This window comes from Sciurus carolinensis, chromosome 2, assembly GCF_902686445.1.
Source record: "Sciurus carolinensis chromosome 2, mSciCar1.2, whole genome shotgun sequence".
In the NCBI taxonomy this organism is placed as follows: domain Eukaryota; kingdom Metazoa; phylum Chordata; class Mammalia; order Rodentia; family Sciuridae; genus Sciurus; species Sciurus carolinensis.
In genome coordinates this window covers 56,336,823-56,913,538 of record NC_062214.1, presented here as the reverse complement: position 1 = coordinate 56,913,538, position 576,716 = coordinate 56,336,823, and the positions used below count along the sequence as shown (strand labels likewise).

General features: G+C 43.0%; 2 protein-coding genes across 9 annotated transcripts; one reads left to right on the top strand and one right to left on the bottom strand.

Annotated features, from left to right (window-relative positions):
- Nucleotides 1-135,163: 135,163 nt before the first annotated feature.
- Ntrk3 (neurotrophic receptor tyrosine kinase 3) lies at nucleotides 135,164-530,986 on the bottom strand. 8 transcript variants are annotated; one of them, XM_047538450.1, is made up of 19 exons: nucleotides 530,968-530,986; nucleotides 529,473-529,735; nucleotides 450,513-450,587; nucleotides 449,764-449,835; nucleotides 413,810-413,878; nucleotides 403,655-403,812; nucleotides 402,781-402,923; nucleotides 402,211-402,352; nucleotides 401,264-401,560; nucleotides 395,048-395,071; nucleotides 393,522-393,586; nucleotides 392,473-392,575; nucleotides 300,991-301,179; nucleotides 213,439-213,569; nucleotides 204,616-204,788; nucleotides 200,837-201,080; nucleotides 181,944-182,018; nucleotides 154,708-154,866; nucleotides 135,164-151,464 (listed from the first exon to the last, which is right to left on the bottom strand). In XM_047538450.1, the coding sequence occupies exons 2-19, from the start codon at nucleotides 529,718-529,720 to the stop codon at nucleotides 151,279-151,281; spliced, it is 2,553 nt and encodes an 850-aa protein (XP_047394406.1). In that variant the 5' UTR covers nucleotides 529,721-529,735; nucleotides 530,968-530,986; the 3' UTR covers nucleotides 135,164-151,278. The 8 variants fall into 8 exon arrangements, with proteins under 8 accessions (XP_047394406.1, XP_047394412.1, XP_047394404.1 ...); XM_047538456.1 differs by lacking the exon at nucleotides 530,968-530,986 and adding an exon at nucleotides 159,305-159,346 and having other exon boundaries at nucleotides 529,473-530,367; XM_047538448.1 differs by lacking the exon at nucleotides 530,968-530,986 and adding an exon at nucleotides 529,850-530,367.
- A 30,484-nt stretch (nucleotides 530,987-561,470) lies between these two features.
- LOC124978052 (nuclear envelope pore membrane protein POM 121C-like) lies at nucleotides 561,471-565,057 on the top strand. Its single transcript, XM_047542080.1, is given in 2 exon segments — nucleotides 561,471-561,696; nucleotides 561,699-565,057. Coding segments are annotated over 2 exon segments (3,585 nt in total).
- The last annotated feature ends 11,659 nt before the right edge of the window (nucleotides 565,058-576,716 follow it).

The following is a 576,716-nucleotide window of genomic DNA, read 5'->3' as shown; positions in this document are numbered from 1 at the left end:
TCCCTTTCCCTTCTGATGCCTCCTATTTTGTATGTACAATGTGGGTTTTCTTTTTGTTCAAATGGATTTACCCACCTTTTACCCAGGTATTGAGTGTCCTTTGACACCAGTGACAACACATTCTGTGTTCTCTGAAGACTTCCCTTCCCACTGATGTGAAGTCTTAGTTCTCTTTGACTTGATCTACATATTAATGTTGTCAGGGGTTTGATGAATGGATATTGGTAAGATAGTAGACTATCCATCAAGAGGAAGATTGATTTTTTTAAATTTGTCTTATAAAACTCAGGTTAAAAACACCAAAAAACCAAATATCCCAATCAATAAATGGGAAAAGGAACTGAACAAGAAATTCACAGAAGAAGAAATAGGAATGGTCAAAAAATATAAGAAAAAATGTTCAACATCTCTGGCAATTAGAGAAATGTAAATTAAAACTGCACTGAGATTCCATCTTACTCCATTCAGAATGGCAGTTATAAAGAATACAAGTAACAATAAATATTTGTTAGGAGAGAAAAATACTCTCATAATTGCTGGTGGGACTGCAAATTGGTGTAACCAGTATGGAAAGCAGTATGCATATTCCTTAGAAAACTTAGAATGAAACCACCATTTGATCCAGTTATCCCACTCCTTGGTCTATACCCAAAGGATTTAAAATCAGCATACTTCAGTGACACAGCCACATCAATGTTTATAGAGCTCAATTCACGATAGCCAAACTATGGAACCAAGCTGGGTGTCCTTCAACAAATGAATGGATAAAGAAAATGTGGTATATATACAAAATGGACTAATAATCATAAAGAAGACTGAAATTATGGCATTTGTCATAATTTGGATGGCACCAGAGTATATCATATTAAATTAAATAAGAAAACCCCCAAAAGCCAAAGGCCAAATGTTCTCTTTGATATGTGGATGCTAACCCACAACAAGGTAGGATGAGTAGGGAAAGAATAGAATTTCATTGGATCAGACAAAGGGGAACAAAAGAAAGGGAGTGGGGAGGGGAATAGGAAGGATAGTAGAATTAATTGAACACAATTTTCCTAGTCTTTTATTTGAATACACAACAAAAGTTACTCCACATCATGTACAACCACAAGAGTAGGAACCTAATTAGAATAAGTAATAATCCACAAATGTATAATATACCAAAATACATTCTACTATCATGTATAACTAAAAAGAACAAGTGAAAATAAAAACAAAGAAAAAATAAAACTCAGATAATAGTTTTACTTTTAAAGAAAAAAGTAAATAAGCAACATTGAGGACAGTACTTATAATTTCATGTTTCTGCTTCAACCCAAACTTTCCATGACTCACCTTTGTGCCCCTTATGTAAACTCCTTAGCCTCACACTTGTGACTCTCCTCACTGAGGCCTTGACACACCTTGCTACATGATCTCTACCATTAGCCAACTTCTCTTCAGCCAGAATGGTTTAAATGTTTCCACTACAAATGCCCTGATAGCTTAAGACTGGATCAAGAGCAACAAGACATATACTAAGGATGAGAAGCAACATAAAAGTCATGGATGCTGGCACTTGCTGTATGATGTACTTAATTCTTTCTGCCAAGCACATCATCTGCTGGGTTCAGCAAGCTTGTTCTTGTTCCTGAGTAGAGAAGATATTGTAAGAAACAACTTATTCTTTTATTCAGCAAGTAGTTCCTGAGACTCTATCTTGAACCAGGTGCTACATCCATCCTGGAGCTTCAGAGAGAGAGAGAGAGAGAGAGAGAGAGAGAGAGAGAGAGAGAGAGAGAGAGAGAGAGAGAGAGAAATAATGATTTTACCTAAATATTGACCCTGTTTTTGAAGGCTACAAAAGCATGGCCAGAGATAATGACACAGAGGCTCTCCTGGGTGGATGAAACCCATGGTGCTAAAGCAAAGCTCTTTAGAATCAGAAACAAAATTCCTTGGTCTGGAGGTCCATGACATTGTTTTCCAGAGAGATTCATCCAAAAAGCTGAGAATTGCCTGCTCCATTCACCTTATCTGGGTCTTCCCATTAAAGGGGCAATAAACATGCATAAAGTTTTCTTCTTTGACCATGTTCCAGAGCTAAATGTATCTTCTAGATCAGTGATTCATAGACCAGCAACATCAAAATTACCTAGGAAATTGTTAAAAGTACAAATACCACAGCTGACTCCAGATCTACTAAATGAGGCATTCTGGGTCCTCCTGTGGGGCCCACCGATCTGGGTTTTATCAAGCCCTCCAAGTAAGTCTAATGCATACTAGAGTTTGAGGAAGACAGAGTTTTAGTCAGTTTGTTCATCATTGTCACCAAAAGACCTGATGAGGAAAATGTCTATTTTGGCTCAGGGTTCCAAAGGGTCAGTCCATGGTCGGTTGACTCTATAGCTTTGGGCCCAAGATGAGGCAGAACATCATTACAGAAGGGCATTGTGGAGGAAAGCAGTTCAGAACATGACGGCCAGGAAGCAGAGAGCTCCACTTACCAAGAACAAAATATAAACCCAAAGGCCCAGCTCTATTGACCTACCTCCTCCAGCTTCACCCTCCCTAACTACAGTTACCACCCAGTTAATCCATATCAGTGGATTAATCCACAGTTAGGTTAAAACTCTCATAATCTAATTATTTCACCTCTGAATGTCTTGCATTGTCTCACACATGAGTTTCTTGGGGACACCTCATATCTAAACAATAATAGTTCTGAACATATGGTGATCTCTCAGATGAGCATGAATGTCCAGTGATGTAGGATGATGACTCTTACTGTCTTAACTTCTTTCCGACTCTTAAGTCACAGAGACCATGACACATTTCACCTGTCCATGTGAATGCCACACCACCATCTCATCAATGAACTACAGTATTTGATTTGGCACAATTTCTTAGATTTCTCACATGTGTTTGACAACTGTTCACTTCTTTGGGTGAATTCAGGCAGACAAAGGGTATGGAGGTAGGTAGAGGTGGCAGGAAAGGGATTCTTCTCCCAATGAAGAACATTCCAGCACATTCTCAGACATGTCATAAGCTGAAACACAGGAGAGCAACATTACTGAGCCATTCTTAAGTTAGAACTGCCAAACATATGACATCCAGCCATCTGTGAGTCTGATAATGTGTCTAGAGCCCTCATAATCCTCCAGTGCACAGGAAGGGACAGGGATTAGCCTGCTCTGAGAACAAATCTGGGATCAATTTATAGTTCTACAGGAGCCAGTTTGAAAAGTGATCCTGTAGCCCCCTAGCCATTACCACAGCCTAGCCTGGTAGCCTTGCCATGACTCCTGCCCAGAGGGCATTTATATAACCATAGAATGCATGGAAATACCTTGTTGGGGTGGGATGCAGTAATCACTTTTACCTCTGTGCAGTGCAGTTGAAATGACATTCACTGAGAATGTCTGCCCTGGAATACTGTATGCCAGGTTGTGTTTGTGCAGAACACAGAAACCTGACTCTCCTTGAAGGGAGCAGGAAAACCGGAGGGGTGTAAATGAGACTGTTATGAAACAGCTTCCTACCTTCCTTTTAGCAACTTATAAGGAGGGAAAGAGGAAATGCGTGAATGGCAGGCTTACTGAGCAATCTGTTCAGCTCAGGATCTGGTTGCTGACGAGAGGCAAATAGAATACAAAATATACTATGCCCATGTGGCTGGGAGTCGCCAGGAGCCTCCTCACTGCATGGGTAGCTAAACCTCTAGTGCAGAAACCATGAATCTGGGAAGGAGAATAATAATAGCTGCAGTGATGATGCTGATGATGCTGTCTACAATGGCTCTGACACTGAGTACCCACACTGCACATTACATGCTAAGAGCATCATAAGCATGAGTGCACTTAATTTTTACAAGAGCCCCTGAGAGAGATCATTACTACTCCTATTTCTATTTTACAGGCAAGCAAACTAAGGCTCACAGAGCTCGACTGATTTGTCCAACAGTTGTGACGGAGCTGGGATTTGAATGTATATGGTAACTAGTCACTTGCCAAACACTTCTTGAACAAGTGAATAAATTAATGACAAAACAATTGAACAAATCAGTGCATCAGCTGTATCTGATAACGAATCTATTTCAACCCCAGCACTAATTTATGTTGTGGTCTTTGGCAAATGATCTGCCTTAAGTTTCCATCCACAGTAATTCTCAGTTTATCACCCTGAAAGGCTAATCTAAGACTTGAAGAAGGCATTGGGTACCCAGTCCTATTAAATATATGCCAGTGATGGTTCACTTTATTTGTTAGTTTAGCTGGGCAAAGGAATACACAGATAGTCGGTAAAACATTATTCCCAGGTGTGTCTGTAAGATCATTTCCAGAAAAGATTAGCATTTGAATCAGTAGACTGTATAAAGAAAATCTACTCTCATCAATATGGGCAGGTATCATCCAGTCTAGTAAAGGCACAACTAAAACAAAACAAAACAAAAACAAAAACAAAAGAAGCATGAATTTGCTCTTGTATGAAACTGGGACATCTGTCTTCTCCTGCCCAGGACATCAGAACTGAAGATTCTCAGGCCTTCAGACACCAGGGCTTACCTCAGCATCATACCCACACAGCTCCTGGATTCACATCTTGACACTTGGACTGAATTGCACCACTGACTTTCCTGGTTCTCCAATTTGTAGACAGTGTGTCACAAGATTTCTTGACCTCTACTACCAAGTGACCTAATTCTCATAATAAGTTTCTTTTATAGATGAATACCTATCCTATTTGTTCTGTTTCTCTGGAGAACTCTAGCCAGCATACTGCCCTACTCCATGCTGTCCCATGGTTGCTTCATTCCTCTGCCCTGTTGGGTTTCACCACCCTTAAACATTTCCTAAGACCCACTTCAGATTTTTCCTTCCATGGGAATCTCCCTCTGCCACCTACTCTGACAAAATGGCCTTCTCTTGCTTTTCAACTCTGCCCTCTCTTATTGCACAATGGTTACTTGCTGACTCTTATTGGGGGTTACTTGCTGGCTCCCTCACTAGTCTGTCTGATAGCAGAGACTATGTTTTTGCTTTTGTATTTCCAGAGCCTGGTACAAATAGGTTCTCACAAACTGAAATTTCTGCATCAATGCATGTATATCTGTGAGCCAGGGACATGGGTTAACACAGATGCTATTGTACAACATAAAGATCTGACTTAGGGAACAGACATTGCCTGAATCCCAGGAAGCGATTCAGTTATGGAAGGGAAGAGAGGAACACTGTGGTTGGGAAATGGGCCTTGGGGCCTTTATGAATAGCTGTCAACATGACAAACCACTGACTCCTATTTCTCAACTCAAAAAACAGCTTGGTCCCCAGGGATGAGTAAGTGACTCCACTTGGGAGAGCTGTTGTGGATGGGAAGCTCCCATCCACAAGATAGCACCCCTTCCCTTGTTAACTCATTCTTGAAGTTGAATTACTGAGCTTCCCAGAAATTAAAAATGTTAAATTATTTCATTCTTATTTGCAGCCATGTAACATAGATCATTCAACGGCTGTACTGCCCTGGAAACAGGGTTTGTTTCATAACACAATCTGGGGCTTGTCCAACAGCTTTCCACTGAGGCCCATGACGCACTTTCCAGGGCTCACTTCAGTAACAGGTCTGCACCACAGGGCTTGGTTTACAAGAGGAAACACCAAAGTGGTGTCTACACTAGTGCCAAGCATGGGGATGAAAACCAGAAAGACAAAGAACGGTGCAAGGATCCAGGAGATCTGCTCACAGATTTCAGACCTCCAGATGTTTGGAACCTTTTAGTGGGATTGGACAAAATGATTGCTGATTTCAAACAGATGGGGACAACAGGTAGCATCACTTTGAGTTATCAAAAGGGGGCACACACAAACACACACACCTCCACACACAGTCTCCTGAACATACACATACACTCAGAGCAAAGGAGAGAATGATAGAACTGCTGGAAGACTCATTTTCAGCAGGGTTAGCTCAGAACTGGTGCTGACCAGAAACTCAAAATAACAGAACCAAAGAAAACCAAAAATCTACAGAAAGTAGATTTGAAACAAGGTTAATTTGGAAGCCAGGGCCTAAAGTACAATGTTGATATGGGTGGTGTGTTTGGAATTTGGCTGTCTCTGATGGATCCTGCCTGTTGAACATTAAAGGAGCACCGCACCGTGATAGCAGGGAAGGGTCTGCAAACAGTTTGCATGAGAAACGTGAGAGAACTGCATGCTTTTAAACTGCATGCTCTTCCTTGCTTGAAACTCTTTAGTGAAAACAAAAATTTAAAAAGCAGGATGAAGTGTTCTGTACCTTCAGAGAGAAATGATGAGGGAATTAGCTAACCAAGACACCTCAGTTCAAGTAATAAAGAAGGAAAGAAGGAACACAGAATGAGGGCAAGACTAAAACTGCAGAGAAAGGAAACTCATTTTCTAAATTCATCTTTAATGAGGGGAAATGAAAGAAATTGGAGCAATTAAGAAGTAATGAAATCTTTACCCAAATTACTATTGTCAAAAGATAAGAAGAAGCCTAAGAAATATGAATGTATACAAATCAGTAGATTCTCCATGACATGGCTCCTGGAGTAATAAGGAAATTGCCTAACACACTGAACCACTTACAGTGATTTGAGGTACGGATTATTAAAAAAACCATGGAGAATTGGGAAGCTAGCTGGAGGCGGGGGGAAACCAGTGGCAGAAAGTAGAAGTAATAAGAATCCACCAAAATGGTACAGGAACAATTGCTGAAAACACTTGCCAGGGTTTCTCAGAGTCACATTTCAGTTTTATGTCATTGTTTTTTGCAAAGAGAATTCAGTTCAAAGTATAAGGGGACAAGGAGATACATACATACATTTATTATGAGAACTTAAACAATTAATTGCAAAAGATTCTATATTTTTTCCAACTACCTACTTTTAGGGACTTTAAAAATAGGCTGGTGAGTCTTCTATTTGGAACTTGCTAGGTAATTACTGTAAGTTTACATAATGGACATGACCTCCAAAGATGTGAGCACACCACAGATTTGGAAAAGTCAAATCTACCAGTTCAAATGAAATGACAAGACATGGTCTTGAGGGCACAGCTTCTCAAATTGTACTTCTGAAATCATGAGCTCAGAATCAGTCCACCTTACTCCCTGAAGGAGAGAGGTTTTATCACAGTCACAACTCAAATAAGACAAGTGGAAGGAAGTTTGGCCAATATCCAGAGACAGTAAGGCGCTTAAAAGAGGTGATCAGGTTTCATGGAAATCCAAAAAGCAGAGTAAGGTCGGCTTTGGAGCAGTGGTGCAAGCCCCCAGAGCACTGGGCTGACAGCGTGCTGAAAGCCTGTCTGTGGGTGGCACAATCTGTGTGGCTTTAGTGGTGACAAGACCACTGCCTTGCACTGCTCTAGAGCTGTGTGTTACAGAATTTCATCAGGGATATGATGAAGCTCTTACAAAAGCAAAATGGTTATATGAGCTTTGGAACAAAATCCATCCATGATGAAAGCCTTGCTCCTCTTCCTAAGTTAACTCCTCAGCCTCAAACTTTTCACCTGTAAAATTGAAAGACTAACTCCTATCCTGCTGGAGAGCTGAAAGAAATGGAAGTAATATAATGCATACCCTTAATAGATACCCAATAAACATGTGGTTTCCTAGATTACATTGCTGACTTTCTAGAGGTCTGTTTTGGTGAAATCTTGTTCATGGTAGCTAACCGAAAATATTTGAGATGAGGCAACATTAGTACTGATTTTTAATATTGATCTTCTTGGGGTAGTACAATGATCTATGCAGGAACATAATTACTTAAAGGTAGGAGCTTCAGAAGAAGCAACATGGGAAAGATATCTCTTAGTAGTCTTCCTGCAGAAAGGTATGCAAAGATCTCTAATTCTCCATCACTGGTTTTCATCCAGGGAGATTTTGTTCCCCCACCCTAGGTGACATTTGATAATGTCTGGAGTCATTTTTGATTGCCATAATTGGGAAGGAGTTGCTACTAGCATCTGGTACATAGCCAGGGATGATATCTGAAGCATGTAGACATCCTGCATTCTAGAATTCCCCATGCTTAACAGGTGACCAAAACTAAATTTCAACTTGCAGAAGTGGGGAGTGAAAATCTCCACCAGGGGGAATCCTTCTAATACTCAAAACTTCAAATGTCAGAGGAATGGTCCAGACCTGACCCAGATCCCTCAAGTGAAGTGGGAGAGAGAGCCAGAAAGTTCAAGGTTATTGGGGTTGGAGTCATGTTCAAATAGTTCTGTCATGAGGAGGAGAGAAAGTCCTCTGTGCACTGGTCTGACTTCTACTGGCCACCACAGTTCCCATCTACCATTCTTCTTTACAAGGTTTCATTTAAAGTCACCTGAACCACAGAGTTGTGACATTCAGTAGTAGGCAGTCTCAGATTCTGACCCTCTATTTTTCTTCTGTGCACATACTACAAAGCCAGAGGTGAAAGAAGACACTCTTAAGTAACAACATTAGCAATGCTCCCCCTGGGTATTGCCAGGAGCAACCATTGTTTTGTCCGTAGAGACCAGAGTCTGTAGGAAGCACCAATGTTTGTGCTATCCTGTCTTCCTTCACTACAGTAGGAACCTGGAATATAACAGTGTTGCTCATAGAGTCCACTCCCAACCCTCACCTTTTGTGTCACTTTGAAGTTCATGTAGATATACCACCAGCTCTTGATCCAGACCAAGATCACACCACCAGCAGATCCTACTTTAACCTCTGATACCTGCTCTGTTTTGTTGTGGTGTTTCTTTGAAGGGTTGAAATTCACTGGAACTATGGTGCTAGATGTGATCAAGTTAACTTTAACCAACTTAGAAACTGCCTGCAATGAAATTCTTAGGGAATTTATTTTTCTACCCTAGGTAAATCATAAATCCTGTACCTTGTACAGTGTGATTCCTGGGCAAAATTTAGACCAATTCAGTGGTCTAGATGAGGGACCCTTCTGATTCAGGACATAATCTCCAGAAATTAGGAGACCTTGACAAATAACTTCAAGGAAAGTGGAGGTTTGGGTGCTACTAGACTGTACTTGATAGGAAGAGACAGTGAATGTTTAGTTTTTATCTCTCTTATCCTTGACATTCCTTATGCTTATAACTCTTACACAAATATAGAATCCAAACAAAGTCACAAATCAAATACAAAGTCAATAATATTTAAATTAACAACATTAATTTAATGTGATGAACATGATTCCTTTCCTAAAACTAAATTTCAGCTCATAATGTGAATATGATATTGACTGCCATGGAATATATTATTTTGAATTTAGCAAGCTGATACTACTGTGGGCTCTGTGATGACTCAATTTTCCCATTACATTTTTTTTCTTTGCAAACTACTACAAAACCATGGCTGGTGCAAGATGTTATAACATCACTTGGTTGGAAAACATCTTTTATGCTTTAATCTACTTCTGCTCTTTCTTCCTTTGCCCAGATAATTACTCACTTTCTTTGATATGATCATGAAGAAACTGTGAGAGTGACCACTGAAATGGTAGCAGTATCTTATTAAATGTTAGCCATGCTCAGGGTCTTGGAAATTTAAAAATATATAATGTGATTATGTGCACAGTTCAGTAAATTTGAACAAATATATAGACCTCTTTAATCATTAACAAAATCAATATATAGAAAATTCCAGGGAGCCCCTTTGTGCTCACACTTCCAGCCCTAGACTAACAATGATCTATCACTATAGATTCATTTTGTGTGTCTTAGAGCTTCTTTGAAATGTAATAATAGTGTTATGGAATGGATTGTTATCTTTTCTCCCCCAAATAGAAATGTGGAAGCCCTAACCTCCAATGTCACTGTATCATTGTCCAATAGGACTAGTGTCCTCTCGTGGGCCTTATCCATAGGAACAGTGCTCTCATGCAAAGAGACAGAGTTACCAGGAATGCATTTGCATAGGAAAGGCCATGAGAGGACAGAGCAAGGAGGTAGCCATTTGCAAGTCAAGTACAGAGAACATAGGAGACATCACATCCAATGATACATTGATCTTGGACTTCCACCCTCCAGAACTGTGAGAAAATACATTTCTGTCCACCCAATTTGCAATTTTGTTAAGGTAGCCCTAGCAGGCTAATTAATAATCATAAGTATAATTTTTATGTCTAGATAATTTCACCAAATATATTTATCATTTTATGCTTTGGATACCATAAATAAAGCTGCTGTGAGAATTTTCAAAACAAGAATATATAAGGCGTCACATATATATTTAAGAATTACTATAGAAAGTCACAGAGCTCTCAAGAACCATCACTTCCTACACTGAGGTCCCTAAATATCTATTTGAGAAACAACATAGGTAATTCAAGATGCAAAAGAATCATGGTATATGAATATTAAACCACCTGTTGGTTGTGTATTTCTATGGTTCTTATCTCAGACTCCTGGTTTAAAAAAATGACCTGGAAAAATTATTACAGCAAAGTAAAGCTTACAGGGGATAGAATGGATCAGGACAGAGCAGATCCAGGATTTAGCAGGGTGGATGTGCTAATTAGATGGTTCAGATATAAATGGAATTAAAGTCAAATGGTCAGTTCATTTATGCAAGAGCAAATCAAGGCCACTGATTCATTAAGGAATGAACAAATCCAAGCTCTGGGAAGTTGGCAAAACTGAGAGTAGTGAATGGGGCAACAAAATTCACTGATAAATATGTATTTTTAATGAATAAATATATAAGTGATTGATGAATTAAATCATCTATTCATTCATTCATATTTCTGAATATGTATATATTGAATACTTACTAATTCCTTTACAATCTAGACATCCAATAAACAAAATATGTACAGTTCCTTTGACTAATAGAAATAACTGAAGTTTTGACTATTCAGCAAGTGAGGTTATTTGCTTCTGCCCTGTTTGGTGTCCCCCTCTCTGGACCCAGTACTGCAGCTGAATCCTTCTGGTCAGGAACTTCTGCTATGGCTTTAATAGTGCTTTATTACTATTCCTAAGCTCTCATCAACCACAGAGTGGTAAATATATTTTATAAAACACAGCTATGGTTTTATTTAAAGATATTCATTCTCTAGATATAAGTGAGTTTAACTTACAGTAGCAACTTCCGGCTATCAGTACAGGAGAGAGCCCATCACAAGTCTCCAGGACCCAGATGAGAGTTATCCTGGGCCTCCACCAAGATGAGGAGCAGGAATAGGGGAAAGTGAGATAAGAGAAAAAGAAGCAGGAAAGCTGGCCCAGACTGATCCAACTTTGGACACCTTCTGAAGAACAAGGATAATAGTAAAAAATACACTGTAAACTGTATTACCTTTAGGAAATCCATTGTGATAGACATTGGACATAAACAGAATTCAGGAATCTCTGGGAGTTAGTCTGGACTTCCAGGACCTGGTGGGTTAAAGAAGGAGCTCATCTAGAAGATAGAAGATAAAGGGAGAGGTTTCTTTATATGCCCACTACTGCCAGGCAACGGCACACAAAGAGAATGAAGAGATGACTACATACCAGGATAAGGGAGACAGGACAATTCCAGACTCCACCTGCTGGTGAGGTGGACTCCTGGGAGCAGGTACTTTTTCAGGTTCAATGCTCATAAGCCCAGGGAGAGCAGAACTGATTCTGCGGCCCCCCAGGATCTTCCTCACAAGAGGAGTCAGACAGAGATGAATTAAGCAGCACAGGACAGGCTCAGCCTAGTTCTGTGAAGTAGCACACTGGGCTTTCATCTCTCCTTTCTGTGACTGGCACACACACTGGTAGCTAAAACTCTCAGAGGACCCCCAATAAGTGCTGCCTTGTATCATGGCCTCCCCTACAGAATGGTTAGAGTCTGAATTGGTCCTGCCCAAAGAATACAGCAGGGGTGATAGAATAATCATGCCTATGATTATGCTACATTATATAGACTGTCCCTGACTTGTGATGGTTCAATTTCCTGGTGGTGTGAAAATGATGCACACTCAGTAAAAACCTGACTCTGAATTTTGAATCTTGATCGATTCCTGGTTTGGTAATATGTGACAGGATACTCTCATGGTGCTGGGCAGCAGCAGCAAGTCACAGTTCCCAGTCAGCCATGCAGTCTTGAGGATGAACAATCTGTACCTTGCACCATGCTGGGTTGTAAGTTATGATGTTCAGTAGGTTAGGGGTATTAAATTCACTTTCAAATGATAATATTCTAGTTTAAAATGGTTATATTAGCATGTAACCGCATCCTAAGTCAAAGAACGTCTTTGTAAAACTAGAGGCAGATATTCTGTTGATCTTGAAGAAGCTGCCATGTTCTGAGAGGGACCATGGAAAGGGCCATGAGGAAATGAACTGAGGTTGGCCTCTAGGAGTGAGAGTGGACCCTGACTCATGACCAGTAAGAAAACAGCAAGCTCAGTCATACAGCTGTGAGGAAATGAACTCTGCCATTAGTCAGAAAAGCCTGGAAATAGATTCCTCCTCTGTCAAGCTTCCAGATGAGAATGTGGTCCAGATACCATCTTGTCTGCAGCCTTCTAAGACCATGAGCAAAGGGTTCTCTTGAGTCATGCCTGGAATTCTGACCCATGAAAATGTGAGATAATAAATAATAAATGTGTGTTATTTGAAGTTGCTGAGTTTGTGGTAATTTATTATGCAGCAGTAGATAATGAACATACTGTCTAGATAGGAATTCTAACTCTATCTCTAATGAATTGTGTGCTCGAATGTTATCTAAATTTTTTGTGCCTCAATTTTCTTTCATTTTCAATGTGGAAAAGATGATAAAATGTATATCTGCCTCTTAGGGTTTATGGAAGCTGGACACAAATCTCTTTGTAACTAAATATGAAATATTCTCTCCCAATACTGGAGACAGAATAACCACTACTATCTGAGACAAGGGCTCAACACCATGGCAGCCTTTTGCCTAAGATTCAAAGCTCACATTGAGGTTATGTGTACTTACTTTTTCTGGAATCAGAGTTACTATTTCTGAAACCCCCTTCCCTTTTTATTTTTAGATTCTATTCTCTCTCTGACCCCTTAGGTAGGTTTCAGATATTTGCTTCTTATACACTCAGATGCCCTCACATACTATTGGGTCTTTAATTGCAAGTACCAAGTCTGCCAATAGAGTCTGCATAAGCCCCTTGCCATAGTTCAGCCTGCTCACCTCCTGCCATTGACCCTGTCCCCTTGGCATGGTGCCTACAGAGTCTCATGACTCATTGTCTCTCTACTCAGATGCCTCAGATCTAACTTACTGCCCCAAACTGCATAGTTCATCAAGTCTCAACTCTTCTTGAATTGGCCTTGTGCTGACATATATAAATAATAAGCCCAGGGCTGGATACTTCTGCATACAACACTTACAGATTACTAGGAATACAAATTTGTTTTAGAAGTGATTTGCAAAAGATGAGTGCTCTAGTAAGTCAAACTTGGACACTGAGTCTAATTCTATCCAATTGCATTGTCTTCATAATTGGTTTCCATGAAAATGAAGATGCATTGATATAAATGACTGAAAATTCCACCTTTCTGACATTAAAAAACTTTAAGGGAAACAGCATGATGCCAGGAAAGAATGATTTAGAGCAAAGGGGATCCAGGGGGGCCTAGGTTTCAATCAAATCCATTATGGGTATAACTCCACAATACCTGGAATTGTCTAGAGCATGCAGTTGGTACTCAATCAACATTGTTGACTTGAAATGAATGGATATAAGAAATTATATGTCATCTCTTGTCCCAAATTCCTCATATGTAAAAGGAAGCTGGTAATCTTGAGATTATAGGGCTGCCATGAGTATTAAACAAAATGTACAAGTACCAAAAATAGGGTGCCATATGGTAGGTTGTCAGTAAATAGTAACAATGTAATGAGAGGGAACTGAAGGCAAAACCATTAACTAAGATCTAGGACTATAGATCAATATTCCCAATAGAAACATAGTGTAATCACAAATGCATTTCACACATATAATTAAATTTTCTAGTAGACATATTTAAAAGATAAAAAGAAACAAATAATTTTAATATTAATTTTATCCAATATGGCCAAAAGTGTTAACTTCAATTTATAATCAATGTTAGAAATATTTAAATATTTTACTTTCTTTTATACTAATTTTTTGAAATAATATTCCACTTAAGGCACATCTGAACTCAGACCAGTCACATTTCAAGTGGCTGCTGTATTGTCCAGTATAGATATAGAGTGAATCACCAAGAAGTCAATGAATTGAATGAAGTTGTTTGTTAGGAAGTTCATGTACATCCAGTCTACTCAAGTGATGTAGTCTGAAGCAGAAGTGAATTACAGATCTTTGTAAGCCATAAGAACAGAGTGCAGTGGATTCTGAATCATGTGGCAGATTTTTCTTAGTAGTGGAATTTCCCAGACATTTCTAGCCCCTACCCCTGTTCATCACTAAGAAGGGAAACTGTGACCAAGTCAGAATAGTCAACAGTTAAAAGAAAGGATCTTAATTCCATCCTTTCTCCCTCATTTGAAAAGAGTCAAGCATGAAGTCATGGTAGGACTCAAATCTTCTATGCTGAGAAAGTAGGGAATAGTGCAGATTCAATCTCCCTATTCATTCTGCAGAATTGTTCCTTCTCCAGACCTGTTTTCCAGCCCTTCCTCCAAGAGGAACATTCCTCCAAGAGGATTTTCATTGTCCCAGACAGGAAGGCATGCTGTAGCCCATTTTATCATCCTTATCTCCTTTCCTCCTCCCTATACTGGCCAACCAGTGCTTTACTAAGATGGACAGAGTTTCTGGGAAAGCACTGGTACCTGCAGGGAACGGAGATGCAAGAAGGGACACCTTGGTGGAATGCCATTTGACTAAATATTAATTAGCACTGCAGCTAGTTCTGGACAATTGATTCCAAACTCCAGATGTTCCTGTTCTAACTAAGAGTCATGTGGAAAAAGAAATAAAAACTAATTGGTTAGTATCTCGTTCATTTTTGGTGTCATGTAGTGAAATAATCCAGGACTGCTGAGCTGATGGATTTTGCTTTGTTCCCCTGCACTTTCAATAATATTTTAATGCACTTGCTCATTCCATCTTTTCTCTGCCCATGGGGTATATTTTTCCTTCTGTGCCCTTCAAATGCAATCATGCTTGTTTTTTTTTTTTTTTTCAACACAATGCCCATTCTAATAGAGAAAAGTGGAAAATATAATGGAATGAAAGGACATCATGTTTGTGTGTCTCAAGGTGAGCAGGGGAGAACTTGAATCTTCATTTGGACCATTTGTGGGCTTTTTCTGAAGTTTTCTATAAAGAATAGAGAGCAAAGCCCAGTTCTAACTTAGTTTCCCTGCATGGAATGCATTATCACATCTAGTTTTTGACATTTTCTAAGGGCTTGGCAATCATTATCATTGATTCAATCATGACAGCCAGTCCCAATTATTCACAAGATAAAGAGGAAAAGAGAGAAAAAATAGAAATGGTAGTCGCAGTCACCCAGAAAACACATCTCCGTGAAATTTGGATGATGGCTTCTTGATGGGAGTTTCAAAACTTTTCTCTGTTTTCAGGTGTAGTGCTATAAGCCTTGAAATGACCAGGACCTTGATGAAATAGCAAGGAAAAGAAACCAGAAATCTGACCAGATAATAAATCCTGAATCTTTGAAAGATTTTGCATGCATATTGATTATAGCTTGGGGTCCAGTCATACATAATGAGCATACACAGTCAGATTCACAATGGACTCCAAAATTGTGACCCACACAGAGGATTGGCAGGCCTGAACTAGTTATGTCCGTGGGGAAAAAACTAAAGAGAGTCAAGAGGGAGCCACAACTGGGTTGTTCAATAAGAGATGCAGAGGATGCACAGTAAGGATGAGAGAGCAAGGAAGAGGTTTGTCCTAGGCCTGCTGGAAGAATAATTACCATAGGACTCACACCAAGAAATTCAGGAATAGAGGAAATAATGGTGTGGGATACAGAAAGGCCAATATTTTTATATGAGCACTATCCTATATCCACAAGAAAGAACTAATTAAGACAGTGATGACAAACACCAAGAGAATTGACTTAATTGGTAGAGCTAATTTGCAAAATCTTGTGTCCATAAGGGTCACTAGATAATATCAAGAAAAGAGGGAAGCAAAATTGCTCCTCCTTCACATCTCCCCATATCAGTAAATATCACTTTCATCTACCCTTCAGTGATTTCAGAAACCTTCCACCAACTGGTCATGAAGTTCTGCCTCTTTTACTAATCACACTTCTATTTCTCTTCTCTCTACCTTCACCATACAAGTTCTGCCCAGATGAACTGAAATATTTCCTGCACTTGTATCTTCACAGCCCTACTGGAACCCCTCTGATGCATTCTTTCCAGAGTAGACACAGAGATTCTTGAACAATGGAAATCCAATCATGTCACTCACTGGAATAAGACTTCTCAATGGTTTCCATTTATTATTGAGCTAAAATATCCCTACATTTACCTTGGCCAACAAGGCCAAAACAACTTTCTGACCTTAGCTCACCTCCTTGTTCTTCAGACTCATTCAACTCTGGACCCCTTGGCTTCTTTTCAGTTTCCAAGTACAGGATGCTCCTGCCTGCCCATGCCCTTCGCTTTGCTATTTCCTCTGCTTCTACCTCTGTTTCAACTAGTTCATGCTCATTCATTCTTTGGTTCACAGCTAAAATGTTGCTTCTTGGTGAGGATTTTCTCACCATTCCTTACCAATTACAGAGCATCTCCCTGCTATTAATGTAAAAGAACTTAAATTTCTCTGTGATTCTTGTAAAAAGAACAAAATGTACAATCAAATAGTCATGTAAGGATATGTCTCTCCTCACCATAGACTAGACATTCCTTTTCCTTAGCTGACTTGGGATTGTACCTTATACAGTGCTGAGTATAGAGTAGATACTGGACAAATGTTGATGGAATAAATGATTAAATGAGTGAATGAATGAAACAGTGGCATAAAAGATATTGTTCCTAGAGTACCAGCCCTTTGGATATTTCTGAAGTTAGCACTAAATTCAGCAGTAAGTTTGAGGGTGAAACTTCCCAGAGCAAAAGTGTGGCTTCCTCCCAGTGAATGGTACTATAAGAAAATGAATCTAATAATGTATGTCTCTTGGCTCAAGACAGGGTTTTTAATTTAAAAATAAAAATTAAAAGATGACTAATTGTAGTCAGGAATTTTGATTGCAGGAATAGAAGAGGCCTGTAACTTAAACATGACCTAAATTTGTTGGGAAAGTATCAAGAGAGAATCAGTATAAAGATTCAACCTTGTACAATGGGCAAAAGGTATTGGAATCAAGCAACAGAGCCACAGACAGGTCAAGGAAGAGTCTGGTTAGACTCTGTAGTTGGCCCATTCCCCAGTCAACTCCCTTTGGGTCCCCACTAGAGCCCCCCCTGCTGCTGGTTCTGTGAATAATCTATCTGACATCCTTCACCTTCATCTCATTTCTCAAGATTCACAGTCTACAAGTAGAAGGTCAAAATGTTCTTAACTTGAGGTAAGTGCAGAGTCCTAGCTGGTGGTTATGAGGCACTGACCCTTCTATCACCATGAGGAAATGTCAGAGTCCACAGCTGTTGGGGTAGCTTTGAGATATTAGGCCACCAAAATTTATGATACATATCCTTTATATCCAGAAATAAGATGGCACCATGAGTAAACTTTATAGGTATGAAAGGTTATTTTTTTTCCTTCCAGAAAGAAAATGTAGGCACAGTTAAGATTTTTCTCTTCCACATAACACTCTGAAACCTGATTTTTCTCATAAGGTCCTTGCTGAGTTCCCAAATGTTCTTCAAAGGTAAAAATAAATAAAAAATGAAACTTGTGGGAGGTATGGGAAAAGTATTTGATGTAACTTCTATACATTCTGAAAAAGACCTTAAAGGTCTTCTGGTACAAACTCTCAATGCATGAAGAAACCAAGACTGAGAGAACTAAAGTAGCTTTCTTAGAACCTCACTTTAAGACAATGAGCCAGAAAGTAATCCAGTTTCCTGGATAACAATTTTTATGCTTTTTCTCATGGTAACATAATGAGTTCATTCCTCTGACCATGACCAAATTTTGCCAAAGTGTCAGACTTATTTGATATAGCTCTTGATCACAGAGCTTACCTAAAGATCTAGATCAGTGGTTGTTAACTGTCCCCCAGGTCACATACAACTGGCCTGCTTTTATAAATTAAAATTTACTGGGACACAGTCACACCCATTAATTTTGTATTGTCCGTGACTCCTTTTTGTTATAATGGCAAAGTCAAGGTAGTAGTGACGGGGATTATCTGGCCTGCAAAGTTAAAAATATTTGCTATTTGGGACTTTGTAGAAAAAGTATGCTGGCTTTTAGCTTACAATTTAAGGTAGTTACAAACCCATGATTTTAAATACTAGACAGGGGGCATCCGTGTGTTGAGAATGTCTGTGTTATTGCATGAAATAATGCTGGGTTAATCACTTAACCGATCCTCATGCAGCTCCTGCTAGCCCAAGTCATTGCCTGCAGATGGAAGAGTTTTTATGTAATGTGAACACATTAAACATGACTTCATGTAATGTAAGCATGAATCCATATTTGGGTGTCACATATAAATGAAATATATATGAAACTCAGAACAATGGTTTTATCATTCTCTTAAATTGTTTATTTTCTTCCCAACCATTGGCAGAGAAAACAGAGTTGAGTGAAAAAGCATAAGTTCTTCTGGGTTTTTCACATAAAATTCTGTGTAAATACCAGATCTTATTACTTTTCACTGACCAAAATCTGTTTATTTTCATATCCTTGGGTGAGTTATAATGGCAATTTGCCAAATCTGTTTCTCCCTCTCTCCCCTCAGCCCTCACATCACACACAGGAATTTCCAGAACTATGCTCCCTGGGTAAAGGTGTTGAGGTTAGATTGTTCTGACAGCAAAGGAAAAGGAAGGCAGGTGGGGATCAGGAATGATTTCTGTAGTTATGCAGAAAATAGGCAGCTGAGTCAGAAGTTAGGGTCAAGACCTCATCTCCCACCTCGAGCACATTCATTCCCCCAATACTATCTCTTTGAACAGAAACTCGTCATGACTCTGTGCCTTTCAGACTGTCCAGAAAAGAGCCAAGTTCTTTGCTACCAGACACCTGGACAGTGAGATACCTGGACGCAATTTCTCTTTCCTGTATAGCTGTTCTCTTTTGACAGATCCAAACTCCATTAGTAGGTCCAATCTGTGGGAGAGTCAATGAGATTGGGGGCTGCAATGAGCTCCCCTGGAATGGGGAGGAATTCAGAAAGAATCTGGAAGTACTAGCATGAGTGTGCCTTCCTCTTAGGATGGAAAGTCAGTGCAGTGGTGGGGTAGCAGCTTAGGGGAGAGAAGAGGGGGATGGTGTTGCTGTGCACAGAAAAGTGACCCTTTCTTTGCCCTTGGCAGACCCTCTATAATAAGATTACTGTGTAATCCTTGTTGCTTGTCCTGGAAGCGGCCTTATCAGAAGGACAGGGAGCTACTTTACACTTGGATCTACAGTATGTATTATCTCCCAGCTGCTCTTTTTAATTTCATTTCCAGAGACAGGGATTTGCAGCTGCCTGAAGAGAATAGAAATACAGGACCAGCCCCTGCCAGCCCCCAGAGCCTCTGGGCACCCACATTAATGCATAAGACCTGCCAAACACTGAGATGTCCCCCCATGCAAACCCCACCTATTGTCATAGGCTATGAAGAGCATCAAGGTCCCTGGGGAGAAAGAGGATAGAGAGGTCACTCTTAACGCTGTCTGCCAGTCTCCTCAGTCTGCTTGGAGTCAATTCTGGTCATTCATGGCACCACTGATGCACTTCTGGGAGCTGAAAACTAGAAGGGAAAAGCCAGGGTTTAGCAATAATCTTGGCTCCATAGGGCCAATATCATGTCATCCTTTCTGCCTGATGCCTTCATCAGTAAATTCCTGATGTGAGAAGGGCAGACTGGATTCCTGGGTTGCTGAGCACCAGGCACCACAATAATGCACCTTTCTTAACCACAGTTGGTGAAAAACACTGAGAATATTACACCACCTTTTTCTTATTCATGAGGGCTGACATCTAGAGAGAAGGGACACATAATCTCATGGGTCATTCCAGATGGTGTCAATGTAAAGATGCATGCATGTTGACGAGATGCCTCATGTCCTCGGCAAGCTGGGCTACTATGAAAACTATGAAGAGACTTTGACCTACATGTACTGGGTTCCAATTCCATTTCTGCCACTCGTCCTCTTGGTGATGTTGGCAGAGCCACTTCATATGTTCAGCATTCAGATTTCCCATCTATACCATGAGGAGTTCATCAGATTAGAAGTTGCAAACTTGAATGCTAATTGATGCCAAGCAGACAACCCAAAGGAACTGAATATACACACTACGGAGTGTTGAGGACTATAGTGCATGCCTCCCTCATCTGATGCTGCCATGTTGAAATACTGTGGTCAGATTTATGATTTTGGAAAAAAATAAACTGGACAAAAAACTACTCAGTTTTAAATGTTGGTATATCATTTGTTTAAAAAGAAAAAAATCTGTATGGATAAAACAAAGTACGATTGTGGATTAAATTTACCATGGACTTTGATTCATGATCTGTGGAGAAGATAATCACTAAGGCGTCTTTTTGGTTTGACAGTGTGTGATTCTCTATTCTGTTCAAAGGGCTCTTGAAAGAATTCTAAGACCATCTGGAATAAAATTTGGTGTGAGTTGAGGGAGTATTGACCTCTCAGAGCCAGAGTACCTGCAGGGCAATACCAGCAGAACTCCTAAGTCTATGCCTGCCACAGGCACCTGAGAATTTCTCAGTGTATTTTATTATTGCTTTTGCGAAATGAGGTGTAAGGTTTGCCCATCGGTTTGAGAAAGCTCATAACAAGCAAAGAACTGGTTTATGGGAGCAGTAGAAATAATGGTTTCTGGCTCCTTGCTTAAGCAGCATCCACAGAAAGAAGACTTATCAATGTATTCAGCAGAGATCTGAAGATTCCTGCCTCCAATTAAGCATTTTCCACCTCTTTCTCATATTATCCAGGGCCTCTCTGCCACAGCCTTCCCCAGGACCATCTGCGCTATATTTAAGGAGGACTAGAATGCACTAGAAACCTTAGATCTTCAAATTATGCAATCTTCTTTTCCCAGGCCCCCAGCCCCAGTCTTCTGTTGACTACTCTGAGGATATAAGTTCACCTGAGTATTAACCCTTCTCCCACCTGCTGAGTCAATTTTCTCTCTAGACCTTACTTTAATAGCAACTCTTTGAAGAATACACTATTGTTTTCCAGTTTTGTAGTTGAAAAAACTGAGGCTGAGAGATGCAAAACCATTTGTCCAGGATTCAGACAGAACTAGGTCAAGGGCAGGTCAAAAACTGCAATTTTCAGACTTGAACACTGAACTTGTCCCAGACTGACAAGAGATCAGAGGCCTGGGCTCCCCAGTGGGACATATCTGCTGCAGTGCTCTCCCACCCACAGAGGCAAACACCTGAAGCCACTGGCGTCTTTATCTGCAATGTGGGCAGGGGGTTAAGTGGAGGGCAGGTCACTAGGGGAGAGAAGTCTTGGAGTGTTATCCCATCAACAGGTGAGCAGAAAGGTGGAAGTGGTCAAATAAAAATGCAGACATTCTCCTTATCACCAAACTGTCACAGGTCTGGGGGGTACAGCCTTCTCTGGTCAATAACATAGCCAAAGGTAGGTGACTTCAGCCCAGGCCTGGATTTGCAACCAAGGATCTTATTTAGGATGAGGTCACTCTTCCTCCTACAGTGTCAGGTGTAATAATCTTCAGAGGATTCAAGAAATGTGTCCGTTTTTTGCCTGCTTCTTTCCTTCTGTGAAGCACAAGATTCCCCTACTGAGTCAGCATTTATTGAAGTTCTCCCATGGACTGGTCCTGTGCTAAGTCCCTTGCTGATGCTTCATCTCATTTCCCTTCACAGCAATGCCACAGATAATGGCATTGTTATTCCTATTGCGTGGATAAGCAAACTGACCTTAGAGAGTAGAGGTGACTTTGAAAAAGACCCAAGCTCTAAACAGCAGAGTAGGGATTCAAACTCCCTCTGTCCCCAGAGAATACCATCTTACCTACAACACTGGTATCCCTCCTTAAATAATACTATGTTAAATATTTACTATACGGAAGCAGAGTGCTGAATTCATTCATTTCAGTATATCATTTAACCCACAGTATGACCGATGGGATAACATGCAGCTGTTAGCCTCAGTTTACAGATATGAAAATATAACTTTGGAGGTTAAAATGATTTGTTCAGAGGCACGAGTTTGGAAAGAGGCAGACGCAGGAATAAAAGCAGACCATTTAATTTCAAGTATCTCCACCCTACAGCTTCAACCTACTCCTGAAGTCTTATGTGACCCACCCAGGACCAGGTGAGTCAGAGAAGGGGAGGTAGGAGGGGTGTCGGGGTCTTAAGCCCCCTTGCCCTTCTCGACCAGTGGCAAGGGAAGGGGACACTCCCCAACAAGGTCAGATCAGGATAGGTAAGGCCGACTGACCGCATGCTCCCAGCCCTCCAGGCGGAGGACAATCAGACACGTCAGGGAGACCCGTCACAGCAGGAACTCGTTTATTGAGGAAGTCACACAGCTTTTATGTAGGGTGGGGGCTAGGTGGGAACCAATCGGCTTAAAGATCACCAAGGCAGGGGGGTTCACACAGGCGAGAGTCCCATTAGACTATATGGCAAGCACGAGCTGATCACGTTCGCGGAACTGTTGTTAACCAATCCCTGACTATGGTCCGGTTTATCGTCATGAACCTTTGAAACCGCCTTTGAGGCCTTGATTTTGCTCACTGGCCAGGGAGTAAGGAGTCAGCCTGAGTTAGTTAACGTGTCATTAGTCCCAACAGAGGGGGAAATGAAGAAAGAGATCAGTGAAAGAGGACCATAAGGGTGGACCATCGCAGCTGATAACTGATGAGACAAAGGAGTGAGCTGGAAGGTTGTGTTACAATTTCCATATTCTTATACAGTGTTCTTCTCCTAATCTTATACAGGATTAGAACCCTCTAATCGTGAGGACAGAACCCCCTCCACTGTGGAGAGAGAAATTTGCTGGAAGGGCTAGAGGGATAAACATCCATGTGTGCCTGCCTGGAACATTTTCTGAATCCTTTTTGCATTTTTCAATAAGATTCAAAACCATAAATTATGTAAAGCCAGAGAGCTAAAAGGGCAGACCCTTGCTGGAGTTCATTTCAAGTCTGAAGTTTAGGACGTTTTTAATGACATAATTGCAAAGGCAAAAATCTATCTAAGTAAAACTTCTATTTGACTAAGGAATACAGTCTCACACTGTGGCTCAGTGTTCCTCTCTCTGGTGCTGGGGCCTGGGAGCTGGGGGAGGAGGATGAGGAGAAACCATGTGCCAAGAGAGAAGGAGGATTTTGACAAAAGCCTGCAGGTGCCTTTTACCACCTTGGAAAAAAAGTCAGTTACCTTTTTCCTTCGAGTTGGGAGCCAAGGGGTCCTGAAAACGGGAGATATGATGTTAAAATTGGAATGATCTTCTAGTATCTTAGCTCTTTCTAACTAATTTATTTGTGTTTTGAAATACATGATTTCTGCACATAATTAAGAAAGAAACTCCAAAGGTATTAAACAAGGAAAACACTGAAAATCAAATCTGGCTCCCAACATTGTCTCCAACTTTTCGATTCTTCTGCCCAGAGACATATATTCCTGCCAGATTCTCATCTTCCCCTAATTCCCCCAAAATATTCTACTTAAATGAACTTCCTCATCTATGTACTATGGTGAGTTATTAAGGAGTGAGTTCCAAACCCTGAAATCTGTTCTAACATGTCCTAGCTATGCCACCTGGGGTGGGTTTCTTGGTCTTTCTGTGTCCCCCTTTGGCGAAATAGAAAGAATACTGGGATCACCTTAAAGGTCTCTTGTGAGGATTATTTGAGTTAATCATCATAAAGCTTTATAATACTGAATGTGTTAGTTACTGCTGCATGAACTTGTCCTTTTTACATACCAATGACCAAACACTATGCACACTCTAGTGAACCTAACAGTATAATTTACGAGATCCCTCATAACAAAGGCGTAAGATTCCACCGTATGAATGTTCCATGACCGATTGAACCAGCTTACTATGCACAGATATTTAAGGTGTTTCCATTTTCTTGTTGTCACAGTGCTATGGTGATGACAATCCTAGTCTATATGTCTCTTGCTGCAGGTGCAAGTAAGTTTAATGGACACTCTATGTCTGCTTAGACTCAACTGGACCATGGTAGTAAATAAATCCCAATAGTGTGGTGGCTTAAAGCAACAAAAACTTCCCTTCTTGTGTTCTTCCCAGTCCATTGCAGATCATACTGTGCTTTCTGGAAGCTCCTCCAGGGTTGACTTGAGGATCCCACATCCCAGTTAATTCCAAACTGCAACTCTATGATTAGGAGTTCTTTGCTGCCATCCTAGTGTATTGAGAATGCAGAGAGCATGAGAACACACACCTGCTATTCTAGTTCAGAAAGGAAAAAAACACATCAAATCTTGCTCACAGTCCCAATGGTTATAATTTAAATCACATGGTCCCACACCTTGCCACAAGTGTGGCTGGGAAGTATAATTACCTAGAGTCTCCAGGAAGAGGAAACTGTGGTGAAGACAGTCTTCCCTGTGTCCAGGATAAATGGTAAAACTTGACTTTCTTAGCAGAACATATTTTAAATTTGAAACATTTTACAGATCTCATACCAATTAAAGTGTTCACTTAATATAAATAGACAACAGGTAATGACAGAAATTTCCTCCAAATTTAATAATGCTTTTTAATGAATACATGTATTTGATTAATCACAATTTTATTTTTACTGAAAAATAATAATTATGAATAATACTAGGATACAACATGTTCTTTATTTTTTTTTCCACATTTTTGTTGGTGCATTATAGTTTTACATAATGGTGGGATTTGTTGTAACAACAAAATTTGGACAATATCACTCCCCAGCACTTGCTCCCACCTTATTCTATCAATAATAATTGGTGCATATATAGATTCTAAAACTTGTTGAAATAATTCCATTGACCCAACAAATTTGCAACACAAAGATGTGGACATTTGTCCTCTGTCCTAGTGCTCAGAAATTATAGTCTTTATTGCAGGTGGCTTATGAACAGATGTATTCAAGTATATTCTAATTCTCTAGGGCTTAAACTTTTGAGAAGCCCCAGATTTTCCTCCCTCCTCCCAGCCATATCCCTCCCCGCCATCTGTTCCCACTGTAGCAGTCATTGATATTTTAAAAATCAGATCATGTCACACCCTCAGGGGCTCACATTACTCCAAGATTACTCCAAGGTACAGAATATCTGATCTATTTTCACTGTTCCGACATCATTCATACCAAGTGAAATTTCCCTTTACACACTTTGATCAAATTGACTGATTTTCCATTCCTTTTATGTACCATGACCTTTTCCTTTGAATCTTCTTTTTTCTCTGCCTGGAATACTGGTCTACCCATCCTTTAGATGCTTGCCTTGTTATCATCACCCTTCTAGACTCAGCTCAGAAGCTGGATCTCTTCACCTCTTCACAAGAACTACCCACCCAGGACATTTTTGTCACGTCATCACATCTATTTCTTTCAGATACTTTCCCCAGTGTAAATATCAAGTTTATTTATTAGTTGTTGATTTATTGTTCTGCTTCCCCACAGGAATACAAGTTCAATGAAGACAAAGATAATATCTGTCTTGTCTATTTATGTATGGGCAGTACCCAGTAACTCACATACTGTAGACTCAGAAAGGCTACAGTGTTGAATTATTTCAGAGTCACTATCTCTCTCGCATTCTGTTAGGTGTCCTGCTGAAACCAGCCATCCCAGTTAGAGATGATTGCCTGTGGCTGCAGGCTTTTCTACTATTTACCCAACCTGCCCTAGGAACAATATGTGGGATGATTCATTTAAGACTTTCTTTGAAGCATTGCCTTTGAGAGAAGATGTAAAGAGGGAATAAAGAAGAAAGACTGGTTTTTGAAGGTAAAGAACACATAAGAAAACAGTGTTGGAAATGGGAAAGAGCATGACAATGGAAGCCTTGCAAAGTTCATTTTCCGAATTTGCACAAGGATACTGGCAGGTTCAAGAAGCCAGAAATGAGATTTTACAGAAAGAGACCCAAGAAGAGCAGGGTAGGTACTCTGCTTCTGAAATAAGATGTTTTTCATTCCTAATACAGCACCTGGGAGCACAGGAAATAAACTGCTTAAAATATTTAGAATACTGACATAATCATGTAGAATAAATGACCACTTGGAGTCTTGACTGGGTTGGATGAAGAGATGGAACATACCAGTCACTGCCTTCCCATGTGTTTTCATCACTGACAAAAACAACTTAGTGGAAGAAAGTTTATTTTGGCTCATGGTTTCAGAGGTTCAATCCATGGTAGGCCAAATCCAGAGCTCTGAGGCAGATCATCATGGCAGAAGAGTGTGGTGGAGGAATGTTGCCTAGCTCATGGCAACAGGGAAGCAGAGGAAGAGGGGGAAGGGACCACAGGGAAGATGCACTGTCCCCAATGTCCCACCTCCTCCAGCCATGCCCCACCTTCTTACCACCCAGTCAGTCTATTGAAACTAGGATGAACTGGTTAGGTTACAATTCTTATAATCCAATCATTTGCCTTTGAATATTCCTGCATTAAGAGGAGCTTTGGGGAATACCTCATAACAAACCATAACACTGTGGCTGTGTTGTTCAGGCTCCTTGCAGGGGCACATATGAATGTGGTACAGACCTCCAAGGGCTTACTCCAGTAGGAGAGCCAAAGAAGATGAGTTAGTGCTGAGCAAAAAATATCCAAAGCTACCTTGAGAGTACAGAGAAGGAACACCAAGCTGAACTGGGGTGTGGGTCAGGGAAGACTTCCTGGAGGAGGTGGTACTAAACTGAGTCTTACAGAGTATGAGCTGAGTAAATATAGCACCTTAAAAATCCCACCAGGGAAGATAATCTCTAGGTTCAGGTAGATGAAGGTGAACACATTCTGAAGAATAGAGACTAATCCCTGCTTCTGGGCTGATGTTCTGAGTGCAGTATTTGGAAAGATGTCTTAATGTATGAATTCTTTTATCCAAAGATAAGAAAAAAACACCATAAAATCAAGACTTCAGCTAATATAAGTAGACTGCCATGCTATAAATTCCTGAACTACTAATGGTAACCCTGCTACCATTTTTGAGTGTATATTCTGTCTTTGTAACTCTTTCTAGTTCTTCAAATGCTACTTTTTCATTCACAGAAAGGAAAGAAAACAATTACATTTCACCCATCATCTTGTCTACTGTGTATTGTTATAGTTATTTTGTTGAATTAACTTACTGCATAGGCATATAAAACTGTAAGTGAATAGGCAATAGCAACTCTTTTTATAAGTTAAAAACCTGATAAAGAAAACTCACTTCTTTCTGGGTGCCTAAGATGGTCTAGGTTCTAGGTCAGACACTTTCCACATATTGATTCATTTAGCTTCACAGCTGCCATGCAGAGTAGAATTCATCCTCGCTCAGTTTTTTCAGGTTAAGATAGTGAAATTGTGAAAGCAAGTGACTTACCCTACTTCACCATAGAAAATGCCATACCCAGCACCCATTTATTTTCCACCTCACTTCTCAGAGGTTTTAGAGCCAACACGTCTCAAATTTTAAGGTATTTATGAGTCATGCAATGACTGGGTTAAAATGAAGATTCTGATTCAGTAAGTCTGGGGTATGTCCTGAAATGAAACTAAGGAAACTAAGCTGCCCAGGGACTGCATTTTGGCTAGTGAGATTCTAATCTAGACAAATGTCCCTTTGCTAGGTGGAAAGTTTCAACTTAAAGCTAACATGCTACAGAATTCTGCATCCTTGAGTAAACCAGAATTTAGAACATTCCACACCAGTTGACTCTTGCCAAGGACAATGCAAGACTCTGAGCTGGAGAGCCATGCTGTGTCACGAGCTAACTCCTAAGAATGTCCTCCTCTCAAATAGATAAAAGAAATCTCTTCCAAATCATCCTGAAAAGGTTGCAACTGTACAACATGGGCCCTGAAGGAGATAACAGCTTCATCCATTGATACCGAGTTTAGAAGGCAGAAGTTACACCTGGAGGTTTGCAGAATTCAAACCAGAGTCTACACTTGTGGAAAACACAGAAACAGCTCATTTTATAACTATCTGAGATTTAGAGACAATTCTGGGGAGATTCCCATACTATAAGTATTATATTATTATCTTTCTGAAATGAAGTAGCAAAAACACTGAGTTCTCAATATATCTTTTTCAGAAACTGCAAACATTGAAAAACCCAGTAGGGATAAAAGGTGTGCTATAGTATGAATATGAGGTGTCCCCCAAAAGCACCTGTGTTAATACAGGAATATTCAGAGATGATATGATTGGTTTATGAGAGCTGTAAACTAATCAGTTCATCCTAGTTTGAATGGACTAACTGGATGATAACCTTAGGCAGGTAACCTCCCGGAGGAGGTCACTGGGAAGGTGTGCCCAGGAAGAGCTCGTCTTCCCTTTGGTCCCTTCCCCTCTGTCTCTGCTTCTTGGATGCCATGGGCAGAGCAGCTGTCCTTCACCCTTTCACCACAATGTCCTGCCTGATCTTCCTTGTGCATAGAGCAATGGATTCAGCTGACGATGAACTAAACCTCTAAAACCATGAAGCAAAATAAACTTTTCCTCCTAAGTTGTTCTTTTCAGTTATTTTGGTCACAGTGACACAAAGTTGACTTACACCGGGTAGAAGTACCCAGTTATATTACAGTCTTCTGCAAGACATCAATCTTCAAAGATGTCTGCACATTCGCTCTATTTTTGTTGAAAGAATATACCATGTGGTTTATATAGCATTCTTGCACTGTAAAGAGAAAGGAGATACACGTGCTTTATGTGCCCAAGAAATATTTGAGCAAAATAAACAGTCAACCATAGAACCCAAGAGTAAGAACCCATGTCTCAAATCACCAGCTGTGAGATCACGTTCCAGTGGTAGAAGTAAAAAGATCATTACTGCTGGTGAAATGAAATGGAGATGTGATTGGAAATGTTCGCCTTGGGTGCATGAGCATTATTCCAATAATCAATCACCCAAATTGAATTGCTTATTTGTACATCTGATTGTCTTTGCATTATTTAGAAGCTATTTAACGGCAGCCAGCCTGACAGGATGCATCTAACACATGCCAGATAGATTTAGGAAACTCAGAAACATCTCTTTCTAATTGTTTGGATAAGCATACTGATTGCTATTTCCTCTTTCAGGGTTCTTTAAAGCACTTCGAGTTCTTTCTATGAGGGACCCATATACACACACTGCACCCATATAGAGAACTTACAATGCCCATTGTTAAGGCAGAAACTGCAGAAACCCTTAAGCAGGGTGTGGTGTATTGAGAGCCCAGAAGGCAGATGACCAGTCCTACTTTCAACAGAAGTATTAGGCCCAGATCCCACACAGAGGTTGGAGAGAGCTGCAGTCTCCAGGGTGGTTAAAAACCCTCACAGTTATTTTGTGTTCTCTGAGTGGGGAAGCAGGGCAGCCTATTCAGAGGGGTTGTGTTTTGCTGTGTTATGACTGTCTGACACTCTCCCCAGGAAGCTGAAGGAACTGGCCCAGAGCTGGGGCCAGGGGGTGACATTGGTTCTTTCCTTTTTTTTTTTTTTTTTTTTTTCTTTTTCTATTTCTGCAGCTCAGCTGACAGGGGATGAAAAGACACCACCTTTTGGTGTGTGTCTGTGACTGGGAGGCAGTGTGGCAGACCTGTGACTCTGTGCTCACCTCGCCAGCCTGGTGGATTTATTACATACACTGTGGGTTTTCTTGTATATTAAATATAAGAAATTAAAAAGTAACAAATCACTAATATCCTGGTAGATATGGCTTTTTGAGCTTATGTCTCTTTTTAAAAAAACAAGAAGGAACTTTGATGTGCTGTGTATCTTTTCCATTGGAATGATAGTTTTTTTTTTTTTTTCCTTCTTTCTCCCTGTCAAAGTTTTTTACTGCCTTCTTTTCTCTCCTAGCCTTCCCTTGAGGGGAATTTGATGGCAGTACTACTGGAATCCTGGGCTTTGGTCAGGGGAGCCTCAGGGAATCTGAGCCCCCCAACACAGGCCCCATCTCCCAGAATCCCTGTGTGTTTATGTTTGGCAGAGAGAGACCTCCTGCTCCAAGCAAGGGAACTTGGAGAGACTCACAGCTAGAAAATAGCTTTTACAGAATGACATTTTGATGAGTAAATTAATCTGAAAGACACTCACTTTATTCTCTGGATGTTTCCTAGGTAAAGCTCAGAAATGGAGAGTGACAGTCATTTTTCAAGTCAGGAAGTCCTTTGTCAATAATCACTGGCACTTTAATGAGCTCAGAGGGCTTCTTGGATTCAGGCCCACCTGTGACTAAACTAGCATGCAAACCCAGTTTCCTGTGAATACTACCACCTTGTCCCCTCAGAGTCTTCACCCCTTGACTTCTCTTAGGAGCACAACATGAAGTGCTGGGGAGAGCAAGATGAGAAGCCAGGTTGTCTGTGACCTCTAAAAGTGTCTGGTATAGTAAAGAGTCGGGCAAGAAAGCAAAGCATGCTGGGGTAAGAGTCAAGACTGAATTAGCAGAAGATAGATCAGCTTCTCTTTGGAAGTTGAAGAAGAAGGATTGAGGAAGGGGCATTACATCGGGTTTTGAAGGAGGAAGAGGAGCCTAACAGCCTGTTCAACTGATTCATAAGTTGGTGCACTCTGGCTCCAGGCTTCACCTCCATGAGCCTGGTGGGGTAAAGCTTCAAAGTCACCCACCAAGTCCTTTGCCAGCTGATCCTAGTCAGGGGACTTCCCAGCACCCTGACTGGGTGCTAAGGAGGGGCAGTTGAGGTACCCTGGCAATGCAGGATCTGGAATACATAGGGAAAGTTAGGTCCTATAGACTGTGACCCCTCCAGGACAGCCACCTGCCCTTTGACTCTATGCATAAGTCTTTGTTTATATCATTCTTGGGTAGTGCAAGAGAATGGGGGTGGAGGTGCTAGGTAGGAAGACGCAGACTCCTCACCATGAGCTCTTTGTCCTATAGGTCTCTGCAAACCCAGAAAGAAAGCAGACCCCCCTCACCCTCTGAGTGGGATTGTTATCACAAAATCCTCCCCAGGCCCCCAAGAGATGTCAGATGTTCTCTGATGTCTTTCATAATGTAAAAGGTCTTTAAATATCAATCCACCAACCAAAGATCCAAAGCCCCACGTCCCTCTCCATCCCACCCACCTCCTCGTTCCCCTCTCTTCCATCCTGTCTTCCCCAGTCCTGTTTATTTTTAGTGGCGATAACCCAGCTCCTAATCTTGAGAGTTGATCTTTCTGAGTAGATTTAATTAACTACATTTTTAACTCCACTCTCCTCGGCTTTGGCAGGAGGGAGTCATTTGTCTCACAGATGATGTGGCCTGATGGAAAGGGGAAGAGAAGAGAGAAAATACAATGTCAGAGCCAGCAACCCCTCTTTCCACCCTTCATCAAAAGACATCAGCTAATAACATCATGCAGGACCACTGAAGTCACTATAGATGTTAGATTGGGGATGGAGAGAGGAGGGGATGGGCACGGGGGAGGAGAGAGTTATACTTGGCTTTGTCCAAGTGATGAATGAAGCACAATTCTGGGAATAGGTGTGTGCACGCTTGTATTAGTACAATATCTGTGTGGGCGTGTGCACGTGTGTGAGTACATGTGTGTAGGGGTGTGCATTTGTGCAAGTATGTGTGTGTGCGTGTGTATGTTAGTGAGTGCGAGTAGAGGTGGGTATATGTGTCTCAGTGCCCATGTGTCTCTGTCAAGGGTCTAACCACTCTGCAGCCACTGCTGGTGTCTGCGTGGCCTCCCGCCGCCAGGGTGATAAACGAGAACAGGGCAAAGCGGTCTGTTTTTTCCGCCTGTATTTTCCCCCTCTTTGTTTTTATTAAACGCTGATTATTAATATTAGAAATGGAACACTGCCACAAGAAGCCATTTGCAGTTAATAAGGCTGTCGCTGCTGCCTGGGGAGTTAATAGAAGGCCGGGGAAACCATGTGAGAATCACTTAATAGCTGCGTTAAACGAAGTGGGTCATAAGCACAAGATGCAGCCTGCCCTGGCCATGCTGGTTAGTTCTGGCCAGGCACACTGGCCAGGGCTCCCCCCACTCCCTGCAGGGACAGGGGTCATGCCTGGGTGTGCACAGCTGCTGGGTCTCAGGCCAACTGTGTGCAAGGCGCTTGGGGAGCAGTTCTCCCCGCACGCAGCTGTGAAAACATTGGCAAGGCCTCAGGCAGGGCGGCTGGTCTGTCCCAGAGTGGGGAGGACTGAGGCCCCAGACCACGCCTCACCACTCTCCTGCAGATGGTCAGCATCAGGCCTTATTTCTCCACCTCACCCTGGGTCATGGCCAGCCTCAGAATGGGAAGCTGGGTGAAAGTGAGATTATTGGGGACAGGACTTTGAAATTTTGGGGCCTCTTGACACATGAGCAAAGAAAAAATTCTGAAGCCAAGTCCTGGTAGATTCATGTCCTTCCTCAGACAGATGAGAGCTAGAAAGTTAGGTGAATACCAACCTGCTGTGGGTTCAGGAGAAAGTGCTTCCCTCCTGCCATAGAGAAAGGGTGAGAGAATCCCAGGTCTGCAATTAGCCTCTGGTCAGGAGAGAGATGAGACTGAAGAACATCACTTAGCACCCACACAGGGGCCACAATACCTAAAGGAGTTTCATCTCTTCCTCTAAAAAAGAGCAACAGCAACTACAAAATAAGAAGCTACCATGTTGGTGATTGGAGGGGTGACTTCCTGTCACACCTCTGTACTTACTGTCTCATCAACCCTAGGACTATTAATGCAAAACTATGCTTGCATGTTTGATGGAGGGTGTACTTCATGTGTGTGTCTAAGGGACCTGTGGGTTTATTTGCTTATCTTTGTTTAAATAGTGTGTCTGTGTGCCTGCACATACAAGTCTCCAACATGTACAGAAAAACATCTGGATATTGATGCACATGTGTTATGTGCAGACTTTCTATCCCCTTTTCTTACTCCATATTTTCTCCCCCTCTGGTGCATATACAACCTGAACTCTTCTGGGAATCTATTGGGAGTGCTGCATAGCTCAAGAGCCATGCAGGGCGAGGAGGAGAAAAGGCAATCAGATCCAAGGAATGTGAATGAAATAACAATCATCCCGACTACAACAGCACTTCAAAAGTTCCAGGAAAAACAGAGGCTCCAGGATTTTTCTCTTATTTGAGTCCAGTTTTCCATTTCTAGGGATACAGGAGGTTTACCATCACCCCTGCATAGGTTCTAGTTCTACTTGCTATACAAGTCATCAAGAATCTATTGCACATCTACTATTTGCAGATTTTTAGATGCCAAAAGGAAGCAGTTGAGTCACAGAGACCCTGTCCATAGAAGCACATTCCACATACCTAAAAACTGTGTTAGTGCAATATAGTGTCAATAATTACTGAATGCCAGGATGAAGAACTTGTATGGAAAGACCAATAAGTATATCCGCTTTCTTGTTCTTTCTGTTCACTGAGGCAGCACATGCTTTTCAACATGCAGAGATCTGAGCTCAAAACCCATCCAATACCAGTTTTTAAGATCTGTGTCTTTGGACATAACTACCCAGTCAATCTCCTTTGAGTTTGTCCATCTGTGAATGACAACAGTCATACATAGAGGATGCAATGAACCACATATGGTGAAAGGTAAAGGATGAGAGTTTCATTTAATTTAGGTTCCCTTCCATGTCCTGGAAAACAGGACCAAGAACTACTTTTGAAAGTAAAGCAAGTTTGCATGGTGGTTCCAAGAATGGACTCCAGGGTCCAGAGTTCAAATCTTGTCTTTGTTACTGCTATGTTCTGTGACCTTGAGCAAGCAGCCCTTTTTTATTTTCTGAAGCTCAGTCTCTTTATTCAAAAAATGGAATTCCTCCTGGGTCTGTTGTGAGGATCAAAAAACAATGCATATTAAGAGAGAGCCTGGCACACATTCATTTCTTCATAAAGAATCATTATTGTTATTATAACTCTGATGAAGTTCCCTGTGGAAGGTTGATCAAGATTTCCCTTGAACTCTTTAGATGAATAGAATAGGGTTACTGAAGTTCTTTCTTGCAGAGAATCTATGCCCCATATAATGAGCTGAAACAGCACCTGACTTTGATGAGAAAGAGTCTGTCTACTCTGAAGCACAGACCCAGGAAAAATAATGGCCATGCTGATGTCAGAATGAACTGATCTAGATCTTCCCTATGCCATCTCAGCTGGTGGTTCTGCGTGATCCATTCAGGCCAGCATTTACCAAGAAGCACTTAGGACCAGAAAACTTGAAAAAAAACCTTCTAGAGGAGAAAGGCATTTGACCAATGACCTTCAGAATTCAAAGGTCTTTTGAAATGACCTGTGCTAGAGGCACAAGTTGAATACTTCAAAGGGAGTCATTGGCCATTTGAGAATTTGAACAGTTCAATTTGAGAGATGGCAGCCTGAAGTTTTAGTGGCAATGCCAACTGCTAACTAGTTCACTATGCCCAGGGGTTCATCCACTGATCAAAACATGTGTTATAGAAGGACAAAAAAAAAAAAATGAGAAAGGTTATCTATAGTAGTCCAGATAGCTCACTTGACTAATGTATTCCAATTTTCTTCTTGAATTGCCTTCCTTTTTGCCCATGTACAAGATTCTTCACCTTCCCGGGAAGATGTTAGACCTGTAAAACCTATAGGTAATGTCAACCTGGAGAAGTCATGGGAAGGTTTTGTTCTAGGTAGGTGCTGGAGAGACAAAAAAAGAAAACAACTAGGGAATAGAAGTAGTGTCCTCTCCCCTGGAGAAGAAAGTGGGATGCTAAAGTCATCCAATCAGGGCCTGGTGTTCTGTGGGCCATCAGAATGTGTGGGCAAGCCCAGTCATGTCTATTTATAATTAAGAGAGGAAAACGCCAGATATCATGGAATAAATGGTTCTGTACATGAACAAGCAAAATTCTTAACAATCAGAAGAAAATGCCATGTCCTCAGTTTTGTGATAGATGTTTCCAGTTGGTACCCAGGGATTGGGAAAAAATTCATCATAGATATTTGGGGTAAAGGACATGGTAGTTGCAGAAGTTAAAGAATTCTTTTGAACCCATACTTCTGACAGGGCTTAGGAGACTAGCTTCTTAGACCATAAACATCAGACTCATAGGCTAATGGCCACATCCCTTGATGTGGTAGTAGATACAGGATGGGATATGTCCCAGTGCCTTCATTTCAGGAAATGGTTGATTCTAGAGGTGACCCTTGATAGATAGCTGTAACCTGGCTAGGATTGGGAATAATTTTCACATGGTGCCTGACTTATGTCTGCAACCAGAAAAGTCTTAGTGACAGAATTGGGTCACCTGAGATTATCAGACACAGGAGCACCTTGTCCTCCTAGCCCTAGCCCCAGTCCAAAAATTCTAGGCTAGAAGTTGGCTACTCCTGAGAACATTTTGAAGAATTGCAGTGTTCAATCTGGTTCCAAACTCATCTGAGCATGGCTTTGACTTCCCAGTGCAAACAATCCATGTAAAATGATTCTCAAACACATTCAACTGCAAAGCACTGGGAATGTGCTTTGTGGTACATTTTTCAACACTAATTTATTAAATTTGCAATAATCAAATAGATAGTTCCATGGCAAATTAAATTAATACCTCTTTGTGCTAGTTCCTAGTTTAAACGAGTAGTAAAGGTAACAGAAATTTAAAACAAACTTATGGTATTTAAAACTTTTTAAAATTCTCCCCACTTCTCATTTTCTCCTCCTAACTGGAAAGTCATGAAATGATTTGGTTCCAGCTGGGAGTTCCAAGCATCTCAAACCATGAGGCTGGGTTTAGAGACTTACTTCCTTAAGGTAACTCACATTTATACCATTTATGGCAAGAACTTGACACAGTCAAGATCACCAGGGGGAATCAGATGGTAAGGAAACTCAGAGTCCTCTGGTCTCTCCAGGACAGCTCTGGAGCCAGAACTCAGGGCTCATTTCTTTGAACACTGAAGGTGTTATCTCACCCCAATAAGACTAGAAAAATTTACAAAATACGATTATGAGAAGTCAATTCTAAATGATAGATTATTATAAGAAACCAATGAAAGGGGCACTAACTGGATCCAATCTAGAGTTGGGAAAGTGGTTTCAACTTGTGCCATTCCATTGATTAGCTTCCTGGAACCCTGGGCTGAGAAAGATTCTAAGGCTTTTTGATAAACAGCAGAGAAGCAAGCAATGACACATGACTCCAACTCAGGCAGACCCTGATTCACTCCCAGCCTCACATGGAGAATGTGAGGGAGTCGGAATCCAGAAAGAAATCACAACATTTAGAGATAGGGCAACACTAAAACTCTGGCTTTCTTTACACATCAGATTTCAATTCAGATCAATGTGTATAGTGTTACTATGTGCCCTTAAATATACTGGACTTTAGTCATCCATAATTATGTCTCCTATCTGAGTCATTCATATATATGTGTACACATACACACACACACACACATACACCCACACTGGGTTAATCTTTTTTATGGTTAGAATAAATCTTTCTACTCTTTTACCATTTCTGGTCATCGTTTTACATCTGGGCAACTAGAAGTGGATATTATGTCCAAAAGAAACTCAAACTATCTTGCCCATATATGTCAATCTCTGCCAGGAATCTTTTGTCATCTGGGCTGCCTTCTTAAACTTTTCATGCTATTCCTTTTATTTCATTCCAGGGTCACTTTGCTATTTGCAATACACTCACTTACCCCAGAAAAGTAATGTGGGATTCTCATTTACTAACCAAATTGCTAGTGAAATTTCTATGGACATGTAAAGAATCAAAATGTCACAGAACTGGAGAAGTGGAACATTTCTTGTCCTATAGAGAGGTGTTGAATTTTGATAAAGCAGGAGATGTCGGTATTCCCCATCAAACTGTAGAAAGCGCGGATTCTGTCTGACATAACCAACAGCCCTGGTACAGAATTCTAGAAATGGCCTCATCAAATCCCTGGGGGACCCATGGAGGCTGGGCAGTGATTTCTCAACTGATCACACTGTGTTCTTCCCCCATTTAACCTGAAAACTGCATGCCTTATTGAGGAAGTTGTTGATTCATGACAAAATTAGAACATGGGAATTTTAAATTAAAATGAATTTATTATTAAGTGCATAGACAGCAGAAGCAAATCATTGACTTTGAGTTGTGAGCCTGAGAAAATGCAGAAAGAATGTCTCTGTGGAATGGACTTGGTTCAGAAGAGAAACTCATCTTAAAGGCCATTTGGGTCCCCAACGTCCCCATGAGTCTCTTTGAGGTGGGACTGAATGAAGATACAGCCCTTTTGTCTGCAATAACTTTTCAAAGGGAAGTGAACCTACTCTTGTGAATGTAGCTGGAGAGGCTTGCAGAGAACACCCTGGTAACTGTTCAGCTGAGGTGTCAAAGAGGCAGGATGCACCTGAAAGCAAACACTCCTCCCAAAGTCACATCAGCCCCCTCTCAAATGCCCACACCAAACCCAAATAGATGCATAAGGGCCAAATTCAGAACGTGGAATAAGCCAGGGCACAGCCTTGCTGTGGAATACTATACAGTCACTCAACAATTCCACACTGACTTGAGAAGAGTTTCAGGGTGGAGGGAATACTCATACAGCAAAACGATTTAAGGAGTGATGCAGGTCCATAAGTACTATGGGATTCTGTGTAGGAAAATCTCTGTATTGGCTAAAACACTCTGTATGGATGGGTCCTTTCACTCTTCAAGTTCAAAAGTTCTATACTTTCTGAAAACTCTGAAGTAATCATGTAAGTTTCATCACCAAAAGGAATTTCAATGTATTGCCCAGCCCACCTTGACTCCAACACTTCAGGATCTCAAATGTGAAGATTCTGATATTTAGAATCTCTCCAGGTGGAAAGCCTACATTCTGCATGCCAGCATTGATTGAATGACTCTAAGTTCATCCTTATGCCTGATTGAGCTTTCTCTGACTACAAGTTAAGTGATGTATTATGTTACCTAGGTTTAGATGAAATACAAGATTGAGGGATTCTTAAATCTCCCCTTCCTTAAATTCAGTAAACTCCCTATGTCATCTTGCTTTTTAAGGGTCCTTGTTTATTATATCTAACCCTTTCTATTGTTTTTCCCAAATTGTGTCCTCTGCCCTTTTTTTTTTTTTCATTTTCTTTTATAGAACACTAAGGCCAGAACTGGAGGCAGTGTTGTTAAAAGGCCATTTATTTACAAATGCACATATATGTACACTCACACTGTTAAGGAGAAAGCAGTGGATAATTTTCTCAACAGGCATTACCAAGACCTCAACAATGTTTCTTCATCTACTTAGCATCTACTAATTTCCATTATTATGATACTCCCTTCCCTACTGTGAATTCTCATTACACAAAATTCCAGTATATGTGATTTTAATTCTATGTACTTTTTACACATTAATGAGAATTGTAGTTTGAGTATGTACAAGTCACAAGTCATTCTGAGTTATTAAATAAAAGTACATTGAAATACATTGAGTAAAATCATATCAAATAACCCCAAATGATGCCATGGTATATTATTGAGTTAGGCTAAACAAAGGCATATAAAACTTAATCTTTTTTGTAAAATTTGATGTCAATATACATACATGGAAAAAAAAATGAAAGAACATAAATCAAAATGAATAACATTAGGCATCTCTGAATGGTGACAACATAAGCTATTTTATTTTTAAGTGTTTCCAGTTTATATTGATCTCCATGGAGTAATAAAAATATAAATACATACACACACATCTACACACACATCACACATAAGAATATATAGAATATTTTTTAACTAAAAGTGAAAATAATTTGAAAATTTGGGTAAGGATGCAGTTACAAAAAATAATATCTCTTACTACATATAGCATCTAAAAATGGGTTTTAAAAGAAAAATTGCAAAGAATTGAGGCACTATGGTTTGAATATCTATGTCTCCCCAAAATTCATAGATTAAAGCCTAATCACCAACATGATGGTTTGTGGAGGAAGCTGGAATCTTTAAAAGGTGATTAGGCCAGAGAGTCACCTTGTTTCTTCTATCACATGAGGATATAGCAAGAAGTAATTTTATGAATCAAAAAGCAGGCCCCCACTAACCATCAAATTTACCAGCATCTTGACCTTAAACTTCCCAACCTTTGGGACTATGATAAATATATTTTTATTGTTTATAAGTTACCCAATTTTTGGTATTTTATAACAACAGCTAAACAGACTAAGACCAGAGATCCTGAAAAGTTTCTAGGGAACAAAAGAGGGTATATTCATCAGTTTCATGTTACTGTAACAAAATACCCAAAACAATGAACTTATAAAGAAAAATGGCTCATGGTTCTAGAAACTTATGAAGAATAATGGCTGGTGGTTTCCAGTCAAAGTTCAGGAGGCTCCTCTGCTTCAGGTCTCTGGTCAAAATCAGGGTGTCAGAAGCAGAGAAAGACAGAGATTGGTAGAGTCCCACAATTCTCTTCAAGGTCCTAAGGACTTAAGAACCTCTTATAAGGTCCCACCTCCTAAAGGTCCATAGCACCTCCCAAAACTACCACCTGCAGATCAAGCCTTTAACACATAGACTCCTGAGGACATTACCCACATTCAAAGCAAAGAGTAAATGAAAATTGACTGTCTTTTATTCCTTATTAATAGCAACAACTTTGACTTCTTTTCTATTTACTTAGTGCATTGACTTTATTGCTTTGTTTTCATGGAATGCAAAACTATTTGTGTCTTATTAATAGTTCACTCACGATTTTAGACCTCAAGCATTATTTCCCTGAAAAGGCTTTAAAATCTTAGAACATAAATTATCTCACCACAAATTCTCCTTATACAAGATTCTGTTGTGAATATGGCTTTTATAACCAAGAAGGCTATACTATAAAAATATATTTTTTTGCTTTTGTCCTTATTGATCTTCAACAAATTTGCATTTTTAAGTAAAATTAGATCCATGCCTCTTATCATAGATCAAGATTAGTTCCAAATAAATATAATACCTAATTCTAATAAATAAAACTCTAAAAATTTGAGACAAAATGCATAGGTTATTATTTTTGAAACTTCATAAGTAGGTTGCCAAAAGCTAAAGTCAAACACGAAATAAGTGGTAGCTTTTGAAAACAAAAAAATCAGTGTATGCAGCATTTATCACAACAGATAAAACTGAAGGATGATCAACTGATTGGGAAGAAATTTGTTTATAACATATATGCCTGAACTATGTTGTGTATAAAGTGCTTTTACAAATCAATACAGGAAACTTGGCGAGGGGGTAATCTAAAGAAAGACCTCAGCGGATGACTCAAGGGCAGAGTCACGTCCCCAACTGACCCAAGGTATATAGGAGCCTCGAACTCCAGTACAAATCCAGCAGATTAGGTCAGTGCTGGGGAAAATGAAGAAAGCTAGAATGTGCTTCAAACCGGGAAGATGAGGAAAGAACCTGTTAGATTTAGTTTTTAAAAGCAAAGCAATGTGGCATTTCTTGCAACTGAACACTTTTCAATAGTACATCTATTTCTTTGCCTACATTTTCTCAAAAGCAGAAGATTGCACCTAAAGGAAAAATGTCATTTTATGTTATTTCTAAAGGAATCTTGCTAAAGCATATTGTACATTTTAAAATATAAACAACATAAAATAATACTGAAGTGGGACAATGACATAGTGAGATTAAAAGAGATGCAAAGTGCTTAGGATGGTCTGGGGATAGCTCACTGTGGGACTTTCCCACTTGATTTTGCACTGTGTAGAACACCTTTTTCCACGTTTGTTCTGAACTTGCTCCCTCATCTCATCAGACTTTCAGCCCAAATGTCACCTCCTCAGAGAGGCCTTTCTTTGCTACACTTATCTAAATAGTCCACATTCCTCCCCATTACTTTCTGACCTAGATCCTATTGCATCTGTGACTGGATTATATTAAACATTTACTCATTTAATTATTCTGTCTCTTATATTGCTTTTCCCATATTCAAAATGTTGGGAACTATGTTTTATCATTTTATCCTCAGGGCACAGAACAGTGCATGGTACAAAGTAAATTCTCATTAAAATAGTTGTTGATGGAATGTAGAGTAAATATTAAGTGGTGCTTGTTATACATAGAGGTAATAATAGTTCATCTTTCTACCAGTCTCTCAGATCATCAATATGGACTTTGAGAAACCATTTAGTGTAGAAGTTAAGGAGAGTAGTTGGGGAGTTAGATATTCACATATATTTCCACCTAACTTGCATACTATGAATAAAACCAAACAAGTTTTATATGCAAAAATAGAATAATGAGCGCTTAAAATTCTCTTTCTCACGTATGCATGTATATATGTGATATATAAGCATAAATATATATATATACACACATATAAAGATGCCTATGTATATACACACACTATTTTCATATTACAGTTATACATAAAAGACATTGACATTTTTGAAGAGTCCATTCCAGTCATTTTGAGGAATATTTGGCTGATAATCCCTTCATGCTTAGAAGGCATACTTGACTGATAATCTCTTCATGCTTAGATTTTAGACCAGAATACTACCGAATAACTATGTATCCTTCTGTGTGTAATAGCACAGATGTGAAGATTTTGACTCCTGTATCTATCATTTATTTACCATGTGACCTTGGACAATTGGCATTACATCTCTGAACCTTAATTTCCAAATTTATACAATGAATGCAGTAGTACTATCTTTTTTATGAGATGTTTAAACTTTGCAAGGTATACATAGTTTTTAGCACAGAGCATAATTTCAGCTCTGACATTTACTGATTGTGTAATCTTGGACAAGTCTCTGATCTCTTTTAACCTCAATTCCTTTACCTGTACAATGGAATAATAGTAACTAACTCTTAGGGATTTGGAGAAGATTCACAAAGTTTACAAGTGCAAAGTACTTGGAAGAGCAGATGGCATATGCCACACATCCAATAAATGTTAGCAATTCCCATCATTATTAACAAATGCCACATGAAGTCATAGAGTGATATCATCAGTCTTTGAAGTCTAAAGCTGTTTATTTCTTTTACTTGTCCTCGGGGTACTTTGTAAGAACATGTGTCTTCCTTTTAAAGCTTTTCTTGCTCTTCTCTAGCAGGTTAACAGTTTAACAGCTAACAGTTAACAGTTCTGCTGTGATCACAGGACAATACATCCTCACTTACCAAGTTTGTGGCTAATCACCAGCCCTCAGTAGTGGAATCAAAATGTTTATGTTTGATAAATTTGAGTAAAAGTAAGTAAGCATTTGATTCAGATTTACTAGTTTCTTGCCTCCTTTTATTTTTCTTGCTTAATTTAAGGTTAAGGAGATGAGTAAACACCCATCCAAAGTGCAATGAACTGAAGTGTCTGTATCTAGTTAAACAGCAGAATGCCCCATGGAGAGGGTCGGTGAGGTCAATGTGATTTAAGATCTTCATCATGGGCCTGGTTAAAAATTAAAGCATTGTCATATCCATTTGTCCAAGCATTGAGTGAATGTTATCTAACCAAAAGTCTGACTTGGAATCCCTGGTCATTAAGATGGAGAAGGGGACTCCAGCCAGCCACAGGAGAAGCTCTTGCCCCCATGACTCATCTGCACTGGTCTCCTCACCTTGCTGTTTTTTGGTGGGTGCCTTGAGTGTAACTGCAGATTCCATTCTCTTTTTTATCCCTGGGTGCTCTTCCATGGGCATGATTCTGCAATCAGCCTCTGGAGTTGCATCTGCATTTAGTCACCCATTTAACCACCTCATTCTGTCCATCTCCCAAGGCAATGCACTGGGTCATCAAGCAACCTCTTCCAGCAGTGGAACTTCATCGACATGAAAGTCAAGTCAGCTTCCTCTGGTTGAACTCCAGAACACGTGTCAGGCTCTATCCAATAGCCAACCCAGGTGTTTCTTGTCACTGGGTGAAGAAAACAATTCTTTGATTCAATTTATTTATTTTGAACCAATCCGTATTGTCTTATTTAGATGTACCAATAGTGCCAACAAAGATTTTCAACTTCTCCATTTTTATCAGACTCTGCAGATGTGTTAATGCAATATTTCAAGAGACAATCAGAGTAACTGATTAGAAACCTTTCTAATTAAAGAAATACTTGATAAAATCCTATTCCTTTCAATTTCACATGTCCCTTTGGTATGATCAGTTGTGCTCCCTGTTAGAGACAGACATTTCTTTAGATATTTTTTCCTCTGGTCTTCCTAATATGTGAATTTTATCTCTCTCATGTTTAGAAAAATGATAAGATTTTTTTTCTAGTTCCTTCTACCTACCTATAGGCTAAAATTAATAGTTTAGAAGCCAACATCTGAAAAGCCATGGGCAGTGCTAAAAAAGATACCAATCTGGTAAGAAGCTAGAGAAGAATAACAAAAAGTAGTATAAAATATGGAGCTTCAATTAGAATAATTTAATCTGGGAAAGAAATTGCACGTGCATACAATAGACAACTGGAAAATCTTTCCTAAATATAAAAGCCCAAATTCAATATAAGTCTGGCCTTTTATGTGCCAGACATTGGCTAGATGATGAAAGATGGAAAGATAAGGCATAATTTTGAACCCTCTTTAGGATGGGAGTCAGCTATGTGAGATTTATTTTAAAAATTATATTACTGTTGCACTAGATGTTGTTTTGTTTAGAACTGGGGGACCTGGAAAACTATTGAGGAGGACATTAAAAGAGGAGTAGGAATTTGCAGCATGAATTTGAGAGAGAAAAAAAAAAAAAGAACCAGTTTAAATAGCAAGAAGAACAGTGTAACCAGTTCATAGGGAATATGGGAGAAGGGACCGAATTCCTCACCCCTCCATTGTAGTGTGGCATATACAAAAGATTCAGCTATTCACTTCAGGAATAGTTAATAAAATTATAACAAGCTAAAAGACAGCCAGATATGAAATCTAATAATATCTCAGAAAACACTAAAGAATTAATTTTAATGCTCTATGACTTACTAGGGTTCAGTAAGTGGCTGTATGTAATGCAAAAATGTGAAAAAAGTGAAACAATCAGATTTCTCATATACGGAGAAATAATCACTTGAAAGACATAATAGAAGGAAAATTACATTTGCAAAAGTCAGCAAAAAATTAATATCAACTACCTATAAAAACAACCCTAAAAAGAACACAAAGATTTTCTATGAAGAAAACTACAAAATTGGAGATAAATAAAGGATTAGAGAAAACAATGTTTCTGTATGGGAAAACTGAGTTTTTCTGCTGTGTGAGCATTCCATACAAGTAAGGCATAATATTAATATGCCTTGTGAATATAATATAAATCAAAATTTCATTTAGATGTTTTGAATATTTGCCAAAATGATTACAAAGTTCTTCTAGAACAAGAAATAGCTATGTTTTGGAAAAAAGAATAATGGGGTATTTGTTAACCTTGACAGATACTTTTAAAGCTGTGATAATTTCATAAGCATGACATTGGCCCAAGAAGCAAGAGACAGCCCAGGGACACTGAATGGAGAGTCCAGAAATAAGCAACAAGTTCCTCATCACAGGGCACTACGAGATGTGGCAGGGTTTTAGTAGCCAATAAAAGATGCTGCCAAAATGTTAAACTACTTATAAAACAAATGAAACCTTAGTGTACACACACATTCAAATAAATCCCAGTTACTATGAAGAACGAAGTGTAAAAACAATTCAAAAATAAATACAGATAAATATCTTTAAACCCTCTGAATGGGGAAAAAAATCTTCTAAGCAAAGAGCAATAAAGGAAACCACAATGGAAACACTAATAAATGTAACTATCCAAAAATACAATTTTTCATACATCAAAATTAAAAGTAGACAAAATAAAAATGCATCTGAAAAACTGTAAGTATCTGCAATATTTTGTATAAGATAAAGGCTAATGACATTAGTACATAAATGGCTTCTGAAATCCAATAAAATTAATAAAGATAGAAAGGGAAGTTTAAAGAATAATGAGCAAAGGAGATAAAATTCACAAAAGAAAAAATATAAAAGATTGTACTTTTATGTGAGATCTAAAAGTAATTAGAATCACAGATACAGAGCGTAGACTGGTACTTACCATGGAGGAAGATAGGGAGAGATGTTGGTTAAAAAATGTAAATTTGGGGCTGGGGATATAGCTCAGTTGGTAGAGTGCTTGCCTCACAAGCACAAGGCCCTGGGTTCAATCCCCCAGTACTGCCAAAAAAAAAAAAATGTAAATTTTCAGCTTAATAATAATAAAAAACAGGAAATATTTTATAAAGGAATTCTTAAAAGTGTTTAGATCTCACTAGTAATAAAAGAAATGGAAAATATGCCCATCAAATTAGCAATCATTTAAAAATCTGATAATCATAGTGGCAGTTAGATAATATTGACATGAGAACACACAACTGCCATGAGTGAGAAAGACTCTGACCTTTGAAGAAAGCAAAGTGCATTGTGCACAGGAACACAAAAATGTAACAAAGTTCTACTGTCAAGGTCCTGCACGAAAGGCATTTTATTGCCTCTCAAAAGTATCCACAAAATAACGTAAAGAAGATTCACAATAGCCAGATTGTGGAACCAACCTAGATGTCCTTCAATTGATGAATGGACAAAGAAACTGTGGTATATATATACAATGGAATATTACTCAGCCATAAAGAATGATAAAATTATGGCATTTGCAGGCAAATGGATGAAATTGGAGAATATCATGCTAAGTGAGATAAGCCAATCTCAAAAAACCAAAGGACGAATGATATTGCTGATAAGTGGATGATGACACATAATGGGGGGTGGGAGGGGTTAGTGTTAGGGTTAGAGTTAGGGTTAGGGAGTGGGGCAAGAATGGAGGAAGGAAGGACTGTATAGAGGGAAAAGAGGGGTGGGAGGGGTGGGGGGAAGGGAAAAAATAACAGAATGAATCAAACAACATTACCCTATGTAAATTTATGATTACACAAATGGTATGCCTTTACGCCGTGTACAAACAGAGAAACAACATGTATCCCATTTGTTTACAATAAAAAAAAATTGACTTAAAAGAAAATGAAACACAATCAAAATCTACATTTTTTCAAGAAACTAGGAAATATCTTTCAATGTGAAAATAATGTGTGAGATCAAAATGCAGAAGGAAAAATTTTATAAATGATAATCAAGGTGTTTGAAGCTCAAAGGGACTAACTGGAGATAGTTCATGGAAAGCAAGGGCCCAGGCTCCTTTTGTTTTCCGACTGCATCTTCATTCGTGTGCTAATTCAATCTTCCAGTTTGTTTCGTGGTCACAAGATGCTCCAACTCCAGTCTTGTATTTGTGTTCTAGTCACAAAGAAGAAAAGAGGGAAGATTAAAATTCACTTATACGCCAACTTATATGCCGCTCATTCCTATTAAAAAGCTTTACCCTTTAAATAATTTCTATTTACAAATCATCAACCACCTTATCTAAAAAAGATGCAGTGATACAATTCCTCTGCTGGCAATATAATCATCACCTAATATATAGAAGATAATTGCTAAGGCAAGAAAGGGAGGATGGACTTTGTTTAGAAAACTTTCATTTTTTGCCTCAAAAAGTCATTAGATGATACATAAAAATGAAGACTTCAAAAACAGCAATATATAAACATTATTGGAAAACATGGCACCAGAAATTATTATAATTTGAAAGATTTTATTTTGGGAGAGAAGAGCAAAAAAAGAGGAACTAGCTGGCAATTATTCTCTTTTTCTTATATTTTTTTCAGCATCTCTGATTTTTATATTATGGACATGCACTAATTTACTAAAGAAAATATAATTTAAAAATTCAAATGAAGTCAAAAAATCAAAAAGTATTTTTTGTAAAAAGTTCAACATCACTAATCCTCAGGATAATGCAAATCAAGATCACGATGAGATATCACCTCACCCCAGTAAGACTGACTGTTATCCAAAAGACTAAAGATAACAAGTGCTGGCAAGGACGTGGAGAAAAGGGACCTCGCGCTCACTGTTGGAGGGAATGTCAATTAGTGCAGCTGTTATGGAAAACAGCATGGAGATTTTCCAAAATAGAGAACAACCATCTGATCCAGCCATTCCCTGAATGGTAAATAGCCAAAGAAAATGAAATCAATATGTGGCGGAGACACCTGCATACCCATGTTCATTGCAGCTCTGTTCACAATAGCTGAGAAATGGAAACAACCTAAGTGTCCATCAACTAACGAGTGGATAAAGAAAATGCGGTACATATACACAATGAAATATTATTCATCCATAAAGAAGAATGAAATCCTGTCATGTGAGAAATGTGAGTGGAACTGGGCATGATTAAATGAAATAAGCCAACCACAGAAAGACAAGAACCCATGATCTCACTCACATGTGAAATCTCAAAAGAGTTGAGAGCAGAATGGTGGTTCTTAGGAGCTAGAGAGTAGGGGAGGGGAAAGGATGGGAAGAGGCTGATCAACATGTACTGAGTTCCAGCTAGACAGGTGTAAGAATTCTGGTGTGCTACTGCACAACAGAGTTACTATAGATAACAATAATCTACAATCCAATTCAAAAAGCTAGGAGAAAGGACTTTTGATATCATAAATATTTGAGGAGATAGGTATGCTTCACCTGATTTAAACATTACCCAGTGTATACAAGTATCAAAACATCCCATTTTATCACATTAACTCTGCCATTACTATGTTTTATGTTCCTGTTTAAAACTCTAAATTTAAAAAATTCAGTTTTAAAAAAAATCATCAAATATGCAAACTTGTTCAACCTCATTAGTAACCCAGTTAAAAGGAAAATTAAAAGAACAGTGAAATATCACTTTAATTCATCAGTTTATAAAATATTAAAATAGCAATAATAGCAAACATTGGCTCAGGTGTACAGAAACAGGTCTTCAAATACTGTTGATGGGAGTGTAAATTAGTACAACATTTTTAGATATAAGTTAGGAAGTTCTATTAAAATTTAAAATGTGCATATCTTTTAACCCAGAAATTTCACTTCTAGGTATGTATCCTAGAAAAACACTTGACACAGATGCAAAAAAGCACATTCAAGGATTCTGATAGTATAAGAATAGAAAAAAATGTTTAAAAAGCATTAATGTCCATCAGTTAAAAAATGACTTGACATGATACCATGACTTTCAATGCATGTGTTTTTCAAAGGAAGGAAGTCATATATTTTCTCATCGAAAGATCTCCTACAACTATATCATTAAGTAAAAGAGAATTAATTGTAGACTATGTGCAATTGAAAATACACAAAGAATTTCATATTTCTATACCTGTTATAAAGTCTGAATGAGAGATCTTTCAATTTAACATCATGGTTCCCTTGATTGAGAGGAATCCAATTGGAAAAGAAAGGAAAGGGACAGAAGACACATCAGAGGCCTGATCTATCAATACAATTATTCTCAAAGTATCTTTTTTTCCATGAATATATGACAAACTTCAGAATAATGTCAGGTACAGTCTCCTAAACAATAGAAAACCCCTTGAAGGATCCGCAGACCCAAGAGCCACAGCTGGAGCTCAGGATTGTCTGGGTTTTCTGTGCTTCCTGATTCTGAAAAGCAAATTCCTTTGAGGGAGGACATCAGTATTACCCACTGCAACAATCTCAAGTAGCCACAAAACCAATCTATTTTTCACTTTACCTATTTTCAAAATGTTTGTTTTAATTGGGTGATTAGCCAGTTTTGTTAAGGAGGTGATTACAGACATAAATTATCTCTGGAAAGCAGTACTTGAAAAAAATACAAATGTAAATAAAACATTTTTAAAAATTCAAATCCAACTGTGCAGTTATTTTAAGAACAAGCTGTATCCAGTCAAAGGTAAGCACAACTAACCCTTTATTGAGCTGAGTTCCACCTCTTGTTTTTTTCCAGACCAGTTGGTCCTTGACTTTAGATATTGCAATTGTTACATCTGGACAAGATGTGCTGTCAACATGTACATGGAGTTCTGATTCCCAGCCCATGTTTCAAGCATGCAAGGCTGCTCTTACATCACCAGGGTGTTGTTGATTTGCTCCATTGCAATTTGTTAAGTTTAAGAGCACACTTAACATCAAACCCAGCAGATGTCCTAAATCCTCACACAATACAGAAACTAAATTGTTAGTGTGGAAACCAGCCACCTTAGCCAGGGGAAGACAGATAAACATTTATCTATTTATCTATTTATCTAAATTTATGGATTTACCTTTCATCTTGCACACAATCCCCAGAAAGAAGGAAAAGAATGGCATTACCCACGCAAAGAGCAGGATAAATTTCAAGAGGTCAGAACACATAATTATGTGGTCAAGAGTTTTCTCCTGCAAATCCTGGAGGACTAAAACACCCCACTCCTATTATGTCATATCAAATATTTGAAATATTTTGGATGAAATCCAGGAGCCAGTTTGGGATCTTCTTTATTCTCTCTTTCAGAGCTAGTAAGAAAATTTCACAAGACAAGCTCGATGTGTGTGGAATTCTAGAGCAAGGTATCTGCAGCGTTTGCACATTGAACTAGAGTTAACTTTTTGCTACCTATGCAGAGTTTGCGGATGAGAGACGCAACTGCTCTCTGTTTTTAATAAAATGTTCATCCATTGTAAATTGCCCCCAAAACATCACGAGAGGCAAAAAATAGCTGCCTCCCCATTTCTATTGTCCTTGGCAACAAATTCAACTGCTTAAAATTAATTTTGCAAGTAATTGCACCTTATACAGAGCATCTTTGAAAACCACACAGCACACCTCCAACACACAGCAAAGAAAACTCCTAAGTGACCAATAAAGGTGCTGCTGGGTATCTTCCTGCTAATAACAGGGCCAGCTTTCCGGATGCTTCAGTGTTTTCTATGAGTGCTCCTGAAACTATTGTTTTTAATCCTCTCAACTCAAATATAAAGGAATATTATTTTTTTTCTTTTTTCCCCTATGCCACTACTAAAGAATAAACAGAATAGGCAAAAGAGAAATAATAGTTATGCATCATACTTAATATGTGTTTCTGTATATGCAATTTAATCATTACAGCAAACAGTATGATGTATATGTGGCAGGAAGGGAAACTGAGGCCTAGAGGCATACAATCTGCAGGTGGAAGAACTAAGAAATAAAACTCAGACCTTAGGCACTCCACCGAAATCCCATTTACAATGCCAAATCTTAATTCTGATATGCCTCGTGTCTCTAGGGAGTGAGAGAGCGTCCCCAACCAGGTTTATCTCTGGGGAGGATATCAGAGGCGGAGATCCCGGAAGTGGTGCTCCTCCGACTTCCAGCAACCCAGGAAGGCCTCAGGCCACGCTGAGAGTCCATATTAAAGATGAATTTGATCCTCTCTTGACTTCCACCCTTACCAGTGATGAAATTCTTTACAGCCCCAATCATAGCATTTGCCCTTCGTCCTTCAAAGCCAGTTCAGATAACTTCCTGTACATTCAGCCCTTCTCATCCCACCAGTTGAAATTCAGCACCTTCTCAATTTCCCCATAGCTTTTTGCTTATATGGGAATCATACCCTTGGCCACCTTCTGGTGTCATGGTTTGCTGTGAATTTCTCTGCATCCCCTTCCCTAAATATTAAGCCTCATAGGAGAAGCAGCCAGGTTTCTGCATTACTGCATTGTCCACATAAGTAAGCACAATGGTCTGCACATGTTGAGCCCTTAATAAATGAAGCTTACAGAATTGAACTTGCATTCAGGTGGTAGAAGGAAACTTAGATAATGGTGCAGTTTCATATATGTTTTATAATACTTATCAAACACTTAAACTATACATGCAGACTGAAAAAAATATTTCACTGTCATGTATCATTTAGTCCTCACAACTGCCTTATAATCTAGATAGAAAGACTGCTTTATTTTTTGCTGTGTGGATGAACAAATCAGAATTCAAACAATGTAAGTTACATACTATTGGGTGAGTTAGTGATGGGGGTCAAAATCAATCCCAGGTCTCAATTTGCAATCAAAGGCTCACATTTCTTAAGTGTCCTTAGTTCTTTCAAGGAAACAAACACTTTTAGCCTTCTCCCTGCCCTGCCTGTTCCCATCTTCCCAGGGCATGAGGTCCTGTGGCATAAACAGCAAAGGAAGCATGCAAGTTCTCTCGCTCTGCCTCTACTTCCTTCTGCCTCCCTATGGGTTTTCTTGAGAGCAACAAATCATTCAGGACCCCATTTATTTTGTTGATGGTATTTACTCATCACAGAAAAAAAAGTATATATGAATTCAAAATATGTTTGGGACAATCTTTTTGTTTGCTTTGTATCTGGAGCCACTCCTTCCTCAAACTTCTCTTTCTTTTTCTGATTCTATCTTTGGACGTCTTTCCTACCACCATCACCCCATCTTTATCTCAATCCCTCTATCCCTCTGACTCTCTCTATTGCTCTCTCATCAGGTGGAAAGTGACATTTCTGGAAAATGACTAAGCTTTCCTCCACATCTACAGTCCTGGGGATAGCAGGGTAGAGGACTCTTTGCCCATTTGGTCCAGCTGGGGTCCACCAAAGCCAGTCTGTGCCAAGACACCAGGGAACCAGTAGTAGCAGCAGTAGTTTGTTCTGCCAATGCTCCTGTAGTGTCAGTGAGAGGCGCCTCTTGTACCAGTTCCTCTTTCAAATAGAGAAGTTGTTCTTGATGTAATTATAGTGATAAGACTGTGTTGCCTGACTAATTATCTCAAACCTGACGCTGTTGCTGCATCTGGGGCTGACTCCACCACTCTTTCTGTGGTTCCAGTCATCATCCAAGGGAAGACAGAATATTCTGTGGCTTTTCTGATCGCTCAGAAAATGAATAAAAGCTGGAATGGGTGTCAACCTGGTCACTTGTTAATTCTCCATTGGACCTCAAATTCTTTCAGCTTCCAAGGATTCTGTTTACCTGGAACACTTCCTACAAAGACATAGGACATCAGGTCAGATCTCTCTGATTTGGCTGCTTCAATGATAGTATATTTGAACTTTTTTCCAATTCCCCAATGATAAACTCTGAGATGTACAACACTAGACCATGTAATGACTCAGCCCGAGCACTAATCAGAATATGAGTTTGGGAAAATGGCTGTGCTTTCCTGTGCCTCAGTTTTCCTATCTATAAAATAAGAGGTCTGGAATGACTCACTTTTCCAGATTCCAGCCAGCTCCATGTATAATTTACAGTCATACATGTTTCTGTTTCCTGGTTGTCCTACTTGCTAAATGTGAATATTACTACCTGCCTCATTTTATTCTCCAGGATAAAGGATGCACCATGATAGATTTAGAAGACATTTGGGGAAAACACATGATATCACAGAGCTAGAACAGCTAATCACTATTCCCAGCAATCAAGGATGCATCAGCAGTTTTGCCTTTATAGAAACTTGGGGCTCCTTTTAGTGGGTAATTTGGTTTCTCTTTGGGGTTCCTGTGCCTTCTTTACCTTTGGAGTCCCTGAGCCTTCTTTTTATCATCAAATCAAATGCTTACTAAGAAATGGGTCATGTTTGTGATGAGACAGAGAAAAATTACTTTACAGTTGTCAATGTCGTGAGACCTCTCCCAAACCATCATGTAAAACCCAGGGCTATAAATCAGTATCTCTTCTATAATGATCACTCTCAGTTTGAATGCCTCCAGTGGTGGGGAACTCACTACTTTGCAATGTTAATCATCCAGTAACTTAAATTATCAGTAAGTCTTTCTTGGATTGCACTGAAGTTTGCCTTTCTGAAGTTTCTAAACATTGGTTCTAACTTTGCCCTATGCAGTTTCACAGACTATTTAATCTTGCCAGTCTCTCCATCCTGACTCACATCTACTACATCTGGTCCTTCATACTCTTTATCCATTTGCCTTCAGTTACTACTAAAGTTCCTCTTTCCTGGCCACATCTCTTGTAAAGAGATCAGAAGCAGGTTGGGTTCTGACTAGTATGGGATAAAATGTAAACAACTCCCATACTGTGAACATCTTGCCATTTTAGGGCAACTGTGGGACATACTCAGAATTAACTGCACAATTTTAACCAATTAATAAAGCACTTTCATATCCATTACCTCACTCAATCTTCACCTCCACCAGATGATATAAGAAGTTTTAATAACACTATTAATCTGTTAAAAAGGGATCTGAGGCTCATGGGAATACTACTGTCCATGGGAATACTACTCACAAGTTCAAATTCCTGAATGCTTCCTAAGTATTCTTGAATGCTCCTGGATGCCTGTTTCAGGCCCAGCCCTAATCTATCATCCTTATCCCAACAATTTTCTTATAGTAAGAAGAGTACATGAGCCCTTGTACCCTGGTTCTCTGGATTCCATACAACAGTCCTCTTTTTCTTTTTAAATTAATTTAACAGTTAATGAATGACCAATTTATGATAGGTGATAATCACTTTCCTTTTTGTATTGGTGCATTATAATTATACATAATATTGGGATTAATTATTGCACATTAATACATACACACAATATAACAATTTGGTCATTTTTGTTCCCCAATACCTCCCCCTTTCTCTCCCCACCTCCCTCCTCTTGGTCCCGTTCCTCTATTTTACTACTTTTCATTTATGTTCACGAACTCTCCGTTTTTATTTGCTTTTGTCCTCTCTAGTTTCTACATATGAAAGAAAACATACAAACCTTGACTTTCTTAGTTTAACTTATTTCACTTAACATAAAGCTCTCAAGTTCCATCCATTTTCCTGAAAATAACATAATTTCATTTTTCTTTACGGCTGAATAAAACTTCATTGTGTACATATGCCACATTTTATTTACCCATTTATCCACTGTTGGACACCTAGACCTATTCCAGTTTGGCTATTGTGAATTGTACTACTATAAACATGGATATGTATGTATTGCTGACTTTAATTCTTTAGGATCAATACAAAGATGTGGCATAGCTGAATCCTATGGTAGTTCTGTTCCTTCTCTCTTGAGGAGCCTCCATACTGATTTCCATAGTGGTTGTATTAATTAGGGTTCTCTAGAGGAACAGAATCAACAGGAAGTATGATTATAAAAAGGGGATTTATTAGATTGTCTTACACAACCTGAATCTGGATAGTCCACAATGGCTGTCTGCAGTGGAGAGCTGGAGGTACTGTTGCTGCACAGTTCAAGAGGCTGAAACCTTAGAACAAGAGGAATCAGTGGTGCTACCCTTGACTGAGATGAAGGATTCTGGAAACTCCCTAGAGACTCACTGGTAGAGCCCACTTTGGAAGAGTGAAGAAGCAAGAGTGTGATATCCTCACGCAATCACAGCAGAAATCAAGAACCTGTTCAAGAAGAATCAAGCTTGCATCTACTGCTGCTTCCTTGTTCTTCTGACTTTTATTCCATCCAAACCACCAACCTGTTGGACTGTACTGCCTACTCTTAGGGAGAGTTTCCACTTCAGTTCACTATCACACATGCCAATCACTGACACACACAGAAGCCTTTCAATCATCTGCATCTTTTAATCCAATCAAGTTGTCAATTCAAATTAACCATTACAGTGGTTGTACTGATTTACAATCCTACCAACAATGTGAAAGTGTTCATTTTCCTCCTCTCTCTTTCCAGCATTTATTAATATTTATACTTTTTATTATTATTATTATTTTATTTTCACAGACTGCATTTTGATTCATTGTACACAAATGGGGTTCATCTTTTCATTGCTATGGTTGTGTACAATGTACATGCATACCATTTGTGTAATCATACACGTACATAGGATAATGATGTCTGTCTCATTCCACTAATTTTCATACCCCCCTCCTCCCTCTCATTTCTCTCTATGTAACCTAAAATTCTTCCATTCTTCTCTCACCTTCCATTCCCCCACCCCCATTATATATCATCATCCACTTATCAGGGAAAACATTCAGCCTTTGGTTTTTTGGGATTGGCTTATTTCACTTAGCATGATATTCTCTAATTCCATCCATGTATCTGCAAATGCCATAATATTATTCTTCTTTATGACTGAATAATATTCCATTGTGTATACATACCACACTTTATTTGTCCATTCATCTGTTGAAGGGCATTTAGGTTATGGAAAGCAGTGTGGAGATTCCTCAGAAAACTTGAAATGGACCCACCTTTTGATCCAGTTATCCCACTCCTCAGTTTATACCCAAAGGACTTAAAATTAGCATACTATAATAATGCAGCCACATCAATGTTTATAGCAACTCAATTCACAATATTTGTATTCTTGGTGACTACCATTCTAAGTGAAGAAAGATGAAATCCCAGTGTAGCTTTGATTTGCATTTCAATGATTGCTAAAGATATTGAACATTTTTTCACATATTTGTTGGTCATTTGTATTTCTTTTTTAAGAGGAGTCTGCTTAATTCATATTCCCATTTATTAATTGGTTGTTTTTATTTTTTGTGTTATTTGTTTTGCTTTGTTGTGTGTTTTGGTAGTAAGTTTTCTTAAAGCTTTGAATATGTTGTGGATATTAATTTTCTTAAACAGCTGTCCTCTTGCATCTTGCCTTCACCCCGCAGACTATCCACTACTGGGCTCATCTGCTTCTTTTTCACGTCCTACCTAGCATCTTCCCAGTTCCACCTGGCCCATCCCCACTTGCAGCTGCATGCTGCTCCAGCACTTCCCTGTCACCACCACCAACCTTCCTCCCCTTCAAAGGGAGAAAAACAATTCACTTATCTCCCCACCTCATTTTTACTCTTGCTTTTAATGGCCTTACTCAGCAACTTCTTCCAAATAGCATCTGTAATATCCTATTTTCCACCACCACTTTTACCAGCCAAGTGTGATACCGTAAATAAAGAAATCTGGTACTGAAGGCCAGGAAGTGTATGATTCCAATAAGCTGCCAGGAAGAATTAGAAGCCTGAAGCCCCCTGCATGGAAGGGACTGGTGAAGAGTGTGCTATCCTCCAAGTGAATGCTTCTCGGAAGGGTTGAGACCAGAAGCTACACCCTTTCTGAATGTTTGCTGTTGCTACTGCTTCCTGGCATTGCAAAGTCATTGCTTCCAGAAATCAAAATGATATTTCATAAAAATGGTGAACTCTACCTGACTTGGCCTTACCTCTGTTTGAGAAGGAGTATAAAGGCAGAATTCCCTGCTATGCATCCTTGTCCACATGGGACTCTTAGGCACATGGTTCCATCTCAGTTACATTTTCTTGACTTTAAATAATATAAATGCTGTCTGTAAAAAATTAAAAGCTAAATAAAAAATATATAGTTGCTTATATCTTTAAGTAGTGTTGCCAGAGGACAGAAGGAGATACTGTCTACAAACTGCATAGCACATAGCCAGTGCTCAGAAATCAGTTATTAATTGGAGTTCCCACAGGTTTGTTATAACTGGGAAACTAGAAGCTGCTTAGATCAAACCAAATGTAGGCGATAAGGATAGCAAAGGTCTAAAATATGCCTTTTCATTTCTACAGCAGCCAAGTCATTGGAAAGCAAGGCTAGGATGGGCATAATACAGGTTTTACTGGTACTTCATAGCCCACTGGAGCCAGCATGCTGCTTACTTGCCCTCAGATCCAACCCCTACTCTTTCTTTGCCTGCTCTGTATTACAGGAGGTGAACGCTACAGACAATGTATTCCAAATTCATTGCCTTGTGGCTTCCATTAGCACCTTGGGTCAATCAGCAAGAAAGGAACAAATAAACCAGGTTATTTCTCTTTATGCTTTCAGTGATACTCCCAAGAGTAACTATGTCCAATGTGGTTCAAGATATCATTAGTATGCCCTTCTCTCCTTCTGTCCCAGGAGCCCCAGATCTTGTGCTCTGACAATACTACCTCTACCCCTTGTCCCTACAGGTAATGACTTCCTGCTATTGTTAATCTTGAGTTTCCTCACTGTCCTCTGTTTAGTTTTGCTATGCTTTCAACACGTTGTAACTGGTTTCTTATATTCAATTCCCTCTGCTAACCTATCTGGCATGGGTTTTCTAACTATACTTGAGTGACACACAATCCAGACCCAGGAAGATTCTACTTATCTACATGCAATTGTAATTTCATAAGAAGAATCCACCAGACCAGATTTGGAGAAAGAACTACTCCTTAAACGATGACAGTAAGCCATGATCATAGAAGTTGGCCTTCCCTCAGAGATCATCTGATCCATATCTACCCCCAGCACTCTCTTCTTCCCCTAAGGAGGAAGCCGAAAATCTAAGAGTTTGAGGATCTTGCCCAAGGTCACTTACTTAGGATCTCCTTTTCCCAGCGGGTATTTTTCTTAGGTGAGTTCAATACTCTCATCTCCATAGCTAAGACATATATTTTTATTTTGCTTGAAGGGTTGGTCTATATTTACATATATTTCTTGAAGGACATAATGCAACTTTGCATTGCAAATAAGTGTCAAATTCTACTAGGTCGAATATAAATAATAGACAATGGTATGACAGAGCTCTGCCGGACTACTAAATTCATGCCATTGGGTCCCTATACAAATAAATATAGATGTAGAAATACATATTTAGATAGAGGAAGAGACATAGATACAGAGAAAAGAACAGACACAGATATAATGTTCTCCCTGTAGGTCATTACTAAGTTTTAAAAGGAGCAAAAACTGCACACTTTTTCACTCACATGCATAAATCATCACTGAGAAGGATCCCAGCAGCATTTCTGTAAACTCATCTTAGAGATTTGAAATGTACCAAGGTCTCTTTCTTGATGACCCAAGTGAGAAAGTTCAAGGGCAGAGTGAACTTGGCTGACAGGTAGAATGCCAGGCTCACAGAGGCATGTGGGAACTCAGCTAGGGCTATTTACAAGATATCTCTATTTACATGGGCTACACAGGCCTGCTGGCTTTGATCCAAGCTATTCCTTTCCAAAACACATAGTGCAAGTCTGAGTCTACAGGCTAGAGTCTGGAGGTAACATACTATAAGTAGACAGGGTTACAGGTCACAGTGGTGCTCTTCCAATCAGGAGACCAAATCAATCATGGGCCAAGGAGAGTCAGTTTGAAAAATCAAACAGAAATCCAAGTGCTAAAGATGAAGACTCAAGCAAAAGCCAAAATAGCCCAAGAGTAGATGTGCAGAAGAACTGGCCAGCCAATAGGACTGGAGGTCCACTGAACCTGTGCAAAGGACCTTAATATGGTTTCCATCCACATCAGAATCCCTGGGTCCCTCCTGTTTGTCCTTGAAGGAGCCAGGGTTTGATTCTCTAGTTAGAGCCCCATACCTAAGCACAGTTCCCAAAAGCCACGACTTAACAATTCAGTCCCACCAGCTCCAGGTGATGCCATCTACTTGTGATGAGGAACCCCCAGCACCTCTCAAATGTTGATAGCAGGTGTGTAAATGTACCCTCTAGGCAAGAGGCAGGCCAAGAAAGGTGGTTGTGGGAAACACAGCAGACCAGTGTCAGCTTTTATACCAAGAACTTTCAGACAGGACAGTCTGGAGTCCAGGAAACATGGGTCCTGGTACTGAATCAGCCTCTAGGAGCCTTTCTGATTCTGAGTCAGGGTTACACACTCCTACCCTCCAGGAAGTCATATAGTCTTATTTTTCATTTCTCTCACCCTCTATATTTTTTAGTCTTTAAGGAGTATATTTCTCCCTATGATGTTCAGTAAATATTTACTGGATTTGAATTTAGAATTCTAACATGTGCAACATTAGTCTCCTCGTATCAACTTTCTATGTTACACGGAGAGTGGGCCCATTGTACATGGAACCCTAGTCTCATTAAATCCTGGTCTCCCATGTTGGTTTGGCTTCCCAGCTGAGTCTGGGTAGGTTGACAAGAAGGTAAGGTGGCTACAGAAGCAGCATCTGAACAGTAGAAGCAGCAAGGTGTCTAGTCAGGGCTGAGCACGGACAGTGGAGTTCTGGTTGGTCTCATCCATGATCAATACAACAGTGAATCTGAGAATCTATCCTGTGCAATCTAGCAAACAGTCCTCCACAAGTGTAAAGTCTACATATAATATATAATGGAAACTCAACAAGTCCATTGCAGGGAAAGGATTGGGGACGGGGAGGTAGAGGAAAGATGGGGAGAGAGAAGCATGACTTGAAAAATGTGAGATGAGATTTGGAACCCAGCAGACCTGAACATCACTCTGAACCAATTTTTACCAGCTCTGAGCTCCTAAGAAAGCTCCTTAGTCTCTTGTGCCTATGCCCATTGCTATAAAATGAAGACAAAAATAGTACCTTTCTCATGGAATTATTTAACAATCAAATGAGATATTTTTCCAAAGGATTCCAGCTCACTTTCTCACACTTGTAGAAAATGCCAAAGAACTTTGAAATGCTGGATATATTTAGTAACAGAGAAAATCAGGGAGGGGCACAACAGGATCCTAGACACAGGGATAGGTATGTTGGGGGCATATGGCTCCTCTTTGCAGGCAACTGAGCCCAAATCAGTGCCTCCTTTTCCTGAACACCATTTATCCTCCTTAACTTTCACATTCAGTCATTCAGTTAACACTTTTTTAGCATTATGCATTATTTAAGACACTGGACTGACCACAAATGAGACTTCTGTGATCCCAGCTCTCTGAGGATGACTTTCTGTTCACCAGTCTTGTTTTCTCTAAAAGACACTCGAGGGCAGGTGCACTAGTTTCTATGGTCCTATGCACCAGCAATATTTAATAAAAGATGTTGGTTTGGTTAAGTTTTCTCCTCCTAAAATACCTTCCCCTAGTGTCATATGCCATTTATTACCTCACTCATTCCAAGTTTCCATCTTTGATTTTTTTGAACCTTAGCAGTCAAAGCAGTGTAGGGTCCCTCTTAAGTGGACAACCCAACAAGAAATGCTCCAAGTATATACCCAGGCAATAGTAAATGAGAATTGGTCCTTAGTGTAATGGTCTCTCATCTGCAAACATATGAAATGAAAGAAATAAGGAAGAGAGGGAGGGAGGAGGGAGGTAAATATATCTTGAAATAAGCAGATGGGATCTTGCTAAATACATGAAGATTTTGATTGAGGATAAAAAAAATAAATTTTGTAATAGAGTGACTATACAGAACATCCAAACTGGTAATTAATAAAATAACCTTTTGTGTCTCTTTACTTGAATAAAATTTTAACAAAATATCAGTCTCATTTACTTGTTATGATCCAGTGAATTTATTTTCAAATTAGCCTTAATGCCCTTAAAGTGCTAACTTTAGATATTCTGTCACACTGAGCATGGGCCCTTTCACAGAATATACTGTTAATTAACAGTTTACTACTAATCTAACACAGATCTCACCCCTATAAGGGTGGGATTTATTGGGTTTTTTGGTTTTGTTTTCTGCTTGTTTTTATTTGTTTTGTTTTGGAGGAGGAGTGTTGGTATCATTGTTGTTTATTGGTTGGCTTTGCCATTTATAGGACCTGTCGTTCTAGAGGAATCCCTCTACTATACTCTACTATCAGTCATGTTCTCCTACCTGTCAGGTGGCATTTCCTCTCCAAGTTAGTGAAGGACAGAAGGCCTATTACTCAGAAGATGCTTTACACTAGGGAAACTTTTTCTATCCTCCCTTCCCAGACAGCAGCACCTTCTACAGTGAGCTCCACAAAATCTTTGCATCACTTCTGCCTAGAGTCACTGGATTCAATCATGGCTCATGCTCCAGTACATCAACTGAAGTGTCCCCAGGTCAGGTCTGCAGTCTCTTTCACACTGACCCATGCAATAAAGAGCCTGAAATAGCAGAGATATTAAGAGACCTTGAGGGAAGGAGTACCAGAAGAAATCAGGCTCCTATCACCACTACTATTCTTGAGGAATCATGTATTTCATTGCCTCCTTTCATGGAGGTCCAAGGAGGCCTAAGGAATCATGTATAGTTAGAGACAATTCTAGAAGAAGACACCAGATATCTGTGGTTTGAGCAGCCAAGGATACTGTGAGTTAGAGCTATTAGTGGTTTGGGGAATGTAAAAGAACACAGGAAACCTGCTTTATGTCGTCTCTTTCCTGTGCTCTATTTGAGCATATATTACAATGCAAAGCCTAAAAGCTGCTGGTCTCCTTTAGCACAGACTATAATCCTATTAAAAAGGATTATTCCATTGTCCTGGGCTATCAGATCTTGGTAAGAACTCATTTAGGTCAACCTTTTAGGAAATTTACACACATGAAAAAAAAATGTTAAATAGGCCATTTGTTGTATTTCTCAAAGAAAGCTGAGCCTGATGGACTTGACTGTGTACAGCCCTGTGTGATTTTCATTTTCCCCTAAAACCTCATGCAAATTCTGGCTCTGTGGCCCTTTTGATTCCTCAGCATTAGCAACACATTGGGGACACTGGAACAGGAGTCAGAAGCCTAGTAATTTCTACTGCAAGGACTGGAATGCTAAATCCACTTCAATCACCTCTACTTGCTATTACTGAATTACTGAATTCTTTAGTTCCGTCAAGCTCTGAGGCAGAGAGAAGAATAAGAGAGAAAAGAGCAGAGGGATGTGAGTGCTCAGTCATGAGTCAAGAGGCCCCTCTTGAGAAATTAGGAGCCTGAACTGACCCATGCCCAGATGAATATTTGTATTGCAAGTCTTAACTTACTACCCCTAACGCCTCATTCTCCTGCTTACATAATAATGACATCATCATTCCTCCTTGTCTAAACTATAGCTCAGGAGGCCACATCTCCTTTTTCATCATCAAGCCATGAATCATCAGTCTCTTTCATGTCACTTCAAATTTCTCAACCTCTCCCAGATCCACTGCAGTGGCTCCAAATGGTGTCCATCTCCTGGTGCTCACAGCATTGTGTCATCAGTCCTCTTGCATGAGACCTTGAGCATAGTCTGGACCTTGTGAGTTCTAATCAATAGAACATAGTAAGATGATGTGGTTGATGTGATGTCACTTGCATCCTGAGGTTACACAACATTTAGACTTCCATCTTGCTCCCATTCTCACTTTGGTTCTAATGGAGAGACATCCCGGACAGAGAACTGAAAGATGTCCCCAGTCAACATTCAACAGCAAATGAGAACTCAGTCCAGCATCTCATTTACGTAACCACCAAAGGCCTTGGAAAGGGATCCCACCATAGTCCCACAGTTGAACTTTTAGATAAGCACCCCGATCATCACCTTCACTGTAGCTTATAAGAAAAACCCAAAGCAGAGGGCCCAGCCAAGCCAGGCCTAGAGGCCTAGAATTCTGACCTACAGAAACTGTGAGATACAAAATAGCCGTTATTTTAATCCTCTAACTTGGAGGATAATTGTTATGTAGCTATATGTAATTAATATGCCCCCCATCCTCTATTCTAGCCCTCATTCATCCTCATCTAAAAACTTCCTAGGAGCCCCTTAACTGATATTTTGTCTCCCCTACAACCCTAACAGTCTGTCTTCTCCAATGTTATTAAGTGACCTTCTTTAAAGACAGCAAAATTCATGTTGTCATTGAAAAATGAAGGTCTAGGTCATCACCTTCCATGGCAACCAGATCACCTTCACTTCTACCTATTATATATTGCACTCACCTCAATTCAACTTTCATGTGGACACTGTAAAATTTAAAATTAAAAACAAATGAAGACGTGGGAGCATTTATAAGTAGTCTGGTTTCTCAAGTTTGGGAGACAGGGTAAGACTCCTCTTCTTTGTCTCCTTAAGGCCATTTGACTCATTTTGACTAATGAAACATGATGGGCAATGTCACTTGTAGGTGAAAGTATTTCATTTCTATTGTACAATCCTATTTTCCTGTACCTTTTGATATAGATCATGGAAGCATGTGACATGAAACGGAGCCTGGACTCAGAGAGTCTATAGAGAGCCGAATCTATCCATGTTCCATGTGTAGCATAAGTGGGCAATAAATTCTTGTTGCGTTAATACATTTAGATTTGGGAGCTATTTGCTATCATAGCACAACCTATTCTACTCTAAAATAGAGTCAGTAAATTATTCCTGAATTAGTCCAAATTCTGATTTTATAAATGAGGAAACCAAGGAGAGAAGTGATTGCCCAAAGTTGCCCAGATGGGTATTTAGTCCCAAACACCCTCTAAGACAATAGATCTGTGCCAGTTATGTCTATCAGGACTGATGATTGCTGTGATATCAGGGTCAGAGGAGAGTATTCTCTTCCCACCAGGAAACACCACCATCCAGGCCATGCGCAGTCACCTGCATGTGGTCATCTGCTAAGATCTAATAGGCAGCATAGGCCACCTCTTCCCAAAGTTCTCTCCCCTCATCACTCTTCTAATGCTCCTTTCCAGCCCCTCTACCAGAGAAACTGTAGGCATCTTCAAGGCAGAACAGGGGGCAGGAAATAGAAATATATAAACCCCTGGGGAGTTTACAGCAAAAGACAAATAATCCCCAAGAAGTTTCTAGAATTCAAAGTCCTTTTATTGCTGCATTTCCAAGACATAAATCTGGAAAAAGGAGAAAGGTAGACATTGACCCAACTTCCTCTAAACATGATATCCCTAATACTGAATGGCTTTTGAAGTGCTCTGAAATGGGCCCTTGGTAGGTTGACATGGGCTTCCAACAGGGTGACCACATGTCCTGGATTGCCCAGAACAATCCCAGCTGCACCTATTGCCCTGGCAGAATTATTAATAGCATTTCCTTTTACTCTCAAAGGTGTCCCAGTTTGGAAGACAAATTATACAGTCACCCTAGCTTTGAGACTGCAGTCACCTGCCAACTTTCATTTCCCAATTCATCCCCCACAGGCCACTATCCACTGACTGGTAGAAAAGGAAGAATTTCCATCAACTCAGAACTATCAGAGAGAGTTAGTTTCAAGTAGTCACTAGGCTGTGGGGATCCTGGGTTCTGATCTTCCCTCTGACACCATCTGTCTGTGTGATTTTGGAAAAATTATTTTCCCTCCTTTGACCTCCACATTATATAAAATAATGGAGTTGTATTGAGCAGTCTTTTTAATTCCTTCCAGTCTTTGATTCCATAAACCTGTCTATTATAGAAGTTTCTAACAATGGAGGAATCCACATGGGTATCAAGCATTGAATGAAGATGGAATCAATCACGCAGCCAGTAGATACATTTACATCATTCCTTTTTAAATCCACATCGATGCTATTGTGATTAACAGAATGCAAAATAATTTAAAACCATCACAAAATTTAGAGTATCTCTGCATCACTAAGAATTTTCTCAATCAACAAGATGAGAAATGCCACAGCTATCAGGTTGGAAGAAGGGAATAGAAGACAAAACATACTGACATTTTAAAATGATATTCATGGTTGAACAGGTTTAGAAATACTGAGCTATAGTAATCAAGCAATAAAAAATGTAAATTTTTGTATCACCTGCATATTTCCTTTTTCTGGAGAGTGGTACCAGGGCATTCATCAGTCACTCAAATGAGTCTATGACTCAGATAAGGTCCAAAACCCACTGTTTTGGAAAGACAATGTTTTCAGAGGCCCTATTAAGCCCCATCTCCACCCCTGAAATAATGGTGACATTAGCTTCTATTTACTTTGTTCTTACTATGTGACCAAAATCATGCTAAATGCTTTGCATTATGGTCCACCATAATGAGAAAATATAGGCACAATGGAATTAAGTCACTACCCTAAGCCTACTCTAGGGCAGAGCAAGGCTAGAACTCAGGCACATGTGACTGTACCTGTGTTCTTTCCCCAATGTCAAGTTGACCACTAAACCCTCCATGAGCTGAGGACTGAACCCAAGTGTTTGTTTCAAACGGTGAATTCCTGAGAGAGAGAGCAAGGCTGAGAAAGCACTGCAGAGTGGGGGGAGTCAAGAACCAGGACAACACCCTCAAAAGTGTCATGTAATATAGGAACCACAAGGAAGAGCACAGTCCTGCTCTCCAGACAGATACAGACAGTCACAGGGGCACACAAGTCCATTTCTCTTAAGATTTTTTAAAAGAATTTTTAGTTGCAAATGGCACAATACCTTTTATTTTATTTATTTATTAATTATTTTGTGGTGCTGAGGATCAAACCCAGTGCCTACACATGCTAGGTAAGTGCTCTACCACTGAGCCACAACCCAAGTCCAAGAAATTTTTTTAAATGAATAAATGAGAGAGATGCTTCATTTAAGGTTTTAAAACTAACCTTAAAAAATTTCAGCAACAAAATGAATTACTGAGCTAAATCCTTCTACCATTTTTCAGGCAAACTGGAATTGGAGGAAGTGCTCTTTATTTTTCTTTTCCTGTCTTAGCATCCTCTGTAGGAAAAGTAACGAAATAGGCACGCATAAGGGAAAGCTTCAGAGGAGAAAATATAGCCTTTGCCTCTGAAATCCTAGGGCACAGTGCAGTGGGAATCAGATAGATGAATCTTTAGTCTTACAGGCTGCCTTGCAATTATAAGCCATATTTAGGGATGAAGGGGTCCTGGAAAGGAATTGGGCTGGAGATGCTGAAGAATCTAATTATGATTCTCTAAACTTCCACCACAGCTTCTTTCCTTTCTTAGCCACCAGGTAGGAAGTGTTCTTCAGTGTTCCCACTTTTTCTCAGGCTATAGCAGGCCCATAGCAGGTCTTGTAGTAGAGGATTCCCCACATCCATTCACCCACCCCATACTCTCCAGGTTCCCCCTCCCCAGGGATCTCTCTGCCCACCTTGCTGACCTCGCTTGAAATTTTGATATCTACCTGGTGATTCAACACACATTCTCTTGGAAGCAGATAGGATATTTCACTGAGGAAAAATAGCCCCCAAACTCATCTAGCATGCCAAGCACAGCTCTGTGGATTTGGAGACTGCGAGGGATTGAATTTTACCCATCTTTTGAGCAACTAGAGGGTGAGGTGAGGAATACCAGTGACTACCTTTGCTCTGGCACATTTGAGTTCAAACAAGATAATGTCTTTCATCTTGTATCTTGCTTCACACTAAAGATTCTGTTGGCCTTAAAATATTTATGTCAAGAGCCACTCTCATCACATGAAAATTTTGGTTATCTAAGAGAAGAGTTTCTTGTTCCTATTTTCTCATCTTCTGAGAACTCATACATGGCCGAGAGAGAAGTAGTGCTCACCAAATAACTATAAAATTCTCTGTGGTTCCCAGGGGGTCTCATGACCAGTGTGACAAATTAAAATGCAAACTAACATGACCTGGAAATCATGGGACTCTTTTGAGCCACTTCCATGAATACCTGATGTGTTTCCTTGCTCCTCCTTTGTCTGCCGAAGCAACTTTAAAGGCTATATCTTTCAGATGGCATGTTCACCCAATGGAAGCCATCAAAATTGGAGTCATTGTTGGAAGAAAGGCAGCTGTGCAGAGTCACCCATGACCCATATAATCCTTGTATTGAATAGGCAAGAAACTCTTATTATATAAACTTTTGAGGCATCTATTACTGCACCTCAGTCCATTCTCATACAGTATTAAAAGCTTTAGTGTAGCATAGCAGGAATGCTTTCCTCAATGCTAGCTCAGTCTGGCATGCACATGGGCCCACAGCTGCAGCAGCCACTACAGCAACAGGAGTGTATTATGAATCTTCTCTCTTCATTGCTGCTATCAGGGTGGCTCAGCTCCACTCTTAGATTCTCTGTTCCAAGTTTCATGGTTCCAAAGCAGAGATAATCTGATTGGCCCCATCAGAGAAATCAGTCATAGCATAAGAACACGGTCATGAAGCATGGCCATGGCCATGAGGGGCCAATGCTGATGTACTGGTACTCTCCAAGAGGAGAGCAGATAACCGTGAGAGACTGTGAGAGATGGGCAGCTGTCCCAAACATTGTTGAAGGCAGTCCTGCATAACTAGCTCTCTTAATGCATCCCAAAAGTCAATTGTGATGAAAAACCCAAACAATGACAACAACAACAAAAAAAACAGTGTTGATGTGCCTGAGGGTGATGGGAAGGAGGACAGAATAAATGCATAGGAAGGAAGTCCCAGAGAAAGGAGTTAAAGCAAGAAGGGAAGGAGTAGTTGGAGATGGAAGAGAAACCACTTCGGAGTCAAGAATGTACAAAAGATAAGCATCCAAACCAGAGCACAGTAAAGAAGTGTGCATTTCTGAGAAGTTCTTTATACCCACTGTCTTAGGTTTACAACATTTGTGAGTAAAGTAATAATGCTGTGTGTCACACACACACACACACACACACACACACAAACACACCATAATGACTTCATTCAGGAAGAGCTAGCCGGGGCCCTGCTCTTCAGCCATGACCCATCCAGGACTGCTCCTACAAGCCACCTGTATCATGGGTTGACAGCAGCGTCCCAGCCACAGCAGACACTCATGTGATCAAAACCATTCAAAACCACCTCTACTTCCTCCCTGACTGCGCACCTTCAGGACTCCAGTTTTTTTGAATTTGGTAATTACAAATGGCTGGAATGTGTGATCTCTCCCAGTTTTACTTCATAATGGGATATACATTTTCATTAAAGTTCACATTGAAATGTTTCCAGATTCTCACCTCTTTGCCCAAACAGGGGATTTATCTGGCATCGGAGCATCATCAGTCCCAATATTTCCCGCATGACCCAGTCAAGAGATCTGTAGTGATGGTCACTGCAGAATATGCTTCCTATTTTTCTCCATCTCCACCTCCCATTTGTCAAATTCTGCTGCCTGAGACACACAAGGCACATGAGCTCTCTGCCAAAGAGAGCTCCAATGTCCCTGATATCTCAAAATGTATAATGCTCAGGGAATCAGGACTGACTTCCAAGTCTCTGCAGAGAAATCACAGCCTCCTCCTTAGCCTGGTCACTCTAAGTTGCCTCTGTCCTGAAGCACCCCACGGGGGTCCAGAATTCCAGACAGGACCTCCAGATCATTCTATCACATTTGACTTATACACCTTTAAAGTGGGGTGGGGAAACCATGCCAGTGGGACTTATAACCTTTGAAGTGTGGGGGGTGGATCATGCCTGTAGGCTGGCAGAAAGCATGGCTACACTGTCTACATTGTCAATCTCAGACCTCAGCCCAGCCAAACTAAAAATTTCCTGACTGAAAAGCTCAGAGCCCCTGTACACACATGAAAGTGCAGTTAAGTGGAGGTGACAACAAAAGACTAAGGACTCTGCAGTTAGGTACCAATAACCAGTGTGCAAACAATATTGATCTGATACACCACACACTGACTACACTCTCCCAAAATGAAAGAGGCAGTTCCTGGTATAAAGAGGAAGAGTACAGAACAGTCCAGGTCTAGGAGCAGTGTAGTCAGAGGAATTGTTTAAGACTTGGCAAATTCTGATTTCTTCCACTCTTACCTTTGATGGCTGCTTTACTCTTTCCTGTGAGCCACCATCTCTGTGAAATGGGAAACAGCAATCAGTCATAATTCTAGTGGCAGTAGGGATCTCCCCATGTTCTACCCCAATCCATATGAAAGAGCAACTAAGAGACACAGGAGCTTCCTTACTTGTTGGAAGTGCTTTACAGCATCCATCCCCCACTCCAAAAAAGTGCTATTCTACTCTTGGGGTGGGGGTGAGGATAGAGAATGAAGGAGTCAGATCCATGAGGAAGTAGCCCAACTCTTCTCATTTAGAATAACCCAACAGTCTCTCTCTCTCTCTCTCTCTCTCTCTCTCTCACACACACACACACACACACACACACACACGTACACACACACACATACATATGCATATACTTACAAGGAAGCACACCAAGGGTATGCAATTAGTAAACAATTAGAAAACAGCTGGATTCACTATATAATCATGAAGAGGCAGTGAAGAACTCCTTTTCATATTTTTAGTTGCCAATCAACCTTTATTTTACTTAGTTATTTGTGGTGCTGAGAATCAAACCCAGTGCCTCACACATGCTAGGTAAGCACTCTGTGACTAAGCTACAAGCCCAATCCAAACTCCCTTTCTTAAGGTAAATAACTCTTTAAGTTCTTCAGTAAAGGGAATCCCACTTTGACCTGCAAAACTGAAGAAGAAAGAGAAAGGTGGAGGGCTGTGGCAGATCTCTTTGTTGCTGCCTGGTCTTGAGGGAAGGGAGGCTGAGAGAGCAGGAGGCAGCCTGAATCTCAGTCAGACTTTATCTCTGAGGTCTCCAGGAGCTCAAACCTCTCTGTAAAAGGGTGAGAACAGGCTTGCCATAAGCTGGGAGCAGGGTGGGTCCTCAGATCTCAATTAGAAGTCTAGAATAGAGCTCTGGTCCACATATGTCCCCCAAGTCTGCTTACAGTCAAAATGCTCTGAGATTTGTCATACCTATAAAGCCAATTTCAGTCACTTCCAACTTCACTGCATGACCTCTTATTTCTGAGCTTCTGAATAGTCCTCACACTTATTTTTTCCAATACTAAAAAAGGAAAAGGAGAAAAAAATACTCTAATGGGATCAAAGTGAGTAAAATCAATGACTGAGAAAAGAAGCAGAGAAACTGTTGTTGGGGTGTTCACAGCCAGACTGAAATAAAAGCAAATTTCCTTATACTCCTAGACTCCTAGAGTGCACAGTTCTCCTTAGTTTAAAAAAAAAAAAAAAAAAAAAAGCTCCAACCTTATGATTTCCCCTCAAGCCTTATGATTCCCCCTCAAGCTGATGCTAAGCACCCTATCCAACCTCTGGATGTCTGGATGGTTCCATTCTTTATTCACCAATTGAGTAACAAAAGCATCTTTGCAAGAGTGGAAATTTTTATTCCAAACTGCTTTGCAGCACATTTTCCAAAGCACAAAACATGGACACCCAGGACACTCGCTGAAGCAAGAAGCTGCTCACACTTTGCTCAACATCTCCGCAACAGGCTGGGTGAGGAGAGTAGGGCCACTCCTTTCTGGGAGCCATGAAAGCTCTGAACCATGGATCTTGCATTAGGTGGGAGAAGCAGAGTCAGCTCCAGGTCCCAGCATCAGGGAGCTGACATTCATCTTGTCATCCCTACGTGCAGCCCCTCCAGCCACAGATTCTGAGTGTCTTTTCAAGGTGTGGATGAGCCCAACTCACTTCTAAAGAACCCCTGATAGGTCTCCTGGCCACCTTGGCTAGAGAGGAGGTTTGCCTGCAAAACATACAAGTCATATGTTGATTTAGATTCAGAGTGAGGGCTTCAGTTGAGGCACCTCAGCCAGGGGAGATGATATGGTTCTTGATGGTGCTGGAAAGAGATGCTTCCCTACAAGCCAGGTCCCAAAGTGGTCCTCAAGGCCCTTCATCCACCCACCAGAGATGAATGCCAGAAGTTACCCCCTGCAAGTCCCTGTAAGGACCTGTTCTAAAAGCAATTTAAAGGACCAAAGTAATTGACTTTCTATTAGCTTTCTTGAGGGACTGTTTTAGTTTCATTTTATCGACCTTCAGTCATATGCGGACGTAATGTCTAACTCAGTGAGGCAAGAACAATTAGCAAGGTCCCGAATTATGTTTCTGCTGTGCCGTCTATTGGTGACCCACATTTGAGGCCAGGAGAACTGTATCACAAGGGCCGTTAACAAGGGCCTGTACTTCACAGTCTTAAATTACCCAAGGGAGACAGGCTCTGCAAACACACTCTGGGTGCTAACAACTCTAATTAAGAGACTGCTGCTGTCTCAAATCAGGTTTTGAATAGGCAGAATCCTGAAAATAAGAATCAGGAGTTTCAAGTAATTCTTGACCACTTACTTTTTAGACCCTGTTCTAGATGCAGTGGGGGAATCAAATATAAATACTATGGCCTTGTGTTTAAGATGGTTTTAAGAGGAGATCACCTGGGCGAGGCCTCAGACAGGTGACGGTGGAGGAGATCAGAGGGGAATACAGATTGAAATCAAGTTCTCAGCTGAATTCATGTTACTAGTCTGCGGACCACACTTTGAAAACCACTGAATTACAGAGTACTTTATAAGTGAGAAAACTCATCACAAACTGGCTGAAATAAAATGTAAGCCATTGGCCCATTGTAACCAAAAATTTCAGAACAAGTGTGAGCTTCAGGCACAGCTGGATATAGGAACTTAAAACATTCATCAGCACTTACCATTTTCTTTCTCTATTTCCTAACTAATTTTCTCCCCTGTTGGTTCATCTTTAGGTGAGCTTTCCGTATCCAGAGTCACTGGCATTTTAAACTATTGTTATAACCTACAATTTCAGACAGCTCTGCTATCTCAACAGTTGCAAACTGATCAGGTACACAGGTCAGATGCCTGTGTCTACTCCAACTGAGAAGACAATGTTCTCTTCAGCCAGGCATAGATTGTGTATATCTCCCTGGACTCCTTGGGTTAAAACTGGGGTGTGAGTGAATCCTACAGACAAAATGTGCTCTATCATTTTGAAAAGTCACAATTACTTTGTGGCAGGTACAAAACAACAAAGTTACTGTGAACAGATACCAATCTGGCCACCAAAGGTGTCAGACAAAGGAATTGGATGTCATTAAAATGATCCACAAACGTTTTCTTAAAGCCCTACCTTACATGAGGTACTACACAAAGACCTGAGGATGCAGACATAGAAGGCACTCAAAGAGATGAAGTCATTTAATGAATAATGGATGAGCAGCTACACACGATCAGGCACTTTGTAAAGAGGGAGTGACATTGAGAAGAAACTTAAATACTAATAATTAGGAGGACAACAATCCCTACTACCACCTTCTGTTGAGACCTCACTGGGTTTTTGGAATTGTCTTGTCACATCCTATTACAGACACTTATCAAGTTGTATTTTTATTTTGGTTTCTCAAATGAGAAACTGAGAATTACAAGAGGTAAGAGTCATACTGTGATCTGAGATTCAGAAGATGGACCAAAGCAGACATGAGATCAAGGAGAAGAAACAATATGTACTATACCCAACAAATTCTATACACCCAACATATATGTGAACATTATTCCATGTAAAGGGAATAGTGTGAAAATGAAATAAAAGGGTCTTAAATTTTCCAAGTCAGAAACTTTGAGATTTTCTTTAATAATTAAAATACACAGTAAATAGGGAGAGGGATATAATGAGCATCTGCATGCCCACTACTTCGAATGCAAGAATATAGAAACTTTGACATATTTACTTAAGATATTTTAAATTAATACAAATATTATGGATAGCATTGAGGTTTCTTGTCCCTGTCCTTCTCATCTCAGAAACAACCACTCTACTGAAATCTCTTCCCATCCTTTTAGTCCCTTCTACAAAAATTTCCAAACATGCATACTTACCCACAAACCACATAGAGAATTGCTTTATATGTTTGTAAATGGATACAAATGTTATTACTTTATAGATATCACACTAAAACCTTCCATTAAGCCAATAGTTTTGTGAAATTTATATATATTGAGGCATAGAGATCGATTTCACATATTATTATTACTGTTAAATCCAGCTTATGAATACACCTTGATGTAGCCATTTCCCCATTGATGAAAATAGCTTCCAATTGTAAACTACTGGAATCATTGCTACAATGGAAACCCTTGTACACATCCCTGTGCATAAGAGTGTCAATTCTTATCTAATACATTCCTACAAGTAAGTAATTAGGGTCCTAGGATCTTCTTCACATGTACTGACAGTTTGCTTTTAAAAGTGTCTTTAGCAAAATCTCATCCCCTGTGGTGTGTGACAGATGTCATTTTCCCAACATCCTTGCAACATCTGATGTTCTTAGATGTTACCCTCAATAGGAAGAAACTCTGACTGATCCAGGTGGGAAAAACAGTATGTAAAGGACTCTGGGTGGTTTACAGAATCATCCAACACAAGGACTGCGAAAACAGATTCAGTACTTCTAGGCTAGGTACAACATCCAAAATCCAATCTGACAGGGACTCCATATTGGTACCACCGTTTACTGGTGACAAGTTCTGCTTCTTCTAATGTTGAAGTTTGAACACTAGAGAAGCACGCCAAGGCAATCATATTAAGCAGGTTTTATTTAAAGGTAATAATACAGACTTCTCCTGGGAGGGAGAAGGGGGCCATGGCTGATGTTCTAGAATCCCTAGAAGTGAGCATGCCCTACATCTTTTACAGGTTAAGGTCTCTTTTGTTCTCCAGTTGTCTCCCCCATTATCTCTCCTTCATGCCTATGTGACTAGGACTGGTTTTGCAGGTGAGATGCAAAAAGTGAGAAGCAGCTGGGCAGGGGGAGGGCCAAAGTGATTCAGCCAGGTAAGGGCCCAGGGGGCATTAATTAGCAGCTCCTTGCCTGTAGTCCCTGACAAGAGCAGGTAAATTTGGTAATCAATGGACTCCAGAGATCCTTGACATTCACTCTCCCAGGGACAGTCTACAACTTCCAGAGGCAGATGGCCTCCATTTCCTCTATTTGACCTGATCCCCTATTTCTACACTAACTGCCTATCCTCAATTCTGGTTTCAATATCAGGGTGCCCTCAACGATAAGCATTGCTCATTGCAGCTGTACCAACTGATACTTCTAACACTGCATGCCCCAATCATGGCCCTGCCCCTGCAAACTCAGCACTCTATGGTCCCACCACCATCAATACCCCTTGGATGAGTGAGTTACTCAGAGTCAGCAGCATCTGACTGGTGTAGACCAAGTCTTGTGCCCGTGCCCTATCTTGCAAGGCAAGCTGGGATGACAAGCATCTGGCATTTTCAGGCTCTTAGGGGAAGCCTGGCTTTAACCTACAAGGGTGGGGGAATTCTACAATAGTAGGAAAGAATTTAGATGATAGATGGACAAGATTGACAAGTGTTCACTACATTGACACTCCATGAGCTTGAAAATTATACCACTGTTGGTTTAATTCACATTTCCTTATTACTACAGAAGTTAAACATCTTTTCCACATATTTATTGATCATTTGGGTTTTCTCCTCTGCAAATCACTCTTCATACATTTTATCCCTATTTTTCACTGAGTCATTTGCAATCTCATATTGATTTGTTTTTTATATTATGGATAATTACCTTTTGTCAGTTATACATACAGCAAATATATTTTCCTGTTCTATTGATTGTATTTTTACTTTATTTTATAGCATCTTTTGTTGTACAGAGGTTTTTAATTTAATATTGTTGATTTTATAATAAATTTCTTTAAGATTTTTATTTTTGGACCTGCTTAAGAAATTTTTTCATAAGTTTAGATCCAGAGGGTATTCTCCCATATTATCTCTGAAAGTTTTATTAAACTTGGTTTTAGGTCTTTAATTCATCTGGAATTTGCTTGTGTGGATGGGGTATAAGACTTCAAATTTACATACAGATGTAAATTTCCCTGCATACATTCAATTCCTTTCTTCCTATTGATTTATAATGGCACCTCTGTCTGATTCCATTCGGTCATATTTGTTTTTGTCAGTTTCTAGGGCCTCTATTACAGAGTTGTGCTGCCAAATATGGTAGCTCTGAGGCACAGGTGACTATTAATATGTAAATTATTTAAAGTTAAATGATATTAAGGGTTTTATTTTCTGTAACAAGTCACACACCAAATGCTCAGTAGCCACATGTGACCAGTAGTTCCCATATTAGATAGCTTAAAGACTGAACATTTCCATCATTGGAGAAGATTCTACTAAATTTGTCTATAGTATTGGTCACTGTGTTTTAACTCAGATCCTTTACAAATCTACATGAAAATAGTATGGTTTTATAAGTATCAACAAAAAATAAGATTCCCCCCTCCTCATTATATTTCAAAACTGACTTAACTATTCTTTGACATACATACTTCAAAATGAATTTTAAAACCAATTCGTCCAATTCTGTGTAGAGTCCTGTGTGAATTTTGTTTAGAATTTTACTGAATTCATAGATTATTACCTGAAGAACTAGCATTTTTATGATATTGTGCCTTCCTATTCATGACCATTGTATATTTCTGGGCATACTCAGGTTTTTATGCCCTTTAATAAAGTTTTATCATTTTCTTCATATTTTCTCATATTTATTCCTTATTACCCTGAAGTTCTAGTTGCTATTGTGAAGTACATTATCTAATTGGTACAGAATCCTGTCATTGTGTGTTGATCTTATAAAGTCATTGTTTTATATACATATTCTAATTTTTCAGCATGTCCTTTTATATTTTTATACAGATAATCATTCATACATCTCCAAGTAATAAAGTTTTTCTTTCTTTCTAACCCTTATATTTCATTTTTTTGTGTTATCTTTTAGGATTGGCTCAGTCCTTCAGTACATATGGGATGGTACTGATAAGAAAAGGATATCCTGGAACTGGCTCTCAGGTTAATTGGCTCACTTCTAAGCATCACTAGCAAATGCATTTTAGGTAGATAATTTTTGCCATGTTAAAGAAGCTCCCTTCCTGTATTAGCTTGCTATATTTTAATCACTAATAGATTTTCAAATTTCTTAAAATCTTTTTTCATCATCTCTCAAGATGATCTTTGATATTTCAGATTTAATACAATAATATGGTGAATCAGATTAATAGTTTCTAATGCTAAGCCAACTTTGGACTCTTAGGCTAAACTTGATTTTTGTTGTTGTGGTAGTATTTTCTTTTTACATTTTCAAATTAATTCACAAATGTCTCTATACCTTTTTGCATTTGGGTTCTTGATTGGGCAATAATTTTTTTTATATTATTTCCATCGGATATTCATCTTCTAAAAATTGATAAAAAAATATTTGGGAGATTTTTCTGCTCCTCTCACCAAAAGCAGTTTACATGAAAATGATCATTTTTTCATGGTTATTGTTCATAGTTTTCATTAAAATCTTGAGTAAATTTTTAAAAACCAAATGTATTTCCTTAAAATGAAGTAGTTTGTCCATTAATTTGTAGGTCAAGGAGACACAGTTTGTATCGATGTCTAAAAAAATAAAGATAGCAATGCTAGAGACAGGGAGCTAAGCAAAAAAAAAAAAAAAAAAAAAACACAAGATCAATGTAGAATCTGGGAATCAAACCCAATGGCCAACAATCAGTCTTTGAAAGGAGGTGGCACAGAATAGGCACCACCTGACCCAAATCCAGAACAGCTAAGGTGAGGTCCTCTTTGGAGCAAGGTAAAGAGGATGGGGAGGGATCAGGGAAAGGAGGGCCCAGGACTTGTAGATATATATGAATGATTTAATGTAAGTGCTGATAAGATCACTGAGGCTCTATTCATGCCACTTACATATACCTGGGAACCACTCAAATCACTCTTGTTTGGACATGTGCTGATTCTGCTCATTTCACAACTTAATGATAGACTCTGGAAAATGATTTTAAAGAATAAAATTTGGAATAGTCCAAATCCCTGCAACCTTACATGTAAAAAGTGGAAACTACTCAGATACATCAACCTGATACAAGGTCAAACAAGATGTCCTTTGAAGTGAGACATAAATGGGTGCCAGCCCTGACTTGTCACTAGCCTAGTGACCTTGAGCTAATCAATTAAGCTCTTTGAAACTTAGTTTCTTCTCACATGAAGTGGGGATAACAATCACAGGAACTACCTCACTAGATATTAGGAGAACTAAATGTGCTGACATATTAGGTTATCTGGCACAAGATAAGCACAGAATAAATAGCAGTAATTATTAGTGTAAGTCAGAACTTAAATCACCCATATTTTCCCTCTGCATCCTGTTTTATACATGAAAACAGGTGTCCTTTGTAGTTTTCCCCACTGAGTGAATTTAGGAAGGTTCATCCTCAAGGAGACTTCTGGGAACTTGCCCTGGCTCTTCTATCATCGAAGGGCTGCCATGGGAAGGAAGGAGAACAAAGCCGCACAGAGGTTTAGGAATTGGTAGGTCTTCAGAGAGACAGATTAACTCCTTCTACAAAGAGAGCCAGTTCTCTGGGCTCCTTTCCCTTGATTTTGGGGGTTCCCAGAGGTTTCACCCTCCTCTTTTTCTCCAGAGTCAGAATGAACTCCCTCCTCTTGGGCACTTCAGCATGACCCTGGGGCTGGCCACAGTGGTACACAGAATCCTTGGTTCTCTACTTTTTACTCGCTTTTAAAAGACAAAGCCATGAATGCTGTCTGTTTAAAGGCTTTAGAGATAACTCGATTAAAGACATTAACAAGGGAAGGGAACGAAGTTCAAAACCTTATAATGCTGGCACAGAACTAGCCTTTGGCTGGAATCCTGGCAAACTATGAAAGTTGGTAACTAGTGACTCTATTCCCTTCCTGGTGGCCACTTTCATTCCTGGGAATGGGTTTCATGAGATCTTTTTGTTCCTTCTTACCTTTCTAGTCCATAAATCTAAAAATGCTATCATGGCAGAACTATAGGTAGCCTCTGCTGTTCAGGGAGATAAATTGCCTCCTGAGCCTTCCAAGCTGGACCACCACTTGTCTCTGGCCCTCTGCACATCTTGTGCATTTGTTCATCCCTCCCTTGCATGTTAAAGGGTCCTTCTTGCCAGATTTCTTGAGAAATGGAAGAGCAACACACCAGCCATATGGAGTGAGACTGGAAAATCTTCCAGGGTTGAAATAAAGGGAGGTTGAATACAGGAATACTGTTGACTGCTCTTGTCCCTGAGCCATATGACTCCCCCAACCCAGTACTCCAGTTATTAGGGTGGGCAGGAGCTGGAGAAAGTTTCCCTTGAAAATGTATAGCAGCCATCCAATTTCTGCTGAGCGCTGTACTACCCTATCTGCAAATAATTAAATTTTGCATTTCCTCACCAAGTTTTATTCTGAACAGGAAAGTGTTGGGGCCTCTGCTGCTGAAGAGTCAGCTCTGAGGCTCTGTCACCATGAGTCTGTGACTGTTCTGGCTGGAATGTGGGATCCCACCAAAGCACCTTCCCAGAGAAGTGTAAATTGGACCCAGTCATGCGCCTTGGGCTCTTTGCATTTCCAAAGATGGTTTGAGTTTGTCTTTGGACTGAGAATGCTTTTTTGGTTTCAAACTCAACTTGTTTTAGATCTTTAGTCTCCATTCCTCACTGTTTAAGAATACTGTTTTCTTGATTATTGGGCCTGACCCAAAAAGGTCAGGAATGTCTGTCTTTTGACATATCCATTTGGACAGCTCTCTCACTGGCACAGAGTCTAGGCAAAGTTGGTCTTTCTCACAGAATAGATGGGAAACATATCTAGACATCCTTCGGTAAAACAGACAGGCTTGTTCCCTCCAGGGTTAATTCTGAAGGATGAATAAATCACCCAACTCAGCAGGAAATGTGTTAAATTTCTGAAAATTCCTAGCGGGTTCTATTATTTTAACTACTAAAAACAACCTCAATTGTCCCTTGGGAGATGTAGGTACTTGACTAAATGGCAATGAATGAAACAGCCCTTGCAGATGGTGTCTGGTGAACTTATCTGAAAAGATATGCCCCCCATTTGGAAAACACCCATCCACAATAGAAAGAGAAATAAAAATAGAGGGCCTCTTATAAAATTATTACCTTGTCATTTAAGTCAACAGCAGCAATGCCGTGATAGAAACCAGCAGTTGTGCCACATTGTTTTATCACTCTAATTACATCAAGAACACAGTAACTGTCTGGCAGAGATAAGATTAAGGGAAGCAGAGCCCTTCTGAAATTTCCAATAGACAGCACCTGGATTTATGGACTGGTTTTGTGTTTGGACATTAAGTTCAATTACTTTGCTTTAGCTCTGAAGAGTACTGTCGCCAGAAAATATCAGCTGGTTGATCCCTCATCACCCCAGCCCTGACCCGACTCTTCCCCCTGCAGGGACTGATCTGCCCACACCAAGCAGCATCCCACTCTGGGGGCAGGGGCTGTCTGTTTTTCTTTCTCCACCACCTCCTCCTCTTTTTCCATCTCTCTGGAGTATGAGCAGTAGAGCCATAGCCCTTCTTGCTGAGAAGCTTGGGATGGATAGATAACACAGTCACAGAACACCAGTGGTGAAAGGGCCCTTTGGTATCATCTGATCTGACCTCTTTACTCTACAATAGTGGACACTGAGGCTTTGAAGGCAAGTGATTACCCAAAAACCCACAGCTGGAACTGCATCTAGAACCGATTTTTCCACTGTCCAAGGAAATGTTAAGTTCACTTTTGTTTCTCACATAAAACGTCCACCACCTCTTGGGCTCACCCATGGCATGAGTAAAGCCACCCCTGACCCAGAATCTGTGTCTGCTTTTAAAATCTGAAAACAACAGGTGCATGAGGAAGTACGCATTATGAATTTCCATTCTCTGCCCTGCTTCCCTCTTTCCAGAGGCATTCTTGACTCCTCTCTTCCTTTGCTTGTACTTTCTTTGAGTGGAGAAGGTGAGGTTGATAGATAAACGTTACCATGACTCCTTCCTTCCTTCCTTATGAAGATGGAGAGACCAACAGTTCAAGTGACCCATCACAAGATTTCTCTAACCCTTCTGCACAACTGAATCACCTGGAGAACTTTTAAAACCACAGATTCTTGACTCCCCTCTGGGCCTACTAATCAGAATAACAAGGATTGGTTTTATATATTTTGTCTGTTTGCAATGGGCTGCTTTTGTGGCCAGCCCAGCACCGATAAATAGACTGCAATTTGGAAAATATGGAGCTTGCAATAGATAAAACAGTAGTTTGCAATTAAAAAGAATAAAGAAAAGAATTCCATCTGTAGCTCATGTACTCCTTAGTGTCCACAGACAAATTACTTAACCTCCTTGAGGCTCAGTTTACAGTATGAAAATTCTTCTTCTGTTTTGGTGAGGATAAAGCATGTAAATATGCTTTATATAAAGCATATATAAAGCATGCATTGTTACACAATATGTATGAAGCATTCATATCTGTACAATACTCCCATATAATACATGCTCAGCAATTGGCAGCAGTGTGTCCAAGACACTCCAGGTCTTCTGGTTAATACCTCATGGCAGCTCCCTGACTTCCACTGCCCCAGGATTCCTCCTTCAGGATCAGAGCCCTACCCTTTCCTGTCCTCTTAATATGGGCACTGGGCAGTAAAGGCCCCTCTCCCTAACTGTGTCTGCTGTCAGTGAAAATAATAAATCAATAGTATAATGATGCTTCTGATCTTACAAGCAGAAAACCTGTGAATTGTCTGAGAGGTACCTACAATTTTCTATTCTGTTCTGTAAGCCCTTAAGCTACTGTAAACAAACAGGACCCTGGGCACCATAGCTGGATTCCACACCAGCCTGGTCCTGGACCAGGACCAGGGGTAGCCCAGTTGGACTTTGTTTATTTGGAAGGTTGAGAACATAGAAAAGAAAACTAGAAGGAAAGAGAAATCCCTGATCCAGTAGGAGAAATACCCGAGAAACCTCTGCATCATCTCAGCAACTTGCATCTACTGCTTGGCTTCCTTTCCCCACCAGTCACTCGTTGCATAATAAAAATGGCCTCAATTGCTCATGATTCATCCCTACTTAACTCATTGCAATTTGCTTCCTGTGTGCACGAAGTTCACCAATGTCTCCCTAATCACAAATTCAATGGCTTTACTATGATTTCATGGATATAAATTTGTTTTCTAATCCTTGCAAGAAATGATGCCTTTCTCTTCTAAATTAATTTAATGAATCCTTAAATAAGATATACCATGTGTCAGGCAATGTCCCAAGTGCTTTTCAAATTAATTTATTTATTTCACACCACAGTCCTTGAGGTAGTCCCACTTCATGAGGACACCAAAACTCAGAAAGATTTAAGTAACTTGCCCATGGTTACAGGGCTAGTGAAGTGACAGGATTATAATTCATCAATGAATGATATTATACGGCTTTAAGGGTAAAACCCATTCTGAACTCCCACTTGACAAGGATGGAGGGACTAGCTAGCTAGCGATTGTTGGGTTATTTTTCGTTCTCTATTGGATAATAATTCCTGATGTTAGATATCTCTTAGAGCCTAATTATTGATCTGTCTTGGTCACTGTTGTTATATTTCCTCTCCCTGCTGCACAATGCCATTAACACAGCTCCTCCCCAACACACCAAGATGGCAGACACTCTATTTTGAGCAGGTTCCAAAGATGCCTTCACCATTCTCTTATCCACAAACCACAAAATAACCCCTCTGGAGGCTTCAGGGCTGCAACACTTAGGTTGGAATCTGCAAAATCATCTCAGAAGCATACCCCATCTCTGTTGCTACCAATAAGCTGGCATCTCACCACTGTCACTCATAGAATCTCCATCTTGTTCATCACTCCAGTCTCCAGGAATCCAAGACTCCCTGGTAGGATAACTATCTTGTCCCAGCTTGCCCAGTACTTTCTTGGTGTTCATTCTCAATGTACAACATGTTCAGAAACCCTTCAGTTCTGGGAAAACTGAAATGATAGTTTACCTATATTCCAAGAGCAGATTTGGGAACTGGTTCTTCTTTAATATTCCATACAAGTAAAGATCAGAATTATATATAATTAGTTTCTGGTTGTTAAAGCATTTTTTTTTTGGATGTGATACCTTGCAAATATAACTCAGAGAAAATCTAAATAAGCCCTCTCGCTCCACTTGCTTTAAGTTGATTTTAAAAATCAATAATTTTGGAGGTCACATAACTAAGTCATATAAGTTTCCTGCTAGTTTTGCTATAGATGACACCCCTTATTCAAGTCACCTAATACGCTCTTCTGTGAAAGTTGCATTTCACTGACTTGTCTTGTGAAAGTTGACTTTCCATTCTCTTCTTCCCTTGTTCTCTGGGAGTAGAGTTGCCTTTGCTTGTTTGGGGGTGTGGGGATGTTTGCCTTTCACTATCTTTCCCTGCTCTCCAATGAAAGATAACTTTTGTATCCTAAAGATCAACTGCAGGGCTAGCTATTCCTGGGAAAATAAACTGAAAACATGAGTCATAAGACTTTCTAATTAGTAACATTTCTTTAGAGTTACAGAACCCAGTACATCTGATGACCAACAGATAACAGCAGCCCATGTATGTTGAACGGCTATGCTATCAGAAACTTGTAGTTACCTGGTGCCTGACTATCTGATGTGTCTTCTCAAAAGTCCCCATAAAAACCTTGCACCTGCACCCCCTGGGCAAAATGACTGTAGGACCAAAGTCCCCATCTTCCAACTTGCCATCTTGTTGCCAATAAAGCTCTTTCTTCCTTCAGCACTCTGCCCCTCAAAATTCACTTTCATCCAATGGCAGTTGTAACCTTCCATATGAACCTTCCATAGTTAACACAAAGACTGAGCCACATGTAAGCAAGAGCTTTCTTTGGGTCACAGTCCACACTATCACTCTTCATATAATATCCCCCACTTTTGTCCACTCATTCTCCCAAATCCACATCACCTCTTCTCACCTCACACTGGGAATCCTTCCATGAATACCCCAATCAAAGGTATTGCCTCCTAAAATCTCCTGGAAAGTAATATTCTTACATTTTATTTGTCATTAAACCATGTGTGGTCTAATTTGTAATAACATCTACTGATAGAACAAGCATTTACATCTTTTACTATGTTTTATTTTACCCTGTCTACATCTTATCTTAAGGAGAAAAAAATTCCTTGACAAGAATAAGTCATCATAAGTATATCTACCTACAAGGCAAACAGAGCTTTTTTTTTTTTTTTTTTTTTTTTTTTAGTAATTGCTGAAAACACTGTATTTGGTTCATTTTGTTTAGATTTGGCATCATTGTCTGTGATTCTTTGCAAGGAAGCAGCTTGAAGATAGTTGTTACTTGACCACAGAATCATCTGGAGTACTTTTTAAAAAATGCAGATCAGATCCCTCGCCCAGACCTTCTAAACATAAAGTCTGATAACTACTGATGTAGTGGTTGATCTTGAGGACTTATCCTGGCATACCTGGATTCTAATCCAAACTAGTACTGATCAGCTCCGTGAGTTGGAGCCTGTTGATCTCTTAGTCTCTCAGATCCCTGTTCTTCTCATCTGAAAGATCATAAAACAAAATCTCAAAATACTGTTATAAGGATTAATATTATAGTATGGATAAAGTATTTAACACAGAACTTGAAAAAGTATAGAGAATCTATAAATATTACTCACATATCCATATAAATCTTGGGCACATTTGTTCTTAATATGAGACAGTATCAAGTTTCCATTTATTTACATATTAAATGAGATTTAAATATTCTACTCCTGGGATCATCAAGGACCAGGCAATCTCCATAGATCTTACTGAAACACCTTGACAAAGAGCAATTTATTACAGAGCAAGATATGTACTCTTTTTGTTGGCCTTTGGTCATCTGTCTGATGGTGCCATGGAGTCTTTAAGGAAAAAATTATTTTTTAAGAAAAATAATTGAAACTCCTGACCAACAGAAACCATCAAATAGAAAGAATATGTGCCTTAAACATTGAGCAATGGCATTGAGAAGGAGAGTGTTTGGCTATCAGTGTGCAACAGAAAAAGACATTTTTGTTAGAGTCTAACACAGATTAGCCTAAGAGATCAATCAATGAAAGACAAAGAAACAAGGGAATGAAGAAAAATGTGGGGGAGGAAGATAAAGAAGGAAAACAAAAAATAAAAAAAAGATTGATTCAGATAAGAATAAGAAAACATCATCCTGTTTAGGGGTTTCCCCACCATATCTACATTTTAGATGTATTTGTACAATACATACTGTTTGCTGTGTGTGGGTTTGTAGATATATATGTAAAATATATATTTGCATATGTTAACTGTTAATGTTTTTCTAATTAATTTCATAACATAAATATTCTTCTTAATCTTTTTGTTGTTATAAAGCTCTTATATAAAATCTTTCTAAAAAACACTTTACATGTGTCCCTATTATTAGCTCTTCTCATATGATTATTTATATACAAATCTACAAGCTCTGCTCAACATGGGAAACTGGAAGGCAGAGTTTCATTCATCTTTGTTTCGCCAGAAACCCATCATGGATTTTGACTCATGGAAGGTACTTCATATCACTTTTGTATTAGATCTGCTTGAGTTGAAGAAGATGGCTGAACATTACAATGATTCCTTCAGTGCCCAGATGGGACAGACAGGGCGGTGATCTCATTTGCAGTTGAGTATTTTGTCAGTCTCACTGTTCTTAAGATACCAAAAAACAAAAACCAGAGACCTACAAAGTTCACTAATGATATAAGTCTTCCCTGTGTGACTGTGTGATGAAGGTACTTTTAGAAACTACACTCAGGCTGAAAAGAAAAAATGAGGTGACCTTTAGTGACTGTAAGTTTCTAGCATGTCATCTCCCCATCGGTTAATTTCCTGAACACTCTCATCCATTATGTTAAAAGTCAAGGAACTGAAATTACCTGTGGATCACAGAGAAAAATCTTTGCATCTTACTAGTTTTACAACCCTGAGCAAGTTTGATAATGTTTTTGAAACTTACTTTCTTCATGCCCTGAAAGAGGATTATAGTCATGGGAATATTGTGAAAATCAATCACAGTAAAGGATGTGAAGATTTTAGCAAAAAGCCTGGACCACAGTAGGGTGTTAACAAATTGAAGAAGACTGGAGGAGAGAAGAGGAGCAAGAGGTGGCTAAAAGGGTTGAGTGAGATAGTTATATATATATCAACCTGCACAGCTCCGGTACATAGCAGATCCTCAATCAATGATAGGACCCTTCTACCTGCTGTGGGTTCACAGGGAAGTACAGCTGAATTGCTGACTAGTGCTCCCTCAGTCAATCAATAGCTGAATTGATGAATATTTGACTTGGAATTAAGTAGTTCTATTTCAGTCTGTTCTCTGAGTAAGCAAGTCCAGGCTCCATTTGGTCTCACATGGTCTCTTCTTTCCTTCTTTGTTGATCTTTTGACCTTATTGCATGAAGCCTCCAGACAACATTCCCAACACTCCCTCTTCAAACCTCCCTGAAAGCTTTCCTTGAGTGATAAATTCAGTGAGTGATGCGGTACCATTCATTGTCAGGTGATCAGAAGATTTTTAAACAGATATTGTCAGCCCCTCTCAGCTTCAGGGAAGGGTTCACAGTCCCAGAGTGTGGTAGGGGGTCAAATATTTAGGAGGAGGGCCATGCACTTGACATGTGAGCCAATGCTAAAAGGGATCGATAACCAATGACAGTAAACATAGTCCTTGCCTGTGCCACTCAGGAAATAAGTCTGCAGATAAAAATGGTCACAGGCTGTCCATGTGCAGTCTAAGAGAAAAGGTCCTCCCCACTCCTTACGTCTATTTTCTCTATTCAATAAATGTTGACCTTTCATGTATTTGGTCCTCAGGATACACTCCTGATGGAGCCAATCCCTCTGCTCATGTAGTCCTCTGCTGCAGCTGCTCCACATCACTAAGGCACACTTACCTCACTGCTTCTTGCTCTGTGTCCTGAGCAGGTGCTGATTGTTCTGCTCACTGCCCCTCACCCAAGCCCATTTTAAAAGAATCTTTTTCTTTTGAAATAATTTCTAACAAATAGAAACTTTACCAAAACAGCTCAAATAATCGATACCTACCCTTTACATAAATTCCTCAAATTTTAAAATATCACCTCATTAGCTATATCATCTTCTCTATACCTGTTCATAAATAGCCATCTTCTAAAGCATTTGTAAGTCATTTTCAGACATGAGATCCCTTTCCACTAAACACTTCTCTATATATTTCATAAAAGCAAAAGCATTCTCTTTTTTAAATCCCAGTATGATTCTCAAAACCAGCAAATGAACATTAATAGAGGATTATTATCTAATTTACAGACTTTAGTAAAATTTTACCCATTGTTCCATTAGAGTCTTTTGTAGCAAAAGAAAAAAAAAAAAGTGATTCTGATCCAGAATCTAATCTGGGGCTCCACATTGCTTTTAGTCAGTATGTCTTCTTAGTATGCTTTAATCTGAAAGTGTCTTTGTTTTCCATGACCTTAATACCTTTGAAGAGTACAGACCAGTTCTTATATAAAAAGCCCTTCAATTCAGGTTTGACTAATGATTCTTTGTTATTTGGTTCAAGTTGGCCATTTTTAGGAGAGTAGTTCAGAAGTGATGCTGTGTTCTTGGTACATGTGATCAGGAGACATGTGATAGCTATTTGTCTCAGCACTTGGTGATGTTAACTTTGATCATTTGGTTAAGTCAGTTTCTGCTTGTTTTTCCCACCACCAAGGTACATTTTCCTTTCTGTAATTTGTAAGTACTTTATGAAGGGGTACATGGAGACTATGGATAGCCAGCTTCTCATCAAAGTTTTTTCCATTAAATTTAGTATCCATTTATGACCCTTTCCTGAAAAAACAAATTTCTGTAATGGTTGCCAAATGGTAATTTTATAATTTCATCATCCTCTCCGCTCTCATTTATTTACTGGAATTCTACTGAAAGAAATATCAATATCAATAAATGTTCCACCATTTATTGATATATGCATTTGTGTGTGTGTGTGTGTGTGTGTGTGTGTGTGTGTGTGTTTATGTATGTCAGTAAGTGTTTCCTATCGCTGCTATAACAAATTGCCATGAACTTCACGGTTTAAAACAACATAAATGTGTCATCATACAGTTCCAAAGGTCAAAAACACAAAATGGGTCTCGTAGTGCTAAAAATCAAGATGCCGGCAAAACTTTATTCCTTCCGAAAGCTCCACAGTATTCATTCCTTACCCTTGTCAGCTCCCAGAGGCTGTGAACATCCTTTGATTTACAACCCCTTCCAAGAAATTGCATTATTCTATCACATCTCCTTCTTTGACTCTCTTGCCTCCCTCTTTCACTCATAAGGACCCTTGTGATTATACCAGACTCACTCAGATAACTCAATCTATAATCACATCTGCAAAGTCCCTTTTGCCATGTAACATATTAAGAAAACATATTTATAGGTTCCAGGTATCAGGATGTGGATAATTTAAGGGATCATTATTCTACCTACCACAATCAGTATGGTTATTTAAATCCTTTTCATTGTATGGGATATAATCTGTTGTATCAGCCAGGTCTTAGAGAGGCCCTAAGCAATTCAGCAAGATTCTATCTCTAAATAAAATATTAGAAAGGGCTGGGAATGTGGCTCAGTGGTTAAGGGTCCCTGGGTTTAAACCCAGGCACCAAAAATTTAAAAAAAAAAAAAATCTGTTGTATCATTGATTTTGCCTCTCAAATTATACAAGATGTGGTCAGTGGAACCCCTTTGATTTGGCTTCTGCCCCCTGTGTCCTTTAGACCTTCCCTGACATTCTTTTAACCATGTTTTCTGGCATAATAGTTTGTAGATTCAGTTTGTACTTCCCCTGCCCCAGGCCTTGAATGAGGCATTTCCTGAGAGTCTGTGCTTTCTTTTGTTGGAGAAAAATAGTTAGAAGTTAAGAGCTGAGCATTTGGTATGCTCTACAGGGCTCTCTCTCAGACATATATGCATGCCTCTCCATTTATCTAATTATCCGTCTATTTCAATGTGTATCTATATATGTCAAAAGTCATAATTCCATACTGATTCTTCCATTTCTAATCTGCCATAGGGTCTCTTCTAGCCTTCATCATGTTTATTTGTAACCCTCTCCTCCAGCATTGGAAACTCTACTTGTCATTATCACAATTTATTTTACATATTGCTCAAGTACATTTAGAGTACTTTTTGGAATTGCTAACCCAAACCCCTGTGTAAACAGATCTACCAACTAAACTAGGATTTGTTTACAATTCTTTTTATATTTAGCCTGAGGGTCCATGGTCAAAGTATGGTTTTTAAAAGTTGCTGGGTCAATTCCCCATCTCTGCTTTAGTGTCATTATGTTTCTATGATTTTTAAATCTAGCTTCCCCTAACAAGAAAGACCACTTCACTTCACCAAGCAGATATTGATCAAAAAGTACAAGTCAGTTGGGAACCCTTCCTGTTGGAGTCTGTTTGGATGATAGCTCCCTTGTAGCAATTTCTGTTTTATCTTAAATTGTATTCTTCCCTCTGGGTCCCTCCAACCAGAATTAATGTAAGGTAAGGGTAGGTGACTTCTCACCATCTTAATCTCCCATAGATCCATCCATATAAAACATATAAATCTTTGTGGAATCAATGAAAACAGTTCTCTGGCTAGAGAAAAGTGGTAAAGATGATTAAAGGGATGAGGAAAAGGAAGCTGTAGCAATGCAACCATGTCTCTCACAATTCCACCATTTTTGGTTCCCAATAACATTAATATTTGATTTATATATCCATAATATCTGGGGTTCCCATTTGAGCTTCATCACAACATCCATTGAGCATAGGAAGGTGGGTATTATGGTTCTCATCCTATAAAACAGAAAATTGCAAGTCAGGTAGATTAAATAACTGGTTAAAGCACCCTGCTTAGTTTGTGATCAGAACAAGACTAGGATCTTATGGAGAAAAAAATTGTTCTTTTAACTTAAAACCTTCTATTACAGAGGCACATGCTTATTAAATCAAATAATTCAGAGATGCATGAATAAAAGTTAATGGTCTTCTCCTCCTCTCCTCACATGCCAACAATGTTAAACATGCTGCCTTTATCCACCCACACCTTTATCTTTCAAAATTGTTCAAAGTTTTAAGATGCCCATGAGCTCCAAAATTCTGAGAATAAAAGGCATACAAAATGAGGAAACTGAAACAAAAACTTGCTTCATGATGCCAATCATACACTTGGATGCACTGACTGACTTCCAGACATGAGAGAGATGGACTTTCAGATTATAATTGCTGTAGAAAATGCAGGTTCTACCATCTGGAACTCCCATGACCCTTGGGAACCAATGGTTATGGATACATATGAGTGAGCCATTAGAGAGCCTAGACTGATCATGGCTTCTGAATGTGCCTGTGAGAGTGTCATTAGTTGTGACGAGCACTTGAATTGGTAGACTCAGTAAAGCAGATGACTTTCTCCAGTGTGAATGGGCCTTATCCAATCTACTAAGGTTCCTGAATGGAACAAACAGAAAACATTAAAGAAGGAGGAAATTGTCCCATTTTGCTATTTCACTGCTTGAACTGGGACTTTCAATTTCATCTTCTTTGGTCTTCAAACTGGTATTTACATCATTGTCTATCCTGGTTCTGAGGTCTTTGTTTAACACAGGGACACAGAAGTGACTTCTCATTTACCTCTGAGTTTCATTTTGCCCCTCTATAAAATGAAAACATTGTCCAGTTGCAATCCAAAGTCCTCTAGCTGGAAAACTCATAATAAATAACCTACTTCCTTATTCTTCTCAAGAAAACTTTTGCCTTCTCCATCTTTCCCCCTGCTGAGGAGGCTGTGAGTGGCATCCAGGAGAGGATGCTAAAGGTCTCATCCTTTTGGGGAATACTCACCTCATTTGGAGAGTTGAACAGCAATACCAACAGCACACCACTCTTAAAAAGCCATCCCATAACCAGAGTCCTAGGTCAGAGGTCTGACTCTGGGGATCCAACAGATCAAGTTCAGTCACACACTCCAGAAATCAAACAGAAAAATTAAGGATGGAAACTAAGAAAATAACTTTAATAAGTGCAGCCACACCTGGAAGAGACAAGGGAACCTATATCCTTAGCCCTGTCTTCAAGGGGCTGACAATGACTTTGAGGTTCCATAGAAAGGGTATGAGGGCAAGTGTTGGAGGTTGCATAATCAGAGATTTTTCACAGATGTCAAAGCAGGTAATCTTGATTAGGTGTGGTTTTGTCCATTATTATCTCAGGATTTGTCAGGTGGAGGGTTAGAAAGCTGCTGTTCCCTGGGCAGTAGCTTTGAGGCATCACAAGAGGTTTATCAAGAAGTTGATCAGATCAGACCTTGTTCCTGAAATGCAAGGTGACTCAGAGCAAAGGAGATGGATGCAACATGGAGTTAGAGATGCCAAGTCCTTAATCCTGCCTTTTGCAACCCATCGAACATTTGCAGGCAAAGTGGAGCGTCTAAGTCCTTGTTACAATCCTTTCTTAAGAATTCTTATTTTGTTTTCTGCCAAGTGCATACTCCAGCTGCCAAAATCCTCTTAGAGGGCTGCTGGCATCCAGTTCTGGTCCAGGATGGCTGTTGAGTAGTTAAACTTGACTGTTCTTTCTCCAAAGAAAGTCCAGTTTCTGTCCACCTGTTTCACCCTTGACTTCCTGAATTTGAGAAAAGCACGAATCAAGCACCAAATCCACAGAACATGTGACATCTGTAATTTGATACAAGGGAAGGATATCAGTCAGAGTCACTTCCCTTCAGTATTTCATACAAAGTCTACCAGTGGATACCAGATTCCTGCTCCCCTCTCTCCTTAGTGGTTATTTCCCAAGAATCAAAGAATCCCTCATTAGGTCCTTTTGCATAATTCTTAGCTGTGTATCTTTGGACAAGTAGTGCCTGCCTCTCAGTCGCACTTTACCTGTCCATGAAAGGAATTTGTTGTGCTCGATGGTCTTTTCATTTCTTCTAGTCCACACGTACTGGACTTCCAAATTGAGGTTTGGTCACTATTTAAATTTAACAACATATTGTTCCTCCTCACATTCTGACTAGGGCTCAGGTCTTGGACTCAATCCCAATCTCTTACTCCTTCAAAGCCAGTCAAGCCTCTGTTTTCCTCATAGGCCATCAGTCAATCTGTTCTCCCCTCTAATTTAAATAGGGCAAGTTTTACAAGCCCAGAAGCATACTAGAGTCTAGTGGAAAAATGCCCATTCACAGTGGAAGCTTTAAACTATGCAAGAAATTCCAGTACAGATTTTTCAACCAGCCTCACTACCTCCAGAAGGTACACTGGTTCTATAATTAATCATATCCTTTTATTTGCCCCTATTCCTATTTCTATTTTACATTGTTACTCACCCTGGCAAGATGGTCAAAGTTTTAGTTCAGTAGTTCACAACCTGAGGTCTCTAGACCTGTCGGGATCCATGAAGGGAATAGTGGAGGTCTTTGAGCTATTTTCAATATTTCCAAAAGCTTGACAGAAATTGTATATTACCTGAGATAAGCCTGCATAGGCTAGCTAAAATGTCAAGTTGCTTAGCTCTCTCGCTATATCCTATCAGTTCATTGTGTAGCTTTGGTTATCAGGCATAGATCTAAAATTGGAATTGGAGAGCCTGTGTGCCTTTGATGAATAAGAAAAGAGAAACACTATTAGTTATACATGCTGGTTGCTCATTAGACAAAATATTTCAAGGCATGAGGTCTATGTGGGAAAAATAATAAAAGGGGCCCTTGATAGAAAAGAATTTGGAATCCAAGTCCAGATGTCCATGGACTTAACCCACAAATTGCCTTCAAGTTACCATTTCAGTCTTGCTCAGGGAAATGCCCAAATGAAGTTGTCAACTACAATAATTCCTTCTCCTTGGCATATATGGATCTGTTGTGGATGAAAGCCAGGCATCTGCTTAGGCAAACACTTTCCAAATTGAAGAATCTTTAAAGGAATTTCTGGGGGAAATTAGAGTTACAGCAGAAAGAAATGGTAGCTTCCTAAAATTTGCTGCATGCCAGGGCTGGTATATGCATTTCTGGGTAAACATGTGTAAGAATGTGATGTTTGTGAATGTGTGCATGTGTGTCTGTGTTGGGAGGCCAGGCAGGTTGGAGAGAATCTAGATACATGTGTGCGTGTATGATTTGTTCAATATGTGAAGCTTGCAGAGCACAAACGAATGAGAATTTATAGGTGAGTTCGTCCATAGTTTTGTGCATATGGCTGGAAAACAACCAGCCACTGACTCACAAGCAGTGTGTATATGTGTGTTCTCTGGTGAGGGCTTGGCTATGGATTGGGTGGGGGCTGAGTGAGTAGGTAGAGATATGTATGCAGATACATGCTTGTGTGTGAACATGGAGTGAAGAGGGACCCTGGAGTCTCCTGATAGAATAAACATCCTAAAGAAACTCTATCCTAAGCATCTGCTGAGTGCAAATACAATGGAGTTTATTATTTCATAGATTCTAAACAAAAGGAGGTTAAATCAAGTTCGCCTGAAATAAACCAGCCTGTAATAAGAGCCTGGTATAAAAGAATCCAGCAGGAGGCTGTTGACCTTGTCTTCCTGACCCAGTTTCAAAGGTTGGTTGCTTTCCTTTGAAAGTCTGGCAGCCATATTTTAGGGAGCAACGTGTTATGGTTTAGATCTGGAATGTTCCCCCACAGCTCATGTGTGCAAAGCATGGTTCCCAGTGAGCAAGGTTCAGAGGTGGGGCAATGATCGGATCATGATGGTTCTGACCTCATCAGTGATTTAATCCATCTGATGAATTACTCCATTGAGACCTGAATGGACTACTGATAGGAGAACCCCAGTTGGAAGAAGCAGGTCACTGGAAACATGCCCTAGAAGGAAGGGCTTATCATCTCCCTGACCCTTTCTCCTCCCTCTGGCTTTCTAGCTGGCATAAGCTGAGCAGCTTTCCTATTTCACACCCTTCTGTGATGATGTTCTGCCTCTCTTCAGACCTAAAGCAATGGAACCAGGCAACCATGGATACCTGAGTGGGCATTTGTGGGAAGAAGATAAGAATTCTCTGATCCACAGCAAGAGTGAACAGACACATGGGGAAACTGGGGATCCTTTCTGTGGGAATGAGGGGGCAAAAAAAAGTTAAGAGAGGGCGTGAGAACATGGAGTGAAGAGGGACCCTCTTCAAAGAACCTCTGCAGAATGGAGTGTGAGGTATCATATGCATGGGTGACCTGGTATGTTACAAGATGCCAGTTGACTGGAATTTTGAGAGTTTTGGTACATGAAGATGAAGTGCCCTGTGTCCCTTTTTTAGGTTGGAAGTCTAAATTGCCCTCAGCTTCCTCCAATGTAGATAGATCTGATCCCACATCTTCACTCAACCTTCCCTGCCTGCCTGACATAGACTTCAGAAGACTATCAGGAGCACAGACTCCTTGTCCCAGGAGCTGAAGATTCACAACAGGCTCCATTCTCAGTCAAGAATATTTGAGATCTTCCTTTGGTGGTTGTTTTGTTCTGCTTCCCTCCCCTCGCCCCACACCCCAACTAAACTTTTAGGGGCTTGCTTGCTTCCTTCCTTCCTTCCTTCCTTCCTTCCTTTTTTCTTTCTTTTTGGTGCCTCTTCCTCCAATCAGTAATTTCTCAGTGCATCTTCATTAAGCTCAAAAATGCCTGGGCTGAAGCCAGAGTATAGAAAGTCAGCCATAGGAAGGGAATGAAGTGTTGATGTGAAACTGCTGGATCCTTAATAAGTCCAACAGGCCAGGCTCACATCCCTGAAGACTTGGCTCTTTCAAGCAGTTTCCTTCCTTCCCTGTCCCAAGCCCACTCTCCAAGCTGTGCTGTAAACCAACTAGGGCTAACTTCTTTCAGAACCTGCTCCTATGACTCCATCCCCACTTCCCCAGACAAGTGTGGTTTCAAAAGTCCAAATCCCATCACTGTTGCTCTCTAACTCAAAAATTTTTGTCTGCAACCAAAGCTCAAAAATGCTTTACCTGGTGTTTCAATTCTTGATCTTGACTTTGACATTAATATTCTTTGTTGTCATTGTTGCTTTTTTTTAATTGCACTTACAACATTCCTTCTCCTGCTGCAAAACAATTTTCTGCTTAAGGCTGTTGAGAATCTGCAAAAGAAATGGAAATTGCACAGTGGAGTGATAAACCTATAACCTATATTTCCTTCTAGTATTTTTAAAATTGTGCTGTTAATTTTTTTTATCAATCTGAAATTTACCTTTATGAAAGGTTGTTTTTTTTTTTTTTTCAAAATGGATAGTCCACTGTTTCTGCCCTGTTAGACTATTCACCCTTTTCCCACTTATTTAAAGATGCTAAATCTATCATACAAAAAAAAACCTCTACAGTCTTTCAGGACTCTTATTATCTTATTCTGTTGATATGTTTACCTATTCTAGTGGTCAGTAAATTACAGCCCCATTGGTCAAATCTGACCAACACCTGTTTTTGTAAAGCTTGTGAGCTAAGAATGGTTAATGTTTTTAATTTTTTTTTTAAATCAAGAGTAATATTTCCAAATACATGAAAAATATCTGAAATTAAAAGTTCAGTATTTGCAAATAAAGCTTTACTATGTACTGCATATGGCAGCTTTCCCATGGCACAACTCAGTGGGTGCAGCAAAAACCACATGACCCACACAACTGAACAGATTTACTATCTTTGCAAAAAAGTTTGTGCATTCTTGATGTAATATTAAACAAACATAACTTTGTCTAAATTAATCTTGTTTTATAAGTGTTTGGGGTTTTGATGTTTTGTTTGGGTTTTTATTTTTATTATTTATTTGTTTGTTTATTTATTTATTGGTTCTGGGGATTTAACCTAGGGACATTTTTCCACTGAGCTACATATTCAGACTTTTAAATTGTTTTTTAATTTTTATTTATGTATTTATGTATTTATTTATTTTGGGTACTAGGGATTGAACTCAGGGGCACTCAACCATGGAGCCACATCCCCAGACCTATTTTATATTTTATTTAGAGAAAGGATCTCATTGAATTGCTTAGCACCTCACCATCGCTGAGGCTGATTTTGAACTTGAGATCCTCCTGTCTCAGCCTCCTGGGCCCTGGGATTACAGAAGTGTGCCACTGGGCCTGGCTTTATTTTTTATTTTGTGAGAGAGTCTCACTAAGTTGCTCAGGTTGGTCTCAAATTTTCAATCCTCCCGCCTCAGCCTCCAGAGTTGTTGGGATTGCAGGCCCACACTGCCATGCCTGGCTTATAAATGTTTTGATATCTTTTAAATAGTGAAGATTCTAGTTTGTGGGACCTTAACCTCATATAATTTGGAGGACTTTGTTAAAAGAAAAAAAAAAAAAGAAAAGAATCCCAAATTACAGTTAGAAGAATAGGTATAAAATGAATGATCATGGAGAATGATGAAGAGATTAAAATAAATTGCACATTTTAAAGAGTTTGCAAATACTATAGACATCACAAAATGCAGAGAAATAATATGCTAGCATATTCATTAACTGTCCAACACATCTCTACATAATACTTTCTCCCTGCATTTTTGGTCTTATACACACTTTATCACCTTCTTCACATGACAACAACTTGGTAGGACTAGGGAGGCCTTGAATTTGCAAGCCTCTTGCCTCAGCCTCCCTAGTCACTGGGATTACAGGCATGCGCCACCATGCCAGGCTGTAATATTTTCTTCAGAGAGAATAGAAAAAGTCATTTAAACTTTGCTGTAACCCCGTTAATTGACATTTAGGATTTTTGATATTGATAGCTTTAAAAAGTTTCTTTCAACACCACACCTCATTATTGGTGAGTTGTAGAATTCTGACAATTTCATATAACTAATTTACAAAGCCCGAATGGTGTATTTGACCAAGCAAAAGTTTTGAGATTTTTGCCAAACTTGGATAAACCTCAAACTAAATTCATCTCTAAGCAGTAAAATTTCAGAGCATTTCAAGTTTCCTTATGCTGTGATTATTCTGAAAGACTTGAACTGGCAGTATTTGTTAACCAGTTTCATGTTAATATTCTTGTCCCAGTAGCAAATTATAGTTTTAAGTTATTTTTGTTGATCTTAATGTATTGTGTCAAATCAGCAATAAATGTAATTATTTTTTCAAGGTGTCCCTATGATTTCCTCTTCTTCATTATTTGGATTATTAATATATGAGCTTATTCATAACCTCTATCTAAAATATATCATTCTTTTGATAGTTATGACTTTTGGTAAAAAGTTTAAATAGCTTTGTTATTGATTTACAATTTCCAATTCAATTTTCTCCTCAGTGTCTACAGAATTTCTATTGTTTTTATAATTCATTTGTGATGCTCTGGTTTCCTATTTCATTTTTCCCTCTAACTTCTTTTCCTATTCTTTAATAAATGAATTTAAAGATGGCAAAAGAAGTTAACTTTTACACCCATCCAAATCAGAAGCCTACAGTATCTTTCATTGAGCTGTTTTAAAACTTATTTCCAAATTACATGTTTTAAAAGTGTCTCCAAAAAAAAAAAGTGTCTCTAAGTTTTATCCACTTTACTATAAATTTTGCTTCTCATTTCCTTTCTGGATTCTGTCTTCATGAATTTTAGAATTCTGACAATCCCATATAACTAATTTGCAAAGCCTGAGTGGTGTATTTGGTCTCTAGCTAAAGAAAGTTGAGTTTGAGACAGATATATGGGGTTCACAACAATTTCCCACATGATTTGCTCACTGCAAAGCCACCCCATCATAGAGAAACCTCCAGAATGACTGCTGTGCCCACATCCCATCCTGAAACTGTCCTGCTGCCTCTCCACCACTGGAAAAAAACTCTCAAGTGTGACACAGGAGACTAGAGCCGAAAGTCAAAATAAGAATTCCAACCATATTTCTCTGTTTTTACAAAATCATACAACTATGTCAACACACAGTTAAGTACCTCCCAGGACACCCCCTGGAAGGTCCGGGGAAACAAGGGATCTTGAGATTCAAGCTTCATTAGTTTCATGAGAAATTCAGCTCTGCTGGTAGGGCTTGTTTCTCCTCGTTGTCTATTTTCAGTGCTGTCTTGGCTCTCCATTTTCCCCTTTCCTATGTATTTGAGAATCAACTTGTCAAGTTCCATGAAAAAGCTTTGTTTGGATTTTATTGGGAGTGCACTGAAATTATATGCAAATCAGGGCTCTGTTCTCAATCCTCCAATACCGAATCTTCCCATTAAGACTGAGTCCGTTCCTGCACCCCTCTTCTAGACCCTTCAACAGGGTTTGCATTTCTCACACAAAGTGTCTTGCACTTACTTGTTATCTAAAAATACCCATTTTTGTTTGCTGATGTGGAATCATTTTTCTAAATTCTTTTGCTCTAATATTTTCCATTGTCTAAGCAGATGATGATTTTGTTTACAGCAAAAGCACACTTTTATCTCTGCTTTTCCCATATTTGAAACCCTTTCTTTATTTTTCTTGTCTTACTTCACTAAATGAGGCCCCAAGTACAATGCTCTTGTTTTCAGCAGCTACTGCTATCTCATAAAGGGAATTGCTCTGCATTTCTACTTTTCTAAGAGGCTTCTTAAGATTAGTGGATTTTTTATTTGCTTGAGATGGACATTGAATTAGAATTAATACTTTACATTATGTGAATTGGAATAAGCAAGTCATTTTTCCCTCTATTAGTGTGATTTACATAAATAATTTTTCTAATATTTCTTTTATATTCCTTTCTTAGTAAATACAGATTATCCTTTTAATAAAGGGTTTGAATAAATTTGATAATATATTATTGAATATGTTTGTGCCTATTGTTTTGATTTTCCTGTAATTCTTACCAATTTTGGAATTAGGATGAAAGAGCCTCTCAAACGAGCTATCTGACTTTCCATATTTTTCTGTAACTCTGGGAGAATTCATGTAACACATGATTTATTGTTCCTTTAAATATTTTGGAGAACACATATTGTCTAGACCCACATCATTTTTATAGATAAATCTCTGACTATCTTTAATGTTCTATGTTCACTGGTTTACTTGGATTTCCTATTTAATAAGCCAATTGTGTTAATGTGTATTTTCTTGAAAAATCATGTTTCATCTATATTTGCAATTAATTAGTATACACTTACAATTTTCAGTTGTTCCATGGCATTATTCCCCATTTAACTCAAATGTTTATGTTCTGTCTCATCCTTCATTAAGTAAATTTGCCAAATAATTTGTTTATTTTGTTGATCTTTTTTTTTTAAAAAAAAAGCACATTTTGGTTCCATGGATCAAATTTGCTTCTTTGTTTCTTCTGTTTCTTACTTTTTTTTTTTTTGGTACTGGGGATTGAACCCAGGAGCACTTTATCACTGAGCTATATCACCAGTCATTTATATTTATTCATTTTCTGAGACAGGGATTTGCAAAGTTGCTGAGGGTCTTGCAAACTTACTAAAGCTGGCCTTGAACTTGTGCTCCTCCTGCCTCAGCCTCCTGATTCACTGGGATTACAGGCATGCACCATCATGACTGGTGCTTATCTTTCATTTCATTAATTTATTTCTCCATAGGGAAAAGGGTGTCCTTAGAGTGTTTATCCTTTTTCCTAGTTTCTTGAGTAAAATATTTTGTTTATTGATATTTAACCTTTCTCATTGACTCACAAATGCACTTAAAGCTACAGCTTCTCCTCTGGCACTTAGTGGTCACATTTCACTGTTTTCCTGTATAACACTCCTGTTGTTGTTCACTTCTAGCCTTGGCAAAGTAAAACTTCTCTTTAAATAAGTTATGAACCATGTAGACCGGAAGAGGAGAGGTTGATAAATCTGACTACCTCAATACTAAAATAGTTTAAATTTTAAGGTCAAAAGAGAAAAAACAGACATGGTAGAACAATTTAATATGCATATATGTTAATTCCTACAATTAATTTTTAAAAATATGAAATATGATAATAGGCAAATGATATGAACATAATTTTATAGAAGAGGAAATAAAATATATTAGAGAAAGATATAATATTCCAAACAATCTATTAAAGGGAAATAAAAACCTCAGCTTGAAGCACTTTCTCACCAACAGACTGGCAAAGCGGGGAGTCCTTGAGAAGAGAGTATGCAAGAAGTTAGGCCTCAAAATCTATACAAAGAAAATTCCATAGCCATTCACTTAAATACCCTCTAAACTAGGACCAGAAGGGAACTTCTTTGATCTGATAAGGGGTATCAATAAAACAACCAAAGACTGACATCATATTCACTATGAAATAGAGAGTAATTCCATGCTAATATCAGGAACAAGGGAAATGCACATTATTTCTAGTCAACATCAGACTGAATGTCCTAGACATTGCACTAAAGTAAGAAAAATAAATAGTATGAAAAAAAAAAGGAAAGGTGCCTCTATATGTAGGTGACATAATTATTTACATTCAAAATATTGAGGAATCTCTGAACCAACTAGCAACATTAAATGAATTTTAATAAGATCACAGAATAAAAAACAATATACAAAATCCAACCATAGTTTCATATTCTAACGGCAAAAGATTAGAATACAAAGTGTAAAACTTTCTTTTATAAATGCAATGAAGTATGTAAAATACTTAGGAATAAATTTTAAAAAGATATACAACACCTGTACATTCAATGATTTAAAAAAATCTGAGAATTAGTAAACTTAAAGAAATAAAGAGTTATATCCTGTCGATGCATTAGAAAAATCAATCTTCTTAAGATGTCAGTACATCCTAAATTGATCTCTAAATGCCATTTCCAATCAAATTCCAATAGGCTATTTTTGTAGAAATTGTAAAGCTGACTATAAAAATTAAATGGAAATGCAAAAGACCTAGAATATTCAAAGCAACCTTAAAACAGACATGCTTTGAAATACTTATACTCCCTGATTTCTAAACTTACTATAAAGCTTTAGTAACCTAGATAGTTGGTACAAGTGAGCAATGATCCAAATAGAAAGTATAGAAATTAACCCATAAACACATATGTACACATTTTAACATATATTAAGACAATTCACTGGAGAAAGGATTGTTTGTTCAAACAAAGGTGATGGAACATTTGGGTATGTATATAAAAAAATTTTTTAAAAAACATGTCAATCGATACATCATCAATGGGAACAGACTAGAGAGCCCAGAAACAGACCTACATTTTCCAATGATTTGATTTTTGACAAATATATGAAAAAATTCAAACAAATGTCTTTTTAATAAATGATATTAGAATTATTAGATATCCATATGGAAAAAAAATCAGGACCTTACACCCCTGCATCACACCAAACAAAAGAATTCATTCAAGATTTATCAGAGAGGGCAATCCAAGATGGCAGACTAGAGGGTGACTGCATCTCCAGTCGCTCCAGAACCCAGGATTCAAGTAGGGGAGGCATTGAGAGACTCGGACTAAAATAGAGCCACGGGTGAGTCTCGCCCACCGGGTAAAGCTCGGCCTGAGCGGCAGGCCCGGATAGAGGTGGCTTATTGGAGCAGGGCAGGGCAGCTAGAGTCTTCCCCAGGCAGCCCTGCGCACTCTGGCGGTGGGCCCCTCCCACACGGTCAGCTTCTCCAGCTTCTCCAGCTTCTCGAAGCAGGCCACCCAGTGAGAGCCTTTCTGATCAGAACCAGCTCCAACTCCCGGAGCCAGCGCGGCATGCTCTGGGCCAAAATCGGCTTCAGGGACCAGGACAGGGCAGCCAGGGACTTCCCCAAGCAGCCTGGCCCCCTGTGGCGGGAGGCGCCTTTCAAGGCTAGCTTCTTACAGCAGACCGCCCAGTGAGAGCCTTTCTACACAGAGCCAGTCACAAGTCCCCAAGCCAATGGAGAGCTTCGACCCACAAGCAACCTCTGGGATCAGGGCAGGGCAGCCAGAGACTTCTCCAGGCCATCCTGCCCCCTCCGACCGCAGGCTCTTTCCACGGGGTGATCCAAGATGGCAGACTAGAGGGTGACTGCATCTCCAGTCACTCCAGAACCCAGGATTCAAGAAGGGGAGGCATTGAGAGACTCGGACTAAAATAGAGCCACGGGGTGAGTCTCCCCCACTGGGTGAAGCTCGGCCTGGGCGGCAGGCACAGATAGGGGCGGCTTATCAGAGCAGGGCAGGGCAGCTAGAGTCTCCCCCAGGTAGCCTTTCACACTCCGGTGGTGGGCTCCTCCCACACGACCAGCAGCATGGTGCAGGACCCCAGTGAGAACCTTTCCGCACAGAGCCAGCTCCAAGTCCTGGAACCAGTAGGGGGCTAGGGGCAGCTTTCTTCAGAAGCACTGCATTATCAAGTTCCTCCAAGACTTCAGGTTACTGAAGGCTGGGAAGTGATACACTGGAAATCTACAGGGACACTATAAGCCAATAGAGGAACTCTGCAATATCTCAGGGTCCCACTGATATCTGAACAATATGAGAAAACAAGGGAAGAAAATGTCCCAAACAAACCTAGGTACGATATCAATAAAACCCAATGACAGCACAGCAGAAGAAATATCAGAAAGGGAGTTCAGAATGTACATAATTAAAACAATCAGGGAGCAAATGAAGAGATGAAAGAGCAAATGCAGACATTGAAGGAGGAGATGAAAGAGCAAATTCAGGCATTAAATGATCACACCAATCAACAGTTAAAAGACCAAATACGGGAAGCAAGAGATCATTTCAATAAAGAGTTAGAGATACTGAAAAAAAAACAAACTGAAATCCTTGTAATGAAGGAAAAAATAAACCAAGTTAAAAACTACATAGAAAGCATAACCAATAGGATAGAACACCTGGAAGACAGAACCTCAGACATTGAAGACAAAATATTTAATCTTGAAAACAAAGTTGGCCAAACAGAGAAGATGGTAAGAAATCATGAACAGAATCTACAAGAATTATGGGATATCATGAAAAGGCCAAATTTAAGAATTATTGGGATTGAGGAAGGCTTAGAGAAACAAACCAAAGGAATGAACAATCTATTCAATGAAATAATATCAGAAAATTTCCCAAATCTGAAGAACGAAATGGAAAACCAAGTACAAGAGGCTTATAGGACTCCAAATATACACAATTACAACAGACCCACAACAAGGCATATTATTATGAAAATACCTAACATACAAAATAAAGACAGAATTTTAAAGGCCGCGAGAGAAAAGGGGGAAACCAATAAGAATATCAGCAGATTTTTCAATCCAGACCCTAAAAGCTAGAAGGGCCTGGAACAACATTTTTCAAGCCCTGAAAGAAAATGGATGCCAACCAAGAATCTTATACCCAGCAAAACTTACTTTCAGATTTGACGACAAAATAAAATCCTTCCATGATAAACAAAAGCTAAAGGAATTTACAAAAAGAAAGCCGGCATTACAGAACATTCTCAGCAAAATATTCCATGAGGAAGAGATGAAAAACAACAATGCAAATCAGCAACGGAAGGAACTAGCCTAAAGGAATAGCCAAATAAAGGAGAAACCAAATCATGTCAAAAAACAAAAATGAGTCAAATGACTGGGAATACAAATCATATCACAATAATAACCCTGAATGTTAATGGCCTGAACTCATCAATCAAAAGACATAGACTGGCAGATTGGATTAAAAAGAAAAATCCTACAATATGCTGCCTGCAAGAGACTCATCTCATAGAAAGAGATACCCATAGACTAAAGGTGAAAGGATGGGGAAAAACATACCATGCACATGGACACAGCAAAAAAGCTGGAGTATCCATCCTCATTTCAGATAATGTGGACTTCAAGCCAAAACTAGTCAGAAGGGATAAAGAAGGACATTTCATACTGCTTAAGGGAAGCATAAATCAGCAAGACATAACAATCATAAATATCTATGCCCCGAACATTGGCTCATCCATGTACGTCAAACAAATCCTTCTCAATTCCAGAAATCAAACAGACCACAACACAATAATACTAGGCGATTTTAACACACCTCTCTCACCACTGGATAGATCTTCCAAACAAAAATTGAATAAAGAAACCATAGATCTCAATAACACAATCAACAATTAAGACTTAACCAACATATATAGAATATACCATACAACAAAGAACGAATACACTTTCTTCTCAGCAGCACATGGCTCCTTCTGTAAAATAGACCATATTTTATACCACAAAGCTACTGTTAGCAAATACAAGAAGATAGAGATACTACCTTGTACTCTATCAGATCATAATGGATTAGATTAGAAATAAATGACAGAATAAAAAACTGAAACTTCTCCAATACCTGGAGATTAAATAATACACTATTATATGATGAATGGATAACAGAAGACATCAGGAGGGAAATAAAAAATTCTTAGAAGTAAACGAGAACAAAGACACATCATATCAAAATCTCTGGGACACTATGAAAGCAGTACTTAGAGGAAGATTTATTTCATGGGGCGCATTCAACACAAGAAGTAGAAATCAACAAATAAACGACTTAACACTACAGTTCAAAGCCCTAGAAAAAGAAGAGCAGACCAACACCAAAAGTAGCAGAAGACAGGAAATAGTTAAAATCAGAGCCGAAATCAACAAAATTGAAACAAAAGAAACAATCGGAAAAATTAACAAAATAAATAATTGGTTCTTTGAAAAAATAAACAAAATTGATAAACCCTTAGCCACACTAACAAAGAGAAAGAGGGAGAAAACTCAAATTACTAAAATTCAGAATGAACAAGGAAATATCACAACAGACCGAGAGAAATACAAAACATAATTAGAAGCTATTTCGAAAATCTATACTCCAACAAAAAAGAAAACCTCAAAGACATCAACAAATTTCTAGAGACATATGAATTACCTAAACTGAACGAGGAGGACATACACAACTTAAATAAATCAATTTCAAGCAATTAAATAGAAGAGGTCATCAAAAGCCTACCAACAAAGAAAAGTCTGGGACCAGATGGGTTCTCAGCCGAGTTCTACAAAACCTTTAAAGAAGAGCTCATCCCAATACTCCTCAAAGTATTCCATGAAATAGAAGAGGAGGGAACCCTCCAAAACTCGTTCTATGAAGCCAATATCACCCTGATACCTAAAACAGACAGAGAAACATCGAGGAAAGAAAATTTCAGACCAATATCCTTAATGAACATCGACGCAAAAATTCTCAACATAATTTTAGCAAATCGCATACAAAAATATATTAAAAAGATAGTGCACCACGATCAAGTGGGTTTTATCCCAGGGATGCAAGGTTGGTTCAACATCCAGAAATCAATAAATGTCATTCACCATATCAACAGACTTAAAGTTAAGAATCACATGATTATTTCAATAAATGCAGAAAAGCATTCGATAAAATACAGCACTCCTTCATGCTCAAAACACTAGAAAAAATTGGGGTAGTGGGAACATTCCTTAACATTATAAAGGCCATCTACGCTAAGCCCATGGCCAATATCATTCTAAATGGTGAAAAACTGAAAGCATTCCCCCTAAAAACTGGAACAAGGCAGGGATGACCTCTTTCACCACTTCTATTCAACATCGTCCTTGAGACTCTAGCCAGAGCAATTAGACAAACCAAAGAAATTAAAGGGATACGAATTGGAAAAGAAGAACTCAAACTATCCCTGTTCACTTATGACATGATTATATATTTAGAGGAACCTGAAAATTCCACCAGAAAACTTTTAGAACTCATAAGTGAATTCAGTAAAGTAGCAGGTTACAAGATCAATGCTCATAAATCCAATGCATTTTTATACATAAGTGATAAATCTTCAGAAAAAGAAATTAGGAAAACTACCCCATTCACAATAGCATCAAAAAAATAAAATACTTGGGAATCAATCTCACAAAAGAGGTGAAAGACCTCTACAATGAGAACTACAGAACACTAAAGAAAGAAATTAAAGAAAACCTTAGAAGATGGAAAGATCTCCCATGTTCTTGGATAGGAAGAATTAATATTGTCAAAATGGCCATACTACCTAAAGTGCTATACAGATTCAATGCAATTCCAATTAAAATTCCAATGATGTACCTTGCAGAAATAGAGCAAGCAATTATGAAATTCATCTGGAAGAATAAAAAACCCAGAATAGCTAAAGCAATCCTCAGTAGCAAGAGCGAAGTAGGGGGTATCGCCATACCAGATCTTCAACTCTACTACAAAGCAATAGTAACAAAAACGGTATTGTATTGGTACCAAAATAGACAGGTAGATCAATGGTACAGAATAGAGGACACAGACACAAACCCAAATAAATATAATTTTCTCATACTAGACAAAGGGGCCAAAAATATGCAATGGAGAAAAGATAGCCTCTTCAACAAATGGTGCTGGGAAAACTGGAAACTATACAACAGAATGAAATTAAACCCCTATCTCTCACCCTACACAAAACTCAACTCAAAATGGATCAAGGACCTCAGAATCAGACCAGAGACCCTGCATCTTATAGAAGAAAAAGTAGGTCCAAATCTTCAACTCGTTGGCTTAGAATCAGACTTCCTTAACAGGACTCCCATAGCACAAGAAATAAAAGCAAGAATCAACAACTGGGATAGATTCAAACTAAAAAGCTTTCTCTCAGCAAAGGAAACTATCAGAAATGTGAAGAGAGAGCCTACAGAGTGGGAGAAAATCCTTGCCACACATACTTCAGATAGAGCACTAATTTCCAGAATCTATAAAGAACTCAAAAAACTCTACATCAAGAATGCAAATAATCCAATCAACAAATGGGCTAAGGAAATGAACAGACACTTCCCAGAAGAAGATCTACAAGCAATCAACAGATATATGAAAAAATGTTCAACATCTCTAGTAACAAGAGAAATGCAAATCAAAACCATCCTAAGATTCCAGCTCACCCCAATTAGAATGGCGATTATCAAGAACACAAGCAACAATAGGTGTTGGCGAGGATGTGGGGAAAAAGGTACACTCTTACATTGCTGGTGGGGTTGCAAATTAGTGCAGCCACTCTGGAAAGCAGTATGGAGATTCCTCAGAAAGCTTGGAATGGAACCACCATTTGACCCAGCTATCTGACTCCTTGGCCTATACCCAAAGGACTTAAAATCAGCATACTACAGAGAAACAGTCACATCAATGTTCATTGCTGCTCAATTCACCATAGCCAGATTGTGGAAACAACCTAGATGCCCTTCAGTTGATGAATGGATAAAGAAACTGTGGCATATATACAATGGAATATTACTCTGCAATGAAGAATGATAAAATTGTGGCATTTGCAGGCAAATGGATGAAATTGGAGAATATCATGCTAAGTGAGATAAGCCAATCTCAAAAAAACTAAAGAATGAATGATCTCGCTGATAAGTGGATGAGGACATATAATGGGGGGTGGGAGGGGTTAGCGTTAGGGTTAGGGTTAGGTTTAGGGTTAGGGATAAGGAGGGTGGTAAGAATGTAGGAAGGAAGGACTGTATAGAGGGAAAAGAGGGGTGGGAGGGGTGGGGGGAAGGGAAAAAAATAATGAATCAAACATCATTGCCCTATGTAAACTTATGATTACACAAATGGTATGCCTTGACTCATGTACAAATAGAGAAACAACATGTATCCCATTTGTATACAATAATAAAAAAAAATTAAAAAAAAATTTATCAGAAACACAAATGTAAAAGAAACAAATTATAAAACGTTTCTTTATAATCTAGTCTTTTCACCACTAATTATTTATATAAAAGACATTGAAACATATGTACACAACAAGACTTGTATGATAGCAGTTATGGGCCTTTTCCGTAATAATCCCAAACTGGAATTGGCCAAGGTGTTCATCACTAGAAGAATGAATAAGCATATGGAAGTACATTCACACCTTCTACTAATACACAGCAATAAAAAAACTAACAGTTTACAAATACCCATGATATCATAAATGAATTTTGAAGACATTATTCTGAATGACAGAAATTTTACACAAAATGTTTATACTGTGAGATTTCATTTATATGAAGCCCAGGAACAGGCAAAATCAATCCACAGCATGGAACATAACTAGAAGAGTCATTACCTTTGGAAGGTAAGAGCAATGTCTGACTGACAAGGGAACATTTTGAGGTGATAGCTAAGTTCAGTATCTTTATAGGAATTTAAGCTACACAAAATGTATGCATTTGTCAAAATTCATGTTGTCTCCAGATAGGTGCATTTCGTTGTAGGTAAATTGGATTTAAAAGGGAAAAATACCATAAACAAAAATTGAACTACAGTCCTGACATAAGTGCCAAAATATTTATAGGAGTGTAGTGATATTATACTTGACTTTGAAATGTACCAAAAATAAAATGGATCAATAGATGGATAGAGTGATGGAAAAATAGAAATCTGATAACTATAACAATGTTAATGGTGGAGATGGAATGGTGTGTTTATGGGTGACCTTTCAAAGTTGAAAATTCTTTTCAACTTCTCTTTGTATTTGAAATTTTTCATAGTAAAATATTAGGGAAAAAAAAAAGGAAATACCCAATCCCTTAAACTTCCAAAGCTTGAATGTTGTAGAAGCCCTAGCTGCCCATATGATGATACAGCCCAGCTGGCTTCTGCATCTGTAATAAATTCAGACAAAAGGGTCTCTTTCTTTCTATGGCCCCTGTCCTTTGAAAAATAAGTCAGAATACATGGTTTCCTCTAATATTTAAGCATTTATTTATGACTTAAAATTCATAAGTAGAATAGTAGAGAAAAGCTGAGAAACAAACACATTTGGAATTTGACAAATGCCTTTCTGCCAACATAAGGGAGAAGCTAGATCCTGAGATATTATGTACTTTGAAAGAAACAGTCAATTATAGTTTTCAGAAGTAATAAACCTATAGTTGGTTTTAAAAAATCAGATGTACGTGAAGAGCTGGAGTTTACCTCCAATCCATCTATTAATGCTCCCTGGCTGAGCAATCCGCTTCTGGAAGATAAAAGTCTTTGTAAAAGGATTTTCTGCAGCATGGGATCCAAAGATGCAGACAGGAGGGCTTCAGGTAGAAATCAGAGTTAGGAGAGAAACAGTACTGAGAGAGGAGCTGAGAGCCAACGCAATTGAGGTCATAACAAAGTTGACTTCAAAGCTTTGCTAACACGATCTTTTTTTGTTGGCATTGCTTTGGAGTCTTTGTGTCCCAGATTTTCCTGTTTAGTTCCAGGCTCTGGTATGTAGGCTCATTTTGTTAAAAACATCCCAGTATATGTACAACTAAACTCATGTTCCTCTGGATATGTTTGCTAAAAGTCTTTCATATTAATAAATCACCAGATCAAAATAATTTTTGAACAAGTTTCATTCCATTTATTTTTTTGTTTCAATCACAATTAGAGTCACATTAGTGGTATTAGGAATTTCTATTTATTGCATCGCTACTGTGTGGAACAGGTAGTGTATGTAGCATATGCCTACACTACCTCTAAGTTTCAAAATATACCATAAATGTCAGAGTCACACACTGCGAAATCACAACACAGACTGGATCAGTGCCTCATGTCATTCAGTAGGTCTGTAATGGGGTCAGTATTTGAATCACATTGGTTTATCTCCAAAATTCATGTTCTTCTCATTACATCGTCTTCAAGCATTCTATATATTCTGCTTCCACTTTGTATCTCTATCCACTCATCTGAAGACTTGGGTCTCACTGTTGAAAGCAATAGCTCTAGATAGGTGATTCACAGTCAAAGCCGGGAAGGCCATCTCTTGCTTAGGAAGCCAACTTGAGAGAAGGTCCCTGGGATGCAGGGTAAGACTTGGCCTTCATAACCTCTAGAAAATACAAGATGCATCTTTTACCTTGAAGGACTGGAGAAGAGCTGACATCGGGCCTTCCTGAGTATGATAGGCATATTCCAGGCAGTTCAAACTAGTGAAGTAAATCATTCCAGGAAGAATCCCCTCCCACAGTGCACACAGTTCTGTGGTTTAAATCTGTTGTGAGATGCAAACCAAGAACATGCTCTTCTACCAGGACTTGGTCAATTAGTCATTAATTTGAGGATTCCCCAAGTCATGCAACTTAACTTGACTTAACCAACTAACTTTTCTTTGGAAAAAAAGTTTTCTTGTTTTTTCCCCTTCCATGGTTAAGATTCTATGACATTAGGAGTTTTCAATTGCACTTTGAAATAAGGGTTTGCAGAAACGGATTCCCATCAATTATGCTAACTAATTCCTAATAAAACATGCAACCTTCAAAGAAATTTCTAACATAATATTGGGGATGAGAATTGTGGCAGGCAACTCACTCAGTGGAATGAGTCCAGTTCCAAATGTAGCTCTCATCAGGCACCTGCTCTGTGTTGGGCACAGGGCTGGATGGTTTGTCTGTACTTCATTTTAATATTATAGCAGCTATGGAAGGTCAATATTTTTATTCACATTTCAACATAAGAGCCATTGAATCTCAGAGAATTTAACTTGACTAGTGAATATATGGCAAAATCCAGATTCAAGTTCAGGTTTTACTCCAAGTGCAGTGTTCCCGCCAACATATCCTAAATCTTTGCTTTTAGATCTGCAAACCTTGGAAATTGCAAAATATTGTTGGAAGGGTTAGTTTTCCTGACATGAGTAAGGCATATCATTATAGAAGGTAAAGCCACTATGGCAATGACTCATTAACTAGGGAAATTTTTGCTTTTCGGGGGACAAGGCAATGCCTGGAAATGTCCTTGGTTGTCACTACTAGGGACATGCTGCTGGTATCCAGTGGATAGAGACCAAAGATACCAAACAACCTACAATACACAGGACATCCCACAACAACAAACTAGAACATGACCTAAAATGTTAAAGAGTGGCACCAAGGTTGAGAAGACCTGAACTATGTTACAGAGAGAGGAGATGAAGAAAGGATTGGGAATGCATGTGAAATAATACTGAAAATGTACTATAGCGTGAGAGATGTTCTCTTTCTTTTGATGTCTTTCACCCCAATCCAAAAGAATCAAAATTTGAGAGCAAATATCATTTATCATTGATATGACAAAGTATAAACACCCCAAACCAGTCATATAAGGTTCTACAAGCTAGATACTGTCTAGGAAAGTGGGTAGACCTTCAAAGCTAAAATCTACCAAGCTATTGACCTATAGGCTGTGTGGCCTGGGTGAATAATGAGAGGCAACCACACAGTAAAGACTCACTGCCTGAAAGACACAAGTCTGTATGTAGGTAGATGCATGCTGCAGTCTTCCAAATGTCTACAGTTTCTGTTGTGATCAACAAAACACAAATTCATTTGGAAACACTACTAGAATATATTGGCATCAGTTGTCTTTTGAATCAGTAATTAAATAATTAAATTATGGTTCTGGAGAATGGCAGTGGGGGCAGGAGCAGGGAATAGTGACCTAAAAGCCTTTTGTAGAAGTATATAATCCAGACAGAGCCTGAGATTCCATAGGGTCCTATATGGAAACCACAGCCAGACCCGATAGATTATTAACCATGTCCATTCTATGGGAGAAAGTGTAGAGTTAATTTTAGTTGGTGGAGCAAATTTTTCTGATTAATTCTGATAGCAAATTAGACTTTAGCATGTTAACCAAGTCTGGGTATTCTGGGTAGCCAGTTTTCCAAATTCTCAAAACAATCCAAACCCACCAACTGGGTCCAGCCCTTGACCTCAACCAACATGCATCCCTTCCTTCCCCATAGAGAAATGACCCTCCTATCTGTTTCCTGGCAGAAGCCTTCATTTCTGGAAATAAATGTCTCTGCCTTCCAACTTTATGAAGCTGAGAATGTAATTTAAAGATAGAAGAAAGGAGCTGGACTCAGAAATAATACCTTCACATAAACTCCAGAGTAAAACTAATCTGGTTGTTTTATAAAACACCTGAAACTTAATAACCCCATTTAAAGTGTTTCTTAAAATCCTGACAATCATCTTGCCAAATGTGCTAGTGGTGTGGAAACACAACCAACCATGTGCTCTGCCATCCAAGAAACTGCTCAAAACAGTGTCTACACAGGGTGCTGTGTGTGGGCCTTGGGGCAGCTCCAGTCCACAGGACCTAGACCTGGGTCAAATCCCAACTCTGAGTCAATCTTGTTCTATGATGTTCAACTATTAGAAGTTGGATATGAAGTGGCCCCCAAAACTCACGGTAAGACAATGTAAGATGTTCAGAGGTGAAATGATTAGGCACTGATCTGGATTAACTGAGTGGTAACTGGAAGTAGGTGGGGTGTGGCTGTAGGAAGTATGTCCCTGTGCCTTTGGGGTTTAGGTAAGCCGAGTGCTCTCGTGTTTCTCTCTCTCTCTCTCTCTTTCTCTCTCTCTCTCTCTCTCTCTGACTCTTTCCCTCTCTAACTCTCTCTCTCCTTCTCTTTCTCTCTCCCACATCTTCCTGGCTGCCATGTCCTAAGCTTCTTCCCTTCACCAAGCCCTTCCTTCATGAAGTTCTGCTTCAATTCAGGCCCAGAGCTGTGGAGTCAGACAACCATGAACTGAACCTCTAAAACTGTGAACCAAAATAAAATTTGCCTTTTCCAAATTGTTCTCACCAAATCTTTTGGTCACAGCAATGCAAAACTGACTAAAACAACCACTTAACTGCTCTAAGCCTCAGTTTTTCCACTGTAAAGTGAGATGAATATACCACATCACAGGATTTTTGCGAAGGTTAAAAGACTTAGTATGTGTTTGAATCAGTGTCTTCACGTCCTGCAGCATTTAAGTCACCTTTTTTTCCATGAATATTCAAAAACCATAGTCAGAGGTCACCCACTACACACAGAGGGGAAGTACAGTACCATTGTCATGGTCCCAAAGATTCCTGGAGCCAAGCAAACCACTTAGGTTTCACACCCACTTCTGAATACCATGTGCATATTTCCATTCCTTCTACGTCCTCCTGCTGGGTGACTCACCAGTAATCCTGACGGAGATGGCTCAAGCCTGTGGCTGCTCTGCTTTCACTGCTCAACTCAGCCTCAGTCTGAAACAGTCCCTTCTCCTTCTTTCCTAAAGTTCAACTCACCCAAGGCATGTGGGTATAGAGCATTTGCCAAGGCAGGGAGCAGGGCTTAATAATTGTTTGTGGTGGGGCAGTACGGGGAATGTAGGATATCTAGCAGCAATCTCGACTTTCTACCCATGGATTCAGTAGCACCCTGAGCCCTAATTATGACAGCCACACATGCCTCCGGACATTATCACATGTTTAAGGAGGTCTAAATTGTGACGCCACTGTCTTCTTGAGAACTCTCACTGTAGGATGACACTTACAAATAGATGAGACTACAGCATAAAGGAAAATGCAGGTAGACAGCACAAGGCCTTCCCTCTCCTGTGCTGGGTACTTCTCCTGATCCCCTTCCTTCCACCTTTTCTCTTTGATGGGCTCCATCACCCATCTCAATCCTCTTAGGCCTGTTGTTTTATTCTGTAGAGTAATTGAACTCTTTCTTAATCTCAACCTACTCTTACCTAGTTAAGCCCACATTTTATGACTACCAACCTCAACAAAATACTTTCCTTAAAAAGAAAAGAAGTCTCTGTGTCTCCTCATATAATTCTTGCAGTTGTGAGCAACAAAGTCAGCCTTCGGTATGGAAATGGGACCCAGCACCACCTGCAGAAAGTACCACGGAGTGCCACACAGAGGAGACAGTACATTGTAACTAACTACTGTCACCATTTTCAACAGCAATAATACATGTCTGCCAGCTTTCTCTGTGTCCTGCTAGATGTCCTCCAAAGAGAAACTTCCTCAGTTCTTCTTGACTTTGGAATTGGCCTGTGACTGTTCATTAAAAGCAGACCTTCTTCAACCTGTGATATTGAGAATTGACAGGAAAAACAGCTTCCAACAATAAAAATGTCTTCTGCTTAATACAGAGAGTCACACACTTTATAATCCTTATTGAGGATCTGGGAAGTGTGTGTGTGTGTGTGTGTGTGTGTGTGTGTGTGTGTGTAGGAGAAGTTGAGGGACAGGGGTCCGTGGATCAGTGCAGGGAGGTTAGATTGAGGAGCACACACTGTCAATTGAATAAAAAAAGGATTTAACCCTGTTGCACCTCCAAAGAAGACCCATTCCTCTCTTTGCCAAAGCTCGGTGAAGCCAGCCAAGTGCAGATTGCTGATGCTGTGGCTTTGTTTTAAGGCTTCCTTGTCCTTGTCTTGTAGTTTCCAGTTTCAGGAGTTTAAGTGTCTCCCTTTGCCAATAACATTTCCCCTGATGCTTATGTTCTTTCCATCTGACTTCTATAGATCACTTCCTCCCAGTCCTTAAGTGGAAAAACCCACAGTAGCTGTGTCTCCATGCTGGCCAGCACCTCAACATGGGTCACTTCTAAGCACATCCCAGTTGGATCAAGGCTCATCCCTGACCCAGGTGTTCCCCAGGAAGACCTATGGCATCACACCTGACTGTCACAGGTCATAAAATCACAGAGCTGTAAGGGGATCAAGGAAGCCTTTAATTCTATCTAGTCACATAACAGCCTGGGGAATAGGGATCAAGAGTGGTATGGGACTTGCCCAGTACCATCCCAATTGTTAGCAAGGGTGAGGACTTTAATTCAAATCATTTTATTCCTGATTCACATTAGAAAATTTTACTCTTCATTCCACATTGGAATTTCTTGGAAGCAGGAAGTTCACTCTGGAATAATCCAGTCTGGGACTGCTTCGGTACATGCAGCCTTCCTGAAGTGTTCGGAATCTTTAGGACTTTGAGCCTGCTGGAAGTCACTTCAACATGTCACCTCCTCCAATCAAGTCCCCTTTGACTGACACAATGGCCAGGCCCAAGGCAGAGTTGCTGTTAGCTAATTACTGCAACACTCTGTCTTATCTTTCACCAAAGTTGTTTCTGAATAATTGTACGTATTCTATTATTGCATGTTGCATAGGCTCTGGATTCAAATCCCCTTTCAGTGGATTCTCATCAGCCATGGTGGCAGCTGTGATGAAGGAGAAATCCACACCCAGTTTTAATTCTTCTTCTTCTTCTTCTCCTTTTTTTTTTCTGTTGTTGTTAATGAAATCACATTTTCTCATTTACTTCTGTAATAACTCCCATGAAGCATTAATGCCTCTTTATTTCTGATTGGTCTTTAATTGATGGTGGCTTTTCACACATTGGTTTTATGATTTTCCACTCTCTCCCTAAAACAAGCAGTTTGTGATCTATAAGGGCACATTTAAATGTCTGAGGAGGGAGGCTACAGCGAGAGGCTGTTATGAAGTCACTGCTATTTAAACATAACACTGGGCAGGTCCCTGGGTAAGCCAAAGACTCATTATGTTATGAAAATAATTGCCTTTTAATTGGCCTGCAAGGTAACTATAGATTCTTTTCTTTCTTTATCAGTCTTCTTTGGGGCAACTTGTAGAATAGAACAATCCATAGAGTTAATTTGATAACTGAGGTTTAACACTCTGCAGTTTATTTACTTTGTCTAGTAGAGCAAATTATTAAATCTCTCTGTCCCTCAGTGTCCCCATCTGTGAAATGAAATTGTCATGACAATTAAATGACAGCACAAACTCCCTCTGTCTTTGCCTCTTGTCATTTCTTTCTCAGAGCCACTAACTTCTCAGGCTAGTAGAGACAAAGGCAACCAGTTTGAAGACAAGATGCTTCTAACCCAACTGCTGTCCTGTCCCCAATTTAAGCTAATGGGACCGTCATACCTCTTCCTCCCTGTGAGTGGGTCCTACAACCCTGTTCTATCATCAGCACCAAAGCTGCTGAACCCCCAAACTTAAAAGGCATTTTCCTGGCCCCCAGATTTTTCACACTGTGCCTACCACCTAAGACATCTTTCCTCCTTGGTTAATTCTTCAAACTCATTGAACGTTTTAAAAAATGACTCAAGCCCCACCTTTCCTGTATGAAACCTGCCCTAACCAACACTCTTTCATGGCAGAGTGAACCCCTCCTGCTAGGCCTTGTGAAAAGGATCAGTCATTGGCTCTTTAAGTCTCTTTTGAGTTTTCCTATGTACACATTTGTCTCTTTCAATTAGTTGGTGAGATTCTTATGGGAAATGACCTTGATTTATTCTATAGGTATACCCATTATAGAAGAAAATAGATGATCAGTAAACATCTGTTGAGTGAGAGAGTGAGTGAATGAATGAATTGTTGTTGGATTTGATTGATGCTAAAACAGGGTTGTAGGACCCACTCACAGGGAGGAAGAGGCATGCCAGGGGAAGCAGTGACTGACCCTGAAGACCAGCAATGGGTCACATGGTAGTCCCATCAGCTTGACCTGAAGACAGGGCAACAGTTGGACTAGAAGCATATTGTCTTCAAACCAGTTCCTCTTTCTCTGTCAAATCTTAGAAGAGAGCACAGGCTTCAGGATACATAAGCTGGGTCAAATACTGGTTCCCTACAGGTAACCCTGGGCATGTTCTTTAATTTCCTTGTACATTGGTTTCCCCATCTGGACAATAAATACCTCCTGGAGATCTTGTGAGAACTATATCAATGGTTACATTCAAAGGTCTTATTATGGAAACTAGTAAGAACTCAGTAAATGTTAGCTGTATTATTATTACCACTAGCTCTATGTCATCATCCTTATTAATTTTCTTAAGTTCCAACTCCACTATACCATCCCCATCCCTATGAGTCCTTTAGCCAGTGCTTCATATACTCCACCTACAGAATGGAGTCCCTCTAGGAGAAAAAGGGACCCAGAGCCCTCTATGTGATGTGAGAGAAGACTAGGAATGAGGGATGAGCCCTCCCTGCCCCTCTGTGTGCAGGCAGAGTCTCAGATGAGATGTGGTCTAGAATGCAGTAATTAGCACTTTGGCTTCTAAAGAAGGAGGAGGAGGATTATTTATAAATGCGAGACAGAGCACAAGAGAATCCTTTCTTAGAACATCTAAGCTGTCCTTGTCAGCTCTCTTGAGAGGGACGTTCAGATTGACAGGGCAGGTGGGCAGGGCTATCTTCTCAGGTTCCTAACTCAACTCTTTGATAACTTGGGGTCAGATCTCCTTCTTCCGGAAAGTCCCGCCTGTCTTCCTCCCCTGTGTTAGCACCTCATTAGCACCCTGCCAGCAAAGAAATCTATTTAAACAGCTCTTGCTGACACAGCAAGCCTTCTAGCCTTCCACTGAGGTTTCCCTTTCATTCCCCTTCTAATGACACAACTTGGCTTGGGGACCTGCCTAGCTCACTTTCAAGATGTCTGGTCTCTGACCTTGCTCTGCCCAAGTCCTGCCTGCTCACTTGTCTTCCATGTCTACCAGCACTTGGGGAAGGGGGAGAAGGCTCTTCTAGAATCAGGCTTCATAGGACCCTAACAATTCCAGTTTCTTTCTTTGCTTTGGCTCTACACATAGATGCAAAAAGACTACCTCCTTCTTAGTGTACTATTAAATAACTCCAGGGATGTGCACTCCATCAACAAAATCAATTCTCCTCACTTTAATTGGTTGCATTTGTAGAAGTTGCTGCAATACAGTAAATAAAGTCACAGATATCCTTATCCCATCAGCTCTGACTTTCATTGGTATATCTACCCAAATGTCTTCAACAAATACATTTTAAACATCTATCAGGCTGAAGAAACTATTTGGGATTTGCTCTGGTCTCAGTTTCTTCTGTCAATTTCTTCTGGGAGGCACCAGATAAGTAAGGTTGGATGGGGATTAACAAGTGCTCATCCAGGTGGGGAATATTTGCAAAGAAGACTCTTAGAGGCATTGACTCTGAACAAAGAAAGAATAAATATAATCTTAGAGAAGCTAGAAGGTTTGAAGTATTTGTAAATCTGCTGGAGGATGAAAAAATGAGAAAGATACAAGTAGGGTTAAAAGTATTTCCTGAAAATTTTTCAATATCTGGTCCTATTTGACATCCTTAGCAATTTTGGAGTTTGGACCACATGGTAGACTTTGGAAACTTTCCCAATCATATACCCCTTCTAAGTAAAATGACAACATCTGCTCTAGGGTCAAACATAGGATCTGTGGTATGTTACATGACATCTCCCCTAACACAGCTGAATATACAGGGTGAGCACCTGACAGGTAGCCCTTCCATTGACCTGGCATGAAACATCAAGCTGAGATATAGAACTCCAGTTGGACCACTCAGAAGGAGGGAGCACATGGCAACAGAAAGCATGATGAAATGAAGTAGGGAAATACAACTGGATATAGAAGAGCCAAATTCATGGACACCCAGAATGACAAGCAAACTGAAGAAACTGTGGAGAGAAAGGAGCAGATCCACAGAGAAGAGCAGAGGTGCAGCAAGAAGAGGAGAGGGTAAAAGAAAAGAGAAGAGGAGGGGAGGGAAGAAAGGAGATCTCATGTAGCAGGCCCCTGGGAAAGAAAGAAGAAAAACAACGAGAGGGAAAGAGAAATAACTTGAAGCATGATGATTTCTCGCTTCTTCATCCAGTCCCATTAACAGGGACTTTTACAACAAACACCCTTTCCTGAAGTCACTTGAGCATCTTCTATTCCTTACCACTGGAAGCCCCAGCTAAATCAGACTGCTAAGAGGAACATGCTATTCCTCATTGCTGATATGTAAATAGAAAATTACAGGAAATAGTCCCCTTGCATAGCTGCTCATCTGATATCCTCAGGGTCAGCTGTGTTTTTGGGTTGCAGACCTTTTCAGATTTAGGAAAGAAATGCATGCACATACTGCGTGTTCCGGTACACCCTTGATCCGCCTGGGGCCACACCCATAATCACACATATATAAATATTCCTACAGTAAAACATGAATATTCACACTGAATGGATAATCTTGTGCCAGAAAAGGTCAAGTTTTGCAGCCAGAAGGGTTCAGATTAGGTCAAGTTTCTTACCAATTAAGTTATAAAAGAAGTTTCCATTTTCTGAGCTCTGAATTTCAGCATTGCAGATAGACAAGGTATTGTGGGCCTGTTCTGTCTGCCAGGAAACAATCACCATTGCTGTCTCTGGCTCTCTTTAAAACAAAAACAAGGAAGTCCCTTTGATACCTGCTCAGGCCATGGAGGTCATGCCCACACAGGATGTATGCACAGGGCTTTGGGGTGGGGGCCAACACCCCTGCTGGCAGCACAGTCCTGGCTTGGAGAGCTCTGGGTTCTGACAACTCTTTGCCCATCCACGTGTACTCATCCACCTTAGGCTTCCTGCAGTGTGTTGATTCCTTTCACAAGACTCAGCAAATCCATCCCCTGAGGGAGCTGGCCAGAGTCACTGGCCCTGTGCCAAAGGACCTCATTAACCTGCCTCCTGTGGGAACCTGGGCCCTCCTGGAGCTGCTTTGCCCTCCCTGGCTCCCATGGCAATTGCTCCACTATGTTTGCTCACTTGTATGCATTTCTTAAGGGCCAAAGACCTATGTCGCCCTTCCCTAGCTGGCTTTGCAATCCTCAACCTCAAGGGAGAAAACTGAGCTCTTTCTGGTTTGTTCTGATAGAAGAGTTGTGCTTGAGTCAGGAAGGTCTGCAATTCACCTCAATTCAGCAAAAGGTTAGTGAGTACTTTGTGTGAGGCCCTAGTCTATGCAGTCCAGGGAGCACAGAGAAATCAGTCATAGTTGCTGTTCTGAAGGAAAGCAATACCACTTCTTGTGGCTTGCTGAGTGCCAGATGATGTGCATCCATTAGCACAAGTAGGTACACATGACATTCAGGGGAGCTCACAAGGGGGATTTGGGCAATGGAATTTCTCCCTTCCTACCCGTCCATAAGCATAGAGTTAGGAGCACAAACTCAAAACCAAAAAATCCACTGTGCACACATACATCTCAGTATTTCTCCCATTTAAAATGTTCCCACAATAAAGATCTGAAACCATGAAACTCCTCAAACATACAGAAAAGCCCCTTAACTATGGCCTGGGCAATCATTTCTTGGATGGGACACACTAAGGCTTCTGTGCAACAAAAGCAACAACTGACAAATGAAAAAGAAACCTTTGCATTGGGAGAAAATATTTGCGAACCATTTTTGCAATAAGAGATTAACATCCAAAATATAGAATTAATTCACACAACTCAATACAAAAAAAAAACTTATTTAAAATTTGGGCAGTGGACTCAATGGTAGAGTGCTTGCTTAGCATGTGTGAGGTCCTGGGTCTGATCCCAAGCACTGCCAAAAAAAAAAAGTGGGGGACAGGGTATTGGGAAAGGATCTGAAAACACATGTCTCCAAAGAAGACATGTGAGTGGCCAAGTAGAAATGGGAAAAGGTGCTCAATATCACTAGTCATGAGATAAACACAAATCAAAATCATACTGAGCTATGACTTCACACCTGTTAGGATGATTCCTATAAAGAAGACAAGAGGTAACAAGCATTGGGAGAGTGGAGGAAGGAAAACTTCGTACACTGTTGGTGAAGATGTGAATTGGTGCGGCCATTGCAGAAAACATTATAGGGGTTCCTAAACAAATTACAAGTAGAACTATTATGTGACCCAACAACCCTTCTTCTGGAAATAAACCTGAAGGAAATGAAATTGCCACCTTGTTAAGGTATCTGCACTCCCATGCTCACTGCGACATTATTCACAGCAGCCAAGACACAGAAGAAACTGAAGTCTCCATAAACAGGTGAAGAGATAAAGAAATTGTGACATGCACATGAAAGTACACACACATACACACACACACACACACACACACACATTGGAATACTATTCAGCCTTAAAATAGAAAGAAATATTGCTATTTGCAACAATATGGATGAATTTAAGGAACATTATTGTAAATGCTATAAGCCAGACACAGAAAGGAAAGCACTGCAAAATCTTACTTTTATGTGAAATCTGAAAAAATAAAATAGAGAACCATGGTTACAGAAGGAGGAAGGTGAAAAGATACAAGTTAAGGAGTGTAAAGCTGAAGTTCTGTAGGATGAATAAGCCTAGAGATCTATGCACAACCTGGGACTATACTTACAGTATTGTACCATATACAGGAAATTGGCTATGAGAATAGACTTTAGGTCCTCTTACCAAAACAAATAAATTCACTAATAAAGAAGGAGATGGGGAGGAGGAGAAGGAAAAGGAGAAAGAAAAGAAAGGTAACTATGATGTAAGATGTTGGGTATGTTAATTTGAATCCCTTTACTATGTATATCAAAACATCATGTTGTATATCTTAAGTATATGCAATTTCAGAAATAAACAAAAATAAATGAAAAATGTCTTCACACATATATCATATAGGTGTCTTTCTAGGCTAATGAGCTAGTTGGGACTGAGATTATTATTTTATAAAATATAAAATAATAATATAGAGACATAGGATGACATATTATACTATATGTTTTAAAATATTAACTGTATTATATTTTACATATAAGAATTGAAGCCTCAAATAAACAGAATACTTATCCAGAGTCAGTACCATTTCCAAATTCAACATTCTGGATGGATATGCCTGAGAACCAAAACTGTTCAAATGGCCCAGTTTTTCAGGGTGTGTGTGTGTGTGTGTGTATGATGGATAAAACTGGAGACTGGAAGGATGCACTAACCCACCCTAACTGGAAATTGGATTAAGATTGATCAGGGTAGGACTGTGAAATCTGAACTGAAAAATAAAATGTTTTTATTTCAGCAAACATTCACTGACCCTCTTGTGTGCCCAGTTATCTGAAATATAATTATTACTAAGACCCTGGATGTGCTCTCAAGGAGCTTGCAGTAGAGCAGATAGAAGGACTTGTACCTAAATCCTCAAAACAGAAAAATGTGATCTTGTCTTGCTATAAGTCCCTATGACTGCATTAGCTACAAGAAAGCTTAGCACAAAACTAACACAGAAGAAAGGTGCTCAGTAAGGCTTGGGGACAATTAATGAATGAACAAAAGTGAAGTTGAATCCTCAGTCCATGTTCAAGATCCACAGGAGGTTCAATTTCTGAATTCACGTGCTCCCTAGTTGGTGACCTTTGAGCTATACTCAGAAGCTGAGCACTGCCCTAGTCCTTAATTCCAACTTGACCTCAGATATGAAGCTGAAGAACTACATGGCAACCTGTTCTTACAACCAGAGCTCTACCTTGCCTGAAGCACCAAGATTCTCCTTCATCTCTTACAGTTCAGGCATGGACATTACATTTCCACTTGATATTCATGCCCTCCAGACACATGCATAGCCTGTTCTTACCAGCTGACCACTGGGACCAGAGTTTTGCCTTTACCTGAGTGCTAGATTTTGGTAGATCTGAGAGAGTTGACTTCCTGAACAGCATTGGATTGCTTGGGTGAGTGTGTACTAAGCAGCATTACAGAGAAATAAAACCAGTGAGACAAACAGATGACAGATAGAGGCACAGAGAGAGAGAGAGAGGGAGAGGGAGAGAGAGAGATGATAGAATATTTATTAGGGGAATTGGCTTACATAATTATAGAGACTAAGAAGACTCATGGCCTTTGCAAGCTGGAGAACCATGGAAACTGGTGGCATGGTTCAGTCTAAGTCCAATAGCCTCAGAACCAGGGAAGCCAATGATGTAATCCTATGTCCAAGACCAAAGATCTAAGAACCTGGAGTATGAGGAGTTACTAGTATAAGTTTTGGGGCCTCAAACCCATAGAACCTGGGTTCTGATGTAAAATGGCAAGAGAAGGAGGTTGTCTCAGCTTTTAGATGGAGAAAGCAAATTTGCCTTTCCACCACCATTATGATCTCTCAGGCTCCTGGCTGATGAGATGTATCTGCCTCCAATGGATGAGGGTGGATCTTCTTTCCTGAACCTTACTTATTCAGATGCAAATTTATTCCAGAAACAGCCTCACAGACACACCCAGAAATAATGCTTTACTGGCCCAGTCATGTTGACGCCTAAAATTAACCATCATAGTGGATTTCCTCACACCATGCTCTGCCCTTCTGAAGGGTCTGATCTCACATACTCTTGGCTGACCGTTTCCTCTGCACCACCTGTTTACCATCACTGTGCCCTCTAGGTAGCTCTGCCCAGTGGCCTGGCCTTCTTCCCAATACCTGGATCTGTGCCAGTGCTGCTTGGTGGCTCGGCCAACTACCAGGTCTTAACCATATCCCAAGGAACATATTCAATTGCAATTGTCCCAGCCATGTCTGGCCTTGTCACTAGATATAGCAGCTGGGAAGTTGCTGGAGACTGAGATGGATTGAGAGAAACAGCCCCAGAAAGGTACTGCAGCCTGCAAAGTGGCCCAGAGCCCAGTTGGCCAAAGTTGGTTCAATAAGCCAGAGCAATGAAGCCCAGAAGCAGCATCAAATTAGGCAGCTGGAATGAAGGCATATCAGAGCAGAACAGCAAGGCTGGTCCATCCATCAACCAAGGATGGGTGACCCTGGTCAAGGTTGCTCAATGCAGCTAAAGCCTGGAAACATTTCTTCTACTGGACTTTCCAGCATGACCCTGGCCAAAAAGAATGCTGTAATGCTGTGATTGTAGGGAGGGAAATGATAGAGGCTGACAGTGTACTAGATCATGGTTCTGACACCAGGATAGCTTAGTGTAGGGCAACCGGAGGCAGATCACAGTCCCAGAGCAAGCTGCTGCTTCCTCTGCCAGAGTCTATGACTAGGGCAGCTCCTCGCAACCCTGTCAGCCTTCCAGGAATTGCCACCTGATGAGAGCTTCAGGAAGCCTCAGGAAGCAGAATGGAGAGGGACAAAAGCAGAGCCTGTTAGACCTATGGAAAAGGAGAGCAGCTTGCAGGGATTGGGCAAGGGGCCAGCATGACATGCAGAGCAAAGGCCAAGCAGAGTTTCCTTCCTCCCACCCTCTTCCTGGGAGCCCTTGATTTCCATGACATTGATTCTATCAAGAATGTTTATGAAGTTAAGAAATTTGGAAGAAAACCAAAATGGATTAAAACATCTCCTGTACATTTATATTCTGAGCATCTCATTTAATTATCCCAATAACCTTGACAGTGACCATTATCTTCATTCCCCAAGCAAAACACCTGGAGCCCAGAGAAGTTAAGACATTTGTCCAGATGTTCATAAGAGGAGAGTGACAGAGTCGCTGTCAGTGTTCTATGTGTGTTCATGGGTTTTTAAATCAAATACAGGATAAACAAAATGAGATATATCCATACAAAGGAAAACTTTCAGCCATAAAAGAGAATGAAGTACTGACACTATTATAAAATAGAGGAACTTTAGAAACAATGCAGTAAGTGAAACAAAACAAAGAAACAAACAAACAAAAAACATCCAAAGTGTCCAAAGTCAGTAAAATGATAGAAACAGATAGATCAGTGGTAGCCAAGGGTTAGGGCAAGGACAAGTGGAGAATGACTCTTAATGAGCTTGTTGTTTCTGTTTGGGGTGGTGAAAAAGTTCTGGACCTAGATTATGGTGTTTACCCAACATCATGAATGCATTTAATGCTGCCATGTTGTACAATTTAAGATAGTTAAAATGGCAAATCTTATGTGTATTTTACCACAAAAAAAGCAAAAATAAAAATTTTAATCTATATTCATCTTGCTGGCCAGTCAGTGAAGCTTGTTTCTGTTGGAGGAACAAGAAGTAGTTCTGGGTATCCATTAAGTCGTCTCCATTCTGATTCCCTCTAGCCTTGCTCAAAATTCTCCTCCAGGCCTAGAATAACCAAACCCAATCACCCTTCACCCATACACACAGACCTATGCAGTTTGCATGTATTCTGTTTGAGTTCTAAAAGCATAAGTATGGAAACATATAGAGGGAAATCACATTCATTTGCCCTAATTGCCATAATTAAAGCAACTACACTTTGGGTGGCCACTGTGTCCTAAGCAGGATGTAAGACGATACTGTTTATACATATTTTAAAACAATTCAGCAAGGGTGATATTATGGTTTACTGATGAGGAAACAGACTCTCAGAGGTTAAATGGTTTGTCTGAGACTACAGAGTTTATATGAAGTAGAGTAGGGATCCAAACACTTTTCCCAACTTTCAAGTTCACGCATAACTGGGGAAAAAACTGTCTGCAATAGAGAAATTCTTGGATTATTAAATATGGACAAATTACAACAGTTTCTGTTTTTGTTTTTTCTAAATACGTTAACTAAAGGGAGCTTCTAGGGCTTCCTGGCTATTAGACATTGTATATAAATTACATGGTAAGTTTTCTATTGAAATTTGAGCTTCTGTGTGCTGATTCATAGTATAAATGTTCACTATAGAAAAAAATATTTATTCAGAAAAACAGAGTTCATTATTTAGGGGAGTATAGAAAGTCAGAAATGCAAAATTAGTCAAAGTTGATCAGTGATGCGTAGTTTTATCTCTATGCAGTTTCATCAGTGAGCAGGTTTGGTCTAGTGCTAGCATGTAGCCACTCTCATCTGGAGTGCCATGGATGCTCTGGTCTATTTTCCACACAAGTAGGTAAGGGGGAGTGACTTTACATATTCTGGGCACTTGCAGATGGACTTGTCCAGATGCAGCTGTTCAGATGAACTTGGCAAAGTCTCTGCAGCAGAGGTGGTCTCCTTCTGCTGGACCACCTAGTGGTCACCAATAGTCGCTATTGAAGGACAACTCTCATGAGAGACTGAATAGTGACTATTCAATTGGTGGAGAGTAGAGGAAATATCGCTTTTGTATCCAACTGACCGTCAGGGACCAGTCACCTAAATGGTTCTTCCTAGTCTGCCCTTCTCCTGGCCCCATCTCAAGTGCTCTAGATTAGATGTTATCAGGAATAGGATTGCCTACATCTTGCCCCATTTTTTCCAATCAATTGTTATGAAATACTCTGGGCCAATTTCCTCATAATCTTCCATTTTGATCCTTTGGCGCTCAGGATCTGATGATGGAAGTTTTAGTAAAGTTGCTCTTTTCTGTGACTGTCATTTTTACCATCCAAATTCTTATTGAAGTAACAAGCCTGCCTCCAACTGTCATTTCTAAAGTGGGGTGTAAGATGATTCACTTAGGTGGGAGAGAAAACATTAAACTTCAATATGTTTTTTTTTCCAAAATAGAAAAAGTACATATGCTTTGTTATTTTTGAACATATATGGATCAACAGTAGTGCTTATATGTTTTGTAAGTTAACACATATATTATCTATTCAACTGGTAGGAGTGTGTAAGAAAAGAAAATACAAAACCTCCTGTTCTTGGTGATTAAAAAGGGTCAATATAGGTAAAATGAGGAAAATAAAATAAAAGTAAAAAATAAATAGTTCAAGGTACTGTTTTTATATATTTTTAAACATTTGCCTATAAAGAATGAATATACTGTAATTTTGACATAGTCTGAGTTGTTATCTAACCACCTTAGAATGTATCCCTCGTCTATGGCACCAATGGGCTGCAGTGGTCATGAAATCTCTTTGTATGAGTCCAGGTACAAGGCAGAAATTGTTGCAAAATACCTTATTTGCTGGTGTTGCTTCCTTTTGTTTTTTAAGCACTTTTATCTCTGTGAAGGATCTAACTTTTAATGTGAAGTCAACTTCAGAATTTGTGGATGTGGATGTGTATAAACCTATGTACAGCAATAGTAAGAGAGGAACATGCCATGTGTGGGAAGACGTGCCTAAGGCTTGTGGAATAACGTGCACCTTTCTACCCAGAGTTGCTGGCCCAGAATGCCTTGGCAGTTGCAGATGAGAGCTGAGTGCCCCATGTGAACCCCAATCTCTGGCATGAACATAAGCGGCTCTCTGGCTGCCTTCCTTCCTCCGCTTCGATGTTTCTCCACATCACGTTAAGATCTGGAGGCCTCTCATCGGGGAGAAAAGAATACAATTTTCTTATTGTACAATCCATTTCATTCCCAGCTGCAGGATTAAATTTATTCTTTTCTGAAGTGTTGTCTATGCGTATAAATCATTTAAGTTTATATGCTTTCGTTGCTGTGGCAACTGTGTGGCTAATTGAATTCCAAAGTGTCTTTCTTGATTTCCAAGCCATGATAAAGAGCCAGAACACTTAATGGTGAGAGTAGGAACAGAGCAGAAGAGATGGGAGGAGGCAAAATTAACATGACATACTCTTCAGCTGGCTCCTGAGACTCAGAGCAAACCTGTCACTCTGATATGCCAACCAAGAAGAGAGGGGCAACCAGCAACCAAGAAATTTCCTCTAACGTGAACAATTAATGAATGGTTACCTGAACTTTGCAGAAACCTCTGCATCTTCTGACCTGAAACTCCACTGCCTCTCTCTTCCATCCTGCCTAGTCAATTCTCTCTGCTAGGGCAGGGGCTGTATATTTTCACACTAAGGGATTAGGACAGGGGCTGTATCTTTTCACACTAAGGAGTTAGTAAGCATCCAGAAACCCCTTAGTGTAAACATTTGTCCAATTGGAGCTTTATGGACAGATGGATGGGATGAAGGAAGGAAGGAAGGAAGAACTTATAGATGGGAAAGGGTAACCAGAAGTAATACAAAAGGAATCTAGCATTTGTTAAGAGGCTATCCACTGCTATGCCAAATAGCACAAACTTAAAGGAACCCTTTTATAGGTAAAGAAACTTCAGACTTAGAGAACTTGTCTAACGAACCTCCAGTTAACTGGCAGATGCAAGAAATACTCCAATGCCCATATATATTCTACACTTCCAATTATATCCTACTGTCTCTCTAAGTCATGATAAATAAATGGTTGGATGAATTGATAGAAAGGTGGATGGATGGATGGATTTCTATTCCACTTGTTGAACTCGCTTCTTAAAGACATCAACTGACCCAAGTTAAGTTACCTTTAATGTTCATCCTGTCCACCTTTTACACCTCTTATCTCTGCCTGCATGAAACTCCCTTTCCTTATACACATGGCCTCTTCTGCATCAGTAATTTCATTTTCAACTATGCCCCTTACATTCCATGCTTTTATTTATTAGTCTTAAAAGGATACTCTTGTTGGTCTTCAGTTTACTTCCTTAGCTCCTTTAGATCATTTATTTTCTCTTTAGGTCTGCTATTTGTCATCTGATTAGAAAGATCATTTTATTAAATTCCTGCCAATATTCTATAAGTGCACTATAAGTATTCTTATGAAACTTTCTTCTATTTTTCTTTCTTTTCTATACTTGGTTCCCTGAATATGTTTTGAATTCTTGTCTTCCTTCTTTCTAATTATCTATCATTCATCCATATCTCTATTTTACAATCTCTATTTTATAATTAAAATTATATATTACATATTATATAGTTGTATTAATTGGATTAGAATAAATTAGATTATAGATGGGACTTGCATTAGTGACTTTAAGAGGAAGAGAAACCTAAGTTAGCAAACTTGCTGTCTCACCATGTGATGTCCTCTATCACTCTGGGACTCGATAATCCCTATCAAAAAGAAGACCTCACTAGATGCAGCTCCTTGATCTTGAACTTGCTGGCCTGAATGAGTCTTTATTCTATATAAATTACCCAGCCTGTGTATTTAGTTATGGCCCCAGAAAACAGACTAAGGCATACATATGTGTTCATCATTGCCTCATTTTGCTCTCTTGCTTAACATGGGCACTTAGGTCCAAATTTTCTATTTATTCTTGTCTAGGGTGGGTAAATTTCTTTGACATTCTGCCTAGCTTAACTGAAACTTTTCTCAGCAGGAGTTTGTGGGTTGAGTATGTGTATCATTGATTTTTCTGCAGTTTTAGAAAATCCAAGGAGGAAAGAATTGCCTGGTGAGGACTGGGATTTTGAAGGATTTGGCTGTATGCAGATGTCTTTTGACTATTTGGCTGATATCCCAGCCACGAACTGGACATGCTCAAAATATGCTTGGATCTGTCCCCAGACAGAGTGGAGCCGTGGGACCAAGGGAAGCCTAACAAACTTTTCTGCCTTTGATGAGATGGCAGAAAAAGTAAGCAGGGCATTCGGAACTCAAGGATTTGCCCTTGACCTTCCTGTACTTGCCCAAGCCTCTTCTCTACAAATCTCAGCATTTAGCTCAATTGACTTTGTCTAGCATCACATTAAGGGACTGAGCGAGAACCATAGCAACTCCACCACAGCTTTTATTGTTACAGCTGCCATTCTGAAGTTTATGGCATGGGCTACACCCCAGTCTCTATTTGTGTCCTGCTAGCAAATCGTTTTTTGATTCTTTTCTTTTTTAGGGGGGATTTCTACACGTGTGCTTAATCCCATCACTTTTATATAGAAACCATTTCTTGCTTTATGGTATCTTTAAGCAACAGGTTTAGAAGACCTATATACCTGAGTGTGAAACACAGTTCCATTCCTTACAACAGCAATTCTCAATGGGGCCAATTTTGACAATATCTGAGGACAATTTATTCTCATGATGTAGGGGTGCTACCATGAATACCATGAATGCTGTGCCATTCTTACACTGACACAAACTGGTGTCCGCTCAAACATTCACAGGACAGCTCCCAAATAGTCATCTATTCCAAACTGCCAAGGTCAAGAAATCCTTTCTTAGTAGCTGAGTAGATTTGTACAACTTTTTAAACTTTCTGAGCTTTAGCAATTCTGTTCTTAAAATGTCAGAGTTTTAATGTTAGTAATAGGCAATATTATAATAAGATCTTTCATTATTATCATCAGTATTTTTATTAGTAATACAATAGTAATTTTTTTGAGCAGCTATATAAATGTAAGCAACTATCTCACCTATTCTAATCTTCATTATTACAGACAAAGTTAAATTCACTCTGGGAAAATATTGTCTTTTACTGAATCCCAAAGCTTCCTCTGTTTTTGTTTGTTGTTGTTTGCTACTTACTTTTTAATAAGCCATTGGCCCATTATAGGAGGGGCAGCATCCTCCTGCCTTTTTTTTAATTGCATGTATGCATTTTGCTTGCCTCTTCTTACATAAATGCCTCACATTACACACATCCGCTGAACTCAGTGCCTGGATAAAAAGTGTAAGAGAAGGCCAACTTCCAGCACCATGGCCAGAGGATTTGACCTGGACTTTGGGTGAGAGGAGCCCTAGTAATGATTCTGATCTTGATGTTGTGAAATGAAAGCTTAGATTTTGCCTTGTCTTATTGGTAGAGAGTAGCCACAACTCAAATATGTCTGATGTTGGTTTTCTGCTGTCCTTTTAGGCTATAGTATAGAATATCTTGCCATGCTCCTATCTTAAGACCAGTAACTGGAGTAACTTGCCCAGGAATAAGAAAGTCTTCCACTGAATCAATCACACTTTCTAGATTCTTATCCTGGCTCTCAAAGTGTCATGGCAATATGAGCATGATTAATAAGTGTTTACTCCCAACCCATAAAGATTCCATGTGGGAGGGGAATGGTAGCCCTGGACATATAGTCCCTTTTGCTCTACAAGTTCATATAATAATCCTAGACCTCCCTGCCTAGTGAAGCCTTTTGGTAAACTGTAACATATATACAATGATGTGCAGGTGTGCATATATCTATAAATACTTGTAAGTTTATAAAAGCATCAAAACACTTTAGAAATAGCATTGACTTTGGAGTCACATGAACCTAGGTTCATATTTCACCTCTGCCATTTACTAGCTCAGTGCCATTAGGCAAATCAATTAACCTCAATGAGATTCATTTTTCTCATTTGTAAAATGAGAGTAATAGAGTTTACTTAAACAACCAGCTGATGAACCTAAAATGGTAGCTTCTACTCTACTCTGTCTCTTTCTATTGCTCAGATTTTGACAGCAGGACTACTTTTTACTTTCACAAAATATATTCTAGTTTTGAAGCTGTGGGAGCTGTTATTATTCTTGGGTCTAATAGTGTCTTCCGGTGACCTTCTCCTTGTGTGGCAGCCATAGACAAATAGCCATGAACAGACTGGAGGAAACTGGGGAGAGATGGATTGAATTTGGTCAAAGCTTAAGAAAAGTATGAGAGCTGGGGTTTTCTTTTATTGTTTGATTTTATGAATCTCTAAAGGGCTTGACCTTGTAAGGTACAAATCCATAATACAATGTCAGTGCTGTCATTGGGATGGCCCACCAGCCCATCATTGCACAGTGATACAAGATGGACTGCCCAGTTAGGAGGCATTTATTCTTAGTAAGAGGGATGGGCATAGAAACCACTCTTAAACAGATAAAGAAGATGATGGTGATGATTAATGACTCCTACCATTTATTCAGGCTCACTAAATAAAATAACCTGAACTAAATGCTTTGGTCATGTCTTCAGAGTATCCCATATTATAGCAACAGACCATGGATATGACCATGTCATTTAGAAATGAGAAACCTAAGCTCCAGAGAAGTCAAATAACTTGTCAAGGTTCTCAGCTGGTTAACAGGATAAGGAAGACATTTAGAGAATGAGAGCTATCTTCCTTCCTAGTTTATTTGAGGAACCAAATGGTGCTGAAAAAAAAATTAGTTTTCCTTGAAAGAAAATCCTCCCAGGAAGTAGCCAGTAGAAACAAAATTAGTTTTACAGTCAGACCAACATAGACTTGAATTTTTTACCTGTCTCATTCTTGTTTGGTGTCCTTTGGAAAGAAAATTAATGAGACTTAGCTTCTCCAAGCCTTAGCTTTCCCACCTAGAAAGGTAAAGATACAGAACTCACAGAGTTGGTAATGGTAACTCAGTGAGGGTTTATTGAGGTGACCATCTGATCTCTGGAGGTGCTTAGTAAAGTTAGTTTCCTTCTCCAGGACCCCCAAAGAGATGCGAGTGTAGAGAAGATCAGGGTTGGAGCCTTGTCAACTCTGGCAGTTAGACTGAAGTCTTTGAGTTAATAAGGGTGACTGGAATGAAACTGAGAGGAGTCTAAACAGTGGTAGATAACACTGGGGGGAAAAACTAACAATGTCATAGAAAGTGGCCTCATTTCTCTGAAGAAAATGTGAAACTTTTATGAGACGTAATCCATGTTAAAAAAAATCACCTTTGTCTCAGAAAATATTTTCTGATTCATCATTTTCAGATGGAAGACTCTACATTTATAGGGTGAGAGAAAAGCACCATCTTAACTCTCCTGGTATCTTTTGGGGAAGATTTGACCTCTCCTGCTTGGGTCTGAGAATAATCTTGCACATTTCAGAACGTTGCCCCTACTTCTCACCCCTACTCCTCTAAGATTGAATAATGGAAACTCAAACGGAGCAAAAGCATCACCTGAAGATTAGCAAGTCCAACTCTCTTCTCTTGCATGATCCTAAGTCAAGGGTTAAAGACTAGTGGTCATTTGGTTGTACAAATGGGGATGAAGGAAAAGGACATATCATCCAGACAAGAAATGGCATGCCTTCCTCTACCCCAACAGACCTCCTTCAAGTTTTCAAGTACCATTTAGACTCTGAGTTACTCTTTTACATTTTTTGCCACTTGTTCTGAATCCCAAGTGATATCCATTGTTAGTGACCATATCTCTAATACATAGACAGGTGTCTGCCTTGAGGGACAAAAGGTAACAGTATAGTCCTCTCACTATGGGGGTATAGGGGCAGAACTAAGGGCTCAGAGCCTATCTCATCCCCAGAAAGAAGAGAGTCCCTGATGAGCATATAATCAATAAATATCAGAGCAGATGCCATGAAATTCCAATCAGAAGAATTTATAATGTGAAGTCAGATATTATATAGTGAGAAATAAATAAACAGAAATTGTCAGTCAAACTCCTGGCATCTGGGTCCAGCATCGGAGGTAGTAAATGAACTAACTCCATAAATCATATTTATGATCAGCCCCATTGCACATAACTCTGCCAGTGGGGCTTTCTGTTATGTCATGGGAGACAGTGGCTTGTTGCATCTCTCAGAGATGGGAAATTAGCAGGGCCAATTTGTCCCTGGAGCAGTGACACTGGAGGGTGTCAGGTCAGGATTGAGACATTGCCCTATTCTCTAGGTCCATGTGTGCCTAGGTGCCTGAGAGAAGGGTTCTGGTTTCCTGCCTAGAGTAACATTCAGTTGAGAATCAAGACTCCCAGTGAATTCTGATAAGGTGTATCTCAAAATCCTATAATTTACCATGCATGGCCCAAGGGCACTAGTGAGAACTTGGCTCTGTTCTGGGGGAAGCCCAGGGGAATGTCTTTAACAAATACTGTTTTCTCGGCCTTCATTGAAGTCATGGATAAGAATTCTGTCCTCCTTTGCCCTCCTTCTGCATCTCATGCCCAGTTCTTAGCAAGCTAAACAGTCTCACATTCACTGTGGGATCCAGAGTGTGTAGCAGGGAGCAGGAAGGGTGATGATTTATAGGGGAGGGCTTTAAACCCTTTACACCTCCTGGCTGTAGCACATTCCTAAATTGATCACATGATTTAATGAATGAATGAATGATGAGTGAATGAATGAATAGTTGTCCTAAAACATACATGTCTTCCAAACGGCTGGTTTTCTTCCCCCTTCTGTTTTTTTGTTTGTTTGTTTGTTTTGTTTTTTGTTTTGTTTTGTTTTAAGCTCAAACCTCCATCTTAGTCTTGGGCAGGAGGTCTAAAGTGACTATAGGAATACATGTATTAGGTCCAACTGCTGGGTTCAAACCCTGGCTCCGCATCAATTAATTGGATAAAATTGCACAAGTTATCTGAACCTCTGAGGCATGATTAGCACATTGGTACAATGGGAATATTATTAATGCCTGATGTTGTTGGAATAATTAACTCACGCACATGAAGCACTAAGAAGAGAGCTTGACTTAAATAGGGAAGCTCATTCCTGTGTTTTGGCATCTTCCCCCTTCTCTGGCCTTTTTCTATTATAATTTAGCATTTGTCATCCAAGACTATTTGAGCTGAAAGACATAAGACGGGTATGTAAATGTCTCAAAGTTCTGAGAAAGGACTGTGACTAGGAAATCATAGAGATGAGCTGAATAAATGCCAGGATGATGCTTTCTCTGGAGTTGTGGGTATCTGGCCATGGTCTGTAGTCAGACAATGGCCTTATCCCTCAAGCTCTCCACAGCTACAGCATCCAGCTTTCCCTAGTAAGATCAAGACTCCTAGGCGACTTTCCAAAGATGCTACTTCTCCCCACTTAACTGTCTTAAAGTCATTCTCTGACTCTTGCAGCTCATCAGCCAGCAGCAAGCAGGGCAGTAATTAGACCCTCTGCTGAGTCCTGTGCTGGTGATTTGAATAATTCAGAACATTGGTAATGGGGAGAAAGAGGCTAAAATAGAACACCTCCCTGGTTAATAGGCAAGTAACTTTGAGCATCCCAACAGAAGCAAAGAACAGGGCCTGGCACAGAGCTAGGGGCCCTATTGTGCCTTAAAATACTGGGGACATGTCCTCAGACACATTCTGGGTGCTCACTCCTGTCATCTGTTCAAGATCAATGCAAAAAACAACCCGCACCTTGGATGTGAACTTTCACATTGATTCAAATCTCTGTCCTGTGTTTCCTGAGTACCTTGATAACACTACTGCTCTTGGCACACTCATGGCCTCCAGATTCAGGTTCAGGAATGGCCACTTGCTGTGTCTGAATTATCTCCATTAGACTCTTGCTTCTCTGTGTCACCACTGGGCTGTTGATACTTTAGAATCATGCTGTCTTAATAAGATAATGTTATAAACCATGCCCTCCAGTATTGGAACATGTCCCTGTTTTTGGATACTGGCTACAAGCAAATAGTTGAGTAGAATTATTAAGAACCTTCCAGACTTAGAAGTCCCTGACTTTATCCAGTTCTTGGATAGTGATCTGAGCACAAATGAAAAATAATGAATCCTGAGGGCATGATGACATTCTAAAGTGAAATGTAAACCCTCATAGTGTCCTTTACCTTTGTGTGTAGCAGGGAGAACTCCCTGGTGGAGGAGGAAGCTGAGGGTACCAGGAATATGGAGTAAGACCAGCAGCTTTTAATGCTCCTCAGTTATATGCCACCACTGGACTGGACTATGAAAAGATCAAGCCTCTAGACTAGACTCAAAAGGGCATTCCAAAGCCTACTTTGAGAAACATTTGCTTTTGCCTTCAGAAAGGCACCAATGCAAAGGCAGTCACATGAAGAAATATTTCCCTCATAACTTCTGCATCATCAGGTTGTTAAGAGTTTTGGATTCTGAATGTTTCCATGAGTGAGGCTTAAGGGCCAAATTAATACTAGAACTTTGCATGCTGCATGAATGACCAGGGCCTTGGAAAATGAGGAATCATTGCAACTCAACAAATGTCCACTAAATATGCAATGTACTCGTATTGCTTCACAGAGAAATTAACCTTCGCTAGGACAAATTTTATCCAAGTTCCTCTTACCCCTCAAAATGAGTTTGTGTACTCACTAGCCTTACAAAGGGTCTACTAATGACCATGTGATTTATGTGATGATGTGGCAAGATTCAGATGAAAAATAAGATGGGAGAATTGAAAAACAAAAGTTTTTGCCTGTGGGGTTTTCCAGCATCATTCCCATTTGGCATAAAACTTGAGAAAAAAAAAAACTGCTTGTGTTTCTTCCTGCTCAGATCCATGGGCATTAACTGTACACTGATCGTACATTTTTAAATGGTATCAGCAGGTTTTTTATAGCTGAAGACATTTTAATACATGGAGATGAATAAGGTACTTCTAGTGCTATATAAAATCCAAATGTGGTATTATAACTCGATTCTCAGCAACAATTTGTGTGGAGGGAGAACTGGGGATTGAACCTAGGGGTGATTTACCACTGTGCTACATCTCCAACTCTTTTGTTTCTTGAGACAAGGTCTCATGAGCTGCCGAGGCTGGCCTCAAACATGGGATCCTCCTGCCTCAGGTACTAGAGTTACTGGGATTACTGGTATGCACCACAGAGTCCAGATTCAGCAAAGATCTTTGAAGGGAGGTGTGCTTGAAGAAAAGCAGTAAAAACTGGACACAGTAGCACATGCCTGTAATTCCAGCAACTTGGGAGACAGAGGCAGGAGGATTGAGAGTTCAAACCCAGCCTCAGCAACTTAGCATGGCCATGCATAAATCAGTGAGACCCTGTCTTTAATAAAATTATATATTTAAAAATAGGGCTGGGGATGTGGCTTGATGGTTAAGAGCCCTTGGGTTTAATCCCAGGTACCAAAAAAAAAGCAGCAAGTTTATCATGAGGTACAGTCAAGAAACTGGTCTAGAAAGAGCTGAAGAATAATAGAACTCCTAAATTTCCTGAGTTTAATTTATCTTTTAATACTGTGTGATGTTGTGTATTAAGATTTCAAAGTTTAATCAGTTCTTTTCAACTGGGGTGTTTTCCCAGTTCCACTCCAGGGAGCATTTGGCAAAGTTAGGAGACATTTTGAATCATCACACACTGGAGGGGATTTGCTAGTGCATCTAATAAAATTGTGCTTATCAAAATATCATATGATGCACAAGACAGCCCCCCTACATTCACACACAAGAATGATCTCATCCAAAATGTGAATAGTGCCAGTGAATATGAATAGTATGGCGAAATGGAGAAACTCTGCCTTGCAACTTTCCACATCTCCATTGAACTCCTATGAGTAGAAATGCTTCCTGTACTTCCCTTCCTCAAACTCTACACCCTTTCCCCTACAACCCAGCAATATTTTTGAAAGAAATTAGTGAAAATAAGTCTTGAAATACACAAGTAACATATGAATGAAGCAAAGAATAAAGGCATGTATGAAAAATGAAGAGATATTTGAAATGAGAAAGGACAGGTAAGGAGTTTTACAGTAATTATGCTAAAGAATCATACAATCTTTGGAGTGAAAGGATTTCCAGTAGAACATATTTTACCCCAGCTTGAGAACTTACTTAAATGACTATAACTGGGAGGTTGAATACAACATATATGAAATAATGGGACATCATCATAATCTCAAATCATAAATACCTGTACGTACTTCATGAAACACTCATCACCATCCAATATTCAACCCAGGGGTTGTCTCAAAAATCAAGCAAGCCACTTGTACACTCAGCAAAGCAGTATTCCATGTGTTCATTATCTCTGCACACATTTAGACTTACCCAAATTTCAACCTACCTTTAAATTTAATACTTTCCTACCATAAAATGAATCCAAATAAACCAAGGGCATTGTTGTTTTATACTTTATTTGAGAAGAGACCCTACATAAACTATGTCAGAGGATACAGGTTTACACACAATTTCATCAATCAATAAATGGAGTTGTTAACATAACATTGAAGATATGATACTATGAGGAAGACAGACATGTGACGAAGGAGTATTTACAACTCTCACATATGATATATTTATATTGGAGATGGATATATACATATATACATGTACATGTGCATATACATACATATGTCCATACATACACACACATATATACATATATATGTATAAAATGTTTTTAAACAAAAACCAAGAAAAGAGTTTGCCATCTTGTAGTAATAGACCATTTGAAAGTGGAGAATGGTTGATTTTCATTAGTGTCAAGGTGTTAAATCTCTGCCCCCACATTTAACTCCAACACCCATAGATTCAGATGAAGACACATGTTTGCCTTGGGATGAAAGTGTGAGGGTGAAGAATGGTGTGAGGCTATGGGGCTGAGAGTAAAGGACATGCACAATGGAAAAAATGACCTTTGGTGATACCATTAAATCATCCTTTTGTATTAAACATAAATTATTAATACAGTTTAAAAAAATAATTTTCTGTTTTCTTTTGAGGTTGAGGAGGAAGGAAGGGTGGGAGGGGAAATATAGAAAGGGTGGGCACTTGCCTTTTCAAACACATTTTTTAATATCAACTGAGAGCACATCCCCTCTACCCTGGGGCCATCTTACCAAGTTACCTTTTTTTTTTTTTTTTTTGGCATAAAGGACACCTTCCCATACAAGTTTTACTTAGGCCATGAACCTAATTTCCAAAGGCAAATATAGTCATCATTTTAACTAGTTTAATTCTCCAAAACTTGCCAGGTTGCAAAGTTAGCACAACCAATTGATTCATTTGTCATAAAGGAAAGGAATGGAAGAAGTGGTACTTCAAGGAAGAAGTACTATAAGTTAAACCAATTTTACTAAAAAAGTAGTTATGTATACTAACAACTTCGAGATCAAAATGATGGGAAACAAACATAATAAGCACTTTCCAATGGCCTAGGGGGAAATAAAACACATAAGCATCATGAAGGAAGATATGTATTATAAAAGAGAACTGAAGAATAGTCAGTTGAGATTAAAATAAATGACACAAGGTTTAGTCGAACACACCTCAACTCTCCTTCTGTCCCGGTCTTCACCAATAAATGATGACTTGGCAATACTATAGCCATTGTTAAACTTTCCCCAAGCCAAGATGGATTTGATTAGCTTGGCCCAGGAACAGGCGTGTGCACATATCACATGTGTCCCATATGCCACACACGTTGTTGTTCAGCAGTTGCCATAATCTAACCAACTCTTCAGATTGCCAATATATTTACACAAACATTGGGAAATACACACAGACACATAGGATCAGACAAGATATAATCACTTTACAGATATTTAGTACAGAAAGCTTAGGGACAGGGCATGGAAATCAGTTACAACAGCACCCAAACTTCATTTGCAAAATTCCTCTCTGAGAACATAATATCTTACTAATGCACTGAAGTAGGTACCAGCTGATTTTCCAGATATTGAAAGTTTGCTGCACAACATCAGCCTAGAGATAAAGGGACATGTAATGTCCAGTAGGAAACAAATCAGTGTATATCATTTACACGGCAATAAATCCTTCATTTCCCTTGAAATAAGATATGTAAAGTAGCACTTAGTTTAATACAAGTTTTGTTCTGCTTTAGACCTAGCTGTAAAAAGCCATTCATGCAAAAAATTACTTCCAGTTTTAGCTGGATGTTTAAAGGACACTTCTCCTGAAAACAAGTCCCTTTCACTTAGGGAAGGGAAAAAATCCCACTCAGGACAGTCAGTGCTGGCCAAGAGTGGAAAATACAAGACTTTGGTGTTTGTAGGGCTTTTGCCTTAAGAACCCAGAAGTAGCACTGAGCTCACCTCTGAAGAGGCAGAGGGCTAGAAGTGCCCTTGAAATTTTTAGGAATTTTCCAGAAAAAGTACTGAGAACCTTTGTAGGATTTCATTCTCTGGCATGTTCCCTCCTGAGGCTTCTAATGGCATCACCTGTATTTCTAAATGTGCCTGCTCTCCATCTCCAGTTTCAGACCACCTTTGCACTACCTAGCAGTTCATTTGTTCCAGTCAACATGAGTTTTCAAATCCTTCCTATCTATTCTATGGAAAAATTCTCTTTTATGAAGCTTTCTTATAACTGTTGGTTCTTTCTATACATATCCTTTCTCAAATAGGTTTGTTCTTGATTTAAATATAAAACATAACTCCCTTATTTCAAAAAGACAAAAAATTCCAGTAGAGAATTTTTTACCCTTTCCATGGGACATCCTCACACAAATAATATGGAGAAACTCATGCCATGCCCTTTTCCACATGGCAAATATGAACATCAAATTAAGCTTGTTCAAGAAGATAAGGAATCAAGGGAAATGGGCTTCTCCTCAGACCCACTCCAAAGTTAAAAAAAAAAATCAGTTTCATTGAACTTGCTCCTCTGAGATGTAACTTTGGCCTGCTTCTACTACCTCATTTATTATTAGAAGGAATCCCTTATAGCATTCTACCACTGGTTATTATGAATTATGATGAGCAACACCAAATGGAGAAAAGAAAGTAAGAGAAAAGGTATGGTGGAGCAGTCAGATCCTCCACCAAAATGGAGTTTATCTAACATGTGAAGTATAAGGCAGCATTTAAGATGAAATCTGCAATGACCCCCTTGACTTCTAAGCATTGGACCCATCCTGAAATAAGTCAGTGCAGAGTGGGGTACTGCTGATTGATCAAGAGAAGACAATGCTGTCTCTTGAGATAACATCTATGTTTCATTGTGGTATATGAAACCTGGCTAATCACAAAGCAAAGGGACAACATGTGCTTCTGCTGCCTTGCTTTTTCCAGTGCACCCTTTCTATTCTGTCCTGATGACAGGCATATGGCCCTATTTCCAGTCTTTCTGTGATTGTTTAAGGCAGAAGCAGCTTCCAAACAGCACTCAGGGCTAAAAACTGGATTCTAATATTCACAGCAATGTCCCTCCCTGAGTTTCCAAAATTTCTAACAACAACATCACTGAGTCCTTCTTTGTCTTCAAAGTTCCTAACTTCTACTCAATCACTATGAAATAACACTTCCATATGCACACCAACTCAAACATGAACTTATGAGGGAAATATGCATATTTTTAAAAAGTAACCATCAATGAGCAATTCTCTCTTTGGGAATTTACAAATCAAGGGTTACTTATTTTTTTGCAGGGAAATCATCTCCCAATGTGTGCCCTCTACTGCAAGCCAAGTGTCTTTTCAATACTCTAAGTCAGGACACTGGAGTAAATTGGTCCAAACTCTGTTTGAAAGCAGGTCAAGAACATGACAGAAACAGTTATTCCATATTTGGGATTAAATACTTAAGAATAAAGTCTTCCAAATTGAGGTTCAGTGGATAAGAAGTAAAGGAAAAATCTGTCCTTCCCTGGAAATTCCATCAAGATAGAAGGTCTTGATTGAACTAAGGGGTTGTTTGCTGTCCCTGGTGCTGAAGACAGATAAACAGGAATCACTGCAGAATTTACACTCTGGGATGGGCAAAGCATGAAACTGCCTATTGAACAGAAAAGTCTTTCAAAAGAGGCTGATTTTTAGTGACAGGCATCCAAACATGGTCCCAAAGTCTAGTTTTTGTGCCATCTCAAACAAAAATAGCCCTGAAGCTATTCCTGTGGGACCAAATTAACGCACTGCCAAAATTCTGATGGGGTAACTCACTCAAACTACATTCCCCTTTAAACCTTATTGGCATATTCCATCATACAAATCAAGAACACTGTACCCTTAGAAAGGAAGCCAATAAACTGATACAGAATTAGGATCTACAGACACAACCTACTGATTTTGTTTCTTTGATACCAATTGCAAATAAAGAATTGATTTGATTCACTATGACTAAATGTTTCTGAAGGAAATATTTATATAAAACTTCTCCTTTAAGTGAAACATGGGCCTCTGAATTCCTCTCCAATCATAATTTCAGAGAAACTGAGTAGAGTTTTACTGTGCTCAAGAGAAAGTCTAAATTCATCAACAATTACTTCCTACTTCCAAACTCCTCTCTCTCCCCCATCTTTCTTTCTCTCTCTCTCTCTTTCTCTCTCTCTCTCTCTCTCTCTCTCTCTCTCTCTCTCTCTCTCTCTCTCTCTCACATACACACACACACACACACACACACACCACTCAAGAAGTGAAATCATCTTGAAAAAGAACATGATTCTTTCCTGAAAAGAGAACAGCATTGCTGTTTCTTCTCACATTCAAAGTGAGAATTTTCTTGCCCTAACTTGCTTTCTCTTCATTTTTATTCAAGAATTCCCTTGAGGTAACCCACTGTGGTCCATACACATAATCAAAAGGGTATCTGATGCTGTAGGGTATCAGAAAAATAACACAGGTCAATTTGGGGTTGCCTTCAGCTCCAGTGGGCTTAGGGGAGATTTTGCTTTTAGATGTGAACAATAATCAATCTTCTTTAACTTTGGAAAGGAAATATCCCAGTACCCCCAACAAAAGGCTACACTTTCAGAGATGGGAGAGAAAACAACATTGAAATAGGTTCTCATTGTTCCTACAAAATATTAGATCAAAATTTCCATATCCAGTGGGCTATTACTCAAATGATACCTCTGGGATCCTTACCTAATCAGTCTTGTCTCTTGGAAGTTACACAGTGAAACAGTTTGTTCAGGGCAGGCCTTCACACTGCTCTGAAGAAGCTCATCTCCTCAAGATTATCAGAATGAATTATGAAGCATCACCCTGACTGGCTTCCCTTCTCCAATCTCACACATAATTTTAAAACATAACCCAATTTGGATTCTCATTTCAAAGGAAGTTGGAATACTTTCTGCCTGCTGGACTACTAACTGCAGAGGAAAATTCGGAACAGTAGTGTTACTTTCCTATCTAAGAAAACCAAACATGGAGTCCAAGGTAGAAAGAGAAACAAGAAGCTGAGAGAGTAGGAACTTGAGTGAAACATTTATGACTGTCTCAGGATTTTGGATACTCAGTTTTATTCTGAATTCTCTCTGAGAGGTCAAAATTTTTTAAGGAAAGAAAAAGATATGCATAGCATTTTTTTCAGATACATTACCTGATGGCTACTTGAAGGTAAATAGCATTTGAAAGATTTTAACTTGCCAAGTAGATACCGTTGTAAGGTATTTAAAATAGTAGGTGGAGTCACAAACACCTAGGATGTTTTTAGGGTCTGTGAATGACATCACTGCTATAACCTTGGCAATCCAGCCTCAGGATTCGTTACCAAGGGTTTTATTTTCAGACAGACATGTTCTTCTGCAGAATCCTACTCACACCTATTTGTTGTGCTCAGACTATTAGAAGTGTGGTCTAGCATTAGGTCTTCGCTGGAGCAATTCTTTCCACTTAAGATCCTTCTCCCATGTATGAGCCACTGGTCTTAGAATGTCTCAAAGTCATTATCACTCCAGATTAGCCTCACCATTTAATTTATAGAGGAAGCTTCATACAATCATATACTACAAAGCATTATGTCAAAATCTACAGAACCTCAAAAAAGCAAAAACAAGTGTTAAGGAGTTAACAAGAAGAAGAAGTGCAATTTTACTACAAAATGTTTGAAAATAAAGATCTACCAACAGTTCCTTTTAAATAAGAGACAAATGAATAAAATATCTACTGTCTACTTGAACTTTTTTTTTTTAAGACATTTTCCGTCACTAGATGCTCAGTAGTAATTCAAAGGGGAAAATGCTAATGACAAAACCTTTACAAACCAGATGCCAGGAGGGACTTCAGGAGGGTGCACCTCAATGCACAGCACATGTCAAAAGTGGCTCTGAGCTCAACACCCAGCAGGACTGGGCCACACTTACCACCTGAGGGGCAAGCTCTGTCTATGGACAGCTCACATGGTGTCACAGAGCACCATAACAGCCAGGATCTCATCTAGGGCTCATAATAACCCTCTGTGATAGGCAGGAGTTTATTAGTGCTGCTTTTTTGTAGATTAAGAAACTGAGGCATGGAGGAGACAGGATATTTTCACCATCACTCAGAAAGAAATAGGAACTTAAAAGATGTCTGTCTGCTAATCCCATTACCTACTCCACCACTTTCAATCTGTTGTGTAATCACAGACACCATTTCCAATAGACCCCCAAGTCTTTACTAAGGAAACAAAAGTGGAAAAAATATAAATTTCATTGAAAAAATTAGTAGGGACAAGAAAAAGAAATAATATTAAACTTCCCCAGAGTTACAAGGGAAAAATGGAATTTTCAAAAATAAGGGTTGGGTCAGTTATGGTGAATATGTTTTGAAAAATAAATATGATTTGTGTTTTCCAGAGACATTGAAGGGGCAGAATTGAAACATCAATTGATGCATAAGGATTAGGGGAACAAAAGGTCATATCTCCCAGCTCCTCTGGTGTTGTCCTCTACCTCTTTGTTCCCTAGCAATTTAGGCTCAATTCTCTTCTTAAGGTATAAAACTTTCTGGTACTATCACAGAAAATATCTCATCTAATTGAAAAAAAATTCCCCCCTATTAAGATTGTCAGTATTATATTCACCCCGTTAAATAGATAACCACTTGGCTGACATGTGGAGCTCTTAATCCACAGAAATATAATAGACCCACACTTGTGGGAACCTAGAAAAAATGAAACCCCTGGTTTGCCATTTATCAGAATATTCAACAGCCAGAAAACAAGAGAGAGAAATTTGAAGAAAAATGCTTGCAGAAAGGCTTGCCTTTCCTAACCAAGCCAAAAGGATGAAATAACTTCAAAAATATAGACATTATAATAAGCTTGCTGTCCCAGAGTCTTGTGCAAAAGCAAAAGACAAGGCATTAATGAGGAGCTAATCACTTGGTCCACGGAGCTGGAAAGAGACTGATAGGTGGCTTGGAGAACACACTTGCTTCCTTCTGCAGAAACCAAGGCTAAATCACAAGCCTGGTTGATGCTCACTCTAGGGAAGAAGAAGATGAGCTGCTAGGGTTTTCAAAGATAGGGCCTGGCCTGTAAGGGGTTGGGTGGGGAGCAAGGGAAGGACAGAAAGAGTTCAGAATTTAGAAAACATCAGAGACAAAAATGACTCTAATTCTTTAGAGTTGGGATGATGCAAATTTGTTCTAGGTGGAACCTTGATGTGATATACGTCACTGCTAAGTAATCTGGTACAGGATAAGAAAAAGATTGGTTTGCCCCATTGCTGCAACCAGAGAAGCAGCATAGGCCTGCAACTAGCTGCTAGCTGCCCGCTTTCAATTAAGGACATTCCCACTGTGCTCCAGATAATTCTGATGAAGTATGCACAGCCACTCAGCCAAGCAACACCCAATCTAGCCTGCTTGCTTCTAGCCCTGTGGTCTTCCTATGCCCCATGCTTACCCTGTCTCTTCACATTGCAATTCAATTGGAATATTTGAATTTTTTATCTGACTGTTTTACTCCAAAGTCAGGCTCACCAAGTGGCTTAAACTAATTCACATTTATATTTGCACATGATATTTATTATGCAGGCAGAAATTCATTGCCTTTTCCCTCCCCAGAAAATTAATTAAATAAAATCTGAATCAAGGCTCAGTTTGGTTTAGTTTTTGTTTCTGAAAAAAATAAATAAATAACAGTAGTCCTGCCTTTAAATATGAAGATTTTGAGAAAGTCAGGAATTTGTCTAAAAAAAAAAAGCTTTGTAAACAATACAAAGTGCAGAAAGTGAAAGGCTGTATATTGTATATTGATCATAAAAGGTATGGTGAGTTGCAGTTACTTAAGAAACCTCACAGGTGGTGCACACTTACTTGCGCATGCATGCACACAGAGATCAATAGAAGCAACACACATGGGATATTGTGGTTTGTATACCAATAGAATCACTGAAGCATTTGTATGTATGAATGTGTGCATATACATGTAAACAAGTATCATAATATAAATTAAAGAGATGAATGTAGTTTGTTCTATGTGAGTTTGAGAATCTAAAATAAAACACAACTCTGATAATTGTTCTTAAACAGTCAAGACTGCCTAAGTTACTTCGTCCCGAATCCATTTTCCCAGTCAATGAACACAATGTCCTTGGCTGGAAATTTCCAATTCTTCTAAGGAAAAATCTAAGAATATTCAAGGAGAATCTTGTTACTCAGATTAAAAACAAGTAGCAAAGTAGGAAAAGTAATTTGAAAGAGAATCAGAAGAAGCAAAACTTCAGAGAAATTTGTTCTCCAGACTTTTGGGTAAACTGTTCTAAAATCCTGAGGTAAATTTTCAAAGTTGTCTGTGATCATGTTGAGCAACTGCACTGAGTCTGAAGGTGCTGATGCTAAGCTGAAGGCCTTTTCTCAAAATTTTTGATGTAAGTAAAGGCCTATGTTTTCAGAGAAGTCATGATCTCAGCTTTGAAGTTTCATCTGGCTGTTACACCTTAATGTGGCATCACACAGTAAATTAGAAGGGGTTTGATTCATTCTGGAGCCCATCATCCCTTAAGGAGAAAACACAAGTTAGTGCTCAGAGGACAGCTACATCCTTTGTCACAACCAGGAGTTAGAGGAGATGGGGCTGCCTCTCCTGCAAGGGTCAAAGGAAAAGCCTGCCCAAAGGACAAGGTCTTTGTCTATCAGCATCCTCTTGCCCCACCTGGCTTTGGTCATGACCTTGATGCATTCAAACCTTGAAGCCCTGGAAGATGGGGGGGTCCAGAGTGGAGCTAACTGACCTACAGCACACTAATTCTTTATAAACCATTTCATCACTTTTTGCAGCATCAAGAGATGCTGCAAAACTGTTTGTCATTGGAGGAGGGGTTTTACAGTCCCCTCAGGGGAAAACTCATATGATGACAACCACTGTCACTCTAACCAAGCAGCAAAGCCTGGCTCAGCACCATGGTCAGAGAAAGGTCAAAGCTCCCTCTCTTAGGGTTGACCCCAGCTGTGGCTCCTCTCTCCTGGAGGCTAGAAGTTCATGGACTGTGAGAGTGGTGGGTGGGGAAGGGAGTCGGGGGTTGCTGAGGGTGGGCCACCAAGGGCTCTAGGTGGGATTTACAGAGACCTGCCATATGCATCTCAATGAGTCTTGCAGTAAATTTCACTGCACAGAGGTTAATCTAGATGTCAACATTGTCTGACAGCACTGAAATTACTCCAGGGCAGGGCTCCTTCAGAAGTCTTAATATAACAGTCAATTCCATCCTGCCTGAAGGAAATGAAAGTTTTCTGCTTTGTGTGCCGAATCATTCGGCGCCAATTTTCTCACTGTTTGAAGTCCAAACTGTTTGTGGTCCTGGGATTCACCTCGTATTAAAGACTTTTACAGAGTTTGAGAAGCTGGATTGTCTGTCCCATAGAAGCAGGAGGATAAGAACTAAAGAAATGAAAAAGTAAAAAGAAAAATGAAAGAAAATCTTTACTGAAATTTATTTCTCTACTATGGACAGCAGAAATCAACCAGGTTTAGTTTTTCATTCCAGAGGTAGGTCTCCAGGGACCTGGTAAATATCAGGTAACTGTTAAATGGACATAGAATATGGACAGATATCCAAGAAAAAAAAGGGAATATGTCCTATCATTGAACATATTACAAAACTAGTATTTTAAAGGTAACTTCCATGAATTCTTCTTAAATGAAAGAATAATTACCAGATTTAGGTCTGAAAATTCCTATTTCTCACTGGGTATAGGGAATGTTGCATCCAAAAGAATGTCAGAATACACAGTAGCTATCTGAGCTGTCAACCTACCTTTGTCTTTGCAGAAAGGGCTCAATTTATGATTACCTCAAATAAGAGGAAAACAAATTCTCTTATTAGTGCTAAATGAAAAAGCAAGATCTATGTGCTCCTCAGAGCACATATTCAGTCTGCCTTTTCTAGTCCATATTATCCTGATGTGTCTTTTATTAGGAATCTTTGTCAGCTAAAAGCATCTCTTACAAGCTATGAACTTGGATCATGTGCCACACACAAAGCAATGGACTCCTTGGTGATTACGAAACATTAAGAGAAGTTACTCTTCTGACTCTTAATGAAAGGGAGAGAGCCTACCTCGCTAGCTTAAGACATCATCTCCTACAGCAAATATTAAACCAGGCCTTGTTTAAAACTTGGAATTTAGTATTTCACTTAAAGGAAGGGAAATCTGAATCTCATTACTTGTGTACTATGAATCAAAATGTAGTCTGTAAAAAATTAAAAAATATATAAATAATAAAAAATAAAATAAAATTATAGGTCAATGCAAAAAAAGTATTGAATATAGTTACATTAAAAAGTAAAATACAAATTTTAAAAAACTGAATAAAAAAGAATTTCAAGAACTCTGAAGGAGCCCTCTATCTGCACAGAGCTCACAGAAAAGTGTCTACATTGGCACACTGAGACTTGGGCCACAGACATTTACTGTGGCAAAGTATAACTATTTTATAGGCAGTCAAAAAAAAAAAAACTGTGTTTGGGGAGAATGCACCAGACAAACAGAAGCCAAGATTCAGGTCCCTAGGGTATAGCAGCCCATGTGCAGAGCACAAGTCCTAACATTCAATACACTCACACAAATATTCACTGTATCCAACATGGAAGTGATGCCTTTCAGAGATTGCCATGATCATTATCAACATTTCACAGTCTCTCTGTCCTCTCATCTGCAGTGCTGGTGATGTCAATACCAACCTCCAGTCAAGATGCAATAAAAATGATTCCTGTGAGGTGATCATCAGACAACCAGGAAGAATGATTTTCAGATGCTCAGAATGTTGATGTCAATATAATGTAATGCAGGGAGCCCCAAATGATCAAACTTTATGAGTTGACAGACTTCCCAACAGAACCTTTCTGAATGATTCTGAATTTCTCATTTCCAAGAAATGTCAGGTGCATGGAGAACCCCAAATTGGAATCAGTTTTCTGACTCCAGGAAGGCCTTCTTTGAAGGTATCAAATACATACATATAAGTATACAATGTATTTATGCCTATATTTCCCTTAAGAAGATACTCCCAGTAATTTTCAAGCAATCTCAACATTTTCTAAGCCTATCTTGATGTATTAATACTGATGCAAAAGTTTGGAATTTCCTTTTAAAACTTATTACACATTGGCTGAAAGAATTTATTTGGAATCCAAGAGGCAGCAGAACTTGAGGAACCAAAAGCACAATGACTACAGCCCTCAATACCTACACTAATGATGCCATTTTTTGCTCCAAGACAAATACCATTGGGTATTCTAGCAGTTGGTTCCTAACCAAAGCAGACAATAGGCATCTCAGAGGCATCTGAAGGCAGTTTTCTGGATTGCTGGCATATGGGCCTATTCAATAATCATCTATAGACATTTCCATGCTCCGGACTCTCAGAAAAGCACTGGAAAGACCCCAGATCTCAAGATTTTTCATTAAAATAACTAGATCTCAGAGTGAAGACCATACTGCTGTTGCTTGGTTCAGAAAAGAAGAGCATGGAAGCCATTAGTTCATTCCCGAATGAAAAAAACTTGGGTTAAAGAGGCAGTAACTTCAACCCCACTCTCTTCCCAGTATCTTAATCCTTTACAATTAGCATTTAAAGATAAAAATCTCTTTGTTCTTGACAAAAGAGTTGAGATTGCTAGTGGTTACATGAAAGGTAAGCAGGACTGTCTTCATATCTTAGAATAGTTTCTGCCAATTTTGGGCATGCCAGTGTGGAGTGGAAAGAGGTGCATCAGGTGCAAGGTGGTTTCACTTGCCAAGTATAAACACTGGGTCATGGCTTGTATGCGTGGCTATTCCTCTCAATATCCCTCAAATCTATGAGTCACTGAACCTTTTCTACTTGCCTTCTATAATCAATTTCTCGCTACTGGTGATTTTTCTTCTTCCTCTCCCTTCTTGTCTTTCACTTTCTCTCTTATTTCTGACAATCTCTAAATAGAAGAAGCAAATAGAACCACATTTTTTAAAAAAATTGAAATGGACCCTAAGTATATCTATTTCAATTTCTTAAATGTCTCAGATGGGAAATTTGGTAATCTGAGAAATCAGCTGATGTAGCCAAAGTCTCCTGGATAACTCAGAATAAAGCCAAGTCTTTCTGATGTATTCTGTACTCTCTTGGCATGACTGACTGATTATTCTCTTCTAAGTGAAGTTTCACATGGCCCCAGAAACTGACTGAGAACTCTTCTGTTGGTATTGGTTTCTGTAGTGTTTAGCACCAGAAATACTTGCACTAGTGTATTCCGCAAAGTAGGTATCACCAGGGAAGAACATTAATGTTCAACCTGAACACAGAAGGACTAGGGACCCTTTACCTCCAGTGGGAAGCTTCTTTTCAGGGATAACATGTGCATGATGAGCTGACAGAGGAAGCACCAAGTCCTTTGTCTATTGACTTGAGGAGACTTAGTGACCCCCCAAGGTCCACTCACAGTTCCATGATCTAGAGAGCAGTATTTGGTTCTTGAGGGGACCCTTGGTCATGGCATGCTGCTCCAAAGTGGACCTCCAACAACAAGTCACTTTTACTCAGTTCAGGAGGAGACCAGATTAAGATGGCACTGCAGGATGATCAGCTTGGGCTTCCTGGAACATTCACCAAGAGTTACAATGAAGCTGGCTTCAAACTAAGCTGATAGAGTTGGTCTGGCATGGTCTTTTAAAGTGTAGATTTGGGTATAGAGGAGGAGGATGAAGTAGACAAGAGAGTCGACATTGGTTGATGGGATATCATTTCAAGACTCCTTTAACCACATTAGGTTCTTCAAAAATAAATAAATAAATAAATAAACCTTCAATATTGATTTTCTATTATGTAGAAGGCTAGGATGGGAAAGGAGACCAAATGTTTCCCCAGAGTTGAGAGTAGTCTCAGAAAAACTTCAGACTCTCACTTGTTATGATATGGGTGCAATAAAGGAGATGCTTCTCTTCTAGAAATCCACCCAGCTCAGGCTTAGAGTGTCCTCAGAGGCAACTCCTCCCCACCATGTAAGGGCCAGGATTCCAGAGTAATGCTGAGGAAAAACTGACCCATCAACTCAACACTATTAGAATCTAAGAAATCAGTGCTAGAAGCAGGCCACAGATTAGCCAGGGTACTCCTCACTTTGCAGACACAGTGAACTGAGTCTTATTGGTTCTGCCCCGGTACGGGAGAAACAATGCACTCTGCACACCCCCAGAACCCCCGAGTGCCCAATTTCCATAAGACCTATTCTCTGTCTCCTTCCATCTTGAATTTTTCTTCTTTTTCTTCTTCTCTCTCTTTTTTTTTTAACCTGTCAAGGTTAACATTAAAGTATACTCTACACAGAGAGGACAGAAGGGTAGTAAGATAGTGATGTCTTCCCTAAGTCCCGGTCTCCACCAGTCTCTCTTGTACTCTCCCATCAGTAGATGTTTATGGAGGGGCACAGCAAACACAGGACCCCAGTGTCAATATGGAAGCCCATGGATTAAGACAAGGGCGAGCCTACAAGTTGGGTATCCTTCCACGCTCCTTGTTCTCCAAGGAATTGGCTTCTTTCACTTGGCCACAACTCAGTGCACTGAGTTAAAATGCTAGCACACTCCTCATTGTCCACCAGCCAACCCATTTCCTTTGCCCCTTATTCTCAGCCAGTTAGTGACTCTGAGGCTCTAGAAACACACAGTCCCAACGATCAAAGCCACACTGTGTCTGCTCAGGGAAGGATATGGGAAAAGAGCAGCAAGAGGAGCCTTGGAGCATCTCTTCTCCCCAGTAGATACTTTTCCCTAGCGCCACCCCCATCCCAGGTCATTCCCTCCCTAGACACCTTTCCCTTAGTTACCCCAATCAAAACCAGACTGTGCAGTTCCATCCATCATTCACAGTCCCAGCACTGACCAAGGGCTTCACGTGGAGCAATTAGTAGAACAATAAGAGAAGTAATTGTTATAGGATAACGAAAGATTCTTTTGAGATGGTCAATTTAAAGAGCTTTTCCCCAAAGTCCTCAGGGGCTAGGCACACAGCACAGCAAGAAGACCTATACTGAACTCCCAGTTTACTGAGTTCTTTTCCCAGTCCAGCTGAGCAGCCTTACTGATTCCTGAATCCCAACCGTGGCTACCATCTGAGCACAGCTCTTTTCTATTTGAATAAAAACATTTGTGGGTCTAAAAAAAGAAGCAAAGCCGCAAACACATAATTCAGTCCCCACCAAGAATGCCCACACTTCAGCTGCCTTCAGCTGACCAGGGTGTCCAGGTTGCATATAGTCCTTTCAGTGGGCAAGGAAAAGGACAAGTCAGAGGCTCCTGGGAGGCTTCAGTCAGGAAAAGGTCAGTCCATTAGGTAGCTCTGTGCTTGGGATAAGGTGGAGAAGCCAGATTCCTCCAGAGGGGCACATTCTCTCCTCCCCAGCAGGAGGGCTCTGTGCAGCTAGGCTGTTGACTTCTATGGGCATTTTGTTGTCATGTGTCAGGGAGGCCCAGAGATCTGCTCTGGTGCAGTCCTTGGCAGCATCCTGGAAGGCAGTGATTCCCCTGGTGCTGGGGCAGAGGGAGCTGGCCCCAGTCCAGATGCTTCATTTTCACTCCCTGGTTAGAGCCCAGTCCTCATTAAGATGCCAAGCTAGTGGCACTGGCCACTCATTGGACATCTCCCAGAGAAGCTTCAGCCCCTCCCCTCACCCCCAGCCCACAAAAGCGATTTCTCAGTCCTTGCCTTTTCACAACAGCTCAAAGGCAGATGCATCAATCCTTCCAGGGGCTGGAAACGTGAGGAGCATGCCAAGGGCTGAGTGCAGGTGCCAAGTGGATTCTTCCCTGCTGGCTCTTGCCCATGCCACTGCCTGGCCTCCCTGGAACACAGCACTGCCCCAGGCTCTCACTAAACCTGGATTCCTTCCCTGGCAGTGGGGTTCACCCAGGATTTAGTGAAAAGCCTAGGAGGTGGGGGTTAGGAGCTGGCAAAGCTAGAGGAAAAACAGAGAGGACCCAGGGGGCATACCTAATAATGGCCTACGGGCAACTAAGTCTCTTGCTATTGGAACCCTGAAGCCTGTTGTGTCCACATTAGCAGACAACACAGGGAACCTGTTTCCTAATCTGCAAAACTGCCCAAGGGCCTGAAAACCAGATGTGGGGTCAAGGAGTCTTTCCAGTGATGGAAAGACTGGTGGCAGTGCCTTTTCAGGGTTCAGGTTTTAGCTGTTTTGTTTTTCTATTTTTTCCCTTCTATGGTTAAGTCCAGAAAGTTCAGTTCTTTAAGTTCAGGGGATAGATTGACACATCCCTTTCAAATATAGGAAGGAACTTGAGCATGCTTTACATCCAAGTTGGATGTAGTCTGCTCTTGCTATGGTTTTGTAGGGAAGGTGTGTGTTTAGTGTTTACCCGTAGGCATCATCATTGATTCCCAAAAGCATCAGGACTATACTTTGTAGAATGGACATGTCAGAAAACTGTCCTCAAGTGGTGGAAAGGGGGTAAGGACATAGAGGTAAAGGGCAGGGCCGACTAAGGGCCCTGGTCTTCCAGTGTCATTTCCTTGCTGAGCACAGTTGGTATAGTCTGCACATGCACCTGTACTGAGCTACAGGAGTAACACAGCATGTGCAGCAGTGATTGATTCCACCCTGGCTCCTCCCATCCCAAAGCGAAGATTGTCTTTCTACATGGTCCAGGTCTCCTGCTCCAAAAAGCCAGAGCTGAAGAAGTACCGGCCACAGCTTAAGTCAAGGGAATTTTCATTTGCGTTAATAATATTTAAGATTTTCTGAGTTGTCAAAGTCTTAATAGTTTTCTGTATCAGCAGCTTCTCTCTGTATTAGAGAAGGTATTTATTTCTCTGTAGATATAGATAGATAATTAGATATATAAATATATATATATGCCAAACTGCCTTACAAGATTTTTTTCTTTCTTCTTTCTTTCCTCTTTCTTTTTCTTTCTTTTTTTTTCTTTTTTCAGTGTTGTATGTGTAGCAGGCACTTGAGTTTATATGAAGATGTTCGCTTCAGTCAAGGATGGAAGAAAGGAATCGTGAGGTGGTAAAGGGAGATGTGAGGCAGGGAGAGAGGAGGCAACAGAGTATGAATTCTTGACCACTAGCCACCACTAGCCGAGAATGTCCAGGTAGATTGGTGTGGCCTTCCCCAAAGCATGGAGGATTTTGTAGATCTCCTTGATGTTCAGCCGCTGCTGTGGTTCCCTCTGCCAGCACCCTAGCATGATGTCATACACCTCTTTGGGGCACACTCGGGGCCTCTCCAAGACACGACCTTGGGTAATGCACTCAATGACCTAAAAGAATGAGGAGAAAAAGTTATATTCAAAACCCAGCCTTGGTCCTGTGGCTTCTACCCAGCAAAAGGCAATGACTTCATAGTTCAGTTTCAGTGCAGAGCCCAGCACCTGCTGAAGGCTAGGCTGATTTTTTTCATCTGTGTGTGTATAAGCCTGGCAGGGGCAAAGATCAGCACAGGATGGTGGAACCCACTGCTGAAACCACTGTTACTCTACCTCTTGGACCATTCCACCTGGACATTGACTTCCCACGTTCACTCTCCCTTTTACTTAATTCTTCTTCAATAGTCCTTGAATCTCATCTGAACTGAGTTGTGTTCATTTGCTGCTCACTTGATGAGTTTGACTTCTGACCTGTCCTTTACCCTTTTATGAGCCTGTACAACTTTGAAATCTCTTAAAGGAACTCTGCATTATCTAGACCCTGCATGCCTACCTTTCCTTTAGCTTCTCGACCAATTCTCCTCTCAGTCAGAGCCTCTGTGTATGTGTATCCCCACATTTGCCTCTGAGTGAGGCCCAACTTCCCCGTCTCTTTGCATGCAACTATGTACCTTGTCTCTTTTAATGTCTTTACTGCTAGGACTGACTGATTCACCACTACCTGTGGGGTAGCAATGCAAGTCAGTTCACCCCAAGGAATGTGTTCATCCTTATCTGTGAGATGGGAATTAAATGTCTGCCTTGACCACCTCCTAGGAGCGTTGTATTCTGGACAAATGAGATCCAGTAAAGGGATTGTATGGCTCCACATATTAAGGGGGTGGCCATATGGAGGAGCAGGAAGAAAAAAATAATGCATGGCTGGTCCAACCAACCTCAGCGAGTCACTTTAGAACTAAGTTTATAATTTGCAGTTCATTTCCCATTCCTCAAAGACATGTTTTCCCTTGTGGTGCTAGGGATCAAACCCGGGGCTCACATATGCTAGGCAAGTGCTCTACCATTGAGCTACATTCCCAGTTTAGATATTTCTTCACTAAAATGCATTATGTGTATTCTCAAAGTTTCATCTTCTAGTTCGAAAGCTAATTTTAACTTCTCTCTAACTCCACCACCATGTTGCTTTGATCAAGTAACTTACCTTCAACTTTAGTTTCCACATTTGAAGATTCGTAGTGATGATAAAAATATACAATAATCTCTAACTCAGTAGTTGAACAAATGCTGTTTCCCTTCTCTGCCCCTGTTACTCTGTATTCAATCAAGTTAGAGAACGGCTTTATTTTTTTCTTTTCTATCTTCCTATGCTGCTTAACAGGGTTTTGTCTCAAGTCACTTTGACCTAGAAAGGTCTGTCAAGCCATCATTGGGTCAGAATCCTCCTGGTCCTGTTCACTCTGGAGACTGCAACAGCTCACTAGGCTCATTCTTTACCAGCCTGATCAGCCTCCAGCTGATTAAATTCCCCACTGGCAGTAAAGCCCCATTTCCACTTCCTGTTACCTTCACCTCCATGAAAAAGGATCCAGTTCAAACTTCTACAGCAGTTGCTGATGCTAACATCCAAAGCACTCAGTAGTGTCTCTCCATTATCAGTAACTACCTGGCTGCTCTGGTGGGTGCAGGGTGGGAGAGGACTGGAGCAGGAAACCTGACATCAAGGTCAGTGCCTCACCAGGTAGTCTTAAAAGACACCACAAACACCCTATTTTGTTAGCTACTATGAACCACTCAGATACCTGGGACAAGTATTCTGCTAAGACCAATAATACCCTCATCCAGAGCCTCTCCTTTCTCTGGCTACCAAACTACAAAGAAGGTATACATGTTCAGGTGCATGCTGAATACAAGCACCTGAATGTTTTCATGTGTGTGTTTCTCACCCATCACCCCCACCAAGGAAAACAATAATTTTTTAAGCACCATAAAGAATGGGTTCTGATATATATATATATTCTTACCTTATTTTAATAGGTTATTACAATGTTTTGTCCTACTTTGGGAAATGTGGTCAGGCCCCACTGAGCTTCTGAATAGTAAGATATTACAGATTTAGAGAAATGCCTTCTTTTCAGTCTTTGAAATTCACTTAATTAAGTGGTCAGGACATAGGAGAGCATAGATGAATATAGCTTTCAAGAAGAAAGACACTGTCTTGAATATAAATAAGATTTCAATACCAAAAGGTCCGAGTGTTTACTTTTTCCCGGAAAACTGAAGACCATAAAAAGAATTGTAATGTTTTATAGGTTAGCTGGGTTGGGAGTCAATCCCCTTCATGTCTGTGAATTATACTGAATTCCCTGTGGGCAACATGGCTCTGTTCTACACTTAACCGAGAAGCATCCTAACAGGCTTTGGAAACAGAAGGGTCCTAGGATCCCAGCTCAGGCTCTGTCCCTGCTCCTGGGGTTCTCACCTCCAAAACGCTGGCTGTCTACTCCAGGACCCCAAACAATCCCCCTTCCTTAGTCCTGAATCTCAAAAGTGTTTCTGTGAAAATTATTAAATTACTGTATCTTAGGGAAGTGCTTAGGGAAGTGCCTCGTGCTAATTGTTACCTACTATTAAAATTCATTCACTTGCATTTTTATTGTAAATTAAAATTATAAAAATATTGTTTATTATTATGCTTACTGTTGTGACTTATTTTATTCCTAGAAATTCACATAGCACTCTCTCCATTATATGCATTTGACTTTCTCAATTCACTATCTTGTACATCCCTGGACCTGGTGTGCCTAAAACTTTTGGGGACCCAGATTCTTTTGGCATACCCAGTAGTAGGTATTTCCACAAGATGGCACAATTGAAAAACTCATAGTTGTTCTTTGTTTTACTGTCTTAGTGAAACATTTGTGATTTTTAACTGTAGAACAAACAGAACCATGACTTATGTTTCAATTTAGACAGATTATTTCATGCCCTTTTGGCCATAATACTGTATTTCCTAGAGTTACAATTTTTTCATACTACAAAGCTCCCCTCTGCTTTTTTTTCTGGTACTAGGGCTTAACCATTGAACCACATCCTCAGCCAGTTTTTATTTTTCATTTTGAGACAGGGTCTCACCAGGCTGGTTTTGAACTTGTAATCCTTCTGCCTCAGCCTCCTGAGCTGCTGGGACTACAGGCATATACCACCAAGCCCAGTAAGCTTCCCCCTCTTGCTTACTTATGTCTACATCCATTCTGCTGGCTCTAAATCCCATCTAATGTTTTGTGTACTACAGCCAATTCCTAGTCTGAGATACAATCTTTCCCCCAATCAAGATTCATGTGTGCCCCCCTTTTTTACCTCTGTGTTTGAGAGCTGAAACCATGGCTGTTTTCCATAGGTGAAGATCTCCCAAAGGATCACCCCGAAGCTCCACACATCGCTCTCTGTGGTGAACTTGCGGTACATGATGCTTTCAGGAGGCATCCAGCGGATGGGGAGCATAGTGTGTCCTCCCACCTAAAAAGGGTCAAGACAGAGGCACACAGAGTGACCAGAGGACCAGAATCAGTCATCTGTCTGCACATTTCATGTGTAGATGCAATCTCCTCCATGCATCACATTCTAAGATGGTCACAACTTGATGCAACTTGTATCAGAGGGTGAGTGGAGACACTGACATCTGAGATTAAAACACTGGAGGCAGCTAGAGTAGCAGTTAGAAATAACACTTAAGGAAAGGAAGTTTCCTTGGTACTAAGTGTAAAGAAAGACCACAAGGTGATCTGAAGTGAGAGATAAGGTTTCAGAATCTGGTGCTATAGTAAAAATCTTAAAATCTTCCAGAGGGAAGTCAGCAGAGTCCTTGAGCAAGCCACCCAGTAGTAAGTGTTTGTAGACATCAAGTTAGTCCTGTTGGCCAATGTGGGGAGGGCACAGTGTAATTCATGGGCATCTCATAGGTAAAACTATGACTAGCTCCTGTCTGGCAGTCCTGAATTTCTCACCACAATTTGAGTTTTCAAGCCAAGGGAAGGGAAGTTCCAAAAGCATGGAAAAACCACATACTAATAAGATAACAGGTGGATGAAAAGAATTCATGACAGTTCTTAGGAACATCTCAAAGGTCATTAAGGAGACAGTCTTTAGTACAGTTTAAGACTATCAGCCATTTCTGGATTTATTGATCTGAGAGCAAAAGGAGCCACTGACAAGAGCGAACACTCAAGAGTATTTTTTCCAGAAAAGAATGGTAGGGAGATCCACACCCCACAGCATGTCAAAGATATTAGCAGCAGTGGAAGAAAATTCACAGCATGTTTTAAAATTCAGTAAGTAATTGCATCATTAATAAATACAGATTCAAAAATTAGAACATTGGACAGACACATGAAATTGTTGATGCAAAAGTGCTTACTGTTGATAAAAAAGAGATAAAAAATCTTTATAAATGTTCTGATAAACAATTAACTTGAAGTTCCTATTTCTGTGGTGGATAAATTAGAGGAATAATAATAATGAACATTTAAAGAATGATGTAGGAGATGGGCAATCTTGTTTCTATAAAGGGAAGTTATGTCTGTCTTCTCCACTTGAAGTATTTTAGAAGATAACTGATAATAACAGTTTGCAGAACAGTTGTTTTAAACTTGGGATTTTATAATCAGGATAGGTCTATATCTAGTTGAAGGACAACTGAAGATATTTGTTTCAGACAAAAAAAAGACAGAAATTTCACCACACAGTCTTTCATTAAATAAGGAGAAATGAATTGAGGATGTATTTGGAAAAAAAAAATCTAGGATAAACAATGAGTTGGAACATTACAAACAATACAGAGTAAATAAGCTACAAAAATGCAATTTAAATCTAAATAACAATTGCTAATTTGGTAGTAAAAGGTAATACTATAACAATAAGGGCTTCCTGTAAAATGGGGAAAAAGTAAACAATAATACCAATAATGCTAATAGTACCACCACTGCTACTATTAACATTTATCTGAATGAAATTTCTAGATAATTTTAACCATAAGTGCCTGAAAGAGTATATACAGAAATAATTAAAGCCTCATAAAGACTTTATCATTTAGAAAGGAGAGAAACAAGCCTACAGATACTGATCAATGGTTGATTATGACAGTCTAAATATGCCTGCTAAAATTTTAAGGCAACATCTAGGAGAATAGAAATGTACACATAACTTCCTAACCATTTTTAGGAAATTAGAACAAAAATCTTTAACCAATATCAAAGAGACTACAGAAAGAGGAATATCAATAGTTAGAGCACAAATTAAAAGACGTTGAAAACTATCACAATGGATAATAAATACAAATAGATATAATGCCTCTTAAGTGAGAGAAAAATTTAGGTTAAAAAATATCCAAGACTCATATTATTTAGGAAAGTCATAGATAAAATAAATTTGCAGAAAATGAAAAAATCAAAGGAAAGAAAAAATACAGGGAATAAAAGGAAAATATAATCAGCCTATATATGCATATACACAAATATATATGCACATATGTACATACAATATACATTTGTGTATATGTACATACACATATGCAACCAATAATATTTACTTTATTGATTGTTTTTATGCATTTTGTATTTTTCACATGTGCACATAAAAACAGAATTCTGAATATCAGGAATCATATGGAAACAAAGTAGTTTGTATCATATTTATAGTATACTTGATATCATATTTAAAGATGGAAAAATTCACTATTAGGGTAATCATGAACATTTATGCTCCAATTAACATAGTAATCCTATGTAAAATATGTACATATTTAAGTACACATAAATAAAAATGGGCTATAAATCAAACCTAACAAAGCTATCATTATAATAGAAAATTAAAACACTTCTTTCACAAATTAAAAGACCTAAATGACAACATAAATGAAAAGACATTTTTAAAAATATGAATAATGAGTCTTGATGTATAAACATGTTTTGTGATTCTGTATGTGGTTCAGACTCCTTAAAAATAAGTATTTTAAATTACCTTACAATATTTATAGAAACCAATCACATGATAAACCTCAAAGAAAATCTGAAATTCTAGGAGAAAAAAAAATAAAGAATAAAACAAGAAATATTTTCTTCATCAAAATAAACAAGATAGAAATTAACAACAAAAGGTTAAATTTTAAATGGTTCTCTTTGGTCAATTAAAAACCTGGTAAAGAAAATGTAATATTATTATTTTATTTTATTTTGATTCATTGTACATAAATGGGGTATGACTTTTCATTTCTTTGGTGGTATACAATATAGAGACACACTGTTTGTATTATAATATTAACTAAAGTCCTATTCATTGAAACCTGTGGAATATAGTGAAAGTAATTTGGGGGGATAATATGTGTCTAAACACTTATTTTAAAAATAGTTAAAATATAGCTAAACTAAATAAGGATTCAAGGTAAAAGAGAGCCCTTAAAACAAATGTAGGGAAAGTAAGAGGCAATAAATAATAAAGGCAAAATAAAATGAATATGGATCAATTGATATAAACAAAACAGAGTAAAACAACTAACCAAAAGAGGGGAAAAAGCAGACTCACTCTGCACCATCAATTGCTAGTTCTTTCAAAAGTTATATAACCTATGGCAAGGTTAATAAGGGATGTAGAGAAGACACAATTTAAAGTGCTAAGAATAGGACAAGAATAATTTGAAAATAAAGATTCAGTGACTGGTTTATTAGAAAACATTAATGAAAGTTGAAAAACATGAATATAAAAACCACTAAAATTGTAGCAAAAAACTCTATACATTAAAAAAAAACACAAGGTTCAGATGGTTTTATGATTGATTCTACTAACATTTTCTATCTTATTTATATTTTTCCAAAGCAAAAAATGACAGATATTTTCTCAAATCACTCTTTGTGGCTTGAATATTTCTTTCTTTTTTTGGGGGGGTTTGACTGATAATAAAATCAGTCAAGTTTAACATATAACCTTAAATACATAAATACAGATTTTTAATCTATATATGTATAAAACTATCTGTTATGAATATAGTCTTTAAATCTGAATGACATATCAAATCAGCAACATATCAGAGAAATCCCTTATAATTGAATAAGGTTTAGAATAGAAATACAAGAATACCTCAACCTCAAGAAATCTAGTTTAACTTACTAAATGAAAAATAAAGAAGAAAAACCATCCTTTTAGAAGGTGTCAAAATTTTCCAAGGCCCTTTTATGATTAAAAACCCTAATCCATTAGTAATAGAAGATAATTTCCTTTATTCAGCACACTAAATATCATACTAACTGATAAACCTTAGAAGCAATTAAAATTATTATACGACTTAATAAATTATCCAGATATGAGAAGAACACATAATAGTCAAACTCTTCTCACATATTAGTGGCAATGACTTCAAAATGCAATGGAAATAAAATGGTTTGTACAATAGCAACAAAATGTTTTAAACTCTGAGACAGAATCCTTAGCAGAAAATGTACAGTTCTATTTATAGAAAAGTGTTGAAAAAACAAAAGAATAATAAATGAATTTTTCTTTTATAATTCCCTCAAATAAGAAGACTTAATATCACAAATCTTTCATTCCTCCTTCAAATTAGTCTAAAAGTTCAAAACAATCTAGATGAAAACCCCAATGGAATGGTATATGGACATCAACAAGATGAATCCAAAATTCATCTAGAGTAGTAAATACTTGATAAAAACTTGTTGAAATTAGAACAATGATGGAGATTTACTCTATGAGTAAAACATTTTATCAAACTATGTAATGAACACATTGTATTTTGGCATAGGGATAGACAAATTCATTAATGGAACAAACTTGAGAGTTTAGAGGCAGACCCATATGTAAATATTGGAATTTAATATATGAAATGATGGGTTAGTAATTAAAGTGTTGGGACAATGAACTATTCATTAAGAAAATACACTTAGATACCTACCTCACACCATATACAAAAATCATTTCCAGATGGATTAAAGAGCTAAACATAAAAACAAAACAATAATAATATTAGAAGAAAACTTACAAAAGTATTTGTATAACCTCAGGAGTGGAAGGCCTTCTTGCATAAGACATATGTTCAAGAAGCCATAAAGGATAATATTTTGATATATGCTTATTAAATTAAATACATTTGCATGGCACAAGGCAAAATAATCATAGTTAAAAGACAAATGAGATAAATATTTGCAATTATGTAACAAACAAGGAATTTAAAAAAAACATATAATACAAAGAGCTCCTTCAAATTAGTTAGAAAACACAAACCAACAGAAAGAAGAGTAAAGGAGATGAGCAGATGATCCCCCAAATAGCTACCAAGAGCCACAAATGTATGAGAAGATGCCAATTAAAACAACCAGAGACACATTTCTGAATGTTATTTGAGAAAAATGGAAAAGGATGGATGTTATCTGGTGCTTAATGGGGTATGAGGAATCAATCTCCAGTGCCACCAGCAAATTGGGACACCTTTTCTGAGAGCAAATTCTTTGCAGAATCTGTTCATACTTAAGGTACAAGTGCCTTTGAACAGCAATTCATTTGTAGGTGTCTTGAAAAAACATTTGTTCATGTAAGTGATAATATTTCATTGAAGACATTTATTCTGTTGTTTCTAATGGCAAATAATAGTGTTCACTAAAGGTATATTCAATGGTTAAAAAGGAAATAGCAGAGCTATGTGTACTGATATGTAAGTATGCCCAGATACATCAAATGAAAATGCAATTTGGTAAAAAAATATATTTGAGTGTTCTCATTCCTATAAAAATGGGAATATGTATACATAAGCAAATATATAGTGCTGTGCAACTTTGCAAACACATAGAAAAAGATCCTGAAAACCAGCAAACTGGTGGTTTCCTCTAGAGATGGAAGTGAGAATGAGTAGAGACCAAAGGAAAACATTCCATATTTCACTATATTATTTCTCTGTTGTTAGAAATGCTATGATGATCATGTATCACATTTGAAAATTTAAAAACAATAAAAGGAAATAATAACATGAATAAACAGAAACCAGCAGACCAAATTTAAGTTCTACATCAAAAGATAAGTTTAAAAAAAAAAACAAATATTGTTTTTGATAGAATATTGTAAAATGGTTTATTGTATCTGGTTTCTTCACTAAACAAACAAACAAACAAGAGTTATAAATTTAGGAACATTACCCTTGATGGACAATTTTAAATAATGGAGTCATCCAAAATGATGCTGGTATATGTCTCATTTGGTGATTTTTATTTACAATCCAGAAGAAGAATTACAAATTGTAATCTATAAGTCTACAAAAGGAGAAATTCAAGTGTGCTGGGTACAAACTGAGAAGAGTTTAAATGTTTGGACAGAAAAGTATTAGAAGAGTATTAACTTGTCACAGGGGAATCTTGATAAAACTCTCACTGAGCAACACCAGCCAATATGGGTAAAGTTTATACTCCATTTCTCCAGGAGTGAACTAAAAAATTTCAAGAGATCTGTGATATGACAAAAACAGCAATAAATTGGAAGTTCAAAGCCCTGGATTTTGATCTGACTTTTGACAAGCACTTAACTTCTTAAACTTCAATTTCCTTATCTTCAAAATGGGAGTTAAACAATAATACTACCTAAGGTGATATTAGGTTGCAAAACCCTAGTACATATCAGGAAGTGCAAAGGTGTGCCTACAAAGTACAATAATTGCTCATTGTGTGTTTCTTTACATGATATTTGGCAGCATAACAACTCTTATTTCCTAGAGTTTTTTAATTTCATGTAAAACTCAGTGCTGATTTCCCTCCAAGGTGACCTCTATCATTCTCCTGCAAAAAGAGACCCAATCTGGGAAAGGTAGTGCTCAAATATTTCCTACAAAAATTATTGACAAATATCCCCATGATAAAACAAACCAGACATAAGCAAGTCAGAAAGCACAGTCTTTGTAATAAGAACAATATGAATTAATTAATAATGTGCATTGTGCACTGCATATTACATTCCTTATTTCATCCCCTCTCCATTTCTGGGCAATAGACACCTTTACCATTCCTATTTAACAGAAAAAGAAAATAAATAAATAAGGCACCTGTCCAAGCATTGAATAAGAAATATTAGCCAGTGATCCAAGCTTTTAATGACATATCTTAAGGATCTTAAATTTAAGCCTTGAAACAGGAAGCAAAAAAGTAAAAAGACTCAGAAATAATTCTAGCACTTGCAGAAAAGCAGGACTTTGAATTGCACTAGGAACAAATCCATGCCTACCTTGGAGGATACCTTCCAATACCCTCATCAGGTTATTCCATCTTCACCCACAGTCCCAATGAGGATGGGAGATACAAAACTATGGGAGGGACTTCTGCTCAAGAGGGACTTTGCAAGTGCTAGGGGGTTGCTCAGGTTGTTTAGATGTCAGTTTTGGAGGAATTAGAGGGTCATAAGATTTTGGCACATGCTCTCCTTTTTGTTTTTATCACTAGGTCTAGTCAGGGTTTATTGGGGTCTTTGCTCCTTTGAATTGCCATGCATCCTAATTCCAGAATGCAACCCTATTTGCATTATTAAGTCTGTTTCTCAGAAAAACGACCAATACAGACATACTGGGAGCCAACCTGGAGCAGAACAAGGGTGTCCCCAGCTCCATAAAATTCCTTTTATATCCAGGTTCCATGTATGGATATCAGAGACATCTAATCAACTCAGGCTTTAAGAGGAACATTCAAAGGTTAACCACAAATCAGTAATTTAAAAGGGAAGGTCATACAACTGCTCCAAAATCTAGCCAGACCAGGAAAACCAGTCTCTGAGACCTCTGCACCTTCTACCTGAGTGGAAGGACACTCCTTGTCCCTTGACCTCTTGCCTATCTATATTTTACTAAACACTTCCAATAAACACTTTGCTTCAGGACGTCTGCCAGATAAGATACATGATGCCCAGTTAAATTTGAATTTCAGATAAACAACAAATAGTTTTTAGTATAAGTATGTCCCAAATATTGCATAGATATACTTATGTTAAGACAATATATTTTGTCTGAAGTTCAAATTTAACAAGGCATTCTGTATTTTTATTTGCTAAATCTGACAACACCAGATTTCAGACCCATATTAGGAAGTGAACATTATGCTCCAGAACATGATCTTTTTATCTGTTGGGCTCTCTATGCATATTTCTGTTCTTTTCCCTGCCTGCCTTCTCCCTTGTTCTAAAGAAGACTGCTGAGCTAGTGCACCATGCAAGCAAAGTTCCCTTCTTTCTCCCCCTATACTGTCCCAGGCTCTTCTGCCTATTTCTCATTAACATCTTACTGGGCAGTGAGTATGACAGAGAGAAGCCTGAACCAGAATTTTCCTCTATAAATACAGTTCTGCTACGTTCTACTGCAGATCCTTGGGCAAATTGTTTCTCCTGTCTGGGATTCAATTTTCTTATCTGAAAATATGACTGATAACTGTAATTAACTCCTAGGATAGTTCACCCAATCATATGTGCCTGGCATACTTGTTTGAAATGCAGATTCTTAGACTTTATCCCAAGCCCAATGAATTAGACCAGAGGCCATCAAACTATGACCTGTCTTCTGTGATTGTAATAAAGTTTTACAGCTGAGACAGGAGAATCACAAGTTCAAGACCAGCCTCAGTAACTTAGCAAGGTCCTAAGCAACTTAGTGAGACAATGTCACAAAATAAAAAATAAAAAGGGCTGAGGATGTAGGTCAGTGGTAAATAGTCCCTGGTTTTAATCCTCAATGCCAAGAAAAACAAAAAGGTTTTACAGTATCCGGTCATGCTCATCCATTTCCATATTGTTTAAAGCTGTTTTCATGCTACATAGGCCACATTGAATAGTTACAAAAAGAGAACCTATTAATGTTATGACCAGGGTATACCTGCAAGTCTAAAATATGTCTATCTGGTCCTTTACAGAGAAAGTTTGATAACCTCTGAATTAGACTCAAAGGAATATCAGTATTGGAAGCTACATTTTTAACTGACAAAGATGATGATTCTGTTTAGTATTGCCAAAATCATAATAATTCCCTATATCAAACATGATTGATTATACCTGACCAGGTATTTGGAGTCATGATCAGATTGAAGTTTATAAATGCTATTGCGTGTGCTTTCTACTGTAACACAGCAGGGGTAAAGGATATGTTATGGTTTAGATATGAGGTGTTCCCCAGAGACTCATAAGTAAGACAATGCAAGAATGTGAAATGATTAGCTTAAGAGAGATATAACATAGGCAGTGGGTTAATTCATTGATATGAATTGACAGGGTGGTAATTGCGGGCAGGTAAGATATGGCTGAAGAAAGTAGGTCACTGGGGTTGTGCCTTTGGGGTTTATATTTTGTTCGTGATGAGTGGAATGTTTCTCTCTCTCTCTCTCTCTCTCTCTCTCTCTCTCTCTCTCTCTCTCTCTCTCTCTTTCTCATTCCTGGTTACCATCATGTCCTGAACTGCTTTCCTCTGCCACCACCTTCTGCCATGATGTTGTCTCACTTCAGACCCAGAGCTAAGGAGTCTGCTGACCATAAACTAAACCTCTGAAACCATGAGCCAAAATAAACATTTTCTCCTATAAGTTGTCTTTGTCAGTTCTTTTGGTTACAGCAATGAAAAGCTGACTAAAACAACCAACATGTCTGTATTTCTTTTTTGAGATGTTAAGACTGATCAGTGGAGCCGGCTCAGTGGTGCATACCTGTAATCCTAGCAGGTTGAGAGACTGAGGCAGGAGGATCACGAGTTCAAAGCCAGCCTCAGCAAAAGTGAGGCACTAAGCAACTCAGTGAGACCCTATCTCTAAATAAAGTACAAAATAGGACTGAGGATGTGGCTCAGTGGTTGAGTGCCTCTGAGTTCAATCTCCATTTCCCTCCCGGAAAAAAGACTGATCAATGCATATAGTGTGATCATTCATTACAAAGTTCCCTTTCACCTAATGATTTTAGCACCCACTGATGATCACTGCCCAAACCCATTATTTCATTAGTGGTTGTAAAAGGGTGACATTCTAAATATAGCATTCCCTCTGCATATATTAGCTGAAAAATCTTTTATAAATAAAACTTTCCTTCATCAACTATTTAATTATAGTGATAACAGTTTATACAGGACAGGCAAGGTAATGCTCAATTTTTTTCTCTTTATTTACTAGTTCTCAGAATAATTAATTAATTCCCTAAGTTTTCCTAAAGTAACCAATAGGAGTTTTATTTTATTTTGCTTTTGAAAATCATTATCAATATTTATTCTTTTTTTTAACAGAGAGAGAGAGAGAGAGATGTTTTATTCTACTATAGTTATTATTTTTGATGTCTGGTGTTCCACCACCATGGAAGACTCTTAAACTTAATGCCTGTGTCTTCTCATATAACCTCAGTTGTCTTTGATAGTATCTTTGTTTCCAGACATGAAAGAATAATCTAGGTTCATCTTGGATATTTCCTGTCCTGATGTTTGAATCAGTCATTTCTCTGAAGACCTCTGAATGCTTTTGGTGGACAATGGAATTTAGAGACCATGATAAGGCTCCTAGTAGTGCTCATTGTTACTGGGGTGGTCATTATTTCCAGGTTGCTATAGTGGAAAATGTCTAGGTAGGAAACAAAAATAGGAAAAAAAATTTTCTTAAGAAAAATTACAAAATAAATTCATATTGATTTTTATAAGTTCAGATTTATAATTATAATTTTTAATTTATAATTTAATTTGAATTTAATTTTTGTCATTTTATATGTATACTTTAATTCTCAAAATCATGATTTTTATAACATTAATAATCTATTTGTTTTTTCCTAATATATTAGCACATTCCCATGTATCATAAAAAGAGAATTTCAGAATAAGTTTAAATTTTATTACTGTCAATATGATTACTAAAAAACATCTATACACTTTGCAGTTCTTTTTGTCCTTAAGATATTCTACTGGGACATATAGAAAGCAGCTTTATCTTAAATTCTTGAATTAAGTTCCTTCTGCAGGGGTAAGGCCACCAACTAAATACCAATTAGACTTTTTGTTTCATCTCACCTTTAGTTTTAGGAATTTAAAAGTTATACTTTGCATTTGATTTACTGTTGCTTGTTATTCATGTAAAAAAATGATGCATGGTTTCAAAGTCAAAAGCACAAGACAAGGTACTTTCAAGCAAGATCTAGTCTCATCCTTATTCACCTCCCTACCCTATTCTTATTCTCATCCTATAGGAAGTAACTTTGTTTTTTCCTAGTTTATACTTTCATTGATATTTATAGAAGGAAAACAGATTTAGATTCATTTACCTATTCTATGCTTTATTTTTTTCCACTGTTGTTCATTCATTCCTTGTATAGATGTATAAGTTTCTATTGGGCATGACAATGCCATAGCTTTTCCAGTCCTTCCATATTGTCAATACGAAATGCACTGGGTTTTTTTTTTGTTTGCTTGCTTGTTTCTGGTTGTTGGTGTTTTTTCTTTTCTTTTTTTGTTTTTTTTAAGTGCTGAGGATGGAAACCAAGGCCTTGTGCATGGTAGGCAATTTCTCTACTCCTGTGCTACACCACCAATGTTGAAGTATACTTCTTACACATACCTCATATTATTTTCACACATTCTAAAGAGGAAAAGACACTATTCCAAGGGATGAGGCCTAGAATTCCCATCCTGTGTAATAGGCAGAGATTGAGTACAGCGCCCATAGGAGTGGTTCTAACTAGGGTCTGCAGAACTTGGAGATACACAAATTCTCCCCACATGTATTCAGGCAAAGTTAGTTTTGAGGGATTTTGCAGATCCCCAACTCTCATAAGAATTTTCTTTTCCAAAAATTGAACTTAAAGCTCCATATGGTCTAGCAATTACTCTGCTCAATTGCAACCTCCCTGGATGCCACACGTACGCATACAAACACACACACACACACACACACACACACATGCACACACACACACAGAGTACTCTCAGAGGGGAATGCAAATTTATCATTTATTCTAAACCTCAGGAGTGAAAATCTACAGAGTAAAAGGAAGGAACTCCATGAAATACTGTTGCAGGAGTTGCAAATGAGTGTCTCTAGTGACTGGGAAACAAATACTTTTGCAAGTTATATAGTCTTTGATTTGTTTTTAAACAACCAAAAGGGAGCAAACCTAAAAAATTATCAACAGAAAGAAGATTCAAAATAATTTTTGATAAGAGACCAATATGTGATTTTAGGCAAATAACTAGTACTAATTCAAAGAAATCAAGTCCCATTTCAATAACAAAACTCCTTCCTTTACAATCTGTTTATTGTGAATAACGTTTTGGTTCTTGCATCTATAAAAATGAAAACAAGGATGGAATTGATCCTGAATCTTCATTAATTTAACAATACATAAAATTCATTAATGAATACATGGAGTAATTGAAAAATATGATGTTTCTCCATTAATATTTCACATTTTATCTTTCATATTAATCAAAAGTTGTGCTATATATTGATATTATTTTGATCAATGGCCTATTTCTATGTATTACTAATAATTATATGATACTGCATCCAAAAAGAAGTCCTTAACATTTAGAAACTTATGGTCATTGGACATTAAAAATTAAATTTAAATCTTCATACATATTTTTGTCACAGTAAATTATAATAGAGTGGCCAATAAAATGCTTTCAAGCATAAAAATAAATTACATAATAATAAAATTCAGTGGGGTAACTGGAATGAAAATATAAATTCAAGAAGAAAAAGGAGCCATGTAAAACTGACTGTTTAAGAACTTGTTCATGTGTTTAATAGATGATGCACTAAATTGCTCTGGTATTTAAAGTTCATTAGATACATTAAAGGAATGATGTGTTTTTTTTTTAATGTCAATGTTTACAATATTCTGGAAATGGCATTATTACCAACTGTTTAAAAGTATGTTGAAGATTTTAGATGGCAACTTAAAATGTGCAAGGAGCATTTTTTTTTTTTTAAATTCTTTTAGGGACACAAAAGTTTGAAGACTTTAGATCTAGAAACTCAGCAGGTAGAGGAACAAAGTTTGGAATCCTGCCTCTCTTGTCTTTCCCCAAGCCTGCATCACACCCACACTCGGGTCATCACTTCCTCTATCCCCAGTCCTTTGCCCCTCTCTAGCAGCCTTGTCCTTGAGGACCAGGAGTAAGTGGTACAGTAGAGGTTGAAAGTGGAGTGGTTGCAGGTTCTCAGACTCCAGTTCCTACTGACTGCAAAGTGCTCTGCAGCCCAGAGTGCTCCTCCCAGGGGCCTCCCATTCCCACTGCCCACGACTGTCCCTTCTCTTCTAAGCCAGCCTTTCCCAGAAAGGGAATTATCTTGCACAGTCCCACCAAGTGACTCTGACTTTGCTACAGTTACAGGGAACTCACTGCCCTGAGTTAAAGAGAAATTTAGCTGACTCTAGAAGTTTCTCAAGGTTCCCTGTCTAATTACACAGACAAGGAGGAAGCCAGTGGATTCCAAGGAACACATAGAAGCCTGCTTCGCCCCCAGAGATTCAAAATATCTGTTCTCATGCAACTCTGTTGAGGTATAAAGGAAATGAAGTAACCCATATTTTGGATAAAGAAATTAAGATTCAAAGGTGAGTGAACATTTATTCACAGGGCATGATATTTCTGGAACCAATGGAAGAATTCAAGCTTCCTCTCTGCACTCATTAATCTGAATGGGTGACTCAGACTCTTTAGAAGTTGATAAGAAGGTAACTCATGCATTTTTGAGGAGGCAACTCTGAAGAGTTGTAAAAACTTTGCAACATGTTAATGGTAAAAGTGTAATCAAGAGATTGTCATTCACAGTGGTAGGTGGTTTGAATGTGAGGTGTCCCCAAAAGTTCATGTGTAAAACAATGCAAGAACATTCAGAGGTGAAATGATTGCATTATGAGAACCTTAACTAAATCAGTGAATTAATTCCCTGATAGGGATTAACTGAGTGGTAACTGAGTTGGTAGGGCATGGCTAGAAGAAGTGGGTCACGGGGGACATGCCTTGGGGTATATATTAGATGAGCTGAGCTAAGTCTCCCTCTGCTTTCTGATCATCTTGTGAGTTGCTTCCCTCTCCTGCACTCTTCCACCACAAACTTCTGCCTCACCTTGAGTCCCAAAAAAATGAAACCAGCTATCTGTGGATAGTATCTTTGACACTGTGAGCCCCTAAATAAACTTTTCTCCTTTACAATTTTTCTGGTCAGGTCTTTTAGTCACAGCAGTGAAAAAGCTGACTAAAATACATGGCAACTGCTACTATTTTTTACTTATTCAAATTTAATATTTTTGATTGCATATCATAGCACAAAGAAGAATCTCCAAGTACATGAAGAGAAAAGGAAAGATAGCAATATACCTTCTTCATCCCCTGAAAAGTTTGCCTCTTCCATACTGCTCTGTAATGTCTGAGGGAAGCATCAGTCAGGGAGGGCAAGCACCTTTGAACATGAGCCCAGCTGTAGTCCCAGCAGTTATCACATAGTCACTAAAATTAAAACCACACTTGCTCCAGAGAGTTTTAGGATTTCACACACAGTAGATGCACATCAGTATTTTCTACATGTAGAATACTGCATGTATGTACATCCACACATCCACACATTAGATGAACATATGTGCATGTACTTTGTTTGGTCAGTCACAGATACAGATGCAGGCCTGTCAGTCATGCCCTCAGCACATGGAGCTGGTAAAACCTTCCTAGCATATTTCCAGAAAGCAATGGCCTAAATGTAGAAGGAAAGGTCCCAAATCCTCTTGCAATGTGTGCTATCTCAAGATAGCAAAAGTAAATTATTTTACCCAAAACCAGTTAATTAACTTTGTGACACCTTCAAAACTTTCTAGAATGACAGAAACCTCCTACCTAGAATTCATCATTCTCACTGCCCACCCTCTCAAACCGCTGGGGTCTCTTAATAGTTCCTTCCCCCATGTATATGGGAGACCTCCAGAAATAGCAATTCTTCAGAAACCCTCCCAATTTCCTGCCTTTTCTCCTCCTTCCTTAGCCCTTCTCTCCCCTCGCATCTCTACTTGACTATTCTGAATTTGGCTGCTGTCTTTTGAACCCGTTCTTCAGCTCTCTTATTCATTCACTAGGCATGTCTCCTTGGTGACTGAGACTACCTTCTCTCTGGATGCCATCTGGATTCTGGGAGTATCTTTAGGGAACCAGTTTTGCCCTATAAATGAACCCTGTCCAGCTCCCCAAATCCAAGTTGATCAGAATCCAGAGGAGAGACATAATACTAAAGCTATAGCTCATGATCACACAATGCTGGAGATGACCTTAGGACTCATGTTGTCCAGAGGTAGAATCTTCACCTGAGGATAGGCAGTGCCTAGTCCAAGGTCACTAGAATAGTGAGTAAAATGGAACTAAAATCCCTTAAGTTTTATTCTTGTCTTTAATGTAGTCTTATATCTGGAGTGCCATACGTACATCCAAATATGCAGATCACAAATACATGTATTAAGTCTTATGAAGACAAATCTTGGTTCTGTGGTTTCCTTCTTCCCAATCCTTATGTATATTGACTTTGGGTCACCTGGGGAAACTGTTTCCTCTGATTTGTGTGAGTACATGTCTTAGGGATATACTGGTCTGAATGTGCTTTTGATTTTAGATTTATGATACACAAATGTGCTCTCACGGATATGTGTCTGCTGGGGTTTGATGGAAGTTATGAAAACTCCCTGGTTTCCATGCCAGGGAAGTTTGGCCTGAGAAATGAAGACTCTTCCATGGTGACATCAAACTTCTGGCTTACTAAATCAGAATTGCTTGCCTTCTCTTTACAGAGCAGACACTATCTAGCTCCTTCCTGACACAAATTGAAGATCTCAGGCCCAGGTCTAGTAGGTGCTTGGAATTCTTTGGAGGGAAGGTGCAGAGAAACTCACAAAGACATCATTATAGTATTATTCTCTCACAGCAGGGCTTTGTGACAGCTTACCCAAATGGCATCCATTTAGCAGAATCTCAGAGGAATGGCTGTCTCAGTCTGAGGCTTTAGCCCCAGGATTAGGAAAAACCTTGGAGTCTTCTGAAACTACAAGGAGTTAAGAGCCAAGTTGTTTAGCCATGTGAGCCTAGAGGACAAATAAACCTATTGTGATTCTCCTCAATTCTCTCACCTAGAGCTGCTTCTGCCAGGAGCAAAGTTCTCAGATGGGAGCTCCTGGAGCACACACCTTTTAAAACTTTGCCTTTTGTTTTCCCCCTTTCTCAATCCTGCCTAAATGCTGGCATTCATTCAAAGACCTCACTGTCCTTTACTGCCCCCAAGCAATATATATTTTTATAAAACAGACATTGTAAGTCCAAAGATGTGCATTGAAAAATAACTTGGCCCTCATTTTCTTGTACAAATTCCTAGATGGGAGTCTTCTGGCTGCATTAAAATCTTCTGGGGAAACAAATTTTAGTGATATTAAAAGAACTCAATTGATTAAACAAAACTGGAAGACTCAGCTTAGCTCAGATCCATAGATCACACTAGAATCAAACTGATCCACCCAGACCTAAAATGCTCACTATAACATCCAGCATTAAGGCAGAATAAATACTTCTAATGATCCTAGATCTTTTTTAAAAATTACCCTGTATAGCTCAGGGACTAGTAGTTAGGTTCCAGTTTAGAATCAGACTTATTTAGCCAAAATAAAAGAATATCTTTCAAACAAGTTTGACTCTGCTAAATATTTAGTAGCCTCAAAAAATCTAAAAATTTTTATAACTGATATTGAAAAGGTATGTACAGGACGAAGAAACAGAGGATCCAAAAGAACAAAAAGAATAATGTATAACTTGATGAGGGCTATTTACCACCTAAGCAAACCTTAGAGAATTTGTCCTCTGGAAGACTCAGTTTCCTTATGTGCAAAATGGAGATAACATCACATGTACTCAGAATACACATAGAAATTAAATGAGATAGTAAATGAAACAGAGTCGAGATGCAATACTCATAGATATTTCTTTGAATCAAAGTCTTCTTCAGAAGATAATTTTCCAACAGAAATTTTATATTTTATATTTTTTAATACAGAATTTCCCCAATTTTCAAGGGACTTTGACATTCTGTCCAGTGACCATCTCTAATTTATGAATGAGAAACCAGTGTAGAGATGAAAGTCAGCCACATGATTGTAGGAGGGCCCAACCTAGAAGAAATCCACTGCCAGCCTCCAAGACCTCTTTACAAGCTTTCTGATTCAAGACAATTTGACCAAAAATCCCTGGGAACAGTTTAAAGGAGCCGCCAAGACCGTGTGGCTGCCAGTCTGGATTGTTGGATCCAGGCTGTTTACATAGATTAAGACTCTCAGGAGGAACAGCTAAAGTAAATCTCAGAGATGACAAGACTGCACTGGTTAACTGTGCTGTGCTCTCCTTTGGATTCACCTCCATGACTGCACATCCTGCGAGTGAGGCCCCATGGCAGGGAAAAAAGAGGAACAGATGGCTGGCTTTAAGAGAACATGAACAATGAGATGGGGGTCTTTTTCCTTAAAAGGCAAATTTATCCAGGACTTGACTCCACTAGTCGTCTTCTCAATGACATTAAAATAAAAGTAACAGTACCTGCTATTGATTGAATAACCAACCAGCCTTAGGTGGGGGTGTTGGATTCTCGAGGTCATGGAGTCTAGTTTTATTATACAATCTCAGGAGACTCAACAGACAGTAGATTCACACTATGGGGAAAGAGTTGATTTTTGGTTTTTTATTTGCTTGTTTTGGCACTGGGGACTGAACCTAGCGATGCTCTATCATTTAGTCATATTCCCAGCTCTTTTTATTTTGAGACAGTCTTGCTAGGTTGCCCAGGCTGACCTGGACTTGCCATCCTCCTGCCTGTCCCTCTAGAGTCGCTGCGATTATAGGCATACACCCCTGCAACTGGCTAGGAAAGAGCTTTTCTAACAATCAGTGGAATATTATCCTTCACAAGCCAGTGAGACCTCATCTCCAGGTAAGCTTGGGCTGAGTGCCCACTTCTTCATCTTTGGTTTAGATGCTAGACTAGGTAGCCTTTTAATTGAAGACTTTTGTCTAATTCCAAGGTTCCAGGAGGCTCTCACACTTGACCCTCCATTTGTAAAGTCTGTTCTGTAGGCTGCTAGAGCCTCAGAACGCTGCCCTGAAAGAAGACAGCATAGAACAGCTTCTATTTGGTGCTCCTGATCTCCCGTGTCTCAGACAGAGCTTGTGAGGACTAATTAAGGAACATTTATAAAGCATAGCCAGCAGCATGAAACTACCCTTGAAATCACCAATGTGTCATGTTTTTTCCTACAATGACAGAGATCTCTGCCCTTGCAAATACCTGTCATTATTAATGGTTGCTTCCAAAGAAACACCCCCTGTGGTTTCCCTATATTTCTTTCGATGAGACTCCTGGATTCTTTCATCTCTCAGAACCAAGAGTTTTTAGGGTCACCTGGTTAGAGGAAAGCAGGCTGCCTCATGTCTGAGGCCACTGGGAAGGTAAACTGACTAAACTGAAGCCTCTGGGAAACTCAGCACCCTGCCTGCTGTATTCAGTGCTGCAGGACCCGGGCAAGTCTCCCATCAGAAGAATGGATGGAAACAGGACCACAGATGGAGACAGAATGTGGCCCACTCTTTAATAGAACTTATGTAGAGGCAGCATAATATTGTGATCCAGATACAATCTCACAGCCACATCACCTCAGGAAATCACTTCACCTCTTTAAGCTTCAGTTTCCCCATCTGTTAAACATCAATTAGTATTTGCCTCCTAAAATGGCATGAGGATTAAGTAAAATAACCCATGGAAAACATTCAGCATGGTGCCTCACACTTGGTAAACCTCAATATGTTTATGCAAGTAACTGTTGTGATCATTGTAGTAATAGTTGTGGCAGTACTAGTATATCATTCTCTTGTAAATATTTGTAAGAAGCATTTTCTGGGTTCAGGGTTTAGATAACATAAGGGAATGAACTTGAATTTCTTTTTTTGTTTGTTGTTTGTTTTGTTTTTTTAATTTCTTTATGTACAGTAGATGGGATATTTGGTGGCAAGGGATGGTGGAGATGTAGGCTGGATCAGGAAGTAAATTTCTAGTGTCCTTGACTGTAGTTTTTCCAATGTAGAGCCACACTGAGGAAGGTTGAGAAGTTTTTGCTTCAGCAATTAGTGAACCAGACCCTGTCTCCTTTCCCCTCCCTGCCTCCATCCACCTGTCCCCCACTAAGGGCATATGCTCCAGGTTGAATATATCAGACAGAAAAGCATGGTTATAGCTAAAGGTGAAATCTACCACTTTCAAATCACTCCAAATTAAACTTTTAGCTGGAGGGAGACTGAAGCCCTTGGGCCCCCCTTTTGTTTATTAACTGCCAACTGAAAATGCCAGAAGTAGCTGGGGAAGAAGTGCAAAAGTGGGGACAGGGAAACACTTTGCATATTTTAATTACTTCAGTAAACAATACATAGCACAGCAGAAACCTACCATCTCTGTCTACATCCCCAGGCAGAGGGAAGTGGAAGCATATCATGGGAGATGACATAAAGAATACACAACACTTCTGAAGACTACAGGCTGCCTTCACTAGCTGCTCTGAGCTGGAGCTGAATTTCCAGTCCATTCTCTGATTTGACAAGTGGACAGAAGGGGCTTTCTTGAGAATTGAGTATACCTCTTCGTGTAGTAGAAAAATGCCATTTTTCTTTGAGTCATGAAATGAGACTCTTTCCTTGTAAAGGAGGACATTTGGAATCTGGGAGGAGGGAGTACACGGATCACTTGCAGGACCACACACACGAAGCAGTGGATAAAGTCCTTCATCTTCATGGAAAAGTGGAGGTTTGCCTTGGAAAAATAGCAGGGTTAAATCCTCAGGGAAGCCTGAGAATGGGTGATAACAGCAGTTCAAGTACTCTGTGAACAGCAAAGTGATTAATCAACATAACAGGACCATGACCATTTTTATGCATCACAAGGGTCCTACTTAGATCTTCCCCTGAGAAATTCCAGGAAAAGGTATTTGATTAACCCAACTTCCACAACCCTGACAGAGACTAGAGACAGCCTGAGAATCCTGGAAGAGAGGTAGCCTGAGGGAAGATCCTGCACCAAGGGAAACCATGGAATCAAGTGGAAAGAGCACTGGATTGGGACTCAGATCATATGTTCCCGTCCCAGATCTGTCATTGCACCACCCTGTGGCTCTGGCAGCCTGAACTTCCTTTTCATCTCAGTGTTCCATATATATATATATATAATAAGGACATAGTTGGGATTGCTAAAATTCCTGTCTACTTGAAAACTACATGAGATTGTCCAAAGCATCATTTTCTTATTTGAATCTGTATGTGAAGACCGGTGAACACAAGCTCTTCCCTGATATCTGCAGCACTGGTAAGCCTGACTTTCTAGAGGACTGTGTGTGTCCTTGTGTGTGTGTGTGTGTGTGTGTGTGTGTGTGTGCGTGTGTGTGTGGTGGGTGGACCAAAGAGAGCAAGGGGCCAGAACTCTGGAGCTCCAGGGTCCAGACTGAGGTTACGTCATACCACCTGCCTCATCCCTAGGCTCCTGTGTCCTCATCTATGAAAGCAGTTAGGCTCAGGGAAAGTACTACACTAGCTGACCATTTGGTATCATCCAGTTCCAAAACATGAAAAGTCAGTGAAGCAGAGAATGGATAACCTCTGGATGCCCCTCCCGGCCCCAAGAGAAGGTTAGAATTCTAGGCCCCCAATTACTCCACACAGCCCATGACCTTGCACCTGGGGCCCAGGCTGCCTCTCTGCAGAGAAGTGTGGGTCGAGGGCAGCCTCAGATGAAAGGGATGGAGGAGAAGCTGCCCCTCCACACAGCATGTGGCTTCCCAGGCCATCATCTGAGGCCTGCAGCTGTGGGCTGCACCTTCTCCTTTATAAACAAGCCCAACCTCTTGGCTTCTCCTTCAAGGTCAAAAGGCAGGAGAAGACTACTCCAAGAAAGAATGTAGAAGAAAGTCTTAAATGCTAAGCCAGCAATCACAGTTGGATGGTTTTTAGTGTTTTTCAAAGACATTCTTACTTTGTTATACATGTTCTTATTTCCAAAAGCAAGTAAATGAGCTTCTTGCTTCCAGCAAGTGAAACAGTAATGAAGTATCTTCCTCAAGGTCATCTTATGGGTCCCCAAAAGTGGGGAGCCAGGTTAAGTGCAGGGTAGGTAGTCTTCATCTTAATTTATCTTAAACCTCTGGCCTCATCCTATCAGAGGCTGAAGGAGATGTTTTCAGCATCTCACATTTGGGGACAGAAGTGCAAGTCTTTCCTCAGTGAATAGGGATACAATATAATAATTTACAGAGTGTTTATACTATGACAGGATATATGCTAAATGAGTTTAAATTCACTGATTTATTCAATCCTCCCAATATGTATTGGCTCTAGAAATTATTATCAACTCTGCTACATGGAGGACAGAAGAGAGGGAGGAAGGAAAGGAAAAAGAAGAGGAAAATATTAGAACATTTATTCAAAAAGCTAAAGAAGGAAAGCCTTATGCCTAAATTATTCTGATTCCAAAAATCAATGTTCTTACACACCACCAAGTTGAAATTCTTGTGCAATTACAATTTGAAGGAAGACTCACTAGTAAAATGATGTTTTAAGGCATGTAAATTGATGGGTTGGGGTGGCAGATTTGGGAACATGTGATAGAAATCCTAGAATTTGATTTTTGTAAAAACAGTTATAAAAGCTAAAAGATTTTCATTTAAAAATGTCTAAATCGGCCAATGTAATGAAGTAGGATGGGGGCCCATGGCAGCCCAGACAGCACTCACAAAAATGACATCAGGATACATCGTATGTTCCTTGAAGACAGACTGGAAACAGCAGCCAGCCATGGGCTTTGGTTCCTCAGTCATTCCCTTGCAGTTTTTCTCTGCATGATGCCCAGCATGACTGTGGAAGTGATGCTGAGGATCTCTCCCTGGTCAGCTGGGCTCTGGAGAGCAAGTCCTCCCTGCCCGCCTTCATTACTCAGTACCTGGGTCCCATATAATCTGCTCAACTGCTATAGCATTTATCACCATAACTTTCAAATTTTACTACCCAGAATTTTTTTGATATCTATTTCTCATTAATGTCTCTTTCTCTAAACATAATTGTCTCAAGCAGGAAAAGGGTGAGGCAGAGAGAGATGGAAGAATTTTAGGAAAAAGTCTAAATGGAGATGAGAAAGAAAGAAGAGAGGCAGCATAGACTGAGCCTGGTGACATTAGATGAGTCTTAGAATTAATCCCACACCAGAAATAAATCCTAAACCTGAATTTTTTATTTTTTTATTATTAAGACACCCACATTGCCTTTTTGACTTAAGGTAGAATGGGTTAGGTTTTCTATTACATGCAGCTAAAAGAGTCAGGATAAAACAATGGGAAATTCGCCTTTTAACTTAGTCTTTATTTCTAGGAATAAAATGTCTATTTCTAGACATGAACCTAAGAAGAAAGATTCAGAGAGATCCCAGAGGTCCAGATAGAAACTAATTTTCCCACTGAGGGCAGAACTACAACAGGCCTTCTCTCACCGACCAAGTGCCTCATTCTCTTTCCCTGCCCTGCACAGCAGCACCCATGTGTCAGGGTTTCACCAGCCAGTGAGCATTGCAAGACACAGTTCACAGGGTGTGATTCTGATGCCAGCATCTGTACTGAAAGCTCTCCTTATGTGGCTGTATCTGTCTGGATGACAGACTTCTTCAGCCAGATGTATTTGGCTGGAGGTCACACCAGACCTCTATGTTCCATTAGGATTAGCCACAAGTGACGAGATGGGTGAGACAGCAAAAAGTAGAGGAATTAACTAATGCTCAAGAGAAGTAGGCACCCACTCAGAGACAGCAGAACCCATACTATTCCCTGTTATGGCATTCTTAGAAAGGAGGTAGTGTTACATTTATTCCCAGAATATAGATTTCTCATGAGTCATTTGTACCAAAACAACTGTGGAAGCAAATAGACTTGACCAACTTTAAAGATCCAGATCAAGGAGTGCAGAACTCTATTATAAAGATTAAGACAACTTTCCTTGTGAGTAGTGTTGGTGGTACAAGCAGAAAGATGTCCTTCTCTTCTGTGTCATCTTCCCTGTGGCTCCCGTACCCTTTCAGTTGAAGACCTGGATGCCACCCCATTCCAGGCTACCCTGATCCAGGGGCTCCCACTGCTCTGAGATACTCTATTCGGATCATCAGAGAACTAGGAGCTCAAACACTGATTGCCATTCAGTGGGCAGAGTTCTTATTTTGAGTAAATTTCCAGATGAGAACCCAGAGAACTGGCCCTGGGAACACACAACTGATCTTCCCAAACTTATAGAAGACCGGAAATATCATATAAATTAAGAGACATCTTGCACTGATGGATGTATTAGTTTTCCCCAAGAGGCAAGTCTTAACTGTCTTGAATCCTAAGACAGGATATCAATGAAAAGGTGGAAAATCTCATTCTGTAATTTCAGGGCTATTACAGTATGTTGCTATTTGAGTCCATCAAAGTTCTAGTGTGTTTTAGAATGCTCTGTAGCTTAGAGACAAATTTGCTGCAACCAAACCTACCTCATTCTCAGCAATAGCTGAAAAACACTCCCATGTAAAAAGTGCTACATAAAAATTACCGTAAGCTCCTCCTGTGTGCCTTGATCATACAGACAGGTATGTTTTCAGTCTCTGTAGAAAAACTGGGCTGGTTTTGGTGAGAGACTTCTCTTAGTGTTTCCAGACTGCTAGTGTAAAAGACATGCCTGTGACCAGGCCTTCAAGCATTCTCTTGGGACTGAGGCATGCTTGTGACCATGTGCCCTTGGACTTTTGTTTAAGACCTGGGCATTGTCCTTCTAGCTGTGACTAACACCTTCCTAGAATTAGACATAGCCTAGAATTAAGATATCTACTCTGTAAATGGCAGGATGAGAAAAGAGAAGGAATAATTTTGTCACCTTGAAATATAACCAAACATCTCTAATCTTTGCCTCTATTTCCAACCAGCACTCCATAGAGCACCTGAAAGTAGCCAACTGACATCGAGATGGATTAATATTTTCCATGAAAAAGGTAATTTGTGTTCCTTTTTGGTTTTAACAGGAAGAGGACTCAGAGAGATAAGTCAGAGAGGTGCATCCTGGGAAGGAAGATGAATGGTGCCTTGCTTCTTAGCCCTGGTATAACAAAGTGAGGGAGGAAACTAGACAAAGTCCATAAGCTATGAAAAACCAGGACTTGATGAGGTAGCCATAATCGCACAGTGAGAAGCCCAAGAGATATTCAAGTGTGTGGAGTATATTCCCATGATGCTGACATTGTGGTGGCCAAGATGTCCTTGGTAAATGACAAGAGTAATAGCTTCTCTCTATATGGCAATTATTGTAAAACTAAAAGAGATGCTGCCTTGAAATACATTGAGACTGAAGGAAATGTTCTAGGAGTCCAAGGAAATAATGCCACTGCAGGTAAAAAAAAAATTCCTCCTTTAGGGAAACTGGACAGGGTATTGACATCCCAAAATAAGGCTTTGCTTTGTTGTACCAGGTCTGTCCTACGTGTCTAAATGGTAATTTCTTGCTATGTAACCTCAGAAGCCCATCTTATGCATCAGACAAGATGCTATTTAATTTTTTTTCTGGGAATTATATGAAAGTACATCACAAATAAATTCAAAGTTACACAGTAATAACCATAATATCTGAGATGTGGTTCAGAGACATCCTGCTTCTTCCTAATAGCATCCCAAAGCAGGATGAGGTCAGTCTGCAGATTCCATTCACAAAGGCAGACAGTAATTAGGAATTATCTTCAAACTCAACTTTTCATTCAAACCCCTGGTTAAAAAACAAAAAAACCCTCATCCAGTCTCAGAACTCTGCATGCAATCTTCCCATCCCTATTAACTATATCCAAACACCATGCACCAACCCTCCCTCCAACGTGCATGAAACCCAGGAACCCTAAAGGACTGAAGTTAAGCTTCTACCTCTGCCAAAGATGGCTGCCAAAACAGAAAGACTTGCTCTCATGCCCCTCAAAATTTCCCATGCCATCCCCATTCTCAATGACAAGGAGAAGCAGCAGAAATCAATCTGCCTTCATGCACAATCAGCGAAGACATCAACAATCACCCCAACACATTTACTGCTCCTGATCTAGCCATGCAGATCAGTCTGTATGTGGGACCTTGGGGTAACCCAGGGAGTCCTCCTTTGCTTTACTTTTCCCACCTCCTACCAACTGGTAATCGGTGGATGGATGCTGAGACTAATTGATAAAGGCAGAATTTCAGACATAGGTCAACCTGCATTTAAATATTGGCTCCACTATTTTCTAGTTTTGTGTTTCAATGATAGTGTACTCATCCTGAACATGGGACTATGAGTTCTTCACAGGAACAGTGTAGATTAAATAAAGCTACTCTGAGGCCCAGCTAGAGTAGATACTCAGAAAATGTAAGTTGCTTCACCACCACTACCCGAAGGACACCAGATGGCTAAAGGCAGTGCCTTAAGATATCCTGAATGGTCAGTGCAAATCACAGGGTAAGGGACTTCCTACAAAGATACTCCCCAAATGAAAGAATCCAACTTTATTCACTTTCTGGTGCCCTCTTAGTGATGCCAGTGAGAGATGAAACCTGTGTTAACTAATAAGCAGACAAAGTATGTTTCCATGACCACCTGATTCTTCCTTTTTGATTTTTGTCACACTGAAGTTTGTAGTTCCTCATGGGCACTCAGATTTTTCAGATCTGACTTGTTTCAGAAAGTTTTAGCCAAGTCACAGAAACTCTCCTTGGAGAAAGTAAATGAACTGAGATATATCACCTTCTTTTGGCAACTCAGTTATTTTGACCTCCCTACCTAAAACCGTATGTGTGCACACCCAAACACACACACTCCCACTACCACCACCACCCAGCATTTCTTTTTCTCCTCTCGAATTTGTTTTTCTTCTAAGGACCCATCACTCTCTAACTTACCATTTACCTTACTTCACCTTTATCTTCTACTTCCCTTATTAAAGACAGAGATTTTTGCTTATTTTATTCACGGTTGTACTGCTCACACCTAGAAAGCTCAGGAAGCACTGAAAAGTGATTGTGTGTCCCAATTTCCCAGAGAAGGTTTCCATTTATCCCCTTAGTTCCAATTGAGTTATTAATAGCTTCTCTTTCACTCTCAGAAGTATCTAAGTTTAGATAATCAATACTCACAATTGATTTATATGAAATATTTGTTTGATTGAATTAATAAATTTGACCAATCTGATGCTTTCAGAACTTGTCAATGTCTGAAACTGAGAGTTTGACCCTACCATAAATGAAAAACATGATATATTGAAAAGGCAAGATGTGATTAAGTTCTGATGATCCCACTTGTAAAATTCTCACAAGCAAGTTTGTCCTGATAGACTCTAGCTATAGACAACATCAAGAAATCCTAAACTTTAATGTTGACATTAGTAGCTGTGTCAAGATGAGAAGCCTATAAAACTATGGCCCTGAGAGAGCCTGGAAGGCTATGCTTAATTTACCTCCCTAACCAAATCATGAAAGAAATGAATGCAATTGTCAAAGAATTCCCATGCACCTGTCCAGGAGACTGCTGCATTGGGATATCATCACATATCAGAAAACCAAAGTTTCTCCCTTCAACATTGGCTCAATGACAACACACCCAGTCAGTGTTTAGAAACAGCATCTGGCCAGTGGGAAAGCCTCTTAAGATGACAAGCAGGACTTGTGCTAGATACTTTAGGTCAGGAAGGTAAATCTTGTGCTTCTGTTTTTCTAAGTGGATCATTCCCAACACAGAAGGAAAAAAGTCCGTAAGCAAAAAGTGGAAGGAAGTCATCCAGTTCCGTCTGATAATATAGGCAGGACAGATGGAACTTCAACTGACTCTGCAGTATGTCCACCTCCTCACCAGAAATTACCATAGAAATTGAAGTGGGGAGGGAAAAAAATCTCTCCCCAAATGCTCAGGGATATGGCTTAGTTACAAAGGTTCTGTAACAACTGTCCTGAGCATCAAATATTTTAGACCAAGATTCATCTGGGGTCAAGGGAGAAATCTCCCTTTCTTCCCTGTTAGTCTATGTGTTTCGAGTAGTCTTGCTTCCTTCAAGGGAGTATCTTATGGAGTACAGATGCCCAGAGTGCACACAAAACTCAAGGTCGCACCTCCTGAAATGCAAGAAAGCAGCCAAACCACCCTCCATGCAGAGCCTCCAGCCTCCACCAACACGCAGGCCTGGACAGATCCCTGGCAGCCATTTTGAATTCTGGCGGCTCCCCGCAGCTGTGCACCTTATTTTAGCAGACCATGGCCCCGCCACCCCCCACCATGCTGCCTCCCCATGAGACATCCCAAGCACATCAATGGCTTTGGCAGGAAACTTCCATGGAAGTGAAATGATGCCCCCATAGTGGGAAGCAGGAAAAGAGAGATTAGAAGCAGTCCCCAGCCCATGGAAGTTCCTCTCCAAAGCCTGCAAGCTGTCAGTCTGTGTGTGAACAGCCCTGCCCAGAACCCTGGCCCCAGAAATTAAATCCAGACTCACTGTGGAAGCTGCCGGTGCTGCGAGCCTCTGCCGCTGCCACGACACGCTGAAGGAGCCCTTCTGGCATGGCCCTTCCTGACAGTGAATGGGGAGAGAGTGAGGGAGAGGAGAGAAGAAAAGGGATGAAGGGAGAGGAAGGAAGCATGGGAAGATGAAAGAAAGGAGAAGGGAAGCAGGTGTATCTTTAACTGAACAGTGTGTCTCTCCTAACCACAGCCTCCAAACACCAATCCCAGTGCAGTCCACCTGCAAGGCCCTCACTGAGCAGTCCACCCAGAAATAGCACTCATAACCCAGCAAACACACTGTGACACCCCTCCAAATCCATGACACCCAGCTGTCTTCCTCTGAGGGTCATCTAGAGTCAATTGGCTTCCTTCCAGGGGCTCAGTTCTCTTCTTCACAGGATACGCCTCCCAGCCAGCCAACATACCACTCTGAAAAGAAGTGGGATTTTTCTAGAAATTTCAACCCCCTTATGTCAAAGAAGTAGCACCTTCTCCAAAATTTCTTTAATGTGTTAACAAAAAAAAAATTCCTAAATTAACTATCATTTTTAGGGATTTCCAGACACACTTCTTCTTTCCCAATTTGGAGAGGAGGAGAGTTGGCTGAAGGTCATCTGTGTGGGTGACTCAGCCCTCCTACTCCTTATGGTCAACAGACTAAGTATTGGCATTCTCCATCACCTCCTGGAAAAAGCCTACTTCCTTTGAAAACACTCTCAAGAAGTTAGAGGAGGGGCTATTAGGCTGCCTTAAAGGAGGGACTCAAAGTGACAGCAAAGGCATTTCTCAAGTGCCTTTCAGGTCAAGAGCTGTATGTAAAGGACAAGAGACAAAGCCCCAAATGTCTGTGGAGCCAGAGACAGAGAAGCAGTCTGGTAAAAGCCTGAGGAAGAAGCAGGTTGGTAAAAGCAGGTTTAGGAAGCAACATTTCCATGTGTGCAAACCTATAGGGTGAGGCCGAGGAGACCACCCAATGAAGACAATGAAATGAGATCCATGGTTTCTGGTGGCAGTGAAGTCAGACAGTGAGAAAGAACAAAGGGGGAGAAAAAAGGACATGTGGGCAGCTGGGAAAAGAAGGTGTTATGAGTTGATTTGTGTAACCACACCCCTGAATTTGTTATGTTGGAGTCCAGACTTCTAGTATCTTAAAATATGACTACAGGTGGAAATAAGGTCTTTACATAGGTAATTAAGTAAAATGAGGTCCTTATGGTGAGCCCTAATTTGGTATGACTGATGTCCTTATGAGAAGAAAAATCTGGATCCACACAATTAGAGGGGAGACAACATGAGGACACAAGGGTGGCCATCTGCAAGTCAAAGAGTCAGATCTCAGAAGGAACCGAGCCAGTCGACACCTCGATTTTAGAATTCTGGTTCCCAAGTTCTGAAAAAATAAGTTTCTATTGTTGAAAACCCCTAACGTGTGGCACTTTGTTTCGGCAAGTCCAGCCAAGGACTACAGAAGGCCTTGTGCAAAGGCAGAAATGAGAACATGGCATTGTGGAGCAGAAGACAGACTCACTGGGATGGAACCCAGGGGCTTCCTGTGACAAAGGTCAAGGGGAAAAACTGGTGGAGTGCTTGAGAGCCCTGTAGGCCAGGGTGAGGAATTTATATTTTGGAGAAATGAGGATTCACTCAAGGCTCTTAAACCAGTAGTGGGTGGGATGCAGTTTGAGGAGCAGGGGTAGGACAGCTCTGATCCTGAAGGTATACACACTGACCCAGGCATTGGAGTGATCAGCGTTTGGTCTAGGGTAATTCCTGCCAACTTGCAAAGAATAAGGCACACTGAAGTGCTGTGAAGAAAGACATAGCAGGTGGCATAGTAGGTGGTGAAAAGACAGATTCAGAAAGACTCCCCTTTGTGGAACCTCCCAAGAGAGTTTTCACAGATGCTAACAGGCTGCTCAGGAGCACGACTGAAGAAGCAGGAGGCGGCCATGGTGAATTCATTTCCAACACACCAAGTTTCAGTCGCCAATGAGCTCTCCAGGATAGGCTTCAGTTGAAGCAATCAAAGAGAGAAGAGGTGGAGGTTAAAAATGTAAATTCAAACAGGATTTTTGTAAAAGCAAAAATGGGTTTTAACCATGGGAGTGTACGAGGTGTGCAAAGTAGATATCTAAAATAGTTACACCAGAACTTTTGGTTAGAGAAGGGAGAGAAACCAAGAGAAGAGGCAAAAAATGGCCAGAATGGGGACTACACTGAAAGGAAGACATTACTGAGGCACTGAACAAGAGGATTATGCAGTTCTAGTGGAGAAGGCCTGATGAAGGGGAGTGGGAATAGGGTCATTTTTAATAATATCATTTAACAGTTCAGAAAGAATTAGCCTTGAGGAAAGACCTTTGAATTTGGCCATGATGAGACAATTATTGACCCCCAAACTACATTCAATGAGATGGTAAGATCAGAAGCCCCCAAAATTGAGAAGAAACTACCTGTTTTATTACTAGAGGAGAGAAATGGAAGCTGGAAGGGGCAGAAAGGTCTAACGAAGATTTTTCTTTAATGTAAAAGAAATTGTGATATTTTAGAGCAGAAAGGAGGAAGAAAGCCTTTAAGAAAGGCTTCAGAGAAAGATAAACATAGTCATGGAAAGAGGTGGGCTTGATAGAGACAGGGCAGGTGACAGATGGTGAGGCACGAGGGAGTGGGAAAGAATGCAGAGGTGTGAATTTGAAGATATGGAGAGGGTGGATTTGGCCTAATATTTCATAGCATTTCAGAAATATATACTTAACAGTTCCTAACATATGCATAATGAGGACTTAAATTACTATACTGTATCTAAGCAATTTCTATTATAGAGTTGACTCTTAGGATTTCAGAATTGGAAAAAAAAAAAAAGCAAAACTTTGAGAACATGTATTTCAACCTCATGTCCAATGCACATGTCTCTACAGCACCTCTAAAATACAGATTTTCTGGAAACCCACTGGGGATGGAGAACTCACAGTCTTGCAAGTAGTCTGTTATTTTCATGCAGATAAATGCTTATACCACTGTGCTTCACCACCGAGTCTGAAATATCTCTATAGTTCTCTAATCTTGCCAGCCCTGTGGGCAAGGGAACATGCCGTAAAGAATTATCCCACCAAAACAATGGAGATTCAGCCCTCAGAGCATCTCTGTAATGAAGCCTGGGCGGGAGATTTCTGGGTGTCTCAAATTTCAGTGCCCTTAGACATCATCCCACATCAATCGTTGACCAAGAAGTATCCAGTCTCCTTTTTTGTTCACTTAATGGACTATACAGAATTACAAGCATATACCAAGTACAGTGTTGGGCACAAGAGATGTGTAATCAGTGTAACTAAGGAAATAAGGCATGGATATTGCCCTTACAGAAATCCCAAGCGACTGTGATCAAATGTGTTGACTGATGGTCCCAAGAATATATTTTCACAATAAATAAATGCACAAAAAAATCACCTCCTGTAACACATTTTGAGGTGCTAGAACAACATTTATTGTCTCTGACCAACACCTTCCTTGTTCTAGTATCCTTTCCTCACCCTTGAGTTTCACAGAATGTGTCACACTCTTAGGACTACATGTGACTCAAATTACTTGCTGCTGCTTGTTCAGCTATTACAATGGAGACTCCAAATTCTCTGAATTAAGCTCACCTTTCTGGATGTGATGGCCAGCCCTGAGTTACCCCCAAATGTTTGCCTCCTTTTTCTTCAGAAGCCTTGACACAAAGACCTTGTAGGAAAAAAATCTTGGACTTGGATTATTATAGTTTCACACTTCTAAACTCTTACCTAACTCCATAGAGACTGTACTATACTGGCATGCTCTCTAAATTTTTATTCAAGAAATTCTCACTCACCCTTAAAAAACTGTACTTGTATCTCAGAATATAAAACCTAACTCCACTTCTCATTTATTGGGAATAATCTGAGGAATACCAACTAACATCTCTGAGTCTCAGTTTACATGTCTGTGTTTGGGAATAATCATACCAGTCAGTTGACCTCACAATGCTTTGATGGTAATCAAAGATGAGCACAAAATCTGCAAGATGGGAGACCAACGTTCTTGTCTTAACTCTTCTACTAACTGGATTATGAACTTAACAAAAAAAAAAAAAAACAAACTACTCTCTCTCTCTCTTTCTCTCTGTCTTTGAGGTCCAATTTCTTCACCTGTCAGATAAGTAAGCTTGACAAGATGACTTCCAAATTCATTTCTAGCCTGGACTTCACAAGTTTGTCATTGTTGGTGGTCTACCCAAATTTTATTCAGACTATCATCAAAGGTTTGCATAAAATACTTATGGGGAGGAGGTGAATGTATGAAGGAAAACAGTGCAATTGGGTAGAATCATAACAATACAAGGACTATATCCAAAGGATGTTGATAATTGTATCCACATCTGCCTGGGAGCAGAACTCTAGCAGAAAATCCAATCCCTGGGCTGCTCAATTTTTCAAGAGTCAAAAACATGTCCAAAGACAGTGCTGGTATATTGATAAAAGCTGGTACAGAGCTGATGGAACTAGGCTGCCTGGGAGATCTGTACCTAGATTACTCCAAATCTTGGCAAGGCAGGATAGGGAACTAAATCTGCCCAGAAATAAGGTGCTTTGATGTACACAAGTTTTAAAAATAAATAAATAAATAAATAGATGCTTAATTGCAGATAATTTAAGATATTGGGATACCAGTCTCACCTGTGAACTTGGGCAAGTAAATCTAATGACCTTAGTAATGCTGGTACAGCTGGCAAAGCTCTCCCTCTGTATATAGGCCTTCAACACAGGAGTATTTGATGAACTCACACCTATGCCATATGAGAATCTGTTAGTGAGAAATCAAGGTGAGAACATGCCTAGGGTCCAGCAGAATCCCTGGGGTTGTGAGAACTGGCTAGCATGGTACACATCAAGACTAGAGACAACAGGACACAGAGACCAGCAATCCCTTTTCCTCTATCAATGGCAAATACCACCAGTGATTACCACATGCTTTTTCACCAACCCAGTTGCAGCCCATCAATCTACTCAGAGCAACCACCACTGATCACTCAGAATAGTACCTCAGATGGACTTTCCATCCCTGGGGCATCTAATGCTTGCCATGGAGGCAATTAGATTGGCAAGCAACAAAAGGACTCAATTGTTTTAGTCTGATAGCAATCCAGTGACATGTAAATTATTGGGCACTATAATAATAAAGTAGTTATGGTAATTTACTAATTTACTAATAATAAAATATTTATCATACAATTTGCCTAAGATCAGCCTGAAACAGATAAAAACATAAATATACATCCAAGATTGTCTGAAAAGGTTTGAAAGGTTGTTAGGCCACCATGGCTCAATGGTGTCCAAAGGGTGATGCTGATGAAAAAAGAATATATCATACAAAACAGTCACTGATTGGTCATGGAGGCCTGAAAGAGAGAGAGTCTTAGAATTGGGTAGCTACAATGCTTATTCCCTCCTGGTTTGGGGCAAGAGAGAAAGGATAAATTATATAAAAGACTTACAGTATTTCTGAATCTACTGGGTAGCCAAGGACCCTGTTGATAGTTGTTCTTAAGAGATATCATTGATTATTTAATTCCTCAACTGCCTTGCTCTGACTTCTTCCTCTTCAAGCTACCTTCTCAGTATGATTAGGCTTCTCACACAGACTAGCTTACTGAAAGTGAATGCTTCAGTCACATAGCCTTTGAATAATCTGGTCTCCTGCATGCAGTAATAAATTGTCTTTGGGTGCCAACTCCAGTCTCATGGGTGTTTTAATTGTTCTTAGACATTCATTCAGTCCTCTTCACTGATAAGCAGATGTTGGGTCATTCATGGAGAATCAGATCTACTTGGCTTTCTGGAAGGTGTCACCAATGCATATTTCTTATGTCCCTACATAAGTGCCAACATACTGACTATTAGTACCTGCCAAGTGGGGACTCATAAGTATTTAAGAATACTTATGCCAATGGAGATATTATTTCTTACCTATTGAAAACACCTCACACAGTATCATATGTATTAAAATTAAGCACTTTCATTAAGCATTTATTATGTGACAATTGCTGTGCTATAAATGGAATGGATTCCTTTGCCTTCAAGGTAACCTATGCTTTAGGAGGTATGGAAGAGATGCATACACAAATGACTTGGAAAATTAAACAAAAAGTTCAAGAAGATGGGGATTGACCCATTGGATAATGAAATAATCATCTATAAGAATAAACTGGGACAGAAATAAAAGGTCTAACCTGGCTACAGAGGCTGAAGAATGACTCAATAGAGGCATGAAGACTCATGGTGATTTGCAGGTTAGAGAGATGAATGAAGTGCTGACCAATCAACTACTCTTACCAATCAACTTTGGGTTGTGGATGAACTTAACCTTTTTTTTCCCCAGAGTTCTCATGGTAATTTACTAAGCACAGACTATCCTGGTGGTGATGGTACTGTTGTGGGCAGTGTTGATAAAAACCAACTGCATCAAGCCAAGAGTTTACAAAACACTTGCATATTCATTACTTAATCTTATGCATAGTAATTAAAAGCCACCATCATATTGCAAGTAAGAAGAGAAAGGAGGTACAGCTGGACTTAAGCCAGCCTTGACTCTATCCCCAAGAATTCAGGATGCATAAACCTATACTCTCTCTCTTGGGCACAAATTTAGGAAACCTGGAAAATGGGGCTCTAATTATGGAGACCTTTGTCTACTATAGAATCCATGGTTCACAGTTATCCAACATTAGTTCCTGGCTGGAGCTACTAATTCCACAATGGCAAAGCTCCCCTTTTGATCACCTATGCTGTCTCTTTCTTCCTGGGCTTTCAACAACCAACTTGAACAACTGAACCTCTCCTGAAAGAGTATATGGTTTTACTTTTTATTTCTCTAAGTTCTTTTACGTAGGTTCATCTCCCCTTTAATTTTAGTATCCAGTACCAAAGACTCATCATAAGAAATAATTTGGCTTGTAACATATTTAAAATCTCGTATACATAATTTCTACCTTATTCACTTACATGGAATAATAATAACCATCTATTGAGTGCCTAATAGGTACCAGCAATTTGCATACATTATGTTATTTAATCCACACAAAAGAAGAAATTGTTCTCCCTATCCCCTCTCTCTCTTCCTCTCACATGTGCTCCAGCTCTTGCACTTACTCTTTCTCTTTTTCCTTTTTTCAGATAAATAATCTAAGGCTTAGAGAATTTAAGTAAATTTCCTAAGATCACATTGCTCTAAGCAGAAGCATAAAGATTTAAAATCAGACTGACTTCAGAATAAGGGGGTGCTCTGCTCACCTTCTCTTGGGCAATCCCCCTCCCCATTTCTAGCTTGGTCCAGTGGGATGAGCTAATCCTGGAAAAAACAGCCAGGAGTGAAAACTGCATTTAAAATTCTGAATTTCAGATGCTATATTGACCCAGTCCTCTGTTTCCACCTTCTCCTCCTCCTCCTGTTGTTTAGTCACAGGCAAATCACAAATTCTCGGGGTTTGAGGATTAGAAGAGAAATACAATTCCCTACCAGGAGGAAGTCAAAGGAACACAATGTTCTCTTTACATGCAAATATCTTAATTACAGCTGGTAAAGAAGATATTTGTATGGAAATTTATGTATTTTTATATGTTATATATTCAGTTTGTCTCAGAAAACAAAAGGCCTTCTGCACTTGAGGAAGGAAAATGGAGCCAGTTATGATACATCCATCACCACCCCCCACAGGAGTGGAGAGAGCAGTAGATTCAACACAGGGGCCTCCTGCAGCCTCCTCCTCTCCCCTGTTGAGAATGGGTCTCCAAATATACACATGCCTCAAGTTCTTGGAATTTTCTGATGTCATGAATTTTCCCTGTCTTGACCTCATGGAGACAGGGTTGGTAATGATAGCATCCACCCCTCCTATATCACCTTAACTGACAGAAAAGAACAATGGGATTTTAAAATTGTACAGATAAGACTGAGTTTAGGAGACCACTTGGAAACTGCTCTCAGAAAGAGGATGTTACTGTTTGGCAAGGCAAGGGAAGGAAATATTTTTATTCTATTAGTTTTCCACCAGTCAAGACACAGCTAATGAATAAAATATAACTGGTTGCCTATGAAGAGTATTCTTCATAGAGTACAAGACCATTTTGGTCACATGAACTTCTCTTAGTTTTTCTGAGTGTTATAATGCCTGTTTTATAATATAAATCACATTTATCTGTACTAAGGACATAGGATGAAACAGACTTACCTTGCAGAAGATAGGATCCTGGTTAGACATGATAGAGAGCTTCCTACTTCTAAACAATGTTAAAAATCAGAAAGAAAAAAGATAAGTCTCATTGATAATTGCTTCTCTTTGCTGTAGCCTGAAAATGTAAGGTGAAAACCTGTGGAATCCCAGGAGAAGCACAAGGATGGAGCGAGCAAACCATCTGTCTGGGATGATTTTTGATGCCATTGTGCCTGGGGCCATCATAGATGACATTTAAGGCTCCTTCCAGCATCATGTTTCTTTAAAGTCGGATGAAATGATTTGGCATTTGCTCATCTGTTTTTCACACTCATGGGATACAGAATGGACTGAATGGCCTAAAAGATGCATCCTTAAAAAATCCATCCTGACCCACAATTTCACTGTTACTTATTTTCAAAGCTATGATCCCAAACTGCAAAGTTATCTGAGTCCACAGCCCCTGGCCTTCAGTTCACCATTCCAAATCCCATTGATTCTAATGCCTTCCCCTCCTTCATCCACTGCTACCACATCCACTGTGGCACCCAATCTCACCCACTCTAGCCTGGACTATACAATGGCCTACTTCAACATGAGTGTCAATGACTGTCCTTCAACTACCTAAATCAAAACAGCTGGTCTTTCAAAAGATAACATAGTGGTACTTTCATTCCTTCATGAATATTTTCTTCTGTGTGTCTTCCATGTAGCTTGAGTTTTGGTCAGTTGAATGACACATCATTCTAGACCACTCTCTATTTGCTTGCTTCTATGCCTTGGTTCATACTAAACCCTCTGCCTGGAATGAACTCCTAGTACAATCCACTGACTGCCAATCTACTACTCAAGGTCTATGTCATTGCTCCAATTAAATGGACTTTTGAAATTTGTAGCCACTTTTTATATTATTCCTCTCCCTCTGGCTTACAATAGAGCTACAAATTTTCATCCTGTCTTACATATCCTGTGAAATTTTGATTTCCCTGGGAATAGAGATTGTGTTGTATTTATCCTTTCAGACAGCCACGGAGTTGACCTGAATTCTGTATGCCATACATGGACCTTGTCAATGGCAAGGAAACTTAGTACAAGAGAAGGAAATGAACCAGTACAGATGGATCAACGAATACACAAAAAAGATTGTTCATCTTAAAGTCATGTGAATGTTCTAATGCTGAGGAATTTCAGGGGTGTAAACATCACCACCATTCTTCTCTAAAGCTCTATTTTCTCACCTATAAACTGAAAACTAGCAATCCTTGATCACTTACTTCTTTGAGGTCTCAGAAGACCCTCTTCCTCCCCAGGAAGAATATTGAGGGAACTTGCAAAGGCTGATGTGAAAGATCAAATTCTCCCTAGATTGAAGATGAGTTCTTCTTCAGTTGGGTTGGGAATGAGAATGTGCACAATCAACCAGTGAACCACAAAGAACCAGGAGAATTTGATGGGAATTAAAGGCAGAGTTAGTCATTCATCAATTGCCTAGTGTTTTCTGTTTTTTATCAATATTACTATCATATGTGGTTAGAACCATTGTCCTAAATCTTCACCAGGAAGCCTGCTGAAGGGGTCACCATGCTCAGTCCTACAGGATGTAAAAGCTTCCCCCCTTCAAAGTGCTTCAAGGTCCCCACACCTGGGCGCAGGAAAGAGATAGCAGAATGGCCATGGCTCTTTGTTCTTCTACTGCAGCTAGAGCTGTTCTGTGTTTATCTCTCTCTATTCCTCTGCCTGCCTGCATATCTATTTTATGAAAATCTATTTGAAGATGAGGTTTTACTGCAATAAAAAAAACTGCATTGGAAAATTCAGCACCGAATTCAACCTTATGAGTTGAATGTCAATGTCACCAAAGTCACTAAGTGACAGAACTAGTGCCAAGTCCTTAAAGCCTGCTCCAGGAGAAGGAGCAATGAAGCCACCAACACATATGAAGATGAAAGTTCAGCATATCCTTCAAACTCCCAACTAAGTACCCATGTGGTGGCAGAAAATAATGCTATTGGTGTGGCTAGCACTTGTGAAGAGATGGTGAATCCTCAAGATAATGAAGAAAAAAACCAGCAAGTACCCACTTGATAAATGATAAACTTAGTTCCTAAGCAAAAAAATAAATTTGTCTCATGTCAATGGTCATATCCAGGACTAAACTGAGGCTTCCTGGCTTCAAGTTCTGAATTGGAGATACTACAATAGTCATTGGTTGCCAAGACCCATAAGAAAAGCTGAAAGGATACTCCCCAGGCCTAGTATTTACCATTGGGAGACAAATGCCCCAAATATCTCCTTTAATCATTGTTAGAGTCCAGTGGCTGGCATGTCAACTTCCTGTTCATCTTGCCCTCTCTAAGTCATCTTTACATCAGATTGTCAGTGTGTCCCATGACAGAAACCACCAGATCCTTCCTAGCATTTACCTAGCATTTATTTGTCCTTTATGAAATGATTGAGTTGCAGGTATATATCCAGCATTACCATTTCATTGAAATGAAGTATAAAATGTCCTAGGAAGATGGAGGTATGGGATGCAGAGGTGGAAGAAAGAATTTTTAGAACCCCCATTCCTGAGGAATGTATTTAAAACTTCTGTCCACATAATTCTTCTGCCCATCAGTTGATTGGGGTATGAGTACCCTAAATATCATCCCTAAATAAATAGAGTACCATCTTCATTCATTAAACTTCATTCACTGAACTAGATCCAGGTAATATGTAAAAAGCCTGTTTCAAAACAAGAAGTTGTTCTCTTATTTTATCAGAAAGAGAAAAAGTCCTGGGATATTGAACAGCTGTGGTCTGGGGTCAAAACAATAATAGAGACTGCTTGAGCGGCTTTGACTTTACCCTTGAAATCTTTGGCCATTTCTCCCTTCTATCCTGAAGAAACAGAGCCTTCTTCTCACCATTATACACAGGACTTAGTCTCATAGAAGAAAAAATGTAAAAGAGACTATAGAGCTATAATCCAAACTCCAGGTATCCTAGATGAAAGTACTATCTTTGATTCATGCAACATAGGCACAAAACTGGCAGTGAGACAGAGGTATCCTAAATACCAGTCCTGTCCCTCAACAGACTTTCACATTCTAAAATGTCTGATATTTTGTAGATAATTAGGGTGCAGATCCACTGGCTTTAATCAAGGAAACAAGGTTGTAATACCTATAATTAGCATAAATCTATCCCACACACCTTCCTCTGTGTTCCTTCCCTCTGCAGCCTTGTGCAGCTTAATAGTTCTCAGCATTTAAGTTATTTTTTCTAAATTCACTCAAGATGTGCATACCATTGCACCCTGTCTACCCAGAGGTATACTCTGTGGCCATGTCTCCAAATTAACCCCATGCACTCTCTACCAAAACTGAAGAAAAAAGGTGTGGTCTAGGGGCTGGGAATCTAACAAGACCCCATTCTTTCTTTTAGCTTCCTGGTCTAAGCTGTATAAGAGAAAGTTAACTCCAGCCCTGTCCACACACTGTCTAAAGATGATTTCCCAGACCTGCACAGTTCTAAAGGATTCCTATAAGAATCTGGAGCTACAAGTTACTCACAAAACAAGGTTTTTCAGCAGCTCTTGGCCTTGGTGTTGCAGGAGGTCTTCCTATAGCCCACCTATCCCCATTCCTGCTAACAAAACCATAGAGTCCTGGGGCCTCCGGAAGGTGCACCAAGGGTTATTCTAGGGTAGCAAGCATTAAAAGAGAGACTGAAATGGGTAGAACCAACCCCTCACCCCTGATTCAATCATAGCAGTCCCAGTGCCCTTAAATAAGAATTGGTTAAGTGTAATGTGGTACCTGGGAATGGATCCTAGGACCGTAAAGAGGACATTAATGAGAAAACTCAGAATTCAAATAGTCTGAAGTTTAATTAGTAATTTGTGCCACTGATAACTTCTTTTTTTTTTTTTGACAAATGTATCATTGTTATAGGAACAGTTGGGAAAATGGGTGAAAGGTATATGGGAACTCTCTATATTATGTTTGCAACTGATCTGTAAATCTAAAATTATCCAAAATAAAAAAAAAGGACAATCATGTTTCTCAGGAATGGAATATAAATTTTCCCCAATTGTTCTCCTCTATATAAATAAAAACATGGGTAAAAAGTTATTAGGATATTTTAAAAGCAACAAAGAAAGAATCAGGTCCTGTACCCCAGGGTCTGGCCACTGGACCTCTGCCTGCGATCTTCTGAAATTCAATATATCTTTTCTTTCCTGGTACTTGGGTCTATTCAAGAGAGCCTAAAGATTGAAACCACAGGGATAAATCTGATTAAACTCCCTCCAAACAAGGTCAGCAATTATCAACGGCTGATCCGTTCTAACCCAGTTTAGCTGCAGGAGGGGGTGCTGGGTCCCCCTACTCCTGGCCCAGAGGAATAAGTTATGATTCTCAGGGTGGTTGGCAGTCTCTTGTCCAAGCAGAGATGAGTGCAATTGTGAAGGGACTCCTCTCTCTTTGAATTGCTTCAGAATTCCAATTAGAGGAACATAAATGAGGAACATAAACTGGAGAAACAACTGAATCCAGGCAGTTCTCTAGCCTTAATCTTGCCTCTTGGGAAGAACAATGTGACTAATTGGTCAAGGATGGACATGAGACCACAACTCCTTCCCTTTCTAAGCAGGTAGGGAAATGTCATGTCCTCTTTCCTACAAAGAACAGAAATGAGCAACAAAAATCTACCTTTCCAGGGCAAAATATTCCTGCACTGCTGTGCTGGACTGGAATGCCTAATCTGGGGACCCAGTGGAGAAGCCCATTATAGTGGCAATATGAGGCCTCCATCAGCAAGGATTCAAGTGCACATTATTAGGGTAACATGCTTGTCTTCTCTACCTCAGTGGGTTCACAATTTATAATTTGGAGAGTAAAGAGGGGTTCTTGTTACTGAGTGGGCTCCCAAAACCCCAGCATAGAGCAGGGAGCATGAAGGCACACTGTGATCCTGAAAGTAAGTTGCCTTAAATTGCCATCACTCACTTTTTTAAAGGTGAAAACAAACTACAAGTCATTTCCTAGATCACTGACTCCCTCAGCACACTAACATCCACTTGAATTCCATTTAAGGACCTCTCCCTAGTTGAGGACAGACACAACTAGTCAAGACTTACAGAAGCCCCAGACTCTCAGCTCAGATGATTTAATCAGCCAATGTCCTTGCTGATCATAAAATTGAAAGGGGTTTATATCTTGTCCATGGTGCATGAAGCTTTTTCTGCTTTCCTCTACCATGTTCCTCTTCCATGATGTTCTACCTCACCTCAAGTCTAGACTAATGGGGTTGACCATCTTTGAACAGAGATCTATGAAACCCAAATAAACTTTTCCTCCTCTATATTGTTCTTGTTGAGTCTTTTGGTCACAGTGACAAAAAAAGAAATATGAGAAAACTGACTAAAACAGAACATATGACTAGGCTTTTTTCAGGAGGGGAGGTGACAGACCTATGCAGGCTGAGCCCATGGACGACAACCCACATACATTCCTTCATGGTACTTACCCTGTCCATCTGAGTAGGCATTCCAGATGAATGCCTAGGGTAACTGAGGACACCACATAAGGACAAAGATAGTGCTCCATTAGCCTGAATGGCCATGTGGAGGAGGGCTACTCTTCCAGTTAGCTCACCTGCTCATAGTGTGATGTGACCTGGAAATGAGCTTCTATTTGTGTTGGAATCATTATATATTTTTGCATCTATTTGTTACTACAATTGGCCTCCCTTAGCTAATACCCTTAGGTAAACCTTGTTCAGAATGTTCATCTTGGAACTGGGGAAACCATTTTTATTTTAACTCTAATAACAATAACAGTAATTAATATTTATTGAGCATATATCATCCTAAGAGCTTTACATGTATTAACTCATAATCTTTACAGCCAATGTATGAGATAAGGGCTATTAACTTCATTTTACAGTTGGAGGCACAGAAAGGGTAAATAACTTTCCCCAAATCATATAACCAGGAATTATGAGAGCACAGATTCAAACCCAGGCAATGTGGGTCTAATTTTCATCACTGTCATGGGAGTACCATGACATCTATAAAATCAAACACTTTACCAACCAGATTGGCTTACTCTAAAGTATTTCCATACCCTAAAGATTATTATCATTCTTTCCAATGCTGCCAGTAACCCTGGCCTGGAATCTGCAGCTTAGGACCCAGTCCAGTAGTATCAACCCTCAGATCTGCTTTATGGCACTCTACATCTTTGCCCGGGTTTTCACATATTTCCCTCCTCACCTGCTAGACTCTTGGCTTTAATTTCTGCTAGAACCCTGCTTTTGACCTTATGTCATCATCCCTGACACTCAACCATCCTACCACTCAACCATCTCTTCTGGACATTCTTCCCAGATTCTGTTTTTACTTCCCTAGACAAGACTTGCCAAGATTTTTCCTGCCACCTACTGCAAAATTCTCCTCATCCTCACCACAGATTCACCTTGACTTGGTGGGTATCTGATTGCCTATTTGGGTTCCTCCTGGTCTTGCCTAACCCACTTCCTGCCTAACTTTGAATTCACAATCTGACCTCATTCACTGACATTTTTATTGGGTGTTTACCAAGGAACTGGACTAGGTACACAGGATAACAGGGTGAACAGGAAAGCCCACTTCCAAATTTGGATCAATATCAATTCCCTCCCATCCCACTCCCCCCACCCAGATCTCAGCATATAGTCTCCCCCTCAAATAAAAACACCTGAAAACATTTCAATTTTGGAATCCCAGTCTCTACTCCTTCAGGATGCTTGAAACTTTCTTTAATTCTAGATTTGATCACTAATCTCCTAGTGTTTGATGAAAGGTATAATGGTACTCAAAGCCTTCCCTTATCAAAGTCAATTTAAAGACAATCTGGAAACCCTGAGCCACTGATCTATAGGAGGAAAATAGTCTTTGGCACTATCTTAAGAAGAGAGAACGAATTGCTCCAGAGCATTGATGCAGAGATGTTTATTTTCTCTATCTAAATATGTAACAGGAAATTCGGCAGTTCACCTTTGTAAATCGTTTGCATACCACTTATGCAGGAGCCAGATGGCACCTCTTTGTTTTCAGAAATTAAAAATGAAAAAGGGAGAATATATGGAAGAGCTTATCTCAAGCTCTCCTCCTGCTTCCCTGGGTATGCTCTAGAATCCTCAGGGAGCAGGAGATCACAGACACATACACACACACACACACAAACACACACACAAATGCCTGAATTACCTGTGTTTATACTGGGCATGTGAAATCAGCAAATTCTTAGGCCCAGTGATCAATGGTAGTAGAGAGGTGAAGCTTGTCCTGGGGTATCTGCTTTCAGAGAGAACCTTTCACAGAGTTCTCTCCATCTGATAAATCACTGTTTTCCTGAGGGTCTCCACTAGTGTACAATGAACAACAAAGTCCTACATAAATCACTGGGACATGGACTTAGCTCTAAGATTCAGCAGCAAGACGATATAAACACTGACAAAAAGAAGAAGCAAGCACCAGTGACCCAATATTTCTATATAAGTTAAAATCTTATGGAGGAAATTTTCCTGAGGTGGTCAATTTAAGGACCCTACTCCTTTGGGGCAGCTGTGTGATCCCAAATTATTTTCCAGTGGTCAGGAGCTTCCTGTCTCTAACTCAGGAACTGCATCTGGAAATAAGATTAGCCCCACAGTTTTGTTTTGTTTTGTTGCCTTGGGTGTAAAAAGCACTAAGGAAGATAATAAAAACAATAAACTTACCCAGTAAGTATTGTATTACGGCTCTTTACACAAATTAACTTACTTAACATCAACATAAAACTCTGTTGAGTAAATATTTTTGTCCTCTTTTGAGAAATAGGAAAATTGAACAGAGGTTAGGGCAAAGGCATGAAGGTCACATGACTGCTAATGACGGTCAAATGTTAGAAAGTGATCACACATAAGATTAGGCCCAAAACCCAAGAATACCCACGTTGACCCCAATGTCTTCCAATATGAATGATAAGACTTCAGATTGCATCATTGTGACCTCAGGCAAAAGTACTGCTCCCTTTTGTTTTACAGAGGAGTAAGGAAGGAAGATAAGTGTATAGGATATCATGAAGTCAACATGAAGATACAGTACAAGCTGCTTTTTTGAATATGGAGAGTATAGTACCTACCCAACAGCAGAAGAATAAGCCACTTTCAAATGGAGTGCTGAATTTTACTGTACTAGCTATCTTTTCTTATTCCATGCTCCCTTGGAAATAAAGGCCAGCTGGCCTCAGCTAGCAACCTGACTTAGGACTCATGAAGAAGGAATTGAAGATACAGGGAGTGTAGACATTTCCCATTTATTCCCCCTTCCTTAAACCATCATGACACCCACAGAAATTAGAAGGGTTTACTCCTTGAAACTCTCCCAGGAATAAAGAGCAACAGTTCCCAGCTGTTAAAGCAAGGGAAAAGAACTATCATTTGGATTGTGATTTATTTTATTTGATTTGTCTTTTTAAGCCAGAACAGAGAAATATTAAGTACAAGCCCAGAAGCAAGTTTGAAGGTTCAGTTTGCACATTCTGGTCAGTCATGGTTTCCCAAGACCCTGGTGAAGCCAGCAGAGAACAACTTGGCCTAATTAAATATCTCCCTTGCACAGAAAAAAATAAAATAAAACAGGGAGCCATCCCTTACTTTCATCAACTCCACCATAAATCTGAGTTCAGTCAGGCAATCCAGCAAACCCTATTACACAGAGTGGAGAAGCAATTAAATGGTGCCAGCTCTAGCTGGCCTCTAAGAAATCAATGACCCATGGGCCCTCCTAGTAACCACACCAATGCTTCTCTTGAAAATGAGGGGAAAAAAATGGTCTAGATACTAAAAAGAGACTCCACTCTGACATTTCCTGGCAGGTCGACTCTGGCTCAGCGTGTGGTTCCTGCTACATTTTGCTCTTCTCTGTGTCTCAGGACACTGGACAGGGCTGGTGGCTATAGAAGTTGCCCAGTTTGCTTCATGTGTGCTCATGATAGTTTATCATTTGTCATCCTTTGGTTGTACTACAAACAGGTCACTTTGTAGCCATAAAAGTCATTTCTTAAACATTGCTAAAATGAAGTTTCTTGAGTGATCCATTTTAATACCTGAGTGATGATGATTAGGCAAAGCCATCAGGACCATCCTGATAGACTTATCTACATAGATGTGCCAAAGCCAAATTCCTAGCCTCCTGGTCCACCAGGCTCAAGCCAACAGGACAATCATGAATGGGGTCTTTGACTCATTATATGACCATTCATTCCTTGCAAAATGATGAGACAAGTGGCTGCTATTTTTCTTGCTATTGGTTGAATGTTTGTGTTGAAAGTTCAGAGTTAGGTTAAGCCTAACCCTCAACATGATGATTTGTTGGGGAGGGGTCTTTGAGAGGCAGTTAGGTCATGAAGGTGGAGACTTTATGGATAGAATTAATGCCTTTATTAAAAAAAAAAAGACCTCAGAGACATCCTTTGCACATTTTCTGCCATGTGAGGACCCAATGAAAAGACAACTATTTATTGTTATGGGCCCTCACCAGACATAGAAGTTGTGAAAATCTTGATCTTGGACTTCTAGCCTCCAAAAACATGAGAAGTAAAAGTTTTGTTGTAAGAATCCAAGTTTATGACATTTTGTCATAGCTCAGACTAAGAGATCCTTCTTCCTCTAAAACATTGCTCTCTCCTTATTCTACCTATCCAAACTACTTCCCTAGTTAATGTCCCCATGCTCCATGTATTAGGGACATCTGCCTCCCAATCAATTTGCAGACATTATCCCATCTCTGGTTTCAAGTTGCAACCACACTTCCCCTTTCTGGGAAAAGTGACACTTGTGGTCATTCACCCTTTCCCTGGCAATAATCAAAACCATCCAATGATCCATGGGAAGATTTCCAAAGACTAAGGAGAAAACTTGTTTCTGGGAGCGAAATAAGATCCTGTTAATATGAAGGAGACAAATATATGGAAGTAAAACTGAACATGACTGCTCCCCTCACATTCAGAAATCTTTCCATAAGGTCTAACCTGGCCTCTCTCCAAAGTTGGAGGTTGATACAATGCTTTCTTTCCTCATCTTTCCAAAACCATTAGGATTATCTGTTCAGAATGTATTAACCATTTTTGCTAGTTTACTTTGGGTTCCACTTTTCATCAAGATCTATCTTTGGAAAGAAGATCATCCTTACATGGTCACAAGATAATACCAGAGAATAAAATGTATCATGGGTAAGGCTAGATCAGGGACTGTGCTGGGAGATGTTAAAGTGTAGCACCAAGTTGGAATTGCCTGGGTATGTGGATGTACATGTGTGTGTGTGTGTGTGTGTGTGTGTGTGTGTGTGTGCATGAAAAATGAGCATTCATGCCAGTAAGAACACAATGCCTATGTTATATTGCAATGTACAGATACAGTTGAGTCAAATGTCCAAAAGGACAAGAAGAAAGGCCTGTTGAGATAATAATAAAAAGGTATGCCAAGCAACGATAGTGGCCAAAAGATAACTAACTGTTGAGTGTGCATCTGAACACTTATGTGTATATGCGTGCACCAGAGTAACAGGGTTAATGGACAATGACAAAGACATGTAAGCAAGGTGCTAGCTCTGCTGCTGAGTTCTTCAGCTGGGAATGTCACCTTACCCTGTAGTAATCGGTGCTGTAGACATCTCTGGACATGCCAAAGTCTCCAATCTTCACCAGCAGGTTGGCTCCAACCAGACAATTCCTGGTGGCCAGGTCCCTGTGTACGAAGTGCTGGGAGGCCAAGTACACCATTCCTGAGGCAATCTGACTGGCAATATGGAGCATTTGGGAGAGCCCCAGCTCACCCTTGGCTTGGCGTGGCTGCCCATCCACAAGGATCATGGCATCTGGCCCGTGGGCCCTGCGAGAAGTGGGAAGGAAAGAGGGAGCAGAGAGAATTCAGGAGATCAAGGGGAAAGGACTTTTGGATTCACAGTCCTCTGGAATGCTCTATAGAAATGAGTGAAATTCCCCTTTCCACAGTACCTATATCCTATTTCTACCTACTCCAAATTATATTGAGTGAATGTGGATATGGATGAAATACTACAATCAGATTCCCAACTAAGATGACAGCAGACATACTTTAATGGAACTGGGAATAATCCCACTCTTTTTAACATCTTACTGCTACTGAGGGGTTCCCGAGGGGCTAGATGTTTATTATATAATACTTAATAAAACAATTAGCTAACTCTCACTTAGCCCTTACTATGCACCAGGCACTATTCTGTTTGTTTTGAATATATTCAATTAATCCTCCTACCCCAACTTTGAAATAAAGAAATTGAGACACAAAATGATCAGTTCACTTACCAAAGAATGTCTCAGAATGGCTATCTTGACAATCAGGAGATAGAACTTAAAACCAAACCTTGACTATAAAGGAGCACTTTCAAAGGGAGAAAGGAAGGTTTAAAACAGAATCCCAGGTCCCCTCCCTAGGATTCTGATTGACTGGGCCGAGTACATTCATTTGCATTTCTCACAAATTCCTGGAGCTGATGCTGTGGACTAGCAGTCTATATCCCCAACTGTAAATAATAGGAAATTTATGGGTCCTCACTCCTAACCATTCCACCACACTGCGTAGCATGGTAACTCAATAGCAGTAGCAGGGCAAGATGGAGAGACCCTCTGACTCTGAAGCACCTAGATCACCCCAGCACTCCTCCTATCCCAAATTGGGGCCTGGATTTGTTTTTCTAACACCTCGCCTTGTCATATCGGTCACTTTTAGTGCTCACTCTTTTCTCTAGAAAGCCCAACGAGCCATAACCACACTGGGGGCCTTTATTTATGAAGCAGTGGGCCAACGAACCCTGGTGTACAGCGAGGTCTCAGTCTGTTTTACTGCTTCTCCAATTTCCACTGAAAGGCACCATTAAATATGAACACACTCATTTTATTATCTCCGGTGAGTTCCAACTACCTCACTCTTTAGAAGGAGGCTGCTGGATCAGTTAGCAAGGGAGGGGGTCAATAGGTAAGAATACACTCCTGTCTACCATCAGGGCACACTCCAGCCTGCCCCTAAATACCACCAACCTGGAGATGTGAAGGCAGGCAGGGTCAACCTGAGTGTCATTGAGACTATGTTTGGGAGAGCAGCAGCGAGTCAGCTCCTGGGAAGGGTTGGTGTGACCTATTGCTAAGAGTTTCTGGCACTAGGGCATTCTGGAGAAGCTCAGTCTTGACTGACAGAATCTAGGGAGACAGATGAATGGCATCTACTTGGAATCTGGTTAGCAGTGTAGGCAAAAGTTCAGTTTACAATACCAAAAAAAAAAAAAATTCCCCCAGAATATTGTTGGGCCTTGATTTTGGATAGACTCCTCCATGCTGTCTTCTCTGAACTCCTTCAGTTCAGAGAAAAGACATAAAGACTAAAGAGTGTCAGCAAGTCCTTGCAAGATTGTGCTTACAGGAATGCCTTCCTTACATTGTCCATGGAGAACCAGGAGATGACCCAGTGCTGATGTTGCCTCTCATCTTATGCCTTCCCTTCTGCTCCTTTTGATCTGCTTTTACTTTTCTTTTTATTTTCTCCTCTTCCTATTCCTTGCCTTTACTCTCACTTCTCACTCTTTCTCTCCCTTCTGCTTCCCTGTTCTTCTTCTTCTCTTACATTGGGCATGAGAGACACACACCCAGGAACTCTTTAGCCCTGCTGGTGGCACTTGAGTTAGAGGTACTGGATCTCTGGAGAGGGTGTGGTGGAAAAAGGAATATGCCCTTCTGACTCCAGAGAAATGGAAGCTCAGGGAGAGGGGGACCCTGAATATTGAGAGTGATTCCTGGATTGGAAACAATCATGATTCATAGCAGAAATAGTAATAGTAGAAATAATTTTAATAGTAGCTACCAGTGAACACCTAGCTACATGAAAAACTCATCTAGGCATTATATATATATATATATATATATATATATATATATATATATATATGATATATCAAAATACTCACAGCCGTTACTAAGAGTTGTGTAATTTGTTCCAGTTGTAATTAACATGTGATAAATGCAGGACATGAACCCCATTTTGTCTTATGCCAAGGACAGAGTTCTCCAAGAAAAGATTCCGTTTCATTGTAAATCCCAGTTCAGTGGGATGCAGACATTCTACAGATATTTTCAATTCCTCTGGGATCTTTTTTTTTTTTTAACTTAGCTTATAAACAGAGCTCCAAAGACTCCTTCAGTCCATTAGTTGGTACCAATTTTTTGCAATCCTACCTCAAAACCACAATACTCTATGGAATGTGGCACTTCTCGGGGATGCTCATCATTTGTTGGTGAGTGGGTTAGAGCCTTTATACCTTACATTTGAACTCTGGAAGTTTCATCCTCAATCATGGCATTCGATGGAATTCAGCTAGTGGTATGGCAGAGACTGCACCCTAAGTATCCAGGACCTGAGAGTTCAACCTGCTTCTTGGGAGACTGAATTCCACAGTTCCTCACACATGGCTTTCCCCACATCTGGGCACTATATGGGAGGTGACTAGGATAGAAGGCTGCCACAGGAAAATCCCAGCTCTGTCCTAGTCCTAGATGAATGAGTTGCTGCCTTCTCTGGTTAAAGTGGATTCTCCCCTGCAACTCCAACCAGAACTTTTGACTGGAGCGCCAGCCTCTTACCGGTTTCATCCACAGTCTGTCAAAGTCCGGGTAACCTTTCTCTGGACTTGGGGAAACTTCTTTCAAAAAAAAAAAAAAATCTCTCTAGAACAGTGCTATCCAAGAAAATTTCCAAATAATGGAAGTAGTCTGCACTGCGCTGCTCCTTGGGCAGTCACTAGACACATGTGGCTACCAAGCATTAGAAATATGGCCAGCGAGACCAGTTACTGAACTTCTAATCTTAATCAACTTTAACTAATGTAAATCTAACTTCAAATAGCCATCTGTGGCTACTGTTGTAGACAACATACCTCTAGAATTAACCCGAGGAAAATCTGCCTTTTTATTCCAACCATCTCTTTCTTCTGATGAATTTTTAACCTCATACCTTCCTATTCATCATCAAAAAGCCTCTGGCAAGAAGGTTTCCAGGAAAGCTGTGTAGTACTAGCCTCACACTGCAAGTGAGATGTGTAAGGCACAATGGGGACAAGCTATTTGCAGCACTGAGGGAGAGTGACCCCGCTGGACTCTCCTGGGACCCATTCCAGACTCCTCTCCTCAACCCACCCTGGAATCAGGAGAAAGAACACAGGCTTTTTATCTTAGGGACAGAGTTCTGAGACCCTTGGAGAAAAATGAAAGGGTACTTCTCGTTTCCCATACTCAGATTTAAGAGTTCAGTGAGGGAGCATGACTTCTGACTCCAGAGAAAACCTCAGGGGTCGAACGTGCTTGGGGTCAGTAAGAGAAAGACAGCACTCCTTGCTTACCTGAGGAATTTGTTCAGGTCCCCATGCTTCATATACTCAAACACCATGATGAGGGGGTCCCCATCGCCACACACCCCATAAAACTTGACAATGTGTTCATGTTGCAGGTTGGTGAGCAGCTCGGCCTCCCTCTGGAAATCTTTCCGGGCAGCCAGGGTGGGGTCCTTCAGGGCCTGCAAACAGTATAGCAGTCTTTAGTAACCAGGGGACAGAGAGCTTTTCCCACGGAGAAACCTGGCACCATACACTGCTGCGTTCCCAATAAATGAGATTTTAAAGGGAATTTAAAGATAAGGGTGCTAAATCAAACTGTAAGATCCAACCCCCACATCCTTCAACATTTTGATCCACATAGAAAAGAGAAGCTCACTTTCTGACACCCACATTCCATGTGCTGGCCGGTGATTTTAAACTGTGTTCATCTCAGAGTCCCTTGGAGTCCTCAGAGGTGAATGTGAATGACAAGGGAACAGGGATGTGAAGTGGAAGGCCCGAGAAAGCCCCTGTTCCTAAGGTTTCCTTTAAATAAATGGTTTCCCTGCTAACATAAACAGTGCAAAAACCACTGTCCCTGTTGCTTTAGCCTTGTAAACCAACACTCCCACGGCCTACCAGAAATCAGGCAGATAGCCTAATAGCTTCCTTGTCCTTCTGTGTCCTTATTTTTCAATGGTGATGGAGTTCTGTATTTGCAGAAGAGAGTGAGCATTTTGCTTCTAAAAGGCACCATGTTCTCCTAGTGACAGTTTGAAGTAAGCACTGAGGAGTAAGTAGGGTGACAGCCTTGGAATGGTAATGAACAGAGGGAAGCCTTAGATGCACCCAGGACCTAGTAGAGAATTACAAAGTCCCAGTGCAGGATAAGAAGGTGGACATCTGGTGGCCACCAAGATGCTACAACTCAGCCCTGTTGGGGAGGGAGAGCCAGGTAAGAGGGAGAAGTGCAAATGGAGCCTCATCCTGGTCTAGGAGAAATACATCCACCAAGAGTGTAAGTCACCAATGTTGAAGGATAGCATGGGACTAAAGCTGAAAACTTCAAGTGTATCAGACAGTGCAACACTCAGGGATGAGCAATGGTGGTCAGGATGGCTAAGGCCTGTGCAGGGGACAGTCCCTCTCCCAGAGGAGCAGCCTGCACAGGTGCACCTGCACATTTCTACGTCCTCCCCATAAAGTCAGAGGGCAAATGGGGCCAAACATCCACTTCCTTTAACTGGCAGTGTTAGATATTAGGTGTCCTCTAAAAGCTCATGGGTGAGACAATGCAAGAAAATTTAGAGGAGAAATGATTGTGTTGTAAGAGTCTTAACCCAATCAGTGAATTCATCTCCTGATAGGCATTAACTGAGTGGTAACTGAAGGTGGGTAGGGTGTGGCTGGAGGAGGTGGGTCCCTGGGGGCTTGCCTTTGGGATATATATTTGTATCTGATGAGTGGACTCTCTTTCTGCTTTCTGTTTATCACGTGAGCTGCTTCCCTCCACCACACTCTTCCACCATGATGTTCTGCTTCACCTTGAGCCCTAAGGAAGGGAGTCAGCTGTCTATGGATTGAGAACTCTGAAACCATGAGACCCTAAATAAACTTTTCCTCCTCCACAGTTGTTCTAGTCAGATCTTTTAGTCTCAGCAGCAAAAATGCTAATACAGACAGTTTAGTGACCTCAATAGATACAACATGAAGCAATAACGAAATGAGTGTGAAATTTCCTCACCATCAGGTTAGTGAACATCAAGATAGACTGGAGACTGCTTTGCAAGCTTTCTAGTAGGCATCTGGTCTTTTCTAGTTATTCAGGCAGACTGACCTCCCCTGTAGATTATGCCAGCCCCCTAGCCAGAGACCTTTCTCCTACCCTGCAGACTCATTAGTTTTACTTTCTAGAACTACAGTAGTGTGAACCTAATTTTTTTTAATTCTATCTATGGATCTATGGGCAGGCCCATATGATATGGCCCTCTCAGTCATTGGCACATATCAGAGATGATGATTGTTATAATGAAAGTCTCTAGATATTATCTACTACTATCTGCTTCTCTTGATTTGCAGAAACTGAGGCTGAGCCTCTCTGGGAACCAGTCACTTGCAAACATCTTAAACAGTAGAAAGTTAGAGTGAACACAAGCAATCCTCTAGTGAGCTCCATGGTCCCTCACCAGTCAGTAGCAATACCTCTAGGGCCATCAAACTGGGTGTGGTCTCTTGACCAGAGATGAAACTTCATCCAACTTCACTCAGCACCACCTTCCATCTTTTTTAAAATTTGGAAGGTTGGTGCAAAAAAGTATTTAATTAAATGGTACCACTGCTGACAAAAAATGTTAAAAGTTATCTGACTTAATTTGCCCATTTAGTGAGAAAATTGCAGCCCAGAACTGGGAAGGGGTTTCCCAAAGATCTTGAAACAAACAGCTTGGATCTGGAGCCTGGGGTATTTTCCTGTCTAGTACACCTGCTTAAATCAACTGAGCAGATGAATTAGTCACTAAACAGGTCCCCCAGGGAATGAAGGGCCCAGGAGGAAAAGGTATGTTCCTGTTGAGGAGAGGATAGGGAAAGGCCACAGGTATGGATGCCAGCAGGGTGTCTGGATCCAGCAAGATATAGGCCTATAGGGCAGGTCAAGGACAGAAACAGAGTGAGAGGTTCATTCTACCTACCCATGGTTGATTTTTATCAGACTTAACTTTATGCACTTTCCCCTTTAGCACTGGCTGCTTGCTCTGAGAGGTGACCTATGAATAAAGCAGGAGGCTGCAATGCCCACCACAAGCAGAACAAAGACATTTGCAAGCCAGAGAATCATGGTGTGGCTCCTGGCTGCAGCCCTGAGCTACATGAGTTGGGGCGTGGACACAGGATGACTAAGAGTGATTTATTTATTTTCATGATGAAGAAGTAAAAAAAAAAAAAAAGAGAGTGCCCAGCATGGGTGGGATGGGAGAATATAAAGATTTATGTGAATGCTGGATTTATGAGAGGGAAAAATAGATCAAATTTGGGGCCAGCCAAATGGCCTCTCTCCATCTCTTTAAATCACTCTCTCCCACAGTCTGGATATCAATGGCAGCCATGGGATATTTCCGTTCTCAGCTCTCAAGCAGTACCAGCCAGTGTCCCCCAGGCTGGCACCATGCACTGCATGGCAGATGAGTTCCTCCTTTGAGAGACAGAGCACAAAGCAACCCCTGTCTCTTTCAGTCTTCCATACCCTTTTCTCTGCCTTCACATGGGGTTTTCCAGCTGGTGGTTCTAACCTGAAGTTCTTATGTCAAAGTTTTAATGTTATGTCAAATTATCAAAAGATGGGGTGTAGCAACTGGGGTCCAGAGCTGCAAGTGACCCCAACCCTGAGGATAAATGCAACTGGGACAGAGAGATGACAGGAGAATAATGAGGAGAAGAATTGGGCCAATGGCTTTCTTGCCCCTCTCAGGGAGTCCACATCTAATACTAATATTGCTGGGAAATTGCAAAATGGGTCAATGGTCAGTGGCATGGGACAGAACTGGTGTTTATCATAGCCACCAACCCTTGGTGCAGTGAGAAAGTCTTGCCAAGAGGGCCTTGAAGCCAGAGAGGCTCCGGCTAGGCCCTTTGAGCAACATCCAAAGAGGAGAATGGGAGTTTGCCTTCCTTGTCTCCCTCTTTTTCTTCCAAAGTTTGGGGACATTTCTCCTTCTGCTCTTTCCCTCCATATGCATTAGATCTCAGGAGAATCTGCTGTCCTAGGGGAGGGTTTCAGCTAGGCTGCTCAACAGGATGGGAGGGAGCCGGCTAGAGGTGAGAGCTACTCAACAGCTCCAGGTACCTTCAGAGACACTTGACATCTTCATTTTGTCCAACCTAAGAGACCTGCTGCCTTCCATTTTTCTTTTTATTTTGTTGGGAGAAGATATTGGTATGGATACTAGGCTTCAGATGTCATTAATATCTTGAAATCCATTTTATTATTCACAGAGGGTTATGAGATATGCACATTCCTAAACATTCAATATTTCTCTCCTCTCTCTCTCCCCTTTAATTATGATAATTACTATTATTTTTCTTTTAGTTCCTCAAAAGCCACTCTCATGTCCCCTTGGTAAGATTCACACATTTATCAGGGAGGAAGATGGGTAGTTACCATATAAACAGGCATTCCTTTCTCATCTCTTTCTGGCTTAAAACTGACCATTAGCTTCCCATTGATTTTAGGATAAAATCCAAACTCTTTAACACGGTCCTCAGCTCTAAATGTCTGGTCTGCTCATTTCTCTCCACCTCCTTTTTCCCTCACTGCCTTCAGCCCTCATTCATTACACTTCAGTATCACTGGCTTTTCTCTATTTTGTACACTTTATGCTTTAATCTGCCTTAGGGTCTTTGTGCTTGCTTTTCTTTTGTTGGGAAAAACTCTCAAATAGGCTATATCTGCATGACTGGCCAGATTAGTCAGCACCACCCATAACCTTTGCAGAGCATACTGACTGGTGCCCATGAACCCCGAGTACTCAGTGATAGTTGAATACCCAGAGAAGTGATTCGCTCCCAGAGAGGGGTTTACCAAGAGTTGGCTATGATTGTCGCCAAATTCATCCATAGCAGTTAAACCTGTTAAAACAATTATGAAATACAATGAAGAAACCAATTAAACAGGAGTGCAGAGCAGGCAGCTTTTATGTTAGCTAGGATGAATGCTTTGGAAAGACCTGATAAAGGTCACTGATAGAAAGCACTGTTAGGAGTAAAGGGGGAAACCTTCTAAGTATTTTAGAAAATAAAAAAGATCTGAACTTCTGCCCTCAGACTGTTCTACAAACATTTTATATGACCACTCCAGTTTAAAGCAACCAAAACTGGAAATCATGAACACCCCAAACAAAAATGAAGTAACCCTCCAAACGAAAAGGGACCCAGAAGCTGAAATTCAGACATACTGAAAGAAACATAATGCTAAATCCAAATGACTAAAATTGTCAATAACCAGAACATGAATTTCCTGCAGAGCAAGCTCTCAAAGCTTTTTAAACAAGTAAACGCTTCAAGAAAATGAAAAAATAATTATTTTTCCGTAAGAAGGCTTGCAGTAAGAACAGTGATATAAAAAATTAACAAAAAATTAAGGGCCAATTAGATGTCTTAGTAATAAACTATGTGGTCATTAAGGTTAAAGCAAAACCCTCCACAGACAGGAAAATCTCTAGACCAGAAAAAACCACTAAGAAGCATCAATGAATCCGAAGAGTGCTGAGGTTCACCCAGAATAGGACACAGAATGACAGAGAAGGAAAATAGGAAAAGCAGAAAGGCCTCATTCCCCATCCACAAAGGAAAGGCTTCCTGGGTTTCAAAGCCCTGTCAGAGTAAAGTTTGTCAAATGACTATTTAAAAATGGTGTAACCGACTTAACAGCTTCATGGATCCCATTACAGAAAGACCCCAACTTAGGATGCTTGGACTTAAAATGTTTTGACTTTACACTGGTTGAAGGGATATGAATTCAGGAGAAACCTTACTTTGAATCTTGATCATTTCCCTGGCTAGCGAACATGGTTCAATACTCTCTTATGGCAGTGAAGGATGTGCAAAATGATGACCCCCAGGAGGACAGGAGGACAGTGTAACAGGGAGGAGGAGGAGGCAGACATTCCTCCCTTCCCTGCGACTATGGGTGAAGGGTCCTGAAGGGAGGAGCATTGGGCTCTGGACATTCACCCTTTCCCGGTGAGGATGAACCCTGGAGGGAGAAAGCAAGCGGTGAGCTCTGGGTAACAGTGGTTCCCAGAGGAAGAAGATAAACAGTAAGCTCTGGATTTTCACCCCTTCCCAGTAACAATGAGTTTCCAACTTTTACAACGTTTTTCCTGACTGCCCAAACCAACACATTCTGCTTAAGTCTCCAGTGATTAACTCACCCTCATTGTAACCTAATACAAACCCCTTCTGTCACTGGCAGCCATTTTGCACCCTGACAATGAGGCCCTCCGATGTCTGATTGATTGACTCGGCGGCTTAATAAACGGCATCGCTGAATCCATTGAGGCCTGTTCCCATCATGGTTATTCGTGTGTACAGGCAGCAGCCACAAACCACAGCTCCCAGGCAGTCACGGGATCACAAGGACAAACGCTACTCCTCAGGGTTCCGTGTGGCTAAGCTTGGATGTTCAGTGAGTTAAGTGAATTCGATTTGACTTATAACCTTTTAAACCTTACTGATCTGCACCTTACTGGGGTGCAGCTCCATCATGAGCCAAGGAGCTTCTGCATTTTAACACCACACGTACACCACTCGTACAGGCAAATGGCGCTCTGTCTTATCCTGCTCTCCATTTCCTTCACAGGCATTCATCTTGGCTTCCCAGTAGGCTGTAAGCACCTTAAAAACATTTGTTTCCATCACAGCAACTGCTGGGGGGAAAAAAAAAATCTTGCCCTTTGATTTAAAACCATGATTTTGAGCAAACGTAATCTTGGGTTATACTTGCAAGTGTTTTCCAGAAGTACAAAATTATCCTTTATCAAGATGGGAACACACTCAAGAGGAAGGGGCCTACAAAAAGGAGGAAGATCTAAAAAGGACAGGGAGCAGGAAAGGTTCCTTCTCAGGGGTATTCTGCAGGGGACAGGCATGTCCTCCAGGGCTGCTCACTAGGTGGATCCAGTGAGTGATCAATGGTATAAAGTTCCAGAGGCTCATGTTCATGAGGATCCCAGGCCCAAGGAGAGAAAGAAACCCTTTTAAAAAGCTGCAAAAGGAAACACATTTTTTTGCATTACCTAGTCTGGGTACTGCTTCTTTATTCCAGACCACTCAGGGGAAATGTTTCCCAGGGTTCTGGTCATCATTTTATTTCCTGCTCAAAGTGCAAAACTGTCCAGTTCACGCACCAGACCCCAGGTGGATGCGCAAACACTCAGTGGATTAGTGTCCTTCTGAACATTAAAGTGCAGAGGCACACAGAACACAGAAATAATAAGCATCAGCCTTTTATGGGGCGAAACTTTTGTTCTTTCTTTTTTCTTTTTTTTTTTTTTCTAGAATAGTGGTCAGCCCTCTATTTCTGTTTTTGTAAAAAAAATTATTGGAAAATATTCATTCCTCTCGATTAATGTATTATTTATTAATTTATTTGTTTTGGTACTAGGGATGGAACCCAGGGGTGCTTTACCACTGACCTACATCTTCAGACCTTTTTATTTTGGGCAGGGTCTCACTAAGTTGCTGAGTCTGGCCTCTAACTTGCGATCCTCCTGCCTCAGACTCCAGAGTCTCTGGGATTCCAGGTGTACACCAACATGCCCAGCAGTGACTATATTGTTTATGCAGTTTTCCTACTATACAAGCAGTTCAGTAGTTACAATGGAAGCATGGTCCTCAAAGCCTAAAATATTTATTCTGAGGCCTGGAATAAAAAAAGGTTGGTGAGTCCTATTCTGGATAGTTAATGCAAGTTTGGCAGGTTGCATCTCTTTGATCTAAGCATGTTCAGTAACAAAGATGATGATAAGAACAAATAATAGCTACTATTTATTGAGCATGTAGTATGTCCCAAGCACTAAGGATTGTATACACATTGTGTAATTTAATCATCAACATCCTAAGGAAGAGATATTATAATTCCTATTATACATATTAGGAAACCGAAACCCAAAGAGGTTGAGTGTCTTCCAAATGGTCACATAGTGATATGCCTGGGATTTGCACCCAGGCTCTCTGATTCCCACACTATGCTGGTACCTTGCACTGCACTGACTGCATCCATGGAGGTCATTTCCCCTCTGTTAACACAGACAATCTGCAGATATGCCAGACTATGAATATAGAGACCCTGATGTCATAGAAACAGGAAACTGCCTTTATTCCAGAGACTTTGTCAGGCCTCTCAGTACTAAGAATGGATCACTTTTGAAGTTCAAGGAAGAGTTCTCATGGATAACCACATCTCACCCCCAACCTACTGGGCATCCACATCCCAGAATATCATGTAGATTCTACAATGGCCTGAGAAGCTTCTCATTGCACCCAAAGAGGCAACTCCAAGCTCCTGACTCTATAGCAGGACTCCAAAGACCCCTGAATCCCTCAGTGAGGCTATTTGACTCTTACGTGTATCAGTCGTCTTCAAAGACTTGCCCAGCATTGGTCTACAGAGACAGGCTCCTCCATGGAGCAAGGACAGAAGAGGGTAATAGTAGTAGCTAAGCCCCTTCTCTACACAAGGCAATTCAATTCCAGCTGTACATCTGCCTAGTGTCTCAGCAGCACAAAGCCCTGTGGTTAATGGACCCTGCCAGAAGCCAGTTAACCACAACCATTTGCCCCTTGGAGTATGAACCTGGCCCCATGGAAAAAATTTAAGAATTTCTCTTAATCTCACTCACTAGTCTTAGGTTCTGGATACCTGACTGCCCTGCCTCCTCCACCCATCTCTATTCCCAATGATATCTGGTACTCTTGGGGAGTGGCTCCCTAGTCCTCCTTGGGTACCCACCCTTCATCCAGCTGTGGTCTTGAAAAGGTCAAGTGACTTTCCAGGTACAGATAATACATCCTACAAAGCCACTGGGGATCGTGATCCAGGACCTTCAGAATTAAATCAGCACCTTTCATCAACGTAACTTGTTCTCCAGGCAAAGTCCCCTTAAATACCACAGCCTTTGACATCAGAAGCCAAAGGAAGTTGCTTTATGTTCAATAAAAATGTCACTGCCCCTGGCACAATACATCTGAGACCCTAGCACCATCTTCTCAGGTGAAGAATGGGTGAGCCTCTTCCTCCACCTCCCTGGGCCTCAGTCAGTTCTCTCCCTGGTGCCCACATGCTCCAGAATTTACCTTCACTGCCACCAGCATCTTGTCCTTGGTTGGGCTGAGGTTGTAGCACTCGGCCAGGAAGACCTTTCCAAAGGCTCCCTCGCCCAGTTCTCGCTTCAACACTATGTCCCTTCTCTTGATGTGCTGCACATCTGTAGAGGGGAACAGAGAGGAGGCAGAAAAGTCAGTCCTTGGTGCTTGTCCAGAAAACAGGGGATATGGGGTGCTTCCAAGTCCACAGCAGGGAAAACCAAACTCTAGCACCCTGATTTAAGCATGGAAACTGGCTTTGCTTTGGGGTTGCAGAGTGTGACCCTCAATGGAATCTCAGCTCTGTCCCTGACTAGCCCCTAATCTCTCTAAACCACTGCTTTTTCAGTGGAAAACTGCCCACCGTAGTTAGTATCCAGGAGTCTGGTATTAATTAGTCATAGTTGTTGGAGATGGGATACAGCAGTCTCTCCATTATCCTGCACATGGATCCCCTGGGGATCTTGTTAAAATGCAGATTCTGATTCAGTAGGTCTGGAAACACACATTCCAGTTGATGTGGATGTATTGTTAGTTGCACTTTGAAGAGTGAGGCTGGCAGGGTATGGTTGAGGCTCACATTTGAATCCTAGTTCCATCACCAGGCTAGTTTTTCTGAGTTGGGAAAAGTTATTTAATCACAGAGCCTCAATCTCCTCATCTGTAATATGGGATTAACAACAATGCATTCCTCAAAGAATTTGTGTGACAATTCAATGAGAATCCATATAAAGAGCTTGGCCCAATGCCTGGGACAAACTAAAGACGTTTGTGTGCACATATACACATGCACATACACGGTTCTTTTTGTAACAATGGCCACAATGACCCCAACATGATAGAAACTACTCATTGGCAGCTAAAATTATTTCAGAAAAACCTCCCGTTGGCGATCCTTCTCCTCTGAGAGAAAGATCACTGAGATCACAAATGGCCAATTCAGAGACAGCTCCAGAGTGAGGGCCTATGCAGAGAGAGGGGTTGCCATTCCCTCTGCTAATTTAGCAACCTAATTTTAATTAGGTTCTCCTGTCTGCCAGGAGAGAGCAGAGCTGTGACCTCAGCCCTCCCACCTCTTTGGAAAGAATGCTACCAAGGAATTGTACAAGCAGTGGGCTGGAGCTGAAAGGAGCCAGCTCGAGATTACTCACTGACCTTTACATTAATTGTTCAACAGGCAGAAGCCCATTAAATACCTGTATTAACATTATGAAGAGCATTGCAGAGCCAGGAAAGAGGATTGTCTCCAATGACCTTGTCAAAAAATAAAAGCTGAAGGGGGAGGACCTTGGCAAACTGTCCCCATGAGTGAGGAGTCTGTGACAGGGACAGAGGGACATGGCTGGAAGGCTTTGGCTAGTGTCTTGGTGTATTTGGGGATTCCTTTCAGAATAGACTATACAAAACATTATTTATTTCCTATCAGGGTTCTTGATATCCCACGATATCCTGGATGATCTGCCTTGCAAGGATTTGTGGGGGAAAACAATGGCGGACTGTGATTTCCTTCTCCCCAGCAAGACAGAATGGCAGGCCCACAGCTGCTGGTGGCTGCTCCTCATGGGCCACAAGACTCTGAAAAGACTGCCATACCCCACCAAGCTATGCCCCGGTTTTACAAGTAGGGGATTAAAAATCTGCTCCCTTCTTCACTACCTCAGTCTCTGCTTCCCAGTCTCTGAGGAGGATATTTGCAGGCCTTGAGGGGAAAGCTGAAGAACTCCCCACTAAGAGAAAATAGGAGGTCAGGACCTCTCTTGGGAGGCCATTTGCTCATTGCTGCCTAAGCATTCCCAGGTGATTAACAATGATGCAAAGGTTCCTGCAAGGTGAATGTTCTGGCACAGCCTGGGAATGGAGATGGGACTGGTAAAGGCAGCTCTTCAGTGTCAAGTCCCACTTCCAAATGCACAGGAATTGGTAAGTACTGGGGAGTTAGAGGCAATTGGTTTAAGACCTGGAACCTCCAAAGGCTGGTGTACCTTACAGAACATCTTGGATTTCAGATTCCTCATCTGTAAAATGGGTTTGTAAATGGGAATAATACAAGGTGAAGGATTTAGTAAGTTTGGGAAAAAAAAAAAAAGACTATTCACATTTACTGCTTGAATTTAACCAGTCCCATGGCCACAAATAAATTAAGTCATGCCCCACCTCCAGAAGACCAGGAGGCCATCAGAGACCCTGGACTTACCTCCTCTCTTCTCCTCCCCTTCCTAGCTGTGTGATCTAGGTTGAACCATCTTCTCCCAGACTCTGAACTGCCCATCAATGCAATAGAGATCATGCCTCTCTTATGTTCTGGAAATGTCTCCACAAAGGCAAAGCAACATACCACATTTTTCTGGGTGCCTATGTCCAGCTTGAGCTGGGCGTCCACACTACTTTCCTCAGTGCTTCTCGTTCTCAGCTATGAGTGTAAAATGAGAATAGAGGAGTTTACCAAGAGCAGGACTGTTTTTCATCTGCTGTGCCTGGGTCACGTCAAAGAACCCTTTCTCTTCCTCTCCCTCCCTCCGCAGAAAGATTCACAGGCCCTGAAAGATTCAGCCAAGCCAAGTGGGAGCAGCATACAGGGAGTGGTTTCCCAACCCGCCCTCAACATCCAGAGAATTGAGAGCCTGGCAACAGCTGCAGACCCCCTACTGCTGGAGGCAGAGGCTCAGACAGCTGTGGACCTTGAACATAGCAGGGGGCAGGTGACCACAGTATGGGAACCTCATCAGCTCTCTGCAAGCACATGAATAAAGGCTGGGTGGAGCCTACCCCGGGCCAGAGCATCTTCCCCCAATAAGCAAATGAATCATTTTCAGGGGTTCAGAATAAAGTGGCCTTGGTTCATTGCAGGTGTCTTCAGAGTGAAAAGACTTTGAGACCCATACCTGTGCTTGGCCATGGGTGGGATGGTGAGAGCTGGGAGCGGGCAGACAAAAGAAGAGAAATAAAAACAGATTCCATTCCACCTTCAATCCTCTACCGAGAAAGAACTTGTTCCAGGTCATGGAGAGAAGAGGCCACACAGGTGACCAGGGAGCTTTGGCAGAGAAAAACTGGATTGAGGCAAATGCACAGGGCAAATCATTTCCATGTGCACAAGCCCATGTATCGATGAGATTCTGGACCCCAAAACAACAGGGCAGCAGTTGCTTTCCTGGAACCCACTAAGGAAGAAGTAGGACAAAGGGATTAATAGGCACCAAATCCTACATCATGCTCAAGGTCAATTCTTGTAATGGTCTTGAGAGACAGTGTTATTGAACCCCTTTCACAGAAGAGAAAATGAAGGTAGGATTTAACCTTCCAAATTCACAAAGTTAAAATGTGACCAAGGACTTTCTCTTCTTTCTATGACGACCATCATGCCTATTATTTCCCTTACATTAGGCTGCTTTTACTCTGTCCTTCCTGACTTTATGGCCACTAAATTAGTCCTGTCCACCGATACCCAAAATTCTACCTTCCACCGTCTTCCACTCCTAACCCACTTTCTCTTACCAGACTCGCTCTGGGACTGTATTACAGCATCCTCCCAAGGGAAAGGTCAGGAGCTCCCCCCTGGAGGCCATTCACAGCCCACGAGGCTCTGGGGAGAAGGGTGTGGATGCTCTGCCAGGCTCCGGGGAATGGCTAGAGTGAACCGTTTCATTTCTGACGTCCACACGTCTATTTGGGTCCCTGCTGTGCTTATTTTTAGCTCACACAGTGCGGCTCAGAGCTGCCTCTGGTGAAGCCATCTGACCCTCATGCCGAAAAGTGATGGATTTTCCTGGGAGGAGAGGGCATCAATCTCTTTTTACTGCCTGGTTGGCTGGCCCAGCAAGTCTGGGTCACAAGGCTCAGACGTCGGGATGTTGGAAGGGGAGGAGGAGAGAGGGGAGATACAGCCCAGGCCGTGGGAAGACCTCCCAATCTCCTCTAAGGAAGGAGCTGCTGGAGAGAATAAGGAGTTGGTATATAATGGGGTGGGAACTTTGAGAAATGAAAAGGGTTCCTGAGACCTTTTGCCCTGGCTCTTCCTGAATTCCTTTTTGCAAGAGAGCCACTAACCGAGTTCCACCAAAGGAAGCCACCTGTAGATCCTCTCCTTCCCACAGGACAACTGGTTCATCAGACACAAATACAGAATGAGAATTTCTGCATTTTGGTTATAGCTCCAAGAATTCTTCCTCTGTAGTGGGGACCAAGATAACTATTCCATATGTGTGGGATTCACTTCTGGGAGGTCTTCCAGGCCTTGCAGCAAGCCTGACCTAAAGCAAAATCTCTCATCCAGCAAGGTCACCGGGCACCTCTGTACAGAACACCACAGAGCCACTATAGGCCAGTGGGCAGGCAAGCATTGCCCCTCATCCTGCCTGTGTTCACTGGGGCTGCCGGGAGGCTGCATCCTGGGGTTGGGGGCTGAGGGAGAATTTTCTGCAGCATCTTCTAAGTCATGCAAAGATACCCTGGACAGTCTGTGTGACTAGATGGACACAGAGACAACTACTGTCAATTTCACCTCTGTTCTAGGGAAAAGGCGAACAGGGAGGACAGTCATAAATTGCTCAGCTATGCTGACCAGGAGTACAAAGGGAACAAAAGACCACATAAATATGGAACTGCTGAAAGAGTGAGGATTTGGGGAGGGGAAAAATCAGGTCTGTATTGAGATCCTGATCCTGCCTCTTACTGTTTGTGCCCTACTCTCTCCAAGCCTCTAGTTCCTTAACTGTAAATTGGGAACAGATGCCTATTTAGTGACACTATTAAGAGGGTCGATTTAAACTGTGTAGGTAACAGAGATGATCAGAAATATCTGTAATATAGTTGATGCCTAACAAATATGATTCCTTCCCTTTTAACAATGAAAGTCAACCTATCTGCAAACAAAAGAGCAGTTTGGAAAGAAACTTAGGAAAGGATGGTGGTTTTTCTCCAGAAACAAAATGGCCTGCGGCTGCTCAGAGGTAAAGGAACAACTGACTCAGGGTCAGCAGCAGTCTGCCCAAGTCCACCACCATGATGTCTGACCTCTGTCTGCTTCAGAGTCCAAAATAGTTTGTGGGAGGAGGTTGGTTAGACAATGGAATGAAGACATCACAACATAGAGACAGCCACCTACTCAAGATTGGTATTGATCAGCAGAGAAAAACCAGATTTCCCAGGGTCGATGGTTATAAATAATGGTGTTCCTGACTCTGCTATATGTCAAGTGCAAACTCAAATTCCCCCAAAGCCAGTGCACTCTCTCAGACAAAAGTGCTTTAATTAGGGTTCATTTGCCACATTGGTGTTTTGCTAATATTATTTTCCCAAGGTGGGGAGGGGGGGTCATGCAAGTATGCAGCGCTGAGATGCTACTTTCCTGAAGGTCAGTGTCTGAGAAACCCAGAGAGCCCCCCCACACACACATAGCATAGCCCTAAGGACTGGTCCCCAGTGGGTGCTCCTGGCCCATTTTAATACCTAGGTCCCAATAGGCTCCTAGGTTCATCCTTGAGACTGATCAAATCTTTCCCTCACAGACTCCATCTCACTTCATGCATGTATACTTTAGCTTAATTTCATATATTGTGCCATTATTAATAATAAAAATAGCTGCCATTGACTGAGAACTCACCCTGAGCCAGGTGCCAGACTAAGCATTTGACATGTAGCATCTCACATGTCTTCATGATGCTCTGAAACATGTGTTGCTAACCTGGTTCTACAGGTGAGGAAACTAAGCTCAAGGGGATGAAGTAATTTGTCCAAGAACCCCTAGCTACCACAGGTGACCCATAAGACTCCAAAATCTAGTAGAGTAGTTCCTACATAGCCACAGGTGACACATTTCAAGACTCCTAGAGGGTGCCTGAAATTATACATAGTTCCAATCCCTGCACATACTGTTTTTTTGCTGTATATGCATACCTATTACACAGTTTAATTTATAAATTAGGCACAGTAAGATTAACATTAATCATCAAGATTAGTGATTAATAACTATCACTAATAATAAAACTAATTATCATGCTACACAGTAATAAAAAATTATGTGAATGTGGTCTTTCTTCAGAGTCAAGACAAATATTAATATTTTTGGGATGCAGTTGGCTATGGGTCAATGAAACCCTGGAAAGCAAAGGTGTGGATGGAGGGTCTTGTGTTACAACTCTTCCTCCAAAAAGAGGCTCTATGCTCTGAACTGGTATCAGTATTTAGTGAAAACTAGTAGCATCTATCATCTATAATGGCCACATGAAACCTGTTCTTGCCTCTCTTGGTGGCCACCACCTGAGCCCAATGAGAGCAGCCAGGATGCTTTTTGGAGATGAAGACAGCACTAAAAGTCAGAAATTCATGACCCCACTGTTTCACAGAAGAGCAGAGGGTGGTGAGTCCTGAGTGTGACTCTGTGCAAGGAGAAGGAGGGAGATTCTTGGCAGGAGAGTGGGGAGGAGGGAACAGGGAGAGGAAGGGAGGATCTCTGAGAAGCGTGTGTTTTCTTTGCACTAACCAGACCCTAGGGTCTCAGGCTGCCAAAAAGGCTCAGAAGAAAACATTAATTCAATACCACACATTTAATTACACATGAAATGGAATGTCTTTAAATGGAAAAGAATAACATTCTCAAGAGCTCCAACTGTGGGCTTTTGAAGTGGCAGGAGGGAGAAAGAACCCAGCTCTAAATCTTGTCAGGAGAAAGGACACCACCGAGGGGGCAGGACCCCTGCCTTCCCTAGTGGCAGGAATTTCTGCCTGCCATCACAGATCCGTCCTCACCCCTTCCCTTGGCCCCCCTGTCTGTCTCTCACCTCATGCCTACAAGTGGTGGACAGTTTCCCCTGCAGTATTGTGCAACAGCATGATCTGTGAGTGTGTCCCCTGGCTGGCTGCAGACACTTCATAATGATCTGAAGCCAACCCTGTCAGTTCTCAAGGACAGAGGAACAGAGCATGGCTGAACCATCAAATGGCCATTCTGGCAGAGTGATCTCTGGATGATGTACACACCTGGAAAAAGGAAGATCTCCTGGGCTGATGGCAAGGACCTTTCTAGAAGAACACACTTCAAAGTCTGGAGAGCCAATAGAGGAACTGTGCAGAATTTTTCTTGGAAGTCTAGAATATAGAATTGACTAACCAAATTGGGTAATGATATCATGGGAATGGATTCGGTTGAATGAGCACCAGCACTGTCCATTACTGCTGCCACCACGGGTTGATGTTGGCTCAGGATTGCTTATCTGAGAACCCAGATAAGAGCTGGCCTAGCCCATGCTCCATCCCAAGGTCTTCTGGACCAGGGACCCTCCCACATCTTTTCAGAGTCAGATATCTTTGCAAAAGAGACTCTGAAAGGTGCTGGTCACTGTTCAAGACAAAAGGTCAATGTCATGTGTTACTCAAGGTCATCGGCTGGGCCAAGTACAGTACCTAATACATAGTAAGTATTCACTAAATATTTGATGAATGAAATAACAGATTAAAACTCCCTCTGAAACACTGCTAGAGCTTAGCAAGGAGAACACTACAAAGAGAAAGGAACAAGGGAAGCTGGGGGGTAGTGAAAAGAAATGAAAGATGAGTGAGAATGGGAAAGGATCCAGCAACTCCCAAAGAGTGGAGTTATTTACGTCCTGGCTCCAAGACTGGCCTGAAAAATCAAGATCCTATTGAACCAGGATGTCGTGAGACCCACATCCGAACCCTCAGTCTCTGGCACCTCAGGCTTCTAAACAAAGTACCTCTGTGCTCTGCATCTGATGCGGCTCAGTGAACACCAGGTCCACTCCAGGGCATGTGTGTACCCCAAGGCTAGAGGTAGCAGTCTAGGACTCAGAGACATCGTGTTCTCAGCAAGACAGATACATAAATAAGACACCCTGCTGTTTCTGGAAGCAGCAAAGAAAGAAGATCACAAGAGGACTGTCTGTTCTGGGGTCATTTCCAGCTCACGTTTCCTGACACAAGAAGTCCAGCGAGTGAGACTGAGATTCAGATGTGTCCTTGTTCCCAGGTGCTACCCCTGTGAGCTCCACTGCTGTGAGCTCAGACATTGATAGACATGGTGGGCCCCTGGCATCCCTCCCTCACCACACCACACCTGTCTTTTCATACCCACTTCCTGTCTCCATGTTGCCATGGCCTTTCCTATGGCAGGAGGACCTCTGGCTCTCATTAAACATTGACTGCTTGAGCCAAGAGTAAAGAGCAAAAGAACTCCCCAAGGAAAGCCATCTGGAATTGAGAAGTTAGGTGCTGAAAGATGAATCTCAGGCTCCGGCTGGGAATCTGTCCCTCTCACAACTTGCCCAGCTCCCAACTTCCTCCCCATCTCCTGGCCTGGATGTTTTCTTTCTAACTCCATGGTGACAAACCCTCACCCAGAATGCCCATATAAGGGATGCATTCTACCTCTCCATCTTTCTGGAGGTCCTTCTGTCCCAGCAGCTGCCCAGGGATGCTGCATTGGCTTCTCATCCTGGATATCTAACTCATCTCTTCTGTGATATTTTGCTCTCATCAGCAATCAGAGAGCAAATGCATTTAAGTTTGGTCCTTTCAGCTGGTGGGTCCTTCCAGCTTTGGAGCTCTGTGGAGAGACTCTCTGTGGAGAGAGCTGCTGGTACCTAAAGCCATAAGATGAGCTTCACACAGGAAGTCAGGGGCAGGAAGTAGAAACACCTGGGAGGACCACAGGGTGAACCACAGCAGACAGACCAGAATCTCCCATTCGTGGGACACGCCATTGATCTTGATGATCCAGCTACCCTGGATCCAGTGGAAAACTGAACCACTTCAGACAGAAAGAGAAGGAAAGGGAACCCTGAGACCCATGTAGTCAGAGGCAACAATATATTCAAAAATACACTAAAAAAGAAGAAATGACAGGAAGGGGAATTTGTTGAGAAACACCAGTATTACAGGAAGGGGAGCGAGGATGAACCTGTCTTTGGGATGAGACAGAGCTGGGTAAAATTCACTCCTGACAGCACATCCTGGGAGGTGGCCTTTGGTGATTCACTAAACCAGTCTCAAGCATTGATGTTTCAATGGGTGAAATTAAGAAAACATTCATCTTATTGAATTGTCATGAAGAATCAATGAGATTATGTGTGGACGATGATGCATTTGAAGTGTGCTGAATGAACTAATAGTCATAAAGGTTCATGCGGAAATAACCAGTTCCTTCTTTCCACCTGCCCTCCTCTCAGACCTTCAATCATCTTTCCTGATTCCTTCATCTCTCTGAATCCCAATTTCCTCACCAGCAAAAGAGAAGTAATAATAATAATAATATACCTATTGCATGGAGTTGTGGTGTCTTTAAATGAGATACTATCAAATGCTTAGTGGCAGACAGCACGTAGTAGGTGCTAAGAGACCTTAGCCTGTAGAATCAGTGCCATCAGGGCAGTCTTTAGTTGATTATTGGAGAATTCTGATAACCTGGTCCAAATTCCCAGACTTCTTCCTCATAAATTCCCTATAGAAATGCACTAAATAGGTTCAACAGGGTGACCATTCACTATCCTCTGAGCACCTTGCAAGCTGGTGCCTGTCCATCTGGAGACACTGTCCCTGCTTTCACTAACCCATTCCCCTAAACCAGCCTTAATCCCTTTACTCCCTAAGACCTTCTTTTGATCATCTTTCTTCTTGAAAAGACCTTTTCCTTTCCTCAGAATGTCTATTCCCTAACACAAAATTAAGTGTCCCAGGGCCACCACTGTCTACTTTGCTGTTCCTTACATAAGCTCAGCTCATGAACTGCCCAGAGAAACAAGCTCAAGACATCCTTGCTACCTAACTATAGAGAGTTAATGGCATCAGCAAAGACCAGTATTAGATTTTTATGAGATGTAATTTAGTTATATTGGAGGCATAGGATTCTAGTTCATTTGTGGGCACGGGCCAGGTCCTTAAATATCCCATATCCGCCAGTTTCCAGGAAAAAAAAAAAAAAGTTGCTAGGTTGAAGAAATCTGTTCACTCTTGTTCTCCCAGCAATAAATTTAATGATAGGGAAGATTTTACTTTACACAAAATGAACTCTACAACATGAACAGGACACCCAGTAGGGTCAGAGGACGTTCTTAGAGACCTCTTTTTCCCTTTTTTCTTTCTTTTCTTTCTTTGTTTTTATTGTGTGTGTGTGTGTGTGTGTGTGTGTGTGTGTGTGTGTGGTACTAGGGATTAAACCCATGAATGTCTGCCATTGATTCACATCCCCAGTCCTTTTTATTTACTTATTTACTCACTCATGTATTTTTTGAACCTTTATTTTATTCATTTATTTATTTTTATGTGGTGCTGAAGATTGAACCCAGTGCCTCATACATACAAGGCAAGTGCTCTATCATTGAGTTATAACCCCAGCCCTCACTTCTTTATTTTTTATTGCTTAGGACCTTGTTAAATTGCTGAGGCTGACCTCAAACTTGTGATCCTCCAGCCTTAGCCTCCAGAGTCACTGGGATTACAGGTGTGCATTACCAGGCCCAACTTGGAGGCCTTTCCTTAGGAAAATTTAACTTTCGTCCAGTTTAAAGTAAAAGGCAGGGCTCAGACACCACAGGGAAGATGATACTGTGGTTCACAAGGGAAAGGAGGGAAAAGGGATGGGAGGAGAGAGGTAGACGGGGAGGGAAGGGAAGAGGAGGGGAGGCACAGAGTCCACAGAAATTTAGAATCTAATGCTTAACCCTTAGACTCCTTCTTCAAGGAAACCATCCTTCCTCTTCTTGGTAGAGTGCTTAAAATATGTGTGCAGTAGTGAACTTCCAGGGCATAAGTCTGTCTCCCATGAAAGCACACTTGCCCTCAGGGTAACTCAGGGTAAGTGGAGACCCCCTCAGGTAGCTCTGGTCACCCAGAGTGGAGATCCAGTCTTCCCATAGCTGTGCAGAGGGTTGGTGACACACCTCACCTGCTAATCCCCATATCCTCTCCCTGCCCCAGGGTCTGAAAGCTCTCTCCCTCCTCCCACCTCAGTTCAGCCCCCACCGGCTTCCTTTTCAGCCCCAACCACACAAAATTCTCTTTGCCCTTGGGTCTCAGTCTGTGTACACCCCTTTATTTCTACCCAAGTCTCCCCTCCACCTGACCTCAGTGTTTAGACCTTCCTTCAACTCTGCTGGAAGCCCCTGAAGCCCACTTTCACAGACTGCAGAGGCTGTCTATCTATCTGGGAACCCAGAGAGTCAGGGGCTGGGTCCCTTCCAAGGAAGATGTTCCTGCTGGCAGCTTCCAGTCCTGGAGTGAAGGCTTCAGCTACCCGCTTCACCTTCTCTATCCTTCTCTCAGCCTCCTGCTCTGGTCCTCACTCTCTTCAGCCATGCATCTGATGGGGAACAAGGTCAGAGGCCACAGCCTGTGGGTCTCAGCAGCGTAGCCCTCGGCGTGGGCAGCCTGAGCAGAGAGAAGCCAACAGATTCGTTCCGCACGGCTTCCACGGTCCTGGATCTGTGCTTCCCCCTGTTGAAGCCTACTCCTTCTGCCAGGTGTTTTCCCACCACATCCTCTGAGATGATTTCCAAGAGTTCCCCCACACCAGATGTGAAATACACTGGCTGATGAGCTTTTCTGGCCTGTCTCCTGAACCTCCCCCTACCCTACAATTCTATTAAAAAAAAAAAAAAAGTCAGAACCAGTGAAAATCTGGGTGACCCCACCTGAGGCCTGGATTATCTATCCCCCAGCTTGGCTTCTCATATTCCATCTTTTGAGGTTCTCCAAATTTCAAGTTTGCTGTCTCTCAGGCACTGGCTAAAGTCACCAGCAAAACCTTAAATGTGGATGGTGTTTTGAATACAAAGATAATTCCTTACAGTTTTCTTGGTGCCAGAAGAAATGAGTGCACATAGACATGTTTGGTCTCTAAAGGACACCAATATTGTTTTTTCTTACTAGTCACTTAGAAGAATCCAGAAATTGAAAGTCAAGAGGTTTTGGGGGCTAATGGTCAGTAGAAAATTGGGAGTAGAGAGAAGTCTTCCTCAAATGTCGCCAGATCTGTCTTGCTGACAAATGGCCACTGAACGGCAGTGGGATGGACACCACTGGGTAGCTCCCATCTATCAGGGTGGAATCCCTGGGGCATTGCCTGAAGAATCCACCTCAGATATACCGGAGCCCTAAAGAAAGCCTTCATTTGATATCCTGTAAGGAGACCTCCAGTCCCCCTCTTCACAAGCCTTGGGGACTTCTCTCTCGTTTCTCAGATGAGATGGTTGCTTGATGTGATAATGTTCACACATCTTTGTACGACTGCAGCCACCTTCCACATAGACCATTCTGTTTTCTCTGTTCTTCCTAAACTCCCTGTCCACTTGCCCTTCTTCAGGTGGGTTATTGATCTCCATTGCTGGCCTGAATTTTATTGCTTTCTCCAAGAGCTCTGCTTCTGTCAGAACTTCTCAGAGTGTGTGTGTGCCCGGGTGTGTGTATGTGTGCATGTTTTCCATGTCTCTGATATAGATCTTTATTGCAAGTTCCCAGGCAGGTTTGAACAGCTTCTTGAACCTCCACCAGGCAGTGTTTAGGTAGGACCCATAGCCTAGGCTGCAGTCCCTCTGCTGCCAGCTCTCTGAGAGGCTAGCCACTGGCCAGAACTCCCTCTGTACAGTCCCCTCAATCTCACAGATTGCAAAAAGGAAACTACCAGTCAAGGACTTTGCCACACCTTTTACCCTATACACTGGCTCATTCCCTCTGTGTGTCCTCTCGAGGAACTTACCATTTTCCTGTTTTCAGCAGAGAAACTACAAAAACTGAAGGACCAGACATGTCCCAGCCCCTCCTGCAAATGTTTCTTATGTCAATTACAGGGGCATCTCCTCCTGTATAACTTTCCCAGGTCTGTTAGATTTGGGATCTGTTATGGTTTAGACACTAGGTGACCCCCAAAAACTCACTGTCAGACAATGGAAGAAAGTTTAGAGATGAATAATTGGCTTATTAAGGTTTAACCTAATCAATGCATTAATCCCAGTAGGGGTTAACTTGGTGCTAACTCCAGGCAGGTAGGTTGGGGCTGGAGAAGTGGGTCCCTAGGGGCATGTCTTTGGGGTTATATTTTGTCCTTGATGACCAGAGCTCTCTGCTAGTCCTGAGTCACTTTCCTCTACTATACTCTTCTGCCATCATGTTCTGCCTTACCTTGAGCCCTGAGAAAGGGCAACAGCTGTCTACGGACTGAGAACTGTGAAACCACAAACCCCCAAATGAACTTCTCCTCCTCGAAGTATTCTTATCAGATCTTTAAGTCACATCAGCAAAAAAGCTGACTAAAACAGGATCGGCATATGTGAATCTCCATTTACTCCCGGTCATGACTTAGGCTGAATGATTTAGGAAATCCGCCTTATAAAATCAGGAAGGAATTAAACATTTGGATAGAAGACCATTCAGAGGAAAAAAATGTTATCTGGAACAGAGCAAAACCACTTGATAGATGTCTTGCTGAAATGAAGAGACACTCCAGTCCTGCAATACAAAGTTTCTAGCAGGCCAGGGGTTAGGAAATGGGATTTTTGTTGCACAGTACCTGTGGTTACTAATTTAAGATGTGGGAAAAGCCATATCACCTCTTCACCTGGTATGCTGTTTGCACTTGCTTTAGTTTAGTGAACATTAGAAACAAACAGATCAACAAATAAAACTGCTGGGTGTGATGGTGCACACCTGTAATCCCAGCCATTCAGGAGGCTGAGGCAGGAGGATCGCAAGTTTGAGGCCAGCCCCAGCAACTTAGCAATACCTTGTCTTGAAATAAAAGAATTAAGAGGACTGGGGTGTAGCTGGGTACAGTGGCTCATTCCTGTAATCCCAGCAGCTTGGAAGGTTGAGGCAGGAGGATGGAGAGTTCCAAGTCAGCCTCAGCAAAAAGCAAGGCACTAAGCAACTCAGTGAGACCCCTGTCTCTAAATAAAGTGCAAAATAGGGGTGGGGATGTGGCTCAGTGGTTGACTGCCCCTGAGTTCAATCCTTGGTACCCCTTTCCCAAAAAAGACTGGGGTGTAGCTCACTGGTAGGGCATCCCTGAGTTCAATCCTCAATATTAAGTAAATAAGTAAATAAATTCATCTATGAGAACATCTTCAAGTTCACTGAGACCCACAATAGCCACAGTGTTCTCAAGGGGTCTCTCTCTCTCTCTCTCTCTCTCTCTCTCTCTCTCTCTTTTTATTGTTTTTAATAAATGCTTTCCTTTCTCATGAACAATTCTTTGGCCATAGACTTCCCAGAAGTGAGAGAGAGAAGTAGGAACTGCTAGACAGTGTGGTTGTCAAGTCCTGTGGGGGTGGTAAAGGTAAAGGCTAGAAAGATGCTAGTTATGTCATAGGTCTTAGGCACATCCAGCTCTGCCCCTAATTACCTGTGTGACACTCAACATGCTACTTAACCTCTCTGAGATGACATCTTGTTTGGTAAGTGCAATCTACTGCCAACATTTGTAAGCAAATGGCTTAATATTAGTCTGTAAATCTCTTAGTGCAGTTCGGACAACTAAAATTTATTTCTACTCCCTTACACAGACTACTCAATTTGGGTTGCCTCAAAAATGCTTGCTCACTTCGCACACATGGACAGATGCACAGTTTTAAAGGTCCTCCCTCCTCTAAGAACACACCTACGCCACTCGCCCACCTGAGGCAGAAATTTGTCTGCAAAGCCTCTGTCTGCCAGAGTCAGCTATAGGAACTCAACTGCCCCAGGCCCTGGAGGTCCAGCAGGGCCCTCTGCTAGGCTTGCAGAGGCTGCTTCTTATCAAGTACATACTACCGAGGGTCAGGAGATCCAGGTACAGAGCAAGGCTCCAGGAAACTGGAGGCAACAGATGACAAACTCCCAGCAGGTGAATGTCACATGGAGCCACCTTTCTGAGTGCCTTTGACATTAGCATATGGAACCTTAGGAGTATCTAAACAGTAATTTGGCAAGTAAGTGACTGACTGGGACCCAGCTAAGAAGGGAAGGGAAAAAGCTGGAGGATGTCCATCACACAAGGTTGAGACAACCCTTACTCCAAACCTGCCTACTAGACACAGCCATTGGTTCCAGGCCAGTCCTCAGAGTGGTGGCACTGGACAGGAAAGAAGCTGGTTCAACAAAAATGATCATTTTTGACAGTGATGGAGACTGGAGTGCCAACTTGGACTTGCTGATGGACCATATTCATTCAATCCATAACGTATTCAATAAATGTACATGAAAGTTACAGTGTGTCAGGAACAGGGCTACAGGCAAGGGATACAGCAGGGAACCAGAGACTCTTTTGCTCCTCCCATTGATCTAGAAGAAAGACCAGGTCATCCGGCAATTCCAATGCACTATGAAAAGCCCCATGGTAGGGTAAGAAGATCCCTGGAGTGCCTATAAGGGGTCTTATGTTCTCTCCTTGAGCCTCACTTACTGTGTATATAAATGTGAGAATATAGTATTAAAAATGACTTGAACAAAACAGGCAAAAGGTGTTCTAGTTTAATCATTGTTCAACAATAGCAATGAAAATGCCTCATCCTCATGCTGAAGTTACCTGGTTCTTGGAAATGACGTTGCTGTGCTTTAGTGGGGGGGTGGGTGGTTGTTTAGAGGAGAGCTACCCAGAGAAGTCCACCTGTGCAGCTCGCCACTCCTCACGTCTCCAGCCTGTGTGACCAGGAATCTCCTGTAGCTGGGGCCAAGTGCTGAGTTCATTTGCCTCCTTACCTGACCTGCTGAATTCCAAGAGTTCCAGCCAATGCCACTCAACACAGGTCTTGTGTTATGGTTTGGATGTGAGGTGTCTCCCAAAAGCTCATGTGAGAGACAATGCGAGAGGGTTCAGAGGAGAAATGATTGGTTGTGAAAGCCTTAACCTAATCAGTGAATTAATCTGCTGATAAGGATTAACTGAGTGATAACTGAAGGCTGGTAGGGTGTGCCTGGAGGAAGTGGTTCATTGGGGATGTGGCTATATATTTTGTATCTAGTGAGTGGACTCTCTCTCTGCTTTCTGATCATCGTGTGACCTGCTTCCCTCCATCACACTCTTCCACCATGATGTCCTGCCTCACCTTGAGCCCTGAGGAATGGAGACTGCTGAGTATGGACTTAGACCTTTGAAACCGTGAGACCCTCAAATAAACTTTTCCTCCTCTACAATTGTGCTGGTTGGGTCTTTTAGTCACAGTGGTAAGAAAGCTGACCAAAACACCAAGAAACCAAATTGCCTAGGATCAAATATAATTTGCTCCAATCATTTTGCTCTGAGGTCTCAGAAAAGTTACCTGTGTTCTCTGGTTCTCAGCTTCCTTATTTGTAAAATGGAATAATAATGGTAGTGTCCACCTAAGCTCCTCATAGAATTGTTTTGAATATAAATGTGTTAGGATGTATAAAGTACTTTAAAAAATACCAAGTGGGAAGCCTCAAGTCTGTCATTATTATTATGGCTATTGTCTTAATATCATCAGTACCAAAAAACTCATCATCATCATGATGATCACAGTCACAGAGGGACATTGACCCTGGGGGCACCTTCCTTGGGGGAGACTGTGGCATCATTAAGAGGTTTGATTTAACTCAACTCCAGGATCCAATGCCATTGGCTGTGTTACCTTTTTGAGCCTCAGTCTCCCCTTCTGTACAACGGACTAATAAGAGTTTCTATACCATGGTATTTTTGTAGGATTAAGTGAGACACTATAGAAAAGACCTGGCACAACACCTGGAGGAAAGTGAGCTCTCAGTAATGACAGAAGTTGTACTACTTTGTTAACACCTTGGAAGAAATGCTGTTTATATCTAATCCAACTGCAGCCACTTCTGCCCTTTAAGGAGGGGTGGCAATAATTCATATAGTTGAGAAATAAGCCTTCCGACTGTTCCCTTTGCCTTGCAGAGACCATGAAAGAAGGCAAAATCTTTCTACTAAGCCCCTACTAGGTCTTGGTGCTCCTGGAATTTGGATCTGGAAGTAGATGGGCCACTGTTTAGCATAGCACATTAATTAGCCTACGTGAATGCACAAGTAAGTTCAGTGCTAAATAAGAAGAGAACTAAATTGCTCTGAGCACTGAAGTGTGGTAACTGGATTTCCCTGGGGAGGAATGAGTGAAGAGAACCCAGGAGATCTGGAAGTGACAAAAGCAGAGCCTGGTGACATGGGATGATGTGTTGGTGAGGTGGCTAGAGGACTTTGAAGAACAGAAACATGGAAGACTCACCATTTGGTCATTTCTATTGCTGCAACATGAACTCCCCATGTAATATTAACACTAAGCCAAAGCCATTCCACACGCAAGCTCTGCAAATGAGTGGTTCATTGAGCACAAAATACTGTGCAAAAGACACATTTCACATATTGAAATGAAGATTCAGAAGAACCGTGGTGCACAGGGTATACACACCAACCCACCTCAATGAAAGCAGGGTCTCTGAAGATATCACGAGAAAGACAACCTTAGCCTATCAAGAACCCCAGCCTACCCCAACCCCAAGAATCCTTGGAGACAGGATCAACATTTACATGGGGTGAGCCCCAACACTGTCATTCAAAGCACACTCAGCTCTTATCTGATTTGTGAAATCGTCATCGTTGTACAAGTCCCCATTTGACATCTCTGCTTAGGTGTCTTGTGATCTTTCATAGGTAACAGAGACAAAAGACAACTCGTGCTTTGAATCCATGGACCTGGTTTCCCCAGGGCTTCCCTATGGGTAAGCAGTATTCCCCATTCACTCAGTGGGTCAATCTCTAATCCAGTTTTATCTGCTGACTTCCTCTGCAGTGTCCCCAAGTCCATCAGCAATCCCTGTCAACATTTCTCAAATCTGTCTACATCTGCATAGATAAGTTACTCCCATCTGGCCACTGCCATCCTAGCCCAAGTCATCCAGATCTCATCTGGGCAAAGTCTTCCCCCACCCCTCTCTCCCATCCCTCATCTTCCACTCTGGACCATAGTCAGCTAAGTGCTGTTATCATTTTAAAAAAATAAAGTAAGAAACAATGTCCCTCTCCTCCTTCAAACCCGAGTTTACAATGAAAGCCAAACTCATTATATAATATCATAACTTGTGGGATCTGATTCTGCCTGACTTCCTGACCTCTTCATATCTGGTCCCTTCTCTATTCCATCCCACTGTCCTTCCTTCTCTGCTCAAATATTCCAAGCTCAGCGCTACTCTAGATCCCTGACAGCAGCCATTACCTGTCCCTGAACAGTCACTTTACAACTACTCAACAAAAAAGGGTCACTTTTGATAGAGGACTGTCTCAGTTCCCAAGAGTAGCCCTATCACCATCAGGTAACTGTCTTAATGACTTGTTTACCTACTAGTTTATTTGTCATCTTGTTCTCCCAGGAGAACAACACCTCCAGGAGAGCTCAGCCTCTCTGTTGTCCACCAGTGCTGTCCCCAAGCACCTCCACCAGTACCTGGCAAACAACAGTGCTCAACACATCTTAGTAGAATAGATGAATGGTTGCCTTGGTGGGTTTTATCATGACTCCACAGGCTGAAAACATCCAGTGAGGGCTGGAGATCCAGCACCAGCCCAGATGGCTGCAGCTTCGGCAGATCTGAATTCTGAAATGAAGGCAGACATGCTAGTTATTAAACCAGGGAAGTGCCCAGCAGGAGGGCAACCACAGCTCTGAGTTAATATTGAGCAGATTCCATCAGCAAACACAAATGTTAAAGGTACTGAAAATCAGAAGCTGAGGTTCTCCTTCCCCCCTGATCATCTCACCTGCTCCTCAACCCGAGGCCCTGAACTTAAGCTATAATGAAAGCATTGGTCCCAAGAACAAAAAAGACCATTTCATCAACTAGAAACTCCTCCCGTACATTGCAATTATGTGAGTTCTGTGACCCTCTTCACGGGTAATGGCCCGCAGGGGCCAGGTATGGAAGCTCAGTCAGTCTCTGGGACACATGGTGGGCATCTGTGTATGGAATCAGAATATTCTGCCATGCCACTAAACTGAGTCCTTGGCAGGGTGACAAACTGGGATGAAGGAGGTTGCCTACGATGTCTTCCCAGCTGCCTCTTACCAAAAGAAGCAAGAAGCAGATAAAAATAAAAAAAAAAATCTAGCTACGAAATCAGCAAAAATTAAATGTGCAGAAGTGTTGAGATGGGTGAAAAGGTCCAGTGGTGGAAACAGATGTTTTACCTCCTTTTTGAAAGAATATCAGTTCATCCATTTCTTGCTTGGGTCCCTTCCTCAAACAACACTAAACCCAGATCTCTTTCTAAGAGGATCACACACAGCAAAACCCTCCCAGGGTAAACTGACTCACTCTCAGACAAGCTTAGGAAATGTAAAGACATTCCCTCAGTTCTCCTCTTCAGCTCTACTTACGTCACATTTATTTTTTTCTCTTGTCTTAGGTGAATTAATAGCTCTCTCGCCTCCCCCATGGTTAAAAAGCTTACACCCCAGCTCGTGTCTCTAGTCTTTTCCATCTCCTATTTGGATGGTGATGTATCTAGCACTCACTTCTATTCTACACTAGAAACCTCTCTTTCCCAGTGACTTCTTACCTAAAGGATAAAGTTTCCTCCAACCTAATAAAAGCATTCCCTTGGCCCTACTTCCCCTGGCAATTACTCCCTGGTCCCTCTTCATCACTAGACTCAATGATGGGTCATCTGTGTGACTGTGTTACCTGCCATCCTTCAGCTCCCCACTCATTCCATAGGCCTTGACACTCTCATTGTCACTATTTCACTCATGGATACATTTGTCACAAAGTCACAGTGATTTCTTGATGCCCAAACCTGATTGCTTTTTCTCAGTTCTCATTCAACCCTCAAGTCTCAAGTCCTTTGTAAGTCTGACCAAGGCTTACCTGACTGTCTCATCATCGGCTACCTTGCACATGAGGGAGTACTCACTTATCTTGGCAGACATAGGTGTGACCAGGATTCTGCAACATCAGGAAACCAGGGACATACAGGTACCTATTACAATGTGGTATGAGACTTCTGTCTATGAAGCAGGGCCAGGTTTAAATCCTCTTTGTGACCCTGATGTTGTTTGGATTCCCATTAACCCATTCACTGCCATTAAAATTATTGCCATGCCCCTATACCTCTGATGCACAAAGAACCTATTAATTGTATGGGTGGACTTCAAGGGAAACTGGAGACACTCCTGCCTGAGGAATCTGTAAGAGGAAAGAAGCATTTTATTAATGCCATAGTTAATAATTTATAAATGAACAACTATTTATTGAGCACCCACTGTGCTGGGCACTGGAGTATTAGCAGATTTGCAGATGGGCATGCCAGTTGTAATAGGGCCTGAGAAGGGAGAAGGCAAAGTCAGGCAGGCAGGAAACAAGCCAGGTCTGAAGTGACTGCAGTGGCAGAGCCGATTCCTCAGTATGTGTCAGGAGCTCCTGCTTCCTGAGCTAAGGACATGGACAGATGGACTGAGCAATGAATGGACACTGGTATGCTGCTGGTAAGGGCTCCAGGCTTTCCTTTCGCCTGGTTGTCAGTGGCTAATTCCTGTTCCAATCTGCCTGCAACCGCTTCTTCGTGGAGAGGAGCAAGCTCTGAGTCCATTCCCATACTGTGTTTCCTTGATTCCCAGCTACCCTGTCTTTCAGGATGATGCCAGAGAGCCTCACAGGTTGGGCCGCACATGCACAAGTGGACTTCCAGAGTGGGCATCCACTGTTGCTCTTTCAGCCTGGCACATAGGAAAGGCCAGCACCCCGGGATTCTGGAATGCACATGGCCTCTTGGCAGCTACTTCTAACAGAGACTGACAAACAGCTTGCTGGGGCTGTAGGAAGTGACACAAACCTAATTGCACTCATTGGTTTCGACTTCAATGCTCCTCCCAAGTCCAGCTTTTCTCACCCTTTCCTACTGCCACCAGGTCTTGATCCTTAATGTCACCCTCTTCTGCTTGTCTGAGCTGCTACCTGTTTCAGCTCTTTCTGCATCATCTGTTCTGCTGTTGGGGGCCTTTCTTTCTCCCAAGACCTCATCTCCAGCAGACACAAATCCAGGAACTCAGAGGAGGGGATGGTACATTCCTCCTGCCTGGCCAGCTTCTGTTCCACTCTCAGAAAGACATAAGGACCTTGTTAGAAAAAGAGGAGGCATGTGGGAGTGACAGGGCAGGACTGCTGTCGCCACTGAGAGCTGCTGGAGAAAAACATGGCTATCACTCGGCCTCAAAAGCTGCAGATACAGATAATCTCATGATTGATTTCCCCACCCGCTTATCTTTCCTGTTGTTATTTCCTTGAATTTGCTCCAGCTGGTGACTTTTCTCTGTCTGGGGCCCCCTCTACCTCCCATGCAGGTCAATGGGTCCACTGGAAATGCATAGCTCAGAATTGTCTGCGGACTTTTGATAGTCAGCCTCCATCTCCACTGCCATGCTTCACCCAGTGTGGTCCCCAGAGGCTGCCTGCTTAAAGGCCAGGGCAAGAGGTCAGAGTGCATGGGGACTGCCCCCAACCTCACCCTGACCTTGAGAAAGCCACAACTCCACGCTTGGTTAGCCATCTGTACAACATATGAGATTGGAGCCTTCACTCAGAATTCCATTAACATTTCTAGACTGTGCAGCTCAGAATCTCTAGCCCTAAATGGTGGGAAGACTCTGGCCAGAAGAGCCTTCAGGGAGCATAAAGTGAAGGTCAGGAACACTTTGAAGTCACCTGAGAAAAGGGAAACTTGTAGTCCCCAACGTTGCATCCTGGGTCTTGAATTTGATGTGTTTCAGAAGGAGACCGCTTTTCCTAAATCAGCTGTTACAAAATAGCTAGGTATCCATAAGGAGACTCAACTGTATACCTGCTTGGGGGATCCCTAAATATTCAGAGGTGGCTGAAATAGAATGCAAGGCACTAATGCAGAGCCTTGGTGGCCTACCACTGAGCCATCACTCTCATGTGGCTTAGCTACAAAAAGTACCTAAATACCTGCACTATTTTTCATAAAAACTGAAAAATAAAACACAATAATCCGAGTGTCCAAACACAGGGGACTAAGGAAATAAATATGGTATATTCGGACAGTGGAACATTACCCAGCCATTAAAAATCATGCTGTGGCTCTCCATTTAGTGAGACGGTGGGGAGTATCATTTTCATATGTTACTTTTGGGGTACATATGTGTTGCACCCTGCATGGGCCATATATACAGAACAGATATATCAAATAGCTTATGGGGGCTATTTGGCTATGTGTTAATATTATACTTAGGTTCAAGCATGTTTATTTAGATTCAATATATTTAGGATCAATCTCCTAAAGTTATTTATAAGAGTAAGATATTGTCAAGAAATTAAATAAATTTGAATAACTCAGTACAGTGGAATAGTATTTATCTCTAAAAAAAGAAAGTTCTCTAAGAGTGCCAATAAACTTGGGGGAGGGGTGTTTTAAAAAGACACAATATCATGCATATTATCACTTCATTTGTGCAAAATGAAGGAAAAATAAGAACATATACTCATATTTGTTTAGGTTGAATTTACTTAGAATTAAGGACATACAAGGACATTGGTTATTTATATAATAATGATGAAGGAGGAAGAATCCTCAGAGGAGAGGTATAGGATGGACAATGTTCACACTTTATAGATAATAACAATACTGAGATAAATAATATCAAGGTAAATAATGTCTCAATAAAGTTTATGTACATTATGTAAATTTATTGTATATATTATACACATAAACTTTATTGAGTTTATATTTAAACTTTATTTTACATAACTATTATATAAACTTTATTGAGGCATTATTTATACACAATAACATTCACCCATTTGAATGTACAATTCAATGACTTTCAGTAAATATACTGAATGGTGTAAGCATCAGCATAATCCAGTTTTTAGAACATTTCTATCACCCCAATAAGATTCGCAGTATCCCACACCCTGGCCCACTAATCTAATTTGTCTCTATAGATTTGCCTCTTCCTGATAGAAGCATACAAAAGGGGATATTTTGTGTCTGGCTTCTCTTAATTAATATGTTTTTGAAGTTCATTTGTGTATCATGTAATAGTATTTCTTCTTTTATTGTTAAATAGTATTTCATATCAAGATGGATATACCATATTTTGTTGATTGATTTTCTAGCTAAAAATATTGGGTTTTCCCAAACTGCAAAAACTGCTTCTATGAACATTTAAGTACAAGTCTTTGTGTTGTGTAATGGTTTTTTAACCATGTGATGAATATATTACTTGTACAATTTTTCTAATATTGCTAAAGATCAGTTAAATGGCACATGTAAGCAATCTTATGAAAAAGGTAGCAAAATACTGTATGTGTGCACAAATGCACATAGAAAGGTTTTATTCTGTTAAATAATTAAATAAGTACATTAAAAGAGATCAGAAGGCAGAAAGCTAAAATGTTAACAGTATTGTCTCTGGGTGATGAGATGGTGGATAATTTATGTGTTTGTATGCTTTTCTGTATTTCACTGAATTTTCTACTGTGAATATAAATTACTTTTGTAATCATAAAAAAAGCACACTGTTATTAGAAGAAAAAAAATCCTTCCCATTCAATTTCTCCAGGGTCTTTGCCTCTCTGTAACAGAAAGATATCCTCACAATAGGCCTCAAATGGGAGGTGGAAGGCGGGGAGCCCCTCTCTCTCCTGTGCCATGCTGGTCACGGCATCCAGAAAACTGCAGATCCCCAATAAATACCAATCAATTGTGGAGACCTCGAGATCAGTCTCCATAGCAACCTGACAAGGGCATGACACTCCATGAGCATCGCTCCAGCCTGGGGATGACCCAGCAGGCAGAAAATCCGCCTCAGACAGTCGAGGTTGCCAAAGGACCACAGTGTTTAGCTATGTGGCAATGGGGTCAGACTTCCCAAGGGTAGAAGAGACTGACAGCTCCCTGAGTGATGGAACATTTAAAGTAGTAACTGATCATTTTGATTGTGGGATTCTCTGAAATGCCACTTCTATTTATACATCTGCAAATAGATATCATGATTCAGTATTTTTAAGATACCATTTAAGAACGAGGTGTTCTCCCTCCGTGCTTACCTCTCACATAATTTCATCATACTGCTTCATAATTTTTCACTTATCTGCACCAGACCCATCCCTTACATTTGAAGGACCTGGGATAAGAGGATAATTAGAAACCCATATCTTACACGTCCAAAGATTTGGAAGTTATAAATCAAGTTAACACACTCTTAAATAAAATATGTCCTATACTCTTACTTTGTTAAATATATGTTCAGAATAATCTAAAGTCACACCTGAAGGGCTCCAACTCCTTGGAGTTGTGAGTCCCTAGTTGTGGCACTAGAGATTTGGCCCCTAGCCCACTCCCCTTCTTTCTGAGCCCATCTCTATCCCACAGCAAAAGAGGCATCTTGTTCATATGTGTGCACATTCAGCCTGCAACTCCATCTGCCCTTAAATACTCTCCCTCCCATTCCTACTGCCTCTAGACAGTAGTCCCTTGGCCAATCCTAGAGCTTAGCCCACCCTTAGGAGAATGGATCAACAAAATGGCCTGCACACATCCCAGGGGTACAGTAAGAGCCATTTTAGTGAGGATCTGTGCTTTAGACAAATAGAACTTTGTCTCTAAGGGCAAGGCAGCGCAGGTTCCAGGTGGTCACTTCCCATGGTCCTTGGATTCCCAGCAAATGAAGGACATTACTTTTGCCCAAGATTATGGGATTCTGGTCTATATTCTCAACCTTTGCCCAATATTTTGGGCTGGACACTTCTTTGTTGTGGCAGGCTGTCAGTGGTACACACCCTTAGTTGTAACAACCAAAATGTCTTCACCCATATATACACACAATGGAGTTTTACTCAGTCATAAAGAAAAATGAAATTGTGTCATTTGCAGGAAAGCAAATGTTATGCAAAATAAGCCAAACTCAGAAGGTCAAAGGTCACATGTTTTCTCAGATATGTGGAAATCGGAGAGGAAAAAGGAAATGAAAGTTGTGTGGTGGGGGCAGTTTCATGAAAATTGAAGGGAGAAAAAAGGAACCAGGGGAAGAGAGAGGGGAAGAAAAGGAGAAATACTAGGGAATAATATTGGCCAAATTATATTGTTATATTGTGTGCATATATAAATATGTAGCAACAAATTCCATCATTATGTACAACTAAATAACATACCAAATAAAAAAATATGGAAGAAATGTCTCCATACATGTATCCTGGATGATGAGATTGTCAACAGCTGAAAATTACTGCACTGCTAAGGATCTTGAAGGGAGAAGATGCAACTGCTTCACCTAGTAGCAGAGTACACAGAGCAAAGCAGATGTCTCCCAAACGTTTGAGGGGCAAATTAATGAACTGCTATCCACTCGTGATCTCAATGGCATTCTGGACAGACCCTACTGTCCTGGTAAGAACTGTGTGTATTAGTAACAAGGAGCTCATCAGAAAAAGCTCAGAGCACTTCTTACTCCCAGGATACAGATGATGCACAATAGGTGGTGTGAACCCTGTCACCCACCCACAGCCTCATGATGAGATGGGTCTCTCTGAGGGTGGTGGGTTTGGTGCTATTCAGAGTCAGCCTGAGGAGGTTTCCTAACACATTATACATATCATAGTCCACTATTTCTCTACTAAAGCTGCCCCAATTAGAGAGTCCACAGTCTCTAAATATAAATAGACAGTCCTATGGGTCCTGGCTAGAACACCATTGAGCCTCATATGTTTCTTAAGCAAATCCAAATGTGACACTCAATGAAGGCTACAGTATACATGATGGGTTGCTTCTCTTTGTCTCCCCGCCATTCATTCTTCCTGCTCTTACCATGGAAATTTTGCAAACACTGATCATGCTTAGTCTCCTTAATCAATCAATAATGTTGACTACATCTAGCCCATCTTCCTTCTCCAGAGCAAGCCAACAGTCACAACTAAGTTTTCTTACTACTAGATGAAGTCATTCTCGTATATTTCCCACATTCCTGGTAACTGAGCATACATGGTTATATCCAATTTGGTTTAAGTCAATATTCTTGCGCAGTCACTGAGGTTTGCATGAAGAATTTGGCTTCTGACAGATTCCTACACTTGGATCAAAGTCCTTAACTGGTAGATTCTTTGTACCAAGAGGATCCAGATTTGATTTCATATTCTGCTTGTGCCACAATTTCTCCCAGAACATCAGGTATCAAAATGGGAACCAGAAATTCCTGGTAGCCCTGAAAATTCAGAAGATTCACGTGACAAAACAATTTTTCTAGCAATAGTAAGATGGTATGTGCTTTTCTTTACTCTCATTCTCTCCCAGGTGTTCTACAGAGAGTTAACTGATGACTTCTGGACATCTGATGACATCCTTGCTCTGATGGTTAAACTGAATGTGTATGTGTGCTTGGGTTTTACATTTTTTTTGTTTTAATTTCAAATATGATGAATATAAATGAATATATACCAGACTGTCAACAGTTCTCTGTGGCTTTGATAATTTTTAAGAGTATAAAGGGACCTCAGACCAAAAGTTTTGAGGATCACTGCTCTCAATCAAGGATGCTGGTCAGACTTCTACATCCTAGAAAGTGGAGAATAGAAGAAAAACATTTGGAAGATTTTTCCGTGAGGTAGAGTTGGTTACTGAGTGTAAAAATAAGTACATTTTCAGAGCTTTATAACAGGAGTGTCACTGTGACATTTTAACTGTGAAACGTTCCCTAGGTTCTTCAAGGTGGAAAAAACAGATTTAGGAAAAAAAAAGCAGAAGTATTGATATTTTTAATAAAAATAATATAGCCTAAGTACAATATTTCTTGTTCTGAAATTGCACTCTGACTAGCTTCACCTCATCATACCCAAATTGTCCAAAAGTTGGCTCCATTTGTTTGCATCTCTGAGTGTGTCAGTGGTATGCAAAAACATTAGTAGGAGAGTGACCAAGAGCATATTCACATTATTTGCAAAGAGGAAAGAGAGAGCATGTGCAGCTTTTAATTTTAATTTTAACTGAAATTTGTGGATTATTAGTGGATTTCAATTACCCATACTATAGAACCAGGGTATGATTATCAATAAGAAGCATTTTCTCTTATATCTAAACATCACAATTTATAAAATAAGCAGATGAAAGACCCCATTTCCTCCAACTTTACCACCAATCCTTTAAACACTTTTGATTTACCCCTTTTTACATTTATTCACATCCCTTCACCCTTCATATAATAGAGATGCTATTTCTCCACACCCCAATCTCACAACCAAACACCAAGATGTTTTGAACACATGGCATACTTCACATGCCCCATATACCCAGAAGAGGCACAGGAAAATTTTCTCCATCTTTCAGATAGAATAGCTGAGAGATAAATTTACCTCTCCAGAACCCCATGGCCAATTGGTACCTTGGTCAAAATCAAGATGCTTCCCACCATGCTGGAGCAGAGCTCCTCTGCATCCCTGTTTGAACAAGAACAGGCTGGCAGCTGATAGAGGTTGGAAAGATGTGCTAAAGGATCTGCTGGAGACCCTTGGAAGGAAAGAGACCCCTTGCTCTTGGCAATAGCCATTTCTTGAAATTTCCACCCATAACCCACATGTCACAAGATATGGATTTTCTTAAATAAAATAACGATGATAGTTAAAATAATAACAGATAACTCAAGGAAATGTCAATAGCATATCATCAAGAGAAATTTTACCAGTTCAAGGCCAGGGCAGTTAAATAATGGAACACAAACTACCACTGTAAGCCCAGCCACTTTTCCACAGCCTGCTTCCATCTTCCATGCTATAAATAATTCAGTTTTCTTTTTTCTTAAATATCACAAAACCAAGTTGGAATCTTTATGTGAAGGATTCTGCAGTGTCCCTCTCTCCCTCCTCCTCTCCCTCCCTTGCCAGCCCAGGAAACTCCCTAGAGAATGACCCCTCAAGCTTTAACATTTATTCTTTGACATTTCAGACTATTTGTTAGGCAGAGCTGCCTTCTTGAGATCAAAGTAGGAAAATCTTGCCAAGAACTCCCGCCTGGCCCTGTCCAACTGCGACAAAGAGGGTGTATTAACCCCCAAGCATCTATCCTTCCTCATCCAGAGAAAGCCAGTAACCCTCACCCAAAGAGGGAGCATTCCTCTCATTCTTCCCATCAAATAGGCCAACATATTGAGCAGAGAGAACCCAAGAACCAAAAGGTGTCCCCTCCAGAAGATAAGTGACTCGTGGGGACGTGGCATTAGGGCATCTGTCCAGGAAGGATATTTTATGTGGGGATCAGCAAACCTTTAACCAGCTACTGGGAGACAAATACAGAAGAAGGAAAGGTAACTTACCCCAAATCATTTTGCTAGTGGCAGTGCTGAGACTGGGATCCAGGTCTTCATGTCTGCGTGCTACCTCTAGAGACGACACCTCCACCTCCGGCCTGGGAAGGTGGCTGGATTAATGCTGAAGTCTCCAGCTCTAAATGTGAAAGGACTTACCATTCCCTCCTGAGATAGCTTAGTGCAGATTTCCTGCTCTTCGCATGAGTCTCTGCCTACAGATAACCCAAATCTTGTCTCTCTATGGAGAGGGTATAGTGAAGGACTGAGGCTAGCGGTGGGTAGAGGGCCTGGGTGTGGTTGTTCCTTGATATAAATAAGAAGGTGGGTTGCTGGTTAATGCCTCATACTTAGTTCTTGGTTAAAAGCGTCTACCCACAAAATAATACTGTTTTCTAAATTGTCTGTGTTGAATCTATTAGCAGGTGTTAAGTGAAAAATGTTCCATGTTCAATTAGATTTGGAAAGTAGTAGAATATAAAGGTTTATTTACAGCAGGGCTTCCCTGATCTTTTAATATTCTAAGGCAAATTGTGAATCTATAGCATCTCATAGACTAAAGGGGGACATGCTGCGGTCAATGAAGAAAGGAGCACTTGATCTTTACATTATTTTTCCAATAACTGAAGTGAAAGAGAAAAGACTTTTCTGCAAGTTGGGAATTTCAAATTAAGAGACAACCATATTGCAGTAACTGAAACTTTGCCCAGAAAACAGATCCATTCATGTGGGATAACAGTTGGTCAAGCGGTTGACCCAATAAAATTATTAAGATAGCCAAAGACACCATCATGAAAATGCACAGTGGGGTTATTCTGGTCTTTTTAATGACCAGGTTGGCCATTTGGCATCAGAGGTACTGTGCAGCAATCGTTTGTTATGGTAGCAAAAAATGCCAAATTGACAGCCATAAAGATTGAACGATTCTGTGAGTCATTTAAACATGGACTCGGAATTTAAAATCTCCCAGGAAGGACATTCTCAGAATATGTTCTATGTTCACAGTGCCTTCCTGCTGCCCTCTGACTGTGGAAAAGAACAGGTATCTCTCCCAGGGTCCTTCTATAGACAATCTTAAGAATGAAAGACCAAAATGTAGGAATACAGGTTAGATACTAAATAAATTAAATTAAACCGGACTATGAGTTACACACACACACATGTATGTGTGTATATATATACATATATATACACACACGTATAAATATATGTGTATGTAAAATTTAGTTAAGAGAATGCGGGTACTTCAACACATGTATACATTGATCCATATATGTATATATCAGCATTCTTACTATCATATTACTAAATGTGTGTGTGTGTGTGTGTGTGTGTGTGTGTATTTATGTATGTATGAGATATATTCCATAGGCTAGATTAGCTAGCATCTTTTTTCCTTCTCTTTAAGATTGCCGATAGGAGGATTCTGGAAGATACACTTGCATTGACTGACCATGGACACAGACTTTGGGACATAGACTTTAGGACACAGTTTGCTCTTGGCTTGACTTTGATAGCAGAGGGGCAGATATCTTGGAGACTGCTTGTCTAATCAGTGCTGAGAAGGGTGGGAAGTGACAAAGCTTCTTTAGGTTCAGGGGTCTCCTTTGTTTCTGAGAAGACTCAAGGACACTCAATGGCATGGGTCCTGACATCCTCAGGAAGTTGGCTGGATGAAGTCTGCATTTCCATAGTCCTGTGTTGCTAGTAAGGGTCATGTCACATGTGCCCCTTTTCCCACCCCACATCCCCTGTCCCAGGGAAATCCATGTGGGGTCAGGATTTTGTGACTTTTTATCAGAGGTCATTGCAGGCCTTGAAGAGTAAAGAACATCAAGTCACATCACAAGGACCCAAACAGACTGAAGCTAGTGTGAGCTTCAGAATATGAGTGCAGGTGGCATCTCAGAACTCCATAAAAGAGGTGTCATGGGGCCATATCCGACAGCAGTGAAGTTGCTTTCCCTAGGTCCTTATTCTCACTGTTGAATGAATTTGGGGACAAGAGAAGTAAGAATGTGTCTTTTTAAGGGAAAACAACCATGTGCTCCAGTGAGATCCCCAAAGGCAGAATGAGGCTTCATTTTGCTGCCAAGATAACAGCACGCAGGTAGCAGAAATGGGTCGGGGAAAGAGACACGAAGACAAGCTGGTTGTCATCAGCCACTGAGATCTCCAGCATTAACTTACCAAAGTCAGGCTTGGTGGTGTTGTCTGAGCTGACATGAGGCTTTGTCCCCTTCATCTAAGTTTGAAGAAACTTAGATGAATCCAGGAGCCAGACTGGGATCCTGGAACATACAGCTTGGGGCAGCCTCACTTCTTGCTCTTCAAACCCATTCCATGACTGTGTGGGGAGTTTTGACCCCCATCCTCTGAACCCTCAAATGTGACTTTTATCTTAGTCAGAAGTTTCATCCACTGAGTGAGAAGAGGATTGGGACTAAATATCCCACCCAAGTGGGCCCCAAAATCCTAATGTAATTTCAGAAGCAAACCCCTCAAAAAACAGGCAAGGGATATTATCTCCTGCCAACTCATCTCTTTCTATTTAATTTTGAGTTCAAATAGGGTTGAAGGAGGAGTCTTATTTAGTTCTGAAAATATATTGTCAGAGCTAGTCTGAGGTTCTCTTGGGAGGTGGGAAGTACAGGGGGTGTAAGAGTAGGATTTCTAGAGGCAAAATGCAGAACCAGAGCTATCCAAAGAAATTTGAGGCTGCAGACAGCTTCGCCCACATCAACCAGCATTAAAGAGTGGGAACAGGGTGGGTGGTGTCGAGCCAGGAGAGGGGAGGAGAAGAACTCCAGGTCCTTGCTGGACAATTCAGGTGCGAACCAGGCTTCCCATCTTTTCCCACCCTCCTCAGCCCCTCTACTGTCACCCTGCAGGGTTTTCCTTTGGCCCTTCTCAGAGCAGCCTCATAGAAGCCAGCATCACCCCACCCCACCCTGCTCCCTGCCTGTCCCTCTCTGCCACCCTTTTTTCTGCTCTTGCTTTCAGAGTCATGCTGGCAGCAATGTGCAAGTCTAGCCCAAGTGCAGGAGTCAGCAACACTGAAAGAATGAAGACTCAGGCTCTTTGCCTAATCCCTGTCTGGCTCAGCTCAGAAAGCTGCACAACAATGAAAACAATGAAGTCACCCTGTGTTGATCTGCCTGCTCCTGGCTCCCTCTGTGGCCTGCAGCCCTCCCTTGCCACTTGGCCATTGTACCTGAGAGGTTTCATTCTTTACTCATGGCTGGCCTTTACCTGAGGGAACTGTGCTGAGCTAGGGGAAGTGTCATAGCCCAGTACTGTGTCTGGGTCACACCTGTGACTGAGGAGGTAGAGGTGAGGATATGGCTGCGGAAAGCTTGGCTGCAGAAAGGAATTCCTAACATAAGAGGAGAGAGATAGGGCAGGCAGAGACCAGCCTCTTGGCTTCCAAATGGAAACTGCTTTGCCCCTGTTCTTTGCTTGTGTGAGAATCTCATGGCTGAGCTTCAACACACCTGGAGGTCTTTGAGGTAGGGTTAAGAAAGGTCAAACAGGGGTGTTCAATCAGGCATCTTTCTTCCATCACCTTCCTGTCTAAAACTTCTCATGCTTGCCCATACCTGGGCAGCCTACCTACTTCCTAAGGATGGGCTTGGTCTCACCCAATGAGTCTTCTCCAATGTCAAAGATGTGATCACCATTTGGGAATCTAAGCAACTGCAAACCAGGGGATTAATTTTAGATCTAAGACCAACCACACTTTTGGGCATTCCGGGTCATGAAATGCTAGAAAGAGTGAGAAAGGAATATTGTAGATGTTCTTTTCTAGAGTCTTGAAAATAGCCCTGTTTCAGTGGTACCAGAAGGAAGCTAGGCACGTTGTCTAGCTCCAGAAGCCACTAACAAAGACTTGTCTTCAGAGTGATGGGTACATTTATAATTGGGCAGCCCCAAGGACTGACTGCGGCCTTCCAAAGGCAAAGAAGGGCTGCTTTGCAGGGGTAGCAGGTCAAGCTGACACTGTGCTCAAACCTGGTTCTGCTAATCAAATGCTATGAAAGCCCAGCACAGTTACTGAATCTTCCTGAGCCTTGATTTTCTTGTGGGTAGAATGTGCTTGGCTCTGAGTAGGTGCTTCCTAAATTAAATATAATAATTATTATTAATGCTCCATTGTGGCCCCATTTTGTGGAGCTTAGAAATCTATTCCAGGACCTAGTCACACAACACTAGTGACAAACAGCCGCTCCAGGGCATGGCTCTGGAACACACTATGCCACATTAAAGATGCAGTTGAGTTTCTCACCCTCAAAGATTCACAACCCAAACTCCTTCAACCACCCCTCCAAAATCAAGATCCAGAGAGTACCTGGGAAGCACACTGACCTCATGGGCTGTGAGCTATAAACCTCTACGGCAAAATCCTATAGGCACAAACATAAACTTAAGTCCAAGAAAGTCATAAGGAAATCCTATGGGTGAGATTCAAACCCAGAGGGTCAGGGACCTACAGGTCTGACTGTGCCCTGAGCTGCCCTAACTGAAACCAGTCCAAGCTGGCATTGTCCCTGGGCTGAGTTCAAGCATGCCCTGTCAGCTCTGCCTGCCCCTGAGGGGTAATGGGGGGATAAATGCCATGGCACTTACATACCGAACAGGAAAACATGGAAAGCAGAGGCCTAGAGACTAACCTCTTCCAAACTCAGCCGGGTCCTCCTTCTTCCCAATAACCTTCCTATGCTTCCCTGGCATCTGCTGTGTTCTCTTCAGCTGCTGTTTGAGAACGTTTCAACTCTTTTTGAATCTTCTCACTCATAGCACAAGGCCTTGCCTTACACTTTATAGACAAAATAGGAGCCACCAAGCAAGAACCTTCTCACTTTCTTGCACCTAAACCTCTAAGGGACTCCACGTCCCCCAATCTTTCTTTCTGCCTCCTGCCCCATCAGAAGAGCTCTCCCTCCACCTGGCTAATATCAATACTTCCTTCTAAGCCATGAATTCTTTCCCTGTTCCCTACCATTTTCTTAGGAGATACTGCTACCCCTTAGCTGTTCTCCTATGCATTGGCAAGCTCTGCACATCAGAACATAGAAAAACTTAAACCTTTCTCATATTAAAAATGAAAGCTCTTCCTGTAACCCATGCATCTTTCATGGTTCCAAGGACAGTCCCCACCCTCTTCCAACGCTGGCTCCCTAGATATTGAGTAAAGAAAAATGCAGAGCTAGGGTAATCTCCACCATCCCACTAGGCCACTGTATGGGATGGTAGCTTCCATTTTGGGTAGGAGAGACTCAAATCAAGCTAGACCCAAATAGGAGATAATGTGAGGGTAAGTAGCCTACCAATTCCCAGTCAGACCCCAAGGGAAGCTCCCCCATATTCCATGATTTGTTTCACCTTGATTTCCTAAGTGACCCAGTTCCAGCAAGGCTTCTGGGCCTAGTGAAAGGTTCAAATACAACCAGGATCCCTCCCCCAGTCCTTGTTCCCCACTGTTGCTCCTTGTCTACTGCCTACGTGTCCCTTCCTCATAAAAAGGAAGAGAGTATAGGTCATAGAAAGCATCTTAACCCCTACAAGTATATCAGGGCCCAGAGACCAAGGGCAAACATGTGCCAGCTCTTCTAAGCATGTGCATTGACTTTCAGTAGGACTTCAAGACTATTTTGTCTCACCATTTCTGCCACACACATGAGACCCATTAGGACAGCTGGGTCCACCTGAGTATATGCATGTGATATGTATTTGTGCACGTGTGTGTGTGTGTGTGTGTGTGTGTGTGTAGGAGGTATCTCTGAATGATCAGGAAATTGACCTGTGATTCCAGAATCCCATCTTCCTCTAGGCAGTCATATCCCCAAGATGCACAGGGAAGATACATAATCACTCTGTCCCAGGAAGAATCCACTGCCTTGCTGTGCACAAAAGATAAAGGATTGCCCCATTCCCACACTCAGAACCCTTTGTAAATCAGCCCTGAAAAGATCACCTCCACAAATCTTAGCTGTTCAAATAAAAGAAAAGTTCTCCAAGGGAGTGAAAGTCTCAGGGATCCTAGTAGTGACTGCTTCTGCTGTGTGACACTGGGTGAATCATTTGACCTATCTGAGCCTCTAAATCCTTCTCAATGAGATGAGGAAACACTTTGCCATATGAACCTGACCTTTCTGGAGGAGTCTCAATGAAAGCAACCAATGGAACAGGTTGTAAACACCTTTGCAAACAGAATTGAGCTAAGAAACTTCTTTAAAAGAGTAATAGAAAACAGGAGAGAACATGTGGGCAGCCTAGAATTTCCATATCTTTAATGTTCTTGGCAAAATTTCCAAATAAGAGGTCTGATTCAGTCATTTCATTAGAAAATAAAGTGTTTATTAAGAAACTATACACTGAACACTCCTATAAGTCTCTGTGGAAACACAATGCCCCAATGTCATAGCACAAGGTGAGGAAAATGGCAGAATAAAAGATGCTGGGATGGATGAAGCCTGGGAGGCTGGAAATGAGGTAATGATTTACAATAATTAAAAACATCATCCTCAAGCTTACTCCTTAAAGCCACACTCGGGAGGAGGCCCTAGACCCAAGGGGCCAGCAGGGCGTGATGGGGAATGGCCTGACGTGGAGCCATGGGGAGCAGATGAGGGGAACCGGAAGGGGCTACATAAACACACACCTAGACATCCCGGAGAGAACCTGAAACTCCAGGTGGTACTCTGGAAACTTGGTGCCTGGGAGGCCACCCCAGATACTGGGCAAGAACTTGGAAAGCTTCCTGTTTTTCAACCCCCATGGAGGCATCTACAGATCAGGTTGGGAACCTGATATGAAGAAGCATCATCCACAGGACCCAGGGGAAGCAGAACCCATCAACCCATCAGTAAGAGCCTTTAACTCCCAGGTACATTTGCTAAAGGCATAGAATCTATTCTCTATTGCTGTGCAACACCGCCCCCAAAACACAATGGGTTATAAAAACCATCATATTTTCCTAAGGACTCCCCCATGGGTGCTCCCTGTTCCTTGTTCATCATCATCAAGTGACAATCTAAGCTGCCTTCATGTAGCAGGGACTCCCAGTGGGTGTACGGAGAGCTGGACCAAGCCAGAAGTCCACTCAGCCAATGTGTCAGTGAATCTGGGAGAGTCTCAGACCCTGCAAATGTGCCTTTCCTATCTAGCAAGGAACAGACAACTTCTTCTTTCTCCCCAGTGGATCAAGTCAGAAACAGGGGAAACAGCCCCCCTCTTTGGGAGAGGGTGGCTGTGGAGTAAGGCATGAGTCAAAGCAAGCAAAGTAAACACACAGATTGACCAAAGAACAGGGTGACACGTCCGCTGGTGCCATGAGAGGGGCTGGAGGAGGCCAAATTTTACTTCTCTTCCCCTTCAGTTCATCTTGACCTTGAAATGGTGATTCCATTGGGTTCCAAAAGTTCTGAGTCAAGAGTAAGTGGAAGTGGGGGAAGAGAGCCAATCCCAGGATCATGGCCTAGCAGGAAGGGCCTTGTTCCCTGATTCCCTCGGTCCCTTGTGGTCCTAGTAGGATGGCCAATTCACGGGCAAGGCCTCCTGCAGCCAAAGCTTGTCGGAACTGCACCTCTAGGGGCCAAGGAGCCTGGAGAAACTCTTTCCAAGAAATTTTCTAATATCGCACTCACTGTGAGCCGTTCCAGAGAAGAAGGGGCAAGTGTGTCCAAAAAAGGGTATGATTTTCTCCAAAAAAAAAAAACCATAATAACAACAAAAAGATTGGTTTCCATTCTTCCCTCTGAGACCTAAGCTGGTGCAACACTTGGGCCTGGCTCCCTCTCCTCTTACCGCGCCGTCTCCACCTCTGCTTAGGTGCTCTTTGTGACTCTTCCCCACTGGAGGTTGCAGGGCGACGAGGTTACTAAGAGGACAGCACAGTGTCCTAGGGAGAGCCAAGGAGACCCCATACTTCCAAGCGGGAAAGTGAGGCCACAGCACAGCTGGACTTCATCAGGCTTTCTCATGGCGGTTGGGTTGTTTTTGTAAAGGAAGAGAATAGCTAGTTGTGTATAAAAGATGGCTCCTGGTGCACAGGTTTTAATTTTCTTTATTGGCTCTAAAGATGGTGGCAGGAGCTGCCTCGTAGGTCAGGAAAAAAAAAAAAAAAAAAAAAAAAGCACGGTGATGATTGTAGGGAAGGGGCAACCCTGCCAGTGGACGATGGGGAAAATGCCCATCTTGGTGGTATAAAAGGGTGCAGGGGCACCGGTGGCTCATGCAGTTTCTACTTAGCATCCCTGGATCCAAAGAGAACAACGCCTAGAGCTTCCAACCTCTCAGAGGGCCCAGCCTACCAAGGTGACATCAAAACAAGGAGGCTTAAAAGGAGTTTTTAAAAGCCATGACGTCCTTTGCTGAAATAAACATTGACATCCTCAACATAGATGCCATGGTTAAGAGGCTTGGAATGTCCGGGAAGGCTTATTGGATTCAACATAATTTCTCTGAAACCTATAAAAAAACAAAAAGAAAAAAAAAACAGAAAAACAGAAAAAAGCAAAATAAAGTAAAAACCAAAACCCCCAAAGAAGATCAAAACTAGGAGGGGAAATAGAGAGGGAGTTTGAAAAGGGGAAAAACTAGAGATATATGGATATAGATATACATTGGAAATAGCCAAATGAATTGCCAGCAAAAGGGAAAGATAAGGGGGAAGGGGTAACTTAAAACCAAGAATGGTCAGGAAAACTGGAAACACTCAGTTTTGCTGCGGCCTCCACTGAACCGAGGAAAGGAAGTGAGTGCCACATTTGGGGACTTGGCTTGGACTGTCATGGAAGAGGAGGAACAGACTCATCTTAGGGAGTCTTGGTCTATGATCACATACAGTCATTCCAATTCTGGAAGGGGGATCCCCTGACAATGAGCTGATGGGTAGGTGAGAGCAGGGGTGTGCATGCTGGGGTCACTAGAGGAGATGGAAGGAGAAGGCTATGCTGCCCCAGTTAGGGATACCAGTTCTAGGAACTGAAATTTCATAGACCCTTTCTGACCACACCGAGAGGCGGAGGCTCTACTTCCAAACCTCTGAGCTTTTACCCATTGACCTTTGTGCCTCATTTCACTAGGACCATGATGGTTTAGGAAAGGACAGCTGAGGTCTCAGCCTTCCCGTAATTCCAAGTCTTACAGGGGATGGACATATCCCTGAGGAGCACCATTGGTGGTCACTGTGTTATGGACTGCCTCAAGCAAGGAGGACTTCCATGACAGCTCAGTGTCTTTCTGGTCACATAGTCAGGGACTGAATGAGGATGTCCTGAGACATGATACTCCTAATCAAATCTTCAGAAAGAAGTTGCTTGATTAAACCCAGAGTTTTTCATGTCTGTAAAGAATGTACATGTTTGCATGTGTGTGTGTTTGTACACATATACACTCATGTACACATGTATACACATATGTGAACAGAGTGAGCCTATCTTTTCATGAAAGCTATGTGCAGGCATGTGGAGGGTGTGATGGACCACTGGACACTGGGGGTTCATGATGGGGAGAGTTTGAAACAATACAATTATGTTGAGACTTTCCCTTCTGCAACCTACGACTGGACTCTTATGATCAAAACAGGGTTGAGTCATTTGGGGTGTTGGGGTACCTCCCTCTGCAAGGAGTAAGGTCAGATTTGTAAAGATAGAGGTAACACTCCTTGTCCATGACCTCATATTTAGAGGAAAGCTCCATTTCAAACTGAGACATTTCTGAGATAGCTTCTCTGTACTGTCTCCAGAGAAGGGCTTTCCTGAATCTGAAAAAGGAAAGAAGGTCATGGGCAACCTGCTGAGGTTTATGATATCACTGTTTCTCTCCAGGCCATGGTCCCTCTCTTGGTTCTCCCATACCCCTCACGTAGGCCCTGTGAAGCTTCCTTCTCTAGGAGAGACTGTTTTAACCTAAGGGACTTGAATACCAATACCACCCTGGACACCTAGCCATAACCCAGTTCTCTGAGAAGTATGGAGGTTTGATGATGAGTCCTTGGGTCTTAAAAATCAAAATTGGTGGGGGAGGGGTCATGACTGCATACAAAGATGTCAAAGGAGGTAACTCACCATGTGACCTTGGGTAAGACACATCCCCACTCTGGACCTCAGGTTCCTCATATATATAGTGAGTTGATGGGACTAGATGATCTCTATTGTCCTTCAAGTTTAATATCCCATGATTGTCTATGTTTGAAAAGACCCCTGGCAGAAGAGGCAGACATGGTGGAATTAATGGTCAGTATTGAGCCCCAAGTGCAAAACACAGGGAAGTCTTCTTAAGTGTACAATGCCAGAGACAGAAATCTGGGTATTCCCAGATCCTGAACCCATAGGGCACTTGGCTTATTTTAGGCATACAATTTAGATTCATTATCCTCCAAGTATTACAGAGCAGCATTATAGAACTGGTACACGTGGAATCAGGTAAGAAAGATTCACCATCACCATAAACTCTGCCCAGTCACTTTCCTAACATGCTTGCACCCTTCATTCCCGTTCTTGGGTCAGAATGTCTCAAAATGGTGCCTATGACTGTCATTCTGGATGCCACTCCTGGACCTGGAGCAAAGATTCTTATCACTTGGGAGATGATCTTACTGGATTCAAGACCCTCTTTCTGCCTTCTTATTACCAACTAAATTTCACTAATTTCCATGAGGGAAGCTTTATAGCAAGGGGTAATGATGGGATGGGGGGTTGCTTCCTTAAAATCTTTCATCCTTTTGTTAGGGCATAAACCTTTGGAACCACAAAAGCTGTTGTTTCACTGGAGACCTGAGGATTATGACCTCTATGAAAGAACAATCATTCTAGCTTCTGAGAGTGAAATCTCCTTGGGAGGCCATGTAGCATCCATGGGCCCCATAAGACTTCATGTCAGATCCATTAAAGGTCAGGGCCAAGTCTGATGAAGTCTCTGCCAAGGTCCCTAAAGCTGCCTTCGTGAACATGAGCCTTTTCCCATATGAGCTGGGATCTGAAGTTTGTTTTCTCTGGAACTCTTTCCCAGGTGGAGCCTTTCCAAGATTCTCAAAGCTGAAGCCTGATAGCATAAGAGGCAGTGCTCCAAAATCCTCCATTCCTCCCCCCTTCCTCAGAACAACCCCAGAGCAGGAAGGAAAAGGCATTTACTGGGGGGAGAGCAGGGGAGACCATGACCACAGTAGATAACAGGAAAGGGGTAGGAAGGTGGAGGAAAGGTCAAAGAGAGGCAAATAACACTTCCAAAGAAGGCCTTGCCCATGGGTGGCCCACAGACACCCATGTCTAACATTTTTCTCCACCAACAGCTTTCCCCAAAATCATCCAGTACAAAGGTACTTGTAGGCCCTCCGTAGTTCAGAACAGAGCCTGGTCTTCAGGGACTGTCTAACTATACGTTTCCTGAGAAGCAAGCCAGAGAGTCTAGGACCATTTGGGAAAAGGGAGGGGAACTGCGAAGGAAGAGATGAGGCTAGGGGAGATGGGGCACTGAGCACCCATTGGGCTGCATGGGAGGGTACAGGGCTTAACTCATTAAGACAAGAGCAGGTCAAATATTCACGGGCAAGTCCTCTGTTCACTGCTGCAAGGAAAGGACAGACACTACAGCTGTGCAATGCAAAAAGAGGTCCAGAATTTCAAATCTGTCTTTTTTTCTGACAATTGTGCAGACCCTAAGTATCTCTCCCTCACTGAGGTTTCAGCTCTGTGGTCTGACTTCAGGATTCTAGAGATACCAGCTTTCCAGCACCCACCACCAAGAACATTCCTTCATGCTCTGCCTACACTCTCTTCATCTGCCTTCGGATCCTCAAAGGTCTCACCTTCTGTCTCTATTTCTTCTTTTTGTTATCTGACATCATAATTTTATTACCTAACTTCATAAAGTGGCTTAGGTGATGGCCTCAATAAAAGGCCCAATATCAAATGGAGTTCTATTGGGATATTTTCAAACATTCCCTCTTTAAATGTATTTGTCGTCTTAAAATTGCTACGTCACAGCAACACTTTGCACTTACATAGCATTGGCTATGAGAAAAGCACTTTGTACTCCAGAGTGGAATGAAATACACAGGAGTCCTGCTGCTGAGGTCATGGGTGGCTTAACAATAGGGAACCGGAGGCACAGAGCAATTCAGGAAGGGGGACTACCCCACCCCAGTCTGGATATCATTCTTACCACAGCCTACCCACCTTCCCCAAGTGGTAAGAAGAGAGGAAATATTATTGAATCATGCTGCAGATAGGCATGAGATAAAGAAAGGAGCCCTAAGCCATGCCCAGCTGTAATAATCCTACCATCAGATGTATCGTCAATCATCCTGGAATCTGAAGATCTTTGTAAGTTAGTGACAATGCCAAGTGCTGTCTCAAGTTAATTTATTATCCTCTATTGTCCTCAAAGTTTAACAGTACTAACTCCAGTTTGCAAGTGGGAAAACTGAGCCTCAATAATATAAAAAGAAAATCTCCAAGGTTATTTTGTAGGTGAGTCTGAATTTCAATCCAATTCTTCATCACTCCAAAGTCCTTGTAATGAACTACTTTGCATTTGTCAGTGAGCCCTGGACATAGGGCTAGAGTTTTCTTTCTTCATGAACAGCTTCCCTGGCAGCCCACCCCCTGCTCTGCCTCTCCTTTCTTCCATCTGAGCCTGGTCCAGCTCTTTCCCTGAATGCTTCATTTTTTGTACTCTGTCCTGTGACACCCAACACCCCCACAACAACACTTTGTATGGATTGGTACTTTCCAAGTAGGGAATCCCAGACCCCGTCTAGACATTGACTCCATTTTCTTCTTATGTTCATGGGTGCAGCCAATGAAGGATGAAAAATAACCTCATGAACAAGAGATAGTAATGAGTCTGGAAAGAAGAGCAATTGTTCAGAATATGGTCACACTCATAGAAAGGGTGTGAAATGTCTGAGAACACCCTGGGAAACCAAACGTTCTGCCCAGAGGAATTCTCTCTCCAGTTATCCTTTCCTAGGCTGCTGCATGAGCAGGGGTGGACAGAAAAGAATTCACTACAATGAAGGAAACCTCCCTCATACCCACGTCTCTTGCTTTATTCCTGCCTACGTGGTGGCTCCTCCAAAGACACAGAAAGGTGGTCGCCAAGGTCCTAAGGATCTCTGAGATATGGTTATGATTGCTTTGTTCTGTACCTTTGCCTCCTGGCATGGCTATTATTCTTTTTAATCTAAGTTCTTTCTTCTCCTGCCAACAGATGTAGGTTGGTGGCACTAGCTCAGGGGGGTGAACCACAAATGCAGGCTTGCTGGTCACAGATCAGGTTATGTAAAACTCATATCTTTAATTTTCTCATTCTGAGGTTACAAACCTAACCTCTGGGCCATGTATCACCCTAGGATGGCACATATGTCTCCCTCTCTTTTTCTCTCTCTCTCCCCCTCTCTTCCACCCCCTAATATTTTTAGCACTTTTTCTTTCTAAATCTTTTTCTTAGTTACCAACATTTAGAACTTGGAAGATTTCATGTTTAAAATATTCCCCATTTCTACCTTCCCTTGAAAATCCAAGAGTTCTGGCAAAGCCAAGCCAACATTTCTGTGTGGCAATAATCAGCTAAAGCAGAGTAGCCACTGAGTTTAGGGAAGATGTATGTTCTTCAATTTTCCCAACTCTCCACCACTCCCTGTTATTCCCTGCCCCTTGACTTATTTATAATTCCTGCATGGTTTGTCTTCACATTTGAGACTGAAACTTTACAATAAGCATTGGGCTATGACTGTGCATTGAACACAACGGAGTACCATTTGAGCAAGTCTCACTGACTACCTCTATGATACCGAACTTATGCTCCCTCTGGTCATGGTTAACAATTACAAAGCACAGCCTAGACACCTATAGTAGAACAACAAATCTATCTCAGAAAGGGGAGAGAGCTCAGGAACTGCACTGTATGGGCAAGGAAGCATTGTGTTCATAAACCAATAAGACAATAGGCTAGGGACAGCAGAGGATGCTGCTGATAGGAGAAAAGCCAGCACTAATATCATCAGCCAACTGTGCTTTCCAAGTTGGCTGACATGTAAAGGCATGTGACAAAAAGTCACTGAATGCCAACCAGCAGGGCTTTTTAATGTAGCTATTGTGTCTTCTGAGGCATGATTTGACCCAAGTATTCCTTTATCCTTATAATGACAAATTATAGGGACCTCTATGTTACAAAGGGTCTCATGGGATATTGAAATGTTCTTGGAGTTGAAGTACAACTGTTGTAGCCTTCATGGCTGAGGGTGTTGCAAGGAGATCTCCAGCTTCAATATAGGGCACCTCTTCCTGCAAAGTTGCCCCAATACTGCTGGGAAAATGAGTGATGAGACTGCCTGACCCACTTGCTAGCACAGCCAAGTCTGCTTCCAGCTAGGTGGAGATGCTCAGAGGGAGGGAGCAGAGGCTGAAAGTGGCCCAAATGAGCGAGCTCATGAACTCAGGCCTGTGGGAAGTCAAAGTAGGAGGGCATCCAAACCTGGCACAAAAACAAAAGGGGGAGGATGTGCTGTGAGACATGGCCCAACACCACTGAGACTATCCTAACAGTAAACTGATCTGGCTTAAAGAAGTGAGATGTGAGCCCCAGAGAAAGTGAAGTTCTTTCTAGTACATGACATGACCAAAGTGACCTCTCAGAATCAGAATCCTCCATAAGTCATAGAGTAACATTAGTGATATAGTAAAATCTCTTTACCATTCTCAAAAAAAATCACTATATCAGAGACAACTTGCAATAGCTGAGCATCTTCTTTTCTTGCTCAGTCTGGGAGAGAGAATCTCATGTATTAGGTATTGATAATCCAACTTCATTCCTTTCCTTGCTCTTCAAATACCCTTTATGTGCTCCATGCTTTTCTCCCTTTCTGGATTATTTTGACTCTTTTCAAGAATTTATCACAAAAGTGTAGAGAGCATCAAAACTCTGTGTTTACCATCCAGCATTAACGATCCATAATATTTTGATATCTTCTTTTCAAAATTTTAAAGAAATAACCTATTATAATAATGGTCGAGAACCCATCAAGGGTCCACCATCCCTGTTCCTTTCTCCTCTCATCATAGGTAGCCACTGTTCTGAAATACGTGACTATCATTTCCAGGCAGCTTATAATTTTGCTACATAGGCTTATATCCACAACCAAATAATAGTATTGTTTTACTTGAGTTTAAACTTTTAAAAGGATATTTTCTAGATTTAATCTACATTGATGTATGTAGTTCTCATTCTTAATTTTAATAGAGTTCATTGTGTGAATATACTACAAATTATTTTCCTGTTCTACCAATTGACACTTGTTTCTATTTTTTCATCATTCCAAAAATGTTGCAATGAATATTATTACACAAGTCTCTTTATGCACACGTGGGAGAGTCTCTCCAGAGCATTAGTTGGCAAACTTTTCCTATCAAGGGCCAGATAGAAAATATTTTCAGCTTTGCAAACTATACAATCTCTGTTGTTACTATCAAATCCTGCCAATGTAATCTGACTACAGCCATGGACAACAACCAATTAAATAAGCACATTCCAGTAAAACTTCATTTATAAAAAGTAGGAGTTAGATTGGCCCTTGGCCTGTGGGCCGCAGTTTGATGACCTCTACTCTCACCTTGTTACTCGAAATATGGGCATGTGGACCAGCAGTGCCAAGAACAGCTGAAAGCTTGGTAGAAAGGAAGGCTCACATACCACTGAATCAACATCTGAATTTTAATAAGCTCCTCAGGTGATACCTATGCACGAAAGTATTTGAGAAGCACATCTTTAGAGGATATTCCCCTAATTTACTGTCTATAAATCCTTAACTTCACTCTCTTGCTAACTGTTTCCCCAAAGTGATGATACCAACTCATATTTCTATAATTACTAAATGGATGAACTTGTTATCTTGTATTCCCATATCTGATATTATTAAACATTTTTCCTTCCAAACTGATGAGTAGTAGATGTTTTTTCCTTACAGTTTTAACATCATTTCCCTGATTACTACTGAAGTTGCACATCATCTCAACTGGGGTTTCCTGTTCTGTGAGCTGCCTATTTTTATCCTTTCCTCATTTTGTGTGTGTGTATATACATGTGTGTGTGTGTGTGTGTGTGTGTGTCCATACCTGTATTGCTATTTTCCTTTTTATTTGTGGGAGTTTGTTATTTATTCTCTATACAAATATCTTGTTAGATACATACATTGAGATTTGTTCTCTTACTCTGTTGGTCTTTTAAATTTGTATATGGTGCTTATATAGATTTAAATTAATGAAATCCAATACATTAATCTTTCCCTTTATTTCAAGAAATGTTTTCCTTCTCCAAGTCAAATGATAAATCTCTTTTATTAAAAAAAGTACTACATTTCATAAAAACTCCTTTACAGAAGAATTACAAGTAATTTACATGATGCTCCTTGTTCAAGGAGGTGAATCTGGCTTATTTCAAAATTTAATGGTGTTGGAGAGAGGGTAACTTTGCAGTGGAGCATTCTGGCAGATGCTATCTCACCCAGATCAGGGCTAACATTAGGGTGATAGATCATGGGATAAACAGATACTCTTGATAAGACGAGATAGAACAGCACTTCACCTATGTAGTCTTCCTCCCCTAAACCCAGGATCCCAACCTATACAAGCTTAAGATGATAAACATTCTACATAAAACTTGAGCATTTCGCATCAAAATTGTCAAGACTGACTATTGGAACAAGGAAAGTCTGAGCAACTATCACAGATCAAAGTTAGAAGGCACAATTACCAAATGCAATGTGGTATCCTGGATCAGAGAAAGGATATCCAGGGGAAAACATGAGATCAGAATATAGAGATGAGTTAACAGTTATGTACTGGAACTGGTTTCCTAGTTATAATGAACGTATCATGGTAACATAGGATGATTATAATAGGGGAAGCTGGATGAGGGACACAAGGGAAATCTTTAAAGTATTGCTGCAAATTTTCTGTAAGTCTGAAACTATTTTTATTTATTTATTTGTTTATTTATTTATTTTTGCCCTAATTAGTTGTATATAACAGAATGCATTTATACATTTTGATAGCTCACTCATAAATAAAGTGTAATCTCTCATTTTTCTAATTATACAAATTGTAGGATTACATTGGTCATGCAGTCATATATGTGCATGAGTTTTTAAGTAAGAAGGTTCTTTAAAACAAAGCTCTGCTTTTAAATTTCGCCAAGATTTTTTAATTTATTTTGCGATTTGCTTGGGGTAACATCACTTTTTCTCCCTTAGGTGATCTTATTGAATAGCTTCCCCCTTTCAAACTGATTTGCAATGACATACACAAAAATATACAGATACCCACACATCTGTCTGTCTCTCTCTATATATATACACACACATGTTTTCTGAGTGCTAAAAAAGAAAACTATTATATCTTGGCCCATTTGTATCCCTGGCTTATTTGCTGTAAATGTGTAAGGTCAAGTTTCTTCAGACTTTATCTTTTTAAAAAATACCTTGTCTATTCTTGCTCTTTCATTCTTCCATAGAAATATAGCATAAACTTACCAAGTAGGAGCCTTCAAAAATCCTGCTGAGAACTTTATTAAAATTGTATTCAGTTTATGGATTTGAGGGAGAATCAACATCTTTATTATATTGGTTCTTATCATTCATGAATAGTATACATGTGCTCCTTTTACTCAGTTCCTTTATACTCAATAGTATATTGCATTTCTCCATAATATCTTGCATGTCCTTTGTTAGATGTTATTTTTTTAATTCATATTTTTTATTTTATTTCATTTTTTGCTGTCATAAATGTTATTTGTTTTGCTATTGTAATGTTAATAACGTCACTGAAAATGTGATTTGAGCTAAATTTTTGAATGGTGTTTATGAAACACATTTAATGATCTTGATTTAGCAATATTACTAAATTCCCAAATTAGTTCTAATGGTTGCTTTATAAATATACTTTGATATTCTATGTAGAGTGATCATATCCTTAACCATAAGGACCATCATCTCTGTCTTTCTAATACTTTTATGTCTTTTCTTGTTTTATTACATTGGCTGGAATTACCAGAATATTGTTGAATAAAATTCAAGAAAGCAAGTATCCTTCTTAAATATTTTACACATTTCATAATTTGGGATTGTAATTAATTTTGAGTGGGAAGTTGTTCTTTTTTAATTTTCTTTTTTGTCTTTCTTTTCTGCTCACATATACTGGTTAATTTGTTGATGATGTTGTTGTTGCCTTCACTTAGCCTCTTGGAACTTCAATTCTGAACCAAATCCTATGTTGGCTTGGAGCCCCTAGTATACAGCACAACAGTGTTCAGCTAGTTGAGTGGCTTAACTAGGTCCCTGACTCAAAAGCTGAATCTTTATCCCCTTCCCTTATACTTCCTCACAGATTTCTATTAGCTACTGCCAAACAGGGGTTAGCCATGATTTTTTAAAAGTTTTTTTTCAGATTCTTTTCTTCAGTGTGGAAGCCTGCCCACACCCATGACTGCAATCAGTGAGTCTAATTTTGATTTTCTGACAATTTGGAGCACATATAGTCTGCAGATCCCTCCAGGGCTAAATCACTGTCCTTAATGTTTTCCTCTAGACCTGGAGCCCAGCATGAGAACCAGTGTAACTCTGTTCTTCACCTTTTACTTCTGTACCATTTCTGGCCCACAGGGTTATTTATCCTGTTTATGGGTCTGCTTATGTTTTCTTTTATATTCTTTTATTGCTATATATTTGAAGTTGAGTAGGTGCACTAAAGCATGAACTTACTATACCATCTTCCCCACAAACTAGTTATTTTTCTTTCTTTCTGTATTAGAGAAAAATGTATTTTTTTTGTTACAAAGCTAACCTTTTAACTGATACTTTCAATCCCATCTCCAACATTCTCCTTCAAATATTTCCTGTTTCTCCAGCATTTTCCATCTCTCCTGTTCTATTCCCCTTTGTACAGTAAAATGGTCACCTCTATCTTTTGTATGCCCTCACTATTAGTCTCTCCTAATAAATGATGGAGCAATGTCCTCCACTTTACCATACCATTCAATTTCATCCCATTTCTTCAGTTTCTCTGGGTACCAACATTTTCTGTGATTCAATTCCAACCCTAACCTCAGTGTCACAGTTCACTCATGCCCATATTTCCACAATCCAAATTCTATTCCCACCACAAAAACTTGAATATCACTCATGGTTACCCCTACACCAGATTTTCTGATCTGGTCTCTTCAACTTGATATTTCCACAGAATGTGGCATCTTGACCCCACCACATCCCCATAATACCTATAATAGTGTGCCACTCTGATCATCTTCCTACTTTTCTGCTGCTCTTCTTTCTGTTGGCAAGAGTAGCCAATCTGCATCTATGGTGGCTTCTCCCCGATTAGTCCCCTCCCTGCCAAATACTCAAAGTGTGATTCTGAGAGTGATGGCAGCAGCATCACTGGTAGCTGGCAAAAAATGAAGAATCTCAAGCTCCACCCCAAACCCACTGACTCCGGATATGCACTTTAACAGAATCCTTAAATGGCTCCTGTGCAGATTAAAGCATGACAAGTGGTGTTCTATCCATCTGTTCTCTCTCCATTGCCCATACATGCTATTATTAATGTCCATCTCCATCAAGGTGACTTCTGATCCTTTATCTCCAGTTGCAAAATTTCCTCCAAATGTTATTTTCAGGATTCCAACTGGTTTCTTAGACTTTTCCATTATTGCACATCAGAGCCACAGACACAACACTTCTATCATCCTCTTCCCAAACCCTCTCGCTTTCTGAAAGGACAGTGCTTTAAAGTCATTACCATGCTTATAATTTTCAAGGTATAAATTCTTGGAGTCATCCTTTTCTCTTTCCAGTGCCTTCCTAATTCTCTATATCAGATTTCAAATACTTGTTTTGCAATATTTCACACACTCATCCTTTTATTTAGATGCCCAGTTTAGCAAAGCACAGCAGGAAGACCTGCAGACAGACTGATCTGGCTTCAACTCCCTGTTCTACTATGTACCAGTTGTGTGTGACCTTAAAGCCTTAAATGAGTTACTTCTCTGGTCCTCAATTTCCTCTTCTATGAAATGATGATATCATCACCTATCTCACAGGTACTCAACAATTTAAAATAAATGCAGGTGAACATCTGAAACTCAGCACATTTTAGCAAGTATTGGCTTATGCTTTCTCACCACCTACTCCTATTTTAGGACCACAGTTTGGGGGCTTCTTAACATTTTCCCTGAATCCTGTCCTTAGGTTAATCTATATGGCACATCATTATCAAATTGTATCATGAAAACTTCACATCCACCAATCCACCACCCTGATCAGAAGCCACCAGGAACTTGAAAGTGCTACTGAATGATACCCAAAGCCTTAGGCTTCCATCCTCACCTTGTCACACCCTGTTTCCAGTCAACCATCCTGGCCTTCTCATCCATTCCTCCCCTATTTACACTTCTGGTTCAGTGAAACTCTAGACCAACCCCACCTTACACTTTTCAGTTCCTGTCCTCCCTTCCACAGTACTTCAGTGTCCTGGTTGCTTATCTTCTGGATCATTGCATTCATTCAATTCCCATTCCATCCTTGAATCACCAGCTCAAATTCACTTTCTTTATGTCTCCTGACCGCTAATTGTGCGTCTCTATGTTGTATTTCTTCACCTATCATCTGGAACTATTATAAATATGTTACCATGAAACTTTTCATATACTTATTTCTCATTTCTCAATAAGACTATTTTTAAAAAATTAAACAAAACCTAACAACCAGTATCTATAAGCATTCACACTTACTCAGGGAATGAGCTAAAAATGTTGTGCATGGACTTCCTCATCAAATTTCCTCGACATTTCCATGAGGTGAGAATGGTTATGGTCCCTAGTTTGTGGATGAGGAAGCAAAGGGGCAGGGATGCTCAATGAGTCAGGCTAAGTGGCACTGTGAGTAAGACACAGATCCCGGAGGTAAATCCAGGCTTCCTCCTTCAGCTCCAGTGTTCTTAACCTCTCTCTAGATGATGCTCGGGGCAGGAAGCAATTTCTATTTCTCTCTCTTTCCCATATGATAGACCAGAATTTGAGAGAATAGACTTGTTTTTCAGAACCCTGTAATTTGATTTGTGTGTCTGTGTGTGTGTGCATACGTGTGTGTGCATACGTGTGTGTGTGTGTGTGTGTGTGTGTGTGTGTGAGAGAGAGAGATCTATGTAACAATATGCCACATTTTTTTCAAATTCCATTATAGTATTTTGGCATTTGCAAAAGTGTTTCTACTTATAATGGATTTTAAATAATGATTGTGTTAGCTTCAAAATAACTCTGTGAGGTGTGGAATGAAAAAAATATCATAACAACCATACCTCCTATCCCCAACTTGACCATGTGGCACCCAAAGTCCTCAAAACCTCATGGGGTACCCAGGTGCCTAACTTTTCTTGAGGCAATGAATGTATTGTTCAGGATGTGATAAGCAAGAGGCCAAGGCCAAAGTCTAGTAGGAAACATAATCAATAAAGTCCAAATCCCTAGCTGGTATCAATTTTAAGCAGATTATCTTAAAGGAGGGCATGGGCTAATAGAATCAGACTGCTGGCATTCTAAATGTATAGCTCTAAACATTAAGTAATATAACCCTATAAGATGCTTTTCTAGCTCTAAATTCCCATAATTAGAGATAATGATGAAGTTATTGAAAATGATGATGAAGGGGGAGATGAAAAGAAGATCACAGAGTTCGACCACATCTCTGTCTAGAACGACATATGTATAGAGCCTTTCTTTGGGTCATTTTTAATTTAATGAAAACAGATTTATATGCACAGACATAAAAGAATACTTAGTTTGAGCAGTAAAGTGTCATGATCTCCCCCAAAGATCGAAATTGAAAGTGGCAGATTGTATCTGTCTGCCTGCATAAGACCTGCATGACCCAAGTGGCACAGGCCATGGAGCCTGAGGACTTTGCAGTGAGGAGTGCTGCTGTGGACACCAGCAAATGCAGACTCAACACTCTGCTTTCATTATGCTCCACGTCTCCACATGAGCAACACATGTCATATGCTCATGGATACTCTGTGCAGAGCTGGAGAAAGGGATAAGGAATAATGAGATGAATAAGAACAATTACTGCCAAGAGGATCTTAATATCCAGTGCCAAGAATGTGAGGGCTTCAGCTTTCTAAGCCTACCTAATGAAAATTTTGCAAATACTTGAATATCAATATTAAAAGAGCTGGCGAGTGGGGTAACATGCAAAGTTTACAGTCAGCTGAGGTCCTAAAACAATAACCATAATATGGGAAATACACTAGTGATTGGCAAAAGGGCATTATCCATCCATAGCTGGAGGAATTTACTTGGGGAGTAACTACATGATCACAGGTGGGAGGGAAGAAGGAGGTGGGAAAGGTCACCAGGCAGAAATGCTTGGGAAGGATTCTAAATGGTGGAAGCACATGAACAGAGCACAGAAAATGGGGGATTGTTGTGGGTAGAACTGTACAACCCAGACCATGACCCCAGTACCTTGGAACAAGACCTTATTTTCAAATAGGTTCTGTACAGATGACCAAGTTAAAATTAAGTTACTAAGGTGGGTCCTAATCTAATGATTGTCCTTATCAATTTAAACACACACACACACACACACACACACACACACACACACACACACACACTTAACACATACAGAGACAGAGAGACAGAGAGACAGAGAGAGAGAGAGAGAGAGAGAGAGAGAGAGAGAAACATCATGTGAACATGAAGGCAGAGATCTGAATACTGCATAAAAAAGCCAAGGAATATCCAAGATTTCCAGCAAACTACCAGAAGCGAGGAGGGAAGCCTGGGAAACAGATCCTTCCCTGGAGCCTTCAAAAGAAGCATAGCCCATCCACAACTTGAGCTTGGATTTCTGGCCTCGAGAACTATCACATACTAATTTTCCTTTGTTCTAAGACTTCTAGTTTGTGATACTTTTGTTATGGCATCCCTAGCAGGCTAAAACAGAAATTTTTATTTCCTCTGAAAAATAGAGCAGGAGTAAGGGCAATACGAAAGCCAGCTCAGTGGGAGAGATGAGGAACAATATTGGAGACTACCTGTGAGCAATCTCATAAGAGTGGAACATCACCAATCAAGCGACAGTGCTGAAACTGCAATGTGGAGAAAATCAGGACTGGTAGATACAGATTGACAGGTGAGTGGATAGATAAATGAAGATAGATGATGGAGCAATAGATAGAGGCACAGGTGAATATCTAGATAATAGATTTAGATTAAATAATATATCCCTCAACCAATGAAAATGGCCTTTCTACTTCATGTTGACAATCAATTTCCAATTTTGAAATGTGTTGCCCATTTTTAAAACAATGTCATATAAGCCTGGGAAAAACAAAAGTCCTATAAATTCATAGGAATTACAGAGTGTCCCAGAAAATCCAGAGTTCTGCTCAGGCAGACACACCAGGTTGCCCTCACCAGTTCTATGCCTCAGTACTGAAGGACCTGATCCTCAGTAAGAACCCCCTGACCCAGGTTGGAACAGACAAAGTATAGAAGAAAAGGCCTCATGTCATAGAACAGTCCAAAAGGAGTGCTGGGCACTGCTAGGAGTCAAAGACAATGGGAGACTCAATCTTACTGAAGAAGGATGCCATTATCATGAGCCTCGAAGGAGAGATAGAATTTCCTTATAAGAAGAAATTAAGGAAAGTTACTCCCAGCAGAAAGAATCACATGGATCCAGGACAAAGATACATCTTGTGCAAGGAACTCCCGCTAATAAATAGAGACCCTTAACTGACAGATCATGAAAAACCTCTGGAATTTGAGCTATTTGGGCAATAGGTGAAGGATCTGAAAGATAGCATGAGAAGAGAGTGAGTGGAAGAAAAAAGGAAGGAAGATCAGTGGTGGCTGGTCTGGTTAGAATAGGGGCCAGCAAGCTTTATCCGTCAATAGCCAGATCGTAAATATTTTTAGGCTTTGTGGGCCATACGGTCTCTGTTGCAGCTACTCGAATCTGCCACCACAGTGTGACAGCAGCCACCGACAATGTGCAATGAATGAGCATGGCTGGATTCCAATACACTTTTATTTCTGGACACTGAAATTTGAATTTCATATAATTTTCATATATTACGAAAGATGATTCTTCTTTTGAATTTTTCCAACCATTTCAAAATGTAAATACCATTCTTAGCTCAAGATCTGTACAAAAGCAGGCAGCAGGCTGAATTGGACCTGCAGGCAGTAGCTGTGGATACCTGGCTTAAAGGGCAACTGTACCAGGCTGGGCGAGAGGTAACAGGGCTAGAATCACAGGAGAGCCCTGAAGACAGATGCCAGAGAAACACAAAGGTATAGTCTAGGTCAACCAGAAATCCGATGTATGATTAAGTTCAGGAAGTGGAAGAGGAGGTGGGGTCTGGGCCTCTCCAAGGCTTTACCAATGATAGGATCATTAGCTACCGGCGAAGTGGGGACAACCAAAATGAAGCAGGTGGTATGTTCAGCAAAAACCCAGGAAAGCATGCCTGAAACCCTTCAAGAAGTGTGCCAGCTCTTGGAATAGGAATTAGGAACCATACACCCTGGACTTTATTTCATTAGACCCAAGGCAAAACACTTGCTGCTAAATGATGCTTTTCAAGCCAGGCACAGAAGCACAGAGTGACCTCCCAGATCTGAGCACGGGAGTAACTCTGCTCAGAATAGAGCCACTTTAGATTCGATAAAACCATGGAAGAACTGAGACTAATGTTAGGTCAATTTATTTTGGAAACTTTTTTTGTATGTGGATAAATTCTTGAAGGATTTCCTTGCCTTTATTATCCCCCTAAGCACGTTTGCTGTTTTGGGAAGAAGACAACACATTGCATTCCTTAATGATCCTGTATTCTCTTCTGTAAATGGGAATGAGAGAATCCTTCCTGATGGAAAAGCAGAGGGTAAAGTATAATTTCTTTGATTAATGTGGCAACATGACAGAGGGGAATGAGCAAATTCTAAGCTTCACTTCCATTCCCACCATTAACCAGGTGTGGATCCCATGCAAGGCCCACCCCCCTGAGCTCAGTCTTTCCAACTTTATAATGGGGATAATTAAACTTCCTTGGGAGTCCCCAAGGGGCTGCAGATATCCTGGCCACAATAGGCATGCATTACACTCTAATTCCAAGTGTGACCTATAGGCAATGTGCAACCACATAGCCAGATGTGACCTAAGAAGAGAGACAGGTGGTGAAATGACAATAAGGCCCTGACTTTGAACTCTTTATTATAGAATATAAGTCTACAGATTATTCAAAATTCCCAGGTAATGATGGTGTGAATGGAGTTATATTCTTTTGACTAAGTGACCCTCCTGTGATTTGGTGTTCCACTAAATTGACAGGTCTTGGAGGTATTCACTTGCAAATATATGCACAATCAGGACACAGAGATGTTTGGGGGTACATGATTTTTGTATATGAGTGCTTTTTGTCAGATTACGTGATCTCATTCCAAAAACTTGTTCCTCCCTAGTATGACAACAGATCGTGTCACCCATTGTCTAATGATGAGAACCCTAAAGAATTTGAATTTGAAAACTGATATCAGATTGTGCCCTGTTTTTACCCATTGTAACAACTTTATTCTTCCTCAACTAACAAGTGTGATCAAAACTTACCATTTTGTGGCACTTTTGATTAACACATGCTCTGTGATCCCTGGGTGGAAGATAGGTAGCTTCCCTATGTAAGAAGCTCATGATTTCTCCAGAGATATACTTGTACTCCTTCTGGAGAACTGTATAGACCCCAATCATGCCAGGCAATGTATGCAAGTAATGGTAGAATCCCAGACAATCAATCGGATGATCTGGCTCCATAGGACAAGGAAGGTCACTCTCTCTAAGCTTCAGTTTTTTTCAATCTGTAAAATGGAAATAAAACTTCTCCCTCCCAAAGACATTACCAGTTTTAAACAAGGTAATGTAGGAGTTACCTCTGAAAGTTACTGTGGAATTTCTCAATTTCTACACTACTAACATTTTGGACTGGGTCATTTGGGGCTGTAGGGAGCTGTTTGGTGCATTGAGGGGTATTTGGCAGTATCTCAGGCCTCTATTCCCAGGATTCTAATAGCACCCTCCACCCCACTGTGACAATCAAAAATGTCTTCAGACATTGTGGGATTTCCCCTGGGGGCAGAATCATCCCAGCTGAGAACTACTGCTGCAGTGTGCTCTATATCAGTAGGGGATTTGCACTACAACTTGTACTTCAGGGACTGGAAGATTCAGGACCACCGATGCTAACTATAGTTCTGTCCTCGACCATAACATATTCTGATGCTCCTTAAAGCCCCAAACCCATTAACAACAGCTGAGAATCTCATAGCTACCTGCTGTGGCTGGTGACACATGGCTGTGAGCAATGTGACCTGTGGGCAACAGTCACACATGTGGTGTGGGGGTTGTCACAGATTTCCACACAATGGCTGTGTGTGCCATGGCTTTGTGTCTTTTGGGCACCACAGGGGCAAACAACCTGTATTAGACTCTTAGGCATACATTTTTTGGAACTATAAGAATTCGCATTCTGATGCATTTTTTAATCCATGTAAACTCATTACTGACGACCCCTTATTATACCATATTAAGGGGTTTAATTACTTTCAATCAGAGTCTTTCCTAAATGACCAGAAACAGTAACTAGAGAAACTTCAATAGTCATTTTGCCAACCGAGAGCAATACAGATTCCATCGGAGCAATAGCCTACATAGCAATCATGCTAATTAAAGGCCCCCAGAAGAGTCAAGATAAAAATGTCAAATGAGATTTGTTCTGGACTTCAATGATTTACTGCCTCACATAATCAAGTTCCAATAAGCCTGGGAAGAAAAGCCTTGGTGGAGGAGGGGGAACTTTGCTGGCTGCAAAAGCTGACCAGTAGGGCCCCAGATGTGATGTACTATAATGGAGGAAGGCAATTCCATCCATCCTCCACAATGGGGTTCCCCAAAGTCTCTCCATTTCCAGGCAGTGTACACATCGCCACAGGATACAACAAAGCTCCCATAAAGTGGGTTTGGGCATGAAGTCACTGACTTGCATAGAAGAATATTTTAATGAACATCCCTAAGAGGTACATGGTTGGATCTGATGTTAGGGTGCTGGTGATCATGATATAGTAACCTCACACTCTGTCCTATGAGTTGCCGTGGGAGAAGCTTCTTTTAGGCCCCCACATTTGGAAAAGATAAACTTTTGCTACACAGTGACCTGTAACCTATGATGCTCAGTTCTGTGCCTTGGAAACTGGCATTGCCCATAGTCAGATCTTTAGATTCCCATAAACAGCAGACACTCTAAGCTCTAGTCTTGCCACTAATTTTATTATTTTATTTTATTTTCCCCATACTTCTTTATTTTCTCCTCACCTTTACTGATAGTATATCACAGAACAAATAACATGGCAATGTCTTTTCTTTCCTCGTGTAAATTTCATTTCTCACGATTTGGGTCACATAGGCATTGATCTAGGAGAGATACAGCAGGCCTCATCACAGGAGCCACTGTGAACTGGGGCACAAGGAGGGACTCAGTATGCTTCAAGGTTGGGAGGTTCACCTCCAAGACCACATCTCTGACACCTAGCTAGTTCATGGAATTCCTAACTTAGAAAACAGGGCATAGGGACTGATAATAGAGGCTTTCTGGAGAATACAAATGACCTTCATCACAAAATGAGAAAAAAATACTTCATATTGCATTATATTATATTTCCATAAACCGAGATGCATTCATACCATCTTCTATGAGACCCTACCTAGAAATACTGCATAATATTCTGTTTGAATAAACACCTGACCCACAGTCTTGGGTCATTTTTTCTATTAAGCTATTTGTCCTTTTACTGAGTTGTAAGTATTCTTTATGTGTTCTAAAAGAGCAGAGCTCAGCTGCTTGGTGTTACTGTGGTGATATATGGGGCATATATGCATTTATTTGCTCTCAGTGGGGTAATCCAGGAGCATTGAGTGGAAGTCACAGGATTCAGACACAGGTCAGGACTAGCAGTCAGCAGATGGACTGATATGCTCATACTCATTGGCAAAATGTTGAGATGTGCCCACAGTAGTCAGTAAATAGCCACTACCCTGAGTACCCAGACTCTCATTATTCTCAAGCTGGCTCCTGGTCCCTCCCCTGAGAAGTTATACAATTCCCAAACAAGGGACTCATTCAAGGTCAGGAGCAGGCATCTCTTTAGGTTGGGCAGTGCCCATGCTCTTTGAACTTTCTGTATTGAGATATAACCACATATCATAAAATTCACCCTACTAAACTTTATAATTCAATGAGTTTTAATATATTCACAAGTTGTGCAACTATAACCTCTATGTACATTCTGGACATTTTCATCACTCACTCACACAGACACAAGTGTGCATGTATGCAAATAAATCACACCCACTAACAGTCATTGCTTATCCTCCTCTCCCTTCAACCCTTGGTAATAACCATTATTCTACTTTCTGGCATTATGCATTTGCCTATTCTGAACAAATCATATAAACAATCCTTAAATTCATGACTTCTTCTATCTGGCTTATTTCTGTTAGTACAATGTTTTCAAGGATCAGCATGTTGTAACACTAACCAATACTGCATTATTTTTTATGGTTCAATAATATTCCACTGCATAAATATACCACAACTTTTAAACCATTTTTCAGTTGATAGATATTTGCAGTGTTTCCACTTTTGAGCTATTAAGAATAACTCTGCTATGAATGTTCATGTACAAGTGAATAAACATAATAACAAGTTTTCAATTTGCTCGAGTATCACCCAGAAGTAGAACTGATATATCATATGGTAACTCCCTGTTCATGTTTTTGAAGAAATACCAAATTGTTTTTCAAGTAACTACACCATTTTACATTTTGACCAGCAATAAACAAAGGTTCCAATTTCTTTACATCCTCAGTAATATTTTGATTATTCAACTTTTTGATTGTAGCCTTCCTAACGGGTATAAAAGTGACAGTTCAATGTAAATTTTAACCACTTTAGTGACAACTCACATTGAGCTTCTTTTCATGTACCTATTGTCCATTTGTATGTCTTCTTTGGAGAAATGTCTATTCAAATAATTTGCTATTTTTTTCTATTGAGTTATTTATCTCCTTATTGAGTTGTGAGTGTTCTTTACACATCCTGTATACTATTTGCTCAACAGATATGATTTGCAAATATTTTCTCTCATTCTGTGGATTATTCTTTCATTTTCTTGATGCTTTCTTTGAATCAACAAAAGCTTCCCATTTTGATGAAGTCCAATGTATACATTTTTTTCTCTAGCTGCTCATGCTTTTTGAGTCGTAGCTTATAAACCACTGTCTAACTCAAGTCTACAAAGATTTCTGCCTAAGCTTTTCCTGAGTCTGGATTCTTACATTTAGATCTTGAATCAGTTTTGAATTACTTTTTGTACATAGTGTGTCATAGGAAATACAACTTCATTCCTCTGCATGTGAATATCTGGTTGTCCCAGCATCATTTGTTGAAAAGAATATTCCATTCCCTTTGAATTAACTGAGGAACTTTGTTGAAAATAATTAACTATAAATGTATTTGCTTATTTCTGGACTTTCAATTCTATTCCATTAGCCTATATGTCTATCCTTAAGGCAATACCTCATTGTCTAGATTATCATAGTTTTGCAAATTTTGACATTGAGGAGTTAAGTCCTCCAACTCTTTTCTCCTTTTTAAAAATTGTAAGGCTATTTTGAGTTCCCTACATTTCCATATAAATTTTGGGATTGGCATGTCAATTTCTGTAAAAAAGGCAGTCTGGATTTTCATAGAGATTATGTTGAATCTGTAGATCAATTTTAGGAGTATCGCCATCTTAACGATACTAAATCTTCTAGTTCACGTACATATGTATCAGTTGTTAAATAAAAATAATATTTGATTTTTAAAATAAAAGGAAAAGTACAAACATTTATGCACTGATATAATAAAGGCCCATGGGAGGTTGTGAACTCCTCGCCATTGGCAGTGTAGAAAGTTGATAATTTGGCCAACTACGGTGTACATGGATTTCCTATGTAAGCAGGGTAAGCATTCCTTTCAAAGTGAGAAATCCAGGAATAGAACTTTTTTGAGTTTTTTCCACTCCTCAAACAATCAGGCATTCAGGATCACACAAGAAAACTGTACCACCATAAAATCTCCACAGACAGATGCTAGTTCAGTCAAGGATAGATAATGGAAGACCTCCTTCAAGACCCTTTCATCAGCAAACTGACCCTGCCCTCGAGGAAATGGTGACTCTGTATCAGTACTTGTGCCTGACTCTCATCCTTGATGATTGAGGTTGCCAGGAATTACAAAGAAAATAGGCGAGCCTTACTCCAATCAATCTCCCCATCTAACACCAAAGTAGAAACTGCCACACAGAAAATAGCTGGCATCTCTGGTTTTATCAATAGTACAGATTTTTGATCCTGGAGTGGGAAAGCAAAGTAATATACAGATAAGCATATGATTTCACTGTTAACCTCATCTTGAAATGAAAGGGCACAGTTTTCAACAACAACAACAAAAAAAACAGAGTGTGTGTGTGGGGGGGTGTGTGTATACACTCCCCCACACACACACATTAAAAAGGAAACTAGAAAAATAAGATTCTTATGAATCATAATATCTAGGTCCTTAAAAAACCAATAGAAAATGAAAACAAGCACGGTTAACTAGGGGAACCTCAGTCTATCACAACTAGTGTATATTAAAAAACAAAAACAAAAGGCAAATTCCCTGTGCCAGGAGAGGAAGGAAGCCTGGGGAGCTTGGCAAGCATGCAGAAATCAGACATTTGGTGAGCCCCAAACACTCAAGTGACATTTTGCAGAACCAACCAGGGCCAGAGAGAAAAAGACTTTAAATCTACCAAAGGCAACATGCCAGCACAGGAATCCTTGGTTCCACCCAATAATCACAGAGCCAAAGGAATGCTTAGGGTGGAGACGGGGAAGAGGAAGATAAAAATCATTGAATTATTTGACTAATTCTTCATTGAGACAATCAAATGCTAACCACTCCATCTTTTGAAGCAGATAGATGTGGGGCACACATAGAATGTTGTGGATCTAATTGATAATTAGATGGAGATAAATCAGGAGGTGTAGAAGCAGTCACCTATAAGCTTTGAAGCAAAGCAGTGAACTTGTAGACCTATTGATTAAAATGTCCACAAGCATTTGTGCAGAAAAGCTCCGAAGGCGAACTGTATGCCAGCATGCTTTGGAGCACTATAGGGAACATTTTAACTGGCATATATTGAGGGCTTACTGTGTACAGGGCACAGTTTTGTGCACATGCCAGGTATATTTCCTTTAAGCCACATAACCCCATGAAATAAGTAGCATATGACCCTCATTTTAACTGCCACATATTAGGCTAATGTTAATGGCACAGAGAAAGATTAACTTACCCAATGTTACACAGTTTCTAAGAGGGAGAGTTAAGATTTGATCCCAGGTGGAATACTTCTAGCATCACACACCTAACTACTACAGTACTCTACACCTACCAGAAGCAAGAGGACTGTGGAACAAATTTTCAACCAGGAAATCACTCATTGCTAAGCCAACATAACATATGGAGGAATACACACTTTTTCCATAAGGGAAAGTCAAGTCCGAGAAAAATCCTCAATGGAGTAAATAGGCATAAAGGTGTGGGGAACCAACTGTTATGATAAATTTGGAATTTTTTTTTCACTAGAATTCCACTCAGTGGCTATTTTTAAGATGGAAGTCTCTATGGTAATTGAGAAGATATATCATCATAGACAGGAAGCTGGTCAGAGTCTCTTGAAAATCCTATCACAATCAAAAGCAGAATCTCTTTATTCAGGGCCACGTACCCCTAAGAAAAGAAGGACAGAACCATGAGTAGCTTTCTTCACTTATCTGGCATTCTTGGGACACTTGGCTGTGACCCTGACTTGACACCACACTCTACCTTCTCTGGCTTGTCTCCCAGCATTGGTGCCATCCCCCTCTGCGCCTAATCTAAAAACCTTGTACGTCACCCATCATAGGTCCCTTAACTATCCACTCGACACATCCATCCTCCATGCACCTCCTGGCAGGTCAAGGGACCTCCAAGAGAAACTATAACAGAGTACCTCTGATTTTCAGATGATCCTAAGCTCATCCAGGTAATATAATACAAAAACAGAAGGCATAAAATACAGGAAGATCCAAAGAGACTTTTTGCATGTCCTTAGGGTAACAAGAGAGGGTTGACCAGGAAAGGGGGGAGATTAAACTCATGTGGGCAAGAAAAGAAGGATACTTCTCACCAATGGAAAACCCAAATCATGCAGCCTAAAAAGGGACATAGAACATACTGAAAAGTATTCATTAAGGATATGGTCTCAATCTGTGCTACTTTGGCCAAAAAGATCAACACATTGCCAAGCATTATCAAAAGACAGTGCCAAGGTATTAGAAAAAAAAAAATATGGTCCTATGCCTGTAAGATTACAAGGCGCATTTGTACCAAGAAAAGTATGTACACTATTACTTTTCACAGGTCAAGAAAGATATGAGAGATCTAGAGAGTATTGAGGAAAGAGAAAACATTCAGATAAATTTAGCAGGTGTGGGGTGAGTGTGGGAGACCAGACTTTAAAGCTCTGTGAGACTAAGGCTTGAAATACAGGGGTGAGTGTAAGCAGGATCAAAGTGGTGGGGTTAGGGGAAGAGCTGGCTCAAGTACATGATGCTGTCACCATCATTCAAGTCCTCCTGATCCATGCCAGCAGAAGAGATGGATGGAATTTATCACAGCACTGGCGTATTCCACAGGTGAAATCCTTTAGTCCTCTCAATTCCCAGCCAAGTTGTATTTATTATCTTATCATATAACTGAGAAAAATGAAGCCCAAAGAGCTTCAGTAATATGGTGGGAGAGCTGGGAAGGAAACCTACATTTTTGTAACCCCAAAGGTTTCACCTGCATTATTCCTCCTCTATTGACTTGAGAATCCTGGATCACTGGGTTCGTCCCCATCTGGGACTCACAATGGTCTTCCTTGATTGAGGCTTTCTGGATACACACTGGTGCTACCAGTGAAATCTAAGTACAAGCTTCCCAGATTTCCCAGGAGACGAACCAGGCACCTTATGAGCTTGACCCCCAGGTCGTTCAAGGCTTCTGATTGCCTCAGGAAGATCCATCAAATCTTACTAAGACAAAAGTTTTGTGGACATAGGAATTTCTTGCCAATCCCCACCCCAACAGCTATCAATGAGTCTGGCAATGGTATTGTCCCCCAAATTGAAAGTTTGTCTTCCCTGTTGTCACATATTTTTTTCACAAAGTCAATTGGTTTTACTGTGCGATATCCCCTTTATCTGCATAACCTTTCAACTACATGAATAGAATAGTTTACCTCAAACTTTGGGCTTTAGAAGTTTCAGTCCTGAAGCAGTCACTTTGGTATTCTCCAAGTCCTGGAATCCCTGACATATGTATATCTGACAAACTAAATGGGCCCCAGAGAAAGATGGTAGGAGGGAATTACCCCATCTTACTGATACAAGGCTAGCCCATGTCATCTCCCACAACAACTACGTAGTCCATACCTCAATCTCCAAAAGCCTCAATTTCCCTTCAACTCAGATTTTTACCCTTGAACACTATTAGCAACATAATGGAGTTGAGGTGATACATCTGAAGGGCTCTGCCTTCAAACAAATATGGTGAAGTCCAAAATGAACTAAAGCACAACATGTTTCTGTAAGGAGATTCCATCCCTTAATATGCTGGTGAGCACCAGAGTATGCTAGAAGGCAAGTAACACGTATAGCCCTTCCAAATTTATTTACAGGGGACCCCATTTTTCAGAAGACCAGTAATCTTCAGAATACAACTAATTTGCAGCATCTGTAGCTGTCAAAATAGCCTCTGATTTTAAGGTATAACATAAACATGTTCATTACCAAATCCAGCAGGCACCAGGGAGGATAGGAAAACAAGCATATTTCAATCATCCTGAATTTTTTTCCCCCCACAACCTCTCATAATTGTTCTAGACTTTTCTCTTCTTAGTTCTCACACCCTCCATAAAATCTAACTGGGAAAAGGGATTTAAATTGCACAGGGACAAACCTCTATTTGCTATTAATATCTCACACATCTCAGGTGTCTTTCCAGGCAAAGTGCTTCTCAGATTAGCAATGGGGGCAGCTTTGCTCCTGTGGCACCTGGTGCAATGCTATGCCCTACCAGGACCCCATGGAAAGAAGACTGATAGAGATCATCATGCATAACCATGGGTCACATCGAAAGGAATTGCTGGCAGCTGGTGGCCACTCAGTGGAGGGGCTCTCTCTGTGGGTAGCAGCCCTCCATGGGCCCATGGCTTCAGGTAGGAACAAGGGATAAATCAGGAAGCACTGCCATATGCAACACTCATCCTGGGTCTTGAGGAAGCAATAAAAAATGGTTGTGAAAAATGGGCCACTATTTCTGTAGGCTTTAGTATTGAGATTTCTAGGAAAACAGGCATGAACACAGACTCATGAACATACACAGAGAGAGACAATTGGCTGGACTTCTACACACATGTACAGCCCATGACAGTCTCTAGACTATGGATCCCAAAACACACCGCAAGCTCAGAGACACTGATATAGTACCATGGGTGACTTTCACATTGCCTTCCTCCCATATGACAAGTAACTGAGGCCCATCTCAATCAGTAGAGACAGGTGGAGCACTTGTGCCTGTATGTGCCAATCAGTGTCAATGAAGAGCAACCGAAGATATGGGAAGTTTTAGTATAAAAAGGAAAGACTGGAAATAAGGAGAGATAGGCAGGTCTCCAAAATGTGGGCAAGTGTGAACCAGTGGGTTGGACACACTAGGATACACTCTAACACTGTGCACAGGACAGCTTCAGGTGTATCCATCAGAACTCTCCCTGTGGAAATTTTATTATCCCCATTTTATTTTTAATTAATTGATACTAGAGATTAAATTGGCAGGAGTTCCACCTCAGAGCTATATCCCCAGTCCTTTTTATTTTATTATTTTTTTTTATTTTGAGACAGGGTCTCATTAAGTTGCCCATAATGGCTTCAAACTTGCAATTTTGCCTCAGCCTCTCAAGTTGCTGAGATGTGTGCCACCATGTCTCTCCGTTTTAAAGACAAGGAAGCAAGGCTAAAATAACTGAAGTGACTAATCCAAGATAACCAACTAGTAATTGACAGAGCAGAACTGAGGGGGTTTGCCTGAGGTCAAAGCCTGTGTCCTGGTCACCACTCAGCACTATTGCCTGAGTAGCTTCAGGCAGAACAGTTAACTAACAAGTAGGTCCCAAAAAGCTTGATTCCTGAACCAAGGTAGAAGGGCTTTCTCACAATTAGAACTTGTTGAAAATGGATTAGATCACTCTGCAAAGAGCAAGTTTTAGGTCACTAGAAGAATAAACTAAAATTGGATGACCATCTGTAAGGGACATAGAGGAAACCAGCATGGAAGGGCCTCTTGTACTTAACCACTTGGACTCACTGAGAAACAAGAGAAAGCTTGTGCTTGGAAAACTGTTTTATTTCCTGTCTTCAAGCTGTTTCTAGATTTGTGGAATTCTGACACTGGAGATGTGCTGGTTTGAATCAAGGCAAGGATCCAGCAGAGGAATCCAAAGGTCTGAGTGCTACTTCTGTCTTCCACACACAAACCAGCTATGTTTTTTGGATTGTTCACTTGATCTCTATGTTCAATGACCTTGTCTTTGAATGTCCTGTGATGCTGCATTACCAGGAGGCCTTTGTTATCAAGCAAGGGTCTCTTTTTGACTGGAGCTTCTCAGAATTGTATATGGAAGACTTGTCAAGGAATGATTTATGAAGATGACTTAGTGATACATGTCTCTCTAGAGAAACAGAAATCCAAGGAACCAAAACATTTTCATATAAGGGAAGTGTCCCCAGGAAAAAAGATGCTAAAATTAACTTGGGTTGGGCATATGCAGAAGAAGGAAAAGGGCAGAATCTTGAGAGTAAGAGGGGAAATAAAAAATTCTTTCAGAACCTGAGAGAAGAAGAGAGGCGGTTCTGGAAGACACTTCATGTGCAGGTGCTCAGGATTTAAGGGACAGGGAAGGTAGGGCACCTGGTTCTAATTCTATCAAGTCATTGGATATCTTGGGACAAGTGTCTTAATCACTCAGGACTTTAGATTTCTCCTTTGCAAAGCAACCAGCATGGATAAAATTAATAGTTGTCAAACTTACTTGTGCATCAGAACTCTATAAGAGGCTGGCAGTCCTCACATTCAGGCCAAAAACTATTATCTTCAAGGTGAGGTCTAGGATAGAGTGGGTTCTAAAAACTCCCAGGTGATTTCAAAGCAGATGTCTGAAGACACATTTGGCATCCATAGAACTAGGTGACCTTTAAATGCTTTGCATTTTAAATTCTTTGACTCCAGCAAGACAGTCTATTTCCCAGGCTCAAGCCCAGTCTCCCAGTATACAAGGTTCTTGATGGTGGTGGAGCTACAGTGAGGAGTAGGCAGAACTCCCATCTCAGCAAGTGCTCATATTAAACAGATGCTATAATCCTCTTGATCCATTTTCCATTATTCATAAAGTCATATCAATTACTGAAATATTATCTTGACCACTACCAGGAAATGGAATAACAAGATCCACCTCCATGAGCACCACCTCCCATCACTATCCCTGCTAGAAGATTCCCTTTCCATTAGCAACAGCTCATATGTCCCAGACTCCACAGATCAGCCCGCTGCTGGGCAGAGAAGAAAGAAAATAAAATTGAAGGAGAAGAATGTCAACTCTCAGCCAAAGGACAGATTTGTGGTTTTGTTTTCTGGCTGCCTTGCAGGGCCCTATTGATGAGACAGAAGAGGTTAGTTGAGTGGGAAAGAGTGGTCACTGTCCACTTGTTATTGAGGCTTCTAGCTGAAGAGGACTGGGGAAAACCCTAGCCTCGGTGACACATTCAAGGACTTTAATTCTCCACTTGGTTAAAAATGTGAGGATAATTTTGATGATAGCCATGATGATGATAACATTAGCTAACATTCAATTTGTGCAGCTATTACTACATGTGGAGTACTATGCTTACTAGTTCTGTATTACTTGTTTTGAAAAAAAGAGAGTCATGAACTACAATGACCATAAAAGCCAGGTGAGAAAAGCAAAGTTAATGAGTGGGAGGAGTCAGGCATAAGATCATAAAGAGTAAAGGGGGCTTTAGCAAAAGGGAGGAAGCATGCTCTCTCTAGGGGGACTGCTCACTCTAGGTTCTAGCTGACAGGTGGCATGCATCAATGCAAACCAGTGTAGCCAATTCCTTCTGCTTCAAAGGAATTTGGAAACATGGAACTTTTATGTGAATGTTCCCAAATTTTACTCATTAGCAACCAATTAAAAAAAGACTGAAATGCTTTGCATAGGTCAATCACTATGGGTTGTACATGGCCCTCGAGCCTCTGGTTTGCAGCCTCTACCTCATGGTACCCTGTAAGATGCTATTTTGCAGATGAGAAGTTAAATGGCTCACTTAAAGAACCACAGCTTATGAGCGCTGGAGCTGGGGGTGGAACACATGTTCAGATTTCTCCATGAGGACACATGACCCCCATCCACAGGGTTATATGTGGCACTTTTGCCCCTCAGATCTACCCAGAAAAGAAAACACCATAGGATGCTTCTCCTTCCAAACAAAATTGTGGACTCCTTTGTTCTAAGAGTCACCAAACCTATTCAAACCAAAATACAGGATGTAGAAAGTGAAAGAAATCTTCCAAATGATCAGGCATGGGACTTGTTCCCAAATTTCCTTCAAATCTAGAAGGCAAAGGCTACACACATGGGCCTCCTGTCCATTTCCTTCTTCATCCTGGCAATCTGGGGATCACCATCACCCATCATATCCAGGCTTCAGGGCCCAGTTACTCACCACACCTAGTGGTCTTCATTCCTCCTGCCTCTGACATACCATTCCCCTTGTTTTGCAAACTGTTCACCTTTGGGTGCTGTAGCCCTTTCCAATGGTCTCTCCTTCTGCCTTTTCTTCCTAATAGACAGCCCAAGCCTAGGACTCTTCTCTGGAGCTTTTAATGTCCTCTACACTTTCTCAGTCTATATCAATTCATTCTCAAGACTCTAACCACCATCTCAATAATGATTTACAATATGAATATCCTGGGAAAATGAGGAAAGTTTATGTTAAATTAATTGGTAGTTCTTTTCACAATTGGTAGTAGTCTTTCCTGGAGAAAAAGACAAGGATGAGAAAAATAAAACTATATTTGCATGGGCAACTATGGTACATGCCTGTAATCCCAGCAACTTGGGAGGCTAAGTCAGGAGGATGGCAAGTTCAAGGCATCTCAGCAACATATTGAGATCCTGTCTCAAGTTAAATATGATATAAAGGGTTAGGGATGTAGTTCAGTGGTAAAGCACCATTGGGTTCAATCCCCAGTATAAAAAAAATTAAATAAAAAACCATACTCACTTTTGTAAATGATGAAGAAGATAATGTTGAACATAATCATATGTTACTAACAGATTTTAAATCTGCAAGGAATGTCATAAATCTATTGAACAAAGGGAATTATTTTTAAGAATATGCACTACATCTTTATCTACCTAAGGTCCAGTAACAAACCTTGAAAATGTAACAGCAAAGTGTATTTTAAACTCCAGTGCTATGGAATTTACACACACCCACATCCACACCCACACACATAAAATATCAAAGAATCATCATGCAGGGAATAACCTGAGAAACCAACAGGTCTAAGTGTGCTCTACACAGACACTTCTCAATGTGCCCACATCACTCACCTGATCACACACCGTTGGGTAATAGCAGTTACCTGAATCTGGCTTGCAGAATTTTCAGTTCAGATCTTGCCATCAAATAAAAAGTTACCCTTATACCACTCATGAAGGGAAAACAATTTTCATCCTTTTTGGAAAATGTTCTTTTTGTTCTTCTCTACTCCATGATCTTTGGGAAATATTTCTATTCTCCAACATTGGCTTCAATGGTTTGGGATGAACAAGCATGGCCCACAGGCTGTTGTAACTATACTCACACCTCACTCACCCAGAACGGCTGGGGCTCCCTAGAACCCACTTTCATACCTTTGCTTATGCTGCCCCCTCTGCCTGTCCTGCCTTTTGCCTCTTGCTGCCTGTAATTACTGCTCATCAGTAAGTATTCACCAACAGAAAGTTCAGTCTCCAGCTTGCTTTTAAAAAAAAATCAAACAGTTTAGCAGGGAACATATTAAAATATGGCTCTATTCATAAGTCTATCAAGGACTTGCAAAATATGCATATTTCATATTGAACAGGAAGAGGTTAGATATATCTAAATTCAATATATTAAGGGACATTTGCTGTATTTGTATATTTTCAGAACATTTAGAAATAATGAAATTCCCACTAATCTGATATTTTCTGGTGAAATCAACTCCTTGACCTTGGCAACGAGGTGACAGGCTGGGATTGGGTCATAGTTAGTGGTTAAGGCTGTGAAGCAGCCACAACTAAAGATACACATGCCCAGCAGCATGCACAATCACCAGCCACTGAACCACAACAGCAGAACCTGACTTCTACATGGGAGATATTTCCTGGGACATGTTACTAGATGGAGGGAAAAGTGACTTAGAAATGATGTCAAAGCAGATCTGTACGGCCAGATACCCCTGGGATGATCTGGTAGGGCAGAAGTATTCTCCTAGCATTTGCATTTCCTTTTGCACTGTAACTAAGGTAAACTGCAATAACACTATATAATAGCTAGAAGTTAGCAATTGCTTCCTATATGGAGGCAGCTGTTCCAAGTCCCTTTCACACATTCCTTCATTTAACAAAAAGACCTGAGGAGGCTCACAGAAACTTGGAAAGAAGGTAGTAGCAAATCTAGACTCCAATGTTCAAGTCTACAGAGTCCAATCTTATCTTCCCACCCCTATATCACCCACAAACCCAATAAAATGGAATCTTGAATGGAATGGGATATTTCAATGCTGCCATTTTGATAGGGCTGATAGGAGGTAGCAATTTTGACACAGGGAAGCATATTAACACATGTAAAATGTAAATCTTTACACATTTGTCCTTATCATTCTAAAATAACAGAAAGCACTGGCATTCTAATCCCACTCCTGACTCCTCCCTATGGCTGGCACCCAATTTCTCACCCTCACAACACCCTGACCCTAAACTTTGACAATGTTCCAGATCATTTGGTGGGGCACAGAAACAGCACAGAAGTCACAGGTGGGGTGAGAATAAAAGGTGAGAATGATGATTTGGACCATTTGCTTAGATTATTATCACCAAAAAAAGGTGTTTTTACAAATTCATATTGAAATAACCACATCGGGAAGACCTAATTTTTGCTTATTTCTGACCCTAGCACACATTACAGTATCTAGAACTTAGCAGATGCTCAATATTTAAAAAATACTGCCAATAATTGTACTGAACCACTTCTGAATTTCATCAAATATTCTGGATCAAAGATATATATATATATATAAAACAGCACCAACATCTTCCACAGTGCTTCTCACACTTTGATGTAAATCAGGATGACCCAAGGGCTTGTTGGATTGCTGAGACCCACACCCAGAGTTTCAGATTCAGGGATCCCAGAGTAAATTCCAGAAAACTGCACTTCTAACAAGCTCCCACACGGTGCTGCTGCTGGTGGTCTGGGCACTACACTTGGAGAACCAAAAACTCAGAAGAACTATGGTCTCCTGAAATTCCACTGTCAACAGCTGTAACTGCACAGATGAGACAGTTTAAAATCACTCACAGCCTCTTCCTTCAGGTCAGAGCATAACCAGGTAACAGAGGTGTGGCATGAGACCAGGGTGCCTCTCCTAGCACAGGGATCTACGAGTAGTGGGCCATCAGCCAGGGCTGGTTGATGAAATGTCTGAAGGTGAGAAACTATACACCAGGCAGTGCTCTATCAATCAATTTTCCACAGAAACAATGAAAGGCAAGAGGAGTCCCAATGTGCTGTTTGTCAACAGCAAGTCATGTGAAGTCATTTATAAGTTGAGGAGTAGAAATGAATTCCGTATGTATTCTGACTGCAGTAACATGAAAGCTGCATGACCCCAAGTTTGCTTCCTTTTTAATGCCATTAGGCACTCAGACACTCTACTAACAGAACTATCCAGACCAAACTACATTTCAGATCATGTGTGAAGACTCCTGTAGCAGTGACTGACTACAGAAAGCCAGAGGAAATATTAAAATAGTAACACACCTCCCCAGGAGCCCAGAGGGCCAGAGTGCCTGTGGCCCTTGAAAGTTTACTAAAATAACAAAGAATCACTCCAAAGAGAAACAGTGATATTTGAGGTTCTTAAAATTCGTAGAAGCATTGGAACAAACTGTACTTGATAAGGATGCCTTCTGGGTTCAACTGCAGAATTCCCCAAAGACAGTAAAAACAATTTCTGTAGCAATTACTGCAGCACCTGAGTCAGACAGTTCACCTTTGTCAGACATTCCTTATTAAATGGTCCAGACAAAATCAACTTCTTTGGGGGAAATGAAAAGATTGCATTTCCACTTACAGGTTCAGAAGAAGTGAGAAACATTACAAAACAACAGCTATCAGCCTTGTCCCATTCCTTCCTCCAAATACTTACATGGCTCAATATCACTGAACTATGTGGCCCTAAATCTTCTCATCTATAGAATAAAGAGACAAGTCTCCATGGATCTCTTAGGTCTTGTTCAAACTAAAAGAAACAAATCACACACACACATGCATGCACACACACACACACACACACACTTCTATGTTCCATAAGGAATTTAAGAGAAAGAGAATTAAAGAGGAAAAAACGTTGCTTTCCACCAAATCTTATTGCTGGAATAATTTTGGGTCCAAGATTTGAAGACAAAAATACAAGCAAGGATCAATCCAAAACCAAGTCCAGCAAGGACTTCATCTTGGGTTGCTGCTTTCCAACATGGTATAAACCACAGCTCTTCAAATATTTGAAAAACACATGCTTCTGGGATCTTTGCATTGCTTTCCTGCAACATGGGAGCAGGTTCCTTGCTGGAATGAGGTCTCTGTTCCTCCTTCCTACCAGCTCAGAGACTTTCTTGTTTTTTTCTTTTTTTTTCCTAAAGCAAAACTCATGGGTCTATCTATGTTTAGAACTACGCACAACAAATCAAGAAATAAATTCCTAAGTGGAAGGATAGAAATGTAAGTCTCACAATCCAGGCAAACTTCCATTTTTATAAGCCTAGGAAGACAATATAAATAAATCAGAAGGAGCGGAACCTGCTGGCAGTGATCACTGAGTGTCTCTCATTTTCTAAATACCGTTGCTTATGCTGAAATGTATATTCAGTGAATGTTTCATTTCCCTCCTTTCTGGAACAGGGGTTTTCCATATCTGCTTGAAACTCTTCCTAAATTCAGAGAGAATGACCTATATCATTTGACCTTTTTTAGCAGAATATTGATGGCTTCTTAACCTCTCAACTCATTTATTTCTGAGAAACATAACAGCCCCAACTGTGGTAAACAGGGACTTGACTTAATTAAGTACAAATCCTATGAATAAATTCATAATTATTGTTCAAGAAGCTGTACTATTTTATGTACTCCCTCTGCCTCAGGAGTTCTTCTGGGGTTACCTCTGACCTCCAACCTTGCCATCCAAAGCCCTGCCCCATCTCTGTCCAGCTACTGATATGGTGGCCTAGAAGGGCCCTCTTTTCCAACTTTGCCTATCCAAATGCTCCTCTGCTTTCTAGCTCAAACACTCCCTCCTTTGTGGAGCTTTCATTTAAGCCTCTCCCCCTCTAATTTAAATAGGACCTTGCTCTCCAAGCATACTCAGCCCCTTGGCCGCAGGCCTCTGTGACACACATTGCATTCTGCTTTATATCACCAGTAACTATTTATGGGTCCATCTCCCCAGCTGGAGCGTATCGACTCCGTCATGCAGGACCAAGCCCACTCTGTTTATCTCTCAGCCTCATTGCACCGACTCTGCATCATAGTAGCTGTTTCATAATTAGAAGCTCTGTGTAAAAATCATCCTTTGTACTCATTCGTCTCCCACACTGTGTTTACTTTGGAGTTGGCATTGTGATAGAGGACAAAACAGTGCATCTTGGTAGACCAATGGTTACCTCTGCAATGGCACTAATGTGAATACCACCAGGCCATGCACATGCAGTCACTAAAAATAGCTGCCCCAAGCTGCGTGCAATGGCACACACCTATAATCCCAGTGACTTGGGAGGATGAGGCAGGAGGATCACAAGTTGGAGGCCAGCCTCTGCAATTTAGCAAGATGCCATCTCAAAATAAAAAATTAAAAAGACAGGGCATGTATCTCAGTGGCAAAGCACCCTGGGTTCAACCCCCAGTAACAAAATTAAAATGAAATCAAAATAAAATAGCTGCATCATTTTTAATGACATGAGATAAAGACCTGTGATAGGTTTGTTATTAAATGATAAATTCTGATTATAAAACCACAGTCAGAATATGGTTTCATTTTTGTATATTGTACATGTGTGTAATGGTGTAAGCATGGCTATTATTGGCTCACAAATATGTCTTTCTACATAAGGTAGAAAGACTAGAAGACAATACACCAAAATGTTCACAGCATTCATTACTGGGTGATATTTGGTATAATCCTTATTTCTTTGACTTTATTTTTCTTACTTCCCCAAAAATACTTATAAAGAGCATGTATTACTTTGGAGGCACAGACAAATATTAGCTGTTGTTTGTGTATGTTTTTTCTATAAGAGTCATCAAGAAGGAAACCAGAATTGTGAGTCTCAGATCACCATCAACAAAGGGCAGAGTACTAAATACTTAATCCCAGCAGCAAACACTTGGGAAGTTTTATGAGGGATCCCTAAGGTGCCTGGCTGGGATATGTGAGGACAAGCCATGGATAATTCTGGTTAAGGACCAGGAATTTAAATTTGCACTGTGAACTCATCCTAAGTGGTCCATCGCCCCTTCTGACAAATTTTCTCCTGAACCACATGAGCAGGAGCTATTTGGGTCACTTTGCTGAAACCAAGAGGAAAGAATGAGCTAAACTCTTGTTTCAGAAAGAGGCCATGCTCCCTGGCAGCCCCTTCTCCAGCTGGGCACAGCAGGGCACGCCCCCTCCCAGGGGCCTCTCTTTCAATGCCTCTCGCCATTCACATTCCAACAATGTAAAATGACGGATACTTTTAATACAAGAGACCTGTCATTTATTTATTAGCTGGGGACAGGCTCTGCAGCCGAGAAGGATGCATTATAAATCAACTCCTTTCTCAGCCATTAAAAATTAATACAGTTCATAATGTAGAACGTCAGTAATTTCTTTATTAGAGCAGAGTGTAATTTTTTTTCCTTTTCTTCCAGGTTTTGTTTTTACTTCCTCCCTTCCTGGAGAAGACTGTTTTCTCTAATGATTGGCTGGGTATAAAGTACCCCAGGGAAGGGGAGATAGCCTTTCAGACAGAGGGTAAAATAGAAGAGTGGAAGATTTAGACAAAAAAAAAAAAAAGATGGCTGGTTGATTTCCCCTTAGCAATATAGTACCACTATACCCTCCATTTATGCCTCCTGTAGGCTCATTTACAATATCCCTCATTTGTTTCTGATCTGCCCTGTATTTTAGGTCTCTGCTAGACCAGAGAAAAAGATATGGCGGACATTTTTAGGTGCGTTAGAAGGTCTCCGTGTATTATGGGCTGATTGCCCCCTCACAGAGTGGCTCTCAATAGCTTTCCTATTGGCTCTGATTTAACCAGGACAAACATGAACTGGGGGTCTAGGGAGTCCAGCCCTAGACCAGGAGCGGTTCATAGAGCTCCCACTTTAGATCTGGGGTTTCAGGGATGCCGCAGACAAGATAGTGCCTATGTATGCCACAGGCTGCAGAGTTGAGCCTCCTGGGAAGGCTTCCCTTTGTCTCTTCCCCAGTGACCCCTCCAGGAAAAGTGACAGCTTACTATGGGGAAGAGAGCAACCTCCGCCCTCCTTAACTTTCCAGGAAGTACAAAGGGAAATTTAGAATCTACTTTGGGTATCTCAGTCCCACCTTAAAAATATTGAGGGGTTTACAGTGGTTGGTTCAGTCAAGTTAACTTCCTCAAGGGACGTGTGTGAAGGTGAGAGGACCTTAACATAACTTGGGGTGGGGTCTTATTGAGATGAACATCATGACCCAGGCACAAGCCACTGAAGTTGATCTTTGTCAAATCAGACATGATTGAGTTAAAGCTCCTAAGTAACAAATCCCCACAAATCCCCAAGCACATATTAAATCTATTTTCAGAATTACACTGAGCATAATTCAACCAATCAATGAGCCATTAGGAGTTTAGTCCCAACACTTCTTCATTACCAGTGGCATCAGGGCTGCCCAACTCAGCAGAAAAGAGCACCAAGAGTTGTTGCATCGCCAGCAATTTCAGGTCTGGGGACAGAAGCTAATGTAATCCCTGGGAAGGGCCTGGCCACAGTCTGGGTGATGCATTAAGCAATACAACCACCAGAGCAGGATGAAAGGAGACTTGGCCAAGAAAGAGAATAAGTTAGCTCTAAGGATTTGTGTTCTTCTTCCAGGGTGGCTCCTGCATCTCCTCCAATGCTTATCTCTAGTGGGAACTTACTTCTGGGAGACCTGATTTCTGGACCTCTGAAACTCTAGTTGACCTCCTGGATTGGGAATGAGGAGGAGGTTGGCTCCACAGCAGAACAGAAGTGCAAGAGAGGGACTGCCTTCTGCTGCCTCGCTGCTGGGTCATCCGAGAAAGCATCTGTCAGAAATCTCCAGAGATCTTCCTCAGTCTCCCAGAAAGTGGGAGCACAGGTGAAGCAGAGGTTGGAAGAGTGAGAGGGGGCAGCCTAGAGGCACAGGAAGAGACATGCTTATAAGCACCTGAGTCTACAACCTGGCTCTGCCTCTGACCAGTGTCCTTGGGCAAGTCCCTCAACTTCCCCAAGTCCCTAGAGAACCCCTAATCTGCAAAGGGGAGACCATAACACTTAAATTATAGGATGATTTAATGTACAGATAAAGATTGAATGAGAGTGTGGTGAGCTCTGTTACATTCTAGTTTGGTCATTTCCTAGCTATGAAACTCCAGCATGCTTTAATCATTCCTGGTGCCTCAGTTTCTCACCTATGAAATGGGGAAAGTAATAGCACCTGCCTCAGGTGGTTTTTGTGAGTATTAAACAACTTATTTATTTCTAGCATTTGAGCTCTCCCAGCTCCCAACATTAGTGGCACTATGCAATGTAAGATTTTATTGTTATGTTAATGTACTTTAAGTTCAAACTCAGGCCCTCTGAGGTGTTCAGTAAAGGTGGATTTTTCTTCTCTTTTCACTAATCCCCTTTTGACCCTCTCTTCACCCATCCATGTGTTCCCACCTATTGCCCAGAAACTACACCCCAGCATAACAAAGCTGCTCCCAGGAATTCACCTGGCATACTCAACCAAGCTAACCAGATGCAACAAGAACAAATGCAGAGATTTTTCTTCGCCTGGGTACACAAGTATTGTACTAAAATATGCCACAATTTACCAGACCAGCCTAGTGATGACGACAACTATAAGGAGAGTTGCAAGGAGTAAAATCTACATGGGCTCCATGCTCTGGTCTTTCTTCCACCACTGCACCCCAAGAGACTTCTGCTCACTTTTAGAAACAAAAGTGATGGTATTTGCAAGGCTGGAAGATGGGTGAATGTGTGGAGAACTGGGGTGGCAGGCACTCTCATCTCTAGCAGCTATTTCCCCTTTAGAACCCTAAATCTGTGGAGGTGTTCACCCTCCACACAGCCATATGCCCTTGGGGAAATGAGTCACATACGTGGCTCCAGGAGAGACACTTGAGGAGTCAAAAGTGCTTAAGGTAATTCCATTCTCCTTAGGAGTGACTGGTTTAGGAACAATTGTGTGACATAATTCCAACCAATAAGACAAGAAGGAAAGTCTGCCGGGGGTTCAATTTTATACAACCAAGAAGACCCAACCCTGTGCTGCCCTTGGTCCATGTATTTGGCTGTAATGTTTGGAGTGTCTGCAACCACTTTATAATCAGGAGGTGAGTTAGCCTGGTGGTAAAGCAAAACAAAGAAAGGTAGAGGCAAGATAATCCCAAGAAAGCAGAGCTAGAGTCCTAGAATACCTTACAAATGAGTCTCCCAACATGTTTAATTTATGTGATTATCAATTTTTTCTTGTGTAAGTCCAGTAGGTCAGGATTGTCTAATACTGTCAGACAAGGGCTGGGGGTGTAGCTTAGAGCCAAAGAGTTTGCCTAGCATGCTCCAGGCTCTGGATTCAATTCCCAGCACTGGGAAAAAAAAAATCTCAACATCATCTAATACTTTGAGACAAAAGGATCTCAACTGATATAATTAGTGTCCCAAACATGAGATGTGCACAAATATGAACAGGACTCTGAAACATGAACATCTGCATCTGAAGATACAGAAGATGGGCATGGAAGCCCTAACTACAGAGGGAAGTGTACAGGTACCTCCTCCAGGAGAAATCATTGTACTGCACCTGGGCAGGTGTACTGGGGAGCAGGGAAGATTGATTTCAAAATAATAAATTTGGCTGCCAAGGGGGATGGTAAAACAAAAAATCAAGCAAAGAATTTCTCCACAAATCTCTCTCCCACCCTGCAGTTGAGCCCCCAGCTTTTCAGTTTCATTAACCCAAAAGGAAATTGGCCTGGGCCCTCTGCTCATCTGCATCGATCATTTCCTGACAACCAACATATTACAGTCCCTATTCCTAAGAATATCTTTGAGGCTATGGGTCTGAGTGATAAAATGCTACTGCTTAGAGTTGTGGGAAAAGAAGTCGCTGGAGGGAAGAATTCTTATCTTTTCAGAAATAACTCTAAGCTTTGAATCATACTTTTTTGGTACCATCACACAAATTCTCACCAATAGCATGTTTATATGGGAAGCTGGAATGATAGTTGTAAAAATATTGTCAATCGAGAACAATTGAATATGTAAAACTTACACGTTGAACAGACTTTTTCAAATTTTCATACCAGTTGCTCTCAAAACTACTGGCCAAAGTGACCACCTTTTCTTACCTCAAATCTAGAGAGGGCAGATGCCCACAGTCAAGTGGTGGTTGGCCTGGCAGAGGGCACAAGCCTCTAGGACCACCCACTCTCGTGTCATTTTCTATACAGATGAAAAGTCTTCTGTAACCAAGGGTTTGGTTTGCTCTGCTCAGTTTCCCGGCCCACTGCATGCCAATAGCACTGCATTCTCTTCTTAAAGACGCACTTTTGACCTTCTGCAGCACAGTTTGGAGGCTGTGATTTTGTGAAGGCAGTTGCATCCTGAGTGCACTGGGTGTGCACTTCCCTGTAAAAGCAGTTCCCTGAGAATCCAATCTGCCTAAAAATGAGGAATGCAGTGAAAATGTGGCTGAGAGCAGCATCTCCGGATCTAGGGGTTTGGAAGTGTTCGGAGCACCTGCAAGAGCTTCTAGGCAGAAAGCAACACACAAAGACCCCTGAAACACTTGAGTAAAGGGCACTTGGTGCTCTGCCAGAAATCCAGAAGAATGCCACACCCCAACCCTGGGTGTTCCCATGGAATGCAGTCACTCCCTGACCCTCCCAGAGGTTTGGGAATATATGTGACAGTGCCTGTGCCAAAGGGGGTGAGGCCCATCTGGGCACCATCAGAGTGAGCTTCCCCATCTGCTGAGGAGGTAACAACAGACCCTGAACCCCACGACAGCCCACCAAACATCTACATCCACAGAGATGCTAATGGGTAAGCCTCAAAATCAGGTTCAGTGACCCGAGGCATTTAGGAAATGCCATAGATCTAAGGTCCCTGCTGGAAAGTCAGGATGGCTTTAGCACTCAAGGCTCACAGAATTCCCACAGTCAGAAATGTACTTAATCCAGTTTTCCCAAACTTATTGACCATGGGCTATTTGGGGGAGTGAGGGAAGAAATGCCTATTAACATCTCTTAATGCACAGTTTGGGAAACACGGAACTAAAGGAAGCAGGGGAGAAGACTGAAGGACATCTGGACTCTTGGCTTCTTGGCCAAGGGATGGGAAGGGTTCTGGTGTTTAGCTATCAACCATTAGGAATATAGCACAAGGGGAAAGAGAACCTCCCAGCTTCCTGGGCACATTCCCCTCCTCTCACTGGGAGAATGACTCATGTTCAGGAGACAGAGATGATGACTATTTTCTCTTGGACAAGGACTTCCGGAAAGAGAATACTAACAGGGGCCACACTAGTGACAGGAGCCCCTGCTGCTTAAGGTAAGGCAGGATCTCTTTCCCTTTTTCTGTTTTCAAACTCTGCCCCTAAAGTATGAATTTTAGTCTCCTTGGAGACATGAGAAGTAACCCCCAGTGTCCTTCCTCAGTCCGTATTCCTGGCTCCTCCTTGTGAGAAGAGAGTGATTTATCAGAGGGGTGAAATAGAGCTCTTCTTCTGCTGTCACATTTCTTTTCTGGGCAGGATTCAAAAAGAGTCAGGAGACTTCCTATGGGTGGTCTTCCTGGGGGCTTCTAAACTCTCTGATTCACAAAAAGTGAGGCCGACCATGAACCTCAGGGCAACTGGCTGGAAGCACACCTGCTCAGAATACTAACATCTGGTCTGTGTGTCCCAAATTCAGGGTTGGGAAAGACTTAACCCATTCTGGCTTTAAGTTAAAGCAACCTTCTTCAATCAGTAAATAAAGACCATCTTTTGATTCCTATTTGACTCCTGTATGTATCTCAGCTGGTTCAGAATTATCACCCCTTGAAATCCCAATACAGACTGGATGCCTGAACCCAACCAAGTGAGGGAGACAAGAGTAAACTTATCTACAGGAAACCTTGAGCTGCAGAGGATCTCAGGAGGGGAGTTCATCTTCCCACTCCTTGAAAATAGGACTGAGGCCAAAACATGCCAGGAAGACAAGTAGTTCTGCTTCTAGGGCTCTGGGCAGCAAGCAAAGGACCCACTTCATCTCCTATTCATTTCCCCCTCCTGGGTGCAGCTTCCGCTGGGCTCACATTCCATCATGAGATGACATTGCTCCAGCCTGGCTGGGGGTTCTTATCATTCTTCACCTTCGACCATGAAGCATATGCTTATCCCCCAAGTACTTTTTTTAGCCAATTACTGTGTATTTACAGTGAGCATAATTATACCTAATTACTTAATTAGCATGACTGCATGCAGCTACTAACTTTGAGTATGCGATTATAGCAGTGAAGCACAGGACAGATGAGGTCATGGTAATCAACAGGAAAGCAGGTTGCACTGGCCCTGGGGAGGTGGACGTGAGCCTGTCCCCTTGAACAAGTTGGTTACAGCACTATAGTGCATCTCAGGAATGTCTAGGATTTTCAGAAAATTCAGGGGAAACAGCATTATTTGAATTTTTTCTTCCTGGAATGGGAAACAATGTCAAAGTGCTTGACTTGTACCAACATTTGGGGCATTCAGAAGTCCATGTCCAGCAGATGTCCATCTTTGGGGGCTGAGACTCTCAAAATAAGCTTGTGAGTATTTTTGAGCTCAAGCTTGTGGGTTGAAGGCATACTCCCCCTCAGCTCCAAAGATATCCCTTGCTGACACCATCCAGATCTTTCCAGAAAGAAAGGAAATTGGTAATATGCTCAGAGAAATTCTTCCCTTCAGAGACCTTGGGCTTACCAAAACTGGCATTACAGGATTCTCAGGAATCTGCTACTTATCCAAATCGAATCTAAAAAAAAGTATCAAAGAAAAATCAGAGGGGACAATCCTAACTTGTATACTATGAAACTCTGCCAAGAAAGCTGGGCCTGGAGATACCCAACTGGTGAAAGACACTAAAGCTAAATGTCACCATTACCTTCACCAAGATCTAGCCTATGCTTCCCCTAAAGGGGACTATCAAGATCCAACTAGCAGAATAAAGGAGCCTGCCAGAATCTACCACTTCCACATTGGTTCCATTTCTCTCCCATGTCACATCTAGCCAATGCTGCATCCTCACTGACCAAAGGGAGAAAAGAGCAACTTCCAGTATGCCAGATTTCTTAGCTGTATACCCCAAGAAGCTCCAGACCAGCCCTGTGACCAGACCCCTTCTTGCCAACAGGAAAGTCCATCTGGACTTGTGCTGGAGAAAAACCTAGAATGGCTTACTTTGCAAAGGTGGCAGCTGTTGCTGTTGCCTCTGCTACTGATTCCAGGAGAGGCCCACGCCTCCCAGACAAAGGAGCCCATTTTCCATATTTCATCTGCAAGTCCATTATGCTGAGCTAAGTGGCTTGGAATAAACACCCATCATTACCCTGCACTAAGCAATGTTTGTTAGCATAGAAGGTGACAGAAATCTATATCATGCCGATGCACTATTAATACTGCATTACACACAGGCTATGTGCTCCCCTTCACAGCTGGAAAACCAGCCTCGGCAGTTCCTCTGCCAGAAAAGGCAAGTTCCATGACTAATTGGCCCAGAAGAGGAGGAGAAGACAAGCCACTCGCTCGCCACTGATCCCAGCTTTAAAGAGATTGTCCACAGGCCTTATGTCTCTGGCTCTGTGATCTGTATGGAAGTTCTTGCCTCATGGGTTGATAGATTAGGGTGGAAGCATGTATCAAACAGTTGCCCCAAGGAAAGAGAGTGAGGCTGGGACCTCAGCACCATAGCTGAACAGGTGCAAGGAAGAATAAGTTCCCCACTCTAGCCCTAGGACCTGGCACTTATAAGGGTCCTGTGGATGTTTGTTGACTGATTAAAGAAATGAAGGAGAAAAGGGATTTGGAGGGAACAAAGAGAGATGGGGATTTTACCATCTCATTAGAGTGAGGGGCTAGGAAAATGCCAGGAGAGAGTTACCAGGTGAGCTGCAGAGGGTCTGTGATGGATCTAGGGAAAGAGGATGAAAGGATGACCACCAAGGAGGGACCAAAGTTTGAAAGCACATCCGTACTTCAAAGTGTAGAGACTCATGTAGAAGAATAGACTCAACATGGGAGTCGGCTTGAAAATGACATGGGGACAGAGAAGGCATTAGCAGGTTTTCAGGTCAAAGCAAAGAAGAACATGATCTAAGTACCTGATAAGGTGAGGGTTAATGGGGGCTCGAGGTCGGCACTCTAACGAGTTGTGTTTGAAAGGTGTTGAAGAACAACAGAAAAAAAGAAAGTTTTGTATGGTCAGACACATGCCTACACACGACACTCTTAAGAAAGACCCACAAGGGCCCGAAGATCCAGGGGCAGGAGCTGAGCAGTAGAGGCCAGCCTAAGATGAAATGGAAAGGATCTACCTTAGTGCAGCCATTTTGAAAGACAGTTTGGCAATTTCTTACAAAGCTAAACATATTCTTAACATAGGATCCAGCAATTCACATACCTAGGTAGTCACACAAGTAAGTTGAAAACTTATGTCCACACACACAAAAAAAACAAAACCTATATGTGAGTGTTTATGCAGCTTTATTCAAAATTGCCCCAAGTAGGAATCAACCAAGCTGTCTGATATGGATTGAGTTGTGTCTTCTTCAAAAAATGATGCTGAAGCCCTAATTCTCAGTGCCTTAGAATGTGAACTTATTTGGAAACAGGGTCACTGCATTAACTCATTAAATCAAGAGGTGGTCATAATGGAGTAGGTTGGGCTTCCTAATCCGAAATGCCTGGAGTTCTTCTGAGAAGACAGAGATGTGGAGACAAGATCAGAGTGACGTAGCTGCAAGCCAAGGAACACCAAAGATTGCTGGCCACACCAGGAAGAAGCAGGGAAGGATTCTCCCTAGAGGCTTCAGAGGAAGCATGACTCTGTTGACGCCCTGATTTCAGATTTAGAGCCTCTAGAGCTGTGAGACAACACATTTATGTCATTTGAAGCTGCCCTGTTTAGGGTATTTTGTTCTGGCAGCTGTAGGAAACTAATGTGACATCCCTCAGTAAGCGAATGGATAACAAGACATGGCACACCATTCAATGGAGAATCATTCAGTAGTAAAAGAAATAAGCCATAAAGGTTGTGAAAAGAAATGGAAGAGCCTTAGTGCATACTGCTCAGTGAAAGAAGCCGGTCGGAAAGACTATCTAGTGTGTGATTCCAACTACATGACATGCAAGAAAACACATCGTAAATTATGAAGACAAAAGATCATGGTGAACAGTTATGGGCAGTACGAGAAAAGGTGGGGTGCAGAGGATTTCTAGAGCAGTGAAATTATTCTGTGCAGTACAATATTGTGGATACACGCCATTACAAATAATCCAACACCAAGAGTCAACCCTACTGTAAACTCTGGACTTTGGTTAGCAAGTATGTCTCAGAGGTAGTTTGCCAGTTCTAAAAAGTGTAGCACACTAATCAAGATGTTACTAATAAGGAAAACTATGGTAGTGCGTGGGGACAGAAATGGAGTATAAAGGAACTCCACTCTCAGTTCAACTTATCTGTAAACTTAAATTTGTTCTAAGATAAAATATGACCTAACCACCAGGACCAGGTTTTTTCTTATCTTAAGCAACTATGGTCCCCTAGCACATTGATTCAGTGGAGAATTCAGAGAGTATAAGTCAGAACAAGGTGACCCAGCTTTGTGACTATAGGGACCTTCATTCAATCTTGAACACATTATGCAGAAACCATCTTTACCCTGGAAATGGGGAAAAGTCAATCTCCATAACACACACGTACACACACACACACACACACACACACACACACAGATGCATTTTTATTCCTCAAAAGGCTGCCTCCCTGAGTTCAAGAGTTCAAGAAGTGTGTGGGTATTGGCGGGGGGTGGGGGGGGCATGTGCAGAGGTTCTGAAATTCTAGGCAATATGATTTGATGGGAAAGAATGGATGCTGGGGTCAGTAGGTCTGGATTTATCTCTCAAGCTCTATCTTAAGAGCTATATAATCTGGAGCAAGACACTGAATCTCACAGAACCTCAGTTTCTTTATCTATAAAATAGGGGTAATAGGCCTCCCTCAAAGAGTCAATTAAAAATCATATAAGATAAAAAAAAAAAAACATGAAAGGCTAGTGCAGTGCTTGGATCAGAGAGGCTGTGGATCCAGGTCAGCAATCTTTCCTTTCTTTCTCTATGTATCTCTAGAAAGCCCAGGCCATGGAGCCATCTGTTAGTCAGCTTGCCCTTACTATTGCAAATACCTGAGATAGTCAATTTATGAAAAGTGTAATTCAGGCTCACAGTTTGAGAGGATCTAGTCCATGATCAGGCAAATTCATTGCCTGATTTTTGATCTCTAGTGGGAGTGCTGGATGTCAATGAACATGAACCCCTGTGGAGTAAAATCACTCACCTTATGACCAGGAAGCAAAAGAGAACAAAGAAAGGACCAGGGTCCCACAACCCCTTTCAACAGCATGTTGGGATGAAAGGAAAAATCATGTTGGGATGGGCCTAGCAAGGAGTCCCAAGAGGCTGGAAATGAAGCAGGTGTTAAAGGACAAATAGGGTGTAGAAAGGAAGAAAAGGGAGTGGGGACATGGTAATATGGAAGACAGAATGCCATTTCAAGATAGGGATTATACTAAGATAGCAGCTGGGGGTGTGGGATTGGTGATCTGGAAAGAGATGACAAAGGCCAGTGAATCATCAAAGGACAGGTAAAAGGTAAATGCACAATGCCCAAGGATGCAGGGGTGCAATTCTCATCCTGAGGAGCAGCTATGGTTGGTTATAAGCCCAAGAGGGTAGTGACCATGAGTGTCTTGTTCCCCATCATTTTCAGAGCCCAGAAAAAGATCCAATACAAACCCTCAACATGTATTGAATAGATGAAAGAAGAAGAATCAGCACAGTAGAAGTGAACCAAATGCTACCAAGGATGAGAACCTCAAAGAAACGTGGTCCAAGTCTGCAAAGAGATCAACATGGAGAGTAGGAGGCCCCTGGAAAACCGAACTAGGAGTGGAACTGCAGGTCAGAAAACCACAAGAGGTTCACAGCAAGCAGAAGTAGCCAATAGACCTAACCTCGGAGGGAGGGTAGAGAAGAAGCAGGCTGACCAGGATGGGGAGCTGATCCTGGGAAGGTGGAGGTACAGTGCCTGGGAATAAAGGTAGATGTCCTCACCTGAAGACAGAAGAAAGAAGGAAGAGAAGGGAGACACAGGTTACCTCCCCTCAATGGCTCAGGTTTCTCAACCAAGAGAATGGGTGTTAAGAAACAGAGAGCCTTATAGAAATCCAAGGAGCCCTCCAACTGCCCTATGGGAAAGAGCCAAAGCACAATTCCTAAGATGGTGGCCAGCCTTGTAGCCCTGCCCATAAACAACTACAATGCAGCCCAGAACTGTCACAAGGCTAACCAAGGCAACCAAGGGCCCAAGGTTGCTACACAAACTTCCCTTCTCTCCAGTGGCCCATCTGGACGGATCCCTTGGTGTGTCATTCTGTAGGACTCAGCCCCAAGTCTAGGACCCTCAGCTGGGTGGGAAGGAAAGCTGTGTCCATTTCCTGATGTATTTGAGAATCAGGGGGCTGTACATAAATAATGAGAGTGGCCTTATTTGGTTTATGCTTGGGCATACAAAGGCAAGTAGGTGCATCTTTATTCTGCTCTTTCAGAATTCCTGGAAAGCCTGAATAATTTTAGAATAAAGACAATGCCAACTGCAGAGCCATTGTTGGGAACACAGGTGAGGAAGGCAAGCATCTAATAAGGGATTGTACCAGGTGATCTCTAAACATCCCTGCAGCCTGACGTGATGACAAGTGCCATGGACCAGATTGAAGACAGATAGAAAGTGAGGAGCACAGAGAGGACAGACCAGCAACCTAATCACTGCTCACCATTCATGATAAATAGATGAGTGAAGAAAGAAGCTGCTTTGTGCTCAATCCAGAGCTGAGGAGATAGGAGAAACAAAGCCTGAAGTCAGTGAGCACCAAGTTCCCACAATTCCTCCCCATAGTATGCATTTTACAATGGGACAAGGGACTCAGATCTGGAGAGCTCAGGGATCCACAATCTGAGCGTTTTCCTCTTAATACCTCAATTCTTGTCCTCCTCCCAAGGAGTGACCCCAGCTTTGTCTGCAGCATTGCAAACGTTTCCTGCTCATTTTATGTGCCAAGGCACATGCGGCTTTAATTATCGATGGCAGTGTCTCATCGCACACAGGGATATGTCTCAGAGTCAGTTCCCTAGACCGGTGAAGCCTTGATAATCAGAGTCCTGCTGCGTCTCAGCCAGCAAATCTCCGTTGAGGGCTGGCCTGGGCATCCCCTGTCCCTGTCTGCGTAAGTCACCATGGATTAGCAGAGGGAGGATTGGCCAAATATAGTCACAACGCTCCTGCACAGTGTTTATCATGCCCCACATGCTACCTTAAAAATAATTAGAGTTGTCCACTGTCTACTGATAGGGCTGGATGTATTGGTGCCCTCAAAAGGGACCTGCCTCATATCAGAGGGTTTTGACACTCTGGAGCCATCGCATGGTTCTTCTTTGATAAGGCACTGCCTGCCCCCCCCCATCTTTGAAATCTCCATCAATAAACCTGCTTCTCCTCCATTTTCCCTGACCTCTTTCTGCTTACACAGAAGGATGTCTGGATCCCTCCAAAGGCCACTGTGAAGCACACACCCAGAGACCTCTAGAAGGAAAGCTCTTGCAGGTTTCCCTGGTGCCATGGCTCCTTGGCTGAATGCTGTGTCCTGACACTAAAGGACACTCACTGGATCCCACAGCTCTCTCCATGGCTCCCAAGTTACCACAGAGACAGTGACTTTGATGGTCCAAAGAGAACGTCCCTAAAATGTGCCAGATTCCTCCCATCTGGAAATTGTGCTGATAACCTGAAATGAGGAACTGCAGGGAGTAGAGATGACCCTGTGATCATACCCTGAACTGGAAATCCAGAGAGTTCATTAATGGGAATGCAGGTGATCATTATTCATAGATTCTGTGCTTATGAATTCCTGTACTCTTTAAAATTTATTTGCAATCCCAAAACCAGTATTTGAGGTGCTTTCACATGGGACATGCACAAAGTAGCAAAAAATTTGAGTTATGCTCTGTGCACATTTCCAGCTGAGGCTGACCAAGGCCACATCCTGCCTTCTTTAAAACAACGTATTTAAATTGGCAAATAAAGAATTTTATATATTTATCACTTTTGACACACTGTTTTGAAATTCTTATTTCAGTTTTCATGCTATAAACAAGTATCTTTTTTGTGGTCTCTTCCAGATCACATTTTTTATTTATTTATTTTTTTACTTTTTGAGTTTTTTTTTGTTTGTTAATTTTGTTCTTTAAGATAGCTGCCAGGCACAGTTCTGAAATACCCATCTCATGTTCCTAAACACAGGACGAGTCTCACAGAGGGATATGTGTGCTAGGTAAGTTTTGAACAGTCACGAATTATAGCTGTTGGTCATTGAGTTCAATGTTAATGAGTCCACAAAGCATCTTAAATAAGGTCTCTTTAAACAGAAACACACGTACAACACACTACGACAAGGTTATGTATTGACTGGCTGATAAAATGTGGCTCACAGGAACCTAACACTATGTCTCCCCTAGGAAAATGGTTCAGTGTTCTCTGATTCACTGTTTGCAGTGACTTTACAGAAAAGAACTACCTCAAATAATGAGAATCAACTGTATACTCAACAGGGCAATAGCTAAGTCTCTGTTCAAATATCAATGGCACCCTAGAAAACTCAGCCTCTACCCTAGGAGGAGCTAGGACCACGCTACCATCACAGAAGGGCTTTCCTCAGCCACTCCCAAGCCAAGTCAGGACTGAGTCTGATCTGAGACAAGAGCTTTAGCCAAAGCAGAACCACTCTTTGCACTGTTTCCCATTGCTTATCTGAAATACAGGTATCTTTCTTCCTTGCTTAACCCTGGTCCAGGTACCAGGTACCCTTCCTCTGACACTGACAGGGAGCCTCTGATAAACACTGAGGCAGATTCTGGAGGATACTCAATGTTGGGAGGCAAATGATAACCCTATGTTGACTCAAGCCTAGTCCCTCCCACTGTGGAGACTGTCTTACTAAAAATCAGAGCCAGAGAAATGGAAGCAAAAGCCAATGGGGTTTTCAAATGCCCATGCTGCTGCAGGAAGACCCAGTGGGAGCAACAAGGGTCCTGTGAGTTCAGAGTGTGATCCAGATACAGAGAGTTCAGCCCAGAGGATGAGCAAGAGCAGAATTCACCTCTTCTAGGCCTACCCTGGAACTGACTGACAAGAGAGCTCACTGTAGGCAGCCTAGGGCAGGAACCAGGATCTCACAGCCTCCCAGAACTTCAGAATTCCTATCCATAAGCTAAGGCCTAAACCTAGCTAATCACTTGGGTCCCTTCCAGCTCTCATGTGGTCACTGGTGTATCTGCTGTCCAGGGACCTCTGCATGCTCTCTTGAAGCAGTGGATCATTTCCTGGGGCTGGAACAGTGGGAAGGAAGGGATGTGCATTGGTGTTGCTGGATCCAGATTGGACTTGGAGACCCAGCAAGGGGAACACTGCTGGATGGAGGGACAAGACACTGAAGCTCTGGGGGTTAAGAGGGAACCTAGCAGGACTGAGGAGAAATGTAAAGAGAGGGGTTGGAATGAACAGGAGGTCAGAGATGAGGAGGAAGCGGGTAGCCTAAGTCTTCTGGTCTGTGATGGGGAGGTGAGGGTTCCTGGCACTTGGGCTGTGATCCAATTCTCAGAGAGTGAGCACTTCGGAACACTGGAGGGGCAGCGAGAGAGATGTTTCCATTCGAAGGTACTCACCACCCTTCATTCCTTTCCCCTCTCGTGGAGGCCCAGGTGGAGGCTCTGATGACCTCAGGGGCTGTTATGTGGACAGTCAGGTTTTGTGCCCTAGTTACATAGGCCAGGTCTACAGAGAAGACCAGCCTTATTTGTGCCTGTGGCCTTACTGGGAACACCATTCCCTAGCCAGGTGAAGAAAAGAGGGAGTCAGATCAGCCCGATAGCCCTCCCTTCCCCAGGGACTCTGCCCAATGGCATATCCTTGCCCAGACTATGTTTTAAGTTTGGAGACAAACAGGGTAGGTCTATTAGAGGGACACTGGCAGGTAGCAGGTCATCTCAGAAGGTTCCAGAACCCCAGCTATATGGTCTGTTGCCACACCCCCCTTCCCTCCCAAGAAGGGACAGAATTCCATCTCAGTACTTACACGTGTCTGGCTTGTGGCAGTTGTGTCCCTGACGGAAGTACTGAGGGTTCTCAATGACTGGAATGCGGGTCATGCCAATGACCACGGTGTCAGGCCCAGCGTCCAGCGATGAGGGTGTGGTGATGCCGTGGTTGATGTGGTGCAGTGGGCTGGCAGAGTCCTCTTCACCACTGATGACAGCCACGGGACCTGCTCATACCACAAGAGACATGGCAGCCTGGTGAGGCACACCCAGTCACTCTCCGCCCTGCCCACCAGCCCTTCACCATTTCTCCCACTATGGTCTCCACAGGAGCAAAACCTGTTAGGAAAGTACTCCCTGGAAGTGTGGAATTCTGAATTGAGAGAACCCTACCCAAATTCTCTTAAGAATTAGCCATCCATTAACCATGGAAATAGCTTCAAAATAAAAGTGTAAAATGACCGTAACTAAAATTATTTTCACTTCCTCCCAATTCCAAATTAGTTCAAAATAATACAAGTTTAAAATAAGTTTCTTTGCTAATATAGCAATAATAGGATTTTAAAAAAATGATCTTGCAGTAGTTTGTAGCCTGCCCCTCCTTCACTCAGGAGCTTTAAAAACTAACAATGCTGGGTTCTGCCCCAAGAGGTTCTGATTCAGTTGGTCTGGGGATGTGACCTGGTGTCATGATTGTAAAAGTACTTCAGGTAATTCCCATATAAAGCAAGAATTGAGAACCTGATTAAAGGGTCAGAAGCCCACTGGAATGTGATGGGCTTCCCCAGTCTGTGCAACAAACCTCCCTCATTCACAGGCAGAGACCAGCGTGGGCCTGGGTCTAACATGAGTCAGGTTTCACAGTGATAAGAGGGACACTGCTATTAGCCTCCTGGGAGCTGGCTCAGCTATCCCCCTCTTAAAAGATTCATGTTGCCCCAATGGCTTCAAAGAATGGCATTTGCATCCCCACCAATCCTAGCTCTGCCATTTTGTAACCCAAAGAAGAAACCCAGTGAATAAGGTTTACTCAAAAGTGCAAGTTGACAAAGATAATTAACACAGCAGTCTTGGCAGAACAATGATTCTTTTTTGTGGTGTGATTCTCCCATACATACAAATAAAACTCCTGTAAAGGGAATTAGCTGTGACTGTTTGTGGCTTCATACGACTGGCGTTTTAAATGGCTGCTTTGCTAGATGCTGGGTCCCTCGACAAAGTGCCTGCTGTGATTTGGTTTTGCGGCTTGAACAATATTTCCACTGCAGAAATCCATTACATCTTACTGAAGTTTATGGAGAGAATATTTCCCATCAAACAGCGAGGTGAAGCGCCAATGAGGCAGAACTAAATGGAAGACTGGTAAATGCAAACCGAGACCCTGAATTCCACTCCGTCAGCACAGACAGGCTTATTCCAATCCATGACAAATGGCTGACTGTGTTTGGAGACCATGTGAAAAAGTAGCAACGAGTGGCTGCCCAAATACTCGTGGTAATCACTCGCCTTGCAAAGAGAAGCCAGTTCCGAAAAACACCTTGTAAACTTTGCAAGAAAACTTCATAGTGACTTCCAGTGAAAGAGGGAAAACTAACACTGGTCTTTATTTGCTTTCCCTTGCCATTAACATATAAAGGAGTACAAGAAATGTTTGTGCACAAAGAGAAAAGAGGAATAGAGGTGACAAGCTGAAAAGAACTTTCATCCTCGCAACTGCAGAGGATGAAAAGTCAAAGGACAGTGACTTAGAAGAAGGGAACACTCATGGAACTACAGGGGAAGTCACTTTTGCTGGGCAGGCTTGGTTCTTTTTTTTTTTTTTAATATTTTTCAGTTGTCAATGGACCTTTATTTTATTTATTTATATGCAGTGCTGAGAATCAAACCCAGTGCCTCATACATGCTAGGCAAGTGTTCTGCCACTGAGCCACAACCCCAACCCAGGCTTGATTCTTAAAGGGACAGGAGAGTCAAGAAGGCTGGAATTTATTCCTAAAGAAACTGAATCCAGAAGACTCAGGGAGACCTCAGATGAAACACAAAGTGAGCCTCTATTTTCTCCTGTTCCCCCCAAAATGGAAACTGTATATGGCCCAGCCTACCAATCCCAATCTCAAATGCAGCAGAGTACAGAATGCTTCTCTAAAGAAAGTCTCAAGGAAGATCCCCACAGCTGGACGCAGTGGCACACATCCCAGCAACTCTGGAGCCTGAGAGGAGGATTGTAAATTTGAGGCCAGCCTCAGCAACTTAAGGAGGCCCTAAGCAACTTAGCAAGATCCAGTCTCAAAATAAAAAAATAAAAAGGGTTGAGGATGTGGCTCGGTGGTTAAACCTCCCTGAATTAAATCTTGGGGGCAAGGAGGAGAAGGAGGAGACACACACATATTGACATTTTTGGATTGCTCAATGAAAAGTCAAGCTCACTCTGACCATGTCACGGTGAGGCCTGCCAGAGGATACAGTCCCCACTCCATGTACACAAGGCAGGTTCTTATTAGCTTTCTAGTGCTCAGTTCCTAAATATGAAGACACAGTGCAGGATCAACAGGTATTTCAGCAAAGCTTCAGCATGAAAGAGAACAAGACAAGCATCTGCAGAGACCTTCAGGAGCAGAGGACTTAAAAAATATATACTAATATCCTCTGACAGGCAAATGAAGACACTGCACCTGTAAAACAAGGCAGCTCTTAAAATGTGAACAATTAGATGTTAGGAAAGAATCCTCGGGAATTATGATCACAGCAATTTAAAAGTCAAAGAGAGTGGATAAGTCAAGAAAATCTTCCAGAGAACTAGAGAGGAAAGAGGTATAAACAGGAAAGAAAAGAAAATTAACATTCCATATAGAAATCACACATATGATTAAATGGAGTTCCAGGGATAGGGGAGAGAATATGAATAGAAAATAAGGAAGGGAGAATGAGAAACTTATGGAAATTTCCCCAACTTACCTACCCAGTTCCCAGCACAATTAATACATGTGCATGAGTGCACGCTCTCACTCACACACATCAGGAAACAAAATTCCAAAATGCCAGAACAATGGGGATAAAGAGAAGATATTCAGCATTTCTAGGAGGGAAGGACAGGTCACATTTATGGGAACAGCAGTCAGATTGATATTAGACTGCCAAAAAGAACAGCTCCGAAAGGCCAAGGAATTCTCCCTAACGATACTACTAATGTTTCTGTAATAAGTAACTCCTTCAAAATTTCAATTAGACGATTATTCAACTTGAAATTCTACACACATGGCACACGCAGGTCTTCGTGCACGTGCACAGGTGCGCACGCATGCGCGCGCACACACAATTTAGGTATGAAATGTCCCCCAAAGGCTCATGTGTTGTTGATGTGGTGCTCAATGCAACAACATTTAGAAGGGGGGCTTGAGGAAGTGACTGGAATATGAGGGCTCCACAATCATCAGTGCATGGATCCATTCATGGTTCATAATTGAACAGACTCTTAGGAAGTGGTAGAAGCTGTAGGAGGTGGAATTGGGGTGGAGGAAGTAGGTCACTTGGGGTGTGCCCTTAAAGCATATCTCTTGTCCCCATCTCTCTCTTTCTCTCCTTCCTGGCTGTCACAAAGTGAGCAGCTTTCCTCCACCACATTCTTTCACCATGGTATTTCGGCCTTGCTATGTATCAAAAAGCAACCAAGTCAGCTGGCCAGGGACTGAAACTTCTGAAGCTGTGGGCCTCCTTCAAGTTTCCTTTTCCTTTTTTTTTCCAGGCATTTTTATTACAGCAATGAAACCTCACACAATATATATACATATATGAATATGCACATGTGCACACACACATGGTAAGGGCAACAGAAAGGTATTTTCAAATATGTAAAAATTTACATCACTTGTCTCCTTTCTTAGGAAGTATCAGGAGGAAGGACTCCAGCAAAACAAAGGGGAAAACAGAAAAAAAAAAATAGTGGGGTAGCCATCTCAGGTCACAGGCCTGTAGAAAGGAGGTGTCTCAGGGGACAGGAAAAAGAACACAGCAGCAAAGGCAAGATTCAGGCCAGGCAGTCTTACTCCATAACTCACAGTCTGTACTACAGTCATGAGCACTTGCTTTATCATACTTGTTGACCATTGACTGCAAGAAGACAGAAAGACCAAGCAATAGGAGGCACACTCCTCCCCACCATTTTCTGTCCTCAGCATCATGGGACAAGGGTTGGTTCAGTGACATGAAGAAAGGACATAGAATAGGAAGATGTGACACTGGGACTTCAACCCTGGGGAGATGCTATTTCTTCAAATCAGCTCTCACACAGTCCATGGAGAATGGTCAACAAAAATTTCCAAGAGCCCGGGATCTAAAACAGTCAGCATTTCCTTTACATTATTCTAGATTTTGAAAGGGGCAGGGATATAACTGCAGGAGAAGGGTCCTGCCTCAGGCTCACAAGTCATGAGAAGGAATGAGAGCAATCCCACAATGGCAGAGGAAAATGTCATATTATGGTGAAATGAGTTAGTTGAAAAAATCATGATCATCATGGTGATTTTATTATTGAGTTATTACAGTATTGGGTTCATAAATGTAGCTTCTTTAATCTTATAATGCCTTTGTGAGGTCAGTACCATTTACTGAACCCAATTTAAACATGGGACCATTGAGGCACATTGCAGCAGCCTGCCCCAGGACTTATGCCTAGCAAAGGAGTATTGTTATGGTTTAGATGTAAGGTGCCCCCCCCCCAAAAGCTCACGTGTAAGCAATGCAAGAATTTTCCAAGATGAAATTTATGTTATGAGAGGTGTAACCTAACTGGGGCATTAATCAACAGAAATTGAGCCTTTGGGGTATATATTTTGTCCCTGGTGAGCACAGCTCTCTTTGCTTCCTGTTGACCATGTCCTGAACTGCCTTACTGTGCCACACCCTTCCACCATGATGTCCCTCACCTCCAACCCAGAGCAATGGAGTTGGCCATCTATGGACTGAGACAACTGAAATCATGAGCCAAAAGAAACCTTTCTTCCTCTAATTGTTCTTTTCAGATATTTTGGCCACAGTGATGAAAAAGTTGACAAAAACAAGTGGTGACATAGAATTCAAACTCACAGCCTGGTCCCAGAGCCTGTGCTCACAGCCATCACCCCTCACCACTTGCCCAGAGGTGCAAACTGTGAGAGAAAGCATTTGTTCAAAGAAACACTTGGTCAATTCTGGAGTGTCATCCTGCCCATGAGCAGCTGCCTTCAATAGCAGGTCCCCAAGACTCTTTTTAAAGATGTTCGTGTTGATCCTTGAGAATTGGAACGGGGCTGAGTACCCTCATTAAACTCACCCAGATATGTTACAGATAATTTGTCCACTTGTCCCCTCCCCAGCTCTACTGAGCATTCTTATTCAACTACATCCACACCGAAAAGAGCACATGGCCAACAGACCACTGTCCAATCTCCAAGGTCCTCTCAGTCACCTCTGCTCTTCCATGAACTGCACTCCTTTAAATAAAAGTCAATAAAGAGTACACAGATCAAGCACTTCAAAGGATGTGAAAGGAGACCCTGCAGCTGGTCCCTGCCTGCCTGTGTGTGAGCCCAGCAGTGTTCCTCTAAGGAGCTATAGCTGGCATTGGGGCACAGTCCCTGGTTTTTAGAGTCCCTGGGCCTGGGCATAAAAAGCCAGTCTCAGTTTCAGCAATCATAGCAAATGGCCCATTCTGTGCAGAATATTGGTATTGGTATTGCATGTGTTGGGGCAGGGTCTCCATGGGAAGTCTCTGACCTTCCATTCTATTTTGCTGAGAACCTAAAACTGCTCTAAAAATGAAGTCTAAGAAAATAAAATTAAGTAAATGTTTTTTTAAAAAATCCAATCTCCCATCCTATACATACACACATTTCCACACATCCCTTAGGTTGATTGAGGTTAGGAACTATTAACAGAGAAAGCAGGATTTCACTCTAGGAACCAAATCCCCTTTCCTGCTCTGATCAGATCTCATGCCACTTACCTCAGGCAAAATCCGAGACCTGGGGAACCTCTGGGAAGAAGCATTTCTTCTCACTTTAATAATCACAGCAAAGAATATTTTAAGATACCCAAAAGAGGACAAGTAATAGGAGGGGAATGGGGAAACACTACTGGGAGCCTGTCTCTATTTTCTTGGTGCTGCCAAGGTCTAAGGCAGGTCAGGAAAAGGAGCCAAGGTTGTTCTCTTCTGAGCTCTCCACACGCAGACTGCCTAGCACCTTGTGAATGGCCACGCTGCTGTTGCTAATTCATTCCTAATTACACAATTACTTTGTTATGCAGCATTAATATACAAAAAGAAAGTGAAACATCCTTGGAGTCTTCTGGTAAGTTCAAGCTTTTGAGAGAACCCCCTCCAGGGAATATAGTTCTGCTCAGATGCTCACATCACATTTTCCTTCTCCAAAATTGCTATCTGCTTTCTTCTTCTTCTTCTTTCTTCCTCTTCCTCTTCCTCTTCCTCTTCCTCTTCCTCTCCTCCCCCTCCCCCTCCCCCTCCCCCTCCTCCTCTTCCTCCTCCTCCTCCTCCTTCTTCTTCTTCTTCTTCTTCAGACCTGTGATGGGTCTTACTACTCCAACCATACTATAATAGAACTATTGTATTGCTGGGGAAACAGGCATCTTGCCCAGCAGGATGGTCTACATGGTCTTTCCAGAATTCTTCGCCTTCCAGAGGGAAAAATAAAGAGGAGTTGTGGAGTGGGGAATGACTCGGATTTCATTAGAGGTTGATTCCATGATGGAATTTAGGTTCCCAGAGAAACAAAACAGCTCTGATAACAAACTAGAAAGAGAACTCATTGCAATCGAGTGAGCTCCACCCTGGCAGGCTGAGCCTCTGTCAATTCAGGGGAGGGATGGGCTGTAAGTCACCAGGAAGTCCTGCAGGTTCAAGACTACTCTGCAGAGGTCTCCAGTGACTCCAGGGAAACTTTCTCACAGGGTCCACAAAAGGAGAGTGGAGGATGGGGTGAGTGACACAAAATGAAGAAGGAAAAGTGTCAGGTTCACAAGAAAGGCAGCAACTTCTCAAGTCCCACTCCCCATTTCAGATCAGGGAAGGACTTCCTAAGAATCTCTATCTTAATCCCATGTCTCTAAGATCCCCTCCATTCCACCAACTCTCTAACTTACAGAGCACTGACAATTCTCAGAAATTTGGCCCTAAGATGGTAAATTAGTACAACCACCATGGAAATCAGAAGGTTCCTCAAAAGACTAGGGATACAACCACCACGTGACACAGCTATCCCAGTCCTCGATATTTATCCTAAAGAATTAAGTCAGCATAGTATGGATACCTGCATACCCATGGTTATAGCAGCACAATTCCCAATAGACAAATTATGGAACTAGGCTAGTTGTCCATTAATGGATAAACAGATAAAGAAAATGTGATATATATGCACAATGGAGTTTTATTCAGTCATAAAAAAGGATGAAATTATGGCATTTGCAGGAAAATGGATGAACCTGGAAAGCATTATGCAAAGTGAAATAAGCCAAACTCACAAGGTTGAGGGTTGTACTTTTTCTCTCATATGTGGAAGCTAGAGAGAAAAAAGGAAAATAAATATGTGGGGGGGGAATTTCCTGAAAATAGATGGGAGAACAGTAGAAGGGTGGAAAGGGACAGGGAGGGGCGGTTGGAGAGAAAGGGGAGTTACTAAGGAATAAAAATGACCAAATTGTGTTGTTATATTCTGTGCGTGTATCAATGTGTATCAATGAATTCCACTGTTATGCATAACTATAATGCAACAACAAGAACTTACAAAATTTTACACCAAAAATACAAAGAACCCAATCAATAAATGGGCCAAGGAACTGGACAGACACTTTACAGAAGAAGATTTACAGGTGATTAATAAATATATGAAAAAGTGTTCAACATCTCTAGTAATTAGAGAAATTCAATTAAACAACTCTAAGATTTGCCTTACTCCAATTAGAATGGCTATTATCAAGAACACAAACAATAATAGATGTTGGTAAGGATGTGGGGAAAAAGGCACACTTTTACATTGCTGATAGAGTTGTAAATTGGTGCAGCCACTCTGGAAAGCAGTGTGGAGAATCCTCAGAAAACTTGGAATGGACCCACCTTTTGACCCAGTTATCCCACTCCTCAGTTTACACCCAAAGACTTAAAATTAGCATACTATAGTAACACAGTCACATCAATATTTATAGAAGCTCAATTCAAAATACCTAGATTGTGGAACCAACCTAGATGCCCTTTGACAGATGAATTAATAAAGAAAATGTGGTATATATACACATTTTAATATATATACACATTTAATAATATATGGAATATTATTCAGCTATAAAGAAGTATAATATTATGGCATTTGAGGATAAAGAGATGGAATTGGAGAATACCATGCCAAGTGAAATAAGCCAATCCCAAAAAACCAAAGACCAAATGTTTTCCCTGATAAGTGGATGATGATATATAATGGGGTGGGGGTTGGGGGGTGAGAGAAGAATGGAGGAACTTTAGATTACATAGAGGGAACTGAAAGGGAGGGGGTATGAAAATGGTGGAATGAGACAGACATCACTACCCTATGTACATGTATGATTACACAAATGGTATGAATCTACATCATGCACAACCATAGAAACAAAAGTTGTACCCCATTGTGTACAATGAATCAAAATGCAATATGTAAAAATAAAAAAGATAATTAAAATAAAATAAAATAGTGATTTGAAAACAACAACAACAAAAGAAAATCTCATGAACAACAAGAAAAAGGAAAAAGGGAAGGAAGAAAAGATACGTGGTTCCAAGAAAATCCAGTTACTGGTCAGTTCTATGGAATTTGCCCAGCCAATATGTAGAAGTGACTCTTCTCCAAATACCAAAGGGACATCTTGAATCCTCCAAGATGCTGGGATCTATGTGATTTATAACAAAAGGAAAGGGGGAGGAAAAAAATGAAGTAACATTTATTAAACACCTACTGTATGCCAGACATTTTGCTGGGCATTTTGTTCTGATCTCATTTGATCCTCGAAAACTATTATTATTCTCATTTGATCAACATGAAAACTAATCCTCCAATTAGTTTAATTCATCTCCAAAAAAATCACTTAGCCAGGGAGTGATGGAACCTGTATCTAAAGCCACGTTTGCCTACAAAGTTTTCCCTCTTCCCATCACATTACCCATGTTCTCCACAGTATGACTGATACCAAATGGTTTAGACAAACAGAGCTAGGTGTGAACATATGGGCCTATATAAAGAAGATGAAACATCTGACCCAATGCTCCTAATGATAGATTGCCAGAGATTTTCAAGATTGGACCAACGTATGTAAGATAACTTTTGGCGGTCAAGTCCAAAATCTATAGCTGAGTTATAAAACCCTGGAGTGAGACTCACTCCTACCTTTATCCTTACACTTCCTTCCAAAGAGGGGTTGGAAGGACAATCTCACCTCCCGATTCAGAAAACTCTTTTAGGAACTGTATTCATCATGATAGTTTTTCACCACATTTCCAGGCACCAGGGAGAACTATAATTTTCTGCAACCTCCAAAGATAGGCAAAATCCTCTCTCTTTCTCTGGAATGAGAAGTGAGTAGAAATAAGGATGCATCTCTTCCATATGGAAGTTTTAGGACCCAGGATGTCACATTTATCTTTTCCTGTGCTGGCATTTGTAGAAGGTTGAGGCAAAGCCCCAGTCTACCAGTCACAGTCTTCAAGTGAGTCCAACTGACAGCAGAGGACCCCAGTCAAAATGTGGTGCAAGATACAGCTTTGTTGTTTTAAACCATGGAGATAGGTGAGGTGCTGTCAATCACATCTCCATATTTAACAACATTACTTTCATCTTTTCATTTAGACAGTTGCATGCTTTACACCATCTTCAACAAATCCCTAAAGAAGCACTTTGTGCAAAAGATGGGTGTGTTGTTCCTAAGGATGCAATTCATCTTAAACTACCTCCTCCACTCTCTCTTCTAAAGTTGAGCTGCAATTTTCAGTTCTACATGGAGTCAAACCATGACCACCTAGACATGACTTGGGAAGTAAAAAAAAACAAGATTGGATGGATCTCATGCTTTTTTAATGTGTCAGAATGAAGCAAACAAGCCAACCTTTGGATTAAGAAAATGAGTTTTTAAAAACCTCAACCTTTTCCAACTGATAAAAATCAAACATTGACATGTCCCTGGTGGGCAAGAGCTTCACATCAACAATCTGGGAACAGGAACTCATAAAACTGAGTAAGTGAAAGCACAACAAACACAATTAAAAATCCAGCCATGCTCAGAGAGGGATTCCATTTACTGTCTCATAAAAAGATCCTGGTCCTCAGAGGCAAACAAAAGAAAATCAATTTCTTAATTTTTATTGGCAGATATGGGACAGAAGCCAAGTGAACATGGGCTGTTGCTCAAGAGCATTCCTGGGGACAAGTCACCATCTTCAGCCCCTGGACCAGCTTCCTCTGGGCTCTCCCTCCCTGCTTCCTCCAGCTTCCAGACAGACACTGCCCATTGTGACTTCTCAGGCACAAGAGGTCCTGCAGGCTGCCCAACAAGACATGCCCTCCTCAGGGGTTAAGTCCTCCCTGAATCATTTCCCAAAAAATAAGTGTTATTCTTTGGCTTGAATCCCCTCCCCGCCTGTTCCAGGAACCAAAGGCATTGTTCATGCCTCATAGCCTTCATGGCTTAGAGGTATCGCTTGCTGACTGAAAAAGATGTGCTGATCAACCAGCCTGAGAATACACTCTTAAGGAAAGAGAAGGCAGGACAAATGGGGTATTCTGAATACTTGGCTTCCCTTATCTCACTTAATCATCATGACAACCCTAGGGGTGGATCCTATTATCCCCTGTGATCCCTGTGATGCAGTCGAGGAAATTGAAGCTCAAGGTTTTATAGTTTGCCCAAGGTAACAGAGTTAATACATAGTAGAGACCTACCGCTATCTGACATCAAAAACTGGGCTTATCCCACTGCCCTGTGCTGCACAGTCTTCTAGCATTGTGCTTCTGACAAGAGGACAGGTATGAGAGGTCAGCCAGTCTCCTTCCCAACCCAATCTTTACATCCTTACATTCATTTGCAAGGGGTCTCATTTAGGAAAGAAGTTCATGAGATTTTCAGGAAACCGTAGACCCACAAATTATGGCACCAGGTTGTAGCTGTCAAGGACAACAGAAAGTCCACAGGAAGATGCATGGTTGGCAGCATGGGGGCTCAGAATGAGGACGAATGCATGCAGCCTGGAGGAAAGACAACCCATGAGCAGCCTTCTCCAAAGACTCCATGTGTAGGTGGTATTTCAGAACATCCCAAGTGTTTTAGCTTTTTTATTGCCGTGACCAAAAGACTTGACAAGAACAACTAGAGGAGGAAAAATTTATTTTGGGTCAGTTTCAGAGATTCAGTCCATGGTCAGTTGACTCCATAGCCCCAAGTTAGACAGAACATCATGGTGGAAGGGCATGGTGGAGGGAAGCTGCTCAGCTCATGGCAGCCAGGAGGCAAAGAAAGAGTTCCACGCACCAGGGACAAAATGTAACCCCCAAAGACATAGCCACAGTGAACCACCTCCTCCATCCACACCCTACTTGCCTACAGTCAGCTCCCAGTTACTCTACATTGGTGAATTAATCCACTGATTCGGTTACAATTCTCATGATTTAATCATTTTACCTCTGAACATGCTTGCATTGTCTCACACATGAGCTTTTAGGGAAATACCACATATCCAAACACTAATACCAGGCATCAATAGGAAGTAAATCATTCCCTTCTGGTTGCATATATAAGAAGGCTGAAATACAAAATGCTCATTTTCTTTGTCCAAGGCCCTTCAAGTCTCAACATTTATAATTTCAGATCTAGCCACAGTGTATGGTCCAAGTTGTGCCAAAATAGAAGTATTTATTTCTCCTAAAGGTTTACCTGTAATTTGCACCTCAATGGGAAATAGAAGGAAATGTCACTGGAGTTCATGATATAGTAGGTGCGTTCATGCTGCGGCAAGGGCTGCCATATTGGATCCTTGATGTCCCCAGGCCCTTCAACCCTCCCTCATGCCACGTTTAACACTAAGTAAACTATATTACATTTTGATAATGTAGAGAATGAGAGCCCAGGTTTCTGAGCGCTAAGCACAAGTGGAAGTATCTAAAATCCCCCTGGTGGATGCCAGATGGTTTCAACATGAAGTTCTTTTGCTGTTGTGGTGGTGGTGATGCTGGGGATTGAATTTGGGGCCTCACGCATGCTAGGCAAGTGTTCTACCACTAAGCTACATCCTCAGTCCTCAACACGAAGTTCTTTTAAGTTAAAGCAAGCCATGATTAGTTAGATGAGATGGAGAGGACTGAGGCTGAAGAGAAGAAAACCCTTCTCAGGAGGAACCTGCAGTCCTACAGGCACCAGCTTGTATATGGAATTCCAGTTAGAAAGTCACCCACAGCTGCAGAAGCCTCACATGTTGTCCGAGTATGCCGGATATGTTGGGGAAAACTCTTTTCACAGTATTTCTAGGCTCATGTGGAATGATACTAGGACATATGACCACCTATAACAAACCTAAGTTTCTTCTCCAGAATGATGGCCTTAAACATTCTTGCAACAAATCACAAAAATAATAGTTAATGCTTGCTGAGCACTTATTGAGTATCTGGCACTCTACTGGGTTTTATGTACATGTGATCTCATCCAATATTCATAGTGACTCAGCTAGGAGTGGCCCATAAACAGAATCAGGGAAGTTAAGCAATCTGCCCAAGGTCACACAGCTAGTAAATGACAGCATCATGATTCTAACTGAAGCTGTAGGACTCCAGAGTCTATATTCTTAAATTTGCCCCTACATGCTTCATTGTACATAATTATAGTGCCTCAATGTGAGGTCCAGAATGAAATCACTTTTGAACTACAATGCCCCTAAATGTAAGATGATGAAATAAGGCCTGAAGTTTTAGTTGGAGAAAAATCACGGATGTCCAATGGCTACTTCCAGGCCATTCTGAGAGAGTAAGCTCATTCCCAAACCCTGAGATCCTGAGCATTCATACAAGGATACCCTGGGCACAGACTGCATCACCTCACATCAAACAAAAAATTATTTTTCCCTTTATAAAAATAAATTCTTAACGAGTAGACATGAGTCTCCCAGGAAACTCAAATGGGGGAGGGTAACAAGAGTTAAAGATCACAGAGCCTTATAGGATGGAAGACCTTCATGCCTATCATCTGGCAGCAGTGGAAACCCTCAGATCTGTAAGCACATCATTGCTCACAAGTTCCTTTCCTGCCCAGGAACTTAATCCACCACAAGAGATATTCAAAAGAGGAACTAACTTCCCCACTTGATATATGAGAAAACTGAGACTCAGTTGTTAAAGTAAACTCTTACACCTTCAGGGGAAATCAGCTCTTCTGGCTCCTAGTCTGGTATTCTTTTGAGCACACATCAAATTTTCTCTAGAAAAATTAAGGATGACCTTGCTTCCCAAAATCCCACCTAGGTGATAATACCCAAGTTAGCATTTCTGGGAGCTCCAAGGACTCCCCACAAAATGGGTCTTTGTAGATGCTTAGAGATTTCACGACTTTGATTATGAATCTCCTTCCCAAGATTAAAAACTCAGGGGTGACTTATAAGCTGTGGGGCACACACAAGAAAAGAACACACCATAAACCCAGACAAAGGGGAAATGTGCCTCATAAAACCTATGCAAGGCCAAAGTTGGCCCTATGAATATCCAACTATCCCACAAATCACAGACTCTGGTGCCATAATTTCTCCATAGCCCCCTGGACAAGGAAATAGAGTTTTCTGTTGGTTCCCACAGAGTTCAAGGCCTGGGAAGTACTTCTGCTGAGGGCTGCGAGTGCCTGAAACTGTACACTCACTCATGTAGCCCTACCTTGCAGGTGTGAGTTACCTTTACAGGTGCTTCCTGACCACTCTGTGGCCTCTCATCTGTGGCTCACTGGACCAGGTGCTGGCACCTGCACATCATGGTCAGCACATTCCCAGACCCAGGTACTTGTCAAGCACTGTGTTGTTTCCAACCAAGATGGTACATCTGGGTCTCAGGACCTGAAGTAGGAGCCCTCCACCCTGTGTCCATGGCAAGGATATTTCTTTGAACAAGGCACAAAGCAGTCCTCTGACATTTTACTTGTGGAAGTTAGGCCATAGGCAATATTATGATTTCCATCAGAAACACTGCAATTTTAGAAAATGTGAGGAAATAACTTCTACATTTGCACGTTTCTTGTTCTGTGGTCAACGCTGGCCCTTCTCCTTGTTCATCCTAATTCAAGCTCCTCGGTTGGTCTTGGAAGTCTCTAGATCATAAACACTTAAAGGGCAAGAAACTCTATTTTTTTTTTTTTTTTGAGCCCCTAATAAAGTTCCTTTAATAGAGCAAGAAATTAAAAACTACGCACAGTTCAAGTGCTATGCCAAATATACATGTGTTCACTTCTAGGGTTGCTGTTAACAAAATACCACAAACTGGGCAGCTTCAAACAACAGAAAATTGTTTTCTCAAGGTTCTGGAGATTAAAGTCTACAATCAAGGGGTCAGCAGGGCCGTGCTCCTTCGGAGACTCCTGAGAGACTCCCTCCAGGCCTAGCTTTCCTTGGCATCTGGCAATCTTGGCATCCCATTTTGTGATCACCCAGCCTTCCGTTCTCATCACATGGCATCTTCCCCTCTCTGTGTGTCTGTTTCGGAGTCTCCTCTCCTTATATAAGGCCACCAGTCCCATTAGATTAAGGCCCACCCTACTCTAGTATTACCTTAATGTATATCTTAATTCTATCTACAAAGACTTATTTCCAAATAAGGTCCTTTTTTAGTGTGTGTGATACTGGGATTGAACCCTGGGGCACTATACCACTCAGCTACATTCTCAGAGGTTTTTTTGTTGTTGTTGTTTATTTGTTTGTTTTGTTTGGCTTTGCTAAGGCAGGGTCTCACTAAGTTGCAGAGGTTGGCCTCAATCTTGCAATCCCCCTGCCTCCACCCTCAGAGTCACTGGGATTACAGGTGTGCACCACTGCAACCTGCTCAATTTATCTTTCGGCAGGACATAATTCAACCCCCAACGTGACATCCTCCATTTATGTAACTTCAGCCTGTAAGTCTAAGCAGCAGTGGCAGACACGGGGTACGAAACAGTACCAGAATGAAGAAGAGAAGGGAGAGGAGCCTGAGGCTGCGGGGTAAGTAGGGAATTCGCTCTGCAGTCATTTAGCTCCCAGGGGCAGCGACAGCAACATGTCGACTTCAGAATCCTTGAGAGTGGATTCTGTGAGCATTATGGTCCAAGATTCACTCCATACCTTCCAGATTGGCCATTCCAGCTCATGTGCTCACCTAATACTGTGTGGTGTGCGGGGCCCTGAGCTTGAAACTAGGGAGAAGGAAGGAAAAGACCCAACCCCAACCCTAACGAGGCCCCAGGTCTACAGGCAGGACCCACCAAAAACCAACAGAGATATCACCTGCAATGAGGACCACGTTACAGGTGTGCCAGGCTCGGTGAGGCAACACCTGAGAGGCACTAGCTTTGAGCTCCACCTGTTTACACCTTCATCCCTGCAAAGCAGTGCTTGCCCAACCCGAAGGCCTTGCCTTGCCTTGCCTCCTGCCCCCAGAGACTATTTCCACTTCCTCAGGGTCTGTCACCTTAGAGCCTCCTTGAACATTGGCTGCTGCCTCTTCTCCCCACACACCTGGACAGCCGTTGGGCAAGGACCTTCGTAGCCTCTGTTAATCTCTTGGCTCACTCATCCCTTCCACAGACACGCTGTAAAAATGATATAAGCATTTCATTCAAACAGTGCTGCAGCAGGAATGGCGAGGGGACAGAAAGGTCGATTGATTTCCAGCATGTGAAGGTATGAACACAACACCAAAATCAATCGAAATAGCACCGTATCAGCCCTGTGATCTCTTCCCCACATGGCGCACTTTATATACTGAAGTACCTGCTCCTGTTTACACAGCTGCCCCCAGCTCTCCTCTTGCAGCTCCACTAGCCGGGCCAATACCCATAATGCTATGTACTCTAGGAATCCCCCTTAGTGGCACAGGGCAAGGCAACCATGTCACATGCCTGTCTACTACCAGACCCTAATAAACATGCCAGAAACCTCATGTGGTATGCTTACATATATGTGCTTCTGAGCAGAATGCCTATGAACTCCCACAATAATTAACCCCAGCTCACTAAACTCATGTGTATGTAGACTTACTGGTCTGTGTTTCTTTATCATCTCATCCCTTCCTATACCTCACCAGACAAAATATTTTCAAAGGCAATGTATATAATACCTTCAAGGATATTAGACATTTGAACTAAGTACAATTGTCCCCTCTTTATCCTTGAGGGATACATTTCAAGATCCCAGAGGATGCCTGAAACCATGGATAGTACTGAATACAAGCACTGCAATGCCTTGGCACTCGATCTCATAACCAAGATGGCTGCTAAGTTACTAACAGGTGGGTAATGTATACAACTCAGATACACTGGACAAAGGGTTGTTTCATGTCCTGGGCAGGATAGAGAAGGAGGGTATGATATTTCATCATACTACTCAGAGTGGTGTGCAATTTAAAATCTAGGAAATGTTTATTTCTGGAATTTTCCATTTAGTATTTTCAGACTGCAAGTGAAACCACAGATGAGGGGGGAACTACTATACCTAAAATGGGGTGGTGAGATGGAAGGCATGGAGAGAGATTCTATAAAAGTGAGTTAGCCATGGTACAAAGGAAAATTCAAAGGTCTAACATCTCATCTGGAAAATGTACATTCTTCCTCAATTTTATGAGTCTGCAATCAGTTTTATGGTGTTATTCTTGTACTGAATTCCAGATCAAGTAAGATTATTAAACCAGTCAATCCATAAAACCTCTTACCTTATGGTATATCTTCTCCTCAAAATTTCGCTTCCACATGCGAAACCCCTTCAAGGGGTTTCGGGTAAGAAAGTAACACTGCCAAGAAGGTACTATCTCCTCTCTCAATCCAGTTATGCATCATGAAAAGGAGGGTGGTCATGCATCTTGTTTTGCCCAGGACAGTCCTTCTTTATAATTATTGTTTCAACCTAATTATTAACAATGTTCCCTAAGGTTTCAATAAAAATTATATATAGCCACCATAACAACAATTAACTTAGACCTCCTGTTCCTGGAGAAAAGAGGATGGAGACAAGATGCTCATCAACCCACTCAATTGTTGTTTGGAGCTCCAGACACCAGGGGGCAAAATCACAAGTAACTCAGTGAACCACTCTAGCCAGTGCCTCCATCCTAACCTTCTAAAGGTCTTTTGAAAGATCCTATGGAGGGGCTGGGCATGAATCTTCAGAATATCCATGCAGGACATTGTCCTTCTTGGGCAGTCAATAAATATCACTTGATGATGACGATGCAGATATTGATTTTCCATTCCCTCTTTTCCTTCTGTTTCCTCCCCGCCTCCCCCATCCTCAGGGTACAGGTCAATCAATCTTAGGCCATCTTGATCTACTTGGAAAGCTTAACTGCCATGAAGCTAAACCACTTGTCCTCTGGCTCCAATCTCTTAGAGAAATTAGTGCCAATGGAAGTGTCAGTATCAATTTCATAATGTTATTGGATGAAGGCAAGACTGGGCCAAGTCCCATATTCCTGACAGGCTATCAAAGTGATGAGGATTATGGGTAAGGAGACAGACAGCTCTGACAGGAGAGGCAATGACTCAAGATCAATTAGACTGACAAGACTATCTTTAAGTCACATCGTTTAATGCTGACACCGGTGCATTTGCCACAGAGATTTGGGATATGGGATGCAGGTTTTTCCTGGTGTCTCCAGAGGTAACTGGAAAGCTTGGAGGATCGCAAAGCAGCCGTTGGCCCTACACATCTCCCAAGAGGATCTGAGTAAAGAGTTCCAATGAAACAGAAAAATTTTGCTCTCGTGATGAGAAGACTGAATAGCTGCCACCCTCCTGCCTTTCTTTTTCCTTCTTGTTCCTGCCTTCTAAAGAAATGTCAAGATAAAATGTAGACTACGTATTTAAATTTAATTCCTTGCAGAGTCAAGGGAAGGCTTGGGATTATTAAAATGGAAATCAAGATCTTGTAAAAAAGTCAAACCATCCTAGCAGGAAAAGAGATTTATCATGGAAAGCAAGAGCAACAGATGGCTGCCACAAGGGTCCTGAGTTCTAATCCAAGTTCTTACCCAGCATTGCTCTGAATACATTTGTATGCAGTCAGGAACCAGTCCCTTTAACTCTGGGGCTTCAAATGCCTCCTGTAAGGTCAACCATAGCCTCCTGCTCCCCTATGACACGATGTAGAAATGAAATGCCACTGGTGTCAAGGGCAACAGAAGGATCAGAGGGGGTTGTTTTTTAAGGCCTGATGAGGTGTGCAGAAACTGCTATTTTTCCGTGCCTGAGAGAAGATGCACAGAAGCCTGCCTGGAGCTGAGGATTAAGTACGCCGTGGGACTGAAGAGAGAGAAAAGCAAGACATTTCTCCCACTCAGGCATACTGCATGCAAGAGGCATGTTAGCAATGCTTAAAGTACTTGCATAGCAGGCCTGGTCTATTTTGAGTCCTCTAGCTTAACAGTTTATTTCCTCCTAGTTCTCATGAGTTTAAGTTCCCAGGGCAGCAGACATCATTTTGAGCCTTTGAGGTTAAAGTCATTTAGGTAGGTTTGCTTTATTGTTTTTAATTGCTTACCAATAGTGTTTGTTGGTATTCTATTAAAAACCCCACAGTGTTGCATAATGGAATTTAAAATTCTTGCTATTTTAAAGTGTCCACTTCAGATACGTGAATGTGCTTATGGGGTTAGCTAACTCTGATATTAATTGGTTGATCTTGACATTGACCTAAGCAGTTAAGCTAAGCAAAATGATATATGAAAAAGATCAGTATGTAGTAAGCCTTAGCTGGATAATGTCAACCCTGGCCAAGAGACTGTTGTCAATATTATCTGGAACTGCTGACTTTCCAAACACACTCAGAACATTGGCCTAATATGCAAATATGTGAACCAGAGAATTCCTCCCAAGGTGCCTTTAAATAGCAAGCCTTTAGTGCAGCTGAGGGTATTTTAAGATTATCAACCAATTGAAAGAGAATTTGGGGACAGAGAAATTTAAGGTATTAGAAGTTCCCACTAATCAAAGATGGTTTAGAATCAATGATCAAGCGTCTCTGGAACTGCTGGAGAAGATTTTTAGAAAGCTAGGGACAGTAAACAGGTTGTGTTAGGCACAGACATGGCATTGTTCTGGTGCTCACAGACACAAGTGTGATGTACTGCACGCCTAACAACTTGGACACATATCTACCAGGAAATCTTGAACAGCTTATCAATTATTTTCACATAATTGTATCTTTATTGCATCAACAACTTACCCCCAGAATTTAAAACGAAAATGCAGTTAATATAGCACTATGAATATAAACAGGAGAACTTCCAAAGAAAAGTAACGAAAGTATGGATGTAGTATCAGAGACTTGTTCATCCTTCTCTAATCTTGGCAAGGATTCAAAGACGTGTGTCCCAGCTTATGTAGGAAAACTTGGAATTTCACAGGTAGAAGGAACTCATGAATCCACACAAGATGTTTCTCAAAGTCACTACATTGTTGTCCTTAAGCTGATAAATGGCATTTGTTTTTAAAAATGGTTGACTTCTAATAAGCCTAGGTATCATTCCCATCTTGGCTTGGGGTCATAGAGTATCAATATGAGGGATGTTTTCAAGTTCAGATATTAGACATGTGTTTTCAAAGTTTAGCTGTGTATATTGAGTAATCAATAGACACAACAAATAAACATATTTATGTATGTAAATATTCACACATGAAATTATTAGATGTATCTACTGTATATATTTATGCATATATTTATATATCTAAAATATATATTTATCTGTTTAAAGCATGAATATGTTAAATATTCATATTCACACATATATAATATATATGTTCACACACAAATATACTAGATGCTATTTATGGAAAATCCTCCATACTCCTGGCACTTGGCTATGCTTTCCTGCATTTTCTCATCTTATAAAACTTTTGAGTATGTATTATGGCCAAAAATTTTCCTAAGCAAAGTATAAACATTACCTCATTTAACCCTCACAACCTCACAAGGCTCATTCTACTTTACAGAGACTCAGAAGTATTTAATTAACCTTTCCAACATCCCTCAGCTAATAAACGGTGAAGGTAGAATTCCAATCCAAGACCACCTCTCTACCCATTCCATAACTGCACAAACTAGGGGTGTGGCTGGAGGAAGTGGTTAATTGGGGGCATGGCTATGGGGTGTGGGAAGCCATCCAGGTTTAGCAGAATCAGGTTTGGATGAGCCATGGGATACAGGAACTGGCAGCCATGAGAGAGTGTTTCGGATAGCCGTGGGTAGGTGGCCTTGTACAGAGTTGGCTCACCATCTGAAGAAATGCTAATTCTCTAAGCAAATCACTCCCCTAATCCCACCCCAACCTGTTCATCACAGAAGAAGCCCCCCTGGTCCAGGCCCCTTTACCTGTGCAACTATAAATACAGGTGAAGGTGGGCTTCTCCATCTTGTTGTTGGAAGCCAGATCTGGTATGGTCCAGTCCACCACACCCGCTTCCATTTGAAAAGATTACTGGCTATTGTGTTTATTTGATTAGATAAGTTTCTTTTTTTTATTATAAACAAATGGGATACATGTTATTTCTGTTTATACATGGAGTAAAGGCATACCATTTGTGTAATCATAAATTTACATAGGGTAATGTTGTTTGATTCATTCTGTTACTTTTTCCCTTCCCCCACCCCTCCCACCCCTCTTTTCCCTCTATACAGTCCTTCCTTCCTCCATTCTTGCCCCCCTCCCTCCTTACTCAGCCATAAAGAATGATAAAATTATGGCATTTGCAGGCAAATGGATGAAATTGGAGAATATCATGCTAAGTGAGATAAGTCAATCTCAAAAATCCAAAGGAAGAATGATCTCGCTGATAAGTTTCTTATTAATTAATCAATAGCTGGCACCATCCTCCAACAGCAACTCTTTCCCTAATCCACACGGGAGACAATAGGAGAATTCCCCACAATGGAATATATATTTTTTTATCTGGAGAGTGGAGTCTCTCTCTCCTTCCTGATCTCATGTGAGCTGCTTCCCTCTGCCACATACTCCACTATGTTGTTCAGCCTCACCTCAAGCCCCATGGAATGGAGCTGGTGTTTTATGGACTAAGATCTCTGAAACCAAGAGCCCTCAAATAAACTTTTCCTCTCCTACATATTGTTCTTGTCAGATCTTTCAGTCACAGCAGCAGAAAGGCTGACTAAAACAATGAGCATGCACAATTTAGGCCTCATCTCAAAGCCCATCATCATCTAATTATCTCACCAACCACATCTCCTGCTACCAATTGAGTAAAAGATTTGTTCTATTTGTTTGTACTTGGGATTGAACCCAGAGATGCTCTTCTACTGAGCTACATCCCAGCACTTTTTGCATTTTATTTTGAGACAGGGTCTCATTAACTTGTTGTGGCTAGCCTCGAACTTTGGATTCTCTTGTCTCAGCCTCCCCAGTAGCTAGGATTACAAGGGTGCACCACCACATCCAGCTTGAGTAAAAGTTCTTATTTGTATTCCCCAAAATATGCAATCCATATGTCCATCTCTATCACAGCTGGGCTGCAGCTCGTGACATTCTCCCTGGTGCCTATGCTCACCTGCCACAGTGCACACTGTCCACAGCCAGCTCAATTCCCACCCCTCCCATGAAGCATCTCTTGAGACTGCCTCTTCCTCTTCCTGCTCCCCCTCCCCACCAAGTCACTTCCTTCTCTAAATTCTTCTGTGACTCTAAAGACCAAGGTTTCCAGTTTCCATGTGTCTTATCTCTTTCTATTGCTTCTCATTCTCTACAACCCAAGCAGGAGCTTGCTCTGACTCTGTGTGAATATTTATATATATATATATAATATATATATAATATATATAATATTTATATATATATATAATATATATATAATATATATATAATATATATAATATTTATATATATATATATATATAATCTATTGATCACTCAATCTCAATCCTTTTGGCTAAAACAAGCAACCACGCTTATCACAGTTGTTAACAACTACGATCTTGGTCAAGTCACTTAACCTCCTTTGTACTCCTTTCCTCATCTATAAATAGGGTTAATAATACTAACTGCTTCATCTAGTTATTATTAGAGTAAAATGAAATATTCATGGGAAGCACTTGGCATGGTGCTCAGTAAATGTTAACTACAATAATCCTAATTAAGTAAAAGAAAATAGCAGTTAACTAACTGAAGAATTTTGCTATTGACATTTTTTAACCCCCCAGGTGAATTACTGATCTAAGAGACAGCTTCTTATTTTAATAGGGTCACTAAGAACATCATTTGTATTTTCTAAAGTCTTTCATTCCACGCTGGGGGATTGGAGTTAGCCAGTACTTCCCATCTCTGATCAAGAAAGAGATCAAGAAAGACAATGATGCAAATACGAAAAAAGTCTTGTTAGAGGCAGAGAAGAGGACCTCCTCTGACTGATTGGCCAACTCTTCTTGGCTCCCATGGACTTTCACCCAATTCTTCATGCATCCAGGTATTTAGTAGGGACTCGATAAATGCTGATGGACAGCAGCTGACTATGATGAACATAGTTCCCTAATTTCCACATGGAAAGGGGAAATGCTGAATGAGGTGTGGAATAAATATTTCCAAGTATTCATCTGAAATAGCTCCAAGAACAGGGTAAGGAGTATAGAGCACTTGACACAGGGATCCCTCCTCTCCCATCAGGTCCTGCAGATAGGCTGCTGGAAGCAATGGCAAGGGTGCCACCATTCAATATTCTAATAACGTGGTAACAATGAGACACCATGCCTAAGAGGGTTGAGGGGACATTCGGCTTAAAGTGGAAAGGTAAGTTTGAACTTTGAGCCCATGTCTTATAAGTGAATTCTCTATTCTTTGGGCAGACATGCTAAAGCTATAACCCCAACAGAATGGCCAGGGACATCTTTTGAAGGAGCATTCAGACATGTGTTGTTAGAGCTGTCATGGGCTGCCACATCCAAAAGGAATCTCCCCACAAGCCATGCATTTTATGATACTGTAAAGTTAAATGTGATTAATGCTGATTGTAATCACTAGGAATTAATAGATTTTATTATAATAGTGAGCTAAAAATGGCTTATGCTAATAAATCAATGAGGAATAAGATGGAAAGTGAAAAATCTATGGGTAATGGAGTTGGGGTGGAGTGGGAGTGTATATGCAGAAATTTGCCAGCAGATGTGACAGGCCTAGCAGTGACAGCAATGAAAGCACTCAGCCATCGAAGTGGTTGTCAGACTCCAAGCATTTTAGGAACAAGAAGCTGAAAATTAAGAGACTTTGGGCCCAAGGGGCCCATACTGCTGATAAGTATGGGAGACTGGTTAGCTGTGTAACCTTAAGTATATTGTTTAACTTCTCTGAGTCTTGGATTCTTAATCTGTAAAACTGGGATAATAAGCCTATCTCCTAAGACTCTCCATTCACTAGACAGCTATTAAAAGTTTACTATGTGCTAGGTATTATTTGAAGGATGAGATACAACCAGAACAAAACAGAGCCTGTCTGATAGAGTTAACATTCCAGGGTGGTGGGCAATAGATTGTGGATAACTAAACCAATAAATGTATGTCAGGCAGTAAAAACATAATGGGAGATACAGCAGCATGGGGGTGGGCAGAAGTAAAGGGGAATAATTTTATATGGGGTACTCATAGGGTTATAGGAGCTAATAGAGTCACAGGACCAAACCCATGTCAGCACAGGGGTAGCCCACTTCACAGATAAGGCAGGCATCCTCAGACCTACTAAACAGAAGTGTTGAGCTTCTGTTAACAGAAGGGTTAATACAGCTTCCTTGCACTGATGCCAGACCTTGTATAGGGTACTTTTCTGGAACAGTTCCTAAAATCCATAACCCAAGATACCTATAGTTTACCCTGAATTTAACAAAACAAGCCCACCATGGATCCAACCTTCGACAAACAGTAAAACTATAATAAGGTACAAGGGTTAGGGAAGGGGACAATGGTGGGAGACCCTCCAAGTTCAAATCCAAGTTCTTTGTGACCTCAGAAGGCAAGTTATTTGTTCTGTGTCTAACTTCCCTGTCTGAATGATGAGAAAAATCATGGCACCTACCTGACAAGATTCAAGATTGTGAGAGTCTAAATGTCTGTAAAGTACTTAGTACAGTCCTGGCACATAGTGGGGGCTAAATAAATATTAGCTATTGATAGAGCTATTAAGTTTGGATGTGTGTCCGAATACCTTTCCAAGATGAAACGCTGTGATTCATGGCATGGGTAAGAATTGGAATTTCGTGTTCTGTGGCAATTTGCCATGCGTTCTCTTCCCTGAGGCCGAGCACGGATTGTTTAATTTGACACTACGGGGAGCTGATGGAAGGAAGGTTTGCTTCCCTGCGTGCCAAGGTAGATGAATGTGCCATGCTGCAAGTCAGAGGGAGAAATAAGGCTGATAATTCATGTATGGTAATACCCAGGCCCCACCTCCATGACTGATGGAGCACTGAGGCTAGTTCAGTATAAGCCAGAGGCCCTTCTGGGCAAAAAGGAATGGGAATAATAAAACCTGCCTCATTTGTTTGTACTGCCAGTTAGGTAGTCAATCCTGTATGTGTGTGTGTGTGTGTGTGTGAGTGTGTGTGTATAAAATGTCCGTTGTGAGCAAAGCATTAAATAATAACGTTAATAGCTACCATTTGTTGAGAACTTAATATAAGCTAGACATGGTGTTCTATTTATCTGCTGACCCAGCTCACAGCCACTTTGTCTATCAATTCTGCTCCGAGTGCCTGCTGCTTTCACCCACCCTCTGTTCCAGCCAGAAGGGGCTCCTCCTCCCTTGGCATCCAACCCCATGCCCAGCATGCACACAGCCCACCTTGTCCTACAGTTGGTTATGGGGTCTTAGGTGCCCTACCAGATGTAGGCTTCTGGAGAGCAGGGACATGTTAGAGTCGTGTTACGCAAAGGGAGCAGTGCACCAAAGGCATCCAATTCCATTACAGTGAATGAATGAATGGAAACAATAAAATAGCCTGGCACCTCATATTTCAATTCTGGAGTTTCTGAAAGCACTTGGTAGAAAACATTATGGCTACAGCCCTAGAGATACAGGCCAGACTGCTCTTGGGCTCAACTTCCTCCTGTGTCAATAGGATATATAGAACTACTCTACTTTCCAAAATATTAATGATAATAATAGCAACATTTAGCAAGTATTTTCTACATTTCAGGCATAGTGTTTTTTGCATGTTTTATTTTTCCATTTGGTTTTCACAATTCTGTGAAATAGGCACTATTAACATCACAATTTGGCAGATGAAGAAACTAAGGCTCAGAGAGATGGAGTTCCTCTCCCAAAATCAGGGAAGTGGAAATTAACAGGTGGAATTCCATTCTTCTGCATCTAACTTCAGAGCTCAACTACTTTCTTGCATGCTTTACAAAGTCATGAGCTAGCAGAAGGTCGGGGCATGGCTTGTCTAAGGGTGTGGTATACACAGTGAGCTTAGATTCTGGCAACAAATGCAAATCTCAAGCTCCATGATAGAAACCCAGGGACTTGGCCTCCATAAAGGAACTCAAAACTCTTTGCCAACAGCTCCTCCCCCACCTCTCTATAGGAAAGAGATTAAAGGAGATCTGTGCCACTTAAAAGATTAAAGGGGGAGGAGTAGGCAGATGGGGACATGTGGCGTCTTAGTGACCACATCCAACCAATGCCACTGGTGAATCAGTGGCAGCTCTAGGAGAAAAAGCAATTGCTCAACTGGGCTCAAGTTCAAATTCTAATAATGCAATTTTATAAGAACAATCAAATAATGTGCTTCCTGGAAAGATGAAATATATTAATCCAATGACCCCTGAAAACATCATCATCATCATCATCATCATCATCATCATCACAATTACTCCTAACAGTTGCACTGTATGATTCTAAGCACTTTCACATTGACTTGCCCAGTTACCCTTGGACACAGACAAGACAGGTAACATGCCACCCTCCCAACTGGTGAGGAAACTGACACCCAGCAAATTGCCCAAGATGGCTCAATCACCCAATCAGCATGAGAATGCAGAATTTCTGATTTAGTGATACAATGCTGAGTTACCACACTTTTCTGATTCCATGCTTCAAAATATCCAGATAGGAGTGAAGAATTTAAAAGGATGGGAACAACATTTGTTAAATCAGAAGTCGACATTTCCCCCTCTTAAGTGGAGCAGACTTAGAATTCAGGTTGCCTTGATAAGGAAAGGAGCATCAGATTGAAAGGAGCTCACATCTTAACTTTTCTATCATCACAGAAATGAGCCAATCAATGTGCAAGAAGCATTCAATTGGCAAAGAAAAGTGTCCCAGTGGCAGAATGGCCTTGAATGTAGGGGAAGGCATGGTTCATAGTCAAGCTGCAGAAAATGCAAGCACAAGAGAGAAAATAGCCCTTGGGTTCCAATGGTGAATATTTTTAGAGCTTACAACTGAACAAATCAGTTAAGACAAGGTGGGGGAGGTGTTGTAAGCACAATCCCTGTACATATGCATGTATTGTTAATGTGGAACTTTGATCACATTAGTAGAGAGGTGAAGAAATATGTGTATGAAATGGAAATAGAGCAAAATTTATGTCTTTTTATGGCCAATGATTCATACAGAGTGATGGGTTTTAAATATTAATAATAAGTAAATTTTTAGGGCACAAGTTTGGAGATGAAGAGAGATGATAAAATTTCTCTATTTTTCAGTTCATGATCCAAATTTAGAAAATTAAACACAGTAAATATTCACCTATAGTTGGCAATACTTATATAGTTTATTATCTGCCTTGGAGCCTTCGTTCCGCATGAGAACTGATACACTGCTTCAATTTGACACTGAGATCATAATTTGGAGCCTGGAAGAAACTTGTTTCAAGAACCAAAATAATCTCCCACGAATTTCAAATATGATGAAGAGATGCATTTTCACAGAAATGGGTTGTTCACGCCTTCCCTCCTTCCACAAAACTTTGGCATGTTTCCACATGGTTTGAAAAGCTCTGAATTAAGAGAGGCTGTAGGAAAGCCCTTCCACCCCTCTCCTGGCAAGCTTTCATTGTGGTGACTCTGCAGAGGGCAGAGCCCTTCTGGCTGAAAAGTCCTTTCTGATGATCACCTTCACTTGAGTGGTGACCTCTTTCACGTGACCAGGAGCAGAAAGAAACATGTCCTGACCAAGGGCAGTTCTTAGAGTGTCTTGGTCAGTTCCTGAAGAGACAGAAATCTCCTGGTGACTTTCAAGGACAGGTGAAGGTATTTCTGCCTTGCTCTCAGGTGTGACTTCCAAAGAGTATCTGGAGAGCCCGTGAGATCTTATCCAGGGAGGATGGTCCTCCTAGTGCTAGTGTCCTGCTCTGGGGACTAAGGGCTGCCAGCACTCACCACAAGCTCCCACCAGTCAGTCAGCAAGAGCTGTGCCCACTCATAGGGCAGTTTCTAAGCTACTTTCTGCCTCTTCTCAAGCAGACTGAAACTGCCTCCCAGTATCATTCTGGGGAAGAGGATTGGCCTCCTCTGCCTCACTCTTCCTCTGCCTCTGATGCTATGCTGGGGAGAAGCATGCTGCCAGCGAGGGGCTGGCACACCCCTGACACAGTGAATCATTGCAATGGAAAGGAAGGGCCTGGGACAGAGAGCTGAGCAGATGCTCAGACCCCAGAAGCCATGGGGTGGCAAAGCTTGCTCTCCCTGGGTGAGAACTCACAGGCTCTCCAGGCCCAACTCTCTGCCTGGCAAGTGGAAAGAAAGCAAGAACAGATGGCAGGAAGCACAGCCTGGAGCCTTGGACTTTGACAGGGTCAAGAGCGAGTTTGCAGGGCCTCAAGTTGCTTTGGCCAGAGAGGAGAGTGTCCTGCATAACCAGTAAGCACAAGGACACTCACAGCAAGCAGATCTTGGGGTCAAGTCTCAGTTTCTTTACTTACTAGCTGAGTGGATTAGGGCAGCTATTTGACTTCTCTCTGTTTCTTCACCTATCAAATGGTAATAATATTGCAGCTGAACTCAAGTTGTTCTGAGGGTTAAATGAATTAATGTGTGAAAAGTGCTTGGTACCTATTAGGTTATGATCATCAGTGGGACTGAACATCTTTCCTCCAAAAACCAAAGGTTAGTGAAAGTCTGAGGTCAAACAGGAAATTCTGTTTTTGAGCCTCCCTCCCTTCCAGAAACACCCCTACCATAGCTACTCTTCTAAATCTCTTCTCAAAATGTTGGCCAAAGCAACCCCAGCATCGTGACCCTCCCCCGTGCCCCAGTGCCCATTCCTAACCCAGCAGGCCTCCTGCACACACAGACCAGCCATCTCCAACTCCTCCCTCCTCCCAACCTCACCAACAACCACGTGGATGGAAAAGTCTGGGCAGGGTCATGTCCAAGAGAGTAACTCACGTGCCATGTGTCAGATTCCAGAAACCTCAATGTCATTGCACATGGAATGATGGGGGTTAAATAGCATGGGGAGGGCCCAGTCGTCAGGGAAGCACCCTCCATTTGCTTCTGAGCCAGTAGATAGAAATGTGGGACTCCAGCTCTCTCCCAGTGACATCACTGGGACTCACATCATGAGCAGCGAGCAATTATTAAGCTACAAGAGACACTGCAGACCAAAGAAAGAGCACAGACCCTTTCTTTCTCTCTCTCTCTTTCTCTTTTCTTTCTCTCTCTCTCTCTCTCTCTCTCTCTCTCTCTCTCTCTCTCACACACACACACACACACACACACACACACCTCCGAGTCCTTTAATGCTGTCCTGAAAAAGAGAAAATATTCCAGCTGTAATGGATGGGGGGCAACAGAGGGGTTCGTGCCACTCCAAGAATTTGATGAGCACCCGATATCAACAGCATAAATAAGCCCTTTAATGAATTAGAGGGCTATTCATTTAAATGGATTCTGCCATCCCTTTGGTGCCAGTTAATCTGTAATTCAGATAGATCAGGCATGGCTCTGCTGGGAGACAAGAGTCCAGAATATCAAATGATTTTGTCCCCTGTGCTAGGGATTTCACTTGGTAAGCAGTGCACACATCTTATGTGTTCATTTCACTGTTGCTCTTCTCTACCACCTATAAACCCCCAGTTACGGGCACAAACCTGGAACAAAATGCACACTATTTGAGATGCATTATAAATATTATTCTTGCATGCTCCACCTCTGCACCAGCTCACACACATTTTACTCTGTGCAAAGCTTCAATGGTGTTTGTGAGCTCCCTGGTAAGCACCCCAGGGCACCTCATCCAACCCAGGCAAAGGAACATGCCAGCAGGTACTTGCTCCTTTTGTCAAGAGTACCCCCCATGTCTGCTGCAAGACACATAAACTCTAGCAGGGGGATAAAGGCAACTAAGTGTTATGGGCCAGATTGTGTCCCCCCAAAATTTGTACATTAAAGTTGTCTCTCCAATACCTCAGAATGCAGCTGCATTTGGAAAAAAAGGGCCTTTCAAGAGATAATTAAGCTAAAACGAGGTTATAGGATGAGCCCTAATCCAATATGACTGGTGTCCTCATAAGAAAAAGAGATTAGGACACACACACACACACAAACCATATAGAGACACAAAAAGAAAAGAGCCATCAGCCATCTTCCAGGCAAGGGGGAGGTTTCAGAAGAAACCAACCCTGCAGAGCTTAATCTCAGACTCTCCGCCTTTGGGATAATGAGAAAATATGCTTGTGATCTTTACCCCACAGTCTCTTGCAGGGGTCGGTGCTTGTAATGCCAGGCAGCCTTCCTAAAGGGGTTCAGTCTTTATCAGTGAATGTGAGTCAGTTTCTGCCCAAGGACCCCTCTGGGCCTAGATGGTATAATGGTCACAGGCCACAATGGGTGTTAAAAGGTTTGCCACCTAAACTGCATTATCAGAAGTTTCCCACTGCCACTACTGCCACTTTGACAGCTACTGTGACATATGTGAGCCCAACTCGGCATCAATGGATGAGCATCCCTTGAGTATCCAAAGACTGTGGATGGTTGATAATAATCACAGCAACAAAATGACTACCATATTTGAAAAGTCAGGCCTGTGCTAAGCACTTTCAATCCATTACCCCACTTAATACTTCCAATAATTCTAACTATATAGTCAGACTAAGTACAACTAGAATCCTTACTTTGGAGCTGAAGAAACTGAAAAACAGATAGATCTAGGAGAACTGTATAAGTGAGAAGCTGGGACACAAGCCCCTGGCTTAATTACTATAGAGTTCAGGTCCTATCTGCTTGCACAAACATTGACATTTGCTTTCCTTTATAGGCTCTGTGCAGGGAGGTGCTAGAAAATGGCAGGTCCTTTCAGGCACCAACTCAGTCACCTTCAGGTCAAGGGCACCACCTCACACCCTTGCCAAAGCTCTCCCTTGATCTGCTGCTGCAGCCACATCCAAAATTTTGGGTCTCTAGTGTGACTTCCCAAGCAGCAAATAAAAAACAAGAATCAGCCTGAGAGTCAGAAACCCTGGGTCTAAACCCAAGCCTGCCCAGATGGTGACATGAAAACTCTCAGTCTCAGTTTTTGCATCTCCTGCCCCCTCCCAGTGTTACTGAGAGGACTGAATGAGACAATAAAATGAGAGTATGCATAAATGGAACCATTTTAAAAATGCTCGCAGAGCACCTACAGGTGCCAGGCAATGTTCCAGACACTGGAAAAACAGTAAGGAACACATCATCCATGAGGATGGGTCAACTGCCATGTGCAGAACAGACTATAGGTCACAGAGAAGTGGAAACCTGCACCCTAGGTCAGTGGCTATTTCAATCATCAGGAAAGAAAGAATAAAGGCACAGCACAAGAATAAGAAGGCTTTTTTTTTTCAAGAATATTTACCTTTGCCTATTGCATATGTATTATATATTATGATCAGTGAAAATTATATGTACTATATAAATAAATTGGATACATATTTTTATATATATATATATATATATATATAAAGAATATTTACCATTACCCATTGGTATTATCTTCAAATGTACTATCAATATATCCCCCAAATTTCAAAAGTAGGTGATTCTTGCAACTCAGTACCAAAGTATTGCAATGTTTCTCTTCTATTTCCTTTATTTCTCTGAAACTTTTAAGATGATCATCATGAAGAGAAAGAAAGAGTTGTTTTTAATTTGCTCATTTTTTCTTGTACCTTTATTGATTTTTAGGTTGGAGTATTTCTTTTAATATTTCAAAAACAGGACACCCCCCCCCATTGGTGTGTAGCTTTCAAACCTGGCATCAGGTATTAACAAGCTTGCCAAGAAAGTAAGCTTTATTCCTTTCCTTCACTAATAAAAAAAAAAATCAATGTCATTAGAGATGCCTTTAATAAAGATTAAATAAATGAATAAATTCAACTTTACCTGACCATGAAATTTGTACTTGAAATAGGAAAAAAGTATAGTCAAGTTTGAATACTTAACAATCAAATTGAGCACCTGTCAGGCCTGGCTCCCACCACTGAAAGAACCATCTACTGGAATGCCCCCATTCACCCTGGTGGTCAAAAGATACACAGATTACTTCTGCCTCCATCCCCAAGGTGTGGGGAGGGTCAGTCTGCATTGCTAAGAGCATCTTGCATGGATGCCCACACCGGGTTAGAACAGAGTAGCGGTCCAAACCCGCCATAGCCTGGGCCTGTTGGAAAGGACAGGCCACCAACTCTTACACCCCTACAGGTTGAGGGCTCACTAAGTCAGTCCTTCTCACTTCCTGCTTCTTCACCTGGTGCCTGGCAGGGTGGTGAAGCCCAGCCAAAGGAGATGTCAGAGAAGTTGGTCTGTTTCCAGAGTTACAAGGCCCCACTCTCGTAGAGCAGGCTGTGAGGTAGTCAGGTTGAGTTGAGAAGGCTTTGGAGACATCAAAGCGGGGCTGGAAGCTTAGGTGCTGCCTCTTCTCATGGTATGACTACCATTTCTTTTCTGAGACTCAGGTCCTTTGTCATATAAGGGTGATAATCATACAGTTGTCTATTCATATCCACAGGGATTTGGGGGTTTGTTTCCAGGACACCCTGCAGATACCCACATCTGAGATGCTCATATCCTTTAGATAAACTGATGTAGTATCTTTGTAAAACCTGCACACATCCCCCTCTATATTTTAAATCATCTCTAGATGATGACTACTATTATTATTATTACCTAATACATTAGGTATAGTATATAATAACATAGTATTTTTATAATACCAAATATTATGAAAACAATTGCTAAACCATATTGTTCAGGAAATAATGACAAGTCTGAAAATGTACAGACTTTTTTTTCCTATTATTTTTTATCTGATTGGTTGATTCCACCAATGCAGAACTTACACAAACTGACTGTAGTACATATCTCCTGTACTGGTGTGTGGCAAGGGTGAATGTGTTTGCACAGGAAGTACACCACAAATTGTAACAGTTTCTGGCACTAATAGTTACCCATCCTTATCCCATTTGTAGCAGAACATATGTCTTCCCATAAGGGGTACATTTCCCAGTACCCCTTGCACCTAGGTATGGCCATGTGACTTTATTTTGGCCAGTAGGATATAAACAGAAGTATTAGGTCACAACTTGTAGGATGTCACCTTAAAAAGGGTGAAGTAGTTCTATGTCTGTCCTCTTTCTTTCTTGGACCTGAAATACTGATGTGAATATCAGAGCCCTAGCCACCAACTAAGCACATGAGGCAAAGGAGAAAGATAGTGAAGCCCAAAGATAGAAAGACCCATATATTGTAGAACCAAAATAAATACCTTGGATTGCTAATCTCCAAACTTCTTTATCACAAAAGAGAGGTAAATACAAATTTTTAAAGTCATTTTGTTTGAGTTTTTCTCAAACTATATCATTGTCATAATTACTATTAATTGTTCATAGTATTATTCTGTTAGAGGGGCAAAGACTTTCCTTGGGCTATTGAGGTTCAACACTTGGTTTCTCTTCCTGTGCCCACTCTATTATCCTCCCATGTCAAAAGTCAAAGAGGCTTCCATTCTCTTCCAATTCCAGAATCCCTGGCATTTATAAATTCTCGTTTCCTTGTTTTGACCACAGAAAGGTATGTAGAGAGCAAGGAAACTTCCTACCCCCTTCACATACACAATTTCAGTGCTTTGAGAAGGAAAGATTAGACTGGGGTTCAATGCTAGGTGCTATACCTTGAGCAAATTACTAACTCAGCTCCTTTATAAACTTGGGATACAACTTCCTCATTCATTTCCTGTGAAAATTAATTCAAGTGAAGTGTTAAGAGTATATGGTACTGGGTCAGGCACACCTGTATTTTGTGGAGGCTGAGGCAGGAGGTTCATAAGTTCAAGATCAACCTGGGTAACTTAGGGAGATCCTGTCTCAAAATAAAATAAAAAGGGTTGGTGAAGTTGCAAATTGGTAGAGTACCCCTGGGTTCAATTCTAGTACTAAAAAAAAAAAAAAGTGTCTGGTTGGGTTTGCACAGATGTACACAGTAGGTGCTCCATATATTTTGGCAGTACTGATAAAGATGATGATATGAGGATGAAGATGAAGTCTGCCTATTCATTCTTTTTTTCTTGCTTCCCTGCCACCCTTGCTTCCCTGCATACCACAGTTGGACAGCTTTCAGAGTTTCTCTGAACTATCCTCCTCCCCAAGTCCCTTACTTGTACTCATTTCCAAATGTCTAAAAAAGGTTTCTCCAGCTAATGGATTTTCTGTGTTCCAAGACCCAGCCCAGATGCCGCTTCTCTCAGGAGGCCTTTTGGGCAGCCCATCCCCGTTGAATTCCTCTGCTATGCTTCCAGAGTCCTGGTTTGGAGCTGTCAGAGCTCTTAGCACCCTGGTTGGTCCTCAACTCATGACCCACCCACCTTCTCCTGGAGCCTGTTAGCTCTCTCAGCACAGCAAGTGCCTCCCTCATCTCTGCACTTGCAACTAAACACAGGACTGTGAGCATGGGCAGCCCCAGTCAATAGCAATACACTTCTATTTTCTCCTGTGGCTCCAGTGCCTGGCACAGTATTCACCTTGCCTAGTGGTCAGTGGTCAACAGCTGCATGCTGACAGGGTGGACGGCTGAAGGAACTGCCCCTTACAACTTCTATTGTCCTGTTGTGAAAGTCCAAATAACTTGGAGCCCAAAAGAAACAGACACACGAGATAAAAAGAGGAAGGACCTTGCTTGCTCTGTCTTGACTGAACAGTGTCCCTCACCCCAAAAGGCCCATATCCACCTGGAGCCTAAGAAGGTGACCTTATCTGGAAATGGAGTCTTTGAGGACATAATTATGATAAGATTGGGACAAGATCAACTGGATTAGGTTGAGCCCTAAATCTAATGACAAATGTCCTTATAAGAGACAGAAAAGGAAAGAGACACAGAAAAGAAGATCATGTGATGTAGTGATGCCAAGGAACCCCTCAAGTCCCCAGAGGCTGGGCAAGACCAGAGAGAACTTGACCTGGAGCCTTGGAGGGAGTATCATGTGGGGACACCTTATTTTGCAATTCTGGCTGCTGTGAGGGGTGTTTTCAGCCATTCAGTTTGTGATGATTTGTTATGGCAACCCCAAAACAAAAACATGATCACCTTGAGGTGAACCAACTGATATTACAGATGACCCCTCAAGGCCACACGTCCTTACTGCAGCTTTGACCTTTATGCCTACAGTCTCTACATCATTTGCTGTTGGTCCCTTCCTGTATCTTTTTTTCAACTGCCAGGAAAGGTGTATGCATTATTTCATTTACCACTTCTATAGCCTGATGAGGTAGGTTCTGTTATTGTCCCTTTTTACAGATGAGAAAATTAAGTCTATGGAGGTTGAATAATTTGCTGCATGAAGCACATTTGGTCTCTGCTGCTGGGGTCCATGTCCCATTCCTGATTCTGTGAAAACTCTTGACTTTGAGATTCAAGGTCCCCTCACCCACAGACCACAATGGACTACAGTGAACATTACTACATAGTTACCTAAGAGTTGCAGGGAGGAATCATAAATAAGAAGAATACTTTTAGACAGAGGACTTCTTAGTATAGAGACTACATTGTCCTTTTCTTCATATCTCCAAAGTTTTGTACAGTATCAAGCACACACCATATGCTTGATAATAGGTTTTTGCATTGAATCCAGGAGTTTTGAAAACTAAGTGACTAAAACTACCCCCACTATGTGTCAGCAGTGTCCCTGAATTTTCCAAGCAGTGACTCAAGCTCCATATGAGGTATTTCCTCTGCCCATTACAGAGAGAAGTTAGCAATCATCCTGGTTTCTCACTACTGATACATAGCTAACCCTGCACTAACACCTAGTTCCTCCAATTTGGGCCCTTATCCTTTGTCCACTGGATCAGTGTCCTCTTCCACCAGTGTGACCATCTATCACCAGGAGAAAAAATAATAATAAATCTGCAGTAATCATAGCTTTGGGCTATCTAGCAGAAAACTTTCTGTTCAGTTCTCTTTCCAGTTCAGAGGAGTTTAAAATTAAAGTCAAAAGTAAGCAAGGTGGAACACTGGGAAGCCCATATGGTTCCTGTCCCTAAATCAGGTGGCTTGAGGCTCTGCCTGATGACCAGATGGCAGCTAAGGGCTGCCCATTCTCTGGGACACCCTCCCCATTGCCTGGAGTGGAGGGAGGTATGTCCCAGACGGCCAGGATTGGGCAGATACCCCAGAATATCACTGCAGCAGGACCTACACCCCCACCAGATACCATCTGGACGTCTGTCCCCTTGATTTTTATTCCCATGAATCCTCTGGGGACAAGTCCAGCTACAGAATTGATGAGCCAAATTCCTATTGGAAAAGTTCTCCTTGGAACTGTTCCTCATCTTTTTTATGGAAACCTCTCTTGTCTACAAGCAGGTCAGGAATTTTAATTCAATGGAAGGATCTGCATCCCTAGTTCTCTGTTGAACTCCGTCTGAAATTCTCAGATATGGGGACTTTAGGACTTGGTGCCTTTGTCCCATGTACTCCTTGCCTGATTCTCTTTATGTTTCATGAGTCACATCATAATTTTTGCCAAACAGAGAGAGAAAGACCCTGATTTAGAGAGGGAAGTTGACTTTGCCAAAATATCATACTGTCAAGGCTAAGCCCTAGGAAGCACATCTGGGTCTTATGACATTTTAGATAATGCCATAGCAACTAAATCATGTGTAGAAGGCAAAATTCCTGATATGAAAGAAACAACTACCTGGGTTTTTCCTTCCCTGTGGAGAGAAAACTGCAGCTTGGCTTTTTTGAAGAAACTATTCTAATGTCAAGGTCATTAAAGGCAAGGACCATGCTGTTCCTAGCCTCCCTACCTCTATCCCAACCTAGAACCACCCCAGAATGATGCAAGATATTAAACAGGGTACCCCTGGCACATATGGGACACTGGTGGGCACCATCAAAGTTCCCCCTCAGTGACATAGGCATCAGTCCTTTTGGTTTGGGAAGGGAGATCAGGATGTACAGACAGTATCAGTATCTAGGATAAAAGGCACACCTAATGATTGCAGATTTCCTTCCTAATCAATCTTTTTGAAAATGGACTGAAAGTGCATAGAGAGATGGACACATAGTCCTGCATTCCTGGCTCACAGCCCTCACCTACCCATTTTGTATGTCTTTGGAAAATTCTGCAGCCAAATAGCATAGTCAGGAACACTTGTTCAAAAGAACTACAAAGTCCTCCAGTATTTTCCTATATGGACAGGGAAAAGAAAGACAGAAATCAGGGATAGAAGAAGAAGCACATGTAAGTTCACCCTAGTTGGCCATAACCCTCCCTGGCTACCTGTACACACAGCCTTGGCCAATTCCATTTTTAACCACAACAGAGCCACAATCATGAAAGATGGGAACAGTGTCACCCTAGAACGGGTTTTTCTCTTTGTGGTTATGATATGAAGCTGCACTCTGCCAACATATGCCCCTGCTCTTGTTCAGGAGACTGCTTAACTGGTGTCTTGCTGGCTATGGGCACATGACCCTCCTCTCTGAATGCCCATGCATAGGATGGGAAACCTGAACCTCGTTCAGTGGATAAGCTAGAAGGAACCAATCCTCATTCCCCTTTCAAACAAACCCCTTTGCTCTTGGAAGCTCCATTCAGCCTTCTATATCCCTGAGTCAGCTTAAAAGACACCCCACCACACTCCTCCATTCCCCACCCCACTGCCAAGCCCCAATCAGACAGTCCTCAGTGTATCCTTCTCAGTCCCTCCCAGTATGCAGTATGGCTTCTGGGAACTTGCAGTCTGCCTACATATTTCAGACCTTCGCTCAGATCAACTCCATTGAATGTGCAGCACTGAAGGATTCAGTCCCATTCAGCACAGTCCCTTGGAGTTGCACAGACTCCTACATGTCATTTTCATTTCTCTTCTTCCATATTATTCCACTCTCTGTGAAGTCCATATATTTATCTATGGAGCCTCCCATTGAGCTTAGCTCCTACAATAATTATCTATGGTTTCCAATGTATTTATCTCTGTTATCTATTTAGATAGAGTATCTACCATCCCTCCTAGATCTATTTTCATGTCTCACTCTGTCTATAGTATTTATCTCTATTTTAACATGACTGCCTTTTTTTTTAACCCTCAAACTGGGACAGTTCCCGGGGGGATGGGTTTTGCCTGCAGTTAAGAGCACGATGTGATTCTACACGTGCTCAGCAGCTCAATGTGTGATGGGTCAGAATAGCAGTGCTTGTTCAGCAGAAAGGCAGAGACTTGGGAAAGCCGAGAGGGCAGAGAGCATGTGGAGGAGGCTGGAGGCTCTCCAGGGACCCTCACTAGGTAAGTCCAGGCAGAAGAAGGACAGTGGGAAAGAAAAGGACAAGGCTGGGATAATCTGGGGGCACATTCTGAATTCAAATCCTATCTCAATCTCTTATTTCAATTCTCAGTCTTACCTTTCTCTTCTATAAAATAAGAATTCCATAAGTCCCTAACTCACAGTATTGGGGTCAATATTAAATGAAATGTCCTTGACCCTGGGCTTCACAGAGAACAAGTGCTCACCAGTGAGAAGCCCCATGCTTATCATTATTGTTATTATCCTGTTGTTAGAACTTGTACAGTCATTTTGACTTGCAGGCTGAGACAATCTTAGCATAAAGACACACACACACACACACACACACACACACACACACACACATATGTATTCCAATCTTAAAAATATAGTAGATAATGGATAAATGTTTAACCCATGAACATACCTATCTGGAACCTTCTTTTCTATGATGTTAGGAGGACAGGTGAGGATCCAGAACAATACTGACATTTTGTATTGAAGGAATACTGCAAATACCTGGACTGAGTATATTCAAGTTCAGTCATGTACACAAGATATTTAACTAAGAGTTAAAAAGTTGAGTTATGGGGATTGAGAGGGATAGACAGGAACTGGAACAGCCACTGGGGGGTCAAGAGGTGTTGATTCATAGGCCTACCAAAAAGCAGCAGGGGTTCCTCTGGGTCTGCATGCTGAATCTGCAGTGGACCCGTGGAGCATGGATCCAGGGCTGTCCTGCTCAGCAGCCCAAGAGTTAAAAAGGAAAATCATAATGAGAATCAGCAGGGCAGGGACTTGGGCTGTCAAAGAAGGTGGAACAAGAAGAGCAAGTGGGTGGGAAATCCTGAGAGCCCTAGCTCTCAGGAGATGCCACTGAATGGTTAAAATGGGTTTGGTCTGAATGGTGAGGCAAATGGAGCCAAGAGCACCAGGGGTTACAAGGCTGGGAGACTAGAGGTCAAGCCAAGGTAGGTGCAAAAACAAAGTTCAGCAGAAAGAAGGAAGGGAGAGAGGTAAAATGTCTGGATCACAGAAAAATCCCAAGCCATAGAACAAGGCAAGGAGGAATACTATGTGGCTGGAGTGGAAGTGAAGGTCCTTGGTAAAAAAGAGGTCAGGGACAAGGCAGATGAGGATTGTCCAAGGCCATCAGCATGGCTTCAGGTATCAAAACTTCAGTCCTGCTTTCAAGTTCTACAGCAAAAATGTGAGGTTCTAGGAAGTTCTTACAGAAAGAACTCCACTCTAATGCCCTCTGGGTAAATCCCACTTGCCCTCTCAGTCCAAGATGGCATCACAGTGTGAGAAGTTGTCTGGAAGGAGGCTGTTGGAGCTCGTATGAGGTACAGCACCCCAAATACCTGTGGGTCTTACTCCAAACCCTGGTGTAGCTTCAGCCTTTATGAGTCACATTCAACCTAGCACAAATTTCCCCAGAGGGACAAAGAGGACACAGTAGTGTCAGAAGGAATGAGGTAAGTGTGGAGGCTGGGTGGAGGCAGAACTACCCTGGCACCTCTAGAAGCAGCATGCTCTTTGGAGAACAATGTCAATGGAGAAGTGGCAAGAAGCAGGACACTGCCACTCAGGATCCAGAGATGGCCAGGTCCATGCTAACAGGGCTGGAGACAGATGGGGCCACGACATGGAGGAAGTTGGCACAGAATAGGCAGGATTTTGCTTCCAAACTGCCAGATGCCAGCTACAGTTTTCCATCTGCCTCTCCTCATCCTCTCCTTTAGTGTGTCACTGTTTACATGGTACACATCCAAATACATTTGCTGACCTCACAGAGGGGGGCTAGCTTGGTGAAAAGGCCAGAAACCTCAGCAAACAGCTCAGAAATGCAAGGTGCCTTTCCTTGACACATATCATACCCAGGAAGTCAGAATTCACAGGCTACTATTTGGATTCTAGAGAGATCTCAGAAAAATCTGGGATGCCATAGCAAGAGCTATATTTGCTACTGCAGAACATGTCACAGCCTTAGCTGCCACCAACCCAGCTTGTAGCTTTTTCTGCTTGCTCTCTTCTTCCTTCCTCTCTCCATCCTTTACTGCTACCCTGTGATGCAAGGCCATCAGTAGGAAAAAGGAGACCACACTGATGAATTCAATAGAAAACTAGCCTCTGTAGGGCACTGTGACAGCTGTGGATGCTCTGTCTGGCCATCAGACTACATGCAGGATCATCGCAGGGTGAGAGAGGCAGAGAAACATGACGAGGGATGGAGAGGTAGAACATTAGTGTTGCTCTCTTCAATTAGAGCAGCCCATGTCTAGAAAACTCCTTGAATTCCGATGGCAAAAAATCAGCTCTAATCCTTTCTTCCTGTGATTCTCTACTCCTTCCATCCTAATTCCCATTCCCATATTCCTCCCCTTCCTGATCACCAACAGTCACCCCCACACACACCCCCATGGCTCCCCCAGCCCAGCCACTTGCCCACACAATGTTCACTTGAGGTCTGCAGGGCTGCCTCAAAGCAAGAGCCCAAGCTAGGGCAACAGCAAAATATCTCCTCTGGTCCTGAACTAGAAGTCAATGAATGATGGTCTTTGTGACCAGAGGTAAGGACCCCTTCTAACCAGCACACATGAAGAAAAACTGTAACTAAAAACTCAGGAGAGAGGAAAGGAGGACAAGGAGCAGGAGAAGGATGATGTCTAATCCTTTAGTAGAAAAATAGATAAATAAAGATTTTTAGGGAATAAATTAAAGATACAGAAAGAGACATCAGCCTGGGCCTGGCAGGGTTTTTTCTCTTGCTGCAGTAATGATCTGATTAGAGTTCAGTCCTACTGCATTCTTCATGTCCTAAGTCATCCTTGCTGAGTCTCAACTGCCTCCAGAAGATGGATGGCAGTCTTGCAAGAGGTGGCTCTGATTAAGTCACAGGGCGATGAGCTGGGGATTGCACACACCTCTGTGCACCTGAGGCCCTGGGCTCTCACCTCATCCTAACAGAGAGGACCAGGGGGTGGTGCTTTCCTCCTGACTGATTCTGCAGGCAGAATCCTGCTCTTTTTCTTGCTTCCACCCTGCCTAAGCACAAGATACTAGTGGAATCAAGGAAGCCACAGTACCCACTGACTGGAAGATCTCAACCTGTCCCTGTCCTCTCTGCTTGGATTTCTCTCCCAGAGTGTTCATCTAAGCTGGGCAAGGCCACAATGATGGGATGGTGCTATAGCTGGGTACCACACTGCCTGATCTGATGAACATATTCTCAATATAAAAAGCACCCTAGGACTGGGGTTGTAGCTCAGAGGTAGAGCGCTTGCTTGGCTTATGTGAGGCACTGAGTTTGATTCTCAGCACCACATATAAATAAATAAACAAAATAAAGGTTCATCAACAACTAAAAAAAAAATTTAAAAACTAATAATAAAAAAATTAAAATAATAAAAGGCACCCTATGAGGTAAAGTGTCATTATTCCCATGTTATAACATGGATAGGAAAACTGAAGTTGGGTGTTATGGTCTGAATATAAGGGGGTCCCCCAAAACTCTTATATTAATGCAGGGATATTCAGGAGTGAAATGATTAGATTATGAAAATTGCAACCTAATCAGTCCATCTGGGTTTGAGAAGGAGTTAACCGTAGGCAGGTGGGGCATAGCTAGAGGAGGAAGGTCACTGGGGCATGCCCTGGAAGGTGCCTCTTTCCTGAAGCCCTTTTTCTTGCTCTCTCAGATTCCTGGCTGCAATGAGTGGAGCAGTACTTTTCCACCATGCACTTCCACCATGATGTTCTGCCTCGCTCTGGTCCCAGAACAATGGAGTTGACCACCCATGGACTGAATCTCTGAAACCTTAAGCCCAAAATAAAATTTTCCTCCTTTAAGTCCATTATTTTGAATCACAGCAAACAAAAATTAACTAACACACCCAGAGAGACTCCAAGTCACACAGCTAGAAAGGGCTGATGCTCCCAAGAAAGTAGATTGCCTAGTTACCCTAGAACACTAAGATTGTGCTAGAAGCAAGAATTAGCTAGACCACATGAAATTCTTGCCTTTATCTGTTCTGTTCTAAAAAGCTGCCTTCTCCTAGCTCTGCCCAGCTTTTGAGTCCTACTTCTTGTGTCTTGAGTCTTCAGAGCCCCTGCCCTGCCAGAATAGCTCTGTCCATGAAGAATCCTGGAAAATGTTTTCTTGCTTCTCCCAGACCCCAGGTCACATCAACCATCCTCCTCACACTCTCCTCAGGGCTCTTAGGAGTTCCCAAGGGAAGCAGTCCAGACCAGACCAGCTCAGGTCTGCTTTTGGTTTTCTCTGGCTCAATTATAGTGCAGGACACTGAAAGGCAGGAGCAATTTACTGGTGAGGAGAGTGAGGAATCCATTCTCCCGAATCTTGCACCAGGCTAAAATTGCCATTTCACTTACTTTCTGTTGTTGGTTTTCATTTTCTGATTTTAGTTACACTTAGACAAGGCAGCCAAAAGCTCCAGGTCATGTAGAAATAAACATTTTATTCTATTGTTATGCAATTAATGCATGATTTGAGGAGACACACGATTTGTTTGGAAAATGTGAGGAAGTGGTAGTGAGAGGGCGGAAGTGCTCTTAAAAGCTGAGAGACTTGTTGGCCTGACTTTTGGGGAGGGCTGATGAGACTGCCAGGATGGAAGGATGGAGAGTGGGAGTGAGCAGTGCTCACAGGGAGAGAGCAGGAAGCCATAAAAGGGCGAATTCAGAGCTATGCACATTCTGTTTCCTGGTAGCCTCAAAACAGCCCAAAGTGGCTCACGATTAGAGGACAAGAAAGAAAACCTTCATTAAACACCTACCATTGGTTTAATTGAATCCTCATAACAACCTATTTCCAATTAACAGATGAGAAAACTGAGGCTCAAGGAGCTTCAGGTCACAGAGAAGTGTGACAGGCTTTGAGCTCATGTCCGGTAGATCCCAGAGCTGACTTTGGTATAGAGACACCAACAGTTCTCAAAACTGTGGTTCCCAGGCCAGCAGCATCAAGCAAATTCTCAGGCAAATTCTCAGACTCCATCCTCCTCTGTCCCTCCTAAATCAGAAACTCTGGGGTTGGAGCACTGCAATCTGTATTTTAACAAACCCTCCTTATCCTGATATGGATAATTTTCAAGGACATTCAGTGGATAGGCAAGCAAGCACAATCTAAAACTGTGATTCTCAGAGTGTGATCCCCAGAGTAGCAGCAACAACATCACCTGGCAGCTAGTTAGAAACGAGTCTTGGACCCCACCCCAGATCTACAGAATTCCAAGCTTTGGGGGTGGGGTCCAGCAGCAGGTATTGTAACAAGCCCTCTGGGTGATTCAGATGCATGCTATAATTTGGACAATCACTCACTGTTTTACTTTCTGTTGTCTCTTGGTCCAGGTGGGGAGGGCAGCATGAGCAAAGAAACACTGAGCACTTTCTAGTGGATCATTAACAGACAACCTTGGCCTGCTCAAGTGCAAAATGATAGGATTCTGCCACTAATTAAGGAGCTACAGAAATTAAAATTTTCAATTTGTAATCTTTGTATGAAGGACAAATGAGAAGAAAGTGAGAGAAAAATCTGAAGATGTAAAAACCCAGGGGAGATCCAGAGTGCTGCAAAGGGGAAACAGAGAGGCTGGGCATGATGGCAAAAGGGCGGCAGTCACGTGCAAAGATGGGGAGGGAGGGAAGCAGATACCTTCGGTGTTTTTCATTTTTCCTTTCTGATGATTCTTATTCCAAAAGCAACATGGATTAACTAGTGGAAGACATGTAAGCTCAAGAAAGTTCACCAAAGGGACATCAATTGAAAGAAGAAACATGCCATGTTTCTCGTGGATAGGAAGCCAGGACCAGCCTCTGATGAGCACAGGTTGTGTGACAAACACCACAGAGCATGCTTCATGTGCACCGTTCTGTCTGGTTCTGATAATAACCCCACCTTCCCATTTTACAGAATATGAAACAAAGGCTCAGAGAGACTAAGTATCTCTTGGTCTAGTTCCAGGATATCCTGAGAATATCAAAATTCATGGATGCTCAAATCTCTTATATAAAATGGCTTTGTATTTACATATAACCTACAGAATCCTCCCATATACTTTAAGTCATTTCTAGATCATTTATAATACCTAGTACAGTGTAAATGCTATATGAATAGTTGTGCTGTATTGTTTAGGAAATAATGACATGGAGGAAAGTTTATAAATGTTCAGTACAGATGTGATTTTTTATAAAAAAAAATTTCCATCCAAACTTGGTTAAATCCATAGATATGGAAACCATGGATATCTCAACACTGGGAGCAGAAGTAATATCCACTCTGGTCTTGCTGCCAGAAAGAGCCAAGTAATCTCTGGTTCCACTCCATTCATTAGGATGTCTGTGATGAGAGAAGTGTTTAGCCCTGTCCAAAATGGTAGCCACTTACAATGTGTGAGTTACTGAGTCTTTGAAATGTGGATAGTGCTACAAAGAAGCAGGTTTTTAAGTTTTACTTCATGCTAATTAATTTAAGTAGCCCAATATGGGCTGGTGCAGCCCAAGACCATTGGTGAGTCTCTCTCTTTGGTTTCAGGCTTATACTTGTCCTTTGAAGGACTAAAATTCCAAGAGCAATGCAGACAGAATTCCAACTAGGCCCTAGTTACAGAACAGGGCATCACCCTAACCCAGCATCCTCTTTTTAGTAAATAACATCAGTGGTCATGCATGCTTGGCTTTCTTAGAGCTTGGTGAAAGAGAATCTCTCTTTTCCTGGGGCCTCCATATTCAGTTATAAACTAGAGAAATTCATCTTTTTAAATTTTTTTTTAAATTAGTGCATTATAATTATACAAAAGAGTGGCATTCGTTGTTAAATATTTGTACATGCACACATTAATTTGGTCAATTTCATTCCCCAGTACCTTCCCTTTTCCCTCCTCTTTCCCCTCCTCCTCTTCCCCTTTTTCTATTCTATTGAGAAATTCATCTTGACATAAAGGGTCCCCAGGATTAGAGCTGGTGGAGTCATTCAGAAAGTAAATCTCAAAACAGTGGTATGACCTTAGGCAAGATCTTGAGTTCTCACAACCTCCCCCCATTTTCCCACCTGTAAAATGGGAATAAAATAGTTACTTTTGATGGTATTGGAACTAAATGAACTGATGTATGATGTAGGGTAACTCTCACATCTCCTGACACCTTTTTTCCCTCACCCCATATTCCACTCTGATCTGAATGCCTCCCACCTTTCAGTGAGTTCTTCTAACTATTTATAGGCTGTTTTTTTTTTTTTTTTTTCCTACTGAGGGGCACTCTACCACTGAGCTACAACCCCAGCCCTTTTTGTCTTTTATTTTGAAACAGCATCTCACTGAGTGACCAAGGCTGACCTTGAACTTGCTATCCTCCTGCTTCAGCCTCTGGAGTTCCTGGGACTACAACCCTGTGCCATCACACCCAGTTGAACTATTTATAGTTTAGAAAGCACCTCATATCTCTGTCTTGAGCAAATATCTCCCCAGACAAATACTAGAATTAATGTTTGGAATCCACAAGTCACCTGCAGCCAGGCACCTACAGCAGAATGCATCACCTAGCAGGCTGTCAGTTGGGTGTCCCAGTGACCAGCACACTGGCTCTTGTGTGTGTGTGTGTGTGTGCAGGTGTGTGGTCCTGGGGATTGAATCTAGGGGAGCTCTACCACTGAAGTACATCATATTTCCAGTCCTTTCTATTTTTTACTTTGCGACAGGGTCTCACCAAGGTTCTAAGACTTGCCTCCAACAAGTGATCCTCCTATCTCAGGCTCCCAAGTTGCTGAGATTACAAGCATGCACCACAGTACCCAGTTCACATGGGCTCCTTCATTCTTGGGCTGCACTGAGGCCATCCCAGAGCCCTCACTGTCATCCATGGGAGCAACTCTATTCTCATAATGTTGGCCCCTATCCAGCTGACTCCATAGCTAGGATGTCTAAAATCAAATTAATTTTGCCTTCACCAGTATGATTGTCAATAAAAAGTTATTATTCAGTCAGTGAATATTTTAATTACCCAAATGTCAAGCCCTGTCACTTCCATTAGCAGCATAATGGCCCTAATAGAAAGTGACCTGAAAGAACCCCAGAAGAATCCTGAGCCATGCTCTGTGCCTAAAGAGGACCCCAACAGAGTCACCTTACATTAACCATTCCATGTTCCCTTCTTTTAAGTCCCCCCAAAGAGAAAGTCTCTGTCTTTTCTGAAAAGCATCCAGTGAACCCCCACATTTCCTCTATCCAACTGGAATTTCTCTTGCTGATTTGTAAGAATGGTAGATATTGGTTGTTGCAGACAGTGAAATGGACTGTAAGTACCATTCTGGGGGCAAGGCTTGCATGAGAATCCCAATTTGGCTATTTGATGACCAAATTATTCAACCTCAGTTTCCTTATCTACGAAATAATGATGGTAGAACTTATATGAGATAACATATGTGAAACAATTAGGTCAAACGTCAGCAGGCATTATGCTTCCAATGTGTGACAGGTTCTAGTTTTGCTGGTGGTTGTGTGATCATTGTTATTTAGGAACATCATAGAATCAGTGGGATTTCCTCCAACCGGGCATCTCCTAACGCCACACTAAATCTTCCATTCCTCTAACACACCATGCAAGGCTTCTTTTACTTCTTCCATCTGTGGTTTCATGATTCAATTAATATTTATCTGTTGAATATCTGACACATGCCAAAAACTGCCTTCATGCCAGGGATGCATGAAGAAAATAGCCAGGGTCCTTGTTCTCACAGAGCTTACAGGAGGGGAGCTGAATGTTGATCAGATAAGCATACACCCACCCAAATGAACATTTAAAATTGTGATGCCAGGCAGGATGGCTCATAATCTCAGTTACTTGAGAGACTGAGGCAGGAGGATGGCAAGTTTGAGACAGGCTTGGCAACTTAGTGAGACCCTACCTAAAAATAAAAAATCTAAAGAGCTAGGGATGTGGCTCAGTGGTAAAGCACCCCTGAGTTCAACCCCCAGTGCCAAAACCAAAAAGTAAATAGAACAAAATTTTGATAAATGCAATGGAGGAAGAATAGGAGTAGAATGAGAAGAATCATGGAGGACCTAATGGTCCAGTAAGTCAGGGAATCACAGGTTTTAACACTTTTGAGGATGAATTATGTTTCTCCAAATGAACTTTAAGTCACTAAGGGTAGGCACAGAATCAGTCCCAAGATCTAGAAGTTTCCAGGTAAGATTGGATGTTTACTAAAGGTTAATTGAATTAATGAAGGAACAGGTGGCTTGGTGGATATAAATTTTTCTGCTAGAGCTTCAGATACTAAACCTGCCCTGGCTTCTGGTCCTTTTTACTGTACCTGCCTCTGTTCACTGATGTTTTGCTCTCATTCTCTCTGCTTCTCAGCATCGCCTTGGCCCCACCCCAAACTTACAACTGGACTCAGGAACTGCATGCCATGGAAATGCCTCCTGGGTTGCCATTTCTTCCCCCAAAGTCCTTGCAGAGCCATGTTTTCCCCTCTGCCCTCCCAGCGCTGCCTCTCCCACCCCTTCCCTCATTGGAAACTTCCATTCCCACCAAGGGGCATTTAAATATGGAAAGCTGAGTGCAGATCAAAACCTTGAGAAGCCAGATGCCTTGGAGAGGCGAGCATCTTCTCCTGGGAAGATAGGTCATGCCTGAATCATTTGGCTATATTAGACTGCAAGGTCTCAGGCTGGGAAGGAGGACTATGTGTCTCTTAGGGTGCTGAACACAGTAGGGGCACTCAACAAATCGTAAATAACAATGGGGATGAGGCAGTAACTGAAAAGACTGGGAAACATACTCTAAAAACTTCCTCCTGCATGGGGACCTGCCTCTGAGCTGGGAGGCAGTTTCATTTTCAGCCTGGGCCTTGAGGTAGCCTAGAACTAGAACTCTCGCTGGGCTTTCACACAGGTCAAGAACGTCATCATACTGACCAAAAAAAGGTGGGTCTCCTTCTCAGACACACAGGACTTGGAAACATGGGCACAAAAAAACACCCGGCACAGATGACAGGAGACAGACCAGCGTGTGCTACACAGACATCACTGCTAGGGGAATCTCAGTCCCCTAATGGGGTCTCATGGGCCTCTTGGGCAACAGGGGACCAACCAGCAATTCCCAGTGGCTTAGAAAAGGCAACAAGAAGAGTGGTCCCCCGGCCCAGTGCTATACCTCTGCAAACAAATAGGTTCAGGGGTAGAACGGGTGCTCATATCTGCAAGATTCTTGACCATGTCATGACCTTGAACAGGTGGGGCCATCAGCATCTCTGAGCCTTGGCTTTGTCCTCTTTGCATGGGGCTCTGGGACTAATGCGAGCATTGACACTCCACTGTAGGTTCTAGGGCTGGAGGGTAGCTCCCTTGGGGAGCTGGATTCTAGCAAATAAATAAATATCTTACCTGGTCATAATAAGTGCCACAATAACAAATAAAGCAGGGTTGGGGAAGGCAGGGTCAGAGGAGGCTTCTGTCACCAGGATCAGCCGGGACATTTCCTCAATGTACACTGGAGTCTTTTCCTATCCCCAACCCTACCTGCCAGCAGCCACAGGTTCTGAAGACGAAGGGGAACACCAGCATGCTTCCTGCTTCCCAAAGTTTAGGAGACAAATGAGTACAGAGAGAAACAGGGGAGATGGCACAGAGCTCATGTCCCCAACAAACCCTGTCTCTGGGTCATTGGCCAATCGCATTCTCTCAGCTCAAGGACTAGAAAGAGAGCCAATCTGAGTATGGGGTCAACTGATAGGAGTGTTAAGAGAAAGGAAATTATAGACCAAGGCCCTCAAAGAACTTCATTTTGTTTTAATTACAGAAGTTATGTTCATTTAGTGGACTGGCCATATTACTCACCAAGTTCTGCTTATATGAATGACAAGAATCTGCGAAAATTTGAGTGGACACTCATCAATGAATTATTGATAATGAAAAATGGAAATGAACTCAATTCCAAACAATTAAATTTGCATTAAACTTCCAACCTGAAAATGGCAAAAGAAAAGCACAAAGAAGAAAATAGAAGTCCCCCCATATTCTCCATACCTAGAAAAAAACATAATTAAATGGCTAGTACATATCTTTTCAATCTTTTTCCTATGTACCTATATGAATTTCTTGTTGTCAATACAAAACAGGGATCATATTGAATATACTGAATTACAGACTCACTTTTTCTATGTAGCAAATATTATAAATATTTCTCATGCCACTAAATATTGGCAAGTCTTAATGTTTTCATGGTGTTTCATTACTTGAATGAACCATGATTTATATAACAGATTCCTTATTGTTGGGCATTTAAGTCATTTCCAATTTTCCATCATTACAAATAGTGCTTCAATACACGACCTTGCACATGAACTTTTGTGAACATCTCTGATTATTTCCTTAAGGTAAAAGAGATGCCAAAATGTGGAATTGCTGAGTCAAAAGGAATATCCGTTTTTAAAATTTTTGAAAAATAGTGTCAAACAGCCCTGCAGAAAAGTTGTACTAATTTACTCCCCTAGAGCAGAGGAGAAAGAGCCTCCATTTCTCTACATCTAAACCATGGTGTATTTTTATTTTTGCCAATTTAATACAGGAAACAGAATCTTGTAACTGATTTAATTAATGTTTCTTTGATCCCTACTTAAGCTGAACAAATTTCTGTATGTTTATTAGTCATTTTACTCATTTTTTAAAATAATTCTAGGACTTGCTTGTTCCTGCCTTTTGTTTATCTTCTTCATGCTGAATTTTTTGAGCATTTATTAGATTCCCAAAGGCAATTTACAAGGAAAAACTACTCCAAAAAACCACCATGGACCTGAGGGCCAAGCATCACTTACAGAAGGTCCCAGCAGGGTTGGCTAAACCCCATAGGGACTTAGCTTTTCTAACCTCACAGCCAAAGAACCCCAGACTGGTGAAGGGAGGAGCTGGAGCCCATGGCCAAGAAGACAGAAACCAGTTCCTGGACTACTTTTCATCAGCAGGAAATAGCCGTAGGTTGGGAAAACAAAATGGTGCTAGGAGACTCAATATGGCAGAAATCTGGCGTCTCCATTGGAAAAGGAAGGAAGTGGGAACACAGGTACAGCTGGAACTGTTGGTCTAGCTAGTGGAGTTCAAAAGAAATTTCCTCTCTCCTGAATGAAAGTGTCAGGGCAGAGGAGAGTATAAGTCCCTGAGAGTCACTATGCATAGTTTTCCTTGCCCTAACTCTAAACTGAGAGAGGCTGGGATGAATTAACCAAGAAGGGGATTTTAAAGCAGAGCTATGCATAGTTCACTTTTAGCACTGATTGGCAAAGGGCAGTTGCTTGGGATGGAATGAAAACTACTTTCCAAAAGATTGTTGAAATTTTCCTCCTGCACGAGTGTGCCTAGCCTGGCTGAGGTTCAGGTCTCCACATATGAACCCTTGAAATGAGACAGAAAAGCCTTATGGCCTGGATGCCATGACTGGTGCCCAGACCCCACAGAGAAGAGAAGAGTAGGATGGGGCAGGGGTGGGTGGAGGTGTCCCAAACCTGCTAGACATACCAATAAGGTCTTGGAACAATGCAAACAGTGGCCAATGCTTTGTTCAGGCCACATTCCTCAATCCCGTCCACTGATTGTGTTTCCCAACCAGAGCCCAGACACGCTAGCCTGACAAGGTTAATTCCATCTCTTCCAGCAACCCTCAACTGCCTGCAGCATCCTCAGCCCCTTTCTGGAAGCCTGGAGGCTAGTCATAGACACTCTGTCCTTGTCTCCAACATGCCAAGTTCCTCTGAATCATAAAGGATGGGGAGGTAAAGGCCTAGGTGATTGCTCTATTGGAAAGAAATACCCAAGACAAGCAGGCTCACATGCCCACCTGTTCCTCCTTATTCTGGGGCCCCACCAAAGCCCCATCCACCACCCTACTCTGCTTTCTACCTTTCTGATAAGGTTGGGCTATTCAGTCAGAACCCACTCAGGTGCCCTCAGCTTTGCTATGGTCCTTGGGGTCACCAGAGCTCTACTTTGAGGAGGAGATACTGCTTTTCCTTTTCAGGGTTGACCTTTCCCACACCTTGCTCCATCTAGGCTCTGCCTCATTCCTGCACCAACAGTCTCCACACCCAGACTTTCAATCACTGTACTAAAAGATCTGCCCACCTGGTACCTCAGATTTGGAGCAAGAAGGAGGAAATGGCAATTTTGTTCTCTTTTGCTTTTTAGTGATCAGATTACATGCATATAATTAAGACTATCAAGAGCTCTAATCTTAAGTGCACAGTTCAAGAAATTTTTTATACATGTACAGCACATACCTGTGTCACCACTTGGGTAAAACTTTGGCACACTTTCAGTGCACAGAGAAGTTTTCTCATACCCAAACCTGATCATTACCATATATTCACTATTTGACATCCTTCAACTTGATTAATTTTGCTTATCTGAACTTCATAAAAGGGAATCACATCACATGTTCTCCTTGGTGTCTGGCGTTCTTCTGTCAACATTATATCCATGAGCCACTTACTAGATTTGCTATTGGAACCAAGGATAGAAGAATTTAGTAAGTCCTACTCTAGAACACTATTTGTTCTTGCAAAGAGACCTACAGATGGGGAGAGGAAAGGAAACAGAGGTGGGGGTCTAAGTGGGGTGGAGCGTGTCTATCCCCTAATTCATCTGATGAAGTTCTTCATCTGCTTTACACTGGGGGTCTTCCATTAAGTTTTCTCTGGCTCAAAGTCTTCTATGTCAAAACCACAGTAACACCATTTCAGAATCTGGGACTCTCCAAACATGCTGTGTTTCTCTGCTTCTTGGTCAAAAGATGAGAAGAAAGGATAATAACACCTAGGTCAACACACCTGGGGATGTCTAGAAGATGCCAGGAGGGGAAAGTTGATTCCCCTTCCATCATCCTGATTCCCATGATGAGAACAGAAACCTCTCCAGCTCTGCTTTCTCCTGACAGCAAGAATGGTATCTAGGAAATCCAAAACCAAAGCTGCCAACCCACTGGCCCACTGCTATGGCCTGCCCCAGCCATCGGGGGGTGGTATTTCTAAGTGCCATGTTTGAATAACTAGACATTTGTGTTGCTTGGTAAGTTAAGCAAGCTGGGTCAACATGGCATGATTCATAGTCAAAAAGGAATGGGTAGAATACCCCACATGTCAATGGTGCTCATGTCAATCTCTCCCTGCCCCAACCTCGCAGGTTCAAGATTTTTGTGAGAGTGAGATGCTGGCCTGTTTTCCCCCTTTTGAAGGCACTGGGGGAAATCTCTGAGGAATAATTCAATTAAGAGCAAAAGGACTTCAGGCTCAAGAAGTAAAAGAAACAAACCTAGGACTTGCGGTACAGTCCTTGGCTCCAAGCCCTCTCACTTGGGGTGGGAGCCTGAGGGAGGGGAGGTGGGCAAGGCTCCCCGGCCACTCCACAGACTGATTCTGTCCCAGACCCTGGCAGAGACAGACACACATTTTGACAAACACTCTTCCCCTAATTTTGAAGCCCCTGTGGACTGCAAGGGAAATTTAATCCATATGTCTCTGATTCATTTATACTTAACTCATCAACATGTTGTTTTGTAAGAGCTGTTTCGTGTCCAAGTGTCTTTTTTAAAGCTCTTAAAACCCCCAAGTTTTTTCTTCGAAACAGGAAACCAACTGTGCCAAGAGAAAAGGAGCTTGAGCCCTCAGAGGTTCAAACTGGGTTCAAAACTCCTGCTTCCCAAGAGACCCCAACCAACTGGAAGGAGGACCCATGCTCCCTCGCTGCCCTGCACCCCACCAGAGAAGACAACTCCTGACAGCAGCCAAAGCTGACCAGGAGAAGGCTGGAGAAACAGCAGGATTGGGCTGCTTTGGAGTAAAATTATTCTCCTGTTCACAGCCAGGGGCCTGTTCCTCAGAGATTGTAGAGGCCTACGGGCTGCAGGAGGGAGAGAAATCAGGCCAGGAGTTCCATTCTGCTTTAGTAGAAGCTGTATCTTTACTCAAAGAGAATTAACCACAAGGTTCCTCTGGAAATGACCCAGGGCTCCTCACCTGAGCTCAGGCGTGGGCTGTGGCAAGGTCTCTGGAATGGCAGTAAACTTGGAAAGTCCAAGCCAAATGGGATGGATGACCCTGTTCCAGATTCACCTTTCCTCATCCCCACTTCCCTCATCTTATTTTCTCTGCATCTGCACATGCACAAAGTTATCCCTCTGTCCTCTGACCCAGTGGAACTACAGGTTATTAAGGTGACAGAAAATGAGTGTGTCCCTGTCTTTAAACCAGCTTTACATGTAGACAACTCTACCACCAGAACACAGCTGAAAAGAGAATCCTGGGAACCTGTGGACAGCCATGTCTTCTCCTTGACATGGGGAACACAGAATCATCATGCTTCAATATGAGTGCTCACGCAGTTTGCATAAACAGCACAATTCGGATAACCTATATTTCAGGCACTGACAATCTTTGATAGCTTCCCTAAAGAACAAGTGGAGAGTTTAGCAGGAATTTTTATGTTAACCAGTTCACGAGGTCAAAGGGTGGGAAACAAGACAGCCAATGTCAAATAAAATGGATGCAACCTCAGTGTGGCACAGTAGTTATGGCTAATACAAGCCCTGATCCACTCCTCTTCCCACATGGAGAAACAGGCTTAAAGTTCAACACCATGGCCATGAACTTGGAAGGAGAAGAGATAGGCTTTCAGAGGCAGGAACCCCATCACCTCTGGCCAGGGAAGCACACTGCAGTGTATTAGAGAGCACAATCTCTCAACGAGTACCCCCCCTCCCCTCCCCACCCCACTTCAGGCTTGGCTGGGTGACTTGTTCTGAGCATTGAAATTCAAGAGAAGTGACACTGAAAGCTCCAAGCCAAGGCAATAAGAGGCAGACATATTTCTGTACATCCTCTCGTACCCATGCCATCTGCCACAAGAAAAATATGCCCCTTCAGCTGGGACCTCAGATTGAGAAACATGGAACAAAACAGGACCTAACCCACAGAGCTGGAGCCAAAATCAGCAGAGCCCAGCTGGAATTGGCCAAACCCAGCCAACCCACAGGCCTGGGAACAAGAACTAAAAGCTTGTTGGAAGAAATTTAGTTGGGAAAGGGTTTTGTTACCAAGCATCATGCAATAGCTGACTAAGAGAGGTGTTTCTAATCTCAATAAGCAGACGTAAGGCCATCGTCATGCCCCCATTAATATCCCCATTCCTGCAGACCAGCACAGGTTTTATTCAATAAATAGTTGTGGGATGAAGCTTGTAAGTTATTGGAGACATAGGCAAAGAGAATGATGGTATGCAATGTCACAGAGATGATGACAAGAGCAGAATAAGTCTAGGGTTATCAAGGCACCTCAGTCTAAGAGGAATAGCCAACCATGGCAAAGAGCAAAGTGTAGGAGTGGGACAAGGCTGGCTGGGAAGGCTTCAGATGGGATTGGTCTCTGACACCTGAGTCCTGAGAGCTAAGCAAGATGCTCCCTGCAGAGAGCTCTGCTAGTGAGCCACACTATTCTAAACCTTGGGAGCCTCTGCCCAGTTTCACTACTCCAGATCCCACACCGGAACAGCTTCCATCACTTTGTTCATGTGTTCAAACTCTTTTACTGAGCACCCACTGTATGCCAGACTATGCCATCCAATTCAGTAGTCACTTGGTACATGCGATTATTGAGCACTTGAAATGTGGCAGGACTAAACTGAGATGTGCTGTAATTATAAAAACACGCTGGATTTCAAAGACAATGTGAGTGAAAAGGGATTTAAAACATCTCATTGGTTTTTAAGATTGACAACATGTTGAAGTGATAAAATTTTGGATACATTGAGTTAAATAAACTAATTAAAATTCACTTCATGTTTCTTTTAATATTTTAAAAATATGGCTACTAGAAAATGTGAAAGCGCATATGTGGCTCTCATTACATTCCTGCTCGACAGCACTGTGCTGGACTCTTGGTCTAAATTTGGCTGCACACTAGAATGCCTTGGGGATCTTTTAAAAATTCTAGAGCCCAGGCTGTACTGCAGATTAATGAAATAGGAATCTCTAGGGGCGGGATCAGTATTTTTTGGAGGACCCTCACCCGCCCCAGGTGGCTCCCATGTGCAGAGGAGCTTAGGAGACATTGTTCTAGCTGGAGACCAGGGAAAGGCTCAGCCCCTTTGCAGCCTGGCAGGGAGACACTGAAGTCTCAGAAGGCAACTCAGGTAATCAGGAAGGTGGCACTGGGTCCCCATAGGCAAACGGCTAGCCTCCAGTCATGCCTGGGTCTTCAGAGAGAAGTCAGAAGACAGAATCATCTTCCTCTTTCCTGGGGCAGTTGCAGGGCTGATTACCCCCAGTCTCTGTTCTCATCTTACTAATCCTTGCACAGCTCTGGGCCTACTGTGCCATTGGGAGACAGCTCTTCAATCAACCAAGCCCAGGCCAGAGTCATGGCCTCCTTCCAGGCTCCGCCCCTCCTGACTCTGGAACTTGACATCAATTCCTTAACCTCTTCCTACCTGAATGGACCCCTCACACAAACATGCACCCGCCAGAAAATGGTGGCATCCCCTTGCTAGGTCACAGAGAGATTTCTAGCAATGGAACACACACACACACACTAGTTCATCTGAATATTAACTAGGTGTGACAAGGGGGTAATGAAACAATTAGCAGCTCACAGCAAGCTCCCCAGAGGCCAAGTGGTACGAACCCCAGGGAGCCTGGAAATGCACTTCTGTGTGTGTGTGTGTGTGTGTGTGTGTGTGTGTGTAGTGCAAGTTGGTTCTGCAAAGTAAACAAGTTTCCCAAGCTGAAAACAGGGCATCAGGGCAGCCAGGTCTTTCTCCTCATGTAGCTTCTGCAGGTGGCCCTGAGGCAGGGGCCTGCAGGTCTCTAGGAGGGGCTGCTGTTGAGGTTTCATCATCCTTGCATTTTGCCAACACTGGGTCCCTTTTGCTGGAGGCACCATCCTGGAAATAAGTTTCTGCTGTCACTTGGCCTTGTGAATTCTGGTTCTCGTGGTTCCTGGCCAAGGAACACATCCTTGGAAGTGGAGGCAGGAGAAAGACAGTAGAAGCAGAAATGCAGCAGGTGCAGGAGCCCAGGTGATACTGAGGCTTTCCTCCAGGGGACAATGGAATGGGAGCGATCACTGAAGGATGTTCCATCCACCAACCATGGGAGCTTTTCAGAAAGGGGCCCCGCATCAGCACCAGTTCCCCAGGGAGGTGGGGACACAGAGCCATGGGAGACATTCACCCTGTGACTGCTGGTGGTCTCACAGGCACATGCCATGTGGAAACCTCAAAGCATATGTTTTCAATATTTCCAGATGATTGTGTAAATCAGGCCTTCATAGAGCTGTTTAAAAAATACCCATGCTGATCTGTGAGGCTTAGGTAAGTCACGGAACTTTCGGTGCCTTGGTTTCCTCAACAGGAAAAAGGGTAAAATAAAAGTATTGACATGAGGGAGGTGTGGTCAAGGAGCCAGCAAAATGCTGAGCCCAATGGCCAGCTTGGAAATGTCAGTCCTTGAGTGACATACAGTGATAACAGCAGTTATAGTAACAGCATGAGGAAATAACTTAAGAGACAGGAATCATTTCTCCTCATCCTCTGTGCCCTTGCAGTCTGCCATGGCCCCAGAGTGAGAAGCAAGGAGCATGGTCATAGACCAGGCAGAGTGACACACACCTATAATCCCAGAGACTTGGGAGGCCAAGCAGGAGGATCCTAAGTTGGAAGCCAGCCTCAACAACTTAGCAGACCCTGTCTCAAAATAAAATTTAAAAAGGGCTAGGGATATAGCTCAGTGATAGAATGTCCCTGGGTTCAATCCCTAGCACCAAAAAAATAGTAAGAATATATTAATGGTAATGATAGAGTAATAGCAATAGAATGTAGTAATGTTAATGCAACGTAAATAATGTTAGTTTATGAAATTTTATACACATATCAGCAAATGCAATACATATTATCATAAACATATAATATATGGTGATAAAATAAAAGGAATATGGTAATAATAATTATTATTGTTAAAGCAGAGGAGTATGGAAGCCATCAGGCCAAGTGTGGGCTGTGGAATTCACCGGCAGCCTACCCGAGCTAGTGTGTTTTTCAAGGGGCTAATCTACATGGCTCCTGTCTCAGAAGACCTGTGGCAAAGGATGGTTAAGAATGCAGGTATTACAAGGCTCCATCCTGACTGCCCCACTTTGTACCTGTATGACCCTGAGTAGGTTACTTAACTTCTCTGAACTTCAGTGCCTTCATGAATAAAATAGAGCTAAATATACTATTGCTCTCAGAGCCATGCTGAGTGTCCAGTGGAGAAATGTGTATTCAGTGCTGAGCATGGTTTCCAGTAGAGTTGATATGAAAAGCTGGCTAGCTTCATCTCCTCAGTCATCATCATCATCATAAGCCATCAAAGCTTCGGGCACCCTGGCTGTGGGCTGAGTGACATCTAAGCTATCCTTAGTGTGGTTTGATGGAGGGAAGAAGTGTCTGGAGACCAAGGAGCCTGCATTCAAATTTCTCCCCACCACTTCCTGGCTACATGCCTGGAGGCCAGTTACCCAACCTTCCCGAGCCTCAGCTCTATTATCTGTAAAATAGCTTAACAACCAAGAGCCTTAAAAATGCATGCTATTTAACCCAATCACCCCATTTCTAGAAATCTAGCCCAGGGACATAATCAGAGATGTACATGGAGATTTATGTACAATGACGTCCATCAGCACATTTTTAAAATAGGAAATAACTGAAATGCCTAACATAGGAAATTAATTACATTATGGTACATTCAGATGATGTAATACTGTTCAACCATTAAAAAACATGTTGTCAAAGACTCTTTAAAGACTTGGGGAAAATGTTCATGACACATTGTTAAGAGGAAAAATGGTTTACAAAACTAGCTGGGTCACCATTAGCCTTAGGGCACCTGGGATGAATCAAACAAGACACCCCCCTCTGATGGACACTGTCTCTTGACTCCACTTTCAGCCTCCACTCCCTGCCCTTCGGCAGAGCACAATCTGCACTTCCAGACCCAGCAGACCTACCTGTTCCACCCTGGCCTCCTGTGGGCTTTGCTCCATACTCCAGTTCGAGTGGCCCCTTCTAAAACAAGTCAGCTCAGGTCGCTCCTCTATGTCATACACTCCACAGGTTCCCCATTCCTTCAGAATGGCCATTGGAGGTCTGGAAGACCTTGTGTACATCCTCTTAGCCTGGTCACATATAAGCTCACTGATTTCATCTTCTACAACTCTCCCTCAACCTGCATTCTAGTCATGCTGTCCTCCTTGCTTTTATTTCAATGTGCCAGGCACAATCCTACCCCGGGTCCTTTGCACTGGCAGTTCCCTCTGCCAGGGAGGTTCTTTGCCAGATACTTAGACAATATCCTGCCTCACCTCTATCAGATTTACTCAAATGGCATCTTTTCTATTAGGAATTCTTGCACAGTCATCTATCAAAATTTGCAGCTTCCTCCCTACACAGGGTTCTCCTTCCCAATTCTCATTTTATCACCAACTGATGTTTTATGTATTTTGGTTATTCGTTGAGTTGTCCATCTCTCCCTACTCTAGTGAGAGCTCCCTGTGGGCAGGTGTTTTGTCTGTTCTGCTGTCATATCCACCATGCAGAAAACAGTTCCCAGTGCAACATAGGTGCTCGATATATTTCTGTTGAATGAACAATAGGCACAGTATAATCCATGTTACTTTTATATACAGCAATACATGGTTAGGAATTATCTCTGGATGGCAGGAAAGCAGGTAATTAGTACTTTTTCCTTGCGCTTTTCTGTATTTTCTAAAACTTCTACAAGATTATGCACTACTTTGGCCTTCAAAAGGGAAAGTGCTGTGGGCACCAGTTTTTAATGGTATATAAAAAGTAACTCATCACATGATGGCTACTGAGTAATGACTCCCCTGTCCACATGGGATATGGAATTTTAAGGAAGACAAATTGGGTTTCCAGGTCATCTGGAATTACAAAAGAAAGTAAAGTGATGTCCAAAAAAAAAAAAAATCCTTGGCCAGTCTCCAATTTCTCCAGACCAAAGCCCTGCTTTGTCTGGTTAGCCCTCCTGAGGACCAGAGGTCTGTCCTTGTGCCCCTCTAAGGACCTAGACTTACCTGGTCACCAGACCTCCCTGCAACTGACTGCCCACCTGGATCACCACCTCTCATCTTATTCCAGCAAGCTGCAGCCACTCTGAGCCTCCGCTCTTGATGTTCCTCTGCAGGAACAATTCCCCTAGGTGTCTGCAAGACCCATTCCCTCTCTGCTCAGCTGGCCCTTGTTCAAGAGCTTTCTACCCAGAAGAGCTCTCCAGCCCCCCTGCCAGTCTCTTCCATCTCTGTACCACCTGAGAAGATATATCTTCATTGACTTATTGTCTCCTGCACCCCTCGCCAGAATAAAAGCTTTACGAGAGCAACAGCTGTCTATTTATTGCTAAATCTCAACATGCAAACTACTTGGTATCTAGTGAATGCTCAAAACTGCTAATGAATGGGCAGAGGAAGGAAAGACAAGAGGGAAGGAAAAGAGGAAGGAAGGGTAGGCTGGTTGGCCCTAAGCCACACAGAAAAGCATTCTTCTGAAAATGTCTACACAAAGAACAGGAATCTCTGTATGGGAAAATCCCTTGCCATCCCCTTATGCAGAGAATTCTTAATGCAAATCTAAACACAGTCACTGCTCCTCTAGAAACGTCCATGGCAGCAGATCTCTCCAGGCACTCCTAGGAGCACACTGCCAAACAGACAATGGAGTTCATGTATCAACCTGCCAGTGACTTCCAGGACACAGTTTTGTGTCAGCTGTCCTCCACCTGTTCCTCCGAACCTCCTCATCCTACAGCACCAAAGATACCCAGGGTCTTACCGAACCCTCCTGCCCAAGCACCAAACACTGGCTGCTCCTTCCTATCTCCTCTACCCAGGTGGCAAGCACCTGGCCTGCAGCCCTGAACAGTGCAAAAAGCATGGTTTCCAGGGCAACCTGGACACAGTCCTCTTGCCTGCTTCTCTGGGACCCTGGTGCACGGTGGTGCAGGCTTAAGGCATTTGATCAAGACTCTCACCTTTAAAAACATTATCCAACATTCACCTCAGGAGAGCTGCTGATTTCTAAACTTAGTCCCTGTACCTCCTCTGAGATTCCTATGACCCAGAGAGAAGCCAGGGCTGGGGGAGTTTAGATTCTAACCTCTACTTGAATGTGGTCACAGCTCTGAAAGGGAAGCTGTGACAAATTAGGAACTGGTTTTACTCTCCGTAACATATCTTTCCTGATAAAAGGCAGGGTGGGGGCAGTTAGCCCTCTTGTTGAATAAATGCCTTAAAGGAGACTTGGAATGACCAGCATACAAGCTGGGAATCAGGACAGATTTGTGATGTGCTAAAACTGGGGAAGGAATTAGCAGAAATGGCAAATGTGTGTCAGTAGTGATCAATTGGTGGGAGATAGCAAAAGAACTGTTGAAAGTATCCTGTGCCTGAGTCCACACCCAATCGTGTCATGATCGATTAGTGATGTCTGCCATAGAACAACAGTGGTGAGATCACACATATCTGACCCACAATTGTGGACTGGGGTTGGAGGGGAAGTGTTCCTTGGTCATGATTATTGAATTCCTTTCATCTCCATGACTTACCTGCCAGACGAGTGTCCCCAAGATTATGAGTGATTACCAGTGTGTTCACTAAAATTCTGCCCCTTCTGTTCTATTTGGGAAAACACATCTGAATGCGAGTTAGTGAAAGCACCATGAATCTGCCCTAATTTATTAAAAGGAGTAAATCTTCCGCAAAAGTCAGCATTTTAATGCTGGTAACAAATTACTAGCCTCCCATCTCACAGTAGATCATACATCACAACAAGGCAAATGAGAACTGAGACTGAGTTCCTTCCCACCCTATACAGGTGCAGAGATACCAGAGTGCACTCCAAGCAGCCTGTTTCTACATGCTTGCAGCCTAGACCTGCCCCAATCTCCACAGACAGGCCACCTGCCCCAAGTCATGCGAAATGTTACACCAGGCAAAACATGATCCCTAACACCTCTGAATAGTGTCAGCCTGAGGGTCAGGCCAGGACTGTAGTTTCTGCTGCCCCTGAACTCACACTGCTATGGAGGCTCCCACTGCATGGCCATGATGGTCAGGGCCCAAAGGTCCTGAATCAAACCAGCTTCCTCTAGTTATCAGCTATAAAATACCTAAGTCACTGCCACACTACTGTCAGGTCTGAGCCTCAGGTGGGACTGGAGCCTGGTGAAACCTCCAGTAGGTAGAGGCTGGTTTTCCCACCCCTGGGGGTCACATGTGGTCAGGGTGTTGAACCTCCCAGGGAAACGTATCCACCAGGAGAGGCTGGCCAGAGGTCTGCTCCAACAGTAGGAACTGTTATTTTTCTATGGCTGCCATAACAAATTACCATGAATTTAGTGGTTTAAAATTACAGACATTTATTCTCAGAGTCCTGGAGGCTGGACATCAGAAATCAGTATCGCTGGGCTGAAATCGAGTGCAGGCGGAGCTGTGCTCCCTCTGAAGGCCCTAGGGGACAATCTGTTCAGCCGCTTTCTAGTGACCATTGGTATTCCTTGGCTTGCGACTGGATCACTCCAATCTTCAAAGCCTGTACCTTCAAATCCCTCCTCCCCTTTGCATGCCTTCTGCTTTGCATGCCCCTACCCCCACCCCATCTCTCTTATAAGGAAACATGTGACTGTATCAAGGATTCACTCACATAATCCAGGATAACTCCACACCTCAAGTTCCTTAATTTAATGATATCTGAAAAGACCCTTTTTGCCTTAGAAGGGAGCAATTACAGGTCCAGGGATTACGACCTGATTGGTTTTTTATTTTGTTTTCAATTTTTTTGGAAAGAGCATTACTCTGCCTTCCACAGAAGGCACACTTTTAACTCCATGTAAACATAAATTTTGTTCTCCTCGATAAGGAATCTCAAGCAGATGGAGAAGTGTTTTGGAGCCAGGAGGAACCTGTGTTGATCACAAAGTCAAATACCTATTCTTCTGTAAAAAGTCAATTCTATCTGCAGAGCATGGAGGGAAAAGAAACAAAAGGGGGAAAGCCAGGGAAGATAGTCTCACATCACCACTTCCACCACTGGCAGCCGCATCACTGGTGAGCAAGAAAGGGAAGGTTGGGAGCCAGGCAGCCTACTAAGAGCCCTGCTCACACCCTACGGATGGGTGTTGGTTTCTCTACCTAACAGATGAGGAAACTTCACCTCCAGCAGGGTCGAGGGCTTGCTCAGATCACACAGCTCATAAATAGCAGAGTCGAGATTTAGACAGTGTTGCTGGGTATCACAGTGGACCTATAATCCCAGTGACTCCAGAGACTGAGGCAGAAAGATCACAAGTTGGCAGCCAGCCTAGGCAACTTAGCAAGGTGCTGTCTCAAACTAAAAAATAAAAAATAATAAAAGGACTGGGGATGGAGCTCAGGGGTGGTGTAGTCCTGGGTTCAATCCTCAGCACCAAAGAAATAAACAAACAAACACATCATAATGGAATAAGTCTGATTGGCCAAATGCTTATTGCAGAACAATCAGTAGAAATTTAATGACTAAGTGAGGATGGAAGTCTTGCAGCTGTTGTTTGGATAAGCATCGGCTCCCCAGGATCAGTGATCTACATTCAGATTAACACTCAAGAAGAAAGGATGAAAGCTTCTCATATTCTCTAAAGGGGTTCGTTGTCTTCATAGCAGTGATCACATTTTAGAACTTGATGACTCCCTCAGCAAATGCCCTGGCTGGGAAACCACATAAAAAAACAGCAGGTGTTTTGAAGGAAAATTTTAACGAAAGTGGTCTTGCTTTACCTGCTACTTACCAGCAGCTGCACCTGCCTGAGTGACTTGCAGGGACTGAAGGCCTGGACCTAAGCTCACACTCCTGGATAATGTTGCAGGCCTTTCTAGAGCCTTTGGAGGGGATTCCCTCTAGCTGGGAACTTTCCCACTGGGCCAGTGCCTACCCTTGAATGTCAACATTGTCCTTTCACTTCTGGAAAATTTGCCAGGAGTTAGCAGGAGGACAGCATGGTTTGTACAACTCTTAGTTCACTTTCAGAACTGTTTGCTGTCCTACCAGTTAATGGCAGATCAACACCAAAACTTCAAACATAAACTTCAAATGATAAACTGTATTGGCTAAGGTTAAGAAACCCACTGAAATCTAAACAAATGGGTGCTTCATGTCCCATTAGGTCTAAAGATTCAACTCTGGTCATTTTGGTGCCCTTGGGGCTTATCCTAATGTCAGGAGTAAAGGGAAATTTTAGATGTTCCAATTTCTCCAAATGCCACGCCAAAGGATCCTACATCTCCAAGCCCAATTCCCTTTTTTTAATCTTTTATTTTGAAATTATTTTGGACCCACAAAAAGTTGCAAAACTGATACAGAGAGGCCCCTTGTACCCATTACCCTGATTCCCTAGTGATCACCATCTTACAATATAATAATGAAAGCATTATCAAAACCAGATGTTATGGTTTGGAAATGAGATATCCCCCAAATGCTACTGTCAATGTATAAATATTCTGAGGTAAATGATTAGATTATAAGAACTGTAATGTAATCAGTCCATCCTAGTTTGAAAGGACTGACTGGGTGATAACTATAGGAGAGTGGGGCATGGTTGGAGGAAATGGGTCACTAGGACTGGGCCCTGGAAGGATTCATCTTCCCTGTGGCCTCTTCCCCCTCCCTCTCTTCACTTTCTGACCCCTCCATGAGCTGAGCAGTTTTTCTCCTCTGGGCCCTTCTGCCATGATGGACTAGAGCAATGGAGTTGGCCATCTATGGACAGAGACCTCTGAAACCATGAGCCCCAAATAAACGTTTTCTCCTTTAGGTTATTCTGATGAGGGATTTTGGTCACAGTGATGCAAAGCTGACTAAAACCCCAGGATGGTGGCCCAATCCTATTCAGATTTCACTAGAAAGTCTAATCTTCTGCTGTAGTCATTTGTCTATTTTCAGCTGCCGGGCATTCATTCCTAATAGAAACCTGTTTTCCTACCAGGGAATCATCTTTCCTCCATTGTGTTGTATAAATGGGAGGATAAGTTTAAGTACTGACCTAAAAGAGAGTCATAGGGGCCTTGCTTTCCATTCTCCAATCCTAGAATAAACAGGGGGATCCTTGGCCATCTTAACCATGCTGCTCTATAATAACTTGTCAACTGGACTGCCAGATTACCAAACAAAATCATATTCCCTTCCATCTCCAAACCTTCTTTCCAGCCCTAAAACATTCTGAAAACTCCCAACATCTCTCCATTAATTTCCTGTTGCCTGGGTAGCCAGAATCAATTTCTGTTGCTTCTGTGTACAAATGTGGACTGAATCGCCCATGATTGCTACTGACAGAGAATGACCTGGGCTGGGACACTGCCCACTCAGGAAGAACCCCCTATACGTTACATAGACCCAGAGGCAGATACTGCTGAGGCCCCACCCACCACCATGGCCCACATGAATTTCTAGGAATTATGGCAGAGAGTCTCTAACACCCTGCTCTCTGGGGTCCACCTAAGAGCCTGCATCTTACTTCTTTGCCCAAAGGTTTCCTCCAGTACCACAGGAGTGTGCTTGGTCCCAAGCAGGTACAACCCAGAAGTGGAAGGGAGCGAATACCACCAGGACAACCCATGACTAATGGAGTGTAGGGTGAGCAAAAAGTGTCCTGCTTCCTCCATCGTTGGTGGAAGCAAATTGAAGCATGTTCCACTCAGTGTCCCAGGTGGTCCCCAGCAGAGCTAAGCTCCAGGTACCCAAAACAGTTGTCTGCTCACTGTCACACCCTTCCTGGGCTTTCTCACCTTCCCTTCTCTTTCCTACTTGCTTCCATGAGCTTCCTGGAATCACCTCTCAAATCAATTACCTACATATCAACTCCTTGTCTCAGAGTTGGTTTTGAGGGCAATGAAACAAAGACAGTAAAATGGAAAAGAAAGCAACATCTGCCTAGAAGAAAGGAAGGAGTGTTTGAGCCTGTAGGTTGAAGGTGATGCTGTCAAGTACAGCAACCACTAGCCACGTGTGGATACTGGCTACCCTCCTGATGGTTACCATAGGCCAAATTGATAATATTTTGGATACATTGGTTTAAATAAAGTATACTACTAAAATTAATCTGACCTGGTTCTTTTTACCTTAATTGATACATCTACTAGAAAATTTAACATTACATATGCAATTTGAAAACATTTCTCTTAAACAGTGCTGGTCAAAGGAACATTGTTGCTATTACCACTGATGCTGTTAACATGAGAAAATGAACACACAGGAGGACTATGAAGAGTGCTATGATTATCTTCTGAGTAACTCCCAAGGTAACAGTAACTTGCCGATAAGAATTATTTTGCTAGACATGGTGGCACACACCTATAAACCCTCCTACTTGGGAGGCTGAGGCAGGAGGATCACAAGTTCGAGACCAGTCTCGGTAACTTAGTGAGACCTTGTCTCAAAATAAAACCTTAAAAGGAGTGGGGATGTAGCTCAGTGGTAGAGTGCCCCTGGGTTCCATTTCTAATACTGAGGGAAAAAGGGAAAGAAGCAAAGAAATAAGGAAGGACAGGAGGGAGGAAAATACTCTCATATGCTTAGAAGTGTCATTTGGTCAAAATTTTTTCTAAAGTATTTTAACCATATATTTATTCGCACCTTTAGTACAATAATTTTCTATCAACAGGAATCTAAACTATTTAGCTATTCTAACTAGGAAAATGATGTGTACAAAGATGTTTACTTCATTGTTATTTATAACAGTATTTATAACTTAAATGATCAATAAAATAGGAATCAGTAAATTTTAAAACATAAATTTACTTGGACTGAATAGCATGCAATCCTTAAAACCAATGGTTATTATAATGATTATGTAATGATACAGAGTAGATATATCTAGTAAATGGATTTATGATACAATACTGTGGGAAAGCAAACATATAAAATTGTATCTACAGCATGATGAATACTATTTTTCTCTACTTCCCAAGTTAGCTGTACAGGCATTTGCTACTTTGATAATAGAGAATAAAGAAAATGACAGTCTTCCTTACAATGTGAGCTGCTAAAAATGTGTGCTTGTTTGCAAGTGTACAGTGTCCTTAGGTTTTTCCAATTTATGTCATAGACTCTACCTTTTCCTCTGACCAACAGAAACCAAGGTAAATCTAGTTCAAACTGCTTCTGACCAGGATGACCACATGAGAAGCATGTGGTAAGAGGACTTTAAGCACAAAACAGCGACTAGGGTTTATAAAGAGCAAATCACACCCAACCACAGAAGTGATGTCTTTTCCCGATTGACAAAAACAAATGAGCGGCCAAGGAGCCCAGAGGCAGGATAAGGGACTGAGACTCCAAAGCGGCGACAAACGTGGCATCCACCAAAATCCCCCTTGAAAAATTAATCCAAATTGGCTGGACTACGCACGCTGTCAGCTCCCAATGCTAACAAGATCATAAGCTTTATTTACAGGGGCTTATCTTTCAAGCCATTTGCAGAGCTTCCCCAAGCTTCACACATGAGCCACAAAGGTGCTGAGATGAGGATACAGAAACCTGGATGGGTGGAAACACTCACCAGGAGACAGTAAACAACAGACCTTAGTAAAACGCAGTTTCCTCTCTTAATCAGAGGGCCCCTGTGAGCAGGCAGGCTAGGGCAAGGGTGGAGTGAGGCCTAGAGAATGTACTGGGATCTCTATGAACAACCTGGAAGAAGATATAAACAGGACGTCAATTCATGAGGAATAAACCATGAGATGGGCACTGTCTCAGGCACGAAATCTAAGGAGGTGCTGAGGCACTCAGGAATCGAGAGAATGAACACTGTCATGGGACATTCTAAAATCAAAATTGTAATCTTAATTGCCGGGTTATTTTATTTGGGGCACTCACATTTTGTGCCCAAGGTAAATGTTTTGGGAACCTCACCTTAATCTTGAAGCAGGGAAGGATATGGTGACAAAGTATAAGAACAAATGCCACCTGGAGAGCACAAGGTTGGAAGAGCATCACCCTCTGAGAGGGTGTGAGCCCTGGTTACTCCAGATCAGGGGCTCAAGACCAGCTTGGAGGCCCCTGAGAAGCTCCCGGGAGGCACCAGTGGAAGAACATTGGGCAGATGATTAGCCAAAAGATGCAGCAACTTGGGAGAAACCAGAGAAAGCAAAATGTGACGCATGGCCAGGTTTGGAAGAGGAAGGGAGAACATGGCCAGCTGCTAGAAGCAAAGGGACGACTAGGAGAGGGATCGTGAAAAAGAAGGCACCCGGGCGCCTTGAAAAGTTGACCAAATCTCCAATTAGAAGAAGCTGAATAGGATGAAAAGGCTATGGTGGAGGATACTCTGAATAGAACATGGATTCAAATGTGGGGCCTTAATTTTACTGATTGAACTCATTCCTTAGCTGCTCAAGTGCTTCCTGCACAGCTTAATGATTTATGAAATGAGGCCAAAATTTAAGCCATTAAAGTGAAAAATGCTGGAGTGGGATGAACGTGGCATTAGGAGTCCACCCTGGCTCTACCCCCTAACACAGTGTCCTCAGAGAAGTCACTAGATCTGTCACAGTCTCCAATGCTGCGCCAAAAGGGATGGAGGTAGGAGACAGGAGGCCACTTAAATCCATTTGCATCTTCTTCTAGCACCATCTTGACCTAACAGATACTGATGATTCATAAGAAGAGAAAATGAAAATTGAAAGCAGAAATTGGTGGGGTGGTTCACACTGTTCAGGACAACCCACAGCAGGGAATCTAGTCCTACATGCATGTTCTGAAAAGGCTTCAGGACCTGGGGAAGGGACTATGAAGCTGAACAGGGAACTTGGGACTTCTCTGGGTCACTGGCCCCAAGCGCAGCAATGGGCAAAGCTTAAGCCAAGTATTATGTGGCTTCTTCTAGTAATGAAGATAAAGAGCTAAACCTTGAATTCTTTAGGTTCTTCCTCATTCCTGTTTTCCAAACTCCCATTCCAAGACCTGGTGACAGTCACCTTTCAGATATATGCACCCAAGAATCTATTTGGAAAGGTAGAAATAAGTGACAAAGTTAAAAAAAAAAAGGAATGAAGATCTGCTCCAGAAACAGCTCAAAGGGCCTGGGTGCTGTCTTGTGTGTATCATAACAGAAGATCCAAAAAGGGCTGATCCTATCATCACCCTTGTTCTCCACAGGGTTCCCACTGGGACAGCCCCATGCAAGAAATGGTGGCCAGAGGGGAACCAAGAAGGACATGGTTAACTACTGAGCCAGAAGTCAACCACTTCCAGTGGAAAACTTTGACAAATCTTACATGGTCCAAACAGAGCTCCCTACCCCCATCTGTGAATGTAAGAAAGTCTTCAATAACTTACTGAAAGAAGGCATGAGTACATGGAACAGAGACACCCAGTCGAGGTATGTCTGAGAAGCAGGGCATAAGAAAAGGCATGCTGCATAGGTATCAGCCTGTACTACTGGGTACAGGAAACCTGCCTGTTAGTGAAACATGAGCCTATGAGTGAATGAGTGAATGGGACTTGTGCAGTCAAATTAGAAACTCTTCCTAGCCTTAGATAGTTTAGAAAGGGGGCAAGGAGATGGGGTATCCAACAGAACCACAGGGCTCTGCCTGGATCCAGTGACTTCTGGTTTTGCTTCAGGCCAACATCTTCCCTAGTCCTGTGCAACAAAATTATTAATGGTAAAGGAAGAAAATGCTGTCAGAAGTAAGAGATGGTCCTTGGTAATACCTCCAGTCATTCAAGGTATTCTGGAAGATGCCTTACCATTTTTTATGAGCTGCTAGCCCTGAATTAAACATCTATAGCTAGATTTACTCCCCAATTTTTCCTATACAAAGAGTTCACCTGGAAAGAACAAAAGAAAAAGAAACTTGGGGAAGAAAGAATTGGCTTAAAAGTTCTTAAAAGAATGTGTCATCTCCCAATGGCTCCCCCAAAAGATTTCACCAATACCTGCATTTCAATTAGCATCCTCAATCAACTGAGGGATGCCCCAACTCTACCCAGAGGACTGCATTCAAGAATACCACAGCTTTTCAAAGTCTGTATATGCTAACTCAAAAGTCCTGTTGCACGAAGGTATACCCACTCTCTGGACCCAGGTGATGAAGAGTGTTCTCAGGTCCCTGGTATCTCTCTCCTGACCTTTGCTGGTTATACTAAAACCAACAGTACCTAATAATAAGTACATACTGAGCACAAACTAGAACCAATGTGGATATTGATAAATTTAATTCTTGCAACAACTCTGTTCTGAATATTATAACAGATAAGAAACACAGAGACTCAAAGAAGTTAGACAATATAATAGCTAGTATAGTAGGTCAACTTGGTTAGCCTACAGCATCCACTTATTTAATCAAACCTTAATCTAGGTACTATTGTGGGGGTATTTTATAGATGTGGTTAACATCTACAATCAGATGAACATTAAGTAAAGAATATTACCTTGCTAATGAGCATGAGCCTCATTCAATCAATGGAAGGCCTAAGAGCAAACATTCAGCTTTCCCAAAGAAGAAATTCTGCCTCGGGATTGTGTCAACTCCTACCCAGGTTTCCGGACCACTAATCTGTCCTACAGATTTCCTCGCTATCCCATGAGCCATTTCCTTAAAATAAACCAGACAAAAATATGTACACACACACACACACACACACACACACACACACACACACACAAACACAGATAAATAGATGAAAGATAGAGTAGATAGATATCCTTTCTACTGGTGTGAGGAGGCAGAATAGAGTATGATTTTTCTGATTCAATAGAATGATGAAAAGATAAGGCAATTTACTTGCAATATTGCCCATGGGCCAAAGAGGCAGAAAGACCTGGGGGCTATTCCAAGATGGGAACCTCTTTCCTTCTTTGCATCAAAATCCGCCCCCACCTGTGTCAGCCTTCCAGTCTCAATAAGGCCTTTGGGAGGGGAATTATGGGGATAGAGACACTCAAAGGCACAGGTCTTCTGTGCCAGGCCACAAGTCTTCCCTGAAAGGAGGTGAGGGTTGCAGACTTAAAAATAAATCTATAATGTCTCCAATAGCAGAGCTGATCCTGAAGCGGGCAGAGAATCCCACGTTGTAGAATGTCTTAGCTACAAACACCACTAATTCAAGATTGCTGGTTTCAATATAACAAGACTTGATGAGATGTATGGTACACATCCACCTTAAACATTGCAATACGATGACTTTATGTTTTTGTTGTATGCAGGTATACCCCAAAGAATGGTGGCAAGATACTCCTTCCAGCTCAGACAGGGGTAGATTACACTTTGAAAATAAACATTACTTCTTATCCTGCTTTTGAAATCCATTCTACTATTCCTAATGAAGATGTGCAGTTCCTTAGAGCAATCTCTGTCTTCCCAATTGCAATCTGAGAATGTGTCTTCATAATGTTTAGCCATTTTTCCTCGCTACATGGGCTTCCTTAACAATCTTCTGCAAGGATGAAGATTACAGCTGCTAGCTTCTCACTTTGTCATCGGTCCAATGTTTTGACTTTCAGTGAGTTGCCCTTGACAGCCTCATGCTGGTGCCACTTTCCAGCTATTAGCACTGAAGTTCAGTGGCTCCAAGTTGTGCATGTGTGCGTATGTGTCTGCCCCTTTCCTGGCTGGCTGCCCTCTCCTAGTTCTTTCTGCAGCCTAAGCACCAGTATTTCCGTGTCATTTGGTCTCTTCTCACAATCAACTCTATACAGCTGAGCCTAAGCAAAGTGTGACCGCAGGAGCAGTGAGGAGAAGTGTTCCTAAAAATCTTGCTGGCACCAGCAGGGAGACAGGAAGGGGAACCAGGAGGACAAGAAATCTATTGGAAGGACTAAAAGACCAGAATCAATAGGCTAATTCTCAACTCACCTGTCCTTTTACACTTAGAAGACAGAGCACCTTGCTGTGCTTCTCCAAAGTGGGCGACCACTTAGCCTGATGCTACTCTGCTGGCTCTCACTTGACTTGGTGGCGAGCCCTGAAATTCTCAAGTCCTGGAGCTTGCTGTGGATTGACAACTCAATATGCTTCAGCCAAGAATAGCCTGTGCAAGGGCTGTGATTACTATGACTTTATTCATCTTCCCAAATGACCAGGAAGGATCATCATAAATAATTCAAACTGAACTACACTTAGAGCAAGGAAGCACATTCCAGTTAGGCCTGGATATGACTGTTATCACAGCTCCTCCAGCTGATGTTGCCAAGGCCAGGAAACTGCTCTCCTGAACACCAGTGAGCATCGGCCCCACTGGGTCCAGCTAACACCTCAGAGATGACCACTCAAAATGAGGTCAGGATTCAAGGAGGGGGCACTGACCTAGACTGGGAGTCACAAAGGACTGGGGCTGGTTCACTCTGTCCTGGGAATCAGAGAAGCCAGATGACTGGCCCAGATCACAGTCATTCAGACCCAGGGGCAGGAGAACTGCAATTCCTTGCGACCACTCTGACAGTCTTTCTACCACTCCCTGACACATTGTGTCTTCCCTGAGCCTGAATTTATAGGCAGGGTTACATTTTTTTCCTTGTTCTTCACACAGACATTAAACAAAATAACTCCACGAAGTATTTTAAATTCATCAAAAGAAAAGTACTTCATGAGTACACACACACACACACACACACACACACACACACACACACACATACACATGCTGCCTGTCTCCTACCTAGGAGATCTCCTGAACTCTGCCAGTGGTGGTCACCTTCTAAGCATGGACCACACAGGAGTCTGGTGCTTCCATATGCAACCCTGGTTAGTCCTCTCAACACCCTATCAGGTAGGCAATATTCACATTTACAGATGAGAACAACTGCGGTTCAGAGAGCTCAAGTGACTCACTGCTTAGTTGGATCTAAGATCTTAGTTGGATCTTAGATCCATGTGGCTTACTCCCCAACTTGGCACTATTGATAGGTGGTGGAGCCTTTAAGAGGTGGGGCTTAGTGGGAAGTCTTCAGATCTATGGAGGCATGCCCTCCGCGGGGGAATGAGGTTTTGGGATCCTAGTCTCTTCCTCTTTTTCTTTTTCACTTCCTGGACACTTAGGTGACCGATTTGGCTCTACCTCAAATGCCCACCATGATGTGCTGCCATGAGCCTTAAGCAAAAGGGCCACTCTGTCATGGAATGGAACCTCTAGGACTTTGAGCCCAAATCAACCCTTTTTCTTATAAGCTGATGATCTCAGGTACTTGTTATAGTAACAGAAAGCTGACTAACACATTCATGCAAGTCACAAAGGCAGTGGCAAGTCTAGGATTCAAATTCCAGTGTTACCCCTAAGCACATGCCCATAGCTACTGCTGTTCACTGCCTCCATCTTACATTACTAGCATTTTGGGTGTATGTATGTATAGTTTTGAGGATTCTGTTGTCAGGATTACACATTTTCATTTGGGTCCATCCCAGCTTCCCCAGTAGTTTCTATTCATGGAGGAGCTGTGTCCCTCAAGACCTCTGAAATGCCCCACAGTGGGTGATTTGTAATTGCTGATTGCTGTGGCGGCTGCTACTGCTGGAGAAGGTTAGCTTAGCTTGTGCCAAGACTCTCATACCTGATGCTTCCTGAACAAAGCCAGGCTGAAAACCTGCACAGAGGGAGGTGAGCAGGACTGCCCTGCATCTTTCTCTCACACTCCCATTTTATAAATGCACAACTTACCCCTTAGCCATGTAGCCTCGGGGCGAATGGACTAAATTCTGAATTAACCAAATGAACTGGTTATCACATATAAGCAACATGAAAAGAAGAAAGAAAGGAAGAAAACTGAGCTTTTGTAAGATAATGAAAAAGCTAAAGAGATGAACCTATTGAATGATATAAAAAGATGTTTCAGAACTATGAAGCAAAAAAAAATGTCAAACTGTGGGAATTGCTCAAGACCATTTTCATTTAAATATTTAAAACACATAAATATTTAAAACACGTAAGCGAATACAGATACTTAGCTACAGATCCATAGTTACTTAGATGCGAGTGTGTATAAATAGATACATTCACCTACATACATTCACACGCATTATGCTATTAACAGCAATCCATGAATAATAGGATTACCAGTGACTTACTTCAGTATTTTCTAGATATTTCTATAATGAAGTTCATAGAAACAGACCTATAAAATACAAAATAAAAATAAAGGCCTGAGGCTACCATATGGCTTAGATTCACAGTTTCCAGAGCTTCTGTTAGTCTGGAAGGATGGCAGAGGTAAAGGCGCCACCCCATGCATCCACACCAGCAGTCTATCTCCAAGCTTCACAGGACCCCTGGGGAAAGCTGGGCAGAGGCAACAACCAGCTCTGAAAGTCATTCCTGGCCTCCCTGGTCCAACCGTGGAGCAACCATTTCTGATCTGCCAAGAATAATCACAGAGACAGGACCCCGAGGCCTACCCACTTGCAGACTGACATGACTAATTGGGAAGGAAAGATAAAGCCTGTCCATCTGTACCATCTTCTTCTGCAGGAATGGAGAAATAAAAATGTCACTCCATCTTGGATCCAAACTCAACAAATAAAATTTGATATCATCACTAAATCCCAGCTGGCATGGGAGAGCCAGATTGGAAGTGGTCAGAACCTGGGGTTCCAAGAGACCAATGGGGTGGAGAGAGGCCAGCAAAGGGGGAACAGACAAGTGAAGGATACCAGGGCAGAAAACAAGTGACATCTTTGAGAAGTGGAAGTGGGCAAACAGGGACAAGCCCGAGGAGACAACCATCACACCATCAGGAAATCCTACTCCCAATCCATAGGCAGAGACCCTGAGGCTAGTTACACAGTACCAGGAAGAGGGATTCCACTTGAAAAAAAGGCAAAACTCCCTGAAAACTCCACCATTCTATTTAAAACTCTTTGCTTATTAAGGACACAAAGTATGAGTTACTTGGACCTGTGTCCCCCAGCGTCTAGCCTTGGACTGGCACACAGAAGACCTTCCACAGAACTTGCAGAAAGACAGACATTCCCAAACACTCCTGTCATTCAGAGAAGTCAAGTGTAAGAGATGGAACACAAGAGCCATCATTCTTATCTGCCAGGAGCTCAGAGTCTACCCTGAGCACTTAGACACACAACATAAAAGAAACTTCCTCACCCATCTCCCTCAACCTCTGGTTTCTCAGGATTCAGACATGGTGTTCCAGAAGGAATAGCCAGTTTACACAATGAATGCTTCTGATGACTCCCACCTCCCACTAGTCCCCGTCCTCCTCACTCCATGCTCTCTCTAATATGTCCTCTCCAACTGATTGAGTTACAGAATGTTATAATTAGAAGAAACCTCCAACTGTAGAAGAGTGAAGCTCATAAGATATCCAAAGCTAAATTAGAGTATAACCAGGGCTAGAAACCAGATTTCTATACCATTCCATGATGCTTCTCAAGAGAAAACAAAAATTTCAGAGAGCAGAAAACAGACTTAGAGCTTTGCTAAGCCAAGTGTGGCTAGCAGAGTGAAAGAATCAGCCTTGACTGGGAACATGTGAAAATGCAGAATCTTGTGCCCACCAGGTCTATGGGGTCAAGATTTGCATTTTAACAAGATCCCTACTGCTGTGCATGCACAGTAAAATTTGAGAAACTCTGTATTAGAGAATGCTCCTTCTAATCCCACTTAATTCCCAGTAAAGTCAAGCAGGAAAGAAACTCTCCCTCTCTGTGCGCACCTTACCCCTCCTTTTTTCCCACTCTAATAGAATGCCCTAGAAATTGATGGCAATAAAAACACAAAACAATAACAGAGCTCCCATTTCTAGTCAGAGAACGCCTCTCCCTATCCATGGGGAGCCTTTGCAAAGCACTTAAATCTCTCCGTTAAGCAAACAGCATGACCAAGAGTGGAAGGACAGGTGGCAGATTGCTGGCGAGGGCCCTGATGAGCAGCCAGTGGACTGCGTCATTAAACATTGCAGGTGGACAGGTGTAGCCGCCAGCCCTCACCCAGAAGGTGGGAAAACTGGGGCGCTCAGGCACCTCAGTAAAGGGGTATGCTGCAGGAGGGAGGGAGAGGTCAAGATGAAGGGTGAGAGGGCCATCCCCAATTGTGTCTCTTGATCCTTCATCCTTCTGTCACCTGTCACCCAGCAATAAGCAAGTGGTTCGTTCTTCCTGACGCTCTTGTGAGAAACGAGGACAACAGATATGCAGTAGGAGCCCAATCAACAAGCGTTTTCCCTGCCGTGTTTTCATCCTCAATGTGGCCCACCTTTTTAAGTTCCAGAGGGTTTGTACTCTGTGAGAAAGAGGCAGGGGAGGCTCTGACACAGGTTGGCAGCTTTGGCCGCCCATCAAAATCACCTGGGCAGCATCCGAAGTTACTGCTGCCTGGATTCCCTCCACTAAGATTCTGACTTCACTGGCTGCAAGAGCAGCCTGGTCACTGGAGTGTTGAAAAGATCTCAAGGTGATTCTAACACAAGGCCAAGGTTTTGAACCATAGCTGTAATGGAGCCTGTGAACTGCAGCTTTTTTAAATAGAGCAAAACTCATATTGTTCCTCCCCCAACACATTAACTGAGTTATTACTATATGACCAGGGACTAAATATACAGCTATACATACACAATTTCATTTAACTCTCAAAAAACTTTGTATGGTAAAACTTTGTATGGTAGCCCTCTCATTTGTCAGTTTAGGAAATGGAGGCTCAGCAGGGTAACTAGTCACCTGAAGTCCCACGACTCTCACGTAACAGAACCAGGATTCAATCCCAGGCCTGACTGCCTCTAAGCTTTAACGAACCCCAGTAGCATACTTATGGAAAGGTAGCACTGAAAAAGAAGACCCAGGATTGGCAGGATTCTGCACAAAATGGTGGGTCAAGAAAGAAACATGAAGGGAGAGAGAGTACCAGATAAACATGGCAGGATCTTAGGACAAAGCCAATCAACCTGGTGTCTTCCTGTCCACGGGTGGGAGGGCAGAAGTAATACGAGAAAAGAGCTGTTAGCTGAAGAAAGCAGCAGCGAAAGGAAATGTCCCAGATCACGTGTCTCATCATAGTGGTAACAAAACTGCGTGTGCTGGTGATCAGGGGAGGTAGTCCTGGTTCCGGTCCTTTGGGTGTAAAGCCCAGGGTGCCCAGAGGACACTCAAACACCTATTCCTTAGGCACTCAGCCTGAGGTGGGTCATTGGGGACATGTCTTGAGGGTATAATTCTGTTCTTGGCTAGTGGAGTGCTGTCTCTCTCTCTCTCCTCTCTCTCTCTCCCTTTCCCTCTTTGCTCCCTCTCTCTCTCCTCTCTCTCTCTCTCTCTCCCCTCTCTGTCCCCTTCCTGGTGTGATGTCCCAACCTGTTTTCCTCCACCATACTCTTCTGCCATGATGTGCTAACTCACCTTGAGTGCAGAACATGGTGCGGGCTGGCTGTGGACTGAGACCTCTGAAACTGTGAGCCCCCAAATAAACTCCTCAAAACTTGTTCTTGTCAGGTCTTTTTGATCACAGTGATGAAAAAACTGACTGAAACAGGAGTCATCCTGAAACCTTTGTCCCCTGGGCTAGTCCCCACTCCCTATCCCTTCCTATGCTGGTACAGCCCCAGGAGAGTGATTGGACTTCCTAAGTACCTCCTGAAGTTGTCCTCCTCTCCCTTCGCATACCATCCCCCCATTCCCTCCAGGATCCCACCTTGGCTTTCTAGCCAGACTTTCATGTCTTTCTGGTCCTGCCCCTTGGATGCGTTCCCTACTCTGTGGTCATAATTACTAGTCATAGCTTTGACATGGGTCTCACCCCTGTGCTAGCCACTCCAGCCTTCTCTCTGCTCTTAGGAGAGAAACGCCAACACCCCTGGCATGTCAGCTCAGTCCAGGCTGCTCTGGCTTCTGCTGCATCCCCCACCTCACTGCCCCACGGAATTTCCACTTCTGCTGCCCAAATGCCATGGTTCCTGAGACTGGAGCAGCCTGATGCACTTTGTTGTATAGTGCTTGAGCAGTTGTTAATGGCATTGGGAACCAGAGACATCTGCTGACCCTATGTAGAATCTAAGAGTCTGAGTTGGGTGTGGTGCTGCATGCCTGTAATCCCAGCTACTTGGGAGGCTGAAGTAGGAAGATCGCCAGCCTACACCATTTAGTTAGTGAGATCCTGCATTAACATAAAAAAATAAAAACTTTTAATAGAAAGGTCTAGATATACAGACCAATGGTAGAACAGTAGAGAGCTTGCCTAGCATGTGCAAGGCCCTGGGCTTCAATGCTCACAACCACAGGAAAAAAAAAAAAAAAAAAAAGAGTGGGGAGGAGAAGCTGAAAGTTCTGTGAAACTCAGTGTTCTCAACTGTAAAAAACAGGAAGATAATACCAACCTCAGAGATTTCTGTGGGGATTTCTGATTGTCATAATAATGGTAATAATCATATAACAACCACTATTTGGTTGAGTAGTAACAGTGTTCTGGGCACAAGGTTCTAGGTTCTGTTTTATGTCCACTATCTCAGTTAATCCAATAAATACCCCAAGGCCTCAAGATTTTATGTAATGAACCAACGTCTCAAGGCAAACTCGGCTCTCTGTAAATGTTAGCCATTGATATTTTTATAAGCTAACCTCAGAGGTGACGGACATTGCCCACACTGCTACCTGGCAAAGCCACTGAGCTGAACTACCAGGTTTCAGAGGATGCCTCCATTCAGGGGCACTGCCTTCCCCTTGGTTCAGGACATGGCTGAGGCTCAGGCAGACTGGAAGGGGGAGAAAAGAAAAATGAAGTCATGGTCAGTTGGCAAATCCTGCCACAGGCACTATCTTGTCCCATCAGCCCTGTCTACAGATGGGCAGGGGACCAGTTGATCTCCCCTGGCTCTAAGCAGAGTGAATGTTGAATATCAGCTGTTTGGAAGCTTGTTTAGTCTTCTGAGGAGGGCTACAAGAAAATCTCCTTTCAGCAGCTGGGTCTAAAGTTTCTTGGGCACAGTAGTGGGCAACTCAGGACTCAGAGTAGCGGGACTCAGAACTGTCCAACAGATAGCCTGAGCCATTTCTATGGCAACAGCACTCCCTGCCCTTCAAAGAAAGTGAATTGGGCCATCTTGGCCAGAGCACTGCCTACAGTGCTGGCAGACCCAAGGACTGCTCAGGATCCCCATAGATGGAGGCGTTTGTGAGGTGCTGAGCTATAACAGTGGTCCACTTTATGCTTTGAATATAGTCCTTGCTGCTCTGCCACTGCAACTTATTTTTTAAATGGACACATTTCTTTCTTTTCCTCTCTCCCTACTCCTCCCTAATCTCTCCCCCTCCCTAATCTCAGGAGAAACAGGATTACCTTCCTTCCCCATCCTAAGCAGAGTTATCTGTCCCTGAGTACACAGGAAGGAAGTAATCCAGACTTTGGGGATGGTACCAGAAGATCTCAGAAATGACTGTCTCCCAAATTAAGAAGTGAAGTACAACTCCAGAGAACACATGGAATGTAGCCTCTGAGTCACTTCTTTAAAAGCCCCCCGTTTCTGCTGATGGGCAGAATCACAGCCTTCGGGACAGGAGTCCCCTGAGCTTCTCCTTTGCCAACAAAGCAATAAACCTTTTTTTCCCCTTTTCCTCAAAACCATGTCCTCTTTATTGGATTGGCATTGGGGACAAGGAACAACTTTTGGCAAAAGAGCTATCCCAGGACTTGTACTACCACCAGTACACAGCTGTGGCGATTCTTTCTTAGCTTGGGGATTTAGAGGGATTTGTGGGCACTGCAGGCATGGGTACAGCTTTTGAAATGATCCTTTTCCAAAGGTCAGAGAGAAGCAGGACTTCAGCATTATCCAACCACCATCAGTGACTATGCAAGCTTGGGCTAATTGCTTGGTCTCTTTCAATTGCTTTGTTGGTATAACACAGATAACAGCTACTGAGCAGGGCTGTTTTAAGGCTTAAGTGGTGTCTAAGAAGTGCAAGGCATATAATACATACTCAATTAATTGTTAACTATACTATGAGCTTCTTAATCAAATATAAGGGGCTCTTGGCAGTACCCCCACTTTCTGACTAATTTTTTTTTTTTAGGGTAAAGGTCAGTCTACACCCTAGGTCTGAAACTGTAATGTTAATCTGAATTATTGACTTGATTGGATCAAGAGATGCCTAAGATTAAGAGGCCTCTGGGTTTGTCAATGAGGGTGTGTCTAGGGAACTGAAGTGGAAACCCTCCCTAAGTGTGGGAACCATCCAATATGTTGGAGACTTGGGTGGAACAAAAGATGCAAGAACAAGGAAGCAGCAGCAGATGAAGCCCAATTCTTCTACAGCGGTTCTTGATGGCTGCTATCGTCTCCTGAGGACATCAGATTCCAGCTCCTTCACTCTTCCAAAGCGAACTCCATCAGTGATTCTCCAGGGAGTTTCCAGAAGCCTTTGGCTCGTACTGGAGTAGCATCATTAATCCCTCTTGTTCTGAGACTTTAACATCTCAGACTGTGCGGTTACTGGTTCCTCCAGCTCTCCAGCCTGCAGATGGCCATTGTGGACTATCCATCTTCTGGTTGTGTAAGCCAATCTATAAATCCCCTTTTTATAATTCTGTGTTTTATATACATATATATATATATATATATATATCTCCTATTGGTTCTGTTTCTCTAGAGAATCCTAATATAGAAACTACGGCCTTTGAGCTAACACTTGACTTGCCTGGTACACATTTTCTAAATGAAGTTTTCCTGGCACACGACTATAGCCATTCATTGCACACTGTCTGTGACTGTTTTGCTGCTACAACAGCAGCACTGGGTGGCTGCAGCTGAACCACATACTGAGCAATGTCTAAAATATTCACCATCTGGCCCTTCATGAAAAATTTGCTGATTCCCAATACACCAAAGTTTCTCAAACATTAATGGGCATCGTAACCACCCAGGGTGGTTTTTAAGAATGAAAATTCCCAGAGTCTATTATGGGAGTATCAGATTCCCTCGATGCAGATCAGGAGTTTGCATTTTTACCAGTACCACTGCCATCAATGACTCAAGGTGACTTGAGGAAGGCTGGTCTGTGCAGTCAACGATCTTAAGTGACACCAGAGTCACAGTTCTCCCCATGAAGGGGCAAATGGACTCTGGGTGGGTGAGACCAGGACTCTGGATCTACTAAGAAGCAGAGCTTGTCACCCCCAGAAGCTTTGCTACCCATATAGGGCTCAGGTTTCACTTTTAATACTCAATACAGAAATTTTGGAACCAAAGAAAAGAATCACAAAGGATGAAATTTTTAAAAACATCCATAATTCCACCTTCCAAATATAACTATTATTTACTTTTGGACCTATAATTCTATTCAGTCCCCATATTTTCCCTAGGTATATGTATGAACATATTTTCTCTTTATTTTACAACAACAATGACAATAACAAAATGGGATTAGAGAAACTGCTTGCAGTCTTTTCTCACTTGGAAATATGTTGTAAACATTTTCACGTGTCAATAAATATTGCTCTAAAATATTATTCTTGTAATGCAACTGTAAATATAGGATGCAGAAGATCTCTATAAACTGATATGAAACAATCTCAAAGATAGATTGTTAGCAAAGATGACGTGACACAGAACAATGCCAATATAAGCTTGCATTTGGTAAAAGCAAAGGGAAACATGTATTCTTGTGTAAGCATTTACTATCTCTGGAAAAATGTAAAAGAACCTGAAAATAGCAGTCACTTTAATGGCAGGAATTTAGGAATAAACTGAGATTTAATTTTTACTACATTATCTTTTACACTATTAGGATTTCTTACTATTTGTATATGGATTCTTTCAGAAATATTAAAAACCTACTTTTAAAAACTGTCATTTTTAAGGCCTGAATTGTATTACATCCCATGTGTGAACCATAATGTACAGAACTAGTCATTTATTGTTAGATAGCTAAGTCAGTTTTACCAAGTATATGCCATTACTCACGGTGGGGTAAACATTCACACACAGAAATACGGCTGGCTATTTGTGACTGTTGCCTTAGGTTAAATTCTCCTAAGTGGAGTCACTGGGACATGGACTTCCATGATTTTAGGCTTTTAATAAAAAGCCAACCCACCTTCCAGAAAAACTGCTCCACTACACACACTCTGCAACAGCAAACAGGAGTGTCCATTTTTCCTAAGCTCTTAGATGGCCCCTAATTTCTCCTCTAAAGGCAATGAGTTCCATGTTCAGCCCAGTTCAGCAGGTATTCACCCCCACCCCCAGAAAGCAAGCACGAGGTACAGGGCTGCTGTCCTTGGAACCATCTCCACATGTAAAAGCTAATAATAGTGCTCAAATCCTGCCTGAGTCTCCTAGAGGCTGGGCCAATGACAGGATGCCCCTCCACATCCCCCTCATCTGGTCCAAGGCCAACTCACTGAACTTGATTTATTTGGAAAGATTCACTTTGAAAAGCAGTTCCTGGAACCACCCAGGCGCCCTCCTCAGGGCTTCATGTCAAGGCCTGCTGGCAGACAGACAGACGCTGGCATTCTCCTTCCCTGCCTGGGAACAGGTCTGCATGGCTGGCCGCTAAACACAGAGGCCCCTTTGAACTCAAGATGCCTGTCAGGTAGAGAAACTTGGCATTTCCAGGATTGATAAAAAAAAAAAAAAAAACGGCTCCACTTTGGACCAACTATACAACTCTTATTCCACAGTAAACTGGAGGGCAGGGCAGACATCCAGTGGAAATACCTTCCGCCAGAGCAGCAGGACTGTCACCTCTGAGGGCAGCATCTGAGGCTGGCCGGAAGCCTGGGCAATCCACCATCCCAACGCATGGGGCTTCCTCTGCCTGCGACAGACCTGTCCTGATCCACTAGGGGACTGTGAATCCAAGTTTCTCCAGTTCCCAGTAGCCACCCATATTACCTTCTGTTCTGTTGCCCAGACTGGCTTTGAACTTGTGATCTTCCTGCCTCAGCCTCCCATGTGGCTGGTATTACAGGCATGTTTCACTGCACATGTCTATGAGTTTTCACCAGTGATTTAGCCCCTCTTGCTTGAAGCATGATGCATGCAACAATGTTCTCTAGAAGCTTGTAAGAAAGACTCTCAGCCCTTCCCTAGACCTGTTAAATCAAAATCTGCATCTTAACAAGATTCCTAGACTCCCACAAGATTCACATATGCATTGCCCTCTGAGAAGCACTGTTTCCACACAGGTAGAGGACAGTAGTTCCTGAACCCTAACAAGCATTAGAATTTCATAGAGAGATTGGTTGGTCTCCTCCTTTGCCCCAGGTCTGACTCAGTGGGTGTAGGGTATATTCCATGCATTTGTATATTTAAAAGCTCCCATGGCGATCAGACCACTTGGTCTGTGGATTGCATTTCTGATCAGGGGAACTAGTGAAATATGCAGATGAGTCTTGGATTTAGAACATTCATTAGTCCTCAAAGCTGGCCGCAAATTGAAATCACTGGAGGAGTTAGAAAAGAATGCCCATGCCTGATTTAAATATATGGGTGTGGCCTGGATTTAGAAATTTATACAATTTCACCAAGGATTTGAGATGTGCTGCTAAGAATGAAAAACACTGATTTAGGGTGAACGCATTAAAGACCTGGTTTTGCATATCAGAGAAAACAATCAGTCTTTGGTTTTTTGGGTTTGGCTTATTTCAGTTAGCATGACATTCTCTAACTCCATTCATTTACCAGCCAATGCCAGAGTGTCATTCTTCTTTAAAGATGAGTAATATTCCCAATGTATTACAACTAATTACAACAAATAAAATTTAATTTTTTTTTTAAAATAAGTTTTTTTAAAAAAAAAAAAACTGGTTTCAGTCAGGTATGGTGGTGCACACTTGTAATCCTAGCAACTCTGACAACTGAGACAAGAAGATCTCAAGTTTGAGGCCAGCCTGGGCAACTTAGCAAGACCATATCTCAAAGTGAAAAATAAGAAAGGCAGGGAATATAGCTCAGTGGTAGAGCCCAGTGGGTTCCATTTCTAGAACTAAAATACATAAGTAAACAAATTGTAGTTTTTATCCTTACCAGGTACACAATGTTAAGGAAATTAACCCTTTTGAGCTACTTTGTCATCTTTAAAAAGTGGATAATCAACTGTGAAGATTCAGTATTATGAGATAAATGACATCTGACACATAGTAGGCACTCAATAAATATTCAACGCCTTCCCTTCTCATCCTGTACTATACTTAGAAGTGACAAAATCAGCTAATATCATCCTTACCCCAAATTATAGCCTCTTTTTTAAAAAAGAAGCATGGAAATATCTGTTTCTTTCACTATCATCCAGGAAAAGATAAAGGAGCTAGGACCTGAAGCCAGGCTGGATTTTGTATTCAGGGAGCAGAGCTGGCCTCCCAGTCAATGACCTGGCTGCACATTGAACAGAGTCTTCCACTTGAGGTTTAATGCTCTGCTACCACTGTCTTGAAATTCTAATACTTTTTGAACATTTTTCACTGGGCCCCACAAATTAGGTAACTGGTTCTGTCAGGAAGGAAGCCAGAAAAATCCATCTCTGGTTTGTGGTAGCAGACAAGAATCAAGAGGCAGGTACTGCAGCAACTTGGTTGGTCCCTCTCTATTGTACTGGGGTAATGAGGAAAGGAGTGCAAAGTCCAGGGACAAATCAAAGGGAGTCACTTTCTTCTTTCCCCTAGAAGCTCTGGGTCCGGAGCAGGTGGCAGACACACCTGGTTGCTGGAACCGCAGCTGGATGAAGGATGCCATTCCCCCACTGCAGTGCATCCCTGTCCACTACCTTGCCCTCTCATCCCCCCATGACAAAGGTCAGTGGGTGAGGAATTTGAGCAAGGCACTAGTAGCAGTTGGCTTGGTGGTAGATGTTTCTAGCATGTGGCTTTATCCCATCCTCAAAAAAAAAAAAAAACATGTTTCCTGATTAACATTTATTTTAATCTCTCTGCCTTGCTGCCTGTGGTTTCCAGGACATCCTAAAGCCCTCTGCAGAGTTCACGGGAGAATGGGCTGCATAAACACAGGGCTTAGACACTGCAACCACATGACAGCTTCTCATTAGCCAAAAGCCATGGTCACGCCTCCTCTGGGCAAGTGAAATTTCCCAAGGGCCAGAAGAGGAGCTGCAGAGAGAGAAAGAAGGAGCCATGAGAGGAGAGGTGGGGTTCTACTGGGGCAGTTTCTGCAACTTGACTTTGTAGGGGAGAAAACCATCATGGTGAAGAACAGCAGGAGGAAGCCGAGGCTGGCAGCCCCCTCCCCCTCTTGGTTTTCCATCCAGTACCACCAGACAGAAGGATGTCTGCATCGGTAAGGAAGTATGTCACCCTGACCTTTGATGGATGACAAAACGAAGACAGTGAATTTTTAAAGAGCATAAATAACATGGCTCTGCTTTTGTTTCTCATTTTAAAAACTTCATTGCTAACTTGTCTCTGGATACATTTTTCTTGAGTGTCAAATTTCTGTGAGGGCCAGGTACTTTGTGGAAGCCAGGTTACACCCACAGTTAAGCATAAGGCATGTGACTATCATCTGTCATATGGGTAAGAGGGGACAAAAGGTTGAGAACTTCTAATCTGAGGTATCAAAGGGCTGTTAACCCTGTGGGAGCCAGCAGCAATGACATGGATTAGTAAGCACTGTGTTACACTGCCAAAGTTAAATGAATCAGAGAGGCAATCGCTTTGGCTGTAATGTAGAGCCAAGCATACTGGCCATCCCTGGCCAGGCTGAACAGGATATAGAGGCCTGCCAAGAACAGCCAGCTAGCAGGTAGCCACAGAGGAAAAACATTTTGTTTCACACTCCATGTCCAGGGATTTCCCTTCCAATAGAAGAGCTGATGTTAGAGAACAGTTGGCTCCCTGACCCCTGTGAGTGAAGAATGGAGAGCAGTCCTGCCTCAGCACAGCCATCAGTGACCACCATGCTGGGGCTCCTATGATGATCACCTCACACCTGCAAAGCCCCCCACAAAGGACACTGCAGTAAAAGCACACAAGAAAATCGTACTCTGCCTTCCAGCCGTCTTCTCAAAACTCCAGGGCATCACCTTCTAGAACTCAGTAGTCAAGTAGAGTGGGGCTCAGTCTGCAGCCAAAGCCTCTCAGTGGACCCCAAAGTGGAGGAAAGGAAGTAGAAGCCTCTGGCTTAATTAATTTATGTTCTGCTGGGGCTTTGCCATAAACTTAACCTGTTTAGTTTAGACTTGGCCAAATGGTAGGAGTGTTTAGGAGCATGGGAGTTGGAGAGTATGTCAAAGGGTCAGCAAGAGGAAGGGCATGCAACATTGGTCAGGAGAGTAAAAGAGCCTTAGGAGAGCAACATAAGAAATGAAGCCTGAAACCACTCTCAAAATTATGTTCCAAGATTCATCTTACATCAGAAGTCCCAAGTCAAGAATCCCAAGTGCAAGATCCCTGCAGGGGTCAAAGGCACCTTTCTCTCTTTCATCATCAAATTGGAGGAAATAGAAGTCAAATAGAAAACAAGCAAAATGGAAGAATGGGCATATTTCAGAAGTCAAGAAGCCCCATTCCTTCCTCTGTTTCATTTCTGCTTTGAACTGGTCTTGTTTTCCAATCCTTTATTAAATAGACGTCAAATAAGTATACTTCCTCAGGCAAAAGAATTATAATAATCAATAACACCAATAGTGTCCATGTCCAGGGTCTCAGACCCCTTTCAAAAACCTCAAGTAACTCCTATCTCTATGTCAATCTCCATTACCAATTCCTCTGTTCTGTGTGCACAGCTATAGACAGATGGACATACCATCCCAGCTGAGAAATAATTTCCAAGATTCAGCATCAAACCTTAGAGTCCAAGATCTCTCCCTCCCTCTTTCCATCCACCTGGAAGAAACCCTTCTCAAGTCAGTGCCCCAGGTTAGGTAAGAATAGCAGAAATGACCCCTTCCCAATGTCTAATCATCTCCTAAACCCAGCAGTTAAGACCAGAGGAATAATAAAGACCATTCGACACACAGCGGTCCCCAAGATCTTTTGGCAGGAGCCAGACCCTCCAAATCAAGACTTTGGCATGATTCTACAATCCACTCAGAGGACAGTTACCATCTGTTTATGGGGAAAAAATGTTATAACCCCCAATCATAATCAATAGGCAACCACTTTACTTAAGTATCTATTAACTAACACTAATTTACAACTGAACGGTCCGCAAGTGCTCACCCTCAGGCCCATCAGCAGCACCAGCTCGGCATCCCACCACTAGGGGAAAAACAAACCAGATGCTGACGAAGCACTTATGTGAAACCGGAAACCCTCACTGCTGTTCTGGACTCCCCTCCTTCCCAGCCTTCCGGTTCTTTCTGCTGTCCTGCCAGGCAGTCTCTGAGGTGTCCAGAAGGAAATGAAGGAATCCTCTCAGCTTGGGAAGTAGAAGTGAGACTCCTCCAACAGCTCCTACCTTTGCCTTAGGCCAGGTGTGCCCCAGAGGTTGACAAAAGTGGAAAAGCCCCATTCAAGGGTGTCAGCATCCCAGGATAATTAGACAAGGCCTTGGAAGAATAAAGCTGATTTTTTCACAGTCCCATTTCATTTCCCTGACCTTCCCAGCCTTTCTGCACAGGCCAGGGGGCTCTAGCTAGCTCTGTGTCCTGGCTTGTCATGGCATGTGTCTGGGCCTCAGTTTCCTTACCTGTACAATAGAGACATTAGCCTAATAAACACAAAGTCTTTTTCAGCACTAATAAACAATTATTCTGTTTCCTCTAAGGGAAGAATAGCAAGTCAAGAAGTATGAAGTTAACTCTCACGGTATCTCTGATCTAGAAATATCTAGAGATAAAAATCGGTCATGAGGAAGAGAGGTCAAACAATGCATTCTCTTATTACAGGTTAGAAAAGATCCGCATAACTTATTTATTATTAAATAATAATCATACTCACCTTATATAGAAATTATAGAGCATATTTTGTTATTGTTCAGACATGTTAGCATCTTTTACCTGGTTACTGTTCTAACAACCATGTGAAATGAAGATGGGGGTGTGCTGTGGGCATGCACACAGGCAGCTGAGACAGAGGCAATACCCATTTGTGTTGCCATGAAAAGTGGGTGAACCTGCAAGGTAGGGAGTTTATGCCCAGAGTGACCTTAACCAGACAACCGGAGTGAGTTACTTCCTTTTCTGGCCTCAGATTTTCTGAGTCAGGAGAGCCCAGATAAATCACTATGGTGGCCTTTTGATTTTTTAAAATATTTTGAGGATAAACAACATAAATTTGAACAGTCTCACCTCTAGACCCAGAATACACTAGGACACTATAATTATTGTTAAAATTCTGATACATTTGTATGTATTTCTGTGCCTCCAGTAAATAGCCCCTGCCCTGAGCCTCACTAGTTCCCATCTCCCAACCCCCATGGCCACCCCAGGATTTGGCAATCAAGGGGACAAGGCCTGGCACAGAGGGGATCAGGGTTCCTGCCAGGCCCTGCTCCAGCAGGAGAGCTGCTGATTGGTCCTGGCCTAGGCCATAACAGATATTTCAAGGATCAGTCCTACCATGCTCAGGCACTGGGCTCCATTGGCAGTAAACCCTCACTGTATGCTCAGGGCCACTTTAAAACCTCTGCGACTGCAAAAGAAGAGGATCTCACATCCTCAAGTGACCTCCTCCCCAAGCCGAAATTTTTATCAAGGAGGTGACATTCGATAAGAGTAAAGGAGTCTGACACAGTGCACTTTCAGTTCATCTCCATAAGATTTAGTTAATATATTCATCTCCTGTGAGAGAGGTATCTAGCTGAATTTTTATGCACACCAACGTGGAGTGATCTCTAACATCCAATAAGTAAATACAGGTTATTTAGAGTAAAAACGTGTATAAATTAAAACACTCAAAGTAATAGACTTTTGTAAAGGTATAATATACCTATATACACGCATATGTAAACATATATATAGATACATACACATATGCATGTACATATACACAAGGTTAAAAGTATAATAATGGACTGGTTGGTTACCAGTCACTAATTTTGTATTACCATGTAGTGAAAGAAGGTCCTAATTTCTGTCTGCAGGGTATGACTTAGTTGAGGAGAGACCATGAGGAGAGGGTGGCTGTGCAGACAAAGCAGACAGAGACACAGAGTGGGAGAGATACAGGGAGACAGACTAAAACAAATGAACTGGTGGCTGCCTATGAAGATGGGGGTAGAAACAGGACTAGGGAGGATACTCACATTGGTTTCGGTTTTATCACTCATGTTTTATGTCTTCTAAGAATAAAATATTAGGTGTAAATATAAAACAAACAGTAATAGTTACTTTTCTATATGAAATTTAGTGTATGTTCTATTGAATTTTTTATTTTTCTATATCTTTTTAATGTCTAGGAAGGCATTAAAGTTCATCTTAATGGATCCTCCATGTCTACACAGTTTCCAGGTCCTCAGAAGTGATGGTAGGATATTTAGAATCTTCCCCCATCATTCTCATTCAACTTCCCTGTCTAGGCATCTCAGATTTCCAAATTAGTCCTAAACTAGCCCACTGCTAATTTATAATCTGTGCTTTTTTATGATTAAAACTAAAGTCATTCATTGGGTCTGGTGGTGCACTCCTGTAATCCCAGAGATGTGGGAGGCTGAGGAAGGAGGATTGCAAGTTGGAGGCCAGCCTGAGCAACTTAGCAAGAACCTATCTCAAAACAAAAAAATTAAAAATGGTCTGAGGATGTAGCTCAGTTGTAGAATATCCCTGGGTTCAATCTCAAGTGCCGTCAGAAAAGAAAGAAAGAAAAAAAAGCCATTCATTAGTTCAAAAACATTTGTCAAATTCAATACAATGTTTCAGGCATATTGGGATGAGTGATCCATAGTTTCTGCCACAAGTTGATCTAGGAGGATAGACAGATATATGAGCAATAAAATGACAGCACTGAGATTAATGTATAATAAAGGCATTTTTACAAAATATTGTGTGGGAGTCTTAAGGGTACAATCCTTCGTGGAAGGACAATAAAAGGAACCTATTGAGGTTTATGTATGAAGAAAAGAAGAGGGCAATGACACCCATGGAGCCCCTTCTATATTCCAATGTTATGGTTTAGATCTCAAATGTCCCCCAAAGGCCCACATACTACAGGCTGATCACCAGCCTGTGGTGCCAGTGGAAGGTGGTAGAACCTTTAGGTGGGACCTAGTGGGAGGAATTAAGGTCACTGGTGGGTCATGCCCTTCAAGGGGATATTGGGACCCCAGCACCTTTGTGTCTCTCTTTTCTTCCTGGCACCATGAGGTAGACAGGTATCCTCCAGGCCCAAAAGCAAGGGAGCCAGAAATCTCTGCAACCATGAGCCAACATAAACTTTTCCTCCTTATAAGTTAATTTCCTCAGATATTTTGTCACAGCAACAGGAAGCTGAGGAATATAGCTAGTCAAACCTCACAGCAACCCCATGAGGTAGGTAATACTTTTTCTCAATTTTGAAGTTGAGGAACTCTTCCTCAACTCCATCACTCTTTTTCCTTGGGATGCTCACTGGCACTAAAAGATCAAGTTACAGGCAGCTTGTGGCATCTTCTTATTTATCCTAAAATAAGACCTAAACACAATTTGGCTTAATGAAGATCAGGGAGATGCAAGCTCAATTCTACATAGTCATCTTGCCTCTAACTCTTGCCTAACTTTTTTAAGTTGCCTGGCATTAGGGGATATTTCACTTCCACCTGTGTGGGCACATTCTCCTGGCTCAACTAGAGCCACAGAAGGCAACTCGGCCTTGGAGAGGGGATCAGGGGCTGGAAGAGGTTCTGAGGACAGCTGAGGGGAGGCACCACCCTGAGTGCTTCCTAATCCATCCGACATGGGGACACACTGTACCAGAAACAGAATGACAATTAATAGAAAAAATCTGCTCTCACAGTACTGCCAAGCATGTTGCAGGGTCTCAGCTGGTGGCACGCCTCCTCAGGGGAACAGCAATAATGCCCAATTCTTCCTTTTGGTCTTTGTCCTGTTTTCTCAGGTGGAAAGAGGAAGAGCTAGGAAATTTCCTCTCATAGTAAGAAAACATTGCAAAATGATAATGCCCGTCCTCAAAGTCAAAAGTCCAAGAATTTCAATAAGATTGAGGGCTTGGAGCTCACTTACTGTTCATCCCATCTAAACTTACAAAGCCCTTTTTGACATATATGTCAAGTGTTGTCAGATAAAACATCTCTGGTCAAGGTGCCTAAGAGTAGTCTGATTTATTTTAAGCAATCAAACCTCTCTCTGCTCTTTATCATTTGCCTGTGCATATATTTTTCTCAGTCCAAATATTTCAGATGATTCAAGAAACGCTGGCTGACCTTGCTATGACTTACTCAGGTACATCAGATGCAGAGTGCAGAGAGACAGAAGACTCCTGGAAAACCAGGCAGTCTGGCCCCATGTTTTCTGCTTTTCTATTCTTCTCTGGGTAACTTCATACCTATCATTGTTCTCAACACTTAAGGGAGACACAGAATCTTTGAAGAACATCACAAAAGTTATGTACTAGTTCCATTCTTTGTATAAACACTCAAACATTTGCACAGAAGTTCAGGGGATACTGTTCCAATGAATGTCATTCATGCACTCTCCTTCAGTCCCTGAGCCCCAAGGTCAGGAACCCCACCCACCACAGACAACGAAGACACAGAAGTTCATCTTTCTTGGTTGCATAGCTCCACCGGCAGACACCAACTTGATCTCATCTAAGCAAGCTTTCAGCACCCCTTCCTGTCTACCCACAACCCCACATCAGCCTCACACGGAAACCCAGCTGGGCTTATATCTCGAAATTCAAGTTTCTGTTTTGGAACTGCTACCCAGCCTCCTTTGAGCCATTTGGTCACATCCATCTCTGGGGCCAGGCAGGTGGATGCTAATTCACCATGTTAACCCCTTTCATGCCATTGCCCCTTAACTGAACTTTGGCAGAGTGCCACATCCTACCACGCCACCCCTGCCATAATGGGGAGCAGTACTCTGTGCCATGGAAGCTAGCCAGCAGATTCTGAAGTCCTATTGCTCTTGGCATCTGTTCCAGGACTCTATGTAGAGCTACGTGCTAAAATACAATGGCACGGACAGCTTTTCAATGCCAGAGTCTACCACCCTGTCTAGTTGTGCTAACTCCTCATTGAGAGAGACTCTGAGGACAGCTGAGGGGAGGCACTGCCCTGTGTACTGCCAAAGATGGGTACATCCCAAGATGTCCCTTTACCCACCAATAATGAAAACAATCATTTAAAAAATCCACTTCATTTGCCCTCAAATTCAACTTCTTTCCAAATTATCCTCATCACACAAGACCATCTGACCAAGAGTAATCAGCAGCCACATAAAACCATGTGGTCCACAGTTTGGTTCCCACAGATCTCAACACAACCTTCAGTCCATAATTTCTGAGAACAAGGATACAGGGAGTCTCCTTCAGGACCACTTGGACCCCATGACCAGAAACTCTCTCAGAGACCAAAGAAGATAAAAACAGCATCTTTCGATCAAAAGGAACCATGTTTTCCCCCACTAAAAATCCCATCTTACCCTTCATTCCAAATTTGGACCGTCGACCATATTTGTTGATCATAATAAAGAGAACCACCAAAAGGACACAGGCAAACGCAGCAAGTCCAACCGCAATGGACACCTATTAAGAGCCAAACACAAGAAGTCAGGGACAGTCATGGAAAACCCCAGTGCCTTAAAAGAACATGTGCCCAGATGAGAACAATCCTACTACAGCAGCAACTACAGCCCACTTGGAACTTTGCTACTGAGAAAGGCCCTTAGAAGAAGTATTTTATGAGACCCTGTGGCAGCACAGAGCTGCAGTTCTAGCTACCCAGCAGGAGGATTACAAGTTCAAGGCCAGCCTTGGTGAGACTCTGTCTCAAAATGAAAAGTAAAAGGGGATGGAGATGTGGTTCAGTGATAGAGCGGCCCTGGGTTCCACCTCCAGGATCACAAAAAAATAAAAATAAAAATTATCCATTTTAATTAGAACAAGATTCACTAGTCAATGTTCTGAGGCCCTTGCACCTGGAGTTCCATCCTAGAGATGCAAAAGAAAGTTTGTAGGAACTTCTCCCTCTTGTTTTAATTAGAAAACAAATTCTACATCTTCACATTTACATTTTTTACATTTTTACATAATATTCCTATCCAAGAAGGTCTAAGAGATTTGGACCCTGAAGACTCCATTAGACTCTTCCCCAGGGAAATCTCAGGCTCTGAGAGAGTGAGACTTGAAAAACCTACTCAAGAAGATGCCCAAGCAACTCAGACTTTGACTCATATAGTGAGCAGGCCCAGTGAACAAGGCCCAGCCAGGATCATAACTGACTGTGCATTTTCAAACTGTTCTCTTCTGAACCCCAGGGCCTGGCGCAGATCCAAAGATCCTCAAACAATGAACTATTCCCACCAAACAAAAAAGGTCTTAAACCACCTAAAAGGAGATCATTTGTCATTGCTTATTTTCTGCCCTAAATACTAAGGTTCCAAGTAAGTTAATATTTGGAAAAGCAAGTTAAATTCAGTCTGAACATGACTACACCAGTAAACATGTTCCTCTTAACCACAAAGCGACTCACCCCAAAAGTGTCCTCCTCTGGTTTGTGGGTCACAGTGATAGGAGGTGTAGGGCTTACTTCAGAGTCTGAAAATCAAACACAAGAGGACAGTTAGCTTCCTGGCCTTGGGAAGCCCAGCCATAGTCCCTGTCCACCTCTTAGTCCCTCTTGACACTTCCTGCTGGAGAAGGCCCTCTGGAGGCCACCATCCTCCAGGCTTCCCTCCCAGGTTTGCAGGAGATCCCCAAGGCCAGGCCCTGTCTGCCCACCTGGCTAGTGCTACAGCTCAAGGGCAAACTCCATAAGGCAAAAAGGGCCTCATTCCTATCTTCTACCTCCACCCCCAGAGAATAAACTGTAACCTGGGCAATGTGCATGAACTATGGGACAGAAAGGAGGAAAAGGACTTGGGATCCTAGCCAGGGAATGAATTAGGCAGATTTTATCAATGATGACAGCTGTTCCTAACATTCTGTTACTCTTGCAGAGGGCATTCCTTTCCTCTTCCCTGTTTCTCATGCACCCATTCTTTTTCCCTCATTATTCTTCAGTGAGATCCAGGCCTGTGGTCTCAGAAGCAAAGCAGTATCCAACTCCCTCACATTGATTTCGGAACACAGTGGCAGCTCAACTAGAACAACGTAACCACTGACCAGGAAACACCACCTTTACCCAAGAAGACCTGGACGGGAAGCCAGGTATTGTCCTCCAGTCATAATCATCCCCTGGCAAGAAATGACCCTAACTCAGAATTCTCTGAGGGAACATCTGTGAGATTACAAGTCCTCAACATCGTGTACGTTCACAGTTCTGGGATCCTAATTACGATAAGATAGATTTCATGTTTGTATAAAAATATCAAAATAGATTTTACTGTCATGTATTACTAAAAAGAACAAATAAAAATGAAAAGCAAGTGAAAGAATCACAGATGATATTTATATCAGTGCCAAATGGTCAATAGTATCACTACACAGGACAGACACTGGGCAGAAATGGAAATGACTACTATTATTCCCACAGGCAAAACCCCAAATCCTTTTAGGTTTATCTAGCCCTAGTAGCAAATCACTTATAAACTGAGCTTCAATTATTCCATTTGGGGACCACATGTATCCATTAGGAGGTCTTGTAAATCGCAACTCTACTTAGGGTGGGTTCTGGTCAAATTCTTGGGCACTTGAAGCAAGAGAGAACAATTAGTAGGTTTATAAATTCCATATGGTTTCTGCAAGAACAACTGAAATTTTGAAGAGGGGCACATAAAACCCTATAGGCATCCCCTTTTTATCTAGGTAGGGAGACCCACAACATGGCCATACCTTATAGAACCCCCTTGGGAAAACTGAGGCAATGACCCAAGAAAAATGGGCTTGGAACTGTCCAAGTAAAACTACATTTCTACTCTTTTCAAAATTCAATCAAAGGCCCACTGCTACTATGGGACTGGGAATCACCTGAAATAGGAAAGAGGATGGTCTGGATTTAATAGCTACCCAAACTACCAGAATAAACCATTTTCAAAGCAAAAGGTAAGGTGGACTTACCAAAGTCAAAGATATCTGTGCTTTCTGCAAAAAAGGACAAAGGAGTCATTAGCAAATGTAATAAAAAATAGAAAAGGCACACCACATCATACTCATAGCTATGACCTCTCCCACTCACCATGATCCCCTGTTCCCACAGAAAGTGACAGGCACTAAAATTCTTGACACATCATATGTCCCCCAAGCACCACCTCTTTATATGGGGTGGTTCTCCAACTGGAGAAAGAATGAGAGGTAAAACTCCTGGTCCCAAAGGAGACCCACCTGGGAACTAGAAACCAAACTAGTTTCATTAGGAAATGGGAATTTAAACCCTGATTCACTATCTCCCCCACAGCCCTCCCTCCTTCAGGATCCAGAGTGCTGGGGATGGTGCTGGAAGGTGGGGCCACTATGATGTCAAGTTGAAATTCCTCAAATTGATAAGTGCAGTTGATTCTAGTAGGTCACTGAGAGGTTGGGAATCCCTCTACAATCTGCCCATTCTTCAGATGGAAAAAAGAGTTATTTGAACATTGGCCTTTAGAAATGGCTTAGCAAATAATGAAAGCTCATCTTAAATTGGACATTGACTATGAGCCAGAGGCTATACTAAATGCTTCAGGTAACATATCACTCAGTCCCTATAGCCATCCCTGGAGGTAAGAGGCATCCTCTCCATTTAAACAATAACTACTCTACCAGAGATGCTCAAACTTTAGTGTGCAGTGGAATCATCTTGAGGGCAATTGCTGCCATTCTTCCCAGAAAAGAATGAGTATTCCTTGAAGAAATGAATGATTTCAGGGCCAGTACAGAGAAAATGCAAGATGGGCTTAGAATAGCTTATAGTACTAGAGAGTAAGAAAGTGCTTAAAGATTAATGGGGACCTAGAGAGAGAACTGAGAAAGGGGCTTCTAATGGTCAAATGTGGAATAATTTAGCAACTAAAGAGTAACAGTTATGGATTGTCATGGATTGAATTGTGTCATCCCCCACACACAAAATTCATATATTAAAGTTGTAATACCCAGTACTTCAGAATGTGATTATATCCTAAGAAGTTACTGAAGTTAAAATGAGGTCATCAGTGTGGCCTCTAATCCAACATGACTGGTGTCCTAATAAAAGGAGACTGGGACATAGACATACACAGAGGGGAACCCAGGTGAGGACAGGGAGAAATGACCTCTACAAGCAAGGTCCCAAAAGAAACCAACCCTGCCAATACTGGTGCTAGATTTCTAGCCTCCAGAAATATGAGAAAATGAATTTATGTTGTTTAAGCCACTCCGTCTATAGTATGTTACTATGGCAAACCTAGCAAATGAATACATAAATTATAAAAATATCTATGAATCCACACAATACAACAAGTAATTGAAAGAAGAGAGAGTGCTTCCTTATGGTAGAATTCCAGCTAGTAGACATAGAAGGAATGATAGAAATAGAAAAATCACCATTTGGCAAATACTACAGTAATAAATGTTTCAGGCAAGAACCCTCAATGAATGTTAAAATTAGTGCATGAAAGAAAACTGAGAAACAAGCCATTTATGTGGTTTCAAATCATTATCCTTACAAAGGGGAAAAGAGTCACTTTGCAATGGAGGAACCTAGTAGACAACACCTTGACCAAATGATAAAGTCAACATCACTGACGACAAATCATAGAAACATTGTGCACTCCCTGATATAGGGGACCAGAGGGCAGAGCATCACTTCTGTGATGTTCTTCAAATATGTGTAACTGGAATTTAATAATGAGAAACAAATACAAATTGAGAGACAGTCTACAAAATAATTAGTGAGTATTCTACAATAGTGCCAAGATAGTATAAAACAAACAGTGGGGAACTGTCCCAAGCTGAAAGAGACTAAGGTGAAGTGGAAGTAAAAGCAAGATATAATTCCGAATTGGATCCCAGATGACAAAAGAATGTCAGTGGGACAAGTGATAAGATTTAAGTCAAGCTAGGCTGGGCATGGTAATGCATGCCTGTGATCCCAACAACTCGGGAGGCTGAGGCAGGAGAATTTCAAGTTGGAGGCCAGCCTCAGATATTTAGCAAGGCCCTGTCTTGAAATAAAAAATAAAAGAGGGCTGGGGATGCAGTGGTAAAGCAGCCCTGGTTTCAATTCCCAATACCAAAAAAAAAAAAAAGAAAACAGAAAAAAGAAACAAAAACTAATGATCATCACCCCAGAGTGTCTGATCCAGTAGGCCTAGGTGGGTCTCAAGAATTTGCATTCAAACCAGTTCTCAGGAGACACTGATGCTACATTATACTACATCTCTGCCTGCCACACCTTGAAAATAAGAGCAATTCATTCATTTGCTCATTCTTCCATTCACTGTGGGTCTTCTACTTACCAGACCTTCGGCTAAGCCCTCACAGCCACTGTGATAACAGATCTGTTAAGTATCTAACTACGTGTAGGGCTGGGATGCTCTGTGCGATGGAGGCCTTCAGAGAAGGTCCTATTTATACTGTCATTCAGTGGCTTGCTTCTTGTCTTCTGTGTTGTCACAGGGGAGAACAAAAGAGCTTCCTCGCAAACCCTGAGCACAGCCTTCGTGTCACCGCTCTCTCCTCCACTGCAGATGGCCCAAAGCCTGATTGGGAGGAGGATGGAGGAGATGGGGGCTCCAGCCTTGGCTTCAAGGCCTGAGCGGAGAGAGGGGCCAGATCCATTTGCAGAATCTATTAATTTGCAAATTTCTCATAAGGCTCCCATTTATTAGAGAATATTCTCGAGTCAGCCAAATGTTTTAGCCCAATCTGTTAACCCTATAATCTCCAAATCAGTCTATGAACATGTAAGTCCTTTGCTGGAGCCTGGTAGCATCTGTACATTCAGGCAGCTCTGGAAGAGGGAGACTTGGGCCACTCACTAAACTGTGACAGGGACTCAGACATGCACAGCAGAAGAGGACAAGCCCACGAATGCTCCTCCACTCTGACCCCTACCAGCAGGCCAGGAAGAGGACTGAGTCACCATGCCAAGCACCAGAGGAATGCCAACAAGGCTGCACACTGAACGAAATGTGCGTGTCTCCTGCAGCCAGACATTAACTGCCTGAGAAGTAAAGGATTCATCTGCACCACAACCTCTGAGGCAGAAGGAGGGAGATGAAGTACTCTCCTGAAGTCACACAGCCAAGGAGTGATGGAGTGAGTTTGGACCCTGGGAGGGGGGCTGCATAACCACTGCCCTAGACTGCCTGAAGCTATTAGAATCAGCTAATGTTTTTGGTTTTGTTTTTATGCATGTTTTTTGTTTTGTTTAGGTTTTTTTTTTTTTTTTTCAGTACTGGAGACTGAACCTGGAGGTGCTCTGCCACAAAGGGAATCCCCAATTCCCCATTTTTTTTTTTTTAATTTTAAGACAGGGACTCACTAAGTATCCCAGACTGGTCTTGGACTTTTGATCCTCCTGCCTGAGCCTCTCAAATACCTGGGATTACAGGCATTCACTACCATGCCCAGCTAGAACTTACTGGTTCCACCAGAGACTGACAATTAGTTCTAGAACTCCAGAATTCACCTTATAAATCTAGCAACAGTCAACAGCAACTAAGTCTTTTCTCTGTGCGGACATACTGCTGAGCACTTGCATCTATGACTTCATTTAATCCTCATGACAACTTAGGCTGGGGTACTCTGATCATTCCCATTTTGCAGATGAAGAAACTGAGGCAAAAAGTACTGACCATGCACTAAACCCCATTCTAAGAGCCCAGGCCCCCTGTCTGGGAGGACCACAGATGGGATTTGCACCTAAGTCGGTCTGATTTCAGAGCCCTTGCTTTTAACCTTGATGCTTCGCTGCCCTGCCCAGAAGCGAGAGAGAGGTACACATGATAAATAGGATCTTCTCTACACCCTCGGGTCAGAAGGGAAGAGCAGAGACCTGCCAAACAGCTTTGTATCCGGTGTTCAGCGAGCGTGAGTTTATTTGAGAGGGTTATGTGGTATCCTTGCCTGCTCCCCCAGATAATTTACTCTTCTGAACATTTAGATGTCTTGTCACTTGACATGACTGGCCTATCTCTTCCCTGTCATTACCTTTTCATCATCCATTGATTCCTTTAACGTAAAGTCTCATCAAACGAGCAACCTCCACACAGGGTGGCCCTGGCAGGGTGTGGATGGGGCTGAGAAACACACCTCAGGCGAGCTGCCTTCTCTCTGAGCTTCTGTGTGACTCTACCCTTCGCCCCCCACTCCTGGAGCCAGATTCCCACCAAATGCCAGATTGCAAAGAAGGGATATCCAAGTCACCTGGGGGCTTGATGAAGCGTAGCTGTGGGAACCTACCCCAAAGTTTCCAATTCAGAAGAACTGAGGGGGCTTGACAATTTCAGTTTTAACCCATTCCCAGGTGATGCTGGGGACCACAGTTTGAGAACCATTGGCCTAAGGAGTCTTCATAACTGACTGAGGTGATGAGGGTATCCAGGGACTATGAGAAGGGCCGCTGCAGTTTGTGGGGACAGGGGATGTGTCCATATAGCTGGGAGGATACAGGGAACTGCTTTCTCCCATCAGGGAGTATAAACCCTGCTTCGGAAAATCAGAATTCATTCTCTAATCAGGTGGACGCAGGTAGAGCAAAGAACCATGCCAGCCCTTTGTGTCGACTAGGTCTAGCCTGACTTTATGACCATGAGAGCAAATTATCTCCACCTTCAAAAGCCACTGCTTCCACTGTACAGGCCAGGACCCTTCTCCCTGCCAAAAGAGCCCAGTATGATCCTCAACAGGAAGTATCTTGAGACTTCTTACAGGGCCTACTGGAGATGATGCTGGGAATGTCAGACCACACGGTTTATAGGGTCTCAAACATCAGCATGCTCTCAATGCTCTCTGGAAAGATGGCTCCATCAAACCCTGGACCCCAGTGGTAAGAAGTGAGCTTTGCTTGCAGCCTTCATTCATCCAGTTTCACTCTTAGGGACTCTAGTCCCAGTTCCCTAGTCCTGAGATAAATAACCCCCCAGAGTCACCTCCCTGTGGGTACAGGCTAAGAAGTCACCTTCATATGAACAGATGCTGCCTACTGCTAGCTCTCACTACCTCCCCACTGCATAGGACGTCAGGCTTTATACCTCCCTCCAGTCCAACAGAACCCAGATTCAGGGTTCAGGTTCAGGGTTCAGAACTCAGGTTCAGGGGATTGAAGGCCAGGATGTCACCCAGTCAGCTCCAAGCACAGATCACCAAGGTCAACAGAGAAACAAGGCTTCTTATTTCTTCTGGTGGACAGAAACTCATCTATTGTGGAATCCAGCAAGAAATGCTACAACCTACTGTCATTAGGTTCTTTGGGTGTTTTCTTCTCCTTCAGCTTCAGGGAGATATTTGGAATGCCCTAGCCTAGATGAAGAAAGAAACACCTCCAAAAATCCAAGTAAAGGTTTTCCATTACTTCAGTGATTAGCATTAGTACCATCAAAGGCTGACAGCATCAAATACTCCCCAGAAGAAGTTGCAGCTCTCAAGGCCAGATTCAAGGCAAGCCTTGCTGCTGACCAGCAAGCAGAAAGAGGTGCCAAATTCTGTGACCTGTGCTGTATATAAACTCATTTAAAAGTCACAAATGCCAGGTATGCTGGCCCATCCCTGCAATCCCAGGGACTCAGGAGGCTGAGGCAGGAAGATTGCAAGTTTGAGACCATCCTGGACAACTTAGCAAGACCCTGCCTCAAAATAAAAAGTAAAAAGAGCTGGAGATGTAGCTCCGTAGTAGAGCACCCCTGGGTTCAACCCCCAGGACCACAAAGAAATTAATTAATTAAATAAATAATATATCAATAAACAAGATTCTTAGAGGAGCCGTATAATCATGCCCATTTCATAGTTGAGGAAATCAAGGATTAGAAAACTACCAGGTCCAGGGTCTCCCAAAAAATAAAGTGCTGGCTGGAAATTCTCTACCATTATCAACCATCTCTGAAGTCCCCGTGTTCTCTACTGTAACACAGTATGCTTTCACATGCACAATTGTGTGTTTCTGAGAGGTCTTAGATTTTACTGTGAGATGTTTTGAAAAATAGAGACTTTATTCCAGCTTATACAAAGCATGGATGGTGACTGCACATGCTCCTATGTATTTGGTTACCTGTGATAACTGTAGGACCATGAGTGACTCTTCTCCTCTCAAATTACCACCCCACACCCCAACTCCCAGAAGGAATCTGTGCACTCCAGAGCCAGCTGGGCTGCCCTCACCTGGAAAAGGCTCCTTGAGGAAGTGGCCATTGATGGTCTGGTTGGCTGTGCCCAGTGGGTTTTTAGCAATAAGGGTGTAGTTTCCATTATTGTAGTGGGTGGGCTTGTTGAAGAGCAGGCAGCCCTCAGAGACCTCGCCCTCCTGGTAGTACTCCACGTGGATGATCTTGGACTCCCTCAGCGGCTGCCCATTATGCAGCCAGTGCAGCGTTGGCGGCGGGTTCCCGCGCACCACGAACTCGATGCAATGCTCCAGACGCAGCTCGGGCTCCTCTAGGCTCACCACACGTGGGGGGTCTGTGGGGGAAGAGGCCAGCTGAAATCCTGGACACCAGGACTCCTGTGTCCCAGAGCAGCCTTCCAGTAACTGAGACGAGATCTCCATTCTCTCCCACCCAGCTCTGAAAAGGCGGAGAGAAGCAGAATCCCGCAGCCAACCATCCAAGCTTCCTGGATCTACCTGAACTGGATTCCCTGTCAGGGCATTTTAGGGATTTAAGCAAAGGTAGAAATGGCCCACTCGGGAGTGTCCTGAAGATATAGTTGAAGTGGGGAAACAGCATCTTATGAGGGGAAAGGACACCCTTTCTTGGGTTTACTATCTAAGAACTTTAACTTTTTCTTTTTCTTTTTTTTTTTTTTCCGTGTTGGGGATCGAACCCAGGGACTCTTTATCATTGAGCTACATCCCCAGCCCTTTTTATTTTGAGACTCTCACTAAGTTGCTGAGTCTGGCCTTGAACTTATCCTCCTGCCTCAGCCTCCCAAGTTGCACCACTGCACCCTGCGTTCAAGGACTTCCTTCTCGGCCCTGCCCTATGGAAGCTTTTCTGCCTGTGATGGCAGACCAGGGTCACTGCTCTAGCTCAGTTCTAGCAAGGTCTCTGTCCCTCTCCAGACTCTGTACCAGCATCCTCTTAGTACCCAGCTGTGCTGCCTGCACTTACAGTAGACAGTGAGGGCAACACTGGCGTTGCTCATGCCCACCACGTTCTCTGCAATGCATGTCAGGGTGAAGCCATTGTCTTCGCTCGTCACATTCACCAGTGTCAAGTTGATGGCATGTACATTGGTCCAATTCAGATTTGTCTGAAAACCCAAGTAAAAAGACAAAAATTAGTTTCTACAAGGGCGCTCTCCTATCTAACCCTGAACACCTTCAGGAATCAAGAGGAAAGTAGAACAGATGGGGAAGAAGGTCTTTCTGGTGAAAGAACACTGACCAAATGCCAAGCTCTTCACAGTCAAGGGCTCAGGTAAGTCTCATGTTAACATTACATTGTGTCTTGAATGTTAGCATAATACACATTTCACAGATGAGGAAACTAAGGTACAGAGAGGTTGATAAGCATGATTAGAGGTTGATTAGTCAAAATGGCTAGAAAATATTTCAGCTGGATAGACTCCAAGTCTCCATGTTTCTTCCTATAGTGACAGAACAACAAGCTTTCCCTCTGTGTGACTAAAAAGTGACCACTCCTTAGCACCCTGAAGGCGGCTGATGCTAGGATGCCTACCTGGTGGGTGTTGATGGACTGCAGCCCTGTGACTATCCAGTCCACATCAGGCAAGGGCGATCCAGAGCCATTGCAAGTGATAACAGCGTTGTCACCCTCTCGGACGGTAAGGTTGACATGGCTCACACTGATCTCAGGAAGGTCTGGGAGCAGGGTGGACAACAGAAGGAACGAAAAGACAGGTAAACTCCACCTAAAGGAAGCTCTCTACCCGGGACCAGTGGTGGCCCTTCTTGCTTTGACCAATAACTCCAACACAATTTGAGTTCTCAGAAGACTCCCTCCCCCACAAATTCCAGACGCTTTACACCTCCTTCCCAGTAGACATCAGAGCTCAGAGTTGAAGCCCATACAGTTGTTCACTCCCACCCCTCAGGGCATGGATGAGGCAGTTGCCCAAGGAATGCACTTTAACAAGTAAACCCAATGGCTCCCTTCCACTACTCATAAAATGGGTATGTTTTGGTTCTGCCAGGGAACCATCTAGAAATTCAGATTTCTGGAACCCATCCCTAGACATTCTGATCTCAAAGGTTGCGGTCTGTGGTTGGGCCCAGAAATCTGCTTTTCTTAAAGCACCTTAGAAAATTCCAATAGAGGAAGTCTGGATACCACACCTTGAGACATGCACCTTCAGGTCTGGTTGACAAGAAAGGGAATCTGATCTGATGAGAAACGGAAAGCATATAACTCCTATCTGCATTCCTGAAACCAACCTTGGCTAGCTCTGGGATGGGAATGACCAAGGAGGGAAAAGGTGAGTCAGGTCTGCACCTGACTGCAGAGGTCAAGGCCAGAAGAAGGCCCTGGCATGCCAGGCTACGGATCTGAGGAGTGCCTCCCTGGAGCCAGGTGAGGCCAGGCTCCCACTTACCACATTGACTGATGTTCATGCGGAAGAGGGGGAGCTGGGAGCCATCAGCGTTGATGCAGTAGAGATTCTGGCTGTTGAGCCTGGCCTCCCCCTGCTCCTGCCACAGCTGCATCCAGCGGATGTCACAGCTGCAGTTGAAGAAGTTCTGCTCCAATCTCCTGTGGGCAAAAAGAGAGGGGAAGGAACCCCTGAACCGAAGATGGCCCAGCTCCCTCCCAGGGTTGAGGCCCACAGGGCCCCCATCTGCTCTTCAGGGATGAGGGAGAGAAGGAATTAAGCCAGCACATGAAAGAAGAAAGAAAAGAAGGACAAAGGAAGAGTACAACAAGAATACAACTTATGATTTATTTAGTTTTAAAACTAATATGTTCATTTTTTAAACAAATTAAACTCAGCACACTTAATACCTCTGGAAAAAAAAAAAAGAAACCTTTAAAATGCACCAGGAAGGGATGCTCCTCTTCTGAAAACCCTCCAATGGCTTCCCATCTCATTGAAAGTCAAAGTCAAAGCCCTGCATAGCCAGCGCCATCTCCATCTTCTTTCTGATGTTACCTCCTATCTCTCTTTCCTGCTCCTCTCCGGTCGCACCAACCTTGCTGTTGGCAAGTTCACTAGCATGCATGACTGGTTCAGTCCTGCCTCAGGACCTTTGTCCTTGCTGTCACCTTAGCCTGCCAAGCTCTAACCCTACATATCTGAAAGACAGGCTCCCTTATTTGAGGAGTCACAGGACCTTCTATGATCAACTTCTACACAAAACCACTGCCAATCCTTGTGATGCCCAGTCCCTTGCCCTGCTGTGTTCCTTCTAGAATTCACCATCATACAGCCATCCTTTTAAATATTTATTTCATTTTGTGTATGTGTCTGTCTCCCCAAAGAAAAATTAAGCATCATCAAGATCATAGACATAGCCTATTTTGTTCACTGCTGTAGCCCCAGTACCTAAAACTGAGCTTGGCTCATAAATCCTTGTGAATAAAAGGAGAGAGAAAGAGAACTTTTCCCTGAGGGAATAGGTGGTTGGCTATTTCAAGGTATACTCGAAGCCCATCTTGGGACCAGCTTTATTTCTTCATGAATTCAATGACTCGTTAATAAGCACCTGTTTCAGATCTGGCTGTGGGTTAAGTGCTGTTAATATAGAGATGAATCAGACAGTCCCTGTCCTCTAAGAACACTCAGCCGGGTGAAAAAGAGTGTCTGATGGGGGAAGGGTCAAGTTCAAAGTCCTTCCTCTCCACCATTTGCCTTGTGAGTTGGAGCAAGTCACATCCTCCTCCATGGTATTATTAGGAAAATGATGAATGGTATTAATCAATCCCAAAACTCTTAAAGGAAAGAGCACCCAGCAAATCTGATCATTAGGAGGAATATGATTGTCTGGACTATTAAGGGGATCAATCTGTTTACCCAGAGGGAGGGTCACTGCACTAAAACCCTGGTTATTTTTGACAACTGGCAAATTCCAAAATAGTTAAGCATGCATCAGCATTAATCAGTTTTCAGGAGAAAGTGAGGTCCCAGGGGAGAGGAATCAGTGTTTTCAAGGCATCAGGACACTTCAGGTAGAATATGAATACCCTTATATGATATTGTCCTCTTCACCTGAAAATGTCCCTGACTTATCTCTGCACATGGTGCTCTTTTAGGAGAAAAAAAAAAAAAAAAGGAAGGAAAGATAATTAGCCTTTATTAAGTATCTGCTTCTCACAACAGTCCTAGGAGATGGCCAGGATCACCCCCAGACAGATGAGGGAGACTATCTAATATCTGGGGATGTTAAGTCATGTATTTGGCTGGTATTGAATAGTGGTCTCAAACCGCAGTCTGTTGCACTCCAAAACCCATGCACTGGCCACCCCACCTGCCCAATGCAGAGCATGGTAGGGTTGAATGCAGATGCCAAGAGGAATAAGAGAGGACCCTGACATCAGGAGCTCCGGGAGGCAGAGATTGGGGGAAGGGATGGAGGAAAGCCATGAAGGCACAAGGTGTGTTGCAGGTGGAGATGTGAACAGGAAAGCAAGACTTAGTCAAGGCAGAGAGCTTGTGACAAGGAGCACTGGGAAATAAAGCTGGAAGGGTGAGTGGAGGAAATCCACTGCCACATCAGGAAGACTGGAATTTATCCGGGAGGCAGTGGAAACCACTGAGGCCCTTAGAACTGGAGAACAGCATGAATAAAGCAGCCCTGTAAGAAGAGCAAGCCCACAGAACTGTAAGGGATAAACCAGAGAGGAGGTGAGCTGAGACACAGGTGTCTCTTAAACACAGGGTCACCGTGGACAGTTAGGTGGTTCACACATTTCTCAAAGAATCCAGACAAAGCAGTGAACAGGGAATGAAATCCAAACCCTGTGCTGTGACATGGGTCTGTGCTCACCCAGAGGGAGCATCTTTCTAATTCACAACAAGGCATCCTACTGCCATTTTCAAACTTCTGGTCCCAGAACTTAAAAATTTCCTGAGGACCTCAAACAGCTCTTTTATGTGGGTTCTATTTCTCTCTATTTACCATATTGGAAAATAAAACTGAGAACAATTTAAAACAGCGGAATATCTTAGCACAAGTTCCATGGCAATGAGATCATCACACATCATTCTGCCTCTGGGAAATGCCCCTGTACAATGGTGAGATAAAGAGAGAAAAGCCAACAATGTGCCAGTGTTGTTATGAAAGATTTGACATCTCGTTCTCTCTGAAGGGGTCCTGGAAGGCTCCCAAGTGTCCCTGAATCACTAGGTGAGAACTGCCACCCAGTAAATAAGGGCCTAGAGTAAGTGGCAAAACTGGGGAGGGAAGGGTGGATCCCACAAACATCCAAAGGAAGACAAGGCATCATCTGGCATTTTGTTGGGAGGAAGAAGGAAAGGAAAAGTGAAAGATGAGATTTTAAATTCCAGGGGACAGGAAGTCAATGGTGAGGAGGACAGTCTTTGGTTGAAAGCAGAAGAGAAGGAATCTGTGGAAAAGAGGAGATGAGACCTATTTGGAAAGGGGATGGGGAGGTGGGGGTGATTACTGGTTTTGGGGGAGGTAAAGGAAGATTGAGTCAGGTCCAGAAGCACATGCTTGTAATTCCAGTGACTCTGGAGGCTGAGACAGGAGGATTTTCAGTTGGTGGCCAGCCTCAGAAACTTAGCAAGACCCTGTCTCAAAAGCAAAAGAAAAGGGCTGGGGATGTAGCTCAGTGGTAGAGTATCTCTGGGTTCAATCCCCAATACCACAAAAAAAGGAGGAGGAGAAGGGGTATGAGGGGAAGAGCGGGAGGAGGAGAAAGAGGAGGAGAGAGAAAGTAGTCATGGGGGTGTTTGCTTTGGGATTAAGCAAGATGCCTATGTGGCTAGGAAAGGAATAGAGAGAAAAAGTAGGAGAAAGTGATAGAAAAATAATAGAAATTATAGGATAACAATGCATCATGGTACCATAGTGCCTAGGTCATACCAAAAGTCTTTTTTTTTTTCTTGTTTTTTTTTTTTTGGCACCAGAGCTTGAACCCAGGAGTGCTTAACCACTGAGCACTATCCCCAGCTTTTTTTATTTATTTATTTTTTTGAGGCAGGGTCTTGCTAAGTTGCATATGGCTACTCGCCCAGTTGCTGAGGATGGCTTTGAATTTGTGATCCTCCTGCCTCCGTCTCCTGAGTCTCTTGGATTACAGGTTTGCACCACTGCATCCAGTTACACCAAAAGTCTTACACAAATTCTTCAAACCTCACGGGGAGGAAGCCCAGGGGGAAGGGGAGGACTAGTGGCTTCCTTAAGAAAGCAGAAAGTCAAATTTGCCACGTGGTATGTGTGAAAACAGAGGCAAGAGGAGCCAGAGTAGTCTGGATGCCCAGCGCAGGACTTCAGCGAGCCTGGCAGCCCTGCTGGATGACATGAAGGCTCCAGATGCTTGAATATGTGCAAATTGAACCAGGTCAGCCTTGTTTTTCCCAGCTGCTCACTTGACAAGATGTGGTCATTCATTATTAAGTAGGTGTAAAAATACAAATTATCCACCTGGGTTGAAAAGACCAGACAAGTGCGGGGCTTGGCAGCGTCGCCTCAAGCCATGGCAGCGCCTGGTGCAGTCCGAGCCTGGCGCTGCAGCACATCCCCACTTCTCAGTGGCCCCCAAGAGGTGGAGCATGCCAAGTGTCCTGAGGCTGGCAGGAGAGTAAGGTGAGATGTTTGGGACGTGCCAAGGATGCTGCCAGGGACAGGCTCGGTAACAGCCCTTGTTTTCTTCCATCCTTTCCCTCCAGGGCCCTGCTGACAGGATCTGAACCAGCCGAAAGGCTGGACTTGAGTCCTGGTCCTTTGCTACAATCCAGAGTCTCCTAAAACTCCTAAAGAATTTTGGGAGTTTCTTCCCCATCCTTCGGGACTTTTCTGTTTCTTTTTTTTTTTTTTTAATGTGGTACTGGGGATTGAACCCAGGGTGCTCTCACCATGAACTACTTCCCCAGTCCTTTGTATTTCTTTTTTTTTTTTTTTTTGACAGTGTCTCACTAAATTGCCTCGACTGGTCTTGAACTTGCAATCTTCCTGTCTCAGCCTCTCGAGCAGCTATGATTACAGGCCTGTGCCACTGCACCTCGCTTGGATTTTCCTCTTAGAGAACAAAACTCACACCTAGCACAAAACCATTTAATCCTAAAACAGTGGCACCCTGAGCATCCCACTGAGTCAATCCACAATCATCTTTATATGCTGAGAGTCTTAGACAAGAAGAGATGGGCATGTCCCAGGTCTAAATGGTGCTGCTCATTCTGGTGCCCTTTTCCCATCAAACCAGGGCTGGGGCAGAGACTCCTTCAGCCAGGGCTTCGGGGGTGGACCTGCAGAACCTATAGGCATGGCTCTCTGTGCTTCATTAGTAGTGCAAGTGACCCTGTGAACACTACAGCAGCAACTGCTTCCAGGCAAGGCTGACCAACATCCAGTCCTTACCCAAGATGGCCCCAGGGCCTGATCACAGCACCTGAGGTGTTCCCACTGATGAATGCAGCCCCACCCAGGTGGGCATGAGTACACAAGTGCTTTGCAGCACAGCCACGGCCAGGACTGGGTGTTTAGAAAGCGCTTCTTTCCCAGTCATCACTTGGAAGATTTTCTTCCCCCTTCCAAATCATTAGCACTGCTAATGGCAATCCTGGGGCCAGGTGGTGGAAAATGGGGAGGGGACCCAAATCAGCAAGGGAAGCACCACTGTCACAGAGTAAAGCACACAGTACAGGCCTCCTTGAAGTAACAACTATCAGATAGTAGAGAAAGCACACAAACAGAAGATCTGAACTGAGTCATTAGCTGTGTCACTTTGAGTAAATATAATAGGTTGGATTATGTCCTCCAAAAAGACACGTCCAAGTCCTAATCTCAGTCCCTGTGATGTGACTTTCTTTGGAAATTAAGTCTTTGCAGATGTGACCAAGTTAAAAATCAAGGGATGAGGTGGTTCTGGATTTCTAGTGGATCCTAAACTCCCAACCCAGAGAGGGAGATGAAAGATGAGGAGATGGGGATGTTTAGCCATCTGAGATGGAGGCAGAGATCGAAGCAATACAGAAGAGTACCAGGAGCCACCAGAGGCTGGGAGAGGCAAAGAAGAATTCTTCCCTGAAGCCTTTGAAGAGAGGACAGCTCTGCTGACACCCCTGACTTCAGACTTCTGGCCTCCAGACCAGTGAAATAATTATTTTCTGTTGTTCTAAACCACCAAGTTTGTAGTCATTTGTTATGGTCACACTAAGAAACTAAAACTGTGAGTAATTTCATTCTCCAAAACTCTGTCTTTATAGCTGTAAAATGGGGATGATCACATTTGACATTCCTTCTTTATAAAGTTATTGAGAGAATTACTGATAATATACATTAATATGTTTTGCAAATTGCAAGGGGGCTATCACAAAGCAGATATTACTATTGTAGCAATACTGTTATTAACATGATTGTTTAGTGACTTCTCCGGGAGCTTTCAAAGTAGTTATGGCCAAAAAAGGAAAAAGGAACATGCCAGAATAAGCCCAAATTCATCTCTGATACTGAGTTAATATTTTACCAAGTCGATTAAATCTGCAAATCATACCAGAGGTAATTATCACTTTGCTTTAAGAAAATGAAATACTCCAATCTATTTTAATCATGTCTGCTCTGTGCGTGCAGGGTATTAAGGGAAGATGCATTAATGGTCCTTAGGGTATTTCTGGAGGGTTTCCATGCTGTGGGTTGATATCCTCCGGTGCCTCTGCCATTGCCTAAATTGTATCACGGGATTCAGAATCCAAGCTTCTTTTCTTTCTAATTCATTCTTTATCTCTAAGACAATCTGTCCAACTCTGTCTCTGATTTTTAGACAAACAGTTGCAGTCTTTCTGTCAAGAAAAAGAAAAACAAAAAAACAGAAAAACCATCTTGCCATAACCAGAGAGCACAGCACCATGCCAAACTGAATTCCTTTTAAGCCTGAAACAGTGCTCACTGCTCCAAAGCAAGTCTTGAAAGATGCCCCTATTTGGCTCCATGAGAAGAACCCCACCTGGACTGGCAAGAGGCTACATGCCAAATGCTCACTAAAACCGTCCCTCAGCTCCCAAAAGTAGGTAAGAGAAATAAAGTAAAGGTAGGATCTTGGACTATGGCAAGGACTCTGAGATGGCTTTCCTATAACTTCACTCAAGGGGGCTGTCATCTCAAAGAAGCTTGTGGAAAGACCCTGTGCATGCTGGAATGTTGCTGAGTTGGTAAGGGAAAGAGCATGGTCTTTGAAAACAGTGGTCCCAGATGGTGATAATTCTAGAAATCATAATACTAATTCCTAGATTACCATTTACCAGCTCTGAGATTCTGGGCTGGTTGTTTAACTTGGGCCAGCCTCAAATCCCTCATTTGTAAAACTGGCTATACTAAACTGATACTGCCTTTGTGGATTTGTTCCAAAGATGAGATGGAACCTCATACACATTAGGTGCTCAATATGTGCCTCTTCTTTCTCCTATCCCACTGGCAGTAAGACATTGGGCAGTAGACACTCAGTCCTTCTAGTGGGGAGGCTCAGCAGCACCAATGCTGACTGAAAATCGTCAAGCAGGGGAGAGGCTGGTTGGGGGCACAGCAGAACTTCTCAAGAGACCCTCAGTGAAAGAAGGAAATGTGCTAAGAAATTGCTAAGTACCTATTTGCCCTTCTGTTGCTACAGACCTCCACTAAAGCCTCCCTTTTCCGGTTGAAGACTTTCCTAGCTGCCACAGCACACTGAGCCCTCTGTCCCCCAAGGCCAAAATTGTTCCTTCCTGAATATACCAACCCAATCCCACACCCCAGGCCTCAGGCAGCATCGGGCAGACCCTGGCAGTCTAAATGGCTCATGGCAGATGGTGCCATGTGGACTAATCAAGAAGTGGGACAAGAAAATACTACCCTCTCTTCCATTTGCCAGGAACTGGGATTGTTTGGATTTTAATCATAGTCACAGCTAAGAGCCAAAGTGCGGCCCCCTCCAGCCAAAGAGATAAATTTTCCACTCTCAATGTTTAATTCTTCCTCAAAAAATAGACCCCAACCAGGGCAATAGCTCCTTGGAGGGGGGCGTCTTTATCCTCCGATATGATTTTTCCTTATTTAACAATATGACAGGAATAAAATACCCCACGGACATGGTGGCACTCACACGCTGACTCACTCTGGAAGGAATGTCTTCATTCCTCCATAAGTTATATCCAGCTCACTGGTGTATTGATCCCAGGCAAAGATGAATGCAGAATCCCATGATCCTCCGGGAGAAATCTGACATTTTCTTTAAATATATATCCATGGAACAACTGTTTCTAAATCTCCACAAAACAGGTCACCAGGGCACCACACCATTGATTTCATATCCAACGATTTCTTAGAAAGAGTTCTGAACCCTTTCTCAATAATTCAGCCAACAGCAGACCCCAGATGTCCCCCCAGAGGGACACTGTCCCTGGCCTCCCCTAGATGAAGGGTAGGCATCACAGGGTAACTAGATGTAAGCCTCCCAGGAAAGAGACTCCCCTGGGCCCCCTATCAGTTCAAGGGCAACCTAGGAAAGATCCACAGCATATCATAGAAAAAATCCTTACATTGGAAACAGATTGCAAAAAGCTGAAAGATTGTAGAGCTCAGTGGCCAAAGCTTTGAGTCTACACTCTACCACCTCTTTACTGGGTGACCTTGAATGAGACACTTGGCCTTGCTAAGCACATCAGTGCCCTCCAATGTGAAGTAACAGTAATTATTCCTACCTTACAGATTCTCATAAGGATTAAATTAAATAATATACATAATTTAATAGATTACTGCCTGACACAGAAGAAGAGTCCAGAAACCAGTGTCAGTAGTAGTAGTCATGTTAATTTACCTCTGAGATCTTCTCCACCTACAAAGATGGGAATGAATTTGTCATGTGGAATGGCATCTATGTATCTGTGATGTGGTCTATTTTTTGTTGTTATTGTTTTATAAACAAATATGTATATTTATTTACCTTTTTCTCAGCTTGAATAGTTTTATTGGTGTCCATCTAGAGCTCTGCTAGACGAGACTAACAACTCTGATCACCATGTCTATGCTACCTCTACCAGAGGTGGTAGTGGCACAATTCTAAGAAAGAAAAGCAACCCACAGCACATTATCCTAAGCTCTTCAACACTTTTAAATTTTGGGGGCAGTACGGGGGTCTGAACCAAGGGGTGCTCTACCACTAAGCCACATCCCTAACATTTTTTTTTTTTTTATCTTTTTCATTTTGAGACAAGGTCCCACTAAATTGAAGAGGCTGACCTCAAACTTGCAATGTTCCTGTCTCAGCCTTCAGAATAGCTAGGATTACAGGCTAGAGATCAGAGTTCTTACCTATGAAGTGCAGAGAACACAATACCTACCTCCCACATTTCTCATGCTGCTAAATCTAAGGCGAGCACCAGTACACCCAGTTCAACACGTTTAAAGAGACAACCTCTATACACTTAGGCCTAGAATGGACTTCGGAAGCACCTTATGTGCATGTAGGTCCCTGAAAATGAGGATAGTATACAAAATTGTCACGGTATAGTAGGCTATTGGGATGCTAAATGTAAATATTCTCCTTCCTGCCAGCAGGTCTCATCCATGAACTCAGGTCTTGCTAGGGAGAGCAAGTTGAAAAACCAAGAGCCTAGGCAGAGGTTCAAGGTCAATGCTTCTTAGTAAAGACAGTAAAGCAATCCACATTCTGTGCATTTGGGTCTGACTCACCAAGTAAAAGGGAACACATGACTGGCGTGTCTGAAACCCTGACTCCCTAACTTCATCCATGCCTCAATTCCTTTTCAATTTATTCCTTGATTTATTCCCTTAACATAATACACTGTCCTTCATGCACAGAGATGACCCCAATGACTCACACATCAACATGAGCTATTTTTTCCAGCAGTGGTCACGAATTTTCACTCATCCAGCCAACATTTGTGTGCACAAAATGGCTGGCCGGTGAAGGGTTGCATTGATCAGCTTTGGGATGCAGCAAGACTGAGCCATCTGCACTCGGATTAAAGAAACGCGCGCACCATCCCGTCCCAGAATGCCTACGCTAGAGCCAAATAAGCTGACGGGAGATCATGAGTGGTGGAAAGGAGGTGCACTCTGAAGTCAGGAGACCCGGGTTCAAGTCCTGGCTCTGCCGGTCCTTCACAATGCAATTGTGTTTGAACCTTGCATGCTTCTCTAGAGATCAGAGTTCTTACCTATGAACTGCAGAGAACACAATACCTACCTCCCACGCTTCTCATGCTGCTAAATCTAAGGTCATGTTAATGGAAGTGTACCTGATAATCCATAAAGTTATGCATCACAAATGTTATTTATTATCAATTGATACTATTTATCATAAATATTAATGCTATTATTCCTAATCACCTGTAGATCACAAAACTCAGTCCTGGTAGGAGCTGAGATTCTGTCTTCTGAAATGGCTTGTGTTCAGGGCATGAGAAATGAAGCCATGGGGAGGATGGCTCCCCCTGAACCCTCAGCATGCTCCCACCCAGGCAGCCCTGTCCAGTGCACACACAGCCTTCAAGTAGCTCCCGGTGCTCGACGCTTCTCCCCACCCAACCAGGATCACCATGTCACCGCCTGCACGGTCTCAAAACCGAACTTACAATTCCCGAAGACTCAGCGTCTGGAAGAGCTGCCACGAGAGCGTGGTGAGCCGGTTGCTCGACAGGTTTCTGCAAGATTGGCAAAACAAAGAGGAAGTTAAAGGACAGGTTTGCCATTAGTTATGCTCTTGATAGCGAGTTTGGTCATTTCACTGGAGCCCAGATTTGTTTTTCTTCTTTTTTCTTTGCTCTACTCTGCTAAAGATACATCTGCTAATAGTTGAGGCCACAGATCAGGTTTGGAGAAGATTCGGAAGCCTTTTAAAGGGCAAGGTTTTACAAATCAAAGAAACAATAAAATTCTCTTGGTTCATCTCTCATATCCTCTCTCCATAATAAACGTCCATGGGCCTATTTGAAGCCACCCTTCACTAGGAGCACAGAGAACACTGAGGGTGCACAAGCCCACGTGCGTCCTTGACAGTCACCCAGGTCGGCAAACTCTTCAGCTCACCTACAACTCCTCCTAGCCCATCCCTCCCCCTGCAAGCAGGCCCATCAGTGAGATCAAGACATCAGCCTTTTGTTCACATGTCTGTTCTCCTTCTAATGGCTATTTAATTGTTCTCATTAGGATGTACAGGGAAAAGGAGCAACCATTAGTCTTCTGAATAAAAGAAGAAACACGCCCACGGTTATTACTTTGCCAGGCTCAACAAACAACTTTTGATGTGATAACAGCCCTTACAGGAGGCAGTTAGACACTGCTAGAATTGAAGTGGCACCTGAGGAACAATGTACTCATGTACTGATGGGGCGGATGGTGATGCTAATTCCATTTAGTTAAATGCACACACACACACACACACACAAGCATACGTGTATTTGTGTCTATTAAACATGAAGGTGATAAAAGCAAACGCAGACTTTATTATAAACACACACGTGCTTACACATGCACCTATATTTAGATGACTTTTAGAGCAGATATTTATTGAGAGTTAACACAGGCTGCACTGAGGAATGAGAGTGCCAACCACCGAGGGGAAGATGAGGTCACTCTGGAACCCTGTGTTCAAGGTACAAAGGAATGAACAGAAGGAAGAGTATAAACAAGGTAATGTACGCAACTGATGTGGAAGGGGGAGAAGGCTACATCAGATAGGTGCTCCCAGAAGAGCCTTCCGACAAGGTGACAGAAGACCTGAGACAAGAAGGAGAGTGAGCTGAGCACCAGGGAGGAAAGTTTTGGCAGTCAAAGTAGCAAGCGCAAGGGTCTGAGAGGAACTCCAGAGCCAGGAAGTGGGGGGCAGTGCTCTGGGATACGTGGGAGAGGGATTCATGCCATGTATGGCTGGATTCCACCTTGCTGGCCATGAGAGGAGACTAGATTTTACCTAAAAGAGCAGTAGGAAGGCACTGGATGGTTTTCAGTGGAGGGGAGTGACACAATTTAATTACAATTTTTAACAAATGGAAGACCAAGGCTGGAAGTTGGCTGTCCAATTTGAAGGTCACAATAGTATTACAAGAAAAAGTAGAGAGTTCATTTAATGAGGTAAGGAAATCTACCAAGAGATCACGTGGAGGCAGTGAAGTCAGGGTTTCCTCCCTGAGAATACTGTGTTTAAAATGCCTGCCTGGCCACAGTGGTGCACACCTGAAATCCCACAGACTTGGAGAGCTGAGGCAGGAGGGTCGCAAGCTCTAATCCAGCCTGGGCAATTTAATGAGACCCTGTCTCAAAATAAAAATTAAAAAAGGTTGGGGATGTAGCTCCATGGTAGAGCACTCCTGGGTTCAATGCCCAGTGCCAATAAGAAGAAGAAGATGCCTGTTAGATATATATTATTTTATGGGGTGCTCAGGATGGAATCCAGGGCCCCACCTATGCAAGGCAAGCTCTCTGCCACTGAGTTACACCCAAGCCCCTGTTAGCTATCTAAAGCAAGAAATGGGTCTGGAGCTCACATATGGAGACTATATAAGAACAGATACTCAAATATAAAAACAACTAAGGGACACCTTAGGTTCTTTTCTTCTTTCCAGAAGGAAAGAATTGACCAAAGACTGCACCATCTGGGGCAAGGCCCTTGCAGCAGCCCATCTCCTGCTTGGAGGGGAGGAGCAGGGGATCTGACAAGTACCCAAGAGTCCCTGCTCCTACCTACCTACTGGACTGGGAGTTCAGAACCTAGAGTCAAGGACAACAGGTTGCAATACCATTCTCTGAGTGATGTTGTAATAAATCTTTGTGTTTGAATCATCCAGGTAGAAATCTTTATGTCTGTCTACACACAATAGCATTCTTGGCAGCAAAAGATGGATAATCCCACACTCTCAAATCCAAAGGGAACTTTGGAAAGCAACTCAGCCTCTGCCTTTAGCTCCCCACCCGACTCTAGTGCACCCTGGAACAAAACCCATGGCTCTGAAGCTGAGCAGCAGCATCCTTCAGGGACTCAGAAGCCAGAAACTCCAGGATCATTGAACGGTGGGGAGCATGCCCCTGGTAAAACACAAAAGCAAGGCAGGAGACAGGAACAATCCAGGTGAAATGGGCAGCCTCGCTCATCCCCAAGAGAGGAGCAGGCAAGGAGCCTGCCAGGAGTCCAGGGAGCCCCGGGCAGAGAGCAGGCTGCCAGCAATGTCCTCCCACAAAGGTCATGCTTTGCTACATTAGGCAGAAATGTCAAGAGAAAATTGGATTCTGAAAGAAAGAAAATAACAGGCATTCTGGGCAAATAAAGAATAAGAAATAGCATTATCTCCTCCTTATTACAAGTTAAAGGAGGGTGGGGGCCTCGGACACCTGGTAAAGGGAAGGTGGGCTCCCGCTCTCCCACAAGTATCTCAACTGCATCTCCTGCCCAAGCCCATCCCTCCTCATCCACCCCTAATCCCACCTGGAGGAAAATGATCCCTTGGAATCCTCCAGCACTTTGTCCAAATGGAGTGGCCACTGAAGCACTCATGCACTCTGTCCACACACATACGCACACACACCCTGTGCATGTTCCCAGACACAAGGACACTGCATCGCACAAGTCCAGGGAAGGGTACAGTGTGCACAACCTGTTCAGTTGTACACAGTGCCCTCCCAGAAACACACCCAGCCCCAGAGACAAACATACACAGAGAAGACAAGAAGTAAGGCAAACACACAGCACAAAACAAGAAGGGTGAGGCTCTGGCCAGCCCTCCCTTCCAGGCGCTTATCAGTTCTCATGGGTAGGAAAAATGGGGAAGCTAAGGCACAGGGCTTCTTTAGGACTCACCACCCACTCAGAATTCACTCCTCCTAGCTGGCACCTCCCCTGTCATCAGTTATTGATGAGCTGGTTACCCTGCTCATCAGACAAGAGTTTAATTAAGAACCATCCTGCCTCTGAGCCCCATGGCTGCCTCCTCCCTAACAGATCCATTATCACCCGTCTCTGACTTTTGCTTGGGTCAGTAGCCAGTGTCCAAGCCACCTGACCACTGAATTAATTTGATGAGCAAGATTTTATGAGACGATGCATCAGACATTATCCCAAAATCAAGCTCCCTGACATGGCCCCCTCTATCTCTCATCTGAGACTCCCAAACAAAGCCATTAATTTTGTCCTGCACAACTGGTGCTCTCATAGCCAGACTCTCGAGTTCAGAGGTAATAAATGATGACAAAGCAGCTACTGGGTGCTCTGGGAATGGGAGCCAGACACACAAATGGTGAAACACTGGGCCCTGAGGAGTGATAGGGCTGAGGCAGCCCATTCTGCATTAATCCTGTTTTGAACAGGGATCCTTCCAGGCAACCTCCCCTCAGGCTGGTAGAAGGCTCAGCGTGGTAAGTGATCCCATGACCTAAGAGAGGCACCAAGTTCTAGCAGGACAGAGCCCCATGACTGGGTAGCATGTTATTCTAGTAACACAACTGCCCTACGGAAGGGTCAGTAAAGTAGATGCTATTGCCGAGGGAAACCAAGCAAATGAGTATGTTGCCCTAAACATACTACACCCTAGTGCTGGCAGGAGGTGGGGGCTGAGAGATGAGAAGGGGACACTAATCCCCCTCCACAAGTGATCCTGCAGATGGAAGGCTTCATGGATTTCCTGGATTAAGAGTTCAACATTTAGAAACATCTCCTTTTCTATTGGCAGAGGCAGACTCAGTGGGCAGGTATGTTTTAGGATTCAAGCATGTAAGGGATTACTGGGGGCAAGTGCCCTACTCCCCTGTGCTATTAAACAAGACCACCCATTATTCATCAAATGTCCCTCCTGTTCATGACAATATCATAGACCTTTTGATAATGCTCCCACCAACTCCTGGAGGTTCACTCAATCTCTGCATCTCCTCAGCCTCTATTTGGGCTTTGTCTTCTGTTTTTACAAGATTTTATAACATGATGGTGATTCATTGTGGGTTGAATTGTGCCCTCATCCCCAAATTTATAGGTTGAAGTCCTAACCCCCAGCACCTTAGAATATTTCTGTACTTGGAAATAGGGACTTTAAAGAGGTGATTAAGATTCAATGAGGTCATTAGGGTGAGCCTAATCTAACATGACTGGTGTCCTTATGAGAAGAGGGATTTGGGATACAGACCCACATGAAGGGAAGAGCATGTATAGACAAAGGGAGAATACAACTATTTGCAAGCCAAAGAGATGCCTTAAAAGAAATCAAAACAGTTAATAGTTTGATTTTGGATTTGCATTCCCCAGAACTATGAGGCCATAAAGTCTACTGTTGAAACCATTCAGTCTGTGATACTGTGTTATGATAGTCCTAGTGAATTAGTGTGCCTGTTCTAAGCTCCTCATTTACCCTAAGCCTGACTGCCAGGTTGGCTGCCCCACTGTGATCCCTTAAAGATTTGAAGTCATGGTTTTCTGTCATCCCCTCGGCTCTATGCCTGGTCACTCTAGGCAACTTTCCTCCCAATCAAGTTCTAGCTGCTAAGCTACAACCTGCTATCTGTCCACTTGTCTAACCAATGGATATGCTCCAGTCTCTTCCTGCAAAACATGATTAAAAGAGAAAAGGGAGAATCAGGAAAATGTTCAACTCACACCCCAAACATGAATGCCACCAGAAATGACTTTTCCTTGAGGATTTGTTCTGTTGCTGCTTAAAGTCAAGTTTTTGACCATCCTGTGTTCAGGGTGCATTTGACACAGCGAACCAGAAAACCCCTCCCAGCCCCACAGGTTCCTGGGCTGTGGCTGGCTGTCTGGAATCAACATGATGCAAATCTTATTTCTTTCCTCCATGAAGGCAGCATTTTTAAAAGTGAATCACTCTCTACTTGGGATCTAACAGCTGCTCAGTTTTGTCTGTTCTCTTCTCCCCCTACCCCCCAACATGAAAGAGATCTCCTTGGTCTTTGTCTTAAGTCATTCAGGCTGATATAATAAAATATCATTAACTAAGTGGCTTATGAACACAGAAATTTATTTCTCACACTTCTGTGAGTTCTTGGGAAATACAAGATGAAGGAACTGACAGATTCGGAGTCTGATGGCTGCTTCCTCACAGATAACTGTCTTCTCACACATTCTATGGCAGAAGGATGGTGGGTCTTTTATAAGGGCACTACTACCATTCATAAGGGCTCCACCCTCATGACTCAGTGGTCCCACCTAATTCAATCATCTTGGGGAGTAAAAATTTCACCATATGAATTTGGGGGGACACAGTCATTCAGATCATAGCAACCTTCTTGGAGCTAGCCAGTTCCCTTCCCTGCTATACCACACAGAGATTCTTTTGAAATTACTGAAGAAACTCAAGAAAACGTCACCAAAGAATTCCCTGCTGCAGCACCATACCTCATATAGAGTTTGCTAGAAAGGAACGAATCACAGGAAAAGGGTGGGACTGACAGGCTACAGGCTACTGTCTATTTCTTCAAAGGCCAGGAGCTCCAACCTTTTGGGTATGGATCCTGTCATTTATGTTCATCATCTGCCCCACACAGGGGACATTTCAGCCCACCCTGAAGGAGCTGCTGAGGTGGCAGCCAGCAGCTTCATGGACTGAACAGCAGGAAGGAAAGAGGGAAAGAAGGAAGAAAGAAGAAAGGAAGGAAGGAAGGAAGGAAGGAAGGAAGGAAGGAAGGAAGGAAGGAAGGAAGGAAGGAGATAGGAAGGACAGATGGACTATGCTATCCTGTCACAGAGACAACTAAGGAGGCCCCAGGAGCCAACTCTAAAATCCAATGCCTGTGACAAGCAAGCAGGTGCTGCTGCCCAGACTTGCTTTTGAAGGCCAAGAAATATTTTTCTACATCACTGATATATTTGCTTTTCCCTCAATTAAATTGCTGTAAAAGGGGGTGGGGGTTAAAGCCATTTGAGCCATTTTTATTCAGCTAAATTACACTGGATGGCTCATTTAATGAACTTTAATGAAGCCAAAATGCTTTCTCTAATCAAATCTCAAGTGACGTGACTGGTGTCTTGACCTTAGATCAGGAGACTGGAGGCAGCCTTCTCTAAAAGGCCATGTGCTGGGTTGTGCCAGGGTTTCCCGGGGAGTACTCCTGGGAATCTAAGTCTGCAGTGTTCATGGGTATTAAAAAGTGGGTGGAGGGTCGTAACACTTGAAAAATGTTGTGCAAAAGAAAACTAAACAGGCTTCTCTACCATACAACTTCTCAGAGTCGTAACTAAGGATCTCAATTATTGAGTCTCTTTAGAGCATCTAGCAAAATCATCATCCTATATACCATACTTAAGAGAAATGGTGGCCTATCCAGGCATGGTGACACACGTCTATGATTCCAGGGACTCAGAAGGCTAAGACAGGAAGATTGCAAGTTGAAGGTCAGTCTTAGCAACTTAGCAAGATCCTGTCTCAAAATTAAAAATACAAAAAGGAACAGAGCAACCCTGGGTTCAATCTCCAGTACCAAAAAAAGAGAGACAGAAAAAAATGTTGGCCTAACCCAAGGGTCAGCAAGCTCTAGCCTGCAGGCCGGGAGTCTATTTTCACAGTTTTATTAGAATACTGCCGTGCCCACTTGTTAATGCATTGTGTATGGCCATGTTCTAGGCAGAATAATGATCCTCCAAAGGCATCCACATTTTAATCCCCAAACTCTGTGAATATATTAATTTACAAACAAAAGGGATTTTGCAGAGGCGATTAAGGGTATGGATATGACAAGGGCACATTATCCTGAATTATTTTGTGATCCCACTGTAACCACAAGGTCCTTAAATATAAATGAGGGAGACAGAAGAAGTCAGGAGTATGACAAGAGAGGAAAGGTGCAGGAAGATGCAACCTGTCTGAATTTGAAGATGGAAGAGGGAACTGAAAATGTGATGTCCTCAAGAAGCTGAAAGGGGCAAGGAAACAAATTATCCCCTAGAGAGTCTAGAAGGGAACACGGCCCTGCTGACACCTCGATTTTAGTCCAGTGAGACCTGCATTGGACTTCTAAACCACAGCAGTGTAATACAATACAAAATACAATACAAACATAAGATTATGTTGTCTTACGGCACAAATTTTGTGTTAAACAGCAGCAATGGGAAACTAATACAAGACACTTTCATATTAGCACAAATAGTCACGACAGAGACCAAATGGCCCACAGACCCTCAAATATGGACTGTGTGACCCTTTATAGAAAAAGCAAAGCACTACTGCTATATATCAGTACTTTTCAATAGAAATTGAAAGCAAGTCACAAATTCCACTTGAATATTTCAATTAGTCTCATTTTAAAAAGTGAAAAGAAGTGAAATTAATTATAATAGTGTAGTCTACTTTAACTCAGTATACCCAGAATATCATCAATTCAACATATAATAAATATCAAAAATACTATTGAGATATTTCACATTTTTGTAGTCTTTGAAATGTGAGTATATTTTATACTCACAGCACAATTTGAACTGGTAACATTTCAAATACTTGGTAGCCAAAGGCTACCGTATTGGAAAGCACAGCCATAGATCCTCTGTAAAACCCAGGCATTGACTGAGATCCTCAGTGGAAACTGGAGCTAGATTTATGGAAAGGAAATCACTCCAGTTGTTCCAGAGTACAATGCAACATCACTGAGCATCCTCTTGGATTAGATAAGTTCAAGGTGGGAAGGAAAAGAGAGGTGAGAACTTGCCATGTGCTGCATGGTATGGATAAGGACCATGTTGGACACAAGAGACTAGACTTGGTCACAGAAAGCAGGACTCTTCCAGAATGCTTGGCCCACCTAATCAAGCCTAAACTCCAATATTTGGATCCAAGTCCTTCCATGAGATGGTCTCAACGGCCTGTTCCTGTATAGTGTCTCAGCACCCATCTCTCTTCCATCCTTTAACCCCACCCCATGCCTAAACCTAAAGTCCCACCATGCACAGAATGGTATCGTCCTGTTGGCTGCACTCTGACAGCTTCCTGGCACTTCTCCAGCGGCACACCATCACATCTAACACTTTCTATACCTTTTACACTTTTGTTCTCTATCCTGCGGGTACGTCAAGGTCCTTTCCCAGAATGGCCAATGCCTCCCACTCTGAAATCTTCTCTCCCTCCTCTTTCTCCCACTGCATTTTTCCTTCACCTCAGCCACAGCCCCTATTCTCAGACTGCCAGCTTTGCATGTCAGGTGTACCTGTGCTGACCTCTTCCGTCAGACTCCTTTTCTTAGAGGCAAAGAGCATTTCAATTTATTTGGGACCCAGTAAGTGCTCAATAAAATTCATCTGAAGTCCACAAAACTCAGTCATCTGAAGGGACCTAAACCAATGTAAGTTTCCAAGGACACTGGAAGAAAGTACTTCATCCTACTCAGTAATAACAGCACAAGGACAAAGAAGGTCAGCAGCCGAAGCAGCAGAGAGAAGAGGCCAAGGAGGTGAGGTGTTGCTTCTGCTCCCCTCCCACAGCCCTCCCACACCTACATGTCCTGGGACCTCTTTCTATTCACCTGAAGCCAACTTCCACCTCGTGAGCTCACACAGCCACTGGACATCATGTCTGACTCTCCCAGACGGTGCCATGAGGGAGAGGGCACCTCTCTCCCTCTCTCCTCTCCCCCTCCCCCATCTCTCAGACATACATAAAAACACACATACAACACCACACATACACATACTGCACACATTCAAATACCACATGCACACATACGAGCCCACACCATACACGTGCTTGTACTATACACATGCCATGCACACACACGCACATTCATTCACAAAGACTCCCATGCATTCATATACATTCACACAAATTTACATACTTAAACACACACACTCATCGCCACCAGCTGTCTTGGTCTGGCTCCACCAAGGAAACAGATGGAGAATTCAAAATTAGAAGGACAGAGAAGATCTGCCTCCTTGGCCCTCCCCTGCCTTTAAAACACACTGGGGACCTTCCCTTCAGAACCATGAAGGACAGTTTATAGCCCTGGCTGGAATTCCACTCCCCTCGTGTCTTTGGTCAGTGCTACCTCTACCAGGCCTGACCTCTGGTCTCCTGACTAGAGCACGTTTGGGTCTATACAGCAAAACCAGGAATAATTGAACAAGCCAACTTGTCCATGTTACTAAGCAAGTCAGGGTTGGAGCCAGGATGCAGAGTTCCAGTTTCTGATGATAGGAAAGGAAAGTGAGGATCTCAGAAGTTAAAGTAAACTTCATAAGATAACCCAGTAGAAAGTAGCAGAAACTAGGAAATGCATGCCAGGGAGGCAGCTCAGTGGTCCAGTATTTGTCTAGCATACACAAGGCCCTGGGTTCAGTCCCCAGCACTGAAAAAAAAAAAAAAAAAAAAAAACTGGGAAATGCCCCATGTCTCCTGATACTCACTACAGGACAACTTCAGGAGCATCACCTATCAGTCAATCCAGGCTATAGAAGTGACTTCTGGGGGCAGGGGTTGTGGCTCAGTGGCAGAGTGCTTGCATGGCATGTGTGAGGCACTGGGTTCAATCCTTAGCACCATATAACAAATAAAATAAAGGCATTCTGTCCATCTACAATTACAAAAAAAAAAAAAAAAGTGACTTCTGTTTGTATGTGGGGGCGGAAGTGTAAGGTCGTGGTCATCAGCATCACACAGGTCTGAGTACCAATACTTCCTCTGTGTCTCCTATGCCCTGTGACCCTGCATAAGATGCTTAACCACTCTGAACTTGAGTTGGTTATCTGTAAGTTGGGGCTGATAAAAGGGCATGTTCTTCTCCCTAGTGAGGATTAAGAGGGGCATGGGAAGCAGTCCCACCTGACCTTAAGTGGGCACTCCATAAATACCACCTGTCATTTCTCCTGCATGGCATCTTTTCCTTATCAATCCAGTCATCACTGAAGCTACAACAGGCCCAAGTCCAACAAAACAAATACCAGGGGCTCTAGCAATGACCCTCTGAATTTAAGCATCACTTAATTCAGTAAAATATGGGTTCACAAAATAACCTGGAAACCACCCACCTTTTGTCCCCCTGGTACTTACTGGGGATTGAACTCAGAGGAACTCTACCACTGAGGTCCATCTCCAGCCCTTTTTATTGTATTTTTTTTTTTTTTTTTCATTTCTGAGAACAGCTCTCACTACGTTGCCCAGGCTGGCCTGGAACTTCTTTCCTCCTGCCTCCAGCTTCCCAGTAGCCAGGATCATGAGCGTGAACCACCGCACGAGGCGGAACCCCATTTTAATGAGACATCAGGTAGCACCTATTCCTCCCCTGGAGTGTACTGGTTAATGCTCCTGTCTGCCACAGCCCACACCTCTCAACCCTAGAACAGAGCCTTCTTCCCCAGGTTGCCACCCAGGGAAGCCTCAGCCCTCACCCTAAATCCTGGTATTCACCACAGCGCAAGGCCACCTAAGTCCACCTAAGCTCTTCAAGTCCTCTTTAATTCTTCACACTGTCTGCTTCACATCAGACCTCAAGTATTACTGAGACTAGGGATTTTGCTCCTTGGGAGTTTCTTTTAGACAATCAACCAAAAAAATAATTGCCCGGAAGCCTGAGGTCTCTCTGGAACCCAGGGTGGGTGCAGGCAGGCACTATCGTCCCCGCCAGGCCACCCACTGGGGCTTGCGCATCGCGGGTGTTGCCACTGCCAGGAGGGGCCACACATGATGGTGACGCACTGCTACAGCCAAGACAACGGCTCGTGTCTTACCCAGGAGCTGTCGTGATAAGAGAAAAACAAAGACGCAGAGAACAAGGAAAAAATCAAGGACCCTTGCAGTTAGTAAAAGCAAAGGGGGGACTATGGAGGGAGGAGGGGATCAGAAAAGTCCAGCTGCGGGTTTTGAACCAGCCTAGTGAGGGACTGCAGGTGAGGGAACTGCCATTGCTGAGGAAACCCCAGTCCTGGGAAGGAAATGGACCAAGCGGGGGGCAAGACCTGGCTTGTTCTTCAAGACAGAGGAAGCCAAGTCCTGTTAATTACCATTTTGTGAGGCCAGTCACCTGTGCTCTTATTACAATCTAGTCTTAGGATTAAGGAAAATCTATGACTCTCTTTACAAAACAAAACAAAACACTGAACCGGTGACCAAAAAGCTTCTTGGAGCCTCTTCATGAAATCTGATTCTGCCAAGGCTGCATCCAATCCCTCCTTCAAGAGGAGAGGCTGGAGGGAACACAGGACATGCGTGGGCGGGGGACGCTTTTGAAGAAAAGTTCAGGGTATCAGGACCACCAGGAGGCTTGTAAGAACCAGATCACCCCCCTCCGCCCACCTCCTGGAGTTTCTGATTCAGTAGGTCTGGAGGAGAATTTGCATTTCTAAGCGGTTCCCTGGGGTGATGTTGATGTTACTGGTTTAGGAACCACACTTAGAGAGTCACTGATCTAGTGAAATTTTGTTTTCCGGATGAGTTGACTTTGGCTCCAATCGAATCGCTCTGTCCTGAAAAGTTGGACAATCACACATACGCAGGGGAAAATAAAAGGGTCTTGCATCCATACATAAAGAGACACCTGTCAGGAGCTGAGGAATTCCTGCCAGGGCTCTTGAGAATAAACGCTATTATTAAGAACCAGAAAGGGAATTTAGCAATCACCTTCCGGAACTTGGTGGAGGATCCCCAACTGGGTGGTGCCAGGAGGCAGTCTGGGGAGGGCGGTCGCTGCAATGGAAACTGACTAAAAATGAGCAAGTAAGGACCTTGCAGCCCAAAGCCCCTCCTGGATTTATTTGGAGGATGAATCTGCTTGCTCCCTGTCCCTCCCCACCACACACACACACTCTTACACCATTTGCTCAGTAAGATTTCTCTGAGTTTAGGGTCTGGGTTTGCCACCTAGAGACTTTTAAGGAAATCCATAAGGGCTCCCTCCAGGAAAGAGGGCTTTGTGAACTCCACACCTGGTGAGCCTAGAGGATGAAATGGAGCTATAAACCAAAGAAAGTAAAAGGGTCCGCAAGGGAGGCCCAGCCCGCCCTAGGAAAATATCCCTCCATAAAGAGGCCAAAGGAGGAAAGAGAAGGACAAAGAAGAGCATCCAAGTCCAAGTTGTGAGCCAGGGCTGGAGATGGGAGCCTGGCAGGACGAGAGAAAAACAAGTAGGCTTCCGCCTGGGCCTACCAAGGGGACTCACCTCCTGGCTGCTGAGGAGGGGTTCCCTTGTGGCCAGGGGACAAACCAGGAAGTAGAGGCCTTAGCTCTGAGCCTGAAGTATGGTCCTATGACGCTGATGCAGAAGCAGCAACAGGGTCAAAGGGTTCACTGAAGACAGACTGGAGGCTCTGCTGACAGCTGCCTGAGGGCGTCTGGTGCCTTTGAACAGAGCAGCTCAGGCCTCCTATTCCCACTGTTCCCAAGACAGATCACGTGATTTAAAGAGCCCTACCTGAACTCTATCCACCCCACTTTTGCTGAAGCCCAGGTGGACACGGATCACCATTGGCCATTGGGACCTTCTCCTCCCCTAGGATAGACCAGGAGATTCAGCCACGGGATCCTATGAGGACTAGGTAATGGATTCATTTTTAGAGTAGAGTAAATGGGCAGCTGACAAGGCAGGGGAAGCTAGTCAATGCTGAATGGAGCAGCTCATTACGTCCTCAGCACACTACTCCAAGAGGCTGAATCACGTCAGGCAGGCATCTGCACTCAAGGTGTGGTTCCCAGACTAGTAGTCTTAACCAACTGGGGACCTAGGCTTTCCCCAGATCTCCTGAATTATAAGCTCTGATGCTGTCTTGTCTCAAGCCCCAAGTAAGGCTGATACCCACTCAATTGTGAGGACCACCGTGCAATAAAAATGGACATGGACTTCGGGGCTAGACTCTGGACTCTGACCCTCCTGCTGAAGTAATCATGAGAAAGTTACCTAACTCTCTGGTCTCAGCTTCCTCATCCTGACCACAGAAGTAATAATAGTAACAACATTAAGCGACAGTTGTGAAGATTAAGATGAATGTGTGTCAAGTGTCCTACACAATGTTTGACACAGAGCAGGGACTCAATGTGTGACTACCATGGTTGCAGGGGTATTGGAGGTGGTCTTAATATTAATAGTTAATATACATGGTGATTACACTGGACCAGCTCTCTTTAAGGACTTTGCATTTAAAAGCTCACATAAACATGGCAACAACTCCATGAGGGACATACTGTACTTGTCATCATCATCCTCATCATCTCCACTTTACAAAGGGGAGATCACATATTAAGAAAGTCAGATAACTTGCCTTGGGCCAACACCTTCCAGGTGGGGACCAGGAGTCACTGCTAGCAGTAATGGGAGGAGCTGTGTTACTGGGCTTCTCATCTTCTATAATCGCCATGACCCCCACCTGTCACCACCATGAAGACAGGATCCCACTGTTCTGAAATAGAATCTGGAAAGCCTTCTCCACTCTCAGATCTGGGAGGATGCAAAGTTCTTATCTCTGAAAGGGAGATCAAGTCAAATTTCCTGGATTCCCCTGGACTAACCAGGACCCTGTGAGATAGCAATGGAGGAAAGGAGACTTCAAGCAGGAGGGGCCTGGTGGAGTCATCACATGATAGTACCTTCAGGTTGGAGTGTCCTGGAAACCCTCTCCAAAGGGGGTGTGGGCAGGAGATCCCAGTAACAATCTAGCAATGGTCATCCTTTCAGTGTGACTACATTGTGATGGGGAAATAGGCTCATTCAGAAGTTGGGCAGATTCTTACCCACAAATATTGCTTCCTGCTTCTGCCCTGTCCTCAAGCTGCTAAGGAATTCCTTCTGCATACATCCAGTGTTAGTGACAATAATAAAATGGAAGCACAATAAAGACTGGGGAAGACGGAGCTGCAGCTTTGTATCAAGTGCTCACTCCTGTGATGAACCAGCAGTGCCTGGGACTGAGAATTCTAAAGAAGACCCTATTACAGCAACCCAAGTCTCCACTCCCAGATTCTTGGAAGCACCAGTGCCATGATAAACAAGGGTATCTGGCTTTCAGGAAGCTCCATCCTTGCTCAGCCACTTTGTAGCTATATAATTATTGGACAGTTCCATTCACTATGAGCCTCACTCACTTTTCTCCTCTGAAATGGGTGGAAAATCGCTACCACATTAAGTGGTGAGAATCAAATTAAAATAATACATACGGATGCCACACATGGTGCCTGTCATGTGATAATCACTCAATGCTGACGGACTATTACTAGTGAGGATTCACAAAGAAAAAAGCCAGTGAGATAACACCTCCAATGCCAACTGTGAACAAAGAGGGGATCAGCCAGAAGGGGGGCCCACACTTAAGTTTCCAAATCCATGGAAAAAACAGGAGCAAGGGGGTACCATCGCCGCAGGAACAACAAAACAAGAAAACTCGTACCACACAACGCACCCGGCAGACACTGCTAAATGGTTTCCAATTAATTAACTGATTACATGATAGAACAGAAGGGGATTCGAAAGAGTGCTGTTGACCTTTAAGAATAATTAATATCATCAGGATAGCAAACTCATCCAAGGAAAATAATGAGGAACATTTTAATATTACATTCAAAAGCTCTAGATGCGGAGGCAGATGGGCCTTATCGAAGCAAAGCCCCAGTTTCCTCCTCCTCCTCTGGCTTCCTGTCTCCTTTTGCCCAGCACCCATTACCTCCCACCCAGCCTCTCCCTCCCCACCCAGAGACTTCCAGGAAGACCCAGGGATACTGAGGACTTCCCATTTCTGTGCATGAGCAGTCGCTGTGTTGGCCAGCAAAAGGGTAAAAGGTACCCACATCACCGGATGGGATAGGGAACCCTGAAAGGGCTATGCCAAGCCTTCCCTTTGCTGCCCAGTTGGGTATCTGGAAGTGTCTCTCCCTACCTAGTACCCTTGCCAGAGTCAATGCCTAAAAAAGACATCACCCCATGTCCTCCACGCTCTCATCCTACACTGTCATTCTCACATCTGATTATCCATAACATCTGAAACAAGTAGTCCATGTGACCTGGGAGGTCAAGGGCCCACCTTGTTAGTCATCATTCTGTTCCCAGCATTTTAGAAACATGGTGTTGTTTGTTAAGTTGACCTGCAATGATCCCTTCGACCCTGGACAACCTTCCTTGACATTCTAGATCTTCGCAGAATGCATAGAAAATTCTTAATCCCCTTTCCTCCTCTGGGAAGCCTTCCCTGGGAACCTCATCCAGACAGTAGTTTCCAGACAGTAGGTTTCCCCATTCACCTGTTCCTAGAGTTTCTTATCCATCCTTTTGGTTGGTATTTGTTACAATGTCAAATAATTCATTTCTCCAGAGTCTATCTTTCTATTAGGCAAAGGGCACTCTACAGGTAAAAACATAACTTTTCTCTCTATATGGATCCCTGGTGCCTCATTATTGTACCTGATACATAGTAGATGCTCAGTAAATGTCTGAGCACCAAGCATAACTGAAAGTGATGTGGCAAAAAGAGGCAGAGCCTTCACTCTTCTCCAAATAGCTCCAAGGATACAAGACTAATTCATTCAAATAAGTACTGATGACAGTGGACCACACATCCTGGCTTGCCCAAACAGTACAGTTTACATCTGTGATTCTGAAATCCCATAGGGTTAGTTTCCCTTTCATTCTCAAAAGTTCCTAGTTCAGATAATATATTATACCACTGCTTATTTATTGAGTTCCTACTACGTGCCACACACCCTTCTAGGTATTGATTTATAGTCATGAACAAAGGAGAAATAAAGATTCTCCAAATAAAATGAGCTTCTGCTTTCTCTGTATGGAAAGGCAGTCTCCACTCACTCTACCATTCAACACATTCTAGTTTGGTACCTGTTCCATGGTGGGAAAGGCCAGGCACTGGGTGCATGGGGTGAACAGCACAGGTTCTCCGTGGAAATCTGCTTGTTTACTGTTTCCAGAAGAATATGAGGAAGGGATGTTGTCCAAAAAAGATTTCTTATAGCTCAGAGTTTGGACTTGCCCCATGATCTTGACCCCTTGCTGGCCCTAGATAATGCCCCACTCTGGCTGAAGCCTCCATATCCATGCATATGGATATGGGGTTCCCTTGCCTTGAAATGCCTTCAGTTACTTCTAATTCTTAGAATGAGCAGGTCGAGGATATTTGCAAGAAAGGCCAGGTGCAAATACAAAAGACCTAGAGAACAACCTCCAGAACCCAGTGACTCCAAGGAACCCAGTCACACCCCTGATCTCACCCCTTATTCTACAGGATTCCACCAGTCCTCTCCACAATTCCCTCATCCCCACTTATGTCCAATAGCTGCAGAGTCCAAGATCTGACAGTAACCCTTCCTTCCAAAGTCCACATAGCTTTGTGTCCACTAAAATTCTCCCCTTGTTCACTCTCTCCCTCCTCCGTTTTAGAGATGCCAGCCTCCTTTCTCAGGTTCCCTGACTGCCAGCAATAGACATGTCCTCTCTTCTGAGCCACAGCCCTGGGAAGGGGCCCACTGCCCTTTTTACCTGCCCTGCCCCATCCTGTCTCACTTCCAATGTTAGCTGAAAACATCTCTTTTCTCCTTTTAATTATACTTCTCTGCTCTCTCTCTCTGCTAGTGGCCTCATGACTCAGGGCTTTAATTTATTCACCAAACAATGTCATTACACCACTGTTTTCTATAATTTGTACCATGCACAATCTTTTGGCCTCTGTTGCCCAATTCTGCAAAATGTTTGGGAAAAGCAGTGTACACTCCTATCCCCCATGGCCTATCTCCTGCAGAGACCTGGAAGGGTCCACAGAAACTTATTGCAAGAAAGAGACTCTAATCTCACATTGAATATTTGGAACACAGAGCCAACCCCTGTCACACTTGGTTCCATTCTCAGGAAGCTGCTTTGTCACCTTCCCCCAGGCTGAGAAGTGACTATAACTGAGTTTGGGAGGGTGTATAGACTAGGCACTGTGAATTGAGACTTAGCAAGAGGGAGGAATACAGAATAAAAGAGCAGATGCATGCATGGACCTGGTTAAAGGCTGGCCTTCCTGGGGAGGATCATCAGCATTAAGATTTGTGAACTCTTCTGCTGATACATAGCCCTTTGCACAAAGCAGAAGGAGGTGTGCACTTTGATCTATTGAATGTTTAGTTTTCCTTTTCTTTTTTTTTTTTTTTTTTTGTGGTGCTGGGGATCAAACCAAGGACCTTGCACTTACTAGGCAAGCCCTCTGCCACTGGGCTACATCCCCAGTCCACAATTGTTGTTGAGTAAAAGCGCACATATAGATTTCCCTGAATGGTTTGATTTTCATGAGTCCTGCATTGAACAGGTATCAAATTCAACTAATTCTTATACTAGCACTACTATAGCTGATCTCAACTTAATTTAAAACCTTGAGCTTCAAACATAAGTGCAAACAATTAATTAACTCGCTAATCATTTCCCCTGCTATGGGGACTTTTCCATAGTTATTAACAATAATCATCTGAGTAAACTGAAGAAAATTGGGATACAGAAATAATTTTCTGAGAAATTGAAATAATGAGCAACGTTTATTGAGTGCTTGTTAGGAGCTAATCACTATATGCTTTAAAGATATTACTTCATTGAATCTTCCCAAGAACATTTTATGGTCCGTGTCATGATGATTTGTTCTCATCTGACACATAAAGAATCCATGGCTTAGAGGTCAGGTAGCTAGTTCAAGGTCATGAAGCTGGTCATGTTAAAATAGGGGCTGAGTCTATTGTGTTCAATTCCAAAATTCGTATACTGAACATGCCACTATAGTGTGCACTCATAGTGTGGGTGTGTATGTGTGTGTGTGCACATGCACACAAATGCCCATAGTCAGAGGTTTGATCTCCAGATGAAGACTCTGTTTTGTACCATGCAAGTGAAACCCGCCCCCACCCCAAAGAATGAAGAAAGCTTGTCATCATAAAGGACAAGACCTCTGGAATCGTAACTCATCCAGCTCTTCTTTGTCACTCCCACTATTGGCCTTCTCTGCCTATTCCTGTGACAAATTGCATGATATGCTGACTTGCTGCAGACCCCATTCAACAGAAATAGAACAGGCTCGACCCTGGGAGCTCTGTCCTAGAAGAAATAACCCCATTCCAGCTCACAGCCTTTCAGAATCTTAACAACCAAAATCATAAAACACAATCCTCCTTTACTCTGGATTGGGTCTGAGGGATGGCGGGGAGGGCTACTGCTTCCCCTGCTTACATGTAATCTGCATCCCACCAGGAGGGCTGGCAAACAGAGAACAGGTCACCTGTCCACTACCTGTGCTCAGCTCTTTGTTCATGCCATGGTGGTGGTACTTATTTAAGGACACAGGTCAGCTGCCAACAGCTGCGATATGCTAGAAGGGAAACAGGGGGAAGCCAGAAACTGGGAGCAACTCTCAGGAGAGCTGTCGCAGGAGGGAAGAGAAAACTCCTAGGGCTCTGACCATGGTGCTGAATCCCGAGAGGGTGGCCACAAAGGCTGAGTTGAATAAGCAAAAAACAGTGATGCTGAAAGAGATACCAGTATCCCTGCCAAAAAGAAACAATTTTTTCAATATTCCTTTGTTTGAGAATGTTGGGCTCCCAATCATGCTTAGAGAGGTGAACTGCCCTTTGCACCTGTTACAACGAAAAGAACATGAGTTCTGGAGCAGACATTTATGGATATAAATCCACATCTTTATTAGCTTTGTGACCTTGAACAAGCTACATAACCTTTCTGAGCCCCCAGAATCCTCATTTGTAAAACAAGAAGACCAGTGATTCGAGCAGGATTACTATTGGACGAGTGCCTAGCACAGAGCCTAGCACAATAAATTTTCTCTCTCTTCTTCTTTGGCTTTGTTCCCTGCTTACTCGTGAATATGTGCATGCACACACACATACATACACACACACACACACACACACACACACACACAATTCATTAGTTCTCTCTCTTCCTATATACTACTGCAAATATTCCTTCAAGTACAAATTTAAGACCCATGTCCTTCCTGAATCCTTCCCCAGCCTCTCCAGAATACAGGACTCTCTCTGCCTGATACTGTCAACACTAACTAGCAGATGATAACATACTAGCATCACTGGTCTCAAAAAGCTAATTTTATCTTCCAGACACGACTAAATATCCCAACTCCACCTAGACCATGTCCTGCCTTAGTACCTCCATTCTTTCCCCATCCCAAGTCACAGTGTTATACAGAGAAAGAGATTTCCAAAATACCTGTTACATCATTTAACAAGACTCATCGCCATGTAATCCATCTAATCACCCAGTGTAGATTTTGAACCAATCTTTTCATGTCTTCAAACCACTTACTCTCCAGCTAGTTTCTGTCAATGACCCAACTACCATATTATCATCAGTAAAACCAAGGTTGGTATGTGTTTTCCATGTCATAAGGAAGGAAATTAAAAGAAAGAGAAAGAAGGCAGTCTTGAAGCAGCATCAAAATTCTGAAGTCCCAGAAACCAGGCAAGTGTCCACAAGTTGTTAACAATGACTTAGGAAACAGACCAGCATACTAGAAAAGACATGGGACTTGGACCCTGAGACCTGGGCCCCAGGCTCACACTCCACTATACTCCCTCAGATTCCTCACCAACAAAATAGGAATGATAGTAACTGCTACTTTATCCTACTGCTGCACATGAAATGAGTGGATACTTTTGAGATGTGGTTTATAAGGCACCATAGGCTTGTTAATGATGGTAGTATATTGCTCAGGAAATAGGCTGGGAGTCATGAGGGGAAGTACACCAGTGAGACCTTCAGAATAATACACCACAGTGTCACTGGCCACCTCCACTCTGCCCCCCTGCAGGGCTGCAAAAGATGCATCTGTTTATTGCAGTATCTCAGAGAGACCCAATAGGTACCCAGTATGCTCAAGGCACATGGGTGAAAGTGTGAGCCCAGAACAATGGAAATATGAAAGGAAATCCATGAAATTCTGATACAACCTATGATCAAGAGCTATAGGAAAGGAAGGAACTTGCTACATGCCAGAATTTCAAGGGCATTATCTCATCTATGTCACACAAAAAGCTTATGAGGGAGATGATTTTATCACCAGCTTAAAGAGATTTGATGACTTGACCAAAGTCTCATAGCTGGTCAGCAACTAAGCTGGAAATAGAGTCTGGTTCTGATCAACTCCAATGCATGTGTCTTCAAACACGACGTTATTCCACTTGTCATTGATTTACCAAAATAAAGAAGGGGAGGCAGGATAAGAATATCCTAGCACAGCCCCATGCTCATGAGATCACTTAATAAGCACCATTCCTAATTTTTGAAAAGTCCAGCATGGGCCCTGCAGGCTGCCATCACAGCAAACCAGGTTCTCCCAAGATCACTGAGGGCAGAGCAAAGGTCTGCACAATGAAGGACTCAAAGGAAAAGAGAAGTAAAGATGGATGGGAGAAGAAGGGGACAGCAGAAAGAGAAAAGGCTGCTAGAGATCAAGGCTCAAGAATGCAATTATTAATATTCTAAATGAAGCTCTGACTTCTTAAGCTTTATTTAAGAACATGTCTGACTGTATAATTACAAGGGCTTAATTTGTTTTCTTTTCTCCACAATAAACAAGAAGCACACAGTTGCTCTTTGAAAACATCACCTTTCCTGATGTCAACAGAGGTTTCTGGGCTGCAAAGGGACAGCTGACACATGGAGAGGCAGCTCCACTGCCACCTGGAGGGTGTGCTGCCCGCTCCCTGGGCACAGTTGGGTTCGCCAGATGCAGACAAGAACAGGAAGACCAAGGGGCTCTTTTAGGGAAGAAAACATTGGGCAAGTCGGGGGAGTAAGGTCATCTCCTTTAATTCATAGGGGATGACACTGGTCTGAGAGGCACCAACATTATAATGCAATGGAGTCCTAGGAGCACTGGGGAAGTTGTTCAGGCTCTCAAAGGCAGTTTTCATTTCCCTGTAGCTTTGGCCAACTCAACAGGTACCTTTGGTTTTTGTACCTCTCAAATGACCTTGAGCAGAAGTCTAAAGGAATTGGCACTAACTAAAGTAAGTTGGGAGTGGATAAAAACCTTACAAGTTGAGGGACAGCACAGGCAAAGGCCATGCGGAAGTGGTGGCATGGTAATTTGAAAGTACTAGGGAGCATTGTGTGGTTGGAGCAGAGAGCAGCAGAGAAGGTGTAGGAGAGACATCCCAAGGCTGGTCTCACCACCTGACTATGCTGTCCCACCTAGATCTCTGCATGGGCCACACCTTCACAAGGTAGACTGAAGGGGGAGCTTTGTTCATATCCTAAAAGCATGGGAGTCACATTCAGGAGGATGAGATTTAAATTCTTGAACAACTCCCTTGCAGATTGCTAGAAAAAAGATATAGGAAGAGGTGGAAAGAGGCAGTTCTAGGAAGATCTCTGAGGATGCTATAGCCTTCAGGACACTAGATGATGAGAGAGGCTAGGGCCCTTGTTAAGGTAACACCAGGATGGCCCTTGGGAGGTACAGAAGCCTCAGATACAGGAAACTGCAGTAAGTGAGGCAAATTTGGAGGGGTTTGTTCTGCAGCCCTGAATCCCCCTTCTGTTTCAGAATGAACAGCCCTGCTGCATCAGCAAGAAGGGGCTTAGGTCATAGGACTCACTGGAGTGACAGCATACCTGGAAGTCAAGATTCTAACTCTTTCATACCATTAACATAGGGGTTAGAGGGCTGAGTGATGGGGAGTCATCATCAACCTGAGTCCAGGTTTCATGGCCCCACATGCCTGCAGTCCCAAAAACACCTGGTATCTTTGGACTTGTGGTGCATGCTTCCCTTGGTCTGGAATGGCTCCGATCAATCACGACACCAAACTTCATTCAGCTTCTGGCTCCCACCCATAGTTAGGTTTCAGGCTGTATGCCACGACCCCAGGAAATCATCCTGCTGTAATCCCCCTTCCCCAAAGATGTATCACCTGCTTTTGCTAAATGCCCCTAGGGAGTTGAGTTCTCATCATGTGTAGTAACTGTCTCTACACTCTCTCCCTCTCCCAGCCCTACACTCCCCCATTGAAGTAAAAGACCTAAACTTAAATCACCTTTGCATCTTTGCCTGGAGCAGAATGGTACCTCAATAAATGTCCCCCAAGGGAATTGATGCATTCATGAATAGAAGTGCTGCATGACCCCAAGGGCATTATCAGTGGAGTTTGTAGGACTTTAAAGCATAAAAAAATCAATGATTAAATGTCAGAAAAAATAAAAATAATTAAATGTCAGGCTCAGGGGATGGGAAGCTTGTCTCAGGGGATAAAGTTGATGTCATTTGCATCAGTAACATTCTTTACAAAATCTTTATAACTCAATCTTCAATCTGAGACAGAGTTGCATATTTTGTCCCTCATCATGCTGGTGATTGAACCCAGGGCCTCATCCATATGATGCAAGTATTCTGCCACCAAGCTTCATCCCCAGTCCTGCTTTCTCAATTTTTGGCCAAGACCAAGAACATAAAGCTATCTTCAGTGAGATCACCTAACACACCCCACAGCAACCTCCACCCTTGAGCACCAAGGATGTTGGCAAGGAGACTCCATAGGCTAGTATTGTTCAGACCCTGAGAATCATCCAAGGGACATACCACGTCCCTGAATATCTTTTCAGGTGCATGTCAAAGTCCTTCCCACAATTATTCACTCAATCCTTGTAATAACTCTATGGGGCAAAGTGCCAACAATAGGATTGGACCCATTTTATAGATGAGGAAATGGGTATAAAGAAGAAGTCACCCATTCACTCTCTAAAGAGAACAAGTCTGCACTACTTCTTTGTTCCCATAACAACATGTTGACCATCATCAGGGCATGAGTGGCAGGAGAAGGACTTGATGCTCACACTTATTGAGTTCAGGCTCCCAACAGGCCTATCATGGGGTCCCTGAAGACTCTCAAGCCCTCATCACTCTGAGATTATTCCTCTCATCCCAATTATAGGCAGTTCCAGTTGTCAGCAAAAGCCAAGGTGCTAGAAAGAGAGGCAGCCCCTTCCAACCTGTCTACACAGAAAGGCAGGTGGTCCAAGAGGGTACTCTCCACTCTAGGTCTTCTTAGAAATTCAACCCCTCTGCCAGTACAAACTGGCAAATGGAATGGGCATCATTCTGGGCAGTGGCTTCAAAATCATGAAAAGGGTCAAAGGATTAACCACATTAAAGAAATACAGATGCAAAACTTTAAGGTGGAGAAATAACCAGAACTAAGGAGAAACATCTATGTGAGGAAAGGAGCAGGTCTTAGGGATAAAGTTGGCATCAGGGGAAACAGCAAGATACACACTCTAAATCCAGCTCTTAAATCTCCACACATACCTGGCTCCAGGGCACTGCCTCCCCTCTTCTCTGTCTCAATTCTCTCAGGGAAGATGACGACAACACATGGATAACCTTCATAATAATAACACACTAACACCTCCTATGAGCTGGCAAGGGTGCAAGGGCCTTGAGGTTGCCCTGAAAAATTTGCAGGGACCCTACTGGACTGCAACCAGCCAAATCCCTTGCCCCTAGAGCATCTGGTCTCCCACACACTGGATCTGAATCAAACCCAGGGGCTTAGACCTTGGGCTTTCAAATAAAAGGAATAGCTTCCAGGGTGTAGGACAAACCATCTACTGAGTACCTACTGTGTGCATCCACTAAGGTATATGTTTTAAATTGCTCTTTTAATTCCATATTCCATCTCACAAAAGAGTTCTGTGAGATGGAATTATTTCCCAGTGTCCTAGGAAATATCCTGGGACTGAATTCTTAGCCAAGAATATGAAGTCAATAAAATGGTATAGATGGGTTCACAGCTCATCCAAAATGCATACCATTTTCACTTTTTTATTTATTCCCTCACTCATTCATTGATTTTTTTTCTTGGATGGGGTAACTGGGGATTGAACCCAGGGACACTCAACCACTAAACTATACCTCTAGTCCTTTTTACTTTTTATTTTGAGACAGGATCTCAATAAGTTCTCAGGTTGGCCTTGAACTTGTGATCCTCCTGCCTCAGCCTCCTGAGGCACTGGGATTACAAGCATGTACCACCACACCCAGCTTCATTCATTCATTCTTCACACATGCATTTAACATTGAGGAAATGTGATTACATGTACAAGGAGCCCACACATTACTGGGGCAGACAGAACTGCATGCAAGTATATTTCAGTACTGAGCTGGAGTCCCTCAGGTGGGTTTCAAATTACATCTGGGGAGACCCCTATCTGCAACCAGGGATGAGGTCAGCCAGGAGCAAAACATGGCATACACTTCTGGGAGACTCAGTTGCCCTTCAACCCCAGGATGGTGGCCAAGGACTGGATCATCTAGAAGTTGACCCAGGAAAAAAAATAAAAATAAAAACAGCCAGGCCAAAGGCAAGCCCATGGAGACAAAGAGGTTAAACCAAGAACAAGAGAGACATCCTCAAATCCATCAAGAAGAAACAAGGGGGAAAGGGACAGGAGACTGCTGGCTTGCTAAGGAATGAAGAGGAACAAAAATTAATGATGACTCCAAAATAGCCAAGAGACTAAACTCATTTTCTAAATCTGTCCTTAACAAGAAAAATGGACAAAAGAGATGTGGACAAATGGGAAGTAATGAAGCCTTAGGGGAGGGGAGAAAAAGAAAGAAAATCTATTGAGAGTAATCAAGGCTAGAAAATATGAACACATCGTCTAATTCCCAAGGTTAGGAGACACGTGGGCCAGAATGTTCACTCAGCATTAGACTGAGTTTTAAAAAGGTTGAAAACTGACAAGGTTATAAGAAAACTCTTAAAGTTCAGTACAGGGGATCCTAGAGAACTGAGATCCTGAAATCAGAAAAAAACAGTTTCTAAGGTGAGTTTAGGGTTTTTGACTAAGAGAATCATGAAATAAATATCAAAAACATGCAGTGGATCAGCAAGGGAGGCCCATGGCCATATTATCCAAGTCATGTTTGTTCTGCCCTGGGTGGATCAGAATGTTGTTTACGGAAGAGGTAAATAGACAAAAATGATCAGGGAGGACTTCGAGTATTCAGGGACCACAGGAGTCAGGAGGAGAGACGAGATGGACAAGAAAAAAGAAAATTGATTTAGGAAGCATGCCCCCTGCCTCACTAGGGAACAAGGAACAATTCCTCTACAGAGTCCCAGGAGAGGCAATTTGCCCAGGAGACTAATGGTGTCAGAGGACTGGGAATTGACTTTCTTTAGAGGCTGCAGATAAATGTGTAGAGGCTAAGAAATTGTAGTTGAAAATCTTCAGCTTAGTGAATTCTGCAGTAGGAAACCCATTTGGATTCAATAAGAGCAAGAAGGGTCTGTTTAAAAAGAGAACAAGAAAGGCTTTGCTCCATGTCATCAGATGCCCAGAGGGGCTGGGATACAGGAAGAATGCAAGGACCCAGGCACATCTACAGAAATCACATGGCTTGACTACTGGGAGGTGTCAGATGTTAAAGTGCATGCAGAGGCTCAAACTCTCAGGGTGTCAGGACAGAGGCTTAGAGTCAGTCTAAACTGGCCCACATACCCTCCTTTCCCACCTGCCATCTCCAGAGTCTATAATGGGTGTGCCACATAAAGTCATGGTTCTAAAGAGACAGGAGCCAAAGACAGCTGGAGGTTTGGAGGAGAGAAAGCAGCTCCATGCTCCCTGCAAAATGGGGTAGATTTGTTGCTCCCACATCCATGTATCACAGCATGATCTGTCTCCACGTGTTTAATCACTGGGCTGCATTTTCTTTGCTGAGAACCCACTCCATGTGATCATTTGCTAATGGCCTCTGAGTGTCAGCCAACAGGCTAAGGAGCATTCCCTACTCACCCAGACTCCACCAGAAACCAGGTGTCAAGCAGAGCTTTGAGGATTGAACCACTGAAGTGTATTCCCTTTTTTTAGGTTTTTTTTTTTTTTTTTTTTTTTTTTTGAGACAGGGTCTAAGTTGCCCAGGCTAACCTTGAACTTGTGATCCTCATGCTTCAGCCTCCTGAATCACTGGGATTACACTTGTGCACCATCATGCCCAAGGCCTTTCCCTCAAACACACCTCCTTCTGAGGGCTACTTTGAACCTTATCCCCTTCCCTTTCTCTCCATCCAGGTTCCTGAAACCTGACAACAGCCCAGGTTGACCTGAGTTGGCCATGGCCAACTGATGGTAGGGTGGAGTTATTAAGAAGACAGACTCTGGAGCTCTAGAAGCAGGCCACCTAATTAGAAGCAGCTAATTCTGGTTCTGTCACCTTTAACAATGGACTCAATATGGATTCAGGCAAATCACTTCATCTCTTTGTCCCTCAAATTCCCCATGTGTAAAGTGTGTAAAATGGAGACAATGATCATTTCCATTGTATGCTATTATGAGCATAAAATGACATATAAAGTGTCTTGACGGATGCCTGGCATTGAGAAATTCCTTCACTGATGTTATGTTCCTGGGTCTCACTGCTTTGGAATGCCTGTTCCTTCAGGGAGGTAGGATGGGTGGGTAGGGCCAAAATAAATTGACAACAGCTTTCCTCTGACCCTACCCTTCAGTGGTCCCAGCTGTGTCCCAATATCAACCTTTCTTCCAGGAAAAATTTCCCAAAATGCTATGAGGTCAAGACAGGACCATTTATAACACTGCTTCATGTTAGAGATGTGACAGACTAAGTGGGTTAAGCAGCTTATCCAAAGTCACAGCAAAATGCAGAGAAAGAGCCCAGGTACAAGGTGTGATCACCCAGCAAAGCTGCAGCCAAACAGTACCTCTTGCAACTGACAGCCATCCACAGGAGCCACTCCCCATGCTCATGTGGACCCAAAGTCCAGCATTTTCCTCTCTTCTCTCTTCAGACACACACTACTGCAATTAGTCCTAATTCAAGTCCTAATTCAATTAGTCCTAATTAAATCATTAGATCTGTGAAAATCCTGTTCCACTGGCAAATGGCTCCATTCTACACACTTTCCCTTGGCAATTCTTTTCAAGTTACCTTGAAACCATGGCCTTGGAACCATGAACATGTGTCTAGACAGCTGCAGGAGGAAGTACAAGTAGAAAACTGCTGTACACACCCATGGTGAGCAGCAGCCACTGTGCCCTAAGCAGATTGTCTACAATCCAAACCCACACCTCCTGCAAGGCCCAGCTCAACCCTTATCTCCTCTACAAGTCTGCCAGCCACTCCAGCCAATCTCCTCCGAACCACAGCCCCAAAGTCTTCCAGTGTCCCCTCCACTTCTTGTATTAGAAGATCCTGGAGAACATTAACCCTTTGTGCAGCATGTCAGAGATGAAGCCACATCACAAATAACCCACAACCACTCATAAAGAACCACCACTTGTTTACCATTTACATGTTGATGCAATTAAATAAGAAGCTCAAAGCTATCTCTGCCATAGGGTGCCTCTCATTTGTGTTCTGAAACTCCTTCTGTAGTGGAAGAGGAAGGAGTGGGGTGAGAATTAAGACACCAGTGTTTGGTAAGTGCACCTCCAGTAACATCCACTTTACACACAGGACACAGTCACTGTCATTTCTGGTTTAACTTTGTCTTCTTTTGTTTAAGTCACAACAAAAGTTCATTTCTCTCACACAACATGTGCATAGAAGGTCAGTTGTGACTTTGTTCCCATTATCTTCCCAGCAAGATTCAGACTGATGGAGCAGCCTCCATCTGGAACATGAACAGCCTCTGTCCCATGGCAGAGGGAAAAGAGACACGGTGGGCCCCATGCAGGCTGCCACTTCTGCTAAGAAGGGAGATGACACACACGTGCACACACACACATGCACACACTGAACTCACCCATGTAAAGTGTATAATTCAAAGATTCTTAAGATATTCATAGAGTTGTGCAAACTATCACCTTGATCAATTTCAGAATGTTTTCAACATCCCAAAGAGAAATCCCATTCCTAGTACATTCCCATCTTATCTTCACCATAGCAGAGATTATAAATTATGAAGACATCCTTTTATGCCTATGAGAATATGGCATAACATAAATGCCATTTGTCATATCTGGAATAATATTTTTAAATGGTTAGATTATGCATCCCAGTCATGCCAACACTTCTCTCTGGGATATCTGAAAAGTGTTCTTAATCCAGTGTTTAAAGGAAGTCTATAATCCCCTGAAAATTCATGAAAAATTGGCATGTGTATGTGTGTGGGAGGGGTTGCTTTTTATGAGGATAAAATGTATAGCTTTAATCATACTCTCAAAAGATCTGAAAAATTAAAAGCTACAATCCTGGCTTTATCAAGGACCCAGAGATGGTAAACTTTGAGGATGTCGATAAACCCTCTGCAGTGGGCAGAACTTTGTAGGGGGGGGGCATGAAAATCTCCTATTTCATATTTCTCTATGTATTTATTCAGTTGCATACCAAGAGAGAGACTGCCACACTGCCACCTAAGGAAGAATAATAACTTATTCACCCTAACTTACACTGGGTTCATACATGGGCCAGACATTCTTCCCAATACTTCATGTACCCTAATGTATTTAATCTGGCTAACAAGCACAGTATCTCCATTTTCCAAATGAGGAGATTAAGGTGCACATATGCACACAGGCTAAGTAACTTGTCCAAGATCTACAGATGATAGAGCCAGAATTGAAATTCAGTGTGTTTAGAGAACACATGCACTTAATTTCTCACCAAAATAAGCAACTCAGTGATGAGGTTGAGTTATAGGCAATAGCTCAAGCACCAGGTTTGATGGAAACTAAGCAGGGAGAGCTATCTGAGAAGAAAGCTCAGAGGTGACTTGCTTTTCTTGTACATTTCACATCACACTTCTGGAAGGTGCTAGGTGCTATGATTCTGCACTATTCATATTTGCACATTCTTGTAATACCAGAACTTTGTATATGATATTTGCCTATGTATCTTTTCTTTTAAACAGAACTTCAATAGTTTCTGCCATTCATAGAAGTCTGAGGAGCTCTGATTAGATAAAACCCTAGGAAAGTCAACATGATGGGAAGAATTCCACACTGAGGGTACCAAAACCTAGGTCCTAGCCCTGGCACTGCCTTACCCATGGGGATCTCAGTCAGAATGCTTCTACACTCAAGACATCTTCTCATCCACTGAATGATCAGGTCAAACCAGCATCACCAAAACATTCAACAAATAGCTACCAGTACCTGGCATGTGCCAGGCATTGTTCTGGCTGCTTGGTGTACACTAGTAAAGAGCACAAAGTCCCTTCCTGTTCCATGGAAGTTTACATTCTAACAGGGGAGACAGTGTATAAGCTATTAAACAAATAACTGAATGAGATATTTTTGGGACAGTCATTAGTAATAAGGACAAAGAAACAACAAAGCCACATGTTGTAATAAAGAGGGATAGGTTTGTAAGGCGAAAAAAAAGGCCACTAAGTTTGGGTAGTCAGATAAGAAAGGAAGATTTGAATGAATGGTGAGAAGGGGCCATGCAGAGATCCAGGGTGGGGGATTTGTCAGGATCAGATGGATCACCAGGTACAAAAGCTCCAAAGGGGAATGAGCGTGGCACGTTCAAGGAAGTGAAGAGCTCAAGGCTACAGTAGGGAGGGCAGGGAAAAGTACAAGGAAATTAAAGAAGGAGATAGAAACCATATCAATTTGAATCCTGTGGCAGTGGTGAGGGGTTTAGCTTCTCTTGCAAGTAAAGCAGAAAGTAATTGAAGGGCTTTGCTCAGCAGAGTGGCACGATCGGATTTATGTGTTTAAAATATCACTCTGATGACTGTGCTAAGAGTGAGATGCTGTGGACAAAAGCAGAGGCAAGAAAACTGGAATTAGGAGGCTGCTGTCATAGTGCCAGAAGACAGGGTGGTGGCTTGGACCAAGATGGTGGATATGGAGGGGAGAGAGGCAGGGATGCAAAATACCTGGACGTTATGAAGTGAATGGTGGAAGGTGAGGAGGGCGGCAAAAGGAAAAAAAGAGTCAAGAATGACTCCCAAGGTTTGAGCCTGAGTAACCTAGTGGCTGGGACCAGTTATGGAATTAAGACCCACTGAGGGAGATCAGGCTTGGAGTGAGGAGGTGGTATGGAATCAAGAATCACATCTCAGGCAAGTTAAACTTGACATGTCCTTAGCCAAAGAGGCATCAAAAGAGAAGGGATGAGAACAGAAATAGGAAAATAAATTTGGGAGTTTGGTTTTGGGACTCCTTCCAGCTTTAACTATCTATGATTCTACGAAATTGGAGACCAATGAGCAGGGGAGAAGTGTGGCCTCTTTTGCAATGCATTGTGTTAAGCTTTTCCAAGCATTGTTTTATTTAAAGCTCAGAACAATCGGAAAAGGATCTCTTACAATCCCTTCAAAGTTCACAGAAGTTTAGTAGCTTGCCTAAGACCAACAGCAGGATGTAGAAATCTAGGATTTGATTCCTGAACTTTCTATGTTCAAAGCCCATGTTCCTTAACATCCATTTTAGAGCATTCCATGGTCAAGTCCTCTATGCAGAGCAGAGGAGGAAGGACAGTAGTACAGGAGCAGCAATGGTATAAGTATGCTGGTCACCAATCCTTTGGGACTTGAAAAAAAAGTCTCAGTGCAGAGGTAAGGGGCAAGCAGAGAAGTAAAAGTTTACTGGTATTATATCTACACATCATCTTGGAATCTGGAATCAGGGGTTATTTCAAAGGGAAAAGATGTTGAGTGATCTATAATACATAACCAATCAATCCAACCATGTTTTCATCCCCATAGTTTCAAGAGAAATAATTGTTTACACAGTGTCCTAAAAGCATAGTGACTCCAGCTACTTCCACTTCTCCTATCCACCAAGCATTGCTGACTTTCTCTCCTTGTGAACTAGCAAAGTTGACATAACCATACCCAAATCAGGACATTCCCCACCTCCCCGCCTGTTCCTGCCCCATATCTGGAGCAGGGAGCCAGCTCTCCCAGTAGATCAAGTGCATGTCTGCTTACAACAGAGTGAGGAATAGCTCAGTGTGTCACCCAGAGCTTTTTGAAAAGAGCAAGAAATTGAACTCAAGAGACAGTCTACCACAACCAACTCTAAGGGATTAAATAAATTCTTTTGGCTTTCTGGAATCTCACATTAAATATTCTTGGAAATAAGTAGGCCATAGGCTAATGCTAAGAAATCCTTCATAATAAAGATACTCAGTTTGTAATGTAACTGTTGTTATAGGATTTGACCTGAATAGAGAAAGAAACTAAACAGAGCTTTCTCAACAGAGCTCTTTGAGGGTGGATGGTGAAAATCCCCAGAAGAAACAGCAACTCTCTAATAAAAATTTAAAAACCTCCACCCCTCCCATAAGAAGTTCTTGCTGTAAAAACCAGAGAGAAAAAAGCACTATGGGATGTAAAAATGTACCTGGACTTCAGAGCCCAGAGGACCAGAGTCCACATCCTAACTGCTCCTCTACTTTACTGTGTGACCTTAAGAGAGCTCAGCATGACTTCACTTCTGAGACTCAATGTTCTCATCTTCAAAATGGGGACAGAAGAGCCCACACTTATTCTTATTGTGAGGAGTAAGAAACACGCACAACCTTGGCATGTAGTAAGTTCTCAATGTTAGTCTTGCCCTTGTCTCTTTGGAGACTAGTGTTTTTATTTAATTTTCTAAACATCTTAGGGTTTAGTTTTGTAGTTCCTTCTGTAAAAAAAAAAAAAAAATTGTCCCTTTTGGCCCCTAGGCACAGTGGAAAGATTCCTGGAAGGAGAACAAAAGCACCTAGTCCTGCTTCTGCTACTTAGAAGTGAGACCTTCCTGGACCTGTCTCCTGGCTGTAAAATAAGGCTGCCCCCAGGGTGATCATAAGAATTCAGTGAGAGAACTATGAAGCACTTTGAAAATCAGGGGGTGCTCTAAGACAAAAGTGCCACCACCCATACGCAGCTCACAGACCGCATCTACACTAATCTACCTCTGAGGACTCCAGACAGTGGAGAGCTGGTCTCGTGTAAGCCATGCCACAGAAGACAAAACCTCAGAAAGGGAGAGAGGAACAAGCTACAGAAGTGGAGTTCAGAGGACTTGGTGAAAATTCCAAGTTCAACAGCATTGGTGGGTGTGATCTTCAATCAAATTGAAATGAAGATAGTTGTTAGTTCACCCACAGCCATGGCTTAGGTTCTTTCTGAAACTTACAGTGCCCACCAGAGGGTCTATCTAGTGGGCACTGTAAGTTTCAGGGTCCAGGGCAAGGGGAACTAAATGAAGAGAACAGAGAAATTTATCAAGGTTTATTCATTCATATGCAAAAAAAAGAAAGACACCACAGATTGAAGATGTGAATATTCCAGTCAGAGAGAGATGGATTTCATTGTGGGACAGAAATTCAGGATTAAGAAATGGTCAGGAGAGCCATCAGGTCACCTTATCCCTCCTCTTTGGTCCTATTATCACCACCACCAATAACAGTAATAATTGCTCTCATTACTAACAACTGTCATTTCTGAACTCAACTATTTGCCAGGCAGGGCTAAGAGCTATATGAAGCTCGTATCATCTGATCACTATCACATCCACGCCTGGAATAAATATTATTTCATTATGCAAAAACTATTAGCAAATAGTTACCCCAGTGACCATTTGGGAAAATTCTATGAGGGTCAAGAATCTTCCAGTCTCTCAGAAAGGATTTTCCTGGATGTGTATTAATCAATATTTCATTTTCCACATTCAACAAAAGATTGAGAAAACTGAAGTAGCCAAGAAGAGGTGGTCATCCCTCATAAGCCTTGGAATAAGCCCCAAGGTCCTAATTAGGTCCTAATCTCAACCTTCTTTGTAGCAAACATCCATGGCTCATTTTCTTGTGTGGTGCAGAATTACAATAATATTAGGAGTGGCTTAGGGGTGAGGGAGAACTGACATAATCAGAACACTTAGATAACTTGACATGGGTACAGACAGCAGTGATATCACTTCCTGAGTCTTATTCTGTACAGAGGGGAGAAGAAAAGACTTCTCAGCCATCACCCTAAAAAGAAAAGGGAAGAAAAGAAAAAGCCGCCAAGCCAGGGCTTGGCAATTAGTGTTGGAGTAAGTGATCATCTTGTGATTGCTCAGCTGGGGCCTGAAGACTTGTAAATGCATTTAGGAGACAGAAATAGAAGATGTTGTGAGAGAGCAGTGAAACCTGGCCCATTTGCCAGGAGAAAATGTCCCAAAGCTGCCGGGAAATTCACTCAGTCGGGATTTGGGGTGTGTCTTCATAAATGGGAAAAGTTAATAAATAAAACCCGTGGATGGAGCCAGATTTTCCTATTGACTCTTCTGTCTGTGACCCTCAGGCTTCTCTGGAATCCCAGTAGTGTTATCAGAGTCCCTTGACTGGGTGCTAACCTTCTCCCACCAAGCTGAGCATACTGACGGCCCCCCAGAGCACAGCCAGATCCAAATGGGGGTGGAATACAGTGACCTGCGCCTCTCAATGATCCCCCAATAGCAAGCACTTTAACAAGAGTGGTCAATGTGTCCAGGAAAAATAGGGCTCAAGGTCAAAGGCAGGTTCAGTGGTATCTTCAGGACCTGCTCCAACCAGATCCCCCAGCCCCCAAAACCTTGCAAATCTTACAAGCTCTGCCAGCCTTTATCACTTTCCACCATCCAACAGAGCTCAAACTATCCCAAAAGGGATGTCAGGTCACACAGCCCTCTTCCAGGGATCCCAAGGGTAAGCCAAAGACACATTCTGGTACAACCCACCACTGAGACACCCATTGCCTAAGATGCACCCCTGCTCCCACTTTGGTGGCCCATAGGAACATGAAGGGCTCTGAAACCCTGAGAGCTTCAGGTAACACCATGCCCTAGAAGGCTCTGGGATATGAGGGGGACAAAGATTCTCCCTTACTGATAGCAAACCCCCCCTAAATATGACCCTATGCTACAAAATAGCACTCTGTGTGTGATATTTTGTTCAAGGATTAGCTTTGTGGGGCCCATGGAGTTGGATGGGTTTCGTTTCAGTTGCCAGCATTTAAAAATTTAGCACTTTCACTGGATCACCAGTTCATCTTAACAAAACAGCAAGGTCTGGAACACTGGGCCCCACCTCCTCATGGCAGCAGCCAGCTGGAAATGTTTACTGGTTGACCCTTCAGAGGGGACATGTGGTCCCCAGCCTCCACTGTCCCCACCTGGTCTGCAATGGGCAAGTGGCTTTGTGACCTCCGTATGAGTTACTATGAAAAGAAAGACTTCTCAGATGTCAAAAACTCCTCCCCTTGGGATGTTTTACAATGAAACTCAAATCCCCAATAAAATAAACACCTGGAACATCTGGTCCAAGGCCCTCCTCTGGTCTCAGCTATTTCTACAGCTGCAAAGAAAACACATCAGGTGACTCTCGCCACAGAGACTCAACCAGGGCAAGAGGGTAGGAGGTAAATTAGACAATTGAAAGGGAGGTTTAGTCCTCTGTAGCTAATACAATCTGGCCCTAAGCAATGGTCATAGAGTTTTCTATTTTAGAGAAAGGAAAGAAAGTTCATCACACAGCAGAGATGGCCTTAACTGATAAGCAAAGTAAGCACTCACTACCTGCTTGGGAAAATACACAGAGGCCTGCAGGTAAGGCCAGGATCCCCCAGAAGAGAAAGCACTCCCCCACCATAATTCCCTAGGATCCTTTTCCCTTTCACCACCTACCCTGCCCTCCCTTTCCCAACTTCCCTGGAAGCACTGACTCTTCATAAGAGATTACTAGCCAGTCATGCTGCCTTTCCATTATCCAATGCTGACTATCAGTAAAACTCTCCAGAGGCCAAAGGAAAGTCTCTTCTCTATTTTCTTCCTCAAATGCATTAGACCCACCCCACCTGGTTCCTGCAGAATCTCTGCTCTTTGGGAACATGTCCATTGGATGTCCAAGCTGATCACTGTCCTTGAGGGAGAGCTGACCCAGATAACAATCATCCCTCATGGATGCGGTGGGTTAGTGGGGTTTCCTGATCAGTCACCTTGTTTCCAGGAATGGCAACCTTCCACTGAATCCTGAGATCTATCAGTTCAGGATTAGGCTTGGAGAGGAGGCATCCAGCTCTGGTGATTCTACTCCAACTAGATTCTAAGCCAGAGCCAGTCCTTAAGGAATCCATTTCACCAATCAGACATAGTAGAGAAGGGAGAGACAGGGTGAGGGAGGCACAGACAGACAGGAACCCCACCCAGAGATGGGTAACCTCCATCTTGTCCCGAACAAAGTCATGTGAACTTACACAGGTGTCTCCACTTCTCTGAGCTCTTTTCAATTGAACCTATAATTTATTTAGACACAACACTGCCTGGTCTTGCTTTCCCTCTTCCTCCAACTCCCAATGCCAACTCCAATACATACACACACACATACACACACATAAAATTGTAGAACTAATATGGTCTTGTAAGTGTAGTATCTAATTTCATCATGAAAAGTATACAAACTTGGAAGACAGGAGATCCTCCCTCTGGAGAAGTCTTGGACTTCTACTTCTGGTAGGAACCTTAGTCATTAATAAATCCACTTTAAGAGACAAAACTGGAAGTTCCAACAAGTTAAGGGAGTCACCCAAGGGCATTCAGTGGCAAAACCAGATCAAGATCTCAGGTCTCCAGTTTTGCTGCCCAGAACTATCTCCATGTGTGCACTCCCACCCGCTCCCTGCAGCCCACCTCTACTCACATATAGCGCAAGTGGGGGTTCTTGGCAAAGGCCCTGGGCTGGATGCTCCGGAGTCCTGAATTCTTGATGGTCCTGGGAAGAAAGGAAAAGAAGGTCAGCAGAGCTCCAGGGACTGGGGTTTGCAGGATTTAAGACTCCTCAGGGTTTTCTGCATCTCTTCATCACCAGTCATCCCTGGGTGGCTCAACTGGAGGTCTCAGTGAGAGGGGTTTGGGTTCACACCCTTAGGGAACCTGGTTTAGGACTTGGGATGTGAGCAGGCAGAGCTGGCAACTGCCTTCTACCCATCCTGGTCAGTGGGCAAGATCGGGAGCTCCTGTCAATTCAGTAACAATAGGGCTACAACCCTCCCTGTGCTTTCTTGCTGTCTCTACCCTGAGTCCCCAACAGCCACTAGTTCTGAAGTCCCCTGGAGGAGGTGTATGGGAAATCTAACTTGGTTGGGAATTTTTCAAGATTGAGGAAAGAATGCTAGCTCAGCAGGTCTGAGTGCAAGGTCTGCTTTGAAACCCTAACTTCGGGGTGTGGCCACACAATCTCTAGGCTCTCTGGGCTAAGGTGAAAGGTGAGGGAATGAGGAGAATGACCCCTGATACCCCCTAAGTGGATGGTGCCAACCCTCCTAAAAGAAAACCTACAATGGGAAAGCAGATCACAGGACTGCCTTGGCTGTTACCCTTGCAAAATCAAACAGATGACACTCCATCCCTTCCACAGCAAGAGCCCCTGCCCGTGCCCTGCATACTCACAGCTTTTGGAGTCCGGTGTAGAGCTCCATGTCCACAGCGTTGAGCGTGTGCAGGCTGCGCCAGTTCTCTATGTGTCTGCAAGGAAGCAGAGGCAAGGGTCAGGTCAGCCTGGAGCAACAGCAATGGTGCTGGCTTTACAGCCAGACTTGGGTTGGAAACCTGGATAGGCCAAATGCAAGCTGGGCCTTCTGCCAAGTCACCAATATCTCTGAGCCTCAGTTTCTTCCTCGGCATGGTGGAATTCATTGTGACAATGAAGTGCACTCAGGTTCAAAGTGCCTAGCCCACAGATGTAGCATTTAGTGTCTCCCTCTCAGCTCCAAAAAGAATTTGCTTTTTGAAGAAACCCAATCTCTCTGCTTGTCCTTCCTGACTCAGTTTCCCTGTCTTCTTTACTTCTTTTTTCCTATTTAGACTTTCCTAAGGGAAGCAATTTTTTTTCTTAGTTACTGCCCATAGAGACAATACAAATAACATGGATTATAAAAAGGAGGGTGTGGCTGGCCTATGGGCAGAGCTTCTGGGTAGAAAATCTCAGCCAAATACACCCCTGGCTCAGGCATTGACCAGGGAGCAGACACTGACAGCAACCACAGCCCAATCCAACCTGGAGCTCAAGAAAACCAATGATTTGATGTGGCAGAGCTGACTCCAGAGAGGAGGAAGCACCCTAAGGACCAGGGCAGCCCTATGGTATTTATAGAGTGTGAATCAGGTAGTCTAGAAGTCACACTGGAGCCTTATCTCTGAGACTTAAGTCCCAGTGGCTTTGAGCAGGTGCTCTAAGCTTTCTGGGTCTCTCATTTTTTCATTTGTAACAGGAAAGGATTGCACCAGATCAGCAGTTTCTTCCCCCTTTCATCAAGAAGATCTCTTTCTAGAGCTTTCTCCCAAGAGACCTCATGTTTAAGGAGGTTTGTATCTAGCAAGCACACTACATTTATTAAGTAGTAATTAATTCATCTTCTCAGATTATTAATCAGAGATATAAATCGCTGTTAAGCAGAGCTTTTCAACAACAGACACAAGCCAGTGCTAATTCATCCAGTGTCTGAATTCCAGCCCAAAGCCAAGAAACTTGGAAAGCTTTATTAACATGAAAGGGCTGGTCAAAAGTATGGGTGTGAGTTCTGGTTTCCTAATATTGACAAAATGCTAGAGACAAACACCCCTCATTTGCAATTTTGGGGGTCCCCAGGTTGAAAACCATCGTTACCTTATTGATTACCAAGGGTTTTTCTGGTTCTAAAGCTGTGTGAAAGGCGATCATCCATACACTCCTGCTATCCCCCAGAGAATCAAAAGATCTCAGGAAAAAGCCTTCCACTGCCCATCTTCCCCTCCAGAATTGGACCCTCTGGTCAGTGCCCGAGAGGTGCCATCTCAGAGAAGAGTACAGAGAGTTGACAGCTCACCCTGGGACAGAGCTACCCAAGGCACACTCTGGCCAGAAAAGTGACAGCCACCTTCCCCAGACGTCTCCTCTCTGGTCCCACCACACCCATGGCTCTGCCATCTGCCACTAAGTCTAATCAGAGCCAAGAAAGCAGCGAGGCTGTGACTGCCAGGGCCTCTGGAAGCATTTCAGAACCACACAGTGACAAGGGATGCCGAGAGCCTGTTTTGTACCACATTCTCCCAGAGCCCCTGCTGACCAGCCAGAGACACTGGCATCTGCTGGGGACATGGACCAGGTGGCCAGGATGGTATTGGATTCCAACTTCAAAGTCTTCTCCCTAGAAGCCTTGTGACTCCAGGGCAGTTTGCTTGGTCTGGCCCCACCAAGGCAAGGGACCTTGGCAACATTTCAGATGAACAGGAAGGCCAGGGGAGGGGAGGTAGAACTACCTGTGCCACCAAGTCCCCCCAACATATTGCCTGGGCCATGGGCACGTCAGTTACTAATTAGATCCCCATGTTTGTACAGAGTACCATTCATTCACAGGAACCCAGTTTCCTGCAAGGATCTGCTGCGAACAAGAGGCTGTCAATCAAGTTGTTTAAAGAAATGAAACTATTTTCCTCTGTCCACATTAGCATTCCATAAATGTGTTTTTATGATGGTTGAGCCGTCAATCATTATGGCATTCTAAAACTTTTTTCATTGTGCCCTCACATCCCCATGCCCGCAAATTGATCCTTCCCCAACTTACACACACTGAGATATGGAGGGGAAATGAATGAACTCAATGCAAAGAGTCCTCTGGTAAATAAAATGATGGCTCCTGTTTCTTCTGATAACATCTGAGTTTTCCTGAATCAGGAAAGTGGCATTTTGTTTCACAGTCACAGAACAACAGCGTGATTAAAAACCAGGGCTCTAGAAAAGTGATTGGCAAACCATAGTCCAGGGGCCAAATCCAGTCCACTGTCTGCTTTCATACAGGCCTGGAGCTGAGTTAAGCTTTTTATATTTCTTGTAAAAATCAAAAGAATCATATTTCGTAACCTGTGAAAATTAGGTGAAATTCAAAGTTCCATGTTCACACTCACTATCTATGGCTGCTCTCAAGTTGCGACAGAGTTGAATGGTTGTGGCAGAGACAGTATGGTTCACAAAACCTAAAACATTTACTTTGGCCCTTAGTAGAAAATGGTCACCCTCCCTTGCCTAGGGTCAAGCTGCCAGGGCGCGCAGTCCAGCCCAGCGCCGTGATGACTCTGCCTGCAAGACCCTACCCAGGTTACTTCCCCCGTCTGTACCTCACTTTTGTCCTCTATCTGATAGAGCCAGTGAAATACCTGCCTCATGAGAATGACATGAGGACTGAAGGAGCATGTTGAGGAACCCTCGCGGGGCACACATAAGTCCTCAGGGAGCACCAGCCATGGTGACTGTTTCCTCTTGTCTCACACAGAGGCTGAACCATCTTTTCTTAGTTTTCAAGCTAAAAATGGCATCATGCTTCTGCTGGAAGTTGTCATTTCTCAGAAATCATTGATAAAAACCCCATGTGGCAGAAGGGTGGAGGGGAACCTGTCATTCATGACCTCCAGGAAAACTGTTCATGCAGAAATTTATAAACAGGGTCCAGGAACATGCCGATGGCCACCTCAGAGCAGGTTCCAAGATGGATAAGGGATGGTGACGATGCAGCCCTGCCATTTCATATGACATCGGCAGGCGCCTGCCAAGTTTTCCTATGACTCACTGCTTGGTACCAGACCAGAGGGGTCAGTTATGGTAACTCTGCTGGCTGGCTTGTGCTAATAGGGAGGCCACAAGTTTAAGTGGCTCTACAAAATGTAATAAATAAATGAAGAGGAGGAGGGAAGGTTTGGTTTGTTTGGTTTATTTTTGGAGGGGGGGGGCACTGGGGATTGAACCCAGGAGCACTCTACCACTAAGCCACGTTCCCAGCCATTTTTATTTTTAGCTTTAAGATAGGGTCTTGCTAAATTGCACAAACTGACCTTGAACTTCAGATCCTCCTGCCTTCTACCTCAGCCTCTGGAGTCACTGGGATTACAGGTGTGCCCAGATGGTTTGCTCTCACTAATGGTAAAGAGTGGATTCTCTGTCTAGTATGATTACATATGGCTCCTCCTTTTCTGTGTTATTCTGGGTTGTTCCAGTTGTTTCCACAGAGCATTTGTTTTGTCATTTGAAAAACAATCAATCACTAAACATTTTGAAAGGAAGGTCAAGTGCTTGAACCCTGTGCAGGGCCACAACTGATTGCTCTGTTCCAGGACCACAGGCTGGACCAGCTCCTCCCTGCAAAGGCCTCTCACAAACCCACTCCTGCTGTGCAGGCGAGAAGGCAGAAGAGCTCAGAACAATGATGGCAACGTGGCAGAGTGCAGGGCAGTGGTGGACACACAGACCTGTAGTCCAGTTCTCCATCTGGATGTCCCTGTTTCAACCAAGGACAGGGAGAGAAGGGGTGGAGAGTCAAAGTGGCACACCAATATCCCTCCCCTTCTTTAAATCAATAGCCCCTACTTTAAGGTCTTCACACAGTGATCCTCACGGGAGGGAAATTTTGCCTTCGGCGAGACGTTTGGCTATGTCTGGAGACATACTTGGTTGCCACAACTGAGGGGAGAAAGTAACACTAGTATCTGGTGGGTAGAGGCCACAGATGCTGCTAAACACCCTGCCACAGACAGGACAGCCCATGACAAACTACTGGCCCCAGAAGTGCACAGCTCTGAGATGGAGAGTCCCTGCCTTATTACACCCAGCTTCTGCTGACGATCAACATTGTTGCAAGAGTCCCAGGGCTTAAGATGACATCAATTTTGAAAATGACTGCTTTACACAAGCAAATACGACGAAGTCTCAGACCAAAACAAAAAAAGCCTGCTTCTAGGTCACTGAATCCAGGTAAGAGGAAAAATCCAAAAGCCATGATTTCCAGGACACTTTCAAGTCAAGGCCATTACTTGAGGGGAAATGAGGGGCTCTCAGGCCCTCTGGGCTATGTTCCAAGCCAGGCTACACATTCCAGAAGCAATAACAGTCTCTGGAGGGGAGCCACTGAACAGCCTTTCCCTCCACTGAAAGTTCCTCTCCTGAATTCCCCAGGACTCCTCATTTCACAGAAATGAGAAATGTTCCATTCAGAGAGCCAACCTTACGTCCTGTCCCCATTTTCTTGCCACTACCCTTCCATGACATCACAGAATTGCTACTCTGCCAAGAATCCCAGTGCACCCCTTTTCCAGAAAGAGGGAGGAAGTAAGGTACAATATTCAGGTTGTGGCTCAGAAACCCCAGTGAATTCAAGGGGGACCTCCGTGATCAAAGAGCATGATGCGTCTGGTGTGTTTGGGTGGGATGGGGTCTGGAGATGGCTAGTCAGAGCCTCTTCAAGACGTATTCAAGAAACTACCTGAAACATAGCCACTCTCCTTGATCCACAATAACCACACTGGGTCCCAGAGACACCAGAACACAGGTTCCTGCTTCAAATCCATTTTTGGAATGAGACATGGCATAAATTATTAATTGATAACATCCATAGAGAACACAAAAACCCTTTGTGCTAGAATAAATTAGGTTGTACTTTTGTACCATAGCTTTCTCTCCTCTTTCTGTTTTACTTGGTCCAATATGGAAATGAACTGGCAATCTTTCTGCATCTAAAACTTAGATGGCACAGACTGTGAGGTCCATATTTTAATTAAAAACATGTCAAGTGGATATGTTTAAGAGTGGATTATGCCTCCAAGATTGAATGTTTAATGTTTATACCTTCACTCTACAGAAAACTTTAGAACATTGAAATGTCTGCTGTCTTCTAACCTGAGAGAATTAAGGTGAGGCAGTCCACAAAGAGGACAAGGCACCCTTCCCCTGGAAGACCCTCCCTGGTTGCATGCACACTAGGAAAGAGGAAAGCTTGGTTAGTGGGACTTAGGAACATCCTTTCCCTCCTCCTTCCTGTAGACATGGAAGACCCAGTGTCACCTCATTTTTCCAATCTTGTCCCTTTCCTCCCTTGCTCATCCATCGCATTGCTGTTTTCACTGTGACTTCTCACTGTTATTAATGAGCTGTTCTTCATATCCAAATTTTCCACACAACTAAATTTAAATTCTAAACCTTTGCTTTTGCAACCTCCTTGCTGGATGTTTCTTTTTTGTCCCTAAAATATATTACACACCTCCTTGCCTTCTTAAGCTCTATAGCATCATCATGATCAGCCTAACTAGTCTGATGGGCCCTCACACTGTGAAGTTTTCGGAGGTTCACACGAGTCCTACTACCCCAAATGGCCTGATCCTCATATAATTTCTGAGCCTAATGGTTATTGCATCTATTTTTTAATAATTTTCTGGCTCTTTCTTTGATATGAGGCTGTGGACCATCTCCTCTTAAACAACTGCCCCCAGGGCCCCTCCTTCCTTCCATTGTGCTGTAACCAGTCTCTGTAGCCTCTTGGAGCACAGTAGCTAAGAGCTGGCACCTTCAGGTAGACTGACCTGGAGATGACACAAGCTCTAACACTGGAAGGTGGATGCCTACAGGCTGGTATCTCAATCCTCTCCAGTCCCCGGTTTCATCAGAAGAAATCTGGCAGTAGGGAGGGTTAGAGGAGGCAATGTCTAAGTCCTCAGTTAAGTGCAGACACACAGCACTAGTGCCACACAGAGTGAATCCTAATGCTGTTGTAGTAAGAGGAAATAAAATCTAGGGTCTCAAATATGAAAGAATTCACACACATACAAACACACACACACACACACACACACACACACACACACACACGTGCACATGTAGATAGATATTTGTCCTGGATTTCTTTCTGCTTTGTTTCATACTTTCTTTCTGGATAACTGAAGTTACCAGATAAGTGAAGTTTCCCTGGAGATGAGTCATAATTCACATTCACCTGGTAGTAGCTAAGTGTTCACCACTAACGATATGTTCAGTCTATCTCTTCCTTTTTTAAATTAGTGCATCATAATTATTCACATAGTGGGAATCTTTTGTTACACAGTCACACAAGCAACAATAAAAAACAATATAATTTGGTTAATTTCATTCCCCAGTGATTCAACTTTCCCTCCCCTTCCCCCTCATTCCCTTTCTTTACTGGTCTCCCTTACATTTTCACGAGATTTCCCATTCACAATCTTTTTTCCCTTTTTTCCTCCCTATCTTCCATATATGAGAGAAAATATTTGACCCTTTCTGAGTTTGACTTATTTTGTTTAACATAATCCATTCATTTCTTGCAAATGACATAATTTCATTCTTCTTTGTGACTGAATAAAGCTCCACCACTTTTTCTTTATCCATTCATCCATTTCAGACACCTAGGCTGGTTCCTTAATTTAGCTAGTGAGCCTTGTGCTGCTATAAACATAGGTGTGCCTATGTCACTATAGTATATCTGTTCTCATAGTTGCATCCTGCCAGAACAGAGTTGACACTGGGGTTTCCCATTGGTTTTCAAATGTGAGCACCCAACACCTCCAACACGAACTCAAGAGATTCAGAAAACAAGGCTGCATCCAGGTAATGCTTTTCTCCAGACAGTTCCCTGCTAGAACTGGGGCTCCCATCACCTCTCACCTACATCCTGTTCTCTGAGGGAGCCCTGAACTAAAGTATAGAGCCGGGTGCTGGGAAATGAGCCGGGAATTCCACTTCCTAGCAAGTTGGCCTTGAAACACACATGCACGAGCATGCACACACCCACGCACACGCTCGTGCGCACACACACAAAATGTGCCGTACTTCGAAATCTTATAGGGCAATGAGGCAATTGATTTGTTATCCGGGCATATTATGTCTAGTGATCCAGACAGCAGCATTAGCTTTCAATTATCTGATATGTTTAGCATTGTAAACAAACCGTCTGGAGCAAGTGCTCCATCGTGCTCAGGCACCCAGGAGGCTGGGGAGGGGTCGCAAAGGATCACACTAGCCAAATCGCCAGCTCTCCCTCCCTTGACAGCTGTTGCAGGGAGACTAGGTGCCTGGGGAACCAGACCCGAGAGCCTGGACAGCCAGGGGCAGCATGGGCTGGTGACCCCAGCATGCCAGCACGTTAATACACCAGCCTACAAGCAGCTGCGTGCCAAGGACCGTGGAGAACCAGTCCTGCATCTGGGACCCCCTGGGACCAAAGAAAGGAACATTCAGATCCTACAGCGAACAGATGGGAGACGACAGCATCTGTGCTGGCTTCCTGATCAATTCCAAAGCTCGTGCCAGAAACAAGGAACGTTTGTGTACACACCTGTGCTTCTCAGGTGCGGAGATGCTGCGTCCTCACAAGAAAAGATCAAGGGCGCACCCCCTCACTACCACAGAGCAAGATTTCACCTGCGAGTCCACCAGTTCCCTGGGGAGTCCAGGCTGTTCTGCCTGAACTCCAGCCTGTGCCCAGACCACACTACCCTTCCCAGCCTATCTGCTTCTCTCCATCCTCACTGTTGCTGCCTGGGCTGGTGTGGGATGATGACCCCAGCTTTCCCACACTTTAGCATGCTAGGTAGCCACCGCCTCCTGCCCAGAGAACAACCTTCACTCCTAATTGTTCTCCCTGCCTTCTTCTAACTCCCTCTAGGTCAGAGGAATCATACCCTCTGAGGGATTCCCTTTGTGATTACAATAAGCTCCAAATATCATGCGATGTCTCCCAAGGTCCTTCATGGGCTGGTCGCCATGGTCCTTTCTCTAGACACACTCCCTTTGTTCTGTGGGCCCTGCACACCAGCCTAACTTTGGTTTCTTATGCACATCAGGCATATCCCCAGCTGGACATTCTACATGAAACGCTCTTCCCTGGTTCCCCCAGGTCCCTCAGGTCTCCACTCAACTCTCCTCTTCTCAGCTAGGCACAGTGACCTGTGCCTGTAATCCCAGAAACTCTGGAGGATGAGGCAGGAGAATTGCAAATTCGAGACCAGGTTTGACAACTTAGCAAGACCCTGTCTCAAAGCAAAAATTAAAAGGGGCTGAGTATGCAGCTCAGTGGTAAAGCACCCTGGGTTCAATCCCTAGTACCACAAAAAATAAATAAATCACCTTCTCAGAGAAGCTTGTTGTGACCCATCCTCTATTAGCAAAATGCTCCCTTCCCCTCCAGTTTCTCTCTGACACAAACCACTGTTTATGTCCTTCATAGCATTAATAACCATCCATAATTATCTTATTTGATTATTTGATTACATGTTTGTTGTCAAGGTCTCTATACCACAGTTATAATCCATGAGAACAGGGACCATATCTGTCTTATTCACACATACTTGCCTCCAGAATCTCAAACAGGGGTAGTAGCTACCTATGCACACACCTACCCAAGGCATCCAGGTGGGTGCTGAGTAGTCAAGCAGTTGTCCTACCCCCTTCCCAAAGGATATCCATGCTCAGCACCTGCATGGTCCTCATCCTGATCCCCCTGAACAACCCAAAGCTCTGATCTGACCCCACAAGCACCCCAATGATCTCTGAGGAGGGCTGTGGCCCAGAGCACATCACTGAACTTCTCAGCTAGGAACAATATCCTGGAGAAATCACAACAGTGCAATGCATTGGGGGAAAACTACACCACAGCCCTCAGGAGCCTTATAAACCTGACTCCTCCAAGGAAGAGTCTCACTCTGATGCCCACAGTGTCAGGAATGGGGAGGCAGATGGGGTCCCCTTGCACCAAACAAGGAGTAGACAGGAATGTCTTGGCACCTTGGCAGATGTTCTCCATCTTTCCCCTCCCTGCATGGCCTTCACTAGAGCATGAGTCTTCCAAGGGCAGTGACCACGGGTTCATTCTTCCAGTGCTGTGCAAATGTTCAGTGAAAACTGAGTGAATGAATGAATGAATGAATGAATGAACCTCCAAAGGGATCAAGGGCAGAACTTAAGCATTTTGCTATCGACTCTGATCTTCTTTTGCCCTTGACCCCTCTCACCCTCTCAAGAACTCATTCATTATTTTCTCCTCCGCTCTCTATTTTCCCATGAGAGTAGAAACATGTTCTAGTACAGCACATCTGAAAAACAAACTGCCTTGGTTCCATCTCCTTCTCCAGTTACCAACTCATGCCCCTCCCCCACTTTGTGGCAAATGTTTTCAAAGGGGCTGTCTATACTCATAGGCCCTACTTCCTCATCTCCTTTTGTTTCTTTGCCCCAAATTTATCTTCTCAACTTTGAAGTAACTTCATTGGCAAGGCCATCAGTGATTTCCATGTTGGCAAATCAAATAGACACCTCTTGGTTGTCAAGTTACTCAATCTCCTGGTGGCATTTTACCTGTGTTAGAAAAATACCCCCTTCCCCTCCAGTTTCTCTCTGGCACAAACCAGTGTTTATGTCCTTCACAGCCTTAATAACCATCTGTAATTGTCTTATTTGATTATTTGATTACATGTTTGTTGAAAGTGCTAACCACTCTTTCTTCCTTGAAACATTCACTTCCACTGATGGTCTTATTTGCACACTTTCTGGGGTTTCTTTTAACTCTCCGGCTATTCCTTCTTACTCCCTTGCTTAACCTGTATCCTTTGATCCCTAAATCTTAGAGATACCCAGGTCTCACCCTGGGACTCATTTTTTCACCTCTCCCCTTCCTGGCCAAGGTGATCTCACCCAGGTGCTTAGCTTTGAACACTGCCTATGTGCTGCTAGCACCCAAATGTGTGCCTCTAGCCAGACCTTCTTCTGCAGCTCCAGACTCTTACCTGATCTCTTAGCAAATCCAACACCAACCCTTTTTTTCTCCCACTGAGTCTTTTCCATCTCAATAAATGGCACTAGCACCATCCAGTTGTCCAAGCCAAACTCCATCCTCCTTCCACTCCCAATATCCATACCATGATCAAGTCCACCTCCACAGCAGGCACCATCACCTCACTACTGCTGTTTCCACTCCAGCCTGACTAATCTGTGCTCCACACAAAAGCGAGGATGAGTTTTCAAAACACATGATAAATTTGGTCAAAATAAACCAACCAATAAACAAACCTCTCCTGCACTTGTATTTGGGATAAAATTCAGAATCCACCATGGCCGGCAAGGTCCTACATGACGTGGTTCATTCCATCTTCAGCACAAATAAAGTCATCCTCTTACCCACTTGGCTTCAATCTCAATGGTGTCCTTTCTGTTCTCCAAAATACCTAGTTCCCTCCCTCCTCTCAGGGCCTGTGAATTTGGTGTTTCCCTCGGCCAAGCTGTCAGCTTAGGATTCTTCTAAATGTCACCACTTCAAAGAGAGGCCTTCCTTGACCAATCTAGCTAGAGCCATTCTCTATACCCTTCTTATAGAGCAACAGTTCTCAAACCAGGGGTGAATTTTGTCCCACCTCAGAGGACATTTGTCAATGTCTGGAGATTTTTTTGATTGTCACTATTGGGAAGATGCCAATAATTCATTAAAGGGTGACTGGTCATTTCATATTTTCCAAAGGAAATTAGCCACCCGAAGGGAAACACCCTCTGAACCCCTGGGACCAGCTAATAATAGGCACAGAACTAGCACTATTGGATTATTTTCAAGTCAGCTGCTCTGGCCAGGACCAAACTTTACTTCTTGCTCAGACCCTCTAAGGTTCAATGGAGAGGAAGGGTCAGAATCAGAGTCTCCTTTCCTGTAACCCCTTTCTGTCCTGATTTGAAGCTGAGCTGTCTATTAGGGTCTGGAGTTTGGTAGAGACCAGAGATGTTACTAAGCATCCTACAGTGCATATCTGGCCCCACGACAAAAATCTATCAAATCAAAAATGTCAATAGTACCAAGAATGAGAAATGCTAACCTAGACATTTCCTTCTTATCACTTGTCAGACACTTGATATCTCACCTAGTGTGTACTTGTGTTTTGTGTCTTCTTTCTAATGGAATGCAAGCTGCACACAGGCAGGTAACCTGTCTGTCTTGCTCACTATCAGATCGACAACACTCAGCCCAGTTCCTGGTACACAGAAGAAAATTTAAATGAACAAATTAATAAGTGACTGTTTCCCCTTAGAACACTGCAACCTTGTAGCAGGTCAAGAAAAATCCCTAAGGTCTGGATGGGGACCAGTTCTTTCTCCAACTATTTGAAGAGAATGAGGTGTAAAGAGGCAAACTGTGTCCATGGTGTTGGGGTCAGAGGGTTGGAACTCTTGTGACCCTAAGAGAAGGATTCCTTCTATTTGCAGATGAGAGTCAAACCATGTTGATTATAAAACTTCCAGACCCTAACTAGACATCTTAACTTCAAAACAGGAGAGAAAAGGGGTCTCTCCCCTGAGGCAGAAAAGGAGACATTGACTCTGACCATTCCTACCCAATAGGCCTTGAAGGAGAAAGTCTGAGCAAGAAGTAATGTTTGGTCCTGTTCAGAGTAGTTGGCTTGAAAATAATCCAATAGTGTGAGTTCTGTGCCTAAGATCAGTTGGCCCCAGGGGTTCTGAGAGTGTTGTCCTTCAGGTGGCCAATTTCCTTAAGAAAATATGAAATGGCCAGGCCACCCTTTACTGAATTATAAGGCACTTATCACTTCTTTAATAACTACCCGCATGAAGGACTTAATTCACTCAATATGGAAGTTATAAAGGCAAACTGGTAAGTGAGCATTAAGCTCAAGTGCACTGCATAAAGACTTATGAGGGCAATATTTTCCCCTATTAAAAGGGTAGATTTTCTCACTGCAACTCTGCCTCCGAGTTAATGCAAAAATGTCTCTCCAAGGCTCAGGGCATTTTCATTGTTAGAGGGTAATTCCAGGTCACTGGGAGGAAAGGGAGTCCTTGAGTTTGCAGGAATAATTATCCCAGAACCTGAGAGTGTCAGAGTGATTAGTCAAGGTAACCATCAGAAAGACAAGATCACATTTGTGGTGCTGGGTTCCCTCCTCTGTGCATGGTAAGCCGGAATGTGACCGAGTCACAGAGAAAAGGGAAAAATCACAGATGGAGAAGGAAACATGGGCTGGGCGAGGTGTTGCAGAGGGTTGTGGAGGACTGCATGAGGGAGTTAGGCCCTGAGGTCAGCTTTTTTAAAGAAACACTGGTTTGCATCGGGGACCTAAAAGGAAGGAATTAATAACATTAACCCTTACAGTGTGGAAGAAAAATAGCCCCCGAATTTCTGAAGATTCCATAGGGTTCCACTTAGGGAACCCTTCACCCAAGAGAAGGAAAGGCAGGTTTCTCTCCTTAACTCTTCTGTCCATTGCTGCAGCATCACGACCAGTTTCCTTTCCTCCAGCAATAAACCATCTGTTCTTTTCCCCCATATATTCGCTCTCTTGGAAAGCATCTCTATTCACATGACTTTAATTACTGCCTAATTAGAGAATAATTCCACTTGTAAAGCTCTACCCTTGACGCCCAACCTCTCCCTTGTCCTCTAGTTCTTGTTCCCACAATACACATTCTTCTTGACTCCTAAGAGCAAATACGGACAGAACAGTTCACAGTTAACCTCTCAACTCTTGCCATCCACTTCCGCTGAGTCCTTCTAACTTGAAACAAAGAGCAACAGTGGTGAGGTAGATTTCAACACATGAATGATACCTGTGAGCTGACAGGAGCTAACATAGACTGCTGTGTTTAGAAGTAGTCTGTGGTTGAGCAGGTAAAAGCTGTGATCTGTTAGTGATGTCTGCCATGGGTACAGTATCAGGAAGGACAATGGAAGTACCATTTATAAACTACATCTTCTTAAAAAGGCTTTTGACATTTTGTACTCTCTTAGGTTCAAGTCCTACCAATCCCTCCTTCCTGATATTTCTAGAAACTGTCTTTGTCTTTTATTTCTACAGCCCATCTAAGAAAGCCCCTCAATCAGAAGACTTCAATGACCTTTGAGAAGGCGTTCAGCTTCCAGACTCTATGTTCTAATCTGTTGTAGGCTCCACTTTCTCAAAGGTGGCACTGAACATGTCCCTCACAGGCAAAAGACCACCCAATGACTAACAAATATCCCACACCAAACTAAAACGTCTATTGAGAAGTCTTAAGCATTCAGGAAAATCTAACCGGAGCAGGGTATGGGGTGTGTATAAAGAGCCACAGACCCTTTAAGGGCAGAAGCAAATTTACCTGTTCCCTGTGTCCCACCCATTGCATCATTAGATGCTTCTCTGAGACTCAAATTCAGATTGGAGTTGAGAGAAAAAGGGAGACTACCAGTGGGACCTGTGTAAATGGCTTTTGTGATGCTCATTCCACTCATCCCTATAACCTCTCATCTTTCCATCATGGAAAATTAAAAAATCAAGCCACTTAGGGAGACAGAGACACCAGTTTGCCTAGAATCATCATGCTGTCCTTCCCTAGACTTTTGAAAGCAATTTTGTGTAGAGACAAAATGGTGAGCATTGGAGTCAGCACAAGGTTTGACTTAACAACTAGTCACTGATGAGTGACAGAGGTCCTGATTTACCCATCTATACAATAAAGATAGTGACATCAACCTTGGGGGGACATTACAAAAGGTGAAAGACTTAGCACTTTGCCTGGAATAGCTAGAGCTCAAAGAATATTTGTTTTCCCCTCCAAGCAGAAAAGTGGTTACTGAATTGCACAGGATGGAAGTCAGGAACTGGAGCCACCATGGCAGGGAGAGGAACCCAGGTTGTAGATGTAGTGGCTGAGGCTGTGACGTGAATATAACATGACCCTGCCCTCCACTCCCTTGGCCAATTCAACTCATGGCTTCCTCCACCTGTTGCACTTTACAAGTCAGCCAAACAAAGCACCCATGGACTTCCCAGATCTGCTCCTTCCAGCTTCCTCTGAGCCATGTTCCTGTCCCAGTCCAGTCGGTGAATCTTTGTGGAACTGAATGCTTCCTCCTGGGGTTCTGATATGCAGCATCGTCTTCTCTCCACCAAGCTTTAATCAAACCACCCATCCCCACCCAGTTACAGTCCCTCAGTGATCCCAGCCTCACCCTCTAATTATAGAGGAATTATTTCTGTGTGGCTGCTGATGTATGTATGCAATCCCGTCACCTGTGAGGCTCAGCATTATTTGCCTGGCTTCCCTCAGGAGAGCATAAATTCCTTGACAACAAAGACGGATGCATTCTATTTATTTTGTTTGCCCTCCTCTCACCCTGAGCTCTGTTCTGCACTCAGCGAGTGTTCAGCCCCCGCAGGGATTCCTGCAGCCCCTTCTTGACACTGAGACTAGGTGGGCCCCATCCTCCAGGAGAGAAAAGCTGTCCCAGGTCTGGGAAAAGGTTAAAGTTCAATGTCAAGGGACAGATAAGCACTAAATAGAGAGCCAAGGAGAGATACTGATTGATACAACCTCCTCAGTCCTCATCCTCCAAAACTCAGCTCAGATGTCCTTGCCTTCTGAGAGACTTCCTTGGGCCCTCATTTTCTACGTTACAAACCCCTATTCTCTGTGGTATGTCACAGAACCAGGGCTGATGCTTAAAACAGGTAATCTGTGGAAGAGCAAACTCAGAACAAAATGGACTCTGCCAAAGGCTGGATCTAGGTCTTGAGGGGTTCCTCTTGAGCCTTCCAGAGGTTAGGAGAGAGCAGAGGAGGAGTAGGTGACTGGAGAATGGGGTGTAGACACCCAAGGGGCTCAGGGTACATGTTCACTGCTTAAACAACTACCCAACCTTAGTGGTGTGTGCTGGCAAACATTGGATCCAAACAGAGCCTGCAGTTCTCACAAGACACTCATGAAATTGTCTCCTGTTGTTGACAGGCCTGTCTCCCTCATAAGACTTTGAGATCCTTGAAACAGGGACTGTGTCTTTTATCTCAGTATCCTCAATGCCAAGCAGGGTGCCTGGTTTCTTAAAAGCTCTCAACAAGTGTGGTATGGATGCTGCAGGATGTCTCCTTCTCTGAGCTCAGCTTCACCCCTCCACAAAAGCACTTAATATCATGAAAGGAATCATCCAAACCAACAAAGGAAGGTCTGAGGCACTATCTGGGGAAGTCATCAGTGGGACAGGGAAGGTGAATGCAACAAAGACATTACACAAATCTATGTTACAGAGATTGCTAGAGGCGCACACCCACTAGAGACTGACCCTCTACGGGGAAATGGAAAGCTCAAGGTCAAGGTGGTGCCTCTACCTCCAACTCTAGCAACTTGGGAAACTGTCTGGAGAAACCCAACCTTGGCTCCCACCCCTGTAGGCATTTCCCTCATATGAGGCAATTGCACAGTTCACTCAAGCAGCAAGGGGCTTGGTAATGTAGACCCTACAGCAGCTGGTCCTTGTTGGAGTTCAGCAGGCAGGGCAGCCTGGGCCTCCACTTCTAGAGCAAGAAGTGCCGTTCCCAGTCAGGAAGGGGAAGGAAAACCCACACACTGGAGAGGGGAATTGAGCCACCGCACCCTGGGACTTTCAGGCTGCACCCTACTCAACTTTCTTCTCCCACTCAGCAAGATAAGGAAGCAGGCAGAGGCTGGCTGGCTGGATAGAGAGGACAGTGAGGAAATTGACAGCAATACTTAGCACTGCCCTGGATACAAAGCTCATCCATGTCCAGCTGCTCCAAACAAGAGGAAGGGCTAGACAGCTGGTGCCTCTCCTCAGTCCCTACATGCCCAGCCCAGCCCAGCTGTCAGCCTGGAGCATCTGTACTCAGTGGGCTCATCCCCTCTCAAGCCTGGATCCAGCTGATTTAGTCAGGTCAAACCTCAACAACAGATGAGACCTGGAACTCTATTTCACATATTCATTTATAAAGCACCTACCATGTGCTTCCTGCCAAAGCCTGGTGCCTGCTGTTCCTGGAGATATTTGCCCTTCTGTACCCTCAAGCCAAGCCCTCATTTTGTATCTGGCATGGGAGAAGAGATGTCCCTCAAAAACAGCCCAAGGAATTTCCAGAGAAAAGGGAGAACTTGATGGAGGACCAATGGGATTTTTGGCATACATGACAGAAAAGAATTTCAGCATGTGCTAGTCAAAGGCATAGACAGAAGTTTATCTAGGAAAGTAGATACATATTCAGGAGGAGGTGGGGCTATCTCAAGAGAAAAGCCTTTGGGCTAAAGCAAGGAATATACTTTCAAGGGAGAATGTGGGCCAACTCCAAAGGGAGAGACAGCAACCCACTGGCATGGGATGTTAGTATTTACAGAGGGACAGTTGTTAGTGTCCAAAATAGAGGTAGAGGCAGGGTGGAGATACATAATTTCACTCGAATTTTCCTTGTCCTCTTGTTACAAGGGCATGGGTGAAGGGTGCTGGCCAAGGGATATTGCTCGGGAATTGCGACTGTTCCTTAGTATGCATTTCACTGATTCATAGGTGCTTCCTGTATTTCACTGCTTTATGGACTCTTCCTTTGAGAGTCAGTATCTCTCCCTTTATTCCCAAATTCCCATCTCATACTCACTGTTAGCACCTACTCCCTATGATGGGATGTCTATCCCAGGTCTTAACTGCCACCTCTGTGAGATGCTGAGACAGGAGTCCTGCCCAAATCCTAGCTGCTCAGCAGGGGCCTTCACAACACAGCTAGCACACTGTCATTCTCCTTTTCCTGGCAAATGGACTTGAGTCCTGCTTATACTTTCTCATTGCTAACTTGCTAATGGCTGATGGACCAGTTTCAAATCATGGTGACCCCTCTGTCCTCCTTGGAATCACAGCATTATCAATTTTCTGTTAACAGCAACATCACTGCCCAGACTCACCATATGTTGGCCCCTGCGGTCAACCAGACCAGCTCTGATCAGAGTTAAGCCTTGATACCCTACCCCACCATGACATGTTGGAAAGGGAATCTAGCTACCCTCGTGGATAAGCCAACCTATCTCCAGTTTTCTTCCATTTCCTCACCAGGAGACAGGAATTCAGAGTATCTGACAGCTGCACTTAGGTGTGAAGACACCTACCACCCATGTGTCCCCTGGGCCCTGTCTCTGGACCCCAAGGTAGGTGATGGCAAGATGGGGTTGTGTAAGCCACCACCTCCCCCTGGCACTATCACCAGGTGCAATTGCAGAATGCAAAACCCAAGCCCACACAGGACTTACTATGGATTCCCTGAAGGTAAAAATCAGTACTAATCAGTTCAGATCCTCAGGAAAACCGGCACCAAACCCTCACCTCCTGGGTCCCTCGTAGAAGCTATGGTGAGGCAGGGAGGCCAAGGTGCAAATGAACCCTGAGAAGCATACTCCCCACTCATGCCATCTGGACCCAAGTGTGACCTCCTGCAGAGGGGGAGAGGGTATTGAATCTCTGCTGCTTCCTATGCTTAAATGTAAGACACTAGTTGGTGTCACAAGGCCAGGACACCAACATGTGCTTTTTTTTTTTTTTTTTTTTTTTTTTTTATGGAAACTGCCTATTTGCTAAAGAGGCCCAGTGCCTGAAGGATTTTTTGTTATGCTCCTGGAATAAGCATCTGCATACAGCATACAAAGCTCTTATTGATAGCAGTCTTATGAAATAAATGTGAATGATGCTCTAAGTCACCCTCTCTCTATTTCCTCCATCCTTTCTTTGTAAAACATAGCACCCTCTAAGAGTTCAGGATTCCTGAAAAGGGACAAAACCAAGACTTAAATTTGCAAGTTAATTTGCATTGGAAGAGGGTCAGGGTTCCACAGATTAGCATTCCCACACACCCATTAATGGCTTTTCCCCAGTGGACTCCCTGTCCAAAACCTGGGAGAGTCCTCCTGATCTTCAGTTCTTGCCTTCCAAGTCCTAACGAATGTCACCCTGGTTGGGGAGGTAGGAACAGCTCTCCTCTGCCAGCCTGCATCTCATCAACTTTGCTCAGTTTCTCCCAACCTCACTTCCACTTGACATACCCTCACTTCATTGACTTTCCTTGCCATTCCTTGCAGTCATTCAGTTCCACATTCAGGAGAAACAGCTCCTTTCCCAGCCAGGGGATTTGTGCAGTCTGAAATCATAGTTGGCAGCAACTGACAGAAGGTCCCATTCTCTAAAGCAGAAACCTCAAAGAACCCAAAGAGTGAGTCAGTGTTTCTGAAAGCTGTCCCATACTCAGCTGTCTGTTGTTTGGGGATGCAGTTAAAGAGCTAAAGGTATGATTTTGGCTAAGAGATTTATTCATGCCCATCCAGAGCTGGGGTCTTATCCCAGAATTCCTCCAGGGCTGCCTCCCACTCTCTGGTTCAGCCCAGCCCCTCACAATAACCTGTTAGCTGTGTACAGTGCTTTTCCTGGAGAAGAGGATGCTACCAAAGAGAACACCCAGACTTGCGGGGCTGGTTAAGACACAGAACTTTCCAGAGCAGACAATGTACGTGCCCTGCTGCTGTCCCTTGGACCTTCCCCCTTCATGATGCCAGTTGACTTCCTGCAGCTAGTCCCTGCATCTCTTCACTTTGAGCTTTCTTCAGGGAGCTTGGAGGATGGAACCCCCCAGCAGAGGCTCTCCTGGGGCCAAGTGGATCATCCTGGGTTCCTTACCTCCTCACCAGATAGGATGACCCTGCAGCCCTTGTTCTACACCACTCTCTAGAGCTTCCTCCTGGCGTCAGCCTCTAGTTGTCCCACAGAGGTTGCTGTCTTGGTACATACCTTTCTGGCTTCCTGTCTCATTTCCCTAATCTCCCACTTAGGTTTCCAAATAAACTATGCATCTTTGAAGATTGTTCTCAGGTCTCTTTGGGGACTTCACAAATGAAGATACCTTTATTCCTACCAGCTGGTAGACATGGGAGTCTGTGTAAGCCTTCCTTCCTATTTCTCGCACTACATCACTCAGACTCCAATAATACACTTAAAAGAATGGAGAGTTACACTATTTAGGATCTTTCTGTGCATTGGACACTAGGTTTACTCAATAATCTCATTTCAATCCCATAACCATCCTAATGAATAAGTTTTATCATTCTCGTTTATAAACAGGCTCAGAGAGGTTGAATAACCTTCTCAAGCATCACACAAATAAGCAGTGTGAAGCACAGATGCACACTCCCCTCCCTTGGATTCTGATGTGGTCGCTCTGAATCCTGACACTCTACTCCCTTTCAACAACCTGGTCTTTTCTCCATGCTTTTACTTCCCCTCCCTCTGGTAGACCCCTTTGTTCCTTAATTTCTTCTTACTAAAGAGAATGTCCTGCCCATTCCACAGAGTTCTCAAAATGATCAAATGAGTCCCTAAGAAAAGCCACAATAAAGTGTAGCACAGGGGAATGCAGGAAGTCACCGTGCTCAATTGTTTCTACTCACCCTTCTTCGATCAGCCTGTTTCTAATGCTACTCACTCCACAAAGTCGCCCGTTGGTGGCCTGATCCTTGGCAGAGAAGTCTGACTCAAGCCTTATCATACTGTGCTTTGGGGTCAGAGTTCCCTGTAGGCGTATCTTCTATCCCTTCAGGAAGGCCCTTTTCTTTGTGCCCTACTTGCTCCATAGGAGGTGCTAAAATTTCTTTCTGAATGAACTAATGGGTTACCACCGGGTGTGAAGACAGGAACCTGCAGGGCATTGACCATCATTCCTCACATCCGAAGTTGCTGGTAAGAGAAGCCAGGTCACAGTCACTCAACAGATATTCACTGAGGGTTGCTATCTGCTGGGCAGTCTCTGGCCCCAGCACATTCATTAGCTGTCACCTCTAGCAGGGGCAGGACAATCTGATTGACAAGGCATAAGCCCCTCTCACGTTGGATGAAGATTAGTTGGTCCACTGGGCACCACTTGTCTGGGACATGGGGGACATGGGAAGGAACCATGATGGAAGACATTCTGTACTTCTGAGAGTCACTGTTGAAGGGGGGTAATAGCCCCCACGGCCCTGCCCTTGCCACTGGGGAAATCAGCACTGTCAGGAGAGAGAAAAGGAAACAACCCAGGGCCCCACACTTGACATTTATTAAAAGTGGATTTCACCCCTGCTGCTAGGTTCGGCATGTGGTTCTGTTTGTAGTGGGAAGACAACAGTCTTAATTCAGTTTCAGGCTTGATGTCTTCATGACATTGTGGGGTGAAAAATGGGGGCAGTACACAGATGTCTCCTGCTCAAAGAGGGCACGTAGGCAACAGCAAGGCAAAGAGTGTCCAGCATCACATTGGTCCATGTGGGTCTCGGCTCTCAGACCCTCCTACCTGCCACTGGGCTGTTGGGAACTTTCCTGCAACCATCTGTCCAATCTGCCTTAGGGGAAGAGAGTCCAAGAGCCGAGCATGAGGTGGTACCAACATGAAATCAGTTCCTGTCTGGTCCACCACAGATTTCTTCTCAGGAGGCTACAGACTTTTACAGACCTGAACTTTGGCACAGTGGGTCAAGGGCTATCAGAAGCCAGCCAGCCAGAGGCCTCTATCTCCTGAGCATGGAAAGGTGATTCAGTCACACAAAGGCCTTCTGAACAATGGCTTATTCTAAGCCCTTGAACCAGTGGCTCCAGGGTCACCTCTGTCATTGCACCTTTACTCCTCCTGGTTCTCTAAGTCTTGAATAACTAAGAAGGTAGGAGTAGTCGTAAGTTATGGGTCCTAGAGAGTCAGGATGGAAGGGCACAGGCCAAACAGAGGTCACCCACAACCCTAACTGCCACAGTCAAACCAGTCCAAACCTCACCCCCAGGTGAGCACAAAGGCATCCCATGAAGAGTCCAGAGACTCCATCATGCTCCCACCTGCATCCCAGAGGTGGCCTTGTGGAAAGGTCACTGAATGAAGAGGTACTCTGAGTCAACCATTGCTTGCCTTATCTTCCGCGATCTGTTTGGTCATTTTTCCAACGGATTTTCCACAGTAGCTAGAGAGCATCTGGGAAGACACTTGTGAATACTCTTCAAAAATTCTTCAGAGTCTGAGAAAAACCCAAACTTTTTATCATGGTCTGGCATGTGGGGCTGGGCCTGGCATGTCTGGCAACCTCCCCTCCCACCTTCTGCCTCAGGCACCACTTGACAACCAGGTAATCTGCCCCGCTAGGGCCTTTGCCAGTGTTTGCTGGTGCCTCTGCTTGGGAGTCTCCCTCCATACTCCTCACCTGGCCAACCCCTTCTAGTTTCAAGGGAACTGTGCTTTCTTGGGCTAGTCTTTCTAGATCCCCAAGACTAGGCTACATCCCCCAGGTCCACATTATCAGAGATCCTTGTGTTCCCCCTTCATTGCACTTGTCATTAAACTTATAGTTCCTGGTTTAGTGTCTCCCCCTTCCTCTACCCTGTGGGGCTACCAGGACCTGCTGTGTTTGTGGCTGTATCCCCAGCACTGAGCCAAGAACTCAACAGTATTTTTCAAGTTGTTTGATCCAAACAGATAGTTTTATGGGAAACTGATTGTAGGGAAAATGGTTCCCTCAGAGACTCCCCAAGCATTTGTCTCCAGGATGACCCTGCATGGGGCTGGCTGTCCTATGAGCTGGTTGGTGAAGTCATCCTTCAACGCTGAGGAAGAGAGAGCTACCTACAACATGTTGCCGTTCCACCCCAACCTCTGACTTTCTTCCCAAAGTCCAACCACATCCCTTGCTATATCATTTCTCAACTAAACCCCAGTTCCTCCCCAAACTTCAGTTTAAACCTATCTGAAGAGCTCAAGATGAAATGCACACAGCTGCCATTTTGAAGCACTCGTGTGCCTACTCCAGTCATAGAAGCTCAGGGGGCAAAGCCATATATTAGGGGGAAAGAGACTTCCACTCCTAAGGACACCCTGCTTCATTTTTGTCCTCTCAGAGGCCTAGCACCGACTATGCAACAGCACACAGCAAAGACCTCTGACAGAGGCAAAAGTAGTAAACTCTAGGCAAAGGTATTCCCCAAGCAACTCAGTGCCCCACTTGGTTTCCTGGCACTGTGGTCAGCATCACCCTCAAACATGGCCTGAACATGTAGGACCAGGTGTCCCCTGCTTCAGAGAGATGGAGGAGATAAAGTCTGTTATGGAAAGAGTCTTCCCCCTTCCAGGTTGCTTTAAAAGACCTGTGGTCACAAGTCATCATATTCTATTTTAACATGAACCACAACTAACCTCATAGGTCCTAATAGACCAGTCTCCTGAAATTTCCTACTGTACTTGGATCCCAAAAGCATGATGCAGGCAAGGTTGCTTTGTTTGCATCAAAGCTAAATCATTCCCTGGCAATATCTGCTGCAGCCCTCCATCCACCACAGCCACAGCACCCCTCCAGCATGCCAAAATCATTCCTGAGAAGAAAGCAATGTCAAAAATGGAAGATATCCCTTCCAAAGAACCCCTCTTCACAGCCTCCCAAACACTGCATGTTAGTCAGCTTTTCATTGCTGTGACAATATACCTAATGAGAACAACTTAGAGGAGGAAAAGTATATTTTGGCTCAGTTTCATACTATGAAACTATGAAAATGGTTTCATAGATTTAGTTCATGGCAGGTTGACTCCATAGCTCTGGGCCCAAGGTGAGGCAGAGCATCATGGCAGATGAAAGCAGCTCAGGACATGGTAACCAGGAAGCAGAAAAAGCTTGATTTCAAGGAGCCAGGGATAATATCACCCCCAATGGAACACCCCCAATGACCTACTTCCTCCAACCACATCCTACCTGCCTACAATTACCACCCATTAATCCATTCAATTATTAATCCACCAAATGGATTAATCCACTGATTAGATTATAGCCATCATAATCTAACCACGTCACCTCTCTGAACATCCCTATACTATCTCACACATGAGCTTTCAGGGGTCACCTCATATGCAAACCATAACACACTAGCACTCCGTGTATACCCAAAAAGGTTTCCATCTCTCAAAGACCACCCACCCCTCCCATATCCCTCTCACACTCAAAGGGAATCCATCATCTCATCTAATTCTTGTCTGGTCTCAACCTCCCTTGGATGTTTCATTTTAGCTGGAGGAAGGAATATAATATGATATCCCTCTGAAGGGAAATAAAGCATCATGGATAGGAAAGGAAATGAGATTCACAGGGAGCAAGCAATTTGACATTTGTGTGATATCTGCATCGCTGTGCCTCACACTGCAACAAGCATGCAAACCACCTCTGTGCTTCTGGTAAAAATGCAGATTCTGGCCCTGTAGATCTAGGGTGGGGCCAGATATTCTGCTTTTCTAAGAAGCTTCCAGGTGATTTTGAGGCCACTAATCCTCAGAACATACTTTGAGTAGCAAGAGCATCTACATAATGCCTGGCACAGAGTAGGCACCTTCGAATATTTGCTAAGTTGAATGAAATTGCAGGAGGAACTGGGTTTTATGGCAGGATTCATTAATAAACAGCAAGTGATAACTCAAAGCAGTTAATTAAACCAATAGTTTGCCCATGCTGGCTACATATTAAAATTATCGAGGGGGTTTTTAAATATGCCAGTGCCTGGGGCCCACCTTCAGAGATTGCAATTTTACTGGTCTGAGTACAACCTGGAAATTTGTATTTCTTTAAAAGCTCCTCAGCTGAGCCTAATGTGCAGACAGGTTAGAAAACCACTGAATTAAAAAAACAGTGTTGAGTCCTGCTTTGTGCCAGGCATTGAACCCTAAGCAAAGCACTGGACAAGCACAATTAAGCAAGACCAGGTCCTGCCCTCAGTGAACTTGAACTCCAATAGAGGAAACAAGTTCATGTGCTCCATAACATATTTCTAGGCCTTTTCAGGGATACATATGAACAACTGATCCAACTCAAGGGAAGTGGGAGGGGAAAAAAGATAGGGACTAAAATATAGTGACGTATGGGCCTTAAAGGATGAGTAGGCATTTTCTAGGCAGACAGGGAAAGCAGCTATCCCAAACCTCTGTTCTTCCCTTAACCATGGTAGTCTCCCCTTAACCACAGTTTTGTTTCCTGAGGTTTCAATTACCTGTAGTCAATCATGGGCCAAAAACATTAAATGGAAAATTCCAGAAACAAAAAATTTGTAAGTTTTAAACTATGAAATATTGTGCCATTCTGCTCTATCCCACCTAGGAGATGAGTTATCTGTCTGGCGTATCTACCTTGTATTTGCTACACACCTGTTAGTCACTAAGCAACTGTATAGGTTATCAGATTGACTATAGCAGTGTCACAGTGCTGCAGCTCAAGAACACTTGGTAGTATCCTGATACTACATCACAAAGCCTATGCTATTCACTTCATCTTAGCATATAGGTATTATATCATCTCACATCATCACATAAGGAAGGGTAAGTAAAGTAAATAAGATATTTTGAGAAAGTGAGACTACATTCATATGGCTTTAATTATAGTATATTGATACAATTGTTTTATTTTTTATCAGTTACTGTTAATCTTTTACTGTGTTCACTTTATAAATTAAACTCTACCACCGGCATGTATGTATAGGAAAAAATACAGACTGTATAGAGTTCAGTACCACCCATAGTTTCAGACATCCACTGGGGGTCTTGGAATGTGTGCCCTGTGGAGACAGGGGGGATTCTGTATTGGTTGTGAGGATGTGATGTATAGCCATCAATCCTGAATTCTCAGCAGATGCCTACTGACCACAGGTTGAGGAAGATAGATGCATGAACAACAAGGTAACTCCAACGTATGTTCTCTGTTACTGGTTGGTGCCATTTGGAAGACTGCCTGGGAGCAGCCAGGAGCCATATCAGTCAGAGTTCAGTTGGAAAAATGGAGCCCACATCCTGTACACCTGATAGAGGAAATTTGATAGGGAAACTAGAGACATGTTGAAGTTGCTGAAAAGTCAAATGGAACCACAAGACAACTCAGAGCTTTGCAACAGCAGGAAGCCCACAGGCTGAAGGAACAAAAAGAAGAGATAGTATTATGAAGCCCAGGATCCGAGCCGTCTAGCAGGAGCTGGAAACAGCAGGGACTGCCTAGCAGAAGCTGCAACTACTAAGAGATACAACCACTGCTCAAGAAATTAAAATGTTCCCCAGAGTGATGCCAGGCTTCTCCTTTCCTCCTGCCCACCAGTCTCCATCAGTGCCTCCCATTGGTCAAGCCCAGTCAGCAGCCCATTGGCAAAGAAGTCTGGGAGACGTAGTTTCCAGGGGTCAGGTCCGGAAGGGCAGGGAATGGGTCCAAGTACTTAGAGGCAAATCACAGATTGATTCCAGGCTTCTGGCAGAAGCAGGTTGAATATACTTCTCATCCCTTTTCCTGCACTTAAAACTCTATCTTGGCCTAGAGTGAAGCTTCTCAACAATGTACTGCAGACACTGTCCACGTGGGATCTGGGTAAGCCACCGGGCAGGTCACCTCCAGCTGCAAATACCCTTCTTCCGTTTTTCCCCTTGCTGCCATACAAATAGCAATTTCTCTGCATGCAATGAGGAACAAATGTTGGGAAGCATTTTCTAAGACAAATCTAAGAAAAAGGGATAGAAGGGAGTCCAGGCTGAGGAGCTCTCAGGATGAGGGAGCCCCAGACCTGCTAACTGTGCGGGGCCACCTTGAGAATTTGAAGCACCCAGGAGAATTTGAAGAGGAGGCAGAGATTCCAAAGCAAGACCCATAACTTCAACTCTCTTCCTCATGGAACCTTGAAGATAGGAGAAATTCCCAAAACGAAACCCAAAACCACCCAGACTCAGGCTTTGAAAGAAACAAAGGGCTGCTACAGAATGTTCTGGATCTCAAGAAGTCTAACCTCTGCAGTTCTTAAAGTCCTTTTTTGACTTTGTTCCATGATTATCTGTACCTGAACAACTGGCCAGAGGGAAGGCTTGGTGACTGGGCAGTGCCTCTAGAGTTAAGTCTAAAAGCCACTTGTACTTGGATTTATGTAGAACTTCGTTTACATTCATCTCTTTCAAGTTCACAGAGAAAGCCTTGGCCTGCCCTCACAGCCAACATCACCAAGTTCTTCTGATTTATTCATTTATAAATGGACCGTGAAGACTTGTCCTGAGATTATAGTCAAATACAACCACTACCACACCTTTGGCCAAAGACTGAGCACCTGGGACAGCTGCCATCTGTAATGGAGGGTGGCTTGGGGACAGACACACCGGCAATGAGAGAGGAAGGAGACACCCTTCTGGCTACCCAGAGCAGTCAGATGCTCCACCCAGATCCCCAACACACTGCTTTTATTCAAGTTACTTTTTATCCTCTACTCGTTGTTTAAAATAATACTTCAATACAATATTTTTTTTCCTTTTTTTAATTGAGGCAAAATTCACATAACATAAAATTAACCATTTTCAGTATGGATAATTTAGTGGCATTTAATGAACTCACAATGTCATGTAAAATCACTTTGACCTAGTTCCAGAACATTTTCATCATCCCCCAAAAGAAATCCTATATCCATTAAGCAGTCATTTCTCCTTTCTCCCTCTCCCCAGACCCTGGAAACTATAGATTTGCCTATGCTGGATATTTCATGTAAATGAAATCATACAATATATGACATTTGTATCTGACTTATGTTACTGACTATAACATGTTTGAGGTTCATCTACTTTGTAGTATATTTCTGTTTTTGTTTTTGTTTTTTTCACCACTGGGACTAAAGGACCCAACCAGAACAACGGTAGAGGAGAAAGAGTTTATTTGGGAGCTCATGGTTTCAGAGGTCTTAGTCCATAGAAGGCTGGCTCCATTCCTCAGGGCTCAAGATGAAGCTGAACATCATGGCAGATGAGTGTGTGGAGGAAAGTAGTTCACATGGTGATCAGGAAGCCGAGAGAGAGAGAGAGAGAGAGAGAGAGAGAGAGAGAGAGAGACACTTCACCCTCCAGATACAAAATATATAGCCACACCCCCAATGAACCATTCTTCCAGCCACACCCCAACTGCCTCCAGTTACCACTTGATTAATCCCTCCAGGGATTAATTCACTGATTAGGTTAAGGTTATAACTCAATCACTTCTCCAAAACTTCTTGCATTGTCTCACATGTAAGCTTTTGGGGAACACCTCACATTCAAACCCATAACAGCATCTGAATTTCATTCCTTTTTATGCCAAATAATATTTCATTGTAAAAATATACAACACAGGGCTGGGGTTGTGGTTTAGCAGTAGAGCACTTGCCTAGTATGTGTGAGGCACTGGATTCCATCCTCAGCACCACATAAAAATAAATAAATAAAATAAAGGTATTGTGAAAAAAAATTACAACCATCCATTTGTCAGATAATGAACATTTGAGTTGTTTTCACCTTTTGCCTATTATTTAAAATAGCGCTTCTACAAACACACGTTTTTTTTTTTTGTTTGTTTTACATATTTTAAATTCTTTGGGACATATATACCCAGGAATACTGTTCATTTTTAAAGAAACTGAGAGAACATATAACCTAGATATAATAAAAGAGAAAAGCTGAGGGTTTAAGCAAAATAGACTCTTAGAAGGAACCAAGGAGTATATGTTCACTGGAATGCAAAATGAACTATGTCCCACCATTAGGCACTAAGTACACTCATGGGTTTCCTGGAAGCTAAAGGGAAAAGGAAAACCAATCAAGCTACGTCATTAGCAGAGATAAACAATTTTTTCCCTGACATTAAATCTGGAAAGGCATCTGTAACGTGGATTCTTGTATAGAAGGATGTGCGTGACACTATGGAAAACGTATTCTTTATATTTCTGTGAGAGACAGAAATGTTCTTCAAATGAGTGGTTTTGTTTTGTTTTTTTTCTTTTTAATCAACTCTATATGGATCATGAACACATTTAAACTGTAATTCAATAAAGTCAATTTTGTAGGAGAAAGCTAAGAAAATATAGCCCAGACACATTGCTATCTAAAAACCCAAATTAATACATGAATCAAACATGAAGAATCCCAAAGAAAGAGTCACTGAAGTACCCATTTAAAGTTTCTAACAGTTCATGTCTGTGGCACGTCTCTGAATTCTTTAGCAAGTGCTCATTTAATGTGTGCAGACATTTATGCCCTAATTAAAGTAAAAGTCTTTAATTTAGAGCTACAACATGCAATTGGTAAAATTGTCCCTCAGGTGTGGAGTTGACAAGTCACAACTGCTGATGAGCCTATTCCCCCCACAGTGCTGTCCCTGAGAACTGCTCCCTTTGACCTTCCCTCTGCCAGCTCCGCCCGCCTCCCCAACCTGGTATCTGCTGCATGGCAGCCATTTTGGTTGCTGCATCACACACATCCCAGGTCCCCCACCACCAGCACTATGTCCTGCTCCCAGGGCTGCCCTGGGCAGAAGGGAATTCACCAGGCAATCATCTCAAGACTTCAGCTGAGAGCCCGGCCTGACAGGGAAATGTCAGGCTCCTGCACTAGGTGCGGCCCAATTCTACCCTCATCCTATACTGAATAGAAGTGACCCTGGAGAGGTGGTCACTACACAGGTGCCCATGAACAGATACTGGAGAGCAGCGACAGCCCCTCCCCTGAGCACCTGACACCAGCAACCAATGCTGCCTGGCCCTGTTTGTCTGCGGTTTAGTCCCTAGTAAAAATATGCTTCCTTTTATGGCTGACCGAGACCAGAGTGATTCTCTTGCATGAATCCTTCTCTGGCATCCAAAGAACAAGGGGGCATGTATTAACCTTGACTACCTGAAGTTGTAATTTTACTTTATATAACTCTCACGCAGTCCTCTGAAGTTCCTGTTTTACACACAAGGAAGCCAAAGCCCACCAGGATTAAGACACAAGTCCTAGTTTCTTCATAGTCACAAAAAGCTGTCTCCTTTTAAAGGTCTCTGATTTCCCTCATGTCCTATCCCTGGAATCTGAATAAAGTGAAAGGAGGAGCAAGAAAAAATCACCTGCACATATCCACCTGAGATTCTGTTCCAGTTTGTTCACTGCCTTCTCTAGGAAAAGCTGAGATTGCAAAGCCCAGACAGAGAACCAAAGCAGCTTGGCATCACTTAGAGTGCAAGAGCAAATCTGTGGTTCAGAAGAGGGTATGTAGGTGAACTTCAAATAATGGAAAACATACAGTGCTTACTATGTGCCTGGCACTATTTAAATGCTTTGAATTCCTTGACCTACTGTAACCCTCACCCAACTCTATAGGTAAATGCTATTTCTATCTCTACCTGACAGAGAAGAAAATGAGACACAGAGGGGTCAAGTAACTTACCTAAGGTAACTCAGTTTCACTAGGATTTGAAAGAAGCAATATAACCAGACTATCTATACCCTCGGATACTGCATAGTATCCTAGGGCTGCCATAACCAAGTACCATAAACTGGTGCTTTTGAAATTTATCAGCTCACAGTTATGGAGGTTAGAAGGCTGAAATCAAGGTGTCACAGGGTCTTGCTCCTCTGAAGGCTCTAGGAAAGATTCCTTTCTTGCCTCTTCCTTGGTCCTGGTGGCTGCTGTCAATCCTTAACATGTCTCAGTGTATAGCTATGTCACTCCAGTCTCTGTTCTGCCATCATGAGGCCTGCTCCCTTCTGTGTGTCTAGGTCTTTACATGGCCTTCTAGTCATTGGGTTAGGACTCATCCTAATGTAGAAAAACTCATCTTAACTACATCTACAAAGACCCAATTTCCAAGTAAGGCCACATTCTAGTGGAATGAACTTTGAGGAGATACCCTTCAGCCCAGTACAGCCACTGTGCTATACTGCCCCTGGCAGAGGAGGTAACTACAGCAAGGAGGAACCATGAGCCAGGAAATACATAGTAGAAAATGAAGCTGGAGAGAATCCGGAGAGAAAAATGCCATTAAGTGAGCACTCTCTGCTTCCCAGGTGAGATGCACCCTCCTCCAGCTCGCCTGCCCTTAGGAACCCAGCTTTATCTGAATTAGCCATTTGTCCTCATAAGCAGCTGGGCACAGGAATGCTGGTCCACTAGGAGTGAGTTCCAGGAGGGTGGCACACATGGGACTCATCTTCAGGTCCCAGTGCTGAGCACAAGGACTGGCAAGTGACAGGGGCTCAAAGGCAATAAAGGGCCTTCTGGGCCTTCCTTCTCCTCCTCCTACATGGGTTTCCTACAACCTGAGGACAGAGTATGTGCTCACAGACCCATAGCCCACAGCTCCACAGCCCTGCACAGCAGAGGAAACTGCCTCTGTTTGAAGGTCACCAAGTTCCCTGACCTCCTGTCCTGGATGCCCTGCACACAAGAAGCACCATGTTTGCTATCTAGCATTTGGATTCCGGAAGTAATTCTGAGATTTGGCAACAGCAGTTCACCAAAGGGAAAACATCTCAGTTTGTTCACAGCTTCCCTGACAAAACCACATTCAAAGGAAGCATCGCTCTTGGGGGTCAGGGAAGGGGAGTAGCTGTCTCCAGGGACAGACCAAAGCAGGATGCCCAGCTCCAGGGCAGACGCAGCTCATCACCACCTCACCCACCCCTCATCACTCACTCCCTCAGTCATTCACTCCTGGTGCACACATTCATTCCTGCATTACACTGTCATCTACTTGGCACTCCCACCCCGTGTTGATGCCCAGAGAGAGACACTGGGAGAGAAATCAAGGGGATCAACAGACAACTTTCAGCAGAGTAAGGCAGACGTGGGGATGAAAGACAAGGAGTAAAAAGCCCAAAGAAATCTAGACTAAGAGATCAGGAAGTGAAGGATGGAACATTAGCAGTATGGAGGGCAGCATAAAGACAAGGGTAAACTGCAAACTAGATGCACGGCGGGCCACCTCTGGCAAGAAACATGCTGTTTGAGTTGCCACAGTGGAAAGGAATCGGTGCTGAGCAAAGCACTAGGAGGGGGAATTTTCACATCTTTTGAATATGCAGCTGCATGAAGTGGTGTATGCAAAGAATAAACAATGTAAACATAAATACTATTTGAACTCACAATTCTTTTCCTGGATCCCCAGGTTCCCTCAGGAAGGTCCCGTGCTGAGATTTGAACCCAGGTAACCAGACTTGGCAAGATGTCTGCTCTTAACCCCTACTCTGTGCTGTTGCACCACAAATACAGTTATATCTGGAGAAAAAGGAACATTTTTACACTGTTGGTGGGACCATAGATTAGTACAACCCCTATGGAAATCAGTATGGAGGTTTCTTTTTTTTTTTTTTTTTTTTATTGTGAACAAATGGGATACATGTTCTTTCACTGTTTGTACATAGAGTAAAGGCATACCATTTGTGTAATCATACGTTTACATAGGGTGATGTTGGTTGATTCATTCTGTTATTTTTTTCCCCTTCCCCCCACCCCTCCCATCCCTCTTTTCCCTCTATACAGTCCTTCCTTCCCCCATTCTTGCCCCCCTCCCTAACCCTCACTCTAACCCTAAAACTAACCCCTCCCACACCCCATTATGTATTATCATCCACTTATCAGCGAGATCATTCTTCCTTTGGTTTTTTGAGATTGGCTTATCTCACTTAGCATGATATTCTCCAATTTCGTCCATTTGCTTGCAAATGCCATAATTTTATCATTCTTTATGGCTGAGTAATATTCCATTGTATATATATGCCACAGTTTCTTTATCCATTCATCAACTGAAGGGCATCTAGGTTGGTTCCACAATCTGGCTATGGTGAATTGAGCAGCAATGAACATTGATGTGGCTGTATCTCTGTAGTATGCTGATTTTAAGTCCTTTGGGTATAGGCCAAGGAGTGGGATAGCTGGGTCAAATGGTAGTTCCATTCCAAGTTTTTTAAGGAATCTCCATACTGCCTTCCAGAGTGGTTGCACTAATTTGCAACCCCACCAGCAATGTATGAGTGTACCTTTTTCCCCACATCCTCGCCAACACCTGTTGTTGCTTGTGTTCTTGATAATCGCCATTCTGATTGGGGTGAGATGGAATCTTAGGGTGGTTTTGATTTGCATTTCTTTTATTACTAGAGATGTTGAACATTTTTCCATATGTTTGTTGATTGTTTGTAGGTCTTCTTCTGTGAAGTGTCTGTTCATTTCCTTAGACCATTTGTCGATTGGATTATTTGTAGTCTTGGTGTTGAGTTTTTTGAGTTCTTTATAGATTCTGGAGATTAGTGCTCTATCTGAAGTATGATTGGCAAAGATTTTCTCCCACTCTGTAGGCTCTTTCTTCACATTGCTGATAGTTTCCTTTGCTGAGAGAAAGCTTTTTAGTTTGAATCTATCCCAGTTGTTGATTCTTACTTTTATTTCTTGTGCTATGGGAGTCCTGTTGAGAAAGTCTGGTCCTAAGCCGACATGTTGAAGATCTGGACCTACATTTTCTTCTATAAGATGCAGGGTCTCTGGTCTGATTCCGAGGTCCTTAATCCATTTTGAGTTTAGTTTTGTGCACGGTGAGAGATATGGGTTTATTTTCATTTTGTTGCATATGGATTTCCAATTCTCCCAGCACCATTTGTTGAAGAGGCTATCTTTTCTCCATTGCATATTTTTGGCCCCTTTGTCTAGTATGAGGAAATTATATTTGTTTGGGTTTGTGTCCGTGTCTTCTATTCTGTACCATTGATCTACCTGTCTATTTTGGTACCAATACCATGCCGTTTTTGTTACTATTGCTTTGTAGTAAAGTTGAAGTTCAGGTATTGCAATACCCCCTGCTTCATTTTTCCTGCGAAGGATTGCTTTAGCAATTCTGGGTTTCTTATTCTTCCAGATGAATTTCATAATTGCTTGCTCTATTTCTGCAAGGTACATCATTGGGATTTTAATTGGAATTGCATTGAATCTGTATAGCACTTTTGGTAGTATGGCCATTTTGACAATATTAATTCTGCCTATCCAGGAACATGGGAGATCTTTCCATCTTCTAAGGTGTTCTTTAATTTCTTTCTTTAGTGTTCTGTAGTTCTCATTGTAGAGGTCTTTCACCTCTTTTGTGAGATTGATTCCCAAGTATTTTATTTTTTTTGAGGCTATTGTGAATGGAGTAGTTTTCCTAACTTCTCTTTCTGAAGATTCATCACTTATGTATAAAAATGCATTGGATTTATGAGCATTGATCTTGTATCCTGCTACTTTACTGAATTCACTTATGAGTTCTAAGAGTTTTCTGGTGGACTTTCCTGGTTCCTCTAAGTATATAATCATATCATCAGCAAATAGGGATAGTTTGAGTTCTTCTTTTCCAATTCGTATCCCTTTAATTTCTTTGGTCTGTCTAATTGCTCTGGCTAGAGTTTCAAGGACGATATTGAATAGGAGTGGTGAGAGAGGGCATCCCTGCCTTGTTCCAGATTTTAGGGGGAATGCTTTCAGTTTTTCACCATTAAGAATAATATTAGCCATGGGCTTAGCATAGATGGCCTTTACAATGTTAAGGAACGTTCCCACTATCCCTATTTTTTCTAGTGTTTTGAGCATGAAGGGGTGCTGTATTTTATCAAATGCTTTTTCTGCATCTATTGAAATAATCATGTGGTTCTTGACTTTAAGTCTGTTGATATGGTGAATTACGTTTATTGATTTCCTGATGTTGAACCAACCTTGCATCCCTGGGATGAAACCCACTTGATCATGATGCACTATCTTTTTAATACATTTTTGTATGCGATTTGCTAAAATTTTGTTGAGAATTTTTGCGTCGATGTTCATTAAGGAAATTGGTCTGAAATTTTCTTTCCTCGATGTGTCTCTGTCTGGTTTAGGTATCAGGGTGATATTGGCTTCGTAGAATGAGTTTGGGAGGGTTCCCTCCTCTTCTATTTCATGGAATACTTTGAAAAGTATTGGAATGAGCTCTTCTTTAAAGGTTTTGTAGAACTCGGCTGAGAAACCATCAGGTCCTGGACTTTTCTTTGTTGGTAGGCTTTTGATGACTTCTTCTATTTCATTACTTGAAATTGGTCTATTTAAATTGTGCATGTCCTCCTCGTTTAGTTTAGGCAATTCATAGGTCTCTAGAAACTTGTTGATATCTTCGAAATTTTCTATTTTGTTGGAATATAGATTTTCAAAATAGCTTCTAATTATGTTTTGTATTTCAGTCGTGTCTGTTGTGATACTTCCTTGTTCATTCCGAATTTTGGTGATTTGGGTTTTCTCTCGTCTTCTCTTTGTTAGTGTGGCTAAAGGTTTATCAATTTTGTTTATTTTTTCGAAGAACCAACTATTTATTTTGTCAATTTTTTGTATTGTTTCTTTCGTTTCAATTTCGTTGATTTCAGCTCTGAGTTTAACTATTTCCTGTCTTCTACTACTTCTGGTGTTGGTCTGTTCTTCTTTTTCTAGGGCTTTGAGCTGTAGTGTTAGTTCATTTATTTTTTGAGTTTTACTTCTTTATTAAATGCGCTCCATGAAATAAATCTTCCTCTAAGTACGGCTTTCATAGTGTCCCAGAGATTTTGATACGATGTTTCTTTGTTCTCGTTTACCTCTAAGAATTTTTTAATTTCCTTCCTAATATCTTCTGTTATCCATTCCTCATATAATAGCATATTGTTTAATCTCCAGGTGTTGGAGTAATTTCTGTTTTTTGCTCTTTCATTTATTTCTAGTTTCAATCCATTATGGTCTGATAAAATACAAGGAAGTGTCTCTATCTTCTTGTATTTGCTAACATTAGCTTTGTGGCATAATATATGGTCTATTTTAGAGAAGGATCCATGTGCTGCTGAGAAGAAAGTGTATTCACTCTTCGTTGGATGGTATATTCTATAAATGTCTGTTAAGTCTAAATTATTGATTGTGTTATTGAGATCTATGGTTTCTTTGTTCAATTTTTGTTTGGAAGATCTGTCCAGTGGAGAGAGAGGCGTGTTAAAATCACCTAGTATTATTGTATTGTGGTCTATTTGGTTTCTGAGATTGAGAAGGATTTGTTTGACATACATGGGTGAGCCACTGTTTGGGGCATAGATATTTATGATTGTTATGTCTTGCTGATTTATGGTTCCCTTAAGCATTATGAAATGTCCTTCTTTATCCCTTCTGATTAACTTTGGCTTGAAGTCCACTTTATCTGAAATGAGGATGGATACCCCAGCTTTTTTGCTGGGTCCATGTGCATGGTAAGTTTTTTCCCATCCTTTCACCTTTAGTCTTTGGGTATCTCTTTCTAAGAGATGAGTCTCTTGCAGGCAACATATTGTTGGATCTTTCTTTTTTATCCAATCTGCCAGTCTATGTCTTTTGATTGATGAATTCAGGCCGTTAATATTCAGGGTAATTATTGAGATATGATTTGTATTCCCGGTCATTTGACTCATTTTATTCATTTATTTGCTTATTTTTGACACGACTTGGTTCCTCTTTATTTGAGAGTTCCTTTAGGATATCTCCTCCCTTTGCTGATTTGCTTCTTTGTTTTTCATTTCTTCTTCATGGAATATTTTGCTGAGAATGTTCTGTAGTGCTGGCTTTCTTTTTGTATATTCTTTTAGCTTTTGTTTATCATGGAAGGATTTTATTTCGTTGTCAAATCTGAAGGTAAGTTTTGCTGGGTATAAGATTCTTGGTTGGCATCCATTTTCTTTTAGGGCTTGAAAAATGTTATTCCAGGCCCTTCTAGCTTTTAGGGTCTGGATTGAAAAATCTGCTGATATCCGTATTGGCTTCCCCCTGAATGTAATTTGGTTCTTTTCTCTCACAGCCTTTAAGATTCTGTCTTTATTTTGTATGTTAGGTATTTTCATTATAATGTGCCTTGGTGTGGGTCTGTTGTAATTTTGTGTATTTGGAGTCCTGTAAGCCTCTTGAACTTGATTTTCCATTTCGTTCTTCAGATTTGGGAAATTTTCTGAAATTATCTCATTGAATAGGTTGTTCATTCCTTTGGTTTGTTTCTCTAAGCCTTCCTCAATCCCAATAATTCTCAAATTTGGCCTTTTCATGATATCCCATAGTTCTTGGAGATTCTGTTCATGATTTCTTACCATCTTCTCTGTTTGTTCGGCTTTGTTTTCGAGGTTAAATATTTTGTCTTCAATATCTGAGGTTCTGTCTTCCAGGTGTTCTATCCTATTGGTTGTGCTTTCTATGGAGTTCTTAATTTGGTTTATTGTTTCCTTCATTTCAAGGATTTCTGTTTGGTTTTTTTTCAATATCTCTAACTCTTTATTGAAATGGTCTTTTGCTTCCTGTATTTGCTCTTTTAACTGTCTATTGGTGCGTTCATTCAATGCCTGCATTTGCTCTTTCATTTCATCGTTTGCTTCCCTTATCATGTTGATTATGTACATTCTGAACTCCCTTTCTGACATTTCTTCTGCCATGCTGTCATTGGATTTTATTGATATAACATCCAGATTTGTTTGAGGCATTTTCTTCCCTTGTTTTCTCATATTGTTCAGGTATCAGTGGACTGCAGAGATGTTGCAGATTTCCTCTATTGACTTATAATGTCCCTGAAGATTGCTAGTGTATCCCCTCTTATCCTTCAGTAGCCTGAAGTCTTAGAGGAAGTTGATACTTCGGTGTTCCCCTAGGTAGCTGCCTCTCTAGGGGTGGTGGTCTTCAGGTGGGGTATATTCCCTGCTAGAGGGCAGAGGTGCCTCTACTTGTTGACCAATGGTCATCCAAAGGGGAGCTAGACTGCGGGCTAAGGCAATGCCTGTTTGGGCCTGTGTCTCTGGTTTTACTGTCTTTGTGGGAAAACCTCACTCTGCGGGGAAGACCCACCCGGTGGGGAGGTCTCACTAGTCCGTTCCCCTCCTAGAGGTTCTCCTCAGTCCACAACTACCGCCTGTGCAGGGCAGCCTTCCCAAGCAGCGTTTCCAGGGGCCTGGACCTACCTCCTGGGCTTGGGAGCCCTGCCCTTCGCAGACGAGTCTCCTTTGGTGGCCCCTCCTCAGAGAAGCTGCCCACAGTCCTGGAACCTTCGCTCCACCCCTCAGCTGGTCTCTGTGTAGCTCTTTCAAGAAAAGGTGCTTAGATCCCCGGCTCAGACCGTGCTTTGCACCTAATCACTTGGCTATGCGACCCCTCCTCTGAAGAGTCACTTGGAGCCTCGTACATATGCTCCAAGCCCCAGTGACCCGTCACTCGTCTCTTCCTCCAGGCAGGTGTTCTGTGTGGGCGCTTGGAGACCAAGCCACTCACTGCGCACCTCCTCCTCCTCAGGACAGCCCCCTCCCCGTTGTTCAGGCAGTTGCTGAATCCAAATAGTTCGCCACCCAACTCTTTCTCTGGCAGCCCCCGGAGCCCTGGCAGATTGGTCCAAAAAACCAAGAAACCAAGCGGTGTGCTGCTCGGCCTCCTCTGCAAGGTCTCCCACTTTCCGAGCTCACTGTTCCAATGAGGGTAGATGTGTCTTACTGCCTGGGCAGGGCAGCCTTCCCAGGGGCCCAGACCTACCTCCTGGGCCTGGGAGCCTCACCCTTCGTAGACGAGTCTCCTTAGGTTGTCCCTTCTCAGAGACGCTGCCTGAAGTCCTGGAACCTTCACTTCGCCCCTCAGTTTGTCTCTGTGTAGTTCATTCAAGAAAAGGTGCCTAGGTCCCTGGACCGGACCTTGCTATGCACCTAATCGCCTGGCTATGCGACCCGCCCTCTGAGCAGTCACTTGGAGCCTCGTACATATGCTCCAAGCCCCAGTGACCCGTCGCTCGTCTCTTCCTCCAGGTGTGGGCGCTTGGAGACCAAGGCACTCACTGCGTACCTCCACCTCCTCTGGGCAGCCCCCTCCCCGTTGCTCAGGCGGTTGCTGGATCCAAACAACTCGCCGCCCCACTCTTTCTCTGGCAGCCGCTGGAGCCCTGGCAGATCGCTTCAAAACCAAGCAGTGTGTCGCACAACCTCCCTTGCAAAGATCCCCGCTTTCCGAGTTCACTGCTCCAGCAGGGGAGGTGTGTCTTGCCGCCTGGGCAGGGGCAGCCTTTGCAGGCAACGTTCCCAGGGGCCCGGACCTCCCTCCTGGGCTTGAGAGCCTCACCCTTCGCAGACGAGTCTCCTTAGGTTAGAGAATCTGCCCGCGGTCCTGGAAACTTCAATCCGCCATTTTTCGCTCCGCTTCGCTGTCCGTTTTTACCGCTCCGGCGGGGGAGGGGCGACCCGCCGAGTCACTGTACTTCACAAAGTTCTCTGCGTTCCAGGGCTACTGCCCCTTCGGGGACGCCTCCCCTATGGGAGAAACTCCCCGGGCGGCTTTGAGTTGGTCCCAAGTCACTATCTCCTCTTTTGAATCTTGAGTCCTGGAGCAACATGAAATGCAGCCGCCCTCTAGTCCGCCATCTTGAACCTCCAGTATGGAGGTTTCTGAAAAGGCTTAGCATGGAACCTCCATGTGACCCAGCTAGCCAGTCCCTTGGTATTTACCCTGAAGAATTAAAGTCCTCATACTACAGTGATGCATGCATACCCATGTTTATAGCAACACAATTCACAATAGTCAGACTACAGAACCAAACTAAGTGTCCATCAGTGGATGAATGAATAAAGAAAATATGGTATATATACACAATGGAGTTTTATTCAGTTATAAAGAAAAATGAAATCATGCCATTTTCAGGAAAATGAATGGAATTTGAGAACATTATGTTAAGCAAAATCAGTCCTAGGGTCATATGTTTTTTTCTCATTTGTGGAAGCTAGAGAAGAAGAAGAAGAAGAAAGACATGTGTGTTGGGAGGGTCTCATGAAAATGAAAGGGAGATCAGTAGAGGAAAGGGATTGGGGGAGGGAGGAGGAGAGAAAGGGAAAATCCTGGGGAATGATATTGACCAAATTATATTGTTATATTGTGTACATGTACGAATATGTAACAATGAGTCTCACCATTATGTGTGACTGAAACGTACCAAAAAATATGGAAAAATAAATAATTCAAAAGTAAAAGAGAAGTATAGGGAAGTTGAAAATGAATAAATAGAGTCACATCCTAAGGTACTGGGGGTTAGTTCTTCAAGATATAAATTTTTAGAGGACAAAGTTCATTATTTTGGATAAGACATAAATTTTTGGAGAACCTGAATAAAAAATGTACACAAAGCATTCAGGAGGGCACCTCACCTGAGGTCAGTGCTCAGGGTTGTTAGTGGCCCTCTCCCCTACAGTGCTCCCAGTTGATCCAGGATCAAATAAGGGGTGGGAGCAGCGTGCCATGTCTTATCTCACTCGTGCAGGAAAGGCAGGAGCAAGGACAGACTGCTGGGTATTGAAAGGGCCTCCTGTGCCAAACGTGGTTCGCATGAGAACTATCTCCTGAAATTAGAGGGTATATCTTGCCCCAGGTTTCAGAATCCAACATCTTGTTCACACCACAGACTTAGGTATTAAAAAGTACACACAGGCCCAGGCACTTGTCCCAATTCAGAGTAACCCATCCCAGTGGGCTTAGAGCCTGGGAAGGAGGAAAACCTTGCAACAACATGAAATGTTCTCCAAGAGCCCTCACCAGGGCCAACAATCTCAGCCCGAACCAGCCTGGGATGAGACAGGAGAGGCAGCCCCACAAGGCCCCAAACTGGCAATAAGGCTGTTCCTGCTGGAAAAGGGCACACAGCTTGGCCGAGCAGGTGCTGTCTCCCTATTCCAAACTCAGCAGCTGGAAATACCTTCTGTCATCTGTCTATCCTCCCCCCAGAAGAGGCCACTACAATGCATGTTCTCTGTTGTGGCCCAGGACAATGATGGCAATCTGCTTGGGGAATTACTGTCACCTCTTAGGAGAGTCCAGGATTATCTCAAATTCACATCCTTCTGCCCCTGCAAGAGCTGCTGAACCTACGGTTCACCCCTCTCTTGAGGAACTTCTGTCAACCTGCCTTGCTGGAGCTGACTCTGGAGTAGCCTTACTTGTCTTGATCTACAAACCCCTTCAGGATAAGACCTGTACCTCATGGTGGCCCCAAAGTATCAAGAGAGCAAGATAACCTCAGCAATTTAAGGCCCAAGGCTGACAAGTCTTCAACAATTAACTCAGATGGTCTATAAGCACATGAAAACATGCTCAATATCACGAATCATTAGGGAAATACACATTGAACTTCTGTAAGATACCATACCCATTTAGGATGACTACTATCCAAAAGTAGAATATAACAAGTAGTATTGTTATTTTCTGGAATCCTTGTGCTCTATTGGCAGGAACGTAAAGCAGTACAACTGCTGTGGAAAACAGTATGGCAGTTCAAAAAATTAAAAATAGAAATAGCAATATGTCAAAATATACTCTACTGTGATGTATAACTAAAAACAAATAAAAAAAAATATATCCAGCTATTCTCTCTCTAGGTATATATCCAAAAGAACTGAAATTAAAGTCACAAAGATAGTTGTATACACAAGTTCATGGCAGTATTATTCATGATAGTCGAAAAGCTGAAGTACCCAACTGTCCATTAATGGATAAACAAAATATGATCTATACACACATACAAAGGAATATTATTCAGACTTTAAAAGGAAGGAAACTCTGATACATACTTTGACATGGATGAATCTTGAGGATGTTATACTATGTGAAATAAGTCAGTCACAAAAAGACCAATACTGTATGATTTCATTTACATAAGACACCTAAGGTAGGCAAATTTATAAGAGATAGAAATTAGGTTGCCAGCATCTGGAAGGAGAGGGAAGAATGGCCAGTTATTTAATAAGTAGAGTTTCCATTTCGCAAGATGAAAAGAGTTCTGGAGGTTGGTAACACAGCTATGAGAATAAACTCAACATTCTTGAACCATATACTTGAAATGGTTAAAATGATAAATTCTGTTACGTATATTTTACCACATTTTACAAAAAAGAAAAAGATGCACACCCACACTTCAGGCCGCTCCAGAGGCCACCATCTTGGAAGAACACCTGGAAGACAGGAATATCACTCTTCCTGAAGGTCACCAGGGTCACCAGAACATCTGTTTCCCTATCTGAGCACAATTGTGCTTCAAGGAACCATTTCTAACCTAGTCTGACTCACTATGTGTCACTGGGCATGTCACACAACACTTCATCTGTAAAATGGGAGATGGGGCTTTGGTATAAACCAGAGCCCTGTCTTTTGTGGATGTTTCTACATGGCCTCCATAGAAATCCTCCAAGAGGGAAATTACATGGCTATGGCTGCTGGTGAAGATTCAGGAGACAGAGCCAGACAGAACTGGATTTCAACTCTGCAACTGACTAGTTTGGAGACTCCCGACAACTCACTGGATCTTTCCGAGCTTAGAATTCCCCCTTTGTCAAGTGGGATGACGATGCTCACCAGCTAGCATCGTTTTGAGGATTACACAGTAAGCTTGCTGAGAGCTGGCCCACAGAAAGCACTCCACAAGTGGGAGGAGGAGGGGGATTCTGAATTTTAACCATTGAGCAGCAGCCAGAGCTGCACACACCACACTGAGGCTCACAGTCCTACTGCAGAGCCCAGGGTCCCTGGGAAGCCTTATCCCCAGGCACAGGTACTGCACTGCTTCTGCCCCCCGGCACCATCTCACCAGCTGCCCCAGAGCTCAACAACACCAGGACCAGGCTCAGCACCTGGAACTGCTCTCCTCAGAGGAGTTCTGATTCCACCTTCATCTCTGTGGGAGCTGGGGCTATAAAGCATCCAAGACTCCCTGGCCTGAGAGTTCTTCATTCCCATTCAAATCCATCCAACCCACATGCCCATCAAGGCCTCCCTCTATCCTTGCAGTGAAGACCGTCTGTACCAGAGAGGACATGATATCCCCACCTGGTCTCCCTCACAATGCAGCCCAGATGACAGATGCCATAGCAACAGCCCTAGTGACAATGACAGCAGACAACCTCCTGGCCACAGACCAATGGGAGATTTGTAAACAACCACCAACCCCATGTGAAGGAAGGGCTGCAGAGGACCAGAGCACACCCACACATGCAGGAGACATTTGCTGAGAGAAGTCCCTCCACCAAGTCCAATTCTTCCCTCAACCCCAAAGCAAACTAACCAATGGAAAACGACAGGAGAGGTTTGAAATTCTTTTTTTTTTTTTTAATCAAAAATTTTTTTTTTATTTTTACAGACAGCATTTTGATTCATTGTATACAAATGGGGTACAACTTTTCATTCTTTTGACCTGAAGCCAATTCAGTTTAATCCTCTACGATCAGTTGTGTGGCAGTTTGGGTACAACCATGCTGTCTGCTCAGTAACTGACAAACCCTGATACCCAGGGGCAGAGGCCAAGAAGAGAAGCACTCCCATCAGCAGCCCGAATGCTGTACTATGCTAGGATCCCAGAGCCCCCCCACCACCCACTTGGGTCTGACCCTCAGGGCAGAAGACCAGCTGCCTGGCTTCACTGCCCATCAGCAAGGGCACCAGGCAAAAACCTCGAAGATAGGACCACCCAGCTTTCCTCACCCTGTGCTAAGCTCCAAGATTTCATTTTTCCTGAACAAGGTTGACCACACCCAGGCCTCCAGTAGCCCAACTCTGGAGGGCATTTCCAAATCAGTATATTTTAGTGGGAACTGAAGCTCCTGGAATGGGTAACTTGCCAGGTTTCCAGGGTGGTTAAGATGAATCAGAATGGAAGAATGCCAGGAGTAGGACCCAGCATACATCCAGCCCTTCTGAGTGCCAGGCCCTGCACTAAATAAACCACATCATCTCAGGTCAGGTTCTCCATGCCCCACTGAGGTGGGCATCATTATTCCCACAGCCCCCATGGTGAAACCAAAGCAGCCCCTACTAGAAAACCTGCATGCAAACACGGAAATGCCCTCATCTCCTCCTGCCTTGCTCCTACTGGCCCAATTGAAGTGTAGTTTAGGTAACACCAGAAGATTGAGCTTCAGGTGCCTGCAGAAAAGACCTGAGGAAATCAGACCACAGTTTAATAGGCTTGGCTTTAAAAGAGGATAACATCAAAAGACCAAGATAAAATAAAGAAAGAAAAGGAAAAGAACACCAACCACAGAAGTGACAGTGAGCACCATGGTTCTGGGCCACACACAGGGACACTGAAAAAGTTTCTCTCACAAATGAACAGCCTAAGCATTTCCAGGAGGTTCCAGGCACGGGATTCCTATGACTGGAGGCAAATGGAGGGGAGGCAGCCCCCAAGAAAAACCACAAATAAAATCTTGGTTGCTCCGACCCAGAAGGTCAATAGGTACCTCAAAAACCACTAGGCCAAGGACCCCTATGGGGCCTGCTGGAATGAATGTGTGTGGCTCACAGGTACAGATGGGGGTGTGAATCCAGGATCTACTATTTAGTGGCTAGACACTAGGCAAGTGACTTAGCTTTCCTGGGCCTTGGATCTGAGAAATGAGAAGAGTAAGACCCAGAGCGTGGGTCATTGAGGTTAAAATGCAATTAGAGACAAGAAGAGGCCCAACCCTGGAATGCTTGTAGAAGTATTGGTCAGAGGAAGGGCCTTCTCCAAGCAGACAGGAGCCCACACATCTTTTGGACAGATGGTCACACACACCTGCAGCCAGGTTCTTTCCACCTGAAGCAAAAACATCGCAAAGGCTCCTCCCCTCAAGTTAGAGGAGTGGCTGGCCCAGGACTCCCCATTCCCAACCAGTCAAGTCACACTAAAAAGGACACATCCATTGGGAATGATCATAGTATCAAAGGCCCAAGACCAACTCATCCAGGAATCTAAATCTCAAGACATCTAAACCTAGGTAGGGGTACTTGTCAAAAAGGTTGATTCCTTGCTGGAGTTGGTGGCACACACCTGCCATCCCAGAGACTAGGAAGGCTAAAGTAGAAGGATCACAAGTTCAAGGATGGGAAACTTAGTAAGACCCTGTCTCTAAATAAATAAATAAATAGATAGATAGATAAGTAGATAAATAAGTAAATAGGCCTGGGGATGCGGCTCAGTGGTAAAGCACCCCTAGGGCCAATCCTTGAAAAAATGCTGATTCCTAGGCTGAGTCCTATACTAAAGGATCAGACCCTCCTAAGGATGGGCATTTTTAACCAGATTCCTGGGGATTCAGAACACAGCCAGGGTTGGGAACCTAGTTCAGTCCTTTCAATTTGAAAATGAAGAAATTCTATTGCTTGTGAATTTCATGTTGATTAATTTCAATTACTCTTTCCTTAGTCATAGAGACACACTCATCATGGAAATTTTCATGGGGGGAGATGAAAATATATAAGAAAAGTTAAGTCCCTAGCAATCACATCTCCCAGAGATGAACAGCTTTGGTCCTGGGGGCATTCATTTCCTCCCATCTTCATTCTTGGCAGATGAGGTGTGGACGGGTGAACAACTTGAATCCTAGCTTGCCTTCACTTAATATTTTAAGTCTTTTTCTGATCTAATTGCAAATTCATAAGAAAAAGGCAAAAATGATGGGGATAAAAGTCTCAGAGATTTTAAACACGTTCCAAAGGTAAATAGTGAATGAATGCCAAGGGCATGGCCAGGCAGCCTGCTCTGGGCCCGATGCTCCCTCTTCAACAAGGAGCTCACCACCCCTAAAATGCACCTAAATAGGGAGAGGAGACTAGCTTGAGGAGCACTGAGTTTAGGCCCCCCAGGGATGGAGGAATGGGAAGAGCTGCAGAGGGTCTGATTCAATGGCTCACCAGGGCCTGACTAGATTACATCAAACTTGAGCTAATGACACAGTTGTAGAGACCAATTAAGCTGCACAATAGAAAAATTACAGGGCTGTTTGATCCCAACAATGTGAGATTAATTTATCGATACAGCTTATGTGGCACTGAAGAGATAACATCCCAAATAAGGGTTTTCTGCACACCTTATTTGCAACTGGAATCCCTGGGCCACAGAGGCCTGTCAGGTCTCAAAAGCAATCCGTAAGGCGCATGCCGGGCAAGGAAATGCAGAGAGACTGTCTATTAACCACTGGAACCCAAACCTGAACTCAGATTCTCTCTAAAACAGGAATAGGTATGGATCCTAGAGCCCAGCTCTAACACATGCACAAACCTACATATTCCTCCAATGCTTACTCAAATCCATGCTCAAATCTCCCCCTATGAGGCAGGTACTATTATTACCCCTAAGTTATAGATCAGGAAACTGAGGTACAGAAAGGGGTTACTGGCAAGCAACAGCCCAAGAACTCAATCTTAGGCAGGTCCACACATTATTATCTTAATCCTGAATGTGCCTTTCAACAATGCAATTGTAATAATTTATAAAAAATATTCTCCCCATTTTAATGATGACTTTCAGTTTACAGAGCATGTTCTCATACTGTCTGGTATAGAATTCACAGCAGTTACCTGGTGAAATATCCTGTGACTTCCATTTGATAGGCAGGAAAACTAAGGCACAGAGAACTCAAAGACCTGCCAGGAAGTTAAGGTAGTACAGTTATTTGGCTGAACTGTTCAAGACTGCCACTGCGGCAGACCAAAGGCCCTCTGACATGAGCTACTGCTTTCTGAGGTAACAGCAGTAATCTGTAACCAAAGCTCCCACTCCAGAGTGATGAGTGCCCAGTGATGTACTAGGCACTTGGAATTCTCACAACTGCCCTATCAGGTAGGGTCATTATAAATATCTGTCTTAGACTGTTTAGTGTTGCTAAAACAGAACACCATGAACTGGATAATTTATGAAGAAATATTATTTATTGCAGTTCAAGGGGCTGGGAAGTCCAATACACCAAAGTGCATCTGGCAAAGATATTCTGGAGGCATCATCCCATGGCAAAAGGCAGACAGGAAAGACTATGCCCGAGAGAGAGAGAGAGAGAGAGAGGGGTGGTGGGGGAGGCAGAAGGGGACAAACTCATCCTCTTATATGAACCCCACTCTAGAATAGCTAACCTACTCCCTCAATAACAGTATTAGTAGCTGATTATTTGAATCACTTCTTAAATGTCCCACCTCTCAACAGTGTTAAATTGAGGATGAAGTTTCCAACACATGAACTTGGGGGACCCATTCAAACCACAATGAGGTTAAAGAAACTGAGACCCAGAGAGACTTAATAACTCCATGCACATCCCACAGCCAGGCATTGGCTAAATAGAACCTAAGAGGAGTTGCTGTGGGGTGATGCGACTCCTTTGGGGATGCTGGACTGCCTCACCAAGTACCTGCCAAGTTCAAACCAAGCACCAGAGTGATGTGGGGGGTGGGCAGTGGGTAGCTGGGGAGAGTAAAGAGGACAGACAGAGACTGACAGGAGGGTGGGTGGCCACAGTGAGAGGTCTCTTCCTCCTTTCTCCCTCCAGCCAGAGCTGCTGGTGGGGAGGGGATCGGGGCTCAGGCTTGGCAGAAGGCAGATGCCAGCTCCAGTTGGAACATCCCTAGCACACACAGGCCCCAGGACAGACAGTGACCTTCCACAGAATCAGCCAGTGGAAAGTCCTTGACCAGCTTGCCAGGGCAACGTGTCAGAGCAAGACCACCCGGGACAGCTCAGTAGCCTGAGTCGCCAAGCCTGAGTGCTGGTCACAGCTGTGCCCCCTGCTGCCTCATTGCTCCCCTCCTCCCCAGAGCTGCTGCTTTCTGTCCATGTGTTAGGAGGCCAAGGAGCAGCTGGTATGCGGAAGACCATACCAGAGACAAGAAGGAAGAGGCCACAGGCACAAGGGCAAGTGGGGGGCAAATTTCCCAGGAGCCAAACAGCCCACAGCAGGGCATGGGCATGCCCCAGTGCCAGGAAGAAGGTCAGGGGACAGCTCCATGTACACAGGCAGCAAGAACAGAATGTAAGAGCAGCTCTGCCAGAGGTGGGGCCACCGTGGTCTTAGCCAGGGCAGGTAACCTTGCCAGGCATATAAATATTACCTACTGCCTCAGACCCTGGGAGGATTAAATGAGATATTGTACATGAAAGACCCTTCCGACAGTAAATAAAATGTGGTTGTTACTGTTATTAATAGGGCAGGGGCAGAAGACTTAGGGAGTTATGACCTAGAGTGGGGACTGGAGACAAAGGCAGTATGCCAAAGATAGAGGACACCAAAAGGACATGGGACATAAGGGAAGGGAGGTGACAGTGGGGACAAGTGGGGGCAGACACATGGCATTCATTCTGTCGTACTCCTGGGAGTTGCAGAGTTAACAGGATCCAGAGCTGGCCTCCAGGCAATGCCCTCATGACTAGGAGGGCCCCCACAGTGCCCTGAGACTCTAGTTCAGTGTGGTCTCAGCGGCTGCCTCTCAGAGCTGGTGCAGACACTCAGACCACAGCCCTGGAAGGCGTAGTGCTCAATGGCCCATCCAGCCTGAGAAGAGTGGCCCCCAGTTCAGATCAGGATTTTCCCTGTAAGAAAAGGGGTGATCCCTGCCCCACGCCCAAAAGCTCAGGACCTAGAACCAAACGAGGAGACCCAGGACAAGGAGGAAATCTGGCCTACAGAGTATGAGGCCCGCAGAGCAGGTAGGTAGGACTCTCCAGGGCTCTGCTTCCTGGCACAGCCTACCAGGCCTGGCACACAAGGATAACCCCCCTGCAGTTTGCATTTTGGGGCCTGAACAAGCTGGGTCTGAATACCGCTCCACCCAGCTGAGGACTTTAGGCACATCATCCACCAACCTCTGAGCCTCAGTTTCCTCATCTGTCCAGTGCTGCTAATGATGGTATTAATTCTGACTAAGGATTGTAATTTTTCCTGAGATCATCTCTATAAAGTGCATAGCAGGGCTCAGAACATATTGAGACTTCAATAATCAGGAGCTCCCAAGCCCATCCTCATTATTCTCTTTCCGTTATTTGGCCTGTGATATTTCTTATTCAACAGGAACACACTGCCCAGGTGCCTACCAGGAGTGCCCTGCTGCTGAGAAGGCAAGTCTGATAAGCCCGGCCTGCGGCTGACCTTGAAGTGTCCCTGTCTCGTTAGAGAGGCAGCTACATAAATTATCCTGGCACCACGGAGGCGGGCAGGGCGGCGGAGGTGTGCACATCCCCCGACTCTGGGAGCTGGGGAGGCGGCTAGGCTCTGCAGGGTGAGCTGGAGAATTAAACCAACCCCTGGGGAGCGGGGTGTCACAGTACAGTACTGCTTTGAAAAGCTGACTATTTTGATCATGTTTGCCTTTTTATTTTCCTATAATTATCTCTATTTTATTCTCCCTTAGTAGTGAGGTTCTTTTAAATGCCAGCCAGTACCAAGAGGATGCAGGAAAGATGGTGTTTCTCATAGGGTGGTAGGAAGGGGAGCGTACTCTGGAGCAGTGGGTGATGCCAAGAAAAAGCAAATGGAAAGACTCCCCAAGATAAATCTAAAGTGATGCGTCAAGACACCCCAGGCATCTCTATCTCTACACCTGTGGGTTTGCTTTGAAACATAGGTCAGGGTTTTGCATGAGAGAAGCCATTTCTGCACACACACAGAATTCAAATGCTGGGCTCCATCTGGTGCATGTTCTCTGCTGGCCTGTTGAGACCACAGGGGCTTCAGCCTCTGCCTCACCCTCATCCTAAGAGACCAACCAGACGGAGCCGCAGAGCGAGTGTCACAAATGCTTGCCTCCACCCTGCAACCCCAAGCACACTCCTGTAGGAGGGATCTCTGGGTGCCACTCAGAGCAGAAAAGACCTCAGAAGATGAGTCCAGGAGTTGGGGGAGGGACAGGTAGCGACTGGGGCAGGGCTGCAGGCGTGGGAAGGTCTCTCTCCTGACATCTCCACTTTAAGTCATCCTCCATTCCAATTCATAAAACAGGATCACAATTATAAGGACCAGCCAGGCACAGCACCCCCTTCCCTTCTGACAGTTACGAGGTTTCCCAGCCGGATCCTCAAAGACCAGATCCTAAGCCCCTTCCAGAAACACCAGGACCCCCAATGGCCCCACATGCAACATTCCATGGAAGGCAAGAGAGGGGTGGGAGGAGGCTGGAGAGGGACCAGAACAGAGTGCAGATGCCTTCCAGGGGCCCATCTAGCCACAGTCAGTGGTCATTCACTGTCCTGCGCACTGCAGACCAGTCAGCCCTTCCAATGGGCCAGTGCAGTAAGACACAGGCAATCCCAGGAAGCAGTGTGGGAGTCGAGAGAGCTCTGGACATGGAATCGAAGGCTTGGTGGGAGTCCTCACTCAGCCATGCCCATGTCGTGTGACTCCAGGAGAGTCCTCCTGCCTCTGAGCCTCAGTTTCCTCAACTACAGAATGGGGGAGTGAGCCAGACCTCAGTCCCAAGCTGATAATGAAAGTCACAAGATCAAGACATCACCTGCCCCTCCATTGGTCCTCCCCATCCTCACTCTCCAACACACTCAGTGCCTGGCCTATGCAGCCCTTCCCTACCACGGAAGCCTCTAGGCCACTCAGCACCCCAGAAGCTGCAGCCACTGGAGACTCCATCAGGGGAGGTCCCAAAGAAGTGTTAAAAGGATGGTCACCAGCCATCCATAAGGCAGCCCTAAAGTGCCTAACGGAAGCTGGGTGTTGGGGTGCTGAGGGATGACCCAGGGTGGGGCCCATCTCCACGCACAACATTCACTTCCTGGAGAATGGTCAGGCTCCTGCAGTATCAGAAATTGCTTCAGGGGTCAAGGAAGTTCAGCCTCAGAAGCTCCTCCTCCTTCTTCTTAGGCCCACCCTGTTTTGGCAGGCATGCCCGGGGAGTACAGAGCCACCTCTGGGCTGTGCAGCACCTATGGCTGGTACAAATCTCCATCCCTGCTGCTGAGCCCACAGTCACCACAGCAGCTGCTTGTATATCCTATTCCACTCTCAGGCATCCTGCCTAACCTGTAGAGAGCCCTCACTCAGGTCAAGCAGTGTTTTATGAGGTCAAATGTTTTACAAAAATGATCTTACTTAATCCTTTCAGTTACCCTACATAGAAGATGCTATTCCCCCATTTTACAGATGAGGAAACTGAGGCTCAGAGAGGTTAAGTATTTCACTGAAAGATCTAAGATGTGGGACTCAAGTTGCATCATTTTTCCACTGTACTAATGCCTCCAAAATTTTTCACTTTCCTTCCTTTTGCAGAGACAGAGGGTGTCTTCTTTTATTCACGCAAACTCCAGAGTCAAGTGAGGTCCCACAGCCTCAATGCTGTATAACACTGTCCCTGCCTTCCAGGAAATCCCAGCTTCAGTACATATTCCTTATTCTCTCTCTTTCAATTCCTCCCTTCCCTATTTCCTCTGTCTGGTTTCTCCTCTTCCTTTAGGCTCTCCCCTCCCAGGTTTCTTCCTTCCGCCCACAAATGCATTTAGGTCTCCCCTAATCTTTTAAAAAGCTGTGTTTCCCTTTTTATTTATTTATCTTTTTTTATTATTTGAGACAAGGTCTCATTAAGTTGCTGAGGCTGGTCTCAAACATGCAGTCCTCCTGCCTCAGCCTCCAGAGACGCTGGGATTGCAAATGTGTGCTACTGTGCCCCATGCAAAAGCTATGCTTCCTATCAACCTAACCCTGGTCTTCCCTGATGTTATAGGTTGAATTTATGTCCCCCCAGAAACATTCCTATATAGGAGCCCAAAACCCCAGTACCTCTGCATGTGATCTAAGGGTCTTTAAAGAAGTCACTAAATTAAAATGAGTTCATTAGGAAGGACCCTCATTCCATATGACCCATGTTCTTGTAGAAGGAAGAAATATGGACAGACAAAAGAGGGATACCAAGAACCCATGTGCACACAGAAGGATGACCATGTCCAGAGATGTCAAGACCATAGCAAGAATCCAAAATTTCTCAGAGAAAGCCAGCTCTGCCACTACCTGGATCTTGGACTTCTAACCTCCAGAATTTTGTTCAAGCCTGTGGTGTTTTGTTATGGGCAGCACTAGCAAACCAACACACATTGCGGAAGCTGTGTCACCCTGAGCCCAGCACCAGGACATGCCCCAGGCCTTCTCCTTCCTCAAGTCTCCAGATGGAGACAGCCATCAGGGGTCTCTCCTTGGTCATCTGCCCATCTTAATGTTCTCTCACACCCTTGGCTTTCACCTGAACTATGTGCCCCACCTCTAGGCACACATTTTCCAAATCTCCAGGCCTGGCTGTCATTTCCAAGGTTGGCCCAGAAAGTCCAATTTCTCTCCAGATGTCAACCTCAGGATTTCTAAGCCAAACTGAAATTCAGTGTGTGATATCAGATTCATCCCTTTCCTTCCCATGTCCACTCTGAGCCTGATCCTCCTCTCTCTCCCAGGCTCCCCACTGGATGCCCCAGCACTCAGCCTCCTCACACACCCCAGGGTCAAATCCTGCCACCCTGACCTCCACACCATTTCTCATCCTCCTCCTATTTCTGATCTTCATCCCTCCATCTGGAGATGATCTGCATCTCTCAAAAAGTCTCCCCACCCGCGGTATCTGCTGCTTCCAATCCCTCTCTGGTTACTCTAAGTCCAGTCTTCCTGAGAGATGGGTCTTCCTCTTCCTCCCTCCACACCAGGACCCCACTTGTACAGGGGACATGAGATATCACCTCCTCCATCAGTTTCACAAACCACCACCCGATCGCCACCACTTCCAGTTCTGTGGGGACCTCACTGTCACATCTGCCCTCTCTTGAAACACAAGTGCACCTGTCGGTCTGTCCCAGGTCTAGTTTATTACTCTCTACAATATCTGGCTTTGAACTCCACAGATGCACAAATAATGGAGGAAGTGGAAAGAACTGAACTGAGCCCATGGCCCCAGTACTGACCCCCACATGTCCACAGTGCACTCAAGGTCCTCTGGAAGTTTTGGCAATTGCTTCCCCCTTCCTCTTCCTCTTGTCCAGATGGGACTCAGTACACATGTCCTACCACAGCCTTCCAGATTCCCTGGGTAAGACCAGACCCTCCCCTGAGGAAACCCATAGCAAACCCCAGGTCTCTTCACTGTCCCCCTTGTGTTAGGGTCATCTGTTGCCCTCATCATTGTGGTCCTCAAAATGACCTCCACATAGCCTCGCACAAAATTAGAGGGCGGTTCTTAGGCCTGCATGCTCACAAGCCCTCCAGACATGGCGGCGCCTCCAGAAACCTCCCAACTTCTGCCTCCGTCACTTCACCTTCCCCTCCCTGGTTATAGAGATGGAAAGCCACATGCTCATCTGCCCAACCTCCCAGGCAGCTGGGGGGTGGCAGTGTTTGGAGCCAAGACACATGCAGCAGTTGGGGGTGCAGGGGAAGGCCTCCATAGAGCGCTTGCTTTCCTGGTGGACTTGTTCCTCACCTCTCCCCCTACCTACTTGCTTGTTACCAGAACACAGTGGTTGCAGGCATCTAGCCACCATGAGACAAAGGCCTAGACAATCACAGAGACTCTGCGTTGATACATCTAAGCCATTGGAATAACATCAGTCAACCTTTGTTGTCTCATTCCTATCAGAAAAATAAACTCCCATGTTTAAATCACCAAAGTTGGTTTTCAGTTACCTGTAGCCAAATGCAAGCCTGTCTGATTACACACAATCTCAGTGAACTCTAACAACCACCCTGTGGATCATCCTTCACATGAGGAACAAAAGCTCAAAGAGGTTATGTGATTTACCCAACATCCCACAGTCTTTAGGTGGGAGAATCAGGACAGAATCTGCCTGACTCCTGACCCCAGGCTGTCTTCAATCTGCTTCCCCTTATTATATTCCAATGTTTGTTGAGTGAATCAGTGAGTGAAAAGACTACCACTTTACCAAGTCCTTTTCTGTGTGGCCCTTCAGAAATGAGGGAAGGGGCTATCTCCTTCTCAAGTGAGATGCCCTGATCATTCTCCATCCACAGGAAGACACCTCTGTCACTTACCAACAGAATACAACCAAAGTTTTCAAAAGGAACCCCAGTGGGGGCTGCCATGGCTTCTCAATCATATCCGAGTGCAACAGGCAATACCCCTGGGGCACCAGCAGCTCCAGGCTCTGCCCTCGCTGCTCTCCTCACATGGCCAACACAGCCTCCCTCACCTGCTCACCGCACTTGTTCACTCACACCTCCTGTCCACACGAAATAAAGCAATCAATGGTACAAATATTTTATCTAGTTCGCCACACGGTTATTTTATTCGAGGTGAATGGATCAATGTAGCCCAGGGAGCATGGAGCAGAATTTCTCATTGAACTGACATCGGGAACATTTGTTCCAACTTGGAAAATCTCACCAAGTTATAATGCAGCTGATGTGCAGAACTAGGGAGCGTGGATTGGTCCTACCTCCTCCAGACATGGTTTGACAAGGAGTGCAGACTGTCATCCACCATGTGCACAGGTGGAATCCTGGGCTCTGGGTACAGACAGCTGGAGCTCCAATCCACTTAGTACCACTAGGCAGATGATTTTGGGCAAGTAAGTCTAAAAAGTGAAAATTATAATGCCTACCTCATTCCATTGTGATTAAATTAAATTAACAGTTAATGCCACTGAATGGAAAGCACACAACACCAAGCCAGGGCACGCAGGCCCAGTGTTAAATAATGCTGTTATTACTGTTGTCGTCGATGCCGTCATCACCAATGTCGTACTGTAAGTACTGCTTCACCCAGGAGGAGTAAAAGAAGATGCCGGATTTCCCAGAATGACTCCAGGCTGATGTGTGGGAACCTGACATTCCCATAAGTACCCTCAACTCTCCAGAACACATGTTCCCATTGCAGATTCAGAGAACACCATCTCAGAAGACTATCGTAGCTAGAGCCCTGTTCGCCCCCAAACAGGCAGGCAGATCTTGCCTTCTCTGTACAATGGAATGATAAAATCTTGCCAGTTTTCCGCACAGTGTAGTAAACAGTTATTTTGAAAATCCATTTGACTGTAGATTGATAATTATCTTTACACTCTTCCCGGTAATTATTAGTAACCACATAATAACCAGTCTTCTTGCTGTTCCACCGCAATGCCAACACCTTGGCTTCTCTTATTACCTGGTAGCGCACCTAAGCAAGCCCAGAGCCAGAGAGGCCACACCCCGCCCTGCCTGCAGAATCAGGAAGGAGAGCGGGAAGTGGGAGAGGGGGCACAGAAGCACAGGACCTCATAAAGACAAAGGTAAATAAAGTGTTTTAGGAGCCAATGGCAATAAATTTCTCGCAAGAGCAAGCGCATCGCCAGAACACATGCCAGTGGGCTGGACGCCCATGGAGAAGGCTGGATGGTGGCCGTGGGAGAATGACGTCCCGGAACATGGCCAATCCTTGAACCCCCTTCTTTAAAAAGCTACTTGCTTTGTTTTTGTTTTTGTTTTTGTTTTTTGTGCTGATGGACTTAACCCAGAATAACCCACTGATCAGAGACAAGATATCTCCCCCTAGACCATTTCTATCCTGAATGCCAATCATCTCTCACATCAACTCAGTGTGTCCCAACTGGAAGTCACCATTGTCTCCCCCTAACCTATTCCTGCTCAAGGCACACTGTTCCCTCCTCACCCAGTTCTGGGGTGAGGAAATTTCTGGAAATTTCCATTCTCCTTAACACCTCCATCTCTCACATTGAACGCATATAATCACATAATCAGTATTGTTTGAGATATTTGAAGTCTTTGGAATACTTTTCCTTTCTGTACCCTTTACCTCCTGTCCGCAACACCCATCCCTGAGTTTTTGCAGCTGGTCTGTTGCCTTCTTCCTCTAGTATCTGAGGCTCCTCCACAATCCATGGTTTACTACAGATTGTTCTTCTAAAACTGCAAACTAAAAGTCCTTCTCAGGTACATGAAAACACACACATACACACAATGTTCTCATTTAATCTACAAATTGAATTTATGTGATTTATTGCTATGTGCTCTGAAAGACTGATAAGAGAAATAATATTTCCTTTTCTTTGTCTTCTTTTTTTGTACTAGGGATTGAACCCAGGGGTGCTTTACCACTGAGCTGCATCCAAGACCTTTTTCATTTTTTATTTTGAGACAGGGTCTTGGCAAGTTGCTGAGGCTGACCTTGGACTTGAGATCCTCATGCCACAGCATCCCATGCGGCTGGCATTACAGGTGTATATCACCAGGCATGGCTCAATAACCATTTTTACAATGCTGCCCTCAGTTCCCTGTCTGTGACCTGGCTGACCCCAGCCCCATCTGGTCTCAGTTCCCGTGTGTCTCTGAGAGTGGTGCATTTTTATGGGCTCACTGGTGGTTTAAAGAGTTTCCAGAAGTCACTTTTCACCTTCTGTTTTGACTCAAGAATCAACTTTACTGTAATACTTCAAGAAAATCCATCAAAGTATACCTTTTTTCTGTTTTGTTTTCCTGTGGTTGGCGAGACTAGGAATGATTTCTTTTTCTGTTTTCTACTTCTTGTTATTTCAATTTCCATTCACAAACAGACTCATATTTTTTAAAGTCATTTGAACTTTTCCTTAAGATTGTCCTCCTAAGCTTTCAACAGTGCCAACCATTAACCAACAGGGCATGGAAGCTCAGCACAGCATTCAGCGCCGTCCCCAAGTGAGTCCCAGGGCTTGTCCTTCACTCCTCCATACTCCCTCCTCTCTGGGTGAATGGGGACCTTGCTCTTCCTCAACCCCACAGGGCACTTATGCTGTAAGCTGCCTCCTCAACCAGAAGCAAAGTTCCTTCAAACCTCCCTCTGTATCCAGGCCCCACCTGTGCATCAGGGGACGTGAGATATGGCCCCCTCTCTAATTCCCAAACCACCACCCCACCACCACCACTTCCCGTTCTGTGGGGACCTCACTCATCACATCTGCCTTGTCTTGAAGAACAAGTGCATCTGTCTGGCCTGCCTTAGGCTTAGTTTATTCTTCTGTTGTCTCCTCCGCAATATCTGGCTCTGTACCCCACAGATGCACAAATAATGGAGGAAGTGGAGAGAACTGAATTCAGCCTTGGATTGGACTGGCTGGACTTGGCTTGATTCAGTAATTATGTTCCTTAAATCAAAATTTTGGAAAATTCAGCAAACTGAGCATTTAGCACACAGGCTTTGGGTTTGTTTGGTTTTGTTCTAGTTTCTTTTTTGCCATTTGCTCATTGGTCATTGGGGTAACTGACCCTCTAGTCACTTGGCTTGAAGGGAACTGGCTCCTGACAAGTTGTTCCCTCTATGAAGTGACTTCTGTGGAGTCGATGAGGGGAGCCAGGGGATGTCCCTAGAAAGATCCCAGAGGCCTGCGAGGACTGGAGGGAGCTCAGCCTCAAGCTTTTCAGAGACACCTGTGACTCTCCTGTCCTGTGAGAGCTGGGAGAGCCAGGATCACCCATTCCAACAGAGCTTTTGGGGAGTGGTATTCCAAGTCCCAAAGAAACCAGGAAATCATCTGCTCCATCAGGAGCTTCCGTCCTGAGGTCCTGAACCCACTCAAGGTTTACACCACCAAAGCTGGGCAGAAGCAGGTATCCAGCTGCCCTGGACCCTGGCCTCCCCCAACCCAGAATGAAAGTTTGACTAAAGCTCAGTGTCTTTGCTTTTATAAATCTCTGCCTTCTAATGATGGCTTCAAGGCTGAGAGGAAAAAGGACCATTAAACTCACTGAATAAGTTAATGGGGCAGAGAGAATCTATTTCGGAGCCACCCCAGGCTATTTTCCTCTGGAGCTAAAGCCTGAATAAGCAAAAAGAAAAAATTAAAACCGAAGAGCGCATTGCCAATAAATAACCTCCGGTGTAATCTCTCCGCATCCAGGACTTCATTTGCTGAGATATTGTAATGCAGATCATCTGCAAAACACCCCTGGTTTCATGGAGTTCTACCTGTCCAACTAGCTGGGGTCCCCCTATCACTCGAGACCCTTCCCTTCCTTACTGAGACCACAAGTCTTGGAGCTGCTTCTACCCAGTCACTACCCAGCCTGCAGTCTCTTTAGGCATCCTGGGGGGAAGCTGCCCCCACAAAAATCAGCACACTGAAACTGAAGTTTGATCGAGGGATCTTAGGGTATCCTCTCGTAGAAGCACACCATAAGACCCCTCAATCCCCCGGCTGTAGAGATGCCCCCAAAGGCTTCCTAGTTTCCACCAGTCATCTTATTTTGCACCTTGGTCCCATTGTTCTGAAATTCAAAATCCCTCTCCTCTCTCAGCAGAAACTGAATACAGTGTCTTAGTTTCTTTTGCCTTTCTAGAAAACTGCTCTCTGTCCACTCCTCCTCCCCTCCCCTCCCTTCCTTACCTCTTTACTTCCTGAGGGTCCTGCCCACTCCCTGCTCCTCCTCCCCTGACTTCAAAGTCTCCTAGTCCCACCCCCCTGCCCTGTCCTGTGAGAACCTACTCTCCTGCAGCATTCCCTAAACAAAGCCAGAAACATGACTCTTCAGGCAGGGAAAACACAAATAATCAAATAAGCCAGAACTCCTGTTGGTAAATGTTGAGTCCCACTAGACACACGTTGTTTACTCTTTAATATTTAAACATGTTAATTAAATCTCTGAATAAACAAATATATTTTAGTAAGTGGCATTCCTGAGCTGGAGTTCCATCACCATGCCCCTTGGTGCCTTTCAGATTGGGCCAGGCCTTCTCTGCCTGCTGCTGATGTGTTAGCAAACAAGGTGGAAAATTATCGGCTGGACTTCTGGCCAAGACGTGATGGACATCACCTCAGCCCAACTACATCAGCCTCTCCTAAGACCCCAGACTGTACCTTCAAATAGTCCCTACAGGCCATGCCCCCAGTTGGAGGTCTCATTTGTTCGTCAGTCCAACACTTGCTTAACCGGGCACATACTAAGCACTGGTGGAACAAACAGGGCAAAACCTCGCTCCTTGACACTTTTACACTGTTGGTGGGACTATAAATTAGTACAACCACTGTGGAAATCAATATGGAGGTTTCTCAAAAGGCTAGGCATGGAACCACCATATGACCCAGCTAGCTCATTCCTTCCTATTTACCCTGAAGAGTTAAAGTCATCATACTCAGTGATACAAGCATACCCATGTTTATAGCAGCACAAGTCACAATGGCCAAATTATGGACCCAGTCTAGGTATACGTCAATGGATGGATGGATAAAGAAAAGGTTGTTGAGTTTTATTTAGCCATTAAAAAAATGAAATTATGTCATTTGAGGAAAATGGATAGAACTTGAGACCATTATGTTAAGTGAAATAAGCCAAACTCAGAAGGTCAAGAGTCATGTTTTCTCTTATTTGTGGAAGCTAGAGAGGAAAAAGGAAAAGAAAGGTGTGGGGGATGGAGAAATCTCATAAAAATGAAAGGGAGATCAGTAGAGGAAAGGGACTAGGGAGGCAGGAGGAGGGGAAGAAGGGAGAAAGTTCTAGGGAGTGATATTGGTCAAACTATATTGTTATACATCATACAGGTACAAATATGTACCAATGAATCTCATCATTATGTACAACTATAATGTACCAATAAAAAAATGTGGAAAGAGAAAAAAAAATTTCACTCCTCAGACAGCTCACAACCACCCTGAGTCTTGCATGATCTGTCCACTCCCTGCTTCTCCAGCCAGGATGACCTTCCGTTAGCTCCTGACAGTCTTTCTTGCTTCCAGAGCTTTCTTCACGCTCTTCTTTCTACCTAAAATCACCTCCATCACATGTGACCTCTCTATGTGGCTAATGCCCGCTCACCCTTCAGGTTCCAGCTCTGTTGTCGCTTCTCCTGGAACTCCCTCCACCTGCCCCAGCCTGAACAATGGACCCTCCCAAGGAATCTCATACACTCGACCATTCTTTCTCTGGCACATATATTGTGCCATCTCGTAAGATGAAATGGATTCTTCTTCTGCTTAAAAGAAAAAGCCTTCCTGGACATCTTATTTCACCAGGACTGAAATCTAATCCCCTTCCCACAGGATTGCTGGCTGAAGTGTTTTGGGAGGGAGGTACAAAGCCAAGGGAGTTGTCTGACATTTGTCTATACAATGAATTGGGACCTGGCCTGGGCCCCTGGGAAGAGCCACACAGTTGGGGTATAGACAGAGAACTCTGAGAAAACAGTCAGGTTCCAAACTAGAGTACCCCAGCCCAGGGGCTCAGTCCCGCCAAAGAGTACCAAGTGCCCACAGGGCTCTGGCTTCCACGGTGTCAGAGAGAACAGGGGGTTGAGAAACAACAGGGGACTGGGAACACATGAAGGAGCTCCCCCACACCCACACAGATGGAAATTGAGTCAGACAGGATCTCAACTCTGCCACCCGCCGGTTAAGTGACTTCAGCAAGGGATGCCACCCCTCTGCCCCGCAGTGGCCTCATCTGTGAGACAAAGACTCTGTTGGTCTTGTTTCCAGGAATTATGTGAATGTGCCTCTCTCCTGACCCAGATTAATCAAAAGCAGTCCTAGTGTGTAAACTGGTGCAACCACTTTGAAAACAGGTCAGTGTCCTATAAAGTTAAATCTAAATTCATCAGACATCCCAAAAATTCCACTCCCAGGGAGTGACCCAGGAAAAACAAAAACATATGTTCACAAAAAGGCTTGTACAAAAATATTCATAGCAGATTTATCCATAATAGTCCAAAACTGGAAACAGCCCACAGCTCCAAGAACAGGAGAACAGATAAATTCAGGTTTGCCGTACAATATCATAGTACTAAGCAATAAAAGGGAACCAATTACTGACATCTGCAACAATGAAGGGGACTCGCAAAACCATTCTTGCTAAACACATATTATATGATTCTATTATATGAAGCTGTAGGACAGGCCAAAGCAATCCGTAGTTGAAAAATCAAAATAGTGGTTGCCTCTGGAGAGCCAGTGGTGGAGATGGACTTCAAAAAGACATAAGGGAAATTTTGGGGTGATAATGTTTTGAATCTCAATGGGTGTAGGTGGTACAGGTGCATGCATTTGTCACAACTCAGAGAATGGACACTTAAGATCTATGCATTTCATTGAATAAAAATATTAACTCAAATGGAAACAAATATTTAACTAATGATATACAAGCTGAAGTATTGTGTGAGGTATTGTGTACCAATACCTGCAATTTATTCTGATGTGCATCAGAAAAATAAGATGGGTTAATGAGTGGATGGAGGAATGAGGGGTGAATGAACTATGTGGTAAAGCAAGTCAAATAAAATGCTAATCATAGGCTCTAGCTGGTGGTTATATGGATGTTCACTGCAAATTTTTCTGAATGAGATTTTTCATAATCAAATGATGGGATGGAGCTAAAGTCTACTTATTTATACATCCCAGGGAAAGTAATTTCATTTTGTGGCCCATTCTTGTGGGACTTTCTTCCTTACTGCTACCCCAAATCTCAGAGCCTACAGTTCTATAGTCTACTGCCATTTGATGCGGGGATACCCCACTCCCCACTTGGTGGCTGATTCAAACAAGGTGTTCACAGTCTTGAACTTGAATCTTGAGATATCAGATTGATAAGTTAACTGATTAACAAGAGGAAGAAACAGAAAATAGCACATTTGATATAGCTGTTACTTACTTTCACCTGTGGTCTAAATGTAAAGCAATCAGAACTATTCCTGTGGGCCCATCTCGGGTTTTGTGCTTGCTTGTGTGTGTCCTTTCCTTCTATCCATCTCTGTTTCACCTAGGGGTGTGCAACCTCTTCTGTGGGGCCACCTTGGCCACAATGCCAACCACACAGATAATACTAGGGCACCAGTAGCAAGTGGCATCAGAAAACTGAGGAAAATTCAGCTCTGATGAACTTCTGCAGAATTCTGCCCCTGGAAAACCTATGTTAAATTCAGCAGACATCCTTTCTTTTTTTTTTTTTTTTGGATTGCTGAATTGTGGCCCTTTGCCCCAAATTCATATGCTGAACCCCCAAGACCTCAGAATGTGACTATATTTGAAAGAGGGTCTTTAAAGAGGCAATTAAGATAAAATGAGGTCATTAGGGTGGGCCCTAATCCAATATGACAGACGTCCTTATAACAAGAAATTAGGACACAGACACACACAGAGGAAAGACCACGTGAAGACACAGCATGAAGGTAGCTGTCTGCAAGCCAAGGAGAGAGACCTCAGGAGAGGCCAATTGCTGACACCTTGATCTTGGGCTTTCAGGCTCCAGAAGTGTGAGAAAACAAATTCCTGTTGCTTAAGGCACCCAGGCTTTGTTATGGAAGCCATGGCCAATACATACAATGATTTTAATATTGTTCTTATTTTAAATTACAAATCTGATGGGTATAATAATATTTTTGTTGCTTAGGGCTTCTAGAGTTTCATTTTAGTAGAGAAGAAATAAAGGAGTATATGCTGAATCCTTTATCTACTCATTTCTGGAATGAAGACACATTACCATTTTGTCATATGCAAAGATCTTTAAGAAAGAGAAGAAAACCATTGTAGATAAAATTCAGACCCTATGCCCCTTCCTTTCCTCTTCCTCTCCCTACAACCAAAGCTATGGGGAAACTGGTTTGTATCTAGTCCATAATTTTATCTTTTTACTACATAACCATGTCCATAAACAATACATTATATCAGTTGTGATATTTAACTTACAAATATGGCATGCCATTCTGCAATTTGCTTTTCTTTCCCATTAGTATTATGTTTTCAAAATATAGCCATGTTACTACACAGAGAACAGGGTTTTTATTGTAGCTGCTATATAGGATTCCATCATTTCAATGTGCCATGATTCATCTCTCGATTCAAATGTCTCCTGATGACATTTTGGATTGTCTCCAATTGCTTTGCTTTTGCACCCACTGCTGCAATAAACATGGGACCACAGGCTCCGCAGGCAGCCTGGGTCTGAATCCTAACTGTTGTTTACAGCTCCAGCCTGAGGCAAACTCTTGCATCTTTTGGTCTCTATATCTTCATCTGTAAAATGAAAGCCATTCTCCATGCATGTGGTTGTTGTCCTGATTAAATGAGCTACTGTATAAACCCCTAGGCCTGAAGAAAAGGCATTCAACAAACAACAGCTTCAGGGACTGCAAAGACAGAACAATCCATAAACGGTGTCTGGACAACAAAGAGTATCTCAAAGGTGAGACTAAAGTCATAGGGAAGATCCAGACAAGCGGAAAGAAGGATAGGAGACTCAGGCAGGGGAAGCACTGAACCAAAATACTCAAAGTGGGAAAGGCTCAGGAATGTTTAAGGAATGAACTGGAGATTGGTTTGGCTGGGGCACAGAATTCTTATATGCAGCAGGATCCAGATGCTGTACCTAAACAGGAAAGACTTCAAATGCACAGAAAGAACTCTAACCTTGACCTTATGGGTAATTAGGAGCCAACTAAGACTCTTGAGCTGTAGTTACAGAATTACTTCCCCTGCCTCCCAAATCATTTTTACAAATCAACTTGATTCCGGAAGGGTGTTCTGTCAAACATAAATATGTTTTCACCTCTCAACTACATATTGAATCTTGTAGGTCCAAGCAAGTTCAGGCCAAGTCCAGCCCTGTGGGAAAAGGTGAGGATGGGGCCAAACTCAAGATGGAGCCAGGCACCATGTTTGGGGTACAAGAGAAGAGGAAAAGAGGGACAGAGAGAAACAACCTGGTACCTGGACAAGCCCTGTCAGAATGTGCTGGAGAGCAAGTCCATGATCTTTGAGACAGGGGACATTCAGATGTTTTGTAGTCTGGGTAACTTTCTTCATAAAAATATTTTGCAGAATACCACACTACCTCCAATCTCACTCCAGGGTGTACACCTTGAAAACTATCCACAGGAACGGTCCTTCTTCAAAGTGTGGTCATGGTCCAGCAGCCTTTCCATCACCAAAATGAAAATTCTCAGGGAGGCAGTTGATATTTGGAATCTGAAACCCTGGCTGGAGCCCAACAGTCTGTGCTTTAAGAAGCCCCCACATCATGGGCATGTACACCCAGGTATGAAACCACGAGTGTCCATCCTACAGAACATACACACACAGAGGCATGTGTGCACACGTGGCAACAAGAACCCCACTTGTGCCTATGCACAGCACAGGCCATGCCCCCGCCCCCTACAGACTCTGCCCTGGTAAAACACTCCCTCCAGCTTCAGGGTTTTTTCCTAACCTCCCCATTCCCAGTCACCACAAGAGATCGGGTAGAAGGCAGAGCCAGAAGGGGCCTCAAAGATCACCTAGTCCAGGGGCTGTGGTTGTAGATCAGTGGTAAAGCGCTTGCCTAGCATGTGTGAGGCACTGGGTTCAATCCTCAGCACCACATAAAAATAAATAAATATACTGTGTCCATCTACAACTAAAAAAAAAAAAAAATGTAAATAGAGCACCTAGCTCAGCCCCTGTTTTCTAATATAAGGAAACAGAAGACTAGAGAGAAAGAATGGATTGCTCAGACTCACCCAATAAATTGGTGGCAGTGACAGACCCAGAAAAGCCAGCCCCTTTCTGCTCCCCCTTAAAGGACATTCTCTGGAGATGGGGTTGAAAACACAAGTGCCCATGAAATTGAGGAATCCCAAACTCCTCTTGGTCCCAAGGGCGGCTTCTGCCCCATGCTCCTTACCATTGCCCAAGTTGAGAATCAGAACAGAACCATGTGTCCTATCAGTGAAGGGTGCCTGTTTGCTGTGGGAGGAGGGCTAGGTCCAGAACTAAAGGCAAATGGAGGTTGGCAAGAGATGATAGAGGTCATCTGCAACATTGAGAACAGGACTCTGCAGTCAGACCTGCCACTTGGTAGCCAAATGATCAGGGCAAGTCACTTAGCCACTTGCACTTCAATTTTCCCATTCATAGAATGAGGAAGATACGCACTGAGCATCCCTGATCCAAAAACCCAAAACCCCAAATTCTCTAAAATCTGACACATTTTGAGTGCTGAGGTGATGCCACAAGTGGAAAATTCCACATTGTGAAACTTCATGTACAAAATTATTTAAAATATTGTATAAAATTACCCTCAGGTTATGTTTACTAGGTGCAAATGAAATGTCAGTAAATTTCATGTTTTGTCTTGGGTCCCCTTCCCAAGATACCTCATTATGTGTATGCAAATATTCCAAGATCCAAAAATGATCTAAAATCTGAAACATATCTGGTCCCAAGCATTTCAGATAAAGGTTGTTCAACCTATAATAGTACCTGTCTCATCTGGTTGTGCTGAGAATGAAAAGGGTTAAAATCAGAGTGCCCTAGAACAACACCTGGAAGGTGAGCATCACACACATTTGCTCTCACTAGAAAGAGCAAGATTCGAAGATTCCTCCGACAGGCTATGTGCTGAGGGCAGAGCCCAAGGCCCACCGAAATGCAGAGTTATGAGAGCAATGTGTCTGGCATCCAGGCAGAGACACGTGCACTATTGCCAGGCCAGGAGGTCACAGAGCTGTGACACAGGAAATGAGCCTATTATAATTTACAGGTCTTTACTGACACTACCAGGAGCTGGCTATGGGGGACAGAACAGAGGGAGCCAGAGAGCCACCATGCCCACCTTCAGGAGTTCACAGCACAGTGAGAAAGAAATAAACCAAGTCTGGTATCATTCAGGGCACATGGAAAAGGCTCCAGAGAGTCTCAGCTGAACAGAGATGTTAGCCACACCACCCTCTTCTATCAGTGGTTCCACCTGGGTAGATAAGGACAGACACAGCCAAGGGCAATGAGGTAGAGTCCAACCTGACTACAGGCAACAGCAGCCCTGAAGACAAGATGGCCAGGAGGGGTGGGTGACACAGCAGTTGCCTGGTGGGAGACACAGTCCAAGGCTGACGCTCAGGGAAGAGTGACCAGTCATTTCCATGGAGATAGGAAATAATCCTGGAATTCTCAGAGAGGTATGAGCTTGCCCTTCTTGCTTCCTGCAGTTTCTGCTCTCTATGGCCCTGGGGAGGGAGGGCCCTGGGTTGGGGAGGGTGGGGACTGGTAAGCTCTGTCTAGGGGTAGAATTTAAGAGAGGAAGCCGAAGCTCCACTCTTCAACACCAATGTGGGGCCAGTCTCTTTGTCCCAACCTGTGCATCATCATGCCAGGCTCACTTCCACCTAGAACACGGAGTGGGGGTGGGGAGGCAGACTTCCCCTGCACCAAGCACTCTCTGATGGAATTTTCTCCCAGGAACTTGGCCCTGGAGAACTGAGGGAATCAACCCTGTACCCACAGCACATGTGCTCACTTCCCACCTATGAAGGTAAATCCCCAGGAGCAGAATCCAGGTGAAAAAGCAAGGAACCTAGAGGGCCGCTACTTGACCTCAGAGCAACAGGGACAATGTTGACCTCTTCTGTCCAGCTTACCACTGCTTTCCTGGCTCCCACAAAAGTGGCTGGCCCATTGGAGGCCCTCAAATAAACCCATGTTGAATACTCCAATAGATCCATGAGTAAACAGGTGCCGAGAAGAGCACCTATCCATGAGCACACCTGCCCATGGCTCCGGGCCCTTTCCTTTCTGTTTCATTTCTCCCCTCCCCCAGATTTCCTGGGGTCACCTTTTGTGTTAGTCAGCTCTTCTGCTGTGACCAAAATACCTGACAATAACAACTTAAAGGAGAAAAGGCTTATTTTGGCTAATGGTTTCAGAGGTTTTAGACTATGGACTCCATTGCTTTGGGACCAAGGTGAAGCAGGGCATGGCAGAGGAAGCTGCTCAACTCATAGCTGCCAGGAAAGAGAGAGAAAAAGCAAGGAAGGGTCAGGGACAAGATATAATCACCAGGGCAAAACCCCAGTGACCTACTTCCTCCAACCATGTTCCACCTGCCTTCAGTTTCTACCTCCTTCCATGAATTCATTCCAATTATTAATCCATCCACTGAATTAATCCACTGATAGTGTCAGAACCCCCATGATCCAGTCACTACCCAGTAGTCTCACCTCTGGACATTGCTGCATTGGGGACCAAGTCTTCAACACATGAGCTTTTGGGGCAAATTTCAGATCTGAACCCTAATATCTTCCCAGCAAACCACATGCCCTCAAATCTTTGTCTCACACAGGCAAAGAGTGACAGGAAAAAAATGGAACCTGCCTTCCTTGCCTGCTGGTGTGTGGCTTCTCCTAGAATATCACAGGTCCTCTGTGGACAAGGGCAAGGCCAGTGAATCAATTTCATTGCCAGGGGCACAATCCTGACATTGCACTCCATTCTTTCCAACATTAAAAGGGTCTGCAAGCAGGTAAGTCTAGAATTTTTTAAATCTCCATTTAGGTAAATGGCACCCTCCCACCTTAGGGAAGCCACATTGTCATATATATACATTTCTTTCTTTAAATTTTACATCAGATCCATTTTCTAAAATTCTGCCCCTGCTTCTCTTGAGATTATCCTGTGAGCTATAGACCATTTATCTAAAACTTACTTCCCCCTTTCAATTCTGATCTAGGAGGGAAGGATCATGGTTTATTTTCTCAACACAGTAGCCCAGGGCTTAGCATCTGGCTGGGCATGGGCTGGTGCAAGTGACTAGAACAAAAGAGAATGAACTCCTTCTCTCTGTCCTGCAGAAGGAAGAGCCAGGCTAGCCCTGCTGGCACACCCTTCCCCAGTAGTCCAGAGGCTAGGAGGACCTCAACAGGCAGCAAGGCCCGCAGTCAGACACCTGGGCACTCCACAACTTAGGGACAACTGGAGCTCAGCATTCAGAGTGGACCAAGCACACCACCAACACCAGGCCCCCTTCAGGAGTCTGTTATGCACTTGGAACAATCTTTGGAAAAACAGAATGTGGGGCTTTCCCTCCCATACCTGCCCCAGGGATAGGAGACAGAATTTACCAGTGGCACAGGGCTCTTCCCTGGAGGGAGAGCAGCAGCTGTAGGCTACAAACCCTAAAAATCAGGCACTTCTTGTTACTTCTTTCACTGCCAGGGGCTTTGCAGGGCCCTAGCTCTTCTTCTATGACTCTCCCTCTTGAGTGCCTCCAAGGCAAGGTTTCTGCCAAGGGAATGAAACGCCACCCCTCCTCCACAACCCTGCCCCCTCCCCCTTCCTCATGTTATTTCCCACTTGGTGTCTTATCGCCACATTTGTTAAAATGACTGCCACTTAAGAGGTGGCAGGGAGTCAGAAACACAATCTGGAGCAAAGCTGATATTAAATAACTTCCTGAGCTTGGCACGTCTGCCAATGCTCCCTCCTGGATCTCAGGTGCATCAATGAAGAGGTTTTGCAAGATAAGGAGCCACAGACACCCCGGTTCCAGTCTGAAGACCACCCCACTACTGAGGAATGACCCCTCCCTTCTCCAGGATGGAGATTCTTCACCCGCAAAGCCTAAAACCTTCTCCCTGGACCTCGCCCCACCTCACACTGAGCAAAGGGGGTACAGTGATGTCTGACACTCAAATTCAACTGCAAGAGCCCTTGTAGTCTGCCAACCCAACCCCCACGTTTTCCAAATACACACACTGAGGCTTATAGATCTCGAGTCTGGTTGAGGCCAACCAGATAGATTATATTAAAGCATCTCAAAAAGAATAGTACTCTATGAATTCCAGAAAGGGTTTGCTTCTTAGATACCAGGATTGGTTGGTCACCATAAACTCAATCAGTTACTGGTGTTTTCTCTATTTGTGACCTCACCCTATGGGTCCAAGCAAGAAAAATACCAATAGCTATCACCACACTAATGCCCTCAGAGCATCACCAATAGCACCTACCCATTAAAGGGGAGATATTCTGTTGATGGATCCTCTGAAGCTGACAGCCCCTAACTCAGACTCAGTATCATCTGGTCCCAAAAACTCCCATCCTCAGTACCCTCCAAGATCAGAGTACACTTGCTATTCTCCATTCCAGCCACTGGATGTCACTGCTGTCCCCAGTGAACTGGAACCACAGAGCATTCATGGCGGAGTAGAAAGGAAGTAAAATGACCCCATCAGACCAACAGGATCCCAGACTTATCCCCTGGGTTGTGGCCTAACTTTGTCCTTCCAGAAAGAGACAGATGGCCAATCATTGAGTATCCACCATGTTCCAGACACTTTCCACACATTATATAATTTAGTATGCTGTAACATCTCAGTAACACCTCCTGCTACACAGGTGAAGACTTGGGAAACCCAGTAACTTACTCATCTTTAAAAAAAAAAAAAAAACAAGGGGTTGGGCAAGAATTGGAACCCAGTTTTGACACTGAATTTCATGACCTTGTCACAAAGATCTCCCCTGAGATTGTAGTCTTGGTGCTATGGGCTGTGGTTTAATCAAGTTGGTTTGCAGTGACCTCTGAGTTGCTGGCATCTGGGAAGAAACCAAGTGGGGCTCAGACTTTTCATCAAAGGTACAAACACAATAAGGCTAAATCGCACCTCCCTCCCAGCAGAAATCGTGGTCTAGTGCCCTCTTGTGACTTAACATGGAACTGAAAGGAAAGTGCGTTGGAGGTTTGGGGTGGATTGGAGGGATTTGAGGTCACTCCTATCTCAATGGATTCCTAAATTCTTTCTACCTGGCTCGTCCCAAGTCCTATCTGTGGCTGATAGGATTATTCCATGACAACAGCCAAAAGTGGGGGTCAGCTGGTGAATGGGAAGATCTGCAGGGCCAAGAACAGTGATGAAACCACATGGGACAACATCTCCCGGAGATTGGGAGCTACTGAATTACCCAAGACAGGTACTGCTGGGACCAAACCCCTAAGCCTGGCAGGTGTGGAAAGCAGGCGGCAGAAAGCCTTTGCCTACGACACTCTGACACTTAGTGTCCCAGATGGGTGTTTCAGCAGTGCAAACCAAAGCAACCTCCCCATCAATGTGGCAGACACGCACCTCTGTTGACCTGCCCCCTTTTCCAATGTACACCACCATGGTCCTCCTGTTGCCTCCCTCTGTTTCTTCCACATGCTCGTTCCCCTCATAACTTCCTTTAATTCCACTCATCAAGGAACCTGAAATGTCATTGTCCCTCACATCTTACAAACTACCATTGCGATACTTGCCAGTTGCCCCTGTGTACCCGTCACCTGCCAGGTACTTACCATAATCTCATCTAATCCTCACAACCACTTTATAAAGATGTCTTATAAGTCTGATTATTCAGATGAGGAAACTGAGGCTCAGAGACAATAAGCAACCTGCCTAAACCTAAACAGGAAAAGAACACAGAAAGTTGTCTGACTGAAGAAGTTACTATTTTTCCTGCTACCTCTCAATTTAAAAAAAAAAAAAGTCACTGAAAAGTCCAGGGCATAGGAATTGTTCTAAATGAACTCTCCGATTAGAGGGCTTCTGCTACGGTATATAAAATGAGAGGGAAGGAGGAGAAATCAGAAGCAGGAAGAACAGCTGAGGGCCATGAAAAGCATCCCTGTTTGTGGGGATGTGCTGATGAGAAGGGAGAGAAAACAAAAGGGAGGGAGCCAGCATTCAGGGTTTTACACACACTACTCATGTTCTCATTGAAATCTTGTGATAACCCTGTATTATTTTTATTATCACCATTTTTCAGATGAGGAAACTGAGGGTCAAAAAAGTTCCATAGCCAGCCCAGGTCACAGCTGGTAGGAGGCAGAGTCACAATCTGAAGCTTCATTTAGTAGTTGCCATAAATAAGTCCGGTTACTTATGCAGATGGCTCCAGCCCAGTTGGAGGGTCATAAATGCTAACTTTCATTCCTGCTCTTCAGCAGCCCAGCCTCAGAAAAACAGAAAAACTATCAGAAATAATAACATTGCTAGGCAAAATCTGACCACAAGAGAGGGCCCTTGGTCAGGCAGCTGTAGGATGCCCTTCAGGGCAGAGAAAAGGCCCTAGTCCTGGAAGCTCTCTGCAGGGCTCTCTACAGAAGCAAGAGACCTGGTCACTAAAGCTGATAACAAGACTCATTCATAGACTTATTAGAACATGGATCAGAACAATCGTGCTCAAACAAGCCTGCCTGGAACAGAAAAGGGCTGGCAGGTCACGGAGGGCAACAGAAACAGTCCGTAGAGTCAGGGCCCAAGCCCCTGGTTAGCAAGGCACTTTCATGCCCACCAATGAATGGGGTCTTCTTTGAAAGCTAACCCAGGGTCTAGAGAGCTTAAGAGATGGCACCAAGCTCTCATCTCTAAAAAATTCCAGGGCCTGGTATTTACTGAGTACCTACATAGTGTTCAGTAATTCCCAAATTTGGGTTGGAAGGCAGGGAGAGGTCAGAGACGCCTTCACGCTTGGGCTGGCATATCAAGCAGCCAGAGCCGGTATATGAAGTTCACTTCTTCCAAGGCACTCACTGTACAGTGTAACTGTCCATCAACTTTTCTGTGTCCCTATCAAATCTGGATTTTCCTGGGTTATGCTGCATTCTTGGTTCATCCCCATGATCCCTGTGCAAATGCACTGATTTCTGCTGCTGCAGCAGCTGCTGCTGCTGCTGCTGCTGGGACTGAGATGTGGCGGAAAGGGGACAGTCCCTCCATTCAGGGCACTCTCCCAGCCCCTTCCTAGGGAACCAGAAGCTCCTGAGCCTGAAAGGCTGGGACAGGAGTCTCAAATTGCTAGACTGCACAGATGCGAGGGGAGCAGGGCCAGCTTGCTGAGAGAAGCCCTGCCCGGGGGAGAGCTGGCCTCCCCACTCAGCCCTGGCACAGGGAATCTTCGATAGCCAGGGCTGACAACGCACTCCCCACCCACCCCGCTAGGGCCACATGCCTGTTCCAACCCCTCGCCCTCTGAAGTCACCAGCCTTAGCCGGTCTCATGCGCCACACTGCCCTCTGGTGGCCACCAGGAGTCTAGAAGCAGCTGATGTTGGCAAGCAAGAAGTCACAGGCTTTAAGGTTTGTTTACAGAGACCTCAAATGTGATGTGCAGAGAACACAGAAGAGAGGCACTAGGTGACACAAAGATGCCCCCAGACTTACGCACACCGCGCAGTGTACTGCGACAGGTAGCCAGGATTAGGACTTCGAATCTAAGATCTTTCTTAATTGGAGGCTCTTTTCCCTGCTTCGGTAATCCCTCAGCCTCAGAGCAGATGCCGGAGAGCAGGGGGCCAGTCACACAGCTAGGGAGGCAGGGTCCCTATGTCCCTGCTCCGCCTTGTGTTAGGAATTCACTCAGTGCTTGAGCCAAGTCCATTCACTTCTCTTAAACCTCAAGTTCTTCCTCTATAAAACTGAGTTTGGCCCAAAGTATTTCTGAGTCCCTTTCTAGATCTAAAGATTGACTGTTCAAAGTCTTCCTAACTCAAAAACCTTCCCCCAGTCATCTGGACGTGGAAATAGCCAACTTGGTGCTGGATTGTTTACAAAGCCTATTGAGTACATCATGCACTGCTTCAACAGTGACCAATGACCCTGTGAGGGGGCCAGGCTGAAGAGTTAGGTGACCCCAGCTCCTAGGAGTGGAAACTGAGGCCCAGAGAAGTTCTATGACATGGAAAATTCATACCACCAGGAAGCAGCAACAATGGGTGTGTGCTCACAAATGCCTGGCGATCTTAGCTGTTTTGCAGGACACTCTGTCTCCATGGGGATAGCTGTAGCCATCACCCATGCTCATAGCTCATCCCCACAGAGAGACAGATGGAGTATCGGTAAGCATGGATAGAAAGCAAAGCCAGGGCAACAGTAAGGGGTTTGGGGAGTAAAGGTTACTTATTTGTGTGGGAGGCAAGAGAAGGGCCCAGAAAGACCATCAACTCCCAACTCTAGCTGCCCAGCATTTTGGACACTCCCTTCCTTCTTGCATTCAGAGACAACCCCAAAACCCCAAAGCTCTACCTAGGAGAAGCCACTCAGCCCTCTGTTACCCCATTCAGGTTCTCTCTAGCCATGGGCAGCCAGGGACATTATCCTGTGCACCATGCCTCAACCCAAAGAGGAGCTGACTAGGACCTGGCCACCAGTTCCCTGAGCCCTGCCAGCTTCCACTGGCACCAGGCCTACCACGGGACTGATATGACTTCAGAGGTCAGGACACCATGGGGTTGTCAAGGAGGCCTGAAGGGAGGACTGGTTACTGGGAACAGTTTAGGAGAAAAGACTAAAAGCCTCCCCAACCACTAAAGGTCAGGGACTGTGTTGGCCAAAACTGCCTGACCAACATTATACCCATAATTACCCAATTTGCCCTACCCTCTAACCCTAGCCAGGGCAATTCTCACCTGGGGAACTAGAATAATATCAAAGGATCCTCCTAGACCTTCATGTCAATTCTATTACTTTTCTATTAATTTATCAAAATAGCAATATATTAATGTTTATGCATATATGTAGGCATATTTACATGCATATATACATACATATGTGTTACTATGCTTAAGAGTCTAGTAAGGGAATATAGACAACAGATCTTAATATTTAAATGCTAGATTGCTTGAAAATGTATTGGTTATATGAAATTAAGCAAGTCAAGTACCTTCCCTGGACTCAGTTTCTTTATCTATCTAATGGGATTAATAATACTTAATTTACAGAGTTGGTATGATGCCACAATGAAGTATTATACTTAAAGTTCTTTGAACAGTGTCTGGAACAAGTGTTCAATAAATGTTAGCAACCATTAGTTCTCATGTCCTTAATAAATACTAGCCATAATTAGTTATCATGTACTCAATAGATGCTAGCTGTTATTAGTTATCATGTATTGACAGCTTTCTCTTTGCCAGACATGACACAGGACACTGAATTTCAACAGAGTGCTGCTATAACATAGCTGTTATGATTATCCTTATCTTTCAGATAGAAATTGAGGCCTGGAGGAGGGAAGGGATTTGTCCACAGGCCTGGGGGAGCAGCTGGAAAAACTGGGCATAGGTAGAGAGTAGCTTCCAGAGACTCCATACTTGACAATGTCTGAGGAGGGAATTCTGAAACTTTCATTGCCCAGAACCTGGGACCCTTCTGATGGGATAAGCCAGCAGGGGACCAGGGACCGAGGTGTGAGCAGAGAGAAAGGACAAGCTCCCAAGAGTGTTGAGCCCAGTTCTACAGTCCTGTATGTAAATAGCTCAGCAGAAGCTCTCATTGAGTTTATTTCTAATTGGTGTGGGCTGCAGGCTGCAAGGAGCCCTGGGGCTGCCAGCCTCACACACAGTTGTTGCCTCTGGGGACCCTGAATTTGGAAACATCACCCCAGAGGGAAACACAGTTGTGGGGGAGGCTCTGGCTTTGACAAAGTGCCCAGAACAGGAGCCAGGGTAGAGTAGAAAGCTGCACCCCCACCTGGAAGCATGCCTGGGAAGAGAAGTCTCCCAGCAACCTGGAGACCCCAGCTGAGTCCTGCCCCTTGGGCCTCAGGACCTTCATGGGGAACAAGAGGGAGGATGGGCTTGCAGTGATGCCCTCCAATTCTGAATGCTGGTAAGCCCTGCACTTAGGGGCAGCTAAAACTTAGGGGGATCCTTCTTGAGTGTTCTGAAGATGCTAGTGGATGCTGAGCTTTGGTTTGGGCTTCACTGGAGTCCTTACTCTTTGATGTGAGGACTTACTCTTTGATGACCCACCCATCAAAAAGGAGCCTGCAATGGATCCTGCCACCAGAGTATTCACATTTCCCAAGCACAGGCAGGTGAAGCTCAGGGAATGACAAATGACTTGAGTTGATGGCTCAGTTGGTCACCAGATCTGTCGGTGACAAGCCTCCATAAGTCCAGCCTCTGTTAGGCCACTTTTAAAACAGTTACCAGGACACTCAACCATCCTCTACAAACCTCCCTTGAAACAGGTCATTACCATAACCTGTCCCTTTGAAAGTGAAACAACCTTCTGAATAAAAACACTCAGCATCCCCTTCCCAACAAGCCAGAGGATGTCCAGCTGCAGGGACATGGCACAGAAGCAGCAGCTTCAGGCTACCCCAGAGCCTATGGATCTTTTCACTGGGCAGCCAGAGCAGCTCAACCACCTGGGACTCGTTTTGTTCTTGACTTTGGTGAATTTGTAAAATGGGACTAATAATCTCTGCTTTTGCAAAAACAAACTCAATTTCTGAGTGGCCTGTAAACTGGGGATCACAATATAAATGAGGATGGGTAATTCATAGAGATGGAGAACTTGTCATTGGGACAAAAAGGCAGGATCCTCACAGGTACTGAGAGACCATCTTTTGAGAGCTAGACTAGTCAGGTCCTACCTCACATCCCTCTGTCAGATTTCCTTTGCAATAGCACCAAAAAGAAGATCCAGGGGTTTCAGTATCACCTCTCCTGTCCCTCACCCACCTTCCTGAGAGAACCTTCCTATCACCAGAACAAGGGGCACCATACTTTTGTATTTTATTTTACATGATTTAGCAATAAAAAAAAATCTGCAATCCACTCATATTTATTATGTGCTTAGATAGCTTTAATCTATACATTAAATATTCCTTTTTCTAGGCAAGAATATTTTGAGATAGAAGTTCTGATGTTTCCTTTTCTCACCCAATGGAGGCCCTTGCTCCAGCCATGGGTTGAGAACTTTGTGGGGAACATGTCTTCCTGGCTCTGAGCCAAGGGTGCAGAATGGGGGTCATGAAGCTAGGTGCCCAGCCACTTAGGAGAGGGTGACATTAAGGGTCACATTTGGTCTAGGAAGTTGACTTCAAATTGTGTCGGATTTCACAAACTGTCAAGTTTCTAGATGTAGGAAAGGGAGGAAGGAGGAATGACAGGTGGCCCACAGTTAGTAAGAGAGCACACTCTGTCCTTCTCTTGGTGTTATCACAAAGGTGACCACCACTCCACAGGAGGGACCCTTAGCCATGACCTGGCTGAGCCTCCTGGGGGATGTTCCTTGGGTCCTAGGATGGCAGAGGTTCAAGCTGGAAGGGACACTATGCCCCATGGCCTCAATCATAGCTGAATTTATAAGCTCAGAAAGACAACAACCTTGTGATATACAACTCAGGAGGGTTGGCACAGGGCCAGGATATAACTCATGTATCCCAATCTTTCCCCTATTCCTAACCTGTCACTATCTGGGAAGAGAGGCCAGACATGGTACCCATGATTCCTACACAAACCACTCAACAGTACTTGGGATAGGAACCATAGGCCATGGTGGAGATGCCACCATACTGGCAAGGGCCATCCCCAGGGAGGGCCACAGATTATCCACAGCCACCCACCCAAGATTCAGTTGGGGTGGGACCCTGCTCCTTCCCCAGCCAGAAGGAAGGACCAGTCAGGGTTGACTGGCAGGGCAAGGACAAACAGAATCACAGGTAAGCCAGTATCAGGTCCTCCCTCCCTTCAGCAGGACACTTAGCTAGGCAGGAAGGTATTTGGAGCCTTGTAGGACCCTGAGAAGCCTCCCAGGCTCCAAGCTCAACCCTCCTGGAGCCAGTACATAAGTATTGTCAAAACTATGGGCAGGTCAGGCTGGTTTGCCCAAAGCTTTCACGTTAGCAGGTTTCAGGAAAACGCAGGGCTGATGTCCTTGGCCACAGAAAGTTCTATGGAAGCTTGACCTACTGGGCTTGCTGAGGCTGAAACTCTAGATCCAAGGAGGGCTGGAAGCCTACCAACGGCCCCACCTCAGTGCAAAATCCCAAGATCACTGGGGTTCAGGGCCCTAGCTTTCATCCTGAAGTATCTCTTTCCCTAGGGATGTAACTTCTGTCCCTTGTAAATCTCACCTCAAAGGCCCCTCATGCCCTGTGCCTTCTCCCCAGGTCTAGCTCCAATCCTGGGGCTTGAGCACCTTGCTAAGCCTCCTGACTGACCCTGGATGACTTTGGGGCCTGGTTCACACTTTTGCTGGGACCCAGTTCTCACTGATAATTGTCAAGGCTGAGTCTTCCCTTGATTCTTAGACAGGTGGAGAATCAAAGAGTCAATATCGCAGTCAATATAGCAAAGCCCCATATGGCCCTTCAGTCAGTCAGGAGATCTTCAGGGAAGGCGGGGGAAATAAAGGGACCAGACAGCTGCCAAATGCTGTGGTGGCTCAGGGTGACACCCAGTTGGCAGCTCAGCATCCCAGTCAAGAGTCCTTGGTCTTTGCAAGCCTAGGCAACTAGTTTCAAGAATGCCTGGCCTGGAAATGTCATCTTCTTCTTTAAGTCTTCTTTCTCACAGCCAAGGATACACAATTCCAACTCAACCCCGCAGGCCTGGCCTACAGAGGGAGCCCAGACAGCCCACCAACCCGGCCACCACCCTCCTGCCTTTGTGACGTCAGAGCCTGATTGGGCGTGGCTGCGCATGGACCCTTCTAGGTAGGCTACTGTGTGTCAAGAGTTTCAACGGCGGAAAGATTGGTCTCCCCGAACAAAAAGTCCAAAAGAAAAAGTCCTTTGGAGCAGTTGGCACTGAGAGGGGCAGAAGTGAGACCCACACTTCTTCCCTGACATTTTATAACTGATTTCTTCATGATACTAATGGGGTGGTTGAAGGTGGTGGCCCTCCAACCCGAGGCACCCCTCAGCCGGGCTCCAGACAGGAATAGGAACCACTCTACAAACTGCCTTGAGAAGCAGAACCACAGAGTAACAGATCTCTTGTCCCACTGAAAACCCAGACACAATCCATCCAGCACACGAGGGAGGGGCCTAAGGATGAATCTGCAGAGGCCCCACCCTCCTCCTACCTAGAGTCCACCCAAGCCCACCCGGAAGCAGACGCCAGTCCCCAGAGCATTAGGCTGACAGGAAGCTGGGAGCCTCCTCAAAACCATGTCTCTGCAAACATCATAAATTTGAAAAGCACGTCTCCAAGCCAAGCTAAGGCAAGGCCCTTTCACTCTCCCCTCAAGCCCCTTCATCATGCAGAGCCCCACAGAGTGAGGCCTGCAATGGTGTGCTGGAGAGACCAGAATCCTAAAACTGGCTCCTCCCTGGGGGAAGTTACTTTACCACCTGAGCCTCCATTTCCTCAGAGGTAAAGTAGGGATAGCGACACGTCCTTTCGAGGGTGACCCGGGACTCCTCTCCCTCTCCCAGGCTGTCTGCCTCTAGAGTAAAAGGCTTGGCCCTTCCCGGAGTTCAGTCAATACCAGTCACATATATAACAGGGCACAGGGGAGAAATGGGGTGAAGAAAGGTCATTCGACCCATGAACTCTGACCCTCCCCAACCTGCCACTCCCACAGCTCCTACAGGAGTACAGTTCCCTTTGCTCTTTGGTGTTGAGGCAGATTTGGGGAAAAGTCCTGACAGCCTGCCAGAGTTCCAGTCCTGAAACAAGAATGGGGACATACACAGAGGGGTTTCGTCCCACTCCCTGCTCCCTATCCCCCCAGATGCTCTCTTAAGGTCCTCTAATGCCAAAGAGGGTCAGAGGCTACCCTAGACTCCTCCCATCTTCGTTGTATCCAACAGCCTGGAAAGATCAACCCAATTCTTTCCTGTCAAACTGCTTCCCTGAGCCTCATTTTCAAAGGAGTGACACCCCTACGTGGCTGTAAAGAGCCTACGTGATTGTGACCATCTCTGCTACCCGCCGTAACTGCCATCCACATCCATGGAGCAGGGAACAAGCTGGATGCAGCTCACTGGCTCCCAGAGACTCACACTGGGCTCCTGGGACTCCTCCTCTTCAACCATAGCCCACCCAATGCCTTGGAAATCCCTAGCTCGGGCTCCCCAGTACCAGGACTGGCCACTGAGCTCTCTCCATTCACTCCTCCACACATAGCCCCCCAGATGGTGCACTTCCAAGACAGTTTTCCTGACAATCTCACTCTGGACCATTTTCCCTGCATCCTAAGGGATGCTGGACACTGTGGCCTACAAGGAGGGAGAGGGACAACTGGGTTCACCCTACTGCTCCTGCCCTCCTCTCCCTCTCCCTTTCTGCCTTGGTTGCTTATCATCCCATGCCAGGTTGAAGGTGGTGAGGAGTGAATGAGAGAGCTGAGATATGGGTCCAGCTTGTCTCTTGGGCCAGGAGTCAGGAACATCTCCTGGGTTGTCCATGTCCCTCAAACTGTCAGCTGCGAGAACGAAAGCAGTCTCCATTAAGCCAAGAGGGCTGGCGGGCTTTGGCGAGAGGAGGACTGCAATTCCTCCTGGCTTTGCAGCCCCATCAAACTGGGATGAAGCAAGGGAGAACTGACGCTAGCAGAGCAGCGCCAATGGCACATTCGGCCCTCCTGCTTGAGTCCTTTCTAGAGGTAAAGAGCCACCCCAAATGCTCTCCTCAGACCCTGAGCATCCTACCCACTCCTGGAGGTTCCCAAGGGATGGGAACCTTGAGGAGAAATAAAAGAGAGCCATCCTCTGAACACCCCAGTGCATCCACACCCTTCTCTAGGGTGGCAGGGTTGGAAAGGGGTTCACCTGGCCAAGGAATGAAAGAAAGGATGGGCAGGGTCACAGGCCCCTAAGCTCTTGCTTCCTCCCCCTCCTATGCTTCTGTCCCCCATCCCTACTAAAGAAAAATAAGAAGAAAAGAGCAGGCCACCACAGGTCTCAGATGGGGCAGAACCAGGCAAATACCAACCAGAGTTCAATTTTCCAAATAAACAGATCTGCACCATGCTAAAAGAAACCCCCTTCCCAAAACACACGCCCTCTCCTCTCTTCACCATCCTGACTCGGAATTATCCGGAACAGTCATCAAAGCCCAAGCAGGGAAAGGGATCTGTAGGCGCCCAGGAGCAGATGAGGGTGGGAATGGGGGATGTCCTCGGAAATGCCCAAAATGGGGTTGAAGAGGGCCGGCCGGCGCGAGGGAAAGGGAAGAGGTAGGCGTCCATGACGGCCTGGACACGTCCAAAGTCTCCCCACGAGCAGCCAGCTCCCAACTTGTTTACTTGTCAGCGTGTTTTGCGGTCTCCAAAAGGAAATAATTAAAACCTCTCGACTGGATCGCAAGCAGTCCCTATCTGTCACCTTCCCTCCCGGCTAAGCGCTGCCAGCGCCGCCTCTATCGCTGCCGCCGCCTCTGCCAGGAAATCGAGCCTCGTCTACTTTATTCCACTTGAGCGTGGCCAAACTGTTGCTATTTAGTGGGGGGCAAAGAACCCGATTCGCATCCTCGAAACGAGCCTACAGCGAATGGGGGTGGGGGCGGGGGCGGGAGCTGAGTCCCGCATGCCCTGGGCCCGCTCTGGGGTCCTCTCCTGGGAGAGGTACAACAAGCATCACCGGATCACGCCTGGCCAGGGCCGGAGTCACCTGAAATACGCAGCCCAAGAGCATCTCCCGAGCCAGAGCGAGCCTGACGCGCGCCCGGCGGGCGGCGGGCAGTGGCGAGCTGGGGCGGGCGTAGGGCCGGCTCCCGGGCCGCGGGCGGGCGAAAGGGAGACACCGCGCGAGGGGGAGGCAGACTGGGGAGCGGCCGCCTGACTTACATGGAAGTGATATTCCTTGAGATGTCCGTGATGTTGATGCTGGCGTTCCCATTGCTGTTCCCTGAATCCTGCCCTTCCAGGAGGGGGAAGAGGTTCCCATCGTCCGGCCGCCGGCAATTGATCTCAGTCTTGCTGCAGACACAATTTGCAGGGCAAGCCAGCACGGAGCCCACATAGTCCAGCCAGACGCTTCCCAGCAAGAAAATCCGCCAGAAACTACACTTGGCTGGGCAAAGAGAGACATCCATCTCCGATCGCTGCTTCTAAAAAAGAGGAGGAGGAGAGGAGAGGGGGGTGGGGTGGGGGGAGTGGGGAGAGCAGGGGGGGAAGGAAACAAAGACGGCGAGGGAGGGGGGAAGGGGGAGGGGGGCCTCTGCCTTTGAAACGCCGAGCGATCAGATGCAAAATCCTTCAGCGTCTGAAACCATCGCGGCCGCCGCCGCCGCCGCCGCCGCCGCCGCCGCCGCCGCCGGGTGGGAGCCGCGGGGAGCGCCTAGTGGCGCGGTCTGCCGGGCATGGTGGCCGGCTCGGCGCTCGCCGGTTTGTCGGGTCCAGGGGCTCTGGAAGCGAGGCGCGCTCTCCGACTCCAAGACTTTGCCGGGTTGCAACAGACGGTGGGAAGGCAAAAATAATAATAATAAAAAGGGGGGGAAAGGAAAAGGAAAAATGGTGCTAAAGTCACCAAGTCCCACCTACTGAGCAGAATTAAAACGGACACACCTGCAAAACACACACACACTCACACATACACACACCCAGAGCTGAAGGAAGGAGAAGGAAGATGCAGTCGGAGCTGCAGCAGCCGCCGCGAATGGCTCGCTGCGCGCCTGCAGAAATGTACAAGTGCTCCGAGCCTTACGAAACGCACGGGTTATCGGAGCGTCTTCCTCGGCTCCCTCCCTCCCTCCTCCCCTCCCTCGTCGTGGCCTCCTCCCCCTGCCCCCCGCCCAGGCTGGGAGCGGCAGAAGAGCGGAATCTCCCCCCTCCCTCCCCTCCCCACACCCCTCTGCCACCCCCCCACCGGTCCTCTCCCTCCTCCTTCCCCACCCACCCACCCACTCGCCGGCTCGAGGCTCTCGCCGACACCGCCACCCGCAGCCGTGCTGCTGCCCGCCCGCCTGCTCCACGCTTCCCGGCCCCGCGCCCGCTCGCCGCAGCCCAGGGAAAACCGAGACGGAAGGGAAAAAGTTGCAGTTGGGATTGCGAGGGTCGGCGCTGGGGAGGGAGAGTTGGCAAGCTAGCTGCGCGACACGAAAGGCGCTCTCCTCTCCACTTTTTGGCCCTCGTGCTGCCCGGTTTTGCTGCAATCTCGACCGCGGGAGGAAGTGAAATGTACGTGGCCGAGGTGACCAGGGAGCGCACCCGAGCCTGGGTGGGGGGCACAGGCTCGCGGATGGGTACTGGAGGACCAGGAGCGCACAGGAACCCCAGAGAGGCAACCAGAGCCAGGGACCCGGGCTGCAGACGCGCAGACCTAGATATGAATGACACTCACTTCCGTAATCAAGAGTCCGGGAAGCTGGGCTTAGCTGGGAGGGGACTGCGGGGCATGGCACGCTTGATGCCCCAGCGCCCACTGCGCCTTCTTGGCACAGGGTCTTACGTTCGGCCTTGGGCAAGCGGGGAGCAGAGAAGGAAAGAACAAGCACCGAAAGGGCTGCGCTGGAGAACTGAGGTGGCCCGGGCAAGCGGTGCCTGTAGAAATTGAGATGCAAGGGGCATTTTTTGGCAAGCGCCACGCCAGCACCGTCAGAGGCCGGCTTCTCGGTCTCAGTTTTCGGGTGCGCTGAGCTGGCTGCCGAGTGAGGGGGCGGGCGGACTGCTTTCTCCGGATTCGGGGGGCGCAGAACCTCCCTCCTTTCCTCCCACACGAGCACCCCTTCCTGGTAGGGGCGCAAAACAGGTGCAGCCTTCAATGCGAGTTCAGCTCCTGTCGGGGAGAGGGGGTCCCCGCTTTTAGTCTTGATGGGGATTTTGTTTTTAAATAAAATAAAATGTAAAGATGCCAAGTGTGAGCCGTTTGCTGAGAAAACCCGAGCATTCGCTGTCGGAAAGGAGAAGAAAGGGTTAGGAGAGTCCGAGTAGGCAGACACTACAGCATTCACAGGCAGAAGAAAGCAGGGCTCTCCTCCCTGAGCTTGGATGAGGGCAGGCGAGGAAGCAAAATACATTGAATTCAACTGCATCCAGTATCTGAAAGGCTTCTCCCCCGCCCCCCTGTGGATTCCGATGCAGGTCATGCAACTTGCAGGCAAAATGGGGGAAGGGGTATGCGGGTGCCTCAGCCAGCCCCAGGCACAACCACGGACAGATCTCATGTCTTTGAGCGGCACTGTCGCTGGAAGAAAAACTTGTGACAAAAAAAAAAAAAAAAAAGGAAAAAAGAAAGAAAAGAACATGCCTATAAAAGGCAGTTTTTCCAACTTCCCGTCATATTCTGCCTTCCTTTGGCCTCAGTGAGACTTTTAGCCCCTGTCACCATTACAGCCTTGTCCCCAGAATGGCATTTTGCCCTCCCACCAGCAGGAGGGGACAGAGTGGAGACAGCCTTAGACTCTCAAACAGTTCCTACTGGCCAGAGGCCAGTCCCTGGTGTCCTTGTCCACTGGGAGTCTCTGCCACTTCAAGTGCCATTCAGTGACTGGTTTTTGAATATCTGTTTGAGAGGCAGGGAAACTGAGGTGTAGTCAAACACTCAAGCTTGGCCTCTCTTGGGAGGTGGCAGGTGGCAGCAGAGAAACATGGAACCTTTCTCAAACAACACAGGGGAGATTGAACAACCACAGCATGCTAAGTGGATTTAGCACAACAAAGGTTCTCCAACCTGGAGCAAAACAGTTGTGTCTAAAAGATGCTCAGTACCACCACTGCCCTTGTTTTGTTTTGTTTTGTTTTTTTAAAAGGAAAAGATGATTTTTAACCTTTTTGACAGAGAAAGGTAGGCATTCCCAAGTCAGGACTAAAATAAAAATTTTTAGGAATAACTTTGGAAATGGTCTTTCATCCTTGACAGTGAAATGGGATTATGGTGGATGCTAGAACTTTGGGCCTGCATAGGAAGTAGCAGCCTGAAAGGAGGAAAGCCCTTTTCAGAGCAGATGATGACCTGCAAGTGGGAAGAACAGAGTTCTATTACTGATCACAGGAAATCCCATAAGCCTCCTGGGTCTCAGCCTTCACATCTGTAAAATGACCAGATTGGGCCAGTTCCTCCAGACCCTCTGACCAGAGATATCCACAATACCCTGAAGCTTGCTACAAAAGCAACCCCTTAGGCCCTACCACAGAAACTTTAACAAGCTCCCAGGTGATTCATAAGCACAGTACAGCTCCCAAAGTCCCTTCCAGCTTGAATATTCTCTGATTCTACATAGACCTGGGTTGAAAGGATCATTGAGAAGGAAGAGAGATTGGGGTTTGGGTTAGGGTGAACTAAAGTAGCTATTTGAGCTACAAGGATCTTGTCAAAACTAAACTTTTGAAGTTTCACTACAAATGTAAGAGGGTAAGGAGAATGGCTTGCTTATACTGCCCATGGAAAGACAGTCATGCTTTACTAGTTCTTAACCTCAGAAGTAGGCCAGATTTGAATGAGGAAGCAGGACAGTCTCCTGTGCAGACACTTTCCTCTGAGTCAACCAGAGTCCAAAACATTTAGGTTGTCTTATCTTCTTGCTAAAAATGTCCTGGTTGATGAGGAAGACACTCTGTCACATCATCCCCATTCCCAGTATGCAGCCATGACCAGGTCTTAGAGAGATCATGATTCACCTCAGCATCCCGCCAATCAGGGGTACCTCTGACCCCCCCCACACACATACCTCCTCCTTTACTGCCATCTGGAGTCTTATAGATGAGGAAACTTACCAGTGTCCCCACCGCTGATCAAGAGGAGGCAAGAATGGGCAAAGGTTTTGTTTTTGTTTTTAGCAGAAACTAAAGTTCTAGAAACTCTTTACAGCTAGGTAGACACCTTCTGGTACCAAGAGTTTGGAGAAGATGGGAATGTCCCCAAAATACCATTGTGGTCTCTGATCAGATAGGCCAGACTGGCAGCTGCCTGACACTGCACAGTGGGCCAGCTTTCCCAACACGTAAAGAAATCGAATGCATGTCTCTTTCTTAAAGGGCATGTTCCAGATGTACAAGCACCTGAGACTTCCACTTGACGGTCATGAGGGATTCCCAGCAGCCAAAATTCCCTGCCACCTAGGAAAGGGGGAGGGGAATAGAAATTCAGGAAATATACAAACACAACATACTGAGCCCAGAATCACCACCTCCCAGGGCCTCTGTCTGCTGCAAACCCCTGCTGACTTTCTGGTCACCTGTCATCCTTTCTAACCCAACCATATTCCCTTTTCTAATAGACTCATAGCTCCAGATCAGCGGCCATGTGGGAGGCAGACCACACCCCAGGCATTGTCCATTTATCCACCATTTAGCTTCTGCATCTAGGATCTACATAACTTTCTAGCTGAACAGAAATAGGACCTACTGCCCTAAGTCTCAGCTGGTAAAGGAACCATGGTACTAGGGGAAGCACTAAGGAAGACAAAGGGAAGACAGCTCTGAAGAATGTGCTGTTCCAAAGAGCAATATGGATCTGGCAAGCCTGGACTTGTGCATGAAGAGGCCTGTTTCCTGGGTGGCCCATGCTCAAAATGCAAGGGAAAGAGACCTGGTTAGAAGCCAAGGATATATAATGCCATTCAGAAGATCTAGGGCCTAGAAGAGAATTTTGTCCATACATGGAAGGCGAAAACTCACCCATGAAGTAGGAGGGAGGGAGGGAAGTCAAGTGCCAACATGAACCCAGAAAACAAAATAAAAATTCAGCCACAGGAAGCCCCAGTTCGGGTCCAGGATTCAAGTTCCAAGATCTTGGACAAATTCTCTAGGTTGGAACAGATTCTCCCCATCCCAAAGTCATCTAATGCAACCCCACTTGATGCAGAAATCCCCTGAACAGTACTCCCAAGTGCCCTGTCTACCCCCTACTTGAATACCTTCAATGCCAGGAAACTCACTACCACCAGAGACTCTACTCTGTTCTCAGGCAGCTTTATTCCTGGGTAACATTCTGAAATAATGAAGAAAGAGGTAAAACTTCCACTCTTGGAATTAGTGCTGCTCCCAGAACCCCCATGGAAAAGTCTAGTCTCTTTTCTAGAGTCTAGAGTCAGGAAGCTGACTGTCTACCTCCCATCTCTTCTCTGAGCAAAATATCACAGTTCCTTCCCTGTATGTAAACGCAAAATTTTCTAATGTATTCCGGCTTTGGTCATTGAGAATGCTTTCGGGTCAGTTTCCACTTTTGCAAAATAGAGGTTCAATTGTGTCTAACTCACAAGGCAGTTGTGAGATAATGTAGTAAAGCACTTTGAACAGTGCAGCAGGGTGAGCATTCAGGATTGACTACTTTATGCTTTTTTTTTTTTTTTTTTTTTTTGAGTTTTCCAGAGGGCTTTCCTGCCCCATGGGACAGCCAAACACATTGCCACCACAAAATTCATCCCACACATGGGCAGCGCCCTCTGGCAAGTTCAAGGCTCCCACTGTCATGCTATGGGATGCAGTGAAAACAACCATCTAGAGCAATCACCAGTACTCTCCCAGATGCTTGAGTTTCCTGTTGCCAGGGAGTATTCAGCAAGACCCATATTCCTGGGAAAGAAGGCGCAGTGTGCAGACTAGAATGCAGCTCCCCTGGAGAAAAGATTCCTTGGCCTCTCAGGCCCTTTGAGGGTTCTCTTACCTGGCCCTCTGCAGGGGCGGTGGGCACTGGATTTGGTGCCTACTCACAGAGGGCAGCTCCTGCTGAGTCTCTACAGGATGTGAGCAGGGCTGTAAGCAGTTAATCTGTACTAGGAATTCAGTGTGGCAAGGTCCTATGGCGGGCAGCAGGACAGGAGGGTTTCAGCCACCAGCAGGTCCTGGGGAAGACCCTGCTCTGCTCTTGAGCAAACGCCAGACCCCTTCTGCAGAGAGTACAGTCCAGGGAAAATGATAGCAGATGAGCACTGGGATTGGCTGGCAGAACCAAGGAAGAGGCCACTCCCACCCCATGGGCCCACTTCCTAAGGAATGAAATCAGGAATCACGCTTTTCGAAAGCCAGAAGGGTGAGGAACAACCTCAGGTTGCCAGAAGAGGCTTGGGCAGAACCACTAACAGGGACTGGGGGGATAGGGAAGGCTGTGAGGTGTGAACTCCTCCACCCCCAGAGTGCACCCACATCCACCCTCCATTGTGGACCCAGACCTCAGTGCCTCCCCAGTCCCTCATGTAACACTTACCTTTGCACAATACCCTGCTGTTTGCATATTTACTGATCAGAGGGCAGCCAGGGATAATGGCCTTCACTTGGCAGATGAGAGAACTGAGATTGACAAGGTGGGGCAGAGCAGGCTGGGTGCCTTCCCAATTTCCAAGAGAATGTTTTCCTGTTACCAGATTTTAAAATGTAAATTTCCTGAGGACAAGCACCTCCTGGTTTAGCTACTGATTTGCCAGACCCTTAAACAAGGGACTCTATAGGTATAGGGAAATGAGTGACTCCCCCAGCACCCCCTGCACTTCTGTGCCTCTTTGCACATGTAAGCAAGGCACCATGTCTGGGTACCTCTGGACTGCAAACCCCAAGATGGGTAGGACCATATGTGAGCTTCACTATATTTCCTCCAGGGTCTACCTTGGTCCCAACCCAGAAATGGACACTATATATTTTGGGGGGTTAGTTAATGAACAATTTTGCTGCCTGAGACCTCATATGGGTCTACATGAAAAGTTTGGGACTGGAAAAAAAATAGGGTGCTTCGAGCTGACTACTCCCTTTATACCTCCAGAATTATACATGATGCTGCAGGCTGCTCCTCGACAGGGCAAATATCAAGGGTCTTCTGGAAGCAGAAAGAGTAGTAGCTCTGTTCTCAGCTAAAGTGAGGAGAAGAGTGGGAACAGCAGCTTCTGGGACAGTGCCTGACTGCCTGGGTCCTTGCCAGGTTTCCCCCACTGAGCCTGGGCCCAGTATCCCGGCTACTATGGCCCCTGCCCTCCAGAAGCCAAGTCCTTCTTTGGGACACACATCCCCTTTCAGGCCTCCCATCTCCTAGGGTCCCCACTACACCCTGCTGTCCTCCACAGCCAATCCTGCCCACTCCCATTCTGTTCCCAGGCTCTGTCTCTCTTTGCCTCCTCCCCCAGCTGCCCTTCTCTCCACCTGCTCCTCACCAAAGTTATCTGTGTCACACCTACCCCTGCCCTGGTCCTGAGCCTCTGGGTCAGACTATAGAACATTGACTTTCAGACCCAGTTAATTCACTTATTTAGCATCAAGAACATTTTGGACTTTGTCACGGTGGGCATGCTAAAGCACCTCTCTAAACCTCCACTTCCTCTTCTGTAACATGGGCTTCCAGCGGTCACAAGGATCAATTAGGATACACAGAAATACCCTAAGGACATTAAACTCTACACAAATGACAGCCACAGGTTCCTACTAACCAGTCAATGGACACTAGGACCTTCCCGCACTCCTTGAGCATCTCACTGCTGACCCACCTGCATTTATCAGTCACCAGATGATCTCAGTGGAGAAAAGTCAAGGAAATAGCTTCCAGCCAAGCATACCTTACCCCCATTTCTTCCAAGGAGCAGTGAAAGCATGAGGTTTAGCCCCAGGCAAGCCCCTTTTCCAGCACCTACTTGCTAGTGACTTGGGACTATCACTGCACCTTGCTGAGCTTTATCCACCTCACCTGAGAAAAACGCTCTTGAACATTGTTCATGGCTATTTCCCTTGTAATGCAGTTTGGGGAATGTAATAAAATGTGCCCAACATATCTAGTTCAGAGCTTGATGCATAGTAGTCCTCCCTCCCCTTCTTTTGCTTTTTACTATGCTTCTTTAGGGGCCCACTCGCTACCAGATGGTTCAGCCTCCCAGTTATAGGTGCTCACAAACTTGCCCACCTCCCTTGCTAGAAGCCAACCTGGTTTCTATTTCTTTAAGCAGAACAGAACGTCAGTAGCCCGAGGACAGAAGAGGTGATGCCCCAAGATGCTCAGTTCAGAGAGGAAGACACCAGACACTTGCCAACACACCTGGGGCTCGAAGCAAGAAACCACCCAATCTGCTCCTATTTCCTCTCACTCTGATGATTACCGGAAACAGTGCATAGACATTTTGGCAGATATCACATGCAAATGGAAAAAAAATAAATAGATAAATAAATAAATAAGAAAAGAAAAAGAAAAATTAATCTTATTTGCTGAATACCAGTGTGAGAATAAGTAAGGGAAGTGTTACATTGTGGGGAGGGGGCATGGGAAGCCATGGTTGCCTTTGGAACTAAGAGACAGCAACCTCCCACAGACTTTCTGCTGCGTCCTCCACTCCCACCCCAGCCTACAGCACCAGCTGCACTGCCTGGGAACTAGGGAACAAAAAGCCCAGCCCAGGGAGTTCCAAGATGGGGGTGGGACAGGGAATCAACGTGGTAGTCAGGGAGAGTACAAACCAGCTCTGGCGAGGGCTGACCAGAGCCCAGGTCAGATAGCCAGAGCTGTGGAGTGAATGTGTGAGGTGAAGAGGGGGCTTCCAGAAACCTGCTCCAGAATGTACCCATGGGTTCATCCAACTGGTGGAAGCCAAATGACCCTCAAAAGCTGACAACACTTGGTGTTTCATTTGGATGCCCTCTTCCCAATGTCAAGTTCAAGAACGACCTTCAGGATTCCAAGAAAAGAGACTGTAGCAGACCATCCCAGTGGATGGATGGATGAATGGATGGATGGGCATTTTCCTGGGTTCTAGTGCCCTGTGACAGATGCTTTCTCAATGTCTCCTAGTGACAAACTCCAGACTCTGCTGGAGAGAACAGGGAGGCAGTGTCCAGAGCACTGATCTGAAGGTGCTAGCCTCTTTCATGCAGAGTTCACGGTTGCTCCAGGACTCGTTGTTCTAGGTGTAGCAGGACCACCCAAAGGTTGCACCAACATACCAGATGCTGGACCACACCAAGCAGTCTCTATGGTACTGGGGTTCTAGAGATAAAGATGGGCAGGATGATTGGTGGACAATGACCATTTTGACAGCCGCAACTCCAAAGCAGTGACTGTTTTCTGTGTGTCGTATTTTTCTATACTCCTTAGGTAAATTATGTTTATTGAATCTTTGCAAACTCCACTTTTATGGATGAGAGAATAGAATCAGGATAAGTCATTTTCCAGGGTCAACCAACTTGTGTACTGAAGGAAGCCAGTTTCAAACTCAGGACTTCCTAAACACTTCTTACCTTAAACTGCCCCTTACTGAGGCAGCAAGGAAAGTGGAGGTTGCCTGGTTTCTGCAGGGGAACTGCCCTTTGGCCTCCACAGACCAAGGGTGCTCCTGGTTGTAATAGGGAAGAGCAGGGAAGGTCCCCGGATACAATCACTGGGCTCCGCCAGGATGGCACAGGCCTCAGCAGAGAGTACAGGTGGTTCATTCACAGCAGGTTGCACCTAATGCCCACCAACCCCTTCCTAGAGGACATCAGCGGACCCTCTTTCTCCCAGCATACAGTAAGGATTCTAGAGGTAGCCCTGGCACAGCAGCCACATCGAATGTCCTACATAAGCATCTGTAATAAACAAATCAATAATGAAGAGAGGATGCACATTAGCCTTTGAACAGGTTCCAGAGAGTTTATTTTTGATCGTACTTGAGGTTGAACAAGTGTGTGCTTGAAGCCTGGGGGAGGCTGTGGACAGTGACAGAGAGATGGGGAGAAGAGGAGTGGGAGAGAGCGGATCTGCCACCTGTAAAACCTCCAGTTGTGGGGGAGTCTGCAGGTGCCAGCAATGCAGGTGAGCACAGAGAGCAGATGGCAGTGAGCTCCATGCATAGGCAGGTGCACCTACAGGGGGCTGGGTTTGCATTTGTGGGTGTAAATGGGGGAGGAAGGCAGAGGCCAAGGGGTGCTTGTGGGCTGTTGCGTGTGGTGAAGGCAACTGTCTACCTGGGTTGGGGACAAAAGAAGTTGATTAATAAAGTCTGTTTGGGGAAGAAGGGGGACTTCTTCATTCCATTGTGCCAGAATGTATTAGAAACTAACCTTTTAATCTGTTAACTCTCTGATACAAGGACTGCAGAATAGAACATTTTAAATATCAGCCCCACTTCCTGACTCCCACTTTTCTCTCCCCTCCCACCTTCCAATCATGGACTATCCAATTTCTTTCAACTTCCAAGTCCATTGGAAGTTTCTAGTCATGGGACTCAAGGAAAAAGAAAGAAAGAAATCTAAGAGGTTAGTATAATGTGAATGCTGCCCCCCTACACATACCGAAAATAATAGCAATAGCAATATTACAGATTTCATAATTAGATAAAAATAACATCTGAGAAGACCTTAGAGATTAAACACGCCCATGTTTTTCCCAGTTTTCCATCCAGAACTCCCAGGGGCTAAGGGATGAGGAGATGGGGGGCAGGGGCTACAGCAGGCATAAAACTTCTCTGAAGCTTCATATTTCATGTTTAAAAATTTAGGCAAGTGTTTTATTCCACTGTATAATATGTTCACACGTGCTTTGGCATAAACTGATGTTTTAAAATCTGTCCATGTAGTAAAATAGGTGTTCCTAGGTCCCCTATGTCCATATGACCCCTGTGCCTTTGAAGAACCCTGAAACAGCATCACCAACCCCTCATGGAAACTTAACAAATTTAAGTACATGTTTAGCCCAAACCCCTCTTTCCCCATCCCTGCCATTTTATAGGTAGAAAAATTGGGCCCAAGATGACTAAGTTATGTCCCCAAGGCCACTTCTTCTCCAAGGTATCCCTTCTGTCCATTCCAAAGAAGGAGGAAGAGGAGTGGGGGGGAGGAGGGTGGTAAAGGTAAGAAGAAGAAGGAGAAAAAACAAGTAACAGACTCAGGCTACAGCTCTCAAAACCTCATGCCCCCAAATTCAGTGGGTCCCTCCTGGACAACATACCTCTATCCCCAAATGGAAAGCTACTTTTTTAACACAGCAGTATTGTAGGGCAGATTTTTATGACATAATTTCTCTAAGCATCTCTCTCCAAGAAACACATTCTCCAACACGAACTCAACCAGGACTTACAAGAATTCCCCAGAATTCAGCAGAGAGCAGCAATTTGGGGTGTTTATTAAATTCTTCTTTATCCTAACTCTTTTCCCAAAGTGGATTTGCAAATAGAATGACCTCTGTACTACACAGATGGGAATAATGTGGGAGCAGGCCTTTCTCAAGGTCACATGATAACTTTGGACAGTGAAATGAATGGGATCTCAAGCCCTATCGCACCGTCTAAAGGAGGTCGTGGTTTCCCACCTTGGACTCGCTGAGTGATTATTTCAGTTTCTGCTCCAGATGATTGACTATCTTCACTAGGGTACCTGGGCTGGGTTGAGCTGGACTGGGCTGAGCTGGATCTGAGCTGAGGCTGGGGTTGGATGGGCAAAGGTTCTGAGTGCCTCCTGCTGAGCTCAGGAGCACAGGTTTGAAAAGCTTCTAAAAATACCAAGCACGTTTCTTGCAGGGGGGCTGATTCAGCTGACCTTTCCTAAGGATGGCCAATTTGCTGACTCGGTACCTGGGACAGTGGGAAGAAAACCTCCAGTTTCTCTCCAGCTGATTCTTGTACTGAACTGAGGCAGGATGGGAATATCCTCTCAGTCCCAGCATCCCTTACCTCATCCAGTGAGGATAAAACGAAAGTCTACTACAGCCCAGAGCATTTACCACAGCAAGGAGGCATCAAAAACTCAGATTTGGTCTCTATGTCGAGCAGCTCAGGGTCTGCCAGCTGGGCTGAGGATAGCAGTGACCATCACCTGGGATATGAGAGGGATATCCCATCAGTGGGATATCACCTGTCACTGTGCAGAGCTGAAGGGGCTGCAACCCTCTTTATTCATTCATTTATTTGTTTTAATTTATTCACTCATTTGTTTGCTGGGCACCTGTTCTGTGAATATGCGATCCTATGAAGCAGTCTCAGGATTAAGATCCCAGTAACTAACTCTGGTCCCACATGTGCCTCCTTTTCCTCATCTGTAAAATGACCAGGTTTAAACTGAAGGATTTCAAAACTTCCTCCTTGCTGGCATGCCCAAGCCAGCTGAGTCCTGGCTGCTGTCTAGGGCTCTCTTGCCCAGGTCCTAAGGTTTGCTGATACCACTCATTATCACTGATGACTCTCTAAGAGCTAGTTCTGCTTCTGGTACCCTTTCATCCCCTAGAAGGAGAAGGACAAAGGGACAATCATCCTTTTGGGGTATCTTTGCCCTAGATTCCTGGTGGAAGAGCTTCCCTTTTCTATTCCTGGTGAAGACAGGCCCTGGTAGACCCTGGTAGGTCTAGGCCTGCCTCATCCTGGCAGCCTGGCACCCCAGGGAGAAGAATCTGGTACCCACCTGACAGCTCATGGTTTCTGACCCAGGGCCAGGAAGGACAAGGTCAGACACATGTAGGAGCTACAGCATATGCTAGACCTTTCTCACACAGCTCTGTGGCCCCTCTGGGGTCTGAACTGACCCCCTTAGCCCCAGCCCATCATCCTCCCTAGCTTTAAGGAGACAGTCTTCTGCAGATAGGCCTGGAGCCTGGCTGGGGCAGGACAGCTGTCGACCAGAGGATGGAAATGAACGCTGACAGCTCCTGATTTATGCCCTTGTTATCCTGTAAGGGAAACAGGGAGGCAATTTAAAAGGCCAGCAGCATCGTGGGAAACCCAGAAAGGAGCTCCACACCACCTGGACCTGCCCACTGCCTCCCTAGCCAAAGTTACCTGTCTCCTTCAAAGACCAAGAGGCCCTCTCCCCACCGCATCTAAAAGGGAGGGGAGGGAAAAGAGAGTGAAGCCCTCAATGCTCCTCAGGGCTAAGTGCTGGGAAACTCCTTATCCCTTGTAGTAAGGTCTCTCTCATCACCTGTCTTTTGCAAGTGAAGAAGCAGACATCTAGAGAGGTAACTTACTGGCTTGAGATTTCAGTGTGGAGACCAAGAGCAAACTTGGATCTGTCCCACCTCAAAGCCCACCTCTTAAGCAGCCATGGAGCAGTGGGGTCTAGTAGAGGGATGGGGATGAGAGAAGGGCCTCTGCTGTCAGGGTACAGGTCAGGTGGAAGGAGAGGTGAGACCAGGGAAGAAGAAAGAGGGAAGACAGGCGAGGAGAAGTGTGGTGAGAGAAATGTGCCAACCAGGTGAGAAGAGGGTGCAGAAGGCCTGGGAGACTTTCTGCTCCAGGTAGAAGATGCCAGGTTGAACTTCCTGCTCAGTGGCTCTGGAGAAATGGACGGAGCCACAAGGAGAGAACAGGCCTCCAGCCTTGGCCTGTGCAGCATGTTCATCTGTTCCCAACCTGGAAATGGAGGGGAGCTCATGGCCAGAGCCTCTCTGGGCCTGGACCAAGCCTCCCTCCTCCAGGAGTTGAGGAAAGGACAAAGCGGGTGTGGTAGGGGAAGGCTGGTCCAGCTCCTTGTGAAAGGGGAGGAATAGAGAGCAAGGGGCGAAATTCATGGGGTGACTCACAATTTATCAAAAGATATCTAGGTTTTCTTGCTCTTTTCTGCTTTAAAAACCTATAGAACTCCATTCCAGGCTCCATCAACCATAGCCAGCATTTTCCAGAATCCAGATTTACCTCCCTCTCCAGGTTTCTCTGCTATCAGATGACTCCCTGTATAGACACCCGGGCTCCGCTGCTCCACCGTCCCCCACCCTCACTCATCTACAGCATCAAGTTCTCACTCACCCAGTTTTCAGGGTCCAGGGCATCCAGCCTCCTCAACAAGATCCCCACCCATAAGTTTAGAGGACCACTACTATGTGCAGAGGGTGCCAACTCAGCATCTATTACAGTACAGAACATTCCAGGACTCAGAGGTAATCACGTATATTTCTGTCTCCCTCCCAATCTCTAGGTTCCTTGAAGTCAAGGCTGTTGTCTTTGCAGAGTCCAGTACCTAGCAGGGACTCCATCAACGTGTGTTTATCTAATACACATTGCATTAAACTAGGAAATTAAATCAGAAAATAATGCTTCTTATTCTTTCCCTTCCCCCATCCTCCATCCCAGCAGAATCTTTCTTTGAGATCCAGGGACAAAACTTGCAGACTGAGCAGAGTGGTCTTAGGACAGCATTTTCAGTTGAAGGCAAGTATGAGTGCGCAGTCTGTCTCAGCATGAAGTTGCACTTTGCGCTTCTACAGAAGGTCGTTCTTTAAGTGGGCCAGAAGAGGCTGCAGCACTTTGAGATCCTACACATGATCATTGGGAAACTGGTCTCATGTTTCTGTGGGGCCTTTGGGCAACTTGAAAGGAAGTCAAAATTTCTGAGAACTGAACCAGTAACCACAACGATTTCTTTTCCCCAGGGGATGTCAGTTGACATTGACATTGGGAAAGTACTGAGCCCAATGTCAACTTTGTCCATCCCAGAAGAATAGGGTGTTTGCAAGAACAAGACCCAGTCACCTAGAGACCATGTGAGCACCAGCATTGACAGGAGCTACAGGAAGTGAAGGTTCTCAATGTGGAATGGACTAGGGGAGATGCCAGGTTAATTTCAATATTCATTAGAAATCCCAGGGGGAAATGAGCAGATGCCAAACGAGAAAGGAAAGTGCAAACCCATCCAAGAGAGATGAGATACTACCTAGGCTGCTGAGCTTTGGGATTGGTTGGGATTGCAAACGGTGCTGAGATGAAGAACAGAGTATCAGTCCTTGACATCTGCCGCATGCTGTCCTCCAGCAAATCTTTGACTTAGGGTTGGCTACAGGACTGGCCAGGTTGTAGGGAAAGAGAGATGGATGGGAATATCAGCTAAGATAACCAATGTGTCCTAGTCTTCCCAGGACTTTCCAGATTTTAGCATTGAACTTTCCACCTACCAGGAACCATCTAGAGCAAACAGAAGAGGTGGACGACCTTATTTTAGCAAGAAGATGTTGGGACAGGACCCAACAACCTCTGGTTGTGGGAACCTTGTAGAGTAGTATGAGAGGTAAGGAGGGAGTTCCTAGGGATGGCCCATGTAAAGGATACCTGCCACCACCCTGCAGGTACTCATGCTGAGGCTCAGGGAGGTTGTCTGACTTGCTCAGGATCACACAGCTAGAATCTCAAGCCTGACTCCCTACTGGGAAGGGACAGGAGGAGGTAGCAGAAGCCTTTCTATCTAAGCTTATCTCCCTTATGAGCCATGAGTACACTAAAGTTCTGCTGCTGGCCCTTGTCCTCACCCAGAGACCCAAGGGAATTCAGATCAATTAGCAGGCCAGGGCTCAGCAAGGGACTGGGCACAGCACCAGAGGGCCAGCGGGAGAGGCGGAGCTGTGAGGCCACTGACCCTTACAGCTGCTTGAATTTATGTCTAAGTGGCCCTGAGGAAGCCCTGGGGTGCAGTAGGTTGGAGAGACACTTGCTCTTGGTCTCTGAGGCCCAGAAGGAAACATGGGGGCTTCACATTTAACCCCCATCCTGGGCCTGAAAACCTCTGGGGAACTCACCCCGCTCCTGACATGTCCTGTTGCTTAAGGGGTCATGTCGACCCAAGTGGAGTCATTCCAGGCTTTGCTTTCTCCAGGATAATGAGCTCCCCGGTTCTTTCCATTGTTTCTCCTGTGAGCTGGTTTTGAATCTCCTCCTTGTCCTGTTTTCTCCCCTTGGTGTTTGTTTCAGTACACTGTGTCATTCAAAAGACAGCTCAGCCCCTGAGAGATGACAATAAAGATTGTAAAGAGACAAAGGGAGAAGGAACAGGAGTCAGGGTTTCAACATGAGCTATTGTTAAATAAATCCCATAAAAGGTCCCTAGAACAGAATGGAACATTCCAGAAATGGTTAACCAGAGCAGACAAGAGCTCGGATCTTCACTCTAAACTTCCTCGCAAAGATTAGTTTTGTTTGTGGCACTCTCATCTCATTGATAACTCCTAGCAATAAGCACTGCAGTCTTCACAGGGGCAACTCTGAAGCCACACTGCTCCCCTCCCGTTGGCTTTTTGATAAGACTTTCCTCGTATTCCTATTATACCATCCCTCACTGATTCATTCCTTCATTCTGTTGATCCAGATCTTTGGGGATGCCACAAATTATCTACCCCTTTCCCACTTCATGTCAGCCTCAAGTCTGATTACCAGGTCTCATCTAAGTCTTCAATAAAATTACATTCTCCAGAGTCTTAGCCAAAGAAAAATACCCACCCAAGTCACTTCAATAGTTAACTTCTCTGCCTATGTATATCACCCTCCTTTTGTACACTAGTTGTGTACTCCAACAGCCCAGGGCCTGCCCAAGAGAGATCCCTTTCCATTTTCTGGTAGGTCAACATTGGAAGTTCAATCTCTTCCCCAGCTCTGCACACCTGAGAAGTTAAGCCCAAAGGTCCAGAGCTCCAGCAGACTTTGTGTTATTCCTCTTCTTTGTGGATGCAGGGAGATTTCTTATTGATAGGAGATTTCCTGGCTTAGAAAGATATACCCAGTACATCATGGGCACCAATGGATGTTTACCAAATGAAAGAAGAGCAGCACATTCAACATATGTGTGTGAAGGTCAGAGGTAAGTGTTGGCTTCAAGGGCCATCCTTCCCACTGGGTTACTCCCAAAAGTCATAGGCAGAGACTACCTACATTCTTAAAGATCCCGGGGGGTAGGGGAAGTTTAGACGTTCCCTTTGCAGCCAATAGAAAATACTGAGTTTATCCACCCATTGACTTTTTCTTTCTATCATTCACTCATTTATTGAGCATATACTATGTGCCAGGTCTTGGGTGGATGAGGATGCATAAGTAATTATAAAATGACCTCCAAGAGCTGACCATCTACTGATGAGGGGAACCTATGGAAACAATTCCCTTCTGTCATGTGTAATGTGCCTCCTACTGGGTGAAGTGAAACTGCGTTCAGTGTCCAGGGAAGGGAAAATTTATCTCTACTTGAAGGAGGCAATATTTTAGCAAAGACAGAGACAAGGCCTTAACCCAGTTGTTCTAATCTCCTAGGGAGGAAAAGGTGAGCAAGTTCTCTTTTCAACCCATCCCCAATTTCTAGAGGGGACCAGTCTATAAGGGCCACAAGACTTAGTGATGAGAAATAATTGAGTTTTCCTAGCCCTTCTGGCGTTCTGAATCAGCTCTCAGTCCGCACTGTCTCCTATCCCAACCCACAGAGAACTTCGCAGCAGGCAGAGCCCTTTCCTGTAAGCAGGGCTTCAGCTGTTCCTCCAAAGCCCCAGCTGGCCCTCGGCTTGCATCTAGCACCACCTACCGGCCGTAAAGGGGAAAGCAGAGGTCGAGCTGCCGCCTCTTCCCTAGGGCTCTTGAGGTCCTAGTTTGACCGGGTTGCCACTCCCTGATTATCCCCCTGGACCCTCATCTTTCCACCCAAGGGAAGAAGATTAACTTCGAAGGTGACAAGGACATCTGGACTGAAACAAAAGGCTACACCTAGAGCAGTCAGACCCAGGAACAGAGTATGTTCCCAGGGGTGTGAGAGAGACAAGACAGAGGGCATAGCAGGACAGGTGTTGGGAAGGCAGGCCACAAGGGAGGGCAGGCAAAGTGAATGAGGGTCAGAATCAGGCAGTGGAGACGGAGGGTTTGATGAAGAATTGCTGGAGAAGGACTCAGGGTCCTAGGAAGGGGTTGCATTTGGTCTTTACAGACCAGGTGCTGAGGCAGCATTCATTCTAGATGAAGCGCTTCCTCTTGTACCCATGCACTTCTGGACCGCTCCTCCCTACATTTGAACCTCAGCAAACCCTGCACTTGCCCACAGCTACTCTCAGACTGCAACTGGAGTCAGGAAGTGCCCTTCTTAGTGCGCAGCTCCACTCTCACTCCTTTTGGTTGAAGGGTAGCTGTATAAGATTGGAAAAAGACAGAAAGAAGGAACAGGGGTGAGGGCTTCAACACAAGGTGATATTAAATTAATCCCATATAAAATTCTCTATGCAGGATTAAATTTCAATTTAGCATCCTTCTGTTTGAATCGCTGGTTCAGGAATTTCTATTTAGAAGACAGCTTTCTGAGCACTGGCAGTTGACATCCTCCATGGTCCATGCTCCTTCTTCCAGGGTGTCCAGAGGGAACTGCATCTGACCTGCTGCCCACAGAGGAGCAGGTGAAGCTTCAGCTTTGGGATCAGACAGACCACCTGTGACTTCAGGCAATTCACTTAAATTCTCTGAGCCTTGGGCTTCTTCTCTAAAATATAGGGACAATGATACCACCTCCTACAGTGGTGAAGCATGCAAAACACTTAGCAAGCCACCTGGAAGATAAGGCTAATACGTATTGGATGGAAAAAAAAGAAAGACAGAAAAAGACTTTAACCACTTTATCACTGAAGGCTTTGCAACTCTTTGCTTGGAATTCTAAGGCATGCCTCGGCAGCCTCCCCCAGGCAGCTTGCAGCCTCTCGTGGGTGAGGGAGGAAAGGCGGGGGTGGGGGCCTATTCTCACCCAGGGAAGATTGCTCTTGGGGTGGGTGATGACTGTGAGCCTCACCCACTGGAGAAGGCACTCAGTGAGTGAACGGAAAAAGCCAGCACCCCTTTCTGCTGCATTCATTATTCAGAACTTCCCACAGCCTGATGCCTGCTCTGGGTGGGTGTGAGATGCACCAGCCAAGCTCCAAAAAGGTTTTGTATTCCCTGCCGGAGACGCAGATGGCAAAGCCAGTGCACAGACCCAAAGGGTGGTCAGAGCCATCTCCCAGAACTCTGAGTCTCCAAGGGTCCAGGTGATGGGAGTGGACAGCATCCAACAAGGAACAAGCGTTTCTCAGGGAACTGGTTTTAGATCAGTGCTTCTCAAACTTCACTGTGCAAGAAATCACCTGGAGGGCTTTTCCAGTCTCCACAGATTTCTAGCACCTCCCCCTTCTCCTGCATGAGATTCTGATCCAGTACATCTGGAGTCAAGAAGGTCCCAGACCCTGCATTTCCAAACAATTTCCAGGTTTTGTGGCTACTACTTCTGCTCTGGGGCTATGCAAGTTTAAGTCAGTGGAAATTTGATTCAATTTCAACTTAAAATACAGTTGCTCAGTGGCACTGGTCAGGTTTCAGGGACTCAGTAGCCACCTGTGGCTGGTGGCTACCATATTGGATTGTGCAAATGAAGAACCTTTCTCTCAGGAGCATTCTCTCCAACAGCACTGCTCTGGTTAGTCCTATGGAGGGTGTAAAAAGGCGAGGTGCAAAGTAAAGGGGGTATGGAACTAAAGCCCCAAGAAACTGAGGTTTTATAGGAACTTGAAGAATGAGTGAGAGGAAGACTGGCTCCTCAAAGGCTCTCCAGAAGACCAGGGTATGATAGCGGTGGCAGCCCCAGCTCCTCACTGACGGTGATGGAGAAACATGAGGCCCTATGGGCACACAGAGGGGGGTATTTTTAAAAGCCAGCCTGGGGGTGTCTGAGTTGAGGCGTAAGCTGGAATCTGAAGGGAGAATGAGTAGAGAACCAGACCTCCAGTATTTTTTGCTCGGCTGTGATCGACTCGCCCACAGACCTGCAAGTATCCGTGTCACTCAGGATGTGGGCAAGTGGTTGGGTTTCGTTGTGTGGGGCAGGGGCAGTCGGGAAGGATAACTTAAGTGCCAGGGAAGGAGTCTGAATAATGTCATGTATTCTCCAAGGAGAAGCATACATCAGAGTAGTGAACAGATGGCCCAGCAAAAGGGGTTAAGTAAAGAGATCGCTGCGAGGAGTCTTGTCACTCGCATTCAAGCGGAGATCCAGGAGGAACAGACTTTTGGTGGGTCAGAAATAGCAAGTGCCAGGCAGGAGCACAAGCCGCCTTCCCTGCCCCTCCCACCCCACACACACCCTCCCTCTGTCTGTCCTCTCTCAGGGACAGACAAGCTTCTGCCAACAGCTTTCCAAGGGAGGCGAGGGGAGCACTTTCGGGTTCTGCCCTTTGTGTCTTGGTGTCTCTGTCATACAGAAAAAACTCCATCCTTGAACACAATGGAACACAATGCAATGGGAGTGGAAGGTATGGCTCCCAGCCTGCAGCCTGACTGTGCTCAGATTTCTCAGAGTTCTCCTCCAAATGTCCCAAACCTGACCTCACACCTTTGCTCTTTCCCTTTGCTTCTTTTCATTCCCCTTCTGTTAGGGACCCTGCCAAGCACACCACCCACTGCCAGCCAGTCTGGGACTCAAAGCTACTTGGCTAGACTTGCAGAGACCTGGAAGGAAATGAGATGCGATGCTGGGTGTCTGCAGTAACCGGCTCCCTCCCAGTCAATGCGCATCCATTCTTCCCGCTTTCCCCCTCTCCATTTCCAGCTGCTCTCTCCTATGCACCTTCACTCCTCTTTCTCCTCATATCCTTCCCTTGCCTTCTTCATCCTTCTCTGCCTTTCTTGCTTCCCATCAGATGCCCTACACCCCAGGCAAGCCAAGTTCATTCCTGAGTGTTAGATCTAAATGCACTTCGCTCCATGCCTGCCTCTGGCCCTTCTGCTACCAGCGGTTCTGGGGACCAGTTTCCTCTCTCAGCTCCCTATAGGATACAACAGCTCTGTCCACCTCTCCCAGATGACCATCTCCTTACCTGCAGCTTCTGTCTACCTAGACTCTTCATCTTCAACCTCTTCTGACTATTCTCTGGCCGTCCCTTTAACCAGAGTCAACAAGTCATTTCAGATTTTTCTTTTCATTTTCTCCACAGTCATTATCCCTGATTTCAAGGTAAATAAACTGGACTCTGGTTCCAGTATCCTTTTGTCTGTCAACAGGCTGTGTCTTACCCATTTCTCATTTTTTTTATATCGGATAACTTTTGGAGGCTATAAAACAGATTTTATGATGCCCTAAAAATTATATATATATATATATATAAATATATATATATAAAATATATATATAAATATATATATATAAAATATATATATATAAAAAAATTATATATATATATAAAAAATTATATATATATATATATAAATTACACACACACACACACACACACACACACACGCAGTGTATACAAGATTGCAAAAGGCAAAAAGGAATTACCTACCTACTCAAATTCAGGACTTCCAGGGAACTTTGCCTGAGTGGACTTTATTCCAGAATACAATGAAGAAATTGTCACCACCTAGGGGTGAGGGTAGAGATGCCATTTCTGAGAGAAGAAATATGACTTTCTTGGACCCACTTCCAAGACACAGGCATTGGTCACTTGACCTCAAGAATAGTGACAATGGCAGCTGTGCATTGAGCTTCACCAAGTTCCAGGTATGGAGCTCCATGTGCACTGCATGCATCCTGCAATGTTACCATGATGGGAAAGAAATGGGGACTGAAGTGCTGATTCAGTTAGCTTAATCTTGCCTCCATTTTGAATGTTTGACTCTTATTCCCTTGGTAACTTCTCTGTAGAGAAGAATGCATGCAGAACAAGTACAAAGCTCATGCTCTATTTCCAAGCATGCAAGATATTTGCAAACATTAAATCTAAAACTCTATTTTCCAGTCTTAAGCTAAGCTTCTCCCTGGTTGGCAGAAATACAATCTTTATCCTGCTCCTCGTAGGGGAGAATTCCCTGGGTTCCTGAGTCCTAAGCTGGGTCAAGACATGATGGGAAGAAAAGCATAGTAAGGGACCCTGTTGAACATCTGCTACCTCGAATATTCACTGTTAATATTTGTACATGTGGGTCTGACAGCTCACTATTTCTATGTAGTGCTTAAGGTAAGGGACCCCCTCTTCAAGTTTACCTATAGACCCATGTGACATGCTATATTTTCCAAAGAAGACCACAAAAATATCTTTCATTCCACATATTCTTCTTACCATTAGACTTTTAAACTTCTCCTATCAAGAGGGGACTATGACAGAAGTGACATTATGTGTCTCTAAAAGAAGACATAGCTCTGCCAGGAGTGGGGTGCTATGGAATCCAAGCCACCATGCTATGAGGAAGCCCAAGCAGCTACATTAAGAAGACACATGCAGGTGTTCCATGACAGTTCCAGCTAAGGTCCCAGCCAGCAGCCATCAGTGACTGCCAAACATATGGCTAAACATTTGATTCTGGATGACTCCCATCCCTGCAGGCCCAGCAAGTCACCCACCAGTTCAATGATTCATCCCAGACATTATGGACCAGAGACAAGACATTCCTAATGTACTTTCTGCATTCCTCACCCACAGGTTCATGAGCATAATAAAATGATGGTTTTACAAAATTTGAAGAGGTCTGTCACACATAGCAGGTGAGAACCTGTCTGCTCCCATGTACCGATATACAGACCCACCTGTCTGGGGTGTTCTTGCTTCTCTGGAGAAGAGACCAAGACATGAGACCATATTCACCTGAAACTTGCACACACCTTCCTCTCTCCTGCCCAGGAATCTCTTTTTAGTACAACATGAAGTGTAGCCTTCCAGTTCTTGCTTCTCTAGGACGCCATGTTTATACTCAAGCATGATCTGCCTCCCTTCTTTTTCCACTGCTTCCATAATTCATCTAACTTTGCCTAACAGGTTTAGATTTTTGGCACAAAAATTCTATGAGTTGTACAGGCTTCTCTCGTTCCCCATCACCTCACTTCAAGGACAAGAAGCACAGAATCAGCTACCTGCTTCATTGGGAAAAGGTGAAAGGAAAAATACCCACCAAAAGGGGGGAAAAAAAAGAAGTATAGATCATTTTTGACAGCTTTATTGGGATATAATTCACATACTATACAAGTCACCCATTTAGAGTGTGTAATTCAGTGAATTTTAGTCTAAACATAAAGATGAGGAACCATCACTGGTCAACTTAAAACATTCTCATCACCCTCAAATGAAACTGCACATCATTCTAAGTCATCATTCTTCAGTCCCCCACCCCCAACCCCATGTCTGACAACCACTTTGTATCTCTGTGGACTGTCTATTCCAGACATTTCATAGAAATGGAATCAAACAATACACAGTCCTCTATGACTGGCTTCTTTCACTGAGCCTAATGTTCAAGATGCATCCATGTTGTAGAGATACACAGATGTATATTGTCAGGCCAAAAATGTCCTTTAACTACTCCTACCTCCCTTCTAAATCACGGAGGATGCGTTCACCATGGGTAAAAGGGAGGTTCTGTCCTTTACCCATTGTCATTCCACATCAGATCTTTGCAGTAGGATCAGTAACTGGACCTCAAATTTGGAAGCCACAAATCCAAAGTGAAATGATAATGGAACTCCAAATGACCTTCTCCCTGCCCCTTTCTGTATATGAGTAAGCTCCTGGAACTTTCTATTCCTGTGAACCATATAAGTTCCCATGTGAACCCACCCTACCCCAGTTCCCATGAACTCACACAGAAGGCAAGGAACAGAGGGGAAAGCCATTAAGGACCCTCGCCTTGCTGAAGGTCTCTAAAACACAGTGCCTGATAAGGCTCCAATTCTCAAGATTGCTGGAGGCAGCCTGGGAACAGGTAGGGTTTAGGACCCAGCACCGAGTGAGGGCAGCAGTGGAGGGTTTGCGGCTGGCCTAAGAAGTGGATGAAGAATGGGCTGGAGAGGAGCATGACCATCAATGAACCACAAAGCCTTTTAGCATCCATTTGCGACTGCTGCTGAACAAACAATTGCGAACACACCAGTCACTAACTGGGGCTGGTGTCTCCTGGGACAGCCTTGAACTCCAGCCCGGAGCCCCATCCCCAAACAAAGGAGAAAGGAGGTGCCCCTGCAGTCCCACCTCAGTCTCTGCAGCTAAATCCAGACCTCCAAAGCAGCCCTCTATCTCCTCTGCCTTTCACCATTTGAGTCCTGGTCCTTGGCAAGAGAAGGACAAGACCCCAACGTCTTGAGTTCAGTGAGCCATGGTCCAGCTTGGGCAGCTTTGTGATGAATGGAGATGAGTTCCTGGGCTCTGCTGTCTCAGTAACAGCTGTTTAGATATCAGCTTTCAGAATCAGATCCTGTTTTTCTTATCTGTCCAGCCTTGTGGGGGGCGGGGGAGAGTTCCTCTGTGTTAAGGGTTATGCAACAGGTTCCATTTCCCTGAAACAAAGGACAGGAGGTTTGGAGAGTCCTTGATTTGTAGAAGCACAAGAGGAGCTGTCCCCCAGTGCTTGCTCTCCTTCTGTTTCCCATTCATTCTGTAGGGTTCCAGAACCAAAGTTCTGCTCAACTGGGCTTGGTATGAGCTGAGCATGGGTTCTGGATCACACAAGCCCCATGGGTCTCCTAAAGGGGATGTTAATTCCTCAGCAGGAACAAAAGGTCAGACACACCCACTTACTCCCTACCCAATTTGATCCATAGTCCAGCCTGACTCACTGACTCACCTTCTAGACACAAGGGCCAGGGCAAGATGGGAAAATCTATTTGGGGCAGAGAGGAAGGCTGGGGATATCAGGCTGCTTTCTATCTCTCCTAGTTGCCTCTTTATTTTATGAACTGTAGGGAGCAGAAGGTCTTACTAAAATGGAAAACTCTTAGTTGAAAGCCAAAACATAGTAGATGTTCAATAAGATCTTTCGTCTGAATTTGTCAACTCTCTAGTATTTGAAAAGGACAGAAAGGACAACAAGGAAAGGAATCAGGCTCTTTGAGGAGGGGCTTAACACAATAACCAAGAGGCTGGCGGAGCAACCTTGGCCTAGACTCCAGACACAGGTCCTATGCCATCCTAGCAGAGGGAACTGCCCATGTTTCTCCAAAGCTCTGCCCCAACTCCTGTCCCCCTGCCCCGCAGTCCTATCCTCCCCACCCCCTCTCCAGTGGCAGTCGCCTGTTTATTTGCTGAGCCCTGGTTTAACAATGCGATGTTTTTATGAGTTGTGCCGTAGTTCTTGGTAAAGCACTTTAATCCACTTTAATGCCCCCACTCTGCTCCTCCGTGACAGCCTGGTGGTTACTCTAATGCATCCCTCTCACCTCAGGGTTACTAATGAGGTCAGAGGGAACGCAATATCCCAACTGAATAATTCACTAATCAGATGCTACAGACTCCAGTGGTAAAATTTATTTCTGACACCTAAACGGCAAATGGGTTTGTGGACACACTCACTCCCTCTCTTTGCTCCAGAGCTATTTCTGCTAAATGGAGGGCTGCAGTATTTGCTTAACAAAAGGGCTCTGGTCTGGCCGCAAACGCATCTCCTCATCTGGGGCCTTGCAAGTCTTCAGAAGAGCAGGGGTGGGGGGTTGGGCAGCAGGGCAGAAGAGGTTGGAGCGATGTTTCCATGGGGCTCACACCAGATCCACGCTGCCTCAGAACCTCCTCTCCCTCCAGCTGACAGTGGGTGATCCTGCCTCTCCACCCCTTCCAGTGGACAATCCTCAGACCCATGCTCCGTGTTAGGTGAGTCCTCCCAACCAGTTCAGGGGTCAGGTACTTTGAGAATGTGTAGACAGCACCCCTGCACCAGGCTCCAGGAAACGCACATATTTGTTGTTAATTCGCACTCTGTTTTCAGGGGTCCTCAGCCCCTCTACAGTCCTCTGGCTCCAGATAAGACTCCTCTCTGCATTCAGCTCTGGCTTGATTATGACCAGATTCACTTCCTTACTAAGCACCCATGTCTCCAGTTGATAAGATGAAGAGGAAGAGCCAGGTGTCAAGTTATCCTCTCACTCTGGGATTCTCTACACCTCAAGGGGAGCCCCTAAGGCCTAGTTCTTTATGTGTCAGCCCAGCCCAGAGAGTCAGACCAGGTAGGAGAACAGACAGCTGCCTCAGAGGAAGGAACTGGCCCTTCAGACTCTCATGCCACCTTCCACAGGGGCTGAAAGAATATATGCCCATCTTCAGGGTCCATCCACAGGGAGTGTCCCTGTCTGTCTGAGCAACAGGTTTGGACTGCAATCACAGTGTCCAAGGAACTAAAGAAACCACCATCATTCTGGAACATTCCCTTAGATCATGCCAAGTTTCTTTTTACTCCCTTCAAGCACCCAGTGCCCAGCATATGCAAAGTCAATCACAGTTCTCCTGTTTTGGGCTCTGGGTCATGGGCACCTTGATAGGCTCTCCCTGCCTTCCAGGTTCAGCCTATCGTGGCATCACCACACCAAGCAGGGGACTCTATTAATATCAATTAAACCCAATTGCCTAAAAAATAATATATGTGCAGGTATACAAGAGAGATATACCTGAATATCCCTCAAAAATACAAGCTATAATTTTTCTTCAAATTCTCAGACCTTACCAATCAGACATTTCAGGTCGGAGAATTAAAACTAGAACCTTGAGGGCTCTCCTTCCTCTCTCTGACTTTCTGGGGGCCTCGGGTGCCAGCCACAGGGCTGCAGAAAGAAACCAACTTCGGCAAATGACTAGACTCCAGCACCAAGCCTGTTCCCAACTCTAGGCAGGGACACAGTGCTCAGAAGACTGTCAGAAGCCAGGGCTGTCAGGAAGAGCTGGCTGAGTGGAAGAGATACAACCCTCAGCCGTGGGTTTTTATTAATCAGCTCCCATGCCACCTGAGGCTCTTGCACATCCCCACCTCTCCAGGCCACTCCGAGGTACTAGAGATGGCAATGCTCAGCAGTTAACGAAGGAAAGGGACTCTCTGCAGCAAGGACAGGAGGCGCATCAGCGCGGCTGGCAGCTCAGGCAGGCTTAATTGCCTGTCCCCTAGCCCAGTCCCTCCCTCCACAGTGCCCCTCCTTCACCCTGCCCTCCTGCTCTCTGCAGAAAGCTAAATGGGCCTCTACTCCAGGCCCCAGAGACCCCAGGGGTGTGAGGTCCCTGGGCTGAGTCATGTGTGCCCTCCAGGTCACGGGTCCCCAGTTTGCTGTCTGTAAACAGAGGCAGTGGCAGCTCCCCAGCAGCTCATCTGAGCTGCTCTTGGTGCCAACTGAAGCAGCTCCCCTGCTTGACCCTGGCTGGGAGGTGCCCCTGCTTTGCACTCTGATTCTAATTTAGGAGCCCTCCTCCCGGCCTGACTCCTGGGAGCCTTGCGCCTGGTATCAGCATCTGAGCCCTGCATTTCTGATTCTGGAAGATTAACACCATAGCTCTGGGTCCCCAGCCTGACTATGCCAGCAGACTGTCACCAGCAGCTCTGAAACCCAGGATTTGACTCTGGCTCCCTGATTACAGCTCAGGGCAGTGTTGTTGCTGACCTTTCCTGAATCCATTTCATCAACCTTCCTTCTCTTGGTGATCAGCCTTGAGCCCTGAGTCCAAAAAGAGACTATCTTTGTCCTGACACCTGTGGCTATGAGGACCCAGCCTCTCAAAAAGCAAAGGGAACTAACATTTGCTGAGTCACTTCCATGCACCAGGCATTGTGGGAGGGACTTTAATTCTAAAGGCAACTCTTGGGATCATCACTGCTACCATTCTACAGATGGACAAACCGAGGTTTTGACAGGTTCAATATACCATCTGAGCCCCTGCTCACTTTGTTACCTCATTTAGTTCAGGAATAAAGAGCAAACAAGTTCTGAGGGACTTGGGGACACATTTGGAAGGAAGCAAGATGAAACCTCGCCTAGCACCTCCATAGAAGACCATAGACAGAAGAACCTTAGCTCAGGTCCCTTAACTCCAATTGAAGCACTCATCCGAGGATTTGTTTCTCCTAGCCAGGACACCACATCCTGGCTCTCAGGGAGGCAGAATGGATCCTGCAGGCCTCAAGACCCTAGCTTGTGACTCGCCAGCAGCATGGTCTTGGAGGAAGGGTCATCTTACCCTCTAACCCTTGAAGTCGGCATTATGGGAAGGACAGGACTACATGACCGAGATAATCCTTAAATTCAGTCATTCTACATTGGGGCCCAGATCCTTAATACAAGAAGATGTTGATGAACATGATTACAACAAGATGCTAATGATATTAAAATATCAAAACACTAACATTTATTGAAAGCCTGTTACATGTAGACATTGTCCTGTGCATTGTATGTAGATCATGTTATTTTACCCTGCATCAATTCCATAAGAATCAGTATTGCTCCTTTTTTACAGATGAGAAAACTGAGCTCCAGAAGTATCTGTATCTTTCCTAGAAACACACAGCTAGGCATTGGAGCTGGGAATCCCACTCAAGCTCTCTGACTCTGTGACCTTAATAACTATTCAAGGCCCTTGTCTACTATGCTATATAAAAGACTTTGCCAGACCTAGTCAGGCTGTCTTGAGTCCTAGTCTCAAAGCACAGGTCATGTTTTTCCAAGGAAAGGCAGACTAGGAGTTAGATCATTGGATTTCACATCCCAAGACCCTAATCTGGATGTGCATGGCTCAATTTCCATCTCTACGGTGGAACTGAAAAAAGGAACCTTAAAAGAGTTTGTTTTAACGCAATGTAAGAGATTGTCAAAGGCAGGAAATAAAAAGTTTCCTGTAGAAAGATTGCCTATACAGGCAATTCCATACCCTCAGGATGCCCCCACTGACTCGGTTTCTCCTTCCAAGATGTCCAAGTGAGGTGACAAGTACGGGAGGATGTATCCTTTTCTTCACTGACTCATCCATACATTCTCTTATTCATCTTCATTCCATAATTCATCCACCCATTCATAAACTCCTTTCATTCTCTAAGGGAGTTAATTCATTCAAACATTTACCCATCCATCCACCTATGCCTCTGTTCACCAAGGCACCTATCCATCTACCCACTGACCCACTTATCTACCTACTCATCCATCTATCCAATCACTCATTCACTATCTAGCCTCCTATCCATGCACCAAACCATGTGCTTATCCATTGAACCATTCATTGACTCAGTCATAAATTTCATCCATCCTTTCAAGTGTCCACCCATCTATATATTCATTTACCAACACATCTCTCCACCCATCCTCCATCTCACTCATCCATTCTTTTTTCATTCACTTACTCACCATCCACCTACCCACCCATTTATCTACCCAGTCATCTCTACATTCACCCATTTATCAATCTGCCCTCCCATCCATTCATCAAACCATTCACCTATTTATTTCTGTACTTACTATTCATAAATTCTGTTCATCCATCCTTCTATCCACCTTTCCATGTAACCATTTCTCCATCCACCAACCTACAAATGTATCTATCAGATCATTTATCCATCCATCCATTCATCCACCCACCCATCTATCCATCCATCTAGCTCTCCATTTATTCTCCCATCCATTCCCCCAACAGGTTTTGACCACCTGGTATATTCTAGGCCCTATATTCTGTGCTGAAGATAAAGAGGTAAATAAATAATAAGTTCTGTCTTTGACGGGATCAAACTGCAATGGACAAGACACAAAAATAGGTAATTGCAATAGGATATGAGGAAGAATGGTGAAGTGAGATGCACAGAAAGATGTGGAATTTATCCTCTATGGGGATCAGAATATGGAGGTCAGAGGAGGCTTCTCCAAGGAGCTGACATCTTGCCTGGATTTCACAGGTGTTTAGGAGTTAGCAAAGGTGAAAAGGCAAAGTCAGTGCTAAGCAAAGCAACTGCGTCCATTAAACCAAAAACTCATGAGGGGAAACAAAGCACCAGAGCAGTGGTTCTCAACCAGGGGTGATCCTTGAACTTCAAGAGACAGTAGGCAATGTCTAATGACTTTGGGTTGTCACAGCTGGGAGGCAAAGGGAGACAGGTGTTATCAGTATCCAGTGGGTAGAGGTCGAGAATCCTGCTAGACATTCTACAATACATAGGAAAGACCCCACCCCAAGACAAAGAATTATCCAACCCAAAACTTCAATAGTGTCAAGGTCAAAAACTGATAAACCTACTTTAAAAGGACAGCAAATAGTTCAGAATAGTAAGTGTGAAGAAAGGAGGAAACAAAGAGAATATCCTAGGGAGATAAGCAGGAACTAGATCAAAGACAGCAAGAATTTATTGAACACTTACCCTGCAGTAAGTTTTAGGGTGGCCACTGGGGTTCCAGAGATAAAAGTGGATCCACTTCTCTCCAACTCTGTAATCCCCTTGGAGAAATGGCACACATCCATGAGGGAAGAGGACTTTCTAGGAATTGAGACCTTACTGTGTACCAGTCACTATAGTAGGATCTTATATGCCCTTGATTCCTTATGATAATTCTGTGAGAGAGGTTCTATTCTCCAGATGTGCAAACTGAGTCTAAGAATCTTTTTTGAATTGTTCTAATAACCATTGGGCCAAATCCAGTTGACCATCTGTTTTTTTTTTTTTTTTTTTTAATAAATAAATTTTCATTGGAAAATAGAGGAGAACAAAACCTGGCTCTATGTCACATAGTAGTGATACACCAAGTCCAATCCTGCCCAGCCTGACAACTCAAGGTGGCAAGTTCAGAGCAAATTAATAGTAGAGATCCTGAGGAGAGCACAACTTTGCCTTCAACGAAGATGAATAATCAGATATGCAGAAAGGACAGGGAGGAAAGGAGATGGAGTCCGTAAAGGCACAAGTGAGCAAAGAGTGTGGCAGTTTCTACAAGTCCTAGGTGGTTGGAAGACTGAAGCATGGAAGAGAAAAAGGGTCCAATTGGGAGCCCATTGCAACAAACTCCTCGTGGGACCCTGCAGGTTCAGGTAAGATGCACATGGCCGTGAGATGGAAAGGAGGTCAAGATGTGAGCATTAGAATCCCCCATCTGCAATATCTGAGGAATGAAAAGAGAGGCCAAGGAGTTGAGAGGAGTTTTGTTTTAAACCTGAGTTTTACCTCTATTCCTGGCCTTTCTGAGTGTGGAAACTGCCTCTCCCTGTCCCTATCCATTTCCAAGAGGAAGGGTCAGCCAGAAGCCAAAGGAGAGCCTACTGCTGTGGCCTGCCTTGGCCAGCCCTGGAGGGACAGAGCTGCTCTTTGGAGGCCTCACATTCACTTCTGTTAAGAGAGTTGCCACCACTCCCTCCAATCCTTTGCACTGACCACACATTTTCATGTGTGTGCATGCATGTGTGTGTGTGCATGTGTGTGTCTGTGTGTGTGTGTTCTCTCTTCTCTCTCTCTCTCTCTCTCTCTCTCTCTCTCACACACACACACACACACACACACACACACACACACCCCAGACATGAGAATTTAATGTACACTGTTCATCACATAAGGGAGACAGTTTGCTGAAGAAAATGTTCGCTGGGCCTACTTCTCTGAGCAGCACCAGGGTGAGAGACTCAAAGAGAATCAATTTCATCCAAGAAATCTGAAAAGAGACAGGAAGGGGAGGGGCTCCCTTCAGCAGCAGCCAAAGAGACAAGGCAAGGGAGCCATAGCTCAGGCCAGGAAAAATCCTTCCAAATCGAATTTCTGGTCCTGGTAGAGACAAGCCAGGGCTGCTGGCAGGACAGGCCTGACCTCTGTGGAAGGACCCAGGGTTCCTGGGTCTGAGGAGGCACATGAAAAGGAGAAAAACGTTCCAGGAGGGTAGTATTCCTCTGCAGACTACTCCACCACTGGCACCTGGAGACCTCCATTTCTCCTTCACCCTTAGCATCTTAGTTCCCTCCTGACTGGAAATGGGGAGTTCCAGAGACTCTACCTCTGGAACAGGTCTTAGAGGTGGGACAACCCAGGCAGGAGGAGAGAGGAGGCAGGATGCTGGAACAGGGGCATTACCTTCCACCTGTGGAGGCTCCAAGGAAGAGGCAGCTTCAGGGGGGCTTCACTACATTGGATCCAAAAGGAATCTTTAATAACTACTCAGTGGGTTGCTCCTCTCTGAATCTGGCAAAGCCCTCCCTTGTACTCCTCACTTGGAGAGCACCTGAGTGGGTGATGCTTGGTTGAACTGTGAGGTCATGATCAATACTATGCCCACAAAGGAGCGTGCTGGGGCAGTGAGAGCCAGATTGCATGTATTCGTGTACCTGGGTGTGTGTGCGTCTGTGTCTATGCGCTTTGAGTGTGCTTGCCTGTGAGCATGTGCGTGCAACCAGAGAGCATCAAGCCGAATTCTGCCCAGTTCACTGCCCTGACAGCCTCTCCAACTCTGGACTGATGGATCACATCTCCTCCTCTTCATCTGCCTTGGGTTAAAGAAGTCCGGCCACAAAGAAGTCTCCGCAGCGCAGAGCCGCTGATGTCTCCGGCGGCTGCGGCGGCTGGAGAAGGCCAGCGGTGGCGGTCGCCCATAGAGAGCACCCAGGACTGCAGGGACCCGGCTCGAGCCTGCAGCCGGCCAGAGGGGATGGCTCTGCGCGTCCTGGCGCTGCTCGGCCTCGTGCTGTACCTGGCGCCCGCTAGGCCGTTGGTGGCCTGGTTGGCGGTTGGGGCTACCACGGCCTGGTGGGGACTGAACCGCGAGCCCGACGCCCGCGCGCCTTGCAGTTGCTGGCTCGCCGCAGTTCGCGGAGGCAACGGACACTGCTCCTCTCGCCTTCGGCCAAGTCGGCAGTAAAGCGAAACCTCCAAGAGCCTCGGACCCTGCTCGAAAGACTTAACCCCACCGAACTGCTCCTCATGGGCTGCTACCTGGGTAAGCCCGGCCCCCCGCAGCTTGCCACCGCGCAGGAGGGCCGGGACCTGCTGGAGCGGCCCGCCCGCTCCTCACCGCCTGCTCCCGCGGCCCAGCGCATCCAGCGTGAGCATGGTTACCCCTCTCTCCCCACCCCCTTCCACCGACCCTCCAGGAGGCCTGCGCACAGGGATTGTGGGACTTTATCCAATCCCTTTATAATAGCCCCTCGAAGATACTATCCAATTCAGCAGGCCCAATATTCCTTGCTGGGGGTACTGCCCACCGTGTGCTGGAATGGTTGTCAAAAGAAAGCTGTTCTCTCTGCTCGGAACTCAAAGATGGTGTGTAGCCCTGCGACTGTGAGGATTGCCCCTCCGGACAGCAAGCTAACTCGTTGTCCAATACCAGAGCGGTTAATCAACTCATCACTGCCCTCACCATCGAGCAATGTTCCAGAGCCATGTGCAAAGGAGGCAGTACTGAATGCTCTCAAAGAGGGGAAGAAAAGGACTTTAGAGAAAGAAGACCAAGTATTTGTTGATGGCCAGGAGAATAAGAGAAGTCGCCATGATAGCAGGAGTGGACATTCACCATTTGTGCCCCTAGTGGCCAATGGAGTCCCTGCTTCTTTTGTGCCTAACCCTGGGTCTCTGAAAAGAGGTCTCACTTCTCAGAGCTCAGAGGACCACTTGAGTAAGCGAGCACGCACCTCTTCTGTGAGTTCCCTGACAAGCACGCGCACAGGTGGCATCCGTAGCTCCAACCGCAATGCGATTACCAGTTCTTACAGTTCAACCCGAGGCATCTCTCGGCAGCAGCTGTGGAAGAGGAGTGGTTCCATTTCATCCCCCTTCTCTAGCCCAGCTTCCTCCCGCTCCGAGACACCGGAGAGGCCAGCCAAGAAAATCAGAAAAGAGGAGCCATGTCAGCATTCCAGTTCCTCGACTCGGACTCCGCTGGTGTCTAACAGGGAGTCTCAGGGAGAGAGGGTTGCGGACACTCCGAAGCAGCAGAACTCCGGGGCTTCACCATCTACACCTGGCAGCTCCAGACAGCGGAAACGGAAGATCCCATTGCTGCCCTCCAGGCGAAGGGACCAACTGACCTTGCCTTCACCACCTCAGCTTGGTTATTCCATCACTGCTGAGGACTTTGACCTGGAGAAGAAAGCTTCGCTCCAGTGGATCAACAAGGTCTTAGAGGACAAGACTGTTGTTCCTCCAAACAGTGAGAACCCACCAACTACTGAGCCTTCTTTCACTTTCACTCTGCCTGTTGTGGGTGCCACTTCTTCAGCAGTCTCCTGGCCAGACACAGGCACCAGCCCATCATTAGAGAACCTGAAGAAGACACAGAGTCTCCCAGGTCCATCACTCCCAGAATCTTCACCTCTGAAGACACCCGACCTTCAGGCCTCTCTTGGCTCTTTACCACCAGGGCCCCTGCCAGGTACCTCTTCAGACTCAAAATCCACAACCACTTCTGTGGAGCTGGTCCCTGCTTCCTCCACAGCACCGGTCACTGACACCAAGTTACCTTCAGCCCCTCAGGCTGACACGTCTACCAAAGCCCCAGGCCCGCTTACCCCCTCCCCCACCCCCATGCAAGGTGTGTTATTTGGCATGTCAGGCAGCGAGACCTCTGACCCTTCCTCCCCAGCTGCCCCAGCCATGTCTTCCGCGTCTCCTACATTCAAGCCCATTTTTGTGATGGCATCTAACAGCAAGAGTGAAGTTTCCTTGCCATCCAACCTCTCCACCACAGCCTCCACCTTCCCCACAATGACCAGCACTGCTACCTCAACTTTTAAGTCCATCTTTGGTGACCTAAGGCCACCTGTAGCTGTGCCCTTGCCTGCTCCCTTTTCCTGTAAGCCAACAACTACTGTGACTGCTGCTGCAGCCCCAGCTGCCCCTCTGTTTGCTGACCTGGCCTCTGCCACCTCTGCTGTGGCTCCCACCACCACCGCCAGTGTGTCCACAGACTCTGCTTCCCAACATGCTTTTTGCTTTGGGGTCAACAGTGTGGCCAGTACTGGGAGCAGCACAACTAGCAGCATGATTTCTGCTTCACTGCCCTTCCCATTTGGGGGGGCTCCTGGTTCTGCTGCCAGCTTTTCCAGGGCCATGGGCTCTGAATTCCAGTTTGGCAAGCCCCTCACCATGCAGACATCCACAGTGGCCACCACCTTTGGCCAGTCCCTGCCTGGTGCTGTTCAGACAGCCACCAGCAAAAGCAGCAGCAGCAACAGCAGCAGCAGCAGCAGCAGCAGCAGCACTGCTGGCTTCAGTGGCTTCAGCACCTCCCTTACAACCTCAGCTCCTGCCACCACCTGCCAGCCCACACTGACTTTCAGTAACAGGATCACCCCTGCATTCAATATTCCCTTTGGCTCAAGTGCCAACCCCTCCCTCCCAGCATACTCAGCAGCCATCTCCCAGCCCAAATTTGGGGCTGCCAATGGGCAGCAGCAGGGGTCCACCAGGAAAACCCCTACCCCAAATCTTGGCAGCCCTTTCACTTCTGGGAACTCAGGGGCCCCTGCCCCATCTGCAGCGCCAGCACCAGCGCCAGCCCAGCCAGCCTCTGGCAACTCAGGGCAGTCAGTTTTTGGTTTGAAAACCATAGCCTCAACCTTCAGAGCCCCTGCCAGCACACTGAAAGCCTTTGGTGCAGCTACCACCTCTGGCTTCAGAGGTATCACCCAGACCACCATCAATGGGCCCAGTAGCTCAGTGTTTGGCAACTCAACTCGGTCCCCTTTCATGTTTGGGGGATCTGCAGCCCCAGCTGTCAGTGGGGGCTTTGGGCTTGGTGTGGCTGCCCCAGACACCAGCTCCACCTCTAGGGCATTCGGTTGTGGAGCTGGACAGAGTGGTACCACAGGTACCACCACCCCCATTCGGGGGGACTTAAACCAGAATGCCCTGGGAACACCCTTTGCCTTCAACATGGCCGGCACATCTGAGATCAAACCTGTGTTTGGAGGCACCTCCACAACTACGTTTGGGAAGAACACCCCAACCACCCGAATGGGCACAGCCGGCAGCAGCCTCTCCTTTGGGGTGTCCTCGACACCCACTCAAGGCTTCATTGGAGTCGGGTCTTTCGGATCAGCAGCCCCTTCATTTTCCATTGGTTCAGGAACCAAGACCCCAGGGGCTAGACCGAGACTGCAGGCCCGAAGGCAGCACACTCGTAAGAAATAGCTTCTATCCCTGTTCCCGTCCCCATTCCCCTACCCTTTCCCAAATCTGAATCTCAGCACCTACTAGGAAGACCTCTGACTCTTCAAGTTCCATAAAACAAAACTATCCTAGTTCTCTTGCTTCAGCCACCAAGGTGGTGGTGGCAGCCCTGGGGCCCTCAAGGAAGGAGCAGGCAATGGCAGGGCTGAAGCCCATACCTATACTTGGACAGTTGCACAGGTGCAGCTGAAGAACTAAAGAAAAAGAAACCTCTGTAATACTGTCAGCTCACTTCCCTGACTTATTTAATGTGTCACTTATTCAGGTATCCTGCCTTCCCACCATCTCCCCTATCCCCACACTCTTGCCAGAGAGTGCGTGATGCACCCAACTTGAATCTCTGCTGCATTTGCTAGGATTGGGTAAAAGGGAATTCTTTTTAGTCACGAAGTTGTGGGGGGGGGGGGGGACTGATTACAACTACATTACATTACAAAATAAGAATTACATTTATATAACTTGTCCAGAAGGGGCTCCAGCCCCTCAGGAAAGCTGTCTGGGACAGCCCTTGAGCTCCTCCTTTACCCAGGCAGAACCTAACTCTCCAGCTAATTTCCTAGTCAACAGCATTTGTACTTAGCCACTTCAATGAGCCAGGCTTGAAGGAATTTAAAAGGCAGTTTAGCTTAAATACAAAAAATAAATTTTTATTTTTTTAAAAAGTTTAAATGTTTTAGACAGAGGCAGGGATTGTGGCTCAGAGGAGCACCTGCCTGGTACCTGCTGGCCTCACTGGCCATTAGAAGAAAAATTTTAAACATTTTTTAACAAAAAATCATTGTTTATATTTAAGCTAAATTGCCTTTTAAATTCCTTCAAGCTTGGTTTATTGAAGTAGCCAAGTATAAATGCTGTCGACTATGCCTGTGTAAAGAAGGGGCTCAAGTGCTGTCCCAGGCAGCTTTCCTGAGGGGCTGGAGCTCCTTCTAGACATGATATATAAATGTAATTCTTATTTTATAAATAACGCGACGTGACTGCAATCCCTTTGAGGTTGAATATCCTGTGGCAGGGGACTGTTTCCACCCTGAGGAGAGCTGGGCACCTGCGTTAGCTTGGTTGTGTATAGGGATGAGGAAGGAACCTGGACCTCAAATGCCAAATACCTGTTAGGACTGGAGGGGGCAGCGCACGGGCACAGGTTTAGCTATGGAACTTCTCCTGCACCTAATGTAAGGTGTATCCTCTTAGTTTTAGTCTGAACTAGTTCACCTCAGCTCTCCAAGCAGACCTCTTAGTCCAGGAACACCCTGAAGGAGGGGGGCCTGGTACATCTTGGGTGAGGGTGGGTATATGTACTTGTTCATGCACTGGACTAGAGGCTGGGGTTTTCATTACAAACACTTAATTCTTGTTGAATATAGTTGGACTTCTTAGTATAAATGTGCTATTTTTCTCCTTGTTTAAACCATTAAAAATAAAAAATTGTTTAAAAAAAAAAATGACTACAAAGACTTGGAGTGAGGGGGAGGGGTGGACCCTGACCCTACGTCCTGGCAAAGGCTCGTTCAGTCCAGACTCTGGGTAGATATGTGTTAGGTTTCCCAACAACATACAAAGCAATGGAAATTCCAAATGCCATGGCCACTGTGTGGTCTGAACAGGGTGCCCCTCTGTCTTTCCTCAAGGATCTGCCACTCTGCCAAAGACATTTCCATGCAATTACAGGTATTACACCCACTATCATGTGCCCTGCTGCAAAGTGCCTGTAAAGCACCTGGCACATCCTAGGCAAGCAAGATGTACTTGTTGAAGGAATAAACGTTTGCTTTATTTATGCCTCGCACTATCCCTGAAAGAAAGACAGCACTGTCATAGGAATTTGCAGGGGAAGAAGCTAAGGCTGTAGAGGCTCAGTAACTCGTACCAGGTCACAGAGCCTGTGAGAGATGGAGCCAGGACTGGAATCCATGTCCCTCTTACTCCAGAGTTCATCCCATCCTCATTCCAACATTATAACATCTTAAATCATAAAAAGGTATCACCTTAAACTTGGGGGTTGTAACATATTACACAAGATACAACTTAAATCTAAACAATTAATTACTGTGGCCAAAAGCAGTCAAAGGAAAAAGGCCTCATGGGAACTACAAGAGAGGAGAAAGAATGAACAGGGACTTCAAAGAGCCCCAAGGACTTCCCTCCAGGGACAGTAGGCACACAGTCCACCGTGAAGAAAGGCCCTTCTCCAGTAGCCACAGTAATGCCTCTTTAGGACACAAGGACATAACACCCCTTAGGGCCAGGAACCGTCTTTCAACAAGACCTAGATCTGGTAGAACACATGGTAACAGTGCAGATGCTGAGCCACCTCTGGATGAAGGAATGATCCCCTTTACCTGGCTACTGGCAAGGCAAGACTGGCCTGTGGGCACTCATGATCTGGAACCCTGATCCTGCCCCACCCCTCCACTGCCCAGACCCTCCATGGCAAATCAGCCACTGCCATTCTGGGGCATCCAGAGAGTTTAGACATCACAAACAGTTTCCTTATCACCTGATGCCCCTCAGTGACCTCTAGCTCACCTGGATGGGACCTGGTGCTGCCACTCAGGCCAGTAACTCTGAGGCCCAGCCACCTCTATCTGTGCCTTCCATTCCTCTGCTTTCCAGCGCAGGCCCTTTTTGCCCTCATGGACATTCCTATTTGTCCCTAAGAGCTCACACCAATCCCTCCAGTGCTGAACCCCAAGCAAAATCTCTGGCCCTTCCCCCAGACCAGAGCTGCTCAAACCACTGCAGAGGGGTCAGGCTCTCCTGACCATGGGGAGATCATTATTTTAGAATGTGCCCGCACCTTGGGGAAGTGTCAGGGCACAGAGCAGAGTGAAAATAACAAACCAACACCACCCGACAACAAACGCCACACATCACAACAGGGACCTGACAAATGAAGAAAATAACTTAGAATGGGAAAAAAAAAGTTTAAGGCTCTGAATCTTGACAGGGCCACAGAGGTGAGACTGAAGTCTCCAAAGGGTGATTTCCCCAAATTAGGACACTGTCCCTGTGGTACTGTGCTTGGCCCTCCTCCCTGTGTCAGGAGCCACCAGGCTAAGGCATGCCAGTGTATTCAGAGGGCAGATGCTGGAGGTCCCATCTGGAAGTTGCTTCACTTACAGGCCACATGAAATGATCTGAAATGGGGTCACCAGCCCCAGGGTTAGAGAGGGAGAAGATGTCAAAGAGAAAAGCCTAAGGGCACAGAAAAAGGGGGACACTGAATGTAGAGGGTCAGGGTAGGAGAAGGGGGATATAGGGCTTAGAGAGGTTCCTAAACCCAGGACAGTTTCTCATACCCTTCTCATATCATGAGGGGTTTTGAAAAGTGTGTCTGTCTTCACTACCTGCTTCATCTACACTTCCTCTCCAAGGACCACCTTCCTACTGCTCAGTTGGTGGTTTAGGGTGGCAGTGTCCCTGCACCATGGCTTCAGAGGTGGGCAAGAGTTCCAGGGTGTTCCATCCCCCACCACGTCAATAACTCATGGCTGGGCTTGACAGTAATGCCTGTGGAGAGAAAGAAACTTGGGTCTGATCCCTTGGCCGAGGCAGGACATAAGCTTCTTACTGCCAAGGACCACCATGTGGAGAGGGCCCCCCAGAAAGACAAGATGAATGGGTAAGAAATTGTGGGGGTAAGAGAAAGAGAACCAATGGCATTATTTGGACCCTTGGAGCCAGCTATATTTGACATCTCAGTTGAACAAATCGGAAAAGTTTATCCCGGTTTAAGCCACTTTGAGTTGGTTTCTGTCACTTATAACCAACAAGATTTTGATGCATCCAGATGTTCCAGGTCCATTAAATAAACCAAAAAAGTAAAACAGGGTGTCATCCCTGGCTGAGGCCAACCAAGTTCTTTATTCAGGAAGCAGAGAAGATAGTAGCTGTTTGGAAGGTTTCTAGATTATTGCCAGAGCTGATGCCACAGGGCATCCTGCAGGAAGCCAGAGGGGCCAGCAGAGCAGGTTGTGAGGGGCTTGTCACTGCATCATGGCACATCTAACCTCCTGGTAGCCAGAGAGACACACTTGATAGCAGCCCATACTATATTCCAAGGATAAACTTAAAGCTCAACATGTCCCCCCCTCCCAACTGTAGCCTCCCAGGAGGGTCTGGGGTCCGCAGCACCACATGACACCAGTGACCTTTCCCTCTGGTGCACTCACCTTCAAAACTTGGGTAGAGACACAAACTGCAGATCCTAACCTGCTTTGTGCAACTGTGACTTCTGTGCTTGGTTTATCACCCCACTAAGTAGTGATCTCTCTGTTGTCTGTTTAATGGAACTGTGAGAAAGTTTTATTTTGTTTTGTTAGAGAAAACGATTCCACTTCACCTTTCAAATTTAAGAAGCCATCATTTTTAGGCCATGATTAACCTTGTGTAGGACAGGAGGCCCAACTATGCATCTGTTTACTGGCATAACTCCATTCTACGATAGGATTTCTTGACCCTGTGGTCCCACGGTAAGCAACATAGCTTCTTTTTTTTTTTTTTTTTTTTTTTTAATTATGGTCAAATACACATAGCTTGAAGTTTACCATTTTGACCATATTTGAGTGTACACCTGAGTGGCTTTAGCTACTTTCACATTATTGTGCAATCCAGCTCCATCGTCCACGTTCACAACATTTTCATTTCAAAACTGAGACTCCATACCTATTAAATAGCTCCCCGCTCCTTCCCTCCTCCAGCTGCTGGCAACCACTGTTCTACTTCCCATCTCTATGAGTGTGACTACGCCATAAGTAGAATCATAAGCATTTTTCCTTTAGTGATTGGATGATTTCACTCAGCATAATGCCTTCTACATTTTGTGTGTGTACCCACTAACTGTGGCACTTTGGTTCTTTACTGAGGATGGTCACTCATCTGCTTCATTTCATATCTGGGGAAGGGGAAGTTCAGAGAAACTATGTTTTGAAATATAGACCCAGCACCCTATTGGCAGACTTGAATTATTTAATATTCCTGGAACTGAGCTACTCGTTCCTCATATATCTGGTAAGTCTCCCTCTTGAAATCCTTTTCTGACAAGCAACAAGGAATCAGATGATGACTCCATCACATAAAAAAAAAAATAGAGGAAGAATGTCATAAGACCCAATGAATAATATGGCTACCTATTGATTTGCTTTCCTTGCCTCACATTTCCAACCAACCTTATAAGTCTGGAAGACGGTGATTTCAGAAGAGGTATCATCAGAGTGTTCATGATGCTTCTCCCAGGCTCAGAAAATAAAATCTTATTAGAGTGAATTCATGGGCCTTAAAAAGACTTGAGCCTTCGTTCCTGAGACTCCTACCAAAAATAGTGATGCAGGTGTACCCGTGGACATGGTCATGCATACATGCCATCAGGTGGCACCGGATCCTGCTTCTGAAATTTTTCCAGATCAGCCATTCTGCACTAGTCCTTCTTGCTCTGGTCGTTTCTGGATTCTATGTGAGTTAACTTCTTTGTGGGGTCTGGAACTCCTTCTTTGTCTCAGACCCAGCACTTTTCAGGTGCTTCTCCAGCTGTAACTCAGCATCTGAGGCTTGCCTTCTGGCCCCAGGCATTGCCCTCAACCAGCTTTGATCCCAGATGCTTCCAGTCCCAGGCTTGAAAACGAAAGGTCCAGGGAAGGAGAGTTTATGCTACCCTGGAGAGACAGTTACCCAACTATGTCATATTTCAGCTCATGGTGGACAAAAGGAAAGCATGCAACAAACATTTGGACACAAATGGACTGAGTTCCAATCCATTGCTACTGGAATCTCTCCCCTAGTGCTGGCCAGGGAATCCCACACCCTATCCCATGTCCCTACGGCAACACCCCTTGACCTAGCCAGGAAATTAGGGGCCACTTACAGAGTATATCTATAACTGTCTATTAGGTAACAAACTCAATATCTAACATAGATCACGTCACCTGGGCCTTGTAGAAAAGGTTAGCCTTGAGTAACTCAAGCCTCTAAGAGAACATGGATACTACTCTGAATGGACAGGTTGGTTTTGCTCCATTAATGCAAAGAACAAGAGCCTGGATTATAAGTGCATTGAGTCTCATGGTCTTATGTCATGTAAGCTATTACATATGTTGGAATACAACTTTAATATTTCCTTAATATAGTTTTAGTGTCTGTAGGGTTGTTTTGATAGTCCCCTTTCCATTGATATTAATTTTCATTCTTGCTTTTTGTCTTGATTAGACTTGTTTGATTTTTATCAACTTTCAGCTGTATTATTTCTTTTCTATTTCATCTATTCCTGCTCCTACTCTTATTTTTTCCTTCCTACTACCTAATTTGAAAATAATTTGATTGTTATTCTAGCTATTCTTTCTGATACAAATACTTTAAGTTATAAATGTTCATCTGAGTACTGTTTCATCCCAGAGATCCTGGTATTTTAAGCTTTTATTATCACTTAGTTCAAAGCACTTTTTATTTACTTTTCTTGTGCTTTCTTCTTTGACCTGTGAGATATTTATAAGTGTGCCATTTAATTTTGAAGGAGTTGTGATGTGGGGGTGGGGTTCTATATATCTTAAGGTGATTGATTTTTAATGTAATAAATCATGCAGAAAACAGTCTGTGTGATTTCAAATTTTAATAAAACTAATTGAAATGCTTTTTATATTTATTGTATTGGTTACATATGTGTAAAAACATCAAAACTGATCAAATTGCATATTTCAAATTTGTGCATTTTATTGTACTTCAGTTTTACTTCAATAAAACTATGGGGGGAAAGTAGATTTTAAGATACCCAATCATCAGACACATGGGTAACTGGGTGATTTGGGTATAATACTCTTTTACTAGACAGTGCCCCTTTTTGGCCCTCTCTTTAAGTATCTGTAGTAGAATGTTAGTAAATCGTATTTTAAAAATAAAAACTGGATTAAAAGGAAAACTGAACCACTTCTATATTTTTGTCACTAATAAATAAAACTTTTGGTAATTTTAAATGGAAAACCACTTGTATGAATTCATACTGAGTTGCAGTTCTGCCCTCAAGCTTAATTTAAAATGTGCTATTTGATTAAAATTTCAATAAAGATGAATTCCAATAATAAAAAAATGCATTTCAAAGCTAAAATAAAAGGAAGCTTCTAGTCTCATTATTCAACAAGCATACATGTCCTGCCTAAGTGAACACCTGATAAATAGTAGGTAGAGAGAGAGCTGGATGGACCTGAGTCCAAACACTGATTTTTAAAAGATCCTTGTATCTTAATTCCACTTCCACAACATGAAGGTTATGTGTTCCATGTCAAAAGGTTGTAGAATTAAGTGAAATAGTGGATGTAGAATTGCCAGACATTCTGCCTGACACCATAGATCCTGAATGCCATTTTTCTTCTTTCTTCCTTCCTTCCCTTTCTTCCCACTTCCTTCCTTTTTCCCTCCCTGCTTTGAGATATACATCTTATTGGTTCAGGCAGAGAGTATGAATTGACCCGAGTGCACTGGATCATTGTATGGTTAAAGGTGTGTGTCTACACTCAGCTCTTTCTTCCTCCAGTCTAGGCCAAGGACCTTCTTGTGACTTGGCTGTCCCTCGCTCAATGCCTTCCTCTATTCAGCTGGTCACAGGTCTGCACTTGAACCTTAAGGCATTCTTTACCATAGAGTCCAACATCATCAGCCCAGCATTAATACAGTGGTCTTTTGTTCCATTCAGTTCTTTATTTCCATTCAATTTCTTGAAACTCCAAAAAAGCATAATTGTCAGGTCAGGTCACAAGCATTCCTGGGTTTTTACAGATAGACCTTCAACCTTTAACCTTATCTGTACCACCAACCACCAATGAGACAACTTTTGCTGAGACTGCCGAGTTCGTTGGATGCTTAGAGAGAATCCCTTCAACCTTGATTCTTGCTCAAACCCCAGATGATCTGTCCTCAAACTACCTCTTCTCACCAAGACACCCCCAACTTCACCAGAGCTATTTTCATTTATTTCTGGCAAGGAGGAATAGATTAGAAGAGGTCAACACTCACCCACAAGGAGATGACCAGCCTGCAATACACAAACCACAAGACAACCCCTCACCTGAGAATACTCCTTGGGGAAAAATGACATCTAACAGGCAGGAAGAAGAGAAAGAATGGAAGATGAGAGCTGAAAAGGAAAAAAAAAAAAAAAAAGGAAAAAAGAAGACTAAAGAAAAGAACTCTTGCTAAAAAGAATGAGGGTCCTTCACTTCAAGCCTCAGACCAGCAGTCCAGTTCTCTCACCATCTGTTTTAGGTAGGTCAGATTTTGTGGTTAAAAAAATTGATGCTGTCCCCATAAATATAGTTCATATTGCATTGCACATATTTATAAATATAAGTGCTGTAGCACCACCACATTGCCTGTGAAGAATGCAGGCAGGTTGTGATTAGAGGTGAGCCAGTTCCTGATTGTGGGTTAATTAGCTCTGCTAATAAACTGCCTGTAGCTTTACTTAAGAAAAATAACATATTTCATCTTAGGTAGAACAATTACAGTGCATGTAAAATAGATATTTTTGCCTCTTGAGTATTCAACATGCTTTCTTTGAGGAAAACACACACACACACACAAACACACACAAACACACACACATCATTTTTTTTTTTTTTAAAGTCAAAAATCCAACCCCCGCTGCAACATGTTCCCCGATTAGATTGTGGTGAGGATGAACTTCAAAGGGGTTCAAGTGGTTTTCCAGTTCAAGAACTGGTCTTTGGCTGGTGGCCATTGGCAGAGGAACAAGTCAATGACATCAGTTGGATCCCAGCAGGAGTCTAGGGGCTGCAGGATGAAGGGCAATGTGAGTTGCTAAACAATAGGACTCAGAAGAAATACCTTAATTAGCAGTGAGAGGGAGGCTTGAGATGGGCATCCCCAGGACTTGCAGAAGGTGCCAGCAAGGCGGGTGAGCCCATGAAAGAGAAACAGCAGGAGACAGCAAGAGTGCGGGTGGTCCAAGGCAGAAGGACAGAAACATGGCCCCAGACAGTATCAGGAGACATATGGATCCTAGGTCTGCATCAGCAAGTGTCTTGGAAACTCAGAGGTGGAAGAGACATCAAAACTTACCTTTTTCTGTGATGGCAGATACCTGACCTAAGTACTACTTCTCTGTGCTCCTGCACCCCTTTTGTAGACATGGTTAATTGGTGGTAGCATTCTTTCCTATGAATCCCAGGCAACCACAATGAATTAATTGGAACTGGCAAATCTCCTTGACATCCCTGATCTAATCTGCCTCTTTGTTCTAAGATAAGAAAAGTGAGATCCAAGATAAAATCATGTTGTTTTGAGTATTTTAAGTGACCTTCACAAAGGTCTCCTCAAACCCTGTCAGGGGACTTCCAGATATCTGAAGTTCCTGGTTTCATCAAGGTTTATCCTCAGATGAGTCACAGTACGTCTTCCAGAATCCAGAAAAATAATGCACAGGAGTGCAGACAAACAAAGTAAGTGACATTTGTTCCTAAGCATTACCTTCAGGTGAAGGAAAATTCAAGAATATAGATTGGAGGGAGGGGAAGGATCAATGGAGCCATTAGGTTGCACACCAGTAATTAGCTTTCTCCATGGGCACAGAGCCAAGTGAGATGGCAATGTCAACTAAGATGAGCACTGTTCCAATCTCCCAGTAAGGGTGTCTTAGTTGCTACGGTTACCATAACAAAACACCATGGACTAAGTGGCTTCAACAACAGAAATTTATTTTCTCACCGTTCTGGAGGCTAGAAGTCCAAGACCAACATTTCAGTAGGGTTAGTTTTCCCTGAGGCCTCTCTCCTTGGCTTAGAGATGGCTACCTTCTCCCTGTGTCCCCACATGGTCACCCACCTCTCTGTGTTGTTCATGTTCCAATTTTTTCATATCAGGGCCCCAGTCATCTTGAATTAGGACCCACCCTAATTGCCTCTTTAAAGCCCTGTTTCCAGATATAGTCACATTGGGGGGTTAAATCTTCAAGATATGAACAGGGGGAGTGTACAATTTAATCCATAACACAAGTTCACCAAATGTTGGGCCTTAGGGTTGAGGGATCTCAGAGGGCACCACCTGCCAAGTGCAGGGTTCCCTCTCTAGGGCATGTGAGTGGTCTTTCAGCTCCACCCCAATAGCAGCAGGAGCTCTGCCTTCACACAAACACAGATACAAACTCAGGTACATGGAGATAGCAATGCTGCCAAATGGTGTTGATCAGTCCCCCAGGCAGAATATGGAGATGTGCATCTAGAAGAAAGGGATGGAGAGTTGTGACATTGCTAGCTTTGAAGGTGGAGGACAGGGCCACAAGTCAAGGAATGAGTGACCTTGAGGCTGGAAAAGACCAATTCTCCCTAGAACCTTCATGGTGGAATGCAGACCTGGGGACACCTTGATTTCAGTATAGTGAGACACATAGTGGACTTCCACAGAACTCTAGGATAATAAATCTGTGTTGTTTTAAATCATCAAACTTGTTACAGCAGCCACAGGGAACTAATACACCCACCTAGAAATGCTAACAAAGGGGGGAGGGAGAGAACGGAGAACAAAAGCCCCCAAAGGAAAGCTGACAGGAATGTTGAGAAAGGAGGATATCAGAGCTCCCACCACTTGGGAGAGTGGCCCCCACTGTTTCCTATTGATAGAGCATTTCATATAGTCATTCCCACTGGGCTGGGTGTGATTAATTCCTGGGCCTAACTCAGCATCAACTCAGGGTAAAGACACAGCACCATTCCTCATGGCTTCGTGGACTTGCACTGACCTCCACTGTGGAGCCTGTAGCCTCTCAGGGTAACACCAGAGAACAGGAATCTCTGCAACATCGTTAACTCCTCCGGCCAGAGCTATCAGCTTTTTATAAGGATAACAAGACCAATTTTGGAGTCGAGCCTAGGTTTTTAACAACTATTTGAAAGGAAAGATGACCCAGAATTCCATCTGCCCCTTTAGAAGTTAGCATCTATTAAAGTCCTGCTGTAAAGCATGTTGGTTCTAACACTCTTCTTGGTGGCAGCTTAACCCTTTGAATGGCAGCCTTCTCTCTGATGTCCATCATCTTCTCTCTGGACTGTTCCCTTTATCCTCAAGGTCCCTGGCACACAAATCAATGAAACATGGAGACCCCAGCCTTGCTTTGGCAGGATCCCTGGGTTGGGAGAAAGCCAAGGAGGGCAAGGGGACCTTAGAAGCCACGGTTTATGCCAGGCCAGGGAGCCAAGCTGAAAGCATGCTGTCCAATCCCGGGAAGTTGGCAGATTATAAGTGCAGCCAGTTTTCCCTTTTCTCTCAGAGCCAGAACCCAGGGACATGTGCAAGGCACGTCTGGGCTTTGGTGTAAAAATAAACCCAAGGCTGTCAAGCCCTAGCATATTAATGACAATTAATGATTCGCTCTAATCCTCCCCAGCTCTCCGTGGGCATCTGTGACATGCTTCGGGCTGGACACCCCTTCCCACTTCCCCCACCTCCTGCAGATTCCATCCATATGCTGAGATGCTCGGGAATGCAGATCTGGGAGGGAAAGTTAAGAGCAAAAGATACCACTACGAAACCCCTGCCTGAGGTTACGTGGAAAAGGTCAGCTCATCAGCCATGGGTAGGGACTCCTTTCCATCCGCTCTTCCTTGGGACCTGCAGGGCATGG

What these genes read in the sequence shown, in the direction of transcription:
- Ntrk3 (XM_047538456.1), bottom strand. Translation starts at nt 529,720, where the DNA reads ATGGATGTCTCTCTTTGCCCAGCCAAGTGTAGTTTCTGGCGGATTTTC. An exon ending in ATTTTTGTATATGGTGTGAG is followed by an intron (nt 154,867 to 159,304) that starts GTAGGTATCTAA and finishes GACCCTTTTTAG; the next exon opens with GTGGGAGGACACACTATGCT. An exon ending in TTCAGCTCTCAAACACAGAG is followed by an intron (nt 151,465 to 154,707) that starts GTAAAAAAGGGG and finishes TCATTCTTTTAG; the next exon opens with GTCATTGAGTGCATTACCCA.